This window comes from Lutra lutra, chromosome 2, assembly GCF_902655055.1.
Source record: "Lutra lutra chromosome 2, mLutLut1.2, whole genome shotgun sequence".
Taxonomy (NCBI): domain Eukaryota; kingdom Metazoa; phylum Chordata; class Mammalia; order Carnivora; family Mustelidae; genus Lutra; species Lutra lutra.
This window is the reverse complement of record NC_062279.1, coordinates 185,960,365-186,537,080: the sequence shown is the minus strand read 5'-3', so window position 1 is coordinate 186,537,080 and position 576,716 is coordinate 185,960,365. Positions and strand designations below refer to the sequence as shown.

Here is a 576,716-nt window from a genome sequence, read left to right as displayed (position 1 = left end):
AAAGCGTTGCTCAGCCCGAGGGGCGGGGCCGAGGCAGGTCCTCTCGGCGCCCCGCCCCTTCCCTCCCGACGCCGGCGTCCCCGGGGAGGGCGAGCGCGGAGATTCCCGAGTGGCAACGGCCGGGTCCAGGTCCTGCGGGGTGGAGAGGGAAGCTCCGGCGGGCTGGGGGCCGGGACCCTGACACTCCTCTGCGGACTGACCCTGTAGACGAAAAGGTAACAGCCGCCCAGGCGCCCGCCCGCCCCGGCCAGGGCCGCCTCTGCCGTGGGGGCTCTCCTTGGCGTGCTGGTTCCGAAAGCCGGCCGGAGCGCGCGGCTCCTTCGCGGGGACCCGGGGGGAAGCGGCCGTCGCGGCGAAGCCCGCCCCCTCCTCGACTTGCTGGCTTTCCCTGACGGGAGAATCGCTGCCTTCCCTCTGCGGGGGAACGTGCCGACTCGCCACAGACCCTTCCCACCCTCTTGAGTCAGCTGTGACGAAGAGGTCAGTTTGGTTTCCAAAACTAGGAGGTGGAAGAGAAAGGAGAGTCCAGATTTTCTATATTTGCCTCTGGAGAGTGAGAGAATCAGAGATCTGGCCCCTGGGATTGATTGTAAGTGTCCCTCCAAGTATGGGGTGTAGCTTTGTGGAAACCCTTGAGGAAGACTCTGGTCTTGTGATTGCGGTCACACAGCATAGGTGAGAGAGGGGTTTCATTTTTGGTTTTGGTTTTTCCGTCAGGAGCTAGGCGAAGAAGACGTCTAGTGAGGGTCTGCGGCAGAAGCAGATCTCAGCCAATGTGGAGATAGTACCCGCTCTTTTATTCAGCTGCACTTCCCTTAAAACAAACAAAAAAAAAGAATGAAATATATTTAACATACAGTGTTATATTACTTTCAGGTGCACAGTCTACGAATTCACCTGTTCTGTACATTACTTAATGCTCATCAAGGTACGTGTACTCTTAATCCCTTTATCTATTTCACCCATACCTCCTACTTCCCCTCTGGCAGCCAGGAGTTTTTCCTCTGTATTTAAGAGTTATCCTCCTTTTTTTTTTTTTTTTTTTTTTTTTTTCCTTTTGGTCTTGGTTTGTTTTATTTCTTAAATTCCACAAACGAGTGAAATCATATGGTATTTGTCCTTTTCGGTCTCCCTTATTTCACTTAGCATTATACCCTCTAGGTACATCCATGTTGTTGCAAATGGCAACATCTCATTTTTTGTGGTTGAGTATTATTCCATTGTATAGATATACCACATCTTTCTCCATTCATCCAAGGATGAACACTTTGGTTGCTTCCATTATCTTAGCTTTGTAAATAATGCTGCAAAAACATAGGGATGCATATAACTTTTGGAGTTAGTGTTTCTGTTTTTTCCTTGGGTAAATACCCAGTAGTGGGATTGCTGGATCATATGGTAATTGTATTTTTAAGTTTTTGGTTTTTGAGGAACTTCCATACTGTTTTCTACAATGGCTGCAGCAGTTTGCATTCCCACCAACAGTACGCAAGGGTTGCTTTTCTTCCACATCTTTGCTGACACTTGTTTTTTCTTGTCTTTTTTTCTAGCCATTGTGACAGGTGTAAGGTGATAGCTCAGTGTGGTTTTGATTTTCATTTCCCTGATGATGTTGAGCATCTTTTCATGTGTCTTTTGACCATCTGTACATCTTCTTTGGAAAAAAGTCTATTCAGCTCCTCTGTCCATTTTAAAAATCAGATTTTTTTTTTTTTTTGGGTGTTGAGTTCTTTTTTCGTATATGAGTTCTTTATGTATTTTTTTGTATTGACCCTTTATCAGGTATATCATTTGCAAATATCTTCTCCCATTCAGTAGGTTGCCTTTTTGTTTTGTTGATGGTTTCCGTGTGAAAGCTTTTTATTTTGGTGTATTCCCAGTAGTTTGTGTTTGCTTTTGTTTCCCTTGCCGGAGAAGATACAACTAGAAAAATGTTTCTACAGCTGACAGCAAAGAAATGACTGCCTATGCCTTTTTCTAGGAGTTTTATGGATTCAGGTCTCATATTTATGTCTTTAATCCATTTTTACTTCATTTTTGTGTATAGTGTAAGAAAGTGGTCCAGTTTCATTCTTTTACACAGAGCTGTCCAGTTATCCCAACACCATTTGTTGAACAGACTGTCTTTTTCCTATTATATATTCTTGCCTCTTTTGTCATGGATTAATAGGCCATATAAGTGTGGATTTACTTCTGGGTTCTCTATTGTGTTCCATTGTTCTAGTGTTTATTTTTGTGCCAGTACCATACTGTTTTTATTACAGTAGCTTTGTCATTTATTTTGAAATCTGGGATTGTGATACCTCAGCTTTGTTCTTCCTCAGATTGCTTTGGTTATTCAGGCAGGGTCTTTTGTTGTTCCATACAAATTTTGGTATTGTTTTCTCTGGTTCTGTAAAAACTGCTATTGGTATTTTGATAGAGTTTCATTAAATTTGTAGGTTGCTTTGGGTACTGTGGGCATTTTAACAATATTTATTCTCCCAATCCATTCATTTGTGTCATCTTCAATTTCTTTCATCAATATTTTACAGTTTGGGGGGTATAAGTCTTTTACCTCATTGGTTGAGTTTATTCCTAGATATTTTGTTCTTTTTGGGGGAAACTATAAATGGGATTGTTTTCTTAATTTCTTTTGTGTTACTTTCTGCTGTATTAGTGTATAGAAATACAACAGATTTTTACATATTAGTTTCTGTCCTATAACTGAACTTAGCAGTTCTAGAAGTTTTTTGGTGGGGTTTTTAAGGTTTTCGATATATAACATCATGTCATCTGCAAATAGTGAGTTTTACTTATTTCTTACCAACTTAATACCATTTATTTCTTCTTCTTGTCTGATTGCTACAGCTAGGATGTTCAATATTATGTTGAATAAAAGTGGCGAGAGTTGACATCCTTGTCTTTTTCCTGATCTTAGAGGAAAAGCTCTCTCTTTTTCACACCAATCCCTATTCTTTAATAACAAACACAAAAAAGGTTACACTTACTTGATTTTGAACTTGGAGAAAATGTCAGATAAAAATGATGTGCACATTTATCTAGGCAGTCACCTCGATGTGGAATCTTTAGATTGCCCTTAACTAATGTTTGAAGAGAAATCTCACTGGTGGACCCCTGGATAGCACTTGGGCAATGAGACACCTGGTACAGGTATTTCTGAGGACATAGTAACAGCAACAACAGTAACGTAACATTTATTGAGCAATATTTACTATGTGCTATGTGTGATTCTAAGTGAATTACATACACTATGTAATATAAAATGGCATTCTGAATACTTTCATCCATTAGTACTTAGTTTTGACAAGCGTAGAAAGAGCTGCTGTCATTAGAGCTGCTCTCATTCAGTCCAGGAAAACTGAAATAGTTTTTCAGGTATGTAGGAGTCCCCATTCTCCAGGTGCTATGAATACGGGCTGCCAACAGCTCACAGCTGCACCATCTCTCTAGAATTCCCTGTTGATGGAAGCTGCCCTGCCAAGAAATGCCCAGGAGGTTACACCCCAAGAATCCCAGGTGTGGCCTGTGGCTAAAAGATGACAGATCCTGGGGTACCATCCCTTCTGCCTTAAAGAGGAGCCCTTTGGCCATGTCATTGGTGGCCCTTTTGCCATGTGCTAGACAGCTTCCTGTGGATCAGGCTGGGGTGGACTGCAGTTGGACCCACATCTTTGCCTTGCTTTTCCCTTTTCCTTATCCTGCTTACCCTACTTACAGTTTTTACCTGAGAACTGCAAATCATTTGCAAAAGAATCGTCATCTCAGGCTCTGTTTCTGAGAAACCCAGCCTAACACAACTACTCTGCTACCCTGGGTTGTGAAATTTTCAAAGTTTTATTCTTTATTCACTAGGGATGTATTTTTCTCTGGAAAGACAGACAATCCACTGGTTTCAAACCTGTATCAGATGACTTTCTCTTTTGATTAACATAACAAAATATATTATGGAAGCTTTACTGCTAAAATAGTGCTTTATTTGTGTAAAGGAAATGATAGAATGAATGACTTCCCTGAGTTGCTGTTTGGAAGAATACTTTATTCTTATCAGGGATCAGATAGCCAGAGTGGGTGATAGATAAATGTTTATTCATTGGTTTCTTGATTGAAGAAATGGATTATGAGAAGGAAACATGTTGATAGTATTTTTAACATCTTTGTAGAAGTATAGTTGACATAATGAAAGTGTACATTCGGTAAGTTGATCCATTATATACCCATAAGCCATCATCACAGTCAAAATAATGAAACTATCCATTAGTCCCCAAAGTTTCCTCAGCCCTTTTGTAATACCTCCTATCCTGCCCCCAGGCAATCACTGATTTGCTTTTGTTATAGTAATATAAGGTTGACAAAGACCTTAGAAATCTTGCAGTTTGGGTCACCGAGTTGTTGAGCATACCCAGGCGTGAGGCATATGAAGATTTCCATGAAACTCTATGAGGGAAGTTGAAATAACTGGGAGCAGGTGCCATCTGCTCAGGGGAAAGGAAATAGATACAAAAGTACAAAGCTGGACTCTGATGACAACTTTGGCATCCAAGACACATACTCCAAAGTGTGAGGCGAATGCAGATGATGTTCGGGCAAACTTTGGGATTGGGCCAGTCTGGGATTTTGTTACAGGTTAAAGGAGGCCTTGGGAGAGTGATCCTTGTAATGCACAACCCAAATAAAACATATAAATAAAACTCACCACCAAAGCCTGGAATTCCAAGGATAGCACTAGAAAGGGAAATTCCTGGTAGGTGGGGCAGGTGATTTTTGTCCTTCAAGTTATCATCCTCTTGGTTTTCTTCTTGGTCACTCCTGATTGTGAGAGACATGCTTTCCCATTGTAACCCTTCAGCCCAGTTTGCTACCTTGTGGTGTAGTTAAATGTGGTTAGAATATTTGGAGACTCTGGCAAAAGCAACACAGAGAGAACAAAATGAGAGCAATTGTTTTAGATGATCTGGCATCAAAACACAGTTTTGTCATCTTTGCTTTATACTCCTGCTCTGCTTCTATACCGTCTCCCATGCCTAGAAATCTCCATCGGTTCTTTGAGATCCAGGCCAGTCCTAGTTCTTTCTTTCTTTCTCCTCTCATTTTTTTGCTACTTTGTGGAGGATTCTTAGGGCACAACAACTGATGCTTAACTTCATCTGGCCCTTGACCTCATGGTCTAGATCCTTTCTGCCCAATAGAAATATAACACAATCCACAAATGGGAGCCACTTAAATAATTTTAAATTTTCTAGTAGACACACTTAAAATGGGAGAAAAGAAGTAGGTGAATTATTTTTAATAATATATTTTCAGACCCGTATCTCCAAAATGTGATCCTTTCAACAGGTAATCTATATACAAATTATTGATGATATATTTTACATTCTGTTATACTAAGTCTTTGGAATCCAATGGGTGTTTTACATTTATAGCACACCTCAATTTGGACCAGCCTGAATTACATTCTGGACTGTGCCAGTCTAGATATAGCATCATGGCCTGCATCCAAAATTAATTAGATGTTCTGGGGAATAGAGGAGGAAGATGAGTTTTATTTTGGACACACTGAGTTTGGGGTAAGCATTCCTGTGGACCTTAACAGTAGGCTTTTGGAAATGCAGTTCTAGAGCAGGAAGACAGAGAGCATTTTCCAACTTCATTTTTCAGAGCAACATGTAACGCCTTCACAGTAGGTTACCCAATTCACCTTGTTTTTTGAATCCATACCTTAGAATTCTTTCCCAGATCCTAACTTGCGCATGAACCTGTATATCTTCTATTCCAGTCAATTGATCTCCATAGTAGATTGTTTTCTTACATGTTTACTCTAACTTATATATTTTTTCCTACATATTTTTATTATCTCCCCTTTGGGTACATTGAAGAGAGCTGAGCAGAAGAGTGGGCAGTTTTACTTGAACATAAAGAATCATTCCACTAATGAACTACTGTTCAGCATGAGCAATCATTCTAAATATAATTTGCTTAGTATTTTTTATCTGCATTTTAATAACTAGTTTTAAGAGTAGCCAAAATCTGCAATATCTTAATTTTTTTCTAATGTAAAAGTGATGGAGAGTAATGATATCTCCTTCAGAAAAGTGTGTTGTTTTTGTTTATAATTTTGTTTTTACAGTGGCAATATTCAGTGTTTCAAGGATATGGGGAAATGGACACTTTCATCCATTGTTGGTGGGAATGTAAATTTCTCCAGGGATTATGGAAGGCAATTTGACAATGTGTATTCAGATTTGAAATGTGCATACCTTTGTATCTGAAACTCTAGTTTTAGAAATTTACTCCAGAGAGTAATTGGATAAGTGCACAACTTTGTATGTGCAGGAATATTGATCCTATTATAGTTAATAATTTTTAAAGGAAACAACATATTTCAACAACTATTGGGTGCCTGCCTATGCTAGGCGTTGTAGTAGGTATGGGGCTATAAGAATTAATCAGATATAGTTGGTCCCTGTCTTCATGTAGTTTATGGTATAGGAAAGAAGACAGCCAATTAAACATTAATTAGCATTAGAATTGCAGAGCTAATGGTATAGAAACTGTGGTTAAAGTGCATGCAAAGGGAGCTGAACGCAGACTTGATGAGGCGGTGAATAATGGTAAGTAGAATTTTGCTGGATTTTCACTTTAAATGTAAATATATTACTTATACAATCAGAAGTGTAGCTTTTTAAAAATTTGAAATAAAATGAAATAATACAAGCCGGGTGTAGGAAATTTGGCAGTTACAGTAAGATTATAAAGAAGAAAAAAAAATGACTAAAAGTTCTATCTTCAAGATGACAGATGGTCAGCTGTAACAATTTGGTATATTTTCCGCCATTCTTTATATGCATATTAATGTACTGGCTCTTTTCACAATGATATGTGTTTCATAGCTCTGTTTGAAATTTTAATATATTTAATATTAAAAAATAATTTGAGCTTACTACTTATATATCACAGAGTGATATCACAGAGTGAAATTTATTTCTGAAAATTACAGTTTATTATGCTTTCAGTGCTAAATTCCTATGTGTATTTGGGGCAATATATTGACATCAAATAAAACAATTCACTTTTCTCTGTTTTTTAAAAAAATTTGGTGCAATTAAATTATTACATGTTAATCATATCAGTAATTTTTTTCTGGTTTCTGGTATTCATTTGAGATTACAGGGTTAAACTGGTTAAAAGTTCATTTTTCATGGGCTCATGTGAATGATATTATGAGATCTCATTAGAACAGTGCTAGCCAAGGTGGGAGTGTTAACTTGCTTTACATTGTACAGTGTAGTTCCTAATGTCGGCAGGAGGCATAGTGGAGCAAAGTTCCTTGACTTTGGTAGACTATGGTGCTACTGTCACAGATTCCTTTTTTTAAAATAGCTGCTAAAAACCAGGAGAATTAAGTCAGCAAATTCTGTATGTCATTCATAGTATGTTAAATAACCAGGAGAGTTTCCTTCTTATATAGGGAGCCTAAAAATGTAAACTGCTTTTCTGAGTTAAAACATGCAAAATGCTTGGAATAAATCTTGAAACATACTAAGTGCTTAATAAATTACTATTATAATTACTACTACTGTTAATAAGAGCAAACAAGCTATCAGAATAAGTCTAGGAGTATTTTAGATCTGTATTCAGATTCTCATCATTGGGTATGGGACGTGAAGAGTAAATTGATATCAAGATGTTGCAAGGCAGTCATACTGTTTCATGTTAATGCCTCAGACCTGGAATAAAATGTTAAAGAAACATATTCTGTTGGGATAAATGAACTCAACTGAACTGAGTTGCATTTCACCTTATAGCATTATCCTTAGTTTGTAACACTATTTTGAAATTGAATTCCCTAGGCCAAAAGGACTGTTGATGCTCTTGAATAGGTTCATGGAGTCTTTTTGGTGACTGTGATCCTTATTTAACTGAGTTGACATGAGATTCACTATATTCAGAGGGTGACTCATATCCATAATTCAAGTAGCTTTTCATCATCCAAGCAATTCTCAATTTGCTATAATGGTTTTATTGTCTTTGTTATAATCAAACGTGTCTATCTATAATATCAGTGAATTCCACCCTTGGTACTTCAACTCTTTTAAGTAAATCTGCCTTTATTTATTTATTTATTTATTTACTTACTTACTTACTTATTTATTTATTAAAGATTCCATTCATCTATCTGACAGACAGAGACCACAAGCAGGCAGAGAGGAAGGCAGAGAGAGGAGGAAACAGGCTCCCCGCCGAGCAGAGAGCCTGATTCGGGGCTCGATCCCAGAACCCCGGGACCATGACCCGGGCCAAAGGCAGAGGCCCTAACCCACTGAGTCACCCAGGTGCCCCAGTAAATCTGCTTTTAAAGGTTATTTCAACAAAGTTTATGTGTAAAGTTAAAATTACATAAACATAACATGTTCCCTAGACTATAGATCCTGCCCAAATTTTTGGAAGAAATTGTGTCTATGGGGCCAAGTAGAATGCATTCAATGTAAATATACTTTGTTTTACTGAGAAAAGATTTTTAAAAAGCTGAAAACACTGTTGTTCGTTCAACTTAAAGAAATGAAGGAAAATCTCAGAGAGGTGAAGAAATAGATTTTTTCCCCGATATATGATTATTCCAGTGTATGAATAGATTATTCTAATGTTATCCATTATGCTTTTCTATCATTTTAAGCAAATGCAGGTTAACACTATAAAAGCATAATGCCAAATTATTTTTCTTATATTTTTACTCTTCTAATCCTTGTCTTAGTTTTAGGGTTGTGCAAAACAAAATGGGATTAAATAAAGAGGATTGGAATATTTATATTTTGTTTTGGTTTGATGAAGTTGTTCTTTTTCATTTATTTTATCCCTTGATTAAAGAAATATTTATCATTAGGGTGCTACTGTGTATTACATTTGAGGCCTATATTTGAAATAATTGATTTTGAGTATAAATAAATTTATTTAAGCCTATTAAAATGTTTTCTGTAATTTTAATTTACTAATCTTTGAACAAACTTTAATGATCTGTTACATATATATGGATTTCTGCTTCTAAGATTAGGTGGACCTTCTCTATTTCTATTAACATTTTAATATACTTAGGTAAATTGGATTTACATTTGTCATTTTTTAGCCTTTAGAGGATGTTTTGTAAACCAGCTATAAAGTAAAAAGAGGTATTGATTTTTAGACATTTTAAGATATGAAGCATTTCAGAGTATCCTAAAAAATAAAGTGCTGTATTATAAGTATTCATCATCTTTGGCATCAGACGGTTCTAAAAGTCAATATTTTCTGTGCTTGTCAAATTAGCTTGAATCCACCTATGCCATTTTAGCCTGGGAAGATCTAACCCTAGTAAATATCATAGCCATGGAAGCTCTTGTTACTAAGAGCTGAAATTCTCGTGTGCGTACAGATCGTCCTCAACAGTGAATTTATAACTTGGAAAAAGTAGTATAAATAAACATGATGGAAGTTAAATATATCTTTCTCATGGAACGTATTTTAAGTGGAGAAATATGTTCCTGTAGGTATAAAAATAGGCTCTATATTTACTCCACTCTTTATGAATCATAGACATACTATGAAGTATATAGTTTCTTGAATATGCATAAGGCAGTCAGGATGGCATTAAATTACCGAGCACTTGTACTGGCAGACATCACCAGAAAAGGTTTTTCAGGGTAGGAAAAAGTGCTGGGGGGATGAGAATTCTGATGGTAGGTGGCTTGTAGGGTCAGGAGCTAAGGGGAGTGTATCTTATGAACTAAGTAGCACACTAGCTCCTCATCATTGCCGCCCATAAACCCCCTGTGGGTTTTGTTTTTTTTTTTTTTTTTTGCCTACTAACCCATTTATTTATTAATACTTAATTTAGCTCTCTGCTTTTCCAAATCAAAAATGTATCTCGCTGTCAATCAGCACTTTGGTTCATGCCGAGTTGCCATGATTCCAGCCAAAGCAAATAAGAGTAATAATCTTCTGGGCAGCTTTATTACAGGGCATTTGTGATCTCATTAGGTTGTTGGAAATATTCAAAGTTAAAAAATCCCTACTCACCCCTAGACCCCTTTTAATTCTTTAACTAACTCTAGAAGTGACACATTGGAAATCCCTGTTCTGGCTGTTGTCAGCAAGACACTGGTAGGGATGAGTAGTTTGTACAGAATCAGATAGGATTAATTCAGGGAATAAAAGGATTGTAAACCAGAGAATAGCCTCTCTACATTGTCCTAAAGGTAGATGTGTACCTGAATGCCAAGTGCATTTTAGGTAAGGAGAAAGCCCTGAGGTGAACATAACTACATTCCTTGTGCTTTAACCACCTTTCTACGAAGTGCCAGCTATCAGCTTCCGTTTGCTTTATCCCACCTCAGTGGGATGCACCACCCATCCAGCCGCCAGTGCTGATCTACATCCGTGTTGCAGCGGCTGGGAGGAGAAATGGGTTGATTTTCCATAGTGTCCTCTGGGGTCTGCAGCTGGGTGCATTGCGATAGGGCCAGCTCGCAGAGCAACCTTCAGATAGCTACCCCACCCGGCGCCAGCAAGAGTTCAGTTTGGGCAACCTACACATGCAAACTGCACAGGTAGATAGTAATAATGGGTTACTGGTGGTATGTTTTTATTTTTGGTTTGAGTCACCTGGAAGTGAGACCCACTAATTCCGAGTTACTGAGTGTAAGCCCTGAGTTTACCTGAAATTAAAAAAAAAATTAAACTTTTTATTTTGATAGTTTTAGATTTACAGAAGAGTTTTAAAGATAGTACTGACAGTTCCTATATACTCTGTACCCAGCTTCTTCTATGTAGTCATGCTACAGTGATCGAAATGAAGAGGGGCGCCTGGGTGGCTCAGTCATTAAGCGTCTGCCTTTGGCTCAGGTCATGAACCCAGAGTCCTGGGATTGAGCCCCGCATCAGGCTCCATCCCAGGGTCCTGGTGTTGAGCCCTGTCCCATCCCAGGGTCTTGGGATCAAGCCCCGCATCCGTCTCCCTGCTCCGCGGGAAGCCTGCTTCTCCCTCTCCCACTCCTCCTGCTTATGTTCCCTCTCTCGCTGTCTCTGTCTCTGTCAAATAAATAAATAAAAGCTTAAAAAAAAAAACCTAAGAAATTGAGATTAGTTCAACAAATGCAATTAACTGCAGACTATTTAGGTTTCCCTGGTATTTCCACTAAATAACTTTTTTTCTCCCCTGTTCCACAGTTCAGGTAAGGATACCACACTGCCTTTAGTTGTCGTGTCTCCTTAGTCTCCTTTAATCTGTGACAGCTCCTCAGATTTTTTATCTTTAATTACTTTTGAAGAGTATTGGTTAGATGTTTTGTAGTATGTTCATCAGGTTGGGTTTGCCTTTTTTTCCACATGATAAGACTGAGGTTGTAGATTTGGGGTACAATGAGATCAATAGATCTTATTAATGGTGATCTTAACCTTGATCACTTGGCTTAGGTTGTGTGCTAGGTCTCTCTGCTGTGAAGTTACAAGTTTCCTCTTCCTATACTCTGTTCTTTTGAAGTAAGTTACTAAGTCTGGACCATTAGAGTTATTAAGTCCAGTCTAGGGGATCTGAGATCCATCTCCTGGAAGGAGTATTTAAGAAATTGAAGACATATATTGAAAACACCACAGTTATTAATAAATATTAGATGAGAGATATTATGAGTCAATGTGGATACCCTGTTCCTCTTTAAAGTTTCACTCACAAATTTTAGCATTCATCAGTGGATGTTGCCTGCAGCAATTATTACTTTGGTATTGTGAAAACAAATAATGGAAACCTTATTAAAGATGGAGTCCAGGGGCGCCTGGGTGGCTCAGTGGGTTAAGCCGCTGCCTTCGGTTCAGGTCATGATCTCAGAGTCCTGGGATCGAGCCCCGCATTGGGCTCTCTGCTCAGCGGGGAGCCTGCTTCCTCCTCTCTCTCTGCCTGCTTGTGATCTCTCTGTCAAATAAATAAATAAAATCTTTAAAAAAAAAAAAAAAAGATGGAGTCCAGAAATCCTGAAGGGGAAGTTCTCAACAACCCTAAACAGGAGGAAACTTACTTTACATACCTCAGTATGAAGAAGGAAGAATTTCACCTCATTCAGCAACGGGCCAGCCATTGGGAAACTGCCACACTCCTCCAATGAGAAGCTGTTACCACCCTGAATTCTTTGAAACAGCCCCTCTCAACGTCTTCCTTTCCTCCTTAAAAGCAAACCCCTCTCTTCTGTTCTCTGGTCTTGCCTTTGGTTCTCCATAATTTGTTTGTCCTGCATGGTAATTCTCTGTTACTTTTGATTAAGCTTAATTTTGCTGATAAAACGGCTCATTTTTTGCTTGTTTGAAGGCCAGTAGTACTCTAATGATGATGTTCTATTTTCCTCTTTGTTCTTGTAATTATAGTTCTTCTGTAGGAAGAATTGCCTCTTTTCATTTGTTCATTCATTTGTCTATTTATATCAGTATGGTCTCATGGATATTTATTGACTTAGGGGTGTTTATTTTCTTTTTGGGGGTATAGTTACTATCATTGTTTATTGTATTGCTTAAATGATCCCAGCTCTGGCCAGCAGAAGCTCTTAAGAGTTGGTTCCTGTGTCAATTCGAGGAACCCGTATCTTCTTTCTTCTCTCATTTTCTTTTTATGCACTTACTTTCTGGAGCTATAAGATACTCTTCCTGGCTCTTATCTTGTATTTTTTGTGTCCTAGCCCAAGAATCAGTATTTTTTGAAGAATTGTGGATCCTCTGATTGGAGAATGGTATTTAGAGACCTAAATCTGGCCTCTTGGTGTTCTTGTTGCCACTAGAGAGTCATTGTTTCTAGACCCCTTCAGTGCGTAGAGCTAGCAAATGTTTGTATGTGTACATGTATCTATCTCTTTATATCTCCATCTGTGTATATATATTAAAATAAACATTTGTTCACACTGGTATCTTTAACTTCAGCCTGTTACTACAGGGTTTATTCTGGCATTCTCCTTTGCTTGTTTGTAATTTCTTTGTTTCACAGATTCTTTGTTTCACAAACCTGGCATCATTATCTACAATATATTTACTTAGTTATTCAACTCTAGTATGTGTGGAAAATAGTTTCATAATTGCTGAACTGGACCTATGTGACATACATACTTACCAACTAGAGTCCAATATTTTGTCTTTAGACTTCTGTCTTTAGCCTGATAGTATCAAAACTCTATTTTTTTTTTTAAAGATTTTATTTATTTATTTGACAGAGAGAAATCACAAGTAGGCAGAGAGGCAGGCAGAGAGAGAGGAGGAAGCAGGCTCCCTGCCGAGCAGAAAGCCCGATGCGGTTCTTGAACCCAGGACCTGGGATCATGACCTGAGCCGAAGGCAGTGGCTTAACCCACTGAGCCACCCAGGCGCCCCTCAAAACTCTATTATACAAAGTTATTTATCCATGAAATCATGGATCAGCTGGTGAGTGGATAAACTGATACCTCTATACAACTAGGCAATAAAAATAAATATACTGTTGATTCACACGAGACAAGCAGATCTTAAATGCATTTTGCTAAGTCAGACAGAAAAAGCAACGTATTTTGTGATTCTATTTACATGATATTGTGGAAGGCAAAACCATAGGGAAAGAAAACAAATCAGCAGTTGACAGAATTCGGAGTTGGAGAATGGGTTAGCCAAGGAGTGGAATTGCTGGGTCATATGATAATTCTATCGCTTTTTGATAGAATTGCCAAACTGTTTTCCACAGCAGCTGCACCTTTTTACATTCCTACCAGCATGCCCAGGGTTCCAGTTTTTCACTTTCTTCACATCCTTACCAACACTTGTTGTTTTACTTTCTTTTCTTGTTTAAATTATAGCCATCCTAGTAAGTATGATATACTAACTCATTGTGATTTTGATTTGCATTTCCCAAGTGACTAAAAATGTTAAGCATCTTTTTGTATACTTATTGGCCATTTGCATATCTTCTTTGGAGAAATATCCATTCAAATCATTTACTCATTTTTGAACTAGCTTGTTTGTCTTTTTGTTACTGAGTTATAGGAATTCTTTATGTATTCTGGATATTAAACCCTGTCAGATATATGATTTGCAAACATTTTTTCCCATTCTATGTGTTGTCTTTTCATTTTCTTGATAATGTCCTTTGATACAAAAAAAATTTTAATTTTGATGAAGCCCAATTTATTTATTTTTTTGCTGCTTGCGCTTTTGGTGTTCTATCTAATAATCCATTACCACACCCAAGGTATACCCCTATGTTTTCTGGTTTAATAGTGTTTAGGTCTTATATTTAGGTCATTGACCCATTTTGAGCTAATCTTTGTATATGGTATGAGGTGGTATGAGCATATCTTTCTTTTTTAGACCTTTTGAAAATGCAAACATTTTAAAGATTTAGTAGTCACATTATAGTTTTTTCTTAAAGATAGAAGACAGATGCAATATTTTAAAAAAGATTTTTATTTATTTATTTGACAGAGCAAGAGGGGACAAGCAGGCAGATCAGCAAAGGGAGAGGGAGAAGAAGGCTCCCCACTGAACAGGGAGCCTGATATGGGGCTCAATCCCAAGACCCTGGGATCATGACCTGAGCTGAAGGCAGTTGCTTAACCAACTGAGCCACCCAGGCGCCCCAGACAGATGCAATATTAATGCATATTTTATTTTTATTTTTTAAAGATTTTATTTATTTATTTGACAGATTACAAGTAGGCAGAGAGGCAGGCAGAGAGAGAGGGGGGGAAGCAGGCTCCCCACTGAGCAGAAAGCCCAATGCGGGGCTCAATCCCAGGACCCTGAGACCATGACTTGAGCTGAAGGCAGAGGCTCTAATCCACTGAGCCACCCAGGTGCCCCATTAATGCATATTTTAAAACTAATATTTTAGAAAAGGGGGAAAAAGGCAGGTTTGAATTTCTCACTGTTAATAACTTCCAATGAAAAACTCCCAGGCACCATTAGATTTAATTTTTTCTGGCTTATGATTTATCTTGATTACTTTGGTGAGCAAATTAGGTTCTGATGTGTTCCTTACCAGTTTCATCAAAGAGGTAGGGGCCTAATACCATGGAATTTCATGAATGTTTGTGAAGACCATTTCCTCACCATGAATGTCTCCTTCTCCTTCCCTTCTATAAGAGAGGTTTTGCTCTATGAAAAGCATACCAATTTCTCATGAACCCAGATAAGGAAGATTCTTTTTTAAAGATTTATGTATTTATTATTTTAGAGAAGGGAGCGGGGTAGAGAGAGAGAGAGAGAGAATCCCAGACTCCACATTGAACTTGAGGCCCAATATGGGGCTCAATCCCACAGCCCTGAGATTATGACCGAAGCCAAAATCAAGAGTCAGAATGAGTCACAGATACCCCCCAAATAAGGGAGATTATAATTGCCAACATCTACCAAATAAAAAATGGCTAGACTTTGGAGAACATGTAAAAAACTACTCTGGTTTTGGTTATCAGAAACTTTGATGGGATCTGAGCTAATATAAAGCTTCATAATAATTTTCTTTTAGCCCTTCTCTAAGCTATTATTTATCTATTTTCTTTCTTTTTTTTAAAGATTCAACCATATCTAAAGAAGAATAGGTCATTTCATAGTTTGCAAAATGAAGTACAGCTCCAACTTTGGCAGACAAACGGTCTATCAAGAGTAAGCGACACAAAAATGTTCTACCTAGGTCTTAGCAATCCCTTAATGGGGTTGCTGCCCTTATGCTCTTACTTATACCCTTAATGGTATGTAGAGGTTAACAAAACTTCAGATACAAAAGGCATGTTACAAATTCAATATTGACCAAAAGAAATATGTAGTGGTTTGGGGTTTGTGCTTGGAACTCTGTAATGTAATGATGAATTTTCAAGCTAATCTAAAGGAGACTGAAACTGAAAATAGGATAAAGAACAAAGTTTATTATAAGCAAAATAACAAAACAATAAAAAATGACTGGACCACTAGAACAATCTATTTATCTAGAATAAGAAAAACATTATGAAATACCTTAAATTTTGTCATAAAAATCTGAAGTTGACATTTACAATTTGAGGTGGTGTACAATCTTTTGAATATGACTACATTTTAAAATGGTTACATTTTTATAGTCCCCAATAATGTAAATTCCATCATCTCAATGAGAAATATAAAACCAAAACAAAAGGGGGCACCTGAGTGGCTCAGTCGGTTAAGCAGCTGCCTTCCTCTCAGATCATGATTCCTGGGTCCTGGGATCGAGCCCCACATTGGGCTCCCGGCTCAGACGAGAGTCTGCTTCTCTCTCTCCCTCTGCCTGCTGTTCTGCTTACTTGTGTTCTCTCTCTCTCTGTTAAATAAATAAATAAAACCTTTAAAACAAAACAAAGCAAAAACCTACCTTTTGCAGCCCCTTCCCTGACCTTTCTTTTAGAGTAAAGATACATGATACAGATTCTAACAGATAAATTTTCATGAAATTAATATATGTAGGGGAAAAGGTAGGACATGGGGCATCCATTTTGGTGCTGTAGGAATTGGCAAAAACCACATGATTCTTTGTTCAGATGTGGTGGCTCCAATTTCCTGACTGGTGGGAACAGTATGGATCTGGGATCTGTTCAGCATCTTGACCAAGTTGTTCCTAGATGTTTGGCTTAGAAACTATTTCACTAAACTTTCCAAAGATTCTGTAAATCTATCTAACATCTGTAGTAAATCCTTTCTCTCTTGAACCAATCAGAGTGGATTCTGTTGTCTGCAACCCAGAACTCTGTTTAGTCTAAGAGTGTGTATGTGAGTCTTTCTTGGAAAAAGTTAAATGATGTCGCATTAACAGAACGTCTCATTTTATAAATCATGAATATTTAGAAAATTTTTTTTAAAGATTTTATTTATTTATCTGACAGACAGAGATCACAAGCAGACAGAGAGGCAGGCAGAGAGAGAGAGGGAAGCAGGCTCCCTGCTGAGCAGAGAGCCCAATGTGGGACTCGATCCCAGGACCCTGAGATCATGACCTGAGCCGAAGGCAGCGGCTTAACCCACTGAGCCACCCAGGCGCCCTATTTAGAAATTTTTATGGAAAGTTACTTTCATTAAGCACCAGTTGATTCAATGAAGATTGATATTAATATTTATTCAAATTTACCCTTTTAAATGGAGGATAAAACAAAATTAATGTATCTATAACTAGTTTGTGATATTCATAGATTCTTCTTAGAGTACGATATACAATATACATATATGGCCATATGCATACATTTATAAACATTTTGAATTTTTTTTAAGATTATTTATTTATTTATTTGATAGAGATCACAAGTAGGCAGAGAGAGAGGAAGGGAAGCAGGCTCTCGGCTGAGCAGAAAACCCAATGCAGGACTCGATCCCAGGACCCTGGGATCATGACCGAGCCGAAGGCAGAGGCTTTAACCCACTGAGCCACCCAGGTGCCCCAACATTTTGATTTCTGATTGTGAAGGTATTACATCTTTCTTTTTGTATTCCTAACAAAAATACTCTAATTTTTGTATTTGTTGACTTAGAACAATCGTATGAATAGGCTTAACAAGACAGAAATTCTTAAGAAAGATGATGATTTCAATAAAACTGTAGATATTTACAAATGCTTTAAGTATTTAAAGTTTTTTTTTAAGTATTTATACAGAAGTATAAAATTAAATGTTTTAGCATGAGAAATCCTGTTTAGTATTGGCATTCCTTTACATCACTCAAGCAGGCTACTGAGGAATCATTCTGGAGTTACTTTATAATACAAAGGTAGAGTACAGACCCATGTGAATATTTTATAGTTTATTGTATGGGTGGGTATTCTTAAATTTTAATGCTGCAAAAGAAATGGGTGCCCCGGAATCCTTGTGTCAATGAGATAGAGGGGAGGCTGGTGATCCAATTAGTATAATGGGCATCTGGCAGCCAAATGATGCATTTCAAAACCTGGCTGAGAATGATTGGCCCTCATCCACCCTTTCACAATGTAAAGGGGAGAAGACAGGATGTGGATCCTCCTGCTCTTTCTGTGCTGCTTTAAATGCAACTGAGTCTTGGAAACCAGATTTTTTCTATTATACCACTTGTAATCCATAGATTGCTTCTCCATTCCACAGGACTTCTCTTTCCTTTTCCATCCCATACTTCTTCTTGGCTTCACTTTCATGATTCCATGGTGGTCCTGTCGACTGTTCTCCTATTTTTAGTTCGTAGAAACCAGCCATTCTCTTGAGGATATTTCTGTGATGTGGTAGTTACTTCAGCAAGTTTTAATCATTTTTCCAGTCTTCAGATTCAAGTAGTGGTTTTTCAGGTTGTTACCTGTTAACATAAACAATAGGAAGAAACACTAGAATAAACAATAGAATAGAAAGGAGTCTTCACATTTTAAGCTTGTGATTTTCTTTCCAAAGACAGTGAAAAATGTAGCATGGTAAAATTTCCTCCTTGCATATTCTTCCTTTGGAACTAGGATCATAATTCTTTAAATAAACTTTGAACCTTATTTTAAAATTTTGCCCTGTATGTTGGATACAGTCAAATATGTGCCTCTTGTGCTCCTGTGTGTCTTGCTGTTTGTGCCAAAATCCCAAGGCTTTGGCTGTTCTGACATCTGGCCACGTCTCTGGATTGATTGTACATTGCAATTCTTGTATTATATCTGATCTTCTCCCAGACCTATAGGCTTGCTTACTGTTTGTTATACAAGCAGCAGATTCCTTAAGCTTAAGTTCTCTCCTGGAACCCACTGCTCTGCATATACAGGCTCCATTGGGCCCTTCATGTTGCCCTGTGGGACTTGGGCACTGGTACAACCATACTGCTACTCCCATGATTCCCTTTGCTGCAACTAATAATGTCCTTTGTCTCTGACTCAAGAGTCACATATCTTCTGTCAGCATCCAAGAAACTATGGCAGGCTTACTTAGTTTGAAGAGTTATTCTGATGGGAGCTTTCCTGCTTTTAACTCTGCTTCTCAGCATCAGGTTTATTGAAGTAGGGCAAAATCCCAATACTTTATTTATAAAATATCTTCCTCGTGAGCAATTAAAATCACTGTTATATATTATATTTTCCCCTAAAACATTTTATGAAGTATGTAGGTATAAGTTAATCCTGTTTTATAAATGAGGAACTGGAGGTAGAGATTAAGTGATTTTCTAAGATCACTTAATTAATTCATAACACAACAAATGCTAGGCCTTCTCACTGTTCACTCAGGGATGGGGGTGTTTGCTATATATAATACTGCCATCTTCCTTTTCACTAACATCCTTTGTAATGATACCTATCTAATTTAGAGCATAGAATTTATAACTGGTATTCTTTAAGGAAGGAAGAAATCTTGGTAGTATAAAATTACTAACTGAAAATTGGAAATTATTTAGACTTCCTAATATTTCATAAAACATATTCTGTTCCATCATTCACAGACATTACTCATATAAAAAAACTAAATAAATAATGTTTGCTCTTAGCCTCAAATACAGTGTTTCTTGCAGTGTAGTCCTCATCAAAATAATCTGGAGAGCCTTTTAAGAACATAGGTTGTACTCCAGACCTACCACATTAGAATTTCTAGACTATATGGGAATCTTGAGTATCTTTTTTTTTTAAGATTTTTGTTTTTGTTTATTTATTTATTGGTCAGAGAGAGAGAGAGAGAGAGGGAGAACACAAGCAGGCAGAGCAGCAGGCAGAAGCAGAGAGAGAAGCAGGCTCCCTGCTGAGCAAGGAGCCTGATGCAGGGCTCAATCCCAGGACCCTGGGATCATGACCTGAGCCGAAGGCAGAGGCTTTAACCCACTGAGCCACCCAGGCGCCCCGAGTATCTTTTTTTAAAATCAGATCTCCCAGGTGATTTCTTATGGTCATTAAAGTTTACCATCCATTACTACCAAGTAGAGATTGTTTCTGTAAACTTCAGGTGGGCACACCACCATCAATTGGCTAAATACCTACAAACAGGGGAAAGTAGCAGATTTACAAAACTGTTTATGAATATAGTACTTATGAAAAACCCTGATAAAAGGAAATGCAAATCAACACCAAATTTATGTCTATCGGAAAGCCAAAAATCTTCCCTTACATCCTGAAGTTAGCAGTAGTGGCTTAAAAAATGTTTATATTTTGTGAAATAGTAGGGTTTATCTAAGGAATTCGTTTGTATGGAGATCTTCTGTTCTGTGGTTGTGCAACACCTCCTTTTGCCTATTCATAAAGCCATTCGATATATATTCATTGAGTGCCTACTTTCTGAGCCAAGCGCCATTCTAGGCACTGATGCTACACCGTAGTGGACAAGTTGGCTAGGATCCCTGCCTTCAAGGTCTGTACTAGAAGAGGATGATAATTGCTTCCTAACAAAAAGTAAAATTCTTTGCGGAGGAAGATAAAAAGATTTTGTTTGCCATTAGTGACTCCAAACTTGCCATTTTGTAGAAGAAATTAAAAAAAATTTTTTTTTCAATATTTGAAGCTGAAAGTATGGTTCTAAGATTAAAGATAAGTACAAAATATTTCAGTAATTGAAATGCTTAGACAAATCTTATTTTTCCTTAGGGGAGAGCCAACAGGTAGCCTAATATATATTCTGTCAAATATGGGACACACAAGATTCATAAGTGATTGTTGTATGAATAATTGACCAGCTAAATGAGAGAGTTACAAACCGTGTTGCTTTGGAGGCTGAGTAGTATGAAAAAATAAAGCATGCCCAAATAGTTACTGATTAAAGGAGCTCCTTTTGAATCTTTAAAGAAATCCTATGCTTGCAAAAAATTTTACGCAAAAGGGATGGGATATAGGGCAAGAGAGCAGTTGGTTCTTTTTTCTTTTTCTTTTTTTTTTTTAAGCTGAGGGCAGATTGGATTTGAGGGTTCTTAAATCCCAAAATCCCTAAGTGTAAAGGTCTAGGGAGGTAAGAACAGTTGCTGGGATTGATTTTGGAAATGTCATTTGAGGTCACATATGATACTGGAAACAACACTAAAGAATCTGGACTTAGTTCTACAGGCAGTAGAGCTCATTGATGGTCTTTAAGTAGGAGGGAGATGGATCAGATTAACATTTAGATAGGTGACTGATGTGATGATATGCAGGCTGTATTAGTGGGGAAAAGGACACAATTTGGAGGACAGCTGGGAGATCAAAGAGCAGATCTTGGAGCAAAGCGCTGGCCATGGGCATACCAATTAGGAGATGGATTCAAGGTATTTTACTGGCAATAAAGTCAATGAGAAGGGCAAAGGAGAAAGAAAAGATGTAGTTCTAACAATTTTCAATAAAAATTAAAGTGTATTTTTGCATGGCATCCCCACTGTTAAATTTATGAATCATCATTGGTGGGTCAAAAATTTCCTGGTAGACTAAACCTTGGTCAAGGAGTTAGCCAACCTGTAACTGGCAGAACGTTCTAGTGCTAGAGGTGCTTTAGAGGCACTCTTCCAAACTATGACCCTCTGTGGACTCTGAGATCTTCCCCAGGATCAGTGTCTGTTAGTGATAGATGGAGCCTCAGAGGTCAGCTAACAGATTGCTCATGTTTACAAAGCTAGTTAGTGGCAGAAGTGGGAGCAGAATCCTGATTTTAGTATCCTGTTCATTTCACTCTGCTGCCTCAACTGTGTATGGATCAAATAGAGCCACTGGTTTTCAAACTAAAGGGAAGAAAATTAGATCATCTGTACTGGTGTTTCTCATAATATCCGTTTCATCAGTGTTTTCCAGAGAAACAGGACTAATGGGATATATGTAGATGTTTAAGAGATTTATTGTAGGAATTGGCTCATGCTCTTGTGGAAGCCAGGAAATCCCACAATCTGCTGCTCTCAAGCTGGAGAACCAGGAAAGCCAGTGGTGTAACTCAGTCCAAGTGCAAAGGCCTGAGAACCAAGGGAGCCAATAGTGTAAGTGTCATTTGGAATCCAAAGGCCCAAGAATTGAGGGACTGATGGCATTAGGCCCTGTCCAAGTCCCAGGGCCTGAGAACCAAGAGTGCCAATGTCCAAGGGAAGGAGAAGATAGATGTCCCAGCTCAAGCAAAGAGAGATTTTAATTTTAATTTTAAAGTCACTCTTCCTTCTCTAAGATATTTCTACCTTGACTCTATCACTATATCTTTTCCAGTGTTTTCCAGTGTTGAAATATTACTATATCTTTTCCAATAATCATAAGATAGAGTTATAGTTTTGTATACAGTTACGCTAACACCATCCTCCCTCACTGAGCATCATGGATCTAGGTTAGCATCTCCGTTCCAAGTCTGCTGTCCTCAGAATGAAGCACCCACCCCTTTTTTTAAAGAATTGTTTTTTCTTAGTAGTAAGTTGTTGGATGTGGCTAGGGCACAGCATTATTATGTTTATGGATTATGCTGCTATTTTAGCACATGAAATTTTCTAGACTAAAGACTCATTCGATCTGGGGTTCTGTTTTGAGACTATAGTTGGTACAAATTAATCCTGCTGGAGCTGATAGATTATCCAAAAGAAAGTCCAGGCCAATCCTTATTTATTAATTCTGTAAGTTTAAGATTTATTTTTTTAATCATTTGCTTAAAATGGTACATACTTATAATTCCACAGGTTCCTAGAATTCATTGTAAGAATAATGTCAGAGCTAAAATAATTCTAAAATTTTTTTAATTTTTATTTTATTTATTTTTATTTTTCAGCAAATCTGCCTTTTAAGTAATGTCAGTCAGTCCACTTCAATTTTATGTAAAACAGATGTAAAATTTCTGGCAGTGAGTAAAGAAGTATTTGATGATATTCATAAGAATGATTAATATTTTAAGAAAATCCTTTTGGGAAGACTAAATTTCAAAGCCCCAAATATCGACATTGAGAATGAATACTAAGAAAAATCAAGTCTCTATATTTAAATGTTAGATCTGAACACTTTGTGCTGATGGATCAGTAGCCTTAATTAGATAACAAATCATCACTGATGTAGGGGAGGCAAAATTTTCTATCTTCTTAGAATTTTTTTATTTTGGGGGCAGAAAATTAAACTGACATACAACAGGTTACCTGGAGAAAAGCATACAGATTTATGTAAGGTTTATGTGATGTACGATCCCTCACCATGACGTGAAGACCCAAAGAAGTAGCAAACTTCTATAAAGTACTTTTCTGTAAGGTTGGGCAGAGATACACGATGGTGGAAAAGTCACTAAAATACAGAGAGAGACTAAGGGAAGATAAGAATTATTTTAACCAGTTCTGTTTGTACAGAATTTCTTGGCTTTGCATCCCTGTTGAAGATTATTTCTTCATTCCTGGTACAGGGAGGGTGTTGTTCACATAGGAGTTCTCATCTCCCATTTTCAGGAAGAAAAAAGGGATGTTAGAATGTTCTTCTTGCATTCTAAGGGTCTGCTGTTTTTTTTTTTTTTTTTTAAGTGTCCCTAGCTCCAAATAATCCTTATGCCAAAGTGGTATATTTTGGTATATTTAGTGGGATACATACTGTCACCCATCACAGATTAGAGGGATTTTCAGGGATTAAATGAGAATATCCTCATGAAACTATCAGATCCATGCCTGGCAGACCAACACTCACTACACAGCAGTCTAGACTTTTATTGTTGTTAATTATAATCCAAAATAATTATGTGCTGGAGACAGATACATACCCTTCAAATGAACATTTTAAAAAATTGTGACTCTAAGGGCTGTGTTGCTTAGGAAAACAGTTGGCTGGTTCAGTGCTAGGTTTATCATTAGAAGTTAATGTGCCTGTTCACAGGGCTGTTCGATGCTGCTGAAATTCTTGCTGAGATGGGAGCTGTGTGTAATTCTACCGGTTGACAGTTGAAGGGCATTTTGTCGCACAAGCCTGTGTCAAGTGGAAAGCAGTTTTTCACTTTCATTATTTTGGGGGAATGTGATTTACAAGTGTTTAACAGTCCTTATAGCAGGTTCAGGTGTGTATTATAATTTCTTTTTTATTCAAAACGCATTTCTTAGATAAATCTCATGAGTCACATAGCCTTAGTTTCAGGGTGATAGTGATCTAACATTAGTGGCCTTAAGTTTTTTGGTTTTTTTAAAATTTATTATTACTCAAAACAAATGGCTTTCAAAGCTATTGAGGCCATGTGTTCCTACTCTGCCTTATAAATCTTGATGTGCCAGGTACTGGAGCGGTTGCTTAGTTGATCCCTTGGGAAGCCTGAAGTGAAAGCATTGATTAGGCTCTTTTGGGCTGAGAGCCCTATTCAGCTATTTAGCTGGCAGAAAGTCTTCGTTTTTTCATTAGGGAAACTGGTGACAGCAGAATCTTGCCTGGAGATATTTATTATTATTAGTGTGGTCATAAGCACTGTCTACTGTCTCCTCACAGGTCCTGTTGGTAAGCCATTCTGGGAGCAAAGAGATGTGCTTCAATCTGTATTTGTTTAGAATATTTTAAATGGATACCTTTGTCAATGCTTATCAGATAAAGCTCATGAGATTTTCTTTGTATTTGCTAAGATAAATCATTCTGTGATACGCTTCTCGAATTCAGAGTGGAATGTGCTCTAATCTGATTTGAAAGCATCATGGGAAATTTCAACATCTTAGTATTGATGAATATCAATTTAATAGATGCATGCTGTGTACTTCTTTACTGAACGAGTACTGTGGGAACTTGATGGACAGCCACAATTATGGCCCTAGTAAGTGCCATGTACTCAAATGTCCTATGGAAAAAAAAGCATCACAAATACAGTGGTATGCAGGATGTGGTTTTCTTTTTAATATTATATTTGATTTATTATTTATGGACTAAAAAAGAGAGGTGAGTTCCATTAACCCAGTGACCTTTATTTTTTCCCAAGAAGGATAATTGCATTCTAATGGAAATATAGGAACAGTAGGTATTATAAACACAATTCTCTCAAAGAGTTGGGGCTGTTTGCTTCAGCCTCTGAAAGCATCCAACAAAGGGCTCAGCAAAAATTTATAAGCAACTCAAATTCTTTACCAAAGTAGAAAAATACTGCCAAATGTGTTAGCATTGGGAAAATCTGATACCGCCAAATGTGTTAGCTTGGTGTTAATCTTTTATTTTCTTCAAGCATATTATTTTCTTTTTGAAGTAATAGTTATCGGTTTCATTCAAGACTGAAATTAGAGCCTTACAGTGTCACTTGGCGTATCTCAAAGATAGCAGTGATGCATTCAGATGTGCAAGCGCTGTGTGAATCTTGTGTGAAAATCATAAATTAAGGGCTCCCACTCTGGTCGCTTTCCACCTTCTGTGTTTTCTGATTTGATCACATCTTGTCCTCATTCATGTTCCACTGGTTTTCTGTACTGTTCTTCAGCTGTTAGCAGCAAAAGAGAAAGATACAGTTGGTGTACGTTTTTCTCACAAAGCTGAATTTCTTCAAATTTTTATAACAAGGTCCTCTGTTTTAGATGGTGCTTTCTCCCCACCCCAACCTCCTCCTCCTTTTTTCTTTCTTTTTTTTTTTTTTTTTTTTTTTTTTTTGGTGTTGAAGTGTCATTTCATGAAATGATGTTCACTATCCTCGGTACTTGTTTTAATGATCTTACTCAGCACACACAAACAAAAAAGTGTCAGCTCTACTTCATATTTCTCCACTCTTAAAGTTAAAAAAAAAATTTAACTGATCTGAACATCCCCAAACCTGGAAATGAATTCCTTTGTCAAACTGTTTTGTCATTTTGAAGGCTCCAGTTTCAGAGTTGGGAAATGCTTCCTCTGAACTGTTGGTTTGCTATTATTTGTTATGTTGTCTCTCCAAACAACATTGCTTAGTCCTTAAGAACCTGGGTGATGAACCCAAGCAAACAGCCTTCCAGTTTCAGTACTGCCCTTTATTTGATCTTCAGAGCCTCAGTTTCCCATCTGTTTAAATGGCAACAACAAAGCACCAATTTATGGAGGTGCTAGGACCATTAAGTAAGTTAATATTTATCGAATGCTTAACACAGTGGTTGGCATAGAAGGCATGTATTGGCATATATGAATTTTGCAATTGATCATGTTTTTCTTCTGTGTTTTGATAACAGGATATTTATAAGATTTGCCCATGTCTGGCTCAGGATTGTCTGGGACATGATCGGGTGAAATCATATAGCCGGCCAGCTATTTCCCTATCTGTAGTCTCTCTTCCCTTTGACTTCCTTAGCTGTTTCTTTTTCTCCATTGATTATATGCACTTAAAAAAATCCCACCAAATAATCACACAGCCTACCTCGGAGTATAGATGTGAGGATATACAAACTCAGAATTTCTGAGGGTGGGGCTCAAAACTCTACTTTCCAATAAGCACCCCAGGCAATACTGAAGCACACTCAAACTTGAAAATTACTGGCTAAATAGAATGTGTACTATTTTATATTGTGAGACATTTTTGTATAAAGTATAAATCAATAATGCCAAAGTACAAATAAGTGAATAAATATCTCACTAGCATTTGGGATTGAGGTAAGGTATAAATTAATTGATTTAAATCAATTAATTTGATTGGCCACTTGGCCGCTTGGCCACTCATAGAATTCTAGAATATTATAGCTGGAAATCTAGAGGAGGTGGCTGTGGCCATGAGGCACTAGGACACTCCAGGGAGCCGGCTGCCAAAGAGGTCATCAATAGAGCCAAGACCAAGCAGGAGAAGATTAGAGGAACCAACACTGTTGTCATTCACAATATCAAACTCTGCTGTTTACTAAACACCTTTCAAAAAATAGACCAGATTTGTACTAAGTATTTTCCGTACAGTATCTCATTTAATTTTCATAATAACTCCATTAGCTACTATTTTATCCCCCCTTCATAGATTGAATTAAGAAAGCTAAAAGATGTTAAACCAGATGTTCTCGAGACCAAGACTAATAACAGTAGAACTGGCTCTCACACCCAGAGTACCTGATCCCAACAATTCTACTCCTAACAGCCATGGTTTCCGGTCTGCTGTTAATCCCAGGGAGACATGCGAGGAAAGGCAAAGGCCTCCCATCAAGTTCCCAAACATTGTACGGACAAGCTTGGAGAGGTAGTTGTGAAACTTCCTGACTTCCAAGATCATAAAAAAGGGCTCTTTATTCATTTGTGGCAAAATTGACTGAGGAGTGGCCCATCCTATAATATGGCACAGAAACGTGTACAAACCCAGCCTTGTGGCCTGACTCACCGTCTTAATCACAGATTTGTACACTTGCTGCTTACCTCCTGGTTGACTTCTACCATGGGTAGACTTGCTATCGTATATACCTCAAATTTGCCATACTAAAAAGTGGTGTCGGGTATGGAGAAGTCAGCAGTTGGCACTCCTACGCCACCTAGCACTTGGCAGCCAAGTTCTTCTGAGCGGTAAGGGAACCCGAGCAGTGGAAGTTCATCTCAGGACAGAAGCCAGCCTCAGAAGCCAACAGCTGCTGCGTATGATTCCCTGCTGGTGCATCTGGTACCATGATGGATGCTTTGGTCTAGCCAGGCAATGCAGGGGTCCCAGCGGTGCTCGCCATTGGGAGAAAACAAATATTGTGACAGAGACTGAGTAGCCACTGGAAGTTTGAAGTCCTCGTTTTGCATTTTGAGCCCACGCGTGGTAGGTTGGACCTCAAATTGAGCGGTACTACCTGGGTGGTTGCCTAAGAAAGTTTCAGTGGGCATTAAAATTTCACAGTTTTCTTTCACTGGTTTGGTTTCGTTTGTTGTTTATGCAGGAACTTGGAACATCAAAACCATTTCAGGTTTTGTTGGATGGGAGTCCTAGAAAAAAGAGTTCTAATCACCGAGAAATAGATGTTCCTTTGAGAACAGTGATTAAGCAGCATCTGATTGTTCATCCAAGGGCCAGATTTTGCAAAATCTTGTCCCCAACAAATTTAGCAAATTGAGTGATTTTTTTTTGGCTGTATTTTACAGTTACTCACAGCACACTTAACAATTTCCAGTTTTGCCTTTATTTCTAATTTGCTCAGCAGGAACGACTCATTGGATAGGAACAACTTATTCAAGAAGTGTGAGGGCACTGTGGTGTGTAGTAAATACAGATTCACCATCAGAGAGAGTGAAGTTCTAATCCTGGCACTGCCACTCACTTCCTGTGGACTTGAGATAGGTGCCTTAGCCTCTCGAAACCTCTGTGGGCTAATTTTTAAGTTGAGGATAATAATGCTTGTCATACAGAGTGGATGCAAAATTAATTCAAGAAAGCAATCACGGTGCTTATTGAGCCCTTACCATGTTCCAGGCACTAGTCTAGGTTTTATGATACAGTGGTGAACTTGAGCTTGCCCTCAAGGAGCTTGTGTTCAAAAGGGAGAGAACCAGGCCAACCACTGATTACAACAGAAGGAGATGCTGGTTGAGGCATCAGATGCATAAGGGGGAAAATAAGTAAATTGGTTTAGGTCAGTTGTTCCTGGCATTGACTATTCATTAGGAACCCCTGGAGTTAAAAACAAACAAAAAAACCCCAAAAAAACAACTACCCATACCCTGGTCACACCATAGACTAGTTAAATCAGACTAGGGGTGTATCTTGGGGGACCAGTAATTTCTCAGTCCCCCAGGTGATTCTAATGTGAGCCAGGTTTGAGAAACACTGGGTCAGGCTGTGATCAGGGGGGTTCTTAGCCAAGGTCTTGAGGCTGAAGCATGCAGCATGATCCAGAATTGGCCATGTGTAAAGAGAAGGGAACTGCATGGAGAACAAGAAGAAGGGGAATGCGTGTGTGTGTGTGTGTGTGTATGTATAAAGCTTCAGGGGTAAAAGAATGTGATACATTCTGGGGAAATGCAAATAATTCTGTGTACAAGAATTATATAAGAGGAGTAGAGCAGGAGATGCCAGCTGGGGCCAGAACACAAAGGTCTTTGAATTAACTTCTTAAGAAATGGCTCGTGTAAAGGGATCAGTGCTGGCACATAACAGGCCTTCAGTAAATTATAATGATGACTATTATTAGTAGAGGCTTGCATACTTAGAATCATTTACTTCTGGTGTGGCAAGGGTCAGTCTAAGTATGTTCGCTCAAGGGTCTTTTTTTTTTTTTTTAAGATTTTATTTATTTGACAGAGAGAGATCACAAGTAGGCAGAGAGGCAGGTAGAGAGAGAGGAAGGGAAGCAGGCTGCCTGCTGAGCAGAGAGCCCGATGCGGGGCTCGATCCCAGGACCCCAGGATCATGACCTGAGCCGAAGGCAGAGGCTTAACCCGCTGAACCACCCAGGCGCCCCCGCTCAAGGGTCTTAATGGAAGATTAATTCTCAGAACATTTCAATATACTGGCCATGCGAGTGGGAAGGAGAGGTTGCTGTCTGGATTGCTGGTTTTGCTTCATTCAAATTGTGCCTTCAGAGTCTAGTGAGTAATTTCTCCCTGAATGTGTGTGTGTGTGTGTGTGTGTGTGTGTGTGTGTAGTGAAATATACATAGCATAAAATTTATCATTTTAACCATGTTTAAGTGTACAGTTGAGTGGCATTAAGTACATGCGTGCTGTTGTGCAACCATCACCACTATCCTCCAGAACTTTTTCATCATCCCCAGATGAAACTCTGTACCATTAAACACTAACTCCCCATTCCCACCCCTCCTACCCGCAGCCCTGACCCCCTCTATTTTATTTTCCGTCTCTATGGATTTGATTCTTCCAGGTACCTCCTCTAAGTGGAATCATACAGTATTTGTCTTTTTGTGTCTGGCTTATTATACTCACATAATGTCCTCACTAGGTTTTAAAAGTCTTAGTCTCCTTTTCCTAAGGCCTTAGGTCTTTGGCTTGGACCTTTAACTCTGACATTTTAAAAGCACAGAAACAGCTTTGATGTTAGGGAATTCATAACATTTCAATACGGCATAAGAGAAAATGACAAAGCTGCATCCAGCGTGTGCAGAAGGCCTGCCCAGCATCCCTGACAAAGACGTGAACGTCCTGGGTTATCTGCTGTGGTTTATCATGCTCTGTTCCCTCAGGTAACAAGCCCAACAAAAAGGTAGTAATTTACCCACCTTTTCATGGGTTGTTTTTCTCTCTTTCTATTCATTCAGGGGCAGTCAGATGTTTCTTTTCTTCAGGCTAGAGAGTAAATATAAATAGGAAATGATTTTTAAATCTCAATTTATCTTTATATTAAACCATGTTAGTTTGCAGAATTCTTGGGAGCTTCTCATGTGTAATCCGAAACTAGCCCCCATATACACAGAGCGCAGGAAGACTGAAGAAAGAGGCAGGTCCCACCAGATTGGCAGGTGGCTGGTTTAATGAGCAAGAGAACTTACATACGAGGCCTGTCTTGTGTGGTCTCAAGATGAGTAGATCTCCATACCTGTCTGCCAGTTCTTAAAAGTTTACATAAAGGCCTTAAATGGGTGCAGTCACAAATATTCAACACCACGTCACTGTCTCAGGGCTATATGCCCTTGCAGGCAGCTTCTGGAAGCAGGAAAGGCAAGCAGGATGCACATTCCGAGCACAGGGGACTGGTGAGGAGTCTGATTGCTGTGGTCCAGCTCATAGGTCACATCCTCTCAATGACCTCTCCCAGCAAAGCGTTAACAACTTGAATCTTCACAGCCTTGTATTATAATGAGCAGACCAATCATATGACCACATACATTCATAGTTCTCTCTACATCCAGAAATTTTTATGAATAGCTGTTCCAAAGGATGGAAACCACTTGGCATAACAGTCCTATGAGAAGTCATCACATCTCACTCAGCAGCTTAATCTGGAAAGAACCTAAATTCTTCTCCCTACTCCCTTATCTCTCTTCTTTTCTTAAAATTTTATTTATTCAAAAAAATATCTCTTGAGTTCCTAATACATGTCAGGAAGTGCATTCGGGCCCACAACAGACAAAACAGATATGGTGTCTACTGTTACACAATCTAATGTGTTTAATTGGATATTGATTTATATAGTTGATTTCTGGTTCAGATAGTCACTAGTTTTAAATTCACAGGATATGAAGTGGATCATATATTCTTACATTTTTCTTTTTACATGTGGTTGTGGAGCCACTTAAGTGGGGGCTAACCAACTGGCTGCCAAGCTGCCCCACAAGGTTGTAAAATTTCTGTTGTCCACGTCTGATGTTTGATTTGCAGTTCTAGAAGTTTCTATGCCAGTACCTCATGATGCACCTCCTAAGACAAGAGAAGAGGATAGACTGATGTTAACCAAGAGAATGGTATATATCTGAATGTTGATTTATCAATTTAATGGGGGAATATCCCTTTTCAGTCACCAAAATATTCATTTTTATCATTTAATGAATCCTTCCCGTATTGGGGTGACTGAAAGCCTGAATGTATAGTCAGAGGGATGCTAAGTGAAGACAAAATTGAAGTAATGTTATGTAAATAGTCTTGAGGGATCTTTTATCCAGGGGACACCTGGTATAAATCCAAGTCCTGTGGCTGAGAGCACCTCGAGAGCTAACGAGTCGTATTGCACAGATGCTGGGTTCTGAGTGACACATTCTTTCATCATGTATGCCAGTATTACCAACACTGACTTACAGTCAGATCATACTCTTAAAAAAAAAAAAGATTTTATTTTTATTTTTTTATTTGACAGAGAGAGTGAGAAAGTACAAGTAGGGGGAGGATGGGGGTGGTGAGCAGCATACCCCCAGCTGAACAGAGAGCCCAATGCAGGACTCAATCCCAGGACCCTGGGATCATGACCTGAACCAAAGGCAGATACTTAACCATCTGAGCCACTCAGGCACCCAGATCATACTCCTAACTTAGCCATTCTGACTCTTTAAAGTGATTTTGCTTATTTCTGATCTCATCCATAATGAATCATGATGACTGGCCAAACTCTTAGGATTCTCGAACTTTTATTGTACCCCCTCTAATCAAATTGTTCTCTTTGCCTCCATCTATCACTGCATTCCAAAAGGTGCTCTATTTAAAAAAGAAAAAAAAAGAAACATTATCTTTAAATAATCCGTGGGTTTTTCTTCAGTTAGGCCCTTCTAGTTTTTCATCTGTTTAATCCATGTCTATCTACTGTGTTTGCTTACTGACTAAATTTTAGGGAAGTGCTTTGAACGGAATGCAGACCCAAGCTTTCAGAGAAAGAAAATCTGGTTATTAATCATGACCTAGTCTCCAATGGCTTAGTTTGGAATAATATCCATAACGCCATTTTCCACTCTTTCCTCACTTCCTCAGGGATCTCCTGTGCTCTGTGACTGGGTCTGTTTGCCTGGTTCTGGATTCTAGTCTCTTGTCTTTCCCCATGGGTCCATTCTAGAAACATCTTGACTTGGCCTTTTTGAGTTGTAATCATCTTGGATTTATGTGCTCTTCTTATGAAAGTCTTTGAAATGTGAGAAGGTAGGCAGCTATCTGCTTTACCTGTACTAAGTCTTGGCCTTTGTTCAGATGTCTACTCTTCATATTTTTAAAATAATCCCTACTTAAACTTCCTACCTTTACATTATATCCCTGATAATTTTATACTATTTTTCATAGCTGCATAGAATGGAACTTCTTTTTTTCACGGACTCCTGACAGTGACGCCATGCCCCTGGACCTCATCATCCATCTGCTACCATCTGTTGGTATGTGCAAGCTACAGAGATGACCTGTTCACACTTCCCTGCCGGGAACCTCATGTGTTGGTATCACCTTTGTCATCACTTTTGTTATTGCTTACTTCAGGGAAATTAATGTGCTGGCTAGTGACATTTTCACTTCCCATTTTAGGACTTTTGGGTGTGATGTGTTTTTAAAAAGCCTATCCAGTATATTAATAATGGACAAGGGATGGCGTCATGCAAGCACACAGGGCCTTGAAGACCAAGGTCTCAGGGGATTCAGAAGAGCAAATTATAGAGTACATTTTATGTCTTGGAAAGGGAACAGATACTATAATGAATTTTTAAGTTAGCAATTTGTTTAGTCTCCTGAGGCCCTGGCAGCTTGCTGAGGTTATGGGGGTAAAAGCACCTGCAGAGAGGAATTTCTCAGTCAGAACCAACATTTAAAGTAGTGGTGTGTTAATGCTTAAAAAGAAGTCCTGCATACATTTTTTATAACTTCTAGCGTTTGCAGCTGGATCTAACGAAGGATGCTCTGAGAAGTTGGGCCAGCTTGCCATTGTCCAGGCTCCACTTTACATTATTTATGTTCTTCCCAATACAGCCTACGGCACATTCTTAAATTAAAGACAGCTTTGCTAAAAGTCCTAGGGCCTGAATGAAGGCATGTGGCAAATGCCATGTAGTCTCTACCTTTTTTTTTTTTTTTAACACTGCTATTCTTATTTAGGAATACTCAGTGATTTAACTTAAAAATAGGCACATTTTTCAAGGATTCTGATTTCATGGGGCTGCTCTTCAAGTGAGGAACTATTATGTGATTAGTGTTTGATTGAATGAGGAAAGGGGAAAGTTTCCATTGCAGTGTCAAGTGGAGATGTGTCACAAAGAATTGGATCAGAGCTAAAAGGTAAATTGAAGATTCCATGAATTTTTACGATCTAGGCACAGAGTAATTTAAGTTTAAAAAGAGAAATCAAGTATTTTGGCACTCTTCAGCAATAGGCTAAATAGGTTATGACCTAAATTCAAATGTGGTCCTGTAGACCATTGTTTTCTATGGCACCAGAAATATGGAAATAAGAAATTTATATCCTGGAGCTCCCAGCAGGCTTGCGTTGCAAATGCAGACCTATTAACATTGTTGCCCAAATCATGGGAAACCTTGGCCTCCATTTTATCCCCTCCTGAAACATTTCTCCTTATTTCAGGCATCCCCAAGGTGGTGTCTGCTTGTGTTCAGAAATTTATGCACTCACATTTTTCTCTTGCTTCTTCACTGAGCTCCTTCTGCTGCCCCGGGAACATTGCTGGGCATAGGGCTGGCTCTACAGGGTGGTCTCTCAGTCTGTTGTGGGATGTGAAGGGCTTCCTCTCCATGCCCTTTGGGTTCATAGTTAGACCCCCTCTTCATCACAGTTTGAAATCAGAGCCGTGTGCTATGAAGGGGGCAGTCTCTACCCCATTGCATTCCTCTCCTTGTCTTCCTCTTCTGGGTACCCTCCTAACCTGGAAAAGAATAGCTTTGTCTTCCATCATAGAATGATCTTTTTGATGACTAACTTGGTGCAGATTGCTTTTCACAAAGATCTCTAGGTCACCAGTTCTGCAAACTAGATTGCAGACAATTAGTTTGGATACGGGACACCCTGCTGCAAATGCAGTTTTACTTGAAAAACAGGAAATGTAAGGAGCTGTGGAAGAACACTCGTCAGTGCAATAGTGAATGTTCAGACAAGCTTAAGTGACAAACAGGAACATGTTCTGAGGAACATGAGTACCTTTTGATTGACCTTTGAGATTTTCTGCTGGCCATGATAGATCCTTATTTGTTTATTCTCCATTCCTTTGTGTTACAACTGAACATGTAGAAAAGATAAAAGATGGAAGAAACTCAAAAATGGAACATTCAGTATTTCTGCTCTAAAGAAATAACCCCTAAAGAATTATCTATCATAAGTAACTCCTTTTCCTGTGTGTATTCTTTCTCTCTCTCTGTACATACACATAGAGTCATTCTGTATGTTGTGTAATAGATCTTGCTTTTTCTCACTTTATTGGCATACATAGGTATACATCATTTTTTACAGGTATATTGTATGATATATAGTTATATTTTAATCTCATCAACTAGCCACTCATTTGTGGACATTTGAATTATGAAATATTATATTTACAAATAAAACAATGTCACAAAATTATCTATTATAAATAACAATTGAATGCCCACCAATGTCACCGTGCATTTTTTAGCAGACTCAAGTCTGAATACTTTCTGTTCTGATGATACTCATCAATGTTCACATCAGGAAAGAACCCTGAAGAAGGATCTTGTTTATACTTATTCCATCTAAGTAAATCATTTCTGTGTTTTAAGTCTAGATTCACTAAGTCATTAGAGTTCAAGTGTAGTCAAGACCATAAGTTCACTTCAAAACTTGCTTGGGATTTTGCAGTTTTACAGTTCATAGCAAGAAAGAGACCAATTCAATACTTTCTAATAACGAATATTTTAAATCATTGTCCTATTTAAGGAGGGAAATGATTATTCTTTATTATACAATAGAAGCAGAACTATGGTGAATTAATTTTCTAATTCTTTTTTTCTACTCTGTTGTGCCTGTACTGCTAGCCCCTCCCTAACTCTGGACACATGAAAAATGCCTCACACTCGCTTCCAACATAGGCCACCACCACCACGGTCAGCAGGAGAGGAATGTGGTTCTGTAACCCCATATTATTCAACCTAATGTGGTCACCAGACCTCCCTGTGGGCTCATCAGGACTAATCCTCTTGTGCCTCACATACCCCCAGAAGGCAATACCCTCAGGCTTCCATATTTCCTATAGTCTCTGCTACTGTTCTCTACCTCCACTCATCTGACCCAATTTCTTCCTCTTCCCCAACCTCTCACACTCTTCCTCAGGCCATTTGGAATTTATGGGCTGTCACAGCAAACCCTCCAGATCCCCAGTTGCTGCTCAGAATGTCCTCATCACTTGCTTGACCTAACTGAGACCTGGGTGCTTGCTACGGACATTACCTCCCTGCAGTCATCTCCAGTGGGGAAGCAGCTTATTATCGATATTCTCTTATCATTGTCATTATTACTATTCATAGTGCAAGCTCTAGAGGCCCTGGAGATTAGGGTGAGTGTCTGTCTCACACCCTGTTCATCTCTCTTCCTTCTTCCTTCAAACACCCAGCTCCTTTGGACTTTATGCCTTCAGACTTTACCACCCCTCTGTGTTGCTGTATCTGCAGCCCGTAGACTCTCCTCATTTACAGCTGACCAGCCTGCCTCACTGTCCTCCTGTCACAAGTCCCTGGCATCTTTTCTGGAGGTTTTGCCTCCAGCATTTTGGCTTCTTTGATCCTGGATTGTTCTTTCTGCCTCAGCTACCACTCCTGCTGTCTACACTTTGGCATTCCTGGTATCCATAACTGGACTAGGTCCACATCTTGACTTCGAGTTTCCGCCTCTTGACCAGCATCTCCCATGCTTCCAGCCTGCCTGTTCTCGTCCTCGCGACCTAGCAGTCCCTCAGATGCATCTGGCCCTTTAATTCATTTACCTTTCTCTCATTTTTTTTAACTATTATTGTTCCTGCTTTTATTGTTGGTTCCCTTCATATTCAGCTTAAGACCCCCGTTCTCACTATAATCACACCCCTTTAAATACCCTCTCGCTCTTCTATCTCCCTCCCTCTCTCAAGCCTGAGCCTGAACAGCTAAATTATGTGGAGAAAAAGCACTCAAGCGTGTTAGCCAGCCTCTCTTTAAATTCTTGGCTACTGCACCATAATGTATTTTATTCCCTCAGTATATTAGCTTACTCCCTCCCTAATGTGACCATTTCAATTCCTTTCCTCTCTCCTATATTCTTCTCCTCACTCAGCTTCATTTGATAATCTTGCCCTGTGTACTGCTTCATAAAGACACGAGATAAAGCAGGAACCCCCTCTTCGTCATCGCCTGTCCAATAGAGAGCTTCCCTCTCCGTGTAACTGGAGTTTCCCTTTCACTCCATCTCTGTGGATGAAGCATCCCCGAGAGTACTGAAAACACCAGACTCTCCTCTGGTACCGGGCTCCTGTCCCCTTGCACTTCTTGGCGACAGGGCTCCCACAGTAGTTTGTCTTTGCGGCTAAGTACAGGGGCCATGAGACAAACTGCCTGAGCGTGAGTCTTGGCTCTGCCGCCTGCCAGGTGTATGATGGGACATCCGTCTTCTTCAGCGGACCCTTCCGAAACATGCAGTGTTAAGGTTATGGACTTCCCAGAGTCATGCAGATTAAAAGGGAGGATTTAGTGAACTGCTTAGGACAGGGCGAGGCTCGCAGCGAAGGCTGTGTCTGCCTGAGCTGTCCCTGGCACAGTCAGCCCCTTCCTCTCCTGGATCCTTCCCTGCAGCATGCAGATGTGCTCCGTTTCCGGTCTTCAACAGACAGATAAATAGGATCTTCCCTTCTCCTCACATTTCCCCAGCCCCCCCACCACCTGGTCATTTCTCTGCTCCTCCAAACAACGAAGTTTCTCAATTCCATCCGCTTCTCTTTTCCTTCAACTCTCTTGTTTTAGTCCAAGCCTCTCTAACCTGGATGGCTGCAACGGATTTAGGATGCCTTCATTGTAAGTCAGATAATGCCACTGCACTCCTTAAGCACCTCTCCCAGGAGTAACACAGACACTTTGTCTGGCAAACAAAGCCCTTCACCATCAGTATTGGTTAGATACTGCCAGGGTGATACTGAAGAACAAACCACCCTAAAAAAATCTAGCTTAAAACGACTCTTTTCTAATGGATCTGCTGGTCAGCCAGGGCCGCTCTGTTGATCCGGCCAGTTGGCTCATGCGTGTTCACATTGGCTGGCGGCTGGCAGACCCAGGCCGCATGGATGGGCCATCTCTGCTTCGTGCTGCAGCCTTGCTTCGAGCCGTTCTGCTCCATGGGCTTCTCTTCCTCTTCCTGGCACAGTCACCAATAGGCAATGGTGGCACAAGAGGACAGACCTAAGCACTTAGCACAACTGACATCCCACCAACCAAAGACAACTGTGGGGCAGATTCCAAAGGTAGGGAGATCTACTTCCGAGAGGAATTGCAGTGATATGTCAAAGGAAAGGACATGAATGTGTGTGTGTGTGTGTGTGTGTGTGTGAGAGAGAGAGAGAGAGAGAGAGAGACACACACACACACACACACACATTAGGGCTAATAACTCATTTTCTGACATCTCACCAGTGACCTCACCCAGTGACCTATGGGTTACTTTTCTTTTCCTCGAACACAACAAATTCCTTCCCATTCTAGAGCTGTTTGCACTATGTTACCCTGTGCTATAAATTTGCTGGTTGCTTTAGCATTAAAGTTTGCTTTCCAGAGGATTCCAGCGACATGACAGCTATTCCTTTTCTTCATTTTTTTAAGCCATTAATTTCATTTTGGATGATCTATACCCTTAGAGCATTCACCGACTTGAGGATAGATCTGAAAGCCTTTCAGATTCACTATCAAGTCAATAAAACACTTTTATTTTCCTCTAAGACCATGAAACCTGCCAAAAGATGAAAAACAAATTAAATTGCTCTCCATTTGCTCAACAGGAGTAACGGGCCATAGGTGGAGCTCTAAGGAAAAAGCAAATTCACTGGAACTTTAGAATTCGGGACTTGAGAGGACTTGGATTTTGTGAGCCCCTGAATTTCACAGATACGATTGTCTCAGCATTCGTAAGATAATTTTGTTTTTCTTTATTCACATGACCACATATTTAGCAGTCATTTAGATGCTAGTGTGCCTGCCAGGCAGCTTGTGGGGTGTCCTGTGACCCTGAGGAGCAAAGTGGGCAAGGATAGAGGGGGTGGGGCAGAGTTGCTTCCGTGCAGTTTCACAGATGGAAAGGCCTCATGGAGGTGGAGTTCAAGGTGTTGTACTCTGTGCTTCTGAGGGAAGAAGGAAAGGAGAGGGGTTTGGGGCCTGGGGAACAAGGCATGGTGCTTCCTTACTCTCCTGGCTTAGGGAAGGCAGCCACCTTCCTGGTGAAGGAAAGGGGAGTGTTTACAGCAGCACTTGGTGGATCCAGGCCAGATAGCAGGGGTGTGTGTGTGGTTCCCCCCCCTGCTCCTGCACAGCTGGGTGCCAGGTCATCATCACAATCATGATTAACATAACAGTAGCTAGCCTAATTGAGGGCTTTCGGCAGGTCAGATAATATGAGAAATGCTTTACCCCTGAACCCATTTGACCCTTACGCTAATAACTCTTGGCAGTAAGTACTACTATCATTTCTATTTTAAAAGATGAAGTAATGGAGGAGTAGAGTTTTCAAAGGACTGACAAGTGATACAGTCAGATTTATGCTCGGGTCTGTCTGGTGGTGCCACCCATGGGCTTCACCGCCGTACCACATTGCCCAGAGCAGAGGGTGAAGAGTACAGCTAAGAAGCGCCAGGGCCGCCCCAGCACTGTGGGCAAGGAAGGCAGCGTTGCACCTGTGAAACCAGCGTGGGGAAGGTCCCCAAGGAACCAAGAGATGCCCTCTAGGAGCTGCTACTGTCTGCATTTCACCCACGGTGGGAGGGAAAGGTGTCATGACTGCGGTAACCAGATGCGAAGATCTACATATGATTGTGGCAGAAGCAGGGAGCGTGTTGACGTCTGGGTCAGGAAAAATCTAAGGGTCATCCAGGGCCCCTGTTGGAGACCAAAGAATTTCACATCCTTGAAAGCCCTTTGAGTTTCATCAGCTAGGAAGCTCGCATATGCATGTTATTTATTAGCATTATTCGGAAGGGTTCTTTGGAGCAGGCACCCTGCCTTCTCGCTGTGTAACACTTCGGTCACTCTCCAGAGACATAGCTGCACTCTGGTGGAGGCTCAGATGACCAGGCTTCACTCTCCTGGCGGGCCTCCTCACGTCCCATGGCAGCTCTGTCTTGTGGGTCATCGCCACTCTGGCCTCACCCACCCACTCCATCCCAGGCAACAGCAGAGAACGTGATGAACTAGGAGGCTCCAAGGCAGGAAGTAGGATGCATGAAGATGGTGGGCAGCAGAGCCATTTAGAAGGGGCTTTGATCTAGGCCTTGCACCAGTCTGATTGGCCGGTGGGAAAGACCAGAAATAGCAGAAGCCGTGAACACTGATGAGCTAGTTCTGCCGAAAGGTTTTGCAGCACAAGACCCCTACCTTTCCTGCATCGCACGTGGTTGTCATCAGCATCAAATGCAATAATGCAGAGAGCTTGTTTAATAAACTGTGGTCCTAGGCATAGGGTACTTTTACAGCTCTGTGGCAAACTGTATTATTTATAAACATTTGGTCTATCTCTCGGTGGAAGAATTGTTCATCCCACCCTGTTGACACAGGCTTGGTCCTGTGTTTTGCTTTGGCCAATTGCCTGTTAGCAGAAGTGGTGTATGTCATTTCTGGGCAGAAGTTTTAAGAACCAGCACGTGGTTCTAGAACCACATTCGCTTTCCCTCCTCTGGCTTCGTCGGGACGCAGCCTCTGCCAGCTTAGCAGTGATTCCAAGAGCAGCCAAAGCCCACTGCTAACCCAGGATGGGCACATAAGTGAGGAATAAACGTTTTAAGCTCTGAGAGTTCTCAGGTTGTTTGATGTTGCAGAATAGCCTTGTCTTGCCCAAATGATACAGAGCTAAACCCTGAAGTCTTGGAGTATTTCTGGAAATTAGCTACCAGAATGGTAAAAGCTACTATTTATAACCAAGATTGAAACAATTAGGAAAAAGCTGAGGAAAAAGCCTTGGTTTCAGTTTGAACAGAAGAGACTCTTTTTTACTCATTGTTACATTTTAAAAATTTTCTTCATATCTTATGCTTTAGTCTTTAGCTGGCATATACATATATATCCCAGTGTGCAGAAAATATCACGTGTACATTATATTTCTTTACCTTCAGTGCACAAATTTAGATTTATACAAGTGTTAGGAGATATGATAAAACTCATTATTGACTTAAAAATCATTTTATACATTTGAACTTCACTATCTTTTTATAAAAAGTAGCATTGTGCAGCTTGTTGGAAAATATCATCTATGAAATAGAACGGCCTGTTTGAGGGGTACTTAGTAATGTCACCACTGATAAAAATTATGTAATTAAAAAATTAAGAAATGGTCTATTTTTTTAAAATGAAGGCTACATGAAACTATCAGGCATTTATTTTTAAGTGGAAAGAGAAATACTTTAAAAATATTACTGCCATTAAAAATTATTTCATGAAATAAATAATGAACTATTTTTTAATAAATTTTGCTCCAGGAGAAGTATATGATATTAAAAGAAAATTACACTCATGTGACTTGACCAGAGAGAAACAGAGCAAATGACTTTACAAGGTACTTCGAAAGTGTGTATGTGGGATGCCTGGTGACTTAGTCGGTTAGGTGTCTACCTTCAGCTCAGGTCAAGATCCAAGGGTCCTGGTTCTCCCTCTGCCTGCTCTGCCTGCTGCTCCCCCTGTCTGTGCTCTCTCTCTGACAAATAAAGTCTTAAAAAAGAACCGCAAAAAACAAAAGTGTGTATGTGTATGTATTGTATATACATATGTGTGTGTGAATGGCAAGAAAGATTTATTCTTTTTAATTTTGTTTTTAAGCTTTTTGCTGTATTCTTGCGCAGAGTACAAGAACAATGTCAAGAAACATGTAGTTTTCTAAGGTACACGTTTTCTGTAGACAATTCCTACAGTTTAAAAGAAGGTCATTAATTTGTTTGATATTTTTTATTTGAAATTTAGGAGATCTCCTATAAATTTGACTGGGGTTGAAGTTAATAAGTGGGTAGAAAAGTACATGGACCTGAAGACATGTAGACCTGGATCTGATTCCTAATGTTATCACTACTTATATATATTTGGGCAAGTACATATATCCCTTTTACCCTCAGTTTTTTACGTATATAAATGGACATATTAGTACAGTCCTCTATGCTATTGATTAAAAAGATAAGAGAGGATTGTCTTATCTTTTCTTTGCATCTGTTTGTTTTCATCTGGATACCTAGAACAGTGCCCAATACCACATATTCAATAAATACTTGTTGAATGAATGAATGATTGAATGAATGCACAACATGGGTCAAAATACTAAAACAGGTATATAAACTTTATGAGTTAGTATCAATTTCTGGATCTCTTATTCTCTCTATTGCACCTTTTTCTAGAACACCATCAAATCAGGCAGTACAATCATCTATCAGAAACCGGTAGCATATTTTTGTGTATGTGCACATGTGCATTCTTTTTTTAAATTAACATACAATGTATTATTAGCCCCAGGGGTACAGGTCTGTGAGTTGTCAGGCTTATACACTTCACAGCACTCACCATAGCACATACCCTCCCCAGTGTCCATAACCCAACCACCCTCTTCCTACCCCCCTCTCCCTGGCCACCCTCAGTTTGTTTTGTGACATTAAGAGTCTCTTAAGGTTTTGTCTCCTTCCTGATCCCGTCTTGTTTCACTTTTTCCTTCCCTAACCCCAAACCCCCCATTTTGCCTCTCAAATTCCTCATATCAGGGAGATTATATGATAATTGTCTTTCTCAGATTGACTTATTTTGCTCTGCATAATACCCTCTAGTTCCATCCACATCATTGTAAAAGGCAAGATTTCATTTCTTTTGATGGCTGCAAAGTATTCCATTGTGTGTGTGTGTGTGTGTGTGTGTGTGTGTGTGTGTGTATACCACATCTTCTTTATCCATTCATCTGTTGATGGACATCTAGGTTCTTTCCTAGTTTTGGCTATTGTGGACATTGCTGCTATAAACCTTCAGGTGCATGTGCCCCTTCGGATCACTACATTTGTCTCTTTAGGGTAAATACCCAGCAGTGTGATTGCTGGGTCATAGGATAGCTCTATTTTCAACTTTTTTGAGGAACCTCCATGCTGTTTTCCAGAGTAGCTACACCAGCTTGCGTTCCCACCAACAGTGTAGGAGGGTTCCCCTTTCTCCGCATCCTTGCCAGCATCTGTCATTTCCTGACTTGTTAATTTTAGCCATTCTGACTGGTATGAGAGACTGCTATCTCATTTTGGTTTTGATTTGTATTTCCCCAATGCCAAGTGATGTGGAGCACTTTTTCATGTGTCTGTTGGCCGTCTGAATGTCTTCTTTGCAGAAATGTCTGTTCATGTCCTCTGCCCATTTCTTGATTGGATTATTTGTTCTCTGGGTGTTGAGTTTGATAAGTTCTTTATAGATTTTGGACACTAGCCCTTTATCTGAAATGTCGTTTGCAAATATCTTCTCCCATTCTGTCAGTTGTCTTTTGGTTTTGTTGACTGTTTACTTTGCTGTGCAAAAGCTTTTGATCTTGATAAAGCCCCAATAGTTCATTTTTGCCCTTGCTTCCCTTGTCTTTGACAGTGTTTCTAGGAAGAAGTTGCTGCAGTTGAGGTCGAAGAGGTTGCTGCCTGTGTTCTCCTCAAGGATTTTGATGGATTCCTTTCTCACGTTGAGGTCTTTTACCCATTTTGAGTCTATTTTTGTGTGTGGTGTAAGGAAATGATCCAATTTCATTTTTCTGCATGTGGCTGTCCAATTTTCCCAACACCATTTATTGAAGAGGCTGTCTTTTTTCCATTGGACATTCTTTCCTGCTTTGTCAAAGATTAGTTGACCATAGAGTTGAGGGTCTATTTCTGGGCTCTCTATTCTGTTCCATTGACCTGTGTGTCTGTTTTTGTGCCAGTACCATGCTGTCTTGATGAGGACAGCTTTGTAATAGAGCTTGAAGTCCGGAATTGTGATGCCACCAACTTTGGCTTTCTTTTTCAATATTCCTTTGGCTATTCGAGGTCTTTTCTGGTTCCATATAAATTTTAGGATTATTTGTTCCATTTCTTTGAAAAAAAATGGATGGGATTTTGATAGGAATTGCATTAAATGTGTAGATTGCTTTAGGTAGTATAGAGATTTTCACAATATTTATTCTTCCAATCCAGGAGCATGAAACATTTTTCCATTTCTTCATGTCTTCCTCAATTTCTTTCATGAGTACTTTATAGTTTTCTGAGTACAGATTCTTTGCCTCGTTGGTTAGGTGTATTCCCAGGTATCTTACGGTTTTGGGTGCAATTGTAAATGGGATTGACTCCTTAATTTCTCTTTCTTCTGTCTTGTTGTTGATGTATAGAAATGCAACTGATTTCTGTGCATTGATTTTATATCCTGACACTTTACTGAATTCCTGTATGAATTCTAGCAGATTTGGAGTGGAGTGTTTTGGGTTTTCCACATAAAGTATCATATCATCTGCAAAGAGTGATAGTTTAACTTCTTCTTTGCTGATTTGGATGCCTTTAATTTCTTTTTGTTGTCTGATTGCTGAGGCTAGGACTTCTAGTACTATGTTGAATAGCAGTGGTGATAATGGACATCCCTGCTGTGTTCCTAACCTTAGCAGAAAAGCTCTCAGTATTTCTCGATTGAGAATGATATTCGCTGTGGATTTTTCACAGATGGCTTTGATGATATTGAGGTATGTACCCTCTATCCCTACACTTTGAAGAGTTTTGATCAAGAAAGGATGCTGTACTTTGCAAATACTTTTTTAGCATCTATTGAGAGTATCATATGGTTCTTGTCCTTTCTTTTATAAATGTATTCCATCACATTGCTTGATTTGTGGATGTTGAACCAACCTAGCAGCCCTGGAATAAATCCCACTTGGTCGTGGTGGATAATCCTTTTAATGTACTGTTGGATCCTATTGGCTAGTATTTTGGTGAGAATTTCCACATGTGTTCATCAAGGATATTGGTCTTTTTTTTTTTTTTAAAGATTTTATTTATGTATTTGACAGAGAGATCACAAGTAGGCAGAGAGGCAGGCAGAGAGAGAGGAGGAAGCAGGCTCCCTGCCGAGCAGAGAGCCCCATGTGGGGGCTCGATCCCAGGACTCTGAGATCAAGACCTGAGCTGAAGGCAGTGGCCCAACCCACTGAGCCACCCAGGCTCCCCAGGATATTGGTCTTTAATTCTTCTTTTTGATGGTGTCTTTGTCTGGTTTTGGGATCAAGGTAATGCTGGCCTCATAAAATGAGTTTGGAAGTTTTCTTTCCATTTCTATTTTTTGGAACAGTTTCAGGAGAATAGTTATTCTTCTTTAAGTGTTTGGTTGAATTTCCCTGGGAAGCCATCTGGCCCTGGGTTCTTGTTTGTTGGGAGATTTTTGATGACTGCTTCAATCTCCTTACTGGTTATGGGTCTGTTCAGATTTTCTATTTCTTCCTGGTTCAGTTTAAGTAGTTTATATGTCTCTAGGAATGCATCCATTTCTTCCAGATTATCAAATTTGCTGGCATATAGTTGCTCATAATATGTTCTTGTAATTCTTTGTATTTCTTTGGTGTTGGTTGTGATCTCTCCTCTTTCGTTCATGATTTTATTAATTTGGGTCCTTTCTGTCTTCTTTTTGATAAGTCTGGCCAGGGGTTTATCAATCTTATTAATTCTTTCAAAGAACCAGCTCCTAGTTTTGTTGATCTGTTCTACTGTTTTTTTGGTTTCTATTTCATTGATTTCTGCTCTGATCTTTATTATTTCGCTTCCACTGGGTTTAGGATTTCTTTGCTGTTCTTTCTCCAGCTCCTTTAGATGTAGGGTTAGACTGTGTATTTGAGACCTTTCTTGTTTCTTGAGAAAGGGTTGTATCGCTATATATTTTTCCTCTCAAGACTGCCTTTCCTGTGTCCCATAGATTTTGAACAGTTGTGTTTTCATTATCATTTGTTTCCATGAACTTTTAAAATTTTTGTTTAATTTCCTGGTTGACCCATTCATTCTTTAGTAGGATGATCTTTAGCCACCATGTATTTGGGTTTTTTCCAACTTTCCTCTTGTGATTGAGTTCTAGCTTCAGAGCATTGTGGTCTGACAGTATGCAGGGAATGATCCCAATCTTTTGGTACCAGTTGAGACCTGATTTGTGACCCAGGATGTGATCTATTCTGGAGAATGTTCCATGTGCACTAGAGAAGAATGTGTATTCTGTTGCTTTGGTATGGAATGTTCTGAGTATATCTAGAATATCCATCTAGTCCAGTGTGTCATTTAAGCCTTTATTTCCTTGTGGCTCTTTTGCTTGGATGATCTGTTCATTTTAGTGAGGGTGGTGTTAAAGTCCCCTACTATTATTGTATTACTGTCTATGTGTTTCTTTGATTTTGTTATTAATTGGTTTATATAGTTGGCTGCTCCCATGTTAGGGGCGTAGATATTTAAAATTGTTAGATCTTCTTGTTGGACAGACCCTTTGAGTATGATATAGTGTCCTTCCTCATCTCTTATTATAGTCTTTGGCTTGAAATCTAATTTATCTGATATAAGGATTGCCACCCCAGCTTTCTTTTGGTGTCCATTAGCATGGTAAATTGTTTTCCACTCCCTCACTTTCAATCTGGAGGTGTCTGTGGGTCTAACATGAGTTTCTTGTAGGCAGCATATTGATGGGTCTTGTTTTTTTTTCCATTCTGATACCCTGTGTCTTTTGATTGGGGCATTTAGCCCATTTACATTCAGGGTAACTATTGAGAGATATGAATATAGTGCCATTGTATTGCCTGTAAGGTGACTGTTACTGTATATTGTCTCTGTTCCTTTCTGATCTACTACTTTTAGGCTCTCTCTCTGCTTAGAGGACCCCTTTCAATATTTCCTGTAGAGCTGGTTTGGTGTTTACAAGTTCTTTTAGTTTTTGTTTGTCCTGGAAGCTTTTAATCTCTCTTTCTATTTTCAATGATAGCCTAGCTAGGTATAGTATTCTTGGCTGCATGTTTTTCTCATTTATGGCTCTGACTGTATCATGCTAGTTCTTTCTGGCCTGCCAGGTCTCTGTTGATAAGTCTGCTGCTAATCTAATGTTTTTGCCATTGTATGTTACAGACTTCTTGTCCCAGTCTGCTTTCAGGATTTTCTCTTTGTCACTAAGACTTGTAAGTTTTACTATTAGATGATGGGGTGTGGACCTATTCTTACTGATTTTGAGGGGGTCTCTGTGCTTCCTGGATTTTGATGCTTGTTCCCTTCACCATATTAGGGAAATTCTCTACAGTAATTCTCTCCAATATATCTTCTGCCCCCCTCTCTCTTTCTTCTTCTTCTGGAATCCCAATTATTCTAATATTGTTTTGTCTTATGGTATCAGTTATCTCTCAAATTCTCCCCTCATGGTCCAGTAGTTGTTTATCTCTCTTTTGCTTAGCTTCTTTATTCTCTGTCATTTGGTCTTCTATGTCACTAATTCTCTCTTCCTCATTTATCCTAGCAGTAATAGTCTTCATTTTCAATTGCATCTCATTAATAACTTTTTATTTCAGCTTAGTTAGATTTTTGTTCTTTTATTTCTCCAGAAAAGGCTTTTACTTCTCCAGACAGGGTTTCTCTAATATCTTCCATGCCTTTTTTGAGCCCAGCTAGTACCTTGAGAATCGTCATTCTGGGGAAAAAAAAAAGAAGTCGTTATTCTGAACTTTAGATCTGAGATATTACCAAGGTCCCTATTGATTAGGTCTCTAGCCTTCGGTACTGCCTCTTGTTCTTTTTTGTGTGGTGAGTTTTTCTGCCTTGTCATATTATCCAGATAAGAATATATGAACGAGGGATGTCTGGGTGGCTTAGTCAGTTAAGCCACTGCCTTTGGCTCAGGTCATGATCCCAGGGTCCTGGGATCGAGTCCCACATTGGGCTCCTTGCTTGACAGGGAGCCTGCTTCTCTCTCTGCCTCTGCCTACCACTCTGCCTGCTTGTGTGGTCTCTCTCTCTCTCTCTGACAAATAAATAAGATCTTTAAAAAAAAAAAAAAAGGAATATATGAACGAGAGAATAAAATACTAAGAGGGTGGTAAAGACCCCAGAAAAATGTACATTAACCAAATCAGGAGAGACCCCAAACTGGGGGCAGAAGAAAGGGGGTAAAAAGTTATTAAAATTTTTTTAAAAATTAAAAAAAAATATATATACATGTATGTATATGTATGTGTATGTGTGTGTTTGTGTGTATGACTGGTGAATAGAACAGAGCCACCCACTTGATTTTGGGTGTATTTTGGTCTCTTAGAGGAAACTACCTCCCAAAATTTTAAAGAAAGAAAAACTTATATATAAGGGTAAAAATAAGGGTAAACATGATGAAGGGATGGAATATGACTGTAAAGATGAAAATTTAAAAAATTTCTAAGAACAGAACTGATAAGTTGGTTGTTTGGAAAAAGAAAGAAAAAGAAAGTGGAGAGAATTTTCTCAGGCTGGAGACTAGAACAAAGCCCTGTGCTAGATTTAGGGTACATTTTGATCTATTAGAAGAAATTGTATCCCAAAGTTTTTAAGAAGAAAAAAACCTATATGTATACAAAAAATAAAGTTAAATACAATGAAGGATAAAATATGACTATAATAATGAAGGTTTTAAAAGATTTTTTTAAGGAAAAGTATTATTAAGATAAACTAGTTAAAAATGTTACAAGAGGAAAGAGGGAAAGTTGAAAAAAATAGAATTAAAAAAATTTAACTTTGCAAGACTAAAGAATCATGGGGAGAAAACCATGAATTCCATGCTTTGCTTTTCCTTCCTCTGGAATTCTGCTTTTCTCCTTGATCAGTGAGCTTGGTCTTGGCTGGATGCTCTTGCTGATCTTCTGGGGGAAGGGCCTGTTGTAGTGATTCTCAGTTGTCTTTGCCCGAGGTGGAATTGCACCACCCTTTGCAGGGGCCAGGCTAAGTAATCAGCTCGGGTTTGCTCCCGGCATCTTTCGTTCCCTGAACGCTTTCCCATAGAGTTCCGGAGGATGGGAATGAAAATGGCAGCCTCCCAATTTCCGGCCTGGAGGAGCCCAGAAGCTCAGGGCTGCACTCCTCAGTGCACCCTCAGAGAAATGCCCTCAATCACTCCCGTCTCCCTGGTCTCAGGCTGCGCTCCAAGCTCACCCGGCCCGTGACTGAGCGTTTCTGTCTCTGGCATACAGCCCCATTTGGAGTCTTCAAACCCAGCCGATCTTGCCACTCTGCTCTTCCAGCTGATGGAGGTGGGTCTCCCTAGATCTGCCTCTTGTGGGGTCCCTGCTCAAAGAGCAGCGGTCTGACTGTGCCATGGATCACAGTTTAAGGTAACCCCAAGCTGAGACTCACTCTTCGGCTCTGTCTCTGTAGTCGGCTTACCCGCTCTGATACCTGCGAACTCTGCTACATTCAGATACCCCTGATCCTTCTGTGACCCCGCGGGACCTGATACCACACTGTCCCTGTGAGGGCTCCACTCCCGCATAGCCTCTGGAGCGATGCCCTTCAGTGGAACAGACTTTTAAAAGTTCGAATTTTGTGCTCTGTTGCTCTGCTGCTTGCCAGGAGCTGGCCCCTCCCCCCGCGGTCTATTTTCCTGTGGCTTCGATTCACTTCTCAGCACGTCCTACCTTTCAGAAAGTGGTTGATTTTCTGTTTCTAGAATTGCTGCTCTTCTTCTCTTCCATCTCCTGTTGGGTTTGTAGGTCTTCGGAATGGTTTGATAACTATCTAGCTGAATTCCTAAGACCCGATGTCATCTCAGTCTGCTACTCCTCAGCCATCTTGACTCCTCCCCTTGCACATGTGCATTCTGTAGAGTACTGTTCATTTTAAGATTTCATGACACAAACACACCCAACAAGGTAAATACATCACCGTGCTTTTAATTTACATATGATTCATATATTCACCACAACTGATACAAGACCAGCTATACGTTACATTACCTACGATCAAATGCATTAATTAAACTAAATTGTAGGACAAAAGGTAGTAACATGTTTAAGATCAAGGATAGTAATCACCAACCAGCAGAAAGCCATATAGCTTAAAAGCAGATCAATTGATTTTTAAGTTTCATTAATTTTTGGTTTTGTTACAGTAATATTCTGATAGCTCATTCATGCTCATGCCCTCCCTGCACCCTGCAGCCCAGACATTTATATGGGGGATAAAGGCCCAGAGAAAGAGAAGAAGAGGACATTTGTCATACTCTTGCCAATAAGAAGTTTGTAATCTGAAAGGAGAGACCAGACACAAAAAATGTATTGTCTAATCAGTGCTCTGATAAGGTCTGTAAAGTCCCAAAATGTGTAGCACAGACAATGGGAATGTGAGGGTAGATAACAAAGCACATAATGTGTCTAAGTGCACCATATTCGGAAGTCAGCATGGGGAGGACCACGGTGAAAAGGCATTTTCAGCAGTGGCTTCACCTATCAATCTTGAGGTAAGGGCTATTGATCCTGCAGTGGTATACATAGATCACAGTCTTAATAGCATCTTAGAAACAGGAAAACCACTATGTATCTTCGCAAAGTCTAACCATACCATGATATGTCATATCAATTCCAAATAACAGGAGTGTGAAAAATGAGCCATTGATGTTCTGGATAGATGTGAATTCTGTTAGTGTTTAAAGGGAACAGTGCTATTTTAGCTTGAGGGTTTGCTCCCCAAAGTGATAGTTTCCCTTCCACGTAAGATTAAAAGAGTTCTTTGTGTGGGGTTTTGCTTTTGCTACTGTGGAGCTGGGGTCCCACACCCCATATTATCCTGCCAAGAGACCAGAGGCCCCAGGCCAGCCCCAGATTTAGTCAAAGCACAATAGAGGCAGTGTGGCAAGGAACTTGGCTTATTTTCTCCTGGGGTTGCCTCTGATTAGCCCTGCAATTTTGGACCGGTTTCTGAACCTATTTTAGAGCATGTTTGGATATAAGTGTATTAACTGTGTTCCTAGTTTCTATAAATTTAATGCTTTAACAGCTGCCCTCCATGTATATGCTGGACATGCCTTGTTCTGGATAACCCAATACTATGCCTTGGTCACCTTGCCTGGGCCTCTGGCCTCCCTCATTCCCGCCCCAGCTTCCTCAGGAGTCTTTCTGGGGGCATGTTTTTCCAGTACAAACCAACTGATGCAAAGTCCACGCTCCAGCCATCTCCCTTATCAGACTCTTACACTCTGGGCCATTCGCACTGGCGTTAATGAGCCCAGGGCCTTAATGAGCTAGGGCCAACTAGGGACAGATCCCTAACTAGCGAGCCCCATAGTCCACTGAAATTATTCCGATAATCCTAAACCTATTTACCTGCTTCACCCATTCCTTCCCATGGAAGCCACATTAGAAGCTTTGCCCACAGCTTCCCCTTCTTTCTTCTTCACAACCAAGTCCAGTCTTTCCTCATGTGGCCCCCTCCTCTTGGGAACTGTGAGTAACAAACCAGCTTTGCCATGGCAGTTGTCTCTTAATCCGTTGGACTCAGATTTTCTATTAACGTACTATATTTTATTTTATTTTAAAGACTTTATTTATTTGAGAGAGAGAGTGTGTGTGTGTGTGTGTGTGAGTAGGAGTTGGAGCAGAGGGTTAGTGACTAACAGACTCCTCACTGAGCACAGACCCTGACATGGAGTTCGATCTTATGACCCTGAGATCATGACCTGAGCTGAAACCAAGAGTCCAACACTTAACCGACTGAGCCACCCAGGTGCCCGAAAGCACTATATTTTAAAACAGTAAAGAGCTGATTCTGCTACAAGTCTGCCAAACTACAGCAGAGGCTCATAAGAATGAGAACTGGGGGGGTGCCTGGGTGGCTCAGTGGGTTAAGCCGCTGCCTTCGGCTCAGGTCATGATCTCAGGGTCCTGGGATCAAGCCCCGCCTCGGGCTCTCTGCTCGGCAGGGAGCCTGCTTCATCCTCTCTCTCTGCCTGCCTCTCTGCCTGCTTGTGATCTCTCTCTGTCAAATAAATAAATAAAATCTTTAAAAAAAAAAAAAAAGAATGAGAACTGGGAACCCTGGAGCAAGTCTTTGTAGGTTGTAGGGGCCTCTTGTGTTTGCCTGGTCCATTCTGCTTGCTTTCTGAGAGCTGGCTTCCTTCGTTGTTGGTGATGACTCATCTGAGTCATACTCCGTGGTGTCCTTGGGTGACAAGTCTGTTCAAATCCAGCATCCGTATCTTAAGTGTCTGAGGCTTTCTGTGTCTCTCTTCTGAATTCTTACAAGAAAAAAAAAATCTGGTCAGGCCAGTACAGCCTTAAATAAGCTGCCCATAAGCCAGCTGCAGCCAGAGGGAAAGACAGACATGGCTGTGAGGCTTTCAGGGGGTAAATGGGAGGAAGAAGGTCATTGACTGACGCCTAGTACCAGAGGGCATGTCTCAGTATTATTTCAAAAAAGTAAAGAAAGGGATTCTATTTTTAAAAATTATAAATAACTGAAAATCCTACGAGTTATTCTTTTTTTTTTTTTTTTTTCGAGTTATTCTTTAAAACCAGATTTAGTCAGTCAGGTAGCTCATTTCCCAAAGCACAAAGGTGAAATCGAGAATTGCAATGTGACCAAGGCCCGTCTCCTAGCAGAAATGATCCACTGATGACTCCTCAGGGTTCTGAAGGAAATGCGGATAAAAACTGTACCTGTTGTTCACACTGTAAGTGATCCCTTGGAGTTCTGTGGAAAGCTTAAGCTTGGAAATCATTCAACAATAAATGAATAATTGTTTCAGTGACTAAGGTGAGACATTACGAAAGGCTAGTAAATGTAAAAATTAAACACTGAGTGTGCTTATTAGAGTTTAAAAGAATTATAGGTCAGGGTAAGGGGTTTAAAGTAATTTGGTTAAAATAAATCTAACATTAAGACTTAAAATTTTTAAAAAAGGAGATGCTTTAATTATTTTAGTTTCAAGAGATACTGTGCAAATGGTAAAGAAGTAGAGTGCAGCTTCTTTGTTATGGACTGAAGCCTTGTGTCCCCCCTCCCCCAAGTTTCTGTGTTGGTCCTAACCCCCAGCATGCCTGTATTTGAAGACAGGGATTCATAGAAGGAAAGTTAAACCGGATCATAAGGGTGGGGCCCTGATCCAACAGGAATAGCGTCCTACAAGAAATGACAGCAGAAAGCTTGCTTACGCTCCCTCTCTCTCCACATGCATGCAGTGAGGAAAAGTCACGGGAGGCAGGTGAGGTGGTGGCTGTCGACAAGTCAGGACGAACAGTCCTCACCAGCACCTGAGTCAGCCGGCACCTTGGTCTTGGACTTCTAACCTCTGACACTGTGAAGAAATAAATTTTTTTTGTTTAAGCCACCCAATCTATGGTCGTCTGTCATGAAAGCCTGAGCAGACAGACATTCTTCAAGTCTTTTGGCCATTAAATTTCTTATTAAATTTATTTCATTAATAAATTTATTTATTATTAAAATATCACTGCTACATCCTTTGAGTTTTTTCCATGCTGAAACAAAACCCAAAAACCCTGCACTGTTTCCCAGAGAATCTGAGGAAGGAAGCTAATATTCTCTCTTTAAAATAGGAAAATGGTGTCGGCATCTTTCCTAAATCCATTAGCAATAAAGTGCCCCTGGTTGCCCCAGTAGGGCGTGTCGAGATGAAGATGGCCAAAATGTGAGTTAAGGTATTTTTAACTTAAGTATATTTTAGAACTTACATATGAATTTGTTTGGAAATGAAAATTTCAAGCCCCTGAGTCCCATAGCTGTTTCTCCTAGCTCTGCTAAATGGTTTCTAGTTGGAACCAAAGTCTGAACCTAGGTTATTTCAAGATGGGGACAGTCACAGGGACGAAAGGCTACTTCCAGGCCATCTTAATTCTCCATGACCCTGTAATTTGACTATATGAAGTAACGGGGTAATGACATAGACTTGCTGATTGAGAGGTGGTTAGAAGTCCTGAGGCATGGCAGAAGTGATTCGTAGGGGACCTGGGGTGGATTTTAGCTGCAGACTACTTACTTATTCATATTCTATAATCCAGTGAATGACGTCCAAATTCCCATACCTTTGTTAACATTTATTTTTAAAATTCAGGCAGAGTTAATAGACAGTGTTATATTAGTTTCAGGTGTACAATATAATTCAGCAATTCTATACGTTACTCAGTGCTCATCGCAGTAAGTGTACTCTCAATCCCCTTCACCTGTTTCACCCATCCCTCCCTTCCACCTTGTCCACTTCCTTTCTGGAAACCATCAGTTTGTGCTCTGTATTTAAGAGTCTGTTTTTTTGTCTTTTTCCGGTGTTTGTTTTATTCCTTGAATTCCATATATGAGTGAAATCATATGGTATTTGTCTTCTCTGACTGACTTATTTCACTTAGCATTGTGCTCTCTAGACCCATCCATGTTGTTGCAAATGGTAAGGTTTCATTCTTTTTTATGACCAAGTAATATTCCTCTGTGTGTGTGTGTGTGTGTGTGTGTGTGTGTGTGTGTACCACATCAGAGAAAATGAAAACACTAATTTGAAAAGATATATGCACCCCATGTTTGTTGCAGCATTATTTTACAAATTCCCATGATGACTTTTTTTTTTTTTTTTTAAATGTAGGCTCCATGCCCAGGGCAGAGCCCAGTATGGGGCTTGAACTCATGGCCATGAGATCAAGACCTGAGCTGAAATTAAGGGTCAGACTCTTAACTGACTGAGCCACCTAGGCACCCCATTCTACAACTTTTAATCAGAGGTTGGCCTGTGGGCCACTCCAGGTTGACCTACAGGCATTTTTGTGAAAATTTGCTAATATTTAAACACATGAAGAACTCTCATAAAAATCAAGCTTTTTGGCTTATTTTTTAAAACTAGAAGAACTGGCTGGATCTGAATAATGTATGTTATTATAAATTTTTTAATATATCACTGTAGCCAAGTCATGAGGTCCCCAGTTTTTGTGACTTCTTGATGTCTTTGACCTGTCTTTTCTACTTATTCATATTATGGGTCATTTGAGATTCGAGACCTTTAAGAAGGTTGCTCTACACCCACCTCTTTCTCAGAAGCCATTGGCTGCTGCATCAGAGCAATAGGCTAAAACACTGTAAATGTGTCATTACTCATTATGTGCACATAAATTATGAAAGAGGGGTTTCATTAGAAGATTGTTTCTGCCTAAATCAATCAACACAAAACCCCTCCTTGGGGAAACACAAACCATCCCTGGGCAGAAAGAGTCAGTGTCTGGAAGAAAATCCAGTTTTGCAACTTCAAATAAACTTGGCTTTCTACTTAAATTTTAGAAATGTCTTAGATATTACTAAATCAGGTGTAAGTAAGCAAGCTTCTTAGCCACTCTGAAGACTCAGCAAGTACAGCTAGGTGCCATGGACAAACTGAAGGTAAACAGAAGCAGGAAAGATTGGATGGGAAATGAAAAGAGAGCAAGGAAAAGAAGGAATGAGAGCCAAAATAGAAAAAAAAAGATGAGCATCGTTATGTTCCATTACCTGTTGTTTCAGAGACGTTTTGATTCGCTTTTGTTTTGGGTTGTGATTGTTAGTTAATCCACCAGGTGGTGCTCTGAAGTACCAAATAAACTTCTGTCCTTAAATTAAAAATTGTTGCCCGGACCTTCTAGTGTTGACATTTATCAAAACTGAAAATGCCACATGTCTGATTACTCTTTATTTGAAAATATTTCTATTATATAAATACATAAAATATTCTTTTTTTTTTCTTTATTTGACAGAGAGAGAGATCACAAGTAGGCAGAGAGACAGGCAGAGAGAGGGGGGGAAGCAGGCTCCCCATTGAGCCGAGAGCCCTATGCTCTGAGATCATGACCTGAGCCAAAGACAGAGCCACCCAGGCGCCCACTACATAAATTTTTTTTTTAAAGATTTTATTTATTTATTAGAGAGAGAGAGAGAGAGAGGGCATGAGAGGGGAGAAGGTCAGAGGGAGAAGCAGACTCCCCGTGGAACCGGGAGCCTGATGTGGGTCTTGATCCCCGAACTCCAGGATCATGACTTGAGCCAAAGACAGAGGCTTAACCCACTGAGCCACCCAGGCAGCCACTACATAAAATATTTTTATTAGACAAAATTTAGGGGAAGGGGACGCCTGGGTGGCTCAGTTGGTTAAGCGGCTGCCTTCGGCTCAGGTCATGATCCTGGGGTCCTGGGATCGAGTCCCACATCGGGCTCCTTGCTCGGTGGGGAGCCTGCTTCTCCCTCTGCCTCTGCCTGCCACTCTATCTGCCTGTGCTCACTCTCGCTCTCTCTCTCTGACAAATAAATAAATAAAATCTTAAAAAAAAATGTAGGGGAAAAATTAGAGATTCATTTAAATTGTTATTTTCATTTTTCTTAAAAATGTCTTTATACTTTATAAGGTATACATTTAAGAAAATCAAGAGAATTGCAATGGATATTTGTACCCCCCAAAATCTATATGTTTACATATTCTCCTCCCAGTTTCTTAGGGCTGAAGTTGGCCCCATATTAGAGCATTCAGTCCCTGTTGTGTCTATAGATGCTATGGGACGCTGAGAAATGTACATTAGAGGAGTTTAATTTTCTGTATTCCATCTGGAATCACCAAACACCCTGACTCCATACTCCAAGTTTTGGTGTCTTCTTTTGGACCTCTGTCCCCTGGGGACCTGCAGAAGCAGAGGTCTGGCTTGTTCATCCAGTACCCTGGTTTCCTCTTGGCTGCCTCCAAACACCAATTCCCAGATAGGTCTGACTCTCCTCCCCCCTCCCATAGCCGCTGGAGGTGAATTTAGACTATTTTTTTTTCAAAGTTTCTATGGCACCATATAATGTAAAGAGGAAAAAATAAATGACAAGAGGAGATATGTACTTGGGGCTATGTTCTCAAAGATTTGGCATTAAATAATAACAATTAGGACACATGATTTGTGAATATAGCAACAATTTTTGGAGTCAGACTGTCCTGAGTTCAAATCCTGACTACTACACATGTCACCTGTGTGATTATACAAAACACTGAACCTCATTTTTATCTTCTGTATAATGGGGATAGTGTTTCCTACTTTGGTTGTTGTGGGGATTAAATGAAATCTCAAACTTAAGGCACTTAGTGTAGTAGGCTATCAATGTCAATGCCCTTTCCTTTCCCTTTCTTACCTTTTTCCTGTATTCAGTTCAAAATTTGTTCAGTGCCAGTAAATGGGCACTTCTACACTCTTCAAAGCCTTGCTCTTGCCTTGGTAACTGGTTTCCAAATTTTCCTCATGTGACTACTGCCCCGATTTCTACCATCTTGCCCCTTCCAGTTCCTTATGGCCTTGATCTCTCTACTGCTGGAACAACCATCCAATGTGGTTTGCTCTACCTCTCCGTGGCCTGCCTGCCTTCTAGAATGGCTGTTATCCTTAACAGCCTGCCCTCTGGATACATCCTCGACTCCTGTAGCCCCAGTGAGATGCCCATTCCTACTGCAGGGTTAACCTCCTAAATAATGGCCCTATCGTGAAGGCCTCCTTATAATCCCTGCGCTTGATGATTTAGGAAAAGTGTTGCCCAGCAGCATCGTGCACAGCATCCTTGCTACCTGGGCATGTACAGCAGGGTGGTGAAGTTTAAATTGGACATGGAAGTTGGTCTGTCAGTCCTGACAGAGAGGGCTGGCCTCTACTAGGACAGCTTGAAGATCTGCAAAAGTTTCACCTGAGGTTGTATCATCAAGTGTCGTACCATCATAAAGCCTGGGTTCTTTTGACACAGGAATCCACTTCGGGGCGCTGCAGGCAGCAACACCATGGTTGTAGTAGGAAGTCTGAAAGACAAAGTGAGGTCATCAACAGAAGACCATAGAAAGACCTCAGAAGCTGTATGTCCTCAGAGCAGATGGTTCAGGCCCAAGGCCGAATGCACTGACAGGATGAGTTACTGGAGCCTGTGGAATGCAAAGCTGCCAGCTGGGAAAACCCATCAGGACACATGTTATCTTACTATAGCAGCTTAGCAGGGCACTATTTACATACATTTAAACACCAACCCAGTAATTCCTGGATATAACTTCCTATCATACTTCTGAAACTGTTTTTATGTTTAAAAGTGCCCTTTAGAAAGTCCATTTATCTGAATTATTTTTTATTCCCCAAACTGGTATAATAAGCACAAATGCTTTTTCTGCTATGAGGAATTGACTCAGCTTAAATAAAATTTAGCCTCATGCGGATTTTTACATTCATGCTTAAAATCCAAGCATTTAAAACTCTGAGAAAAGTGATAAACGTATTTTAATAGAAACTCTGTGAACGTGCCACTTTATTAATGGTGGAAAGGGTTGTGAGAATCTGTTAGTTTTCATAGTGTTCCTAAATACAGACCCAGAAATATTCTAGTAATTGGCATTTGGTCAAGGTCAGGATTCTTTGAAATTGGTTCTCAATGCAAATTTTATCTCCAAAACCTCAGTCTGCTCTCCACAAAAAATAACACTGAGCATTAATCCAAAAGGCCTATGGTCCCAGTGAACCTAATGTCATACTTTAAAGGAGGCCAAAATAAGATGCTTCACATTTCCAAAGCCATTTGTTCTTTATCTCCTCTGAAGAGTAACACCATTGGCAACTCTGCAGGTTATCCAGATCGTACATGCAACCATTTTCTCTCTAAAACAAAACAAAGCAAAACAAAAAACCCAAAACATTGATTATTCTGAATGCCTTTTTCTCCCTGATCCTGTTTGATCATAAGGTGGTGTTGGGTTACTTTAAATTTTGCTTCACGGGAACTTAAAAAATCAGTGTAAAGGATGGACCTTAAGGGCATGCTCAAAAAGCCAATCTCATAGGGTTATGTATTGTGTGACCGTGTAACAGCCTTCAAATGACAAAGTTATATTACTGGAGGGACAGACCAGCGGTTGCTGAGGCCAGCGCTGGGGGAAGGGTGTGATAATTAAGGATTCACACTGGGAAGTTTCTCCATAGTGATGGAACCATTCTAAGTCCTTTTTTTTCCCCAATATTTTTTTTTAAGATTTTATTTATTTATTTGACAGACAGATCACAAGTAGGCAGAGAGGCAGGCAGAGAGAGGGGAAAGGAAGCAGGCTCCCTGTGGAGCAGAGAGCCCGACTCGGGGGCTTGATCCCAGGACCCTGGGATCATGACCTGAGCTGAAGGCAGTGGCTTTAACCCACTGAGCCACCCAGGTGCCCCCCCCCAAGATTTTTATTGATTTATTTGACAGAGAGAGAGAGAGCGCGCGCACAAGCAGGGTGAGTAGCAGAGGGAGAGGGAGAAGCAGGCTCCACACTGAGCAAGGAGCGCAATGTGGGACTCTATCCCAGGACCCTGAGATCATGACCTGAGCCAAAGGCAGATGCTTAATCAACTGAGCCACCCAGGTGCCGCTGAACCATTCTAAATTTTGATCGAAATATTGGTTACTCAAATCTACATATACGATAAAACTTCATAGACCAGAAAAAGAAAAGGAAAAAAAAAGAAAGAAAGAAAAAAGTGTATAAAAAATCTGTGAAATCTGAATAAGGTCTATAGCTGAGTTAATAACATTGAACATCAATGTCCTATTTTTGACAATGTGCCAAGGCCATATAACATGTTATTGGGGGAAGTTGGGTGAAGGGTACATGGGAGTTCTACTACTTTGACAGTTTCTTTTTTTTTTTTTAAAGATTTTATTTATTTATTTGACAGAGAGAGATCACAAGTATACAGAGAGGCAGGCAGAGAGAGAGAGGGAAGCAGGCTTCTTGCTGAGCAGAGAGCCCGATGCGGGACTCGATCCCAGGACCTGAGATCATGACCTGAGCTGAAGGCAGCGGCTTAACCCACTGAGCCACCCAGGCGCCCCTACTTTGACAGTTTCTTATGACCCTTAAACTGTTTGAGATAAAGATTATTTTTAAAAAATTAGTGGAAGTAATTAGATAGGTGAAGGGTTCCTTCCTTCTTTTCCTTTCCTTTTCCTTTTCTTTTTCTTTTCTTTCTTAGAATAATCATATAGGGTAGTGACACTAAATGCTTTATGGAAAAAGGAACGTTTGCAATAATTCATAGCAACTTCCCAATAATGATTTCCTAAATAATGTTTCCTTCTGGTGATAGTTTCTTCTCTTCCTCCTGTTCGTCCACTTTTTGTCGATCTCCTATGTTCCTTTGTAACACATGAAAACCCTGTGCTTCCCTTTCTGCCACTGTCTTCTATTTCTCATGCAAAATGTTATCTCCTTATCTTACAAAACCCAAATCCAGGTCAATAACTTCCATTTATAGTTATGAATTTGGTCCCTAGTCTTTGTACACTTCTGGATGTTTCTAGGGAGGATGGGGTGTTGGCAGAATCTTGACTAGCTGGTATAGTGGGGCAGAGAAGAAAATTTCTCTTTATTGAAATTTTATTAAGGTAAGATCCTCAACATTCAAACCTCTGAATTTTTTTTTTTTTTTTGCATGGCAAGAACGTGTCTATATTTAAAAAAATTAAAACTATAAGTGAATAAAGGTACTTCCAGCTGCCCCTGAATCCATGTTTGGCTCACTTTTAGCAATGTTTTTAGGAGGCATCTGGGAAGGGACTGGAATAAACAAGAAATAAGATGGTAATATATTCTGTAACACTGGCCTTATAAGTTGGCTATATAAGGTCACACTCAAAATTGCTAATTTTCAGGGCGCCTGGGTGGCTTAGTGGGTTAAAGCCTCTGCCTTCGGCTTGGGTCATGATCCCAGGGTCCTGGGATCGAGCCCCGCATCGGGCTCTCTGCTCAACAGGGAGCCTGCTTTCTCCTCTCTCTGTCTGCCTGCCTCTCTGCCTACTTGTGATCTCTGTCAAATAAATAAATAAAATCTTTAAAAAAAATGTTTTTAAAAATTGCTAATTTTCTCATTCCAATGCAAATATTTTTGGTATGGCTAAAGTCAAAGTTGATTTTCCAGAATTGTTTTAAGGTTCGTGTTTACCTGAATCTTTAGGTCAATATGATACCAAATCTCAAGACAATAATCTGTAGTAGTTTTTTATTCTATCTTTAAAGGGGAAAAATTGTGGGTGCAGACATTTTCTGTTTGATATTCAAGAATGATTCTGCATTCCTCAATTATATAAACAAACTTTAGAGATTCTTGGAAATGACTTGCTAAATTCAATTTTCTTTTTAGTTTTGGCCAATCTAAACTCTTCTCCAAAGTCTTTGGAAATTTGGGGGTCAAAGGAAGGCCAGAATAAGAATTGTAATTGCAGCTATATGGAATGTCTGTGTGGGATGGAGAAGATGACTTCTTTTATTAAATATGCCACAAGAAATAATTACCAAAGTGGACCCTGGTCTCTACTGGTATATAATACAGTTTGGTGTTGTGGATTAATAGTAGTAGCAGATGAATCATGAAATTAACGTTTATGAGTATCAGTCAGATCCTTTCAGATATCATCAGTGTCTGCATATCTTCTCTGCCCTTCATTGATTTTGAAATGAAAAAAAAAAATTACCCTAGTTCTAGAGGGCCTTATGAAAACGAATACAAAAAACTTCTGCTGGAGTTCTTGTTGACTTAGAATTTGGCTACTATTGTCATTCCTTTCTCAGTGTCTCTCTAGACATTCTAGAGATATCTTAAATGATCTTAAATATCCTGAGTGATGATGACTTTCCAAAGGCAGTGACTTTGTGTTCTCTACCACGTCTCCCATGCTGGAACAGTGCCTGACATAAGTGCTCACTAGACTTCTGTTGAGTTGGATTGGTAACTAGATATTTGGAAAATAACTTTGTCTCTCCACTCAGACCACGCTTGGTTAGGAGCCTGACTCTGCTACGGGGTGACCTGGAGCAAGTTGCCTCACTTCCCAAAGCTTCAGTGTTCTAGTGTGTAAGGTGTTGTCCAGACAAAATCAAGATAGCATGCACAAAGAACTGAGCACAGAGCTTGGGAACTACTAGGTGCTTAGTGGATGACTGTTTCCTCATTAACTCACATTCATCCCTTCCTTTTTCTGATAGAGCTTTGTATTTTTCAAAATGCACTTGATTCAAAAGGAAGTACATCAGAGAAGACCGTCATGATTTCTTTTTTTTTTTTAAAGATTTTATTTATTTATTTGACAGACAGAGATCACAAGTAGACAGAGAGGCAGGCAGAGAGAGAGGAAGGGAAGCAGGCTCCCTGCTGAGCAGAGAGCCCGATGTGGGGCTCGATCCCAGGACCCTGAGATCATGACCTGAGCCAAAGGCAGCGGCTTAACCAGGCGCCCGACCGTCATGATTTCTAAAAGGAGTCCTCAGAAGCCGAATTCTGGGCAGAGGAACTTACTCCTTCCTATTTCCTTTGCTTTACTAACCCTAAATCAAGTAGCCACTTCCACATTGGATCTGTGCCAATGTAAACATGGAAGACATCACATCACATTCTAGATTTTCATCAGCCTCTACATCTCTACATCTACCTCATTTTCAGGCAGGAGGAGAAATTTTGTTGTTGTTGTTGTTGTTATTCTATTTTTTTTTCCCCCACTTGTCAAGTAGGTTGATAAATGGACCTCTTGGATGTCTAGGATGACCCAAGGAGCTAGGAATGCAAATCTTTCTTCTCCTTTGACATATCATGGTTGACATGTTAAATTCCTCAAACAGATGATTTCTAAGCATTCTTGTTTTTTAGGTTGATCACAAGTTCTTACTATTATTCAGTTGTGATATACCTTAAATCCCTCATTTACTTTATTAACCAATATTGTAATGAATTATTGATTGCTCACTGTGTATCTGTGCATTCTAGTACTGTGAGGAATAACTAAAAATAAGAAACAAATTGAGGATATGGAATCTATTCTCAGGGAGAAAATAATTATATAGAAAAGTTTAAATATATTTAATATATGTGTTTATAAAATGGATTGCATAAATACAGGTAAGTGATTATTATTATAATTACTAGATATAGTTAAACTAAAAAGACCAATCTTGTATACATTAGACAACTAGGAAAAAATTATTTGGGAATATAGGCAAATGCTTGACAGTGTGGTAGAGCATATATTCATATACTGATGGGTTTTTTAAAGATTTATTTTTTCGTTTGAGAGAGACAGAGAGAGCATGAGTGGGAGGGGCAGAGGGAGAAGGAGAAAGAATCTCAAGCCAACTCCAGGCTGAACTTGGAGCCAAGGTGGGACCTGATCTCATGACCCCAACTGAAACCAAGAGTTGGTCACTCACTCATTGACTGTGCCACCCGTGTCTCCCTTATATATTATTTTTAAGAAGTTTTAATTATTGAAGTATAGTTGACACAAATATATCATACATATGTAGTTTCAAGTGTACAACATAGTGATTTGATAATTCTATATGTTATATAATGCTTATCACAATAAATGTAGTTACCATCCATCACCATACACCATCACTGCAATACTATTGACTGTATTCCCTGTGCTGTACTTTTCATCTCTATGACTTATTTATAACTGAAGGTTTATACTTCTTCCCCTGTATTTTTTTTTAAAGATTTTATTTATTTATTTGAGAGAGAGAGTGAGAGAGAGAGAGAGCACAAGCAGGGGGAGGGGCAGAAGGAGAGAGAGAAGCAGACTCCCCACTGAACAAGGAGCACAACACAGGACACCATCCCAGAACCCTGGGATCATGACCTGAGCTGAAGGCAGACACTTAACTGAGTGAGCCACCCAGGTGCCCACTTCTTCCCCTTTATCTACTCAGTCCACCCCCCAACCATGTCCCCTCTGACAATACCAGGTTCCTCTCTGTATTTATGAACCTCTTTCTGTTTGTTTGTTAATTTGTTCTATTTTTGAGATTCCACATATAAGTGAAATCATATGTCATTTGTCTTTCTCTTGACTTATTTCACCTAACATAATACTCTCTCTTTTTAATTAGATTTTGTTGTTGTTGAGTTGTATCAGCTTTTTATATATTTTGGATGCTAACCTCTTATCAGATATGTCATTTGTAAATATCTTCTCCTATTCAGTAGGCTTTTAGTTTTTTGGGGTTGTTTCCTTTGCTGTGAAGAAGCTTTTTATTTTGATGTAGTCCCATTATTTTGTTTGCTTTTGTTTCCCTTGTCGGCAGAGATATATCCAGAAAAATGTTTCTATGGCTGATGTCAGAGAAATTACTGTCTGTGCTCTCTTCTAGGCTTTTTGTGCTCTCATATTTAGGTCCTTAATCCATTTTGAGTTTATTTTTGTCTATGGCATAAGAAAAGAGTCCAGTTTCATTCTTTTGCATATAACTATTCTATTTTCTCAACACCATTTGTAAGAGACTTTTTCCCATTGCATATTCTTGCCTCCTTTGTTGAAAATGACCATATGATTATGAGTTTATTTCTGGGCTCTCTCTTCTGTTCTATTGATCTATATGTCTGTTTTTGTGCCAGGACTCTATAGTTTTCATTACTACAGCTTTGTGGTATATCTTGCAATCTGGGATTGTAATACCTCCAGTTTTGTTTTTTTTTTTCCCTCAAGTTTGCTTTGGCTATTCGGTTTTATGGTTCCACACAAAATTTAGGATTATTTGTTGTAGTTCTGCAAAAAATGCTATTGGTATTTTGATAGGGTTTCATTAAATCTATAGATTGCTTTGAGCACTATGGACATTTTAACAATATTCTCCCAACCTATAAGTATGGAGTATCTCTATTTGTTTGTGTCATCTTCAATTTGTTTTGTTAATGTTTTATGGCTTCTAGATTACAGGGATTTCACCTCCTTGGTAAATCTATTTCTAGGTTATTTTATTATTTTTTGGTGCGATTACAAATGGGATGTCTTCTTAATTTCTCTTTCTGCTACTTCATTATTAGTGTATAGAAATGCAATGGATTTCTGCATATTGAGTTTTTATCCTGAAACCTTACTGAATTCATGTATCAGTTCTAGTAGTTTTTGTTCGGTCTTTAAGGCTTTATATACATAGTATCATGTCATCCACAAATGGTGAAAATTTTGCTTCTTTCTTACCAAATTGGATGTTTTTTACTTCTTTTTCTTGGCTAATTGCTGTGGCTAAACTTCTGTTGAATAAACGTGGCGAGAGTAGACATCTTGTCTTGTTCCTGACCTTGGAGGAAAAACTCTCAGTTTTTCACCATTGAGTATGACGTTAGCTGTGTGTTTTTAATATAAAGCCTTTATTATGTTGAGGAATGTTCCCTCTAAACCCACTTTATTGAGAGTTTTTATCATGAGTTTCACTTTATCAGATGCTTTTCCTGCATCTATTGAGATAATCATATGGATTGTATCTATTCTCTTATTGACTTGATGTATCACATTGATCGATTGCGAATCTTGAACCAGAGTTGCATCCCAGAAATAAATCCCACTTGATTGTGATGAATGCCTTTTAAAATGTATAGTTGAATTTGGATTGCTAATGTCTTGATGGGGATTTTTCATCTATGTTTATCAGGGATATTGTTCTATAGTTCTCTTTTTTGGTTGGTTTTGGTATCAGGGTAAATGCTGGCCTCAAAGAATGAATTTGGAAGGTCTCCTTCCTCTTCTATTTTTTGGAATAGTTTGAGAAAAAAGGCATTAACTTTTCTTTTTTTTTCTTTTTTAAAGATTTTATTTATTTATTTGACAGAGATCCCAAGTAGGCAGAGAGGCAGGCAGAGAGAGGAGGAAGCAGGCTCCCCACTGAGCAGAGAGCCCGATGTGGGGCTCGATCCCAGGACCCTGGGATCATGACCTGAGCCGAAGGCAGAGGCTTTAACCCACTGAGCCACCCAGGTGCCCCAAAGGCATTAAGTTTTCTTTAAATGTTCGGTAGAATTTGCCTGTGAAGCCATCTGGCCCTGGACTTTTGTTTGTTGAGAGATTTTTAATTATTGCCTTAGTTTCTTTCCTGGTTAGTTTCTTTGCTAGTCGAGTTTTCCATTTCTTCTTATTTCAGTTTTGATAGTTTATAAGTTTCTAAGAATTTATCCAGTTCTTCTAAATTGTCCAATTTGTTGTCATATAGTTTTTCATAATAATCTCTCATAAATTGTTTGTATTTCTGTGGTGTTGGCTGTTATTTTTCCTCTCTCATTTGTGATTTTATTTATTTGGGTCCTTTCTTTTTTCTTTTTGATAAGTCTTACTAGAGTTTTATCAATTTTGTTAATTTTTTAAAACAAGCAGCTCCTGGTTTCATTGATCTGTCCTGTTGGGGTTTCTTGTTTTTGTTTTTATTTTTGTTTTTTAGTTTATATTTCATTTATTTGTACTCTAATCTTTATTATTTAATTCCTCCTACTGGTTTGAGATTTTGTTTGTTTCTTTTCTTGTATCTCTAACTTAGATGTTAAGGTTAGGTAGTTTATTTGAGATTTTTCTTGCTTCTTGAGGTAGGCCTGTATTGTGATACACTTCCCTCTTAGAACAGCTTTTGCTGCATCCCAAAGATTTGGGACCATTGTGTTTTCATTTTCATTTTCATTCTCCATGTAATTTTTGATATCTTCTTTGATTTATTAGTTGACCCATTTATTGTGTAGTAGCATGTTATTTAACTTCCCTGTATTTGTGGTCTTTCCAGATTTTTTCTTGTGGTTGATTTCTCATTCCATAGCATTGTGGTTAGAAAAGATGCATGGTTTGACTTTGATCTTTTTGACTTTGTTAAGACATGTTTTTTGGCCTAACATGTGATATATTCTAGAGAATGTTCCATGTGCACTTGAAAAATGTATATTCTGCTGTTTTAGGATAGAATATTGTAAATATATCCTTTAAATCCATTTGGTCCAATGTATCATTCAAAGCCACTGTTCCTTGTTGATTTTCTGTTTGTATAATCTATCCATTAATGTAATGTTATTTTTCCTCTCTCATTTGTGATTTTATTTATTTGGGTCTAAATAGATAGGTCTTGCTTTTTTATCCATTCCATCACCCTGTGTCTTTTGATTGGAGCACTTAGTCCATTTACATTCAGAGTAATTACTGATAGGGTATGTATTTTTTTTGCCATGTTAGTTGTTTTATAGTTATCGTTGTAGTTCTTTGTTCCTTTCTTTTGTTCTCGTCTCAAAAGGTTTGTGGTTACCATTAGGTTTATTTACAACATCTGATGCATAATAGCAGTCTGTATTAAGTTGATGGCCACTTAGTTTGAAATTCTAAAAACAGTAAATTTTTATTCCTCTCTCTGCCACATTATTTTGGGTATACAGTATCATATTTATATCCTTTTATTTTGTGAATCCCTTGACACATACATACATACATACATACATACATACATACATATTTTTAATTTTACTGCTTTTGTGCTTCCTACTTTCTTTACTCCTGTTTATGTCTTTCCTTCCCACTCAGAGAGTCCTCTTTAACATTTCTTGTAGGGCTGGTTTAATGCTTATGAATTCATTTAACTTTTATTTGTTACACTCTCTCTCCTTTTATTCTGACCTATAGCCTTGCTGGATAGAGCATTCTTGGTTGTAGGTTTTTTTCTTTCAGCACTTCGAATATATCATGCCACTATCTTCCAGCCTGCAAAATTCCTACTGAAAAATCAACCGATAGCCTTATTGTATTTCTCTTATATGTAACTGTTTTATTTTCTCTTGCTACCTTTAAAATTCTCTCTTTATCACTGCCATTTGCCATTTAGTTACTATGGACCACCTTGGGTTGATTCTTTGAGGAATCTCTGTGCTTCCTAGATCTGGATTTCTGTTTCTTTTTCCAGATTCAGTAAGTTCAGGTATTATTTCTTCAGATACATTTTCTGCCCCCTTTTCTCTCTCCTTCTGGGATCCCTGTAATGCATATGTTATTACAGTTGCTGGTTTTATTGATTTCCCTTAATCTATTTCCATTTTTTATTATTCTTTACTTTCTCCTGTTCAGTTTGGTTGCTTTCCATTACTCTGTCCTCAGGTTGCTGATCTGTTCTACTTCCCCTAGTCCACTGTTCATACCCTCCAGTGTATTTTTAATTTCAGTTATTGAATTCTTCATATCTGGTTCTTTTTAACATTTTCTTTGTTGAGGGTCTCAAAATAGGTCCTCCACTCTTTTCTCAAGTCCAACAAGTATCTTTATGACCGTTAGTTTAATTTCTCTATCAAGCGTATTATTTATCTCCATTTCATTTAGCTCTCTGGTTGTGATTTTGTTCTGGTCTTTTATTTGGGATGTATTCCTTTGTCTTCTCTTTTTGTCTAACTCTCTGTGTGTCTGTTTCTGTGTTTAGAAACATCAGCTGTGTCTCCTGTTCTTTACTGGCCTTGGGAACTCCTTCAGTGCCCTGCAATGTAATATCCACTGTTCACCAGAACCTGGTGCTTCAAAGGTGTCTCCTATACGTTCTGTGCACCCTACTATTGTGGCTGAGCCATGTTTGCCTCAGGCATCTGCAGTTGCTGTCTTTGCCTGATGTGGTTAGGGTTTTGTCCTTGTGTTGTTAGTGGGCCAGTGTAGGGCCATGCTGGACTTGAGCTGGGTCAGACCAGGCATTTGTCAGAGCTGTGGTAGAACTGAATCACTCTCCCTGTGTTATCCCCTGAGATGTTTTCATTGGTGGGTGGGGCCTGCAGTCAGACCAGATGTCTGCCTCATCCCACTGCTGGGGCGGCAGTCAGACTGGTATGGTAGTTATCTTCACTCTCCCCAAGGTAGAAATAATTTTGTAATGGTGCTGGTCCTTGTTAGGGCTCTTGCATACTGCCAGACCTGATGCATTACTTTGGAGGGACTCTTGCCAAGGGTATATTGGAGGCGATGGGAATGTAAGAGAAGGATAGGTCAGGGTATGCTGTTAGTAAGCTAGGTGGAGAGTATTTGGGCTGTTGTGGTTCCCACAAACATCTGTGTGTCTAGGCTGTGGACAGGGGAGGGAAATGGTGCCCAACAACTCCTTTGTTTCTGGAGAAGTCTCCCAAAGATCCCTGCCCCTCCAGCATATGCTCTGATATAGTAAACAAATCTCCCTCCCATATACTGAGGTGATTTTCAATTTGCTGCTTCTGAGCTGTATCTCTGCAGGGCTGCTTGTTTTGCTATCTGTTTAAGAGTGGGGACTCACTTCCTGTTGCCCTCTGGTTGTCCCAGAGCCAAGCCCACTGATTTTTAAAGTTCCAGGTGTTAAGCCACATAGATTGTAAGAACTCATGAAGTTAGGTCATTCTGGTTTTCAAAGCCAAATATTATCGGAATTCATCTTCTCAGTGTGGATCCCCTGCCTGTGGTTCCCAGTATGATTTCTGCTCCTCTCCCCTGCCAAGGGTATCCTTGGCATCCCTCCTACAGACAGTTTGGTTCCCAGCCATGTCTCTGCCTTTCTTAGCCTCTTCAGAGTTCCCTCTTTTCTACATTTAGCTGTGCAAAGTCTGTTCTGCCAGTCTTTGGGCCATTTTCTGCCTTATTTACACTAATGTGGGTGTTGTCTCATTGTGCCTGTGGGATGAGGTGAGCTCAGGAGCCTCCTGTTCCATCATATCTGCATATATCTTTTTGAGTTAGCATTTTTGTTCTTTGTTGAAGTCTAAGAATTATAAAGAGGCTGCTTACATCATAGGCTGTCCAGAAAAGAAGTTGCCAAAAAGGGGCATAAATGGGTAATGGGTATGAAGAGCTGGTGCCCTCTGAGGAAGGTGAAGAGATTAAAGTCACCATGTCCATTAAGTGTGGAAAATTCCTTTGGGCTTTTGGCCTGTAACACTGTTCAAGGGAACTGATCCAAGGGGGTTGGGAGGTGTGAGTAGGAGCTCTCTGGTAGGGATGGTTCTTAGGCAAGTAACAGAATCATAGGCCAAGGAAGTCATTCTGGGTAAAAGAAGTGTCATGGTCAGGATGACCCTGGCTGTGAGACATGCTGAGAGTATGTAAGAAAGAAGGGTGTGGCTGAGGCTTGCTGAGGCTGGAACCAGAGAAATTAATTGGGACAAATATGTTGATAAGCCCTCTAAAAAGAGACTAGAAATTATCAGGTCTACAAAGGCACAGAAAACTCTAATTTAGTATTTACTTAAATGCCAAAAATTCCTAGGGATCATCTAGGGTACTTGTTAAAAATACCTTGTCAGGGCCTACCCCAGATGTCCTGAACCAGAACTTCTAGGAGACAGCTTGGAATTCTGTATTTTTAATGAGTGCACCTGATGACTCTTTATGACTAAGTAATTTTGGAAAGGACTGCATTAGTCCAACCCAGTCTGGAATCAAAATTAAAATTTTCTTACTCAAGAGGCAGGACAAGGCTGGGAAGCAGGGCTTTTGGGATTTAGAAGGGGTGTATAAAAAGTGTATCAGGTAGAAGTCCAGGAAGCAAGATGCTGCCTTAAGAAATAAGACTGCCATGTTCTAGGTGTGGAAATTAGGGCTCCAGTGAACTGCACATTAAAAGCAAGGCTCTAGTGCTTGTGGGATCTTGAGAGGAGGTGGTGAGATCTTGAGAGACAAGGTATCAGTCAAGCACCCTGGCCACAGATGAGTGTGGTGATAAAACTCCCATCCTCTCTGTGCAAATGAAAGATTTAGCCTTATGTGGTATACCTGTCTGACGGTCTGTGGAACTTTGAGGTATGGCCATACTGTCATGGGTAAGCAGCACATGATGTCTCTCTTGAGAAGGATCTTGTATGGTATGGCAGCCAGTAGGGCAAATGAATTGTCCTCAGGAAACCAAAATTCACCAAGAAGGCTAGACCGGCAGTGAAGGGACTCCAGTGTTTCCTCAAGGCCTTATTCTTTGGGTCTACATGTAAGAGTATCTGGTGAAGCTCCTGGTGAAGGTTCTTAAAGTTTTACCCTCTGGAGTTCATCAGGGTCGTGGTGGGTATAATCCTGTGCCTGGTCTCCATAAGGTGAAGGCAAATCTCAGAAGACTTGAATAGTGCTGTGAAGCCTAGAAAATCCTTCTCACAAGACAGCCTGGTTTTCTGAAACCTCAGAGGATGTCTTGGAAGTGGACTTTACTTTCAGGTGAGTTCAGGCAGTTAGGTGGAGGTGAGCATGAGATGTAAGGAGATGATTAGTGGGTTCTGTTGGACCAAGAGTAATAAGTGTTAGACTGGGAAGTAATACAATTTGACCTTGACCCTTTTTATAGACTGAATGTTTGTGTCTCTCCCCTCCTTCCAAATTCATACGTTGAAACCTAATCCCTAATGATGGTGTGTAGAGGCCTTTGGGAGGTATCAGGTCATGAGTGTAGAGTCTCATGGATAGAATTGGTATGCTTATAAGGTGCTCAAGAGATCAGAGTTCCCCCGTTCCACACAGCAAAAAACATGGCCTATGTGAACAAGGTAGTGCGTCCTTACCACACACCCAATCTACTGGCATCTTGATCTTGGACTTAGCAGAGTCCAGAACTGTGAGAAATAATGTGTGTTGTTTATAAGCCACCCAGTCTATGATACTGTGTCATAGCAGCCTGAGTAGACTAAGACAACCGTAAGATGAATAATAGTAATTACAGCTGCTTAAAAATTCCAATAATAGCCTGGAGTAGCTTTCTAAATTCTGATACATTTGTTTTCTTCTCTCAACAGGAGTCTTTCAGTATTCTCTCCATGGCCAAAAGAAAAAATAGACTTTCTGGTACCCTGTTGTTTATGCTGATACTACAGGTTATATCATCATATTCTACATCCTAAGCTTCTCTTTTAGAATCAGTAAATAATTGAGTAAAATTAATTGAATGAACTAGAAGATTTGGCTCTCTTCATCTTTCAGAATATACTCTGCCAGGTACACTCTTTTATATTGCTTATAACCATGTCAAAATCACTGCTTCCATGAAACCTTACCTAGCTGCTCTGTGTGCGACTTCTGCATCCTTTGAGACCCCATAGCACATTGGTTAAGAAGTCCTCTATGGCACTCACTATTTACATTCTTCCTTCCAGCATTTAACTTCTCTTTATGTAGTATTTATTTGTAACCCTTCCTGTCCTGGGTGGCTCAGTGTGTTAAGCCTCTGCCTTTGGCTCAGGTCATGATCTCAGGGTCCTGGGATTGAGCCCTGCATCCAGCTCTCTGCACAGCAGGGAGCCTGCTTCCTCTTCTCTCTCTCTCTGCCTGCCTCTCTGCCTACTTGTGATCTCTGTCTGTCAAATAAATAGATAAAATCCTTTAAAAAAAGACATGAGAAAATGGTAATAAAAGGAAAACAAAGATAAGAGTATAAGATGAAGTCAGCTGTTACATTTAGTTGGATACTTGCCATGTGCCACATGCTGGTATCTGCTCTCCTGGAATGCAGAACTGAATCAGGGCAGGGCTGTGACTTATGGACCAGTTCAACCCTCAGAAGCACCCAGGGATCAGCTTCGGACCATCACTAGAGGTTTCGTATTAGTCATTGAGTTCCCTACCTACCTATCTTCTTCCTGATTTACCACTCTTACTAGTGTTGATGCTAGAAAATGAGCAACAGTGTATTCTCAATTGTGCTAGTGTTTTTTTTTTTTTATTCAAGGACTTCCTTTCTGACTTCATAGATACCTTGGTGGCTCTTCACCAAGCTTTCTTTAAGGTTCAGTGGTTTCCATGTCAAGGCAGTAAGACCGTTTAGGTAGTTATGCTGGGGAGACAGGGTATCCCTCAGTTTTTCCATGGAACCTCCATTCCAGCTTGTGTGTACTTAATACACATTTTCTAGGAAAAGGAATCCTTGGCAGTTTTTCATCAAGTTACAGATGCCTCTAGCAAAAGAAATAACATTTATAAGTTGTTTTCTCTGTATTGGCTAAATGGCAGCAAATAAGATAATGATCATTTTCCAAATGTCATAAGAGCAACTGATGGCACCAACATAGTCATTTATGGCTCCAGGGCAAACTATGGGTGGAATATTATGACCGTACAAATATATGAAAATGTAGATTATTACCATAGCAATGTGAAAAGCTACAGATTTCCCCCCAATCAGTACCTAGTTTCTGTATTTTGACCAAAATAACTATAGAGGAAAGTCCCTTCTAGGCTATTTTGAAAGCAAAGCATTCGCATTAGGGATTTTTTTAAAAATGTAAGAATACTTAATTTAATTTTCAATTTAAATCTTTATGTATGAAGCAAGAATAAGAAAAAGTATAGTCGCAGTATAATTTTGATTCTAATTGGCCTTTTAAAATAGTATTTTTATTATAATAACTATAACTTCAGATAATAACTAGTAATTAGAATTTTTCTCTCACAAGACTTATTTCCTCAAAAATGCTGATTTTTTGCTGCTCTATTTTCAAAATTTGACCAAGTTGCTAATTGAAGGTTATAAGTTTAAGTTCTCCTCCATGAATTAGAGTTTTACTCCTAGGCAGTTCTAAAAACTGTTAATTTCCTGAGTCTTTTCCCCTGTATATAGTAAAGTCAGTTACTTTAACACAGAAAGAAGATATTAGACCCTGCCCCCCAAAAGAGTCAAGTGTGTGCATTTATGTATACCAGGAGCTTTGCCAGCATCATTTTTGGGCTTTTTCTTGGGGCAAGGTTGCATCTGGTATAGTGCAGGGGAAAGGGCGTCAAGAGACATCCAGGTGTGCTCGGTTGATGTGGATGAGAGTGCAGGTGTCCACCTATGATCTAAAGAGCAGGCAGAGTCAAAACTGGGAGGCCATCAGGTGATACTTAGAACCAATAAGGGAAACCACCAGAAAAGCCAAAGGGTAATAAGCCAGGAACCTGGGAGCAACTGCTAGGGGTATCCAAATATATTTCTTTTTTTTTTTTTTTAAAGATTTTATTTATTTATTTGATAGAGAGAGATCACAAGCAGGCAGAGAGGCAGTCAGAGAGAGAGGAGGGAGCAGGCTCCCTGCTGAGCAGAGAGCCCGATGCGGGGCTCGATCCCAGGACCCTGAGATCATGACCTGAGCCGAAGGCAGCGGCTTAACCCACTGAGCCACCCAGGCGCCCCCCCCAAATATATTTCTAAAAGACTTCAGGCAAATATTTGTTTAATATCTGACCGTGTTTCCCAAGTGTTCTGAACACACTTTAGTAAGAACTACATGTTATAACTTAGCCTATAGACACACTGACACACAGCCCTCCCTGGGTCAGAGTTCTACAAAGATCCTTACCTTCACCTTGGGTGAGGCACTCTGAAATTTTCAGCTCTCTTAGGTTCTATTCTATTTCATTTAAAGATGTTGATAGGACGGGTGCCTGGCTGGCTTGGTCAGTGGAGCAAACAGTTCTTGATCTTGGGGTTATGAGTTCAAGCCCCATGTTGGGTATAGAGATTACTTAAAAGTAAAAAATCTTTAAAAAAAATTAAAGATGTTGATAGGAGACTTATAAATTGCTTTCGTGATCTGTTAATAGAAAGCTGTAGCTTAAAACGTACTGTCTTGGGGATGGGAGAGATGCAATAAAGAGAGTTTTTAAAAGGACTGAAAGACTGGAAGACATGGTTTCTGATTTTAAGGAGATGGAAAGCTCCTTGGGAAGTTGGACCGTAATAGGTGAAATGAGCAAATACAACACATTTAGAGTAGAATAAATAGAAGCAAGCAAATTACCAGGGAAATTAATATTAATACAAGTTAGTTATAGAAGTGTTGGCTTGAGATGTGAATAGCTAAGGTTAGCAATGAGGCCCCTCAAAGATGGTGTTAACATCTTACTCATCTTCATAGCCCCTTACTGCCTGACACACTACTTTGCACTGATGTTTGAATAATAGCACAATGAGAATGCAAGGCATCATTGTTATTCTGTGTCTCTACAGGGCTGAAGTTAAAATTCTTATTTTATTTTTTTTAGGAGAATATCCTAAATGATTTCCCATGACACTTTAGTAGAAATTAGTTTATCAAATTACTGTATTTATTTGGCCTTGGGTTGACTCTGAGGCTGTGGGTGGTGAATGTCAGAGGGAGAATTTAGGAAGGTGCCAGGGAGCCTCACGGACACTCACAGAAAGGAAGTATGTATCAGAACACTGAAGTCAAACTTCATTTACTTCAATAATCTTTTAATTAGGCAGAGAGGCAGGCAGAGATAGAAGGAAGCAGGCTCCCTGCTGAGCAGAGAGCCTGATGTGGGGCTCAATCCCAGAACCCTGGGATCATGACCTGAGCTGAAGGCAGAGGCTTTAACCCACTGAGCCACCCAGGCACCCAACTTAAATAATCTTACTTCAAGTTATTCTGCCTATGCCACTGCAGCATTTACTTAAATAATATCCTGTAGCTGTCTCCTCTCATGTTTTAAATGATATGTTTCCTCAATATCTCTCCCACAAATAGATTTTATTGTTGCTTTTTGAGACTAGGCACTATGGGTTCCCCCCACTTTCCCACCACCGCCAAATCTACAATGTTGATATACAGAAGATGCTCAAAAATTAACTCGTGGGTAGAAAATAGACAAAACTCCGTATATTTATCTCTCTCTTGGTCATTTTATCTCTATCCTAGCACACCATAGTCATAATTTTTATATGAATACATAAATTTTCTTAGTGGTCTCTGAATTCCACCACCTCTTTTCTTTCAGGGATGGGAAACCATCATCTCTGACAACTTAAATTCTCATTTCCTTGTACTCATCACGTGTGTAAATACACAACAGGAGCATGAATTTTTTCAGTTAAAACTCTGGCAGGGGGCTACTATCAATGATTAAATCCTCTAACTTTCGAATTTGTCTTGGGAATAGGGGAGATGCAATAAAGAGTTTAAAAAAAAAAGACTAAAAGACTGGAGGACATGGTTTCTGATTTTAAGGAGACGGAAAACTCCTTGGGAAGTTGGACTGTAACAGGTGAAGCTAGCAAATATAACACATATAGAGTAGAATAAATGGAAACAAGCAAATTACCAGGGAAATTAACATTAATACAGGTTAGTTATAGAAGTGTTGGCTTGAGATGTGAATGGCTAAGGTCAGCAATGAGGCCCCTCAAAGATGGGGTTAGCATCCCCCTTTAGGGGACTAGTTGAACCTGACCACAGATTACCCAGTGACCTTAAGTGATTCAGTAGTATCAACTCCTTTTTCAAGTTGTAAGTTAAATAATCTTTATATGTCATTATAGAAGATGATGCATTTAAGAACTTCAGGTTTCTTTCATACTCAACTATCCATATTCTTTTTCTTAGGTTTGTTGTTGTTGGCAATTGCTTGGATTAACTATGAGGAAATATCCATATGTTCCTGTGATCATTAAGACAGGTTCTTCCACCCTGAAAAATGTCCATACTGTTCTTCCACCAAGAGCAACTCTTGGTGTAGCTGGAAGAGGTTTGAAAGGTAAGAATATTTCTGCGTGATAATGTTGCACAAATACTGGAATGTGCTTCTGAATTGCAGTCCACCAATTCTGCAATTTACATCGCCCACATTATATTTGTTTTTATTAATTACACAAAATATTTTACAATATCCCATAAAAAAGAAAAAAATTAAAATGGACATTTCCCTTTTTATTAAATATCCTTCTACAACATCATTTCAAGAAGTGCCTCGTCTCTCACCTAAGGAACGGATCATAATGTGAGTAAGTTTAAAATAGAATTTGCAACAACAAAATAACTTATTGGAGCATTCACAGTTTCTGCCAAGACTTCATTCTCAGCTGCTAGGAAAATAACACCCAACACAAAGAAATGTCAGCTTCAGATAATATAAATGGTTTAAATCTGATGTCTCACTGAAAGTCTAATTCTTTTTTCTCTAAATATCAAGAATCTTTGTACCAGTGGGTATGAAGACAGGAAGATCTTTGTTGTCTTGGCACTCACCAAGGGAGTACCTAGAATTCCTGTGTTAATTTCTTTAATTTTTTAGATGGTGCCTAGAAGTTAAAATGATAATTTACTCTTTCAGGAGGTTTTTAAGATGAGAAATCCACTCCTTGTCTATAGGGTAGTCTAGCAAACTCTATAAAATAAACAGCAAAACTTTGTAGGATCTTTCTTGATTATATTTAATAACACTCTTTATTAAATAGGTGTATTTAATAAAGTGTAAATAAATATATTTAATAAAGAGTAAAGTATGTAATAAATAAAAATAAATTTATAAGTATAAATCCAGTCATTTCTTTTTTTATGATTTAATTTCTTTTCAGTGTAACAGATTTCATTGTTTTTGCACCACACCCAGTGCTCCATGCAATCCATGCCCTCCATAATACCCACCACCAGGCTCCCCCAACCTCCCACCCCACTCCCTTTCAAAAGCCTCAGATTGTTTTTCAGAGTCCACAGTCTCTCATGGTTCATCTCCCCCTCCAATTTCCCTCAACTCCCTTCTCCTCTCCATCTCCCCGTGTCCTCCGTGTTATCCCTTATGCTCCACAAATAAGTGAAACCATATGATAATTGGTTCTCTCTGCTTGAAATCCAGTCATTTCTTAAGTAGCTACTCCTTGTTGGAATTGGGAAAGAAGCATGAGTAGGACCTAATTTTGTAAAGAAGAGAGAGCTTTTAATCTTCATCGACAAAGTGAATCATCACTTGTAAATGCTTCTGAAAAGTATAAATTATTGCAAATAACATTTGTAGGTTTTTAAGAAAAATGTAATTCCTTATCATACACATCGGTGGTACAAACAGCCTGGCCTGCCTCTTGCAGAGTGTTATACTTCTTTTGTCTTGAGGCCCCATTCCTAGAAGCTTGGGGTTGCTTCCATATGTACAAGTTCTGAGTAATAAAGTACCAAAAAGAAATGTTTAGTAACTATATACAGAGAGTTGTATTTGATGTCCACATTGATCATCATTAACTTGGTGCCATTTGTTAATGTCCCATGAAACCCGATACTTTTTCTGATAGAGATTCAACAGTTACATCACCCTCCATCAGCCACTGATGGATGTCCTATCACCTGTTCAGGAGGGTCTTCTGTCTTCCTGGCAGCATTAGCTACTTCTTCTTTCTTTGATTTATTTGTCAAATATTTACTGAGCACCTAATCTATGGTGCTGGTACTCTCTGCTTGTAATACCACATGTCTTGTGCCTAAGGCTTTACCCTGCCTTTTTCAGAGTCCTGTTTTGATCGTTGTTCCAGCACATGTCCTGAATACACTGGGGATTTTCTATGGTGTTTGGACTAATGGCAAAGTAAGGTAACTCAGATTTAATTGAATGCAGTATGTCTTCCTTGATGGAACCAATGAAAATTACAGGCATTTAAAAATTTGACTTATTTAAATAAGAACAAAGTAATTTCCTAAATTAATTAATGTATCATTCATTAACTGCCATTAAACCCTTGTTAATTAAATAGAATGGTGAAATTAAATAAAAAGATGGATAATTTCCTAAAGGAGATGAAATTGTGATTTAAGTATCTTTCTTAATTGGTTTAGTAGACAAGCGCATATTGCAAAATTCATCTAGGACTGGGAACTGCAGGGTGATGAAAGACAGGTAGAGCATTATGAGAACAGGAGACCGCGAGGATCATTTCCAGAGAATGATTGTATTCTGTTTATTCTATTTCAGTGGTTATTAATTTTCCTTGGTTAAGAATTCAATATACATAAGTCAACTAATGTTTACCAAGTGTCTCTTACATGCCAGGCATTGAAGGCATAGGAGCTAAGGATTTATTTGAACAAAATAGATCCTTTTGAGAATTTGGTGAAGGCTAAGGACTCCTTCCAACAGAAAAAAAAAAATAAAGAAAAAAACAAACATGCATATTCATACCAATTTTTGCACACAAACTCTCAAGAGGTATATAGACCTTTGAAGTTCATCCATGGGGACCCCTGGGTCTGTGGATTCAATTTAAGAATCGCTGCCCCTTTGAAGGTATTCAAGCTAAGAATGATGGATATGTGTCATGGGACTAGTCACTTAACCTCCCGAGGCTTCCATTTCCTTGTCTGTTAAATGAGGGCAATAGGTGAAAGTCTTCCACTTCTAAAAATCCGTCTGTGAGCGGATGCTGCAAATATGCTTGTCTATTTATGTCATTACCTCTCTGTTGCTCATTTTGGTGTGTGGGGATAAGAAAGAATGATACAAATAGAATAAGAATCAGAGAATGTTCTGGAGTTTAGAGACCAGATAAACTTCATGAGAGAGGCAGTGGCAGTCTCTATGGTAAATTGTCCCTTGGTGAGTGACTGTCAGAGTTAGGACCTGGCTCTTATTTCCTGACTTCCAGCCCACAGCTCTTTCAACAATGCTACAGGATGTATGAGGATTTATCCCCACTAGTGCCCATAAAGTAATTATACTAGATTAATAACTATCACCTTGAATTGATATGCTAAATCTCACTTGTTTACTTACTGAATTAAGATACTTATCTTTAATTAGAGGTATTACTAATGAAAATATTTTATAGACTTGGCATGAAGGATACTTGGTGTGAAAGACATTTATGAAATTCAAGGGTATTTGGGAAATCCAGAAAGCTTTTCTAATGGCAATAATCTTAGTGTTGTTGGTTGAATTGTGGTCCCCTCAAATTTATACATTGAAGCCCTAGTCCCCAGTATCTCAGAATATGACCCTTTTGGATATAGTCTTTATAGTGGTAATCGAGTTAAAGTTAAAATGAGATTATTAGGGTGGCCCCTAATTCAGTATGACTGGTATCCTTATAAAAAGGAGAAATTTGGAGATGCACTCACACAGGGAGAACACCACGTGAACATAAAGGCAGAGATCCAGATGACAGGTAGATGCATGACTCAATATTTAAAATATATGATATTTGAGCATGTTACAAAAGACTAACATATAAGTAACTTATCCCCATCATTCATTAAATCTTACCATGGGAAATGTTGACAGTCATGCAGTAATGTGACTTAAAAAAAAAGTTTCTGGGGGCACCTGGGGGGTTTAGTGGGTTAAGCCTCTGCCTTCGGCTCAGATCGTGATCTCAGGGTCCTGGGATCGAGCCCTGCATCGGGCTCTCTGCTCAGTGGGGAACCTGCTTCCTCCTCTCTCTCTGCCTGCCTCTTTTCCTACCTATGATCTCTCTCTCTCTGTCAAAAAAAAAAAAAAAAAAAGTTTCTGGGGTGCCTGGTGGCTCAGTCTGTCTTTCAGCTCAGGGCCTGATGTCAGGGTCCTGGGTTCCAGGCCCACATGAAGCTCCCTGCTCAGCAGGAAGCCTGCTTCTCCCTCTCCCACCCTCCCTGCTTGTGTTCCCTCTCTTGTTGTATCTCTCTCTGTCAAATGAATAAATGAAATCTAAAAAAAAAAAATAGAATAGATACTTCCTGCCATCAAGAAATGATATTCATGAATTACTGAATCTTTTTTTAAAAAAAAAAGTTTCCGCTTATTGTTACAATGTGCCAAATATTATGAGGCATACAAATATACTCTAAGCTACTTTGTTTAAATTTGTATCTTCCTAAAATCTTAATAATTCAGTAATAATAAGTGCTATACCTTTTTTATTCCACTTAGTGACTCAGGTACTTACTGAAGCCAACAGTATTTGAGTTAAAGCTGTGGTTCCAACATTAAATCATTCTACCACATTTCACAATGAATATTTTTAGCAAATATTTTCCAGTAACTATTTTTTTAGAAAAATAGTAAAAAAAAATTCCACTAACTATTTGCCCTGATCTGAAAAATATTTCTGGCATTCACAGTTAAATATTTTGACAGTCAGGGGTGCCTGGGTGGCTCAGTGGGTTAAAGCCTCTGCCTTTGGCTTAGGTCATGATCCCAGGGTCCTGGGATCAAGTCCCGCATCGGGCTCTCTGCTCAGCAGGGAGCCTACTTCCCTTCCTCTCCCTCTGTCTGTCTCTCTGCTTACTTGTGATCTCTGTCTTTCAAATAAATAAATAAAATCTTAAAAAAAAAATTTTGAGGGCGCCTGGGTAGCTCAGTGGGTTAAGCCGCTGCCTCCAGCTCAGGTCATGATCTCAGGGTCCTGGGATCGGAGTCCCGCGTCGGCTCTCTGCTCAGCAGGGAGCCTGCTTCCCTCTCTCTCTCTCTCTCTGCCTGCCTCTCTGTCTACTTGTGATCTCTCTCTGTCAAATAAATAAATAAAATCTTAAAAAAAAAAAAATTTGACAGTCATGTGAATTTAATATGAGTAAAACAAACTCTCAGATACAAGGAAAGACACCACAGAAAGAGATAAAATAATTGTTTTGGAGTAAATTATTATTTATTCCATGGCATAATTTAAATGCATAAAATGAAAGCATTTTAGATGCTTATAATAATTTTTATAAGCATTTTAAAAAAATATTATCACTATAATTATTGGAGAATATTCTTAGCAATATTATAAAATGTATTGAATATTTTAAGTTTGAGATTTTTATGGTGATGGGGTTGAGTCAAGACAGCAATTTTGGACTCTGAGGAATGGACTCTTACGTAAAATTAGTTTAACCAACGTTATAAGCTGATGAAAATAATATATTTATTTCACATCCAAAATACATAATAATGTTCACATGTGGTTTACATTTTATTACATTAATTACATAAAATTATTCATGCACAGCACCAAGGTCATTTGCCTGGCACAAGGAAAGATGTTCAGGATATTAGTTGCAACCCCTCACCTGCTAATTAAATTTAACAAAGATGTCAGTTTCATACTCTTATGCCCAACATAATGCTAGACTAATTAAGAAAATATATTTTTTGTTTAATTTATTTAAGGTATAAATGTATCTCATGGTTTGAGAAAAACTTTAAAGAGTAGTATTCAATCCAATAAATGTAGACTGAAGTTTCAAATTAAAGCCGGTAAGAATTTAAAAAAAAAGATTAATGACATTGTCTCTACCCTTGAGGAGTTTGTTGCCACAATTTGAGAATAAACCACACGTAAATAAGTACTCTGTTGCTTTTATATAATGGTAGCTAAGTAGCTGTTTAGGGAAGGGCAGTAATATGACCTGGAGTGATCAGAATAGAATGTGAACTGAATCTTATGAATGGAAAAGGCTTGGGACAGGAAGTGAAGAGAGAGACAGCTTCCTGGGAAAGTGTTTCTCATTCATAAGCAGAGCAGTAGGTTTTATTTATTTATTTATTTGAGAGAGAGAGCAAGTAAGAGCATGAGAGGGGAGAAGGTCAGAGGGAGAAGCAGACCCCCCACGGAGCTGGGAGCCTGATGCGGGACTCAGTCCCAGGACCCCGGGACCACGACCCAAGCCGAAGGTGGCCGCTCAACCAACTGAGCCACCCAGGCACCACAGCGCAAGTAGTTTTTAAAACTATCTTTTAAAGTTTACTGTGCGAACTGTGGTGTTTGCTGATGTCCTGTTAGGTTTGAGGTTATAAGATCATCCCTCTAATATAGGTGCTTTGCTTAGGGTCATTTTCAAAATCTCCTTGAGAGATTCCAAGGACTCACAACAGCCAAAACAATCTTGAAAAAGAACAAAGTTCGTCAAAGTTTGTGCTTAAGCCTTCTTAGCCACTTAGAGGTTAACTTCTACCATTGGGGTGGTGTGTGGCTTCGAGTTCAGGGAGTTTAATTTTGTTGTTGTACCTTTTCAGTCAGGAGCTAGTAGCTTGAGCTTCCTCCCTCATGGCTCCTGAGAGGCGCTGGGGAATATAATTAAAAGCAAAATCTTCTCCCAACCAGAAAACCTCCCAGAGAAGCCTCACCATAGATGTGGTAGAGAGAGAGAAAACCATTTTGTTATTGAATAAGCATTAAACCAGAAAGTCACGTGGATCACAAGCAATCCACTAAGACATGACAAAGACTGAAAGAAATATCAGCTTGACATATAACCAAGCAGATACAACAAATTACGAGCGTGTTTTCCAGATAAGCAGTGTCTTGTCAAGTAAGAGCACCTAGCAGCCTCTTTGCCACATGTAGTACATATTCGTTGTACCTGGTAATTGGAGTGGCCACCTGTATTGACTTTATCCAGGGAAAACAAACTTCTCTTAATGACAGGACGTAGTTTTGCAACCTGGAAAAGGCCCCCCTGAATTTAGACTCCTGCCTTCCCGCAGAAGCTAGGAGACAGGAGTGTTCTCTCCCTTGAGGACTCCCAGGTCTTTCTAGACATTACTGGGTCGTGGAGCACAAAAAGGCTGATTTTGTCTTCAAAGGGATTTATATACATTTTGAAGAGAGGAGAAAGTATGTACAAGTTTTCTTAAGTAAATGACCTGAGAAAAAAGAAGCAAGGGAAATCTCTCCCCTCGTTTTCAACTGGGAGAATTAAGTCTCTTATTTCTAATTGCATTTGCTGTTACAGGGGATGCACAGGCTGCCAGGGATGACTGTGATGTTATTTTTTAAGCCTGTTTTCCTAAGAGTTGCCCCTTAGAGCAGCTTATCATTCATTCTGTTTGGTCGGAGGTTGGATTTAAGCCCCTTGTGCCGGTGTGTCTTCTCTCCTGTGTTGATGAATCTGTGTCCAGCTTGGGGAGTGCTTTCAGTGTTTCCCATGTCCTGATGGCTCTGAGTGGGGGCAGCCGAGTGTATTTGCACAGCCTTCCCGACTCCCAGAGTTGATTCTGACCCAGGACACCTCTTGAACTGCCCCTTCCCTTGATCCTCTCCATTAAACTTCTGGCTGCTCTGCTGTTTTGCTCTAGAAAGGAGCATCCAGCCACTTCTTAATTGCCCTCCACTAAGATCTGTGTTGTTTTTCAACAATGCCCTTAGGCATGGAGTTCTTAGCTCTCAGTTCCAATTAAGTCCATTTTCTCAGAGCTGCAAAGCTCCTTGTCATTATGGCTTGCCTTTCCTCCAGGGCAGAACCCCTGTACCACTCTACCAAATTTGGATGTGAGGACACCCCTGCTCTAGGAGTATGCAGTGAGGTAGGAGGGGGAAAAGGTTGGCAGCCCCTGGTCTTCTCAACTTGCCCCTCCAGGCAATGAGCATTCACCCTTTGAGTGAGCTGGAGGGGTGGCGATTGGGGTCCCAGGAGCAACTGGCCTTCTGTGTCTGGGGTAGAGCTTCTGCCTTTTGAATAGAGAGGGCTGGGTGGAGGGGGAGAGACCTGATCCTCTTAGCAGGACTTGCCTAGAATAGAGCTTCCTAGAATAGATGAGAAACATCTGCACCCTGCCCATCTTGGACTGAAACGGTAATCCCGGATGGGGAGCTGGCAGGGAGATGGAACTCCCATTTTCTTGGCTGCACATGAATAAAGCTTCTGTAATAAAGAGCTGGGGGAATAGTAAAGGAGGTTATGGTTCAAATACTCCTATTTTTACTGATATTTAGTAGATTTTCTTGAATGAGTATTTCTCCATTTGCTTTTTTTTGTCCTTAGGACAATTTCTAAAGACTTTAAATAAATAAAAATTATTTTTCAGTAGTTGAATGCTTTGCTAGAGAGTCCGTTGAGCTCCTTGATCGAACATTCCAGAAGTCCCAATTCTCACATTCATTTTGGAATATATTTCACTGGATATAAAATTCTGGAATTATGGGTTGGCTTGTTATTGTTACTTGTTTCTTTAAGTAGTTTAAAGACATTTCTGTATTTTGGCTTACATAGTTTCTGACAGTTTGCTGTCATTTTATATCTTTGTTCTCTGTATGTAATGCTTTTTTTCCCTTCCTCTGTTCAAGATTTTTTTTTCCTTTGGTTTTCAGCAGTTTGACTATAATATGTAACATGTAATATGTAATATGATCAGATATATTTTTTCCCCAATTTTCCTCACTTGGAATTTCTCTGAACTTTTTGGATTTGTGCTTCTTGTTATTAATTTCAGAAAAATTCTCAACCATTATCTCTTCAGATATTTCTGTTGAACTGTTACCTCTTTCTTGTCCTTCTGGTGCTCCAATTACATCTATATTAAACCATTTGATATTGTCCCCCAAATTCTTAGATGTTCTGGGTTTTTACTGTTTTTTTTTTTTTTTTAAGATTTTATTTATTTATTTGACAGACAGAGATCACAAGTAGGCAGAGAGGCAGACAGATAGAGAGAGAGGAGGAAGCAGGCTCCCTGCAGAGCACAGAGCCCGATGTGGGGCTCGATCCCAGGACACCGGGACCATGACCTGAGCCGAAGGCAGAGGCTTTAACCCACTGAGCCACCCAGGTGCCCCTTTTACTGTTTTTATTATTGTTTTTTTCCCACTTTGTTTCACTTTGTGTTTTTTTTTTTTTTATTAACATATAATGTATTATTTGTTTCAGGGGTACAGGTCTGTAAATCGTCAGTCTTAGAAAATTCATAGCACTCCCAATAGCACATACCCTCCCCAGTGTCCATCACCCAGCTATCCTATCCCTCCCACCGCCCTCCCCTCCAGCAACCCTCAGTTTGTTTCCTGAGATTAAGAGTCTCTTAGGGTTTGTCTCCCTCTCTGGTTTCATCTTACTCATTTATCCCTCCCTTCCCCTATATAGGATCCTCTGTCTTGTTTCTCAATTTCCTCATATCAATGTGATCATACAGTTGTCTTTCTCTGATTGACTTATTTTGCTTAATATGATATCATCTAGTTCCATACACATCATTGCAAATGACAAGATTGTTGGTTTTTTTGATGGCTGCATAGTATTCCATGGTATATATCTACCACATCTTCTTTATCCCTTCATCTGTTGATGAACATCTAGACTCTTTCCATAGTTTGGCCATTGTGGTGGGACATTGATGCTATAAACATTGGGGTGCATGTGCCCATTTGGATCACTACATTTGTATCTTTAGCGTAAATACCCAATAGTGCAATTGCTGGGTCGTAGAGTAGCTCTATTTTCAACTTTTTGAGGAATCTCCATACTGTTTTCCAGAGTGGCTGGACCAGCTTGCATTCCCACCAACAGTGTAGGAGGATTCCCCTTTCTCCACATCCTCGCCAACACCTGTTGTTTCCTGACTGGTTAACTTCAGCCATCCTGATTGGTGTAAGGTGGTATCTCACTGAGTTTTGATTTGTATTTCCCTGATGCCGAGTGATATGGAGCACTTTTTCATGTGTCTGTTGGCCATTTGGATGTCTTCTTTACAGAAATGTCTATTCATGTCTTCTGCCCATTTCTTGATTGGATTTTCTGTTCTTTGGGTATTGAGTTTGATAAGTTCTTTACAGATTTTAGATACTAGCCCTTTATCTGATATGGCATTTGCAACTATCTTCTCTCAGTTGGAATAATTTCTGTTGATTTGTTTTCAAGTTCATTGAACCCTTTCTCTGTTACATCCAGTTGCCTATAAGTCTATTGAGAGAATTCTTCAACTCTGATGCTGTGCTTTTCTTTATTTACAAAATTCCCTTCCCTTCCCTTCCCTTCCTTCCCCTCCTCTTCCTTACATTCCTTCCCCTTCCCTTCCTTTCCCTTCCCTTCCCTCCCTTCCTCTCCCCTACTCTCTTCTTCACTTTTCTCTTTAGAGAGACAGCATGCGTGTGCACAATTAAGGAGAAGAGTAGAGGAAGAAAGAGAGAGAGCATCTTAAGCAAGGTCCATGCTCAGGAAGGAGCTGGACACAGGGCTCAATATCACAACTCTGAGATCATGACCTGAGCTGAAACAAGAGTTGGATGTTTAACCAACTGAGCCACCCAGGTACCCCATGTTTCTAGAATTTCTATTTGATTGTCTTTTATATATATATATATATTCCATTTCTTTTCTAAAATTCTCCATCTATCATTCAAGCTGTCTGTTTCTACTAGAGGATTTTATATATTAATCATAATTATTTAAATCTCTATTGTTAGTTTTAACATCTGTTTCTACCTCTGTTGGCTGCTTTACTTCTTGACAATGACTTGGTTTTAGTTGCTTTCTGTATCTCTTACTTTTTAAATTGAATGTCAGAAATGCATAAAACAACATCAGAGACTAAGGTAAAAGGTAGTTACATCTGGAAATGGACATGTTTTCTCTTCTCTCAGGTTAGTCAGTAGTTTTGCTGGGTTTATTATTGCTCTGCTTACCTTAAGTAGAACCTAGACTTCAAATTCCTCCATCAGAGGATGACTGATACTTGTACTTGGTGTATAGCCTGACATGAAAAAAGGATTTTTTCTTGATTTTCCTGCTCCAACCTCAGCCTTCAGTGGGCTCTTCACCCTCGTGCCAGAAAGTTTTCTCTTCACGCTCTTATCTCCCTGCTCCCCACGAAGCGGCATACTGCTATTGCTTGTCACTTAGTGCAACAATTTTGATGGGGATATGGGCTTTCTCAATTCTCCTGCTCTGTTTTCAGTGCTGGATACAAGCTGTGAGCCTGGGCCTCCAGGCTAAGGCTTTCTCAGTCTTTCTGCCCTTTCATGGCAAGGCACTCTGTTCTGTATTTGTGGGAAACTCTGGTAGGAGCAAGTTTCTCACTTAACCTCCAACAGTAGAAGACCTTTGCTTTATATCAGTGCAGGATGCTGGGCCTGAGTAAGTTTTCTTCCCTTCTTTCAGCAGCTGGATAAGATATCTGAGGATCTGTGCCAGTCCATTGAGGCCAGGTAAGTGAGCATAGATGGGTCTTGTGTTCAGAAACCTATACTTAGAAACCTGTTTTCCCCTTCACATTTAATAAATTTTTCCTTTAAAAATGGTTGCTCATCTCATATAAGGACAGAAGTATTTGCTAAAGAGAAACAAGGGGAGGAATACTTCTTTGTCCATGAATGGACCCACCATACTTTAAGGACTTGCACAAGATGGGAATGATAGAAATCAGAGCAAGAGAACCACTGGGAGTAGCCACATCCAGGAAGGCAGAGTGAGAGCTGGGGCGTGGTCATCTCTTCCATGCCTTCCAGAGCTTGGTCAACCTGTGTTTTATGTGGGTTAGTGGCTTTTCCCTCCCATGCTCCCCACTGAAGCAGAGTGCTAAGGGGGAGAACAAAGAGACCTTGAACTTTAAGATCCAAGTTCTGACCCTTACTGTTTATGTAACATCAGAATAATCCCTAGAGCTCAGCCCAACTTGGCAGCTGCCTCTCTTGCCAACCTTGCTTGGCCCACTGCCTGTGCTCACTGGCCTGTTGATTCTTGTTTCTGGCTGACCACTGTACTCGCTGTTTGCTCTGCCTGGAAGTTCCTCCCACACACTTTATGCTGGCAGGCCCTTTTTCTTTCTTCCCATCTCAGGCTCACATACCGCCTCTTCAGGGAGGCCCTCCCATCAAAATGACCTCTTCCCACCCAGTCCCTCACATGATTTTTTTCAAACCTTTCAGAGAGCTTATTATTTCTGATACTATCTTGTGTATCTGTTTGCTTTCTTGCCGTTGTCTGTCTTGCTCCCTCTGGGTTATCAGCTTTGCAGGCCAACAACCTAGTATGTCTTGCTGGATCCTGTGTTTCTCACACTAGGACCTGGCACTTGGTAGACATGCAGTAAATGTTTATTGAATTAATTGAATGAATGATTGTGAATGAAAGAGATAAATAGTTATATACATGTGTGCTGTGTCAGTGCATTTATTTATGTTTTGACTTGTTCCATGAAAGGAACAATCCTACTAGAAGATTACACGTGGCTTACAAGAAGCACCAGCTTTGAATCTGGGAACCAACTAATTTTTCATTTTGCTGATGCCTATGCCATTTTCATTGTGATCTGCTTATTTAGTTGCAATAAAGGGCATAGATTTCATTTTCTGGTCCTCGCTGGCTATGTAAAATGGCTGCTTCTTTTTTCCTGTACGTCGTACTGTTATTAACCTATTGCTACAATGGAGTTATTTATCGAATCAGCCACTGATAGATACAGTATAAAAATCTAGGAGCAACTAGGTGTGCCTTGGTGGCTCAGTCAGTTTGTGTCTCCCTTCAGCTCAGGTCATGATTCCAGGGTCTTAGGATTGAGCTCCATGTGGGGCTCCCTGCTTAGCGGGGAGCCTGCTTCCCCCTCTCTTGTTCCCTCTGCCACTCCCCCTGCTTGTGCTTTCTTGCTCTCTCTCAAATAAATAAATAAAATCTTTAAAAAAAATAAAAATCTAAGAGCAACTAAAAACAAATGATAGGCTTTATCAACAAAGAGAGGGTAGTCCAAGACGGCAGAAGAGTAGGAGACCTCAGTATTGTCTGGTCCCAGGATTTCAGCTAGATAGGTATCAAACCATTCTGAACACCTCTGAACTCAGAGATCTAAGAAAAGAATAGCTACAGCTCTACAGATAGAAAAGCAACCACTTTTTGCAAGGTAGTAGATGCAGAGAAGTGAACACCAGGCGATATATAGGAAGACAAATGGGGTGGGGGTAGAGAAAGTCTCTGTAACCTGGCTACTGGAAAGTGATAGAGCAATGGAGCACAAAATCAGAACTTCTAAAGTCTGCTCCACGGAGGGACATCCCTGCCTGAAAGCTGCCCAGATGGCAAGCAGGGTGGAATCCTAGGTGGGACAAGGTATCTCAGGATCTTTGGGTTCATGGGAGACTGGGGGTGCCTGAGTGCATCAGAGTTCCCAGGCATCGGAGTGGAAAACCAGCTGCAGTCAGCAAGCCCAGGAGTGGGCTCAGCTCAGGATTGCCATACACTGCAAAGTGTGGGGCAGTTGGGTGACTGCTCTCTGAGTAGCAGTCCAGCAAGCAGCAGAAATGGTGAAATCCCCCTTCCTTCCCCAGGAGGAGTGACGCAGGTGTGTGCCACAGGAGTCTGCAGGATTTGGACATCGCAAATGGGATCATCGTGTCCCTGAAACAGAAACACTCAGTCAGAGGCTAGGTGAGCATGGAGTGTGGCCAGAGACTAGGGACACAGGAATGATTGACTGCTTTTTTCGAAGGGCTCACGGAGGAGTGGGGCTCCCGAGCATTCAGCTCCAGGGCCAGAAATTGGGAGGCCCTGTTTCATTCTCATCCTCTAAAGCAGAACAGAAAGCCTTCAGGGAACAAAAGCTACATAGAGAGATCCAGAACAGCTTTCTTAACCCGGCCCCCTGGCAAGGGCAGTGCAGTTCTGCCCAGGGCAAAGACACTTGAGAATCAGAGCAACAGGCCCCTCCCCCAGAAGATCAGCAAGAACATCCAGCCAAGACCAAGTTTACGATCACAGATAACTGCAAAACTCCAGCTCTAGGGGAAAATAGTATATAGAATTCATGGTTCCCCCACCATGATTCTTTAGCCTTTCAATTTAAATTTTTTCCTCTTTCCTTTTCAACGCAATTTCTTATTTTAGCAACTCCTTTTTAAAAAAATCTTTTTAAATTTTCATTTTTACGGTTACATTCTATCCTTTCATTTTATTTGATGTTATTTTTGTGTATATATATAACTTTTCTTTCTTTATAATTTTGGGATGCTGTTTCTTTTAACAGATCAAAATACACTCAGAATCTAGTGTATGGCTCTGTTTTCTTCACTTGTCTGATCATATCCTTTTTGTTTTGTTTAAGTCATTTTAATTTTCATCTTTACAGTTATATTCTATCCTTTCATTACATTTAATTTTATTTTTAAACATATAAGTTTTTCTTTCTTTACAAATTTGCAATCTAGTTTAATAACAAACAGGCCAAAATACACAGGATCTAGGGTATTGCTGTATTCTGTTCACCTTTCTGATTATATTCTCTCTTTCTCTTTTTTTTTTTTTTTTTTGGTTTCAGGTCTCTAATGATTTGTTTGGTGTATATTTCTCTGGGGTCATTGTTGCCATTTTAGTGTTCTCTAATTCATCTATTCTTCTCTGGACAGAATGACGATGGAAAAACTCATCTCAAAAAAGAGAACAAGAGGAAGTACTGACTAACAGGGACCTAATCACTATGGATATAAGTAAGATGCTGAAACTAGAATTTAGAATAATAATTATAAAGATACTAGCTGGGCTTGGAAAAAGTATAGAAGACACTAAAGAATCCCTTTCTGGAGAAATAAAAGAACTAAAATCTAATCAAGTTGAAAGAAAAAGGCTGTTAATGAGATGTAATAAAAAATGGAGGCTCAGAAAAATAAAAAGAGAAAGGGGCTCCTGGGTGGCTCAGTGGGTTAAAGCATCTGCCTTCGGCTCAGATCATGAATCTCAGGGTCCTGGGATCAAGTCCCACATTGGGCTCTCTGCTCAGCTGGGAGCCTTCTTCCTCTTCTCTCTCTGCCTGCCTCTCTGCTTACTTGTGGTCTCTGTCTGTCAAATATATAAATAAATAAAATCTTTTTTTAAAAAAATGGAGGCGTGGGACACCTGGGAGGCTCATTTGGTTAAACCTGTCTTCAGCTCAAGTCATGATTCCAGGGTCCTTTGATTGAGTCCCACATCAGGCTCCCTGCTCTGCCGGGAGTCTGCTTCTGAAACAGGAAGAAAAGGGAAACCTGAACAGACCCATAACCAGCACGAAAATTGAAGCAGTGATCAAAAATCTCCTAACAAACAACAGTCCAAGGCCCAATGGCATCCCAGAGGAATTCTACCAAACATTTAAAGAAGAATTAATACTGAATTTTTTGAAGCTCTTTCAAATAGTAGAAATAGAAGGAAAGTCTTTCCAAAGTCTTTCTAGGAGTCCAGCATTACTTTGATCCCCAAACTAGACGAAGACCTGCACCAAAAAAGAGAATTATAGAACAATATCCCTGATGAACATGAATGCCAAAATTCTCACCAAAATACTAGCCAGTAGGATCCAACAGTACATTAAAAGGATTATTCACCATGACCAAGTGGGATTTATTTTTTGGCTGCAAGTGTGGTTCAACATCCACAAATCAATCAGTATCATACACTACATTAATAAAAGAAAAGACAAGAACCATATGATCCTCTCAACAGATGCAGAAAAAACATTTTACAAAGTACAGCATCCTATAAAAAAAAAAAAAAAGTACAGCATCCTTTCTAGATTAAAACTCTTCACAGTGTAGGGATAGAGGGAACAAACTTCAATATCGTAAAAGCCATATGCAAAAAGCCTACAGTGAATATCATTCTCAATGGAGAAAAACTGAGAGCTTTTCCCATAGGTCAGGAACACGGCAGGGATGTCCACTCTCACCACTGTTGTTCGGCATAGTACTAGAAATCCTAGCCTTAGGAATCAGACAACAAAAAGAAATAAAAGGGACCTGAATCAGCAGAGAAGTCAAACTCTCACTCTTCATAGATGACATGATGCTCTGAAAAACCCAAAAGACTCCACCCCAGAATTTCTAGAACTCATACAGGAATTCAGCAACATGGCAGGATATAAAAATCAATGCACAGAAATCAGTTGCATTCTATATGCCAACAATGAAATAGAAGAGAATTTAAGAAGTCAATTCTATTTACAATTGCACCCTAAACCATAAGATACCTAGGAATAAACCTAACCAAAGAGGCAAAGAATCTGTACTCAGAAAACTATAAAGTACTCATGAAAGAAATTGAGGAAGACACAAAGAAATGGAAAAACATTCCATGCTCCTGGATTGGAAGAACAAATATTGTTAAAATGTCTATGCTACCTAGAGCAATCTGCACATTCAATGCAATCCTTATCAAAATGCCACCAACTTTTTCACAGAGCTGGAACAAATAATCCTAAAATTTGTATGGAGCAAGAAAAGACCCTGAATAGCCAAGGGAACATTGAAAAAGAAAACCAAAGCTGGTGGCTTCACAATCCCAGACTTTGAGCTCTGCTGAAAAGCTGTAATCATTAAGACAGTAGGGCATTGGCACAAAAAAAGACACATAGATCAATGGAACAGAATAAAGAACCCAGAAGTGGACCCTCAACTCTATGGTCAACTAATCTTCGGCAAAGCAGGAAAAAATATCCAATGGAAAAAAGACAATCTCTTCAACAAATGGTGTTAGTAAAATTGGCCAGCCACATGCAGAAGAATGCAACTGGACCATTTCCTTACACCATACACAAAAATAGATTCAAAATAGATAAAAGACCTAAATGTGAGACAGGAATCCATCAAAATCCTTGAGGAGGACACAGGCAACAACCTCTGTGACCTGGGCCATAGCAACTTCTTGTTAGACATGTCTCCAAAGGCAAGGCAAAATGAACTATTGAGACTTTACCAAGATAAAAAGCTTTTGCACAGCAAAGGAAATAGTCAACAAAACCAAAAGACAACCAATAGAATAGGAGAAGGTATTTGCAAATGACATATCAGATAAAGGGCGAGTATCCAAAATCTATAAAGAACTTATCAAACTCAACACCTGGAGAACAAATAATCCAATCAAGAAATGGGCAAAGGACATGAACAGATATTTATGCAAAGAAGACATCCAAATGGCCAACAGACATGTGGAAAGGTGCTCAACATCGCTAGGCATAGGGAAATACAAATCAAAACCATAGTGAGATACCACCTCACACCAGTCAGAATGGCTAAACTTAACAAGTCAGGAAATGACAGATATTGGCGAGGATGTAAAGGAAGGAGAACCCTCTTACACTATTGGTGGGCATGCAAGCTGGTGCAGCCACTCTGGAAAACAGTATGGAGGTTCCTCAAAAAGTTGAAAGTAGAGTTACCCTATGACCCAGCAATTGCACTACTGGGTATTTACCCCAAAGATACAAATGTAGTGGTCTAAAAGGGCACCTGCTTCCCAATGTTTATAGCAGCAATGTCCACAATAGCCAAACTATGGAAAGAACCTAGCTGTCCATCGACAGATGAATGGATAAAGAAGATGTGGTATACACACACACACACACACACACACACACACACACACACACAATGGAATACTACTCAGCCATCAAAAAATGAAATCTTGCTATTTGCAACAATGTAGATGGAACTAGAGGGTATTATGCTAAAGCAAAATAAGTCAATCAGAGTGAGACAGTTATCATGATCTCACCCATATGTGGAATTTAAGAAACAAAACAGAGTATCATAGAAGAAGAGAGGAAAAAATAAAACAAGATGAAATCAGGGAGACAAACCTTAAGAGACTCTTAATCATAGAAAACAAACTGAGGGTTGCTGGAGGGGAGGGTGAGTGGGAAGATGGGGTAACCGGGTGATGGACGTTAAGGAAGACATGTGATGTAATGAGCACTGGGTATTGTATAAGACTGATGAATCACTGACTTCTACCTCTGAAACTAATAATATATTATATGTTAATAATTGAATTTAAATAAAGAAAGATCAGTGAATTTCCTTCAAATGTGAGTGTATTTGTCAATCATTTTGTTGTTGTTCACCCACCAGACTTATTGCCATAATATATGGTATTTTAGTTAAAAAATTTACATCTCTTTGGGTGCCTGGGTGGCTTAGTTGGTTACGCATCTCCCTTCGGCTCAGGTCAGGTTCCCAGGGTCCTGGATCCAGTCCCATGCTGGGCTCCCTGCTCAGTGGGAGGTCTGCTTCTCCCTCTCCTTCTGCCCCTCCTCTAGCTTATACTCTCTCTCGCTTGCTTACTCTCTGTCTCTCAAATAAATAAAAATCTTAGTTTAGATTATAGAAGGAATTAAAAGGTGTGAGACTATTATTTGATGTAGGGTCCAGGGAAATCCGCTAATGTCATTTTGGGTAAGTTGCTTATATTTTTGTTTACTTTTGCCACTTGTTTTCTCATCTGTAAATTTAGAGGTTAGACCCTCTAAGCATCGACTTCTAGCTCTGAAATTCATTGACAGTTCTCCTTTCTTTCATCTCCTTTGGTCATTTCAGAGGACACAAGTAGACATCCCCAAACTAATTTAAATTTCTTAAAATGATCTGCTATGGGTTTGGGGAGAGTAAAGAAATTTCCAGAAGAAGAGCTGATCAGCAACAACACTGCTGCCTGCTAGGAATCCATTTAAGTTCGTGTCGCAGTCATAGTCTTCTTAGACCTCAAGTGTGACTTGCTGCTTATGGTCAATTTGTTGGAGACCTTGCTTAGAGGATAAACATTGCAAGATATGGATTTTCCTTTTGACATTAAAAAGAATCTTCCTATTAAAATTGACCTATTATCAGCTGTGTCTGGACATTCAAGCTACATGTGGAATAGGTTGTTTTTACTAATCATTTGGGATGTAGTTTATCTCAGATTATGGTTTGTGAATTCCAAGCATCAGAATTTCCCCCTGCCATCTATAGTATGGCTAAGATGCAAATTCCTTTGCCTCACCTCAGACCTGCTGAATCAGAATCTGGTAGAAGGAGATGGTGCCCAGGGACCTGCAAGTTTCACAGTTCTCCAGTATATATAGTGTGTGTGTGTATACATATATATATATATATATATACACACATATATAGTATATAGTTGTAAATATATTCACATTGTTATATAACAAATCTCCAGAATTTTTTCATCTTGTAAAACTAAAACTCTATGCCCATTAAACAACTCTGTATTTCTCCCTCCCCATAGCACCTGGTAACGCCATTCTACTTTCTGTTTTGATGAATTTGACTTCTCTATATACCTCGTATAAGTGTATTCATATACAATTTGTCTTTTGGTGACTGCCTTATTTCATTTAACATAATGTCCTCAAGGTTTATCCATATGCTAGCATGTGTCAAAATTTCCATTTTTTTTTAAAGGAAATGAATAATAGTTCATTTTACAGATATACCACACTTTATTTATGTATTCATCCACTGATGGACACTTTGGTTCTACTTTTTGGCTATTACCAGTAATGCTTCTATGAATGTGGGTGTACAACTGTCTCTATAAGACCCTGCTTTCAAATTTTTTGGATATATATACCCAGAGGTAGAATTGCTAGATCATATATTTTTAATTTTCTGAGGAACTGCCATAATGTTTCCCATAATGGTTGCACCATTTTACATTTGTACCAGCATTGCTCAAGGGTTCCAATTTCTTTTCTTTTCTTTTTTTTAGATTTATTCATTAATTTTGGAGAGAGAAAGAGAGAGCACAACGAGCAAGGGGAAGGTAGAATGAGAGGGAGAGAGAGAATCCCAAGCAAACTCCTTGCTGAGTGCAGAACCTGATGTGGAACTCCATCCTAGGACCCTGATATCATGACCTGAGCTGAAATCAAGAGTCGGACGCTCAACTGACTGAGCCACCGAATCACCCCAAGGGTTCCAATTTCTCCATATCCTCACCAACATTAGTTATTTTCAAAGATCATCAATATTTTGATTTAGTCTTTTTAGGGACCTTCACCAGTAACATGTTTTGTTGAGATAAGTGTTCTAGAACAAGGAAGAATTTTTGGAAGTTTCCTTAGTTATTTATTATGAATTCACTTCTGATTAAATAAAAATACTTTGTTTCATAGGTTTATCTATTTAAATAAACACATAGTTACATAGAATTCATGTTTCATCAATCACACATGGCGTATAATATAGCAAATTATGACTTTTATTGAACTAAGAATAAAGTCAAATATTTATATAGTGATTTATATAGTGACCTGCAGTTTACGATGGGTCTTCATATGTTTTCTTACAATATGTTCATACTAATTCTTTTTTTTTTTTTTTAAGATTTTATTTATTTATTTGACAGACAGAGATTACAGGTAGGCAGAGAGGCAGTCAGAGAGAGGAGGAAGCAGGCTCCCCGCTGAGCAGAGAGCCCGATGTGGGGCTCGATCCCAGGACCCTGGGATCATGACCTGAGCCGAAGGCAGAGGCTTTAACCCACTGAGCCACCCAGGCGCCCCTGTTCATACTAATTCTTTATTGCTATAGTCTTTCTCAAATGCAAATCTAATCATTTCACTCTCATTTGTAGATTTCTAAGGATTTCCTAATACCCACAGAATAAAAATAAACATTCTCAGGATGGCAAATTATCCTCTCTAGTCCCATCTCTAGTTGTATCATCCTCCCACCCCACATTTCAGCTAAATCAAACTTCATGTAGTTTGCTGCCTACCACACTATATCATATCTTTGAGTATTTCTTTATGTGGTTCCCTGTGGCTGGAACACGCTTCTCCACATTACACCCTAGTTCACTGGGAAAAATCACTTGAACTTTATCAAGACTTAGCTCAAGTGTCACCTCTTTCCTGATACCTGTCCTACCGCAGGGTGCCAGTAAGATGTCCATCCAGTCCATCTCTTACCAAGTAGAAGTGACCTCTCTTTTCTGCCCAAATGTGGCCAGATAGGTTTTCTTTACAGGACCTACCACATTTAACTACATTCCTTTATACTCCCATCAGTCTCTCTTTCAAGACTGTGGGTTTCTTGAAGGAAGAGGCTGAGTCTTGTTTAACTCTGAATTGTCTCCAGTGACTTAGTAAATGTTCAATAAATATATATTGAATAATTGAATTAATGGATGGATGGGTGGGTAAATATCTGGGTCTATGAAGTAGATAGGTAATAATACTCATATAAGATTAAAAATTATTAGTGAGCTTCCCAAGATCATACCACAAAAATTTGGGAACTACAAATCAAATCCATGTCTTCTAGCATAATGCTTCCCCCCCCACCACGTGGACTTCAAAATATAAAATGCCAACATTAAAAACATTGTGTAAAAGAAGAGTAAAACATTTATTCCAATTATTGAGTCTTTTTAAATAGGTGCATAAACTAATCTGATTCTTCCACCACATTTAACCAGATCTCTGTTTTCTGATGCTCCTACTTTGTCTCATTTACAGAAGATCTCATTAAAATTCAGTAAAGGCACTATATGGTTTTGTTAATAAAGTCTTGACACTAGTATCATTCATATCCAAGCAACTATAAACATTTGCAAATTACTTTTTCTTTCAAAGTGATCTCACAAATTCTTTTTTCCCATTTTCCATCCCAGTGGTAGTGAAAATAGCATAGACATTGGACACAGTCATTGACCTGTATTGGCTTCTTGAGACACTTCCTGGTATATGACCTTACCCAAGTCATCTTGTTTGTATGCTTTAGTTTCCTTACTTACAAAATGAGAAGAATGATATCTGCTTCATAGCACTGATGTGAAGATTAATGAGATAGTATATGCCCAGTGCCTTGCACATATTACGCATGCAAAACATGTCAAACCCTCCTTACACGAATTTAATTTATTTAAAAAAAAATAGATCAGGGTATCTGGGTGGCTCAGTCATTAAGTGTCTGCCTTCAACTCAGGTCATGAGCCCAGATTCCTAGGATCAAGCCCCGCATTGGGCTCCCTGCTCAGCAGGAAACCCACTTCTCCCTCTCCTACCTCCTCTGCTTGTATTCCCTCTCTTGCTGTCTCTTTCTCTGTGTCAAATAAATAAATACATAAGTAAATAAAATCTTTTCTTTAATTATTTTTTATTTATTTGACAGAGAGAGAGAGAGAGATCACAAGTAGGCAGAGAGGCAGGCAGAGAGAGAGGTGGGAGCAGCCTCCCCACCAAGCAGAGATCCCCATGCGGGGCTCGATCCCAGGACCCTGAGATCATGACCTGAGCCGAAGGCAGAGGCTCAACCCACTGAGCCACCCAGGCGCCCCAATAAATAAAATCTTTAAAAAAAAAAATAGATCTTTGTACTTTTCAGAATGCAGTGAGATCAATATGAAGAGCAAGTCTCGTCTTCCAAATCAGACGGAAGTTTCCTCAAAGTAAAGATCACATTCATCTTTCCTACAGTCTCTCACACATGCTAAATAAATATTTCCCAATTGCTGGTCATTTTCATCAGGCATATATATTTATAAAATACTTTTCAGTAACTTTTATGAATTATCATTCACTATATGCTTCAAAAGAAGAAATGTCTTTTTGTAGAACGTCGGGTGGTGACCAGTGAAGGAAGATTACAAATTATGGCCTTTGTATGTTGTCGCCATGCTCTGTCTTTCTGGACGGGGCTCCGGCAGAGAATCAGAAACAAAACTTACTTGGCCTCACATTCCAACTTTTGTACTAACTCCATTTTCGATAAGCCCTGGAGGAATGAGGCTTCAAATTAAATTACAGTCTTCTCAGACCCTGTCATTAGAAGTCTAATATATGCTGTATTTAATTTTTAGTTTGCATATATGTAATTAAAACAGTAATTTTCAAATGAATATTTACATGTTCCCTCATTATTTAGACAACTGTTAATTTTTAGATCGAGGTTGTCTGTGTTACCACATACAAATGGAAAATCTCCCGTTTGTTGAATAACTAAGACATGAGGACATTTGAAGCCATTAAAGGTTTCATGTATGTTTTCTCATTTGATCCTTACTATGACCCTGTAAGTTAATTATTATCCCCATTTTACAAATTAAAAAAAAAACTGGGCTCCATGAAGTTAAAGATTTGGCTCAGGGTTCCTTAGGTAAGTTGCAGGACTCAAAGTGAGATCTGTCTATCTGATTCTAAAACTCTAACTCTTGTAATGATACCAGTATTTTCCAATGAAGAGACAAAAACTAAGAATACAGAAACAAGCTGGGATGATGTGTTTAAACTTTAAAAAGAACAAGGTCCATCCATCACAGACACTGGGAGTGTAAAACATCACTGAACAAATTCAGATATAGTTTCAGAAAAATGCAGTGTTTCTTGTAGAAGAGAATTATTATAAAATTTTCTTTTTGGCCAAACCTATATTTTATCAGAAAATTTTTAATAATTTGAAATTATGGAAGAAGGCCAGGATGTTTTAATTAATAATAGCTACATTAGACTAACCAAACTGTTTGTTGTATAGTGACATATACTCGCACTTCAAAAGTTTGTATTTTTTCCTCCACAAACATTTCCTTCAGAGACATTAGGGACACTTACCTTCTGGGGGCTGGCTCCTCAAATTGATTTTCAGGTTCCTACTTATTTCAGATGTTTACTTTCCTGTGTGGAAGTGGAAGTTCAGTGTTGATCAGATGTTCACCAATAAATGGTCTTATTCTGGGTTCCTTAACTTAAGAGGAATGTGTAAAAATGTGTCTCCTATGTTAAGGAATGAGAATCATGTGTAGGTGCGAGACTCAGGTTTATTGGTTACTAAGTACATGGGAATTAATTCAGATCATCTGCTCTCCTGAGCAAAAACTGTTCAGACCTACCAGTTCTAGTTCAAGTGCCACTGTCCCTCAAAGTAATAACCATTCGTTTTTGCCATTATTCAATTGCCATTGAAGGATTTTTTAAAGTTAACAAAGATAGATTATCTGCTTTGGATATATTAGGTTTTAATCGGTGGTTAGCTCATTTCTTGTGAACATAGGATTCTCAGCTTTATGTGGATTTTAGAGTACTGTAAACATAGATTTCCATTTTATTTGACTCCTGGAGAACCATTTGCAATTCTGTTGCTTCAGTAGAATTAATCAAAAAATCCATGTTTCTGATTCAACTTTCCCTGTCTCTTGCTTTTTTAATTGATAAAGAGATACCTTTAATTTTACTGACTTGGGTGTTCTTACAATTTGGGGGCTTGGCAGAAACAGTGGACAATTCATGTCATCTTCATTTGTGCTTGGTGGGAGCATGTCTTTTTCCAAAGGAGCCTCTGAATCATTCTTAGAAAAATCATACGCTTAGTCCCTGTGGTCAGCTCATAGGAGCTCACAGACATGATGGAATTTTTAGCAGCATTTTGCAATGTAGAAATCCAAAGGGGATGACCTCATGAAAATCAAACGTTTAGTTTCAGAATTATTGAAGCAATTGAAATAGAATTAAAAATTTTTAATTTGCCTTGGAATTTTATTTGGTCTTACTGTCTTTTTTTTTTTTTTTGGTTCAAGAGTAAATACCTTTTTATCGTCTGTCATTTTCTATGCTATATACATATTCAGGATTTATCCTGTGTTAAATGAAATCATAAAAAGTCTTGGGCTTTTTTCTTACTTTCTGAGATCCACAAAAGTTTTCCTTTCTTTTTTCTTTTTTTGTTTATAATTCACAGCATTCACCATAGCAATACCTTTCCCAATTTCCATCACCCAGCCATCCTATCCCTTCCTGCCCCCCAGCAGCCCTCAGTTTGTTTCCTGAAATTAAGAGTCTCTTATGGTTTGTCTTCCTCCCTGGTCCCATCTTGTTTCATTTTCCCCTCCTTTCTCCCCATGAACCCTGTCCTGCCTCTCAAATTCCTCCTATCAGAGAGACAATATGATTATTGTCTTTCTCTGATTGACTTATTTCACTTGGCATAATACCCTCTAGTTCCATCCATGTCATTGCAAATGGCAAGATTTTGGGTTTTTGATGACTGCATAGTATTCCATTGTGTGTGTGTGTGTGTGTGTGTGTGTGTGTGTGTGTACTTCTTTATCCATTCATCTGTTGATGGATATCTAGGTTCTTTCCATAATTTGGCTATTATGGACATTGCTGCTATAAACAATATAGTCACATGACTTACCTATTTTGACCCTCTGAGAATGATAAATTATATTAACAAATTTTCCTATTAAGCTGTTTTTGCATTGTATAATAAAACCTACTTGGTCTTTTTTTTATTATTTTAATTTTTTAAAAATTTCTTTTCAGTGTTCCAGAATTCATTGTTTATGCACCACACCCAGTGCTCTGCTCCATGCAATACATGCCCTCCATAATACTCACCACCAGGCTTACCCAACCTCCCACCCACCCTCTCCTCCAAAACCCTCAGTTTGTTTCTCAGAGTCCACAGTCTCTCATGGTTCGTCTCCCCCTCCAATTTCCCCCAACTCACTTCTCCTCTCCATCTCCCCATGTCCTCTGTGTTATTCCTTATGCTCCACACTAAGTGAAACCATATGATAATTGACTCTCTTCTTGGTCTTATTATATTACACATGTAATAATGTTTATGGATTCAGTTTACTAAGACTCTTCCTGTGTTTTTAGATAATAATTGGCCTAAATTTAAATTCTCTTTATGTCATCTTACATTTTGCTGTCAAGATTATGCTGGTATTTACCCTAAAGATACAAATGTAGTGATACAAATGTAGTGAAGGGGCATGTGCACCTGAATGTTTATAGCAGCAATGTCCACAATAGCTGAACTATGGTAAAGTTTTCAAACTGTGTAAAGTAAAAGCATTCAAGGAAGTTTTGAAACTCACATAACCAGACCCTTGCCTGTAGAATCCATACAGAGTTAGCCTGCAGAATTTTTCTCTATGAGGCTGACCTCTGTCCTCTCAAGCAGTTGCAGTGGAAGAATTTATATTGGAACAAAGGGAAAACTCTAGAAGAAAAGCCACTTAAATAATAAGAGACTGCATTGCAAGGATATCCAACCTAGAATATTTTCTTTACTCCTTTTAAAATCTTAGAAGATTCTAATTCATTCCTGCCATGCTACAGAAACTATTTAAGAGGCTCTTAAGTCTGATACATTGGTATTGGGCAATAGTATTTTGAAAGACAAAAATTGCAAAACCAAACCAAATAACCCTGATGAACCTTGAGGGAGACAGAAATTCTGAATAATTGAAGTGAGAATGAAGTCTACTATGAGAAAGTTTCTTATTCACGGTTCTGTCCCTGGTATATATGGACCCATCTAGAATATAGAAGGGTACAACAGAAGTCAGGGGCATAGAAACTGACCCAGTAGGGCGCCTGGGTGGCTCAGTGGGTTAAAGCCTCAGCCTTATGATCTTAGAGTCCTTGGATCGAGTCCCGCATTGGGCTCTCTGCTCGGGGGGGGGGGGGGGGCTGCTTCCCCCACCCCCACCCCCGCGCCTGCCTCTCTGCTTACTTCTGATCTCTCTCTGTCAAATAAATAAAATCTTAAAAAAAAAAAAAAAGAAAAAAAGAAACTGACCCAGTAGAAAAAGAGGAAGATTTGGACTTGGAGCAGAACAGAAGCGCAGAGCAGTATGTCCTCTGTTAACAGGACAGTTAACATCAGTCACATTCTATGCTTCTTGAAAATTGTCATTTAACTACCTATCATATATATGAATTGTGTATGGTTTGTCCCATTTAGAGTTCATATTTTCTTAACTAATCCTTTTATCGAGAGTCCTTATGCAGATTCCCTTAAGATATTAGTAAGGAGGGATGTCAGGACTGGATGGACCCAAATGACTTTTACACTTGCCATCCTAGTTCCCAGATTGGGTAGACCAGTCATAAACCCCCCACATCCATGTCAATTGATTAGACCGTTGGATTGAGGGGCACATGAACCCTTTAAAATCATGTTTGATCCTCAAATACATTTCCTTTGTGAATTAAACAACTAAACAACCCTGTGTTTTTTCCTCTCTTCTAGATTAATGGAGTATAATGCATTTTTATTCCCCCAAATTTGTTTCTAGTGAAAGCCAGCGCTGAATTCGGGAGAACTGCTTTAGAGTTGGTATGTGGCTACCCCATAGAGGTGGCCATTAGGGAGCACCTGGTCAAGAAACAAGTATGGAATGAGTATAAGGCCAGGCTCTTGGCTCTTCCAGATAGGAAGCTGACCTACTGGCTCGGGTCATTTTTATTTTTAATGAAAAATCCTAAAAGAGACTGAAAAACACAATTAGAAAGTATTTTGGTATGCACTTAGGAGTACCTCAGTAGGGATCAAGGCATGGGGTGGGTTTATTTAATGTTTGCTTAAATAAATGATGCCACACCCTAACTTGCTCAAAGCTCCAACTGGTAACTTCCTCAAACTGGAAAACATAATTGAAACTTGGTAAGATATATTGTTGTTTTTCCACTGAATTGTGTATTTAAGATTTCATTAGTAAAGCAGTATCACTTCACATTGGAAATTGTTCTCAATATGTTTGTTAATGATAAAAGCAGTCTATAAAACTATGACAAATATGTTTTCAATAAAGATGTATATGCATTTTTACAGCAGAGGAAGTGGCACATTTTAATAATAATGAATCATCTATTTTTTTGGTGTTTGTAAGTTTTATTCTTTGAGTATTCTTATATTTTCAAAATATTTTAATAACAGATAACTTTTTTAATCAGAAAAAAATCTTTAAAAATTCTAGTTTTGCCTACATTAATGTTTCTATAAGGTGAACTTTGCAAAATTTGGAAGACTAACATAGTAAGTAAAGAGGAAAGTTTCCTAAGGAGAGCTTCCTGTTATATGAGACCCGCACCTTGTTCTGGCAAAGTGAAAAATGTTGCCATCATAAGACACTTCAGTAGATGCTTATTGGTGCCACACCCCACATACTGTAGCCTACTTCTGATTTCAGCTCTTAGCTCTGGCATGTTGACAGCATCCCACCTCCAATGCCCACTCTGGGATTGGGATTTTGTTTACAAATGCCCTAGCCTCCCAATCGTTGGTGGAAGATTTTTGAGGCATTCCTCAAAGAGTCCTGTATTAGTTTCCCGTTGCTGTGTGACACACTACCTTAAACTTGGTTTAAAATAACAAACATTTCTTGTTTCATAGTTTCTGTAGATCAGGAATCAGGGAGCAGCTTAGCTGGCTCAGTCTTTCACAAGGCTGCAATCAAGTGTCAGTCAAGGCTGCAGTCATCTGAGGCGTGGATCTGAAGGATTCACTTCCAACACACTCATGTGGCTTTGCCAGGAGGCTTCACCTGGTCATATGGACCTATTCCTGGGACTCCTCACCACGTGGCTTCCCCCAGAGCAAGTGGTCTGAAAGAAGGAGGGCCAGTCTTTTTTATGACCTAATCACAGAAGTGACACGCCATCACTTCCAATGTTTGCTATTGGTTACTCAGACCAACCCTGGTAGAGTCTGGGAAGACACACGCAGGGGTGACTACAAAGAGGTAGGTATCATTGGGGGCCACCTTGGAGACTGGCTACCACAGGTTCCAGCAGGACTGAGAGATCAATAGGTAATGCATTGCTGGGTTATCTTTGTCTTTTCCCATGTCACCCTCCTCATTCCTTCCCTTCTGCTTCCTGAGATCACTCTGCCCAACCAAACAAGACCCCCCTGAAAACTGACATGAACCTAAGTCTGACTTAAGTTCTCATTTCAGAGGGACCCCATATAAGAAAAGTCTTGGCCCATTATGCAAAATGTCAGTTGAGTTCTTCCTTGAATTTGGTAGTTAAGAAAAAAAAATGGCCTCACTTCAAATTTTTAACTTTTTATTTGGAAATAATTTAAAATACTAAGTTTCAATAATAGTATAATGAGTCCCCATATATCTTCACCCAGATTTACCAATTTTTATATTTTGCCACGTTTACTTTTATTCTCAAAGGCCTACATTTTAAAGCCAAGTAAAATATCAAGTGTCCTTCATGCTTTGCTTTTATTCATTATTCAAAATATTATTTAATTTTATTTCATTTTCATTTAATTTGTATCTTTCTCAGGGGAAGTCCCTTCACCTCCTTATGTTTGTTTTTCTCATCTGAAATGTGAAGATACTAACATTTATGGGTTAGGGTTATTATAAGGGTAAAGTGAGCTGGTGCGCACAAGGCACTCAGCCCAGGGCATGGCACACAGTAAGCACCCAACAAATATTAGCCTTTCATTCATTCCTTTTTATTAACAAATTATTTACTGAGAAAGTTGTTGCTATTGTTCTTATTGCATATCTTTGATGACTGATAAATAATTCAATCCCAGGAGGTAAGCACTGGTAATAGGAGTTAAAATTATAGTACCTTGACACAGATATAATAAATTGCTACTGGAATTTTTCTTCACAATAATTTGCAGGAGGAATGGGTAGGGATGTAGGTGAAACAAGATTTCAGAGCTGGATGATGGGTATATAAGATTTTATTATATTATCTACTTTTTTGTGTATGTTTGAAATTCTCCATAATACAAAGTTAGGGAAAAAAGTACAAAGACATAAAAATCAAATTAACCACTCTCAAATGCCTAATAAATGCCACATTTTCTCAGAGTTGGGTCATTTAATTGGTTTGAAAGTAGTAAAATGAGACAATGAATCTTGGGTTTCTGACGGCCACAGAAGTTGGCTTCATGTACCTGCACCATTAATTTGACAGCCACTTTTCCACATGATTTTAGTATTGAGCTTTGGCACAAATTATGTCCAGGCATTTTACCCATAGGCTATGCCTGAATAATAAATTATGTACTATATCAGGTTTATTTCATTACATAGGCATTTATAAGATTATAAATGTGATTCTTACATCTACTAATCGATTTAGGACCTAATCAGTGGGAACTCAAACATTGTCCATGCAATGAAGCTGGTATGGTTTAAATTTGTGTTATGGTGGCTGTATTCTGAGAATCAAACAGCAAAATTTTCTTGAATATTATTTTACTTTACTTCATAAGAAGAAACAAACACAAACAAGAGAGAAGTTATAAACTTGAATAGTTTCCAAGTTAGAGATCCCTCAGTATTTTTAGTGAACCTCTTAAATTTGGTCTGGAAATGACTGTTCAATGAACACACACGAGTTCCACTCTTCCCTCCCTTCTCCAAAATCTTGCTCCATTAATTATCTCCTCCCCAAACAGACTCTTCAGTCTCTCTCAATGTACTTACTTACTGTGGTTATGAAGACTAGTCTGGTCTGGTATTCCTTCTCTTAAACTACAAGACGTTTCCCAGGCACCAAACTCTTGCTGATGCACAAGAAGAGGACAAGAGTATATGCTGTAGGTGTTAAGACATTGTGGACAGAGAAAGCACTGGCTGCTCATTGTCTGTCCCAAGAGCAGAAGACATGAACTGTGGCACTGGTTTCCTTCAAGCTACTTCTCACAAGGCCATCTCTGGGTAGCTTGTTCCAGGGTAAATAAGAGCAGGTATGTGTTTCATAAAATTCCACAAGGATCCCGAGCAATTGAATAGTCCAGCAAGTGAAGGATAAAATAAAAAATTGCACGAAAAAATATCATCAAAGGGTTCAATTTTTCCTTTCTAAGCCCAGAACTAGCTCTACCCTCGACATTCCTGATCTACTCTGCCTACCCCTGCTCACAGAAGGAGCTCAAAGTCTGACTTCATTCTTTTATCAGAAGAACATGAAAGTGACCTTATAAAAAGCAATAGGTTCTGAATAAAAACTTTCACTGCTGGCAACATCCTGGAAAGGGGAAATTTAAATTTTTCTTATCTCTGTCCTTACATATTTGAACTCTTTCGAAGGACTCCATGGAAACAAACTCAGTTGGGTTTGATGTGTGTACTCAGTGGTTACTAAGAAAGATTAGTTTTTAATCCCTGGGACAGTTCTTTATTTTCGTTCTCACAGTTGTTTTCCACAAGATATTAACTCAATTATCTCTCTCTGTTCTCTGTTAATTATAGCTATAGCTTCCTGGGAATAAGTAATTCCAATATTCAAAGTCAATCATATGTATTTAATGAAATTAGATATGACTGTAATTTAGGATGGAATCCTGGTGCAGAATGCCATACATTTTCATTTTTTCTTGGCTTTTTTCCATCTTACTGTACTAAATGGATTTGCTTCATTTAATCACCAGCTCTTAGAATCTAAAGTTTCCTTTACATCAGAGTCAGGATTGATTCAGTACTGTATAATCTGCATGTAGCATCTGGAACACCGTGTGTGCCTAGTAAATATTTGCTGAATAGCTTTATCTGGGTCCATCTTCTCTCTCAGTGTAGGAATATCTTCAACTATTTCCCTCTGCTTGAACCTTTCATTTCCGGGGAGTCTCTTCCTTTCTCCTTCCTTCCCACCTCTTCTCCCTCCTCTCTCAATAGACTACGTTAAGTAAATATGTGCTGGACACTGCGTTGGGCTCTGGAATATTGATGGTGAAAATATGCTTCTTGCCCTCATGGAATTCACAGATGAGTAGGGAAGACAAACATTTTTTTAAAGGTTTTATTTATTTATTTGAGGGAGAAAGAGCCCAAGCAGTGGGGAGTGACAGAGGAAGGAGAACCAGATTCCCTGCTGAGCCCCATGTCGGACTTGATCCCGGGACCCTGGGATCATGACCTGAGCCAAAGGCAGGCACTTAACTGATTGAACCACCCAGGCACAGAAGACAAACATTTATTTAAAAATCAAGCAAGAGGGCACCTGGGGGGCTCAGTGGGTTAAGCCGCTGCCTTCGGCTCAGGTCATGATCTCAGGGTCCTGGGATCGAGCCCCGCATCGGGCTCTCTGCTCAGCAGGGAGCCTGCTCCCTCCTCTCTCTCTGCCTGCCTCTCTGCCTGCTTGTGATCTCTCTATGTCAAATAAATAAATAAAATCTTTAAAAATAAATAAATAAATAAATAAATAAATAAATAAAAATAAAAATCAAGCAAGAAAAGTAAAGATAAATGCTAAGATGGAGAGCACAGAGGGCAAAATGGCCTCCTCCAGGAGATCAGGAAGGATTCCATGAAGATGGGAGAACTGAGCTCTGAAGGATGAATGGCGGTCAGTTTGGTATAGAAAAGAAGGAAGACCACCCAGGCAGAAGAACCAGAATGTTCAAGGCTGGGACATGGGGAGGACCTTATTGTGCAGCAGGACTGAAAGAAGGTCAGTGGGACTCCAGCCAGCTGAGTAAGGGGGGAAGAGGGACAAGCTGGGGCTGGGCACCAACAGGAGGGCCTGCCACAAAGGGCCTTGTAAACTCTCCTAAGGAACTTGGACTTCATCCTAAGAGCACTGGGAAGCCATCCAGTAGTTTTTACAATGGGGGTGACATGATCAAGTTGGCATCCCACTCATTGCTAAGAGAGTGTGTGTGTGTGTGTGTGTGTGTGTGTGTGTGTGTGTGTGATAAAGTTCTTCCCTCCACTGACTTAAAACTGCCTCCATATGACCTTGCCTCACTGGTCTTTCTTTTGTCTCTCTTCTGGAGCCCCAAAGAAACAAATCCACTCCCTTTTCTCAGTGATGCCTTCTTTTTTCTTAACTTTTTATTAATTTCAGTTAGCCAACATATAGTACATCATTAGTTTTTTGTTTGTTTGTTTAGGATTTTATTTGAGGGAGAGAGAATGGGAGAGAGAGCGAGCATGAGAGCGGGAGATTCAGAGGGAGAAGCAGACTCCCTGCTGAGCTGGGAGCCTGATGAGGGACTTGAGTCACTTAACCAACTGAACCACCCAAGCGCCCTCATTAGTTTTTGGTGCAGTGTTCAATGATTCATTAGTTGCATATAACACCCAGTGCTCATCACAACCCGTACTCTCCTTAATACCCATCACCCAGTTAGCCCATCCATCCCACCTCCTCTGTTCTGAAACCCTCAGTTTGGTTCCCGAGGTCTCTTATAATTTGTCTCCCTCTCTGAGTTCTTCCCATTCAGTTTTCCCTCCCTTCCCCTATGGTCCTCTGTGCTATTCCTTATGTTTCACATATGAGTGAAACCATATGATAATTGTCTTTCTCTGCTTGACTTATTTCACTTAGCATAATCCCCTCCAGTTCCATCCATGTTGATGCAAATGGTTGGTATTCATCCTTTCTGAAGGCTGAATAATATTCCGTTGTATATATGAATGGCATCTTCTTCATCCATTCATCTGTTGAAGGACATCTCAGCTCCTTGGCTATTGTGGACATTGCCACTATGAACATTTGGGTATGTGTGCCCCTTATTTTCACTACATCTATATCTTGGGGTAAATATCTAGTAATGCACTTGTTGGGTCATAAGATAACTTTATTTTCAACTTTTTGAGGAAAATCCACACTGTTTTCCAAAGTAGCCACTTTGTACCAGCTTGTATTCCCAACAGTATAAAAGGTTTCCCCTTTCTCCACATCCTTGCCAATATTTGTTGTTTCCTGCCTTGTTAATTTTGCCAGTCTAACTGGTATAAGGTGGTATCTCATTGTGGTTTTGATTTGAATTTCCCTGGTGGCTAATAATGTTGAACTTTTTTTTCATGTGTTTGTTAGCTATTTGTATGTCTTCTTTGGACATGTGTCTGTTCATCTTCTGCCCATTTTTTGACTGGATTATTTGTTTTTTGGGTGTTGAGTTTGAGAAGTTCTTTATAGATCTTGGATACCAGCCCTTTGTCTGTAGTATCATTTGCAAATATCTTTTCTGTGGGTTGCCTCTTAGTTTTGTTGAATGTTTCTTTCACTGTGCAGAAGCTTTTTATCTTGATGAAGTCCCAAACGTTCATTTTTACTCTTGTTTCCCATGTCTTTGGAGACATGTCTTGAAAGAAGTTGCTGTGGCTGATGTCAAAAAGTTTACTGCCAGGAAGAGTCAAGATGGTGGAGAAGTAGCAGGCTGAGACTACTTCAGGGAGGAGGAAATCAGCTAGATAGCTTATCTAAAGATTGCAAACATCGTTTTCTTTTTTTAATTGTTTCTTTTTTTTTTTTTTTCTTTCTGAACCTCTTTTTATCCCCTTTCTCCCCCTCATGATTTGGGATCTCTTCTGATTTGGTTAAAGCATATTTTCCTGGGGTTGTTGCAACCCTTTTAGTATTTTACTTGCTCCTTCATATACTCTTATCTGGACAAAATGACAAGGAGGAAAAATTCATGACAAAAAAAAAAGAACAAGAGGCAGTACCAAAGGCTAGGGACCTAATCAATACAGACATTGGTAATATGTCAAATCTAGAGTTCAGAATGATGATTCTCAAGGTTCTAGCCGGGCTTGAAAAAGGCATGGAAGATATTAGAGAAACCCTCTCGGGAGATATAAAAGCCCTTTCTGGAGAAATAAAAGAACTAAAATCTAACCAAGTTAAAATCAAAAAAGCTATTAATGAGGTGCAATCAAAAATGGAGGCTCTCACTGCTAGGATAAATGAGGCAGAAGAAAGAATTAGCGATATAGAAGACCAAATGACAGAGAATAAAGAAGCTGAGCAAAAGAGGGACAAACAGCTACTGGACCACAAGGGGAGAATTCGAGAGATAAGTGACACCATAAGACGAAACAACATTAGAATAATTGGGATTCCAGAAGGAGAAGAAAGAGAGAGGGGAGCAGAAGGTATATTGGAGAGAATTATTGGAGAGAATTTCCCCAATATGGCAAAGGGAACAAGCATCAAAATCCAGGAGGTTCAGAGAACCCCCCCTCAAAATCAATAAGAATAGGTCCACACCCCATCAACTAATAGTAAAATTTACAAGTCTTAGTGACAAAGAGAAAATCCTGAAAGCAGCCCGGGAAAAGAAGTCTGTAACATACAATGGTAGAAATATTAGACTGGCAGCAGACTTATCCACAGAGACCTGGCAGGCCAGAAAGAGCTGGCATGATATATTCAGAGCACTAAACGAGAAAAACATGCAGCCAAGAATACTATATCCAGCTAGGCTATCATTGAAAATAGAAGGAGAGATTAAAAGCTTCCAGGACAAACAAAAACTGAAAGAATTTGCAAACACCCAAACCAGCTTTACAGGAAATATTGAAAGGGGTCCTCTAAGCAAAGAGAGACCCTAAAAGTAGTAGATCAGAAAGGAACAGAGACAATATACAATAACAGTCACCTTACAGGCAATACAATACAGGCACAATTCATATCTCTCAGTAGTTACCCTGAATGTTAATGGGCTAAATGCCCCAATCAAAAGACACAGGGTATCAGAATGGATAAAAAAACAAAACCCATCTATATGTTGCCTACAAGAAACTCATCTTAAACCCGAAGACACCTCCAGATTTAAAGTGAGGGGGTGGAAAAGAATTTACCATGCTAATGGACATCAGAAGAAAGCAGGTGTGGCAATCCTTATATCAGATCAATTAGACTTTAAGCCGAAGACTATAATAAGAGATGAGGAAGGACACTATATCATACTCAAAGGATCTGTCTAACAAGAAGATCTAACAATTTTAAATATCTATGCCCCTAACGTGGGAGCAGCCAACTATATAAACCAATTAATAACAAAATCGAAGAAACACATCAACAATAATACAATAATAGTAGGGGACTTTAACACTCCCCTCACTGAAATGGACAGATCATCCAAGCAAAAGATCAACAAGGAAATCAAGGCCTTAAATGACACACTGGACCAGATGGACATCACAGATATATTCAGAACATTTCATCCCAAAGCAACAGAATACACATTCTTCTCTAGTGCACATGGAACATTCTCCAGAATAGATCACATCCTCGGTCCTAAATCAGGTCTCAACTGGTATCAAAAGATTGGGATCATTCCCTGCATATTTTCAGACCACAATGCTCTGAAGCTAGAACTCAATCACAAGAGGAAATTTGGAAAGAACCCAAACACATGGAGACTAAACAGCATCCTTCTAAAGAATGAATGGGTTAACCAGGAAATTAAAGAAGAATTGAAAAAATTCATGGACACAAATGATAATGAAAACACAACAGTTCAAAATCTGTGGGATACAACAAAGGAAGTCCTGAGAGGAAAATATATAGCGGTACAAGCCTTTCTCAAGAAACAAGAGAGGTCTCAGGTACACAACCTAACCCTACACCTAAAGGAGCTGGAGAAAGAACAAGAAAGAAACCCTAAACCCAGCAGGAGAAGAGAAATCATAAAGATCAGAGCAGAAATCAATGAAATAGAAACCAAAAAACCAATAGAACAAATCAACGAAACTAGGAGCTGGTTCTTTGAAAGAATTAATAAGATTGATAAACCCCTGGCCAGACTTATCAAAAAGAAAAGAGAAAGGACCCAAATAAATAAAATCATGAATGAAAGAGGAGAGATCACAACGAACACCAAAGAAACACAGACAATTATAAGAACATACTATGAGCAACTCTATGCCAACAAATTTGACAATCTGGAAGAAATGGATGCATTCCTAGAGACATATAAACTACCACAACTGAACCAGGAAGAAATAGAAAGCCTGAACAGACCCATAACCAGTAAGGAGATTGAAACAGTCATCAAAAATCTCCAAACAAACAAAAGCCCATGGCCAGATGGCTTCCCGGGGGAATTCTACCAAACATTTAAAGAAGAACTAATTCCTGTTCTCCAGAAACTGTTCCAAAAAATAGAAATGGAAGGAAAACTTCCAAACGCATTTTATGAGGCCAGCATCACCTTGATAATTTTTTGTTAAAGATTTTTTACTTATTTATTTGACAGAGAGAGATCACAAGCAGGCAGAGAGGGAGGAGGAAGCAGGCTCTCCGCTGAGCAGAGAGCCCGATGCGGGGCTCGATCCCAGGACCCTGAGATCATGACCTGAGCCAAAGGCAGCGGCTTAACCCGCTGAGCCACCCAGGCGCCCCATCACCTTGATCCCAAAACCAGACAAGGATCCCATCAAAAAAGAGAACTACAGACCAATATCCTTGATAAACACAGATGCAAAAATTCTCACCAAAATACTAGCCAATAAGATTCAACAGTACATTAAAAGGATTATTCACCACGACCAAGTGGGATTTATTCCAGGGCTGCAAGGTTGGTTCAACATCCGCAAATCAATCAATGTGATACAACACATTAATAAAAGAAAGAACAAGAACCATATGATACTCTCCATAGATGCTGAAAAGCATTTGACAAAGTACAGCATCCATTCCTGATCAAAACTCTTTAAAGTGTAGGGATAGACGGCACATACCTCAATATCATCAAAGCCATCTATGAAAAACCCACCACAAATATCATTCTCAATGGAGAAAAACTGAAAGCTTTTCCGCTAAGGTCAGGAACACGGCAGGGATGTCCATTATCACCACTGCTATTCAACATAGTACTAGAAGTCCTAGCCTCAGAATCAGACAACAAAAGGAAATTAAAGGCAACCAAATCAGCAAAGAAGAAGTCAAACTATCACTCTTCGCTGATGACATGATACTACATGTGGAAAACCCAAAAGACTCCACTCCAAAACTGCTAGAACTTGTACGGGAATTCAGTAAAGTGTCAGGATATAAAATCAATGCACAGAAATCAGTGGCATTTCTCTACACCAACAACAAGACAGAAGAAAGAGAAATTAAGGAGTCAATCCCATTTACAATTGCACCCAAAACTATAAGATACCTAGGAATAAACCTAACCAAAGAGGCTAAGAATCTATACACAGAAAACTATAAAGTACTCATGAAAGAAATTGAGGAAGACACAAAGAAATGGAAAAATGTTCCATGCTCCTGGATTGGAAGAATAAATATTGTGAAAATCTCTATGCTACCTAAAGCAATCTATACATTTAATGCAATTCCTATCAAAGTACCATCCATTTTTTTCAAAGAAATGGAACAAATAATCCTAAAATTTATATGGAACCAGAAAAGACCTCGAATAGCCAAAGGAATATTGAAAAAGAAAGCCAAAGTTGGTGGCATCACAATCCCGGACTTCAAGCTCTATTACAAAGCTGTCATTATCAAGACAGCATGGTACTGGCACAAAAACAGACACACAGGTCAATGGAACAGAATAGAGAGCCCAGAAATAGACCCTCAACTCTATGGTCCACTAATCTTCGACAAAGCAGGAAAGAATGTCCAATGGAAAAAAGACAGCCTCTTCAATAAATGGTGTTGGGAAAATTGGACAGCCACATGCAGAAACATGAAATTGGACCATCTCCTTACACCACACACGAAAATAGACTCAAAATGGATGAAGGACCTCAATGTGAGAAAGGAATCCATCAAAATCCTTGAGGAGAACACAGGCAGCAACCTCTTCGACCTCAGCCACAGCAACATCTTCCTAGGAACATTGCCAAAGGCAAGGGAAGCAAAGGCAAAAATGAACTATTGGGATTTTATCAAGATCAAAAGCTTTTGCACAGCAAAGGAAACAGTCAACAAAACCAAAAGACAACTGACAGAATGGGAGAAGATATTTGCAAACGACATATCAGATAAAAGGCTATCTGATCCAAAGGTCCAAAATCTATAAAGAACTTTGCAAACTCAACACCCAGAGAACAAATAATCCAATCAAGAAATGGGCAGAGGACATGAACAGACATTTCTGCAAAGAAGACATCCAGATGGCCAACAGACACATGAAAAAGTGCTCCACATCACTCGGCATCAGGGAAATACAAATCAAAACCACAATGAGATATCACCTCACACCAGTCAGAATGGCTAAAATTAACAAGTCAGGAAATGACAGATACTGGCGAGGATGTGGAGAAAGGGGAACCCTCCTACACTGTTGGTGGGAATGCAAGCTGGTGCAACCACTCTGGAAAACAGCATGGAGGTTCCTCAAAATGTTGAAAATAGAACTACCCTATGACCCAGCAATTGCACTACTGGGTATTTACCCTAAAGATACAAATGTAGTGATCCGAAGGGGTATGTGCACCCGAATGTTTATAGCAGCAATGTCTACAATAGCCAAACTATGGAAAAAACTTAGATGTCCATCAACAGATGAATGGATAAAGAAGATGTGGTATATATACACAATGGAATACTATGCAGCCATCAAAAGAAATGAAATCTTGCCATTTGCGACGATGTGGATGGAACTAGAGGGTATCATGCTTAGCGAAATAAGTCAATCGGAGAAAGACAACTATCATATGATCTCCCTGATATGAGGGAGAGGAGATGCAACATGGGGGGGTTAAGGGGGTAGGAGAAGAGTAAATGAAACAAGATGGGATTGGGAGGGAGACAAACCATAAGGTACTCTTAATCTCACAAAACAAACTGAGGGTTGATGGGGGGAGGGGGGTTCGGAGGGGGGGGTGCGGTTATGGACACTGGGGAGGGTATGTGCTATGGTGAGTGCTGTGAAGTGTGTAAACCTGGCGATTCACAGACCTGTACCCCTGGGGATAAAAATATATGTTTATAAAAAATAAAATTAAAAAAAAAAAGTTTACCGCCTATGTTCTCCTCTAGGATTTTGATGGATTCTTTTCTCACATTGAGGTCTTTCATCCATTTTGAGTTCAGTGATGCATTTTCAAACTGAAGTTCTGTTTCAGTGTCTTACTATCCTGATCACCTTCTTCTGTCTTTTCTGTATTACCAATATTCCTAATGAAATGTAGCTCATGGAATTGAGTACAATCTTCTAGAAAGTTTTGGAGAGTAACAGATATGTTAGTTTCTGTGATCAGGACATTATTCCAGAGACACACGTGCCACCAACCATTTCATACAAGTTTGTAGTTTACCAAGCAACTCCAACCCCCAGCCTTTCAAGGTGCAAAACTAATAAATTAGAGGGTCTCTCTCATTCTGTTTTTGCTCCATTTTCTTTTTTGTACAGATAAATACAATAATTCTGAGGTTCAGCCTTGACACTGCCATCAACTTGTTGTATAATACTGCAAGGGTCATATATTCTCTCCAGGCCTCTGTGCTTTACACAGATGAGAATTTCTTTCCCCAATCCTGATATATTGTTCTCTGGTACATACCCCATTCCTGAACAAGTCTTGGACTGTCTCCATCCTTCTCACTCAGTCTCTCCAGATGAGTGACTTAATCTGATAGGTGATTTTGGAAGGAGAACATGCACATCCATAGCTCATGCCTTTCTCTGTCCTCTTTCTTTGGGAGCAAGCCAGCCCACAGAAAGGATATGCCCTGGCCTGCTCCCCTGTGCTAAAAGTTTTATGAGGAGTCTAAGTCCCCAGTGAGGCCTCAGCAGTCCAGTGGGGTTCTGTACTGAGAGGCCTACTTGCCTGAAGATTTAAGCCAGTTAGTTCATTATCAACTTCAACAGTAATGTAATAATAGTTCTATCCCCAACTGCCTTATGTCATTGTCCTATTTCTCAGTTGGTTCAGATATAGTGCTATTTATTGGGCTCTCCCAAACAATGAGAGGATAAGCAATGTTCATTTTCTAAAATTCCCTCTCTCTAAAAACAGGACATGACATTTATCCCATTAAATGTCTTTAGGTTGGTTCCAGCCCATTCCTCACTACAGCCAAAATTAGCACTAATTGGTACCCAGTGGTCTGGAGGAGTTAACTCCTGTCTTTAACCAATTAGCTAACTCTGACTAAGTGATGTTGACCCTGGAATACATTCAAGAAAAAGAATGCAGTATGCTGAAACGTTGCCATAGCATTATTCTCAATGCCATATTACACTAATATGGAAGCTTCTGTTAGTGAAATGTCATTTCTTTGGGAGGCTCAAAATCAGATATGCTCTGCATTTGGTTCCACTCTATTGTAACTAATGTCATAGAAGGTCTTATGTTGCACCTATGACACATCCTCTGAAAAGTTTGTCCATGGTGCTTGTCATGCAACAAATGCAGAACTAAGCATACACATTGGTGATGGTGGTGTGTCAAATTGTTAGTAATAGTAGTTTATATTTGCCAGCTGCTTTATGTGATTCAAAGAAGTCTCAGGAACAGTATCTCACTTGGCTTGCCAGCAGCCCTGTTCAATAGACAGGGTAAGAATTACTGTTATCATTTAACAAATGAGGAAACCAGGTCAGAAGGGTTCAATAATGTGTCCCAAACCACACAGTATATTTAGTAATGGAGTCAGAACCAGAACACAGGCTTGGAAATATTGTCTAAAATTTGCCTCTAATCCTTTGGCCACTCCAATTATATATTATCTTCCAGTCTGCATGTGTTCTTATTTATGACCCTGATATAGATGTAAATATCACACTTTTATCACTAGACTCAGTGCTCCTAGTAAATTGCCTCTTCATGTTGCTCACTGGTGTCTGTAACACAGGGCTTGTGGGCATTAGATCCCAGCTTCCCCAGGTCAGGGCCAGGTACACACTATGCTGTTCTTTCAGAGGATGTTTAATGTGGAATGGCAAAACCATATTTGATTTTTTTTTAAGAGAATGGAGAATGTGTTTGATATCCACCTTCCCTTTTTTCTCTCTTTACTTGGTTTTAAAGACATAATATTTTTTTAAGATTTTATTTATTTATTTGAGAAAGAGAGAGTGAGAGAGAGCATGAGAGGGGAGAAAGTCAGAAGGAGAAGCAGACTCCCCACAGAACTGGGAGCCCGATGCAGGACTCGATCCCAGGACTCTGGGATCATGATCTGAGCCAAAGGCAGTGGCTCAACCAACTGAGCCACCCAGGTGCCTGTTATAGACATGATATTAAAGCATAGTGGGAATGGCTCTAAGACCATAGGTATCAGAAACAGACTATGTAGCTTCCATTCCTGGACCTACAAATTGCTATTTGTTTTAGGGCAAATTACTTAATCCTCTTGCCTTATTTTGGGTTCTCCTGAGAGCAGAGCCTGAAACAAGCACTCAGGTGAACATAATTTACTTCAGAAGTGATCCCAGGAAGCAAAGGTAGGAAAATTGAGATTTGGAAGGAAGAAAACTCAATGAAAGGTGTATTAATGGCTTGGTTGCTGTTGTGGACAAAGGAGACTCACTTTTGCTAGAGACTTTCTGAAGACCTGTGTGAGAACTGTCTCATCACAGCATGGGGATACTGGTGCATTTACCTACTGATTCTTGACCCCACTGGTTGAGAGTAGACCCCAAGTTCCTTGTCTCAACCCCTTCCCACTTCTAGATTGCTGTGTGGCTGAGCAGTTTCCCAAAGCTTCAAAAGAAACTCCCAAAACAGCAAAGCAGAAAGTTACTGAGGTCCAGAATTGATATGGGACCTTGCCACATGCATGTAACTATGCATCCAAGATGCTCTGAAATCAAGCATACTAGAACATGGAGCATGGTCCTTCACAAGCATCTGTTACAATCCTTAAGTCTTGCTAATTGCATCTGTGATAACGGGTTGCAAGAAAACTTCTTCACAGAGTGATAATGATGTTTAAAGGAGACAGCGAACAGTTCCTGACAAACTTGATATACTTGTTAAATGTTAGTGATAATGATGATGGGGACAAGTGATTTATCTTATACCAAATCCATAGTACTTCCACCTGAAATTAAGGTCAATAGGCAGTTCATATATTTGCCATTTCTATGTGATTATTTTTTTGGTTAGACTAAACTAATCTGCAACTGTTTAGAACTAGATATATGCCACATTGTATATTAACTCTTCTTTAAATATTTGGTAGAATTCATCTCTGAATCCATCGGATCCTAGACTTTTGTTTTAAGGAGTTTTTGACTACCCATTCAACTTTATTAGTAGTAGTCAGTCTGTTCAGATTTGTTATTTCTTCTTGATTCAGTTTTGAAAGATTGTATGTTTCTAGAAGTTTATTCATTTCTTCTAGGTTTTCAACAGTTTTCTAGCATGTAATTTTTTGGAGTACTCTTACAACCCTTTGCATTTCTGTGGTATCACATTTTACTTTTCTTTCATTTCTGATATTATTTATATGAGTCTTCTCATTTTTTCTTGATGATTCTTGTTAAAGGTTTATCAACTTTGTTTTTCTTTTCAAAGAAGCAGCTCTTGGTTTCATTGATTTTTTTTTCTTTTCTATTTTTAGTCTCTATTTCATTTATTTCAGCTCTTATTTTTCTTATTTCCTTCATTCTGTTGGTTTTGGATTTTGTTTGTTCTTCTTTTTCTAGCTTCTTTAAATATAGGGTTTGATTGTTTGTGATTTTTCTTGCTTCTTGATGTAGGCCTATATTGCTAAAAACTTCCAGTATAGAACAGCTTTTGCTGTATCTAGAACTTTTAGAGTGTTGTGTTTTCATTTTCATTAGCTTCCATGTATTCTCTGATTTCTTTTGACCCAGTGTGTAGTAGCATGTTGTTTAGCCTCTACGTGTTTGTGTTTTTTCCCATTTCTTTTCTTTTTTGTAGTTAATTTCTACTTTCATACTGTCATGGTCAGAAAAGATGCTTGATATGATTTTAGTCTTCTCAAATTTACCAAGATTTATTTTGTGGCCTAACATATGAACTATCCTGGGAAAATGTACCATATGCATTGAAATGAATGTGTATGCTGTTGATTTGGGGTGAAATGTTCTTTATATACCTGTTAAGTCCATCTGTCCAATGTGTCATTTAAAACCACTGTTCCCTTATTCATTATCTCTCTAGGGGATCAGTCCATTGATGTAAGTGGAGTGTTAAATTCCCCTACTATTACTGTATTACTGTCAGTTTCTCTCTTTATGTCTTTTAATATTTGGTTTCTATATTTACATGCTCCTATGTTGTGTGCATGGATATTTATAACTGTTTTATCTTCCTGTTGGATTGATCCCTTTATCATGTGAGGCCCTCTTTGTCTCCTGTTATAGTCTTTGTTTTAAAGTTTATTTGGTCTGATGTAAGTATTGCTACTCCAGCCTTTTTTTCACTTCCATTTACATGGTAAATGTTTTTCTGTCCCTTTACTTTTAGTCTGTATATGCCTTTAGGTCTAAAATGAGTTGTTGTAGACAGCATATAGATGGGTCTTGTTCTTTTTAACCATTCCATCACCCTATAGCTTTTGATTGGAGTATTGGAGACCATTTACATTTAAAGTAATTATTGATAGGTATATATTTATTGCCATTTTGTTAATCGTTTTCTGGTTATTTTGTACTTCTCTGTTCCTTTCTTTTTCTCTTGCTTTCTGTCCTAGTGACTGATGATTTTGGTTAGTTTTATGCTTGGATTCCTTTCTCTCTCTCTCTGTCCCCCCCCACTTCTTTTTTTTTTTTTTTTTTTTTTTGGTCCATCTAATATTTGATTTGTGGTTAATAATATTCTTTTTTTTTTTTAAGATTTTATTCATTTATTTAACAGAGAGAGAGAGAAAGAGCGAGCACAAGCAGGGGGAGGGGCAGAGGAAGAAGCAGGCTCCTCGCTGAGCAAGGAGCCTGGTGTGGGACATGATCCCACTGTGGTTAATAATATTCTAAGCATTTAGCAGCCTATATTAAGTTGGTGGTCACTTAAGTTTCAACACTTTCTAAATGAACTTCCTTTTTTACTGCCTCCATGTTTTATATGTATGTTGTCATATTTTGCGTTTTTTTATTCTGTGAGTCTTCTCAACTAATTTTCTGAGGTCTGATTGATTTTACCACTTTTGTCTTTTAACCTTCACACTAGCATTATAAGTGATCTACTACCTTTACTGCATATGCACACTTTTACTTATGACATTTTTTTCCTTTCATAGTTTTCTTCTAATTATAACCTTGTCTTTTCTGCTTGAAAATGTCCCTTTAATATCATAAGGCTAGTTTAGTGGTGATGTGTTCCTTTAACTTTTATTTTTCTGGGAAACTTTATCTCTCCTTCAATTCTGAATGATAACGTTGTTGGGTAGGGTCTTCCTGGTTGTAGACTTTTTCCTTTCAGCACTTTGAATATATTATGCCCCTTTCTTCTAGCTTGCAAAGTTTCTGCTGAAAAATCAGCTGATAGCCTTATGGATTTTCCCTGTACATAAGTAGTTGTTTCTCTTGTACTGCTTTTAAGAGTCTCTCCTTACCTTTAATTTTCAACATCTAATTTTTTTACTTTTTTTAAAATTTTATTTATTTGAGAGAGAGCACATATGCATGTACATGAGGGGAGGAGTAGAGGGGAAAAAACCTTCAGACTCCCCACTGAGTGTAGAACCTGTTGTAGGGCTCGATCCCACAACCATGAGCTCATGACCTGAGCCAAAACCAAGAGTCAGTTGCTTACCCAGCTGAGCCACCCAGGCACCCCTTATCTTCAGCATTTTAATTATTATGTGTTTTGATGGACCTCTTTGGGTTCATTATTTCAGTGCTTTCTGAACCTAGATGTCTGTTTTCTTTCCCAGGTTAGGAAAGTTTTCAGCTATTATTTCTCCAAATATGTTTTCTACACCTTTCTCTCATTCTTCTCCTTCTGAGACCCCAAATAAAGGGTCTAAGAAGTGACACTTAATTAGTGTATGTGCTTGGCTGAGGAGCCAATGGGGCGAAGCTACCATCTGTGGGATTATGACTGAACCCCTCTAAGTCAGAATCCCGCCCAGGCGGAATGACACGGAAGTACCGTGGGGCCTCGGTTGGCCTCAGATAGCTGGTCTCCCGCTGTCCCCGCCGGCAGGCCGCTGCATGCGCCCCGCATGGCATGGTGTGCCTGTGCGTCCAGACTGGGTCCGGTGCGGAGAGCCCCTAGTCCGGGGAAACAGGGCATGGCTGGAAAGGGGGCCGCCCCCTCGCCCGTCAGGCAATGCATGTTGGTGGGGAACCTGGTGCTAAACCATTCGTAGACGACCTGCTTCTGGGTGGGGGTTTCGTACATAGCAGAGCAGCTCCCTTGCTGCTATTGAAAGTCTGCTATCTATTGAAAGTCAGCCCTCGACACAAGGGTTTGTAAAAGAAACAAGAAAAAATAAAAATAAATAAATAAAAGGGAGTAAAAAACAAACAAACAAAAAAAGAAGTGACATTTAAGACGAAATCCATAATTCTTGATTATGGCAGCATACTTGAGTTATAATGTGCCCAAATTTATACTAAGAGGCCTCATCCTAATTTTGGTTCTAGGAACAATAATGAGATGCAGAAGTGAAGAAAGAAGAAAGGATGTTTCTTTCTCTTATCTGAGCAATAAAGTACAAAGTTCCAACCTTTTTTGCTTTTACTCCTTTTTCTAATGCATCTCCTCACCAGTCTTACTATGTTCTACTTCTGCCCTGTTAAAGGGTCGAAGCCAAATGCCCACCCTTCACAGTAATCCAAGGATGACTAACCTGACTTTAATAATCCCTGTAGTATTTGGATTTTTTAACAAATGTTTGTGAGCCCAAAGGAACTGCTAATTGATAGAATTTCTGGATGGACAACACGGCAAATTTTAAAGATCCAGATAGTGAGGGAGAAAGAGCTTAAGGTTTTGCAGACTGCAGTGAGGAGTTGGCAGCTCCTCACTCTGTCACTGTTTATTGCTGCTCCTTCTTTTTCTTTCCCTCCAGCCCCATAGTTTTTTTTTTAATAACTCTAAGATTATTCCCAGTTGCTCTTTGACAATCAGAGAAGAGATATTTGGGTGAGGAACGCAGGGTGGAACATAGCAATGTGGCTCCTTGTGTGGACTGGAAGTGAACGGTGTCATATTTGCATATACGTGGGTTTTTAAAGGCTCAAAACTGCTGTTTTCAGAAGAAATTTTTCTTACAGTCTGATTTATAAAACTATTCTATTTAGCATATTCTATTTCCTTCCTTCCTTTCTTTTCTAAGATGGGGCCAAGTTAAATTTAACCCACCAATTACCATCATTACAAATTCTGAACTAGTCTAAAATAATGAGTAATCGCAAAACATGAGCAATTGAGGTAAAATTCATAACCTGCAGTTTCTCAAGGTGCTATTCCTAAAGAGTAAGTAACAAACCGAGTACATGGATGGGTCAATATGCATGCACTCCTGCATGCTATTCCTTTTCTCTTGCATTTGTCACCATAATCTCTGCAGTTAATAAGGCAGAATTTTAGGTTCTGTTAGACTGTCTCTCACATCCATCTCTTCACACCCACTGCCTGAATCATCATAGCGGTTCCTATCTCCTGGCTCATTCTTCTCCCATTCAACCTCCCACACTACATTAGAGTAATCTTTCTAAAATGCAGATCTTACCATGACATCTATCGACTTGAAACTCTTGATGGCTTCTCATTGCCCTCTGAATGAAGTCTGTACATCTTAACACAGCTTTAAAAAAAAAAAAGAAAGAAAAGCGCTTTAAAATTTTCCTGAACTCATTTCTCCAGACTTGCCTACATCAACCCTTCCCCGTATTTCTCACTGTCATTTACCTGGACATCCTGTGCACATTCCCACTATTCTACTGTCTCTCCTGCTTCTTCCTCTGCTGAAATTTGTTTTATTTTGCTCTCCTGAAGCTATCCCACTAAAGCAAAAATAATCATTCCCTTTATTCCCTTGTACTTTATATAATATAAAACATTATAATTTATCAAAACATCTAACTTACGTATTTATTTTTATTTGCTTCTATGAAATGGTCACAACATCTGAATGATCCAATGGAGAGGGTATTGAGCCTTTCCACAGAATTATCAGATCCAGATCTCAGCTCTGGTGCCAAGTATTGCTGTTCTCTAGTTTCTGATAGTAAAAGTCCAAGAAAAAAAAATATATGTATATATATATATATATACATATATATATATATATATATATATATATATATATATATATATATTTCAGTTGATTTGCAAAAAAATTTTTCCTATTTAGAGGCATGTATATAATACTCTTTAACCTAACAACTTCCACTGAGCACCTGCTTTGCACAAGGCAGAGTGTTAGCATTGGGGGATGAATGAAGTCTTCATAGTAGAGGTGAGGCTTATTATGGTCTTGAAAAGCCATAAAAATAGGATAATAGTTTTTTGGGAAGAGGTATAAGGATGAACAAAATCAAAGGGCATTAAGTTGAATATCTGAGGAATAGGAAAAAGTCAAGCATGACCAGATTGTAAGGTAAAGAGATTTTAAAAAGCTAAGGTGAATGACTAGGCTGGGAGAGGAAAGACCAACATAAAAAAATGTTAATGAAAGGAATATGGATCTAGAGGAGAGTTTTCAAAAGATTTTTTTTTTTAATTTTTAAGTAATCTCTACACCCAGTGTGGGGTTTGAACTCACAAATCAGAGACCAAGAATCTCACATTCCAACAAATGAGTTAGGCAGGTGCCCCAAGAAATTACATATTTGGAATTGGGGGGGCCAGTATAGGTGCTAAGATTTTATGCCCTGAAGTTAGATTTTCTTTTCTTTTCTTTTTAAATATTTTATTTATTTCTTTGACAGAGAGAGATCACAAGTAGACAAGAGAGGCAGGCAGAGAGAGTGAGAGGTAAGCAGGCTCCCTGCCAAGCAGAGAGCCCAATGCGGGACTCGATCCCAGGACCCTGAGATCATGACCTGAACGGAAGGCAGCAGCTTAAACCACTGAGCCACCCAGGCACCCCTGAAGTTAGATTTTCTGATACCAACCCTAGTTCCTCATGATTAAGGTGTAGACTCCTTTAGGCAAGTTATTTTAACTTTCAAGGTCTTATTTTCCTTATTTGTGGAATGAAGTAATGATAAGGCCTAGCTTTTAGCATTGCTCTAAAATTTATATGAGTTAATGCTTATATGGGGTTGAACATAGTGTCTGGTATTCAGTAAGTATTCAATAAAAGCTATAATTATGATGATGATTTAATTTTAGGAAGAACTTTGGGTTGAGAATGTTAAGAAGGGTGGCTTAGAAATGAAAAAGCAAAAGCATATAGAACAATATCCAGATGAGAGATGAAGATGGCCTGAGCCACACAAATGTATTTTATGTGAGTAACTCCTCAAAACCCTGCCAAGTAAATATCTTTGAGAGCTATATAGCACTATAGGGGAGAAGAAAGGTAATATGGCAAATTGCATTTTTTGAAATGGCTGTGACAAGATCGCTCATACCCAGTGCTCTTCTTAGAATGTGATGGTAAAGTTTCTCCCATCCATAGGTAGGCCCTGTGTTCCCTTCCCTTAGAAATTGGGTGGGCCTGTGAATACCAGAGGTGACACTATCTGACTTTTTTTTTTAAAGATTTTATTTATTTATTTGACAGAGAGATCACAAGTAGGCAGAGAGGCAGGCAGAGAGAGAGGAGGAAGCAGGCTTCCCGCTGAGCAGAGAGCCCCATGCGGGGCTCGATCTTCATGACCTGAGCCGAAGGCAGAGGCTTTAACCCACTGAGCCACCCAGGCGCCCCTGACACTATCTGACTTTTGAACCTAGGTCATAAAAGGCATACAGCTTCCACCAGGTCCTCTTTGGACATTCCCTCTTGGAACCAAGTCACCAAGCTGTGAAGAAGTCATCACATCGAGAGGCCACATGTAGATGTTCTAGCCAATAATCCTGGCCAAAGTCTGGGTAGAGAGATGAGACAATAGGTTTAGGTTTTGACACATGGCATTTGAAATATCTAAGGACAGCTACATTTAGATGCCCTGCAAGCTGTAGACTCTCAAACCCAGAGGAATTAGGGCTACAGAGATTGATTCAAGAGGCAACTATGTTAAGCCATGGAATGACTGAATATTCCCAGGAAAAGAGTACAGAGTGAGAAGAGACCCTAAAACAACTCTGAGAAAGCATGCATTCAGGGAAAAGGAATCAGAACAAATTAAGGTGTAATCAGAGAAACAGGAGGAGAATCAGAGGAAATGATAGACAGAGAAACCAAGAAAGGTGGGGCTGGTCATTGGATCAAATGCTCTAGAGATGCAAAATGAAGTATGAGAAGCAGCTGTTGGGTTTAGTTCTTAGAAGGCCATTGGTGAACTTTGACAGAGAATCTAGTAGAGGAATTGGAAGTTAGATTGCAGATAGTAGTTAAGGAGGAATAAAGAAGCAGAAATGCAAACTAGTCTTTCTAGGGTTGTTGCAGTGTAGAAATAATAGAGCTAGAGATAGGTGCAATGAAGTTCAGAGAATCTAGTCATGTTCATGGGCCGTGGAAAAGGAGCAATGAGTTGGGGAGATTCATTTTGCAGTTATAAACTGTACAGAGTTGTCATTTACAGCATAGTATAATGGCCAAAGTGTGTGACTAGACAGGGAAAGGTTACTTCTTGCTGCAATCTGAGGCAGAATCCTGGAAAGTGAGACAGATTTTGTTTTGTGGCCTGAAAAATGATTCTGAGGGAAATTTCCAAAGAAAAGTTCCAAAAATTTTTTTTGTTTTTGTTTTTTGTTTTTGTTTTTGTTTTTAAGTAGTCTCCATGCCTAATGTGAAGCCTATTGTGGGGCTTGAACTCAAAACCCTGAGATCAAGACTTGACTTGAAATCAAAAGTCAGATTTTTAACCAACTGAACCACCCAGGTGCTCCCCCACCAAAAAATATTTTGAATAGTAACTTTTTTGTGTGGAAAGAATATATAGATTCTTAGGATGACCTTGAAAAACAATGTTTATTTGTCTGTATAAATTCTGGTGCTCTGGCAGGAGCAGATACTGTAACTATTATCATTCTACAGTGAAGGTAGAGGTACAGAGTATCCTGGTATCCTCTCTCCAAAGTGTGGGCTCTTCATACTATACTGGCCCTCTTTGCCTCTGTCTTTTCAGAAAGTTTTCTTTTGTATATGCTATTCCACATTTACTGCTAATGTGGGTAATATTGTCCAGTATGAAGGTACAGAGGTCATCTGGGGTAGGAGTTGATCGGCCGGTTTTCCAATTTGTGAGGCAAGATCTCCTAAGATCAGCCCTACCTTGGTGAAATCACCAGCCTTCCAAGTCTGGTTCTTAGCTTTGTGACCCAGGAATTTCACTTTCCCAGCCTACCAAAAAAACTAACTGACTCAAGTGATCTTAGACTAACCACAATGTTTACCAAATTATCATTTTGTGCTGAGGGTTGTTCTTTACAACAAAACGTTCACATCTGTCCTCCAGGAAGCTCTTGCTGGTTTCAAGATATCTTCAAGCCTGTGTGGATACAAATCCGTTGGTTGCTTTGTGAGCACAAAGTCAGAACAAAGGGAGGTTGATAGTATGGCCAGATATATCAGAAAGCTAAATGAGTCATTTCTGACTCAGAGTAGGGTACTGCCTTTAGTAAGCATATTTGCTTTCCTCGGGGTCACTGTTTGTTCCCCTGGACAAAGTTAGATAGAAGGATACTGCCAACCCTAGTTGTTCTGGTCCCCATTTTCATATTTTCATGGAGACTACTCTCTCTTGCTGCAACATTCTTTATTATGAGATATTTATTTCACACATTTTCTGTGTGGGGGCTAGAATCCTTTTTGTTTTTTAATTTGGCTGCCTTTTACATACTGAGTTTTTCAGTCAACTCAGTTCTTTACCCTCTCTACCTGCCTACACTGTATGGCCTGCACAGACCTGGTATGCTCTGAATGGAGTAAATCAGACAGCTCCATGCAAGAAGTTGTTATTAAAACTTTCATTTTGCTTAGTAAAATACCTGTAAGAATACTGCTGGGGAACATGAAAGAAATAGAATAGCACTACTATTCTCCCTAAGCTCTATTGCAGATTCCAGCCATTTATATTTTGCTCCTATATTAGTTTGTTCTCCATAAAACTCCCTTATCAAAACCCAGAAGAGATATTTAAGCCACAAGCACAGTTGTGTCAGATGGCTATTCAAGTTCTTAATATTTTTTTTCTTTGGAGTGAACTCTCCCAGATCCTATCTGCTAACTCCTTTACTAACTTGATCTTTAAATGTCTTTATATTTATTTGACTTATATCTATGAGTAAAGGCTGTGCTCTCCATTGCAATTTGTGTTCTTTAACTAAAACCTTTTAAAAAGATTTCTTGATTTATATTGGATATTCACATATTCCTTGAAGCTATAACCTCATCTATAATGCATACATATTACCAGTACCAATTTATATTAGAATCTATCCACTGGTTCAGTCTCATATGACTTTCAGACTTCCAAACACCTATGTTCTCTAGCTTCATAGACAGGGAATTTGTGTTCTGTTCTAGGAGTTAAGAAACTTTACTATCAAGTGAGAATGACTTAAAACCTTCTAAAATTCTATCTCATGCTCCCCCTGCACAACCCTGGGGAATTTCAGAGTGGCATTGTTGCACATGCTGTCAGTCTGCCAGTGTCTTGCCCAAATTCCTCCTTCTGCCACTTCAGCATGCCCTAACCTAATTCGAGCTGCTGGTATCTCTACCTCTTTGAGGGCTCTGCCCAGGTACAAAGAGGCAGGTTAAAAGGAAAGAATGGAGAATTAAAATAGCTGAGCTCCCTCAAACGAGGACTGATAGGACATGATGTACAAATACTCAACATAACCCTTCCTCTAAAGTGGACAACTTTGAGGTGTATATTACACTGTTTCCCCACGTTCCTAGCAGCACTAAGCTCCAGTTGCCCACAATGATAGGTAGCTTGATAACATACCCTTTATTGCTTCCTTCCTTTCCCTTTCTCACTTCCTGATCCTTTACCAGTGCTTCCTGCACTTTACATATAAATACTTTCACTTGTATCATTGTCTCAGTGTTTGCTTCTGAGCCCAAACTGAGGCATGATATCATGGAGAAAAAGAAACTCCATAGCTATAGGACCAATCAAATTAATATTTGCAAGTCACAGCTGATGAACTATAAAGGACATAGTGTCTAGTATATAGTAATAACTGTTTTATGCATACTCTTCAAACATTTATTGCTTGTGGTCCTCCCTCAAGGAGCACCCAACCCACTGGGTAAGGTTGACATATAAACTATGAGACTTTAACACAGTGTAGCTAGTGCTATAAGGGAGGTGTGAGAAACCTCCTGTGGGAGAATAGAAAGGAGTCAACAGTTCAGCAGGATAGGATTGTGACTGGAGGAGGGGTTTCAGAGAAAGTTTTATTGATGGGGTGACATTGGGTAGGAAAATTGGAAAAGAGCATTTCAAAAGGAATAGCATGAACAGAAAGGGAGAGGGAGAGATTTGAACAAGCTGGGAGAACTGCCATGGTGAAGGGAACAGTGGGCTCAAGCACGGGGTATTTGGGGAGCAGCTGAGTGAGGTGAGATGGTGAGAGGCCTCAAATGTCATGCTGAGGGAGTCAGCCTCTTTCTGAAAGTGATAGACATCGAAGGTTATGAAACAAAGGAACACTATGATCAGATCTTTGGATTATAAAATCTACTTCCAGATATCTATGAAGTAACTATGGGGCTTAAGACTATTCTTGGTACTCTGTTTACATAGATAGGACAGTAGAAGGTAAGTAGTTAAACATGTGGGGTGCTTTTGTTTGAATCTCAGCCCTGCCACTTGTTAATTGTGTGATAAAAATAACTAACCTTGTTGATCCTACTGTGTGCTTGGCATAGTTCTAGGTACTTTACATATACAATTATTAAGTTATTTTTCCTTCAGATTCCTCTTCTATACAATGGCGATATTATTTCAATGACAGTATTGTATGTGGCTCTCTGAAAGAGTAGTTACATAAATGAGTTTACTTGTGTAAAACTCTTAGGACAGTGCCTGGTACATAGCAGGTAGCAGGTGATTAATAAATGCTACTGTTATTATTATGTGCCCCTCTGCTCTCAGAAAAGCTCATATTAAGTGGAATCTATAGCTTTGCTAAGTTCCCCTACATGTGAGTACAGACATTACTGAACAGTGTCCCTGGTAGGCACATGCCCCACTTGAAGAACGGGTGGGAGAAAGATACAGTGCAATGCTACATAGCCTTACTTCTCTTACACAGTTCTAAGAACTTTTGTCCACTGGAAAATTGTCATACCTCCCAGAACAGTCTTTAGAGAGCTGTCCATTAGTGGAGGTGCTGAAGGAATTAGAATAACTTTTTCAACAGTCAAGGCGCCTGAGCAGTGTTCTACGTCTTGGAATCCAGGAGATAAAAGAAGCATGAAATTGGAAGTCAGTTCCAGGATCAGGACCGGGAGAAGTCTGTATGTGTTTGATTTCAAGAAGCTTCTGCTCTTTTGTCTATGGAGATGTCTGTAGAATCTCTGGTGAGCAACTACTAAGTGGCCCAGCCCACAGAGAAGATTCATATGGCTTTGATTGTGAAGAGAGCTGCAGAGAGTTTCCTTCTGGAAGAACCTTACTCCTGAAGCTTCAGTTATAGTTCTAAATGTCCCAGATGAATCAGGCATGACATCATGAGAGACCATGGAGACTATGGAGTGACAAAATATTAAGCTTCTTACCCAAACATTTATGAAATTTGAGAGTTATGAATGTGGGCTCTAGGTACCCATGATAATTTTGGACTAGAACTTGACTTTCAAATTTCTAGAAACAAATGAAGTTTTCAAAAAGAGAGGTGCACTGTATTGTGATTTAGTTTTTATATATTTACAAGTTGAACTAATTTTAACTTTCTTGGAAAAGCATTGCATGACCATGTTGCTTGCTTGTATGTATCCCTTATAATTTTGTCCTTTTCACTAAATTCTTCCACCTTGAGGCAGGTAAAAGAGGGGGAACTCAACTTTCTCAATTAACATGATGAACTTTAATCTTAAGAAGTTTCAGGTTCATGGGGTACCTGGGTGGCTCAGTAGATTAAGTAACTTATTTTTGATTTGGGGTCAGCTCATGATCTCCAGATCATGAGACTGAGCCCCACAATGAGCCCTACATTGGGCTCTGCTTCAGTGTGGAGCCTGCTTAAGGTTCTCTCCCTTTTCCTTTGCCCCTCTCCCACAACTCTTTCTCTCTCTTAAAAAAACAAAAAGAAATTTCATGTTCACAAGGAACTAATGGGCCATTTTCTGGTTTCTTTCAAACAATGGGAGAAAACGATTTACCATCAGTTGGGTCATTTATCTATTTTGTTGGACGTGTTTATACCAATGGTTCCTTAATTTAGATCAAGGAAAACTTTTATTATGTATATTCCTTCCTCCACATAGATTCCATGTTTTGAAAGATTTTGCCTATCAAACAAACTGCTTCGACTGAGAAATAATAATTGTTGGTTCATGAGAATTATAATAAAGGATCCCCAAGAATTTAGAAATAAAGAAAATGAAGTTGAAATGAATGCCTAATGGATCAGAGGAAAGAAATCTAAAACGAAGGAGACAGAAATGATGCAATTATAGCCAAAAGCAAGTACTCTTGATGTCTCATTACTACATATAACCCAATCGTAGGTGACTGTATGAATTCTGTAATGGAACCCAGTTGGCTAACTCACCATCCATTCTGACATTTTTTTAGTACATCTTCCTGCCCTGAAGAGGCTCAGAGTTATGAACTACATTTCTAAGAGTTCCTTGCATCTGAGGATTTGGATGTGAGTTGGAGTCTGCCACGCAGATGCACTCTCAAGGAGACTTGAATTGGAATGGAGATAAGTAGGGAGTGAGGCAAGGTGCTCTGGTACCCACTGGATGGTGTCTACTGTACTACAGAAGCATGGATCAGGCTGCCCAATTCAACAGGCAGGTCTCTGATTGTGTCAGGGGCAGCAGCTGCCTTGACAACCCGATTCTTGTGATGTACCTTAGGAGATGACCCAGGATGATACTGAAGTCTATTATTTCAGCTCTCCCAACAATTTCATGAACCATTAAGTACCCTGTAATATGTCTTGTTCCACTTAATCTAGCTAGAGTGAATTCTGTCTCTACAAATGGACTTTGACCTAAGCAGTTTTTACTAGGAATATTCAATTATTGAAAAGAGATCAAGAACCCATGACCACCTTCTCAAATCAATGTAGGCTCTTCCCAGTTCTCAAAAAAAAAAAAAAAAAAAGTTGGAACAAAGTGGAATCTTCATTTAATCAATTTTAAATGTTTAGTACCCGTATGGATATTATGGAGGGCACTTGTTATGACAAACATTGTTAAGAACAATTTAAAAATCTTTAGTTTGATGACCAATGAGTTATTGTTGGGGAAAAAAAGTCTAGTACTGATTTGTTATGTTAACTAAGTCGGTCTTATTGGCCAGAATATACATATTTTTCTTCGCTTACTAAAATCAAAAAGATTTTAGATCACATTATTTTCTTTAAAATTAAATGTGATATTTTTCCTTGATTATATGTTCCTTGTAGAAAAAAGTAGAAAAAAGAAAAAAGTTTCTACAAATTACATTATAGAAATCCATAATCCATAAACTTTCTGTCCATATATAACTATTGATAATCCTTGTCTCTTTCTTGTATGTGTATTATTGACATCATATTATATATGCTGGTGTGAAACCTGTTCACTTTTTTTTTCTTTTTTAGAGAGAGAGAGCGCACAAGCCGGGGTAGGGGTCGGAAGGGTGGTGGGGAAGAGAGAATCTTAAGCAGGCTCCACATCCAGCACAGAGCCCAGCTAGGGGCTCAGTCACATGACCCTGAGATCATGACCTGAGTGGAAATCAAGAGTCAGATGCTTAACCAACCTAGCCACCAGGCACCCCTCTTTTTTTTTTTTTTTAATAAAACATCAGATTACAAAAATACCTTTGATGTTCACTAACTTTTAAATTTAAAAAGGATATTACTTTGCAATGTGAGCTTTCTAGTGCTGGGTAGGCAATAAATGGTATTTAGTCTACATGCTGTAGTCCTACTTTTTAAATCCAAACTTCAGTGTTTTTTCAAAATAATGTTATAAAATATTGTTATTGTTATCATTTATTTTCCTTATAACAGGGAAAATAAAATTTACTTGTGTCTACAGTGAAATTAAATTAAATCACTGTTCTTTACTACCCATTTGGTTAATATGTTTATATTATTTTACATAAAATCTGAAACATTAAGTAGGCTAGGTACCAACTAAGGAAATAATATTAGCAACTATTAACATCAGTGAGGTAAGAAACATACTTTGGAATACCTCCATCCTAAACATATCAGTGATACTAAATTACAAACATAAAAAAGATTCCAATTGTCAACACACAGCATCAGGAACCATCTGACTCCTTCTGCCCATCTGGAGAGCATTTCTAAATCCTATGAACAATTAGATAGGGGCAGCCTCACAGGCCTCTGGAGTGAAATGCTTCTTACAAAATCTATTTAACAAGAGGTGAGCCTGAGTTTACGCATTAAAAAAATATTTATGCACCCTATGGCCTTGCTACTCAAAGTGTGTATTCTGGACTAGTAGCATCGGTATTACCTGGGAGCTTGTTAGAAATTCAGAGTCTTGGACTCTACTCTAGATCTCAAGGCCAAATCAGCCTTTTAACAAGATCTTTGACTCTTTTGTATTTGCATGAAAGTTTTAAAGGCATTGCATTGGGAGGTAAAATATATTCTAAAGAGTATTTTTTTTCTCCCATCTAATTGTAGAACTTATGAATACTCCCCAGATGGACAAGAGAGTCAGATGGTCTCTTTTCCTTTCCCATATTGATTCTCTATGTAGTGAGGTCTACTCTTTCATGTAGAAGATATCAGACCACCTTGGGTTGAATCCTGCCTTTACCATTCATATAACCTCTCTGTACCTCACTTTTCCCACCTGTAATAATAAATAATAAAATATAATATTATAATATAATATAATATAATATAATATAATATAATATAATAATAAAAGGAATAATAACAGTATCTCAAACAGTTGTGAGGATTAAATAAGTTAATTCTTTAAAAACTCTTATGGGGCACCTGGGTGGCTCAATTGGTTTAGTGTCTGATTCTTGATCTTGACTTAGGGCTTGATCTCAGGGTGGGTAGTTCAAGCCCTACATTGGGTTATGCTGGGCATGGGGCCCATTAAAACAAAACAAAACACCTCTTAGAACAGTGCTTAGCAGGGCGCCTGGGTGGCTTTGTGGGTTGAGCCTCTGCTTTCGGCTCAGGTCATGATCTCAGGGTCCTGGGATCGAGTCCCACATCGGACTCTCTGCTCGGCAGGAAGCCTGCTTCCTCTTCTCTCTCTGCCTGCCTTTCTGCCTACTTGTGATCTCTGTCTGTCAAATAAATAAATAAAATCTTAAAAAAAAAAAAGAACAGTGCTTAGCACATAGTGTTTAAAAAAGATTCATTATCATCATTATCGAGGTCTGAGTTTTGTGAGCCATTATCTTAAAACCTCATGTCCCACTTTAAGGCTGCCAGATGAATGGTCCAGAGACAAGAATGGTCAGCTGGAAGAACCTGAGATAAGCAGATTTGTCTGAAACTCCTTTAGGATGGGTCTAGGTCTGGCATGAGACTACCATTTAATAGCTTGGTGCCCAAGTGTAATGACCATAGGATATTGATTACTGACCTCTCTTTTCCTAAATTCCATTCATTAAAAGTCACAGAAGATTTTTCAGCAAATTCCCTGAAACCTTATTATCTCTACTTTGTAAGAAAACAAACTTCTTGAGTATAGTAAAAGGCCATTTTTAATATATCTTCTTATTATATAAATTGATGTTGTTGATGGAATCAATTCTGGCACCTTTCCATTCCTCTCTTTACCCATTGCAAATAACTTAAGTAAAGATGATAGACTGAGTGAAATGGAAATAATAAGAACCTGATTTCATCCCTCACCAATCATCTATAAGAAAGAAATGTGCCATGCCAAGGAACAATTAACAGCCAAATATTTGGGCTCTAACCCTAACATGGAGCCCTAGAGTACAAGGAGAAATCCTATTGCCTAGGTCACTGCTTATGAAAATATACAAATAAGTCACCCAAATGTCTTGTTAAAATGTAGATTCTGTCCAATTTTCCCAGCACCATTTATTGAAGAGACTGTCTTTTTTCCACTGTATATTTTTTCCTGCTTTGTCAAAGATTATTTGACCATAGAGTTGCAGGTCCATATCTGGGCTCTCTACTCTGTTCCACTGGTCTATGTGGCTGTTTTTGTGCCAGTACCATGCTGTCTTGGTGATCACAGCTTTGTAGTAAAGCTTGAAATCAGGCAACATGATACCCCCAGTTTTGTTTTTCTTTTTCAACATTTCCTTAGCAATTTGGGGTCTCTTCTGATTCCATACAAATTTTAGGATTGTTTGCTCCAGCTCTTTGAAAAATGCCAGTGGACCCTGCAATTGCACTACTGGGTATTTACTCCAAGGATACAGATGTAGTGAAAAGAAGGGCCATCTGTACCCCAATGTTCATAGCAGCAATGGCCACAGTCGCCAAACTGTGGAAAGAACCAAGATGCCCTTCAGTGGATGAATGGATAAGGAAGATGTGGTCCATATACAGTATGGAGTTTTATGCCTCCATCAGAAAGGATGAATACGAATACCTAACTTTTGTATCAACATGGACAGGACTGGAAGAGATTATGCTGAATGAAATAAGTCAAGCAGAGAGAGTAAATTATCATTTGGTTTTACTTATTTGTGGAGCATAAGAAATAACATGGAGGACATGAGAGATGGAGAGGAGAAGTTGGGGGAAATTGGAGTGGGAGACAAACCATGAGAGACTATGGACTCTGAAAAACAATCTGAGGGTTCTGGAGGGGAGGGTGGGCGGGAGGTTGGGTAAGCCTGGTGGTGGGTATTATGGAGGGCACGTATTGCGTGAAACACTGGGTGTGGTGCATACACAATGAATTCTGGAACACTGAAAACAAATTAAAAAAATAATTTTTTTAAAAATGTAGATTCTGAGTAGGGCCTGAGATAGATGTTTGGGCCTGAGAGTCTGCATTTCTAACAAACACCCAGGTGAAGCCTATACTGCTGACCCAACTTTGAGTGAGAATCAGGCTGTAACTGCTTACATCTAAGTAAGTCAAAAGGATTCTTCTTCACCTGACTGCCTGAGCCCCCACCCAAATCTGGACTCTCTACATTAGTAGTTCTCAGTCCCAACTGCACATTACAGTCATAAGATCCTTGTCCCCACCTCCAGATGTTCTAATTTAACTGGATTGTGGTTCATGGGTAGAAGAGAGCCAAAAAGAAAGAGTCAAAAAGATATGATTCTGGGAAAGGTTTGACTTTTCATCCCTCTACATTAACAATGAAATTCTCCCTTGGCATTGTGAGCTAATAAAATAAACTTGCCCTTGACCTTGATTCAGACTTGGGAGTAGGGGATCAACAAGAGTGGGAACCCTTGAGCTTTTGGTGGAGGTGAATAATACTGCATGTAGTCAACATGGAGGTCAAACAATTTTAATACAGCAGTCCCAGAATGGTTTTTAAAATCTAAGACTAAAACATGTTCTTGGGAGAAAACTAGATCCAGGAATTCAGGAATGCTAATTTGCTCTGATCAAAGGGACCACAAAGTTTGTACTCACTTGGGGGAACAGTATATACATATGCATATATATCAATATCTATCTACATAAATAGATGTATGATTTTTTTCTTTGAGGACCTTATGCTCTAGTGCTCTAGTGAGGGAAATAAAATGTGTGCAGTAAAGGGTTAACTCAGCAGGTCCGGCTTGCTCACACTCTGTACATTTCAAAGAAAGCCTGTTTTTATAGGACTGGCCCTGGGTTAACTCCTGGGTGATAATCTCTGAGCCTTTAGAATATCCTGGCCTCTTAAGCATGTTTTTGTATGCTTGAGGCCCTGGACGATGTTGTATCAGTTTGATCTCTGGGGAACTGCAGTCTGAGTAGTTACGGTTTGTCATGTGGGCACTGCATGCCTACATGTTGGATTTCCAGTAATAAATCTGGATGCTAAGGCTTGAGTGAGTTTCTCTGGCTGGCAACCCTTCACATGTGTTGTCCTGTATCATTGCATAGAGAATGAAGTTCATCCCCACGTAACCCCATTAGGAGGAAACACCTGAAAACTTGTGTCTGGTTTCTCCTGGACTTTGTGCCATGCACCTTTCTCATTTGCTGATTTTAATCTCTATCCTCTCACTGTAATAACTGTAACCATGGGATAACAGTTCTTCTGAGTTCCGTTGAGTCTTTTTTGCAAATCACCAAGCCTGAGTGTGGTCTTAGGAACCATTGATAGAACACGGAATAGGCGAGACTAATCCTGGATCTCCCCATGAGGAAGTTTATTTGGGAGGTGATCCAGAAAACAGAATAGAAAGAAGGAAATAAAGTACATATTATTGTGTTGATCATCACTGTAATTGTCTATGGCTTGTTCCTGGGACATTCCGAGGAGCTATGAGATACCTCCCAGAACTGTCTTCCTGAAACATGGTGGGAATATTTATTCACCCTGCGCCGCATCAGTGATTTTCTTTTCAGAAGGATATTGGCTCCTTTAAATTTTGATCACTTAGATTGTAAACTCCTGAGTACATGTCACCCTGAGGCATCAAAAAGTCTCCAGAACAGAAACCAGGAGGTAGTTAGCAAAGCCTAGGCAGGGTGTTGTCAGAGCTGTGCTAAGCTGGTTTCCATAGCAGTGGCTGGAGTAAACGATGGCAGAAAGCACGGGAAGCATAAGAACTATTTATTTCAGTCCACCCCTTGTGCCACAAGATCCAGTTGTTTCCCTGTATTAAGTCCAGTCCAGAAGCCTCAGATAGTGGTTGGCCACAATCTTTATAAAAGATTCAATTAGGGGGCGCCTGGGTGGCTCAGTGGGTTAAGCCTCTGCCTTTGGCTTGGCTCAGGGTCCTGGGATCAAGGCCCACACCAGGCTCTCTGCTCAGCAGGGAGCCTGCTTCCTCCTCTCTCTCTCTGCCTGCCTCTCTGCCTACTTGTGATCTCTGTCTGTCAAATGAATAAATAAAATATTTTGAAAAAAAAAAAAAAAGATTCAGTTAGGAAGGTTAATGGAACAAATTACAGTGACTACTGCTGCAAATGGTCTCAAGGCTACAGCTGATATTTATGCCCTACCTCTTCCATTGTCCATTCTAAATTCCCTTCCCTCTGGGCCTGCAACCTCGGCCAGCAAATTGCAAGCGGTAGGAAGTAAGCATCTGGACCATTGAAAAGGAAATATACGAAATGTGTTGGATGATTGTTAAAACTTAAAGTGATACACTGTCTGGTTCTGCTGGACCCCATGCATGGGAATGGTGGCTGGTTATATAAATAATAATTTATTTTATGAGTTGCTGTTACTGAAAGGAATATGCTGTATCCTCAATGTGTTCTGAGGTGGAAAAAGGAGATCGAAAAACTACTGATCTAGAAAATAGCTAATATTTGAAAACTTGATTTAAATTTAAAATTTTCTAGAGAGTAAAGAAATACCTTGATTAAATATGTACAACTGATCGTGCATAATCTATGAGACAAACACTTTTTATACTTATATGAGAATTATGACCTGTCATTTTCTTAGTATCTGCTGGAATCATAATACTGGTCACTAAGGCCCTTAATTTATTACAGTAGTCTGATTGTATTAAGACAACAAAATAAAAATTTAATGCCATCCCTATTTAAATCAAATCACCAGAGAGGCCTAGATTTAAGAAAAGCTCAGAAAGAAGAAACACAGACACAGGCACTCATATATACAAAATAGTGTTCTCTGTTTCTGTTTGAACTAATATCCTATTCAAGAAGTTAAAACTCAGTTTGATGTCAGATATACATTTATCCAAAAGACATCATGAAGTCAAGAGTTTAGTCATGCTTTCCTTCTTTCTGAATAGGTAAACAGGGCAAACCTATTTAAAGAAGTTAGGAAGGGGACACCTGGGTGGCTCTGTCGGGTAAGTGTCTCCAGTCATGATACCTGAGTCCTGGGATCCAGCCCCACATCAGCGGCGAGCCTGCTTCTCCCTTTGCCTGCTCTGCCTGCCACTCCCTCTGCTTGTGCCTCTCTCTCTCTCTGACAAATAAATAAATGAAATCTTAAAAAATTTAAAAAAAAAGAAAATAGAAAATATTCACATTATGACGACAAATGCTATGTGTAATTGTATATATGTAATCTGATATATATAACAATTATATATAATATGTATGTATATATAATCATACATATACATGTACATATAATCATTTTGTAAAAAACATAAGGTGAGGGATACCTGGCTGGCTCAGTCAGTAGAGCAAGAGACTTTTGATCTCAGAATTGTAAGTTTGAGTCCCATGATGGATGTAGAGATTCCTTAAAAAATAAATAAAATCTTAAAAAAAACAAACCCATAAGGTTAGATAAAACTATAGAAATTTACTATCATTGTTGTTGTTGTTGTTGTTATTATTATTTATTGTTAAGGTCTATAATTCCTGTCTAAAACCCATGGAGCTAGATGTGTGTCAGTTCAAAATTTTTTAGACTTTTGAAAAGTAACACCATATATTTACAGTATATTACAAAACAACTGCCATTTGGTCTTGGAAAGAATCCTGTAATGAACAAATAAATATTTATGCTACAAAATGTTGAAAATTCACACAAAATGATATAAATGATATAAATAAATGGTTATGAGTAGTCTTTATATTTCAGGCCAAGTTTTGCTACCAAATTAATTTAGCTTATGTTAGGTTTCACTGCCAAATGAGTTATGAAACCTAGCTTGGGGCTTTTTGGATTTTAAAATTGCAGTTATGAGTTTGTGGACTCTTCCATTATTTTCACTGTAGAGCTCAAACTTGAATTAAAAAGGGCCAATATCACCTACGCCCAGAATGTTTGCTCAGTGTCAGTGCTTAAAGCCCCACATACGGCGGAAAGGAAACAGGTTTTTTTTTTGTTAGACCTGGTTTGAATCAGACTTGAGAAAATCACTTAATTTCCCTGAACTTCATTGTTCTCAGCTATAAAATGTTCATAGTAACTCTGTGGACCCTCAACATTCCACAGGATGTATCTTGAGATCTTATAAAATTACAAACTTGTGAATCTCACTAAATAATTCCCTAACAAAATTCAGTCTATTTTTTAGTGAACCCGTTACTTATCCACTAGCTAATCTTTTGTCACTTGCAAGTAGTGAGACAGTCTAAATAGAGCTTATAAAAAATGAATATTCAAAAAAGCAGTTGGAACAAAAATTACTGTTGTTGGTTTATTTCTCAATTTCACATACAACATCTCTTAATCATTTATGTGGAGACATGCTTTATTCTTCATATATAGCTGAATCTTGCCTTGGGCATGACACACCCATGAGAAACATCCAAATATGAAAATAAAATGTGAGGCTTAACTAGGACTTTTTAAAAATGTTTTATTTTATTTTGAGAGAAAGTACATGTGAATGGAGGGATAGGGAGAGAGAATCTTAAGCAGGCTCCACACACAGAGCCCAACGTGGAGCTCGATTTCATGACCCTGAGATCATGACCCGAGCTGAAACCAAGAGTCACAAGTTTAGCCAACTGAGCCACCGAGATGCCCCAGCTGGAACTTTTGGTACCATGAAAAGAAAGTGCTTTTGAGGGTCTTTACTTAAAAAAAAAAAAAAAAATGTATGGAAAGTTTTGAAAAGAACAGTCATTTACATGTAGTAATTCAATACTATGAACTTAAAAGATCCCCTAAGAGATTGAGGGAAAAATAGTAAATAATTTTTAGATAATGGTTACCAAATCAAGGGAAATTTAGATACTTAAATCTGCAGGAAGCTTATTCATAAACAAAAAAGGCTTCTGGAAATAGACATTTCGCAGATGTTGTTTTTAATATAACGCATGACCGGTATATAATTTCAGGGCCTTTTGTGATGTTTAAGAATCCTTCATTTAAGGAGATACAGGATTTGGGGACTGTCTAGAGCCATTTACATTTACCATAATCACTTACAATTCATTGAGCTTCAGTACAAATCATAAATCTACAGTTGTACAGGATAAAATTAAATAATCCAGGATGCCTGGAGTGTGTCATTTTTTGTAGATAAGATTAAAAAAAATGAGTCAAATGAATTTCAAGATTTTGAGATTAATAATGAAAAAGGCAACACTTCAATTCTATCTCAGACTTAGGGAATTAAAATTACTCTCCCGAAATCCTATCTTCACAAAGTAGAAAGTCACAGAATTAAATAATCAATCAAGCCTTGGGAAGAAAAGAGACATTATCCACTTGATATCTTTATAAGTTTTAAATGAGTACTATGTGTGCCTGGAAATGAAAGTCTCCTATTAAAGCTCCAGACAGGCAAGGGGACCCTTCTCTGTTCCCAAGAGAATGTTAATAACGGGGAGAGATGATACTTAGAATGAACTATTTTCTTTGGACTGTCCTCTGACCTAATAAAAATGATCAGTTATCTTGTGTGACTGGATCTAGATGATGTCCTTTCTGGAGGGTCTTACTGTGGTTTTTAAAAATGGCAACCATTATAGATGAGAATGCTGATAGTTGGCAGTTGTGGTATCACTAATAAATATAAAAACTAGATTCTAATAAATGAGAACAAAAATAATACATTAGAAGTCTATATCCAAAGATAATGTTTCTTTCTTATTTATTCATCTATTATCTGGGCAAGTTATTTATTCTCTTGAAGAGATTGAAAATAATGCTAATGATTTAATACAATTTGGTTACAATGTCTTTAAGTAGTTTTCCATGCTTCTGGGATAATCAAAGTGCCCACTAGAATGGCTGTAATCAAAAAGACAATAGCAAATGTTGGCAAGGATATGAAGGAACTAAAACACTCATACGTTGCTGGTGGGAATGTAAAATTATGTAACTACTTTGGAAAACAGTTTGACTGTTTCTTAAAAAATTAAACATAATTGTGCCATATGAGCCAATAATTCATCTTCTACTTGTCTACCCAAGATAAATGAAAACATATGTGAAAACAAAGACTTACCAATGAGTACTCATAGCAGCATTTTTCATGCTAGTCAAAAAACAGAAACAACCCAAAATGCTCATCAACAAATGAATGGATTGAAAAAAATGAATGGGTAAATAAAATAAAGTATATCCACACAATGGAATATTATTTAGTCAATAAAAGGCAATGTGGCACACATCTATACTATAATATTAATGAGACTCAAAGATAGTGTGCTAAGTGAAGGTAGCCATATATAAAGGGCTGCATATTATAGGAGACAATTTATACGGATTTTCCTGAAAGGGCAAATGTGTGAAGAGAGAAAATAAATTAGGAGTTGCCTGGCCTGGGTGTGGGTTTGGGCATTACTCGAAAATGAACATGAAGGATCTTACTGAGATGATGAAAATATTCTAAAACTAGGTTATATAATTGCTCATCTGGGTAAATTTACTAGAAGTTATTCAACTGTACACTCAGAATGGGTGAATCTAATGTTTTGTAAAAAAATAAAATAAAAAGCCAGATGGAGAAGAGTATATTCATGTATGATTCCTTTTATATGAAGTTTAATAGGCAAAATTAGTCAGTGGTGTTAGGAGCCAGAAATTGGTTGCCCTGAGGTAAGAGTGGGTGACTATTAACTGGAAAGGAACAGAAGAGAACTTTCTGGGGTCATGAGAATGTTCTACATCTACATCTTATTTTGGGTGGTAGATACCAAATTATTAAAGGGGATACAACTGTTAAAGCTTGACATACTGAGCACTTAAGATCTGTATGTTCTGTTGCATGTAAATTATATATGCATTAGAAGTATAACAACAATTCCTTAATACTACCAAATATCTAGTTTCAAATCCCCTAATTATTTATATATATGTGATTTGTTTAAATTAGTATTAAACAAATTTCACACATTGCCTTTAATTGGTGTGTCTCTCAAATCTTTTTTTTTTTTTTTTTCCCTCAAGAAAAATAACAAGGAGTGCCTGGCAGGAGTATGAGACTCTTGATCTCAGGGTTGTAAGTTCAAGCCCCACATTGGGTATAGAAATTACTTCAAGATATATCTTAAAAAGAAAAAGAAATACAACAAAGTTGATTTATTGGTAGTGTGTTTTGCACATACATTTCATTTACTCTATTTTTAGTACCTTTTTGGGAAATTATATATAAGAAAATTCAAAGTGTTCAGTGCAAGGGTGTCTGGGTGGCTCAGTTGGCTAAGTGTCTGCCTTCCCCTTGGGTCATGATCCCAGGATCCTGAGATGGAACCCTACAGGTTGGGCTTTCTGCTCAGTGGGGAGCCTACTTCTCCTTCTCCCTCTGCCTGCCACTCCTTCTGCGTGCGTGCTCTCTTTCTCTGTCAAATAAATAAAATCTTTAAAAAACCCCAAAACCAAAAAAACAAAGTGCTCAGGGTATGTAGCTTGATGATCTTATAATATGTACATGTATTTCTAATTAGAAAAAGTAATTTAACCACATTGTACAATATATGAAAATGAGAGAAAATAAAAACAACCATAATTACCTTTTTGTTTTATTTCTTTTTATCTTTTTATACAACTACTTCTTCTTCTGTGAAATTATATATATAATATACAGTATCTATAATAATATATATATATAAATTATATTTATATATATTAATAATAATTATTATTATTCCTTCCACAGGCATATGTTCCTGAAGAAATGGTCAGATTTGTAGCCATAAATCATAGGAATGCAACCATATTGAATTTCAAAGCCCCAAGCATACTATCTGATACTACTCTATCACGGTCATATCGAAGAGGTAATTAGCAAAAGGATATGCATGTGTGCAGCAGCATTATGTACAGTCACCTGTCTTTGGATGGATTGATTTCTTTCTCTAGGGTAATGCAAACCTGCTGAAATTTTCCCGAGGACTGCAGAGGTCTTTGTGATGTTTTCAGGGGAAAAGATACTGAAATTTTCCATACGCAGGCCCATATTCACTTTCCAGTAGTTTTCCAGTTAGCAGAAGGAATGAATGTACAGGTCTTTCTTTTGACATTTTCAGGTTCTCAACTGAGTATGTTTTCTTGTAAATGAAGTCATGTCCCAGCATATGTTTTGATCTCCTATTATCAGCTGACTTGCTGCATACATGGGTTTTTTGAAAATAATTTCCATGTAGCACTTGAAGCATTGATGTTTCTGAAATCTCATTAACTTCCATGTAAATGCCAGGTTTTGCGAGGAAGAAGAAACAATGTTAAATGATGGGAACCTTGAGGTTCGGGTATTACTTTTACAAGCAACAATTTTTCTCAGTTTGGAAAAGGTCATACCTTTTTTAAGTATGCTCTTGTGGGGCAGGAGGAGAGAGGATGAGGGGGGAGGGTGCTGCTGTTCCTTTTCCTGAAATGTAATGAGATGCAATTGATCTGTCAACAAAAACGACTTTCAAAAACTACAGTAAAATCAAATCAACACAAACAAGATTATCCAGAAGTGACTTTTGAATAAAAGTGGCTATCCTACTTTCTAAATAGCTTTGAAAATACCAAAAGGATGAAAACACATTAGAAAGTAACCTAACGTTTTCAAGAGTTTACAAGAGCCGGGTGCGTGGGTGGCTCAGTTAAGCATCTACTTTTGGCTCAGGGCATAATCCCAGAATCCTGGGATTGAGCCCGGGGTTGGGTTCTCTTGGGCTCTCTCTCAGTCTGCTTCTCCCTTTCCCTCTGCCTACTCCCAAGCGCATGTGCTCTCTCACTCTCTCTATCTCAAACAGATAAATAAAATCTATTAAAAAATAAAAGGTTATGAAAGCCTTTTCATAAAATGGTGGAGGAGCAATTGGACATCTATCCGTCCATCTAATTGGACAAAACCTTGACTTAAACCTTATACCTTATGTAAACTTTAATTTAAAATTAATCACAGACTTAAATATAAAATATAACACTATAAAACTTTTAGGAAAAAACATAGTGAAAACATTCAGAACCTAGAGTGGGTGAAAAACTTCCTTTCAGATGTGACACCAAAAGCATGATCCATAAAAGGAAAAATGGGATAAACTGGACCTCATCAAAATTAAAACCTTTGTGGGACAGCTGGCTGGCATAGTCAGTAGAACATGCAACTCTTGATCTAAGGGTTGTGAGTTTGAGCCCCGTACATGGCATGGAGTTTACTTAAAATAAATTTTAAAAAAAATTGTAACTTTTGCTCTGTGAAAGATCTTGTGAAGACGATGAAAAGCCAAGCTACAGACTGAAAGAAAATATTTGTGAATCATGTATTCCACATAATACCCTGTATCTAGAATGTATAAAGAACACTTAAAACCCAATAACAAAACAAAACAAAAAAGGAGCAAGAAACATGAACATACATTTCATTGACGAGAACATACAGATGGCAAATAGGAAATGAAAAAATGCCCAACATCAATATCTCTTAGGGAAGTGCACATTTAAACCACAAGAAGATATCATTATACAGCATCAGCATAGCTAAAATAAAACATAATGACAACAAGAAATGCTAGAAAGGATACAGAGAAATTGTATCACCCACTGCTGATGGGAAAGTAATATGATACAGCCATTCTAGAAAATAGTTTGTCAATCTCTTACAAAAATTAAATAAGCTCTTACCATATGACCCAGCAACTGCATTCTTGGGCATTTATCCCAGATAAGTGAAAAGTTATGTCAACACAAATACTTGTACATAAATGTTCAGAGCAGCTTTGTTTATAACCAAAACCTGGCTGCCCTTCAACAGTTGAATGGCTAAACAGAATATAATACAAGGAACATACTAAGGATACAACTTGGAAGGATCCGAAGGGAATTATTGAGTTTTTAAAAAGCCATTCTCCAAAGGTAACATACTATATGATTCCACTTATATAACATGTTTAAAATAATAATATAAAGGAAGAACAGATGGTTGCTAGGATTTAGAATGAGGATGTGGGGGCTGGGTATGACTATACAGGGGTAGCATAGGGAGCTTTGTGGTGATGGAATTGTTATGTCTTGATCCTGGTGGTGGATATAAGAATTTATGCATCTGGGGGCCCCTGGGTGGCTCAGTCATTATGCATCTGCCTTCGGCTCAGGTTCATGATCCCAGGGTCTTGGGATTGAGCCCTGCATCAGGCTCCCTACTCCTCAGGAAGCCTGCTTCTCCCTCTCCCACTCCCCCTGCTTGTGTTCCCTCTCTCACTGTCTCTCTCTCTGTCAAATAAATAAATAAAATCTTAAAAAGAAAAAAGAATTAATGCATTTGATAAAATTGTGTAGAACTACACACACACACACACACACACACACACACACAAAACAGAATATCTGAATAAGTCCTAAGGACTGTATTAATGTCACTTTCCTGATTTTATTTTATTTTTAGAAATATTTATTTATTTGACAGAGAGAGAGATCACAAGTAGGCAGAAAGGCAGGCAGAGAGAGAGGGGGAAGCAGGCTCCCTGTAGAGCAGAAAGCCCAATGCGGGGCTCAATTCCAGGACCCTGAGATCTTGACCTGAGCCAAAGACAGAGGCTTAACCCACTGAGCCACCCAGGTGCCCCTCCTGATTTTCTTTTATTATTTATTTATTTAGGGTGGTTTTTTTTCTTAAACTGATTTATTTGACAGAGAGAGAGAAAACGAGAGTGGGAAAGGAAGAAGGAGGCTTCCCGCTGGGCGGGGAGCCCAACACCGGGCTTGATCCCAGGAACCTGGGATCATGACTTGAACTAAAGGCAGACACTTAAGGACTCAGCCACCCAGGCGCCCCACTTTCCTGATTTTAATATTGTCCTATAGTTATGCAAGATGTTGCCTTTGGGGAAAACTAAATAAAGAACACATAGGACCTGTCCGTATACTTTTTTGTAAAAAGAACTTCTTTGAATCTATAATTATTTCAAAATAGAAAGTTTAAAAACATTATGGGGGCTTGAGTCCTGTGCTTATTGAGAGAAGTCTGGATGGTATGTACATACCATTGTAGTTGTTTGTTCCATCTCCTTCTTCTGCCTTTCCAAAGAACTGGTGGGTCTAGGTCTTGAGAATTTCATGCAAGAAAACGGATTCTCCTTTTTTTACGTCTGTTCCTCCTATTCTCGACATTGCCACCCTTCATGGTGAGATTTTTTTTTAAATGGAGAAAAACCGGGGCGCCTGGGTGGCTCAGTGGGTTAAATCCTCTGCCTTCGGCTTAGGTCATGATCCCAGGGTCCTAGGATCGAGTCCCGCATCGGGCTCTCTGCTCAGCAGGGAGCCTGCTTCCTCCTCTCTCTCTGCCTGCTTCTCTGCCTACTTGTGATCTCTGTCTGTCAAATAAATAAATAAAATCTTTAAAAATAAATAAATAAAATTAAAAAATAAATAAAATGGAGAAAAACCTCAGAAGTTTTCAAAACCCTCTCTTCTATTTGAAGGCATCTCTTCCTCCTCCACTTGCTTACCATCACCAACACAGTAAAACTTACGGTGCACTTATTTTGTGCCAGTTACTACTGAAATTTTTAGACACCCAACTTAAAAGGAAGATGGAAAATTCTGACTTGCCTCATTCTGCAGGCCAAAGGATGAACCTTTCTTCAGGCATGACTGAATGTCAGCACATAAAACAATTTTGATCTCTTCTCTCTTGTTTTCTTTCTTCATTTCTCATCACAACTTGGTATCGTTCTAAGACAGCCCCTCTCCATGTAGCTCCCATGATCTATGTCAGACTCCCAGAGAAAAAGAAAGCCTTTGCCATAGCCCCTGTGCCAGTCCAGGGATTGTCCCTTGAATTGTATGAGTCTTACAAAAGAGGGAAGTGCCGGTCTTCCAAAGGAAGGTATGTCATGCAGGCAAAAAATTATACACTCTTATGAATCATAAAAGCTGGACCTTTCAAAGGTCAGTTATCATCTCAGATCTTCCAGCTGGTGGTGGTGTGACCATGACACAAAGCCAGTTAAGTTAGTCCAGCTGTACTGCTCTGGTTCTCAATCCCGAGGTCTTACTGCCTCCAAGGATTCCTGCTCTTCTGGAGAGATCGTCCCAGTGCCAAACAAGATTTCTACATTTATTTTTATTTTCTACCATATGTTTATTGACTTAAAAAAAATTCTGGGTTCTGAAGTCTCCCAAACTGAGTAGAAGAAAATAGGAAACAGAACCCAGGAAGATTCTAAGCAATGCTCTACACAGTGAAGGATCTCTTCATTATTCCCCTATGATTTAAGGGTGTATCATCATTTACAGAGTGAGATATATGCTTAAAGATTATACAATATTATAAATAAAAATTTTACAAATTATATTATTCCCTTATTCATATATATATATATATGTTGTATATATATATATGTGTGTGTGTGTGTGTGTGTATAAAATTTTAGTGCCCACTATGTGCCAGGAACTCTCAACAACACCAAGAACAAGAGACAATAGAATAATATGGAAGTGAATATAAAATAAGTCTGCCTTTTTTTTTTTTTTTTTCCAAATAGGCTCCACACCCCACTTGGAGCTTAAAGTCATGACCCTGAGATCAAGACCTGAACTGAAATCAAAAGTTGGATGCTTAACCAACTGAGCCACCCAGATGCCCCAAAATATGTGTCTTTAAACTGATAAAGATTAAAGTCCCGACTTGGAGTTGTCTTTTCCATAAAGGGAGACAGATCATAAACAAAACAGCAACTATATTGACAGAGTTATCTAGTAAGGTTTACCAGGTGGTCATGTGGTAGTAAGTGCTAAGGAGGAAAAGTCAAGCTGTGTAAAGGAGGTAGGAAGGGCTGAGAAGTAGAAGAGTGCTATTTATTATCAAGTGATCAGAGGAGGAATATCTGTCTCCAGATATATCTGTCTCCAATGCTTTGTCCAGTATAGAATTATGATGTGGTAGATAGGACAGGAGTTGGAGGCAATTCCTTGATATATTTTTAAGAGAATGAAAGTACAAGGAGATAGAAGGGTGAGAAAAGGAAGTTCAGGTTGATTTTGATTGACCAATGACAATTGCTACAGATCAACTGTTGGCAATTGAACCAATAGACATTAAACATATAGATGACAGAGAATAACAGGGTGACCTGCTTGGAAACCTACTCCGTTAAGGCAGTCATTGTCTTCACTTTATTTTTCAATTTTCTCTAAGAAGTAAATCTATTATCTTGTCTATTTCTGCTTTTTTCCCCTAAGCTGTTTAAAAACTCTTCAAATTAGGGTTGAAACTCTGTAAGATTGAAAGGAGCTTATATCTGAAAATATACTAATGGGTGAAAACATAGGAAAAGAACCTGTGGTTCATTTTTGAAAGAAAGGGATTTGATTACAAATGAACAAAGACGTGGCATTGGCTAATTTTATTCTTTTCAGAAATTTCTTAAAATAATATCAACTAGTATTTAACTTAGAGCAGTATGACATACATATATATACAACTTGCAGCATTTTGTGTCTGCATAATCCACTTAAAAAATCAGAGCTAAAAGTATTTGAGACACTAGAGATAAAATGAGTAGTGATTGCTCCTTTTATGAGACTAACTGAAATGTCACTAATTTTTATATTCAGAAACTTACTCCAGGTCTCTTTTGATTATTTTAACATTTTTTAGAACGATCAAATTATACCATTTTCTTCTCTTTCTTTCAATTACCTTTGACCAAATGCAATAAGATTTTTTATTTGAACATGTCTATGTAAGGAAATTATGTATTTTTTCATAAGTACCAGATATCTTTAGAAAATACAATAATGTTTTAATTCATTTTTAAAAAGATTGAAAACCATCTGGTGATTAAAAACTGGTTTTACCAAGATGGAATTGGGAGGGAGACAAACCATAAGTGACTCTTAATCTCACAGAACAACTGAGGGTTGATGGGGGGAGGGGGGTTGAGGGGGGGGTGGGATTATGGACATTGGGGAGGGTATGTGCTATGGTGAGTGCTGTGAAGTGTGTAAACCTGGCGATTCACAGACCTGTACCCCTGGGGATAAAAATATATTATATGTTTATAAAAAATAAAATTAAAAAACAAACAAACAAAAAACTGGTTTTACAGTTTACTATATAGAAATAATAAAATTTACTTTATCTGCCCTTTTATTTTTATAGCTATCATTTAATTGTAGGTTCTGTTTTTATAAAACCTCATATGTCTTGAAGTGTCTGTTTTTCTGCCAGCTTTGCCCTGATGTGATTCATAAATATGTCAAGAAAATCTAATAAATCTTTCATTAGTATGTATTAATATTTTAATTGCAATTTAAGGAACAAAGAAGAGATTCTGCCATCAACTGATTGAATTTTTTTTTTATCAGCATGTTTCAAATTAGCAGTAACAGTTCTGCTTTTCTGCAATGGTTTTGCCCTCAGAACATCTATCATGTGAAGAATCTAGCCCTGTGGGCATTGATGTGATCACAAAAAGTTATTGACTTTTGCCTTAAAAAAAATTCTCTTATTACTTTTCTTGAAAGGAATTTATCTCTAAAGACTTGGAGATAAACCTGTGCTGCTTTCAGTCTGCATGTCAACCTTCCCTAGACTGTGCTGGGAAAATTCATAGACAAAGGTTCATCCTACATGAGTACAGGCAGCAAGTAACCGGAAGTAAAGAAGATGGATGACAGGTGGTCTTAGATAAGTGGTCTTAGAGAAGACAAAACAAGACACAGACTTTTCAGCATTTTGTGAGTCTATAACTCTTATAGCTGACACTGATTTAATAAATGCTCACTGAATGAATGAACAAATGAGTGAACGAACGAACGTCCTATAAAATATTCAAGTTGTCATTATTTCACAAATAGAATCTACTTTCCATGTTTTAGATAATGACAATATTCATAGTTAACAGTTATATCAAAGTGACCATAAAGACAAAGGTTCTCCATCTGGGTGTAAATGAAGTATTTCCTGACCTGAAAAGAAAAAAAAAAAAAATCAAAGCTAGTGACTATAGCATAGCCATTGATGCAAACATGGCTTAAGTGAATGTCTTCAAAAAGTGGGAGAGGAGGATCTCATGGTTGCCAAGAACATCCAGGAATTAGGGGTGCCTGGGTGGCTCAGTCGGTTAAGCGTCTGCCTTTGGCTCAGGTCATGAGTCTAGGGTCCTGGGACCAAGCCCTGCATCAGGCTCCCTGCTCAGCGAGGAGCATGCTTCTCCTTCTCCCTCTACCTGCTCCTCTGTCTGCTTGTGCTCTCTCTGCATCTCTCTATCAAATAAATAAATAAAAATCTTTTTTAAAAAGAACACCCAGGAATTAAATAACAAATTTCAGATATTTCATGCCAAAAACAGATAAAATTTTCCTGTGCTAAATTTTTAGCGAAGACTGCCACCATCTAGTCCAAGAGGTCACCATCATCGTATCTGATCTGGATTTCTTTCTTCTTTGAAAATTGAGGTATAATTCACATACCATAAAATTTATCCTCTTCATGTGTGGAATTCAATGGTTTTTAGTATTTACAACACTGTGCGGCCATCACCATTGTCTAATTCCAGAACATTTTCATCACCCTAAAAGGAAACCCCCTTACTTATTAGCCACCATTTCTGTCTCTCCCCAGGCCCTGGAAACCAGTCATTTGTTTTCTGCTTCTGTGGAGCTGCCTCATACAACACGTGGCCTTTTGTGACTGGCTTCTTTGACTTAGCAAAACATTTTCAAGGTTCATCCAGGTTGTAGCAAGTATTAGACCTTTATCCCTTTTTATGGCTCTCGTATGGACTTCGGCAATGTCCTCCCACCTGATCACTCTGCCTGCATCTACTTGGGTCCTTGAGAACCTGCTCACCTTTGAAGCCAGAGTAATCTTTTTCAAATATAAATCTTATCACCTCCATTATTCAAAATCTTCCAAAAGCTCTTTTACTTAGAGAAAAATTCAAACTCCTTGCCATGTCCTCCAAGAGACTTCAATGATCAGGATCTGACCCTGTCTACTTCTCTGACCTCAGCTACCGACACCCCACCCGCTCTGTGCCAGTGACCTCTGCTTCTTTAACCTTTCTGGCTTATTTCTGCCTCAGGGCCTTTGTACCTGATGATACCTTCACCTGGGCTCTTCTTTGACAATTCTTCCCATGACTGGTTTCTTCTTATCTTTAAAGCATCACATAGCATCTCCTCAGAGAGGCAAGGTGAGATAAACCTGTTTCAAGTATCTTTTCCTTAACTCCCAGTCACCTTCTATTAATGTATTATCTTGTTTTAATTTCTTTATTGTATTTACTACTATCTGAAATTGTTTTGTTTTATCATATTATTATCTTTATCTCCTTGAAAATCTGTCAACTCCACAAAGGCAGAGACTTTAAATGGCTTGGTCACTGCTATATCCCAAGCTGCTACAAGGGAGCCTAGAAGGTGCTTAATTAATATTTAAAGGATTGCATGACTGACTTGCCTAGAGCTTCTAAATCTTCTAGATCTTGCCCCAATTCTCAATTCCTAAAGCTGGGTCTCTTTACCTATGACTGGACTTTCTAATGCCAACTACTTCTTGACTGGATTTGTCTCTATTGCTGACTCTTTCATTGTCTGACATTCAGCCCTTCTCTAACGCCCTCCGTGACAACTTTTCTGGACATCCCTATCACAGGCCAGCAGGTCCTGTTAACCTATAGGTCCGTGATCAAAGTGAGCCTTCATTCTTATAGGTTTAGGGCAGAAAGCAAATTTCAGTTGCCCATTTGCAATCAAGAATGCAAGAGATAATGGGTGAGAGGAATCAGCATGGTACCCAGAATCAAACTTTCTGACTTGAACAGAGTAAGTGGGAGTACTTTAGATGCCATTCTACCCTTGATGGTACAAACTGATGTATAAGCTCAGTTTAACTAATGTGAACTTCTAGGTAGAGATTGGAACGTTTGCAACTGAATTGTTAAGTGTCCCATGCAGAGATTCTGGGATCTAACTTCTTTGGACAGAGGGGTCCTGTGGCACCAGCTTCATTTCATTGAGTCAATTGTGGAATCCCCAATCTTTGCTCCTGGGTAAATAAAGTGTCTATCTTCATTCTCTCATCTGTCTTCTCTTATCATTCAAGTCACGTAACGGCATGACCACTAGTCTGCACATCTTGTCTTAAGCATTTTTTCAAAAATAACTCATATAGAGAGAGGTAGGGGATAAGCCATAAATACGGAGAAAATATTTGCCAAACATTTAACCAACAAAATGTCCAGGGGCGCCTGGGTGGCTCAGTGGGTTAAAGCCTCCGCCTTCGGCTCAGGTCATGGTCTCAGGGTTCTGGAATGGAGCCCCGTATTGAGGTCTCTGCTCAGCAGGGAGCCTGCTTCCCCCTTTCTCTCTGCCTGCCTCTCTGCCTACTTGTGATCTCTCTCTCTGTCAAATGAATAAATAAAATCTTTATAAAAAATTCCAGAAAGCATTCCTATAATGAGTAATTTTTTTTAAAAGGCAAAACAAAACAAAACAAAAACCCAAAAAATGCTAACAACCCAATGGGGACAAGAAACAAATGGGTATTTCACTGAAGAGAAAGCAATGATGGCCAATACATGTGTGGAAAGACACTCACCCTCATTAATGCTGGAAACTGTAAATTAAATCCATAATGAGATGCCACACTCACCAGACTGGTAAAGATTTTTGCAAGGAAATTTCATGCAGTGCTGGTGGAGTGCAAATTGGTATAACACACTGGAAAACAATTTCAAGCAGAGTTTAACCAGATTTTCTCCCATGATACCTCTACTTCTAAGTATATACCTGTGAAAACTCTTGCACATGTGCACCGAGGGACATGTACAAGGACATTCAGAGCCGCCAGGTTCACTCAGAAAACACTTGTAATACCTAAGTTGTTTCTTTTGCTGTCCTGCCAGGGGGTATAAAAAGCATTGAGGCCAGTATTTTCAGGCTTCTCTGTTCTCACTGACATCTCACTCCCCACAGGCTGCTGAGGCTAGCTATCCTCTAGTGCCCCTCCGAAACCCAAGGAAGACTGGGGAATCAGAGCCATCTCCATCCGCTGACAGCCTTTGCACTACCTTTTTACTACTTTGGGAATAAATCAAAGCATAAGCAATCTTGACTCGAATCTGCTCTCATCCATCCTTGATTCTGAACCATGACTCTAATCCAGCCTTGTTCATGTGCTAACATGAACTGTATCATGAACTTTATCAGATACATGAACATGTATCTGAATACAGATAACTTAAAAAAAGGTAGTGAATATTTTTTTTTTTCACATTACCTGTCAGGATTATATACCTGCCTCCATTACTGACTATCCCAACCTGCCTTGTAAGACAGCTCTTTGAGTATGGATTTGGGGTCCTTCACCAAGTTCTAATTTCTTTTAGGGAAGTTCCTCCTGTTACTTAATGTTCTAGTCCTTAAGGGCATGCTTTGCCTATAGTGGGTGGTATAGTGCACATCTAATTCATTAAAATCTCCAACTTAGAGAAGGAACGTCTTCACAGAGGGGCCTGCCTCACAGGCTGATATCCTCGGGCAGTTTAACATCTCCAAGCATCATCAGATGAAAATCATAATACTTTTATATCCCAGAGATGCCATGAGTGTTATATTAAATAGCATGGGAAGATGTCTCTTAAGAAACGTTAATTATGGGACGCCTGGGTGGCTCAGTTGGTTGGACGACTGCCTTCCGCTCAGGTCATGATCCCGGGGTCCCGGGATCGAGTCCCACATCGGTCTCCCAGCTCCATGGGGAGTCTGCTTCTCCCTCTGACCTTCTCGCTCATGCTCTCTCTCACTGTCTCTCTCTCAAATAAATAAATAATAAAATCTTTAAAAAAAAACGTTAATTATGTCCTTTCTATCTTTTCCTAGGTTCCTTTCGAAAGGAGGTCAAATGAGATCAGTCTTCCCTCCTTCTGTAGAAGGAAATTAAAACAGTGTCAGCCCAGTATTCCTGGGAGAAGCTGCTTCCTGGACATTTCTACCTAGGAAGTAAAGGAAAGCATGGAGGGGGATAGCCAAGCTGCCATCGCCCTAGAAATCAGAAGGCAATGGGTAGGGAGTGACGGAAACGCATAGAAAAAGGAGTAATCTTGGGCTTGGAAATCCACAGGACAGTCTTCCAGACCTATTGGAAATGTATGTGTGGTCAAATCTCAGCAATCCTTTCTTCTAGACCTGCTTCACCAAGTAAGTGCATTTCCCTAAATGATCTCAGACCTTGCAGGAATTTGGGGCACACCAACATCACTACGGCTCTGATAGGCACCTCGCTGGTGCTGGGGGCTGGGGATGAACGAGTGAGCAGGACAGAAGTGCTTCTACAGAGGCGGAGGCACGCACAGTCGGTGGGGGGCACAGAAGTCTTTCCTAGGGGCTGAATAAGGGGCGTCCCAGCCAGACGTGAGAACTGAGAGAGCGTCGCCACCACCAACCTTAAAAACCCCGATCCCAGCCTGTTCGGGCCTCCTGGTTTGCCATCCTCCTTGGCTCCCAGTCAAACCCTTGCCAAGAAGCTAACAGACGTGCACTGTTTTATTTCCACGCTCACCCCAGAGCCCAGAGGGCACGCAGAGAGAGAATGCGCGGTGCCCTGAGTCAGAACTATGACCGGGGGCGGATCCCGCTGCGGGTGGGGAGTCGGGGGCGGGCAGCGGGTCGCTAGTGACGCGACGGAGGCCGGGGGCGGTGGGCCCCGAGGTGACGCGCGTGGGGCCCGCGCCGTCTCAGCCCACGTGTCCGGGAGATTTAAAAGTTGGCGGCGCGCGGGGAGGTCCGCTTGGCCGCGGAGCCCCGGGAGCTGCGTGCAGAAGACACAGAGGCACTGCCAGGCTCCCGCGTGGAGTGCTGGCCCGGGCAGCGCAGAGTCCGAGCCCCGAGCCTCCCTCCAGAGCCGAGATGCCGCAAGCAGCCAGCCGTCTTCGCCCCGCGGCCGCCCCGGGACAGGTGGCCGCCGCGTCCCGGACCCTGCTGCTGCTGCTGCTGCCGCTGCTCGCCTGCTACGTGGGCACCTGCCTAGGTAAGCGGGCCCCGCGCGCCTCCCGGGCTCCCTCCACCCTCCCGCCCCGCGCCTGCCGCTTCTCGAGCCTTTCCCCCAGCCACCTGCCGCGCCCTCTTCCCTCCCTTTCTCACCTCTTCCGTTGGTTTCTGGTTCTCTCCTTCCCCTCCTGCTGTGGGGCTCCCCAGCTTCTCGCCTTTGATGACCCGCGCGCGTCGCTGTCCGCGGGCGGCGAGCGGAGCAGGTGCGAGTGGCCCGGCCAGAGCGCAGTCCCTGCAGGGCCGAAATCCCCAGGCCCCCGGTGGCCTATGGTTGGAGGAAACTTGCAGGGCTCCCTCGCACTCGGGTCATCCCTGGCCCGGGGCCGGTGAAAACTGACATAAATTAACAGTGAAAATTAAAATGCATTCCCTTTCACTGCAATTACTGGAGGAATGATGGCTAAAGTAAAACGAGAGTTTGATACTTCACCTGCTGGTGCCAGGTCAACTTGGATAGGGCCCATCTTTAGTGAATGAACTCCATCCACATAACCCGTGCGGGCCCCCTTCTAGGTGGGCTCTGTGCCGTTTGGGTTTTGACGCACCAGATCAGGAAAAAAAGAATGGAGACTTTTTTTTTTTTTTTTTTTTTTTTAAGATTTTATTTATTTGACAGAGAGAGAGAGAGAGAGAGAACAAGCAGGAAGAGGGGTAGGAGGAGGGAGAAACAGACTCTCCCTGAAGCAGGGAGCCCAAGACCCTGAGATCATGATCTGAGCCAAAGGCAACAGCTTAAGGGACTGAGCAACCCAGGTGCCCTGGAGACTTTTTTTTTTTTTTTTTTTTTTAAACATAGAATTGGAGAGGCAAGTGGGCAAGCCTGGCTTTCAGTCCGTGTTTACAGCTAAAGCCAGTGAAGGCAAATGTGACTTGATAAAACAGGGACTTCCTGTTCTTGACCTAGAGAAGAGGAGTGGGAAAAGCAAAGGCGAGGTCAGGGAGGGGTGTCTGAAGCTTGCAGACAAGGTAGAGCTGAGCCCAGCACCTGCCAATGGGAAGATCACTTCCCTATTTCCTAAATGTTACTTTTCCAGGTACCTTGAGGGATCCATCCTTTACCTCCCACCTTTGACCCAGAGTCCCCCCCCAGGGCCAGCCACTGTCTCGCTAAGATCACGAATTTTCTAACTGCACAGCAGTGTCTCTGAGTTTCCCTCTGCTCTCCTGTCAGTGAGGCAAAGGTAGGCAGACCATCTCATCATTGTCCAGAGCACTGGGGACTTGAAACCATAACTCCCGGGACCTTTCAGAGTCTGCAGGCTGGCCCTCAATTAGAGGTAGAAAGACTGAAGCAAGTCTTTTCCAGTGGGTTTATTTTTATCGCTGTCGTTTCATTGTTTGGGGTTTTTTCCCCCTTTCCTGGGGGCATTGGAGAAGGGGGCAAGGAAAATGGGACCATTTGGCTGTGGGATCTAAGCAGTCAGAAACTAGTCTTAACTTTCTCCATCACAGAGCCAGCAATAATACAGCATAACTTATGCAAAGTAATATTAATATTTTTCTGTTTTAAATTTGTTATTAGTAGAATTAGGATGGCAACCTTTATCTACCTTATTAAGGAAACAGATAATTACAGTTTTTTTGATAATTATAGTTTTAAAAGTGTCTTTTTTTTCTGTAAAGCAAATGTACTTGCCATGCACATTACATGTTGTATGTTTACAGTGATATTTTCATCAGCTGGGGATACTTGCTTTTTGGGAAGAGGGGGAATTTTCAGGCCACTGGTGATCAAGCAGAAACTGTGGAAAGCTGCTTTCTAAAAAGGACAAGTCTTGGGTTTTATTTCAGAAAAGAGTGTTTCTGCTGGCTGGCCAATCATCTCATCAATATCCCTCATATTTCTCAAGCAAAGGGATAAGATGCCTTTCTCACTGCACAGAGACCCCCTAGACTACCATTTCGTATCTTTTCCCCCTTTAGACCTGCTCTTGATATTTTAAAAAACCTAATCTTATCTCTCTAAAGATGTGAGGGAAAGGAGAGAGGGGAGACATAAAGTGTGATCTTCCCTAGTCCCGAGTCCCTAAAAATGGCCCTGGAGGGGAAGCACGCCATGTATAACCGAACTTGGGAGATAATCCACCAAGATTAATCACCATGCAGGATGCAAGTGGATGTACCTAAAAAAAACAGTGAAACAAACATCACAAAGCCAGAGGGAAGTAAGACAGTGTCAGTCAGTGGAGCAGCCTTGGCAAGACGGGTCAGAAGAGCCCACAACAGCAATGCGAGACGAAGAACTGGCCACAGGTTTAGTGGATGGAAACGGTTTATGCTTCAGAGAACATTATTAAAATAAAGAAGGAAATTTCCTAAAAGAGGGTACATTTTGGATAACTGCAACAGACCTTGATTTGGTTTGTGACAGCAAGTGATCAAAATACTCGAGACTAAATTAAGAAGTGCTTTTTTTTTTTTTTTCTGGACACCTGGGTGACTCCGTCAGTTACGTGTCTGCCTTCAGCTCAGTCATGATCTCAGGGTCGTGGGATCGAGTCTTGCATCAAGCTCTTTGCTCAGCGGGGATCCTGCTTCTTCCTCTGCCCCTGCCTCTGCTCGTGCTCCCTCCTTCTCTCTCTCTGACAAATAAATAAAATCTTAAAAAAAAAAAAAACCAAAACTGCCCTTTCCTACTCAGACCCCTACTTATTGAGTAATTCTTAAAATTCAGTCAACAAGAAGTTTCTCCCTTTCAAACCCTATACTCATTAAGTTCAAGCGATGAGAAAAGAAAATTAGCACCACTTTTAGAATAATCAAATCTGTTTTTCGGAGAAAGACAAATACTAAAAGATCTGACTTATATGTGGAATCTACAAAAACCCCAACAAAACAAAATCAAGCAAGGGGCACTTGGGTGGCTCAGTGGGTTAAAGCCTCTGCCTTTGGCTCAGGTCATGATCTCAGGATCCTGGGATGGAGCCCTGCATTGGGCTCTCTGCTCAGCAGGGAGCCTACTCCCCCTGCCTCCCTGCCTCTGCTTCTCTCTGCCTGCTTGTGATCTCTGTCAAATGAATAAATAAAATATTTTTTAAAAATCAAGCAAAATATGTGAATACAGAGAATAGATGGGTGGTTCATAGAGGTGGGGAGGTGCATGTGTGAAATGGGTAAACGGAGTCAAAAGGTACAAACTTCCAGCTATAAAATAGATCGGCCACAGGCATGTAACGTACAGCATGGGCACTATATGGTCTATTTGAAAGCTGCTAAGAGTAAATCTTAGGAGTTCTCATCACAAGAAAAAATCTGTAAGTATGTATGTGATGGATGTTAACTAGACTTATTGTGGTGATCATCTCACAATATATACAAATAGAATCATTATGTTGTGAACTAATATAATGTTGTATGTAAGTTATACCCCAATAAAAAGGTCAATGTTTCTTTCTCTTACAGAGGTGTATTGACAGATACAAAAGTTGTCTATCCATATTAATTGCATTAGTTAGACCGTGCAACATAAGCCTAAAGGTTTCACTTTACTAGATAGTACGTAAGTATAAATATCTCAAAACTCATCAAAAATAGTGCAGTTTTCAGGATCTCAAAGATAAGGGCAATGTCTCTGACTATATTGGAGGAAGTGTCTAGTACTCTTATTTGACAATATAAAGCCCATATCTAGGGTATCTTGGGGGAGAACATCACACCAACTTTGGTTGACAGATACACAAAGGAGAGAAAAATAATTTCCCCTAAGGTTTGGGTTTGGTACTAGGATATTAGTGGGTTTCTAAAGTTGAAAGCATTTTAAAATGTTGGCTCCTTTAACTTTTTAACCCTGAGACTGTATTTACATGTGTTGTGTAAGAGCCACAAAGTACCCCTTTTTGATTACATAAGAGCTTGGGACTAAGTTAGATATAATGGCGATTTCTGTGTGGCCCGGAGCAGGCTTGGGGGCATGGAAGGAGGCAAGCTCACGGTTTTTGGTGAGGTAGTGTGGAGGAAGGAGGGTGGGAGACAGGCAGGCATAGGAAGAACATAAAATTGTATCCTTTGCATAGGAACACCTGTGAAACAAACAGCAGTAGAGTGAGTGGAGAAATCAGAAGTAAATGCCGGTAAAGACTGAATCCAAAGAATGGAAATCTTTGCGTTTTCCCTTTGCATCAGTACTTGGTTCTGGTTTGGTTCTTTAAAGTCGACTCCTGCTCTCACCCTCCATCCTCTTCCTCTCACCTCCTTATTACTCAAGTCTTAGTAACTGTAGACAAGCTGCGTGTCCAAGTTGTGAGGAAAGGGCCAATGGCCTTTTAGACCGTTTTCCTGAGAACGTTCATATCCTCCTTTAGGAAAGATTTAGACTCGTTAAAGAGAAGCTTAGACCCAAAATGTTTCTTGGAGCTGCTTAGTTCTGTTGAATAAAGAGGCATCCTCCATTTCTTTCTTTTTTTTAAACTTTTTAAATTTTTTTTTTTTTAGAGATTTTATTTATTTGATAGAACACAGCAAGAGAGGGAACGCAAGCAGGAGAGTGGGAGAGGGAGAAGCAGTCTTCCTGCTGATCAGGGAGCAGGGAGCCTGATGTGGGGCTCAATCCCAGCAATCTCCACACTGAGTGCAGAACCCAACATGGGGCTTGATCCCAGGACCCCTTGATCATGACCTGAGCAGAAACCAAGAGTCAGACACCTAACCGACCGAGCCACTCAGGTGCCCCAGCTCAGTGAGTTTTAAGTAGACTTCTAGAACTGTCCAGTTATGACAATAATACAATTTTCCATGACACTCCCCCAAAATCTGTTATGTCCATGTGCAGTCAGTCTTTATTCTTACCCCCAGCTCCAGGAAACTACCAGTCCTTCTGTTAATACAGATGTGCCTTTTCTGGACATTCCATGTAATAGAATCATACAATATTTGTTTTTTTTTTTTTTTTTATTTGCATCTGGCTTATTTGATTTAGCATAATATGTCTGTGATTCCTCTTTGATGCAGCATATATTAATACTTCATTCTTTTTTATTGCGCAAGTAGTCTTCCATATGTGCACTCACCACGTTTTGTTTATCTCTTTTCAGATAACAGACATTTGGATTGTTTCCACTCTGGGGCTCTTAGGATAATGCAGCTATGCACGTTCATAGATGTGTAGAAAAAAGAAATCCACTCTTTATGTCTTTGAGATGCTATTAAGGTTTATTTAATAATTATGTATCCTTATACTAAGTCAAATGCTGAAATATCTAGTTGAAATAGGAGGGTAATGATGTACAGTGAAAATGAAAAATGGCATCCAAAACTGAATTATATATAAATGTTTAACTTTAGAATAAATACCATAAAAATAACATGTAAGTATAACTTTATTTTTAGGTGCCCCAGTATTATCTCAAGGATTACAGCCTGAACAAGAACGACAGCTGTGGAATGAGGTAAAGCATTGTCCCTATACATTAGTGGAAACTTTATCTTCTTTGAAATTATCAAATGAAATAAGATAATTGAATTTGGGAACAACTATAATTTTACTAATATTCTGATATCATAACATTCAGAATTATTATTCTTTTGAAATGAAAGAAGGAAAGATGAATAGAAACAAAACAATTATAGTAAATGGTAAAGTGAGATGGCAGAAATAAGCCCTAATAATAATTACAATAATGTGAATGTACCAAAAATACCACCTAAGGACAGAAATTCGCAGATTGGAATTTTTTTTAGAGATCCAACAATATGTTGTCTATGAAAGTCACACTTAAAGGCACCTGGGCGGCTCGGTGGGTTAAAGCCCCTACCTTCGGCTCAGGTTATGATGTCAGGGTCCTGGGATCGAGCCCCACATCGGGCTCTCTGCTCAGCGGGGAACCTGGCTTCCCCTCTCTCTGCCGACTTGTGACCTCTCTCTCTGTCAAATAAATAAATAAAATCTTAAAAAAAAAAAAAGTCACACTTAAAAAAGAAAAAAAGGCCAAGCAAAAAGTATGGAAAAGGACATACCAAGCAAATATGAATTGGAAGAAAATTGGAGTATCAGTCTTAACATCTGATAAAATAAAATCCAGATAAACAAACCATCTTAGCAAAGAGGGACCTTATTTTATGATTTTAGTAAATTATGCTCAGTATCTCAGTATGCGCAGATCTTAAATTATATTCAGTGTCTTATGCTGATAAAAGAACAACAAGGTAAAAGATACAGCCATTATTAATATGTATTTTTAAAAACTCAAAATTTACTTAATATCTAATAGAACTTCAGGGGAGAATAGATCAGTGAACATTTGTAGTTAGAGATTTTAATACACCTGCTCAAAACTGATGTTAAAACAAATGACATCGATAGATATAACAAAGATATAACCATACAATTAATAAGTTTAATCTATTTGAAATATTTTTTAAAACCTACACTAAATAGTATATACATTCTTTTTGGGCATAATTGGAACATTAAACAAAAAGATGCCATGTGTTAGGGCACAAAGAAAAGTTCCGCAAGTTAAAAAGGAACCATTTTAAATGTTTTCCAGTCATAATGCAATAAAATTAGAAATTAACAACACAAATATAACTTCAGTATCCCATCTGTTTGGAAAATAAGTAACGTTTTGGTAAATAATCCCAGGCTAAAGAGGAAATTACAAAATAGTTAGAATTAAATGACATAAAAAATTCTAAGTCAAAATTTGGGGGTGCCTGGCTGGCTCGGTCAGTAGAGCACGCGACTCTTAATCTCAGGGTTATGAGTTCAAGCCCCATGTGGGGTGTAGTTGGACTAGAAATGCCTGAGAGTAAATGCTCCCACCCCTGAGAATACCCCTCAATTGCTAACCCAAGGGAGTTGGTAGATAAATACCTCAGCTGCCTCTTCCCTCGGTTGGGATAACAGATGTGCTCTGCATTGGCTCCTAGAGTTCCCCAGACAGACTGATCCCAGTTAGGCATGGTGGTAATCCACTCGATAACATATACTTTATGGAATTCCTTCTCTTCCCTGTTTATCCTCTTCGATATTCCACTAGTGCTTCTGGGATCATCTCCCTAATAACCTACTCATATCCACATCACTATCTCAAGGTCTGTTTCTGGGAAAACCCTAACTAAGGCGAAATGCACAACTTACAATAAAAGTACCATTAAAAATCAGAGGGAAAACCACAGATTGCTTGGCAAGTGAAGGTGAAAAACTGGCTCGCTGTATGGAGAGAAATAAAACTAACACCCCACGACCATTTTGTAATGTATAAAATAACAAATCACTATGTTGCGCCCCTGAAATTAATACATTGTATGCCAATTATTCTTCAATTAAAAAAACTAAGGGGAGTCCAAGTGGATTAAAGATCTAAATATAAAGGGTAAATTACAAGAATTAATAGAATCTATCTTTTTTATTAGGACAGTATCTTCGTGAGCTAGGAGCAGGGAATGACTTCTAAAACAAAATTGCAAATATAAATCATGAGGCCAAAAAGATGATGGATTGAATTACATTAAAAGTAAATATTTCTTTCAAAAGGACTACATTTAGAAAGTAAGAGCTTTTGAAAGATGTTGGCTGTGTCTCCACACTGAGTGCAGAGCCTGACATGGGGCTTGATCTCAGGACCTCTTGATCATGACCATAAAATACATAAAATGGGTAGTAAGTGCCAACTGCTACACAATCTCTAATAGCAAAAAAGCTCATAAAGTCTGTTATAAGGTTCTCTGCCTTGATATATCAAAATACATGCCAGAGGTATATAAACAAGAAGAATAATTTAGATTACAGAGATTAATGTATAATTCAGAAACATTTATTTTAGCTGGAAACCATATTTCTGTGGAAAATTTTTGAAATTAAATTTTAGATGATAAAGCTGGGAAAAAACTAGAATTGTAAAACACTAGAAATTCTTTTACAGGAAGAGATATTTAAAGAAATTAAGACACTAAAAGATGTGCTTTTCCGCTGGAGGTTTTAAAAACGACTGAGCTCTCCAGACACTAGAAACACGTCCTTTTCCAACCTTGTATGGAGACCTAACCATTTTCAAACAAATTCATCAACAGACTCTACAGAGTTCTCAAAAGCAATTAGTGGCTCTTAAACCCATTAGGGCCACAAGCCCAGTAAAATGAATGAATGCTTATCCAAACGGAAAGTGGGTGAGCAGTGTTGCTGTGCCTTTCAAAGAAAAAAGAACAAAGACTGAAGAGCTTTGCAATTATCTCCTATTTTGATTAATTGGTGTTTTTTCTTATTCTGATATTTTTCTCCAAACAATACTGATGCACTGATTAGTTAGCCCTTAGGTTCAAGGGTCCGCTGTTCTTGGACAGGGCCACCTTACCTCGGCACGCAGCCTGGTCTGCAGGTGGACAACTTTGCCTTTGAGTGTGTGGTATCTTCAGATACCTAAGTACCACAAAAACCTTGCAGGAGGGATCGGTTCCTCCGACCCTGCTGATGCAAACTAAGTAACATTTAAGGGTGATATATTAAAGCACTGGTCATAATTCAAGGCTTTAGAAAGGTATCTTTTTGCCTTTCCCCTCTCAATTGACTTTATTTTCTTTCTACAAGTTCAATGCTACTTAAAGAATATTTATTGAGCACTTATTCCGGACACGTTGGATATGCCATATCCTGTGTGCGTATGTGTGTGTGTGTCTTTATAGTTGTGACTCTGGATTTGCATGGCATGGAAGAGGGGCAGGTGGGTGGGCACAAGGGATGAGAGGAATTAAAAAAAATTTCCCTGGGACTACTGGGTGGCTCAGGTGTTAAGTGTCTGCCTTAGGCTCGGGTCATGATCGCAGGGTCCTGGGATAGAGCCCCACGTGCAGGTCAGGCTCTCTGCTCGGCAGAAAGCCTGCCCCTCTCCCACTCCCCCTGCTTGTGTTCCCTCTCACTGTGTCTCTCTCTGTCAAATAAATAAATAAATAAATAAAATCTTTTTAAAAATTCCCTAAATATTTGTGATATATGGAGAACATGACAGGCTCTGTGAGGATAAAAAGGAAAGAGACATTAAGACTTTGGTCTTCTATAATATTGTATACCTTCCTTATTCTCTAGATTAGAGAATCAGATGTTAGAGTACATGTTCATCTTGGAAGCAATAGGAGCATGAGGAATTATGGCCAAAGAGTATGATTATCCCCTCTTCTGTATAGTATAAGAATGGAAATGAAATTAACCTGATCAACAAAGAATTCCAAGATGTTATGCCATAAACAGTACTCCAGTTACATTATCCAAGACAGACAAGAAATCAGTACCATTTTTTCCAGTCCCATTTTAAAAGGCCACCGAAGAAATAAATGCCATAAACTACTCCAGACATCCAGCTTTAGTGCTAAACTTCGCAGCACAGTTCTTTAATGATTAATATAAATCTCTTATACTACAGTTTAAAGTCTTTCAATTTTTCTCTTTAGGACAAAGACTGAAAACAGCTGTCAACTGTAGTTCACTAAACCTTATTTTTTTAATCTGTAAAGATTTCTTTATTTCAACCACAGCAGCTAATATTCCCTAATTCTAACTACAGCCATGACAAAAATACAATAGTATTTTGTTGTATTGCCACCTCCTTTTTCATAAAGATGATTTGATATCACGTTTTATTTATAGAATTCAAAATGTTCCTTAGTACTACAAAACACAGGTGATTCCCCAAACATCTATTTCATGGTAACATACATCAGTGTTAATCAGTCAGCCACAAACAGTATCTCCATTTAGATTTTCATCATATGGTGTGTATTATATTGTTGTTAATCTTCAAAGGAAAATTAGATATGCACAAATCCCACTGAATGAAGAAGGCTGTCATGTTATCTTTGCTTCAGCCACAATCGTCCACATGACTTCATACACCCACGAGAAGTACAGGTATTTCATAAAGTGATTGGACAGTAGAAATACATTAAAATTTGCTAGTTACAAATGCCAAATAGGGTCAGTATGAAAAAACATGTTGTCATTAATTATGCTTTTCCAAAAATCCATCCCCTTTACCTTTTAAAGCAGACTAGCAAATATGTTATCTACACATTTAACTCATATTCCCTATAGTAAATATTCTGACTTAAACTAATGTCTGAAGAGTGATTGACTGACTTCTACTGTTAACTGTGACATTTATTGACATTTGATGTTCCATGAAATACTTCTCTAAATTTTTTCTATCTGTAAAGTTATTGTCCTTTAGGCACTCCCTCGTGTTTTCTTTTCTTTTTTTTTTTTTTTTAAGATTTTATTTATTTATTTGACAGAGAGAGATCACAAGTAGAGAGGCAGGCAGAGAGAGAGGGGGAAGCAGGCTCCCTGCTGAGCAGAGAGAGCCCAATGTGGGCTGGATCCCAGGACCCTGAGATCATCACTTGAGCCCAAGGCAGAGGCTTTAACCCACTGAGCCACCCGGGTGCCCCTCCCTCGTGTTTTCTAAGGTGTATTTTTTTAAAAACAAAGGTCTTTCCTCTTTCATTACATTTCTAGAGTTTGAATTTAGTGTGACTTTGGGGATACTGAGTAATGACTGAATTTCAGTTAAAGGCTTTGCCACTTTCTTTACATGTTATGGTTTCTCTCCTCTGTGAGATCTATGATGGTGAGTAAGTCGTGAGTTCCAGCAAGAGGCTTGCCACAAATCTTTGTGTTTGCAAGGTTCCTCCTCAGTTTGAACTCCGTGTTGTGATTAAGGGTTGAGAAGTCCTTAAAGATTTTACCACGTCCTTTACACTAATAAGGCTTCTCTCTAATTCCATGATACTGAATGAGGTTTCACCACTGATCAAAGGGCTTCCAGATTCTTTATAGTTGTAAAATTTCACTCTAGTATAAATTCTCTGGTAATGACTCAGGGATTAGCATTGTTTAAAGGCTTGCCACATTCTTTAACTGACACTCAAGACTTAACAGCAAAGAATTCAGAAATCTATAAACTTGATAAATGTGGGATGATGCTTAACCATCCGTCAGTGCTCAACAACTATCAGAGTATCAATCACGAGGAAGAACTTCACCTGTGTAGCAAACTGAGACAGGCTTTACAGAGTCGTCAAACATAAAAAACTACCACAGTCCATAGGGGAAGGGAAGGAAAAATAAAATAAGGTGAATCAGAGAGGGAGATGAACCATAAGAGACTCTTAACCCTAGGAAACAAACTGAGGGTTGCTGGGGGATGGGACAGCTGGATGATGGACGTTAAGGAACATTAAGGAGGGCACTTGAATAATGAGCACTGGGCGTTGTATGCAACTGATGGGTCATTGAGTTCTACCTCTGAAAGAATACAGTATATATTAATTAATTGAATTTAAATAAAAAATTTTTAAAAACTACCAGAGGCTTTATAACGCAGAGAGAATAGATCAATACAGTGGGTCTGAGGAAAAGTTTAAGCAAGGCTCAAATGCTGATATACGTCTGAGGACTCACTTTCCAGAGAACCATTATAAATGTAGTAAACGTGCGAAAGTCTTTCCTGAAAGCTCAGAACTTATAATACATGAGAGTATCCGTTTTGGAGAGAAACCTTATAAATGTAATGAATGTAGGGAAAACTTTCAGCCAGTCCTCCAAACTTGCTGAACATCAGAGAATTCAGGTTGGAAAAGCCCATATACATGTAATAAATCTGGGAAAGTCTTTGGTCAGTGGTTACGTCTAAGTAGATGGAAGACACAGCCCGAACTGGAGGAAAACTTAGAAGAGTGAAGAGTGTGGCAAAATCTTTACTGATTCCGTAGTAAACCACTGAACTCCAACCCTTTCCTAATGCTGGCTCCTTGCTAGAGAACTGGTAGCTGTCGTGTAGAGTTTTTTCTGTGTATTATTTATCAATTAGCACTTATGCTATTATCATGTTAATTAATTTGTTTTTTTAAAGATTTTTATTTATTTGACACAGAGAGAGAGATCACAAGTAGGCAGAGAGGCAGGCAGAGGGAGAGTAGGAAGCAGGCTCCCTGCTGAGCAGAGAGCCAGGACCCTGGGACCACAACCCAAGCAAGTTAAGGCAGAGGCTTTAACCCACTGAGCCACCCAGGCGCCCCTTATCATGTTAATTTAGATAATGTGATCGGATTTACATAATAAAGAACCACAGGATCACAGGGTGCTTCTTAATTTTGAGGTCATTCTTTCTATTTCCAAGCTGTAACTGGCATTTTTCTTTTCCACAGATAGATGACGCTTGTTCGGCCTGGCTGTCCCTTGATTCTCAGCCTCAGGTAATTCCCATTGGAGGTGTTTTTGTAGCGACATAAGTAGATGTCACTCCATTTCTCCCTCTGGACCTGTCATTACTTTATGGACTCATTAAAACATGTCAACACTTTAGAAATCCTTACATCATCGCCAGGTAATAATCAGTTCTGTGACTTTATGTTGTGAGGTCATCCCGGGGACTTTCTCTCTAAGGGAAATAGATTTACAGATAATATGCACATATTTTGGAAATGAAAATGCTAATTTCAAAAATTCTGCGTTAGGTTAAAAATAACATATCTGTTGTTGCATTTGGAGGCTAATATCCTCTCCCTCAACTGAGTGTGAAACCCACAGAGAGAGAAACATGGAGTCAGACTTACGGAGGTCGAAGTGTCACTGTAACAGTGAAGTCACTTTACGAAGGTGGCCTTAGATCTGATACCAAGTGTGTTTGCTAAAACTACTCCCAGAATTGAAACTGGGCTTGGAGGGTGATTCGAGGCCTCCGGGCCAGTCAGGTTTCCAGGCACAGGGCAGAGACCCAACAAGAACACCAGCCAGAGAGCGGCTCCCAAGGAGGAAAGGGCTGAAGGGAGCATGCCCACTTTCCTCCTCCCAGTCAACGATCAGTGCTCCCGCCTCTTCCACAGGCAAGAGTTCAGACATGGTGGGGAAGTGAGGAGTGTTTGTATAGCTTGTGTACGTGGAAGCATGAGGCGTTGACAGTAAGCATGCCCTCTCCACACCATCTCGATGGGGTGCGCTGCTTTCTGTCTGCTGCACTACTCCCTAGTGTGGGTGCAGCAGAGTTAGCCTCAGTGTGCTGCCTTTGTTCATCAGGATCACTAGTTCCCTGGCCAGAGAGGAGGGCTCAGCCTCTTTCAGACCAATCAGTGGCGTGCTTGCGGCCTAACTACTAACTGCGAAGCCCCCATGTAAACCCTCTGTGGTCTGGCTAAGGTGCCATGCTATGCCAAGGTCATGTCGTCCTTCCAGAGTGTCATCATGGCCGAGGTGGAGAAGCAGCCTCGTGCAGTGCTATATTCCTCCTGACTTGACTCATCCCCCGGTCTGCAGGCGAGCTCACGGCATTAGATGGAAAAAGCAAGACCAGGATCACAATAGATGACATTTATGAATAATATTTCAAGGTGCTGGAGGAGCACTAACAGCTTATAACATAGATGGATGTTAATCAGCGTATAATGCAGAAGCATGCATTTAAAAGTCAGGAACACCCTTGGAGTCATCTTAATTCTTCAGTACTAAAAGCATGAATTTAAAAAACATTCATTTAGACCCCATGAAGCCAGACGAAGCTTTTGCTGGATTTGGAGACTGCACCTTTTGAGGAGAGCTTTGGTAAATTTACTATGGAATCATTTACGTTTACTGATACGACTTATATTTTTTATTTATTTATTTTTTTAACTTTTTTTTCTTTTAAAGATTTTACTTGTTTATTTGACAGAGAGAGATCACAAGTAGGCAGAGAGGCAGACAGAGAGACAGAGGAGGAAGCAGGCTCCCTGTGGAGCAGAGAGCCCAATGTGGGACTCAATCCCAGGACCCTGAGATCATGACCTGAGCGGAAGGCAGAGGCTTAACCCATTGAGCCACCCAGGCGCCCTACTGATACAACTTTTAAAGAAATCATTACTTTTCACATTAATTATAATTTTATTGTTTGTGTGATTATCTCAACATTCACATACAAAGCATTCACATACAAAGCATTCACATTCAAAACATTTTTACCAAAGAGGAAAGAAAGGATCTTTAAAGTCCACAAATAAAAAATAAAATATTAAAAACAGTATGAGAAAAATCCTTAAAGAATAGTTGTAGCTCAGAAAATCATGGCTTCATGAGAAGAGTGGGTGGAGAAAATGCAACATGTTTTGAAACCTTTTCTGTCAAACTTCGGTCCTGTCACCAAGCCTTGTCCTTGTCCTTGGCTTCTAAGCTGTTCTTAGGAGACACTGAATTTATTCTTCTCTGTGTTAAGAGACACATGACATCACTAGATATTTTCTTTTTATTGTTTTGTGTTTTACAGCATTTCTACATGGGCCATAAAAGGAGGTTTCAGGAATTTGTTTCCAGATTTTTATGGGGTGACTTATGTATCCAACCCGGAGAGGAAAAAGTGGGAAGGAGTGTATCAGTGTTACTCTCTCTCATCCGACCCCCCACCCCCACCCCAGCTATAGGCTTAATGGCCAATGCCAAGGCCACACTGCAAGGTCTGCAGGCCAGACGGCCAAGGCCCCAGGCCACCCAGGACTAACTGCGGGTCATGTGTGGTTCTGAGCACGTGACAGTCTCCTAGAACCTCCCTGTCCTCCTCAAGCCCGCGTTTTAAGGACGGAATGCGAATTAGGTATATGAAAGTGTTTTGCAATTTGCTGAAGCACTACGAAAATAGGATCCGTTTCATATTATTCCTAAATATCCCCACAACGTGCCCGGCAGGCAAACAAATGGAAGAGAGCAAAGCAGACCTCCGAAGCGCTAGGGAGGATGCCGTTGGGGCTCCGCCCGGATCCCTCGCTATAAGCCACGCGGTCACCGTGCGCTGTTGTTGCAAGGGCGAGACCGTTGCTGGCCCCGAACAATCCTTTATGGCGTGTCTTCCCAACAAAGAGTAACTGTTGTTGTAAATCCAGCTTTACAGGCCACAAATTCTTTACTGCTCTTACTGCTAGCTAATTGCCACGTACCTGGCACCGTGCTGAGAGCTCCGCCTCCACCTAATCCTTCCAAGAACTCTCCGCAGGGATGTTGTCATCCCGGACTGGTGGCTGAAGACCGTGAAGTTTAGAAAGCTTAGATAACCAGCCCAGGGGGCCACAGCTGAGGAACAGAGCTGGGATTGCACGGCTTTAGAATTTGAGGCAGCTCAGCTCCGCAGCCCACATTTTCAACTACTAATTCTACGGCTCCCCGCGCTCCCCGCCCCCAGCACGGTTCCAGCTCCTCCGTACTTCTGCTATGCGTTTATTAAGTAATCAATTGTTCGTGGTGCTAGTGTGCTGAATCCTGTGCAAAGCAGGTTTCGCCCCTGCTTGTCCATTTGTGTTACTCCTCACCACACCCAGCCGGCGCCCAACCGCAGGGAGCCCTGCCCTACTTCTGTGCTCAGATGCTTTGACAAACCTGATCCCGGGGTGTGCAGTCAGCAGCCTGGAAAGGTGGTAACTCAGATTAGGGGCACCGTGTGCGGCTCCCTCCCCTCCCATTGTTCGGGAGCCATTGCAAGATTTTTAAATGAGCCAATAATGAGTAATATTCGGCGAGGCTCACAGATTTGGCATGTACATTCAGATTCTGCTACAAGCGGGGAAGAATAATCCCTCTTTTGGCCCTGTTCTCGTTTCTCTCGGTCATAGAATTTCATGGGGTCTTAGCAAGTGCTGAGAACTATGTATCTGGACCACAGCGGAAGCCCCCATCCACGCCTATGCCCAGCACACAACATTCTCCCCTTCTGGTTGCAAGGAAGGTTTTACTTTTAGGAGTCAAGTGTTTGTCATGAGAGAAACCAAGGGATTCCTACAGAGTTTTAATGGGACACGAGGAGGATTCTCTTCTGGGTATTTGCAATATCCTTGTGCTCCTAACATTCCATAGTTCTCTCTTCTAAGTAAATGATGCGAAAGCAAAAGCCTGGTCTGTCTATCTTCTTGTTTTCTTTAGGCATCCAATGCATTGGAGGAGCTTTGCATCACAATTATGGGAACTCTACCAAAGCCCCAGGTAAGGTTGAAATAGTGTTTTATTTATAGGAAAAATATTGTTCAGTGATACCTTGGAATTCCTTCTGGAAGAAAGTATGCCTAATTTCGGGAGCAGTTCGTGAAGAGCTAGAAGAGCTTAAGTTGGTTTTGGATAAGATACAAATAGTTCGGGGCACCTGGGTGGCTCAGTGGGTTAAGCTCAGGTCATGATCTCAGGGTCCTGGGATCCAGCCCCGAATCCGAATTGGGCTCTCTGCTCAGTGGGGAGCCTGCTTCCCCCCCTCTCTCTGCCTACATCTGCCTACTGTGATCTCTGTCAAATAAATAAATAAAATCTTAAAAAAAAAAGAAATAAATAGTTCAGCTTCTCAGATATGGGAGAATTTAGCGACAATAATAAGGGAGTTTACAGTCATCTATTATAAACAATATTTAATTAATTTCCCATTTATTTTTAAAGATTTCATTTATTTATTTGACAGACAGAGATCACAAGTAGGCAGAGAGGCAGGCAGAGAGAGAGAGGAAGGGAAGCAAGCTCCATGCTGAGCAGAGAGCCCAATGCGGGGCTCGATCCCAGGACCCTGAGATCATGACCTGAGCGGAAGGCAGAGGCTTTTACCCACTGAGCACCAGGTGCCCTTTCCCATTTATTTAAGAGCAATATATGCTTAACCAGTTTCAGGCTTGTATTTTATATCACATATTTTTAAAGATTAAAAATAATTTTATGTTATAAACTTTATACTACATATATTATAGTATATGATTATAATATACTACATAATATAATATAGTATTTTATATATTATAATTTTATAATACGTTATATATAAGATGATATTTATTGCTCTCTTTTTTCAATAGGAAACAGATGAAAAAGATAATACCAAAAGGGTAAGGTGATTTCTGTAAACACATACACTAAAAAATAATAAAAGAAGTCGGTAACCATTTATAGTAAATCTCACTTTTTTTTCCAACAGTTCTTATTTCATTATTCAAAGACACGGAAGCTGGGCAATTCAAATGTTGTGGTAGGTTGTAGAATTACTTCGTATTAGTAATTGCTAGTATTTTTTTAAATCTGTTTTTGCACTTTATCTAATAGAGCTAAATCAAAATTCATGTTTTTCCCTTTAAGAGTTTATATGTGAATAAACAAATGTAATTCAATCTTTATTATACATTTCATTTATTTTATATCTTACTAACTACATGTACATTAAGTTTATTCATTCACTCAACAGTTATTTACTGAGTATCTATTCTGTGCCAAGCACAAGTCTAGGTACTAGAAATGTAGCAATAAAATTAGAAAATTAAAAAAGAAATCCCTCCTGTTATGAAATTCACATTCTAGATGCAAAAAAAGGGCACAAATGATTAAGTAAAACATATTGTTTTAGAACTCAATTAGTACAAGGAAAAACAAGATTTAACCAAAATCATTTTAAGAATGACTTTAAAGGATGATTGCCAAAAATGTCATTAAATATAACTAGAAATATCCAGTACTATTCCTCAGCTCTCCTTATTTTGTAATTAGGCTTTTAATGTGAGAATTTACTAAGATTAGCCAGATACCAGTAACGTGAATTCAGTTCACTCCCAAATTGTGTGGTTTTAGTGGTAGTTTTTCTTTTGATACAGATGAATTTTTAAAAAGCTATTCTGGTGTTTCAATCTGAAATGCTTAGTAATTATTCAACCATAATATTCCTTCTATGCTTGTGATTCACTGCCATGGACCAATTTAGGGAATGAGGAGCACAGTGAATTTTAAACATAGGTGTACCTCTGAAAAGGTAACTGTAATATAAACTCAGTTTCAAATGTTTGTCATATTGAATATTCTTATGTATGAGGAGTTGAATGGTAGGTTGAACTGGTTAACAAATCACCGCTAGATAGGGCTTAAAGTAATCCATTTGACAAATAAATTTAATATTTGTGAGAAGGTTCAATCCAAGCCATGCCTTTAAAATGAAACTGTATCGGGTAATCCCATGTCTCAAATAATACTTTCATTTCCTTCTGCTTGACATCTTCACATTTTGAGAAAATGTATCTTAGTCCCATTTTTCACGATCAATGACACCTTTGTCACTTTTTGTGTCCCCTGTTGTCTTGTTCCATATGTTCAGTTTTAAATACAAAATAACCTTTGTGAAGGAGGTTCCCAGATGCGCGTACACGATAATCTTCCAGACAAAACATTTTCATAGCGGAAAACTGATTCTCAGAGTTGGTTCCATCGGTCCAAACCATTTTGCATAAGTCTGGAAGCATCTCAGAGATACTGGCGGGTGATTTACTTGCCGGAAGCTGATGACGGAGCTGAGGCCCTAAGGAAAGCATTTCTCCAGCCTGATGACAAGGATCCTAGCATAGACCCTACCACATTTCATTCAATCTCTTGGCTTATTCTCCACATTCTTTGAAGCGTTCTCAAAGAGCTACATCACATAACATCTTTCTTGTTCTTTTTTGTCTGGAGCAAGTAGAGTGGGGTAAAAGCAAAACCAAAACCAAACAAATAGGAAACCATATTTATGCCCAATGCTGAGAAGCTTTCGTGCTCATCACGTGTGTGTGTTCGTGTCTCTCAGTCATCTGTCGTCCATCCGCTACTGCAGCTTGTTCCTCAACTGCATGAGAGAAGAATGAAGAGGTTCAGACTGGACGTACGTAACACAAACTGCATGCTTGCTTCGTCACTCTCTGTGGGGCCCTGAATTCCCAGTTGTGGTGATGTAGAAGACACTCTCTCAGGACAAGCCTACTATAAGTGTTTTCACTTATATTGGAGGATATAAGTGAGGAAGTGTTTTCACTCAGGAGGAAGAGAATCGCTCCTGCCCCCCTTAGTATTTCCCCTTGGATTCAAGCTGAGGGAAATGAGGGAAGCTGGAGTTACACGCTCTTCCAAGGGCCATGACCCTCCCGGTGAGGAAACTTTTCTTGGTTCAAGGAAAGGACACAACAGCGTGCCTAGTACTTAGGTTGGAACAGGAGAAAAGGTGAAGGACCATTTGCCGCTCCTCAGTGTACAGGTTGGCTGTTGGCTAGAATGGGAAGCTTTCTACCCAAATACTAAAATGTTGGGAAGAGTAAGGCTTGTGAAGGAAATAGACCAGAAACTAAATGCAGGCATCTTTAATTTTCACAATTAAACAGAAATATGGCCTCAATCCAGTATCTGTGTTTAAGAGGAATACAACTGAGTTTTAACATGTTTTAACTAGAGATTGTGGAGTTTTTATTGTCATTTTAAAAGAATTTTTAACTCTTTCATTGATGAAAGTTTCTAGGTATTACTTTTAAGTAATGCCTCACATTGTTGTAATGCGTTTTAGTTTTAAGTCTTACGTTATCTCAGTTTATTCTTTTGGCAATTCTGTTAGTACTTATGCAAGTATTGTTATCCCCAGTTTACTAAAAGGGAAACAACTCAGAATAAAGGTGTTTCCCAAGATCATGCTAGTAAGTGAGATTAGAGATTACAGCAGAGTTTTCTGACTTCTTGTCTAGGCAAATATTTTTTTCACTATGCTCTCTTTGTTGTCTAATCTTGGATTCTTCTATTATTTCTTTAAATGATTTTAAGTGATCTCTACAACCAACATGGGGCTTGAACTTACAACCCCGAAATCAATAGTTGCACTTTCCACTGATTTAGCCAGCCAGGCGCCCCCACATACTTCTATTACTTTATTGTTAGATTTTCCCTTAATTTAAGTACCATGTTAATTTTATTCTTACAATACTACCAACAAACGGTCTTCAAATACCTTTAAAAATGCATCCAGTCTAGGCAAATAAATTCATCAAAATTTATTTTTATGGTCACTATTTTCTTCCTAAATTCTTCACATTCTTAAACTAAGCTTCCGTCAGGGAAGACAATATCTACTGCCAACTTGAATAAGAAATGTAAGAGGAACTGTAATAGCCTCTTTAAAAAAAAAATCAAATTCGTAGTCAACAAACTTTCTAGAAGTAATATATGCTTTTTTGAATTAACTTTTACTTTCTGTACACTTTGCTTGACTGATGAATAGTGTAAGATTTCAATTTAAAGATGCAGTTTCTTAAAACACACCAACAAATGACTTGTTTATTATACCACTTCGCTGTCATTATTTACCAGATCTAAACACTCAGTATTGTGGCCACTTGATACTTTGTCTAAATGTTCCACCTTGAGCAAGATTGTATTTCCAGAAAACTAGCTGAGTATGTAACCTCTGACTTAGCAGTATGACCTGATGGACAAATAACTCCTAAAAGTATTTTGCAACAAGCCAAGTTTCATAGGAACCGATGAAAGAAAAGAATGTAAGACATGAATTAAAAAATTACAGTAGAGTGTAAGCTTTGTTGGGCCTAAGTCTCCTAATTTTAAAACAGATTTTTGATAGTGAAATGTTTTGTGTTCTTAAGGAAAATGAGTTTTCAGATTTTGGGCATCCAAACGCTTTTCTTAAACGTTCTTTGCTAGATGTCCTCACTTCCGTCCCGACAACTTTTTTATCTCTACTTCCTAAATTCTTTCTCCAATAAGACTATACAGACCTGTATGTTTGGGCTTGAAAGTTTTAAAATTTGGCACTCTTTAAGTTACATTTTCCTTGTCTTTTTTTTCCTGTTTAATGTAACATACGTAACTTTTCTTATACAAGCATATAAATATATAGTTTCTATGTGTGCATTTTAAAATATTAAGTAATTTGGGGGAGTTTGTAGTCAGGATGAGAATTAGGTACAAAATATTGAGAATTTAAAATACATTTCCTGTAAAACAAGGATTTCAAAGGTTTTTTTTTCAAGCTTTTAATTTATTTACATAATCTCTACACCCAATGTGGGCCTCGAACTCATAACCCTGAGATCAAGTCACATGCTCTTCCGACTGAACCAACCAGGCACCCCAAATTAATATGGGATTTCAGAATTTTAATAGATGTCAGAGCCATTTCTTAGAATTTAAAATTTGATTATACTTACAGAATAATTTCAAAAGGACTTGATAACATATTTCATAGTGATTGCCATCCTTCCTGATACTGCTATAAGAAGAAGTTGTTGAAATAGGAAGCTATGAGAACCCATTTTATGGAAACCATAAAACGTTAAATCTTTTCCATTGTTTAAAATGAAATGCTTTAAGAAAAGAAGCAACTTCAAAATAACACCCATTATGAAAAACTGGTGTGTTCTTACTTGTTTTTTTTTTCCTTATCATTTCTGTGAATATGATTATACTGGGAAAATCTACTAATCTACTAAAATCTACTAATAAATAAATAATCTACTAATAAATAAATAAATCTAATTTATTCAAGTCTCCTTGAATAAATATCGTTTACCAAAGTTGTCCTTCAATTTCAATTTCAATTCCTATGGAAACATAGTGTATTTTAGGTCTGACACAATTCTATTTTACATTTTTCCCTGATCATGTGTTACACATACAATATGTATTTTAAGGAAACTATTTCGTTTTAACAAAATGCTGAGAGGAGGTTTTAAAATAATTGTCTATGAACTTTCATCTCTCATTCTACTAACTGATGAATACACATGCAACTGACAAACTTCCTAGAAGCTGTTATGTTGATAAGGAAATTATTTTATTATTTTATTTAAAAAAAATTTTAAGTGAACTCTACACCCAACATGGGGCTCGAACTCGTGACCCTGAGATCAAGAGTTGCATGCTCTACCAACTGAGTCAGCCAGCTGCCCCTAGGAAATTATTTTAAAATACAACATTCTGGTGATATTGCTAAGTGAAAGTTCCTCGGGTATACATTTAAAGATTACTTATTGATAGGAATTTTATACTCAAGTCCTTGATTCCGTCCTCGTTTAATTATGGTAGTTGAAAATAACTTGGAGCTTCACTAAGAATTCACTAAGAATTTGCACTTATTTTTACTGTTAGTTTTGATTTGTAATGCCCTCCTTTTCTCTTCCAGGAAGAATTCCAAGGTCCTATTGCAAGCCAAGTTCGAAGACAGTTTTTGTTCAGGGTATACAAATACCACATTTTTAAAAAAAAAATCACGCAACATTTAAATTGAAAAAAATACCCTGACTATGCACTTATTTACATTAAGTTTTTAAGTTTGTTTATAGATATTTGATATCAGGTGCTCTAGTCTTGAGATTCCCTTCTTCCCCCACCATATTGTTTTAATTTTATGGTAGCTCTGATCTTTTCTCTAATCCACTCATGTTTGTAAACACCCCAAGTGACATTCAGATATTAAATAGTTTATTTCTATCAAATTTCATGTGCAGTAAGTGAGTGTCTTAAAGATGCATTACTCCTTAAGTTCCAAGGAATCATTTACCGAATATTTGATTCAAGAGACTAGAACAGTTATGACTATTTTCATAAGTTTTTTTTTTTAAAGATTTTATTTATTTATTTGACAGAGAGAGATCACAAGTAGACAGAGAGGCAGGCAGAGAGAGAGAGAGAGGGAAGCAGGCTCAGAGAGAGAGGGAAGCAGGCTCCCCGCTGAGCAGAGAGCCCGATGCGGGACTCGATCCCAGGACCCTGAGATCATGACCTGAGCCGAAGGCAGCAGCTTAACCCACTGAGCCACCCAGGCGCCCTATTTTCATAAGTTTTTAAAAGTGAAAGAATCAACTATACCAGAGGCTATAAGTCAACAAAACTTTGTAATTGCATTTAATATTTTGCTTGTCCAAATTGTGTAAGAAATGTGAGTTTTTTTCTAAGCAGCTTTACTTTCTAAAATGTTTGTATCCTTACTACATTATCAGAGATTTTTTTATTCATTCACTTAGCAATTTTTTTTTTAATTTCTACTGGGTGCTGGGCAATGTTGCAAAGATTAGAAGCATACAGATAGGATTCCATTCTTATGCTTTAAGAGTTTACAGCCTAATATAGGAAACTGATAAACAAATACAAAATACTATGTTAAATGCACCTTCAATCCAGGCAGTTGGTTTCTGGAAGAAAGGTGTTTAACCCAGGCCAGAATGTGGAGGAGGTACAGAGAGGGCTTTAAGAGCTGAATTTGAAGAATCAACAGGAATTAGCCAGTGAAATAGTTAACTAAGGAATTTCAACTTTAGTGTTGGGCTAGGAAGAGCTATGCAGTAAGATTGGCATTTTGGAAACTAATTTTAACAACAATTTGGAGAATGGATGGAAGGGAGAGCAAAACTAGATAAAAGAAGATATAATAATTCCCATAGAAATCATTAGGTTGATTTGTATGAAAGTTAACTTCACTCTTTAGTTACACTGATTTATTTTTTATTTATTATTTTCTAGCCACGCAATGGAAGAAGATCAGAAGGTTACATTTAAAATGGTATGTACTTCCCAATTCAACCCAGTTTGAAAATTTTTGTCATTTTCAGATATTCACAAATTAAACCATGCTCAGTATATTTCTATTACTTGACTGCATGGGTGCATTAATATTCTATATACATACTATTGTTATAGGGGCAGTGGGGGCTTTATATGATGGAAAATGTCAGTATTTTAGGACCAGATTTGCTTTGCCCATGTTGTGTGTTCCTTGGACTATGTCGCAGTAGTCCTGTTGGGTTTTGTAGACATTGACCTAATCATCATTTATTGCACAGGTAATATGTCAAGGATTGTGTTATTATTGTAGTAATCAGTGTCCACAATAATGGGCCAGAACTTACAGGCTGAATGCATTTCTGTCTTCCAAGTGACCTGTATTCAAAGATTCTTTAGAAAAGTTGCGATTTACCACTTCTAGAGAACTAAGAAAATGTGGAAAGACATGAGAACATGACTTCTACCTCGGAACTCACAGAATTTCCACATCAGAGCTGGAGATAGAGTAGATATATGGGTGGTCCTACATATTTAATAAACATGTTAATCCTAATATCTTACTAGGTTGTGAATTTTGAAATTAGACCCAAATTCAGATTGATAAATTTATACCACACAACTAAAAGTATATTCTGTTAACCTTATGTAGTCTTAATGTAGATTCTGTACTTAACATACTTTTGCATATATTTTTTCATATCACTATCTCAACCCTTAAATACATAGTTAGCTTAAGAATGTTAAAATTCTTAGTATTTTCTCATAGAAACAAATATCAAAATGAACTATTTCTAACTAATGAAGATAATACCAAAATTATACAATATCCAGAAAACAAAGAGATAATAAAAACACTGCATGTTAAAACTTACGGGATTCTGCCAAAGGCATATTCAGTGAAAAATTCAATGCTTTAAATGCTATCAAGCAAGAAAGAATGAGTGAATTAAGGTTTTAGTTCAAAAAAAAAAGGGTGAACCTCAAGACAGCAAAAGGAAGAAAATTATAAAATGAAAAATGAAATTTAAAAATTACAAAATAGTTAAAAAGAAAAATTGGTAAAGCAAAATCTAATTATTTGCAAAAAATAAAATAAAATAAAATAACCTAATTAGCCTAATAACCTAATAACCTAATCAAGAAAAAAAGAGAAACCATAAATGTACAAATATACAAATGAAAGTAAGGAAATTGAAACATATAGAATAAATGGAAATCACAAAACAGTACTTTACAAATCTCTATGACTATGAGTTTGAACACCTGAATAAAATGGAGGATTGTCTAATAAAGTAAGTACTACCAAAACTGATGACAGAAGAAAGAAAAAAAGAATACCTCTGAACAGACTAATGGGCATGGAAAAAAAGTTGAACACATTATCTAAAAACTTCCCCCTCCAAAGTACTAGACCAATAGATTTTGAATTTTTACAGCTCAGAGATGGAAGAAAATATCAAAATATTTTTACGAAGCCAGAAAATACTAATATCAAAACCTTATAAAAATAATATCAAAAAAAAAGAAAACTGGAAGTCAATCCTATTTATAAATATCAACATAAAAATGTTAAAGAAATATTAGTAAGTTGTATTCGGCCGTATTTTAAAAAATTTTTAAATTATGTAACTCCATAAAAGTGAAGTTTGTTCCAACAACTCAGGATGGTTCAACATTAGGATTAAAATATTTTCTATTTCTATTAAAATATTTTCACCATTAGAAGAAAAATTATTTAATCATTTCAAAATTCCACATCAATATCTGATGTTTTAAGAGAATATCTTTTTTTTTTTTTAAGATTTTATTTATTTATTTGACAGAGATCACAAGTAGGCGGAAAGGTAGGCAGGGAGGGGGAGAGCAGGCTCCCTGCTAAGCAGAGAGCCGGATTTGGGGCTCGATCCCAGGACCCTGAGATCATGACCTGAGCTGAAGGTAGAGGCTTTAACCCACTGAGCCACCCAGGTGCCCCAAGAGACTATCTTATAGAAAAAGATGAATCTTTATTAACATTATTTATGTAATGGTCTCAAAGTAAGTAACAGGTTTTTTGTTTGTTTGTTTTTAAAGATTTTATTTATTTATATGCCAGACAGAGATCACAAGTAGGTAGAGAGGCAGGCAGAGACAGGGGGAAGCAGGCTCCCTGCTGAGCAGAGAGCCCTATGCGGGGCTGGATCCCAGGACCCTAGGTTCATGACTAGAGCTGAAGGCAGAGGCTTTAACCTGCTGAGCCACCCAGGCACCCATCAGTAACAGTTTTGATAGTAAAACACTTTGGAGAATTTCTGTTAATGTCAGGAGCAAAGCAAGAGTACTCCATCACCTTTTTTTAAATGTGGTTCTTATACATTGGCCAATTCAGTTAGATAAGAAATGAAAGAGCCAAATATACTGAAAATGTGAAGAAAAAATTTAGTGTGCTCTAGAACCTAATTAGGAACTTAAATTTTCAGACTATATTTGGCATTAATTTCTGTTTCAGCAACGAGCTGTTCACATCAGAAACATGAGCAAATATATCCTTAATTCTTTTCTTTTTTTTAAGGAACTAAGAACAAAAGGATAATGGAAAAGAGGCTATCTTTTATAATATTACAAATGTAGAGACATTTACAAAGTACACACAAAAACGTTTAATATTAAATGGAAAAAATGTCTGTGCTTGTAACACCAAACCAAGTGGTAGAGTGCTCACAAATATGAAATAGAATTTAATCCGTGATTTGGTTAGTTTAGGAAAACTTCTTTCTGAGGAAAATAGCTTGATTTGGACTGTTTTCAAGATTAGGGCTTACACGGACTAACTCACTTAAGATTTCATTTTATTTTGTTAATAGCAAAATAGTTCGATAATCATTTTTTCTTTGTTTTTCTCATCTGATTGTCTGAGGTTTTACTCTGTCCTAGGGACTTATGTTTACTTAGAAAATGGTTAGACGTAAAATAGAGTGATTTAATTGCAAAACCAAAGGAAATAAATACATGAGGAATAACTGCACCTTTTGAAATATTTTATTCATAAATCTTATTGGCATCAATGAACTTTAGAAAACCACTTTTATATAGTAATATATATGTATATATATAAATACTGTAAAATTTTGGAAAATACAGACATATAGAATAAGTGGTCTATCAAAGATTGATAGCTAAAAATATACTAACTGAAGAATAGCTGAGATATCTCTCTTATGTCGATTTTATCAGACCTGAAGAAGTATTTATAGAAATGTCTATATGCTAACATTATATACACACACCTTCACATACTTATACTTGACTTTAAATTTAATTTTTCTTTTTATACAGGATACCAACTATTTTTCGCAGAAGCAGTACCAGGGAATGCAAAATGTTGACATTTTGTTTTCTTCTCAGAAAAACTGCTTGCTAAACTTACCATGTGTGAGAATCCCTGTGTTGTAAACATTCTCAATAAAAGTTGGTTGAGAGTATAAATGTTTAACTTGTCAACAATTTTAAAAGCATCCTAAAATAGTTTTTCGTCTAAATCTGTTTTTTTTTTTTTTTAGATTTTATTTATTTATTTGACAGAGAGTAAGTGAGAGATCACAAGCAGGCAGACAGAGAGAGGGGGAAGCAGGCTCCCTGCTGAGCAGAGAGCCCGAAGCGGGGCTGGATCCCAGGACCCTGAGATCACGACCTGAGCTGAAGGCAGAGGCTTAACCCACTGAGCCACCCAGGTGCCCTCAAATAGTTTTTCTTATGTAATAAAGCTCTAAATAATGATGTTCCTTAGATCCTTGCAGTTTTTGACAACACAGTAGACCCTTGAACAACATGGGTTTGAACTGCAAGATCCAATTATACATGGACTTAAAAAAAAAAACACAACATTTTAAAAAAGATTTTATTTTGGATTAGAGAGAGTGTGCATGCACAAGCAGGGGGAGGACTTGGGGGAGGGAGAGATAGTATCCCAAGCAGACTCCCTACTTAGCTGGGAGCATAACTTGGGGCTTGATCCCACGACCCTGAGATCATAACCTGAGCCAGAACCAACAGTTGAAGGAACCCTCAACTGACTGAGCCACCCAGTTACCCCTATTTCCTATTACTATTTTGTTGGTAACATTTTCTTCTCTCTAGCTTACTTTATTGTAAAAATACAGCATGCAGTACATATAACATAAAAAATTTGTGCTCATCGACTATGTTATTAGTAAGGGTTCTGGTCAACAGTAGGCTATTAGCAGTTAAGTTTGGGGGATTTTCTCCAGGGGGTCCTCCCAACTCCTGCGTGGTTCAGGGTCAACTGCACCGACATACGTGTTCTTTTGTTATTTTTGTTAAAGACACTCAGAAGAGAGTTGAGTTTTAATGAGCTATTTTAGTTCATCCTGTTTGGATTTCATCAGTGACAAAATCACCAGCTCTTATAAATACCTTAGTGTCCAGTAGCTAACTATCTTAGAATGTGACTAGCAACTGAACCTACACTAGTTGGAGAATTTGGCCATGATCCATCCAAATAGTCCAATAAGCAAGTTCTGATTTATCTATTATAAAAGAGATGTCTGAGTGCTACAAACGTATCAAGAGAGTTAGCTTTTTCTACCAACTGGTAGTGTTCAATTTATTTTAAAATTAGTCATTTCACCCTGCAACATCTGAAAGACAACCAGTCTTGTCCATTACCAGAAAGAAAATCTCACTAGCAGAGGATCATGAACACACCTGGAAAACTTTTTACATCAAATCAGTGTTTATTGGACACAGAACTAACTTCAGATGGATGCTGAGATTACCTGCCTTCAGGTTCCCCTGGATTTTTCCCTTCTGACCCCGCTCTTGGATAACCTCCCTCTACCACCAAGCAGGCTGCCTGATTAGAGGAGGTTGGCTCTAGAGTGGATAGGATTGTCTTAAATTCTTCAGGGTAGAGGACCTCACAAAGCTTTATCTTACTAATGCTGACCAATAACTACAGCTTAAATTATGCCTTTTACTAACAAAGTCCCTGAATTTCACTTCTTGTCAGCCTGTGCGAAGAATGTAAGGAAAGAAGGAAGAAGAATACAAAAAATTTAAAAAACGAATTGCTTTGAAAGATGGGGACTTGAGAGGATCGAGGTCTCCTGCTCTAAAGCCACAAATATATAGAGCAACATTAGCTGGTGCTACACACAGTAGTAATTCAACTAGCTTGGATTTTGGATTGTCAAAATAAAAAGGAGTCAAATATTAATTTAAGCAGTAGTTCCCAGAGCCTCTTAAAAATACAGAGAGACTTAGGTCATTTACATTTCTCAGGGATCCCAGGATATTAAAAAAAAAAAAGAAAAAAGAAAAAAAAAAAGGAAGCAAAAAAATACCAAAACATGGTTTACAAAAATTGTGGGTTGTTTTAAAATATTTTATATTTAACAAATTAATATTTAATATACAAACACAACAAAATATATAGGCTACCAGGAGTACAGGATTTGTATTACATATTAAATGGGCACTACACATGAAGAGGTCTAATACTGAACCCAAGTTTAAAAAAACATTTTTTGATTCTTTGCTAAATCCTATCAGTATCCCCTGTGACCATGTATATAACCTTATTTGGTGATAATATCAAATGTTTTCCTCACATTCCTGGCAGCTCCCAGTAAACATCCTTTCCTTAACCCAACCACCAAGGAACCCGACTGTCTAGGTTTCCTACCTAAAGCCAGAGCTCCTGTCTTCGAAGGCAGTGGGTTTTTAAGATGGCGGAGGCAAACCATTTGAGAATCTGATGAAATCTCTGGTCCTAAACCCCCAATCCCTCCCTCCTTCCCCAACCAACAAATGTACATATAAAACAAAATTATGTACAATTGGGGCTGTAGGCTATGGGCTCCAGGTTAAGAAGCCTTCCTCTGGAAGGTTCTCTCCCCAGGATTTTGTTATTTCTCTGTGAAGACGGTGCTCAGGGGTTGAAGGGTGCCAGAGGCTCAGAAACAACTTGGTGATTTGGTGGTGGCGGAAGGAAAGGTGGGAAGAGTACAAGCACCAGCCGAAGACTGCGAACAGGTGAGATACCACTTAGGAGAGATGCCCCCTAACTGGCGCTTCGGTACGCACAGCTAAACCCCAGCTCCCGCCTCCACGTTGACTGGCAACAGAGCTGCGCAAGCGCACGTGCGTGCGTAGGAGGTCCTTGTTCTCCCCTCCCCCTCCCCTTGGGCGGTGGAAACCACTAGGCTTGCGGCCCCGCTCGCCTCCACCTAGAAGGAGATTTCGATGTGAGTCAGGAGTTCGTCGCCAGGGGCAGGACGACGCCGGCACGCAAGGGGCAAAGGGGAACACCATGCAGGTGGGCACCCAGGGGAGTCACCCGCTGGGCCTCCAGGGCGGGGCGGGGGGCGGTTCACAACGGGTGGGTTCTAACATTTGTTCTAACATTTGTTCTGGTACGAGCTAAAGTTTGCGTGCGTCTCAGTCGAGGTTTCAGGTCAGTTCAGTCAGTTCAGTCAAGTCCGAACTGACTCCAGGAGAACGCCATTTTTCAGCGCTCAAGACAGGTTTGTCTGTGGGGCGAAGCATTCGGAGTTGTTGCGGGAGTTGTTGTGTTTCACACCCGAGTCCTTGGAGCTCAACTGCTGGACTGTTTCTGACTTGAGAACTAGACCAGCAACTTCAGCCTCCGTGTGACGCAGTGTAAGTCCTCTGCTCTCGTGCCTTATAACAAGATCCTAACGGAAACCCAGCAGCCGCATTGTCTTGAGAGAGACCAACTGTCCGTGGAGTTTCTCAGTTTCTCCTACCTGATTGCGAAAGCTCTGTTAGGCTTCCCTGTGTTCCTCAGAAGGAGGCTCCTCTGTGTAAAGCTTCCTTATTAATCGGAAGCCTGTGTCTTCGTTTCTTCTTTTACCAGGGTAAAAGTTCCCTTGGTGACTTTCGGAAACAGCTCTTCCCACCTGCTCCCCAGATGAAAACCACTGTGATTTTTCTTGTTTTACATATTTATTTTTTACTTGCATATACTGCATAATTCAATAAGATATTTTGAATATGTTACATATAATTTTTTTTTAAGATTTTATTTATTTGACAGAGAGAGAGATCACAAGTAGGCAGAGAGGCAGGCAGAGAGGGGGGGGAAGCAGGCTCCCTGCTGAGCAGAGAGCCTGATGTGGGGCTCCATCCCAGGACCCTGAAACCATGACCTGAGCCATCCAAGAGCCCCAGTTAATATAATTTTTAATGGATTGTCCTTTGGTGTTAATAATAGATTCCTAGCAAGTACATTTTGTCCAGTCTGTAAAAAGTTGCAAATTTGTCTGTATTTATACCTCTCTTCAAGAAATAGGCCACATATGATTGAGAGTGAAGTTAATAGCCCATTAGCTTTTGTTCATTTATTCATTGATTTATTCAGCAGTCAGTAATTCAGTGTTTATGTTTAGTTTTGGACTTATTCTGAAAGAGTTTACTGTGAGGGAATAAGAGGGAAACAGATGTAACTATTTGCCATAATAGTTTTAACAAATAGATTGTGGTACCTATTTCTATTGGATAAAATTTCATAGATAATTTCTAAAAGTGAAGGAAAGAATAGATTCGGGAGCCTTTACTGTTAAATTCCATTGCACTGAACTCCTAGATCAGTTAAAGAAGAGCAGAGAAGGTATAAATAAAACCATAAGAAAGTGGTATCATGAGTATCAAGAAAGGTCATTTTAACAAGAAAGGAATGACAGTGTCTCTCCAGTTCTGCTTCAGAGATCAAATACAGTGAATATCCATTGAAATGAACAACATGAAGCTTGAGGTGATTAGGCAGAGCACTTTTGAAAGAATTGGAAGCAAACTTGGGAGTGGATTGAAGAGTTAATGGGATATGGGAGTGATTACAGCTTATGTAGACAATTGTTTCAAGAAGTTTAACTGCGAAGGATGAAGGAGAAGGTGGTAGGGGATGTCAGGTGCAGAAGGAGTTTTTTTAAAAAGGTAGTGCTGGGAATTTCTGATGATAATGAGCTGCTCTTCTGTGCATACAAGTCAAAATGGGGGCTAGCATGTAAAACATATTTCCTTTAAAGCGTCAAAGAGATGATATGATAGTAAGAAACTAGGAGACAGAAACTGAAGGGAAATTGGAAAACCAGGTAAATGGATTTCCACAGTTCCAAAGCCACTTTTACCACGAAGGCATTAGCAGTCTGTGTGTTGATCGTGGGTGTAATCACAGGGTGAGAAGGAGGCAAAGGAGTATGGACCACCAAAGAGTGGAAGACTAACTAATAGGAATAGGAACAAGAGATAAACTCATGTATAGGAGAACTCAGAGAAGGTTGTCTTGATGCTTAGTGGAAGGGGGAGAAAAAGAAAAGGAATAATACCTGTCCCCAAGAAGTTGTGGCCCATGGCAGCTCTCACATAGATTACAACCTAAGGCATATTGTCTAGGTGGTCTAGTGAGACTCATATTATGAATTGGTATATATTAGTTATATACTTACTGCCCATAATGCCTGAAAGAAATAAAAAATCCTCTGTGTAGGAGATATCTTTATCTTAGGCCTCAGAGAATTCCCTCAGGTAAGTTCTCAAGGACTTCAAACAGAAATCAGTCAAAAGTAAGCACATAAAGGAAACAGAGCACCATGAACATGAACAAACAGAAGACTTTTGCTAGAATGATCAGAAGCAGGTTATAAAACAATTATGTTTCTTAGTTTAAAAAGTAAAAGCCTAGACTGAAATTATCTGCAGGGAGTAGTGAGTTTAAAAATTTGATTAAAATACACCTATACACTACAATGAATAATCCAAAAGAAAATTAAGAAAGCAATCCCCTATATATTTACATCAGAAAGAACAAGATATTTAGGAATAGGGACATCTGGTTGGCTCGGTTAAGTGTCTGTCTTTGGCTCAGGTTATGATCCTGGGGTTTCAGGATTGAGCCCTGCATCAGGCTCCCCCGCCACCCCACCCCAGTGAGGAGCCTGTGTCTCCCTCTCGCTCTGCCTACTGCTCCCTCCACTTGTGCTCTATTTCTCTATTTATTTATTTGGCAGACAGAGATCACAAGTAGGCAGAGGGAGAGGAGGAAGCAGGCTCTCCATGGAGCAGAGAGCCCAATGCGGGGCTCGGCCCGATCCCAGGACCCTGGGATCATGATCTGAGCTGAAGGCAGAGGCTTTAACCCACTGAGCCACCCAGGTGCCCCAATAAATAAAATCTTTAAAAAAAATAAAAATTAAAACAGTAAGAAACCACTGCATGCCTTTTAGAATGGCCAAAATCTGGAGCACTGACAGCATCAAATGCTGGCCAAGGTGTGGAGGAATGAGGACTCTCATTTATGGCTGGTGGGAATGCATTCAGTTATCATTCAATGCATTCAATTCAGTGCATTCATTCAGTGCATTCAATTATCATTCAATCCAGCAATCACATTCCTTGGTATTTACCCAAAAGAGTTGAAAAGTTAACATCCACACAAAAACCTGCCCTTGGGTGTTAATAGCAGCTTTATTCATATTGTCAAAACTTGGAAGCAACCAAGATGTCCTTTAGTAGGTGAATGGATAAATTAAACAAATGTGGTATATTCAGAAATAGAACATTATTTAGTGCTTAAAAGAAATGAGTTATCAAACCATGAAAAGACATAGAGGAACCTTAAATGCATATTACTAAGTGAAAGAAATCTATCTGAGAAGACCATAAACTGTCTGATTCCAACTATATACCACTTTGGAAAACTATGGAGACATTCAAAAGATAACTGGTTGAAAGGGGGGGGAAGGACAATAGCCAAACTATGGAAAGAACCTAGATGTCCATCAACAGATAAAGAAGATGTGGTATATATATACAATGGAATACTATGCAGTCATCAAAAAACAAAATCCTGGCATTTGCAACAATGTGGATGGAACTAGAGGGTATTATGCTAAGCGAAAGAAGTCAATCAGAGAAAGACAATTGTTGGATCTCTCTGATATGAGGAATCTGAGAAGGAGGGCAGGGGGGTGTGGGGGGTAGGGAGGGAAAAAATGAAACAGATGGGACCAGGGAGGGAGACAAACCATAAGAGACTCTAAATCTCAGGAATAAACTGAGGGTTTGCTGGAGGTGGTGTGGAGGGGCAGGGATAGGGTGGCTTGGTATGGATATTGGGGAGGATATGTGCTATGGTGAAGGCTGTGAATTGTGTAAGACTGATGATTCACAGACCTGTATCCCTGAAGCAAATAATACATTATATGTTAATTTAAAAAATTCCAACAATAAAAAGACAACCCAATTTAAAAATGGGGGAAAAAAAAGAAGGGGGGAAGGATGAATAGGCAGAGCACAGAGGATTTTTAGTGTAGGGAAAATACACTGTATGGTACCATAACAATGAATACATGTCATCATGCATTTTCCCAAGCTCATAGAATATACACCCAGAGAGAAACCACAATGTACACTGTAGACTTTGGGTGAGTATGATGTGCCGATGTAGGTTCACCACTTGTGAAAAATGTGTTATTCTGGTGGAGGATGTTGGTAGTGGTAGCAGCTGTGCATATGTGGGGCAGAGGTATATGGGAAATCACTGTATCTTCCATTGAGTTTTGCTGTGAACCTAAAACTGTTTAAAAAATAAAGTCTTAATAAAATAAAAAAAAATTGTTGCTGTTTATTTTGGCTTCTTAAAAAATGTTGAATCAACATCTTATTTATTAAAGATTTTATTTATTTGCTAGAGAGAGAGCACAAGCAGGGGGAGCAACAGACAGAGAGAGAGGCAAGCAGACTTCCTGCGGAGCAGGTACCCTGACTTGGGGCTTGATCTCAGGACCCTGGGATCACAGCCCTAGCCAAAGGCAGATGCCTAACTGACTGAACCAGCCAGGTGCCCCTTATTGTGACACCTGTGAAGAATTTGCTTTAAACAAAGTTACCACTCTGGTGAAGGATATTGTTAATGGGCAAGGCTATGCATATGTGGGTACAAGGGTATATGGGAAATCCCTGTACCTTCCTCTCAATTTTGTTGTAAACCTAAAACTGCTCTTAAACAATTGTCTTTATTCAAAAACAAAAACCAAAGATTTTTTAAAATGGGCAAAGCGTCTGCACAGCAAAGGAAACAGTCAACAAAACAAAGGGGCAATCCACGGAATGGGAGAAGATATTCGCAAATGACAATACAGTCAAAGCGCTGTTATCCAGGATCTATAAAGAACTCCTCAAACTCAACACACACAAAACAGATAATCATGTCAAAAATGGGCAGAAGACATGAACAGACACTTCTCCAATGAAGACATACAAATAGCTAACAGACATATAAAAAATGTTCATCACCATCATGGAGATTCAATCAAAACCACATTGAGATACCACCTTACACCAGTTAGACTGGTCAAAATTAACAAGACAGTAAATGTTGTGTTGGAGAAGATGTGGAGAAAGGGGAACCCTCTTCCACTGTTGGTGGGAATGCAAGTTGGTGCAGCCACTTTGGAAAACAGTGTGGAGATTCCTTAAGAAATTAAAAATAGAGCTTCCCTATGACCCTGCAATTGCACTACTGGGTATTTACTCCAAAGATACAGATGTAGTGAAAAGAAGGGCCATCTGTACCCCAATGTTTATAGCAGCAATGGCCACGGTCGCCAAACTGTGGAAGGAACCAAGATGCCCTTCAACGGATGAATGGATAAGGAAGATGTGGTCCATATACACTATGGAGTATTATGCCTCCATCAGAAAGGATGAATACCCAACTTTTGTAGCAACATGGACGGGACTGGAAGAGATTATGCTGAGTGAAATAAGTCAAGCAGAGAGAGTCAATTTCATATGGTTTCGCTTATTTGTGGAGCATAAGGAGTAACACGGAGGACATGGGGAGCTGGAGAGGAGAAGGGAGTTGGGGGAAATTAGAGGGGGAGATGAACCATGAGAGACTGTGTACTCTGAAAAACAATCTGAGGGTTTTGGAGGGGTGGGGGGGTGGGAAGTTGGGTGAGCCTGGTGGTGGGTATTATGGTGGGCATGTATTGCATGGAGCACTGGGTGTGGTGCATAAACAATGAATTCTGGAACACTGAAAAGAAATTTTAAAAATAAATAAAAATTAAAAATTGGCAAAGAATTTGAATATATATCTCTTCAAAGAAGATATACAAACGGCCGATAAGCACATAAAAAGCTGCTCAATATCATTAATTGTTAGAGAACTCTTAAGTCAGAATCACAGGGGTACCTAACTAGCTTAGTCAGTAGAACCTGTGACTTGATCTTGGGGTTGTGACTTCAAGCCCACATTGGGTGTAGAGTATGGTAAAAAAAAAAAAAAAAAAAGTTTAAAAATAAAAATAAATAGGGGCACCTGGTGGCATAATAAGTTAAGCATCTGACTGAATCTTCGTTTTGGTTAAGTCATGATCTCAGAGTCATGAGATTAAGCCCCATATCAAGCTCCATGCTCAGTGCAGAGTCTGCCTGGGTTTCTCTCTCTTTCTGCCTCCTGCTTGTGACATGTTCTATCCAAAATAAATAAATCTTTTAAAACATAAAAATAAAATTCCCAATCAGAGGCCACACTTATAACATTATCAAAACAGAAAACGCAAGTGTTGATGAGGATGTGGAGAAATTTAAATCTTGTGGGTTTGCTGGAGGGAATGTAAAATAGTGCAACTGCTGTGGAAAACATTAGGGTAGTTCCCCAAAAAGTTACATGTAGAATTATCATTTGATCCAGCAATTCCACTCCTAGGTATATAGTCAATAGATTTGAAAAGGACTCAAACATACTTGTACATCGATATTGGAAACAACCCAAATGTCCATCAGTGAATGAATGGATAAACTGTGGGGTGTATTTAAAATAGAATATTATTCAGACTTACAAGGGAAGGAGATTCTGATACATGTTTCCACATGGGTGATCTTTGAAAACATGCCAAAGGAAATACACCAGTCACAAGAGGACAAATACTGTATGATTCCACTCATCTGAGGTAAACTAGGAGAGTCAAATTCTTAGAGACAGAAAGTAAAATAGTGGTTACCAAGGCTAGGGTACAGCTCAGGAATGGGGAGCTATTGTTTAATAGGTACAGAATTTCATTTTGGGATGATGAAACATTCTGGAGATGAATAATGGTGATCATTGTATCACAGGGTGAAGGTACTTAATGCCACTAAAGTGTATCTTTCAAAAATGGTTAAGGTAGTAAATTCATATTATTTACATTTGACATAGTAAAAATTTGTGGTAAAGAGCTAAATGAAAAGTCTTGAAATGAAAATGTACAATAAAAGGAATAAAAACTATCGGTGGATAGGTTTATCAGGTCAGTATGGAAATATGGAAAGATACAAAAATTAATAAATAAGAAAAAATCTGGCATTTCAAGTTGGATTTCAGTTGTAGAGTTGAATTTTCCAGCACTTTTAAAAGATACCATTCTACAATTTCTAAAAGCCCAGTGAATCCACACAGGATAAATGAAAGAAGTACATGAAGGGAAGGAAAAATTCTTTTCTATCTTCAAAATCTTCCAGCTGGACTAAATTAAATTTATGTAAGATAGAGTAACAAGAGAAAAAACCAAAGTTTTATTATGTGCACATGGAGACCCAATGATGATACTGAGATTTTTTTTTTTTAAGATTTTATTTATTTGACAGAGAGAAGGAGATCACAAGTAGACAGGCAGGCAGAGAGAGGGGGAAGCAGGCTCCCTGCTGAGCAGAGAACCCGATGTGGGGCTCGATCACATGACCCGAGCTGAAGGCCCACTGAGCCACCCCGATGCCCCGATGATACTGAGATTTAAAGAAATGATGGAGGCAGATAGTTTTTATACTTTCTAGATAGAGACAGTAAATCTGTGAGGAACTGACAAATCAAAGAAAACTTTGGGAACTTCAGTTAGTAAGGAATTCTAAACAGAATTTGGGCTATGGTAGTAAATTAGTAAAAAAGAACAAGGGTTATTAATACAGGCTTCTGGGCTCTAAATTTCCCATCTTTGGTGATAAGGATGTCTCTTTACCTCCTGTTGCAGGGAGGGTACTTTTCACATGGAAGATTTATTTCCTGATTTCAGGGGGACAGAAGAGTCTTGAGTGTCCTTGCATAAGTCTGTTTCTTAACTAACTTTAATTTAAAATAACCAGGGTGCCAAAGTGGCCCATCTTGAGGCAGCCTGCCCTTGGGACTTACATATACAACTAAATACATCATGAACCCTGCATAGAACTACAAAGAAAATGTCAAATGCAGGCAAACAAAGAAAAGACAGATTATCTTCAAAAGTATAAGAGATCAACAACTGATTTTTCAACAGTGGATCTAAAAAGTAGTGAACAATGTGTAGGAAGAAAAAAAGCTATACTCAGAAATATTATTTTTAGGCTTCCAGATTTGTTGGACTCTATTTTATTGTTTTTTATTGAAGTATAATAAATCTACAGTGATATATTAGCTTCTGGTGTGCAGTATGATTCAACAGTTCTGTACATTTTTTCAGTGTTCATCAAGATAAGTGTACTCCAGGGCGCCTGGGTGGCTCAGTGGGTTAAAGCCGCTGCCTTCGGCTCAGGTCATGATCCCAGGGTCCTGGGATCGAGTCCCGCATCGGGCTCTCTGCTCAGCAGGGAGCCTGCTTCCCTTCCTCTCTCTCTGCCTGCCTCTCTGCCTACTTGTGATCTCTGTCTGTCAAATAAATAAATAAAATCTTAAAAAAAAAAAAAAGATAAGTGTACTCTTAATCCCCTTTTACTAGTTCACCCATCCCCTCACCTCCCACCCCTCTGGCAACTACCAGTTTGTTCTCTGTATTTAAGAATCTGGGTTGTTTTTTGTTTGTTTTTGTTTTTGTCTCTTTTTTCTTTGTTCATTTGTTTTGTTTCTTAAATTCCACATATAAATGAAATAATACGGTATTTGTCCCTCTGATTGACTTATTTCACTTAGCAGTATAGCCTCTAGGTCTATCCATGTTGTTGCAAATGGCAAGATCTCATTATATTTTATGGCTGAGCAAAGAAAAATTATTTTTATAAAGAGAGCAAGATAAAAACATGCTGAAGGTATTTGAGAGAATAATGCCCTAGCAAGTCTTGACTAAGGGGAATTCTCAAGGTTGAGAGTGAGTGTGTTTCCACATGGATGGTCTGAAATTCAACAAGGATTGGAAGAAAAAGATAGTAAGTAATGTGAGTAAATCTATACTGTTCTACTATAACAGCAATATTAATGATGATAATGTATTATTAAGAAAAAAAATATGGAAATAGAATGAGTTACATAAGGGTAACTTATGGCCCCTCTCCCAAAATTCATGTTGAAATATCCCCAGTGTGATGGCATTTGGAGGTGGAATCTTTGGAAGGTAATCAGGTCATGAGGGTGGGAATTACTCATGAATGGGATTACTGTCCACAAGAAGAAGAGGCCAGAGAGCTAGCTTGCTGTCTTTCAGCCATGAAATGCTGCAAGGAGAAGGCAGCCATCTGCAACTCAGAAGAGGGCTTTCACCAGGACCCAACCGTGCTAGCATCCTGATCTCCGATTTACAGCCTTTAGAACTGTGAAAAATAAATTTCTGTTGTTTATCAGCCACAGTCAACAGTAAATTTTTACAGCAGCTTGAACTAAGACAGTAACATGTAAGTTGGAAAAGGGGTATGTGGAGTTGATGTATTATAAATATAAAACAGGACCAACAGAGAAGCACAAAATAAAGTGGTAGCTCTAAACCTAATATATCTGTTATTTACCTAGAATGTAAATGGATCTACACTCTAGTTAGAGACTTTTAGATTGGATTAAAAACAAAACCCCCTAAGTATATGCTATTTATACGTCTAAAACATGTAGATACAGTTGAACATAAATGGATGGATAAGCCACAAAAGGGGAAAGGAAGTTCTGTTTTGAGTTATAAGTAACTGTGAGATTTGAGGAACTCTCACTATCCACAAAAAAAAATCCACAACAAATACAATCTGCAAAAAAACTTGTATGTAAACGAAGGGTTGTTGGAGGAGAGGTGGGTAAGGAGATGGGATAACTGGGTGATGGGCATTAAGGGCACGTGATGTGAAGAGCACTGGGTGTTATATGCAGCTGATGATTAACTGAACTCTACATCTGAAATTAATGATGTACAGTATATTGGCTAATTGAATTAAAAAAAAAAAAAACCCACAAAACTTGTGTGTAGTCTTGCTGCTCTCATAGAGGTCTCTCAGAGCTGCTCCACTCCAAACAGACAAATGAGGGTTGAGCCCTGAGTGGGAGGTAAGACTATGTTGTGGGTGGGAATATCCAGGATCCAGGGTAAGGGGTCACCAGGGTCAGATCAACAGATGCAGGATTCAGGACTGGAACAGCAAAGAGCTGAGAGGTGGAGAGAAACTAAAGATGTATAGGCAGCAAGGAAGGGTTTCCTGAGGCCTGAAGACCAAAGCAACACATTCACCTTTGGAACAATCGAAGTTACAGGAGAAACTTTCTTCATTATCAAAAGTCCTCTAGGGAGGTATCAGAGGTTTAGTGAGTGAGAAACAGTACTCCTGGTTAACAATGAAGCAAACCCTTTTTGAAGAAAATTTGCAGTATAGCCAGAAAACACCCACATTTTAAAAGAAATATGATCTCACATTTTAGAAGAAATTGATCTCAAAATAATCACACAAGACTACTACAAATGCTGAACAAAGGCAAGAAATAACAGATATAGATTCCTAAGGATTGTAATTGCCCAATACAAAATCCCTGTCATTAACTGTTCAAAGAAATAGAAAGTGAGATTACAAAGATGAGTTTATAGGGAAACTATTAAGAATGAACAAACAGCCCAAGTATCCCTCAAAGGATGAATGGATAAAGAAGATGTGATACATGTACACGAGTGCACGCGTGCGCGCGCGCGCACACACACACACACACACACACACACACACATATACACACACGGGAATATTACTCAGCCATAAAAAAGAATGAAATCTTGCCATTTGCAACAACACGGATGGCTCTAAAGAGTATAATACTAAGTGAACTAAGTCCAAGAAAGACAAATACATTATTTCACTCATATGTGGAAGAAAGAAACAAAAAAGACAAATCAAAAACCAGACTTTAACTATAGAGAACAAACTGGTAGTTACTGACGGGAAGGTGAATGAGGAGATCGATGAAATCGGTGATGGAAAAAAGAGTATACTTATCATGGGGCACCTGGGTGGCTCCGTAAGTTAAGCGTCTGCCTTTGTCTCAAGTCATGGGATTTAGCCCCATGTCTGACTTTGCTCAGTGGGGAGCCTGCTTTTCCCTCTGCCTCTCCCCCTGCTTTTGCTCTCTCTGTCAAATAAATAAAATCTTTTTAAAAAAAAAGTATACTTATCATGATGAGCAGTGTGAGTAATATATAGAATTGCTGAATCACTGTATTGTATGCCTGAAATTAATTTAGCACTGTATAGTAACTATAATGGAATTAAAATCTTTAATGAATGAATGAACAGAAAAATGAAATACTTTGATTAAAATACAAAAAAAAAGAATGAATGGATAAAGGAATGGAAAGGAGCTTGTAGAAATAGAAACTATACTTGTATTAAAAAGCTGAATGGACCTCTAATTTCTTTGCTGAATACTAAAGTTTCTAAGTTTTGCTATTATGAATACTGCTGTGGTAAATGGGGGAACAGGAATTTTTTTTTTTTACATCTCTGATTATTTTTTAATAAAGATTTCTAGAAGTTTAAAAAAAAGAAACTAAGACAAAAGCCCCTGCATGAATAAGCATATTAGTTATCTATTATGGTGTGATGAAATAGCCCCAAATCTAGCAGCTTAATACAACAAATATTTATTATCTGAAAGTTTCTGCGGGTCAGAAGTTTGTGAGTGGCTTAGCCAGGTGGCTGTGGCTCAAAATACCTAATAAGCATTTATCATTAGCACATCAGCTGGGGCTGCAGAATCTGCTTCCAACATGGCTCACTCACATGACTGCTGGAAGGAGGCCTCAGTTTCCCACCATTTGAACTTTTCAATAGGGCTGTTTTATGGAATGAACTGTGTCTCCCCAAAATTCATATGTTGAAACCCTAACCCCAAATGTGACTATATTTAGAAATAGCATGTTTAAGAAGGTAGTTAAGGTTAAATGGAGTCATAAAGGTAGGTTTCTAATCCAAAAGGACTGGTGTCCTTCTAAAATGAGTAAGGGACACGAGAGCGTTCTCTCCTTGCCAACTCCCCAGTCTTTCTCTGTGCACAGAGGAAAGTTCATGTGTTAATACAGCAAGAAGGTGGCCACCTGCAAGCCAGGTGTCTCACTAGAAACTAACCCTGCCTGGTACCTTGATCTGGGACCTGCAGTCTCCAGAACTATGAGAAAATAAAATTCTATTTAAGCCACCCAGTCTTATATTCTGCTGAGGCAGCACAAGCCCACAGACTAACACGGGATGCTTGAGCATCTTTACAGCATGGCAGCTGGTTTTCCCCAGAGCAAGAGATGAAAGAGATTGAGAGAAAAAAGTGGCAGCAATGCCTTTTCTGACTTAGTCTCAGAAATCGCGAGGTATCACTTCCATCATGTTTTCAGTTTATTAGAATTGAGACACTGAGTCCAGCCTACTCAATGGGAGTGGGATGAAACTTCACTTCTCCAAAAAGGAGTGTGAATTTGTGGATTTTTAAAAAAATTTGACAGAGATCACCGGTAGGCAAAGAAGCAGGCAGAGAGAGAGAGGAGGAAGTAGGCTCCCCGCTGTGCGGAGAGCCCAATTCGGGGCTCAATCCCAGGATCCTGGGATCATGACCTGAGCCGAAGGCAGAGTCTTCAACCCACTGAGCCACTCAGGCACCCCAAATTTGTGGATTACTTTAAAACCTTCATAATAGGTTAAAAAAGATTAGATATTGTTGAGTACCTGAGGCCATTCTACAATCAATGTCACAGGGAGATAGAAAATGATTGAGTTGTTGGAGGGTAAAGTACTGGGCTACTAGAGTGGTGGAGAATTGTGGGGAAGTCTCAGAAAGGAAAGTAATGTAGAAAGGAACCTTAAATTCTATATGTAAAATCCATCCAACTCTTGGTCAGCTAAACTCCATATGTACATAGGATACTCTGAGGAGCCTGTAAAAAGTCACCACTGGAAGGTGAAAGAACGGAACAGATCTGAGGTTCCAGCTGCTGACCATTTCAGTTGAGCCCAGCCAAGTTAATTTCCCGAAAGTATAAAAATTGGCACATTTATGAGGAACAACACAACAGAATCATGAATCTCTGTCATCCTCAATGTCTAGTGTACAAAATCATTAGATAAGCAAAAAGAGAAGATGAAAATATGATCTATATTAAAAAGTGGAGCAATCAATAGAAACATCCTAAGATTATCCAGATATTGAGGTTAACAAAGAATTTAAAACAGCTATTGTAAATATCTTTAAGGAATAAAGGAAAATTAACAGATGAAGAAGCTTAGCAGAGAAATAGAGTAATAAAATACTCAAGTGGAAGCTTTAGAACTGAGAATATTAACAAGTGAAATAAAGAATTCATTAAACAGGCTTCACAGCAAACCAGAGTCAGCAGAAGAGTAGGTGACCTTGAAGATGCATCAGTAGAAAGTGTCCATTTGAAGAATAGAGAAAAAATATTCAAGAAAAGTGGATAGAGATTTAATGAACAGAGGAGACATTATTAAATGGGTTAACATACATGTACCTTGAATCCTACAAGTGAAGAAAGACAGCTAAAAAAATTGAAAGAAATGATGCAAAAAATTATTTAAATTTTAAGAGAATACAAACTTAAAGAGGATTATTATTAGAAATAAAGAGGAAGATTTCATAATGATAGGAGAAATTAATCTAGAAGATATTACAAATATAGCTGTGTGTATTTGCCTAATAATTAGGCTTCTAAAATATAAAGCAAATCCACAGTCATAATTTGAGATTTTAATACCTCTCCTCTTAGTAATTGATAGAACAACTAAGTATAAAAATTGCTAACAAAATAGAAAATTTGAACAAATCTGTCAACCATCTCTTGATTTTTAGAGAAATATACCCATCGGCAGCAGAATACACACTTTTTTTAAGCATTCACAAAAATACATCATATACTGGGTTATAAAACAAGTCAATACATTTCAAAAAAACCAAAATCTTAACAAAGTATGTTCTCTAACCTAAGAGAATTAAATTATAGATTATTAATAAGATATCTAGGAAAGTTCAAATCATTTGAAAATTAAGCTATATATATATATATATATATATATATATATATATATATAAATTAAGTTATAATGTTCTGGAGTATAAGCACATAAATAACATTTCTTCATCTTTGCCATGTTCCTTTGGTGAGAGGTATGTCACAGTTCCCACCCATAATCAAGGAGAGGGGGCTGTGGAAGGATTTGAATACCAGAATGTGGAGATCATTCAAGGCCATCAAATACTTTGCCACAGTATTCCCTCATGTATAAAAAGTTCTCTCTTCTTCTGGAAATACCAGAGAAAATTTTCAGCAGACCAGAAAGAAAACAGTTAATATATTACAACTTCTGGAAAAGAAGCAAATAAAATATCAAAGTCTAATTTACAAGGAAAACAAGGTTAACTTTTAGAAAGAAACTATAATTAGAACTTAAAATATGGAAAAGTTCCTATCTTCTAATAACATTTAGCCTGGGAGTAAGAACCCCTTGCAGCTATACAGTTGAAAAGAGAAGCATGTTCACCTGGAGGTCTTAAAGGCCTATATAGAAAAACAAAACAGTATTTGTGCATGATGTGAATTGGTTTGCCTTCTGTAGTCATCAGAGAATTTTCCACGATTTATGAGTTTACTTCATTAATATTTGATATATGTGTTCCAAATTGATTTTTTATTAAGCATCTCAGGATAATTTTGAGGGTAGAGGATGTATCCTATTTATTGAAGTATGTAGTACTGCTAGTGCTGGGAAGTGAGGATAAAGTAGGCCACTTTGTTCTAGTCTTTGAAACTAATTGTCTAATATAGAGCTCCTGAATAATTGCATCGTTGAAAATGCTATATATCAATTTCACATACACATATTTAAATGTACAATTATGTTAATAGATTTTCTATTTTTTTAATAGGATCCAAATGAAGATACAGAATGGAATGAAATTTTAAGAGATTTTGGCATTCTTCCTCCAAAAGAAGAGCCAAAAGATGAAATTGAAGAAATGGTTTTACGTTTACAGAAAGAAGCAATGGGTACAGTTATGCATTTAGTGGGCTGGATAGAGATAATGATAGTGAAAGTGTATTTCATAAACTTAGAGGGAGAAAGAACACTAGAAATCCCACCCATTCTTTAAAATTAGGGTGCTGACACATAAAATTTTTAATTGATCTGTCAAATGTCATAAGCTAGTTAGTAACAGAGCTATAATGTCCTGGTATCTAACCTAATGAGACTTTTCTCTGCCATATTCCTTCACCTTGTGATTATCTTCAATTTTGATCAAGATTTTCATTTGTCAAGATTTTCAAGTACTTGGGAAATCTAAATTTATGGGGTCTAATTGATGTTCACATCTACTTTAAATGTAGTTTGGTAGTTCTGTGAATTTGGAGGGAAATTCACACTTTAAACAAAGCTGAAGCAGTCAGCTGGAAAATAGATTTATATATTGGAGAACCTGCGACTTTAAAGATATTCTTTATCTCCATTTATCTATACATTGTATTTTCTAGCCATGTGGCTATAAAGTAAAAAATGGTTTTTATATAATTCAGTTATCTATAATTTATTTTGTTTTAGTTAAACCATATGAAAAGATGACTCTTGCACAGTTAAAGGAAGCTGAAGATGAATTTGATGAAGAAGATATGAGAGCTATTGAAATATATAGGTACAGTGATTTATTTGGGCAACATAGTAGTTTTTGAATGGAAAAGTATAAGAATAAAACAAAAAAAATCTGATTTTTCCTACGGAATAGATTTTTTAAAAGAACAAAATGAGTTTTTAAGAACATTTTAGTTTTTTTTTAAGATTTTATTCATTTATTTGAGAGAAAGAGAGAGCACGAGCAGGAAGGTCAGAGAAAGAGGGAGAAGCAGACTCTTCACTGATGAAGGGAGCCTGATTTGTGGGGGAAGGCTTGATCCAAAGACCCCAGGATCATGACCCGAGCTGAAGGCAGATGCTTAACTGACTGAGCCATGCAGCTGCCCCATGAGCATTATAGTTTTTTGTCGCTTTTTTTTTTTTTTTTTTAAAGTAAGCCTTACACCCAACATGAGGCTTGAACTCACAACCCCAAGATCAAAAGTCACATGTTCTACCAACTGAACTGGTCAGGTGTCCTTTTAAGAACATTTAAAAATCAACTCACTATATATAAGATGGAAATTTTTTTCTTGCATATTTTTGCCTTTGCTTAAGTAAAAAAAACTATCCAGTGATATACAGTGGAACTTCATCAAGTTACATTTAAGTAAAGTGGAAAATATAAGTGGAAAATAAGTAAAGTGAAAAATAAAAGACCAATAGGAGCCACAGTTTTCCATCTAAGATAATGTCTATCATAAAATAAATAATGAAATGCCAGTCATAAATAAATTCTTTCAGAAATTAGAACAGATATATATATTTTTCAACTTATTCTGAATGTCACAGAAAAATACCTCTTATGAATATAGGCACAAAATTTTTAAACAAAATATTAGCAAATTAGATCCAGCAATTAAAAAAGAACAATGCATCCTTATCAAGTGCGATTAGCCCCAAGAATGCTTTGTTTTAGGGGTGCCTGGGTGCCTCAGTTGTTAAGTGTCTGCCTTTGGCACAGGTCATGATCCCAGGATCCTGGGATCAAGCACGGCATTGAGATCCCTGCTCAGCAGGGAGTCTGCTTTTCCCTCTCCCAATCCCCCTGCTTGTGTTCTCTTTCTCACTCTTTCTGTCAAATAAATAAATTAAACTAAAAAAAAAAAAAAAAGAATGGTTTGTTTTAACATGAAAATGAAAACAAACAAAAAACAACCCCAACAACAGTGAATTGGATTAGAAGCAGGAATAGTCTGGTAGCAATGAGTGTACCTAGCTCTTTGCTCTTGTTTTATAAATGCTATTCTTTAATAACAGGAATCTTTGTCCCTTGGAGAACACTGTGTGAGTTGAGTAATTAAAATATGAGTCTGGAGCATCTTGTGGTACCAGAAAGTAAAGAAATGCTAAAGAAAACAAGCGTTTTAAAGGTATAGGAGCCAAACTAAAGATCAGAAAATGGCCATAGTTGGAACAACTTGAACAATAAAATAAATACTTACAATACTGAATGACAAAATAAATATCCAGAATTCCCTAGTGACATAAATGACTTGATATGTGAAAAAATTCAGAGAAAGTAACACCTCTTTCTCAATGAAAATTCCAGTATGTAAGTGTTAGATGGAATGAGGAAAATAGAAAAATCATCGTCAAGGGCACCTGGGTGGCTTAGTTGGTTGAGTGTCTGCCTTTGGCTCAGGTCATGATCTCAGGATCTGGGATTGAGTCCCACATCAGGCTCCCTGCTCAGTGGGGAGTCTGTTTCTCACTCTCTCTCTCTCTTTCTGCTCCTTCCCTCCTCTGCTCGTGTTCTCGCTCTCGCTCCCACTCTCAAAATGTTAAAAAAAAAAAAAATCACCATCAGAATACCAGAGTAATAATTCCCCATGGGCCAGGCCTGCTGACAGATGCTGAAATAAGTGGGGAAGTTTAAATAGAAGGATACTTTCATAATCTCAGAGTTTCTCCCCTAAAATATTTAGTAATTATAAGGGAGGAAGTAGTAAGTCTACAGTGTAGAGTGTTGGCAGACCTCATTTTCTGGAAGTGACCAAGGTTAACATCACCAATAATATATATTGACATCAGGTAACTTCTGATATGACACACTGAGGAGGACACATTACCTATGTAGTGTCCTTGTCAATAATTCATAATCTCTGTCAAATTATAAAAATACATGAGAGAAACCCAAATTTGAGAGACTTTCAAAAAACAACTGACTAAGCTGACATCAGGAAAGAAGGCAGAGTAGAAAGCTCCAGAAAGACATATGTCCACCTAGTTAACTATTGTACTGCAGAAACGATCTCAAGCTACAGCTTTGGAACTCTGGAGTCTGTTCGAATACTTGCAGCTTCCAAGATAAAGTTTAGCTGGTAAGTTGTAGTTAGTATTGGTTGATTTCAGTCCTCAGTGTGGTATTAGCTACCCATCCCTCATCCCCACCCCCACGGTAGGCAACCCTGTTTGGACAGCAACCTGTGTTTCTGGCACAGCTTGGTGGAGCCAGAGTGGACAATAAAGACTCTGCCCTCAATATCATTTGATGTTCTGATTATGAATTGTTGCTTTGGAATGTGGAGGTATAGGCACAAAGAGTGGTTGCCATGGTATCAAGTTTTACTGGCTCAGGTAGCTTCCAGAGGATTTAAAGGAGCCATATCTGTTCACTTGTTTGTTTGTTTTTTGGGCATTCAAGAACTACTCTATAAATGAGGGAATTTAGAAAGGCTTGGGGAAGATGAAAGCTCAGAAAAGACCAGAGATGACCTTAGTGCTTTTTCATCAGGCTGATCCCTGGCACAGAGACACCATACGATAAGAAATCATAGGGCAGGGGTCTGATTTCTAGAGTTACATTATAAGAATCCAGTGTTCTTTTCAACAACAACAACAATAACAAAATCACAAGACATACAATGAAACAGAAAATTATGGCCCATTCAAGGAAGAAAATAAATTGATACATTGTATACCCGAGGAAGCCCAGATGTCAGACTTATTAGACAAAGACGTTAAACCAACTAAGTTAAAGTTACTTAAAGAGCTAAAGGAAGACATGGACAAAGATAGGAAAGGATCATATGAATAAAGTGAGAATAGCAATAAAGAGACAGAAATTATAAAACAGAATGAAAAAATATATTCTGAAAATAAAAAGTACAATAAAAATTGAAGTGAGATATATATAAGGACTTCAAAAGCAGATTTCAACAAGCTGAAGAAAAAATCAGCAAATTTGAAGATAAGACAATTGAAATTATTGAGTCTGAGGAAGAGAAGGTAAAAGAATGAAGAAAAGTGAACAGAGCCTACTGTTCACTAATTGGCCTTATGATACACTGAGTGAGCCAATTTATAAGTGTGAGAATCTCAGCAGAAGAGAAAGGACTAGAGAGCATATTTGAAGAAATAATGTCTGAAAGCTTCCCAAATTTGAGAAGAGACATAAGTCTGTAAAACCGAGATGCTCAATGAATTTCAGGTAGGATAAACTCAAAGAGACCTACAAACAGATACTTCGTAATCAGCTATGAAAAAATAAAAACAGAAACTTGAAATCAGTGAGAGAGAAGCGACTTGTCACATATGAGAAACTGTTAATAAAACTGTCAGTATCACTGGGGCTAATAATACATTATATGTTTATAAAAAAAATTTAAAAATTATAAAAATAAAACCAAAAACTGTCAGTGTCTCACCAGAAATCTTGGAGGCCAGAAGTCAGCCAGTTGATATATTGTAAGTGCTGCAAAACAACACCACACACAACTGTCAACCGAGAATTCTTCATTTGGCAAAACTATGCTATAAGAATGAAAGAGAAATGAAGAGATTCCTAGATAAAAGCTAAGTGAGTTTGTTACTCTTAGAATTGCCCTAAAAAATTAGCTAAAGGAGTCCTGCAGGCTGAAATTAAAGGGCACTAGACAGTAACTCAAAGACTTCTGAAGAAGTAAGTAGCATAGGTAAAGGTAACTACACAAGTAAATATAAAAGAATTACTCAACTTTGGTTCTTAACTCTATTTTTACCTGTATGATTTAAAAGGTAAATATGTAAAACAACAGCTATAAGTTGATGTTAATGGACAGACAGTATATAACAATGTAGGTTGTAACAATAATAGTATAAAAGGGGAAGGATGAAGTGTATACCAGCAGAGTGTTTGTGTGATACTGAAATTAAGTTGGTATTATTCACAGTAGGTTGTTATATTAATTTTAATCTCTAAGATTTCTCACAAAAAACTAAAAGAATAAAGAACAGAAAAGAAGCAAATTAAAATGGCACATTATAAAAATCAACTAAATACAAAAAGAAACAGTGAAGGGAGAATTAAGGGGGAAAGTCACATAAAGAAACACAAAAAAGAGTTAAATGGCAGAAGTTAGTCTGAAAGAGGGATCTTCATGGGTGGGGGCAGCCTAATTCCTTATCTGGTTGTTCTGCTTGTAGCTGTGTCATACAGCTGGCAGTATGTTTTTCAAGATGTATATCTTTTGACATGGGTGCCTCAGCAATCAAGAGCTTAATGTCAGGCACTTATACGAAAATTAAAAAGTGTCACGTCAGGCACTTAACATTGCATAGTTTAAGTGTATTTTAAATTAGTCCGGCTGATCTCCAATTAAGAGCAGAAGTTGGCAAAATGAATACAAAGAAACATAATCCATATTCTGAAAACCAAAGATATCTTGAGAAAGAACAAAGTTGGAGGACTCAAACTTCCTGATTTTAAAACTTACTACAAAGTGACAGTAATCTAAATAACATAGCAATGACCTAAGGCTAGACATACGGACCAACAGAATAGAATAGGAAACCTAGAAAGAAACCTCCCTATATACGGTCAAATGATTTTCAACAAGGTGCCAGGATCATTTGATATTTTCAACAAATGGTGCTGAGAAAACTGGATTTCCACATGTAGAAGAACAAAATTAGACTCCTACCACATATCATAAATGAAAAATAAAGTGGATCAAAGACCTAAAAGACCTAAATATAAGAATTACATTTAAAAGATTCTAAATGTAAGAGTTAAAACTATAAAATTCTTTGAAGAAAACATGGAAGGGGAGTAGTGTCCATGACAGTGGATTTGGCAATGATTTCTTGGAAATGACACCAAAAGCACAGGCAACAAAAGAAAAAATAGATAAACTGGACTTTATCAAAGTTTAAAACTTCTGTGCAAAGGACACTGTCAAGAGAGTGAAAAGATAATCCACAGAATGGGAGAAAATATTTGCAAATTATATATATGATATGGGATTACTAACCAGAATACATAAAGAATTCCTAGACCTCAACGACAAAAGAAAATAACCCAATTTAAAAACATGCAAAGGACTCAAATAGATATTTCTCCAAAGCAGAAATACAAATGGAAAATAAGTACTTGAAAAGATGATCAACTTAATTAGTCCTTAGGGAAATGCATATCAAAACCATGAGATTCCACTTCATTCTCACTAGGGTGCTTATGATAAAGAATACAATAAGAGTTGGTGAGCATGTGGAGAAACTGGAACCCTCAGAAATTGCTGGTGGGAATATAAAATGGTGCACTGCTTTGAAAAACAGTCTGGAATTTCTTCAAAACGTAGAATTATCATATGATCCAGAAATTACTCTGAGGTAGATATATATACAAAACATGTACATGTACATGAATGTTCACAGCAGCATTATTTGTAATAGTCAAAAAAAATACAAAGAATGTGAATGTCCATCAACTAACTGGGTAGTAGATAAAGTGTGGTATACCTGTACAATGGAACTTTATTTAGCCGGGCAAAGGATTGTGATACTGACACATGTTACAGGATTGAACCTTGAGAATACTATGCTAAGTGAAAGTAACCAGTGACAGAAGGCCACATTTTTATATGATTCCATTTATGCAAAATGTCCCAGGATTGGAAAATCTATAGAGACAGAAAGTAGATTATCAATTACTAAGGCCTATGATGGGGGAATAGGGAAGAAATACAGATTAGATTTTGGGGGGTTAGTAAAAATATTCTAGAATCAGACAATGGTGATAGATGCACAACTTTCTGAATATTTTAAAAATCACTGAATTGGGGGCGCCTGGGTGGCGCAGTCCATTGGGTGTCTGACTCTTGACTTCGGCTCAGATCATAGTCTTAGGGTCGTGAGTTGGAGCCCCACCTCGGGGTCTGCTCTGTGTTCAGCAGGGAATCTGCTTCTCCATCACCCTCTCCCTCTGCCCCTTCCTCTGCTCCCATTTTCTCTCTCTCTTTCTCTCTTTAAAATCAATCAATCAAAAATTTTTAAAAAGTCACTGACCTAAACTCTAAATAGTTGTATTTTATTGCTAGGAAAAAAGATGGATGGAAAGGAATCTGTAGATTAAATGAGACTTAAGAGATATAACAACCATTTTTATAAATCTAATTTGGATCCACATTTGAATAAATGAACTTTCAAAAAATGGATACAGTACTCAGTACCACTGAACACTTGAAAATGGTTAAATGGTAAATTTTATGGCTATTTTATGTATTTTAGAATAGGATTATTTGAATAATATCTGAATATATTAAGGAATTATTGTTTAGGTGTGATTGTGCCATGTGAATTAGATTTTTTAAAGTATCCTCATCTTTTGGAGATATGTAATGAAATATTTTCAGATGAAATTACATGATGTCTTACATTTTTCTTAGAATGTTCTTGAGATGGGAAGTTAATGGGGGTGGAGACATAAGAAGATACATACATCTGGGGTCTCTTTACCTTTGGTATGTTAGTAGTGTCCATATTATAAAGTTTAAAAGTGCTCATTCCTGAGACCAGTATCAAGAGGTAATATTCAGTAAATTTGGGTTGGATCTCAGGAATATGCCCATCTGTGGAAACTGCTGTGCCTAAGTGATTATCATATAGGATGTCCACATGTCTTAACTTGAAAAGCATTGCTTTAGACCAGTCTCACTTGTAAAACATAGGTGCTAAAACCTTAAATACCATATTGGCAAATAAATCAGTATATTAAAATAATCACCAAGAGTGAATAATTAGTTTGTTCAAGGAATGCAAAGATTGTTCAAGGATGGCAATTGTACTGATGTAATCATTTGTGTCAGCAGAATTTATTGAGATGATTAATGCTGTTGTAACAGACAACTACAGGATCTCAATGGTTTTAGGCAGGACAGTTCCTCACCCACAGGTGGTGCGTGTCCTGCAGTTCTCCTGAGCAGCTCTCCTTTGGGTGATGACTAGGGATCTGGGCTGTTTTCATTAGGTTCTCTTCATCATGTCAGAATCCTTTCCCTCCAGGCTTGGGGACTAGGGAGATAATGTGAGTGACAGCATAGGACATTTCAGGGGTGAGTCACAGAAATGCACATATCACTTTCACTCCTGTTGGCCATAATCCAAGCTCCTAGGCCTAATCTAATTGCAAGGGAAGCTGGCCAATGTAGTCTTCCCATCCGCGCTGGAAGAAGAAGCTATACCAGTGACCACCCAGCCAATCTCTGCCCTAGAGATTAAAGAGAAATACTCTGTGTGGAAGTTCTCCCACTGCCATATTCCATATCAAAAGTCCAACTCTAATTGCCACCAACTTATGGTATTACTTTCATATCTCTGATGTCACTTCAAAGGAAAAAGGAACATGTAAACTTTCAAAAGTTATTAACAAGGGAAAATTCTGTAGTCATCCTGATAGTGGTGATTTAAAGTAAATTCCTTATTATAGCCAAAACAACAGAAAAATTTTAGGTCTTTTATTTTTTTTAAGATTTTATTATTTATTTATTTATTTATTTATTTATTTATTTATTTATTTGACAGAGAGAGAGAACAAGCAAGTGAGCAAGCAGGGGAGGAGGAGGAGAAGCAGGCTCCTTGCTGAGCAGGGAGCCTGATGTGGGGCTTTATCTCAGGTCCCTGAGATCATGACCTGAGCCAAAAGCAAACGTTTAACCAACTGAGCCACTCAGGTGCCCCTTAAGAATTTTTTTAAAGCAGTTTTATATGCACAGCAAAACTGAGTGGAAGATACAGAGATTTCCAATATACCTCCTGCCCCAATACATGCATAGTCTCCCCCATTATCAACATCTCCCACGAGAGAGATAGATGTACTATGACTGATGATCCCACACTGATACATCATAATCACCCAAAGTCCAAAGTGTACATTACAGTTCATCCTTAGTGTAGTGTTTTCTATGAGCTTGGACAAATGCAGGACATGTACCCATCATTATGGTATCATACAAAGTATTTTCACTGCCTGAAAAATTTTTATGTCTGCCCATTTGCCAGCCTCCCCACCTCCTGCCAATCCCTGGCAACCACTGATCTCTTTACTGTCTCTGTAGTCTTGCCTTTTCCAGATTGTCCTATAGCTGGGGTCATACAACATGTAGCCTTCTCAGATTGGCTTCTTTCACTTAGTAATATGCATTTAAGGTTCTTCTGTGTCTTTTCATGGCTTGATAGCGCATTTCTTTTTAGTACTGACTAATACTACATTATCTGGGTGTACCACAGTGTATCCATTCACTTGCTGAAGGACATCTTGATTGCTTCCAAATTTTGGCAATGATAAACGTTAGAGCTACTATAAACACCTGCGTGCATATTTTTGTGTAGACATAGTTTTCACTCCTTTGCGTAAATACCAAGGAGCGTGATAGCTGGATGATATGGTATGAGTATGTTTAATTATATAAGAAACCTCCAACTGTCTTCCAAAAGGTATACATTTTATATTCCCACTGCAATGAATGAGAGTTCCTATTATCCCACATCCTCTCAATTTTTCGGTGTCAGTGTTCTGGATTTTGGCCCTTTTAATAGATACATAGCTGTCTCTAACTATTTCAGTTTACGTTTCCCTGATGACACAGATGTAGAGCATCTTTTCATACCATTATTTATCATCAACATATTCTTTGGTGAGTTCTCTCTTAAGGTCTTTGGCCCATTTTCAAAGCACATTGTTTGCTTTCTTAGTGTTGAGGTTTTAGAGTTCTTTGTATATTTTGGATAATAGTTCTTCATCAAATGTGTCTTCTGCAAATATTTTCTTCCAGTCTTTGCGAAGGAGCTAGGTCCCTATAGACAACGGTTGCTGCCATGGCTTTCTGATCCCCAGTGTAGGCTGACAGTAGGACACATTGAAACAGTAGTTCCAGATTCCCCAGTTTCTGGATTGCAAGCAGAGCAAGCTATTCCCCTGGCAGACCAGTTTTTAGTGTTGTTTTGGGAGTCATTCCTGGTAGCTCAGCCTAGAATCTTCATTTTTACACCTAGTGGGTAAAGCGCTTAACCCCCCAGATTAAGCCTGTTTAAAATGGCTGGAGGGCTTTCTGGTTTTGTGACTGAATCCTAACTGATAATGATTGCTAGGTGAAAAATGCTGGCCATTGAACACTACGCCCCTTTCTGATGACAAAAACAACCTGGGTGTTTGTGAATATCCCTGCCCAATCCACTGAAATAACAGAGAAAAATGAGGAGAAGGTGCGGGAGTAGAGGAGGAAGAGAAGTAGTTGACAGTCACACTATTAAGTAGGGTGTGGTCCCATCACTGGAAAGAAAGCTTTTTGAAATTTTTGGTAGATCTAGCCAGTGAGATCAAATTGGAGGAATTAATGGTAGTGATGCTAAATACTCATAGTGAACAAAATAGGGCTCCCAAGAGATTTTTGGAGTAACCGTAAATTCTGAATATCTGGGTCAATAGAGAGAAAACTGAAGGACCTCAGTTTGAAAGTTGTGAAAAGGCCCTAGGTTTGTATTCCTATTCTTGGCATTCTCCTCTAGGCTTCATTTTGCTTGGCTTACTCATTATGTAAAGTGAGTGGTTTTACCTGACCTGTTTCTAATACGTGAAATAAGGACAGAGTGTTCTAAAATATACCCGGGATTTTGTATTTATTCAGGTATGGTCATGCCAACGGAACAGGAGATAATTGCCATTGCAAGGATAGGTTATTACTCAGTTCTCAAGAGCAGCGGGCATGCCCTGCAACTCAGGGCCATAGAAGGAAGCACCAGAGTTGGCTAAGAGGCAGGAGTGAGGTGATAGTATGAACACAGCACTTCACTGTGATTTCCATGGAAAAGGCAAGCCACACAGGCTGAGCAGATTTAGGATTGGCTAGTCTGTATAATTTTGTCAGGCTCTGGGCTGTAGGAGCTGTCCCCAGTTGTCTGACTCTTGGCGCAGGCATGCTTAGGGAATAGGAATAGTGACTCAGGCCAATAAAGGAGGTGGTTGAGGGATTGAGCTCTGGATTGGTTGGTTTGCTTTTGAGCAATGTGTTCTGCAGTGGTTACTTGCTATCTTTAGAAATTACCTAGTCCTGGGAGAGGCAGTCCCTCCAGGATCAGCAAGGTCCCAGATGCCAGAGCATCAGTACAGAAAATAAGAAAACGGGGGGCCTGGCTGGCTCAGTCAGTAGAGCACATGATTCTTGATCCTGGGGTTGTGAGTTTGAGCTCCATAGAGGCATAGAGGTTACTTAAAATTTTTTTTAATTATGCAGAAAATAAGAAAATATAGTTAATACACAGAAAGAATGGAGCATGTACTCCCAGATAACTTAGAGATATAGAATCAGTAACTTTTCAGAAACTTGCGGATGTGTCAGAAACCATTTGAATGTGCTTCATAAATCCAAGCATTCAACAACTAAATCAAAACATGCAAATTTTAAAAAAGATTTTATTTATTTATTTGACAGAGAAAGAGAGCACAAGTAGGCGAAGCGGCAGGCAGAGGGAGAGGGAGAAGCAGGCTCACCACCGAGCAGGGAGACCCGTGTGGGGCTCGATCCCAGGACTCTGGGATCATGACCTGAGCGGAAGGCAGATGCTTAACCCACTGAGCCAACCAGGTGCCCAAAACATGCAAATATTGACAGTTGTTTAGCAACGTTTCCAAGTTCTCTATGGATGACAAATTTCTCTAGGTAACACGTACTGAATGCTCTCTGTGTGCTCGGCACCATTGTAAGACATCTACATGGAATATCTCATTTAATCCCCAACAATCTTATGCAAGTACGTATTAATATTATTACCATTCGCAGTTGGGGAACTGAAGTTTAGAGAGATTAAATAACTTGAGTTCATGCTACTCCCAAGTGGGAGCTGGTATTTAAACTCAGTTTAGTCTCACCTTAGAGTAATCACTCTTCTCTGTTATTTCTCTTCCTGCAATAAAAATATAACAAGTAATTATACATATTTGCAAAGCTTTTGGACTGAAGGTCAGTTTAGCATGATAGTTAAGAGCATGTAAACAGGGTAATAATAGTACTAACTTGATAAATTAGTTAATGTAATGCGCTTAAAACAGTGCTTGGCAACATAGTAAGCACTCAATAAATGTCAGCTATTATTAATGTATATTCCTTACTAAGTGTTTAACCTGTGTATGAGAATTTGTTGGCTCAATGTTTAAATAAACTCTCTATAGCTATGATTAAGACCTAGTCTTAAATAAAAATAAATTTAAAAGTCAATAGCTAACTCTTTATTCTTTGCAATACCTGTAACACAAATGCCCATATGAAAAGAGAAATTGGGGGGGTGCCTGGGTGGCTGTCGGTTAAGTGTCTGCCTTCAGCTCATGTCATGATCCCGGGGTTCTGGGATGAGCCCTTGTCTGGCTCCCTGCTCAGCGGGGAGCCTGCTTCTCCATCTCCTTCTGCCTCTCCCTGCAGCTTGTGCGCTCTCTCTCTCAAATAAATAAATATCTTAAAAAAGGGAAAAAAAAAGAAAAGAAAAATTGGTATTATAATACCATTAATAGTTATTCTACCATTCTTTTTTTTTTTTAAAGATTTTTATTTATTTATTTACTTATATGACAGGGATCACAAGTAGACAGAGAGGCAGGCAGAGAGAGAGAAGGAGGAGGAAGCAGGCTCCCTGCTTGAGCAGAGAGCCCAATGCGGGGCTCGATCCCAGGACCCTGAGATCAGGACCTGAGCTAAAGGCAGAGGCTTTAACCCACTGAGCCACCCAGGCGCCCTATTCTACCATTCTTTAAAAGGGTTTGATAGGTACTAGCATCACATTCATTGCCCTAAATTGTTACTATATCTAGGGATGGCCTGAAGACTATAATAATTTTCTTTTTCCATTTCATTTTTTTAATCAGAGAAAAGCGGTTACAGGAATGGAAAGCTCTTAGGAAAAAACAAAAATTTGGGGAATTAAGAGAAATTTCTGGAAATCAGTACGTGAATGAAGTCACAAATGCAGAAAAAGATGTATCAGTTATAATTCATTTATACAGATCAAGGTAATTACCATAACATTTTTGCAAAATATTAATATACTAGTAATATTTTAAGATATTTATGTCTGGTTTTGAGATTTTATAAAGCATATAACAAAGCCTATTCAAGAAAAGAAAGCATATATAATATTAAAAAACAGAATCTAACCAAGTAAATTTGAAGATCTAATTGGTTTTCTTAAGTGATTAATGAATCAGGCAGCATCCTATCCAGCAGGTGGAGGGGAATTGCAAGGAGTTGTGCAAAATGGGAGGTTTTTATAGCAAGGAGGGTGGGACAGGAAGTTATTAGTAAAAGAAAAGAAAGGATTATTTCAGGCAAAGTGACTTTCTCTTAGGGGGAACAGGAGGGGTTTTTAATTAGATGGATCACCTCATCTTCCTTTGGGGAATGGAGAGCTCTGTAACAGATTACCTCATTTGGTACTAACCAGAAAATTCCAGATACCACTCCTGGAGAGGTTGAAACTGTAATTAAGTCTTTGCTGTCCTGGGGGCAAGTGATTCCACCTTGGGCCTGTGGCTTTCTTTTTAACATAAACATACATGTATGTAGAGAGTAATGGGCTTCAGGGATTTAGGTATTTTATTATGTTTTCATGTCTAATTTAAAGAATTTGTCACACTTTTTAGGAGAATAGCATTCTTTCAGGGCACCTGACTGGCTCAGTCAGAAGAGCATTCAGCGCTTGATCTCAGGGTTGTGAGTTTGAGCCTCATGTTGGGTGTAGAGATTACTTAAATAAATCCACTTAAAAAAAAAGAAGAAGAAAAATAACACTTTTAGGCAGTTATTTTTTTTAATTTATTATGGAAAATTTCAAACATACAGAAAAGTAGAAAGAATGATAAAATGAACACTCTAAAGGCCAGCTGGGTAGATTAAAAAATGAACATTTTCCCACTTTTGTATGTTTTTATTTATATGTAGGTGTGTGCATGTGTATTTTTTGCAGAATCAGTTCAAAGTAAATTATATACAGCATAAACCTTTCTTCCTGAGTACTTCAGCATGCATCTTCAAAATATAAGGACATTTTTCTATATAACCATAATGCTGTTTTCTCACCTAACAAAATTACTAATAATTCCAAAATTAATAATAATTGACGAAGGATCCAGTCAAGGGTCATGCAGTGCATTTGGATATATCATGTCTTTTAAGTCTCTTTTAACGGAACAATTCCTTTGTACTCCCCTATGTTTCTAAATCAATTAATTTATAGTGCCTACTTGTACTAAGTGTAACCCAAATGTCCCCTGACCTACCAGCCTAGTATACAGTAACTGGGTAGAGTGGACTTTCTCCAACTCTGTGCCACAGAGACACTGCTAGCTCCTAGAGTTTCACAGATCTCTCCAGCATTAGGTCCCTGCTACTCTGCCTGGGCTCCAAGCCAGTCCAGGAACAGAGGCCACACGAGTTTCCCCCATTGTCTTCATCTCATTCTTTGAATAAAAAAAATTTCTTCTCTTTTCAGGTCCTCACAGAAACTCTGCACAGAGCAATTTGTGCAAATTAGAGCCCCGTTGTTTACCAGCTTACCAGTTTCTCGCACAAATTTTGAGAGGAGGCCATGTCCCATTAAAGAAGACATTACTGTCATTGTAACTAAAATGCTTAGTAATTAATTTTTGAGTAGCTGAAAGCCTTAAAAAGAATCATTTCCCACTTTTCCCATACCACTTAGCTGATTAAACCAATTCGTAAATGATGCTGATTTTGGTTCCTCACCAGGAAGTATGAGGCACACTGACATTTACAATAGTGGGATCTCTGTGTGAGAAATGTTACATACTGAAGTGGTTCACTGAGTATCTTTTCTGGGACCCAGTATGATTAGCAGAATGGATGCTGGTTCTGAATGCCCATACCACAGCATAAAATTACTTACTTTGATGGTTATTTCTAGATAAATGATTAGATTGGACAAATAATTTTCAAAAATTCATGAAAGAGATCAAATGTGTTACAGTTTCAGCTAGGCTGTTTCAAACTCTCATTTCCTCTGATGGACTCAAAGAATAAGCATCTTTTAAATAATTTAAGTATTTGTGACTCTGGAAGATTTTTTGAGGTTCAGTCAGTCTAAGATAGTTACATAAAATATTCATTTCTCTTGACATTAAGATAATGCATTAATACGTTGGTATAAAACACACATTTTAAGAAAATTAATCTATAATCAAATTAATAAAATAATTACTTGTGTGACAAATAGTCCTTAGAAAACTCCAGTTGTTTTTTTTTTTTTTTTTTTAAGATTTATTTATTTATCTGACAGAGACACAGGGAGAGAGGAACACAAATGGGGGAGTGGGAGAGGGAGAAGCAGGTCTCCCACTGAGCAGGCAGCCCGATGTGGGGCTCCATCCCAGGACCCTGGGTTCATGATCTGAGCCAAAGGCAGATGCCCAATGACTGAGCCACCCAGGCGCCCCAAATGTCTAGTTTTTAATAATGGATTGACTCGTAACTTTCTATATTGTAGAGTATAACTGCTAAATATATTTGCATTTCTAGCTGCCTTCTTTTTTTTTTTTTTTTTTTAGGATTTTATTTATTTATTTGACAGATAGAGATCACAAGTGGCAGAGAGGCAGGCAGAGAGAGGAGGAAACAGGCTCCCCGCCAAGCAGAGAGCCCCAGCGGGGCTCCATCCCAGGACCCCGGGATTACAACCCCAGCCGAAGGCAGAGGCTTTAACCCACTGAGCCACCCAGGTGCCCCTTCTAGCTGCCTTCTATAAATTTTACAGGAACAGAGTTGTTTTTTGTTTTTTGTTTTTTTTAAGATTTTATTTATCTGAAAGAGAGAGTGTTTGAGAGAGCACAAGCAGGGGAGCTGCAGAGGGAGAGGGAGAAGCAGGGAGCCTGAGGCAGGGTTCCAACGCAGGACGCAGGATCATGACCTGAGCCCAATGCAGAGGCTTAATGGACTGAGCCACTCAGGTACCCCAAGAGTTTGTTTTTTTTTAAGTAGTTTCCTATGTTCTGTAATTTTAATGTCTTTTTGCCATTAAATTTGCCATTAAAATTATAGAACTGGACCTACTGTTCATCGAAATGAAGGCTCAGCTTGCCTGGTGTCCCCTAGGGGGATCTAATCTCCCTGGGTCAGCGAGCTTAGTGGCTGAGCTTCAGGTCAGCCTTGACTGTTATTTTATTCAGTCTTACACCTGTGTCCAAATTCCAGTTTTGGGTTTCTACATCATTCCTATGCCAAATGCATATTTTAAGCCTTGAATACCATAACTAGGCCCTAAACTCATGTTCTCATGCAGAAGTCTCCCTTATATTTTACAGTTCTTCTGGGGTTAAATTCTGGCCCCTGAATTCTGGAGAGACCACAGAGAACCATGAAAGCTACACTGAGGAACCCAGACTTTATACTGAAGGCAGTGAGGAGCCATTGAGGGATTTTAATCTTGAGAGCAGAGCAGTTGTTGCATGGTGAGAATTTCATGCTGAGCTCCCTTCGTCAGCAGGGTCAAGGATGAATTTGGGATACCAAGACTGGAAACAGACCACTTAGGACAATCTAATGAAGCTCAGATAAGAAAGGAAAGGAGGGGGCATCTGGGTGGCTCAGTGGGTTAAAGCCTCTGCCTTCAGCTCAGGTCATGATCCCAGGGTCCTGGGATGGAGCCCTGCATCGGGCTCTCTGCTCATCGGGGAGCCTGCTTCCTCCTCCTCTTTCTGCCGGCCTCTCTGCCTACTTGTGATCTCTGTCTGTCAAATAAATAAAATCTTAAAAAAAAAAAAAAGGAAAGGAGAAAGGTAATGGTGAAAAAGAGGAGAGGTTAGGTATGAGATTAGGAAGTAGAAGCAACATGATTTGATTACCGATTAGATATTGTAGAGAATAGAGATTTTTGGCCTTAGTGACAACCTAAGAAAATACAGGAGAAATGTATAATATATACGGATATATTTTTTTTTCTTTGAGGGAGGAGGGGAGATGATGTTCATCAATGTTGATATCAGAGTGGTAAGATTGCACAGTGAATGTGTCTAGTGTGAGAAGAGGATCCAGGACACAATCACAAAGAACATCTACATTTGAGTCATAGAAGGAGGAAGTCAAAGAAATAAAAAGAAAATTAATAGAAAGTGTTATCACAGTAGCTCTTCCTGCCCACAGGTCCTGTCCCTGTGCTTTAATAAAACCGCCTTTTTTTGCACTGGGGAAAAAAAAAAGGTGTTATCACAAAAGCCAAAAAAAGGGAAAACCTTTCAAGAAAGGAAGGGAATGGAGCATCGAGATTATTATTTTCCTTTTTCTTTGGGCTATGAACAGGAGAGTAGTTATTTGAAGGAGACAGAGTTGTAAGAACTTTAAAAAAATTTAGTAACTTATATTTATAGAAAGTGGAGAAGATTGAAAGAAGCAGTTAAAGAGAAAGCAAAATAACAGAGAACGTTCCCATGCGAAATGAGTATGAGATAAATAATTGGCTCCGAAACCGTTTGATGAGGCTGTGAGTGAGTAAGAGAGAAAAGAAATTAATTGAAGAATGGGCATTTTTGGAGTCTCGTGATAGCAGAAAGAATTGCAGGTTCTGGTCACACTTCCAATCAAGTTTTTTAAGTTTAGTTGTTGTTAGTAATCTCTATACCCAACATGGGGCTCATACTTTTGACTCCAAGATCAAGGGTCATATGCTCTTCCAACTGAGCCAGTCAGGTGCCCCTTAAATAGCTGATGGGGAATAGTTCTGGATAATGGGGAACAGGGTGCTGCATAGAGTGGGATGTCAAATGAAGTATGTTAGAGTCAAGAAATTCAAGGAAGTTTGAGATGAGACACTTTGGATGCCATAATCTCATGTGGGAATAAGCCCAAGGTGGGGGAAAGTGTTGGAATCCCTTGTTTCATCTCAGAACTGCCCAAGATTCCCTAGAAGTGCCCTGCCCTTGTCCTATAAACTGGGAACTAACTTCATGAAACTGATGCTAGGTCAGATGTAGTTAGCCTTAGTTAGGCATCAAATTCCTATGGTAGCAAGCTTCACTCCCAGGCTATAATTGTGTTTACAATAAATATGGGAGGACTCTGTAGTTTATCATTACTAAAGGTAACAATGGAGGATGAGAGTTGATATGCTGTTATATTAAAAGAATATCCAAAGAGGTATACCTGAGTGGCTCAAGATGGTTAAGCTTCCGACTCTTGGTTTCCACCCAGGTCTTGATCTTATGGGTCAAGGGATGGGGCTCTGCACTCAGCAGGGAGTCTGCTTGAAGATTCTCTCCCTCTGCCCCTCCCCCGACCCGCACACACTCTATCTTTGTCAAACAAATAAATTAAAAAAAAAAAAAAAGAATATCCAAAGGTACATTTTTTTTTAAGATTTTTTTTTTTTAATTTATTTGACACAAAGGTACATTTTTGTCATGGAGATGTTTCACTTACTCTGTTAGACTGAGATAAGTAGTCTGTTTTTAAAGATATTGTGTACTATTTCTCTTTTTAGCATCCCAATGTGTTTGTTGGTTAACCAGCATCTTAGTCTCCTGGCAAGAAAGTTTCCAGAAACTAAATTTGTTAAAGCCATCGTGAATAGCTGTATTCAACACTACCATGACAATTGTTTACCAACAATTTTTGTTTATAAAAACGGTCAGATAGAAGGCAAATTCATTGGAATTATAGAATGTGGAGGGATAAATCTCAAGCTAGAAGGTAATGATATTATTTTTAAAATGTTTATTTAAAAAAATAAGTGAAAACTTCCATAAATTAACAAGTACCATAAAAGTTTATTTCCATAAAATATAAGGTGTTTTTCCTTCCCTTCTAGTCTCTTCTTGTATGCCTCCTGATTAATTTTCCTATAATAATACTCTTACTACAACAACTACTTGCTTAAATCCTTAATAGTTCTTTCTGTGAAATAAGTTAAAAATACAGAATCTTTGCTTGAAAATTTTAGCCTACCTACCCAACTATATTACTCAATGTTTTCTAATTTCTGCTCCAGCCAAGCTGTTCTTCAACCACTACTGGAGAAACTCCTTATTCATTTGTGCCTTTATTCCTTGTCTCATATGTTCCCTATACCCCAAACACCCTACCATTCTTTGTTCTCTCTCCCATACCCTATTCCTTTGTGGTTCTCTTGGTTTCCATTTCTCTCATTATGTGATTTTGGATGGACTCAATCTTGTCTTCTTCTTCTCTACTAAATATCTATAGCATATTTTCTCTGTACAATTTATCTTTCACTTATCCACATACTATCTGATTTTGTCAGTTAATCAAGTCCCTTTCTTTTCATAGCACAGGTACTTTATACCTTTAATGTCTTTAATAATTTTTACATGCTAAGCTACTTCTAAGGCCATATCCTTGATCTAGTCATTTCTTGGAATTGCTTTAATCTATATTATTAAAATCTTTTTCTCATACCATCATGTGAAAGCCATTTAACTTCACCCCTTTTAATTAAAAAAATTAATGCATGAGTACAAACAATAATATAGCAAACATTCATGTAATTGATTACTGCCCCAAAATAACAAATGTGAACATTTATTCGTTTGCTTGAGCTATTTGTTTGTTGTTCAAATAAACACTACAGATATAGTTGAAGTTACTTATATTGTCATTCCTAGTCCCATTCCCTTTCCTGTTTCCCTACAGGTAATCACTAAGATGAATAGTATATTATTGGTCCATGTTTTGGGGTTTGTGTGTGTGTTTATATATTTAAACAATTTTTTAAATTGTTGTAAAATACACATAACATGAAATTTATCATCTTAACCATTTTTATAAAAATGTTTAATATAGAATTATTAACTATAGTTACCATGCTGTGCTGTGCATTACATACCCAGGACTTATTTAACCATTTTTAAGGATATAGTTCAGTGTTATTAAGTACATTCACACTGTTGTGCAAGTATCACCACTATTCATCTCTAGAACTCTTTTCATTTTACATAACTGCAACTCTATACCCATGGAACAATAGCTCCCCATTCCCTTCTCCTCCAGTCTTGCAACCACCACTCTACCTACTGACTCCATGAATTTGACTACACTCAATACCTCATATAAGTGAATCATACAGTATTTGTCTTTTTGTAACGGCCTATTTCACTTAGCATAATGTCCTTAAGGTTCATTCATTTTATAGCATCTGTCAGAGTTTCCTTCCTTTTTAAGGCTGAATAATATTCCAGTTTATGTTTAGACCATATTTTGTTTATCCATTCATCTGTCCATGGACACTTGGGTTATTTCTACCTTTTGGCTTTTGTCAATCATGCTGCTATAAACGGAGACGTGTAACTACTCTGTTCTAGTCCACGTCTTTTGGGTATATATTCAGAAGTAGAATTGTTGGGATCATACAGTAATTCTATTTTAAGGTTTTGAAAAACAGCATACAGTTTTGTATAATGGCTTCCCCGTTTTACACTCCCACCTACCATGCACAGGAGTGCCAATTTCTCTACATCCTCACCAACACTTGTTTTCTCTGTGTGTATGTGTTATGTATAGTAACAGTCCTAATGTATGTGAGGTGTTTTCCCCCTGATTTTTAATGTTTGCTAATGTCACTTTTCCTGGTTCCAAAAATGCTTCAATTTATTTCTGAAGTCTATACTATTTGTCTATCTTCAAATCAATCAACAGCACTGTGTTTAGTACTACAGCTTTATAACAATCTAGTTATCTCTAGTAGCACAAGTCTTTCTCAAAATTTCATATAAATGTTGGAATTAGTCAACTTACATGAAAAATCTATATGTTGGAATTAGTCAACTTACATGAAAAATCCTGTTATTAGAATCATATTTATAGATGATTTGTTGAAGATTTGATATCCAATAACAATGGATGTTCCAATCCATGAATGAGATATATCTCATCATTTATTTTTTATGTCTTTTGTAATTTTCCTCATAGATGTATATATTACATTTTGTAACATATTTTGTAATTTTCCTCAGAAGTGTGTTTGTAATTTCCTCATAAATGTTCTGTTCATCCATATAGTACTTAAGAAAAAATTTGACATAATGATGAATTTATAGGGATTGGGGTTTTTGGTTATCAGCTCAATTCTTTCGGTTTCTCTCTCAGATATATTTTGGTAATTTATATTTTTGTTAAAATTTTCCCATTGAAGTTTTCACATGTCTTGGCATAAATTTCTCATAGTCTTATAGCCATATTAGAATCTTTACTTTGGTTATGTCCCATGTAAATTCCTTATATGAACTGGTTTCTTTCCTTTTGTGATAATTTTTGTTGAGGTATATCTGTTAGTTTTTTCAGCGAATGAGCTTTTGATTTTGTTGGTCATCTATACTGATTGAGTTTTTCTACTTTTGCTAGGCCTTTTCTTCATTATATTTCTCTTTCAGCTTTTCTTATTTTATTTTATTTTTCTTATTTTCTTTATTTTTTTCTAGTTTCTTGATTTGAACTTTTAAGCCACTTATTTTCAGTCAATTTACAATAAACATTTTAGCTACAATTTCTCCCTTTAACTTTGCTGTATCCAACATGTGTTTTGATATTGTAGTACTTTCATTGTCAGTCAGTTCTAAAGATATCCTCATTTACACATTGATTTTATTAGTATCAGTTACTTTGTCGCATAAATGAGTTATTTTCATTTTCCAAGATTTTTACTGGATTTATTGATGGGTTATTTATTGCAGAACTTGAATGGAAACTAGCAGAAGTTGGAGCAATACAGACCGATTTAGAAGAAAACCCCAAAAAAGACATTGTAGATGTGATGGTATCTTCAATTAGAAACACTTCTATTTATGATGACACTAATAGTTCAAACAGTGATAATGATGATACCAAATAGAAATATTTAATAAATAGCTTCAAAGTATTTATATACTGTTTTGTCACTGCCTTTACAATCAGAGATCAGAACATTTATGGATTTATTTTCATTTTTATATTAGAATTATAGCTTATATATCATTTCAAAAACTTTCAGGTATTTCAGAATATTTATTGCCTCCAACAAAACCAGAATTTGTACTAAACCCTTAATATTTTTCTGTGGTTTATCATCTTTTGGACCCATTTTGGATAAAGGCACAGATATTATAGGTCCTCCGTGTCGCTTACTCCCAAAGAGGCCTATGAATGAATATAATGAAAGATGACCATGAAATTTCATTTCATTTCATTTCCATCAATAGATTTTATTTTTATTTTCTTATTTTTATTATTATTTTTTAAGTAAGCTCCATACCCCATGTGGGGTTTGAACCCATGACCCTGAGATTGTAACATGCTCCAGTGACTGAGCAAGCTAGGTGCCACTATATCAACAGATTTTAAACTCTATTATTTAGGGGACTTGACTGAAAATACTTAAATTTATGACCATTTTTTACCTCGAAATCTCTTACCTGTTAAAAAAAATTAATCACTCAATAGAAAAACACAATTTAAGGATTCTGAAAAGTACATAAGAAACACCTGGACACATTATTATTGTTTTTGATAATTCTGTTATGAAGTTAGAAAATTACTAAGTACTCTCACTGATAGATTATAGAATCACAAGTATATGACATGTAAAGTTTCTAAATCAGGAGAAGTGAGAAAAATATATTGTGAGGCTTTCCTATGTTTTAATAGTAATCACAGAGGAATTCATCATGAAAAAGTATACAAAATTAGGACACCGCGAAAGACCTGGAGGATGTTTTATCTTGGCTTAGTAATGAACACCACTTTTAGAGAAAAGGCTGGTAAATCCAGCATGTAATAGTTCAATAACATTTTATTCTACTTTGTTTGTATTGATGACCCATTTCTGATTGTGGATGTTCACTGATGTTTGTGAGAGAATCTAGACTAAGTTACAAAAATAAATTGGCTGAATTGAGACAGTTCAACATGGAGTCAAGAAAAGACTGCTGCTCTTGGGGGTGGGAGGAAGTAGGAATCACAGAGGCGCCAGACCATGAGGAAGTGGGAGGAAAGTTAAATACAGATTTGAATACAGTAACCAGGTAAGGTAAAACCAAATGATCTAACTTTGCAAAGGATTAGGAAGATCGCTTTCTTCTGAGACAGCTAAGAAGGGCTTTTGAAACCGTACACATTGGGATGAAGGGAGGGAAATTGAGGGTTGCACAAGATGGTCTTTTTTTTTTTTTTAGATTTTTTTTTTTCTTTACTTATTTGACACAGAGAGAGACAGTGAAAGAGGGAACACAAGCAGGGGGAGTGGAAGAGGGAGAAGCAGGCTCCCTACCGAGCAGGGAGCCCGATGTGGGACTTGATCCCAGGACGCTGGAACCACGACCTGAGCCAAAGGCAGACGCCCAGCGACTGAGCCACCCAGGTGCCCCAAGATGGTCTTTTTTTTTATAGTATTATGCACACATGTAAGAGAAATAATAACCTACACAGGTCCAACTCCTAAAATTCTCTAACAAATGGGTGGATATCTTTCTAAATAGGATAAAAGTTGTGGAAATGAAAAGCCACATTATAAGGTTAAAATGTAACTTTAATACCATGTAATGCATATAAATACATTGTCCTATCTCCAGTTAAAACCAAATGAAAAAAGTCCCACTAAATGAAATTTTTTTAAGTAAATACATATTTGTTTTCTTAAGCTAAAATTAACAGAGGGAGTACAGTATTTAAGATACCTGAATGAAACGATACAGATTTCCATTCCAACTGTTAAATCCACCAGGTGGCAGTAAGTTTTTATTCATAAGAACAGTTCATGAAGACTTAAACATTTGTAAAAATCATAAAATTCTAGCATGTTTTAAGTGGCTGTGAGTCCAGTCAGTCTTTTTCAAATGAATCATGTGTGTGCACATGCCTAAACAAACACATTGCTCCAGCAAGTCCTCACACAGGCTGCTGCGGGTCATTGTTACTTCCATATGCTCTTTCATTGACACATCCTCATTTCAGTAGGGTATAAATGTCAGAATGCGGAAAAATTATTTAGTATTTGTTTTCCATTTTATTGAATGATTTTTATTTAATGGGATACAAACTGAAAAGTTTTTTTTTTTTTTTAATTGTCAGTATTCAACAAGTTTGGGACCTATAAAAAAATGGATATTTCATATACCCTAACCTAGGATTTTTCTCTATTTCTTGCTGCCAACCATGCGATTCCCTTCCCTACTTTACAGTGTTCATTTGTCCAAGTATAGTCCTGGAATTTGCAGCATTCCCAGATGCTGCTTAGAAACGCAGAATCTCACGCCCCATCCAGACTAACTGAATTGCAATTTTTGTTTTAATGAGATCCTTAAGTGACTGGGGAGCACTCAGTATCAAACCCTTTAAAGACATCTTGTATGCTTTTTTTTTTTTTTTTTTTTAAGATTTTACTTATTTGACAGAAAGAGACACAGGGAGAGAGGGGAACACAAGCAGGGGAAGAGGGAGAAGCAGGCTTCCTGCCCAGCAAGGAGCCCGATGCTATGCAGGCCTTGATCCCGGACTCTGAGATCATGACCCGAGCAGAAAGCAGATGCTTAAAGCTTAATGACTGAGCCACCCAGGTGCTCCTTGTATGCCTTCTTTAACTGTTCCTCTGCACTCCTGGTTATTAAGAGTTATCATATTTTGCTATTTGATTTCAGTTTATCTCCCTTTTGTACTTCAAAACACATTATTAAGGCTAATGTTTCATAGGATTATAATCTGCCTGCATTCATAATCTAAGATTCAAAGATAATCCTAAAAATCTTCTTTCTAGCATGTTTTACCTTTCATGTATTCATTCATCCATTCATTCATTCACCTCAGGTACTGAAACAGATGCTGCAAATTCAGTGGTGGACAAAACACATAGTCCTTGCTTCTTGGAGTTTACTTTTATTTATTAACTAACATCCCCTGTGATGGCGGGGATGTTAGTTAATAAATGAGAAAACAAATGTCAAATATACATGGAACTTAAACTTAGTATTATGGAAGAAACAGTGGGCAAAACAACAGTAACTGGGGGTACTCTGTGGGGGAGGGCAGGGCAGCTGAGAGGTAGGAGAGACCCCTACTTAAAAATAGGGTAGTTAGAACTTTGAGACATGAAGACTGAGGAACCAGCCATGAGAATAGGTAGGAAGGTGGTTCAGGCAAGGGCACAGCATGTACTAATGCCAGAGAACAGGGCGATTAGCAAGGAACTGAAGGAAATTTCTAGGTGGGAGTGTTATGGGAAAAGGAGAAAATGGGAGAAATGAGATTGGAGAGATAGCAAGGGCTAGATTAAACAGGGTATCCTGACCAGGATTAGGAATTTGAAATATTTCAATTTGAAATATTGTCAAATAAATACAAATCTTAAAAAAAGACCACAAGATTTCTGTATATTACCAATTATACATATCTTGAATTTCCTATGTTCCAATTTAAACTATAGTGGTGAAACTAGTAATGCCAACAAAAGGATGGATAAGAGAAATACTATGAAAGGGCAAACAGGATTTGGTAACTGACCTGACCCAGGAACTAGGGGAAGAATTTGAGCAAGAGACTTAAGAATTACACAAAAGTGGATTATCATTAGTAACAGCCAACACTAAAGAGCACCTGACTTGCTGAGTTGGTTGAGGGTGTGACTCTTCAGGGTCATGAGTTTGAGCCCCATATTGGGTGTGGAGCCTACTTAAAAAAATTACTAGCCAACACTTATACGAAATCTCTTATGTTCCAGGTACTATTACACACACACACACGTACACAACTACATCTATTTTTTATATCTCAATTATCCCATGAGATAGGTTTGCTATTCCTCATTTTACAGATGAGAAAAATGAAGAACGGAGAAATAACTTGCTCAAAGTCATGCAAATATTAAGAGGTGGGATTTCAATCCAGGCACTTTAGTTTCCAATTTTGCACTCTTTAACAACTAAGCTATACTGTCTCTATCAAGACATCAACTAGGAGAATCAGTTGGAAAGTGTTGGATATTCTCAGTGTAAGTAACAGCAATGTATATCAGAAGGAATTAACAGAATATTTAAATTATATATATATGTATCTGTGTATATATATATGTATATATATATATATATAAATTGTGTTTAGGGTGGGGACATAATTTTAGGATCTGTGCAACTATGAGGCAGAATGATGGTTTTAGGGAAAAGTAGAATCTGGAAGTTGGAAAAGTTTTTAAAAACATAGTTTTCTTCTTGGAGAGAATATGGGAGAAACAGATAAAGTGAATCAAACTGTGGGAAATGTTCATGCAGTGGCAGAGGAGCAGAAAAACAGGATTATCAACAGGTCTTGGTAAATGATTAAACACAAAGTGAGAGGAAGGAAGGAGTCAAAGATGAATGAGTTGACAGTAGTGACTAAGAGGACAATGGAACCATTAAAAGGGGCAAAGGTATTTTTGAAGATATGAAGTCTAGAGATGATGTAGAACTGAGGAGGGATCACTTTAGAACAGAATAGAATGTAAACATCCATGCCGCAGGGGAAGCATTCAAACCCTCTGGTCTGGCTACAACCTACTTTATCTGTATTATTAACCTTGCCTCCTCTGGTGCTACCAGCATCCCTTGGAATTTTTAGTAGTAAGTGACTGGTTTAAGCAATAAAACAAACGCATGAAAGAACTAATTTAACTGAAATTTCAGTTATTTAGTCCACATTGGATTCAGGGCATCAAACACATTTCCAGGCCAAATCTCCATCTTTTAATCTTTTTTCCAAGTTACCTTCCTCCTTAGAATAACCCATGAGTGAAAAGATGGCTTCAGGCCCCCCTTTTGCTACATTTAAATCCATTGTCAAAGATAGAGCACCCTTCTTGGTAAAACCAGCCTAAAGCAGAGCATTAACTCAAATATGCTTTCACCCTGGAGTCCTGCCGGAGCCATATGGGCTGAGTGAATAGTTTCCCAAAGGAAATGATCAGAATAGGGAATGAAGAACAAAAACGTCTACTAAAATCCCTTCTGCTATATAATGGAGTAGCTTCATAAATCCTCTTTCCCCACACTTGACAGAAAAATCCTCGGGTGAAGGATGAGGGGTAAGTTCCTCAGTTTTGATGTTCTTTTTCCTCTGAGCATACAGCAAGAATTTTGTTTGATTAAAAGATTTTGTCAAGAGTGCACACAAGCTGGGGGAACACACGGCAGGAGAAGCAGGCTCCCTACTGAGCAAGGAGCCCCACGTGGGATTCGATCCTAGGACGCTGGGATCATGACCTGAGCCATCCAGGAGTCCCCAGCAAGAATTTTAAATGCTTACTGAGGTGCATGTTACCTCCAAGGGAGTAATTTATAGCCCAAATGGTTATTTTTTTGAAACAAGATGGCTTCTATTTTAAATCCAAAGGACATTCATTAAAACATAAAAGCGACTAGGAATTGGGACTGTATAAGCTTCTTTTCCAATCATTTACAACTACTGAAAAGTGCTTTCCCATGTGGACTAAGTGTGTTTTCTGCATCAAGGGAAGTAATTTCCCCTAACGTAAGTAGGAAGTCACACATTTTTCTAACAAGGGAAGCCGTGCATATCAGATCCTGGTGTATCCCACTGCTTCATTCCCCATCTTCCACTAAGCTGTCTCCAGGCCTTTAAAGCCAGGTGAAAAACTCCAAACGAACACCTCCTGACCTCCTTTTACCTCCCGCTGCAGCCCCGGGCGCATATCCGGCCTCCGCAGGCCCACCCACCAATAAGAAGCGACCCGAGCCGCACTCCTTTCAGGGAGAAGGAAAAGACGTCTTTGGAGGTCTCTCCACCTTCGCAAACAACCTCTCCCAGTCCCAAGAGAGGAAACGCGAGTGATACCGCTGGAGAATGAAAAAAGCCTTCCGTCTGCCAACACCCAGAAAATCTTCCCCGGCATGCTGGCCAAGTGATTTGCTTTACAAAAGAGAGAGGGTCCCCTTTCGGGCCTCCGGGTGCCTCATCGGGCAAGAAGCTCTCCCTCCTCCTCCTCGCTCCCTGCAACGGGTGAAAACCAAAGCCGCCCGGACCTAACGCCAACGCTCCCCGGACCGACCGTACCCTCCACCCGAGCAGGCCCCGCCTCCCCAGCTTTCCAGTAATGAGAGCGGGGAAGGGGGCGCCGGGGAGATCCCGATTTCCCTCCGCAGACGGCGCAGACGCACGGCCCGAGGGAGCCGGAGTCTCCTCGGCGCCCGGGATCCCCTCCGCGGCTCGGCGCTGCCTAACGGGGCAAGTCGCATGCGCACCGGGTTGCGGCCGGGAAAGGGAGAGTGAGGGGAGGGGCAAATACTGAGCGCCTGCCGTCGGAGCCCGCGGGGGTCACTGACGACGCATGCGCCAGCAGGGAGCGCAATCACGGACTGGGCTTGCGGCTGCCGGCTTAAAAAGGAAACCCCCGAGAGCGAGAGCGCGAAGGAAATCTGGCAGCCAACGCGTGCGCGCTCCCGGTGAGTAGTGCCCCACCGGGTGGGCCCGGGGCCTGAAGTCCGCCCGTAGGCTTGCCTCGGCGGCGCATGCGTGCTCCCGGTGCCGGTGGAGGAGGGGACGGGAAGGGAGGGGGAGGAGCGGGCGGCAGTAGCGGTGAATTTTTTGGTGGGGGGGGGGCACTCACAGCCCCAGGTGCTGCTTGTGCTGGAAGCCGCTGTGTCTCCTGGACGCTCCGGGTTAGTGGTTCCGAGTCACCGCAGCCAGACTCCAGGGTGGGGGAGGGAAGAAGCCGGAGCTGCCGCAAGCCACAAGGTAGGGGCGCGGAGAAGGGGAGGGAGCGGGGGGCGGTGTGTGTGTGTGTGTGTGTGTGTGTGTGTGTGGCCGGGGGGGGGGCGGCGGCCGAGGGAGGGGAAGGCGGGAGCTGAAGCCCAAGTTTTGCTTGTCGCCCTAGTGTGCCTTGGGGTGGAGTCGCGCCCTGGTTGAGGGGCCCTCCGGGGCTGCTGGGGTTACCTGCGGGGCAAGGGTGGGATTGGGGTGCCCGGTGGGGCCAGTGGCCGGAGCGCGCCTCCGGGCTGGGGCCGGTTCCAGAGGCCGGGAAAGCCGGAGACGCGGTGCCGAGAGGGCTTTCGCTGGGGACCCGCTAGGCCTTGTGACCCACTTTATTCCTGTCACAACTCGGGCACGTTTGGAGCGGCGCCCAATGGGGCGCCGGGGCGGCCAGCTCCTCCGGGGAACCCCCGCCCTCCCGGCTGCCGGCCCGCGCGCCGCGGTCCGCTGTCCGAGCGGCGGCCTCCGCCCGTGGGCTGGTTCCGTTAGTGGTCGTGGTTCCGGGGCTCGGTTCCCTGGGAACGCGCGACTGCGCGCGTCCAGCTCGGGAGACTGCATGGGTTCGAGGGCTTGCGGCGCGGCGCCGGGTCTTCCTTCTGGTGACCCGCGCCTCCCCGCGCCCTGTCTCCACCGCAGCTGGCTGTTCTAGATCCCTTTCCGCCCGCGAAGCTGGAGTCTGTGGATCTGGTCCTGGCGCTCTGGCTCCTGGTGTGTAATTTCCAACACGTAGCGCCGCAGAGCTTGTATTCTTCAGAGTGTTTCGTTGGTGTAGAAGTCGTCCTGTTGATAAGTCAGCAGGATCCTGAAAGATAAATGTCTTGGCCTCTGACCTGGGGATTGAAGATCGAGTCAGGTGGTCGTTCTCTTGCTCTTAGGATGCCACGCTCTTAGGACTTAAAGGCTTACTAGCCTTAAAAAAAATTTTTTTTTTCCTTTACAGTGAAAGAAAAGCACAAGAATAAAGTTTTACAGTCATTATTGATATGACTATTATGCTGATCCCCCAAATCAAAAAAAAAGGTAATTTCACGTGAAGATTGCATTCTAATTTGTCGCTTTATTTTTAGTGATTTGAGAGTTGTGGTATGTTTGTGCCTTCACCTGCTTGAAAAACAAACGTTCTGAAACGGACATAATTTAGCTAATGAGTTGCTTTCTTGAAAGTTATCTCCTGGGACACCTCAAATCTGGTTTGTTTTAAAATCTTGTTGGGGGAAGGAATCTAACTCAGGTATTAGGTACTTGAATGAACAGAATGTCATTAGAGGTTAGCCAGAAGACGACAAATGAAAGTTATGGTGGAACTAGTCATGATCAGCTATGAGAAAAAGAATGAGGAAGCTTTTTGTGCACTGGCATGGAAAGATCTGCAAAATATGTTATAAAGAGGGGGGAAAAAACCCCAAGGTGTAGGACAGTGTGAATAATGTGCTACTTTATGTGTTAAGATGTGGGGGAGGAATAAGAATATGAACTTGAGTTTGCTCTTCAATTATAAAGATACTCTGGGAGGATACTGGGGAAGTAACAGTGGGAGAGAGGGAGAAGTAGTAGCCTGAGGAAGGGAGGTGGGAAATGAGATTTACACTGTATATGTCTTTGTATTCACAATTTTTTTGTGACTATGTTACAGACTCATAAACTAGATTAAACAAAAATCCTCCTCTCCCAAATAATTTGCTGTGTGGGTTTTGTCTGCCTGCCTGTCTCTGTTCCATTACTTGTGATTTTGGACATTTTCAGTGTGATTTCTCTTAATGTTTTTTAGAAAAATGAACTAACATTGAAAGAAAGGTTATGATAAGCTGGGCTCTTTCTTTTTTTTTTTTTTTTTTAGCTGGGCTCTTTCAACTTTGATTTTTAAGATGCTGACATCACGGACTAACTCATAAAGATGCTTAGTTGTATTTTGCTTTGCTAAAGCACAATGGCATTATTTACTTTGGGCATTATGGCTGGAGTATGCTGTTTTCAGAGGGTAGTTTTGTGTCCCTCTTCCTCTTTTTTTTTTAGGAGTCATAGTTGTATAAAATTTTACTTTTTCTAACCACAGAGTTGTGATAAGTGGAGAATATGGACCCTATTACAATGATAATAGACTTGATTGTCCAGGTGGCTTGCTTTTCAGACTGGGAAACTTTTTTCTCTTAAGGAAATCAGACCCGCACCTCAATGAAATGTCAATTTGTGAATATAGTTCTAATGAAAAATTAAAATAAAATGGAGAAGCACTGTTCTCTTGGTGCAATAAAGTAAAAACTTCTTATGATTTATGGATTGTTATAAAAATTGTATTAAGATATTTTTTTTTCTGCTAGTGTAACCTTTTTAATTAGGTTAAAATTGAAAAAGGGCTTTGTTAGAGTGGATATAGTTTTGAGGGGAGGGTACTGAAACTCCCTCTGGTGGCTAATATTGTATAATCAAAGTAGTGAACGTTGAGTAGTGGGTGACAGTTGCTATGGGCATTTTTGTTATGTTACCAGTATTCCTTTTTATTTTGTAGGATAGGAAAATTGTATTGTTTCTGTTTGAACTGTAGGTCTGTAGTAGCCAAGCTTCTGCAAAATGGCATTTATTTTTCATTTGAATTCCATGTGGGTCTATTAATCCTTTTTGAAAAAAACAGAATCACATTTCAGCATTTTACTTAATATTTTTTAAAAATTACCAAAGTAAATTGATGCTCATGAAAGATGAAAACAATACAATATGCATATAAGTGAAAACCTCCTTTGAAAATTAAACTTTTATTTCATATCCCTCTCCAGAGAGAACTGCTGTTAACACTGTTTAATCTTGTAGATCTTTTTCTGTGTGTTTACAAACATAGACTTTTTAATATTGGAAAATGAATTGTCTTTTCTGTCAGTTTGCCTCAACTGTGGGCTCTGTTACTAGTCACGGGACAGGAAAACAACCTGGAGTATGTCAGAAAGTTTAACATATGGTGTACTCCTTAGAACATACTCATCTTTTCACTTGTGAGGGTCCAGTCAGCTTGGGGGGCATTTACAGTTTGCAGTTAGGTCATACCGGTGTGAGTTTTATCTGGTTGTAGATTGTATTCAGCTGAAAGAGTTGGATTCCTTGGGTTTTGTAGGACTCTTTAGAGTCCACATTTGAGGGTTTTCTTTGGATTTTGACCCGGTCTTGCAGATCAACCTCTCCAGGTCCTCTGAAGGCCCACTCTGTCCTTAGCTAGGGGATGCTGATTGACTTAGATGGAGTCTAGCCTTGGAAGGGAAAAGGAATAGAAAGGCCTTTTGGTCTGGTTTGTGCTTACCTGACAGCAGACAAAGGAGTATGCACACCTTCACTCACCTCCTATTTCCTCCTGCAAGAGAACACTACCTTTCTAATAATTCTTTTCAGGTGATGGAGTGTGCAGAAAGTTCAGGGGATTAATCAAGACTAAATCATTACTATTTAGTCTTTACTACAATATGTGATATACATAGAAAGATGCAGTATCACTGACGGTGCTCTCTGTGGGTTTGAAATCTAGTGTAGTTAAAAGAGCACGTGTGTGGGGCGCCTGGGTGGCTCAGTGGGTTAAAGCCTCTGCCTTCCGCTCAGGTCATGAATCTCAGGGTTCTGGGATTGAGCCCCGCATCGGGCTCTCTGCTCAGCAGGGAGCCTGCTTCCCTCTCTCTCTCTCTCTGCCTGCCTCTCTGCCTACTTGTGATCTCTCTCTCTCTGTCAAATAAATAAAATATAAAAAAAAAAAGCACGTGTGTAATGATTTTAACACAAGGTAGGAAATGATTGATTCCAGAAGAAAAATATACATAAGGTTTATAAGGGTGAGAATGTTTCCAGCTTTTTATTTTTACAGGCATGGGGATTGGAGGAGGAGTTTATATCTCAACCTTTTAAATTGTTAAGAAAGGATAGAACAAATTTAGAAAGCTCAAATCGTAGCTTTTAATGAGCAAGGAAGTAAGGAATTAAATTGCCTTGTTATAGCATTTATAACTAATTGATAGTTGCTTTTTTTTGTTTTTACAATAGTCCAGTGGAAAGAGCCATCTGATGTTTAGTTTGATAATTATAATACAGCCTCTGTTTGATTTCAGGATTGTTAGGAGTATTAGGAAATTTAATTCTGTCTGCTAACTGTTACCTACCATCTAATATATCAGAGAGTATTAGTGTTAAAAGTAAATTGCTTCTTATTAACTTTTCTCAAAGGACATATTTAATATACCCTCTCCCCACCCGTTATTACTAATAGTGTTATGTCAATTAAAATGTTTGCTGCAAATATTTTAAACTATGAAAGCAAACAACAACATTGTAAAAAATTGAAGTTCCATTTTACAGCAAATCACTTTGTTTTGTGTCTATTTCCTTCCAGTTCTTTGCAGATGCATACTTTTTCTAATGTGTAGTTTCTTACAGACATTGTACTAGTCAAGACTGCATTTTCCCTTTCACCAAGTCTAAAATTCTAGATGGAGTTGTATGAATTACTTAAAGAATAAAGTGTCAGAGCAATTTATTGTTTACTGATTAACTCTAATTATTATGGCATTTTTATTTATAGGTTGCTTTACAACCATTTGTTAGTCATTTATATAGCTCTGTTAGTGTAACTTCTGGGAATTAGGTAGATAGGAGATTACTGTTTTTCTCCATGTTTTTGGTTATGCAGGTTTTAAATTATCTAAACCCATCCTCTTTAGTGTCGACTGGACTATTTTCGCTACCTGCTTTAGGTGTATTTCACAGATGTAATTCTGCTTATTGTTTTAAGTCTTAGAAGTCAACAGAAAGAAATCACTTATAAAAATTTTTTTTTATGAATTCCTTTTGACTTATGCTGCTAAGGATGTGACTTACATTTATTTTTCAGGAATATTTTAATTTCTACAATTATGAGGTCAAATAGTAAGACAGAAATTCCCATCTTTTTTCAGAGTTCACATTTAATCAGGTACTTTAATTTTTAATTCTTACCCAGAATAGTGGAAGACAAGAATACAGGTTGGTTCATGTAAAGAGGTTTTGTATTTAAAAACAAAATTAAAAAGTGGGGGCTTTACTAGTAACGGTTAAGCCATATCTCTAGTTAAGAAATTGTGATTTGTATTAAAATACAGCTTTAATGTAAATAATTCCTTTGTCTCTTTCTTAATCTCTTCCCCCTAGTTATAAAAATAGCACATCCCTAACATAGAAAATTTGGGAGACACAAAAAAAGCATTAATTAAATTTTTATCATTGGAAATCCCACTACAAAGAGGTGCCATTGTTAACCTTCTGGAATATCTTCTTTCTGCATTTTGTTTAGCCATTTTATAAATATATGTGTACTTAAAGACATATGATATTTACAAAATGGGCTAATAATGCATCTACTGTAGTGCAAATTATTCTATTCACTTAACAATGAATCCTGAACATTTTTATGTCCGTGTTTTTCCACAACATGATTATTCTTAATGGCTATGGAGTACTCTCATCTATGTTTGTGTAATAATTTACTAATTCATCTTTTTCAGTTGGATATTTAAGTTATCAATTTTAAGTGGTGTCACTTTTGAATTAGAATTTAAGTAGATACTGAATTTGTATTAATCTCCAGATTAAACTGAACTTTTATGCTTTTTGTTGAAAAAAATAAGTATATAATAAATTAATAATGATCCATAATAGTGAATCCAAGGCTTTTATAATGTTTATTTCTTTTTTTTTTTTTTAAGATTTTATTTATTTATTTGTCAGAGAGAGAGAGGGAGAGAGAGCAGCACAGGCAGACAGAATGGCAGGCAGAGGCAGCTCCCTAAGCAGGCTCCCTGATGAGCAAGGAGCCCGATGTGGGACTTGATCCCAGGACGCTGGGATCATGACCTGAGCCGAAGGCATCGGCTTAACCAACTGAGCCACCCAGGCGTCCCTATAATGTTTATTTCTAACTATGTTTTACTTTGAATTAAACTAACTTTGCATTTCATGAGCATAAATCATTTGGATAACAGTTATCTAGATGAGCCTTCTAAGTAGGGTGGGGATTTATGAATCAGTCCATACATGATTAAAATGAAGTTCAACAGAGAGATTTCTTTGCTTGCTCCAAAACACTTCCTTAAAAGGAAAATGTAAATACTGAGAAAGAATCCTTCATCACCCAAAAAATTGACATTAGCTTTATTTAGGATTTCTGTGACATTTTATTCTACTCCTAGGTGTCTGGATCTTCCAGTTTAAGTTGGGGAGAAAAACTAAGTTAAATTACTTTCAAGAGAAAATAGATAAGATTTTATAGACAGTTTAATGTGGTAGTTTTTAATGTGCCTTCTATTGTCTATTTTTGGAAGTTCTCAGGTTTAATGAATATACTTTTAATAGTGACTGCTTTTTTGCTTTTTTCTCTGTCATGAAAGTACGAAGTTTTTAGATATTATTGTCTCAGCAACAGGACCACATAGTTAAAATGTTTGGTTTTATTCTAAATAAAGCTTATTTGTGGCCTGAAACTTAATAACAAAGACAGCATACTACTTTAACAAGATCTGAATTACTTTCATTGATAGCATAGTGTAGTGATTAAGAGTGCAAGGTTCTAGAGCTAGCCTGCTTGGCATTCAAATCCTGGCTTTACTGCAGGGTGGTTGTATGACCTTGGGCAAATGTTACCTCAATTTCTCATCTGTAAAAGGAAGATAATACTAGTTTATAATATGATGTGAGGATTAAGTGAGACAAAAATGCAGATTACTTGAGCAAAGAGTATCCCATAGTGAAGTGGTCAATAAATGTTAGCAGTGATTCTGGTTTTGTTATTTTCATAGTGTATACCAGACAGGGTTCTTACCTTTTTTTTTTTTCCCTCCCAGTGTAAATATATTTAAATAAGTTGCTTAGAGTTTTGTTTTTATATAGAGAGTTTGGGAGTACTTGATCTTTTTATGTGACTTAGAATAATAAAGTTACTAGAATATGGTTCCAAGATGCATGGTATTGTGTATTTTTCTTTGATGCCCTTTAACAAGTTTTGATTCATGAAACTGGTAACTGGTTTTCTTCTGTGTTGAAACTTAAATTTTAGTTGAGGTAGTATTAAAAATCTTATTTAGGAAACAACCCACAAATTAAAATGAAAAATGTTAGGACTTAAATTTTATTTTACAAGTTTAACATATATTACAATGGAAATATCAGAGATTTTTATTAGAAGTAAGAAGAGAAGTGAGGGAACCATTTGTTAATCGGAAAACCTGTTTCCAACTCTTACCTGATAAATTTAGTCTCCATCAGAAATAGTGATGATATGATGTATTTATAATTACAAAACTTTCTTAATTTCCAGATTAAAGTTTATTGTATGAAATAAGTTTATATTTTTTAACTTCTTTTTAGGCCTGATCATGTTCTTTTTCTGTAAGTCTGTTACTTTGTTGGAGCTGATCATTAAAATTTGTAAACTCATTTTTTTTTTGAAAAGTGTTGTGGTTTTTGTGAAAATGGGTCTTGCTCCTTAGAAAAGAATTAAAGTGCCAAAAACTACAAAGAAAATCTATGATAAAGAAAATCACCTAAAATCTCAGGGATGAGCCCTGAGATTAAAATTTTTTTTCAGTATTTTCTGAGGCATTTGTGTGTATATGTGTTACCTGTTGCAGTTTTAAAGTGGAATATGTGCAGTTTTGTAAACTTTCATGTTTTCTGGATGTCTGTGAATAAATCCAGATTATCATTATTGAACTGTTAGTCTTTTACTTTGAGTATTTAATTCATTTACTTTCTTACTGCTCACTTTGCCACTACCATCAACTTTGACTTCTTTGAATTATCTGCTTTGCATTCCTTTTTATCCCTTCTGTTTTGCTTTCTTTTGAGTTATTTTGATTGTTTTTCCTCTGTTTGCTTGTGAGTTATATATTTTTTCATTATATCTTTAGTGGTTATTCTAGAGATTATAACAAGTATACTTGACTTATTATTATAGTACAAATGACTACTATCATTCCCCAATAAGTTCTCCCACCTTTTTGCATCATTATTGTTCTGTATTTTATTTGTATGTATTTTAAACTGCAGAAAGCATTATTAGGCTGCTAATTTTTGTTAATATTTACCCTTTCTAGGTTTTTTCCTTCCTGTCTTTGTGTGTTTCTTTCTAGGATCATTTTCCTTCTGTTTGAATAGCTTCCTTTAGTATATATTTTAATATTGGCAACATTACCAACAGTGATTTTTTTTTTTTTTTTTTTTTTGAGACCATCTTAATTTCACATTTTTTTTTTTGGAAGAATATTATTTACTGAGTATGGAATTCTAAGTTGGTAGTTTTCTTTTTTCTTTATTAAAAAAATGTTTTGTTGTCTTCTGGCTTTTTGTTGAAATCAGCTGTCAGTCTTATTGAAGGTAATTATCACCGTATAGTCTGGCTGAGAATAATGTGTCTTTTATTTTTCTTTGACTACTCTTAAGACTTTCTCTTTTGTCTTAGTGTTTTAGCTGTTTGACTATAATGTGTTGAGGTGTGCTTTGTAAGTATTTTGCTTTATGTTCATACAGCTTTTGGAATTAATAGCTTGATGCCTTTTAGTTTGAGGATGTTCTGTTACTCCTCTTCAAATATTGCTTCTGTTTGCCTCTTTTCAGATTCTAATTTAGATGTTACAGGTCAATGATCATGTTCCACACATCTCTTAAATAGTTTTTTCTCAGTATATCACTCAGGTATCTTCTATTGACCCCTCTTCCATTAGTAAAACTATTTTCTCTTTTGTTGAAACTGATCTCTTGTATTCTTTTTTTTTTTTTTTTTTTAGATTTTATTTATTTATTTGACACAGAGAGAGATCACAAGTAGGCAGGGAGGCAGGCAGAGAGAGGGGGAAAGTAGGCTCCTTGCTGAGTGGAGAGCCAGATGCAGAACTCGATCCTGGGACCCTGAGATCATGACCTGAGCTGAAGGCAGAGGCTTAACCCATTGAGCCACCTAGGTGCCCCTGATCTCTTGTATTCTTAATTTTATGTTGTGATTTCGAGTGCTAGAGCATTAATCCTATTTTATAGATTTTTAATACTCCCAATTCTCTTGAATATATTGGTTAGTTACTTAAATGCTTGTCTATTTGTTCCAGTATCTGCATCATCTATTGGTCTGCTTATATGGTTTGTTGTTCTGTTGATTATTGGTCCTGTTTGTTTCCAGCTCTTCATGTGTATGCTGAGTTTCTGAAGGAGCTTGTCCATTTCATCTATGTTGTAGAATTTATTGGTAAAGTTGTTTATAATCTTAATATCTTTAAATAACTATAAAACCTGTAGTGAATTTTATATATAATCCATAGAGATTCAGTTGGACTTTAAATCTGTGTCTTTTTTTTTTTTTTTTTTTTTTCACTTGATCAGTCTGGCTAGAGATTTATTAATTTTTTAAGGTTCCCCAAAAATCTGCTTTTGGTTTAGCTAATTTTCTCTATCTTTGTTGTTGTTGTTGTTTATTTCCTACTTCTGCTCTGAACTTCATTATTTTCTTCCTTTAACTTTGGTTTTAGTTTTTCTTTTTCTAGTTTCTTAGGGTACAAGCTGAGGTCATTGATTCCCTCTTTGCCTCCCTGCTTCCCTGTGTGCTATAAACTTCCAAGTACTGCTTACATATTTTTATATGTATATATTTTTTCCATTTTCATTCAGCTCAAAATAGTCTCTAATTTACTTGGATCTTATTGTTTACCAATACATTATTTAGAAGTGTGTTAATTTCTAGATATATGAGGATTTTCCAGAGGTCTTTCTATTATATTCTAGTATCATTGTGATGAGAAAACATACTTTACATGACTTGGATCCTTTTAATTACATTGAGATTTGTTTTGTGGCCCAGAATATGGTCTGTCTTGGTAAATGTTCTTTGTGCATTTGGAAAAGAATATATATTCTGTTGTTATTAGCTGATGTTACATAAATGTGAATTAGGTCAAGTTGGTTGATTGTTTTATAATTTTTTATTGGATACCAGACATTGTGATTAAAAACAAAATAAAGGAAGCATTACTGAGTATGTTTTGCCAGACAGGGTCCCCTTTTTCTCCTAGACAGGTAGAAGGGAGAACCAATCATCTTAATTTATATGGAGGTTAGATTACTGTTTTAGTAGTTTGATGATATACTCTTCCTCTTATTTGCATTATTTGTATAGTGTGGGTTTCCACAGCTTTCACTTCAAAGCCTGATGGTCTTTATCCTCTTAGCAGTGCCAGAGGTGGGAATTTTCACTTTGCTTTTCAAAGCTTTTCAGTTAACTATTTAGCCTTCTTACCCTACATGGTTTTAAAATTAATCAGCTGTTCTTGTGGAGATAGTAGCTTCTTGAAGTCCCTTGAAGTCCTTGTAGTTGTCCAGTTTTGTTCATCTAGCCCTGTGTGAACACAAAAAGCTCTTTTGAGCTCTTGATTCTTTAGCATCAATGTTCTGCACAGGACAAGTATGTTTTTAGCCTCCAGCCCATGCTCATAATCAGGAAATACCTGATTATATCAAGTGACAACTACAGCTCATCTAAACATTTTTTTTTTTTAAGATTTTATTTATTTGACAGAGGCACAGCAAGAGAGGGGAACACAGCAGGGAGTGTGGGAGCGGTAGAACCAGGCTTCCTGCTGAGCAGGGAGCCTGATATGGGGCTCGATCCCAGGACCCTGGGATCATGACCTGAGCTAAAGGCAGAAGCTTACAGACTGAGCCACCCAGGCGCCCCCATCTAAACATTTTTAAAAGGTTCTCTCTTCTCTGTAATTTTAGACTGACTTGTTCTCCATCTTTCTGTGGGCTTTAAGAATAGGATTTTTGTAACTTACTTAGCTTTTCTAGTTGTTCTCAGCAAGAATATTGGGCTACTGTAAGCTGTTCTATTTTACCCTAATATGGACTTCTTATTTTTAAAGCTACACAGAATACTTAATTTCCATGAGCTATTTTTTCTTAAGTATTCTATTGTATATTAGGTAGTTGGATTTTAGTTTTTGACCTAGCTTAAAAGGTGTAGCTTTTTGACTTCTTAAAACTTGGGTTTATTTATATATATTAAAGTTTACTCAGTGTAAGTATACGTATGATTGAGTTTTGACAGATGCATTCTTGTACCCACCACCACAATCAAGATATAGAAAATTCCTTTTACCCTGAAAAATTCTCTCTGCCCTGGCAACCACTAATCTGTTTTCTATTAACACAATTTTGTCTTTTCTACAAATGTAATATAAAAGAAATCATACTTTATGTTGTCTTCTGGATCTGGCTTGCATTTATCTTAATGCTTTTGATACTTCTATCAATAGTTTGTTTCTTTTTATGGCTGTGGACTATTTTATTGTGTGGGATATGACATAATTTGTTTATAATTGTCAGTTGGTGGACATTTGGATTGCTTCCAACTTTTGGCCTTAAACAAAACTGCTAAACCTTTTTTGGACATGGGTTTTCACCTCGGCAGACATCTAGGAATGGAATTGCTGGGTTGTATGTTTAATTTTATAAGATACCATCAAACTATTTTCTCAAGTGGTTGTACTACTTTATATCCTCCTCAGAAATGTGTGAGTTCCTGTTGCTTTACATTTTTGTCAACACTTGGTATTGTCGCTTTTGAATTTCAGTCATTCTAGTGGTTGTGTAATCGTATATCTCATTGTGGTTTCAGTTTGCATTTTTCTAATGACTAATGATACTGAGCATGTTTTCATGTGCTTATTGGTCATTCTTGTATTTTGTGAAGTGTCTGCTAAAATCTTTTGTCCATTTAGAAAAAAATGGGTTGCTTATTGTAAGCAACGTAAGACATAAAATGTTCTTTTTCTTTAATATATTTTGATATGTTCTATTTCTTTAATATATTTTGATATGAAGTTCTGAACAGATGTTAGAATTGTGAAAGTTACCTCCCAACCTGTTCCTTCCTTTATTTTCTTGATGGTGTCTTGAAAAGTTTTAAATTTTGATGAAATACAATTTATGAGTTCTTTTATGCTTCAGATTTTGGGTTCAAAGAAATATTTATCTACCTCAAAGATTTTTCATATGTTTTCTTGCAGAAGTTTTATAGTTTTAGCTTCTGTGTTTAAGTCTGATTCAAGTTTTTTTTTTTAAATATATAGTGTGAAGAAAGGGTTGAGATTCTTTAAAAAAATTTCCACCCCCTCACATAGATACACAGTTGTTCTAGCACCATTTGTTGAGAAAAGATCATCTTTTCTCCACTGAATTATCTGTTTTTGTCAAAAATCAACCAAGCACGTATGTGTGGGTCTTTATGAAATCTGCTTTAGGTAGGGATCTGTATGTCTGTTCTTACATCAGTATTTTAATGTCTTGATGATTATAGCTTTAAGTCTAGTAATGGAAGTTCTCTAGCACTGTGTTTCTTTTTCAAAATTGTTTTGTTCAGGTTCCTTTCATTTCGTATGAATTTTAAGATTAACTTGGCCACTCATATAAAAATGGCTCCTGGGATTGTGATTGATTATATTGAATCTATGGATCGTTTTAGAAAGGATATCTTAATACCAAGTCTTTTGATCCACAAACACAGTAGAACTCAATTCATTTAGGCCTGTAATTTCTCTCAGGATTGCTTTTATAGTTTTTTAATATACTTTTAGTGGTGGACTTTATCTTGCTCGTTCAGCAAGCAGTGAGTATCTACTCTGTGCCCCAGGTACTGTTTTAGTTGCTGGTGTTGTAGCAGTGAATAAAGTAGGCAAAAAACCCCTGCTTTGGGGAGCTTATATTCCAACTGGAGGAAGCTAGATGAGAAACCAGTAAGCATGTTAGATGGTCATTAGTACCGTTGGAGAAAAACCCATCAGGCTCTAGGGGATTGTAATATATGAATGTGAGGGCGTAGGCAGGGTTTACAATTTTAAATTGGGTGAACAGAGAAGTCTTCATTTAGAAGTCAGTATTTGAGCAGACCTTATTAGTCTTTTATATACATGAATAATGAAACAACTATCAATTTCAGAAGGAGACGGGGAAAGAATGTGGGAGCTTGAGTAAGTGTGCCAAGTATGCTAATTACCTCCTATGAAATAACTAGGAATCAGTAGCATTTAAAATCAGTAAGTATAGTAATAGAAGTATACCTAACAGTAGAAAGGTAAACAGTTAACAAAGATAATGTGTTTGATAGAACTCTAGTGATGAGAAAGGGAGGAGGAAGAAAAAACCACATTGAATCATAGCTTGTAGTAGAGAACTGAAAGGTAAAATATAAAGAAATAGAGGGCTAAGTTCATTATATATGGAGATAATTATAAAGATGTCCATTAGTACAATAATAAAAACCTTATTAAAAGTAACAGAAAAGTATTCTGTAAAATATAAAGAGGATGGGATTAAGCAATATAAGGATGAGTACTCTAATTGTAATATTTCATAATGAAGTACCAAATATCTGTACAAAAATAATAATTAAAAATTTAATATTTTAAAGGCAAAAAACATTCTAGAGATTTATTCACAAAGACCATAACTGGTAGAAGACCAGAGTATCAAATGAACAAAACCTTAAGGCAGTAGAACACCTAAGTACCCCAAGTAATAAGCAAAATTTGATGGATAAACTGAATTCTGTCTTCAAAATAGATACCATACCTTCTCAAGCACGTGTGGAACATATATAAAAATTGATTCTATTCTAGATTGTAAAGGAAACTTTATGCCAAAAGACAGGAGTAATATAGAGCTACCCACCTAATATGGTAGCTGGTAGCTATACCTAGCAATTTAATTAACATGAAATAAAAGTTAAATTCAGCTTTTAGTGTCACATGCCTCAGTAGGATTGATTGACTTCGGAATGAGGAGAAAAGAATGCAGATTGAAGATAATATAAGTGAACTAAATCATTCTTTTGCATAACAGGGAGTCAGTAGACGTAATCTGATAATAAAGACAAGGATACGTGACCTATAATTTTGGAGATAAGTATAAAAACAAGTGAAATGCAAAAAGGAGCTGAAAGTGATTGTTTCTAGGCAGCAGGACTGCAGATAGGGACAGGCTGGCTGCCTTTCCATTATAAGCCTTTTTTATTATTTTCTTTTTAAGCCATGTGTATGTATTACATCAATCATATGTAAGTTTTAAGAAACTGGTAAGATAAGTAAAATAAAAATACTCTAGAAACTGTCTTGTATAATAGTTTCTTATCCATTAAACAATAAATATGATTTCATTCCTTTGTATAAAGTGAAAAATACTCTAGTTCTCTTAAGATTTGATTACAGCTAATTTATACTGAAAATACAAGTTTTTTTTCAGGCACCAGTAGCCTAGTCTTCTCTTCTACTTACGAGGATGGCAAGTAGTTCTCTGTGATGGGCATATGCAGCTTCTCTTTACTTGACAAGAATACTTAATTTTGATTTTGGTAGTCAGTAAAAGATTGGGAGCACCTTAAGATTTTAATTTAAATAAATACCTTTCAAACAACAAAACCATACGTAAATGGGTCAGTACTCATAGCCTCTAAAGATTTATGATCTATTTCAAAGGCATTTACTCCTTTGGAATTTCTAGGGAATATTTTAAATATAAGGAGTGACATCTTTAATTATGACCCAGGGCAAATTTGAAATTTTTAGTATTTGTAGAATGAAGGTACTCAATATTTAAGGTACCACTTTGTATTAGATAATTTATACACAACTGCGGTAGTTACTATATTTTTTCAAAATATATTACATCTTATTATGAAGTCATTATGAGAGAGGAAACATAAGTAAGGGTTAGGGTGAAAAAAGTTTTGTTCTGTGATCTGAGAATATTACTTGAAAGCATATAGTCAGACTATATCAGGACAGTGTCACTTGTTGAATGGGTACAGTATTTGTTTCCCAATTTCCTAGAGAGACTGGCTAAGCCAGTTTTTACAGCTTGACAGTCTGAAATTTGTAGTTTGATAATTCAAGTAAGCTTTACAAGTAGATAAGAAAATTAAACATAGAGGGATTAAATATAAACACTAAGCTTAGAGGAACAGTATCACCCAACAAATTCTCAAAAAGAAAATTAAAAAAAAAAAATAGAAATCATTAAAATAAACAGAAATCCTAGAGTTGAAGAATACAGTGATTGAACTGAAGATTTCAGTAGGTTTAGCAGTAGATTCAACCAAGCAGAAGAAGATGACAGGTCATTCTATGTAATCAGAGCAAAATTAAAGGGGAATGAAAATGAGTAAAGAAAGCCTTTGCAATGATGAGATACTATTAAACTATGCATTATTGAAATCATGGAGGAAGATAGGAGGAAAGGAGCAGAATGCTTTTTTTTTTTTTTTTTTTTTAAGATTTTGTTTATTTGAGGGAGAGAGAACATGAGAAGGGAGAAGCAGACTATCTGTGGAGCAGAGAGCCTGATGTGGGACTTGATCCCAGGACTCCAGGATCATGACCTGAGCCAAAGGCAGTTGCTCAACCAACTGAGCCACCTAGGTGCCCCTAAAATGCTAATTTTTAAAGAAATAATGGCTAAGAACTTAACAAATCTAAGGAGAGATTTGGCTATCCAAGTTCATGAAGCTAATAGGTCCCCCAAAATTTCAAACCCAAGAATTGTCTTCTCCAAGACATTATAAAAAGATTATCTAAAGTCAAACATAAAAGTTTAGATGCATCAAGGGGGAAAAAAAATTGCTTCCATGTAAGTCTGTCAACAGATTTCTCAGCAAAACTTTGCAGGTGAGGAGAAAGTGGGATGGATGATCTATTCAACGTGCCAAAAGGGAAAACCTGCCAACCAAGAAAACTATCCACCAAAATTGTTTAAGACTGAAGGAGAGTTAAAGACTTTCCCAAACAGACAAAAGTTGAGGGTGTCACCACTAGATCTGACCTGCAAGAAATGCTGAGAGGTGTTCTTGAAGCTGAAATGAAAGGATGCTACTTAGTCACGTAAAAACTTACAGAATTACAGAACATGTTGGTAAAGGTAAGTATATAATCAAATTCAGAGTATTCTTACAATATAATGTGGTATGTTAATCACTTAACTAGTATAAAGGTTTAGAGGGTAAAATTATTAAAAATTATAGCTGCAGCAGTTTATATGGACCATAAAAAGTAAATTCAACATCAAAAATAAAATATTGGGGGCGCCTGGGTGGCTCAGTGGGTTAATGCCTCTGCCTTCGGCTCAGGTCATGATCTCAGGGTCCTGAGATCGAGCCCCGCATCGGGCTCTCTGCTCAGCAGGGAGCCTGCTTCCCGCCCCCACTCTCTCTCTGCCTGCCTCTCTGCCTCCTTGTGATTTGTCTGTCAAATAAATAAATAAAATATTTTAAAAAATAAAATAAAATATTGGAGGGGGCATGAAAGAATGGAATTTTTGTATGTTTAAGTTGTTAGCTTAAAATAGACTGTTATGCCTGTAAGATGTTTTATGTAAGCCTCGTGCCAACCACAAAGCAGAACCTGCAGTACATTCACAGAAGACAGAGAAGGGATTCAAAACATACCACCACAGAAAGTCAGTTCACAAAGACAGCAAGAGGAAGAAAGGAATGAGGGGACTACATGAAACGGCCAGGAAACAATAAAATGGCATCAGTAAGTTCTTACCTATCAATAATTTGATGCAAATGGATTAAATTTTCTAATCAAAAGGCACAGAGTGGCTGACTGGATTTAAAAACAAGACCCAAGTATAGGCTGCCTACAAGAGACTCATTTTGGCTTTAAGGACACATGTAGGCTCAAATTGAAGGGATGGAAAAAGATAATCTATGCAAATGGAAACCAAAGAGAGCAGGGGTAGCTATACTTATATCAGGCAAAATAGATTTTAAGTCAAAAAACTGTATCAAGAGATAAAGTCATTATAAAATGAAAAAGGGGTCGATTCATTAAGATATCTCAATTATATATATACCCCACATTGGAGCATCTAAACACATTAAGAAAATAACAGATAATCATGGGAGAAATAACAATACAATAATAGTAGGGGACTTCGATACCCTACTTTCAACAATGGACAGATGATCTAAGGAAACAATGGACATGAAGTACACTTTACACATAGAACAGAACGTTCCATCTAGCAGCAGCAGGATACACATTTTTCTCAAGTGTGCATGGACCACTTTTTAGGATAGAGCACATCTTAAGTCACAAAATAAGCCTTAGCAAATGTAGGAAGAATAACTTCATATCCAGTATTTTTTCCAACCACGGTGGAATAAAATTAGAAACAACAAGAGGAAAACTGGAAAATTCATAGTTGTATGGAAATAACACCCACCTGAACAATCAACAGGTTAAAGGAAGTAAAAGAAATAAAAATATAGTTGCTCCTTGAACAACATGGGGTCAAAAATCCTGCATAGTCAAAAATCCACGTATAACTTCTGGCTTCCTTTAAACATTACTAATAGCCTACTGTTGACCAGAAGGAAGCCTTCTGGTCAACATAAGCAGTTGATTAAAATATATTTTGTATGTTTTGTGTGTTATATACTGTATTCTTAACAATAAAGCTATAGAAAAGTGTTATTAAAATTATATGAAAAATTTATAGTATGTATATAAAAAAAACCCATATATAAATGGACCTGTGCAGGGACGCCTGGGTGGCTCAGTTGGTTAAGCAGCTGCCTTCGGCTCAGGTCATGATTCCAGCGTCCTGGGATCGAGTCCCACATTGGGCTCCTTGCTCATCAGGGAGCCTGCTTCTCCCTCTGCCTCTGTCTGCCATTCTGTCTGCCTGTGCTTGCTCTCTCTCCCTCTCTCTCTCTGACAAATAAATAAATAAAATCTTAAAAATAAATAAATAAATAAATAAATGGACCTGTGCAGTTCAAATCTGTGGTGTTCAAGAGTAAACTGTATCCCTTAAAAATGGAAACACACCAAAACACATGGGATATAGCAAAGACAGTTTTAATAGGGAAGTTCATAGTGATAAATACCTTAGATTAAGAAAAAAGGAAGACAGAAATAAACAATATAACTACACTTCAAGGAACTAGAAAAAAAAAAATAACACTCTAGGCCCAAAGTTTGCAGAAGGAAGAAAACAGTTGAAAGAAGAAATAAATGAACTAGAGGCTGGGACAACAATATAAAAGATGAAGGAAACTTATAGCTAGTTCTTTGGAAAGAGACTTGACAGATCTTTATCTAGACTAAGAAAAAAAGAAGACTCAAATTCAGAAATGAATGAGGAAACATTACAACTGATACAACAGAAACGGAAAGGGTCGTGAGTCTACTATGAACAATTATATGCCAACAAATTAGTTAGCCTAAAAGAAAGGGTAAGTTCCTAGAAACATAACCTACCAAGATTGAATTATGAAGTAGAAAATAAGGAGACTGAAATAGTAATCAAAAACCTGCCGATAAAGAAAAGCCCAGGATCAGGTTTCGCTGGTGAGTTCTACCAAACATTTGAAGAGTAATTAACACTAGTCTTATGCTCTTCCAAATAATAGAAGAGGAAGGAGTACTCCCAAACTTATTTAATAAGACAAGCATTATCCTGATACCAAAGCTGGGTTAGGATACTACAAGAATACTAGAGGCCAATGTTCCTGAGGAATATAGATGCAAAAATTCTCAACAGAATCCTAGCAAACTAAATTCTGTGGCACATTAAGAGGTTCATACACCATGATCAAGTGGGGTATATCCTTGGAGTACAAGGATGACTCAACATATAAGAGTCCTTGAATGTGATAAACAGCATTAATAGAATGAAAGATAATCACAATTTATTATTATTGAATAGATACAGGAAAAGCATTAATAAAGTTAAACGTTCTTTGAAGATAAAAACTTTCAACAGACTGGGTAGAGAAGGCACATACCTCATCTGTGAGAGAGTAAATATTTGTTGTTTTAAGCCACCCAGTTTGTAGTCCTTTGTTTTGGAAGCCCTAGGAAACTAATGCAAGTCCTATTAAAAAAAAAGTGATGTGAAATTAAAACTTAAAAAAAAAATTGGCACAGGCCTTAAGTAAAACTGCCAAAAATATGAACAAACAAGTAACATGGAAAAGGCAGATGAGTCAGAATAAAACTCATTTTAGTAAATGGAAAGAAACTTTATAGACAAAATATACTTTGCACTCAATAAACACAAACAGTATAGCAACAAAAAATAGCAAGGAATATAAAAAATAGAAAACATGTAAAAACAGACACATTAATTATAGGGTGGAGAGCCTTTTAAAAATTTTTATTGTTAATTTTCTAGTTTTGTTACATTATAATTTCTACCAGGATTGTTTTATAGCACTTTCTCTGGTGATGGAAGTATTCCACAACTGTGCTGAACAGTAGTGGCCACTAGTCATAGGAAGCGATTCATAAATACAGAGTATCTTTCCATTTATTTGTATCTTTGATCTCTTTTAGTTATATTTTGTATTTTTCAGTATACACGTTTTTCACGAAGTTGGGGCATTTTATTTGTTTTAATGATATTGTAAATGCAGTTGCTTTCTTAATTTCCTTTTCAAATTGCTCATTGTTAGTGTGTAGAAACATAACTGGTTTTTATTTGTCGATTTTATATTACGCAGCTTTGCTGAAATCATTTACTGGTTTTAAAAGATTTTTGCTGGGTGTAGGATCATTAGGGTTTTGTACATACATGTCATCAGTGAAAAGAGTAAACTTTTATTTCTTCCTTCCCTATTTAGATGCCTTTTATTTCTTTTTCTTGCCTAATAATTGCTCTAGGTAGGATTGTCAGCACTATGTTGAAGTGATGCCTTGTTTCTAATCTTAGAGGAAAAACTTTCATTTTTTCATTTTTGAGTATGATGTTAGCTGTAGACATTTCATATTAGGACTTTATTATGTTGAAGTAGTTCTGTTCCTGGCTTACTGAGTGTTTTTGTCAGGAAACGGCATTTAATTTTGTTGCATGCTTTTTCTGTATCAATTGAAATGTTCATGTGTTTTTTTTCCCCTTCATTTTCTTAATGTGGTGTATTATAGTGGTGTATTTTCATATGTTGAAACATCCTTGCATTCTTGGTATACATACCACTTGATCATAGTACGTAATCCTTTTAATGGGCTGTTGAATTTGGTTTCTTAGTATTTTGTTGAGGATTTTTACATTGGTATTCATCAGGGATATTACTCTGATTTTCTTATTGTGTCTTTTTCTGGTGTTGGTATCAGGGTAATGGTGGCCTTGTAGAATGAATTTGGAAATGTTCCCTCCTCTTTAATTCTTTGGGAGAGTTTGAGTTTTTTTTTTTTTTTTTTTTAAAGATTTTTATTTATTTATTTATTTGACAGAGATTACAAGTAGGCAGAGAGGCAGGCGGAGAGAGAGAGGAGGAAGCAGGCTCCTTGCTGAGCAGAGAGCCCCATGTGGGGCTCGATCCCAGGACCCTGGGATCATGACCTGAGCCGAAGGCAGAGTCTTTAACCCACTGAGCCACCCAGGCACCCCTGAGGAGGATCTTTAAATGTTTTAGAGAATTTTCCTGTGAAGCCATGTGGTCCTGGGCTTTTTTCCTCTGTGATCTGCTTTTATTTCTTGATTAATTAACTTCAATTATGTCTCTTTACTTCCTGCTAAAAAAGATGAGGATTTAGCTTATTTATCCTTAGACTTCTTTTTTTGTCTCTATATTCCAGTTTAATACTTACTATATTTAGTTCTTTCATTAATGTTTTCAACTGTAAATAAAATATTTGAATTCCTCAGATATTGTATTTTAAATCCCCACTATGCAAGTTAAGAACACTAGGCCTTTTGGGGTACCTGGCTGGCTCAGTTCGTAGAGCATGTGACTCTTGCAGGTTGTAATTTTGAGCCCCCATATGCGGTGTAGAGATGACTTAAAAATAAAATCTTTTAATAATAATAAAAAAGAAATCAAGACTTTATCCTTTTCTTTATCTTGTGTCTTCTACTCCTTCATTTCCATGTCTGTCTTTCGTTTTGTATTTGAGTAGGTTTATAATGTAACATTTATGTTTTGTTCTGTAATGACAAGAATCCAGGCTTGTCAGATTGATTTTAAACACAATAAATTGCAGTTATTGAGCTAAGGTTAATTTTTGTTCTTGGTGGGTTCGAGGTCATGATGCTAATCGAACTCAAAAAATAAAATATTTGCTATCTATGTTAGATTATCTTTACTTACAAATAGGAAGTTTTTCAAAATCTTACTACTAGTTTGCTTTATAATCTGACTTGATTTTCTTACTAGTTTGCTTTATATTGTTTATCTTCTGCCATTATCATCCTTAATTGCCTTTTTCCTTGAAAAAGATACATTTACCATATCCTCACATGTTTCCTGCTTGAATCATAACATCTATTATTTGTTGATGGAATCTCTTTTAGAGCCCTCTTCCTGCCTGCTTTAGTCATGATAGGTTTGGAAGTCTGTATAGCTTCCATTCAAAGGTATTCCTGCATTTCTGGGTTAGATTTACTGATTTTTAGATTCCCACATATGTCTCTTTCATGGCATTCTCCCTCTTTCTGGAATGTGTCCTAAATTAATGTCAGTATCCAAAGTACTTAGAATTAACTTCAGTGTACAAGGTTCTAAATTTTTGCTGTCTTCGGATGGCTTTGGCCTGGCTCATAATTGCTTGATAGTTTGGCTGGGTGTAGAAATTTAGGTTTAGGTTAATTTTTCCTCAGAACTTGAGAGTTTTGCTCTTTTTCTCTGGGTCAAGATGGTGAGAAGTCTGATGTTATTCTGAGACTTGTTACTTATAAAGGACTCCTTTCCTCTCTTTTTGGAAGCTTCAGGATCTTTGTAGTTCTGGAATCTTAAAGTTTTTTGTCTAGGTATGAATTATTTTTGTCCTCACTGGACCCTTTGGAGTTGATGGGCCCTTTGTGGTTGAAATGCCTGTGTCTTCCTGCAGGTGGGAAATGTTCTTTTATTATTTCTTTGGTAATAGTTCTTGGTTTTCTTTGTTCTCCCATTTTGAAATGCTTACCAATAGAATGTTGGCCTTCTGGAGTGCTTTTACATCTTTTATCTCTTCTCATGTTTTCTACCTCTTCTTTTTTATTAAGTATTCTGACAGATTCCTTCAACTATATCTTTCTGCCTTTCTGTGAATGTCTGTAAACGCATTGTTAATATTCCTTGTATCATTTCAAAAGGCAACATGGTATAGTAGTTACAAGCTTGTGCAGTAGAACCAGACTACCAGACTGTGTGGGTTTAGATCTCAACTCCACCACTTAGTATATTATCTTAGGTCACTTACTGTAACCAAAATGAAGATAATAACTAGTTTGTGGCCAAAGGAGTTTATATTTGTAAAGCATTTTCAACAGTTATTGGTGTAGCAAAATCTGTATTACTGTTAGTTAAATATATAGCATCCTGGTTTTGTTTCATGCAGTGCAGTTTATTCAGGAGTGTCTTGAGGATATTTTGTTTTGTTTTGAGTTTTCTTCTGTACCCTAAGTAATCTGATTCTTCCAGAGTTAATTGATATACTTACTTATTTTGTTCTTTTTCTTAGCTGCTGTATTTTATTGTGTGTATATAGTTCTCTAATTTCTTAAGAAAGAAGACTCTTCCTCAAATAACTCATGATTTTGTTTTAATGGAATATTTTAAACTATACAACAGTATACAGAATAGAATAATGAAATGACAGAATTCTGTCACCCAGCTTTAATAATGGGGTCTTTTATCATCTAAACCCTCACTCCTTTCCTAATATTGTTTTGAAGCAAATTCCACATGTAATTGTTCTGTATTTCTAAGTATATTTTTAAAACTGAAGACTTTGAGTCTTTTTAAATTTCAGAACAATTGATGGGCCTTCTCCTCCATTTGCCTTTACCTTTTTTCCCTCCATGTTGAAGGAACTGTTCTGTGGAATATTTCACATTCTGGGTTTTTCTGATTGCTTTTTCCTGATGTCATTTTATTTGTTTTCTTCCAGTATTAATGTAAACTGGAAATTTGATCCAAAGTAGTGTTTATTAACTTACTGTTTTCTTTTTTCATTATTGTCCTGTTAAAGGGCCTTTTTAGAATTTTTTGTTGTCTACCTTCTGAGACCCAGGGGACAGATCATAGTGTTGTGCTTTGAAGGTTAAGAAACTTTTAATTTATTATTTTAAGATCTTTTTACCTTTTGGGTGTGATATTAACTCCAGTTAAGAATGTATGATCTAGGGGCACCTGGGTGGCTCAATCATTGGGTATCTGCCTTCGGCTCTGGTTGTGATCCCAGGATTCTGGGATTGAGCATTGGGCTTCCTGCTTGGCGGGAAACCTGTTTCTCCCTCTCCCACTCCCCCTGCTTCTTTTTCTTCTTCTTCTTTTTTTTTAAGATTTTATTTATTTGACAGACAGAGATCACAAGGAGGCAAAGGTGGCAGAGAGAGAGAGAGGGGGAAGGAGGCTCCCCACTGAGCAGAGAGCCCGATGTGGGGCTCGATCCCAGGGCCCGGAGATCATGACCTGAGCCGAAGGCAGAGGCTTTAACCCACTGAGCCACCCAGGCACCCCTCACTCCCCCTACTTCTGTTCCCTCTCTTGCTGTGTCTGTCTCTGTCAAATAAATAGAATCTTTAAAAAAGGAATATATGATCTAAAGGTTTGATCCTATTTTGACTCTTTTCAACAAGAATATTTTATAAGTAGTACTATGTATTACATATTACCTCAAGGGTACTTAATATTTGGTTGTCTCACTTTTGGAGGTGCTAAGATTGATTAGTGCTAAGAACTCAGAAGTAACCCTATGATCCATTGTGAAATTTACGAATCCTTTTTTCCCTAATTGTTTCAAATCTATTAATGATTATTGCCCATTTGTGTCATTTCTTTTGTTCTTATTAGCTGAAATTCTTTGAAGGACTAGCCCTCTCACTATTAGGTCTTTTTGGCTACCTTGAGATATGGTATCTCTTTGAATAGCTTTTTTGTCATTGCTCTAGGTACTGTTTTATGTATACATAATTTATCATAGCCTGCTGGTTCTTAAGTCTCTTTATCCCCCCTCCATTTCTAATATATTGCCTTTTTTTTCCTGCATTTTGAGAACCATACCACACAGTGTCATCATTTTTGCTTAAGCCATTAAAAATAATAGAAGAAGAATATAAGAGAAGGAAAGTCTGTTGTATTTATCCATGTTCTATTCTTACCATACTTCCTGATTTTCCAATATTTCTTTTAGATTTTTTTTCTTTTAAGATTTAAAAAAAAATTAACTGAATTAATGTTGTAGTCTTTTATTTTTGTTAATTGATATTTAAAATGGTACTTTTCTGATAGAAAGTAATGAAAATGCTTTTAATATTGTGGTGAGAAATGTTAATGTTTCTAATCATTTTAACTTTAATTGTTAATAAGAATTACTGGCCATGATTGGATAGTTTTATAAAATCACACTGGAAATAGAGGGTAATAAAAGTACCTACATCATAGGGCTATTATGAGGATTGAGTTAGTTAATACATATGTAAATATATTTTCTGTCTGAAGGACCTCCTTTAGCTATTATGCTAGGGTAGTTTTACTGGTAACAGATTTTCTTTGTTTGACTTCATTTGTGGATGTTTTAATTTCCCTCTCTTTCCTGAAGAATATTTTGTCTGGATACAGGATTCTGGATTGGTAGTTCTTTTTTTTTTTCAGCACTTGAAAAGTGTTTCTGGGCATCAAAAATATGAATGTAAATTGAAATTTTTAATGTTTACTAACTGTGACCATAGTGGTCTAAGTGTTAAAGAATTTTCTTTTAAATTATAATTACTATGAGTATAACATAAATATATTCTTGGTTTTGTTTATTAAGTTGTTCTTAAACATAATGCATCTCTTTAGGGCAGACTGCTCTTTTCATGGAATTTATGTATCCATGAATGAATATTACTTATGTTAGCATAAGACTGGTTTTTGTGGAAATTAATAATAAAAAAAAATTAGGCCATTAGTATGAGGTTTACAAAAGATTATTGGTAACTTTTTGTTAAGTATATCATTTATAGTAGAATATATAGCATATTCCTGATAAATTAATCTGTATCTCATAAGTTCACATAGGGATGAAAAACTGGGTAAAGAATTGGTTGATATGTGACAGCATGATGGCTTATCCAGGTTAGAAAAAAATACGGATTCACTGTGTCTAGTATTCTTTTAACAAAAGTTAATAAAAATGTTTTTCAATAAAAAAATGTAAAACACTAACTTTAGTGTTTGCTACTTTCACTTGGAAAGATGGTATTGATTTGACAGTAAGAGCTCTTTCTTTTTTTTTTTTTTTTTTTTTTTTTTTGTAAGTGCTCTTTTCAACTGATTAAAACCATGCACAGTATCTTCAATTCACAGACATAAGACACAGGTGACTGTTGTTTTTTCTGAGAATGGTTGAAAATACAGATGTTGAATTCTAATTCAAGATGCTTTCCAGATCTTAGATTCTAAATAATTCTAGATAAAGGTATGTAAAGACTCTAGTCATACCGTTTTTACCTGGATGAACTAAATTATAGCACTTTTCAATATTTATCATCACTGTTTTCATTGGATTCTCTCTCATGTGAGCTTTCTTAATCAAAAGTTTTTCTTATTCTCACCTCCCAAAGTTGTAGCAGCCCATTTGGGCCAAAATATCTCCTTTTTAATATCAGGTATTATTGTTAACAGAAGTGTAAGGAATAGGGAAAAACAAAACCACCTTAGATATATGGTGCTTCCATTAAGTGTTCCCCTGATACCAATATTTCAAATTACTCTGGTGTTTTGGATGTTTTTTTAGCAATTTGAGGAGATGCATTGTAGTGAGATGTTAGATGTGTAAGAGATATATCTTTTGTGAACTGCAAGAAGGATTATTAAATGTAGAGTGTAGGGGATGTAGAGTGTAGGAAAGGAGAAAGGATTATAATGCTCTGACCTTGGTATTAATTCTAGTAATTGGTTGGTAACTCTGGAAATTAAGGATATGAAAGTTGATTCTTCTAAAACCATCTGGTCCCCAGTGTGAAGTCTGCTGGATTAAGGTTTAATCTTTCGTCACTAGATTATAGTCTTGAATCTGATGCTGCAAAATATTCATATACTTTTTATTTTCATTACTGTTAATTTCCTTAAGGACCTTCATCACTGTGCACTAATTACTACTATTTCTCTCTGCTCTCTTTGAGTGAGGATTCTTTTTCATTCTTCCTGAGTATACTGCTCAGTGGAACAGTTTCTTATTCTCTCTCTTCCTCTTTTAACATTTGTATATTTTTGCTCACAATCTGCTCCCTCAAGTTTTGATTCTCTTCTGTTGCATCAGATTTTGTCTATGTGATTGTTGGTTCTTCATTCAAAAAAACTTAGGACCCCCCTCCCCAAAAAACCAAAAAACTTAGTATATGTTGCAAAAATGTGATTGCCCAGGAGTATCAAACATCATTGTATTTCAGTGCCTAAAACTCCATGAGGCCAGGAATGTGGTGTGTTTTTCTTATCAGAACAGACCATAGTGAGCGAATGAATAAGGAGAACAGGATTTTCCAGATTCTTTCCTTAATAGAACTGCTAGTTTTTAAAAAAAATTAACCGAATTAATGTTGTAGTCTTTTTTTTTTTTTTAAGATTTTATTTATTTATTTGACAGAGAGAGATCACAAGTAGACGGAGAGGCAGACAGAGAGAGAGAGAGAGAGGGAAGCAGGCTCCCTGCTGAGCAGAGAGCCCAATGCGGGCCTCGATCCCAGGACCCTGAGATCATGACCTGAGCCGAAGGCAGCTGCTTAACCCACTGAGCCACCCAGGCGCCCAATGTTGTAGTCTTTTATTTTTGTTAATTGATATTTAAAATGGTACTTTTCTGGTAGAAGGGTAATGAAAATGCTTTTAATATTGTGGTGAGAAATATTAATGTTTCTAATCATTTTAATTTTAATTGTTAATAAGAATTACTGGCCATGATTGGATGGTTTTATAAAATCACACTGGAAATAGAGGGTAATAAAAGTACCTACCTCATAGGGCTATTATGAGGATTGAGTTAGTTAATACATAGGTAAAGCACTTATAGCAGGGCTTCACACATAGTAAAGTGCTTGGTAATTGTTAGTAACTGAGAACAATGTTGGAGACTGACTTCTTTGCCATCATTCTGCAGGAGGTTTTTTGTTTTTTGTTTTTAAGATTTTTTTAATTTATTTATTTGATAGACAGATATTACAAGTAGTCACAGAGGCAGGCAGGCAGGCAGGGAGAGAGGAGGAAGCAGGCTCCCCCCCCTCGGAGTGGAGAGCCCCATGTGGGGCTTGATCCCAGGACCCTGAGACCATGACCTGAGCCGAAGGTAGAGGCTTTAACCCACTGAGCCACCCAGACGCCCCATGCAGGAGGATTTCTTGATGGTTAGTTGTCCATTTCATTCATAGGGAGGCAGGCTATTGGCCCAAGGCAGTCTTCCCTCAGGCCCTTTCAAAAGCCCCCTAAAAGGATCATTCTTCACAAGCATTTTTTCCTCAGCTTCCTTCCAAGGGCCCCCTCTGAACCCTTGAGGCTAGTGGGTTGAAAAGAACTTAAGAATGGGCAGTATATCCCAGTCAGGTGATGAAGGTTTGAAATGGGCTCTGCCTTTTACCCCTTTGTGACTCTGTGACTGGGGCAAATTTCTTTGCCTATTTCCTATCTTATCTGTCTCACCTCCAAGAATGTTATTTTTATCTCCTTTCTTACTCTGAGCAGCCACATTGCACTTATTTTACTTCTACACAAATGCTGACTTCTCTCTTATATCTGGCCCTTTGAACCTGCTGTTCACTTTGGATGAAACACTTTCTCTTCCCTCCTGCCTTTCTTTATCTGGCCAGATCCTGTTTATGCTTCCATTAAATGCTTCTCCTTTAGGAGGCCGTTCCTAACCAATTCTCACCAGACTGGTTTGTTTTTCTGCCATACCTTCCCCTCACAACATCATGATTCTTAAAGTCTTTCATCCCATTTGGAGTTGCCCTTTATAGTGAGCTCCCACAGGGGTTGATGGGATCTGACATGTTCATTGCTGCATCCCCAGTTCCTGGCACATAGGAGGCCCCAGTTAATGCTGTATACATGCATGGGAAAGAAAAATACTAGAGATATTTTTGCTTAGGCTTTGGCTAACATTATCTCCACAGCTGCCCTTGTTTTACAGTATTTTTATTTTATTTTTTCCTAAAGCTGCTGAAACTTAGAAGCTGATTCTGTCACAGTGTAAGATGTGTTTGGAACATTCTGCATTCTTCTTAGATGAATTTTTAGAACCTGGTGAGTTTCACTAGATACCTTCAGTTTTCGTTTTGAGCTCTGAGGTATGCTGTATTTTTTCTTTTTTTCTTTTTTCTGTGTAATTCATAATTGTTGGTTATAGTAAAGTATATGATCACCTGGCAAGAAGCATAGGACAAAGTATTATAAGAATATTTAGAGCATGATCTCCTACTTGTTTTGATAGCCTTAATTTATCTTTAGAATTTTGGAAAAGAAAATCTCAAAAGAATACTATTTTGTGAAGTGAAAATGATATGAAATTCAAATTTCAGCATCTGTGAATAAAGCTGTATTGGAACACAGCCCCTCTTTTTTTTTTTTTTTTTTAACATAATGTGTATGGCTGTTTTCATGCTCTATGGCAGAGTTAATTTAAGTACAGTGGTTGCATTAGAGACCCTAGGGACCAGAAAGGCAAGAGTATTTACTATGTAGCCCTTTTCAGAATAAGTTAACTGACCTATGCTCTTCATGGTTGGAGAAGTATTTATTTATAGGTTGAGTGCTAGTAGGTTTATTTTCAAAATAGGGAAAAATAATATCTTTTCTATCTGAAACCACGGGTGTTGGGTTTACTAAATTGTAAGTTTCCTAAGGGTAAATACTGTGCCTGTTTTTTAAACAATGGATGCCACCATGGCTATTGTAGGCCTGACACATGGGTTGGCACAAAGTCAGTGTTGAGTAAAAGAATAAGATCTGTTGTAGCTCTAGTACCTATTTTATGTATGTACGATCACAATAATTCTAGTTTCTTTTTCTTTTTTTTTTTTTTAAAGATTTTATTTATTTATTTGACAGAGAGATCACAAGTAGATGGAGAGGCAGAGAGAGAGAGAGAGAGAGAGAGAGAGAGAGAAGCAGGCTCCCTGCTGAGCAGAGAGCCCGATATGGGACTCGATCCCAGGACCCTGAGATCATGACCTGAGCCGAAGGCAGCGGCTTAACCCACTGAGCCACCCAGGCGCCCCTAATTCTAGTTTCTTTAAAGCCTTGCTTATTGGGAGTGGGTGTTTTTTGTTGACTGTAGGAGAGAATTAAAAAAAAAAACTATAGGAGAGAATTTTGATGAAAACAGTAATTTTCTCTGGATCTGTTTTTTACAGATAGCCATGAAATCATTGGCCAGATTTATTTGTCTAAGTTGTTTATAAATTGTTACTTTTTAAAATAAACTACTAAACCAGAAATTACCAATCTCAAAGAAACTTAGAAGCCTTCTTCTTATAAAGCTTTAAAATGTATGTGTGTAAATAAATAAATAAATAATATATATATATTATATATATCCAAGAGCAGCTTTTAATATATATTATATATATATTATATATCCTATCCAAGAGCAGCTTTTAATATATATATTAAAAGCTGCTCTTGGATAGGAAGATTCATATATTCTCATCTTAAGTCATCTGAAACTTCCCCAACTTAACCATTGAATCTCTTTTTTAATGAACCTTCCCTGTATAGTTTGCTCAAGAACCCAGCTTTTTAAAGTATTATCCTACCCAATACCTTGTTAATGATGAGATAGTTTAAGTGGCATTTAGTGGAGGAAAACTGTTCCATATTAAAGGATTCTAGGGAGATCGGACAGCTAAGTGCAGTCATTACATGACTCTGGACTGGATCCTGTGTTGGAGGAGGAAGAAAGCCTTAGAGAACTTCATTTGGTCAGTTAAAAAAAAAAGGAAAGGAAAATAGACATTAAATTAAAATTTTGTGTAATTGTTAAATTTCCTGAAGTTAGTAACTATATTATGACTATTTAAGGGAATGTCTTTGTTCTTAAGAGGCATATGTTCACATATTTAGGGGTAAAAAGGTATGATAGATACAACCTATTTTCAAATGGTTCAGCAAATGTTTATCTATATACGTTGAGAAAAATGATGCAAATGTTAATTGATCAGTCTGGATAAAATATACATAGAAGTTCTTTGAACTATTTGTGCACTTTTCTGAAAGTTTGAAGGTATTTCCAAGTAAAAAGTTTAAAGAAATGACATTAGCATTTACCAAAAACCTAGAGATTATGTCCAAATACTGTTGCTTTTAAATTATTTACTTTGATTAAAAATACACTTTACAGTGTTTGTGCTTTTTTCAAAATGCTTTCCACACATACGCTGTGTACATGGTGGTACTATTCTGAACAATATTTTTTATTGGGTGTTTTATGCTTAATTTGTGGTTGTAAGTGCAGATACTCTGTTCTGTGATTCTTTATTAGATTTAATAAGTTTGATTTATAAATAGTCTATAAAATTTAGTTATTTTATAGTATTGTGGAGATAAAATGAAATAGAACTTAGCAAATGTAAAACTGCTATGCAAAGATGAAGTCTTTATATTAGCAGTATTCTTGCTGATTATCTCATCAGTTTTTTTAATCATAAAGTCATGGTTAAATACCAATTAGTAGAATTTAGAACTTGAATAATTTTAGGTATAATGTGTTAAATTTTCTTCTATCTGCTACTTTGCTTTAATATAATGTCCACTGTAGCTTGTTTTATTAAAAGTCTATTGTGTTCCCTTAACTCCATACAGCAGCTTTGTTTTTAAAAGTAGATCTGGTTTTACTGTCTTATATTTATTATATTTGACCTTAAATTTATTATATTTTGAAGGAAATTCAAGAGTAAGGATCTACTATAGTGGTTCTTAAACTGCTACTAATAATTGATGACCTTTTTGAGCTTTTTTAGTGCCAGACATTATATTCTAAGCATGCTACATTTAGTATTTATTTCATTTTCACAACAGCCTTATGCTAACACCTTGCCTTGATTTGCTATGCAATTCTAGTTAAAACTGCTGCTAAGCCTCAGAAGCCTTAAATTTCTTACTTTTTTTTCCCCCCCGCCAAATACAAATTATGGGAAATAGGGTTCTGGAATTAATATAGAAAAATTGATCCATAGGGGCACCTGGGTGGTTCCGTCAGTTGGGCGTCCATGTCTTGGTTTCTGCTTGGATCACAGCCTCAGGGTTCTGGGATTGAGCCCAGCATTGGGCCCCGTGCTGCATAAGGAGTCTGCTTGAGGATTCTTTCCCCATCTCCCTCTGCCCCTCCCTCTACTTGCGCACACACACATTGTCTTTGAAGAGAAAAAAAAGTCGTTTTACAATTTTTAGGTTGTAAATAATGGGATGGGTCTAACTTCAACCTAGACCTTCTGTTGCCTTCATAATTTGGGAAAGATCAGTATATCAAGATCATTCTTCAGTAACCGTACTGATAAAGGAAGTAAATACATCTTTTAATAGCCAATTAAGAAGCAAACTGATGTAGAGATCTTGTTTTCCGAGACTTGAATTTTACCAAGTAAAGCAACCAAAAAGTTAAAAATTTAAAAATTAAGGGACTGATACAGTATTGCTAACCTTTAAAACTTTTTGCATTGAATTAAACCATGCTTTTTCTAAAGTGGATAAATCTTGAGTATCCTTCTAATTAAATTTTATGAAGTCAACACTCATTTAACCAAGATCAAGATATAGAATATTTTCATCAACCTAGGAGCCTCCTTCATGCCCCCTGACAGTCAACACACATTTCCAAAGGTAACTATTATTCTGACTTCATTTACTATTCATTAGTATTGTCTGTTGTTAAACATCTTTTGACTATCTTTTTTGATCAACATCTTGTTTATGAGTCACCTATGTTGATTCACACAACATTAACTTATTCTTTTGCATTGCTTTGTAATACTTCATTGTATATTGCCTCAGTTTATCCATTCTACTATTGATGAACATTTGGATCATTATCAGTTTTTAGCTATTATAAACAATGTTGCTGTGGATATTCTTGAGCATGTCTTTTGGTGCACATATGCATGCATTTTTTTTTTTTTTTTTTGAGTAAATATCTAAGAGTGAAATTGTTGATCACGGTATTTCACTGTTGCACTTTAATAGGTGCCCCTAGTTTTTGAAAATGGTTGGAATTTTTATACCTACCAACAGTGTACAAGGGTTCTCATTGCTCTACATCCTCACCAGCACTTAAAATTATTAGTGTTTTTTAATATTAGCTTCTTTGCCATATATGTGGTGAAAAAATTATTGGAGTTTTAATTTGAAATTCCCTGCTGTCTTTAAGGATTTAGCACATGTTTGTATGCTGTTGACCATTTGGATATCCTCTTTTGAGAAATGCCTTTTCATGTCATTTGACCATTTTTCTGTTGAGTTGTTTATCTTATGGATTGGTAGGAGTTCTTTATTTCTAGGGTAAGTTTTTTGTTGGATTAAGTATTGAAGATATGCATCCTACTTCTTTACTCTTTTAACAGTGTATCTTTATTTTTAAAAGATTTTTTTTTTTTTTTTGATAGAGCACAAGTAGGCAGAGTGGCAGACAGGAGGGCAGGCAGAGGGAGGGGAGAAGCAGGCTCCCTGCTGAGCAGAGAGCCTGATGCAGGACTTGATCTCAGCGCTCTGGGATCATGACCTGAGCCAAAGGCAGACACTTAACCGACTGAGCCACCCAGGTGCCCCAGTAGTGTGTCTTTATTAAGAAAATTTCTTAAATTTAATAAAATTCATTTTACTAAATAGTTCTTTTATGGTTGTGCTTTTTGTGTTTTAAGAAATCTTTGTCTGCCCGAAAGCCAAGAAGGTATTCTTGTATGTTTTCTCTTACAAACTTGATTGTTTTAACTTTTACACTTAGGTTTAGGCATGGCATATGGTAAGGTTCCTGGTTCATTTTATTTTCCATATGGAAACCCATTTTGTCAAACATTATTTGTTGAAGAAAAGATTATCCTTTCCCTATGGTAAGGCCCTAGTGCCTTTGTTGCAGTTCAGATGGGTATTTATTCGTGGGTCTGTTTTTGGGTTCTTCTGTCCCATTGGGCTGCTGTTGTGCCAGTGCCGTACTCTTCTAATTACTGTAGCTTTAAATCCTCCAGTTAGGTTCTTCACAATTGCTTGGTTTTTATTGGTCTTTTGAATCTCAATAAAAATTTTATAGTCAACCTGTCAATTTCCTAAATAGATAACCTTCTTTATAGCAAGCAAGTTTTTAAAAAAGGCAAGTTTAATATTATTTATTTAATATTTATATTGGCCAGCTTAATATCAGATCTATAGATCAAATTAGGTATATTGGACATCTTTCAGTATTGAGAGTTTCAGAATCTCAGAATTTTATTTTGTGTATGGAGGTCTTACACATCTCTGTTAACTTTTTAAGCTAGGGTAATGATATTGTGGTTATGTTTTTTATTGGTCCTTATAATTTATAGATTCACACTGGGGTATTTACAGATGCAGTGATACAGTTTTGGGGTTTCCTTTTAATAATACAAAGGAAGGTGGGGAGGAATAGAGAAGGGGCAGTATAGACGTAACCAGATTGACCATGATTTGATTATTGTTGAAAATAGGTGATTTGTAGGTTAATAATTATATTATTCTTCTTACTTTTGTGTGTGTTTGCAAATTTTCATAAAAATAGGTATAAGAAATGTAATGACTGTAGTAGGTTGATACACATATAAGATTCCAGAAGTTCATCATAATATTTAAAAATTCCCCCGGGTATCAGGTCATTACTCTGAAAATCATTTATAAATGAAAGAACCAACCATTTAATGTTTTTCTGCACAGATTATATTCCAGGATAACCAAATAGTTAAGAGGGGAAGTTTACCTATGTAGAAGAATCACAGCTGATAAGAAATGTTGAGAAAATAATAGGATTAGAAACTCACCACAGTGCAACTTCTAATGAAATAATGGATCAAGATAATGATCAGTAAGTGACTACTGAAGCCACTAGGTGAAAAGTCTTTTGGGACATGGTTATAATACAGTGGGTAGACCAAGATATGGAATAAGCCTAATTCTCCGACTGATTAGAAATAGAAACTCCTAATGAAATACAAAAACAACTATTTTAGACTGAAAATTAAAGCAAATTGAGAAGGGAAGTTGTAGTTTGAAGGGTAACTTGTATAATTGTGAGTTTATCATTTTTTTCTTTCTTTGACCCAGTTTTGGCCACATGGTGGGCTGAATTGTAGAAATACACAGCAGGTGTAGCAGTTAGCAAAAAGTTCAAGAGAAACCTCCATTTCTAGCCGAAGAATAAGGAAGAGGGGTCCACTTATTTTCCTTTTTCTCTCTCAAACCTGCAATAAGACTCTCTCCATTTCTAAAATTGCACTGTCATGGCGGCACTAGCACTTAAAACTCTGAGAGAAGTTGATTTCTCTGGGCAGAGGAATTGGGAAAGGGGCTGCTGGAAACTGGAGCATGTGAGGAAAATCTCAGGGAGAAGAGAACTGAGAGGAGATTCCCTAATTATGAGTACGACCCACAAAGGTCCTACATTACTCATGAGCTATACATGCACAGAACAGATCCAAAGAAACAAAGCAAAGACCCAGAGAACTGAACTATGATATAAACCAATATTCAGATCCAGGCTTGCCTCTGAGTGTTGCATGCAAAGGATAAACCCAAATAATATAGTTAAAGGCTTTAAAAACTGAACGGACGTTTGAACTACTACCCATGGAAGGCAATACGGAAGTTACAATAAACTTCAGTAAAAAAATCAAATTATCCAGAAGGGGTTAATACAATCTGGAGTTTTACAACCTGATACTCAGGTTATATATGTCTAGGATATAATCCAAAATTACTTGACATACCAAGAAACAGGAAAAACTGACCACTTTTTAAGTGAAAAGATGATGAATAGATGCCAAACCTCAGATGATCCAATGATGGAGTTTTTAGAAAAAGGCTTTATTTTTTAATTTTTAAAAAAGATTTTATTTATTTATTTGACAGAGACACAGAGAGAGAGAGAGAGAGAGAACACAAGCAGGCTGGCTTCCTGCTGAGCAAGGAGCCCAACTTGGGGCTTGATCCCAGGACCCTGGGATCATGACCCTGAGCCAAAGGCAGATGCTTAACAACTGAACCACCTAGGTGCCCCTAGAAAAAGGCTTTAAAACACCTGTTATATCTGTGCTCCTTGAGGTAAAAGAACACTTGAAATGAATCGAACATAGTTCTCCTCTGAAAAATAGAAATCATGTAAAAGAATGAAATGGGGGGCGCCTGGGTGGCTCAGTGGGTTAAAGCCTCTGCCTTCAGCTCAGGTCATGGTCTCAGGGTCCTGGGATCGAGCCCCACATCGGGCTCTCTGCGCAGCAGGGAGCCTGCTTCCTCCTCTCTCTCTGCCTGACTCTCTGCCGACCTGTGATCTCTGTCTGTCAAATGGATAAATAAAATCTTTGAAAAAAAAAAGAATGAAATGGAAATTTCAGAACCAAAAAACAAATAATATACGAAATACGAATTTGCTGTCTGGGCTCAGTAGCAGACATAAAGATAAATCAGTCGAAATCTCAAATCCTGCGTCTTCTGTATCATGAATGTCTCTGTTCTGTAATACTTGTCAAGTCTAGGTTGCACCTTGTGAAACCTGGTCATAGGCCTTCTGGCTGTGAATTAGTCTGCCACTCACACATTCTCTTTTGTCCTTAATGATTCCTACTTGCATGCTACTGAGATGATTTGTCTGTACAATGTGAGCCCCCATCTCCCTTCCTATTCCACAGATCCACATAGTGTCTTGAACTGCCATTTTCTAAGACCTTAACATTTCAGGTGAGGATTTGGCAGTCAGTTTAAATCTGTTTAATCAGGTTTAAAAAATAGTTAATAGTCAACTAAGAGACCCACATATATTTATTTCAGAGTTTTGAAGGTAAATAAGGATAAGACAGAAAAGTGGATATGGGTAGCATGTGAGTCATACTGCAAAATCTTAAAATGTAAAGGGATTAAATTTTATCTTAAAGTGTAGATATAATAATTATTTCAGTAAAGAAATGTTATATGGTAGTTTTCTGAATAATCTGTGGTTCAGGATCCATCTAAACATATTTGAACTAGTTTTCAGATAGTTGTGAACTTGTTTGGCCTACTTGGTTACACAAAAGCAACCTGGCACTTTACCCAAGTTTTAATAGGACAGAACAACTGCCTATTTTATAAAGGGATTATACTGCAAAAAGAGGAATACTTGTGGCCTTAAAAATTGATATATGTTTAGTGGCATTTTACATGGGTCTGGTGGCATTGTCATATTTGTACATAATAGTTTTAAGTTATTAAATATCTCATGAGCTAGCCCCTAAGCCTACTATTTCATACTACTACTTAATAACAGGTCCCTGGAAATTTTTATCACTAATAAAATTCTGTACTTCTAGGTTGATACGTTTTATTCATTCATTCTCGCCCTCCCTTTCCTTTCCATTTCTCTCCTTCCCTCTCTTCTCCCCCTCTTCAGATCCAGCTCAGAAATTTAAATACACGCAGGGGCACCTGGGTGATTCAGTTGGTTAAGTGACCGACTTTTGGTTTTGGCTCAGGTCCTGATCTCATGGGTTGCAGGATGGAGCCCTGCATCAGGCTCCATGTGCCTAGTGAGAGTCTGCTTAGGTATTTTCTTGTTCTGTTCCATCCCTCACTTGCTCGCTCCCTGTCTCAAATAAATAAGTAAAATCTTGGGGAGAAAAGAGAAATTTACATACACTTGTCTTTTTAAAACGGGCCAGTCCACAAAGGATCAAATTTAATTTATCTTCTTTGGACAAATGTTTGACACTTAGAAATTATGCCTTTTTTTAAACTGAGTATAGCACATGAAATAGTTGTCCAAAAGGGAAAGAATGCTTTCATATTTTTTTGGACATTAAACTAACTTTTGCCATCCAGAAAAAGCAGACATAGAGCCTCTTGGGGCCATACAGCAATAATGTTAGGCTTGAAAGTTGCAGTTGAATTCCTAGAACATGAATTATCATCCACATTATTCTTCAGTTTCCTTGAAGAAACATAAAACGAAAAGATAGCTCAGAAGTTACAATACTTCAGTAATAAATTACCAAAAAACAAAAAAGGTTACAAACTACCTGTTGTGGTGGTGTGGTCCTTTATCTATTGATGGATCAAATTGTTCTTTGATGTCTTATCTTCCCCAAAGATACTTAATTTTGTCCTCACCAAAGAGAGACTTCTTTGGTCAAGGAATGTGGTAGGCAGAATAATGGTCCTTCAAGATGTCCATTCCCTAACTCCCAGAACCGGTGATTATGTTAGGTTGACTGGCAAAGAGGAATTATAGTTGGGAAGGTTCTCTTGGATTATCGGGGTGGGCCCAGTGTGATCAATTACTAGGGTCTTTGTAAGGGAAAAGGGAGGCAGAAGAGATGGCAGCTTGAGAAGCATATGGCCTGCTGCTGGTTTTGAAGATTGAGGAGGGGAGCCATAAGCCAAGGAAGGTGAGAAGCCTTGAGAAGGTTGTAAAGGCAAGAAAACAGTTTCTGCTAAAGTTTCCAGAGAGGAACGTAGCCCTGCTGACACCTTGAGTTTAGCCCAGTGGGGTTGGAACTGGGAGAGAATAAATTTGTGTTTTTTTCATTCCATTAAGTTTGTGGTAATGTGTTTTAGAAGCCATAGGAAACTAATACATGGTACATCCGTTTAGTTTTTCACTAACAACATGAATTTTATATACTGATTAATTGAATCCTGATGTGAATGACAATGTGATTTCCTGTGAATATTAATTCTAGTTTATTCAGAAGTTTTTTGTGTTGATAATATGTTGGGCAGTGATGTGTGGACCTTGGCTTACCCAGGGGTCTTTTTGTTTGCTACCTCCTGGGACTGGTGAGAAGTTCACTGTGGTTCAAGAATAGGGAGTATGTCTACAGTGAGGATGAAATGGGGGATGAGGTTAGAGAAATATGAAGTTAGAAAGGAAAATTGGTACTGTGCAATGTGGCAAGAGATGTGACCTTCAGAAGCCTGGTTTCCCCTCCACATGTTTTTTTCAGTATTTGTGTGATTTGTGCCTGTATTAATAAATGCTGTAAGTTGGAATTATAAGAAGTTTTTATCATCAGTATGACTTGCGCTGTATAGAGATGTAAGCAGTCATTGCATTTTGCTACAGAACGTCTCATGGAGCGGCTTATCCATGATAAATGTACAAAGGATTCATGGCAAAAAGGAAGACATTTAGACAAACACGGAAAAGAAGTAAGCATTTCTCTCTGATATTCCCTGACCATCTCAGATAAACTTGCCTTGTTCCTTTGTGCCTTTTCTGGGATGAGAAATTGTGGAGGCCCAGCAAAGATTAGGAGGCTAGGACAGGTTGGGGGAAAAAAAAGTCAGAGGCATAAATAAATAAGTTAGAGCTGTACTGCCAATTTTTAAAAAATCTGTTTTTTGTGATTTTGAATCAAGCAGATCACATGCTAGCTGTCTCAGCTTGTGTGAGCTATGGAGGGATCAGTGTTTGAAACAGAGAATATGGAGAGGCATGTGATTATTTCTGATGGTGAGTTCTAGAATAACTCAGGGGAATGAGCTGGAAGGATTTTGGAGGAGAGAAAATGTGGAGAGAGTAACAGCCCTGAAGGAACAAGAGGGTTTATTCTGGGAGTTTTTTGAGTAGTTCTAACACAGAGAGGGTTGCAGCTGACATCATCTGGAGACATGAGAAGGGAATAATTCAGCAGTGACAGTGAGGAAAAGGAGGTCCACCTCACCACCAGGACTCGGTCATCTGTGACATGGGAGAGGAAAACAGCTGTCATTTGAAAGGACTGGAGTTAGAGCAGAACTTCTAGAGGAGAGTGGGGTTTCATTGGGTGCAAGGAAGGTGAAGAGAGTGTGCAAGAATATATTGAGGAAGTAGGAGATTTTGTTAATGATACCACTATGAGTTCCAGAGAACACAGTTAAAGGAGTTTGGGAATTGGGAAAGGAAGGGAAAAGGGATCAATGTAGGGCTATAAAGAGTGTGTAAGGACAAGAATCCAGGTAATTGTGTGTTGGAGGGGGGAGGAGGGTCTTGGGCCTCTTTTAGTAACTGATATAAAAGGAAAGTAGGGCATAATGGGATTAGTCTTGATGGTTTCCAAGACAGGTTATTGTAAATATTGAGGGAGAGAGATTTGCGAAAGGCAAATTTATCAAGGGCAGCCAGAGATATTTGGATTTGCATTGTTTCTGTTGCTGTCCTACAAATTACCACTTAATGACATAAAACAGTAAAAATGTATTATCTTACAGTCAGTGCTGAAGCTCAGAAGTGCCACATGGGTCTCACTGGGCTAAATTCAAGGTGTCAGCAGGGGTGCATTCCTTTCTGGAAAATTCCTTCCTCTTTTTCCAAGAAGAATCTGTTTCTTGTGTTTTTAAGCTTCTTGAAGCCTCATATTCCTTGTTTTATGGCCCCTTTCTTCCACCTTCAAACCCAACAACATTGTATCTTTCTGACCTTTCTTCTCGGTTTCATAAATTCTCTGACCACAACCAGGAAAGGTCTCTGGTGTTTTTGTATTTGTTTTTTTTTTTTTTTTTTTAATTTTTTCAATTTTATTTCCAGTTCAGTTAACATGCAGTGTTATATTAGTTTCGGGTGTACAGTAGAGTGATTAAAGACTTCCACACAACACCCTGTGCTCAACATCACAAGTGCACTCCTTAATCCCCTTTGCCTATTTCACCCATCCCACCCCATCTCCCCTCTGTGAACCATCAGTTTGTTCTCTAGAGTTAAGGGTCTGTTTCTTGTTTGTCTGTCTCTTTTCCCTCCCTCCCTCTCCCCCTCTCTCCTTCTCTTTTTCCCTTTGCTCATTTGTTTTGTTTCCACATATGAGTGAAGTCATATGGCATTATGGTATATGAAGTCATACGGCATTTGTCTTTCTCTGATTTAGCATTATACTCTATAGCTTTTTCCATGTTGTTGTAAATGGTAAGGTTTCATCCTTTTTTATGGCTGAATGATATTCCAGTGTGTGTGTGTACACCTATACATAGATACATACACACACACACACACACACACACACACACTACATTTTCTTTATCGCTTCATCTATGAATAGACACTTGGGCTGCTTCCATAATTTGGCTATTGTAAATAATGCTGCTGTAAACATAAGGGTGCATGTATCTGAAAGATCCTCTGCTTTTAAAGACTCACATGATCGCACTACACCCACAGATAATTCAGAATAATCTCCCCATCTCAAGATCTTTAACTTTAATCACATCTGCGAAGTCCTTTTTTGCCCTGTAAAGTGACATTTTACAGACTCTAGAGATTAGGGCATGAATGATCCTTTTAGTGGCGCCATATTTTGTCTACCACAGGGTCCCCTCTATCTTCCTGCTGAGCCTAGTAAAGAGTCCTGGTGTGGGGGCAGGAGGGCTGTGGAGTGTAGCTTCAGGGTTGTGGTACCTGGTTCCTGTGTAATTCACTGAGTCAGGCTTCAGTTCTGTACCTTCAGATCTTCTGTGGGACTCAGTGGAGGCTGGGGACAGGCTCAGCCCTCAGTCTCATCTCTGAAAAAGGAATAAGGTGCTCCTAATACTCTGTGGACCAGAATAGTCTACTACATGAGTAGGGATCTCAGGCATTATTTGAAGAAATACATTAATTGAATCATTGGAATACTCTTGTGTGTCCTACTAAGAACGTTGTACTAGTTTTTGAATATTTCTTTATTTAATGAAGCTTCAAAAATACTTCACATTTAGACCTTTGAAAGACAATAGTTCTGGCTGTTTGTTTTTTGTCTGGAGCCAGAATTTTGTCTGGTTCATAGTTCAAGTTTGCTTTGGGGTGTGTTTCTTGTTCTTACTGTCAGTTCTCAGTTTCAGTTAGTTTCAGAAACTCCTATATAGAGAGGTAAGAATGTTTTTCATCTTGCTAATATTTTACATCCATTGTACATAGGGGTAGGCTAATGTTCCCATTTAGTATTGAGTAAGTTAAGAACTATTTAATTTCATCTTTACTCATATGTTAAACAATTAATTTAAAAAGTATTTGAATCTTCACAAGTTAAAATTGTTCTCTTAGGAATAATTATCTTTTCAGTTATAATACAAACATTGATGATCTGCAGAAGCAAGTTAGAGTTTTTCATAAATCATGATAAACGTAGTGAGGATTACTGCTTGGATTTTGTATTATACCAGTCAGTTAAGTTTCAGCACTACTTTTAATTAATGTTAGTAGATCCATCAGCTCCAGAAATAATCTATGATATCAGGTTTAACTGACCTCAGTTCCAAAGTAGGTCAGTGGGTCAGTAGGTTATTAGGTTAGAAAAAGATCTATTGTAGTTTCCATTTCTTAAACCCAAGTTCCTGAGTTAATCATTTTAAATTAATAATTTAAAGATTATTGATAATTAGGTAAAATTAAAAGTTTTTTCTTTAAACTATGGGAACAGTACATAGGAAAATAGCCCCTGTTGCTCTTATTTTTTTAACAATAACATGTTATTTTGTTACTCATACTTTGTTTTCTGGAATGGATAAACATGTAATTTATGTTCCTGAAGTATCAGGGCTCTAATATTGGACAGTTAAAAAGGAAAAGGCAGCACTTGAGTTTTTCTGATTATAATAATCGTGCATGCTCATGCAACAAATTTTAGAATGTACTAAAGAAGAAAATTAAAAATTCATAAGCTACTTAACTACAGTTTTACTTTTGGCTTATTTCGATTTATATTTGATATATCTTGGTGCCACTGTTATTGCTATTAGATGCTTAAATTCTTTCTAACTTTACACAGTTAGATTTTGCACAGTAGTGCAATGAATACAGAATTTGGCTACACCTCTGACTGTTCCCTTTTTTCTCAAAGTAAAATTACTGGGTCAAAGGGTATAAATATTTTCAAGCTATTGATACATCTCTCTAAACTTTTTCGCACCAAACTTTAAGGAAGGGGTTTCCAGTTTACTCTCTTAAAGCAGTGCTCAGTGTCTGTTTCATATCTCCTTCACCAAAGGTATCAAATTATTTTGTTATTAAATACAATGGACATTTTAGAGTGATTGTCTTGTCTGCACTGCAATATTTACATTGTCAACTTCTAAAAACACTCTTTTCCTTTAATTTTAGGGACAGCTAATCCTTCTTGGCTTTCTTCTGTCTCTTTGATCCTTTGCCATCTCATCTCATTGATAATATTAGCACTAATCATATTTAAAATTCATTTGCCCAGAGTCCACAGTCTGTCATGGTTCGTCTCCCCATCCAATTTCCCCCAACTCTGAGAAACAAACTGAGGGTTTTGGAGGGGAGTGGGGTGGGATGTTCGGTGAGTCTGGTGGTGGGTATTATGGAGGGCATGTATTGCATGGTGTACTGGGTGTGGTGCATAAACAATGAATTCTGGAACGCTGAAAAGAAATTTAAAAAAAAAATTTAAAAAAATAAAATTCATTTGCTGTTTTCTGTGTGCTGTCCCAAACATGGAACATATTTAATCCTCAGAACAATGGCATGTACCTACTGTCATATCTCCATTTAAAAAAAAAAAATGATGCGTAGAGATGAACTGACTAGTCTGAGACCCCCAGCTAATAAAGGGACTCAGCTATAATACATACCCAAGAAATCTGTTTTCAGAGCCCATTTCTTTTTTTATTTGTTTGATTCTTATTTAAATTAAAGATTATTTATTTATTTATTTGACAGAGATCACAAGTAGGCAGAGAGGCAGGCAGAGAGAGACAGGGGGGAAACAGGCTCCTCGCTGAGCAGAGAGCCTAATTCGGGGTTCGATCCCAGGACCCTGGGATCATGACCTGAGCCAAAGGCAGAGGCTTAACCCACTGAGCCACCCAGGCGCCTCTGATTCTTATTTAAATTACTTAAAAATTTTGTTTTATTGAACTATAGTTTACACACTGGGTTACATGAATTTCAGGTGTACAGCATCGTGATGGACAGTTCTATACATTATGCTGTGCTCACCAAAAGAGTAACTACGATTTGTCACCATATAGCACTGTAACAACACCATTGACTATATTCTCTGTGCTGTGCCTTTTATACCCATGACTTAAATTCATTTTGTAACTGGAAGCCTGTATCTCCTACTCCCCTTTCCCTATTTTGCCCATCCTTTGATGGGCACCTCTACCTCTGGCAACTACCAGTTTGTTCTTTGTTTTTATCGGTCTGTTTCTGGTTTTTTTTATTTGTTCATTTGTTTTTTAAGCTTCCGTATATGTAAGTGAAATCATATGGTGTTTGCTTATTTCACTTAGGTTAATGCTCTCTTGGTCCATCCATATTGTCAAAGACAGCAACATCTTTCTTATGGCTGAGTAATACTCCATTTCCCAGTACCATCTGTTGAAGACACTGTCTATATTCTCTCCTCCTTTGTTGTAGATTAATTAACCATATATGCATGGGTTTTTTGGTTTTTTTTTCTGTGTTCTCCATTCTTAGTCCATCTTTGTGCTGGTATCATATTGTTTGGATAACTATAGCTTTATTGTATATCTTGAAATCTCTGATCATGATATCTCCAGCTTTGTTCTTTTCTCAAGATTGCTCTGGCTATTTGGAGTCTTTTGTGGTTCCATACAAATGTTGGTATCATTTGTTCTAATTCTGTGAAAAATACCACTGATATTTTGATGGGTATTAAACTGAATCTGTGGATTCAATTTAGGGGTAGTATGGATATTTTTAACAATGTTAATTCTTCCAATCCATGATCATGGAATATCATGCTGTTTGTGTCATCTTCAGTTTTTTTCATTAATGTTTTATAGTTTTCAAAGTATAGGCAGAGCTCATTTCTTTAAGTTCCTTGCTCCGCCTCCTTCCCATTTTATTAATCTTCTGGTTTCTGAAATATGAATTTTTTATCAAGTGTCAGCCTTAGCCTTTCTTATATGTTTTTCTTAGAATATCCCATCAATGTCTTTAATTTACATATTTATTTTGATGGTTCCCGATTTACATCTTCATCCAGTTCTATCTTGAATGCCAAGCTCACTTCTGACCGTCCACTGGATGTTTTTCCTCTTGCATATCCCTTAGATATCTCAAACACAACATGTATAAAACTGAATCCATCCATCTGAAATATATGTGAGGTATCTGTAACATAGTGATTAAGAGCATAGTTCAAGCTGAACTATCTACGTTCATACCTTAGCTTTATTGTTTAGTTTACCTATAGTCTTTGATTTTTAGCTTCCTCATCAGTATAATGGAGCTAATAATAGAGTTTACCTCATATGATTATTGAGAGTATTAAATGAGAGAAGACTGAGGAATGCTGGGCACACAGTAAGTGTTCAATAAATAGTAGCCACTGCTTTCAGTGTCATTAGTTCTCGTTTTCCTCCAGCTTATTCTTCCTATGTTTCCTATCCAACCCATAGATATGTCCAAGCCAAAATTTGGATGATTTTCTCAGCTGCTTCCTGAACTGCACTTCTGATTATTAATCACCAGGTTCTGTGTAGTCATCTTAGTAAATTTATTAAAATTCTTTGTTTTGTTTTAAAGATTTAACTATTTATTTGAGACAGCGAGAGTGAGTGTGTGCAAGTGGGGGCTGGGGCAGAGGGAGAGAGACAAGTAGACTCCCCAATGAGTGAGGAGCCTGATGAAGGGCTCAGTCTTAGGACACTGAAATCATGACCCAAGTTGAAGTCAGACGCTAACCGACTGAGCCATTCAGGTGCCCCATTTATTGAAATTCTTTTCGGGGCGCCTGGGTGGCTCAGTGGGTTAAAGCCTCTGCCTTCAGCTCAGGTCATGATCCCAGGGTCCTGGGATCGAGCCTCGCATCGGGCTCTCTGCTCAGTGCAGAGCCTGCTTCTCTCTCTCTCTCTCTCTGCCTGCCTCTCTGCCTACTTGTGTTCTCTGTCAAATAAATAAATAAAATCTTAAAAAAAAAAAAAAGAAATTCTTTTATTTATATGACCCCTGCCTCATTATTTTGCCTAAACTATTATAATAACCTACTTCTCTTAGTCTCCCTAACTCTAGTCTTGCCTTTTTCATTTCATTCTCTATAGTGTAGCCAGAATGATACTTTAAAAGAACAAATCTATTAATTTCACTTCCCTGCTTAAAGTTACTTCAGTGTTTTCATGTTGCCATTGAGGGGCAGGTGATTTTTTTTTTTAACTTCATGTGACCTTTCATTACATACATACCTCATCATTCTTATCTCTTACCCCTGTTTTTACCCCACCCTGTCCCTAAGTTTTTGCTCTAATCATACTGAACTACTTAGAGTACCCTAAAATTATAATTATTACTTATGTCTCCAGACCCTTGCATTTACTGTTCTTTTGGCATCACAGTTCTCTGTCTCTGGGCCTGGTGAATTTTATTCATCCTTCAGATCCCAACTTAGGGATTACTTCTTCCAGCAGGCTTCCTCAGCCTTTGTGTCCCTCGTATGTATTCACAGAGCATTTTGTGCATGCCTCTGGGAAGTGCCTCAAATGCAGTTACTATGTCTCTCTTGCCATTTTAAAACTACCATAACATAGTGTTGGACACTTGTATTGGTGCTCAGTAAATATTTGCTGAATGATAAATATGTGAAGTATAATTTTTAAGGAGTCACTGATATATTTTTTTTTAAGATTTTATTTATTTATTTGACAGAGAGAAATCACAAGTAAGCAGAGAGGCAGGCAGAGAGAGAGGAGGAAGCAGGCTCCCTGCTGAGCAGAAAGCCCGATGCGGGGCTCGAACCCAGGACCTGGGATCATGACCTGAGCCGAAGGCAGTGGCCCAACCCACTGAGCCACCCAGGCGCCCCGAGTCACTGATATTTATAACAAGTTTTTATTTTAAGTTTCTTTGATTTCTAGCCAGGAATAATTTTACATTTATTAGCCATGTATTTTCTTTGTGCCTCATTTAGTTACACTTTTTTGCTTATTTTGGAGAGTTGGATTTTATTTTATTTTGTTTTACTTTTTAAATTAGCAATAATCGTGCCTCAGATAAACCTCATTGGCTACGATACTGCCACTGTGCAAAACTTGTTTTACTTTTTTCAAATAAGTCTCAGTTTTAATAATAACCTCTACACAGTTGCTACTGAAAATTGAATTAGCACACCAAAAAATTTATTACAGTTCAGTTTTTGAAAACCAGAAAATTTGGCCTATGCACCCTGCCAATTACGCTCTAACCAAACCACCCAAAGTTTTCTGTGTATTTCTTTTGCACAGGTTACTTAGCTTCCAATTTTTTTTTTTTTTCTTAGCTTCCAATTTTTGATGTTAGGTTTTATCTTAATAACTTCAGGCTTCTCAAACACAGTGGCCACATTTGAAACCTATTAGTGCTTCCTTAGGTCAAATCAAAATGTGCAAGTATATTGAGGTCATTCAAATGTAAACTATAGGATTCCTCACAAATTACTGGTATTAAGGTAGAAAAGATTAAAAAAAAAGACAGTTTATACCATAGATTATCAAAATATTATACAGTTTGCCATAACGTAGAGCAGCTTTCCCAAGTTGCTACATAATGATTCTAAAATTGCTAGCAAGAAGGAACAGTACAAGAATAAAGTTTATGTTTACATTGGCTCTGTGTCATCATTATTTTCCATGCTGGTATCCTCAGGAAGATCTTTATGATACAGGCAATAATGACGGCTATATCTAAATCTTTCCACTCTTCTGATTCAGCCTCAGTTTCCTTCTGCTTAGATCTTTTTGAAGTGTGCACTGCTGGTATTTGATCGGTCACATCATCCTTCCATCCTTTCTTTCTGAGCTATTAACAGGGTCCTTCTCTACCCCTCCTCCTGCTGCTGCGGATACGGTCAGTGAGCCCCTGTGGTTTCTTATTTCTGTCCTCCCATTGGGGTGGATATTCTCAGAGGGGAAAGGAGTTGGATCCTAGGGTTGAGTCAATTTACTACGGTTCTTTGTTAATACTTTGGAGATAGTTTGAGAGGCAGCTGAGCCTTCCTGGGGATTCTCTTCACTGGGCTTCTGAGATGATTCTGGGGCCCAGATTGGGTAAAGCTGCTTTGGTGAATCCACTGAAAGCCTAGGGCCAGGGGTGTGGGGGATGGATTTTAACATTTTTCTGAGTAACTTCTAAATATCCTTATGTGGTAAAGATATTAACCCTTTGTCATGCTGCAAATGTTTAAGCCTTCTGTTTTGTTTTGTTTTTTTTTTTTTCCCAAGGGGGAGTTACCATTTGTGTTTATTTTGTTAACAAAAATAGGTATCCCTGAGCATTATATCTTCTATTTTTCACAAGAACCCTTTTAGCTAAGAGTTTAGAAGCTTAGTTTGGTTCAGTTATTTTCCAGAGATTTCCATCATGCCTTTCTAAATTCCGAAGGTCTTAAGTTTTATACTGACTCCTCCAGCATGCTCTTTTTTTTTTTTTTAAAGATTTTATTTATTTATTTGACAGACAGAGATCACAAGCAGGCAGAGAGGCAGGCAGAGAGAGAGGGGAAAGCAGGCGCTCTGCCAAGCAAAGAGCCCGATGCAGGACTCGATCCCAGGACCCTGAGATCATGACCTGAGCCGAAGGCAGAGGCTTTAACCCACTGAACTACCCAGGCGTCCCCAGCATGCTCTTTATTAGCTACTTTAATTCTGACTGGGGAGCACTATCCCAGAGTACTTAAAACCAACTAGGACATAGGGATCTGGCTTCTGAATTTTGTTGCATGCACATTTTAGGAACTCAGTCCTTTTGCTTTGGTGCTTTTGAGTCAGACCATTTAGTTTTAATTCCTTCAGTTTTCCTGGGTAATGTTTCATTATAAAAAAAATCCTCTTTTCTCAAAAATATATCAGTCTTTTCCTATAAAAAATATCCTTTTGTTGCTGTTATATTTCATATACTATTCTTTATCTTAAAAAATTTAGAATGGGGTACCTGGGTGGCTCAGTTGGTTGGGCCACTGCCTTTGGTTCAGGTCATAATCCTGCAGTCGTGGGATCCACTCTTGGCATCGGGCTCCCTGCTCAGTGGGGAGTCTGCTTCTCCCGCTGACTCTCCCTTCTCTCATGCTCTCTCTCTCTCATTCTCTGTCAAATAAATAAAATATTAAAAAATTTAGAATGGGCATTGAGTGGGTCAGAAGCAAACTTGAGTGTAAAGTTTTGTACTAATTTTGTGGGAAGGTTGAATTGGTCTCAGTTAATTGAGTTACTCACCAGTGCCAGTTGAGTATTAGTATTTGTCAAATACTCCAACAGGTTCCTCGTAATAGATGAATAAATTATTACTCCTATTTTGAAGGAACTCATGATTTAGAAGACTATTGTCAATGAGAATGTTACAGTGATACTCCACTTTTACAATGAAAAATAGTGAGAACACAGTAATTCCTAATTTTCCTTGTCCATGAAAGAACATTGATAACTGAAATTGACAGGTTCCTGAAGTTTTCAGCACCAAAAGATTTGAGTAAAATTCACCCTAATTTTTCTTCTTGAAAGCGAAAATGAAAACTAAAGTATGCACGCACACACACACACAAAGTAGGGAGACAGTGGGAGAAACCAAATATGAACCAGCCATGTGAATAGTTGACTCTTTAATAAATATTATGTAAAGATGATTATCAGTCACTATTGGATCATGACCTTTTTTATATTAGCTGATGCAGAGATTTCAGTGAAAATAATTCCTGTATGTTCATCAGTGTTTTTAAAGCAAGCATTTGAACTATTGAGAACTAATTCACAGAAAAATTATTAAATAGTAAATACTGTGGCAGCCTCTGTACAGTTGGTGTTATAAAGCATTAGATCATGTCATTAATTTGTACCATGGTCTATTACAGGAAAAGGCCCAAGAAGTTCCTTGTTGTTAATTAGTTACTTCAACTTATAAAGTACCTATAATCTCTAACATAGAGTTTGAACTTCTGTTGATCCTTAAATACTTACTGACTTAAAATGAGTAATTGACAGCCTTAATCTAATCTTGGATACCATTATTTTTCTGTAATTCTTTACGTAATAAAAATTCTAATTGAAAAAAATTGAGTCTCTCATAAATTTTTTTTTATTTTAAAGTTCCTAGGTAAAAATACATTTGTGATATAAACATTAAAATTATATTATTAAAGTGACACTAACTTTCAGGGTTTAAGAAAATTATTATAATGGAAAAAAGAAAACAAATAGAAAGTCATCACTTTGTCCCAAAAAGCTGAATGGTCTAAAAAAACAATTGGATGCATAAAGAAGGGGGGGGGCACACGGAAAACTTGATTACAGGGCAATCTCCCCAAGATTAGAGTCAGACAGGCAAATATAGGAGGTCATAACTTCCTAGAACAGAGACTCAGGAGCTGAAACCATCTCAGAAACCAGTACAGAACTGGAACTGTAATTCTGGTAATTGTAATTGACAATTTGCTGGAGGCTTACTATGGATAACTTTGACAATTAAAAACTCCAAAGGGACCTAGTCACAGGGGGGCCTTAGCAGTATCGTGAGATTTACCTCTTAAGAGCTCAAACAGGTTCCCATAGTGAATATCAGAAAAATCTCCTCTTGCTTCCAGCAGGAGTGGGGAAAAAAAACATTTTGAAATACACCAGCTCCCTCTTTTCTTAACAAGACCCACTCTCAGGGGAAACTAGTTAATGGAAGTCTAACTGTTGGAGGATGGAAAATATCAAATGCCTGCCTACTCTAACCATGTTAATTTAAGGAGGGAGAAAAAAACCTGACAAACATGGATGAAGTTCACAGTCCAGACTTACTAAAAGACTGAGACCTAATCAGGGACTATCGAATGCTTCCCTCCCCAACGCCCCCCCACCACATTACTGATGGCCTGTTTATAGCAGTTCCTTTCACCTAGTGCATCATAGCCAGCAATTAAGAAAACATTATAAGGCATACCAAAAGACAAAAAACGCAATTTGAAGGGACAGAGTGAATATCAGAACCAGATATGGCACAAGGGTGTTGGAGTTACCAGATCAGGAATTTAAAGCAACTATGATTAATGTGCTCGGGGATCTAATAGATAAAATAGTCAGTGTGCAAGAACAGGTGGGCAGTGTAAGTGGAGAGATGGAAATCCTAAGAAAAAAGGTAGATAAGGAGTTAAACACTGTACCAGAAATGAAGAATACCTTTGGAGGGCTTATTAGACTGGAGACATGAGTAAAGAACTTCTTTTTTTTTTTTTTTTTTTTTTTTTAAAGATTTTATTTATTTATTTGAGAGAGAGACAGTGAGAGAGAGCATGAGTGAGGAGAAGGTCAGAGGGAGAAGCAGACTCCCCATGGAGCTGGGAGCCCGATTCGGGACTCGATCCCGGGACTCCGGGATCATGACCTGAGCCGAAGGCAGTCGTCCAACCAACTGAGCCACCCAGGCGTCCCGAGTAAAGAACTTCTGAGCTGGAGGATATCTTAGTAGAATCTTCAAAAATGAAAAGTGGGTACTGGGTGGCTCCGTCAGTTAAGTGGCTGCCTTTGGCTCAGGTTTTGATCCCTGGGTCCTAAGATCGAGTCCAACATCGGGCTCCCTACTCAGTGGGAAGCCTGCTTCTCCCTCTGCCCCTGCTGCTCCCCCTGCTTGTACTCTCTCTCTCTGTGTTAAATAAATAAATAAAATCTTAGAAAAGAAAAGAGGACAAGACTGAAAAGAACAGAATATCCAGGGACCGTGGGACAACTATAAAAGTAACGTGTAGTGGGAATAGCAGGAGAAAGAAGGAAGTTTTGAAATTGTAATGACTGAGAATTTCCCCAAGTTAATGTTAGACCTCAAATCACAGATCCAGGAAGTTTGGAGACCACCAAGAAGGATAAGTACCCCCCAAAACAACGCCTAGGTGTATCATTTTCAAACTATAGAAAATCATATTGGAAGAAAAAAAATCCTGAAAGATGCCAGAGAAAAAAACAGCTTACCTGCAGAAGAACAAAGAATTACATTTGACTTCGCCTCAGAAAAACTGTGCAAGTAAGAAGGAAATAGAGCGAAATATTTAAAGTATCGAGAGAAAAACTCACTAACCTAGAATTGTTTTTTCTGTGAAATTATCATTTTTAAAAAAAGATTTTATTTATTTATTCGGCGGATAGAGATCACAAGTAGAGAGGAGGAAGCAGGCTCCCTGCCAAGCAGAGAGCCCGATGTGGGGCTCGATCATGACCCAAGCCGAAGGCAGAGGCTTTAACCCATTGAGCCACCCAGGCACCCCTCCTGTGAAATTATTTTTGAAAAATGAAGAAGAAGTAAAGACTTTCTCAAACAAATTGAGGGAATTTGTTGGTAGTAGACCTCACTTGCAGGAATTACTAAGTTTTTTGACTTGAATGAGTCTCACTTGTCAGTTTTTGCTTTTGTTTCCTTTGTTTTGGGTGTCATATCCAAGATAGCATTCCAAATCCAGTGTCCTAAAACTTTCTCTTTTGTTTTCCTCTAGGAGTTTTATAGTTTCAAGTCACATTTAAGTCTTTCATCCATATTGATTTGGCTTTTGTGTATGGCGTTAGGTAGGGTCCACCCAGTTTCAGTCTTTTGCATGTGGATATACTGTTTTCCCAGTGTCGTTTGTTGAAGACACTGTGCTTTCTGATTATGTAGTCTTGGCATACTTGTTGAAGATCATTTGACCATATATACCAAGGTTTATTTCTAGGCTCTCTGGTTTTTACCACTGGTCTATGTGTTTGTCTTTATGCCATTTCCATACCATTTGATTACTGTAGCTTTGTAATACCTTTACAGGTTAGGAAGTGTGGGGCCTTCAGCTTTGTTCTTTTCCTCAGGATTGTTTTTGACTAGTTGAGGTCTTTGTTGTTCCATATGAATTTTAGGATTTTTTTTTTCCAGTTTCTACAAAGAATGCCTTTGGGATTTTGATAGAGATTACATTGAATCTGTAGATGACATTGGGTGATATGGACAATTTTGATGATACTAAATCTTCCATAAACGTCCTCTGTATGTCCACTGTAAATGTCCCTCCATTTATTTGTGTCTTATTTCTTTCAGCGTTTTTTTGTAGTTTTCAGTGTACAAGTCTTTTGCCTTTTGGGTTAGGTTTGTTACTAATTATTTTATTCTTTTTGATGCTATTGTAAATGACATTTTTAAAAAATTTCCCATTAAGATTGTTTGTTCGTGTATAAAAAGTGCATTTGATTTTGATGTGTTGATTTTGTGTCTACAACTTTGGCATTTGTTAGTTCTAATGGTTTTTTGTTTTGTTTTGGAATCTTTGGGGTCTTCCTCATATAAGGTCATGTAATTTGTGAACAGGGATAATTTTACTTCATACTTTCTGATTCGTGTAAGCCTTTTTTTTCTTACCTGGTTACTCTAGCTAGAATTTCCAGTACAATGTTGAATACAAGTGGTAAGAGTAAGCATCCTTGCCTTGTTCCTCATCTTAGAGGGAAAGCTTTTAGTTTTTCACTGTTGATCTGATGTAAGCTGTGGATTTTTCATTTATGACCTTTGTTATTTTGAGAAAATTTATATTCCTAGTTTATTGTGTGTTTTTATCATGAGTGTTGAATTATGTCAAATGCTTCTTCTGCATTGACATAATCATGTCATTTTTATGCTTTGTTTTGTTGATTTGCTGTATCATATTGATTTTGATTGGTATTGATATTGATTTGTGCTGATATTGATTGAAACATGCTTGCATTCCAGGGATAAATCCCAGTTGGTTGTGGATGTTACCCTTTTAATATGCTCTTGGATTTGGTTTGTTAGTATTCGTTGAGGATTTTTGCACCTATTAAGGATATTGACCTGTACTTTTCTTTACTTGTAGAGTCTGACTGACTGGCTTTGGTGTCAAGGTGATGTTGGCTTCATACAATCAGTTTGGATGTGTTCCCTCTTTAATATTTTGGAAGAGTTTGGGAAAGATTGATGTTAATTAATTCTTCTTGAGGTGTTTGGTAGAATTCTCCATTGAATTTTTTGGTCCTGGGCTTTTCTTTGTTGAGAGGTTTTTGATTACTGATTAGGTATCCTTAGTAGTTACATAGTTGTGTTCAGATTTTCTCCTTCTTCATGACTCAGTCTTGGTAGGTTGTGCATTCCTAGGAATTTATCTCTTTCTTCTGGTTTATCTAATTGGTATCTAATTATTCATAGTAAGTAGTCTTTTATGAATCTTTGTATTTCATACAAAGTCAGCTTTAGCACTGCATCTTTCACTTCTGATTTGAATTTTCTCCTCTTTTTCTTAGTCTGCTTAAAGGTTTCTCAATTTTGTTGATCTTTCTAAAAACTTTTTTTTTTTTTTTTCATTTTCTTTCCTATTGTTTATCCTGTTTTGTTTAGTCTTCTTTAGTCTTTATTATTTCCTTCCTTCTGCTAACTTTGGGCTTGTTTGTTCTTTTTCTGGTTCCTTGAGGTATAAAGTTAGGGTTCATTTTTGAGATTTCTCTCCTTCCTTCTTTCCTTCCTTCCTTCCTTACTGGATTCTGTTTTATTTATTTATGAGATTTACTTATTTATTTTTGAGAGAGAGCAGGGCTGGGGGAAGGGGCAGAGGGGTTAGAGAGAATTTCAACCAGACTTTGTGCTGAGCATGGGCCCTGATGCAGGGCTTGATTTCATGACCCTGAGATCATGACCTGAACTGAAACCAAGAGTTGGACACTTAACTGACAGTGCCACCCAGGTAGCACTTTTTTTTTTTTTTTTTTACACTTTTTTAAATGTAGTATTTACCACTATAAACTTCCCTGTTAGTACTGCTTTTGCTGCATCCCAAAATTTTGATGTGTTATGTTTTTGTTTCCCAAGTATTTTTTAACTTTCATTCCGATTTCTTCTTTTATCCACTGCTTAAGGATGTGTATTGTTTAGTTTTCATACATTTGTGAATTTTCCAGTTCTCCTTTTGTTATCAATTGCTAGTTTCATTCCATTGTTGGTGGAAAAGACACTTGGTTCATACCAAATCTTCTTAAATTTGTTAAAACTTATTTTGTGACCCAATATGTGACATGTCCTGGAGAATGTTCCATGTGCAGTGAAGAAGAATGTGTATTCTGCTACTGTTGGGTGGAATGTTCTGTATACATCTGTCAAGTTTATTTGGTCTATAATGTTATTCAGGTTGCCCGTTTCCCTGTTGAAATTCTGTCTAGATATTTGTTTTCTTTTTTTCCTTTTATTTTTTTCAGTGTTCCAAAATTCATTGTTTATGCACCACACCCAGTGCTCCATGCAATACATGCCCTCCTTAATACCTACCACCAGGTTCACCCAACCCCACTCCCCTCCCCTCCAAAACCCTCAGTTTGTTTCTCAGAGTCCACAGTCTCTCATGGTTTGTCTCCCTCTCTGATTTCCCCCAACTCACTTCTCTCCATCTCCCAGTGTCCTCCATGTTATTCCTTAGGTTCCACATGTAAGTGAAACCATATGATAATTGACTCTCTCTGCTTGACTTATTTCACTCAACATAGTCTCGTCCAGTCCCATCCATGTTGATACAGAAGTTGAGTATTCATCCTTTCTGATGGAGGCATAATATTCGATTGTATATATGGACCACATCATCTTTATCCATTTGTCTGTTGAAGGACATCTTGGTTCTTTCCACAGTTTGGTGACTGTGGCCATGGCTGCTATGAACATTGGGTCTGTCTAGATATTTTATCCTTTTGATACTGGGGTATGTTCTGATGTTGGGTGTATATACCATTCTTACATCTTTCTAATGAATTGACCCTTTTATCATTATATATTGTCCTGTTTTTTGCCTCTTATCAGTTTTTTACTTTTTTGGATATAAGTATGGCCACTTCTACTCTCTTTCAGTTATATTTGCATAGAATATCTTTTCACTTTTACTTTCATCCTCTGTATGTCTTTTTAAATCTAGAGTGAGTCTGTTGTAGACAGCAAGTGGTTGGATCTTACTTTTTCTGATCCATTTAGCTACTCTGTCTTTTGATTGCTGACTTTAGTCTTTTATATTTAAAATAATTACTGATAGGGAAGACTTACTGTGTCCATTTTGTTACTTGTTTTTGACTGTTTTATAGTTTTTTGTCTCTTTGTTCCTCCTGTTTTCTTGGTGGTGGTGGTGATTTTTTGTTGTTGTTGTTGTTGTTGTTTTGTGACATGCTTTGATTCCTTCCTCATTTCCCTTTCTGTATCTTCTACAGGTGTTTTCTTTGTGCTTAACCATAGGTTTTACATAAAGCATCTCATAGTTTTGACAATCTGTAATAAACTGATGGTGCTTCAGAACTCTCTTTTACAAGTCTCTCCTTCTACATTTTATTATCAGTATCACGAATTACATCTTTTTATTGTGTAGCTTATTAATGTATTTTGTAGTTATATTTATATTTGTGTTTTAACTTCTATACTAGAATTAAGTTAATGTTTTCATTTATTCTCTAAGTTATTTTCTCTTAGAAACAATTTGTAGAGTTTAACATTTGTTATGCACACTTTTGTGACTAAGTTCTAAACTTAAGTTTAAAAATTACTTTAAAACTTTTCATGATAAACTTCTATATAAGTTCAGTACATCTAATAAATTTTTTTGTTGTTTAAACAGAATTTTGAGAGTGATGCTCAGCCATATAGAAGAATATATTGAACCTATAGTTTTCTGAAGAATCAGTTCAAAGATCCAAAACATACAAAAGGTAATGAAAAGGTTGTATCTTAGAGTTTATTTTTGGCAAAATATATAAATGAATCCATAAATGTATTTTGAAATACTAATTTGAGGAATGTTTTATTTTAAAATTTTTCCTGTTGTATTAATTTATTCCAAATGCTTATTGTATCAGCTATACTTAGATGCTACTTTAGATACTGAGAATCCATTGATGGACAAGACAGAAGCTGTCCCTGCTCTCATTAGGATTGCATTCTAAAGGGAGGGAGGACAAATAATAGACAAACCAATGAAACATTTGTAGTTGAGTGCAGAGAGTAAAATGGATAATGTGATAGAGACTGGTGACTGCTTTCATAATTGATAGAAATATGAAATATTTGAAAGCTCTCATTGAAGAGGAATATTTCAGTTAAGATCTGAATGGCAAGAATGTGCCAGCCCTGTGAAGATCTGAGAGAGGAGATTTACAGGCAGTAAACAAAAATGACCATGGAATACTTGAGGAACAGAAAGGAAAAATGTGACTAGAGTATAATGAGGGGATGAGCATATGGAATTTAGGTTGGAGAAGAAAAGTGGGAGAGGAACAGATTTATAAATTTGCAGAAAAAGTGCTTCATAAGAAAGTGCTTTGTAAGAAGTGCTTTCTTTGTAAGAAAGTCAAGTGTTCTGTTTGCTGTATAATATTTTAGGTACCTGTAAAATTTGTAGAAATATCAAAGGTAGTTGGATATAAGACTCTGAAGTTGAGAATCTGGTCTAGGGGTATGGATTTGGGATTTATTGGCATAGAGAGATACTTAGAGGAGTATGTCTGGATGAAATTATCTAGGAAGTGTACATAGATTGGGAAGGATGTAGCCTTAGGACATGCCAGTATTAATCAGAGGAGAAGGAACAGCCAATGAGATGGGTGAAAAATTAGGAACGTGTTCTGTCACAGAAGGCAAAAAAAGAAAAGTAATAAATGCAGAAGTGATCAGTTACATCATATGCTACTAAGAAGTAAAATAGAGAGTAGAGTAAAGCAGCCATTAGATTTGGCAGCCTGAATGTCTTTCATAACTCTAATAAGAGTGAGCAATCTCAGTGGGATTGTGTGAAGGTGAAAGCCTGATTAAAATTGATGAAGAGAAAATGGGGTATTTCCATTGAAGATGGCAAAAAATGCAATTAAGTTCTATTTCTTCTTGAAACTCCATTAAAGCTAAAGAATTTTTTTTTTTAACAAAAGACATAACTTCATAAGAACAAAGAGAAGGGGAGAAAAAAAAATTACAACAAAATTTTGGAAGCTGAAAAGCAAAAGGAAGTATGATATCTATCTTATGGATCTTAGAATCCTGAGCCACCTGTGAGAATGATGAGAAACTTTATGGCACTGTAGAACCTCTAAAATGTCAGGAATTGAGAGCATGCTTTACTTCTGCAAAGGAGTAAAAATGGGACTAAACACAGTCTGATTTGTTGCCAGTCTAAGAGGTGATTATATTTTATAGATCCTTTTCTTGACCTTGTAATTCCAGGCAACTACCCCATCACTATCTTAGCAGGAGGCTAAACATTTATTCTCTAGGAAAGATAAAATAGCATGGTTGAGAATGGGAGTACCATATTGAAAGTAAAGAGATTAAAAAACTTAGGCTACCAGATTTTTATAATTTTCAGTCAGTAGTTTAGAAGATTCCCTTCTGGAAATTGTAACCAGCCTAAGAGAAAAGATCTGAAGATACAGACTCAAAGAATTTCCCCAAAGAAATATTCCAACCTGGTATCCCTGCAATAAAGTTGATAGTCAGCAAGCCCTATCATACAGAGCTTCAGGGATCCTTTTAGACCCCACCCTTAAATGAGCTGGTGGCCAGAGATCACTAAACATTTTAGGAAAACCTCTTATGTAAGAGCCAAATACCATGCCAAAAGAAAATACCAAGTTGGGGGCCGGCAGGCAGGTAAAAATTGAAACACAAAACTGTTGTTTAATAGTTTCAGAGAGGTAAGAGGAGATGCTAAATCCATGAAACATGAAAGAAAAACAATTACATTAGACATATTCTTTTTTTTTTTTTTTTTTAACAGAGAGAGAGAGAGAAAGATCACAAGTAGGCAGAGAGGCAGGCAGAGAGAGGAGGAAGCAGGATCACTGCTGAGCAGAGAGCCCGATGTGGGGCTCGATCCCAGAACCCTGAGATCATGAACTGAGCTGAAGGCAGAGGCTTAACCCACTGAGCCACCCAGGTGCCCCCAAAAAACAATTACATTAAAAATGAAAAATTCAGTGGAAGAGTGGAAAAGTAAAACTGAGATTTTGAGAGTAAAGCAAAGTTAAATGGGAGAGAAAAAAATAAGAAAATTGGAGCAACTGTCAGCATATCCAGTGTTGACATAATGGGAATTCCAAAAAAGGAGAAAAGAGTAAAATAAAGAATAGAGACTGATTCAGCAAATATCCAGAATTAGAGGACATAAGTTTCCAAGTAGAAAGAGCCTATAGTACGAAAATTATGGAAATAAGTCCAAAATAGGACATATCACTGTTAAATTTTAAAACATAAGGGAGCTTCCAGAATAAGAGAAATAGGTCACATGTAAAGATCAGTAATCAGAAAGGCTTTGGGCTTCTTGAGAATACTCTGGAAACTAGAAGGCATTGGAGCCTTCATAATGCTAAGGGAAAACTTACTTCCAATCCAGTATTCATTATGGAGCTAAACTGTTGATTAAGTACAGACGAATGACAGTTTCAGACTTGTGATATCTAAAAATACTTATCTGCCATGCCCCCTTTCTTGGGGAGTTATTGTAGGAGGTACTCAACACAAATAAAGAAGTAAACTGAAAGGGATGAAGCCATAAGATAGAAGAAACAGAAAATGCACCTTACATAGAAACCCAGGAAATCACCAGGAACATTGTGAATAATGATCCCAAGATGATCGCTGGTTGCTGTTTATGGAGAACGTCCAGTCCCAACAGGAGTAGGTCAGAAGGTATCAAGATAAATAGGTGTGAGATTACATTGGTTGAATGTGTAATATGTTTGAAGATATTAAGAGGATTTAGACAGGGAAGAGTTTGGGGCTAAATTGGTGATAAGTTTATAGAAAAGTAAGTCAATAATAAAACAATGATTAACTCTAGGGAAAATTATTTAGAAAGGGAAGGCAATTGTATTATGCTGTATGGCTCAGCTGTGAATTGCCTTTATAGAGTCATCATAATGTTAACTGAATATAACCACCTAGCCAAAGTTATGGTACTGGGAATTTGGGCAAATATGCACATATATGGAGTAAGGATGGGGAATCAAAGAAAACTAAATTCGTATTTTTCTTAGTGGAATTCAGTGGGTTATGCCTGAAAAATAAGACTCTTTTGAGAGCAAAAGGAGACATTTTAATAATTACATTGGGACAACTTGAATAATTAGGACTGTGTAGGTACCCTCCCTAAAACAGAAGGAATCAAGAAGTCACAAAATAAAGAATATTGGAGCGTTAACTGCCAGAAGAAATAGTTTAAGAGGCGAAAGTGGTGAAAAGTGGGAAATGGAGATCATAGGACAGAGGATTTCTGATTTTTTAATAATTCCTATAAAACTTTGTGGCCACTTTAGATCTGAACATGTATACAGTGGTGAAAATAAACACTACATTTTAAAGGAAGGGAGAGAATGGAATTAAAGATGTTGGAACAACAATTGTGCTCTGCCACGCAGTTTTCTTGCGAGAGGGAGCAAAAAAGGAAAGGTAGTACCTGAAGGGGGTTGGTGTGTCAAGGGTGGTTTTTTTTTTTTTTTAAGGTTAAATACTAAGTTGATAATCAGAAAAATCCAGTTACCAAGAGACAAGTTCATGATGTAGGAATGGAAAGCCTTGAGAGGTGACAGCAGAGGGGATTCAGAGGACTAGTATTATGTCATTAGATACTGCACAGTTTACTTGTAATATAGAATGTGTTATTTTATGCATAGGGATTCTTTTCCAAAGATGGATTTCCAGGCACTGAGATTTTCTGTTAATTATATTTAATGTTGCATGTTGAATTAAAAACATATCTGCTTCTGTATTTGGCAAAGTTTGAATGTTTTATAATCATGTTTTATGATCATGACCTGAACCACAATCAACTGACAGAGGCATCCAGATGCCCCAAGAAAAAGAAAAAGAAAAGAAAAAAAAGATTTTTAATAATAAAATTTGATCTGTATTAGATTATATAGTTGAAATTCCATGCTGTCTATAGGGACATTGCTTATTTTTAAAAGCTGAATCCTTAGAATCCATAGAATGGAAAGTATGACTCAGGATAGTTTTTTTTGTACTGAAAATGTGAGGCCTCGGATGGTTCTAAAAAAAGACCTTTTGGCTGTTCCACCATTATTACCCTTGTGTTTTGATAAAATTAATTTGGCACCATTTAAAGAAGTCATAGTCGGCCCTAGAGTACTTAGTTGGGCCTATTTCACTTTTCCCCTTACCTTTCCCTTAAATATATCCTGTCACTTGGCTAGAAAGGGAAAAAAAAAAGATCTTGGACTAGACTGGTAGAGAAACATAGTCTATGTCATTCAGTTAGCAGCACAATAGATGTTTGGAAAGCATATTGTTAATGACATTAGTAAAACAGCCTAATAAAGCATCAGCCTGTATCTTCTAAACCATTTTGGGTTCAGTTATGATGGCCCTTGATATAGTCTAGGCCCTAATTCTTGGGGTCTTTTTTTTCTCCTAGTTTGTCATATTTTCTACCTTTTGATAATTAAAGAAGCATATACTCGGTGCCACTTAACGCTCAGATCTGGCCTTTTAACTTGAAAGTGAAACCGTTCTTTTTTAATTCACCCAACTTGGCTGTTACCTTTGCACCGTTCTTTTTGTTCTAGTGATAGAACCAGCCTCCGTCATTACTGTGATGATAGGTTTGTCTCTTAGAGAGTTGTGCTTGGATCATCTTTAAAGTCTCCTCTAACTCCCAGATTGTGTAATTCCACGCTCTATCTGCTGATGTTGACCCAGACACTTAAAACCAATAATTTATCTAGTGTTAGTTCTTCTTATTTTTACCTCTGACTCCCCATTCATTTTCTTTTAAGAGCTCTTAGCCCTTTGCAGTCTCACTTATGTAGCCATTACCACATGGGCACTGCAGCGTCATTGAGCAAGGACCATTCCCTCGCTCCTTCGTGCCTGTACATTTGAACAGTGACAGAATAGTTCAAACTCCCATGTTGTAGGACAACTTTCATCTATTCTCACCTAGAGTTCCACCTTAATTTATAGTATTTTTTAAATTTTAAACAAAAGATATAATTGTTAAAGTAGAATTCTCATGCCTCAAAACTGTTAAGGTTTTTATTAGCATTGAGGTGGTTGTTCAATATTTAATTCGCAGCTATAGGATATGAGTATTTTGTTTGACTAAAACCTGCCTTACACTTTATAAAAACTGTAGAACATAGGATGACAAATTTTAGGCTTATGATTCTGTTTAAAGTAGTAAATCTTAATTCCTTCAATATAGGTATGAGACTCCTTATAATAAAACTCTTTCCTCCCTTTTCTTTTTTTCTCTTCTCTTCTCTTCCTTTTCTTCTTTTTTTTTTTCCTTTTCCTTTCATTTCTTTTCTCTTCATTCATTTTATTTTTCAGTAATCTTTATACCTAGTGTGGGGCTTGAACCTCTACCCTGAGACTGAGCTGCATGCTGTACTGACTGAGCCAGCCAGGCACATCCTAATAAGGCTCTTTTCTACTTGTCTTACCTTTGCCCTTCTATCCACTCTTATTCTCATTTTATGCTCTAGTAATTAAACTTTAAGTTGTAACATCTCTGGATTTTTCCCTGAAGAAAATGCTAAACCTCTTCAGTCTCTCAAATAGGGTGCTCCCTTGTCTCATAAAGGCCTGTGCCTTTGCAAATTGCCATTCCTGTGGCTTTCCAGCCTTTCACATATTACCTTCTCTTGTTCTCTGGTCTATTATTTCTCATACTCAAATGGTCATACAAATCACATGGGGACCATGTTCAAATGTAGATTCTGATTCAGTAGGACTGTCTTCTAACAGGGTCTCAGATGATGCCATTGCTGATGGTCTCTGCACCATATTTTTATTAACAATCTAGACTACCTGACAAATTCATTGTCATCAAGACTATTTCCTCTGACTCCTCTTTGTATACCTTCATTATCCTTTTTATTATTCTTTAGGTGTCTGTCTCCCTATTCAATTGCAGATTTTTGCCTATAGGGACTTTGTGTTTTCTTCTTGTATTCCTAAAGCTTAGCCTACTATTTAATAGGAAATAGGTTTTCAACAAATATTTGTTGTTGATTCGATTTTTAAATTAAAGAATAGTTGACATACAATGTTGTATTAGTTTCAGGTATAAACAGTGAGCAATTGTATACATTATACATGCTCACCATGGATAAGTGTAGTTACCATCTGTTACCATACAATGTTACTACAGTATTATTGACTGTATTGCCTATGCTGTACTTTTTATTCCCATGGCTTATTTATTTTGTAACTGGCAGTTTGTACACCTTACTTCCCTTCACTTAGCTCACTCATCCTCCCACTCCCCTCCCCTCTGGAACTATCAGGTTTATTCTTTGTATTATGACTCTGTTTCTGTTTTGTTCTGTGTTTTAGATTTCACATATAGGTGAAATCATATGGAATTTGTCTTTGACTTATTTGATCCAGCCTGATACCCTCTATGTTCATCCATGTTGTCAAGATTGGCAAGATTTCATTCTTTTTATGGCTGAGTAATATTCCACTGTACACATACACATACACACAGCATCTTCTTTATCCATTCATCTGTCTCAGTGGGCATCTAGGTTATTTACATATCTTGACTCTTGTAAATACTGATGCATGAACATAAGGGTGTATGTATCTTTTTTTGAATTATAGCCTATTCACAGTTACATACTCTAATTAATCTATATACTAAATATTAAAAGTGGCCTTTTTTACTGCTTTATAATAGAAAATGAATCCTCAATTTTCTTCCCCTGTGTTCCTTTTTTTAGAAGGGAGCCTCACATTTGCCCCAGTTCTAGGTATTTGCTTGAAAATAATGTTTCAGCCTTGGGTACAAACCAAAACATTTGAATTCTCTCTGATAACATACAGTGTTCCTCAATATTACTATGTTTGTAGAAATAAATTTTTTGAAAACTAATGACTGTTTATTTTTCCTTCCACCCAAGGAGAAGTACAAATGTCTACCACAAGACGAAAACGTAATATGTTATGTTGTTTACCGTAAGCTGTAGTAAAATGAGCTCAATTGTTGACAGGTATGTTTTTAGAGACTCTTTATTTTGAATCCTATAAAGCTATTTTAAAATTTATTATTAGAGTAATGGTCTGTATCATACTGATAAAAGGAGTTTCGTATTTAAACGTAATTCCTATTACGCTTAATTTCCATATTGAGCAAACAGCGTGTAATAATAGTAAGACATACTGATACTATCTGTAGCCAAAGTCAGCAGCATATGGTTTGTGTCCCAAACAGATCATGAACTGTAATTTTGAGTGTTTGGTCAGAGCTGCTCTGAAAGAAATTGTGACAGTGGCAGATGTTTCCTTGGCATCTTATGGAATCTTCTATCTCCTTATGTCTTATTTTTTTCTCCTTATTGCTGCTAACTCCACCCCTTTAAGTGTTTTAGCATTTGTGATTGATAAGTGGTAACTTTAATTAGGATTTTATTAGTTAAAATTACAGTCTTTAAATCATACTCTCACGTGTAGGATAAACCTTGTTTCTTTGATTTTAAGACTTTTGTTTGTTTGTTTTAACACCTCTGACACTAAGATTCATCTTACAATTGCCTTATCGTAGTTTAATTGGTAGCATTTTTTTTCCCAATGTGATGGCATATAAAATACTGATAAGTCTTTATAAAGATTAATGGTGTTTTTAATTTGATGAAATACAGTAACATATTTTAAGCTCTTATTCTTTGACAGCTCTTTGTTGTCGAGTACTTTTTATATGTTATTTCATTTTACTTCCCAGTAATGCCATGAGATTTTACAGCTGAGGAAACAATAGGTCAGGGAGGTTGAATAACTTGTTTAAGGTCACATAGTTACGTGCTGAGCTGGGATTAGGACCTGTGTTGGTCTGTCTGACACTCAAGTTCCTGTATTTTTATTATAGTGTACTGTGTGATTCTTCCATAGGGGATTCTTTAAGAGTTTTGTAGCTAGAGTTGTATACAGAAGTGACCTTTGACGTCTGGGGCCAGCCTGTCTCCCTTTCCTGTGAGATAAACAGTGAAGATACATACTCTACCAGAACTTAAGACCTAAGGGGCAAGGAGTTTCCTTAGAGAGGCCTGCCTGCAGCACTGCCATAGATTTGGGCTATGCCATATTTTCAGGTGGGCTCTATGTGTAGTTGTCTCCTCAGAAAGGATGTTCCTTCAGTGCTCCTAAGTGGTTAAATATGATTGTGGTATTATGCTTCTTGATGATTGCCAATTCTCATTCTAGACAATATGACATCTAGAGACAACATCATGTTCAGACAGAAGCAGTGATTTTTAATATGAGTTAGTTATCTCTGGGAATATCATGAAAGTTACGGACTTTCTCCTCAGTAATGTGCATATACATACAAAAGTTGTCATAAATTGCAGTGCACACATGGAACCCTGAAAGTCCAGACATGGAACTCTATAATATAAAATTTGTAGATATTCTCAACAGTGGGTCCAACAGACACCATATGTGCCTTTGTAGGCCTCAGAAAGTTGTGGTTAAAGTAGTGAATAGCGAATTCATATAAAGGTCATATGAAATTATTTAATATCACTACTTAGGTTAAGGAATTAGCCACCAGTGCTCTTGATTTTATTTGTTAGAATGCTGTTTCCCTAGATCTTCCCATAACCAACCCCTTCTTGTCACTTAGATCTCAGCTTAAATGTCTGCATCTCAGCAGGTCCTTTCCTAAACACTCAGATTAAAGTAACATCACAGTAACTAAAAAATCACCCCTTTTTAAAAAACATAAAGCTTGTCATCATATATTTCCTTCTTGATTTATTTTGTTCTACTAGAAAATAAGCTGTAGGAGAGGAGGGATTTCCATGTTTAACTGTTTTAATGTTCTGTAAGCATGTCCAGAGCAGAGCCTGGCACACGAGTATTAGTAAATATTTGTCGCATGAATCAGTAATGATTGAATTGTAGTAATATAAGTATATATAAAAGCTAGATACTGTGATGTTTATGAGTGATTTGTGGCTTTATAACATGAATGTCTCAAAAATTTTTAAGCCATGCTATTATAATTAAAAATAATTTCAAATGAATCCTTTTATATAATGGCAAATACACTGACTTTCTATAGTTCTCATTGATTACTACCAGTTTGAAACAAGGTATTAACCTCTGATTAAATTAAATTCTGGTTTAGCATGTTGTATATATAGTACATAAGTAGTTTTGAAATTCACATTTGTGATAAACTTTTAAAAAATGTAATTAAACATGCATTAACTTTAGTTTTCTAATACTTGTTAGAGAACAGGTGAGCAGTTAATTCAATTTGAATTTGTACAATCCTTTAACTCTACAAAAATCCTAGGATAGAACTGATTTGATTCACATGTCATTTTGAAATTGCTGTTGCTCAATGAGTTTGCTCTTATTTTCTCTATTCACTTTCTTTTTTCTTTTAGAGAAGATGGTAGTATTTTTGATGGGTTGGTGGAAGAAGATGACAAGGACAAAGCAAAAAGGTAGTTCAACTTAAGATGTAAAGTAGTAAATAAATAAGTAAATGTAAAAGTAAGTAAATAGTAAATCAGTGGTTTCCAAAAGCTGTCTGCGTTAAGAACTTAGGTATATTAGCAAGGTGCAAAAGCTGAGAATATCAATATGCATTTTATAATTTAAGTAAAATTATCCAGTAAAAGTGCTCATATCATCACATCATATTACGAGTATATAATATCTATAAGGCATCACTAAGGATGTTAACTTTCATCACTCGGCTAAGGTAGGGTTTGCCAGATTCACCATTATAGTTACTCATTTCCCCTTGACTTACTCTGTTCTTTGGTAGCAAGTTATGAAGTGTAGCGTACCTTCAGAGTAGGAATGGAGGGAATTAAGCTCCACCTCCCATAGGGAGGGATATCTATACACATTTGGAATATTTCTGTAAAAACATTTTCTCCCATCCCATTTTTTTATGTCTGTAGGGACTCATTGGTTTATTTTATGCTTTAGGTTATATACTCCATGCTTTTTTATTTTGTTGCTCAAATTGTTTCAGCTTTGGCGATTGAGAGTTCTTTCAGAGTAGGCCCCTGGGACCTCCACGTGCCTCCATTCTCCCAAGAGAGGGGAAAGTAGACAATGGGGAAAGGGAGAGGAGAATTGTTGGAGAGATATCCTCAAATAGGTGGGGGAATGGGATCTAGGGCCATGGTGGTATTGATAGGGGCTTCTACCTTAAATAGGAGAGTGGGCAGTTAGTTATAGTATCGGGAGGGGGAGAGTCCAGGTAGCATTATAGCAAAGTTTATAGTCCCTCAGAGTGAGCAGTAAACACTTTCTGGGTTTTTTCCCCCAGCTATGTTGAACTGTGTGGGTGCTTAGACAAGGGTAGATGTTGTTTTATACATATATATAAAAGATAAACATGTAATAAGTAATAGTTCTTACATGTCTGTATTTAGCCAAAAAAAGGGGAGTAGGAATACTGGGATATAAAAAAATACAAACTTTAATGAATGGTTAAAATACATCTAAGAAGAAGATTTTGAGGAAAACTATACAATGTTTCAAGGAAATAAAAAAAAGACCTGGATTTGAAACTAAAAATATATAGGACAACCCCTTATCCCTTAACCTCAGTCTGATGAAGGAAAGTTCTTCAGTCTTGCTTGAATGAAGAGGTAGAACTATAAGGAATTGACTTGGAAATTCTTAAAGGCCAAGCTTATTGATGGGTAAGGTAAGCTAAGGGTATTCTTTTCTTTTCTTTCTTTTTTTTTTTTTTTTAAAGATTTTATTTATTTATTTGACAGACAGAAATCACAGGCAGGCAGAGAGAAAGGAGGAAGCAGACTGCCCGCTGAGCAGAGAGCCCAATGTGGGGCTCGATCTCAGGACCCTGGGATCATGACCTGAGCCGAAGGCAGAGGCTTTAACCAGCTAAGCCACCCAGGCGCCCCGGGTATTCTATTTTTGAAGATTCTGAAAGTTTGATAGTGTTTTTAGGGAACCAGAAATACTGTGGCTCTGAAAGATAATCGGAAAAAGAAAAAGAATCTCACTCTACTATCACAATTAAGGAGTACCACACTGAACTCTGACTAAAACAGTGATGAGTTCAAGTACCTTAGTGTTGACGCAAGAACAAAGGGAGTTTTATAGCCACCCTCAAAATGAACCATCTGTGGCCTGTTCTCAGTGAAGTTATCGTAAAGGCTGAGAAATTCCATCCTCCATGTAGTATGAAGTAAAGTTTGCTTTAGTTGTTGTCATCCAGTGATAGAGTTGGCAGTATGTGATTTCTGTATGTTTTCTTCCCCTGGAATAAAAATGGCTGATTTGAATTACTACTTCATGGTAGCTGTGTGGTACTGGGCACGTTCTCCTTGTGCCTGAGTTGTCACCTGTAAAATGAAAAGTGGTAAGAAAGTCTACCTTATAGGAGTAAATGAGATTTCTTAAGTGCTTGTAGTAGTGCCTGGCACATCAGTGTGCAATGAATATTGGCTTTTATTTTTATTCCAATTCATGTGTTCAGATACTTCATACATGCTAATTCTCAAATGTTTATTTCTTACTGTTTTCTGAAGGGATATAACTGGATTTGTATATCTAAGCCTCTTGTGCATATCTTTTAAAATATGCAACAGGCAATTTCATCATATCTAAATTCTCTCCAAACCATCTGTCCACCAAAACCAGTATCACATGTTATTATTTCATATTAATAAACAGCGTTATCAGTAACTTGGGAGTCCTTGTAGGTTTCCCTTTTGCTTCCCACTGTAAACCAGGTTTGATTTACCTAGAATGGATAGTTCTGCCTCTTAACCCTCAAACCCATGCTGTTGTTAACACTGCCACTGCCATGGTTTATAGGCTAGCGTGTTGCACTTGCCTCCTACATGGTCATCTGGTGTCCAGGCTTGTTTGCCGTACAGTAAGTTTTCAAGAGTATTTGTTAAATGACTTTGTTTCACCAAGCTTTGATCCTTTCCTCACTCTGATGCCAGAATGATCTTATTAACGAGCTGTTCCGTTCCCATCATTTCTTTGCTTTAAAACCTTTCAGTGCCTTCCCATTACTTTCAGGATTAAATTAAAATCCCTTTATGTAACATAAAAACTTCATGATTTTTTCCAGCATTTATGTCTCCCACCCAGCCCCCAGCTCTAGCATACTGGGGCACAGAAAGCCTATTCATTAGCCGTGTTTAGCCATATCAGACTACTAGTGATAGGTTTTTGTTCCTGTACGAGCTTTCTGTACCTGCAGTGCCTTGTGTACACTCCAGTACCATCCTTTTCTCACTCAACCTTCATGATTCACTTCAGTAGATGAGGATGCCATCTCTGGATCCTCTGAATTTCCATTGGAATTTGATAAATTTCTTGAAAGAGCTTGTCTTTTCTCAGTATCCTTAGCCTTTATTAACATAGTCTCTGTTATTATAGCAAGCACTCACTGTTTGAAGGAGGAGTCATTTCCCAGTAATAATATAGAATATATACTTCTTTGTTACCGAGCAAAAAATAAATAAAATTGTCCTCTGACCTTTTGGGAAATGAGTATAAACAAGTTTTGCTTAAACAAAAACTGAATTAGAAAATCTAACTTCACGAAGTATACAATTAGAGGTTAGAGTAGAATGATTAGTTGCTATATAAATAATTGTATTTGCTTGTCTAAAGGTCTTGGTGCCACTTGATATGTTTACTGGTTAGCTACTTCACATACAATAGTACTAATAATTCATTTGGTGTGCATATTTTGAGTGCTTATATTTGTTAGATGTTACCCTTAAGTGCTTAGGTGAAAAAATTGGGCCTCTGTTATCAAGGTGTACACAGCCTAATGGAGAGAGAGAGATGCAGACAAATGGTTCTAGCTCGGTGCTGGAGTCTGGCCATACAAGAATAAAGAGGAAGACTGAATGGATAAGCTTGAGGGTAGATTTTCATTTTTAGATTTGTTTGTAATTTAAAACTTAGAGGAAATGGTTAACTTTCTCCTACCTAGTAATTTTGAATAATTTGTATTTACACATTATATGCACTTCCACAAATATATCTCAGTAATACTCATAATAGCCAAATAAGTAAAATACAAATTTTTGGTAAATATTAGATCAGATACAACCTGTGATTTGAATGAGGTTTGTCTTATTAGCCTTTTCCTAAGAACATGTTTGCAAGTGCTGAATATGTAAGTTCTTCAGTGATAAACTGATAAGAAAATTACTGCCCTAGTTAACTGTACATTGTTGGTAACCTGTGGATAAATATTTATTACACCTATATTGATGGAAGTGCATACGTGTGTAGTTGTGTCCAAAGTCAGCATTGTATTAAGCTATGTGTGTAATCAAATGGATTGTTTGAAGGCTGCTTAATTTTTTTTTCCATCAGAGTATCTAGAAACAAATCTGAAAAGAAACGTAGAGATCAATTTAATGTTCTCATTAAAGAACTGGGATCCATGCTTCCTGGTAATGCTAGGAAGATGGACAAATCTACTGTTCTGCAGAAGAGCATTGATTTTTTACGAAAACATAAAGGTAAAATTTTAACTTTATAAGACAGATGTTTTTAATAAGAGTCTTCTTTAAAGCATAATGTGATGGAATCTTGACAGTGATTCTTAAAATTGGATGCTTCCTCACCTTTTTTTTGAGAGAAAGTGATCAATTGCCTTTTTAAAGATTTCCTGGTATGTCCTTTATTTCATTCAACAAACATTTATTTAGTGCCTACTGTATCCTAGGTTCTTGGGGTACAGAATAGCAGTCCTGGCCCTCAGTTAACTCAAGCCAAGGAAGACAGATATGGAAACAGCTAATTTACTTTGCAGATACTTAAAACATGAGTAGTGTTTGCAAACAAAAACTTACCATGAGAACACAGAGGGGAAATGAATGTGTCAAGAAAACCTTAAAAATAGTTGATTTTGCAGCTAGTCTTCCTTTTAGATTAAGGAGAACAACATTTCACCTGGAGGAAACAGGAATAGTGTGTGCAAACGCAGAGAAGCAGGAAGAGTTCAGTGTAATTGGAGCATAGTTGAGTTGGAAGATCGTGGGTATATTTCAAAGAAAGGCAAGAACCACATCATGAGGGCCTTGTATGCTATTTAAAAGATGATTTCAGTGTATGTCTAGGAAATAAATACTGTTCATTAAATAAAGTGATTATTAATTGAAGAAAATAATTTTGACTGAGTTATGAAAAAGTTAAAGAATATTGAATGTTTTGATAACAGAGATAATAGATGAAAAACTTGTAGAAGGACATGTCCTTTTCCAGATGGCAAATGAAACCATAAAACTTTTCAGAAGGAGAATTTGTAACTAGTACTTTCAGTCACTCCTCTGGAGCTCACTCAGTCATGCATTTTCAGGCTGGTTTATGCTTCACCACTCTTCGAAATTATTTTTATTAATTTCACAATTGCAGCAGCCCCACCTGTTCTGCTGCCAGTCAGACAATAGCAATAGCTTTTTCTTATATTGAATACACTGGAAATTTTTCAAAAAATATTTATTTATTATTAGAGAGAGAGAGTGTGTGTGAGAGTATGAGTGAGGGGAGGCACAGAGGAAGGGAGAGAGAATCCCAAGCAGGCTCCATGCTTAGTGTGGGGCCAGATTCGGGGCTCTGTCCTAGGATCCTGAGATCATGGCCTGAGCCAAAATCAAGAGTCCAGTCTCAACCCACTGAGCCACCCAGGTGCCCCTGCACTGGAAATTTTAATCCATCCACCACTGACTTTTTCTCCCTTGGCCTGTGTTATACTGCACTTCTTCATTCACCTCTCCTCCCTAAGTGAAACTCTTTCTTTTTCCCCCCAGATGTCTTCTCTTTGGTGCTCTTGTTTTATACTCTTTCCCTTGGTTATCTCATTCCATAGCTTCTATTGCCTCTCTGTTAAACTACCATATCTGTATTTTTAGATGCAAACTTTTCAGTCTTTTGTTTCCATATAACTTCTAGATCTTTCTTTTGCATGTGCTCAAACTGTGCATCTGAAACTGAATTCATTTTCATTTTGTCAAGTCACCTCTTTCTCTCAACTTTCCTTTTTACATTTTTACAACACTACCCTTTCAAGCCCTAGGACTCAAGCCTGAAAAGACAGATTTTTTTCACCTTCCTTAGTACTGTATCATAGTTGCCAAATTCTGTGATTCTTCCGTAAATGTGTCAGAATTGCTTGTTTTCCTTTTTTTATTGTCACCATTATCATTACATTTTACCTCTGCAAATCGTATTCTCACTAACCGTAGTGTCCCTTGTTAGCACACCTAGTCCCCTCAGACACTGCAGTTCAATAAATGATTGCTGAATGAAATGAAATCATATGAATGCATTTGCCCCTGATAATAGAGGATTAATTCTGGCATTAAGTAGGTCAGGTTTTTTGTTTTTTTTTTTTTTTTCCAAAATTGGATATATAATTCTCACAAAAGCAAAGTTTACCTTAAATTGAAAGGGAGTTCTTAAATACTTTTATTAGTACTCTAAGCCTGTGTTTAACTAAACTTAATGGATTTGCTTGTGGATTTAAATTCTTTTTCTGGATGTATATAATTGGTGTGAATTTGAAAAGCATGACTATATTCTACAGAATTAGTAGCTAGAGTTCTTAGTTACTTATAATATTGTAATACAGGCATTTTCAATATGCCAAATGTTGGGTGATAATTTAATATCCTACGTTTATATATCTGCTAATAGAAAATCAAAACCGCTTGGTCCCTACTTTTCACTGCAAAGTAGAATATATTTTATAGAGTAAAATCTATGATACAGATTTTTATTTTGCCAAGTTGTTGAATATGTCTGCATTTAAAAATGGAAAAATATTTATTAACTAAATAGTTCAGGTTTCGTCATTTTTAGCTTTCTTGTAACTAAATCCATTAGAAAAATGTTGCAAAATAAACTAATAATTTTGTTAAAACGTGTGCCCCAAGCCAGGGATTTCCAGATTTCTGACCAGTTCCTTACCACTAAGAAAACATTCAAGAGGACACTAAGCAAAATCACTCTGGGATTATTACTTTAAAGTTTTTCTGCAAATTTTAGTCTCCTTGATTAGTTTGGAATACAGCACCTCAGGTTGGGAGGAATCTTTCTGCCTGGTAATAGGCAAAGCTAAAGTCATCTTAGTTAAAAGCAGACTGATTGACCTCCTTGGCTTCTTTCCTCCAGGTTCTTGTCCGATTGCTCTAACTAGGTTCCACTATTTGAATGTCAAGAGAAAAATGATTCTTCCCAGTGCTTATAACTAGTATGCCTATTTTGATTCTTATTTGGTCATTATGTCAAGCAGGAAGCATTCTCAGGTCTTCAGCAATATAGCAATACCAAAGCTCCCCAAAGAAAAACCAAAGACTAGTATTTCCAAAAGACCGAATCCAAGGAGATAACTTGCCACGTTAGTGCATGTATTTCATCATACCCAAACCTGGGCCTCCTGATACCTACCTAAAACCAATAAATGTTACTGCTTGTGGTTCTCATATTAAATAGAGAGGGAGGAGAGAACGCAACTTGTTGGACTTTTGTATCACCCCTTGCCCCTACCCTGTGTTTGGAGTATGCCACTAATGTGTCAAATAATCTTTACAGAAATCACTGCACAGTCAGATGCCAGTGAAATTCGACAGGACTGGAAACCTACATTCCTTAGTAATGAAGAATTTACACAATTAATGTTAGAGGTATGTCTAGATTTAATTTTTGAAAAGTTTGTTTTCCTCAAAAAAGTCATTGAGGTGATGAATATTAGTATGGTTTTAACAATATTAATTTAATATTGGAAAGTCTTAGTTCCCTGATATGTATAAGTAAATAGTACTATGTGGTAAGGTAGTGTTAAATTTTTATATTTTTTAATATTACATGATTTTTGAGAGGTTTAATAAAAGTCAGAAACCTATAGTTATCAAGTTCTCTACCTGAGGCCACTAACAACATTCAAGTAAAGAATAATGTATTTTATTCATTACATGTTAAATATTATTTATGCCCAGGTGCCCCTGGCTGGCTCGGTAAAATCTGAGACTCCTGATCTCTGGGTCATGAGTTTAAGCCCCATATTGGGTATAGAGATTACTTAAAAATAAAATCTTTAAATATTATTATGAAATGTATACTACTGGACCAAGGATCATTTTTAACAAATTGAAATTCACCTAAATACAATGTGGAATGATAATAAATGAAGTATTTTGGAAATATTAAAACATTGAATATACATCGAAAGACAACCTTTCTTAATTCAAGTAGAAACTTCTAAAAGGAAATAAGTGTTCTGTAACAAAATTATTTTTGAAAACAATTCAGAACATGCTTGCTTGTAATTGAAAAAACTCAATACCTCATACAATTATAAAATCCACAAACATTTTGAGTCACTCATATCTATCAATTTTACTTTTCTACTTTTTAATCATTTCCTGTGTAGAATAATATAGGTATCATCTCTGTATACAAAGTACACAGCTCATTATCAAATTTCCATGAAAACTTAGATAGGAAACAGAGGTGGTATACTTTGGCAGTAACAGTTAAGGACAAGAAAAATAAACTCTTAATAAAATAGACATAGAGCTGAAGAAAGCAGTCGAGATAGAGATGTTAGAGATATTCTAACAGAGATAATTTGCATCTCTTAAACCTTGTTTGTTTGGATATATTATTTTATTTTATTTTTTATTTTTATTTTTTTAAAGATTTTATTTATTTATTTGACAGACAGAGATCACAAGTAGGCAGAGAGGCAGGCAGAGAGAGAGGAAGGGAAGCAGGCTTCCTGCTGAGCAGAGAGCCCGATGCGGGACTCGACCCCAGGACCCTGGGATCATGACCTGAGCTGAAGGCAGCGGCTTAACCCACTGAGCCACCCAGGTGCCCCTGGATATATTATTTTAGACCATAAGCATTTATCTATGTCATGTATATGTGTGTAATGACCATATTGCAAGTGTCTTTGTATATCAACTAAAGTCTAAAGCAATGTAAGATACTTTGGAAATTGAGTTATTTTTCTGTTGATACTTTAGATAGAACAGTTAATTGCTGGATTGCTTAGGTACATACTCAGCAGAAATGTTCCCATATGAAAATTTGTTGGACTGTAAATATATATATATATATATATATTTATTACTGTGCTTTAAATCTGAACAGTAATAGAACATATTTCACATATTAACTCAATGAATGCTCACAGTAATCTTATGAAGTAGAGTCTGTTAGTATCCCTTTCTTTCTTGCCTCAGATGAGGAAATCAAGGAACAAAGGGATTATGTTACCCAAAACAGAGGAAGTAGCTCAGCTAGGATTCACTGTATCCTCTGAGCTCCGTGGCCTGAGCCTCTGTGCACACTGCCAGTGATGAAACTTCTTTTCAGTGAAAGCTAGCCAAAGAACAGATCTTGTAGCTCAAAAACCAGCAACTGGGTCTTTAAATTAGCAGACACTTTAGTTACAAACCAAATAATAGTCTGTAATTTTAAGGGTCTTTTTCCTCTAAAAGGTAAGTGTTCTTCTGTAACAAAATTGTTTTATTACTTCTAGAGTTTATAGGAGTGGTCTGTAATAGCCTTCTGATCATCTTCTCATCACTAAACTCATTGAAGTTGTCCAAAATTATCTTGTTAGATATAAGTAATGTGTTTATGAAAGTGTACACACATCCTAATGTCTCAACAGAGAAAGGAAATAACTCATTTAATCACTCCTTAATTTTTGTTTTATGATTATAACCTCAATGCAGTGGTTTAATAAGCTCTTCTATATTAATCATAAAGTACCCACTCTGCTTTATTGGTATGAAACATTTCTTACACAAATTTGTATAATATCTTCACTTGTTTCTTAATATCTTAATGAAGGTAAATTCCCTAATAGGCTATACAGAGAAGCATTGTCTCCAAATTTTCTTTACACTGGTCAGATTGTTTTATTATTATTTGTTAAGACACAGTAGTACATAACATAGGTAACTACAAAAAAATAAATAAATTTGGAAATTAGAACATTGTAACATGCAACAGAGAAAATTGGAACATATTAAAAAATTTTGAAAATATGAATTGCCTTATTATCCTTGCAACTTTTAAGATTACTAAAAAGTGTTACATTTATTTATTTATTAATAAGGACATTTTTGCTTTTTAACGAATATTAACAGGTACTATATATTAACTTTACATATACATATACAATATATCTACTACTATATATTAGCTACTATATATTATATATGTTCTAACATTAATATGCCAAGATATGTACAAGATACAAGGAGGACATGTATAAATGTGTATATATATTACAACCTTGGTCCACCTAACCTAGTTGTGTTACTGTTGGCCACTTGTGTTGATTATTACAGACAAGCAGTCCTGAAAGCATTTTCAGCAGAATTTTAAATATAGGCTCTATCTTAGAATATTAGAGCTGCTAGTAGAAGATATTAAATCATTCAGCTCATTTTATGGATGAGGTTCAGAAAAGTTGCAGCTTGTCCAAGGTCCGGTAGCTAATTAATTTAAGAACTGGGAAACTTACAACTTGTGTGTTGGCTGTTTCTCACCTTTCCTCCATTGCCACCCGTCTGTTTCCCTTTTATCTCTATTGCCTGAGGAATATTCCTTCTCATCCTTGGGAGGGAGGGGTGGTAGCTTGAGAATTGTCTAGGAAATCAGGAGGATTTAGGCTGATCAGCTCTTTCTACAAAGTCGTATCTATGTGAAATAATCTCCTAGTATGTACCTCATTCCCCTTGGTAGCTGGCTACTCTCTCCAGTAATTTATAAGGGAAGGGCTAGTGCCCTGTCAGCCTTATCTTAGATACAGATCCACAAGGAGGTACTGTCCCTTTCTCTAAACTTCCATTTTAAGTTTTTATTTTAATTCCAGTTAGTTAACATATAGTGTTATATTAGTTTCAAGTGTATAATGTAGTGATAAAGCAATTTTGTATATCACCCATTGCTTATCAGAAGTGTACTCCTTAGTCCCCATCACCTGTTTAACCCCTTTTCCTACCCACCTCCCCTCTGGTAACCATCAGTTTGTTCTCTAGAGATAAGAGTCTGTTTCTTGGTCTGTCTCTCTCTCTTTTTTCCTTTGCTCATTTGTTTTGTTTCTTAAGTTCCACATATCAGTGAAATCTTATGACTGACTTAGTTCACTTAGCATTATACTCTGTGGCTCCATCCATGTTGTTGCAAATGGCAGGATTTCATTCTTTTTTATGGCTGAATAATACTTCATTGTATATTTGTGTGTGGGGGGGTGTGTGTTTGTACATACATAAATACATACCACATCTTCCTTATCGGTTCATCTGTCAAGTGGAGACTTGGGCTGTTTCCATATCTTTGCTGTTATAAATAATGCCGCTATAAACATAAGGGTGCATGTATCCCTTTGAATTAGTGTTGTATTCTGTGGGTAGATACCTAGTAGTGTGATTGCTTGATCATGGGGTAGTTCTATTTTTAACTTTCTAAGGAGCTTCCATACTGTCTTCCACAGTGGCTACACCAGTTTGCATTCCCACCAACAATGCAAGAATGTTCCATTTTCTCCACATCCTTACCAACACCAGTTGTTTCTTGTGTTGTTGATTTAGCCATTCTAACCAGGTGTAAGGTGATATCCTATTGTAGTATTGATTTGCATTTCCCTGATGATAAGTGACGATGAGCATCTTTTCATGTGTCTTTTGGCCATCTGTATGTTTTTGGAGAAGTGTCTGTTCATGTCTTCTGCCCATTTTTTTAAATTGGTTATTTGGTTTTGGGGTCTTGGATTTTGTAAGTTCTTTATATATTTCAAATGCTAACCCTTTATCAGATAATGTCATTTGTAAATATCTTGTCCCCCTTCCATAGGTTGCCTTTTAGTTTTGTCGATTATTTCCTTTGAAAAAGCTTTTTATTTTGATGTAGTCACTATAGTTTATTTTTGCTTTTGTTTCTCTTGCCTCAGCAGACCTATCTACAAGAAGTTTGCAATGGCTCATATCAGAGAAGTTACTACCTATTCTCTCTCCTAGGATTTTCAAGTCTCATATTTAGGTCTTTAATCCATTTCAAATTTATTTTCGGGTATGGTGTAAGAAGGTGGTCTGGTTTCATTCTTTTGCATGTTGTCCAGTTTTTCCAGCAGTGTTTGCTGAAGAGACTGTTTCCCATTGGATATTCTTTCCTGCTTTGTTGAATATTGACCATATAATTGTGGGTTTATTTCAGGGTTTTCTATTCTGTTCCATTGATCTGTATGTCTGTTTTTGTGCCAGTACCCTACTGTTTTGATTCCTACAGGTTTATACTATAACTTTAAGTCCAGAATTGTGAGGCATCCAGCTTTGCTTTTCTTTTTCAAGATTGCTTTGGTTATTTGGGGTCTTTTGTGGTTCCATACAAATTTTAGGATCATTTCTTCTAGTTCCATAAAAGATGCTGTTGGTATTTTGATAGGGATTGCATTAAATGTGTAGATTGCTTTGGGTAGTGTAGACATTTTAACAATATTTGCTTTCCCAGTCCATGATCATGGAATGTCTTTCCATTTCTTTGTGTCACCTTCCATTTCTTTTGTAAGTGTTTTACAGTTTTCAGAGCATAAGTCTTTGATCTCTTTGGTTAGGTTTATTCCTAAGTATCTCATTAATTTGGTGCAATTGCAAATGGGATTGTTTTCTTAACTTCTCTTTGTGCTGTTTTATTATTGGTATCTAGAAGTGCAGCAGATTTCTGTAGATTGATTACTGAATTAGTGTATCAGTTCTAGTGATTTAGTGTATCAGTTTGTTGGTGGAATCTTTTGGGTTTTCTATATACAGGATCATGTCATCTGCAAATAGTGAAAGTTTTCCTTCTTTCTTACAGATTTGGATGCCTTATATTGCTTTCTGTTGTCTGACTGCTGTAGCTAGTAAGTCCAGTACTGTGTTGAATAAAAGTGGTAAGAGTGGATAGCATTGTGTGTCTCCTGACCATAGCGGAAAAGCTATTTTTCCCCATTAAGGTTGTTAGTCATTTGAGTTTTCTATATACAGTATCCTATCAACTGCAAATAGTGAAAGTTTTGCTTCTTCCTTACCAAATTGGATGCCTTTTATTTCTTTTCCTTGGTTGATTGTTGTGGCTAGGACTTCCAGTGCTGTGTTGAATAAAAGTGCGGAGATTGGACACGATTGTCTTGTTCTTGACTTAAGGGAAAAGCTCTCAGTATTTCACCACTGAGTATGATGTTAGCTGTGTGTTTTCATCTTTGGCTTTTATTATGTTAAGGTATGTTCCCTCTAAACCCACTTTATTGAAATCTTCAATCATGAATGGATGTTGCACTTTGTCAGATACTTTTTCTGCATCTGTTGAGATGCTCATATGGTTTGTATCCTTTCTCTTAATTGACTTGATGTATCGCATTAATTCATTTGTGAATATTGAACCACTGTATCCCAGAAATAAATCCCACTTGATTGTGATGAATGCTTTTTAAAATGTATTGTTGGATTTGGTTTGTTGATATTTTGTTAAGGATTTTGCACTTAAGTTCATCAGGGATGAACTACAGGGATTGCCCTGAAGTTCTCTCTTTCTCTCTCTCTCTTTTTTTTCTTGTAGTTTTTTAGTGGTTTTCATATCAGGGTAAATGGTGGCTTCACAAAGTGAATTTGGAAGCTTTTCTTCCCCTCGGTTTTTTGGAAGAGTTTGAGAAGCATAGGTATTACCTTTGAATATTTGGTAGAGTTCACCTGTGAAGCCATCTGGTCCTAGGATTTTGTTTGTTGGGAGTTTTTTGATTACTGATTCCATTTCTTTCTGGTAGTTGGTCTGTTCAAATTTTTATTTTCCTGTTCAGTTTTGGTAGGTTATTTGTTTCCAGGAATTTATCCATTTCTTCTGTGTTGTCCAATTTGTTGGCATGTAGTTTTTTATAATGTTTCAATTATATTTCCATACAAACTCACACCCCAAGATCAAGAGTCATATGTTTCACTGACTGAGCTAGTCAAGCATTCCAGTCTTTGTTTTTTAATTTTTTTAATTTAAATTCAGTTAATTAGCATATAATGTATTATTTATTTCAGGGGCACAGGTTTGTGATTCATTAGTCTTACACAACACACAGTGTTCACTACAACATATACCCTTTTCAGTGTCCATCCCCCCAGCCACCCCATCCACCACTGCCGTCCCCTCCTGCAAGCTCAGTTTGTTTCCTAATATTAAGAGTCTCTTATGGTTTGTCTCCCACCCTGGTTACATCTTGTTTCATGTTTTTCTCTCTTTCTTGTGATCCTGTGCCTTGTTTCTTAAATTCCACATTGAGATCATATGATAATTTTCTTTCTCTGGTTGACTTATTTCACTTAGCATAATACCCTCTAGTTCCATCCATGTTGTCACAAATTACAAGATTTCTTTTTTTGATGGCTACATAATATTCCATCAAATATATATATACCACATCTTCTTTATCCATTCAGTTGTCGATGAACATCTGGGCTCTTTCCATAGTTGGCTACTATAGACACTGATGCTATCAACATTGGGTGCAGTTGCCCCTTTGGGTCACTACCTTTGTATCTTTGGGGTAAATTCCCAGTAGTGCAATTGCTGGGTCATAGGGTAGCTCTATTTTCAACTTTCTGAGGAACCTATATCCTGTTTTCCAGAGTGGCTGCACCAGCTTGCACGGCCACCAACAGGTGTTCCCATTTCTCCACATCCTTGCCAGCACCTGTTATTTCCTGACCTGTTGATTTTAGCCATTCTGACTGGTGTGAAGTGGTATCTTAACTGTGTTTTTTTATTTGTATTTAGCCTGATGCCAAATGATGTTAAGCATTTTTTTCATGTGTCTGTTGGCCATTTTGATGTCTTCTTTGAGACATGTTTGTTCATGTCTTCTGCCCTTTTCTTGATTGGATTATTTATTCTTTGGGTGTTGGGTTTGATAAGTTCTTTATTGATTCTGGAGACTAACACTTTACCTCATAAGACATTTGGAAATCTCTTCTCCCATTCTGTTGGTTGTCTTTTCGTTTTGTCAACTGTTTCCTTTGTTGTGTGAAAGCTTTTGATCTTGATGATGTCCCAGTATTTCATTTTTGCCTTTGTTTTCCTTGCCTTTGGAGACGTGTCTAGCAAGAAATTGCTGTGGCTAAGGTCACGGAGGTTGCTGCCTGTGTTCTCGTCTAGGATTTAGATAGATTCCTGTGTCCCATTTAGGTCTTTCATCCATTTTGAGTCTATTTTTTGTGTGTGGAATAAGGAAAAGGTCCAGTTTCATCCTTTGCATGTGGCTGTCCAGTACCATGTGCTGAAGAGATTTTGTTCCATTGGACATTCTTTCTTGCCTTGCCAAAGATTAGTTGACCATAGAGTTGAGGGTCCATTTCTGGGTTCTCTGTTCTGTTCCATCGATCTATGTGTCTGTTTTTGTGCGAGTAACATGCTGTCTTGACGATTACAGCTTTGTAGTAGAGCTTGAAGTCTGGGAGTGTGATGCCACCAGCTTTGGTTTTCTTTTTCAACATCCCTTTGGCTATTTGGGGTCTTTTCTGGGTCTGTACAAATTTTAGGATTATTCATTCCAGTTCTGTGAAAAAAAGTTGATGGTATTTTGATATCGATTGGGTTGAATGTGTAGATTGCTCTAGGTAGCAGAGACATTTTAACAATATTTGTCCTTCCCATCCATGAGCATGGAAAGTTTTTCCAAGTCTTCCTCAATTTCTTTCATGAGTATTCTGTATTTTTCTGAGTACACATCCTTTGGCTCTTTGGTTAGGTTTATTCCGAGATATCTTAATGATTTTTGGTTTACTTGTAAATGGGATTGATTCCTTAAATTCTTTTTCCTGTCTCACTGTTAGTATATAAAATGCAGCTGATATCTGTGCATTGATTTTATATCCTAATGCTTTGCTGAAATCCTATATCAGTTATAGCAATTTTGGGGTGGAGTCTTTTGGATTTTCCACATAGAGTATCATGTCATCTGCAAAGAGTGAGAGTTTGAATTCTTTGCTGATTCGGATGCCTTTTATTTCTTTCTGTTGTCTGATTGCTGGGTCTAGGACTTCTAGTACTATGTCAAACAACATTGGTAAGAGTGGCCATCCTGCCATGTTCGCTGTGGGCTTTTCATGGATGATGGCTTTTATGATGTTGAGGTATGTACCCTCTCTCCCTACACTGTGAAGAGTTTTTATCTAGAAAGCATGTTACTTTGTCAAATGCTTTTTCTGCATCTATTGAGAGGATCGTATGGTTCTTAGTCTTTGTTTTATTAATGTAGTGTATCACATTGATTGATTTCTGGATGTTCAACCAACCTTGCAGCCCAGGAATACATCCCACTTGGTCATGCTGAATAATCCTTTTAATGTACTATTGGATGCTGTTGGCTAGTATCTTGGTGAGAATTTTGGTATCCATGTTCATCAGGGATTTTGGTCTGTATTTCTTCTTTTTGATGGGGTCTTTATATGGTTTTGGGATCAAGATGATGCTGGCCTCATAGAAAGAGTTTGGGAGTTTTCCTTCTGTTTTGAGTTTTTTGAAACCGTTTCAGAAGAAAAGGTATTAGTTCTTCTTTAAATGTTTGATAGAATTCCCCTGCAAAGCCATCTGATCCTAGGCTCTTGTTTGGAGATTTTTGATTACTGCTTCATCTCCTTGCTGGTTATGGGTCTGTTCAGGTTTTCTATTTCTTCCTGTTTCAGTTTTGATAGTTTGTATGTCTCTAGGAATACATCCATTTCTTCCAGATTGTCTAAGTTGTCAGCATGTAATTGCTCATGAGATGTTCTTAAAATTGTTTGTATTTCTTTGATGTTGGTTGTGATCTCTCCTCTTTCATGATTTTATTTATTTTGGTCTTTGCTCTTTTCTTTTGGATAAGTCTGGCTGGGGCTTTGTCAGTCTTACTCTTTGAGAGAACCAGCTCCTAGTTTTATTGATCTGTCCTACTGTTCTTTTGTTTCTGTTTCATTGATTTCTGCTCAGTCTTTAGTATTTCTTTTCTCCTGCTGGGTTTAGGCATTATTTGCTGTTCTTTTTCCAGCTCCTTTAAGTGTTAGATTAGGTTGTGTATTTGAGACCTTTCTTATTTCTTGAGAAAAGCTTGAAGTGCTATCCACTTCCCTTTTAGGACTGCCTTTGCCACTTCCCAGAGATTTTGAACAGTTGTATTTTCATTTGTTTCCATGAATTTTTAAAATTCTTCTTTAATTTCCTGGTTGACCCATTGATTCTTTAGTAGGATGCTCTTTTATCTCCGTGTACTTGAGTTCTCTTTCCAACTTTCCTCTTGTAGCTGAGTTCCAGATTCAAAGCATTATGTTCCGAAAACATTCAGGGAATGATCTCAGTTTTTTGGTACTGGTGGAGACCTGATTTGTGACCCAAGATGGGATCTATCCTGGAGAATGTTCCATGTGCACTCAAGAAGATTGTGTTTTTCTTTGCTTTGGTATGGAATGTTCTGAATGTATCTGTGAAGTCCATCTGGTCCAGCATGTCATTCTGTGCCCTTGTTTTCTTGTTGAGTTTGCTTAGATGATCTGTCCATTGCAGTGAGGGGCATGTTAAAATTCCCTACTATTATTGTATGAGTATCTATGTGTTTGATTTTATTATTAATTGGCTTATGTAATTGGTTGCTCCCATGTTAAGGGCATAAATATTTATAGTTGTTAGATCTTCTTGTTGGATAGACCGTTTAAGTATGATATAGTGTCCTTCCTCATCTCTTATTACAGTCTTTGGTTTAAAATCTAATTTGTCTGATGTGAGGATTGGCACCGCAGCTTGCTTTTGATGTCCATTAGCACGGTAAATGGTTTTCTGCCCTGCCCCCGCTTTTAATCTGGAGGTCTCTTTTGGTCTAAAATGAGTGTCTTGCAGACAGTGTATTGATGAGTCTTGCTTTTTAAAAAACCTATTCTTGTATGCTATGTCTTTTGATTAGGACATTTAGCCCATTGACATTCAGGGTAACCATTGAAAGATATGAACTTAGTGCCATTGTATTGCCTGTAAGGTGACTGTTACTGAATGTTGTCTCTGTTCCTTTCTGGTCTGTTACTTTTGGGCTCTCTCTTTGCTTAGAGGATCCCTTTCAATATCTCTTACAGGGATGGTTTAGGGATCACAAATTCTTTTAGTTTCTCTTTGTCCTGGAAGCTTTTTATATGTCCTATTTTGAATGACATCATAGCTGGATAAAGTATTATTGATTGCATATTCTTCTCATTTAGCACCTTCAATATATCATGCCTGTACTTTCTGACTTAGGAGGTCTCTGTGGATAGGTCTGTTGTCAGTGTCGTGTTTTTACCCTTGTAGGTTACAGATCTCTTCTCCCAAGCTACTTTCAGGATTTTCTGTCTCTGATATTTTACGTCTCACTCTTATATGTCAGGGTTTTGAACTGTTTTTGATTTTGAGGGGATTTTCTGTGCCTCCTGGATTTTGATACCTATTTTCTTCCCCAGATTAGGGACATTTTTCAGTATAATTTGCTCCAGTGTACTTTCTGCTCCTCTCTCTCTTTCCTGTTCTTATGAGATCCCAATTACTCTAATATTGTTTTGCTTTATGTTGTCACTTACTTCTCGAGTTCTCCTCTTGTGATCCAGTAGTTGTTCATCTCTCTTTTTCTCAGCTTCTTTATTCTCCATTGTTTGGGCTTCTCTATCACTAATTCTGTCTTCTGCCTCATTTATCCTAGCAGGTAGGGCCTCCATTTTTAATTGTATCTCATTAATTGCCTTTTTATTTCAACTTGGTTAGATTTGAGTTCTTTTATTTCTCTGGAAAGGGATTCTCTAGTGGCTCCTATGTTTTTTTCAAGCCCAGCTAGTTTATTTATAATCATTATTCTGAACTGTAGTTCCTGACATCTTAGGTCCATATTGATTAGGTCCCTGGCAGTCAGTATTACTTCTTATTCTCTTTGTTGAGGTGAGTTTTTCTGTTTTGTCATTCTGTCCAGAGAAGAATAGATGAAGAACAGAACAAAATACTAAAAGGGCAACAGCAGTCCCAGGGAAATATACACTAAACAAATCAGAAGATGGGCGCCTGGGTGGCTCAGTGGGTTGGGCCGCTGCCTTCGGCTCAGGTCATGATCCCGGAGTCAGGGTCCTGGGATCGAGCCCCGCGTCGGGCTCTCTGCTCAGCGGGGAGCCTGCTTCCTCCTCTCTCTCTGCCTGCCTCTCTGCCTGCTTGTGATCTCTCTGTCAAATAAATGAATAAAATCTTAAAACAAATCAGAAGAGACCCAATACGGGGGGTGGGGGGAACTGGTGAATATAATCAGGTAGGTGAGCCGAATAGAGCAATATGCTGGATTCTATGTGTATTTTTGGTTTGTGTTTATAGAAAACCAAATCCCAAAATTCCAACAAAGGAGAAACCTGTATATGTACAAAAATAAAGTTAAATACAATGAAAAGATAGAATGTAACTGTAAAAGTGAAATTAAAAAACAAGAAAAAACAAAAGAGAAAGAAAAGAACAACAACAAAAAGGGATACAAATAACAACAACAAAGGTGAACATAACAGAGCAATACACTGTCTCCTGAGAGTATTTTGGTCAGTTTGTTAGGAGAAACCACCTCTCAGAATTGTAAGGAAAGAGAAACTTATATATATAAAAATCATATTAAATGCATCGAGAGGATTGAATGTAAATGTAAAGGTGAAAATTAAAAAAAAAAAAACCATGTGGGATGCCTGGGTGGCTCAGTTGGTTAAGCTGCTGTCTTTGGCTCGGGTCATGATCCCAGGTTTCTGGGATCGAGTCCCACATCGGGCTCCTTGCTCGGCAGGGAGCCTGCTTCTCTCTCCGCCTTTGCCTGCTTCTTCGTGCTCTCTCTCTCTCTCTCTCTGACAAATGAATAAAATCTTAAAAAAAAAAAAAAAGGAATGTGTCAGGCAGGTGACTAGAACAGAGCTATATACTAGATATTGGGTATATTTTGGTGTGTTAGAAGAAACTGCCTCCCAAAATTTTAAAGAAAGAAAAACTTAGATATATATATAAAAATAAGGTTAAATACAATGAAGGGTTAGAACGTGACTGTAAGAATGAAAATTAAAAATATATTTAAAGAAAGGTTGATAAAATAGGAAGTTGATTTAAAAAGGAAAGAAGAAAAATTTTAAAGAAAAAAAAATTTAAAATTAAAGTCGAAAGACTAAAGAACCATGGGACAAAAGTCATGAGTTCTATGTGCTGTATTCCCCTAATACTGGAGTTTTGCAGTTCTCATTGATCGGTGAACTTGGTCTTAGCTGGATGTTCTTGCTGATCTTCTGGGGGAGGGGCCCGTTGCAGTGATTCTTGAGTGTCTTTGCCTGAGGTGGAATTGCACCGCCCTTGCCAGGGGCCAGACTAAGTAATCTGCTCTGGTTTGCTCTTACGTGGCTGTTGTTCCCTGAAGGTTTTCCCCGCAGCTTTAGACGAGGAGAAGGAAAATGGCAGTCTTCTCATCTCTGTTCCCAGAGCTGAGAGCTCCGGGCCCCACTCCTCAGTGAGCCCTTAGAGAAAAGAAGTCAGTCATTCCTGTCCCTAGTCTCTGGCCACACCATGTGCTCACCTAGCCTATGACTGAACATTTCTGTCTCTGGCACACAACCCCATGTGAAGTCTCCAAACCCAGCAGACTTCTGTGGCATGCCTCTGCACTCCTCCTCCTGGGGGAGGAACAGGGGTCTCTCCATGGTTCTCCGGCTTGTTGGGCTGCTGCTCAAAGAGCAGGGGCCCCACTGTGCCCTGGATCACAGTTTATGGCAACCCTGAGCTGAGAGCCCTGTCTTGGGCTGACCCTTTGTGGCTGGCTTCCCCGCTCCAATACGAACCCCTGGTCTTCCTGTAACCCTGAGGATCCTGAGACTGCACTGCCCTAGTGAAGCTTCCACCTCCTGCTTAGTTGCCTAAGCGACATCCTTTCACTGGAGCAGACTTCTTAAAGTTCTGATTTTTTTGTGCTCCTTGCTCTGTCACTTGCAGGTGGCTGGCTGATGGAGCTTCCCTCCCCCACTGTCTTCCCATATATCACTTTGGATTCACTTCTCTGTACCTCCTACCTTACAGAAAGTGGTTGCTTTTCTATTCCTGGACTTGTAGCTATTTTCTTAGATCTCCAGTTGAGTTTGCAGGTGTTCAGAATAGTTTGATAGCTATCTAGTTGAATTCCTGGGGCCAGACAAAATTAAGGTTTCCTACTCCTCTGCCATCTTGGAAGTCACCCCATCTTTGTTTTAAAGTTTAATTTGTCCTATGTAAGTATTACTATTCTGGCATTCTTTTTTTTTTTTTCTTCCAAGTTTTTATTTAAATTATTTAAATTTAAATTATTCAAATTCCAGCTAGTTAACGTGTAGTGCAATATTAGTTTCAAGTGTAGAATATGGTGACTCATCACTTACATACAACAGTCACTGGTCATCACAAGTACCCTCCTTAATGCCCATCATGTGTTTGGCACCCATCCTCCCCAAACCCCCCCCTCACCCCCCCACCTCTCTTCCAGTAACCATCAATTTGTTCTCTATAGTTGAGTCTGTTTCTTGGTTTGCCTCTTTTTTGACATCCACTTGCACGATAAATATTTCTCCATCCCCTCACTTTCAATCTGCAGGTATCTTTAGGTCTAAAATGAGTATCTTATAATCAGCATATAGATGGGTCTTGTTTTTTTATCCGTCCTGTCACTCTGTATCTTTTGATTGGCTCATTTAGTCCATTTGTATTCAAAGTAATTATCCAAAGGTATGTATTTATTGCCCTTTTAATACCTGTTTTGTGGTTGTTTCTGAAGATTTTCTCTGATCCTTTCTTGTCTTTTCTCTTTGATGGTTTGCTGGTTTTCTTTAGTGATATATTCAGATGTATTCCTGTTTATTCTTTGCATATTTATTAGTATCTTTGATCTGTTGTTATCATTAAGTTTGTATATAACATCTTCTGCATATAGCAGTCTATATTAAGTTGATGGTTGCTTAAGTTTGAGCCCATTCTTTACACCTCTCCTGTCCATATTTTAGGTAAATGGTGTCATATTTTACATCCTTTTATTTTTAAGTTGCTTGACTGATATTTTACAGAAATACTCATTTTTCCTGCTTTTGTGTTTTCTGTCTTCACACTTGTCACGTTTGGTCTCTCTTTTTGACTCATAGTCCCCTTCAATATTTCTTGCATGGCTCATTCAGTGGTTGTGAATTCATTTAGTTTCGTTTGCTTGGGAAAACCTTTTTTGTTGTTGTTGTTGTCTGGGAAATTCTTTATCTCTCCTTCTGTCTGAATGATAGCCTTTTTTTCTTTTTTTAAAGATTTTTTTTTATTTACTTATTTATTTGACAGAGAGAGACATAGCAAGAGAGGCAACACAAGCCGGGGAGCAGGAGAGGGAGAAGCAGGCTTCCTGCTGAACAGAGAGCCTGATGCGGGGCTCAATCCCAGGACCCTGGGATCATGACCTGAGCTGAAGGCAGACGCTTAATGACTGAGCCACCCAGGCACCCCTGCATGATAGCCTTGTTATGTAGAGTGTTCTTTGCTGCAGATTTTTTTTCCCATTAAGTACTTTGAATGTATCATGCCCACTCCCTTCTGGCTTGGAAAGTTTCTGTTGAAAAATCCCCCTCTAATCTTAGGGAGTTTCCCTTGTATGTAACTGTTGTCTTTTGTCTTGCTGCTTTTAGATTTTTTTCTTTACCACTGGATTTGCTTTTGTTGATTTTGTTGGGGGTTCTCTGTGCCTCTTGGGTCTGGATATCTGTTTTCTTCTCCAGATTGGGGAAGTTTTCAGCTTTTATCTCTTCAAATAAATTTTCTGCCCTCTTTACTCTTCTTCTGGGACTCCTATAATATGAATGATACTAAGTTTGATGGGAGTCACTGAGTTCCCTAAGTCTATTCTCATTTAGTGTTATTCTTTTTTCTCTCTTTTCTTCAGCTTGATTATTTTCCATGACTCTGTCTTGTAGGTCATTAATTCATTCCTCTGCTTCTTCCATTCTACTGTTCATTCCATCAGGTGTATTTCTCATTTTGTTCATTGAGCTCTTTATCTCTGCTATGTTATTCCTTATCTCTGTGTTGAGAGTCTTGCTGATATCTTCCACTCTTTTCTCAAGTCTGGTGAATATATTTAGGATCATTATTTGCAGTCAAATGCTCTACCACTGAGCTATACCCCCAATTTAGGATCATTATTTAAAAATTCTCTATCAGGCATGTAAGTTATATCTGTTTTACTTAGGTCTCTGCCTGTGGCCTTGCCCTTTTATTTTATTTAGGACAAATTCCTGTGCCTTCTCATTTTGTTTAAGTCTCTAGCTGCTTCTTTGTGCTAGGAAAGTCACCTTCATCTCCTGTTCTTGAGGGTAATGGCCTTATGAAGGAGAGGTTTTATAATGCCCTGCTAAGTAGTGTTACCTCTTCCCCAGAGCCTAGCACTTCAGGGAGTATCTGCAGCGTGTGCTGTGTATTTTCTGCTGTTGTGTCCTGGCCACTTTATTCTTCAGGCAAGTCGTCTGCAGAGGCTCTCTTCACCTGTTGTGAAATGAGACCTGTCACTACCACCAGTGGAACTGAGGCCCTGTAAGACTTCTGGGTGGGGAGAAGTGGTATGGCCAAGGGTTTGGGCTGGGTTTTTGGGGTGGTGGTGGGGGCAATCACACTGGGACTGACACAAATGTGACTGGAAAGGGTGGTTTTTCTGGAGCACAGAAGGGTGGCGTTCGGTGTAAAGGAATTAAGTAGTGAGTGCTGAGGTTGCCCTTGTTCCCACAGGTGGCTGTGTGCTTAGGCTGAGGGATGGGAGAGGGAAATGGTACCTGCCAGTTCCTTTGTTCCTGGTGGGGTCTTTCTATGAATGCTGTCTCTCTGGGATACACTCTGAGATGAGCAAATAACCTCCCCACTGTATATCCCACCTGCTCTTCAGATCACCATTTCCGCACTTTGTCCACAGGATGTTTGCCCTGCCTTCTCCCCAGTGACCCCAGATTCTCTGAGCCAAACCTGCAGATCTTTAGAATTCTAGCGTTAAGCCCTGCTGATTGCCAGAAGTCATGAAATTTGGCCCCTCTTACGTTCCAAGCCCAGGTGCTATGGGGATTTGTTTTTCTTTTGTACTCCCCTGTGTGCTAGTCTGTCTTTTGTCAGTCTCTGTTACTGGGGCTCCCTCCCCACTGTAGCAGCCCATCTTTTTCACTGCCTCTCTGCATTTTCCTACCTTCTTTAATGTGGTCTCTTCTCTACCTTTAGTTGTTTGCTCTGCCAGTCTTCAGATGGATTTCTGGGATATTTAGGGTGATTTGATAGTTATCGAGTTGTATTTGGGGATAAGGTATAGCTAGGATCCTGCTACTCTGCCACCATCATTGAAGACAAACAGTTTTAACTAATGAACTCTTCCCATTATATCAGACAGTATGGGGAAATGGATAAGCCTCACAGGCTTCAGTCTTGGGAGTAGGATGTCCTTCCCTGTCTTACTTTCTCATCCATATTTCTCCAGTCTTCCTCCTTAGGGCCCTCCTCAAGACCCCTTAAGTTTTTGGTGTATCCATCCACTGTGCTCGGAAATTATATCCCTCCTCTCAAAAGAAGTCCTGGGCCCTGGGTCCTTTCTTGTGTTAAGACTTTTGTGGTACGTTGGTGGAGGCTTTTCTCTGCTTAGTCTTTTCCTTTGTCGAAGATGAAAGGCTAGGCTCTGGTTCTGGCAATGGGCTTATGTTATTAAGAGTTCTGATTTCAGTTCATTCCCTTCACAGAAGAGAGCTCCACTCAGCTTCTAGCAAATATCCTAAGAGCAAATACAGATCATCATAATAAATATTATTTTACTTTCAGAGATAACAGGATCTAGCTTCGCATGAAGTATGTTCTTAACCCATTCATTATGAAGTGATAATACAAGCATTATTGTACTAAGGAGTTTTGGTAAAAATAATTTCATGAATTTTCTTTTCTTCTTTTTTAAAGATTTCTTTATTGACTTGCGAGAGAGAGCCAGCACACACACACACATATGTGTTTTGGCGGGGTGCGGTAAGAGGTAGGGAGGGAAAGAGAGAAGGAGAAGAGGGAGAGAGAGAGAAAGAGTGTGTGTACCTTAAGCAGACTCCCTGCTGAGTGCAGAGCCCAACACAGGGCTCCATCTCACGACCCTGAGATCATGACCTGAACTGAAATTTAGAGTCAGGCACTTAACAGACCGAGCTACCCAGGTACCCCTTGAATTTTCTTAAATTACAAGGTTCTCTTTCTGTCTCTCTCTCTCACACATGCTCAGCCAAGAATGGGTTTTTCTGAGCCATTCTAGAAGATAGGCGTCTACTCAAAGTAAGTTCTTTCTGACATCCAGAGCTGTCCCCCAGTAGAAGGTGAGGCGAGGTGGAGGGTGCCTTTTTCCATATATTCAGCAATTCTTCAACAGTTATTTCGAAGTGGGAGATGACTCTAATTCCCAGGTCCATACATTATATACTACAGATATTTTTTATCTAATACATGCCACATATCTGCGAGGTGCTGCAGACACAGTGTTCAAGAAGATATATATGGTTCTTACCAGCAATTGCTATCCTTTGAGAGAGCCCTATAATTAAAAAGAATTTTAAATTTAGCATGATAGCCATTCCGATAGGTAGAGAGGAACTCTTCTCATGGTGTATATCTTTTCTGCTGTGTATCTTCAGCATCTTTTTCACTGGATCTTCTTTTCCTTCAACCTGCGTATATAGTTCAGTTACTTCCCTTGATACTTGGTCCCCTTAGAACTTGTCCTTTTCCTTCCTTCCCTCTGAAGTTCATAAAGGAGTACTTTGTAATGGACAATATCCACTGTCTCTAAACTCAATATAGTCTGATGCACCTTGCTACTGACATAACTCTTAAAAGTCATCAAAATCTACTTGTCATTTTCTTAGTCCTTATCCTATTTGATCTCTTTTTATAGTGAACAATCCCTCTTCCTCCTCACTCACCTTGTCATTTGCTCTTCCACTGCCTTCCTTGACAATGTCTTTATTCTCTGTCATTTTCTCTGGCCCTTGTCCTCCTCCTCATCCCCATGTGTAGATAATTATTCCAAGGATTTGTCTTCGGCATGCTTCTGTCTTTTGCAGATCTCATTTCTTCAGCTGTCACTTCTGTGCCTAGGTTTCTCAAGTGAAAATACTTTATAAAATATGAAGTACAGGGTTGCTTTATTGTTAATTATCTTATCCCCTGTACTAGCTTCTCTCTGAACTCTTAACTTCCCATTTCTCAAAGTTTGCCTAATTCTCTGTTCTTACTGCTACTGATTTCATTCATATTTTCATTAACTTCCCTGACTTCCAGAAGCCACTGAAATTTTCCTAACTTAATTCTGTTTCTTCTAAATCCATGTAATACTGCTTCTAGACTACTTTTGAACGAAGTCCTTGTGTCTGGAGCTGGTATTCAAGGCCTTTCATGATCTGACCCAGCCTACTTTTTCAGCTTAATTTCTCTTTCACTTTAACCTCATGTATCTCCTTAAGTTTCAGTCGAACATCTTTTTATTAATATACCCAAAAGGTGGGAATGTGTTCTTTTGTGTCAGACATATCATTGATGTCATGTCAGATACCAGCATCTTCAAATAAGGCAGTTCTCTTAGAATGTACATATAATAATGATAGAACATTAGGTATCTGTTTTAGAAGACAACTCTCCCATGTATGACCATATTGTGATATTCCCCCCCCCCCCAGAAACATTTAAGAATGCACAAAGATATGTACTACGGTGTTGTAAAGGGAAAAGTTAGCATTTGGCAGCACTCTGGAAATTACACACTAAGTCCCTTTGTCATTTAATTAGATTTTTTTTTCTGTCCTATACTTTTTTTCTTTTTGCTTAACTGACCATTATGTTTAATTTCAGGCTCTTGATGGTTTTTTTTTAGCAATCATGACAGATGGAAGCATAATATATGTGTCTGAGAGTATAACTTCATTACTTGAACATTTACCAGTAAGTATCCTGTGATCTTTTTCTTATTTAAGACCTATTTTAAATGCTCTAAAGCATGAGGAAGAGGATCTCCAGAGCAATGTTGAACAGTTGTTAGAGTCAGGAGGAGAGCTCTAACCATGTCTCCCTATTTGGCAGTAACTAATACTTAACTGCCACTGTATCTAACCTCTGCCCTTCTTACTCTCATGCTTTTCTGTGTTTCCTTTTTAATCAGCCTGGTGACAGTGTTGCTAAGTCACTGGAAATACTTTAAGAATAAGTAAATTTGGGGGGAGTTATTTGTTCCTTTCAGAGGAACTCATGTAATTTTTTCAAAAGAATAACTTAGAATAACACACTAAAAATAAGAGGTACAGAGTTTTTGTGCTCTGCGCTAGAAATGAGAATTTTATAATGACCATATTCAATTTATTTTCAATATGACCCAACAGAATTAGAAAATTATATTGTATAATTTTGATCAGATGATGAATACCTGAATTATATCTTATTGCTTGCTGTTTTATTAAACGTGTATTTGCTGACTACTCTGTGTCACACTGTTATGCTAGGTGCTGTGCTGCAGTTGTCAGTTTTTATGAATTTAAAGTTTTTATTTAAAATGTAATTGTTTAAAAAATGTAATTGTTCTTATCTAAGATAGGACTTGTAGTATAAATATTCTGAAGTTATTTATAAATTACTCTTAAATTGCCCATCTTTTGAAGATCTATAAGAATACAGAGTAAACTCTTCTGTAAAGGTCTCTTTCAAGAGATAGCAAAAATCACTATCACCCTTCCTTTGATTATTCTGCTACTTTATATGTTACCAAAAGAATAGACTCCACACTTAAAGATCAGATTCTACAGCACGTCTAGTTAGGATTTAGGTGTTTGATCATTAATGTTTTTCTTCTCAATGCAAACCCTCTTTGCCCTCACATTCCCTCCTGGTTTTTTTTTTTTTTTGTTTTAACTTCTAATTTTAGAACTGGTTTTATATTTACAGAAAAATGAAGAAGATAGTACAGAGAGTTCCCATATGCCGCATGCCCAGTTTCCTCTCTTACTCACATCTTCTGGATCTTTTTAGTTGATTGTGTAAGCCAAAGCTTATAGACTGGCAGGTGTATTTTTTGGGCAGAGAAGATTGTTGCTGATCCAGTAGACCCATTTAATTTCATTCTGAGTAAAAAGTAACCTTTTTTAAAACAGTTTTTTGCTTTTCTCTGCTTACCATACTTTCCCTCACATCACTGACATTGCTGAATTATATGTCATTTAATGATTTGAAAACGTAAGCACAAGTGTCTTTTGAGAAAATGAAATAATACTTGTTTAGGATTATGCATAATAGGAGAAAACAATATGTGCTTTCCTATTTTGAGTTGTCATTAAAAATTAACTGTAACAGGGCACCTGGGTGGCTAGTGGGTTAAGCCTCTGCCTTCGGCACAGGTCATGATCTCAGGGTCCTGCGATCGAGGCCTGCATTGGGCTCTCTGCTCAGCAGGGAGCCTGCTTCCCCCGCTCTTTCTGCCTGCCTCTCTGTCTACTTGTGATCTCTCTGTGTCAAATAAATAAATAAAATCTTTCAAAAAATTGAGTGTAACAAATAGTTTAAAATAATTTTTTCATTTTAATATGCAAACCTTTTTTGTCTAAAATAGAATTTTGGCTGTTGCCTGAAAGGAAAGAAACATTAGTAAATCCCCAAATTAGGCTTTAGTGTTTATAATTCAGTTCTCTTGAGAAATTAGAATTCGCCATCTTAGTGTTCAGTGGGACTTAAAATTTTTAAATTCTAATTCTGACTATAAAATTATAAAACTGATACTTTAGGTCCTGCAAAAAGAATAGTTTTCTTTGTCACTTCATACTTAAGAAATTCACTTAGGTACATTTTAACTGTTTGTGGCTAACAATTAGGAGAAGGCATTTTGTTGATTTTTTTCCCCCTTCTTGGTTTGACATTCTGTGACAAAATCATAGGGTCATAGAACCTCAGCATCAGAAGGGATTTTAGACCTCCTCAGGCCAGCCTGCCTTTATGTTAGCAGCAGACATGGTCCCAGAGAAATTGGACTTAATTATGCAAACATTTAGTAAAAGGGGCAACACAAAAAGTCAGGCCTCTTGACTGGGAACTTAAAATTGGTTAACACTTGACAACTTTAGGACTTGATTTCCTCATACTTGCTTAAATGTGCTCCTGAGAGGGAGAGTATATTAAACTTGTAATCACCTGTAATGTGGGCCGGGAAGGGGGGTGGGGGTGGGAGAATGATTAACCGTGTTACAGTGTAACAGAGTCCAAGAGTGAAAGTGCTGCTCTGAAGATACTTTTCCTTTCCTTTTCTGTTCTTCTTAACTTGTTAGTTGGGAAGTATAAACATAAGTGTGTTTTAAGTCAGTACAGACTTTACTATAAATATAGTATGCCACAATATAATTTAGAATTTTTTGGAATAGTTATATAATGATTTTGAAAGCTTATTTGATAGGGCCAGAATTTTTGTTCCTGGTGCCTGTACAAAAGGAACATAGTTATTATATCCAACATATATTTGACATTTTTTTTAGAGGAGCTTTTAATCCTTTTTAAGCAACTTGTGTTTATATTTCCAAACTAAAAGCAGTTATCTGTTGGTTGTCTACCTGAAAGGAAAGGAAATTGGTGGGAGTGAATAGTTTCCACTTAATGGTCACATTGACCTACTGTAGAGAAGAACAGAAAGACCTGAATGATCCAGTAATTCCATTCCTGGGTATTGACCCAAAGAAAACAGGAATACTGATTCAGAAAGATACATGTACCCCTTTGTTTATTGCAGCATTATTTAGGATAGCTAAGGTGTGGAAGCAACCCAAGTGTTCATCCATAGATGAATGGATGAAGAAGGTGTGGTGTATATATATAATGGAATACTACTCGGCCATAAAAAAGAATGAAATCTTGCCATCTGCAACAGCATGGATGGACCTAGAGGGTATTATGTTAAGTTAAATAAGTCAGAGAAAGTCATATCCTAAATAGTTTCACTTATGTGTGGAGTCTGAAAAAGAAAAGAAATTAATAAAAAGATCCCAGTAGACTCTTAAACACAGAGAAGAAACTAGTGGTTACCAGAGGAGATGGGGGAGGATGGATGAAATAGGAGAAGGGGATTAAGAGGCACAAATTTCCAGTTTAAGAAAAGCAAAGAAAGAAAACAGAAAGGCTGTTGATTTAGGTCACATTATAAACAGCAGATTTTGTATTCCTTCATGAAAATGATTGAGAGGGATAGAAGGAGCCAGATAGCTACCATTTTATTTTCTTTCCTTTGAATTGTGTTTGGGAACTGAGTGGGTGGTTTGCCAACATCAAGTATGATTACCTTCATTTAGAGATTTTAAATGTAGTGGTTAAAGGAAAGTTTGACACATTAATTAATTCATTAGTTGCTTGCTAACTCTGACATTTCAGATTATCAAGTGTCAGGGGAAGCAGAATGGTGGGGAAGCATTACCTGTGACCATACCACTCTATACTAGTCATTCATATTTTCTCTATAAATATGAAACCTCCTATAAGTTTATGGGTGGAAAAGCATGGGTAACATGGCTCACATCATAATTTACTGAAATAGAAGAAATTGTAGATAAGAATAAATAATAGAAAACAATAATCATTTCCAAAATGAAAGCTTTAGTTTTTCAAATTGGTGTCTTATTTTTCTGTTAAGACAATTTTTATATGCATATAAAATTTTATATGCAATAATGCATAGATTATTGATACTTTATTTTGTCAATAAAAAGTAGTTTTCTAGCTTTTGTTCTTATTCGTGCTTCAATTTTTAGTTCATTACTTCTGGAGATTTTTCAGACTTCTAGAAAAATCTCATTAAAATACAGATATATTTTTGGTATGGTTATCCCTTAAGCTTAATCAAATAACTCCTTAGTCCAAAATATTTTACTGCACTGGTAACACTTATATGCAAAGCACTGTGCCAGTGTTGCCTTGATTTGAAGGACAGGAGATAAAGGTGTAAGAGATAGGGCCCTTTTGTTCACTCATGGGGTAGCAGGACATAGACATTAAAATAGAACCAATGTTTTTTTATGAAAAAGGAATGATATGAGTAATAAATACTAAAGGAATTTTATTATTTTTACTGTGGTTTATGGCGTTTAGAGAATGCTTTTTTAAAAAAATTCATTTCAGAGGTAAAATTTAATGATTCACAGTTGTGTATAACACCCAGTGCTCTCATTATATCAAGTACCCATTAAGGAGTACCCTCCTTAATGCCCATCACCCAATTATCCCCTCCCCTCCAGCAGCCCTCAGTTTGTTTCCTAGAGTTCAGCATCTCTTATGGTTTGCTTCCCTCTCAATTTTCATCTTATTTTATTTTTCCTTCCCTTCCCCTATGTTTATCTGTTTTTGTTTCTTAAATTCCACATGAGTGGAATCATATGTTACTTGTCTTTCTCTGACTGACTGATTTCACTTAGCATAATACCCTCTAGTTCCATCCACGTCGTTGCAAAGAGCAAGAAGAGAATGCTTTTTTGAAGGAAATAATTTGAATTAAACTTTGAAAGGTAGAGCGTACAAATCTGGAAAGAGGAGGGAAGGATACTCTACTTCATGGGTTGGACAATGAGGGCTAGAGAAAAGAAAATGTGTGGAAGTAGTAAAACATCCCTTTCTTACCTCTCACTAGCCCCCATGGTTGTTTTTCATTGTTCTTTGAGAGTTTTTTTCCTTTGTTTTGCCCTTTTTTTTTTTTTTTTTTAAAAAACAAAGTGTTTAGTGTTTAAAATAGAAACAGTGGAAGTGCTTTGGTTGAATGCAGGGGCATAGACCTTTAGCCCGGCCTCACAACACCTTCTCACTTTCCTTACCCTCCACCCCTTCCTCCACAGTTCTTGGCATACAGAATTCCATGGGGGCAGTTTGAAAATGTAGAGAAACCAAGTCAAATGGGCTAGATTTAATAGGAAATGTGAAGTCACTGAAGTTTTGTCAGTGATTCTTTTTAAATTATTATTATGTTATTATTTTTATTTATCTGAGAGAGAGAGTGCACATGTGCATGAGTACGGAAGAAGGCAGAGCGGGAGGGAGAAGCAGACTCCCTGCTGAACATGGAGTCTGAGGCAGGCTTGATCCCAGGACCCTGAGATCATGACCTGAGCCAAAGGTAGATACTTAACCAAGCGAGCCACCCAGGTGCCCCTCGTCAGTAGTCCTCAAGGGTAGGAACTATCTTAACCGTTTTTTATTCCACAGCCATGGCACATCATAGACAACCTGATGTTTGTCAAATTATTTTTGGTTACTAAACCATGGTTAAAGCCATATTTTTAGCAAGGATTGTAAAGCTTAACATACTACTTGCCTCTTTTGTTATCTAAAAGCAAGGCTTTTTGTCAGTGGGATACAGGATAGATGGCAGGAAAAAATGAAATAAAAAAGAAAGGACACACTAGACAATTGAAATAACACTGCAATCAAATCTTCTCTTCACTTAGCCAGTGGATAATGCTTTGGTCCTTTGTTATAGCGTACACCACCATAATTTACCAGAGGTTTGGATATGTGGTAAGGCTGTATCTCCTAGCCAAAGATATTTGTATTAAACCTTCTTAGTCCTGTTATATAGTAACTGTTCAAATTAGGTGAAACTCACCTTTGCAAATAATTTATCAGACTTTCACAGTCATATATTGATCATTGATCTGATGACACTCATAGCAGAGGCATGGAAGTCATGTTAACCTTCTTCCACCTTCTCTTGTTTTTTGAGCTGTGCTTTATAACTTGGAATTTGTCAGTTTTTATAGATGATTGAAAGTTAGCCATATGCTCATGTGATGTTTTAAGAATGATGATATACTTTTAAAATAAATGCATCTTGAATCACTAAAATTATTGTATTTTTAAAAAATTTCTTTTTTAGTCTGATCTTGTGGATCAAAGTATATTTAATTTTATCCCAGAGGGGGAACATTCAGAGGTTTATAAAATACTCTCTACTCATCTGCTGGAAAGTGATTCGTTAACCCCTGAATATTTAAAATGTAAGTAGTCACTATCAAGCAAAAAGTTAAATGTATTTGGTTGCACTTTCCTTTAGTTTTATAACAAACACAGTTTAGTTTTTGTAACAAACACAGACATGTCAAACCATATCAACACATAGCATCATGCCATATACCCTATTAGATCCTTTTTAAATATTAGTATATACATAATGGAATTATGACCATATTAAAAGTCTGCACTCTCTTTCAGGATATATTGAAACCCACTCTTTTTTGTTGTGATAGTTTTGCCATAAAAATATATTTCACACAGAAGTGGAACCTGGCAATAAATTAAGAAAAAATATTTTTGTATGTAATGAGAGAAAATAGTCTCATTTTCACCGTCACTGACCAATTGAACGCTGGAACTGTAGAAAAAAGTAACTTCTGTATTTCAGAATATTATTATGTAAAGGAAGTTGCTTTATTAATTAAACTAAATTAAGTTATCATTTATTGTATATATTTAATATGCCTGAACTTGGGCTATCTCGTAAGAGTGCCAAGAATAGTGAAAAATAGTCCTTGCCTTCCAGAAGTACAAAATACTATGGTATAATTAGACATTTCTCTTAGATTCATTTGACAAATTAATTTGACCAGAATGTTTCATTTTCTTCACTAAATTACCCCTTGTTTAATCTGAAATTATTATAACACTGTTTAGTGTTTAATCACTTTTTTTTTCAAGATTTAAAATATTTGAGTTTTCTGGTAATACTGCTTAATCGTTTTAAAAGTTATTTTTATTTTGAACCCTGAAATTCTGTAGCATACTTACTGTCTAAGAATAGACACACACACACACACACACACACACACGTTAATGTGTAACTATGTGTGAATGTATATCTTTGTTAAGAACGGATTAGAAGGAGTCAAGAAGAACTAGGGATAAGGAAAATCCATTTGAAGCCTAGTTCTTATGACACTGACCAATAGACCATTCCAGGAAAGAGATCTGGACTGGACACAGAGGCAGTTATGTGTCTGTAAATAGGGCTTGACGTCATGGATTGACTGGCACTGCTTAAGGTAAACATATAGAGCAAAGAGAAGAAAGTTGGAACTCTGGGCCATAGCAGTAGGTGGACAGAGGAGAGATGGTCCACTTTAGCGACGTTCGTAAGGGCAGAGTTGATTGGAGAACTGAATGCAGGCAAGCTTCTGGCAGAAAAACAGCTCTTAGACTTCTGCTTCCAAGACCAGAGGTGAGGTTGGCAACAGTACTTTTTGATAGAGAAAAGCTGTAATTAAATGACTTCCTGACCCCCTAGTTAAACAATTAGTATACAAAACAAATTTATTTCTCCCTCAAAAGTGTTGATGCCAAGTGAATAATATGATATATAACAGAGGAAATTGCTTAGAAAATTCAGGATCCTGCAAGCTGGTCGTTTGGGCCATAGTGAAGGTGGGGTGGTACAGGTGGTGTGATTTGTGTCCAGAGAAGGAAATCGGACTTACTAGTTCATCCTAAGGAGTTTGAATTTTATTTTTTACACAATGAGGAGCTAGTGAAAGGGATTTGGGGGAAAACAAAAAAAGTGGTCTGGAAAAAAGTATACCTCAGGTGGAAAATTTTGGAAGGACCAGACTGGAGGTAAGAATAGCAATAGAAGTAAGGGTGGAAAGAAAAACCTACATATGAGTGTTGAGTAGATGAACTCAGGAGGACTTGGCATTAGGCACAGGTGACCAAGTAGCCAGGGATCATCAGTGAGGAAGGTTTTAGGATGAAAGTAGATCTGTTGAGTTTGATAATAAAGCCTTTTATGGTAATGACAGAAGAGTATGAGTTTGATGCTGTGAGTGAAAAGAGGTGTTACTGGTCCTTGAGTGCTGAAATAATGATGAAGGTAATATTAGTCTAACAGTAGTAGGCAAGATTGAATTCTAGTGGCAGGAGTGTAGAAGCTTAAAGAATACATTTTGCTGCTACCTGAATGCAGGGTAATTTCTCTACTAAATTGGCGGTACTGGATGCTAAGTTGGAAAAAATGACTAGTGGAGTTTGGTGAAATAAACAGCAGGTCCTGGTGACAGATTAGTTTTGGGGCATACGATAGAGAAGAGACCAAATTGGTAGGATTTCTAACTGGGGAGATAAGACACATAAGACAAAGGAGAACAGCTGGCTTAGAAGAAGGAGGGATAAATTCACTTCCAGATATTTTGAGTTTAAGTTGCTTGGTGGGACAATCAAGTAGAAATGTCCTAAAGCAAATAATGATATGAGATTTGGTCTTAAACATAAAATGTTAGAATTAGAGAGAGGTTTAGGAGTAAATAAATTTACCAATGCCAATAAATTTATAAGGGGATAGTAAAAGATGAAAAAGAACTCTTGTGAATGCTCATAGTTTAAAAATTGATTGATGGAGAGTTTATGGAAATAGTAAGGTAGGAAGGTTAAGTTTCATGTTATGGAGATGAAAATGTAATGAGTCTTAAAGAGGTAGAAACAACGAGGAAAGATCACTGATTGTATTGTTAACTCAATACAAATGTTGGTGATCTTAAAAAGAAATTTCTTCAGAGGTGTAAGGACTAACACCACATTTCATGGAAGTTCAGAGAGATGAATCTATGGAAATAGAGCACATAATAAAAAGGAAGATCTATGATACTAAAAAGAGTAGCATGAAAAACCCTTTGTTTAAGGTGGAAAGACCTGAACAAATTTAAAATTGGAAAGTAAGGATCCAAAGAGAATGTATGGATGCTAAAGGAATGAATGACAGTGGAGTAGCCCTAGTCCTAGAAAAGGTAGGAAAGACTGTTCGAGGTGGAGAAAAGCATTAGCTTTGTAGTGGGAAGCGAAACCTTTCTTTCACATGAGAGCGAAGAATGAGAAAGACAAACAGATAAAAGTGGGAAAATATACAGTTGCTTATAACAGAAGATATGTCTCCTCTATTGGAATAAGATGAGATCATCTCCTAAAGATATTTTACTTTTATGAACTCAACAAAATGTCATTGAGAACTTCTGTTGGAGAAAATAATGATTATAAACTTACACAACTTTTATCATCTTATAGGTCATTCATTATGACAAATCACAAATATATCACATTTTTTCTCATTTCAGCAAAAAATCAGTTAGAATTCTGTTGCCATATGCTTCGAGGAACAATAGACCCAAAGGAGCCGTCTACCTATGAATATGTGAAATTTATAGGAAATTTCAAATCTTTAAATAGTGGTGAGTTAAAAATATAGTGAATTTTAAGTTGGTTCTTTAAACTCTTAAAGACACAGATGTTTGAACATCAGTAATAACTAGATTTTACTGGAGTAACTGATAAGTGTTTGCTTATTTTTTTAGTATCCACTTCAGCACACAATGGTTTTGAAGGGACTATACAACGCACACACAGGCCTTCTTATGATGATAGAGTTTGTTTTGTAGCTACTGTGAGATTAGCTACACCTCAGTTCATCAAGGTATGTTTCTATTTTCCAAAGAGGATTTCACTTCATATTATGAGAACTAGCTTTATGTAATTTTTTTGTTGTTTCCAGAATAACTGATATTTCTTACAAACATTAAAGCAGTAATGATCATGAGCCATTAAATATACGTGGTTGTGATAATTTTTTAAATTTAAAATCAGTTAATTAACATATACTGTTTTATAAGTTTCAGAAGTAGAATTTAGTGATTCATTAGTTGCATACAACACCCAGTGCTCATTACTTCCAAGTGCCCTCCTTAATGCCTATCGCCCATTTACACCATCCCCAGCCCCCGTCCCCTCTAGCAACCCTCAGTTTGTTTTCCAGAGTCGAAAGTCTCATATGGTTTCTCTCCCTCTCTGATTTCATCTTAATTTATTTTGAAGCAAATGAGTTATCAAGGCACTCATTAAATTATAACTAATTTTAAAATACATATCCTTTGCAGTTAACCAGTGGTTCTATATCACCACTGTCCTGCTTTTGTGCAAAGTGTTAGGTTATTTTTTTATATAGTTCACAATCTGTACTCAAGGGGAAAGACCAAAAATCTAGGTGATTTTTAAAGATTGCTTTTGAAATTTTCTTTTGAAATATGCAAGTGACCTTTTACTGCATATAATTTTACCTTTTTAATTTTAAAATTCAGTTAAATAATTTATTCCCTGGGGCTCAAGAAGTAGATGATTAGTAGTAGACAAGTGGGAAAATAGTTCAGCCACTAGAAAGTGGCATGAAATAAGCCAGGCTAAGATTTTAAATTTAGAGGGAGACCGTATTCTAGAAGTAGCAGTTTGAGAACCTTAGTCAAGGCTTGTTCTGCTTGTTCTGTTCTTAGGAAGTGATAGCAGCGGCTAACATTTGTTGATAGCTGCATACTTCACACGTACGGTCTCATTTAATTATTGTGATAACTTTATAGGATAGATACTAGTGTGAACCTCATTTTATATGTAAGGAAACTGAGCCTTTGGGAAGTTACGTTACTCGCTCAAAGTTGCAGCTGTTAAGTGGTAGATGAATTACAGTTCCCATTTTCTCAAAGCCCAAACTCTTAATTCACTTCATTGTGCTATAGGAGGTCATTCAAGGACACAGAGGAGGTTGGACTACATTGCTGAGTATGACTAGGGTCTAGGATTATTGCGAGTGGAGGGCGTAGGGATGGTGGGAGATGAGGTTAGAACAGCAAGCAGAGTCCAGAAATAAAATTTGTTTCTTTGTTGTTTCTCCATGCTAAAGAGTTTAAACTTTATCCTAACCGAATGAGAAATCATCAGGGTTTTTAAGCAGGGAAGTAATAATCTTACTTGAGTATCAGAAGGTAACTGTGACCAGAGTAAAAAAAAGATGAGTTAAAGAACAGGGAGACTTGTCTGGGGAGAAGCTATGGCAATAACATGAGCCAGAGATGGCAAGTCTAGAGTCTAATAAGACCCTGCAGACGGATGGGATTACATAGTTGTTTTTGTTTTGTTTTTGTTTTGTTTTTAAATTTAGAAGGTGAAATTGAAAGGATTTGGTAACAGCCATTTAGGTGGTTTTTAAAAGGGGAAAATGAGAGTGTCTTGTGACTATCAGATTTCTAGACTGATGGCACAACACGGGTATGCCTCCAGTAACGAGATACAAAACTATGTGGATATAAGGAGTAAGGCAGTTAGTTCATTTTAGGACATACGGAGTTTGTGATGCGTGGGGACATCCAGACAGAAATATAGAACTGTAATTCAGGAGAGCGATCTGAATTTAGAATTAGGGTTTACAGGCATGTGAGTGAATAGAGAAATATGTTGAGTGAAAAATACTTCCCCAGAATTCTGCATGTTTATTGTCACATTCTTTAATACTAGAAAATTAAAATGTGATTAAAAAATAATTTAGGGAAAAATGATCTAATAATGAGTTTCATGGCTGACAATGTTTAGGATTCTCCTAAGGGCACAGAACAGTATTTCTAAATTTTAATTAATTTGCTTTTAGGAAATGTGCACTGTTGAGGAACCTAATGAAGAGTTTACATCCAGGCATAGTTTAGAATGGAAGTTCCTATTTCTAGATCACAGGTAACTTCATTTTAAATTCCATTAAAAGTTAAAAGTCATGTAAGTCTTGAAATTAATGGGTTTCAGGGACAAAATTTTTCTAATGAGATGTTCAATCCATTATCCATTTTTCAAAACTTCACAGATTTCCCCCAAAGCTGATTTCTTTTTTTAAGATTTATTTTATTTTTTATTTTTTAAAGATTTTTAAAATTTATTCATCTGAGAGAGAGAGAGATCAAGCAAGAATGCAAGCAGTGGGAGAGGGTCAGAGGGAGAAGGAAAAGCAGGCTCCCCACTAAGGAGCCCAACACAGGCTTGGTCCCCAGACCCCAGGATCATGACCTGAGCCAAAGGCAGATGCTTAACCGACTGAGTCACGTGCCCCCCAAAAACTGATTTCTAGTTGAAGTATTTCTTATTATGGAAAAGTTATAATATTGATTGTTTTATAATTTAGGGCACCACCTATAATAGGATATTTGCCATTTGAAGTTCTGGGAACATCAGGCTATGATTACTATCATGTGGATGACCTAGAAAATTTGGCAAAGTGTCATGAGCATTGTAAGTAGATTTTAATATTTCTGCTGATAATAACTGCTTCCGGTCAACTAAATAGTGTATTAATAGAGGGTGGTAAAATGCAGACTTGTAACCATTTTTGTATTTTTTTTTTTTTTAAATACTGGAAGATTTCCTTTTTGGGAAGATTTTACTTTATAGCCAATCCAGTAGGAATTGTAGATCAAACTTGAACTTGTTTCTGTTTTACATATTTTAATCTATAATAGTAAGTACAGGTTTATAATATGGCATCTAATGAACCTTGTTTTTGAAGTGTTTAAGTTCTACATCCGGAGTAAGAGAAATAGATTCCTTTGAAAATTGTATATGTCAAAATATTGTAACCTTACTTCATTAGTTTTAATACCCAGGCATGTAAGTCTGCCCAGGAGGCGAGTACACATTTAAAGAAACTCTTAGAGAGCCACAATGAATGCTTAATGTTACCTGCTGTATTGTGATTATTAGCAGCAGGAACAGTAGCATTTCGTTGTGCCTGGCTCATACCATTCTAAATGATTTATGTATGTTATCTCTGTTATTCATTACCAGAGTTATAGAAAGTAGATATTCTTGTTATCTCCATGAGTAAACGGAGGTACAGCAAGGCCAAGTAATTTACTGACAATCCCACAACTCATTAGTGGCAGAGACAGGATTAGAAACCTAGACCCTTTACCACATGCTGTTCTTTTTTTGTTTCAGAAGTGTGTTTTATTTGCTTCTCTGATTCTCCTCCCCAAATCCTACCCTCTTGAAGTGTCCTCTAAATCTTAATTAGATATTTTAGATATTTTCATGATGTCTTAGGCTGCTCTAGTAAGCCTCTATATGAAAAATAAACCATGTTACATAACAGCATCAACTAAATGGAAGATTTCAGAGTGAAGTTATTTCAGCACAAAAAGAACATTATTCACTCCCAGTGATAGGGTCTCTAAGCTCTATAATGTATTGACAAGATCGGACACTTCTCTTGACTAGCTGGGTAGTTTTGGACAAGCAGTTGAGTTTGTGGACCTCAGTTTCCTCATGGAGAGAGGGAGAGAGAGATTGATTCCTGACCAGCATTTCCTAAGGTTTGTTTCACAGAATGCTAGTACATTAAAAACAGATTTTATGGTCAAGGAAAACTGGGAAACACTTCATAATCAATCCCTACCACCACCTCCTCACCCCCAGAATCATGACATAAATTAGCATACTCAAAGTTTTAAAAAGAAAAACTAAATAAAACTATTTAACAATGCTTCCCAAATTAATTTAACTATAGAACTCTTTTTTTTTTTGCTTAATATGTTACAAGACTTCAGAATTTATAATCTACAGAGAATGTTTTGAGTAATACTATACTTACCAGTTACTTTAAACAATTAACTTATTCGGATTTTCATTAAAGTTTTGAATTAAATGCTCCAAAGATGCTGTCCCTGCCAGGGTACCTGTGGGGGTAAAAACCTCAAATGGGATTATTTATTGCTGTTATCCTTAATCCATGTTAGTAGGAGGAAGCCAATATGTGACTGCTTCATTCTTTAGTATTTGGAAATGTATCGTGTGTGACAAGTTTCTGAGATCAGCACTGACTCTAAGTTGGGCACCATGGAAGATCCAATAATTCCTTGGGACCTTAAGCTTAAGGCCTGTAGAATAATCTCTGTAGAATAACATTTTCTTACAACTGATATATATGTTATTGAAAAGCCAGAAGAATTGTGTATATAGATTTAAATATAAATATAGCTTTGACTAAAAACCAGATTCATAGCTAATGATATGAATCAATAAATTTTTTCTCTTTTCTTCTTAGTAATGCAATATGGGAAAGGCAAATCATGTTATTATAGGTTCCTCACCAAGGGACAACAGTGGATTTGGCTTCAGACTCATTATTACATCACTTATCATCAGTGGAATTCAAGGCCAGAGTTTATTGTTTGTACTCACACCGTAGTAAGGTAATAATCCTTTTATAGCATTTCTGAATTACAGAAACACTGATAGTTTGGCAATGTAATTTTTAGGCATAACTTGTTAAGAACTACAGTGGTCTTTCTCTTAATTTTTGATACATGTTTTCAGTGCATTATTAAAGGCATTATATGGCGATAGAATGGAGGTGATATACATATATAATTCTTGACATGAATGTCATAGTTTAGAGCAGAAGCTGTAACTGTCTTTTATGTACCAAAGTCCATCGTGTAAAAGGAGCACTGGAATAGATAAGCATACTTTTCCTTTATTTAATTCCTCTTAAGTACTGTGTAGTCACAGATCATTTACAGAAGCATATAAAACTTCTGAGATACCTAGGTTAAGATAGAACACTATAGATGGGTTCTAGGTTTGGGTAGTGCATAGCAAATACTGTGGAATCTGATGAACAAGTAAGACACATAACAAACACGGAACACATCTCTACAGTATTTTAGATGAATGGTTAAGCACGAAAATTCTATTTTTTTTTTTTTTCCATTTGTAGTTATGCAGAAGTTAGGGCTGAAAGACGACGAGAACTTGGCATTGAAGAGTCTCTACCTGAGACAGCTGCTGACAAAGTATGTATTTTAGAGTTTTAAAAAAAATTATTTCTTTCCAATGAAAGGCAAGACTCAATGTAAGAAAAGTATTTTTCAAATATTTCATTGCCTCACTTGTGACAGGGTTATAAATTATATTTTACTATTTATTTTTATTTTAAATTTAATATTTTAAAATCTTTTCTGCTTCTAAAAAAGATTTGAAGGGCCTCCTATTTAGTGAGAGACATATTATCTCGGATTTAAACTACCATTTACTAATCTCCTGCAATGTGCAAGGCTCTGGCTAGTTCTTCATATGAAGCATGAAGAGTCATTTATTCCTCAGACATCTTTATCTCATAGGTAATATCCCCATTTTGAAAATGTTGAAACTGAGGCTTTAAGTGGGGGGAGTCTCCCCTAAAGACACATGGCTTGGAGTTGTAGTCGGAATTTAAACTGTGGTTTCTCTTTTCATTAATACCAGGTGGAAGTTTCGTATATTAGTTACTTATTGTTGTGTAACAAAACTTAATGATATAAAATAATACACATTTATTATCTCATAGTTTCTCTGAGTCAGAGATCTAGGCAGTTTAGATGGGCCCTCTGCTTCGAGGGCCAGGGTCTCTCACAAGGCTGTAATCAAGGTGTCAGTGGGGGCCACAGTCAACTCAAGGTTCCCCTGGAGCAGAATCTGTTTCTAAGCTTCCTCGGTGCTTGTTGGAAGGATGGGGTTCCTTAGCAGCAGTTGGACTGAGGGCCTTGATTTATTGCTGGCTAATGGCCAGAGACAGCCTTCAGTTCCTTTCCAGGTAGCTGTTTCCATCTGAGTAAGTAGGTAAGAAGATCCAGGGAGAGACACCAGCAGCAAGATGGAAGTCAGAGTCTTTTGTAACCTATTCACAGAAATAATAGCCCATCACTTCTATCTGTTCTGTTCATTAGAAGCAAATCACTAGGTTCAGTCTCTAGGGGAGGGATTATACAGGGTGGTGACTACCAGGAAGTGGGGAATCATTGCGAGCTGGTCAGAAGCTGCCCACAACAGTTACTTTCGATGTGCAGAAAATAAGTGGAATGAAAAGAATCAAGCATCTGTACAAAAAGTGAGTTCAATAGGCAGCATTGCCAGGGTCAGTGTGGGAGATTGTCAGTTTTTCAACAACCCTTATTAAGAACTCTTCCCATGCGCCAGGAAGTACTGGACATGGCTCCAAGATGCTCAGAATACATCAGTGAATAACCCAGAGAAGTGCTCGGTGGTCACAGATCCCACGTGAAAGAATTTTTTCAAAGAGGCTTTGTATGCTTAGTGGAAGAAGATCCAGTATATTTTAGCGAAATACATTTTCCGAGAAAAGCGTTTAAATCTAGGGTTCCTTGAAATGAGGGAGAACAGTTATAGAAATTAAAGTAATATAGAGGTCATCCCTCCTTGCTTTGTTTTCTCTTATGCCAGTGTCCAGTCCTTAGTAGATTCAACTAGCCCTACTTCCAGAATATACTCTGCCTATGTCACTTCAGCTCTGTTTACTCTTACCTCCACAGTCCTCTTGGAGATGAGGGAAGAGGTCCATTTGACACATGTTTTTGAGAAACTTTACGTGTGGATGGATTTGAAGGTCATGAATCTAAATGTGGTCACCAGGGAATGAGTGGAGAGAGAGAGAGGATGATGAAGGGCTAAGTACTAGGCCACTCCATCATTAAGATGTGAAGGAGACTCAAGGGAAATACTCAGTGAAGTGTGAATAAAACCAGGAAACTGAGTTGTCCTGGAAGCCAGAAAAAGTGTGTCCATGAGGAGTGAACAGTTAGCTTTGTCAGAGTCACCAACAGTAGATTAAATTAGATGAGCACTGAGTTTAACAACATGTATTCGTTGATCAATAAGAGCAGATTGGGTGGAATAATAATAGGAATGAGAGCCTAATTAGGGTGGGCTTAAGAGAGAGTTTTCTGGGACAAGGGGATTTAGCGAGGAGGGAAGGTTTTCCTACAAAGGGGAGGAGTCGTGCAGTAGTAGGAAGAAGAAGTAGGCTTAAAAGAAGTTTTTGCTTTTTAAGGTGGGAGAAATAATAGCATGTTTGTATACTGATGAGAATGCTCTTTTGGAGAGAGAAGAATTACTGATAGAGACAGAGGTAGAAATGCTAGAGCAATATTCTTGAACAGATGAGAGAGGAGGGGGTCCAGTCCATAGTGGACACACAGGGCTTAGCTAGTGGAAAAATTATTCAGTGAGAGAAGCAAACTATGACCTTTAGGCCAAATCTGGTCCTCTGCCTGGTTTTGTAACACCCACAAGCTAAAAATATGTTTTCCACATGTTCTTAAGTGATTGAAACAAAAAAGCAGTAGTATTTGTGACACATGAAAATTACAGCCTCTGATTTCACAGCCACACTCAGTTATTCGTATATGGCCCATGGTTGCAGCAGAGACTGTATGGCCCTCAAAGTCTATGATACTGACTCTCTGACCCTCACAGAGAGTGTCTGCTGATCCCTGATCTGTGGTGACATGAAGAAAGGCAGAATATATATTCTGCTAGGTAGATTGATAGAATGATAGGAGTATAAAGCTGTACTCTTCGGTCAAACAGGAAGCAGAGGAACTGGCTAAGAGTGAGGTTAGGACAGGACTTGTTGGAGGTTTGAGAAGAGGGGAACAAGGATTAAATTGTTTTCTAGGAGAGTAGGAAAGTGAACAAACGAGGTAATTTTAGTCTGGCAGGCGGGATTAAGGGCCCGCTTAATTTAAAGAGAGAACAGTCACCATGTTGAATTTCTTCAGCTGTGTTTAGAATAGATTAAGAATTTGGCTTAACCAGCAGTCCCCTGGGATTTTTTCAGGGGAGTGTGGTGAAGGGAGATAGGAGCACGAGAGTTGATGATACCCCTAAGGGTGTGGTTATGATGGCTAACCATGAAGTTAAGCTGGGTAAAGAGGAGAGAAGACAGAGTGAGAGAGTGATTGTGAAAATGTGGTAGAATCCATGTATTTTTTGTTCTGCTAAAGGGTTATTGGAGTTGAGATACTAAAGAGAAAGGAGTAGGAAATATGGAAGATGCTGCTCAGAGAGGAAGGTGTTTGAAATTGAGATTATGGAAGGTTTATTCTTAGTGGTAATGACAACAGAATGAGTGACTGAGGACAGGTAGAAATCAAGATCAAGGCATCAAGGAAGAGAGAACTCATGATGTTGAACATGTGAATTAATACTGATATTGGTAACTGTGGAAGTAGGAATTAGTGAGGGTAAGACAGAGCCAGGAGCAGAAATTTGAATTCAGGTGCTTAGTGAGGAGTGGCCACAAGGTCAGTAGATGACTGACCATAGCAATGAGAGTTAGTCATATAGTGATAACGTGAAATTCTGGCTGTGAGTTTTGGGAAGAAGGAAAGGGAAGCGTTCTGGAAAGAGCAGTAGAAGGACTTTTGTTCCTCTCCAGAGCAGGCTCTGACAGTTACAAGATAGAAAAGAGCCACCACTTAAAAGACCACGTTATGTTTATCCATCATCTAGTGATGGACACTTGGGTAGCGTACATCTTTTGGCTATTGTGAATCATTCCACTATGAACATAGGTGTACAAAGACTTGTTTGAGTCTCTGTTTTCAATTCTTTTGAGTGTATACCTAGAAATGGAATTACTGAATCATGTAGTAATTTTATACTTAATTTTTTGAGGAGCTGTCATACTGTTTTCTATAGTAGGTTCACTATTTTATATTCCGACCAGCGGTGTACAAAGGTTCCAATTTATCCTTGTCAGCACTGGGGTTTTTTTGGTTTTAAGTAATATTCATCCTGATGGGTTTGAAGTGGTATATATCTCATGGCTTTGATATGCATTACCTTAATGATTACTGACATTGAGATCTTTTCAGTGTGTTTTATTGGCCATTAATATATCTTCTTGGGAGAAATGTCTTTGTAACTTTGTTTTAAAATTTGGATTTTTGGGGGGCCTGGGTGGCTCAGTGGGTTAAAGCCTCTGCCTTCGGCTCAGGTCATGATCTCAGGGTCCTGGGATCGAGCCCCACATCGGACTCCCTGCTCAGCAGGGAGCCTGCTTCCTCCTCTCTCTCTACCTGCTTCTACTTGTGATCTCTGTCAAATAAATAAATAAATAAATAATCTTAAAAAAATAATAATAAGTTTGGATTTTTTTTAAGATTTTATTTATTTATTTGACACAGAGAGAGAGAGATCCCAAGTAGGCAGAGAGGCAGGCAGAGAGAGAGGAAAAGCAGGCTCCCTGCTGAGCAGAGAGCCCAATGCGGGGCTCTATCCCAGGACTCTGAGATCATGACCTGAGCTGAAGGCAGAGGCTTAACCAACTGAGCCACCCAGGCACCCCCAGATCTAATTTTCTAGATCTGTTGAACTGTAGGGTTCAGCTGTAGGGTTCTGGGTGTTAATCCCTTATAGTGGGATTTGCAAATGTTATCTCCCATCCCATGGGCAGGCTGTCTTTCTATTCTTTTTATAGTGTTTGATGCACTTTTGCTGCCTATGCTTTCAGTGTCACATCCAAGAAGTCATTGCCCGGTCCAGTGTCATAAAGCTTTTCCCCTTTTCTTTTTTTTTTTTTTTTTTTTTTTTAGATTTTTTATTTATTTGTCAGAGAGAGGGAGAGAGAGCGAGCACAGGCGGACAGAATGGCAGGCAGAGGCAGAGGGAGAAGCAGGCTCCCCGCCAAGCAAGGAGCCCGATGTGGGACTCGATCCCAGGACGCTGGGATCATGACCCGAGCCGAAGGCAGCTGCTTAACCAACTGAGCCACCCAGGCGTCCCTCCCCTTTTCTTCTAAAAGTTTTATAGTTTTAGTTCTTACGCTTAGATTTTTGGTCCATTTAACTTAATTTTTGTATGTGGTATGAGTTAAGAGTCCAGCTTCTTTGTTCTGCATCTGTTTCAGTAGAGAATGAAGCCAAAATTTTCTGGCAATAGAAAAATTTTTATTTCTTTACCTAATATTACACAGGTAAATATTATATAGGTACCTTTGCCTTGTTGTGGGTAAAAACTGATTTTGGGGAGGAAGGGGGTTAGCAGGCTGGATTGCTAATTAGGGATCTCTGAACTGAACTACAAGAAAACATATTTTACTATGTCTCCTTAGAGCCAAGATTCTGGGTCTGATAATCGTATAAACACAGTCAGTCTCAAGGAAGCTCTGGAAAGGTTTGATCACAGCCCAACCCCTTCTGCTTCCTCCCGGAGTTCAAGAAAATCATCTCACACAGCCGTCTCAGACCCTTCCTGTGAGTACCCTAACTTGAAAGCACTCTCTCTCAAGAGAGTGCTTCTTCTTCTTTTTTTTTTTTTTAAGATTTTATTTATTTATTTGTCACAGAGAGAAATCACATGTAGGCAGAGAGGCAGGCAGGGCGGTGGGGGGGGAAGCAGGCTCCCTGCTGAGCAGACAGCCCGATGCGGGGCTCGATCCTAGGACCCTGAGATCATGACCTGAGCTGAGGCTTAACCTTAAGCAGAGGCTTAACCCACTGAGCCACCCAGGTGCCCCTCAAGAGAGTGCTTCTAAATTGTGTTACTGGTGTCAGCATTTTTCATCAAATGCTACTTTATTTTTTTACATGAAAAGGTTTACTGTAGCACTGCTTACATTAAAAAGTAAGAAACACTCTTTTTAAATTTATTTTTTTTTTAGTTGAAGTATAACGTTCAGTGTTATATTAGCTTCAGGTGTACAATATAATGACTTAATTCTGTACATACTGCTCATTACGATGATAAATGCACTCTTAATCTCCCTTCACCAATTTAAGAACCAAACAAGTTAACAAAGAAAAGACAAAAAGCCAGACTCTTAAATATAGAAAAGAGCATGGTTTGTTGTCAGAAGGGAGGTGGGTGGGAAGATGGGTAAAATGCTACTTCAAAATGATAAATTTATACTTTTCTGAAATATACTAACCTTTCCAATGAGCAAAAGCCATGTTGCTCACGTTGAACAAAGAATTAAGTTTATAAAATAGTGTATAAAATATTTAGGTAGTAGTATTGGTATTGTTAAGTTGCCTTTAATCGTCCCTCAAAAAAACAAAACTGTTTATTCATTTTTTACTGGTAGAACCAGTCAGTGTTCTTTAAGTTGGCTTTTTTGTTTGTTTTGTTTTTTAAGATTTTATTTATTTAGAGAGAGCGAGAAAGGGAGTGAGCCAGTGCACGACTTGGGGGGAGGGGCAGAGGGAGATGGAGAAGCAGATTCCCCACTGAGCAGGAAACCTGATGAGAGGCTTGATCCCAGGATCCTGCGATCATGACCTGAGCAGAAGGTAGATGCTTAACCAATTAAGTCACCCAGGTACCTGTTTTAAGGTTGCTTTCTGAAAGTTTTGCTTTTTTAAAAAATTTATTCTCGTACCCTATGTCTTTTGATTAGGACATTTAGCCCATTTACCTTCAGAGTAACTATTGACAGATGTGGATTTAGTGCCATTGTATTGCCTGTAAAGTTACTGTTATTGTATATTGTCTCTGTTCTTTTCTGGTCCGTGTTTCTTTTGGGCTCTGTATTCGCTTAAAGGATCCTTTTAAACTTTTTTTGCAAAGCTTGTTTAGTGATCACAAATTCTTTTAGTTTCTCTTTGTTCAGGAAGCTTTTTATGTCTCCTTCTATTTTGAATGACATCCTAGCTGGATAATGTATTCTTGGCTGCATATTTTTTTCATTTAGCACCCCAAATGTATTATGCCAGTCCTTTCTGGTCTGTCAGGTCTCTGGCTAGGTCTCCTGCCAGTCTGTTGTTTCTGCCTTTGTAGGTTACGGACCTGTTCTCCACTATAATATGCTCCATTATACTTTCTGCACCCTCCCCTGGCCATCCTCCTCTTTTGGGATCCCAATTATTCTAATACTGTTTTGTTTTATGGTATCACTTATCTCTTAAATTCTCCCCTTATAATCCAGTAGTTGTTTATCTCTTAGCTTCTTTATACTCCATTATTTTGTCTTCTGTATCACTATTTCTCTTCTGCCTCATTTATCCTAGCAGTTAGGGCCTCCATTTTTTATTGCATCTCATTAGTAGACTTTTTAATATATCGTTATGTATTGTATCTTTATAGTTGTTATTCTGAACTCTAGTTCTGAGCCTTACTTTTCATATTGATTAGGTCACTGGTAGTCAGTACCACCTGTTACGCTCTTTTTTGAGGTGAATGTTTCCATCTTGTCATTCTATCCAAAGAATAGATGAATGAGAGAATAAAATACTAAAATGGCAACAATGACCCCAGAGAAATACGCACAAATCAGAAAAGACCCAAGACTGAATTAAAAAAAAAAAAAAAATAGTACAATCAGACAGTGAACAGAAAAGAGCAATACACTGGATGCTGTGTGTATTTTGGTCTGTTTATTGGAAAACTAGATCTAGGGGTGCCTGGGCATCTCAGTGGGTTAAGCCTCTGCCTTCGGCTCAGGTCATGATCTCAGAGTCCTGGGATCGAGCCCTACATCAGACTCTCTGCTCAGCAGGGAGCCTGCTTTTCCTCTCTGCCTGTCTCTCTGCCTACTTGTGATCTCTCTCTTTCTGTCAAATAAATAAAATCTTAAAAAAAAAAAAAACTAGATCTTGAAATTGTAAAGAAAAAAATATGTACACAAATAAAATTAAGTACAATGAAAGGATAGAATGTAACTGTAAAAATGATAGTTAAAATACTACAAAAAAAAAAAGGAAAAGAAGGAATGTAAACAGACATGTAAACAGAACAGAACAATACACTATATCCTGAGTGTATTTTGGTTTGTTAGAAGAAACTACCTGTCAATATTATAAAGAAAAAAAAGGATACATGTACAAAAATAAAGTTTTAAATACATTGAAAGGATAGAATGTAACTGTAAAGATGAAAATTAAAGACTTTTACCAAAAAAAAAGAAAGGAGAAAAAAGAATATGATCAAATAGCTGAAGAGAATAGAGCCATACACTAGATTCTGGGTGTGTTTTGGTCTGTTTGTTAAAGGAAACTGCATCCCAAAATTGTAAAGAAAGAAAAACTTATATACAAAAATAAAATACAATGAGAGGATTGAATGTAAATGTAAAAATGAAAGTTAAAAAGATTTCTAAGAAGTTCATAAAGTAAAAATTGGTTGAAAGAGGAATTGATTTTCTTGAGTCAAAACCATCAAGTTAATTAAAGGTTTAATGATGCAATCTAAAAAAAAAAAAAAGGAAAGAGGAAAAAGAATTCATTTTGAAAAATTAAAAGTCGTGGGAAGAAGACCATTTATTATATAAACTGTCTTCCCCAGCGCTTGAGTTTTGAAGTTCTCTGTGATCAATAAACTTGGTCTTGCCTATCTTTTGGGGGAGGGGCCTCTTGCATTGATTCTTAAGTGTCTGCCCCAGGTGGAATGGTAACCACCCTTGCCAGGGGCCAGGCTAAGTAATCTGTGCCTGATTGCTCCTTGTGGCTTTTGTTCCTTGAAGGTTTTCCATGCTGCTTTAGAGGATGAGTATGAGGTTGGTTCAGTGCCACACTGCTAAGTGCACCCTCGGGGAAGAGCAGTCAATCACTACAGTCTCCCTTGTTTCTGCTCACCTGGCCTATGACCCAGCATTTCTGTTTCAGTCACATGACCCCATTTTGAGGCTCCAAACCCTGAAGACTTCTGTGGCGCATCCTCATGCCACTTCTGGAGGGGGTGGTCTCATTGTGGTTCTGCTGTGTCCCGGTTTGCAGTATATGGCAAACCCGAGGTGGGAGCGGACTCCTGGTCTCACTGATGATAGCCAGCTTCCCTGCTCTGATGCCTGGAAACTCGTCCACACTCAGGCAGTTCCAGTCTTCCTGTGACCCTGGGGATCCTGAGACCACACCATCCCACTTAGTATTCCGTCCTGCTTCTGCCACCTGAGCACCTTTCACTCGGGGACGTCTCTCACCTGAGCAGGCTTCTAAAATTCTGATTTTGCACTCCCCTGCTGTATCACTTTCCAGTAGCCGGCTTTTGGAGGCTTCCTCCCCCGCAGTTAGTTCATCTTCAGATATATGGCCTCAGCTTCACTTCTCTGCACCTCCTGTCTCACAGAGAGTGGTCGCTTTGCTCTTGGTAGGGTTGCAGCTGTTCTTTTCTTAGATCTGCAGCTGAGTCCATAGGTGTTCAGGATGAGCTGATAGCTGGCTAGCTGAATTCCTGGGGCCAGACACAACTAAGGTTTCCTACTCCTCTGCCATCTTGGACTAACTCCTGAATGTTATTTTTAATTCTTAATTTTTAATGAAGACTTGCATAATTATCATTGGATTAGTAACCTTCTTTTGTTTAAAGAGTTTAGCAGTTTAATTTCCCAGGGTATTACAACCACGTAAGGAAAAGGAGGTTGTTGGAACCACTGAACACCATAGGTAGAACATTAAAGAGGTGTTAAACATAGAATTTCTTAAATCTTAGGGGAAAAAGTTTTTCCTTTGTAGCTATGTTTCTCTTTTTATACATTTTATTTTACTGTGGTATGAATACTTCAAGTGAGATCTATCCTGTTAAGTTTTCAAGCTTACAGTACATTATTGTTGGCTATAGATACAGTGTTGTAGTGCAGATCTCTAGAGCTTATTCGTTGTACTTAATGGCAACATTACGCCCATTGATTATTAACTCTTTATTTTCCTTATCCCTCCAGTCCTTGTCAGTCACCATTCTACTCCTATTCAGTGAATTTCTCTATTTTAAATACCTCATAGAAGGGAGTCATGCAGTACTTGTCTTTCATTCACTGGCTTTTTCCACATAGCATGATGTCCTCAGGATTGATCCATTTTGTCTTATCTTGCAAAATTTCATTCTTTTTAAAGGTTGAGTAGTATTTCATTGTATATATATTACCGTATATTTGTTTTTCCATTCATCTCTCAGTACACATTTTGATTGTTTCCACATCTTGGCTATTAAGAATAGTACGAGATCACTCTGCAGCCATAATGGAGAATAGTGCTGCCCTGAACATAGGAGTGCTAATATCTCTCTGAGATCCTGATTTCAGTTCTTTTGGGTAAATACCCAGAAGTGGAATTGCTGGATCACATGTGGTAGTTCTATTTTTAATTTTTTTTAGAAACTTCCATTACGGTTTCCCACAGTGGCTCCACCATTTCATAACCCCACCAATTTTAAGTGTGGAAGGGTTCCAGTTTCTTTACATTCTAGGCAACACTTCTTGTTTTTTTATAATAGCCATCTTGTCATGGGTGAAGTTGTGTCTCATTGTGGTTTTGATTTGCATTTCCCTGATGGTGAGTGACCTTGAACATTTCATATTCTAGCTGGCCATTTGTGTATCTTCTTGAAGAAATGTCTTTTTGTCTGTAGGCCATTTTTAAATGGAATTATTATTATTATTATTATTTTTTACTATTGAGCTCTAGGAGTAGTAACCATTTTTAAATATAAAGTTTTCCTATTTCAGATATATTCTTTGTCCTTAAGAAAGAAGTAATTAAAGTGAATCCTCTTATTGTCATAGACTTCACTTCTATGAAATAATTTAGAAAAATAATTGAAAGTTTATTTTTAATTTATTGAATCCATCTTGAGATTTATCTTCACAAATTATATTTGTAAAGTACTAACACTGTTTCATTTTGTTGACTAACCTCAGCAACACCAACAAAGATCCCAACGGACACAAGCACTCCTCCCAGACCACATTTACCAGCTCATGAAAAGATGGCATCAAGGAGGGCATCATTCAGTAGTCAGGTAAACTTTATCTAGGTAGTACTCGTCTGAATAAAGATTTATTATAAGGGGGGGAAATCATGTAAATTTTTAGAAATTCATTAATTCATTACCCCTTTTTATAAAGATCAGAATTGCTGTTGATAAATAATACTTGAGATCTTTCCCTTTTTGTGAAATCATTCTCAGACATATTCCTTTTGATTATTTTCCAGGTAAAATGTTAGATATTTCTTTTACTTAAGGAAAGTTAATAATTTAGAGCCATTTCATATCTAATTTCGAATTCTAATCACCTTCAGTTATGTCCATTTAATTTTTATTAAGAGCCCATGCAAGGTAATGTGGCAGATGACTTAGAAGATGAAAGGATAAATAGGGAATGGGCACATCCAGTGTAGAGGGGGCGATATGCATGCCTATACTCCGCTAAAAATGTTATGAGGCAAATTGTAGTTCAGTTATAAAGATACCATGGTGCTATTTCTGGTGGAAGTACTTATGGATGGGAATAGTTGTCACTCCAGTGTTATTTTTTGTTTTGCTTCCTAGTCCATAAATTCCCAATCTGTTGGTCAGTCGTTAACACAGCCAGCGATGTCTCAAGCTGCAAATTTACCAATTCCACAAGGCATGTCCCAGGTATTTTTTGTTTGTTTGTTTCAGTTAAGTATTTTAAAATGATAAGTTGTTTTTAAGCTAATAGAGATTTTAAAAAATATATACTTTTTAATGCAGTGACTCTCACCTGTTGGCATTTATAATGTCTGGGGGATATTTCTGATTGTCGATGATCTGATCAGTGATCTAATTGTGGAGTATCACTGGCCCTTAATAGACAAGGGCCAGGGATGCTAGTTGTCTTTCAGGATGCAGGACAGTTTTGTGCAACAAGGAATTATCCCGGTTTATGTGCTATAACACCCCCACTGGGAGACACGATAGATAGATCTCATATTTCATTGAGCGATAAAGCCAAATACTTTGTCTCTTAGTTCTGTGATGTTATTTCCTGTTACTCTGCCTTCTGGGTTTCTATTATTTGCATTTAATAGAAATCCTTTCAGTGTTGACAATGTAATGTTTACCCAAAAGTATAAATAACTTTTGTTAGGATAAAATACAGTATTTTAAATATTTCTTAAAGGCATGAGGGAGCTAAGGCACAAAACTCGTAAAGTTTTCTCCTACTTATTGTGATCTAATATAAGATAGGGTCTGATGATTGTCAATTCAAAAGACAGAGTTCTGTACTTGTTGAAAGGTAATATTCAGTATCCTCAACACAAACTTTTGAAGATAGAGAAAAAGGCTTTTTGGAGGGCTTTGCTCACTTTTAGATGCAGTTCACTGTAGGAGACTTTTTTTTTTTTTAGATTTTATTTATTTGAGAGAGCGCACAAGTTGCAGGGAGGAGCAGACTCCCTGCTGAGCAGGGAGCCCAGTGTGTGCTCTATCCCAGGACTGCGGGATCTTGACCTGAGCCATAGGCAGATGCTTAATTGACTGAGCCACCCAGGTGCCCCTGTAGGAGACTATTTTAAGATTAAGACACATTCCCAATAAATTGGAATTCTTTCTGCCATATCCTGTGCTAAATATTCATGGAAATAATTAAATGAGCAGGATAGACTTACGTGATGAATCACTAAATTTCAATTTAGTGTGACTAAATTTCAAGCAGTAGTAAATAGAAGCTGTTTATGACTCAAGTAGAACCATGAAATAAGATTGAAAATCCTGGAAGTAGGATAACTGTTTGCATTCATGTATGCATTTATTCATTCATAATTGCTTAGTCTATAAAAGTCTACATTTCATACTTGTGAACATACAACTGTGAATAGTTTCAGCTGAAAATATGAATAAAAATATGGTTAGTTATCTGTTAGATTTTTATAACCTTCTAATGATGTATACCAAGAGGCCATTCTAGGGATGACAGAATTTGATATGAATAACTCTAGGAGCAGGCTACTTTTTCATTTGTTAAATGATAGAAATTAAGTAACTTGTTCTAGGAAATGATAGAGCCACAGTATGAGCTCTGGTCTTTTTGTTTTTTGTTGTTATTTATCTTAGAAGAGAGCAAGCACGCATGTTCACAGGCAAGGGAGACGCATAGGGAGAAAGAGGAAAAGTCTTCGGGTCCTGAAAGAGGAGAGGGAGAAAGAGAAAGTCTCCTGCAGACTTTGTGTTGAGTGTGAGCCTGACACAGGGCTCAATCTCAGGACCTGGAGACCATGACCTGAACCAAAATCAGGAATTGCAGGCTTGACCAACTGAGCGCTGGTCTTCCAATGCCAGTGTGTACTTGTAATCAGGCAAGATCTGGTCAGAAGTCAGAAGCCATACCAGAAATTTGAAATAGGGATAATAATAAAATTATTAACAGGGTAACAGGGAATCCTAAGTAATACAGGGATAATGGATGTAGAGAATAGCCACTAACTGTGAGAGGGGGAGTATAGTAAGCAAAGAAGGAACAACTTGAAAACTCCCCCAGGCCTCCTCAACTTTTCTTCCTCTAGGCCAAGTTGGAACTCCGTTCCCAATGGGGCTGGTGTGGCTGTAGCCACTGGATGAGAGAGAGGTTCACTGAGGTACCACAGACCAGGGCTGGAGTGCAGGAAGCCACCTGCTGGGTTACCAGCAGAAATTGCAGTGGAGCTTCCCATAAGGATGCCAGTAAGACTTGCTGGAAAGTCAAGGGATACTCCTTTTGCAGTATCCCTCCAGCACCATCTACGGACATGACTAAGGTTGTGTCTGCTGACAAAGGAGAAATGTTTATAGGGTCCAGCTCCAGTAGCAGAAAACCAAGCAAAGGTGGGTGAATTAGGAGCTGAGAGATAATACATTGAAAACTAGTGTAACATTGTTAGCTTAGGGTATATACTATTTATTTTTCACGTCACACAATTATGAAGAGTAAGTGATTCTAAAATATGTTACGCTTTTCCCAAACTGGTACTTCAGTTTCAGTTTTCAGCTCAATTAGGAGCCATGCAGCATCTAAAAGACCAATTAGAGCAACGGACACGGATGATAGAGGCAAATATTCATCGACAACAAGAAGAACTAAGAAAAATTCAAGAACAACTTCAAATGGTCCATGGTCAAGGGCTGCAGGTAAAGTTATTATATTTGAATACAAATAAAACACATGCCATTCACATTTTGGTTTCTTAGGAAAATTGACTTTTCTTAATTAAAAATGAGAAGCAAGAGATAACATTTCATCAGTTTAGTTCAATAAATACTCATTGGTTACCTACTCAGTATGATGGCATTTACACTCTGATTCATTCCTGAGAGTATTTCCATCAACATCGTTGTTTCTCCAGATTAAAGTCCTCTTTTTAGCAATCTAATTTTTAGTAAATTTAAACCCATAATATTGTATTTTGTGTAGATTTCTAGGTACATGTAGGTAGAGTTTATAAATCAATCATCAATCATTATTTTAGTAAACTTCTGGTAGATATAATTCTGGTTAGTCTTATTTGATCAGTAGACAGGGCCACTAAAGTTGTATCTTTCAGAAGAAACTAGGATTTTGGAGAAGGGAAACTAAGTGAAAAAAAGCTACTTCTGTCTGATGCCAGACATTACAAACAATGATTGATGAAAAACTGCCTGTCCACAGATCTCTGAGTAGCACTGAATTGGGGTAATGCTAGCTAGCTGGTAGAACAAACAGTGACCAACATGTAAAATATTCAAACAAGTAGAGGTTTTGAAATTTATCACCTTTTTTCTGACAGTTGGAAACATGATAAGGTTATGGGATGACTGGAAGAATGGATAAGAATTGGTTTTTTTCCAGTAATTGTTTATTGCTAATTGGTCACTGAAAAAGACTTAACCATCCTGTTATTTGCTTTTTAAACTTAATTTGTAGCTTGTTTTTGCTTTCTCTTTTTAAAATTGCTCTCATTCTTCTTTGTTTTTAATCTACAAAGCTCATTTTAATGTAATCTTTATTTTTAAAGATGTTTTTACAACAGTCAACCCCTGGTTTGAGTTTTGGTTCTGTTCAACTTTCTTCTGGAAATTCATCTAACATCCAGCAACTCACACCTATAAATATGCAGGGCCAGGTCGTTCAAACTAACCAGATTCAAGGTGGAATGAATACTGGACACATTGGCACAACTCAGCATATGATACCGCAGCAGACTTTACAGAGTACATCAAGTCAGGTAATGGATCAAGTGCAATGAGCTCTGGAGTGTTGAGTGATTGAAATGTACACTATTGCAGAAATGAAAATGAAGGTCTATCTGAAATAATTCCATATTTTAGCTTTTAATAGTAATAATTAGAAGTTTAGTTTTGAGGGTGGTCATTAAAATATTTTGTGCAAAATTGTTAAAATGTCAATGTTATAGATGCTTTCAGTATTTTGACATTTAAAAATTTTGCAATTTGTTGAAAATGAATATACAGGCTACTTCTGTATGTTATAAAGGTTTGACTTACAAAAGAGGGTGACCAGGAAACACATTACTATGAAGAATAAGCTGTTACAGTAGTGATAGTTTAATCAGTAATCTAGAAAATTTGATGCAGGTAATTGGTGTACATTAGTGACTGTAAATCCCAAGACTTCAGGTGAAATCTGTCAAGATGTCTAACGTCCGTCACTCACTCTGGGCATTTAACAGAAGTTCTAAAGTTCATAGTTTATATTCCAACAAGATACTGAAACTAATTCATTCTCAATTACTATAGGTTTTTTTCCTTTGTAGTTAGATTTCTCCCAGAGTAATATGTCCTGCTTCTCCTTTTTTGGTCATGTCAACTATTGTTAGAGTAATGAATAGTAGATGCATATTTCCTAAAAAATTTTTTCATTTAATTCATCTGTAATATCTTCTATTTTCTAGCAGAGTCAACAGAATGTGTTGAGTGGGCACAGTCAACAAACATCTCTTCCCAGTCAGACACAGAGCACTCTTACAGCCCCACTGTACAACACTATGGTGATCTCACAGCCGGCAGCCGGAAGCATGGTCCAGATCCCATCTAGCATGCCACAGAGCAGTACCCCGAGTGCTGCAGTAACTACATTCACTCAGGACAGACAGATCAGGTAGTTGTCAAAATTCAGTCATTCCAAAGTTGTAAAAATTGATGAATTAAAAAACTGATTTGATTTTTAAAAGTTTGATTTTAGTTTGTAGCCAACTCCCACCAGCGTTCTTGAATTCGAACTAAAAATGCAGAGGGGTTCTGGATGGCTCAGTTGTTTAAGTGTCTGCCTTCGGTTCGGGTCATGGGCCATCTCAGTGTCCCGGGATCAAGTCCCGCGTAGTGCTCCCTGCCCATTGGGGAGTCTGATTCTTCCTCTCCTCCCTTCTTGTGCTCTGTCTCTCTCTTGCAATCCCTCTCTCCTCTCTCTCAAACAAAAAACAAAACAAAACAAAAAAAAATGCAGAATATGTCCATAGTTTAAGGATTTATAATAAAACAGTAACAATAAATTTTGTTTCCTATCCAAAAATGTTCTACTGAATATTACAGAGTCCAGTATCCATAGCACACTGTTACAGGAGTTTTATGACAGGCTTTGTACGACTCTGAAACTTTCAACATTTTAATACAAATGTTGATGAGTTTTCATGCAGTAACAATGGCTAAGGTTTATACTCCCATGGTTTGTATGGGTTATGGAATAAAAGTAGCTTACCTTTCTTGAGTTTGTTGAGTACTGTGCTAGGTGCTCAAAATACACTATGTCATTGAATTTTTTTTTTTTTTTTTTTTTTTAAGATGTGGTTAGGTCTTTAATTTCCCAGATAAGAAAAGAGTTTATAGTAATTTGGTTAGGGGCTTGTAGGTAGTTAAAGGGGTGATGAGTAGTTTCTAAATTTAAGCCTGGGTATCTGATTTCAAAACTCAAGTACTTAAGTTAATAGTACACTAAACTTTTGTAGGCTATTCTAGAAAAACAGCCATTTATGACTTATTTTAGTGGGCAGTCCAAGTAGTTGACATAGAAACAAATATTTTGAAGAAATGCCATTATTTCATATTATTGGGAAGCTTTCTCTTAACTACTGTGGGATCTCTATGGTCTTAAAACTCCTATTTTAAATACTTTTTAGTTTTTATTCTATTGCAATACAAAGTAGGCTCCTGCTTTTATAATACAATTTTGTTGTATCAAACTACGTAATAGATTTGATTAAAATCCTATTGATTTCCAAAGAGTAAAGAAGCTGTAGGATCATAGAGGCAGTGGGAGCACAGAGAGCTTATTGCTTCTCTTTGGAACTCAGTTCCTCAAGTGAAGTCCAACTTCTCGCTCCGACATTCTAAAAGGAGGTATTATGAATGTGCTCCATAGAAATGTAGAGGATTGGGGCGCCTGGGTGGCTCAGTGGGTTAAGCCGCTGCCTTCGGCTCAGGTCATGATCTCAGAGTCCTGGGATCGAGCCCCGCATCGGGCTCTCTGCTCAGCAGGGAGCCTGCTTCCTCCTCTCTCTCTGCCTGCCTCTCTGCCTGCTTGTGATCTCTCTGTCAAATAAATAAATAAAATCTTTAAAAAAAAAAAAAAAAAAAGAAAGAAATATAGAGGATTACTTTTAAAGCCTGAGGAAGACATCATTAATCTAGAATGCCGATGTACATTTTGGATGATACAATTTAGCAACTATTTGTGGACTTTTTTTTTTTGAGGTGAAAATACATATTTCAGCAACTGTTGGCATTCTACTTAAGTGAATGTGGCACATTCCTTGTCCCAAGAGAATGATCAGACTTACAAGCCGTAGAGGGTTAAACAAATCAGTATTATTTGTCATGATAAATACTTCTTCCTAGGTCTTTAGAAAAAGGAAGTTAGCAGTTTTATGGGTTGAGGCAAACAGGTGAAGAGAGGAGTGTGGTAGAGGAGTGTGGTCAAGGCCAAGCTTCACAGAGGAGGTACTTGGCCTGAGTCTTAAAGAGCTAGACTTTTTCATGTGGCAGGGACTCTCACAAGGGTATTCTAAACAAAGGGAATAGTGTATATGAAATCACAGAAGTGGGAGTTAAGCACTAAGTAGACTGAAGAATGTGTCTTGGTGCCAGAGATGGATGAAGTATTCTCATCACATTCTATCAGTGACCAGTTAGGGCAATTTCTTTTAAGATTAGAGATAAATGAGCATTTAGTACTTCTATGCCCAGGCCACTTTGAAAATGTTACTTTCTCTTTGGGCATCATTCTCCATATGTCAGTTTTTAAATTATTTTCTACATATTTTTTGCATTAATACATTCAGCCCTGAAGTATGTAAAATAAGAGTATTTTATTTTCAGGATTTGGTATGGATTCAAAAATGGATTTACTTTGTCTTACAGACCACATAAATAATAAAGTTAATTTCTACTAACTTTAATACTATTATGTATTTGACACGGTGTATAACTGCAGTGATGTCGTGCTCCAGTCACAGTGGAGTCATAGCTCTGTAATGGCCAATGTTAGAAACTAACTTCATCTCACAGAAAAGGCAAATAGAAATACTATTGTTCCCTGAACAGGTATCATTTTTTGTTGTTGTCTTATTAAAATAGAAGAAGGAAGGTGGGGAGGGAGCAAATATTAGTGAATTCTAACACAGTGGGTGTATGCTACATCGATGAATTTACAAATTGAGGATATTTTTATTCAGTATTAGAAGGTCGTTTAATTTTGAATTATGTTCATAAGGTACAACTTACAGTATAAGTATCTTCTGTAAACCTAATAGAAAGGTCTTTAAAAATCCCTTATGATAGCTTTAAGTTTATTCATGATTAGCAAAGTGAACACATGCCACATATAGCTGATTCCCCAGGTACCTAGAATTTTATAAAAGGAAGATATTTTTTAACAGGTTTAAAACTTTTTCTCATTGTGGTAAAATATACGTGAAATTTACCACATCGGCTATTTGAACATGTACATTTCTTTGGCGTTGAGTACATTTATACTATTGGGACCATCACTACCATCAATCTCCATAACTTTTTCCTTACTTTTTTTTTTTCCCCTCCAGAACTTTTTTCTTAGTCCCAAACTGAAACTCTGCCCCATTGAACAATAATTCCCCATTCCCCATTCCAGGACCCTCTAGGTCCTGGAAGCCACCATCCTGCTTTCTGAGCACATAAATCTATGCTCTTGACTACTCTAGACACTCTAGATTACAGATGGAATAATACAATATGTGTGTCTTTTGTGACTGGTTTATTTCACTTGGCACAGTGTTCTCAAGGTTTGTCCATGTTGTAGCATGTGTCCAAATGTTATTCCTTTTATTTTTAGATATTTATTTATTCATTCATTTGTTCATTCATTCATTTAGAGAGTGCAAATGGGGAGGGACAGATAAGAGAGGATCTTAAGCAGGCTGCACATTCAGAGCCCAGTGTGGGTCTTGATCTCAGGACGCTGAGATCATGACCTGAGCCGAAATCAAAGAGTCGAATGCTTAACCTCCTGAGCCACCCAGGTGCCCCGATTTTATTCCTTTTTAAGGCTAAATAATATTTCATTGTGTGAATACACTGTGTTTTGTTTACTCATTGATGGACACTTGGGTTGCATCCATCTTTTGGCCATTGTGAATCATGCTGCTGTGAACATGAGTGCACAAGTATCTGAGATCCTGCTTTCAGTTCTTTTTAGGTATATACCCAGAATTGGGATTGCTGGATCGTGGTAATTTTGTATTTAATTTTTTGAGAACAGTCCTACTGTTTGCCTTAGTAGCTGCACTATTTTATTATTCCTACCAGCAGTGTATGTTGTAATTTCTCCATATCTTCACCAGCACTAATTTGTTTGTTTTATAATAGGCCATCCTGATGGGTTGTGATTCACATTTCTCTGTGCATCTTTTCATTTGCTTATTGACCATTTGTAGATCTTCTTTAGAAAACCATCTATTCCAGACCTTTGCCCATTTTTTTTTTAAAGATTTTATTTATTTGACAGAGAGAGATCACAAGCAGGCAGAGAGGCAAGCAATCGGGAAAGCCCGATGCGGGACTCGATCCCAGGACCCCGAGATTATGACCAGAGCCGAAGGCAGAGGCTCAACCACTGAGCCACCAAGGTGCCCCCTTTTGCCCATTTTTTAATCAGATTGGTTATTGTTGAGTTACAGGATTGTTTTATATAATCTATATCAGATATCGGATTTGCGGATAATTTCCTCCCACAGAGTAGGAGAAAGAGAAATTGTCTTTCCCTGTACTGATAGTGTCCTTTGATATACAAAAGTTTTTCATTTTGATGTCTAGTTTATCTTTCGTTGCCTGTGTTTTTTAGAATCATATCCAGAGTAACAATCCTTGCCCAATCCAGTGTCATGAAACTTAGCCCTGTTTTTTTCTAAGAGTTTCGTAGTTGTAGCTCTTATGTTTAGTGCTTTAATCAGTCCTGACTTAAATTTTGTATGTGGTGAATGGTAAAGATCAAACTTCATTCTTTCGCATATAGTTGTCCAAAAAATTTATATTTTTGTTTGTGATCATTTCATTTTGCTACATACATTTTTGTTTTACTGGTATTCCCAAAGGCATCTTTAAAAACGTGAAACAGGAAACGAAATTGGAACGTACAGCTTTTAAAAACTAAACTGGCAGTATCATTGGGTATTATCTTAGAGGAGTATTCAGCCCACCACCTTTTATAATATATACCTTACACTTCTGACTCCCCTTCTTCTCTTTCTTTCCTCTTCACAGATTTTCTCAAGGTCAGCAACTTGTGACCAAATTAGTAACTGCTCCCGTAGCTTGTGGGGCGGTCATGGTACCTAGCACAATGCTCATGGGTCAGGTGGTGACCGCCTACCCTACCTTTGCTCCACAACAGCAGCCCCCGCAGACACTGTCAGTCACGCAGCCGCAGCCGAGCTCCCAGGAGCAGCAGCTCGCTTCGGTTCAGCAACCGCCTCAGGCTCAGCCGGCGCGGCCCCCACAGCCGTTCTTACAGGTAATTCCCCCAGGGGGCGCTCCCATTTCCTTCTACAGAGTGAAATTAGGCATTAAAAGAACAGTTTTTTTTTTTAACTTCTTTCCAGCATGACAGTATTCCTTGTTTTTGCACCACAGCCAGTGCTCCATGCAGTCCGTGCCCTCTCTGATACCCACCACCTGGTGCCCCCAACCTCCCACCCCCCGCCCCTTCAAAACAATGAATACTGTTACTCTGAAAAGAAATTTTAAAAAAATAAAATACATTTTCATTAAAAAGTACAAGTTTGCAATGATGTGGGTGACATATAGTGTTGCTGTTGGAGTTATGTAATAGATGGTTTTTCCTTAGTCCTCTTTATGTAGAATCGTGAAAATATACCTTTGGGCAGGATGTACATCACTGAGTAATTCCTCAATAAAAATAACACTTGATTAAAAAAAAACAATTTTGTAAATCATCTGAAAAATCCATAAAAGTTTATTGTATAAGTTAAATTTCTGGAAGGGCGGAAAGCTTGTCCTCGTTAGCTGTTCTTTCTTCCCTTGTTTGGTCTTTGGAAGACATTTAGCTCTGCCATGGGCATACCCCGTTATCTGAACTACTGGATAGAATGAGTAGCTACTTGCTGTCCACATCAAGGTACTATTATATAGAGCTCTGTCTGGCTGGAGTTTCTGGAAATCAAACCCTGTCTTCCTTTTAGTGGCCCACCAAACATGCACTCCTACAGGCCAGGGGCATCAGAAGGGATTTTTGGAAAAATTAGAGGCATTACCTTAAATTATTATGTTGGATTAAATAGAAATGATGTTTTGGTTGTAAGTTAATGTCAGAGGAGAAATACTGTGGCGGTATACACACACACATGCTCTGAAGTCAGGCTGCCCGGAGACTGAGTCCCTGCTCTTCCACATGCTGTGTGCCCTTTGGCAGGTTACTTACTAAAATTCAGTGTCTGCATCTATAATATGGAGGTGCTCACAGTTCACACCTTGTGGGTAAACAATGCGCATAAGTCACTGAACTTAGAGGCACAGAACTAGCTGTCATTTATGAGCACTGTCTTGGTCAATGGAGTAAACACTCAGATTAGCCAAAAATGCAGACGCATATTTCATCACATATCTCCCATTATCTCAGTAGACTGGAACTGTCTATCTAAAGGGTAGAGAAGAAAGTTAACCTAGGTTGGGATCCTTAGCTGGGAATTCAGCAGGATATGTTTCTGGACCTCAGCACCCTCCTTGGAGCACACAGTAGCAGGTTTTGACTTCTGGAAATCCACCTTCTTCGTTCTGGCCTATGGGGAGCAGTTTTGAATACAGGCTAGCCTAGATTCGTCTGGAGACCAGTCCATGGAGGCCAGCCACATACCCTATCATCAGTTTTAGAGTCATGCAGATGTATGATTATGTATGTATGATGGTGTGATTAGAAAATTCAGTATTAGACTGTATACTCGGGCATAAATACATCCTTACTCTACCACCCTTGGTGTTAACGGTGCAAATAGAGTTCTTGAAGAGAACAGAAAACTAAAACAGGTTAGTTGCCTAAATACCTCTGAGAGTCCTACTGACAGCCCCTTAGACCTGAAACCTGTACTGTAGCTATTAGTGACTAGGTTAGCTGTTGTTATAAATGAATTAATAACTAGAGTTTACAATAAGTTATAAACTGTTTTCTATAGAAAGTCATACTCAATGACAATTGAGCAAAACCTTAAAAAAGGAGAGAACCTGCCTTAAGATCTCAGTCTCTTAAATCAGGGAACAAGGGCCCTTGAGCAAGCACAAGAACAAGCGCTCTCTTCTCCCCGCTTCTGAAAGAAGAATTCCAGAGACATGAGACCCCTAAAGAAGTAAGATCAACAGTATCATTTAGAAATACACTTCTGTGTAGAGAGTTAATATAAATTGGGCTTCTCTGATTATATAACATCTCGTTCCAAAATATGCCTCTGTTGTAATCCTGTAAAGCTCACAAATATCCTGAGTTTTTTGTTACAAAAGCTTTTCCTAAATAACAGAGAAAGAAGTTTGTCCAGGTCTTTGGCAAAGCTTAAGGTTCCAAGATCTGCCCGTGTGTGTGTGTGTGTGTGTGTGTGTGTGTGTGTGTACGCACACGCGCTTGTGCCCTTTATATGCATTTGCGAAGGTCTCCCATCACAGTCCCGTGTTTGGATTAGGAGCCCTGCATCAGTCTGTGTTGCCAGTAGTGAGGAAGAAGATTCATTGTAAAAATTCACTTTCTTTGGGCTAATTTTCTTTGTATCACCAGAAATCGGAATCAGGTGAAAGAAACTGGCTCATGGAGTTGAGACTTGCCCAAAGTTACACAGCTGATAAATGGCAGAGCACAGCTCAGATCCAGGGTTTCTGGCGTCACATCCTGTGCCCTTGGTTTTTTCTTTGGTTGTTTTGTTTTCTAAACCACACTGCTACATATATAGGACTTAAGTCTCTCACTTTGCCCTCATTTTTGTGGTACTTCTAAATAATAATAATGTTAATATTTAATCTTCATAAAAACCCAGTATGGAGGCACTGTATTTTGTAAATGAAGAAACCGAGGCCCAGAGAAGTAAGTAGTTTGAACAAGTCTCACAGTCTCGGGAATGGCTTTGCCAGCTTGAGCCCGGCGGCCCACGCTCTCAGCTCTGGAAGGGCTGCTCTAACCAACTGAAGGAGCCTGCGTGGAAGGCCCTGTCTGACTGTGGAGTATCAGTGTTTCGTGCATTCTCAGCTGTGCTTGCATTTTACTCATTTTACTGTCTGCTTAAAATTGCAGTCTTTAAGGTGTACCGAGGGAAAAAGTACGTGTGGTTGGTCTCAAGACATAGAATGCTTTTTTTTTTTTTTTTAAAGATTTTATTTATTTATTTGACAGAGAGAGAGAGAGATCACAAGTAGGCAGAGAGGCAGACAGAGAGAGGGGGAAGCAGGCTCCCTGCTGAGCAGAGAGCCCGATGCGGGGCTCGATCCCAGGACCCTGGGATCATGACCTGAGCTGAAAGCAGAGGCTTTAACCCACTGAACCACCCAGGCGCCCCTAGAATGCTTTCTATACCAAAAAATATCTAGCTCAGTTCCCTTAAAAAATAAATAAAAATTCTTTATTGTCAAAAAGAAAGAAATCTCATAAGCATTTCCAAAATATTATTTTTAAATGAAGATTAAAAATGATGTAGATTATGTGGAATTTAAGAATTCTGTCCCTGTCCAGAGTAGAAAACTTGAGTAAATCTTGATGTGGACAGATTAACCGGATAAAGCAATGCTGCATAATGCACTTGTCTTTTAGACTTCAAGGTTGCTCCACGGGAGTCCTTCCGCTCAGCTCATCCTCTCTGCCGCGTTTCCACTACAGCAGAGCGGTTTCCCTCCGTCGCATCACCAGCAGCACCAGTCTCCGCAGCAGCAGCAACTGCACCGGCACAGGACTGGGCACAGGACTGACGGGCTGAGTGACCCTTCCAAGGTTCAGCCGCAATAGCACACACACCTCCTCTCTGACCTCGGGGGAGGAAGGGGTTGTCCAGAGCAGTTGCTCAGATGATCTGAGGCTACAAGGAAAAGTTCCAGCAGTTTCACAAGATGCAGTGTTGAGTGTTGTAGTTTCTGGGATTGGTTAGCAGGGAAAACGCTGCCTGGAGCTCCAGATGTCCATGCAACCAGCCAGCAGGGGAGGATCACAGGGCCATAGCCAGTTCTGACAGTGTTTTCCTCGCCCAGCTATTTTCTCGATGGAAAGAGTGTATTGCCAAATGTTAAGAAGCTCAGCTATGAAACATGACCTCCAGTCAGAAAGGCGCTAACAATGTTAGTAACTTTTAGTGGTTCTGTGCCTGTTTCTGTGTTACAGAGGACACACCACTGTCACGTCAGGGGTTGCTTACAATGATGCCATGAAGACAGTCCCAGTAGATGCAGTAGGCCCCCTTCCCCATTCCCTCCTCCCTTTTTCAGATAATTGATTGGGATAGTCATTAATTTCAGAATGTGTGTGGTTCAAATTCTCTTGTATAGATGCTGTAAAAAATTATGTATATGTCTGGATAAAAGGAGAAGAAAGCAAAACATTTTGTAAGCTGCATGAAAGCATTATCTCCTCGTAGGTCTATTTCCTTAGATTGACACCATGTACAAACCAGTACTTTCTCTGTTTCCCCTTTTGTTTACAACACAGTAGTGTTCTACTCACTTTCCGGGGCACAAGGATTTTTGTTCATACTTTGGCTGTGATGTCACAGTTTGTTCCGTGAGGTATGATGTGCTGCTGGGAATGGATATTTTTTTCCAGGTTAAATTATTGAAGCAACAGGATTTCCAGAAATATCCCTCATTTCATTATTTTTCATGTAGGTTTGAAAATAGGATTTGCACTGCTTTATTTTAGATGGTTGGAAGTTTTGGTCACATATTTTGATACAGTTCATAGTTGGAAATAGTTGTGTAAACGGCTTTCAATAAGCCTGAAAGTCATTTCAAGAATGTTCCAGTTATAGGAGTAAAATTTGCACACAAAAGATTTTAGGCACTTTTTAACATTCTCACTGGTGGGAATTTTAACTTTTAGGATTTGTTGGAATCTTTTTATTATATCCTTCACAATTTCAATGCTTCTTTTAGTCAGAAATGATTCAGGGTTATTTGAGAGAAAAAACCCATAGTGCCTTGATTTTGATTCAGGTGATAACTCACCATCTTGAACTCATTGTCTAGTTTCAGTAGCAGTTTCGAAACCTTAGTACATTTTTAACAGCATGTGGGTGTCAGTACCATTAAGATTCTCCTCAGTTCCCAGGAAGACTGCTTTGAGTCTCTTGGACTGGAGGTACAAGTAACTTGGTGGGAGGGGTGACATCCTAACACTACCAGAGTCATTGATGTGATCACACAATTATTTCCCTAAATCAACATCTTCCTTTCAAGCTAAACAGTTAAGAATTACCTGTAAGTATCTTCTCCATATGATGTTGATATTCCTACAAAGAAAAAAGAAGGGGTAGGAATTGGCTTTGCCTTCACTGTAACAATAGAATATTGTAAACTCACATGCTTTCTAAACATGAACTAAGATTTCATTTGGCAATATTAGATTCTAAAGGTAATAAATTCCAACAGAAATTACATAAAGCATTTTATAGATTCTTATGGTACTAATAATTAAACTTACAACTATTGAGCAAAGGATAATTAATGGAAATATCTTATTAGAGTATCAAAAATTATTACTGAGGAAAGGGAGGATGGCAAGCTGGTAATATATCAAAATTGACCTTAAAAGAAAATGTATAACAGAACTGAGGCTGTTAAGCAGAAGGTTTTGAGCAATGAAAACAACCTACTACAGAATTGCTCTTAAGCTCAGTTCTTAGGACTTTTCTGTCCTACACTTTGCTCTCATCCCGAAGGGATATACTTTGTCTTTCTGTAGACAACTGTACTTGGGCACACTTAGACTAAAAAGTTATATTGAAAAAGAAAATAACCAAGAAAGTGGTACCTACCCTTCTACAAAAGAAGTGTCACTGGATACCAATCAATAATTAACATATCAAGAAGCTCCTCTTCTAGCTAAATGATCTGGATGAAGAGATTTCTGACTTTCTCATGAATGTCATGAACAGTTGGCAGAGTGTGTAACTTGAGCACAGGTACACATAGACGAAACTGATGTACAATACGGCAACAGTATTAATTTTCTCCCCTTTCAAATTGCCTTTCTCAACCTTACGCCATTCCATATATATCTGAGTTGTGCCTCATTTGTTCATTGGCAGTATCTAGCGGTATCGGTGACAGAAGAAACGAAGAACTGTTCTGTTCAGATTTATCCTCTAAACACCATACTTAGAAGGAACGCGGGCCAGCTGTGAGTACTGTGTACTTAGGTTAACAAAGGCAAATCGTAAGACAAGCCACAAGGTAAAGCTGTAGACTGTTCACATTCTCCTCTACCAGTTCCTTCAAGTATTTTCCATATTTGGGAAGGAGAATTAGATAAGACGTCATTTTATAATTCCTGTTGTTCTTCACAGCTCATTTTTGCCCGTGGAATGGATTGCCGAATTTAAAGGAGCGGCTAGCTGCCGTCCCTTTTCTGGCAGTACGAACCGTTGTTCTGTGTTTTCCTCCTGCTTTCCTTGAACTTGGGTTGCAGAGCTGTCCCTCCCCCCACCTCCCAGTCACTGAGACTTGACGTTCTGATGAAGATTCCACAGTTGCCTCTTGTTCATTTCTGGAGCCAAAGTTGTTCCTTAAAATCCCAAATCTGCGTAATGAAAAAATACCACCTAGAGACACCTTTCAGCTACTTCAAGGTCATTACCTTCCCTCTGCTTTACTCTCACAGAGATTTGATTTTTCTTAAAAAACATCTTGTTCTGGGTGGCACTTTTAGGTCCAAAACTGTTGAAGCCATGGGGAAATGTTAGCTGCTCTGCGGCCACCCTGCTTGGGACACCTCGAGGGAGGACCCCAAGGATCAGTCAGGCCGCTGCAGAGAGTGGTGTCAGACCAGAACCCGGACACTCAAAAGTTACTCGGATTTTTGGTAGAATATATCAGAGAACACGCTAACAGGAGGGATGGGGAATGCACGTGAGCAAATACGACCCTTCCGCCTCCAAAGTCTGTCCTAAGCTGAGGGGGTCATTTGCGTCCCATGCTCTGTCACTTAAATTTAGGAATGTACTAGAAATCAGAGGATGCCAGGGACTTTGAGAAGTTGGTTATAGAATACTCCGTGCAGAACAGTGAAAATGTGATTTGGATTCTGCCGAAGCACTAGTTTGTGGTCATTGCCTGAAAGCGGTCTGCTTGCAGTTCGCTCTGGCGGAGGCGCCGTGCAGGGCAGGTGCTCGGGGGAGGGGAGCCTTTGTGCGAGAAGCCTTGGAAAGGGTCCCCTTCAAGTAGTACTTTCTCTGGCTCCACACAATCCTTTAAAATGATTTTAAACTGGATATTACTCAACTTGTTTTCTGATGTTTCCACTAGTGAGGTGAACCTTTTCGTTTTTGTAAGGTGGAAGGCAAATAGCATTTTACTCTAGGATTGACCATTTCTCCCTTTTTCTTTTGCTCTAGTTCTTTCTTTGATGATTGAAAGTTTGTCAGTGAACATTTGTGTAAAACTCATTCGAGTCTGTGACCTTTCCAATATCTGTGACCCTGCTCTTCAGCCCCTGGGAGTCGATGTTGGGAGGTGTAAACACTGGAAACTACTATTGCCGAGTGAGTCTAGCCAGGAGTAGGCGGACTGGGATTTTCAAATGGTGGAAAAGAAACAGCACAAAGGCACTTGCCATTTTACTAGTGATTGAAGAGCGAGACCCTCTGAAGTTTGTTTGGGTTGGGTGAGTATTCCTCTGAAAGGAGCTTCTGAAATAAATGCAAAGGAAAAGAGTCGACTATTTTTATAGCATATTTAATATATTTGTATATAACTATGAGTATAGTAGGAACCCTCCACATGCCTCCCCCTTTTCTAAGTTTCTCCCCCTTTTGCCATAGCACTAGTAGAGCCTCATCTGCATGAGTAACGTGCCTGCTGTCAGCCTACGAAAAGATAGTGCTGCTGCTTTCTGAGACAGGTGAGAGGACCCACCTCTCATGCCCGGGGATCCTTTCTGTAGGACTAGCACACACTCTTCAAACCACATACCGCAGTCTGAAAGCATCATTTTGAAATGTAACAAGCACTTTATTGCAACTATTCATTTTGATAAAGTTTATTACCTTAGGCATTACCATTTCTAAAGGATCCCCAAATCATCACTTAGGTGAAATTTAAAAATAACACATTTCTGAGAAATGTTTAGATCCAGTGAACCGTAGCAGGTTTATGGGAGTAGATTTCAAGTAGCCAAATGAATTTTGACTTTGGTTGTGAATGTGGTGGAGTCAGGAGATTGTAAAATGCCTAGTTCCATTTCGACACTATTGTAAACCTATCTTGCCTATCGTGTGGACACCAAAAGAGACCAATGAGCCTGTTTATTTTCAGAGGTCTAGGAAAATTGCATCAGTGTGAATAGATGTATAGAACTAACCTAAAAGTGACTGGTAATAATATTTTAGAATACAATAATTTCAAGAATTATTCTGGGTGTTTTAAATGTGCTCTGAAATGTTGGCATGTCATTTCAGTGTTTCCATTTGAATTGCTCTTGTAATATTTTTGCACAAAAAGGACTGAGAAAAAGACTACTTTGGTTGAAGAAAAGTATAACTTGGTCTTCTTTTAAATATCTCCTGTGGAAACACTGGGGATGCATTTTGTTGGCATAGTTATTAATTCAGGATATTCAAAACAGTATCGAACAGCTCACAAGAAATTAAGCAAACGTGGACGTTTAAAAATTAAAACTTTCTTTCCATGTGACTGTTTTTGCATATTTTCCCCCTTGTCGTAATTTAACACTACATTCCTTGTTTTTCGTCAATAAAATAATACTCTGCGGGTTCTGCTTTGAGTATTTAACAGTATTTTGTAAGCTGCCTGTTCCTAGGGAAACGGTCTTTAGTGGAATGGGATAGTCTGTGAAGAGACTGTTGAAGTGGAATCCTTCACCACCAGCAAACACTGAGGTGCTGTATTAAGTGACAATCAAAATAGCATTTATGGAAGAATTTAGAAAGTGATTTTAAAGACGCGGTTGCTTTGAAAGCAGTTCTCTGGGTTTCTTGAATGAAAATGGCTAAATGTATTTATTTATATTTTAAAATATCTTTCGTGTTGTTCTCTCATCAAAGTGACTTCACAGTGTCATGTATTTAATTTGTGGTTTATTTTGTTTTGCTTCGTGATCCTTTATGTAAAGAACTGACTTCTTACCTGGGGCGCAGTCTCTGGCCCTCACGAGGACTGTCCCGGGCCAATCCCGATCTGTGTCACTTCAGGACGGCAGTGCGGGGCCCAAAGCCAGATGCCCTTGCACTTCCTCCTGTTCTCAACTCAATTAAGAAAAAATAAAGGTAACTCCTTCCGAATCTGCTCTGTATAGCTCCAGCCCTTTTCTAGTTTCACTTGCTGCCTTTTCTGTTTTATGGGTACTTTTTATAGGATTACTTCCCCAACGCAGCCAAAGGCCAGTATGACAGAACCGATGGCACACGCCGCCTGTGTTTTGCCCATTTGGGGAAATGTTAGTAAGACGACCAGCACCTTCTAATGGCCGTCACTATCCTATCCATATTAAAATCCATTTAAAGTTCTTAAATATAGGTGGAACAATGTATGTGCACTGTACTCTTCTACAAAAAAATGTTTGCTGTTTTTATATAGTGACTGTTGCTTGGACCTTTAAAAACAAAACAAATCCTTCATATACAGCACTATCCAGTGAAAGTAGCGTTTGAGCCTTTGAAGCCTAGAAACTCTGAGGATGCTTCCCACCTAGTACACGCTGGAACAGGATTTTCCACGTTGGGGCTCCCCGAGTGAGTCCCACAGGCCAGGGACAGGGCATACTGTCTAGTTCCCGGGACCCCTTCAAGAAGGGTAATGAAAGCATGTCAACCACAAGTTGGATTTCATCATGTAAAAAATGCTTAACTCCGAGGGCTACATTGAAAATGTAATGTTTTCAAATGTATGCTTTTAAATTTCTGAGGAAACAAACTGTGACATCGCTTTAAAAATGACATTCAGATGTTGTATGTGTGTGTTGAGTTGGTCTGTGCTGGTGCGACTCGCTGCGGGCAGTGGTGCCGCCAGTGTCGGAGAGTCAGTTGGAGGGAAGGCTGGACCGCCCTGTGACTGATGCTCTGTGAACGAGACAATCAAGCAAAAACAGTTGGCCAGGGCATGTCCTTTTTTTAAAAAATTCATGTCAGCCAGAACAGCTGTAATTCTTAGACCATTCTAGAAAAATTTTGAAATCTTATTTTACTATGGCTTAAGCTAGGGAAGGGCCTCATGTGGCACTTGCACATTCACTCTATGTAGAGATTGAAGCCCAAAGATGAGTCACATTCAGTGCTGTACTGAAACCAGTTAGTGCAAAAAAGTTTTATCTTTGTAAATTTTTAATTGTTAACATCAGTTAGTAGCTGTAAAAACATACACCAAATTCTTTCTCATGTTCTGTGTGGTTTCTCGGTGTGCTACTATTGACATTGCTGTCCTTACTGCTTGGTTCTTGGTTTTAAATAAAAATTAGATGTAGCCCATTTTTCTTAAACTCCCAAAAGGGTAGAGCTACAAATGGCTAATTGACTTTAAGAACACCTACTTTCCTAAAGCAAACATTTAACTGAAATCCAAACTGATTAAAAAAAAAACGAGACTGACATTTTCTAGGTACTGTCTTCTGCCTAAATCCTACATTGCGCAGAAGCAGGAAGGGATAATGAATGGTTTCCATGGTGCTACATTAGGTTCTCTGATGATGTGCATGAGCTGAGTTTGGAAGTACAACATTATATAAAATGTGGATCATTCTGTTACCAACTTACTGTTGACTGCCATTTCAATTTGGTGTTACAGTTGCTTACCCTTGTTTTTCAGAGCTGTCCTTTGAGAAGAGGTAAAGTGTCTTATTAGCCTACCTCCACTCAGGCCTCTTGGTATCTGATCATTTCTCCAGGTTATGATGTGCATAGTTTTTTAAAACTACATGTCCTATTATAATGCTCTTTCCCACAGACTTTTGTAATGTTTTCAGAACCGAAAATCATAGCAAAAGAGCCAAGCAGTAGCATTGGTTGTTTTTTTTTTTTTTTTGTAAATGTAAAAATAATTAGATTCAGACTTTGTTTCCTTATTCAATTTTAAAAATAAAAAATACCTCAGTGCTATGTTTTTCAGTATCACCTGCATTTCTCAAAAAATAACACTTGCTCTTTATGTGGCACATAACTTACGCGAATCACATTATTTTGAATTTTAAAGGACAACTATTAAATATTTTTTTTATTTTTTTTAAAGGATTTTTTTTTTAAAGATTTTATTTATTTATTTGACAGAGAGAGATCACAAGCAGGCAGAGAGGCAGGCAGAGAGAGAGGAGGAAGCAGGCTCCCCGCTGAGCAGAGAGCCCGATGCGGGGCTCGATCCCAGGACCCTGAGATCATGACCTGAGCCAAAGGCAGCGGCTTAACCCACTGAGCCACCCAGGCGCCCCGAACTATTAAATATTTTAAATCAGTGACATTTTCTTATATTCAGCAATGGAGTCTTAACGGTATTCGCGATTTTTACCTTGTACCTTCAAGACTGAGCTACCAAATTCTGTGAGTAGTCATGTCCTGTTAGAAGGTTGTGGTGCCTCAGAGAGCTGCGCTGTTATTCAAGGACCGTTCCCGGCTCGTTCTCGGGCCAGGCTGTCTGCCCTGCCGGGCCGCGCTGTCTCTGCCTCTGTCTCTGCCGGGATCATCCAGTCTCTTCTTGCAGAAGACAAAATGTAATTACTCATCGGCCCTGTTTCTAATCAGCTAAGGCCGTCCTAGGGGAGTTAATGGTGTATTCTGGGGTCTTGCCTGAAATTTCTCTGAAGTATTTTTACACATGGGCCTTGTGTTTATGACCCTATAATGGCCCTTGTTATGGTGGCTAGAGAACTCCTTAAAAGAGTTTCCAAAAATGACTTTTTCATCAATATGTGCTGTTGCTACTTTTAAGAGGCTAGTAAATAGCAGGGCTACTGCGCATGGGATAGAACCGAGGCGGCCGGGAGAAGTGGTGATGCTGTTTGGATAGAATCATTCATAGACTGACTTGACTGTGATTACTGAAGTTAGTGTGATAAAAAGACTGGTGGTTATGGGCTCTAGAATGAAACTGGTCTGACGCACTGCCCTACCACACAACTTTTTTTTTTTTAACCTTGTTAGTAGCTACTATGTCCCAGAGCGATCTGAGGTAGTTAAACACAGGCTTAGAAGATGCCTGGCTCCTGTTTTTTAACATCAACTTTAGAAACTGGTCTATAAATATTACTACTACTTTGATAAATTACTGTTACAAACTCATAAAATGCACAAGGGAAAACAAGCTCTGGTCATACCACTTTTATTTACACTGTATCTATGTTACATTGTTTATTCAATATAGAAAAAATATGAATACACATAGTATTCTCTTTTAATTTAGTAATTCCACATTGTCAAATATTGACTGTTTTTATATTGGGTGTCCTACCCAATTAAAAAAAAAAAGAGGGAGAATGGACCTGGCAAACAATTCTCATCATAACAGTAATACATTATTCATTCTTTTTTTTTTTTTTTTTTTTTTTTTTAAGTTTTAAAAGACTTTGTGATTACACTGCTTTCTGGCTTAAGGAACTACTTTAAAGCTAAAAATTCATTCCTCCCAAGAAAACTTTTAAGGCAAATCACTCAGTGATCCAGGAAAAAACAGATCTTCGTCATTAAAGGGGTCGGTGCTAAAAGAAAATAAAGGATAGACCCCACTGTACAGTGGTTCTATGTATCGTCGTATCGTTGTCCTACCAGAAAACCCAAAAATATGAAAAAAAACAAAAACAACAAAAAAAACAGTGACCATATGAACATAATTGTGCTGGAGAAAAGAAAAACCCACACTTAGATATCAGGTTTCTTAAAAATCCATGTTGCAAATAGAATCAATGATTACTTCTTTTGGACATAATACTTTCATTAAATGGGACAAACTCGCAAATCAATGCTACAAAATACAGTCTTTTCCGTCACTTTTAGTTATAATGTACACTATGTACATAAACAGTTACCTATCTTAAAAGAAATACAAACGAGCAAACGGCTTGTTAAAAACCAGAATCGGGACTTATAAACAGTGCAGAAAATGCAAAGGCCAAAAATACGATGCCTCCTATGATTGTCACTGCAAGAGAAGAGAAAAAAAGTGAAATAAGGCAAAATTCCTCTATGAGGGAGCTCAGATGTTGCCCATTATTCTTACAATCTCTTGAACTAACCTTGAAAATAAACTAGAAACACTCAAACCACACTTCCACAACAGAGAATACTACATACGCCTGACTGGGCAGTCATCATCCATTGATTCTCCAGCACTGTTTCCAGAAACGACAATTCTATTAAAATTGAGATAGTGCTGAGAAGCAGCAATAGAACTCTAACTCCTCTCAAAACCCAGTTATGAAAGAAAATGTTCAACAGCCTCTGACAAGCAAGAAGACTTTTTCTATTCCATTTTTAGGCCCTTTCAGCTACACAGGAACTCCAGTGGAATCCATAAACCGTCTCCACCTATGAACCCCAATCTTACAAAACACACTTGGAAGGCCTGGAAGTTTTATTTCCCACGTGACGATTTTTTTTTCTTTACTTAAATACATTGATAAAAAGTGACTATAAATGCGATAAGGCTTTTAGATGAATTTGTATTTTACTAAATCTATGCATGTAAAAAACAGCCCATGTGTCCCAATAGAAGCGGCAATGAACTAGACCTCTAAGAGATCATCACTGCAGAGACCAAGGGTACTCCAGAAGTAAAAACTTAAACTCCCCTTTCTCTCTCAGTAATTCTGGAAGTTAAAACAAATGGTATTGTCTTTGTAATTTAATAAATAAAAAGGGGTGCCTGGATGGCTCCCAATTAAGCATCTGATTCTTGATCTCTGGGTGAGTTCAAGCCCCGAGTTGAGAGCTCCATGCTGGGTGTGGAGCCTACTTAAAAAAGAATAAAAAACCAAAGACTCACCAGTTCTGACAGAGATTTTCTGTGCGATCATTCTTCCTCCAATCACTGCCAATCCGGTGCATAAGCAGTGGCCCACTGTCCCGCCCACTGCTACACCGTACGGGTCCTGGAAGCAAGTATAAGTAATGCTCATTTGAAAGCAGCTGAAATGGTTACCTGAGAACGGGTTGTCACTGAAAATGGAGAACACCACCACAGCCTAAAAATAGCTCCACGAGTTCAAGTGTATCATTTATGAGAAGTGTAATAGCTGCTCAAAGGGATATGTTCCAGCTACATCTAGGAATAGAGCTACAAGCGGCAGAAATGTTTCTGAGATCGAAATAGCGCTAATACAGCCTTTCGGCCACTGCCGCACCTCATTCATGGTGCTACAGTGACCAGTGTCACGGCGCTACAGCTCTTCAGTGACCAGTGCTGATGGGACTCCACCCAGACCTCTCTCCCCTTGGGTGCTGTCTGCTATTCTGAGGAGGCGAGGAGAGCCCTTACAGCACAGAGCCTGCCTGCCTTCCCTACTGTGTCCTCGGTGCTTTAACTCAGCGCCAGGAACATCGTATTCATTCAGTCAATGCTTGCTTCCAGCACAACGTGGAGGTGCTCAGACTGGGAAGACCAGCCAGACCTTTCCAGAAACGCCAGCCCTGAAGAACGAGCAGGAAGATTTGACTTGGTTTTGTGGAGGAGAGAACATACTAGAAGGCAACAGGCCACTGAAAAGAGACAACTGCAGACCACGTTAACATAGAACATAACATGGTAGAGGTCAGCTCGTGAAGGGCCCTATCTAAAAGCTTAGAATTTGGACTTTTTAAAAAGATTTTATTTATTTGACAGAGATCACAAGTAGACAGAGAGGCAGGCTGGCGGTCGGGGAGCAGGCTCCCCGCCGAGCAGAGAGCCCGATGCGGGGCTCGATCCCAGGACCCCAGGATCATGACCTGGGCCAAAGGGAGAGGCTTTATCCCACTGAGCCACCCAGGCGTCCCAGAATTTGGACTTTTTAAGACACTGGTTGTTTTTTAGCCAGAGAGTCACAGAACAGGTTTATGCTTTAGAAGTGACCTGGAAGGGAAGAGAGTGCAGAGAGTGACCTGGAAGGGAACTAGAAGGGAACAAAATTTAAGGTGGTCAAGGGAGATGCTATTGCTTGGACTGGGAAGAGAGACTGTAGGCAGAGAAAACCAGGTAGATCTGGGAATTTTAGGAGGCATAAGGGATCTACCTTTGTGATAAGGGAGTGTTAGGTGTTACGGATGTCAGGCCTGATTTTTCTCTTCCTAATTTCTCACCCACGATTCTCTGGATGAATCACAATACTACCAGCAGGACTTAAAAAGTTAGTGGAAGGAATGAAGAAGGGGTTTACGGGTGCTGACAGGAGTTAGAGTGGAGAGGAGAGGTTCAGGAGTCAGTTGAGTTCAATGGTGAGTAAACTAAGAGAATGACCCTGAGAGCGAATACAGCCAAAGGAAAGCAGCCGTGAGGGGAGGACAGTGGCAGAGCGGCCCCAAGAAGCCAGCGGGAAGCAGCCAGGCACTGAGCCTCCCGAGATGAGCCCCCACCGTGGGGCCGCCCCGTCGCTGCAGGGAACACTCAGCCCCACGTCCACAGACCAGTGGGGTCAGACGCTGGGGGCCAGTGGGTTTAGAGGGCAAGAAAATGGACCAACACCTGTTTCCCCTCAGAGCCAAGCCCATGAGACTGGGGGGAGAGGAGAGAGAGGGAGGCATCTGGAAGAGAAGTGGAATTGAGGGAAGAGGCAAAACTCTTACATGAGAAAAACTCACGCATGCCAAAATGCTCACAAAATTGGGCTGGGAGAAAGGCAAAGATTTCAGTAACCCAGTGGGGACATGGAGTGGGGCGGGGATGTAGAATGCAGCAGGGACAGCACTGCCACTGAGGGGGCGGGGGGGGGGGTTAGCCAAGCTCCCCCATGAAGTGGGGGGCAGCGGGGCGGGACTGCGGCGCTCAGATTCTGCACATTTGCACTTCTCAGCTCGCATCCTAAGATGGGGCCATTCTATTGGAAAGTGATGCTTGAAAAATCGACAGATTAAGTACAATTAAACAGTTTCTTTGATACAGAAGTTTTCAGACTTTGTCATTTGCAAAATTTATTTGACCCAGGAACCTCAGAACCTTATCCCCCTTTTTTTTTCAAGCTTAGTACCTAATTAACATCTCAAAGGATGCAGTGTTGGAAGCAGAAATAAAGTTCAGATTAAAATGAACTGAACTGCATTTTGGCATGGTTTATATAAAAAATTACCAAAAAAAGTTAGGAATGTTAAGGGAACAAAGAACACCCGTATGTCTGCTCCTGAAGAGCTCACTACGTGTCCCCTCGGTGCTGGTGGCGGGGCAGGTGGCTGACGGCGCTGTGGCAGGGCCCCTGCGTGCCTTCTCTGCTTCATCCACACAACCACCCCACGAAGTGGAGAAATGCCCCACCTTCACACAAAACGGCGCAGTAACCTGGTCACACAGCGGAAGACGCAAGCCTGCTCAGCACGCGCCAGGCTGCCAGATACGGAGGGACCGAGGGAACACAAGGCACAGCGGACCCGGACCTTCCATAAGGCCCTCTGTGCCACACAGACGACACTGTTAAGAAAAATGCAGTGATTTCTTCCATCATGACAGCCCACCACCACCATCGCCACCACCACCACCACCAAAAGCTCACTTACTCTCACGACCCAATCCTGGCCATCTGAAAGCCAATAAAAAAGGCTAGAGATCAAAAAAATATAGGGCACGGCCATTATGGGGACATTTTCCTGTATTTAAAATACAGGACTCGAGTGAAAAACTGAGTTTTTGTTTTTTTTTTTAATACATCATTTTTTTGCTTCTGGCCCAGCCTGACTTCAGCCCCGTCCTGGCCTTTAGTTCTTGTCTGAAACTGGGGCCGATGTTACAGAACTTATTCTTTTACGGCAGGTGTTCCCTAGGAGCTAAGGACACCTTCAAATCAAGCTTGTTATCTAAATCCTACCATTGGGTAAAAAGTGTAATTTAACAGATTAAAAAAAAGACCCTGTACCCACTAAGACCAAGAAGAGACAGAGAAGGAGCAGCAGCGCCACTTTCCGCCACCACCTCCCAGGACATCTTAATAAACCAGTATGAACAGTAAGACGCCTCATGCGAAACGAATTCCTCCCAGAAGAAAGATTAAAATTTTAAAAACAACCCCCCCCCAAAGCTATCTTTTAAATAAGTGGCATCTGACAACTACAAGCAAGATCTAGAAGGAAACGCGAGAAGGCAGAGAGCCTCAGCTTCCAGTCCTTGCCCCTGCTACCAACTGGCTTATCTTCGGACAAGTCGCCCAGTGTCTGCCTCAGCTTCTGCATCTTTAGAGCAAAGGAGAGGACAGAGTGATCAGAAATCTCTTCTAGTTGAGCACTCAGGCCTTAGTATTCGGGGACTAAGATCTGCCAAGCTCTACATCCAGAAGCAAGTCAAGTGTAACCGTACTCGCCAGAGACAAGCACTGGGAACGTCTCAAGCTCCCGTCTTCTGCTCACCGAGGAGTGGATATTCCCAGAACTTCGTAAATAAACGAACTAACTTCCCCACGCTGGACAGTTCGGCTGTTGTTAATGTTCTACTGAGTGGTATCTTGTAGAGCGACCCCCGCAACATTACAGGTCTAAGGAGAGACAAAACCAAGTCAAGGCAACTGCCCCAGTATCATTCCGGCAAAACCGAAGGGAAGAGGATCCACAAGAGAAATGTAAAGACGCCAGTTCTGCCGGGACACAGAATGCCATCTGATGCAGAAATGGGACACCGACATTTTAAAGAGAATCAGGATGATAGGTCTGAAGCAGTCCCTCGGCCCTGACTGACCGTCCAGGGTCCTCTGGAGCAAAGTAACAGCGTTACGCTTAGTCTCACCATTAATCCAGAAGTGGCCGTTTCTCAAGGATCACTCACCTCTCTGGCTGCCAGAACAATTGTTGTTAGTTGCGAGCGATCACCCCACTCTGCTAAGAACGTTAACGTCAGAGCCTGAACAAAGATGGGTGAGATAAAATGCAGCCATCTTTTCTGAGGTATCGTCGTGCTGGCTCCCGTTTCAACATCTCCTGGTCCGTTTAAGAGCTTGGTTCGCTGAAACTAAATTTTTAAAAGGAGAGAGAGAGAGAGGTAGATTAATCCCAGGAAGCAAATCAAAATAGTACAAAATTACTTAATCCTTCTTTTAAAAAGTGTTTAAGTTTTATGGACTCTGCTCCCAGAAACTAAAATTATGTGACCCCAGACTTTTCCTCTGAACCTCTCACACACGACGACAAACACTATACTCTCAATTCTCCCATTCCTCTGCCACAAAATCAGGATTGACTGCTCACTCACCCTCCTCAACGCTGTGGGAAGACACGTAACATAGAAAGCATAGTTCCTGCTTCGCGGGAGCTTATCATCGCCAAGGGAGGAGCCTGCCCACACGAGGTCGGCACTCTGCCCAGCGTCCCTGCCCACCACAGCCCCACTCGCCCCGAGTCCCATCACGGACAGCTCTGAGATCGCAAACCGGGCGCGACAAGCCATTTCTGGGTGGCCCGCACACATCACACGGGGAGGGACAGCCACTGACGAACCTCAGGACAGTGAGGGTGCTTAGCTGAGTGCTTTTTTGGTCCAGATACTTTATACTGCCGTCACTTACTTCCTCGTCTTTTTTCTTTAATTCCGCTTGAACTTCTTCCAGCTCCTCTTGACCTTCATCTGGACTCATCTTCAAGCCTTCTCGAAGCATTCTAATGCCAAAAATGGCAAATAACGCCGTGGAAACATAGTACGTATACACCCTGGGGATGACGGTGGTGGCGTAGCCGAACAGAACTAGAAGAAAACGCAGCAGTGTGTCCAGTGAACGAGCATGTGGCACAACCAACCCACGCAGTCGTGCACTTCAGGAATCCTAACTCAGCCCTGGTCTCGGGGCACCTGGGTGGCTCAGGTCATGACCGCAGGGTCCGGGGACCAAGCCCTGTGTCTGCTCCTGCTCAGCGGCAGAGCTGGCTTGAGATTCTCTCTCCCTCTCCTCCTCCCCCACTCACACACACACTCTCTTTCAAATAAATAAGTCTTAACAAACCCGAACTTTGTTCTAAAAGAAAATGGTTCAAATGAGAAGCTAATCTAATACGTATTAAACCTTAAATAATTCCACTTCTTTCCCTCCACCAATTCTGGATGCTTCGATCAAGCCAGTAGTCTAATACAATGAAATCAGCGGTCCGGTCCGGCTGAAGATGGCACGTCTTCCACGGGGAGGTGACGAGCTCCTCTCCAGGCACACTCAGCCAGGTACTGGCTTGCCACGCGTCATGCAGGGCACAGTACTTCAGGGAGAAAGTTAACGCTGATGCCCTCTAAGGATCCTGGGATCCTATAACCTGGAAGCTGGATACCACCTTCATATGTAAGTGGTATTTCTTCACCACAGTTCTTTAAATTATAAACTTCTATAGTGAAACAGCACGACAAGATTCTCATGGTAGGTATGATTCCAACTCTGCTCCTTTTGAACTACTTAATTAGATCTTATAAAAGAAAATTCCTATACATATACTGAAATAACATTTACAGCAGACTCAAATTTATTCAGTACCACTCTTTCCTATCGTTAAAAAGAGGACAACTGTAGAAGTTATACAAAAAACTATACTTGGGACCATATCAAGAGCCCAGATCCCAATTATGAAACACAATTATACCAGTATTATCAGTTCAGTATTTAAAACTTAAAAACTATGGAAAGGCCAGAGGATGTTTCCATACACATAATTAATGCAATTACTTTTTTTTAAGATTTTATTTATTTGACAGAGACACAGCAAGAGAGGGAGCACAAGCAGGGGGAGTGGGAGAGGGAGAAGCAGGCTCTCCGCTAAGCATGGAGCCCAAGGCAGGGCTCGATCCCAGGACCCTGGGATCATGATGACCTGAGCCGAAGGCAGAGGCTTTAACCCACTGAGCCACCCAGGTGCCCTAAATGCAATTACTCTCTACTTCACACTCTCTTTTTATAAAATGAGGACATTTAAAATCTGCCTGAACACTAAATGTATAACCACATCAAATGTATTCCCAGTGCACTACATGACAAAATTGAAAATTTTTAAATCCTGTTTAGAAAGACATCAAATCTATGCTTACATGTTTTAATTTTATGTATGAACATGTATATCTGCATAGATGTGTGTGCACATACAGGATACATCAATTTTCTAGCTCCGTCCACTGAAACAAGGCCACAAAGCAAAGACACCTCAGGAACGAGGCCACTTCACAGGCAGACCCTGGTTTCTCATGGTATTCCTCTGGAAAAGGCCCCTCAGGCAAACAGCTAACTTCAGGGCTGGGCAGACGGGCACAAGCTGCACCTGCACTACCTCGTTAGATGGGAAAACAAGTGTAAGCAAAACCAACATAAGGGAGCACGACACGAGGACCAGGAGCCGGCCTGCAGGGGTTCCCAGCAGTCAGATCTGGGACAATTTAAGCATATAGTTAAGTCATTAAAACCCACTGAAAATGTGAATTCCCCAGTTTATTACTAACAACACACAGACAAGCCCATGGGATAGGAAGGAGCTCTTAGCGCGGTGTGCTGGGGCCCGTGGGAAACGGTGACGGGGCCCCAGCACGAGAAAGCCACCATTCTGCAGTCATCAAGGGAACACTGACATCATGTGAGAATGAGCCAAACAGCGGGGAAAGAGTATCCGTATTGTCTTACAGTGTCCCCTTAAAGACTGCATATTATTTGCAGGGAAGAAGATACAAGCAAGAGAAATCCTGACATCAGTGAGGGACAGAGGGACATCATGTTCTCCCAGACGTGACACTCTGAAGGGACAAACATCTCCTACGCCGTCTTCTGGGCAAGAATACACAATCTTAAAGCAATCCGAGAAAACAGACACAAGAGGAGAAATCCATGAGAAGGGGAGGGGTGTATTCTTTAAAAAATATATTAATATTGTAAAACATGAGAAAAGGCTATGGAAGTATTTCAGATTAAAAGACTAAAAGAAGCAAATGTAGTACCTTCCCTAGACTCGCTCCTCTACAGGAGGGGAAAAACTGCTATAGTTTTAGGCCGCTGACTAACACACGGCTGGTAAAACACGCGCCACTCTAGCCATGTATATAAATCTATATATAAATTAAGTGTATATGTACATTCTTACCTACAAAGCATGTATAGGTCACGTATATTTACAAATATATAAAGCATGTACGTACATACACATGCATAATTTTATTTAGATATGGACAGGTCACAAACACTAAAGCAAATGAGGTAAAATGTTAACAGTGAATCTGGATAAAAGGTACATAGGTGTTTGTACTGTTTTATTTATGCAACTCTCTAAGTTTAAAATAGTTTCCATAAAAGTTTTAAATTTAAAAATAGAATGAGCAAGCCTCTTTAAGTCTCTTAAACTCAGTTTTCCTTCTATCTTCAGATAATCTAAAAAACAAAACAAAACAAAACCTTGATACTTACAGACACTTCCAACGCCATCTTTTCTGCCTCACATCTCCAGAGAAAGCAGAAAACTACCTGGCGTTCTAACTTTTTCTTCTTCTGGTTACTGTCCCTGTATTTCCTCCTGCTTTGGAAACTTGCCTTCAGACACTCAAGCACTTTTGCTCTGGGAACAGGGAGACGTTACTTGTCTTTAAGCAAGGACTTTGCAACAAGTCAGAACAGAGCTGCACGTCCTGGTCCTTCTACACCTTGGCGATGTGGAAGTTCCCAGAAAAATCCCCTGGAGCAGAGACAAGAAATCTGGGACTCGCCAACTTTCTGGTAATTAAGCTGGGAACACGCCGCATAAGGACACTGTGTGAAGGGGGGGAAGATAGGCCAGGAATAAAACTGGGGGGAATAGGAATATTCAATGTCACAAAATTTTCCCCCAGAGAGACAGAAACAATAATTATCCTGTAAACACAGGGCGACACACGAGCCAAGAGAATAAAAAGGTGGGAGCGGCCAGGAATGTGGCGTGAGGGGCTCACGGAAATGCAAACTGGACTCAAACGAGGAAAGCGGATCACTGAAGCCTTTCCGAGGGTGTCAGAAGCAGAAATCGGATGACGCGTGAAGGAATGAGATGGGCGAAAGGCGAGGAGGGAGCAGCAATGAAACCCCGAAGCACACAGGACTATACTGCATCATGGAAGGGCCAAGATCGGCCGGGTGAACCCCGCCGCGAAGTGAGGGGCCTGCCTAGCACTGAGCCCTCCAGCAGCGTCTGAGAGAGACAAGACCTACAAGTGCAAGCTCCAAACCGGGACCGACCCAGGGACAGACAAAGAATTCCCAAGGGGCCGCGATGACTACTTTCTCAAGGACTTCCCCGAAGTCTGACTTCTCTTTCCTAAAACTCATCTGCCTGAAATGTGCTTCTGGTTAAGGAGTCAGTCAGGCTCCCCTTTCTCTCATCCCTTCTTCGCTTCCCTTCTGTCCCCTTTGTGCCCAGCTTTCTATGGTGCATTTCCCCACAGTATGGAAAAATATAGCCCCTCGGACAGCAAAGAGGGGGGCCTAAAACCACTGGGGTCCTCAATCAAGGCATCATAAACCAGACACAAGGCTTTGGGGCTTCCCTCTCTTATGCAAGTTTCTGGTAAGGTCATGACATCAGAAATAATGGCATTACGTTGACTGGAACTAACGCTCATGGCATTGGAAATAGGGCGTTTCGGCCTTGGCAGGAATGACAGTTTTCACTGCGAAATCCTGCCTCTTTCATTCCCCAGCCACTGCAAATGGATGCCTTTTCCCTAGGGCAGAGTCTTGTTACCCCAAAGCAAAGAGAGCAGCAGAAGGCAACACCAAAGACTGTGCGGTGTTCTCTCGCCCCAGTGGCACTCTCCAAGCAGGCTGCCGTGCCTAATCCCACCCCCACTATCCGTTTTAGAAGAATTCTAAAGCAGATGGTTGTCATGAGATGTGTATCACATTCATTTCACTTCAGAAACCAACTCAAATGGGGCGCCTGGGTGGCTCAGTGGATTAAGCCGCTGCCTTCGGCTCAGGTCATGATCTCAGGGTCCTGGGATCGAGTCCCGCATCGGGCTCTCTGCTCAGCGAGGAGCCTGCTTCCCTCTCTCTCTCTGCCTGCCTCTCTGTCTACTTGTGATCTCTCTCTGTCAAATAAATAAATAAAATCTTAAAAAAAAAAAAAAAAAAAAAACCAACTCAAATGACTTCAGACCAAAAGCAAGCTCAGCCTGGATGATTTACTGTTCACCTATTAGAGCCACCACGGCAGGTCAGGTGGTGGACGGTTTCCGCAAACTGAACGACCTAACTCTGCAGCTCCAAGGCCTGGCAAAATGTATTCAAAATATATGATGTGATACAGTTTTTAAACAAAACCCCTTATTGGCAGAAGTACATTGAAATGAACAATATTTCCATTTTCTCGATCATTTCTAAATACAGCCAGTTAAACAAGGTACTTCTAAGGAAAAGACTAACGTGTATAAGAAGAGTCATTTGATAAATTTCAGAGAAACTCTTTTTGGTATACTTGATGGTTTCCAATTCTTTGCTTTCAACAAAATCAAGAGCAGTATTTAAAATCTTATTTAGTGTTATTGCCAGCTGGTAAACCATTAAAAATTATTGTGATGACAGATTAGTACATAATTTTTAGCCTAAAATTCAGGAGCAGTCCAATGAACTGAGTACAGTTATAACAAAATTTCTTACTATCTACTTATTTATGTCAATAAAATTTCCCCGCCTTACCTCTCTATTAAAAAAACATAAAAGATTAGAGTTGAGGCTAAACCTTACTTCATTTAGTCAATAAAATATTCATCCACAGACATATAAACTAATTTAAAAAGAACAGTTCTGGGGCGCCTGGGTGGCTCAGTTGGTTAAGCATCTGACTTTTGATCCCAGCTCAGTTCTCAATCTCAGGCTGAAGTCAAGCCCCACACTGGCCTCCACACTGGGCACAGAGCCTACTTAAAAACAAACAGTTCAATCATTTCATTAAGAGATGCATGTCCAAATTTGAAAAAATGTTTTAGGTAGTGTGATATACTAGCTAAATATATGTAATATAAATGTATTTAGTTTGTGATATATTTTGCATTTAATCAACTGTGTACTATTAATAACTGTAACTTCATCTATAAAAAATATTAACATTTGGAGACTTAAAGAAAACTGTCAGTCTCGGGTACCTGGGTGGCTCAGTGGGGTAAGGCTCTGCCTTCGGCTCAGGTCATGGTCTCAGGGTCCTGGGATCAAGCCAGGACCATCATCGGGCTCTCTGCTCAGCGGGGAGCCTGCTTCTCCCTAACCCTGCCTCCCTCTCTGCCTACCTGTGATCTCTCCCTCTGTCAAATAAATCAATCTTAAAAAAAAGAAGAAGAAGAAAACTGTTAGTCTCTTTTAAAATTCAATTTATGGGGGCATCTGGGTGGCTCAGTTGGTTAAGCCTCCAACTCTTGACTTCTGATCAGGTTGTGATCTCAAGGTCGTGAGATCAAATCCGACATCAGTCTCCGCACTCAGCGAGGAATCTGCTTGAGAATCTCTCTCCCTCTGTCCCACCCCTCCCCCTGCATGTGCACACTAAAATAATTAAATCAATCTTTAAAAAAAAATTTCCATTTGTATGCATATTTGTGCAGCAGATGACAGTGTTGACTGAGCTAGATCTGAACAAGCAAAATCCGTAAAAGATTTTGAGGCACAAAGTTATAATCATTTCAACAATAAAATTCTCTGGTATTATTCAAACTCATGCCCAACACATGACTTCACCAACAACTCGCTCCACTTTTCCTATTTTCTATATCAAAACTTGCTTTTGAAAAAAAAATTGTTTTTATTATGAATTATGAATAACAATAAAGCAAACTTCTAAAATGTGAGAAGTAGTCACATTATTTTAATCTGTAAAATATTCACGTGTAATAGGTTTAACAGGACATAAACCTTAATAGGCGTCCAAGCAGCCAAAAACAGAACTTGCTCTGTACTTGAAGAACTAGCTTCCCTGCGAGGTCGGAGAGGTGCGGAGGGGTGAAGGACCCAGAGTCTGCAACACTACACAAGACCGCAGCCCTCCGAGGGAACTGGGAACTCGGCGTGATCATCTGCACTCCACAGAGGGGGTGCTGAGGCTCGCTGGTTAAGGACCTCATCAGCAGGCCACTACCAGCAGTGAGGTTCCCACCCAGGCCTCTCAGGGGAAAGCTGTTTTCCGCCCAGCTGGGTCACTTGGGGCGGCTTCTGAAACAGAGACTCAACTATGCTTCATGATTTTGTGTTAAGTTTACTTTCTCACGGTCTAATTTGAAAAACCGAAGCCGATACAATAGTAACACAAACTGGGAATCTGAGAACATTTCATCCCTGTATTATAATGGGTAAGAAGAGCTTAATCAAACACAACAAACTGAAAGTGACTCTTGTTACTGATTACCGCATGTCCTTCAACGGTTACTGCTTTCCAACAGGCCCTTGAAATGTCCTGCAATCTATAATCCTCTGTTATGACTTGAGTCCTATTTCTAAGAAATCAGACAGAAGCTTATCTGGACTGAAAAACAAACAAAGAAACAAAACAAAAAACCCCACAAGGGTATACACAGGCAAACCAAGGATAAAAAACTAGCGAATAAATGAGGAGTATGGATCTTGGCTGTGACGAGCTGAAATTTTTTTAAATTACTGTTATGTTAGTCACCATACAGCACATCATTAGTTTTTGATGTAGTGTTCCATGATTCACTGTTTGCGTATAACATCAGGGCTCCATGCAATCCGTGCCCTCCTTAATACCCACCACCAGGCTCACCCATACCTCCTCCCCTCTAAAGCCCTCAGTTTGTTTCCCCAAGTCCATAGACTCTCATGGTTCGTTTCCCCCTTCATTTTTCCCTTCCTTCTCTTAATGTCCTCCATGCTACTCCTTACGTTCCACAAGTAAGTGAAACCATATAATAGACTTTGACTTTTAGCATAATCTCCTCCAGTCCCATCCATGTTGATGCAAAAGTTGGGTATTCATCCTTTCTGATGGCTAATATTCCATTGTGTATATGGACCACATCTTCTTTATCCATTTGTCTATTTTTTTTTTTTTAGGAATTTATTTATTTGACAGAGAGAGATCACAAGTAGGCAGAGAGGCAGGCAGAGAGAGAGAGAGAGAGGAGAAAGCAGGCTCCCTGCTGAGCAGAGAGCCCGATGCGGGCCTCGATCCCAGGACCCTGAGATCATGACCTGAGCCGAAGGCAGCGGCTTAACCCACTGAGCCACCCAGGTGCCCTATCCATTTGTCTATTAAAGGGCATCTTGGCTCTTTCCACAGTTCGGCTATTGTGGACACTGCCGCTATGAACACTGGGGTGCATATGGCCCTTCTTTTCACTACATCTGTATCTTTGTGGTAAATACCCAGTGGTGCAATTGCTGGGTCACAGGGTAGCTCTATTTTTAATTTTTTGAGGAACTTCCATATGGTTTTCCAAAGTGGCTGCACCAATTTTCCTTCTCACCCACAAGTTGAAGAGGGTTGTCCTTTCTCCACACCTTCAAGAACACCTGCCATTTCTTGCCGTGTCGATTTTTGTCATTCTAACTGGTGTAAGGTGGTATGTCATTGTGATTTTGATTTCAATTTCCCTGATGGCTAATGATGATGAACATTTTTTCATGTGTCTGTTGGCCATTTGTATGTCTTCTTTGGAGAAGTGCCTATTCATGTCTTCTACCGATTTTTTTTTTTTTTAAGATTTTATTTATTTGACAGAGAGAGATCACAAGTAGGCAGAGAGGCAGGCAGAGAGAGAGAGAGGAGGAAGCAGGCTCCCATCTAAGCAGAGAGCCCGATGCGGGGATCATGACCTGAGCCAAAGGCAGAGGATTTAACCCACAGAGCCACCCAGGCGCCCCCTTCTACCGATTTTTTGACGTGATTATCTGTTTTGTGTGTGCTGAGTTTGAGAAGTTCTTTATAGATCTTGGATATCAGCCCTCTGTCTATAGTGTCATTTGCATATCTTCTCCCATTCTGTGGGTTGCCTCTTTGTTTTGTTGACTGTTTCCTTTGCTGTGCAGAAGCTTTTGATCTTGATGAAGTCCCAAAAGTTCATTTTCCCTTTTGTTTCCCTTGCCTTTGGAGACAAGTCTTGAAAGAAGTTGCTGTGGCCAAAGAGGTCACTGCCTATGTTCTCCTCTAGGATTTTGATGGATTCCTGTCTCACACTGAGGTCTTTCATCCACTTAGAGATTATCTTTGTGTCTGGTATAAGAGTATGGTCCAGTTCCATTCTTCTGTATATGGCTGTCCAATTTTCTCAGTACCATTTACTGAAGACACCTTATTCCACTGGATATTTTTTCCTGCTCTGTCGAAGATTAGTTGACCATAGGGTTGAGGGTCCATATCTGAGCTCTCTACTCTGTTCCACTGGTCTGTGTGTCTGTTTTTGTGCCAGTACCATGCTGTCCTGGTGATCACAGCTTTGTAATTTAGCTTGAAACCAGGCAACGTGATGCCCTCAGCTTTTTCTTTTTCAACATTTCCTTAGCGATTCGAGGTCTTTTCTTGTTCCATACTAATTTTAGGATTGTTTGTTCCAGCACTTTGAAAAATGCCATTGGCATTTTGATTGGGATGGCACTGAAAGTATAGATTGCTCTGGGTAGCATAGACATTGTCCAAAGTTTATTCTTCCAATCCATGAGCATGGACTGTTCTTCTATCTTTCTGTGTCTTCTTCAATTTCTTTCATGAGTGTTTTGTACTTCCTAGAGCATATATTCTTTACTTGGGTTAGGTTTATTCCAAGTATCTTGTGGTTTTGGTGCAATTGTAAATGGAATCCATTCTCTAATTTCTCTTTCTACAGTTGCACTGTTAGTGTATCAGAAAGCAACTGATTTCTGGACGCTGATTTTGTATCCTGCCACATTACTAAATTACTGTATGAGTTCTAGTAATTTGTGGATGGAGACTTTCAGGTTTTCCACATAGAGGATCATGTCATCTGTGAAGAGAAAGTTTGACTTCTTTGCCAATTTGAATACCTTTCATTTCTTTTTGTTGTCTGATTGCTGTTGCTAGGACTTCTAGTACTGTGTTGAACAATAGTGGTGATAGTGGGCATCCTTGTCATGTTCCTGATCTCAATGGGAAGGCTCTTAGCTTTCCCCCATTGAGAATGAACTCGCTGTAGGGTTTTTCATAGATGGATTTTATGAAGTTGAGGAATGTTCTCTCTATCCCTATACTCTGGAGAGTTTTAATCAGGAAAGGATGCTGTATTTTGTCAAATGCTTTTTCTGCATCAATTGAGAGGACCATATGGTTCTTGTCTCTTCTCTATGTCTTCTGTCACACTGATTGATTTGTGAACATTGAACGACCCTTGCATCCCAGAGATGAATCCCACCTGGTCATGATGGATAATCCTTTTAATGTACTGTTGGATCCTATTAGCTAGGATCTTGTTGAGAATTTTGGCATCCACATTCATCAGGGATACGGGTCTCAAATTCACTGGTTTTGGGATCAAGGTAATGCTGGCCTTATAGAAAGAGACTGGAAGTTTTCCTTCTGTTTCTATTTTTTGAAACAGCTTCAGGAGAACAGGTATTATTCCTTCTTTGAATGTTTGGTAGAATTCCCCCAGGGAATCCAACAGGCCCTGGACGCTTGTTTCTTGGGAGGTTTTTGATCACTGCTTTGATCTCGTAACTGGTTATTGGTCTATTCAGGTTGTCAATTTCTTCCTGTTTCAGTCTTGACAGTTTCCAGGTTTCCAGGAATGCATCACCTTCTTCCAGGTTGCTTAATTTATTGTGATATAGCTGTGATAATAATTTCTGATAACTGTATTTATTTCCTTTGTGTTAGTTGTGATCTTCCCCTTTCGTTCATAATTTTATTAATTTGGGTCCTTTCTCTTTTCTTTTGGATAAGTCTGGCCAGTGGTTTGCCAATCTTATTAATTCTTTCAAAGAACCAGCTTCTAGTTTCATTAACGTGTTCTACTGTATTTCTGATTTCTAATTCATTGATCTCTCCTCTAATCTTAATAATTTCCCTTCTCATGTGTGGGTTAGGTTTAATTTGTTGTTGATTCTCCAGATCTTTAAGGTGTAAAGACAGTGTGTGTATTCAGGACCTTCCTATTGTTTTGAGTGAGGCTTGGATGGCTATGTATTTCTTCCTTAGGACCACCTTTGCCGTACACAGTAGGTTTTGGATCTATGTATCTTTGTTCTCATTGGTTTCCATAAATTGATTAAGTTCTTCTTTGATTTCCTGATGGGCCCAAATATTCTTGAGCAGGATGGTCTTTAGCTTCCAAGTGTCTGAATTTCTTCCAAACTTTGAAATTTTAATTTTAAAAGTACAACATGGTTTTTAGTATGTCTGAATTTCTTCCAAACTTTGAAATTTTAATTTTAAAAGTACAACATGGTTTTTAGTAATGTACATAACTGACACTATTTTCTGTTTACTTAATTCTGGAACTGTGTCAACCCAAGTGCACCTGACTAGCTAGTCAATGACTCAATGCCCCACACCACGCTTTCTCCTTAATTCAATAAAGTCATGAGGAGGAAAAAAGCACACTTACCTGATAAGCACGTCATTAGGCCCAAGGCCAGCATAGCCCCAGCCAACACCGTCAGCCGATTATAGCGCATTGCCATGATGGCTGCTATAAAAAATGTCTTATCACCCAGTTCAGATACAATGATAACTGATATGGCAGCAACAAATGCATGGATAAATCCCAAATTCGTCTGGGTAGCTGGATCTTCTTTATTGCCATGAACCGGGGCAGCTGGTGTAAATCCTTTCTGAAATAAAAAAGATACATACAGCTGTATCAGCTATTTTTTTTGAAAAAATAGTTACTTAAAATTCTTTTATTTTTGGATGTGAATTGAAGTTTTTCTGTCACTGTCATTAACTAAGGACTCTGAAAGCCATTTGTAATGACCAAAACTTCTGATAGATGCTACAATGCAGATCCAAGTATAATTCTGCAAAATAATTTTGTTAAGGAGACCAGCTATAGCCAACTGTTAAAATTACTCTATTTCCCAAACATTTGAGATTAGTTCTTAGCTATATCTCATTCAGATTTTTATTTGTAACTTGAATGGAAGAGTCAGATATGTTTACCAAACATTCAAGTAAAAGAAAGCAGAGAGAAGTTGCTTTAACATTTTACAGGATAAAAAAGGATCTAGAAAGTTCTCAACAGGCTGGAGCAAGAAATGGCTCTAGCTGTGATTTAATATAGCTGAACATAAAAATACATAAAGAACTTATAAAATACCAAAAAAACCCCAATAATCTGATTAAAACGGGCAGAGATCCCGAACAGATATTTTTCCAAAGACATCCAGATGGCCAACATCCACATGGAATGACGCCCCACATTCCTCATCATCAGGGAAATGCAAATCACAACCACAATGAGGTTCCACCTCACAACTGTCAGAATGGCTAGAATCAAAAAGATAAGATACACATGTTGGTGAGGATGTGGAGAAAAGGAACCCTCGTGCACCTGGTGGGAATGTAAACTGATGCAGCCACTGTGGAAAACAGTGCGGGGGCTCTTCAAAAACTTAAAAATAGAACGACTCTACGATCCGGTACAGGGTATTTACCCAAAGCAAACAAAAACGCTAAATTGAAAAGATCTATGCACTTCTATGTTTACTGCAGCATTATTTAAAATAGCCGGACAGGGAAAGAACCTAAGTGTTCACCAACAGAAGAAGATACGGTATATTCTCTCTCTCTCTCTCTCTCTCTCTCTCACACTCTCACACACACACACACGCACGCACACAATGAATATTACTCAGCCATTAAAAAAATGAGTCTTGGGGCGCCTGCATGGCTCAATCCGTTAAGCATTTGCCTTGGCCTCCTCACGCCATGATCCTGGGGTCCTGGGATCGGGGCCCTGAGTCGGGCTCCCTGCTCAGTGGAAGTCTGCTTCTCCCTCTCCCATTCTCCCTGCTTGTGTGCTCTCTCTCTAATAAATACATAAAGTCTTTCAAAAAAAAAAAATGAGATCTTGCCATTGCAACAACATGGATGGACCTAGAGGGTATTATGCTAAGTGAAATCAGAGAAAGACAATAACATCTGGTTTCACTTACACATAGAATCTAAAAAACAAAACAAAAAAGCAAGCAAAACACAGGAACAGACTCATAATTACAGAGAACTGATGGCTGCCAGAGGGGTGGGGGTGGGAGGACGGGCAAAACGGGGGAAGGGGAGTGGGGATACAGGCCTGCAGCTATGAGTGAGTGCATCATGGGAAAGAAGGGGACAGCCCAGGGAATACGGTCAATGGTGCCATGGTTTCCTTGTCTGGTGACAGACAGTAGGCACACCTGTGAGGTAGCAAACATACAGAGCTGTCACATCACCATGCTGTGCACCTGAAACTCACGTAATGCTGCGTGTCAACTACACTTCAATAAAAAAAATTAAAACTGTTAAAAAGATGTACACATATAGAGCTGGATATATGATAGTGCTATGCCAGTGTCTAAACAATCCTAGGAGGTGTCCTGTGGTCTAATAAAAATGACAAACCTGGGGCGCCTGGGTGGCTCAGTGGGTTAAGCCTCTGCCTTAGGCTCAGGTCATGACCTCAGGGTCCTGGGATCGAGCCCCGCATCGGGCTCTCTGCTCAGCAAGGAGCCTGCTTCCCCCTCTCTTTCTGCCTTTCTCTCTGCCTGCTTGTGATCTCTCTCTCTCTCTCTCTGTTAAATGAATAAATAAAATACTAAAAACAACAACAACAAAACGACAAACCTAAATCTTGGTTGGCATTAAGGTCATTTTAAGCTGAAATGTGACCATGCTCCAAGAAGCAAGAAGTACCTGACATACTTTTTAACAGCTAGTGACAAGTCCATTATTCTGTGCTGCCCAGCTCTCACCCAAAGTCCTGCACAGTTCTGGGGCGCCACCGTGGAGAAGGCCCCGCCCCCTGAAGATCATCCCAGAAAGCAGAGGCTCTCAAGCTACAGGGTGGCAGGCTGTTGCGAGGCCACGACCAGCCTGTGTCAGCTAAGAATGTTTTTCATAGGGGCGCCTGGGTGGCTCAGTCATTAAGCATCTGCCTTCAGCTCAGGTCATGATCCCGGGATCAAGTCCCGCATTGGGCTCCCTGGTCCTCAGGAAGCCTGTTCTTCCCCTCCCTCTCCCCCTGCTCGTGTTCCCTCTCTCGCTATGTCTCTCTCTCTCTGTGTCCAAAAAATAAAATCCTTAAAAGAAACAATTTTTTTTTACATTTTTAAGGGGTTGCAAAAAATAAAAAGAGGGACAGAAGGGAGAGGGATGGAAGAAGGAAGGGAAAATTATGCAACAGAGACCTTAAAAACCTAAAATATTACCTGGCCCATCAAAAAAAAGTTTCCAACTTAGGCTCTAAAACAATCAAAGAAGGGACAAGGAGAAACCAGGTGCCTATGTTCCCACGGCCGCAAAAAGTCTGCAGGTCTGTACCTACACTGCGGGGTCCCACGAGGTAGAACTAGAAAGTCACAGGTGCTAGCTTTAGGGGGCAGATTTTAGCTTACCCCAGAGAAAAGAGTTCTCCCCCAAGACAGCCAGGTGAAGCCATACTGGATGGCGAGAGAAGGCAGCCAGTCTCCTCCTCTGTGTCAGAGTTCCAGTCTCCTCCTCTGTGTCAGAGTTTCAGAGAAGAAGACGTCCCCTCACGGGACATGCACTGTGTCGGAGGTCTGCCACCGGGACCATTTTGTCTCTCAGGGGTCTTAATGCAATGTCCAGAGATGCTGTCACAACTGAGGGTGAACTCCTGGCATCTGGCAGGCAAAAGCCACAGGTGCTGCCATGCACAGGACGGCCCCAACCTCCACTGTGAAGAATTACCAAACCCAGCACATCTCTAGTTCCAAGGCTAGGAAACTGTGGACTGGACAAATCGCTTCTGCATGTCTCCTCCAAGCCTAACAGCCAACCTTTAATTAACTTTTAAAGCTCATGAATCTCTAGAAACCTAAGAGATGAAAAAGAGAAAGAAACTCCAGAAACACATATGATATTTGACAGGGTAAAAAACAAGTATTTTGATTTACACAGGTTCTAGTCAGAGATGTCAGAGGTTAAGAATAAAATTCTAAATTCTTAGTGCGCACAGCTTTCCTCAACTCACGACAGGAACGTGAGTCCCAATTCCACAGTAAAAATCAGCAAAATTTCAGCATTTATCAGACGAGACCTCTGAGCTAAAAACTGGGGCAATTTAATGTTTTCGAAAATATCTGATGTTAGGACTAAATCAAAAGGACAGCCTTGGAAGCCAGCTCTTTATTAAGCAAGTACCATTTTAAGAAATTCTTCTTTCTTGGGCACCTGGGTGGCTCAGTTGGTTGAGTGACTGCCTTCAGCTTGGGTCATGATCCCTGAATCCAGGGATGGAGCCCCACATCAGGCTCTTCTCAGCAGGGAGTCTCCTTCTCCCTCTGACCTTCCCTCCCCTCCTGCTCTCTCTCAAATAAACAAAATCTTTAAAAAAAGAATAGGAAAGAAAAGAAATTCTTGCTTTCTCTCCATGACCATTTTAGTTCCATCTATGCTGATGGTCCTTTAAAGATGAGCTTCCTTTCTCTTCAAATACCCTCGATCATTAAGCATCATTAAAAAAAAAGAAGCATTTCAACTCGGCTCTCATTAATGCAACCATTTTCCTCCTGTATGAAGGAATTTCACTGTAAAGTATTTAGGATCTGAAATCCAAGAAAACGTTTAGGAATAAATATACACCATTTATGATCAATTAGCTCTAAGCTCAAAACCAGAAAATGTTTACTTTTAAAAACACAGGGATCAAAACTGCATATTATATTCTCCTGACCTTATAATTCCCAACCATAAAGCCCTGGCTTTATTACTCAGCCTGTTTCTCTGTGAAATGACGACAAAATAAAACTTGCCTTGCAAGGACAACAAAACAAAAAAACCACATATTCTTAAAAACTTGCTATATACACAACACAAGAAAATCAACCTGCAGCTTTTATCATATATTAGGCTAGTCTTGGATATCCAAAAAGATAGTGTTAAACCACCAACCACTGTGATAAGAATTGAAAACCGAAGCATCAGGGTATTACGGAGGTCGATTTTTTAAAACTTAAAGTGCTAATAACAGGGTCAGAAAATGATCACTGGTTGTCAAAGGTCTAACTGCTTACAGTGTGCAGGGAGCGTCTCCTTTTTCTAATCCACCTTCAGGATAACTTGCAGCGGTTTAATGCGTGGCTCTGGTATCAGACTGCCCGGGTCCACAGCCAAGGCCTTACCACTTACTGTAGGACCTTGGGCCCGGAAGCTTACCTCCCCATGACTCAAGCTCTAGGGCTGCTGTGAAAATTAAATGAGCTCCCACACAGAAAGCTTTAGGATGACGCCTAGCCACACAGCAAGCACTCAGGGACACACAACAACCACAACGTACCACAATGACCAGTTTCATCCCTGTAAAACGAAGTTGGTTCGTTAAGTTGGTCACTAACGACGAGCCTCATGCTCCCTATGGAAGGATGGGCCAGAGCAGCAGCGTCCAGCAGAAAATAATGTAAGCCACAGAATTTACATTTTCTGGTAGCCACGTTTTAAAAATGTAAAAACAGATAAAGTTATTTTTAATAATATTTTACTTAACCCGACATAGCCAAAACACTACTCTGGGAACACGGCATTCCTTTATTTCCACACGGGCGTCTACCTACTCAGCACGCCCAGCTCACGCACGCCCCCATTTAGCCAAGCCACAGTTTTCCAGTGCGGAAGGATGGCCACATGGCTCGGGCTACCGTTCTGGGCAGCACAACACAAGAATCTGTTAAGCTTCTCATAACCACCAGCCTTCAGTCACACAGTCCTACCGCCCTTCCTACCTCCTTTTTCTGATTCGCCTTGGTTCCTCAAGATCCAACTTACAGAGAAGCTGTAAGCAAGGCCTAGCCCGACGCCTCCCACCCCTAACCACCTGCGATCCTCAAGAGAAAGTGAATGCATTCCGTAGGCACAGCAGGTACACTTCTGAAGTGAAGTTTATGACAGGAGCCCTAGGGGAGTTCATCTCTCTGTACTAGAAGCATGTGCAAATGTAATGTCATCTGTAGTAACAGAAGACAAAGTAACTAAATGGCCATCAACAGGGAACTGGTTAAACAAATGGTCGCTCTGTGTATCAGAATGTTTTCTAAAATAGAAGAAAAGTAAAAATTAGAATGTTTTATTTATACCAATAAAGAAAAATCAGGAAGATATTTTTAAATTGGAAAAAAGCAGCTATTATGCGTATAGTCATTGTATGTGTGTGTGTGGAGGGGTGCGGAGGGAGGGCGGTATACAGTTTGGTTTCGCTGTTAATGCATGCCAGGTCTCAGTGATCAGTTAACAGTGGGTGTTTACAGGAAAGAAACCAGGATGACCACAACAGGAGTCCGCAAACTTTTTCTTAAAGGGCCAAATGTTTAATCTCACAGGCCACAAAGTTTGTGGTAACTATGCAACCCCAGATGTTGGAGCTGGAGAACAGCCAAAGAGAAGACTTTAATGAACGGGCATGGCTCTGCTCCAGTAAAAAACTTTCTTTACAGGGCACCTGGGTGGCTCAGTGGGTTAAGCCTCTGCCCTTGGCTCAGGTCATGATCTCAGGGTCCTGGGATCGAGCCCCAAATCGGGCTCTCTCCTCAGTGGGGAGCCTGCTTCCCTCTCTCTCTCTGCCTGCCTCTCTGCCTACTTGTGATCTCTCTGTCAAATAAATAAAAAAAATAAAATCTTAAAAAAAAAAACAAACCTAGGAGCCAGTGGTAAAATGCAGTCTGCTGACTCCTCAAACTAGAATACAAGAGGAGGAGGGAGACACATACTGTTTCACTCTATGTTCTTTGTACTTGCGGGGTTTTTTGGGTTTTTTGGTGTTTTCCATACACATGACTGCAGACACCTGTTGTGTACCACTTCAAAAATCTCTCGACCCAATCTCTCGCTCTGCTTATGGAGAACCAATTCTTCAAAGGCTATTCATGGGTTTCAGGCAGGTTCAACCAGAAATTAGGGGCTCTGCACTCCTTCACTGCCCGGCAGTCTGGAGGAGCTACACCTGTGGGGCAACCACTGACCCACGTGGGAAGTGGGCTCTCATTTTGTCAGCCTCCCTGAAGCCTCAGCAGGATTCGGGACCAGCCACTCCAACTTCAAAATGCACCGGGGCACATGCCCTTACCTCACTGCCAGGAATGACAACTGGAAAGATTACAGGCATGTTCTGAGAACAGGGAGTAAACCCATCAGATGCATGGCTGGGGTAAGACGAGAAAGATAATAAACTGAGCCCAGACTGAAACTCCTGTTTGTTCTGACCAGCAAGAAGCCCTTAAAAGTCTGAGTAGAGGGGCGCCTGGGTGGCTCAGTGGGTTAAGCCGCTGCCTTCGGCTCAGGTCATGATCTCAGGGTCCTGGGATCGAGCCCCGCATCGGGCTCTCTGCTCAGCAGGGAGCCTGCTTCCTCCTCTCTCTCTGCCTGCCTCTCTGCCTACTTGTGATCTCTCTCTGTCAAAAAAAAAAAAAAAAAAAAAAAAAGTCTGAGTAGAAGCCACAAATGCGATCAAGGCACTGTGGCTAATAGATCAGGGCAGAAAGCAGAGAAGGCTGGCAGCCACTGGACCAGTGAATGAGGAGATCAGCCGCGTAAGACCAATGTTGAAGACACTTCAGAGAAAGGACAATTCTGTACATGATGGAAAGGGAAAACATCAAAAGAACTTTAAAAAGTGGTGGCGGTGTGGTCGGAAGTGGGGAATGGATCAAAGATGATGGTAAGGTTTTCTGCTGGGTGTACTGGGAGGAATATTTATATTCCTACAAAGTGTGTGGGCAAGTGGGAAAAAAAATAAGGTTTAGTTTCAGATACGTTCACTGGGAGGCAGTAAAACACATTTCAAATGAAGGCTTCCAAGAGGCCACCAGAACTGGGACACCTGAGCTGAGTCCAGCCCAGTCTCGAGGTGTGCGTCTGCTTGCTGGCAGCCTACGCTGATTACCTAGAGCTCTGCGAGTAGATGGGATTTCCAAGGGAAAGGGAGATAGATTAAGTTGAAAAAATGAGCCTTAGAGAAAGTCTTTACCTGGGGGAGGGGGCAGAGGGGGGGGGGAAACAGCAACAACAGTACAACTGTCATAAACAATCAGAGGGCCAGGCAGGAGAGCACCACAGATGGTCAAGTTAGGGGCAGGCACCATTCGCTCAGCTACTAACTAGATGCAGTATTTTAATATATGCCGTTTAACCAGCTTCTCAAAAAAAAAACCTGAGCACTGTTATCTCAACATAACGTAAGAGGAGAGACTGAAACTTACTAAAACTCAAGGACATCCGGCCAAGATGGGGTAAAGGCTCTTAAAGAGGAGGGTGAACAGTGTGAAATGAGAGCTGAAAAGGACCCCAGGATGTAGAAAGGAGGTAGGTTTAGGTACACTTCAAAACCGAATTTCAATGAAAAGACAAGGACTGAAGCCAAATAAGGAAGACTAGAGTGAGGCAAAAGAGCAGTTAATTCCCTAATCCCCAGTGAGAAATATGGTCGAGGGGCGCCTGGGTGGCTCAGTGGGTTAAGCATGTGCCTTTGGTTCAGGTCATGATCCCACCTGAGCCGCCTCAGGCTCCCTGCTCAGTGGGGAGCCTGCTTCTCCCTCTGCCTGCCGCTCTCCCTCTCTCTCTGACAAATAATTAAATAAAACCTTTCCAAAAAATCTGATTTATAAAACTGAAGAATATAAACAAACACAGTCAAGTAGTTAAGTTATTGGTCTTTTTCTCCCCTTCTCCAAAAAGGAGAAGCCTGTGGGCTGGTGTCAGCGGACAGAAAGGAGCCAATGAAAGGGAAAGAATAAAGACTCTGAGGAGGGCAAGTAGCAGAGGTCAGAAGGGAACAGGCACAGGGACACGGAGAAGAGGCGCGGAAAGGATGGCAGTCTGGCCCCACACACGGAGAAAGGCAGGAAGTGGAGATGCTCCAGGCGGCTCACAGGCAGCGACTGTAACTCTGGGATCCCACTATCCAGTTACAGTGTTAGACGGGTCAGTGGTGAAACACCAGTGTCTGCCTTTGTTCAGATACCACCATTTCAGTATTTCAGTTTGGGGGTCAGATGCAAATGATTTACATCTTGAGATGTAGAAAAAAAAAAATTGCTGAATAAAACTCATACTCAATTAAAATTAATTCCAAACTGAAAAATGGAGCAGGGGTCGGGGGGGGGCTAAGTTCTCCCTTTAGAAAGTATTCCTTCTCTTGATCTTCAAGAGAAGAATGAAAATGCTGACAAGGCAAACAATAGCTCCTACTTGAGTCCTAGAGTTCAGATGTGCACACCGCGGCAGTGACTGAACGAAAGCGGCCTGGGAACCCCAGGGGCACCCCCACACGGCTGCCCATGCCTGTGAAACAAGGACCGGTCTCCCTGCAAGAAGACAGCAAGAAAGCCGATCGACAAAGGTCATCATATAAGAGGTGAAATCTGGAGATAAAGGGGTCTAGAGGAAAATGTTTAGAACTGGCTGAGAACGGTCTCCTCACTGTTACTTTACCATATCAAGTCAGAAATGCCTTTCCCACAAGATGGAAAATGTGCACAAAAATACATGTGCAACTTAAATAAGACACCATGGAAAAACCTGGTTTTAAAAGACCGTACGGGTGACTGGGTGGCGCAGTCAGTGAAGCATCAAGACTCTTGATTTCAGCTCAGGTGGTAACCGCAGGGTCCTGAGATGTAGCCCTGTATCCTGTGACCTGGGCTCCAGCTTCAGCAGGGAGTCGGCTTGAGATGCTCCCTCTCCCTCTGCCTCTTCCCCTGCTCGTATATGCTCTCTCCCTAAATAAAAAGTTTTCAATAAATAAGCAAATAAAAAATAAGAGATTGTATTTAAAGATAAAATTGTATTTTATTATAAATTTCACTAGAATGTCTTTTTATCTGTGAATGGTTAGGTCTGTTGTTTTTTATTTTTTTTGTTACTTGTTAATTCATATTAGAATACTATGTATTTAATAGATTTTTGTAAATGCATTTTAATGAGTTAAACTTTATTTTTGTTAGTTTTGTAATGTATTTATAAATTGAGATTTGAAATGTATTAAATGTATTTAGCTTCACTGATTTTTTTAAATTGCTTTGACAGTAGAATACCACCAAACAAATTCTGTAACATAATGATCACTTCATTCTGACAGAGCAATCATGAGTAAGACAAGAGTCACCTGACAGCCTCTATCTTTGCTATAAAGAGGCTAGAACTGAGCGGTTGGGGTTGGGCAGGATGGAGCATGAGTGCAATCGCATGAAAATGGAAAAATGTTTATAAAATTATCGCACAGGTAGTGATCCGAAAGGGCACGTGCGCCCGAATGTTTATAGCAGCAATGTCCACAATAGCCAAACTACGGAAAGAACCTAGATGTCCATCAACAGATGAATGGATAAGAAGATGTGGTATATATACACAGTGGAATACTATGCAGCCATCAAAAGAAATGAAATCTTGCCATTTGCAATGACATGGATGGAACTAGCGGGTATTATACTGAGCGAATTAAGTCAATCAGAGAAAGACAAACATCATATGATCTCTCTGATATGAGGAATTTGAGAGGCAACGTGGGGAGTTGTGGGGGGTAGGGAAGGAAATAATGAAACAAGATGGGATCGGGAGGGAGACAAACCATAAGATACTTTTAATCTCACAAAACAAACAGGGTTGCTGGGGGGTGGGGGGGTGGGGAGAGGGTGTCTGGGTTATGAACATTGGGAGGGTATGTGCTTTGAAGTGTGTAAGCCTGATGATTCACATACCTGTACCCCTGGGGCAAATAATACATTATATGTCAATACAAAAATTAAATAAATAAAACAATAAAATATTGCACAGAAGGCCTTCTCACCGTTCAAAGATAATAAATTTTAAAAATGCCAAGAAACAGTAAAGCAGAAATACAGTAACAAGAATTTGCACTGGGTGAGGTCATAGGCTTTTGTGGCTTTATCAACTGTGCTATGCAACCAGAGCGGTTCTGTGGACATCCAGAATACGCAGCTAATTGTAAACTGCTTTACAAAATCTGTCTGATCTCCCTCAACTAAATGGACCTAAGGCTTCTTGGATTACATGCTCTGCCCAGGGAAAGAAAAAGAAAAAAAACAAAACAAAACCAAAAAAAACTAAGTAAATCACTAGAAGCATAAACTGCATAAATGAAAGGATCCAAGTGACCAACAACTACTCTTCCCATGGGTTTGTAAACTGGGGTTTATTTGTAACTGTCAGTAGAGAGTGAAGCCCCAACTTTTTTAGCTGCTTATAGGGGGGGAAAAAAAAAACAATGTCGAAAGCCCTGTCAGTTCAGTTATCTTGCTTCAAAGTATCCTGAGGTATAACATTTTCATAATACATCCTACATGTGAATGTCTACCAGTGAAGGAGAGATTCTCCCCCCTCCATTTTCAGAAGTCCACTCTCACACAGCGGCATGAAAAAAAGTAAATTTAAATAACCTACCCTTTTAAAAGCTACTGGATGTAGCTGCAAAGCAAACTGGTTGAAACTTCCAGATACCCAGCAACAATCAGCCCTTGCTTATATACTTATTAAATTGAACTCTGACCATATCTTACTTATAACAGGACAAAAAAACCAAAGGATCCTTAAATTACATAGTTTAGAAAACATGTTTTAAAAACATGTTTAACTAAAACATGTTTTAGTTTAGAAAGAAAAATCTCTTCCAAAATGCTGTAGCACCCTAGAGAAAAAAAACCTGAGCCTTATCAAAACCTTAGATGAAAACATGACTAAAACAAGATAATCAGATTCTACCACAATATAGAACAATTTAGAATAAGTTCCTATCTTTGGGCACCTGGGTGGCTCAGCCGGTTAAGCATCTCCCTTCTGCTCAGGTCATGATCCCTGGCATGAGCCCAGAGTAGGGCTCCTTGCCCAGCGGGGAGCCTGCCACTCCCTCTGCTTGTGCTCTCTGACACATAAATAAATAAAATCTTAAAAAAAAAATAATAAATTCCTATCTTAAAAGAACCACCAAGAACACAGCTGGTCCTTGAACAATGCGGGATTAGAGGTGCTGAGCCACCCCCCAACACACAGTGGAAAATCTGCATATAACTTTGGGCCCCCCCAAAACTTAACTCCTAACAGCCTACTGCTGACAGAAAGGCTTATCGATAACGTACATTGATCTCAATTAGCATATATTTTGTATGTTACATGCATTTTACACTGTGTTCTTGTAATAAAGTAAGCTAGAGAAAAAAAAATGTTACAATCGTAAGGAAGAGAAAATACATTTACAATACTGTATTGAAAAAAAACCCACGTATTAGTGGACCCATACACTTCAAACCTATTGTTCAAGGGTCCACTGTGTGTCAAAATATTTAAGACAAAATCATATTATATTGTGCCTGTCCCTTTCCTTCCCATCTCCAGTTTTAAAGACAAGGATCCTTAAGTCCACGTAAATACAGTCATGGCACACTGCTGTCTTTATTTTACAAGGCTAGACTTCTCCTTGCTGCCTAAAAAGGTATTATTAATAGCCACACCTACCACTATTTATATCTCAAAAATCACTATGTGACTAAAACTATGATGAAAGGCCTGGAATGTTACATTCAAAATCTCTCTCACTCACAAAGTTACTTAACCAAAAGTAGTCTAGTTTGAAAATAATGAGTTAATGACAGATAATGAGCTTAAATGGCACAAACCTAAAGGATAAACACTAAGAATACATTTGATGAATCAGCATTTTAAGTTCCATTTCATAAGTGGAAATGGCTAGCCGGGTCAGCTGAGCCGAGGAGTGACAGGCAAGAGAGAAATCACTTTTTTTTTTTTTAAAGAATTTATTTATTTATTGGACAGACAAGTAGGCAGAGAGACAGGCAGAGAGAGAGGAGGAAGCAGGCTCCCCACCAAGGAAAGAGCCGGATGTGGGGCTCGATCCCAGGACCCTGGGATCAGGACCTGAGCCGAAGGCAGAGGCTTTAACCCTCTGAGCCACCCAGGCACCCCGAGAAATCACTTTTAACCAGAAGTTTTAGGGACGTCTTCAACGAGTAGGTATCTGCTGGTTCTGGAGAGGTGGGGACGGTTCTGACAGCCCACCCCAAGCTCAGGAGGCCTTTTTAGGGAGGCTCCCTGCTGGGAAGACGGGCCACAGAGAGTACATGGCACATGTCCAGGCTGAGTGGTTTGAGTACTGCCTATGAGCAAGGGAGTGGTGTCCAAAAAGCCTGGAGGCTGACTGGGGCCAAATCAGGAAGAAATCTCAACATCTGGCAGAAGAGGATGGACTGAAGTTAGTATGCGGGGGCAACTCACTGAGGGTTTCTGAGCAGTAGGAGAGAACTCCATTTCAGAAAGATGCGTTAGGCGGTGTCTGGCTAAATGCAGCCTGCCTGGGCGGAAGGGGAGAGGCGGAACTGCAAACCTCCCCCACGAGAAGAGATCCCAGAGGCCTCAATTCAGGAGTCCTAACTGGAAATGGGGAGAAAGCTTTCTGGCTACAGGGAAGGCATTTAAAAATGCCGCCGAGGGTCTGCTTACAAGCGACTCAGTGATTCTAGTAACGTAAATTAAGACGTTAATAAGACCAAAGGACCGGGTTCTGGTATGCTCAGAAATTTAGTTTTGCCATCCCACACCGCCGCAGGACTCTGACTGGTTATTCCTCTGCATTCCCGAGGGCTACTTGCTGCAAGCCAGAGCACGTTTTTTAAAAAGTGAGAGTCACGCTTCATAATCCACATACACTGGGCAAAACACACAGGTCGTGCAAAGCTGAATCCGGGGAAGCGGTCTGGGACGAGCGGTTTCAACACCGAAACGTCCGAGGCTGTCATCCTCAGGGAACACGAAAAGCTTCCCACCGTCCTCGGTTAAAAACTTCCTACCCGGGACGGGTATCTAACGCTCTTGAGGACACGGCGGGTCATCCAGAAGCCCATCCCTCGGCAGCAGCATCCCGGCGCCCCCGGGCGGGAAGCTTCCCGCGGACGCCGGGCTGGGCGCTCCCTTCCCCTCCCCCATAAAGAGCCGGGCAAGGCCCGGCCCGACCCGGGAACAAGCGCCCTCCACCGTCTCCACCCGCAAGGAGCGGCGGCGGGCTCCCCTCCCCCTCGCCGGCCGCCGGGGCCGAGCACGGCGCTGCCCGCGGCCGCGAGCCTGGTACCCAGCGCACCGGCTCCGCAGCCGGCCCGGCCCGTCCTGCTCACCTCGGCCCGGGCTGGCTCGGGGCCCTGCACGGCCGCGGACTGCGGCTTCAGCTGCTGGGCAGGCGCCGGCAGTTCCTTGTTCCGGTGGCTAAGGTCTTCGTCGGGGACGGAGCGGACGCCGGTCGGGGCCCACGGCAGCGCGAAGAGCAGGAGCAGAAGCAGCTGGGGCGCCGATGCGCGGCCACTCCCCCGGGCCGCCGCCGCCATCCCGCCGGCCCAGACGGCCACGCTCGGGCGCCGCAGGAGGAAGTGCCGGCGACGGGAAACGTCGACCCCAAGCCGCCCCCGCCGTGCGTCCCTCACGCCTCGCCGCCGCCGCCGCTCAGTGAGAAACCGACACCATGCGGGAAGTGGCCAGGACGCGCGAGAAGCTTAGAGCAGGCCGGCGTCCGCAGCGACCGCCTCGGTCCTCCCCCTCTCCCGCGGCGGCCACAGGACTCGGCCAACTGTCTCGCTGCGGCCCAGCCCAATTCCTCGGGGCCCCGCCCCTGCCCGTGACAGCCTCCCATTGGCCCGGCGTCCTCCTCGGCGTCGTGACGTAGGCGGGCAGGTTGAGGTGCGGCTCGCGCCCTCCTCCCATTGGACCCAGCGCTCCTGGGAGGTGCCGGGCCGCGTGACGTTCCTCTCCTCGCATCCCTCTCGCGCTCCACGCGTATCCTTCCTCCCAGGTGTCTGCCCGGCGACCCGGGACCGCCCGGCCGGTTGCTTCTGCTCCCGCCCGAGTTTTCTGCCCTAATATCCGGGCCGGCCCACGCTTCCCTTAGCCTGTCCTAGGTGTTGAATTAGTTGGAGCGCTGTGGTTACGTGGCGCTCGCTGTGGGGACCGCCACACCTAGCCCGGTGCCGCACTCTATTCTCGGTGCCGCCTTGAACGTGCGGCCATCTATTGAGGGCAGTGTTGGAGAGTCAAATGCGATTTAAGACAAATCTCTGAAATGGGACTTCGGAAATAAGAGGCGAAAATCCTCAAGACTTGTTTTAGATATTTGTTTGCCTGTAATTATCCCCAGACCAGAAACATTTAAAGCCTATTTTGGATTTTTTTTTTTTTTATTCCGCACCTATCTTAGACTGGTCTCCTAACATGTTTGGCTTTTGAAATTAGGTGTTTGGGTGGCTCAGTATCAGCAACCAACTCCTGATTGTGTCTCAGGTCATGATCTTGGGGGCCTGCGATCCCATCCCCAAGCTCGGTGGCGCTCCAAGCTGCTTAAGATTCTCTTCTTCTTTCTTTGCCCCTGTCCTACCCTCTCAACCTGCCCTCCCTCTCTATAAATAACAACAACAACAAAAAGATATTGAGTGTCTAGGATTTTTGGCAGACAAGAGTAGAAAACAGGAAAAGACAGTTGTTGGTTGGGCTTGAAAGTGTTTGTACATCTTATACAAAAAAAGTTGAGCTATTTAGTTATCAGAAATTTGACTAAGAGAGTGCTGTGCCAAGCAATAGTCTAAATACTTAACATAAATACACATACATTAAACCTGTACTTTGTAAAGAGCCATGGAAGTTACCTATTAAATACTAGAACAAGAAATGAATCCACAAAAACATGGCAAAGTGGGCAAACTTACTTTGAGTTCATACAAGATACCACCTTAGGTAGTCAGGCAGTAAAGCTTCTGTGCGTGCTGTTCTGGGATTAACTTCCTCTGCTCTACCACTGTAAACTCCTACTCATTCTTCAAAAACCTGTTCAGGCCCTACCTCTAAGAAGTCTTCCTCCAACACCCCCCCCTTACAGAATTCGTTACCCCTGGCATCATGCTGCTGTAGCTCATACACGCTTCTCTTGGTGTGTTAGTAACCAGGGTGCCTCCTACACAGTGTGGGGTACAGATGTTGTGCCTTTCAATTCATCCCTAAAGTGCAAATGCTCAAGCCCTCACAGACCAGTCATAGATATCCCAGAAGTCCAACTGTCCTACTCCCAATGCCCTCTCCTTTATGCATACAGGATTTTTTTTTCTTTTTTTTTTTAAGATTTTATTTATTTATTTGACAGAGATCCCAAGTAGGCAGAGAGGCAGGCAGAGAGGGAGAGAGGAGGAAGCAGGCTCCTTGCTGAGCAGAGAGCCTGATGCGGGGCTTGATCTCAGGACCCTGAGATCATGACCTGAGCTAAAGGCAGAGGCTTTAACCCACTGAGTCACCCAGGCACCCCGGTCTTTTTCCTTTTTTTAAAAGATTTTATTTATTTCTTTGTCAGAGGGAAAAAATACAAGCAGGCAGAGCAGTAGGCAGAGGGAGAGGGAGAAGCAGAAGCAGGCTTCCCACATAGCAGGGAGTCGGATGTGGGGCTCAATCCCACAACCCTGGGATCATGATCTGAGCAGAAGGCAGCTGCTTAACCAACTGAGCCACTCAGGAGCCCACATGCCTACAGCATTTTCTGTGCTTCAGAGGTACCTGAAAGTGAGTCTAAGACAAAAGGGTAAATGTGGCAAAACTGGCCATGTGTCCCTGATTCCTGGAAGGCACTTGGCTTATTTTCTGGGGTGGGCCACCCACACTCCAGAACTCTCTAACAGGAAGCGCGCCTGGCCCAATTCCCAGTGAGCTGAGGCAATGAGGATGAATGGATGACAGCTGCAAGGAGCCTAGGCATAGCGCTGCATGTGAGGTGGCTCAGGGGTGAGGCAGCAAAGCTGTTTACAGAAGTAAAGCAAAGTAAACAGGCAACGCCTTGTCACCAAGGGGAACCTTTCCAGTAGGGTCAGTGCTGTGTCAGAATCTGAGCCCGTGCAGCCTGTCCCAGTCTCACCTTGATCCCATGGACTTTAGGCTTTGCCAGCTTAGTCCCCAGGTGTCAGATTTCAAAGTAATGAATTCTTTGCCTGATCTGGGGGACTAATCAGAACCCTGGCTCCCCCACTCTGAGGATTTTCCTCATAGTTCTAATAACCTCACCACTGACTACCTCCCTTAAAAAAAAAAAAAGTCTAAAAACATAGATTTCCTGATACATTTCGTGGCAAACAAGCTACTTACTTGACCCCCTATCCGGGAAGGATGTGAGAGACATGACAATTTCACGATGGTTTTTTTGGTTTGGTTTGGTTTGGTTTTTGTCCAGCCTATATGGATGGAGTCTCATGACAGTCTCACTGACAGGCATCCTTCTGGTGAAAAAACCCTACCATATGCGTGTAACGCTGTCTTTTAATGCTTTTTGATTCCTACCTCCTTACTGAGTCTTGAGCTTTTAGATGGTAAGATCGTGTCTTCTATATTCCCTAGCACCTAGCAGATTTCCCAACATGGGAATACTGGTAGCCATCAGTACAGTAATAATAGTAGTAATAAGTCACTATTGAGTGCTTATTCTGACCCAGGCAGTGCACTGAATATGTCACATGAATGACCTTACAAGGTAGGTACCAGTATCCTCATTTTTACAAGTGAGAAATCTGAGACTTAGGTCAAGAAACTTTCCCCAAATTAACAGCTAATAAGTGGCAGAATTGTACTAGATGCCTCTTTGTTGAATTTAACTGTGCCCTACTTACTGATCGAAATATATAAAACCAGCCCAATTAATGGAGAACATTTCCATTATCCATTAGAGGAAAATGCCTCTCCCCACTCCAAGTTCCCATGGGGAGGACTGTTTCCTGGCTCTCTCAGAAATGTAACCATTTTACCACTGATGTTATAAAATAAATTTGTCCAGAGTAAGCTAGAATACTGGGCTTAGCTCTACCACTTTTTTTCCTCTCAGGAGGTACAGCCCACAGGGTGAATTAATCTCTCTGAGCCCAGTACTGCCGGAATTCTGGAATTCAGTATTAGCCCAGCACACCTGGCTACCAGACCTGAAGTCCCTCCTTCCAACCTAACCACCTATCTCACTCTTAGTTTCCCCTCCTCAACTTTTCAGAAGTAATGAAGAGGCAAGCTATTTCCTGGGCTCCCTTAGAGAGCTTTTCTGCACTCCCAAATCACCAAGGGGTGGATGAAAGCTTTTTACTTTAAACAGTCCAGAGAGTAAAGGCTGGTAAGAGAAGCCAGAATAGGGAGTAATGAGAAAGAAGCAGAAACCAGAAACTTCATGCTAAGAGTCAGCTGTGCAGATCACTCAAAATTAAAGAGAAGACGCTTGGCAAATTGATGTGTAGGTAAATGACAAATAGCAATTTACAACTTGCTTGACCTCCTTGACTCCTGACGCACTTCCAGTATGTGAAATGAAGCATAATGCTACCCACGGACACTCCAAACCCCTCCGATAACAGGGATCTGGGCCTTGTAGGGGACCTTTGCTGGCCCAGAGGAAAGAGGGATGCCCTTCTAGGCCCATTCTCAGACTTTTCAGAGATTTCTGCAAACAGGCTGACAATTCAGGAAGACTGCCGACGACCCACTTCACTTCCACTTCTCGAACCATCTGCTTGCACCTGGGTGTTTCATGGGCATTTCAAACAAAGTACGAGCGAAGCAGGTCTTTTGATTTCCCCCTAGAAACCTGTTCCTTTCCTAGTCTCCCCATCTCAGTAAACCAGCCCCCCCGTTAGAGTCCGCTAATTTCCTCCAGCCCACATCCGATCCATCAGCAAGTTCGCTTGTCTCTGGCTCTAAAGTAGATCCTGAGTCTGTTCACCTCCTTCTAGCTCCTAGTCTGACGTAACCACCTTGGCCAAAGCGGGTGTTATTTCTCACCCCGACTCTGAAAGAGACTTCTAAATTAACAGCCTCCCTGCTTCCACTCTTGCCAATCTGTAATCTAACCAGCAACCTGGTGTGCTTTCACAATGAAAATAAGTCATTTCATTTACCTGCTTTACATTATCTAATGGCTTCTATTATCTAATTATCTAATGCCCTTAGAATAAAGTCCAAAGTCCCTCTCTCTGAATTAAAGTTCTGTGTTCTAACCCCTGCCTTCTGTGTGACTTCATCCCTTGGCTTTCTCTACCTCATGTGCTGTGTCCAACCAAGCCTGTTTTCACCTCAAGACCTTTGTCCAGTACTTGTTGTTACTCTCCTTGGCTTACTCTTTCTACAGATCTTCTGATCATGTAGGGTAAATACCACTTCCTCAAGGGAGACCTTCCTGCCCATCCATCTGAAGTGGGTATACCCCTCCCTCCCCTCCCCCTACTCACTCTGTCTCTCCTCCTCCTCCTCCTCTTCCTCCTCCTCCTTCTTTTTAGCTTTTTCATAGTACTTATCACTATCTGGACTTGTCCTGATTTTCTGATCATTTACTCATTAGATTTATTATCTGTATTCCTCAACCGAAACATAAACTCCATCAGGACAGGATCCTACCTGTTTTGCTCACCGTATCCCCAAGGTCTAAAATAGTGCCAGGCCACAGAACACTCTCTGATACGAGTGAAACATTAATGTAATGAAATTGTGAGAGTGAAAAGACGAAGACAGATCTAGACATAGACACAGTCTGGCTCAGAAACACAGATTTCTGATCTTGTCATATGTTCATGTTTGAAGGTCAGTCTCATTCCGCACTCAGACATCCACCCAAATGACCTGAGCAGCTCTGAGGCCTCTTCTGTGCCTTCTTTGTCTTTGGCCTAGTTCTGAGCGACAGAGTTCATCTTACTTTCTGCTTGCATCCCGGTATCCTCAAGTTCATTCACAGCCGAAGGCAAGAAGGCAAGAATCAATCTCTAACTCACCAAGAACTCTTCAACCCACAACACTTCTCTTCCCAAATGATGGCCTCGTCCATTTAAGCTGACTGCCACTGAGACTCCAACTTCTATCCCCTCAGCACCTCCCCCCAGATTAGGGAACATCCTCTCAGGTCCAGATTCCTCCAGTGTCAAGTTAATGCAAGAAGTTTGGTGATGCTGTCCAGGGTGGAGAGCTGGTTGGAAATCGGGTGGGGGCAATGTTCTTTCACTAAAATAAGGACTGAGTATTAGTAAGGTATTAGGTCAAAATCATGTGGACTAGAGGAATACAAATTTATTTCACTAGATGAAGGTCTTTAAAATGAAAAATAGGTCAGAGCCATGGAATGGAAGCACCTGCTTCCCTGCTTCCCTGTTTCCCTCCTGCCTTGCCTTGACAGCAGAGCTTGAACCCCATGCCAATGTCTGTGGACACTGAGACCTGTCCCTCTGTCCACAGGGGGACCTGCGGAACTGCTACTAATGTGGCATCTCAAGGGTGGAGGAGTGCCTCAGTTCCGCCAGAAACATCTTCCTTTGTGGACTCCACCAATTCGAGAACGTTCCTGTGGAAAATGATGCAAAAATTTTATGCAAAATTTCCTGGCTTTTGAATTAGGATTCTACTCCACTAAATATAAGAGAAAATCCAAAACAGCATCTAGGGTAAATTAGATTGGAATGTTTTTCTCTTGCAAGAGGCAGTTGAGAACTAATTCAGGAGCTCCACAGTGATGAGGGATCTGGGCTCTTCCCAGCTTTCTGCTCTATCCTGCCTAGGCTGCGTCTTTACCTCCAGGCCCTAGCAGCCTGTTTCAGGAAGCAGGATGGAGGATTGGCTGGAGAAAGAAGAGGACACAAGTGTCTTTTAAGGAGCTGCCAGAAAGCACATCTGTTTATATCTGGGCAAGAACCTAGCTCCATGGCCACAGTTATTGCAATGGAAGTTGGGAAATAAAACAAATGTGTGTGTGTGTGTGTGTGTGTGTGTGTGTGTGTGTGTGTGTACATAGAGAAATAAATTAATTTTAAAACATTGGCTCAAGTGATTAGGGGCTAGTGAGGCTGAAATGCTTTGGTCAGGCCAGTAGGTGGAAACTTGGCAATATTTTTTTTATTATAGTTCTGGGGCAGAATTCCTTCTTCAGGAAACCTCATATTTTTCTCTCAAGGCCTCCAGTTTATTAGATGAAACCCACCTACATCATTGAGGGAAATCTCCTTCACTTAAAATGATCACAGATGTTGGGGTGCCTGGCTGGCTCAGTCGGTGGGGCACATGACCCCTGATCCTCAAGGTGTGAGTTCGAGCCCCATATTGGTATGGAGATTACTTAGAAGATATATTCTTAAAAAAATGACTGTAGGGGCGCCTGGGTGGCTCAGTTCGCTAAGCATCTGCCTTCAGCTCAAGTCATGATCCCAGGGTCCTGGGATTGAGTCCCACGTCGGGCTCCTTGCTCAGCAGGGAGTCTGCTTCTCCCTCTCCTCCTCGTGCTGTCTCTCAAACAAATAAATAAAATTTAAAAAATAAGAAATGATTGTAGATGTTAATCACATCTATAAAATATCTTCACAGACACATCTAGACTAGTGTTTGAACAAATAATTAAGCAACATAGCCTAGCCAAGCTGACACATAAAATTAACTATTACAGTCACTAATTAAAAAAAAAAAAAACCACCTATCTGTGCATTGGGTTTGGCTGGTAGCCTGCCAGTTTGTTATCCTTCCTCCACATGCTAGAGCAGGAAGCTTGGTCCTTTATAGACCTACAGTATGAAAGTACCCGAGCCAGACACCTTCTGTAGAACCGGAACCACACCCATGTGGTAACAAGAATCCTGCAGGGAACGTCCCAAAGCCCCACCCTTCCTGGGAGACTTTACCGAAACAGCTGGTCGTGTGTGTGTGTGTGTGTGTGTGTGTGTGTGTGTATACACACCACTGTGTTGATGAGATGTTGTATGGTAAACATGATTTCCTCTCTGACCCCTTTCTAACTCATTACATTATTTTTACTATAAAGTCCTGGTTTCTGGCACTCAGTAGTCCTTTAGAGGGGCCCAGGAGGGAGAGGTGGGTAGGAAGGTAGGGAGCCCGGGCTAACAAAAGTCCCATGGCTTTTCGGTCTATAATCGCCGCCACTCACCCAGGAAGGCCACTCTTGTCCACACACTCCTCAGACAGCTCTTCCTCACTTGTTTTTGTCTTTCAAAATTAACTTTGATAGAGTCTGCCTTGAAAACGGAGGCATGATGCAAAAAACTTGTAAGATACATATATGTATATAAAATGTATCTTATAAGATATATCTATATCTCATAAATCTGTTTGTATTACGCATGTTTACTTTCTGATTCTTGTATGTATTGCAATGTTCTTCCTGATTTTTAAACAGTGATGATACCTTTCACGGTGATTCTGTGCACACACGCTCCTTTTCTCAGTCTATTTTAAGAAGACAAGCATTAGAAATGGGGCTAAAATGGGCCCATTAAAAGCACTGACGTACAAATTATACCACTTAAGAATCCATTATGTTATTAAAAGGCAAGAAGAAAGAAGTAAAATTGTTTTGGGTAAATATGCATCTTTTCTATGTTTTGTAATTCTTGCAATAAATGAATTTTATACAACAATCGTACAGAAATTAAAACAATTATAATTATAATAAGTGGATCTTTTTTAGCTTTATGGGAAACAAATTTGATTTATCTGGTATAAGTTCTATTCCTTGTTGTTTCATCCTCAAATGTTAGTCATCTCTATTGTGATTTTGTTTCTCAGGCAGAGTTACTGGAAGGAGTCATTTCAGAAGAAACCAAGAATAGAAGGGGGACCCCTCTATGGTGACCATTTCTCAGATCTTTGGAAAAAGAGCTTTCTCTAGTTAGAAATCAGAGAATGCTGATAGAAGGGTAGTCAGACAGGCTTACTTTTAATAATGCACCTGAGTTTCACCCTCATTTGAAAGGAAGTTTATCCTTGATAAACTCATTCTTTTAGACGGCAGAAACTATAATTTTCACGAGTATGCCAACCCATTGGAGGAATTGTCCTAAATTGTTCTTTCATGACATCTGTTTTGGATCAAATAGAAACAGATTTTTCCTTATGCAAAACTCTGCACTCCAGCTCATACTGTTACATTGTTTTACTCTGAACATAGATTACATGTCTACTAGCGGCTAAGTTTTGTATGGAACACATTAAGAACACGCATTTTCTTGCATTTCGTGATCTTCTGTACACTTTTTAAGCACTTGTAGCTGTGAACTGTCTTTAGGGATGGCTTACGACAAACACCTGTCATGCAGTCACGGGTGGCCACATACTTTGTTGGGCCCAGTGCAAAATGAAAATGTGGGACCTCTTTAAAAAGCAGGGAAAGTGGCGGGTGCCTGGGTGGCTCAGTGGGTTAAAGCCTCCGCCTTCGGCTCAGGTCATGGTCCCAGCGTCCTGGGATCGAGGCCCGCATCGGGCTCTCTGCTCAGCGGGGAGCCTGCTTCCTCCTCTCTCTCTGCCTACTTGTGATCTATCTCTCTGTCAAATAAATAAATAAAATCTTAAAAAAAAAAAAAAAGCAGGGAAAGTGGAGCCTGGGTGGCTCAGTCAGTTAAGCGTCCCACTTTTGATTTTTGGCTCAGGTCATGATCTCAGGGTCATGCAATGAAGCCCTGGGTAGGGCTCTGCGCTGGGCGTGGAGCCTGCTTAAGGTTCTCTCCTCCCTCTGCCTCTCCCTTCCCACTCACTCTCTCTCTCTCTTTAAAAACAACAACAACAACCACAACAAAAGCATATACAGGGGGAAAAGTGCACTTAATTGAAGGTACTAATGTGACACATGAATAACTACATGAATTTAAGAATTGCAAAATAATATGTAATAATATGTCATAATTATAACACAATAAATAATAATAGTTCATTAATGTGATATCTTGATTGATTATGAAATTCTTCTGGCTTACTGGTCTGCAAATTTACCAAGATTTATCCTGTCATTTTATTTTTCATTTTCCATAGATAAGAAATTCATTGCCTGCAGCTTCTTTTTCAGTAGCTATGACTGAAAGCAACATCAGTCACTCTTGGCAAATGCAAGATCTCAAGTAGATCATTTTCATTTTGGAAAAGATCTTTCTGTTGATGCAACTGCTAAGAATGTTTTATAGGCTGTGACAACACTAAGATAATTTTCTTTTTTTTTTTTTAAAAGATTTTATTTATTTATTTATTTGAGAGAGAGACAGTGAGAGAGAGCATGAGCGAGGAGAAGGTCAGAGAGAGAAGCGGACTCCCCGTGGAGCCGGGAGCCCGATGCGGGACTCGATCCCGGGACTCCAGGATCATGACCTGAGCCGAAGGCAGTCGTCCAACCAACTGAGCCACCCAGGCGTCCCCTAAGATAATTTTCTAATAAATTATTTTGAAATATACATTTTGGTACTTCGGAAGTGTTGATTCTTGTGGAACCGTTTCTCCCAACAGATTTAATTTCTCAATTAGTTTTATGTAAATCTGAATTTTATTGTAAGTATAAATTTATACAATGGCATCTTAATGTTTCCTCACACACGAGCCAATGTTTCCTGAAACTTGTGGAAGTCATGCAAGTGACTAATGTGGCTTCATGATTTTTTTTTTAATAAAAAAAATTGTATTTACTTAGAAGCATTCAGAATGTCAACAAAACAGCTGCAACTTTTTTTTTTTTTTTGCAATTACAGAGTGGTATTCAGTTAACAGAACAACAATTATTTTGTAGAAGCTGCATCAGAGACAACTGAAGATGAAAAACTACCATCCCCATATATAACTAATTTGTGCTGTGCACCAACAAGAACCTGCTTTAAGTTTCCATGCTGATTTACAACCCCCACACTGTACCAGGCAAGGTTAGTGGCTATTGAAAATACCACCAGGACAGGGCTATCTAAAGACACATTCGGTAGTGTGTTAACTATACAGAAAAAGACACTGTACAGTTTAAAAACAAATCTTACACAGCCTTACATTTCAATTTTTTTCTTTAAAAGGAGTGAGTTGTGTACAAGGGGGTTAAATGCTTTATAGACAAGAAAAAAAAACTGCGCTAGAACCAACTTATTCATCATCATCTTCTTCTTCATCTTCATCTTCTTCATCTTCCTCCTCCTCCTCTTCATCTTCCTCATCCTCCTCCTCTTCCTTCTTTTTCTTGCTCTTTTCAGCCTTGACAACTCCCTTTTTTGTCACATCAGGCTTTCCTTTAGCTCGGTATGCAGCAATATCCTTTTCACATTTTTTCTTCAGCTTAGCAGCCTTCTTTTCATAAGGCTGCTTGTCATCTGCAGCAGTGTTATTCCACATTTCTCCCAGTTTCTTTGCAACATCACCAATGGATAGGCCTGGATGTTCTCCTTTGATTTTGGGGCGATACTCAGAACAAAACAAGAAAAAGGCCGAAGGAGACCTCTTGGGTGCATTGGGATCCTTGAACTTCTTTTTTGTTTCCCCTTTAGGGGGAATATAAGTTTTCATTTCTCTTTCATAACGGGCCTTGTCAGCCTTTGCCATGTCTTCAAATTTTCCTTTCTCTTTAGCAGACATGGTCTTCCACCTTTCTGAGCACTTCTTAGAAAACTCTGAGAAGTTGACTGAAGCATCTGGGTGCTTCTTCTTGTGCTCCTCTCGGCAAGTTGGCACAAAGAATGCATATGATGACATTTTGCCTCTCGGCTTCTTAGGATCTCCTTTGCCCATGTTTAATTATTTTCCTCAGCGAGGCACAGAGTCGCTCAGTGCCCGTCTGGCTCTCACTTGCCCTGGCGCTGTCTATATGGAGCTAAATGTACTGCAATGGCTCGTGGCTTCGCGATTTGATTATAATTCAGAGGGCCTGTTTATGCAAGTGCGACAGGAAGGAAGGAGCGAGCTTTCTAACTGGGCCCATAACTTTTAATTAAATACTCTCTCCTTCATTAGGCAAATCAGGGTGCTGTTGCTCCATCAAGGAGCAGAAGAACTTGCCTTGAGGTCTTTATTGTTTCACTCACTATAAAAGAGTTCGGATTTTATGGTCATGAAGACAGACCTTGTCAAGCCATGAAAATGACAGGTAGTCCTGAGTATTGTAAGGCAATACAATGCTCAAGGGTAACCATGCTCTTGTGAACCTCTACTAGCCAATTTTAAGGTCTATCCATATCCCCAAATGCCTTTTCATCTTGATAAGTCTATACCCTATTAATGAATAAAATTTATTAGCATCCATGCCCCAAATGGTATACTTAGGTGATTATTCATTTCTGACATATTCTCATGTTTTCAGGTGCTTCTGCACCTAAATCCCCACACCCCAATAAAGATGCAATCCAGTGGATGCAAGCAAAACTCATCTGAGTTAAAAGCTCATGTCCCTGACGTATAAATCAACAGTAAGAACAAGAACATTTAATAATGTGACAATCTGAAAAGTTGTCCTGAGAAGGGAAAAACATTAGAGCATATAATATCATGAGTGTGGGTAGGGTAAACTGATTTGCTCTACACGTTCTGGAATTCTAGACTGGAAAAATGAAACTTTTGAAGAATGAAAGAGAGAGTTTTATAAAAGACAAAAGTTGTATGATAAACTTAGAGGATACAAGATCACCAAAGATGTTACTGAGATTATGAACAAAATAGAATTAGGTCTATTTATAAAGGTTAATACATTATTTAGAAAAAAATCAGGAATTTTGAGGTCTCTTCCATCTCCAAGTTTCTGAGCTTGATTTCATAGAAGGCACTCATCCACTAACAAAGTTTACTCTCAGAATTTTAATCCCTGGAGTATGGAAGAGAAGAAAGGGAATCCATTATTTCATTGCCCCTCACCAACTGCTGTGGTCCTGAATTGCATGTTGACTCTGAAATCTAAATTTTTTTCCTGTGTCTTGAAAGCAAAATCATGGAAGGAGACGCCAATAAATAATTTTATTTTTTTAATTTTTAATTTTTTTGAGCTTTTTTTTCCATGGCAATGCAAATTTATTTTTTATTTATTTCCAAAATACTACCAAATATCCACCCTCACTTCCACAAGCAGTTTCCTTATTAGCTTTATTTTTTTTCCCCAACAGATAATTTTAGATGGGAAGGGAGAAAGATGAATTGGAAATGCGATTTGGCCACAATTAAGTGGGAATGAGAAGTGGAATGTTGAACTAACATCCACCCTTTTCAATCATTAGCATGGGTCATATTTTGCACTGAAAATGACTTAATCTCACCATTTCATAAGCATAGAATTGGGGGCACCTGGCGATTTAGTCAGTGGAGCATGTGACTCTTGATCTCAGAGTTGTAAGTTCAAGCCCCACGTTGGGTGCAGAGATTACTCAAAAATAAAATCTTGAAAGAAACAAGCTCAGGATTGAAGGAGTATTATGGAGGATCAGATTAAGTTCTTTCCAAGTTATTGAATTATACACTTCCCCTGGCGTGGGTTTTTGTTTTTTCCTTTAACCTCAAACATTTTATCTAAAACACTTGTCAAAAATTCTGGTCATAGTTACAGCAGGCCACAGAGGTCTAGAGGTCAAGGAGCAAAAAAAAATCTCAAAGTGCTGATTTTTTTTTTTTTTTTAAGTGTAGGAGAGGAACAAGAATGAAAGATACAGGCTTCATGTTGAAGAGTAAGCACTTTCCTCTTCACTAAACAGGCTTTAATCTTAATATTTTGAAGAACAAATGTATGTATTCCAATTTCCCATAAATGCTGCATTTCTTCTATAAATCCTGATAAATATATGAGGGTAGGAATGTAACAATTTATGGATTCCTAAGCATTTCTTTTGGCCAAACTTCATTGTATTTCCTTTTTACAATAATTGTTACTGGCTTCTGGGTGGTATAAATGCACAATTGATCATTGTTTTTCATACATGTGAATAGAAACGATGCTCAGTGTTCATCAGGCAGGTATTATTGTAATTCTGCAACAAAGTAAAGGCAGGAGATTAGTGATTATGCAGAAAACAGTGACAACAGAAGCATTCTCTAGATGAATATTTATTGAGTGTCTATTATGTACCAGACACTCTGCTGGGGCTGGGGATACATCTGCAAGCAAAACAAAACAAAACAGAAAACCCCCAAACAACATTTTAGATTCCAATGAAGAGAGACAGACAATAAGATAATAAACATAAGTGAAAAAGCACATTAGAGAGATTTTCTTTAGAAGAGAGAGCATCAGTTAGCTCTTTGCCATTGAACAAACCACCTCAAAATGAAGTGGCTCAAAACAGTGTTTGTTAATGCTCCTAAGAGCAAAGGGGGTTGGAAATGAGAGAGGGCTAGGCTGCAACTTTAAGTAAGAAGGTGACCTCATTGAGAAGGTGACTGTGGTAATTAGGCTCTTGGATGGCTCCCTTTATCCCCACCTCCTGGCTATGCTGCCTTTGTATAATCCCCTTCCTCTGGATGTGGACTGGAACTAGTGATTGCCTCCCAACAAACGGAATTTGGCAAGAGAACTGGGGTGTCACTTCCAAGATCAGGTTACAAAGAGATGGTGTCTCCTGTCTTGCACACCCTTGCTTGCTTGCTCTGATGGGACCTGGGTACTGTGCTGTGAGCTGCTCTGTGGTGAGACCTGCATGGCGGGGAGCTGAGGGAGGCTCCTGGCCCTTAGGTCAGCAGCTCGCAGGGAGATGAATCCTGCTGACAGCCAGGTGAGCAAGCTGGGAGCTGGGTCCTGCCCCAGGGGAGCTTATGGTTGAGATCTCAGCCCAGGTGCCACCTTGACTGAAGTAAATCCTTGGGGTGGAGGCACCCCGTTCAGTGGCTCCTGAAATCCTGAGGCCCAGAAACTGTCAGAGGTCTGCTGTTTGAAGCTGGAGTACTTTGTCACACAGCGATAGAAAACAAATACAGTGACTTGAAGGATGTGGCTGCTATCTAGGGGAAAACATTCCAGGCGGAGGGCACAGCCAGTGTGAAGGCCTACCAGAGGAGCAGGACTGACACATGTAAGGAAGGGCATGGAGGCCACTGTGTGGGAGGAGTGGATGAGGGCACAAGGAGGAGGTGAGCAAGAGAGGTGACTGGGGGCCAGATCATGTGGGGTTAGGAGGTTATCACAGGAACTTGGGCCTTTACCTGAAAGAAAGTGGGAGCTGTTGCAAGGTCTTGAGAGAGTATGACATGATCTGATACAGATTTTTGAAGGATCACTCTGGCTTGTGTTGAAAATCAGCTGGAAGGAATAAGGGAGAAAGCAGAGAGACCAATTAGGAGTCTGTTGTGGTAAATTAGGCAAGAAATGATGGCAGCTCAGATCAAGATGGTAGTCAGGAGAGTTATGATAACAGGGATGGATTCTGGATGTGTTCTGAGGGTAGAACCACAAATCGATTTGTGGAGTGTGAAAGGAGGAGAGTCAAGGAAGATGCCATCATATTGGTTTGAGAAAATAAAAAGTAGGTGGATCAGGGGATCCGGGGAGTTAGGACGAGAACCCAGGGGTGTTTTGTCTTGGAAACGATTAGAGCAAGTGACCAGCTGCTGCTACTGTGTCAGGACGGATCCCGAGAAGCAACCACCGGATTTAGTGGAGTCTCTGGAGATCTTTCCCGGAGATGCTTCACTGGAGTCATGTGGTCTACAGAAAGGTCTCCTTTGCTGGAGTCATGCGATCTACGAAAGGGATCTTAACAGTGGGAGGAGAACCAAAGCTGGTGAGAATATAACCAATCTTTCTAGTCTTGCTGCAAAAAAACTAAAAGCAAAACCAGCACACCAACCAACCAACCCAAACCCCAGGAATGGCTTTGTTATCTGGTGAGGGAAATGGAGTTAGAAGGTTTTAAAAAGGTATTTGTCTGCTTCTAGAAATGTTGAGGAAAGGGCAAACGTGATGATCTAGCGGGAGGAAGAATGGCCAAGTATCCTCCTTGGGTAGAATCTAGTGCCCAAGAAGGGGGACCTAGCTTTATGAAGAAATCCAGAGAGACTGTTTATAGTTTCAGGAGAAAATTGTGAGGACTTTGAAGTGAGCAAAAAATAGTACTGGTGTCCTTCCTAGCACACTCTTTGGGTTCTCTACCCCTTGTCTTTGAGCTATTTTACAACTCATAGAGAATGGATAGGAATGCAAATAGTTTCCACAGACATACAAATGAATTTTGTCCGATGGAGGCACAATTGCTTTCCCCGCCTCTGCTGAAGAGGCTAATTTTGAAACTATTGAGCAATTATTTTGCATCTATTACATTTACTTTGGCACGCCTTGGTACCCATATATGTGTCTTTTAGGAAGTCTTCTTTGAATTGTTTCTAACAGTTTGCTAGTTCCTTCCTTAATGAGTAAAGTAAAATTGTTGGCACATGTTTATCTTATATTTGCATGAGGATCAGGATTTTACGTTTCAAAAAAGTATCCTTCAATAATAGTAAGGAGGGAAAGTAGCATACGGAGGGACAGATGTCTTAGGTGGGTGGAGGAGGTGGTGGTAACATGTGGGGGGGGCGGTTCTCTTCCAGTAGCTTCATTTTCCTGGGGACAGAGATGTAACATAGTCAGCCGAGTGGGAGAGGGAATGGACTAGAGAATTTTAGTATGATTGCAGCATGGAAGACCAGTTGAGGTTAGTGGTCATGAATAGGAAGTGGGCTATCTGTGGACTGTATTTCTCTAGCCACTGCTCAATTGTGTGGGCACATATACCCAGCGGGAGTTGAAATCTAACCAGGGTTGTGGCTTCGCTAAATCAGTAAGAAGAGGCAATGCCAAGAGGCAAGAGTTGAAGATAAATGTGAAGGAAGAATGATGGTGACTTCCTGGAATTTAAGCAGGGTAAGGCTATTAGAGAAGACTTATGCGTGAAGGACTATAAAAATGCCATGAGATCAATAGATCAAAGGTCCCAGTAGGGTGGCAAGACTGTTGGAATTGCAGTCCTAGAACAAAGAGCTGCAAAGGTAGGAGTGGGTAGTGAGAAAGTAAGCAAAATATTTTCTCTGTTTGGGGCTGGAATTCTGGCATCCAAACTGACATTCTAATGTTTGAGGGTCACTCACCTGCTGTCCACCAGATTCCCCCTTTTGTAAGTGGAAGCACAGATGTTTTACATAGACTGCTTAATAGTACCTTCTCCTAGTTTTATTCTTCTTTCTCAATGAGATGATTCCATGAAATCAAGTCTTGTTTTTTTTTTCAAGTGAACAGAATCTGCAGATAGGCAGCACAATGAACCTGGTCTCTGCGCTATGGAAGGTTGTGCGGTTGGAATACTGCACAAAGGACACCAGACACAAAGATTGAGTGGGGCTGAGACCCAGCCTGAGCTCTGCTCACTGGGCAGCTGTCCCATCACCAGTGGCCTTTTATGCCCACAAAGGGTCATGCTCTGCCACTATGGGGATGTTCTGAGTGATATCTTTTCTAATTCCCATGAAGGTGTTGTATAGGCCAAGGAGTCCTGATAAAAACCACACACATCCTATGAAGTTTTACCAGAGGGCTAGACTCAGGAGGTAGGGTTGTCTTTCTGCTCAGAAATCCCTTGTGTTTTTTTTTTTAAAGGTTTTTTTTTTTTTTTTTTTTTTTTTTTTTTTGACAGAGAGAGAGATCACAAGTAGGCAGAGAGAGAGAGGAGGGGAAGCAGGCTCCCCGCCGAGCAGAGAGCCCGATGCGGGGCTCAATCCCAGGACCCCGGGATCATGACCTGAGCCGACGGCGGAGGCTTTAACCCACTGAGCCACCCAGGTGTCCCCCACCCCCATGTTCTTTTATCGTCTACAGGCTTCAAGAGGTGGCCCCCCACCCCCATGTTCTTTTATCGTCTACAGGCTTCAAGAGGTGGCCCCCCACCCCCATGTTCTTTTATCGTCTATAGGCTTCAAGAGTTCTATCGCCTGTAGACGATAAAAGAACATGGGGGTGGGGAGGCACCTGGATGGCTCAGTGGGTTAAAGCCTCCGCCGTCGGCTCAGGTCATGATCCCGGGGTCCTGGGATTGAGCCCCGCATCGGGCTCTCTGCTCGGCGGGGAGCCTGCTTCCCCTTCTCTCTCTCTCTGCCTGCCCCTCTACTTACTTGTGATCTGTCAAATAAATAAATAAAATAGTAAAAAAAACTGCTTTAGACAGGTGTAAAAAATTTCTACTTGCTCATTTACTATTTTAAGATCTTCTTTCAAATATTGGTTCACTTTGAGGTTCATTACTCATCAATGTCCTTGAATTCTCAGGTAGTTATACAAAAATTTATAGTCTCCTTAAATTATTGAGTATCCTATAATCTAGCAATTATTATTATCTAGCAATAATCACTCATTATATTAAAAATGTAATCACTCATTATATTAAAATGTAACATAGGACACGCCCCTGTGGAGAAAAAGTGATCCACTCACTGACGGCAAATGTTAGTATAGAGGATGAGCTACAGCTTGGAGACTTAAAAAAAGCAAAGGCTATTTTCAGCACACTTTTACAGTCGGTAGTTAGTCCAGGGAATGCTGTAGAGAGGTAGTCGGTCACTTCCCCTTAGGAGCAACAGAATGACAGGTTGAGGCTTGGCGACAAGGGTGGCAGGAAGCTCAAGGGCCTCCAGCCCCAACCTATTTCTGGCTTCTCCACGCATGAATTTGCCTACTCTCCCTGTTCGGGCGCATAGAGCATTTTCACTACCACCCAGAGCAATGTCGATTGTGATCTCCTAAGCACAGCACAATTCTCCTATGTTCTCCACAGTGAAGCTTTTGTCAAAGACCACGCTACTTTGTTCTGACCCCCTTTGAGGACATCACTACTTCCTCTTTAGCCTTCACCTGGAAATGGAGTGTTTGGGCAAGGAAGGGAGAGGGAAAGTAAAAGACATGGAAGTGAGTACGACAGAGAGGAGGGGACAACAGCAAGTGGTGAGCTTGCGACAAGGACACTGGGGACCGGGAATGCCTTCTAATAGCCCCTGATAGGGTTCTTCACAGGGGATATCATCATTTCACTTAAAAGGACAATGAAATTCCGGAACATCATTCAAATTCCTAAACTAACCTGAGTCTGAAATGACATGCTAAAGCAAAATACATTTTCCCCCCAAGTAGTTTGCTATTAAAAAGCGTTTGTGTCAGGGCGCCTGGGTGGCTCAGTGGGTTAAAGCCTCTGCCTTCAGCTCGGGTTATGATCCCAGGATCCTGGGATCAAGCCCCGCATTGGGCTCTCTGCTCAGCAAGGAGCCTGCTTCCCTTCCTCTCTCTCTCTCTGCTTGCCTCTCTGCCTACTTGTGATCTCTGCCTGTCAAATAAATAAATGAAATCTTAAAAAAAAAAAAAAAGCATTTGTGTCATTTGTGTGGAAATTAAGACCAAATTGCAATATGCTTTACATTTCCAGTGTGGAAAGTTTTGTTCTGAGTCCTGGTCCTGAGGATGGCGCACCCAAATGATAACTGAAACAAATAGGTCATTTGTCGGAACAGACTGAGCAACCGATTGAGGTGGTATTTGATGGATGGGAGAGAAAACGCTACAGCAGAATTATTTTTAGAACTTTAGAATGTGCTTTCATGTGCTTATACTGAAAGTTTAGATTAAGAAGAATCTCAGTCTAGCAGCTTCGTTTTTACTACTCCAAGGATGAGGGTGGGAGGATGTGCATTTGGTTATGCGTCTGAATAATAATGAGGTTCTTTCTCCCACAGCAAGGTACCTATTAGTGCAAAACTTCACTAGCTAGTAGACTGTAATATGACACCTGCACAAAAGCCATCAAGTTAATACCTTAGTCACTAAGCCAGGAAATCCTGTGCTGCACAAATGTGCGGTTTTTACAGAGTTGCTCAGGCTGTGGTGTTACTTTTCCAGTTCTTGTTTTTCTTTTAAACCATGCATTTATTGCCCTTTGATTTAATCATGGGTATTTTCTTGAACAGACTGTTTTAGTGTAAACTTTGTTCCTGAAAATCTTCAGATTCACTTTATTAAAACAGTTCAAACTCAGGCAAACCTTAATCCAGTGTGAGTAACTCCACACGAACGAGGCTACAGCACTGGCCCCCTCTGCAGCGAAGGTCAGTCCATTCATGAAGGAGCTCTACACATAAATATAAAAATATTTTATTTTCAGATGCTTTCACTTTTAAGGTACTTCCTTGAAAGGAATGTCAAAAGAAGAATTGAATAAAAGTGGTTTCCTATGATTTGAAGGGGAGATGAGTGGAAACCGCTGTTGCTGGTTACGTAACTGAAAATCTTCATGGCTGTATGTGAAGGTATACACTATCTCCAACAAACTCATTTTCCCCTAAATCTGTTGCTGTGAAATTATATATTGTGATTTCCAAAACCTCTTCTGCTTTTACTGAAATGCAACAGTTACTGCGCACTGCTATACTGCTGCTTATGTAGTCCAGCTCATCTGTCCCCAACAAAAAGCCACGGATGGTCTCATCTCTTCCTCTGGGGACGTAGGTGCATGTGTGAAGCTGTTGGCATATTCTTGGTTAGTTTGCTTGTGAGGCAGCTTAGAGAAGTCTCATCTACTTGTTAGCAGTTGGTTGGTTTTATAAAGCATCTCAGAAGGCAGACACAGCACTCCCAGGCCTGCCAGAAGGATTTCCTCTTTGAAGATTCATTTTCTTGCGGGGTCTTGCTTTGCTCATTTGGTGAAGACTTTTGGGTGTAAAAACGGAATGCGGAGTTACAAACGGTTCTGCAGAAACTGTGCTTTGGTCCCTAGACTTTGTTGTCCTGAGGAATCGCACCTGTCACCTGGTTTGCATGCTTCATGACTGACGTGACCTTAAAACAGGAATGGCAGGAAAGCTTTCCTATGCTTTGGATAGGAGACAAATTTGCTTTTGTAGAATTTGTGGCTGAGGAAAGCAGACAGCGCCTGGCTGAAGAAAACATATGTCACCACTAGCCACCAAGTTAAGTTGTGGAGCCCAAAGGTGACAGCCATGGAAATGTAGATCATCAGCTCTGCTAAGTAGTTCGGGGAAGAAACATATTCAAACCAGTCTCCAAAAGGAATTCGGTGGTTACAGTGAATGACCACCCCTGAAACAGAAACAGAAGGCCACGAGCAAATGAAGTTGTAGAAAGAGAATTTACCCCCTCAGGCCCCAAGTCATTTCCAAAAACTCAAGATTGCTGACCTGTGTGCAAACCCATTTCCCGTCACACTTCCATTGTCAGCCTACTATGTATTAGAAAGTTACATGCCTAGGTTACACTATCAACTGAAAATAAGCACAGAGGAAAGCCTGTTTCCCCACTAGGCCTCCAAGCTAGTCATTAAGAGCTCAGACGACATGAGCTCAAATCCTGACTCTACCATTCACATGCTGTGGAACTTTAGAAAAGCTGCTTAACAGCTCGGTGCCTCAGTTTCCCCATTTGTAAAGGGAGAATAAGACTGTCCCCAACTCAACTAAGCACTGTGAGACTCTATGTAAAGTTCCAGGAACCGGGCCTGGCACAGAATAAGCACTGGATAAATGCTGAATAGTATTATTCCACTGTTAGTATTTCAAAAAACCTAATGAAAACTGTACCTGTGGTAAGTCAATACAAGCTAACTAAAAAGTCAAGTGGTTTTATTTTATTTATTTATTTTTTTGCTGCGGTTGGAATGACCCTAACTCAGCAGGGAAACGGGAATGTTCATGTGCTGGTTAGGCACGTGTCTGCTGTGCAGGCCCCCAGATGTGGACACAGAATAGAATTACAGAGCGTGAGGGCTAGATGGAGCCGGGGAAGTCTTTCAGCAGAACGCTCTCATTTTATAAAGGGGAAGATCGAGACCCAGAGAGATGTCTTGTTGAAAAGGAGCATTTGGTAGATGAGTCTGTTAATTTAGGGCAGGAGGGGAAAAAATAAAGGAACAGGGATAACTAACTTCTGAGGGTTCAAATTTCCCATGCAATGGTTGCGAAAGGCCCCTCACCTGCTTTATTTTTCCTGAGATTGCCGAGAATGACATGGCACTTGTACTGATGGACAGACGACCAGATAAACATCAGCATTCCGAGGATATGGAACCACCGAGCTTGCATCAAGAGATTTCTCCCTATCACATAGACTACAGAAAAAAAGAATGAGCTTATCAGCCAGCCTGCAAAATTTCAGAGGCTTGGGGAATGATACAGCTAGTAGAACCATACAGTTAGTAGAACACAATTACCCACTATACTGTTCCTCGCAACTAGAAAATTATCCTGACCGAATGTACCAGGTCTGGGGGGGGAGAGCGCTGTCCTGTGGGTGAGGGGGTAGACTCCTCATCCAGGGGCAGCTTCGGTGGCCCCCGACAGAGAGTGCCACACGGACACGCTCTCCTGCTGCCTCTTCAAACGCTTCAAGCACGGGGGTCGGCTCTGTCTCCTACTCTGGTGATGCACTCTCGTGTGGTGACACTGCTTTGCATTTCTATTTCTAAGCCTGGTGTTATGTCTTCTTTCTTACGGTCTACTGTCAGTAAGACACTTTCTAAAGGAATCTCAACCTGAGCTGCCACCCTAAGCCATTCAGGGGAGACACTGAATGCAGAGCACGGACTTGACTGGCATCAGCCAATGAAGAAAATCACTAGAAGTCACAGCTCATGGTGGGGCTTCCCAAAAGAGAAGAAGTGTAAATTGCAAGACGAAGACACAAACTATCCTTTTCTTTTCTTTCTTTCTTTCTTTTTCTTTTTGTTAAGATTTTATTTATTTACTTGACAGACAGAGGTCACAAGTAGGGAGAGAGGCAGGCAGAGAGGCAGGCAGAGAGAGAGAGAGGGGAAGCAGGCTCCCCGCGGAGCAGAGAGCCCGATGTGGGGCTCGATCCCAGGACCCTGGGATTGTGACCTGAGCTGAAGGCAGAGGCTTTAACCCACTGAGCCACCCAGGAGCCCCAAACTATCCTTTTCTGATTAGAGAGAACCATGTTAGATTTAGCTCAGAAGTAGAAACACTCAAAGTATCATCTTCCTCTTTCTTCTCCAGCTACCAAGAAGACAGGAAGAATGCAGGTCTTTTGAGGACTGGCATCAGAAAAGCAAATTCAGGACTTTCTTATGATCAGCAGGAAGCAGTCAGGTTAGTCAGGAACTTGACTGAAGAAACAAAGCTGTCCATTGACTGCGGATTGGATTGACGGTGGGGAAGAGCCTGAGGGTCTGGAGCCAAGAGACAGCCCCTACAGAGTTGATTCAGGTAAGAGAACCGAGAATACGCGATTCCCTATGGGCACCCGGAGGGAGGACTAATGACAGATAAAGACTCATGAGAGTCCACCAATGTCTACCTGTGTTAATTTCTTTTAAAAACCTGCCCTATAGAAACAGTTTACTATAGACTCTTAATGTTTACTAGACTTAGCCATTTAATGAAAAGGTTATATTTTTACAGGTTAAAAATAAACAAAATATGAAAAATAGTTTTAAATTGGAGGGCTTTAAGAGCAAGTCATTTTAGGATTAAAAACCGAAGCAAGCGTTTGAGAGTTCTCATCGCTGCCAAGTTACCTACTCTGAATCAGAGAAAGTACCTATGAGCGAAAGATTCCTAAGAATAAGTTGGAATTATAATGCAGGAAAGGGGAGGCAAGTGGAAGGCTGAGAATCCAATCTGTGTAGTATTTAACTCTTTGCTTATTCATTATTTACTGACTGAGTGTCTACTGAGCCTGGCATCTCACACAGGGATAAAGCAGTGATTACATAAGGTACGATCTCAGTCCTCAGGAACCCACGTTCCAGTGGCAAGGCACAGACAGAAACTCGTAGGCAAACCGATGACCAAGACAAGTTCAGGTAGAGAGGGCACTCAGGAGAAAATACAACACAACAGTGTAATGGGAAGTGGCTGGAGGTAGACCCTCTAGACTTTGAAGACCAGGAGATGAGGGGGCAGCTTGTAGACATCCTTTCTCTTCCCTTTCACAAGAACCCTCTGAAATCAGGATGTGTCCCTGATTACAGATGAAGGTACTGAGGTTCAGGGTGGTTAAGTAAGCCAGAATTCAGACTCAGTCTATTCCTATCAGACCCCATGGCTGACACATGCCTGTGTGTTCTCTCAGTGAATTCCTGAAACCAGTTTTCCTCATATTGTCCCAAATGCCTGCATATGACTTCTTGAAAGACAAGTAGGTGAAACAGAGGACAGCTTCAGAAAGGAGTGTCTAGGAAGCGATTTCTGGGGGTGTCTCAGCTGCTTTTTCTTGACTGTTTATTTGGGGGGGAAGGCAGAAGCTGGGGTCAAGCTAGCAGACGAAGCTCTAGAAGAGATACGTAATGCCAACGGAGGCCAACAGACTGAAAGCTAGCGGGTTAGCCGCGTGCTTCAGAAAGCTACTCTGGGTGGAAATCCTAGCACTGTGCATCATGAATAATAGTTCAGACCTCGATGCGGGCTGCACGTGAGTACCACAGCAGAACGCTCAGGGAGGAAACACTGACTTGATTAAATTCAGGGGAATCAGATGGAGAGATGCTAGCTGAGTGGCTGAAGCCAATAAATAATTCATGAATTAAGAAAAATCATTACTAAATTGTACTCTAATGTCATTCCTTAAGCCGAAGAGACCTTGGGTTGTGCTACAGCGACAGAGAGAGGGTGCTCAAGGGGCTATTCTGATGCCGAAATCAAACCTGAGAAGAAAGTTCACTGAATACTGGAAACATCCAGACTTTGGTCTCTATTTACACGGACAGATAAGACACACGAAGACTTGAATTAAGAGAAAACAGTCATGAATGCTCTGCCCTACAGTGTGTGGGCAGAAGGACACCAAAGGCGAAGCAGGGTGAACTTCGCCTCAGCACTGAAAACTAACGTGAGTCACCCCGAATGACTCGAGTTCTGTGTAAAAAGCACGCATTGTTTTTACAAAAATGATAGTCCTATATGTTAGATCTCCAGCCTCCCTTCCCCCTGCAAAGCACACTTCATTTCCTTCTCATAGACAAAGGTCATGATTTTGCTTCCCTCTTCCCGGCCAGTGGGAGCTCAGCAATGTTAGATACAACTCAGACTGTCCACAGTACGCTTTTGTCCTCTCCGCTCAGGCTGCCTCCCTTGAAGAAAAGCTTTGTTATGATCAGAATCATCCTAAAAACGAAATGGCAACAAAATGGCTCTCTACTCCCTCTTCAAATCACAACTACTCAACCCGGCCCAGGCCACCCCTTCTCCTCTGGTTTTCTGAGATTTAATCCCGTACCACCCTTCCCCTTCCACACACACACCTGAGGGAGACTGAGCCTTTGGTGGAGCAACTTTGTGGACCCTTTCTCCTGCTCTTGGGTGTTCCCCTGCTTCCTATCCACCTCTTGCCCATACTCCCTCTTTCTCTCCAGAGTAACTCCGCCTGAGGTCACGGACTTCAGTCCCACCAAGGGAGACCCACATCCCAATTCTTTGTCCTTACACTAAGCCTCCTCAACACCTGGTACTTTACTATCTTTACCACAGGCATTAGTGCTTATGTTGGTGTCTCTCAGGTAGCAATTGTGTAATAGTTAATGTATATATCCTTGGGCATGTTGACTTTTGCCAAGGCTGGTAGAGTTCAAACTCTTAAATGCAAAGTGGGTTGGGCAGGTCTGTTTTCAAACTTTTGTCAGGCTTGATGGAGTGCTCTGCCTGAACAGCACTTCACACGCCCGGTGACTCGCTGACAGACCCCAGGGACCACTCACCATTCCTGCCGTCCATTGGCACTTGGCTGAGCACAGTCAGGCCGGTGAGGACATAGTAGACAAGTCCAAAACAGTACTGAACGACGTGAATTACGGCATTGGAGAAGACACTGACATAGAAGCATTCGAAGAGCCTTCGCAAGCTGTGTAGCCACAGAAATACTAACACTAAGAATGCGGACAGTGCCAGCTCACCCCCTATAATTCAGAATGCAACATGTTAGCATCTCTCTTTCTGGGATTAATGCCAAAGTCATTATTATTTTTCCTCCTTTTCCACGGAGTATTAAATAAGATTAGAGCTAGGAGAGGGCCCTAGAACCTCATCTAGCCTAACACTTTTTTTTTTTTTTTAAGTCATGAGGAAGTGGGCCAAGTGAAGTTAAGGAATTTGACTAGTGACAAGCTTGAAAAGCCTTCTGGTTACGCGCATGTCACTGCAAAGGAGTCTGTGCACGCAGAACCTGGTGTCTGTGGACCTCTGGTTCCTGGCGCTAACAGACAGATGAAGATGGTCGGGAAGAATGCCCGGATGACCTCTAATAACCCCACTCGGTGGGATCCCTGGGTCAGGGGAGATGAGACACAGGCACCCAGACAGGCAGAAAAGGGGACAGGAACAGAGACAGAGGGAAATATGCATTTCTTTCCATATTAAACAAACAAGAAACAAAATCATACTTTCAGGGGACAGTGAGCCTTGAGATCGATCTCCCTACCTGCTTCCCACCCCTCTGCCAAAAGAATTCAGAAGAAGTACTAGTTTTTAAAATGACCTAACACCTAGATGTTTTTGTTTTTAAATGAATGTCACACATACACACACACACAGACACATACACACACATCATTAGAATTAAGGATACAGTTTAACGAATTTTACAAACTAAACCAACTTATTCTGCCCATATATCCAGCATCCAGATCAAGAAACAGAACACAACCAGCACTCCCTTGTCTCCCCTCCCGGCACTGCCTACCCCCAACAAAGGTAAGCCCTATCTAGACTTCTATCAGTACAGAATAGCATTGGCTATTTTTCTATTTTAAATACAGCAAATCCTAGTTTTAACTCTTTAGGAATAGGTTAAAACAAATATACAAATAAAACTCCTCACAACCAACCTTCTAAATTCCAGAACCCCAGCTAGCCCCACAGTAAACAAAGGGAGAGATGACGCTTTAATGGGTGAAGTGGGATCTGCTGAGGTCTCTACATAGGTCTTCCCTCGGGCTGTCATCTTTTGCAACAAGTTCCCCTGGTTATGCAGAAAAGGACTGTTCCCATGGAGCCAGTGGTGGAACAAAGGACAGAGACAGCACCAGGACAATTTGTTTCTAATTCAGCCCCTCACCCTCTCCCTGACACTAATTGAGGCCGTCTTATGGTTTTCACCTTCAATTCCTGATTTCTAAAATTGTTCCATGCATCCTTTATTCGAGGTTGAGTGAGGTAAATTTAAAGGCTATTTTATAATCATCTGGTCAACAACTATTCAGAGCCAATTTTATTATATAACTATTGCTTGCAGTATAACCAATATTTTTAACTGGTGATCAAGAGTAATTTCTATTCTCTTTCTGGGGTTCTGAGACATGATTTTGGGTCAGCTAGAGAAATGACAAATGTTTCAAGGCAAACCTAATGGAGCCTAAGAGCTTTCGCACAGTGTAAAGACTTCTGCATAAATATATCGATAGCACTAAAAATATCAGAAGGAGCACAGCCAGTCTTGTACACAGCATAGCACTCACTACAAGGCAGGGACGAAGAGCAGACTCAGTGAAGGACATGGAGACATCCCCGTTTTAGGGGGACATCCCTGGGTTAGGAAGCACGCAGAACTCTTTTTTGGCCTCACCCTCCACTTCCGGGGCCCACACAGGAGGAGACTGGGCGTGACTGTGAAATACCAGGAACAGCTCCCTGCAGGCAGGAAAGGCAGGAACAGGACGAAACGGTTATAACTAGTCCATGGAGTTGTACCTTGGAACTGGGCAGCCCCGAGAATTCTGAGCAGACCGTGAAGCCAGTTTGGAAAAGGCACTCCCAGGAACAGAGACTGAGTAAGGTGCCAGAGCAGGAAGCCGTTCCACAGCACTGAGATGATGTAGAAGTGAGAAAAGTACCTGCAAGGTTAAACCAGTTAGGCAATCATCAGAGGAGGTCCTCTTTAAAGCATTAAGGAGGAAGACTATTTTTAGACTCTGGAGCCTCTTACCCCGTTTCCCAAAGTGTACTTTTGTTATTTTAATAGAACCTGAATCCTGCAGGCGTTCAGACTTTTAAAATCTGCTTTCAAAGGATGGGACCAGTTAACTCCGGAAAAAGAGGCCACCTGAGGTTAATGAGACTGTGATTGACCTTGTTAAACCTGGATAGAGGGTCAATTAGCAACCTTTCTTATCTCTGGGTGACAGGAGTGGCTCAAGTTCCAACAGAGGGGGCACCAGACCCTGGCATAGAGAACCTAGGTCCTGCCAATAGAAGCCAAATGTGTGAAAGATTTCTAAATCCTGGGCAATGTTGCTGCAACAGCCATAGAGCTGTTACACAAGATTTACAAAACCACAAGCTCTCGGGGCTGCCAGAAACCTTAAAGGTTTTCTGATTCAGTGTTTTCCGAAATTGTGTTGACCAAATTACTTTATAATAGCATGACTTTAACTCATAAAACGAGGAACCAAATCCTGATGGTTACACCTTTCATCAAGTACAGCGCCTATTTTGCAATCAACACAGTTATACATGAAATACAAGTAAAACCAGAGCCAATGGACACTGAAATTAGCAAGGTTACCTTAATGTGAAGGAGGATGCTGGTTTACCGAAAGGAGATCACCTACTATGGCACAAAGGCCTAACACAGGTTCTTCTGAGGTCCCTTTACCCATCCTTCTACTTTTCTTTATTTAAGTAAATTCAAAATCTTTCTGACTCTGCAGGTTGTCCTCCCTGGCCTTCAACACAACACTTTGTATCAAGCCTCTTCCTTGTCACAACAAAATAGACCGAGCTCAGGGATTCTTCTTCCAGAAGATCCAGATGATTGTATCAGACTTTACAGCAACCCCCGCCCCATCCACCCCAGACCCTGCCCACAACCAGGTCTGACAAATACTGATCTCATCTGATCATTCCAGAGCAACCCATTTAATTCTCCTGACTCCTGTTACAAATTCTATCACTAGATCTGCCCTTGCCGAGCTAGCCTGTTGTTCCTGATTCCGATCTTCTCCAGACTCAAGGGCTTAGTTTCCTCCAAAGTTCATCCTTGTATTTCCAATACTCCCTTCCCTATCTGGCCACTGGTTTTTGGTTGCCTTCTAGGGTCTTTCTTAAGACATGCTTCCTAGAACTGAGCCCAGGTATGGTCTGAGTTGCAGGAGCAGGGCAGAATGCCAGCAGCACCTTGCTCTGAAGGCTTCCATGCAAAGGAGAGGGGTTGACTTTTGAAAAGCATCTTCTGGGCCAGCCACTCTACCTACTTCATTTCTTCACAAATATTTATTGGGAACTTAGAACGTGCTGGGCAATGTTCTAGGATCTGGGAACTCAGAAGGGAGCAAATAGGCCAGGTCTCTGCCTTGATGTTTACCCTCAGTATATGGTCAACGAATCAACCTATAGACATGTAGCATAATACTGGTTTAGGGGGCAGAGAGGGTGCAGAGGGGAGGCCAAGGGTGGTCAAGGATGGCCTCTCTGGAAGTGATATTTGGCTAGAATGAATAACCTTAGTGAGCGTCTATGGGAAAGAATTTTCTAGGCAGAGGAAATGACAACCACATAGGCTCTGAGGAACAATAAAGGACACCTGTGTGCAGAAGCAGATGCTATAGGGTCTTACAAGGACACTGGCTTTTATTCAGTGTGACGGGGAGCCATTTGTGCAGAGTGACTTAAATAACTTAGGTTTTAAAATCCTTCTGGCTAATGGAAAAGTTCTGGAAATTGATAGTGGTGATGGCGGCACAGCAATGTGAATGTATACAACAATGAACTGTACACCTGAAAAGGGTTAAAATGTTAAGTGTTACATCATGTATATTTTACAAACACACACACACACACAGACACACACACACACACACAGCATTGCTTATTCATTTCACTCTTTTTAAAGTTAGAAAAAAAAAATCCCTCTGGTAAGTAGGCAGAAACAATTCTGTAAAGTTTACTTGGTTATCTCGTGGCAGGTGAGAAAACGAAGGCTCAGATGTTAAGGTCACACAGTAAGTGGCAGCATTTAGCTCCAAACTCAGCCCGATGACTCTGAAGTTAAAATCACCCGGTAGCACTACCTTTCTCTCTTTCTTTCTTTTTTTTCTAAAGTAGGTGCTATGGCCAGCATGGAGCCCAACATGGGGCTTGAACTCTTAATCCTGAGAGCAAGATCGGAGCTGAGAATAGTATTTGGACACTGAACCAGCTGAGCCACCCAGATGCCCCCACACCGCTAAACCTCTAATTCATGGAACCTAGACCCACCTGAACCTGAACTTTTCTGTCTCTGTATCACATATGCCAATTTATACCACGTTAAAAGGCCCCGTTAGCCTCCAACAATAGATCTAAGAACTCTACCCCTTTTATTTTAGACATTCTCCCTTTTTCCTCCCTTGGCACTTTACTTAATTGCAGCACTGTTTTCCAAGTCCGTGGGAAGAGGGATAAGGTGATCCTCATGGTAACACAGGACTTGGCACCAAGCAAGCACTACTTTAATAAATATTTCAGGGCTAATTAGATGCTAGGGACTGCCCTAGGGGTGCAACAACGAAAACAACAGATAATCCAGCCCTTATGGCACTTATACTCACACTCACACACAAAAGTAAAATTCATAGCATGCCAGCAGGCATTTACCATTACTGAGAAAATGAAAGCCAGGAAGAGAAGAAGGAATATGGGGGGGTGCGGTGGTCATGGTGGTGGTAGAATTATACTTTTAAATAGGGTGGATAGGCAATACCTCACTGAGAAGGTAATATTTGAGTAGAATTATAGGAAGTAAGGTCATAAACCAAGTATGCGGCTATATGGGGAAAGAGCTTTCTAGATAGAGGGAACAGGCAGTGCAAAGGCCCTGAGGTGAGAAAGAAGACTAGCAGAGAGGCCTACAGGGCTGGACTGGCACCACATGGGGGTTAACTATAGGTCACAAAGTCAGTGAGGTGGCGGGAACAAAACAGTATAAGGTCTTGGGCTCTTTCTGTGAGTAAGGTGGAAGCCACTGGATGACTTTGAGCCAGAGGCAGGATCTAATAATACAGGTTTGCAGATAGCTGAGACTGATCCAAGGCTCCATTATGGGAGTTATGGGGTTAACTAAGGAAGTGAACTAATGTTTACTGATTCTGACTAGGTGCCTGGCCTGTGCTAAGTACTTTAATGTCGTCACCACCTATATGGCAAAGAGGTGTTATTATACAAGCAAGCCTTTTGCCTGGACCATCATAACAGCCTCTTACTCAGTCTTCTTCACACAATGGCTAGTCACCCTTTCAAAAACAGGAATCATATCATGTCACGCCTCCTTCCCTGTCCTAAAGAGTTCAGTGGCTTTACATACACTCAGAATAAAATCTCATCTCCACCATGGCCCTGGTGAGCCAGCCTTGCCTCCCCCAGTGAGCTCATCTCCTGCCCCACCCCTCCCTTATCATCCTCTCCAGTGTTGTCACTGTCACTGTCACAGCCACCCTATTTTGCTCATGATCAAGTAATCCTGCTCGATTTCCTCTGAGGCACTTATTACCGTCCAAAATTACCTTGTTTTGTAAGATTTGTTTACATATTTACTGCCTGTTTTATAAGAACAAAAGCTCTTGGCACGTAAGTACTCTATAAACCCTTTGTTAATCAACAAACCAACTAAACCTAAACCCTGTTTTTCTTAAATTCATTCAAGACAGTGATCAAGGACCTTATTATTTGTCAGGCACTGAACCAGGGATATGGTAACAAACAAGACAATGTAAACTTATGGCCAGTTTATAGTCTAGAGCAAGGGTTCTTAATACTTTTCTTCCCTGGACTCCACTGGCAGTCTGGGGAAGGGAACTGGCCACTTTTCAAAATGTTACTTCGATCATAAAATACATAGGGATTACCAAGGAAATCAATTATATTGAAATATAGGTAACACAACTACTCGAAAAATAAATCTGTGATATAGTAATATATGTGCTTAATTACTGTATCAAATAACAAGATCTAGGGATTCATTCTTGTGATGAAAACGTTTTGATATCTCTTCAATATTTTTAATGTGATATAAAAAATCTTTCACCATATTCAAGTACTGCTAATTCTACCATGGTTCATTAAATACATTTATCATTAAGGAAATGCTGAATTTTGGCTAGAGATTAGTGAAATAAAGACGTAATTTTTTTTTCTAACCAGGTTTGCCCTGAATTCTGTGCACAGGTCCCCTGGTTATGACTGCTGTACCCCTGGAGAAAAGTCTGAATGGCTCTTTGCTTCCAGAGCTCAATTCAATTGCAAGGCTTTGATACCATTTTGAAACTTAGAAGCAGAAGTACTTCTATACACATTACACAAGTCAAGAGCATTGTGACTCATGTTGACATCACCTATTTATTCAGATTTTCTCGGAAATTAACAATCTATGAACCAAAAGGAAAACAAGAAAAGTAAAATCACCTTAATTTAGGGAAAAAAACCCTACCCAACAGTGGTAATGGAATTGAAATGCCATGAACTGATTTAAAGTTTTATTCTTGCCTCCTTAGGAAAAAATAACCCCAAACAAAATTACGTAAGCACCATTTTAGATGCAGAAATGTGAACGCAGAAATATGATTTACAGCTGCCTCTAAGTATAAAAATTACAGGTTCACTTTTAAGAGTACAACTAAATTTTGCACAAGGAAAAATATTTAAATATAGTATCTAGGCACATTTGTCTTTCTTTCTTGGCCTGGACTTGCTCTTTTTCCAATACTAAAAGAAATGGTTTAAATTAAAAAAACAAAAACAAAACATCATTTGGACATCATGGGAGGTTCTACTCTAGAATTCTAGAAGAAGAAAAAGGTGTAAATTATGGGAGAAATTACAACAAGCCCAAAGAGTGGTAATGAATAAAGGAAAGGTACCAGGTCTGTTTTCTTAGCTGTCATCTAATCAAGTGCTTGAGCACTAACAGCTGGGGAATGGGAGCAGAGAAACAGCAGAGTGCAGGGAATGACTTGAAATGTGTCCTTTAATTTAGGGACATCAATACCCTTTTCAAAATTCAGAAAACAGTTTGTTAGAATTCACACTAAGAAATATTTTTTCTTCACTTTATAACAGTAAAAAATGATAATCTGGGAATGCCATTACTATAAAGCACAAAAGGATGTATTGCAATCAAACTTGATTAAAAATAGGATGATGGATAATGTTTGCTTAAAAAGAGCCTCTACTAAACACAGGGTTTGACTAATTTGTCCTAAATACTTCTACCTCTTCCCAGGGCCTCATTCCCTTTCCTCTTCCTGTGAATGTCCTACATCTTCCTTCTCAGTGTCAACACCTTAGGAATCTCTCTCCCAACAGACCAGAGTGGGGGCGATTATCCACGTTTCAGAAGCCAAGTTACACTCAGCCGCATTCTCGTCTGTGGACCTGGGACACTGTCTCTGAGAGGTTCACGCGATAACCCTGGTGTTTTAATACATTTGAAACCTTATCACGTTCCTCCAGATTCCTTCCTAAATGTTCAACTTTCGATGCACCTTAAAGACAGAAGAGCCACTGCTATTCTCCTACCGTCTAGAAGTGCTTGGCTGACTCTTCTCAGCTATGTTCTGAATTCAAAGTAAAAAAAAAAAAAAAAAAAAAAAACCCAAACAAAAGCAAACTACAAGTCTTCACACTTCTGAAAGAACCCTACTTAAGCCCTAACGATTTAGATTTAATCTTTCATTGAACTTGGTTATGAAACCTGTTGAATGTCAAAGCTTCGGGGTCAGTCTTGACAGAAATGTGCACTCCTGGGCCAAGGTGCTAGTGAGGAGGGTTGGTGTGGCAGAAGGAGGGGTGCCGCCCTGTGACCAGCGGCTCGCCCCCTCCGTCCTGACTTCGAAGGTCGGAGACAAATGTGAGAAGCAAAGGCGAAGGGAGGGCCTGCCTTCATGTCTACAAGTGAGTGACCTCAAGTGAGATCGAGGAGGGCTAAAAGGAAAATTTGGGACCGAAAGGCTATAGACGCCGGGTGACCAGGCCTACATTCGGAAGCGCTACTTCCCCCGAGGGGAAGACTCGGTGCGGCCACACGTTCACGTTCACGAGCGGCTCAGCATCCTCGGTGTCCGCGGGCCCTTGGAGCATTTCGCCCCCCGGGCCACGACGCGGACGCGGCCGTGTCCCCAGAGACCAGCCGAGGCCCGCCGCGCCCGGAGACCTGTCAGGGCCTCCCCGGCCCGGGCTGTTCCGGCCCCGCGCCCGCCTCTGCTGCCCCCTGCCGGCTGCCCGAGCCGGGCGCCCCGGGCTCGAGCCGGGGCGCGGTTACCTCTTGGGCACATCAAAGACCCGGCAGGCGGCCGGGCGCGACGGCCCCTCACGCTTGGTTTTCCCATAGCGGATCAGGTCCTGGAAAAGCGCGCAGCCCGGGAGCAGGCCGGGCGGCACTAGCTGCAGCAGCAGGGTCAGCAGGAAGGCGGCGGTCAGAGTGAGCCACAGAGCGCGCAGCGGGTTCAGCGCCCATAGCTCGGCCACAGCCCAGGGAGCCATAGCCGACGCGCCAGGCTTCCGTGCTCCCAGGGCCCGAACCACCCGCTAGCGAGGCAGCGGCCGCTCGCGCGCCGCACACCAGGTGGGCGGGACGTCGGTGACGCAGCGCGGGACGCGGACGTGCGTGGCCCCGCCCACGACCCGCCCCGGGGGCGGGATCACGCTGGCGCTCGTTGGTTGTCCTCAGTTTCTAGTCTGACTCACGGACCTGTAGGCGAATCCTAAAAGATGATTCAAGAATAGGGTGCGAACAGCTGCAAGCCTGATTGCGGCGTTATTTTCAGTGGAAAAATGGAAACAATCCTGAATGGTTCACTTTATTTAGTTAAGTTGTTGCAATAACACGTTGTAATATCATGCAGACATTAACATGGTAATGATGAAGGCGGTAGAAACACGGAACGCAGTTTAGGATAGCAGGAACAGGAGGTTAAGTGAAAATAAGTTGACTATAAAATACATAGCTGTGATTGCAAACAACCATATGGTCAAATTGGCCTTCTGGCTGGGAAATGAGGGCTTTTTGTATGACTTAGGATCTCTTCGGCAGGAGTCACCCCTTCATTTTTCTTCATTGTTTTTAGGCTGACATTGCAGAAATGCAGCTGGTCTTTCTAGGACATCTTTCCAGACAAGCTACTTGCAGGGACCAAGTTTCCTGGGTGACAGAGATTCTCTTTTAATTGTTTGACTTGGGAAAGGTTGCAAAACAAGACAGGTTGTGTGTGTGTGTGTGTGTGTGTGTGTGTGTGTGTGTGTAAGAAAATAGGAAATATTGACGCTAGAGGGAAAAGTCATCTTTCTCTCTCTCTCACTGTTTCTCTCATCGTTCAGATTTTAGTCGAGTGTACAGCTCATATTCAGACAAACCCCCTGTGGAGGGCAGTGGCTGAACAGGAAGTTACAAGTCAAACCCTACTGAGAGCATTTGTATATGTTTAAATCCTTTCAGGAGTGAATTATTTCAGAAGTGGAAAACCAGGCTAAAGTCTGTTAGAGAGATCATTACCAATAAGCATAAGCCAGTTTTTATCTTTCTTCAGTTAATTACCCTCTATATGATAAACAAATCCCTGGCTTTGCCAGCAGTAAATGACAATGCAGTTCTATCAGCTGTTCAGGCCAAAAACCTTGCACTCAACCTTGATTCCTCTTTCTCTCACAGCCTAATTACAATTAGTGAGCAAATGCTGGTGGTTGAGCCTTCAAAATTTGAAACCCAAATTCAATCAATTCAGTGAAACCTTTGGAGTCAGTGCTTTACTACAGACCCTAGCCAGCTCAATAAGTAAGAAAAAGAAAGGAAAGTTCTAAGGACTGCAAAATAAGAAACAAGCTGTCATTATTTGGAGATAGTCAGAAACTCCAATAGAGTCTAAGATAAGATATTAGAACTCACTGGAGATTTTGGTAAGGTTACTGAATACCAAAATCAGTTTATAAATATTGATTATTTTATTTCCCAGCAAAACCAGAAGGTAAATGTTTTAAAGATACGATTTTAAATAAAATACTATATTTAGGACTAACTCTCATAAGAGATAGGTAAGTCTTTTTCAAAGAAAAGAAAATCATACTGGTATTAAAAAGGACATATCTAAAATGAGAGCTATGCTAAGCTCACAGACTGGTTAAGATGACAATTCTCCCCAAAGTGATTTACAGAATAGATATAATCCTGATTAAATCCTAACTTTTTGTGGAACTTAGCAAGTCGATTCTAAAATTTATATGGAAGGAGCACCTGAGTGGCTCTGTCAGTTGAGTGTCAGACTCTTGGTTTCAGCTCATGTTTTGATCTTGGGATCATGAGATTGAGCCCCACCTTGGGTTCTGTGGTCAGTGGAGTGTCTGCTTGAGATTTTCTCCCTCTATCTCTACCCCTCCCCCTGCTCTAACTCTCTCTATCTCTAAAGTAAATAAATAAATGTTTAAAAAATTTTATATGGAAGTCGGAAGGGCTAAAGATGGCCAAGGCACTGTTGAAGATGAAGGAGAAGGTTGGAGGGCTCATTCTATGAGACATCAAAGCTAAAGTAGTAATGATGTCCATGTGGTATGGAAGTAGGGATAGATAATAGACAATGGAGCACGGTGGAGAGCCCAGAAACAAATCCCCATTATACAAACACTTGATGTATGATTGAGGTTGTGTGATACATCAGTTGGGAAAGGATGTACTTTATAATAAATGAGGCTAGGACAAATGTGTAAACCTCAGGAGACAGATAAGAGTGGTGACAGATAAGGAAGTGAGAGAAAGAAATGGGACCCCTTCCTCACTCTATTAGTAAAAAATCAATTCCAGGTGGATTAAAGACCTATTGTGTAAGGCAAAAATAAATCTAGAAGGTAATATAGGGGACTACTTTCTCCTGCATCTTCCAGAAGGTTATATAAAAAACTGATCTCATGGTAGGAAGTTCCTTCCCCCCAAGATACAAAAAACAACTAGAAGTAGACATCAGTACATTCTACAACATTAAAATTAAAATCTTACTTTCATCAAAAGACACCATAGAGTGAATTACAAGGCACAGAATGGAGAAAGGTATTTGTTATACATATAATCAATATAGGATTAAATAAAAAAATTTTTTTTAATGCAAATAAGAAAAAAAAGACAGGCAACTTGATAGAAAAATGGGTAAAAGACTTGAGTGGACACTTCCCCAAAGATATTCAGATTACCAAGAACGTACAAAAATGTGCCCAATCACATAAATAATCAGGGAATTGAAAATTAAACTAAAATGAAATATAATATTACATCAGAATGGCTAAAATTAAAACAACTGAGATACTGAGTGTTAAAGTTCTAGAGCAGCTAGAATCATTGAACAGTGCTGAGTCAGGATAAATTGTTACAACCACTTTGGGAAACAGGTTGGCATTAGCTAGCAAAGTTGAAGATATCATATTTATGACTTAGTACTTCCACTCTTGGATGTATGTTAGAGCAAGACACATGTATGTGCTCCAGGAGATGTAGACAATAATATTCAAAGGACATTCATGGTAGTTCAAAACTGGAAACAACCCAAATGTCTATCAGTAATAGAATAGATAAATACAGCAAGCCATTTGCAGACAATCCAATATTCTAGCATGATTGCAAGGAACATAATATAGCTCCATGCGATATGGACAAATCTTACCAACAATGTTGGGTGAGAAAAGGCAAGACACAAATTACACACTGTATCTGTATAATCCTACTTACATAAAGTTTAAAAGTAGGAAAGAAAAGCAAAAACATGATTGTTATAAAAGCAGGTCACTTTAAAAAAATTAACATATAATGTATTATTTGTTTCAGGGATACAGGTCTGTGATTCATCAGTCTTACGTAATTCACAGCGCTCACCATAGCACATACCCTCCCCAATGTCCGTCACCCAACCACCCATCCCTACCACCCCCGCTCCCCTCCAGCAACCCTCCTGAGATTAAGAGTCTCTTATGGTTTGTCTCCCTCTGGTTTCATCTTGTTTCATTTTCCGTCCCTTCCCCTATGACCCTCAAGGCAGGTCACTTTCAAGGGAGAGAAGTTTGTGTTTGGTAAGGAATTTGTAGGAGAGACTTCTGGGGTGCTGGTGGTCTATTTATTGACCTGTGTGGTGTTTATTTAACATAGGTGTTTACTTTGTAATTACTGTTATGTCGTATACTTGTTTTTCATATACTTTTATGTATTTTTATTGCTCTTCACAATAAAAAGTATTAGAAAAGCATATTCATAATCTGATCATTTCTTATCAAGTCATTCCTACTACCCAGGTCCAAGCCACTTTCTTCTCTCCATTGTATTATTATAATAGCTTCCTAAGTAGTATCCTACTTCTACTCCTTGTCCCCCTTACAATCTATTCTCAGCACAGTAGCCAGAGTAATCTTGTCAGAAATGTTAGTAAATCATGTCACCCCTCTGCTCAAAACTCTCTACCTGTCTGCTTTCTATGTGTTTACCTTAGATCCAGTTTCCTGGGCAATGGTTCTATCTTTTCATTTAATTGTCTTTCTCAACTGAAAAAACAACATAAGTAATTGGTCCAAGCTTTTGATACTTCTGACTGGCACAACCAAATGCCAAACTACTTGGAAAAGATTGTCAGAGAAAAAGAACTCCTGCTAAAGATGGGTTCCTAAAAAGGTACTGAGTTCATATGGAATCAATCTACTAGGAGTGACAAAAATCAGGAATACAGAACTCTAAGAAATTGAAATAACTAAATCACAGTCTGAAAGGTATAAAATTAGTACATTCAAAATGATCAAAGACACAATAAAAAGAAAAGAAACAAAACCCTAGAAATAATGCACTATTGGAAAAGACCAGGCAAGTTTTATAGATGCAAATGTAAGTTCTAGAAAAGGCAAAAGTGGGGCATGGGGTGGGTTGGGGGGGTGCCTGGGTGGCACAGTTGGTTAAGCTTCTGACTCTTGGTTTTGGCTCAGGTCATGGTCTTGGGGTCATGGTCTTAGGGTCCTAGGATTGAGCCCTGAGTCAGGCTCTGCACTCAGCATGGAGTCTGCTTGGGAATCTTCCTCTCCTTCTACGGCCCCCAAAGAAATAAATAAACAGATCTTAAAAAAAAAAAAAAGTCAAAAAGTGATTGAATAGCCCATTAGAGAGTTGAAAAGAGACTGGGAAGCTAAATCTGTGTTAGATGCTCAGAAAGCAGTGAAAATTGATAGAAATGGAAAATGAAAGAAAGAAAGAAACAAGGAGGAGGAAGGAAGTGGGCCAACCTATAATAAATAGGAGGTCAGAAGGAAAGAAGAGACAAAATGCAGAACAGATAAAGTTTGAAAAGGTAGCAGTTGAGAATTTTTCCAATTTGACTAAAATTGTGACTTTTCACATGTAAGGAACATAATGAAACTTGAACAGAATAAATAAAAATAGCCATCTGGACCAGAAGTCAAAATGAGAAGTCAGACAACACACACACACACACACACACAAAATCTTAAAGGCAGCTAGAGAAAAAAGGCAAATTACCTAGAGGAGTAATAATTAGACCAACAACAGTAATAATATAATTCAGAAATCAGTGGAATCACATTTCAAAATATTAAAGCAAAGTAACTGTCAGAATTTACACATAAGAAACTACCACTCAAGAATAATAGAATCTTTGAAAATTAAAGAAATGTGATTTATCATTCATAAAGTCCCACTGAAAAAAGTACATGAGCATGTCCTCTAGAAAGAAGGAAATCAAACCCAGAGGGAAAGAGTGAGATGTAGTGAGCACTGGTAAGTAATGTAATTGACAAGTGTAAGTGTTACTCAGGTTACTAAATGAGCACTGATTTCACAAGATAATGTTATTGATAAACTTGTATAAAAATAAAATTGGAATAAAATACTAGATAACAATTAAGATGTGATAAAGTGGTACATTTCTTTTAAGGTCTTTGTGTTGGGGAAGATAAGAACTATCATGTTTGACTTAAAACCTCAAGTTAATGTTAAAAATATAAGGTCAACAAATATAATATAAGTGGGATTCAAACCAGTCTGTATGTGATGGGGAAAGGAATAAAGGAAAATATATAAATGGCCAATAAGCATGGCAAAAGTTCTTCAACATTGTTACCTATCAGCAAAATGCAAACCAAAACCTCGGTGAGATACCACTTCCCACCCAGGGGTACAACTATGATCAGACAATAACAAATGTGGAGAAATCAGAAGCCTCATACACTACTAGTGGGAAGGTAAATGGTGCACCTGCTTGAAAAACAGTCTGGGGGCAACTGGGTGGCTCAGTTGTTAAGCATCTGCCTTTGGCTCAAGTCATGATCCCAGGGTCCTGTGATCGAATCCTGCATCAGGCTCCCTGCTGAGCAGGAAGCCTGCTTCTCCCTCTCCCACTCTCCCTGGTTGTATTCCCTCTCTTGCTGTCTCTTTCTTTCTGTCAAATAAACACATAAAATCTTAAAAAAAAAAAAGGAAAAGAAAAATGCTCTGCAAGTTCCTCAGCAAGTTAAACATGGAGATACCATGTGGTCTAGCAATTATACTGCTAGCATATAACCACAAGAATTGAAAAACATATGCCCACACAGAAGCTTGTGCATGTCTGGTCGCAGCAGCATTCTTCCTATTAGGCAAAGGTGGAAAAAATCCAAATGTCTATCAACTGAGGAGTTGCAAACAGAAGGTGGTATGTCCATACAATGGAATAATATTTGGCCATAAGAACGAATGAAGGCCCAATACGTGCTATGACACAGATGAATCTTGAAAACAGTATGCTAAGAGAAAGAAACCTGTCACAAAAGCCCACAGAACAATGCACTGAGATTTGGAGGGTGGTATAATGTATCACTCCCCTTTCCCTCTTCTAGCTCCCAACGGGCAGTCTTGGCAAGACGTAAGAGCCCAGAGTCTGCTGAGCCTCTCAGTCTCAATTTCCTTTCCCAAGTTCATCAAGCGGGTAAGGCATTCTTTCTCCCATGGGGAGGAGTGAGTGGCAGGGACTGGAGAAGCATATCTGGTCTTGTCTTCCTGTACTTTTTCTTCCTTTATCTTGGTAACCCCACTAAACATTGCCTGGTACATTCATTTATTCACTCATACACCAACTGTTTATTAAGGCCTCACCTTGGGCACAGTGCATAGTGCGGAATAGAAAGACTGGGCTGTAGCCTCCGGGAGCTGGCATTTTGGTTGGGGGGATGACAACATGAAACATCTGAACAGCGGCAAAACAATCTGATCAGTCCCTTTCGGTGTCGGATATTGCAAGTCTTGGTCCTGAAATTCCTCTCAGCTCCGTTTCCACTCACTTCTTTGGGGATCTCATGTCTCAGGGATTGAAATAATGCCAAGGCCTCACCCTTTCCCTAGAATTATTCTAGACTGTCTCATTTTAAAAGTGAATATTTAAAAGTCATCTTAAATTCATCTCTAAAAGTGATTTCTGATCTTCCCTCCCTCCCTTCTTTTCCCCATGTATCCATCTTCCTAGGAGGTGGTTATCTCCCTTGCTCAAAAATCATGGTCTTACCTTGTCTTCTCATACACCACATCTAATTCACCTGATAATCTTGCTAGTTTTACCTTCAAAATACGTCTAGAATTTGATACCATTTCAGTATCTCTATGACTTCCACTCTCGTTCAAGTCCCTATCACTTCCTGCTTGCCTGCATTATGATAATAATCTTCTTCTTCTTTTTTAGATTTTATTTATTTATTTGACAGAGAGAGATCACAAGTAGGCAGTGAAGCAGGCAGAGAGAGAGAGAGAGAGGAGGAAGCAGGCTCCCTGCCTAGCAGAGAGCCTGATGCGGGACTTGATCCCAGGACCCTGAGATCATGACCTGAGCCAAAGGCAGAGGCTTAACCCACTGAGCCACCCAGGCGCCCGATAATAATCTTCTAACTCTCGCTTCTACTTTGGTCTCTAAGGTTCATTCCCCTCATAGCAGCTGGAGTGTTTCCTTCTAAAGGTGAAGTCAGATCATGCTACACCTCTGTTAAACCCTCTAGTGGCTTTCCTTGTACTTAGAGGAACATCCAAAATCCTTACAATGGCGTCCTTGGTCTTCCCTGATCTGGCCTCTGCTACGTCTTTGACTTCATCTCCTCCTTCTCTTGCCACGTCCCCCTGTTCCCTTCACACTGGTCTCTGTATTGCTCTCAAACCGCTAAGCTTGTTCTTGCCTTATGGCCTTTCTATTTTTGTTGCATTTGACCAGGCAGCTCTCCCCCAGTTCTCTGCATGAATGCTTCCCTCGATTCTACTGGGTTCCCACTCAAAATTAAGAGACATCCACCCTATATAAAATAGTACCTCCCTCCTTTGCACTCCCTCCCTCTAATATTCTCCACATCATTTATTGCAGTCTGACAATATCGTGCATTCCATCATTTATGTGTTTATTATCTGTCTTTTCTACAAAAATAAATGCACCAGGGGGATAGCAATTGTTTTATTCCCGGTTTTTCTAATTCCTGAGTCACTGCCTGCCATATAGGTACTCAATGTATAATGTTGAATGATTGAATAATGAATCGTTCTGTTTCTATTCAAGGCATCAATACAAGAAATGTAAGGCAGTGCATACTTCATTGCCAAATCAATGGTATAGAAATGCATATTTTTGCGTATCATTTTCATTGTTATTACAGTCCAATAATTATATGCAACAACCATCTGTTCATTATTACATAAAACAAGCAGGATTGATGTCCTATTATTTTATTTAGGTTAATAACAAAACCTGACATGAGTAATGGATAAAACATGAGGAAATGGGACAATTGAAAGGAAGAGAGTGGGAGTTAAACTTTCCTTCCTATATGACTTACATCATTAAAAAAAATACATTTCATTAATGTGCTTCCTATTCCATTTAGTATGTTCAATTCATATAACACAGAAGCTCATTTCCTAAGTTAAATCTACATTTTCTAATTGGCACAAAAAGGAATAATGTCTTACGAGAGAAAACATTTGGGTCATAGGCACAGGACACTGGAAATTGATTAAGCTTGATTCATCTGTCTTAGTAAAAATCTTTAGAAAGATGAGTGAAAATATTTTAACAACTTCTGCTCCTTGGAATTCCTTGCCAATATTATTTTACCTGGAACCCTCTCTTTCTATGCAATGGATTATATTCTCACCACCAAAGTTGGTATTATTTGTATTTTCTTTTAACAATGTGCTTCATTACAAAGGGATTCTGACCTAAAAGCACTACTAATTTTAGACATGGGTCCTACTTAAGTGTTTTCCTGAATTTCTTTACATTGTTACCCCACAATGTAAAGAAGAGAACATTTCCTGAGGTGTGGAACATGCTCAATAGAAACTAATCTGTTCATTCGACACATATTATTCAAAGTCCTTCTGTGTCCTGAACATACTGTGGAGAGCTGGACGCTCAAAGAATGAATAAGACCATCTTACAAGAAGCTGGGTTATAAACTGAAACTCCTTCTTCTACTTTCTTTCTTATCCTAAAAGAATCTGTCTCCTTTAAATTGTTCTTGCCCATTTGCAAGGACAGCCTTGAGAGAGCAATGGGCAGTGTATGCTACTGACCAAGTAAATGCTGGAAAAAAACCCCAGCCTGACTCCTAGCAAGATAAACATGAAACCTCACAACTAATGATCTTTCCTCAGTTTCTATTCCCTGAAACATCACATATGTCTTTCAACCAAAAATTACTAGGCAAGAAAAAACAGTGTGAAGAGACAAAGCAAACATTACAAGATTCAGATATGGAAGAGATTTGGAAATTACTATGTTTTATCATCTCTAAATGAAAAAAAGTGGACAATATGCAAGACCAGATGGGTAGCTGAAGCAGAGAGATTCAGACTCTAAGAATTTAAAAGAAATGCTGTAAGTCAAAAACAGTGTAACAGAAATGAAGAATATCTTGAAAGGATTGATCGCTAAACTGTACATGGCTTTGGTGAGAATCAATGAGTTTGAAGATACTTCAACAGAAATCCCCCAGACTGAAATGCAAACAAACAAACAAAAGAAAATGGAAAAATTGAACAGAATGTCAAAGAATTGTGGGGGGCAGTTACAAAGAAGGTGATCTCTGTATAATGGGACTATCAGAGGGAGCAGGAGGAGAAAGGAACAGCAAGATATCTAATAATAATGGCTGAGAATTTTCAAAATTAATGGCAGACCCCAAACCACAGACCCAGAAAGCTCAGAGAACATCAGTAGAATAAATACAAAAAAATCCACGCCTAGCCGTATTGTATTAATGTTGCAGAAAACCAAAGACAGAAAAAATCTTGAAAACCTATAGAGGAACAAGGATAGCAGTTAGACTGGATTTCTAAAAACCAGAGGCAACCAAGATGTCTCTCGATAGGTGAATGAATGAACAAACCATGATACATCCATATAGTTGCAGAGAGATCAGTAATAAAAAGAAATGAGCTATCAAGCCTCCCAAAGACATGCATGGATCAGATATGAATATTGCTAAGTGAAAGAAAACTATGTACCGAGAAGGCTGCATTCCATATGATTTTAACCACAGGACATCATTCTGGAAAAAGACAATTATAGAGTGTAAAAAAAAAAGAAAGCCATTGCCAGGGGCTTGGCAGGTGAGTAGGGAGGGATGAATATTTAGGGTGATGAAACCACTTGTATCATGTTGTAATAGTCGATACATGACACTCATTTGATACAATCCATGGAACTGTACAGTGCAAAGAGTGAATACTTTTGTAAACTTTAGATTTAGCTAATAAAAAATCTGAAAAGGAAAACACGTTAACTGTTCTTGGTGACTCAGTGATTGGAAGGTACTTTAAAAAAAAAAAAGATTTATTTATTTATTTATTTGACACATAGAGATCACAAGTAGGCAGAGAGGCAGGCAGAGAGAGAGGAGGAAGCAGGCTCCCTGCTGAGCAGAGAGCCCGATGCGGGGCTCTATCCCAGGACCCCAGGATCATGACCTGGGCCAAAAGCAGAGGCTTTAACCCACTGAGCCACCCAGACACCCCTGGAAGGTACATTTTTGATTTCAAACTCAGGCCTTTTTTCATGGTCAAAGGGTGTTATTTGTAGAAATGGTTTAGGTACAGGTTTTGTATGTTTTTATGTAGTGGCTTATAGTGACTTTCTTATTTATTTGACAGAGAAAGCTAGAGAGAGCGAGAGTGCATGTACAAGCAGGGAGGGGACAGAGGGAGAGGCAGACTCCCTGCTAAGCAAGGAGCCTAATGTGGGGCTCCAACCCAGGATCCTTAGATCATGACCCGAGTCAAAGGCAGATGCTTAATTGAGCCACTCAGGTGCCCCAATAGCGACTTTCTTGCACAAGTGCTAAAGAATACCTTAAAATTCTGTTATAAATATTCCTGAAGATGTCATATAGTCACATATTTACAATAACATTTTGTTTTTTGCTAATGAAGCAGCAATCTGTTTTATTTTTACTTTGAGAGGGAAACGTCTGCAGGAAGATACCTTGTTGGGTATGGTATTTGGCAGTTTCAAGACCATGGAATCAGGGTATAGGGCAGCCAACTATATAACCATGAACAAGCCACGTTACCATTCTGGGTCTCAGTTTGCTCATTTGTAGAACAAGGGGCTGGATTGTACAAAAAAGTCTCAAGCTTAATATACATAAGGGTCACCTGGGGATTTTGCTAAAATGTAGATTCCTATTCAGCAGATGGGGGATGGGGCCCGAGATTCTGCATTTCTTTTTTTTTTAAAGATTTTATTTAATTTTTTGACAGAGAGAGATCACAAGTAGGCAGAGGCAGTCAGAGAGAGAGAGAGGGAAGCAGGTTCTCCGCTGAGCAGAGAGCCCGATGCGGGATTCGATCACAGGACCCTGAGATCATGACCTGAGCCGAAGGCAGTGGCTTAACCCACTGAGCCACCCAGGCGCCCCAAGATTCTGCATTTCTAGCAAGCTCTCAGGTAATGAACACCTGCGCTGCTGATGCATGGCCCACATTCTGAGTGATGAAGGTGAGGTCAGCATTGTCCAATAGAAAGTAAGGTGAACTACATGTGTAATTTTAAATGTCTAGGAGACACATTAAAAAGGTAAAAATAAATAGGTAAAATTAATTGTGGTAACATGTGGTAACATGTTTTAACCTGACAGAATAAAAATTATTGCAATTTGTTGCAAAAATTATTGCAACATCATCAATATAAAATGATGAATGAGATATTTAATACTTGTTTCCATATTAAGTCTTTGAAGTCTGGTGTGTGCACATCTCAATTTGGACTACTCAATTTCAAGTGCTCAATTCAATGGTCAACACAGGGCTAGACCATCTCCGCTGCCCATTTCAACGCTGAGAGCATTTTCCCACAATTCAAGTTTACTTTCCAAGTCAAATAGGCTCCTGCCTCCAGGTGGCGCTAATGTTCTTTGTTTCGTCCTTGAAAACTTGTTTTCGCTTGCATGAGAGCACTACAAAGGCCACTGAACATTATTTATTTACCCATTTAGTTTCTTCCCTTCAATCATTCATTTCATAATTTATGTTTACAGCGCATATTAATGGTAAGCATATTATATTCTCTGTAACTTTGTGCAATAACTAAAGCCCAACAAAATTATTGGTAATTATGCCACAGTGAATTATGGAGGACATACATAAAATCACTGTTACCCATTCTTGGAATGATGAGCTATAGAAGATTGATGTCTGATTATATAATATTTGTAGGCATAGTATGGTGACCAGCTATTTAATAGAGCACAAGTGGAAATAGGAGAATTGTTGACTTTAAATAATTCCTGATTTAAATAGTAACTTTGTGACATGGTTGTTATATGAAGAGGAGGAAAATATTTCTCCTTCAGTTTTATATAATACAGGATGACTGGCACTTTGTATTGGTGGTTTACATGTTGAATTTTCTGAATGGGAAATGAATACAAAATTAATTTTTAATTTCAACTCCATAATTTTGTCTATATTTCAGGCATACTATTCCTGGAAGATTACATTTTCTGCAAGAATAATTTTAATACTTAGCCTTAGTTTTAAGAAGATTTGTCCAATCTCCAGTTTTTTGAAGGCTTAAATTATTTCTTTTGAGTGTGTCTCTAATGATAACAAAAATATGTCAGGTACGGTGAACAACAGGTTTAAATCTGTTAACTCAAAAAAAAAATGTGTAAACTAATCTTCATAGTAAACCGCTAAGATAGGTACTTTCATTATCCCCACATTTCAAGAGAGGAAATGGGTGCATTGGGGATTTAAGAACTTGCAGCTGGGCACATGACCATTAGGAGGCAGAGCATGGGGGCCCCCCTGAATGGCTCAATGGGTTAAAGTCCAACTCTTGGTTTTGGCTCAGGTATGATCTCATGGGTTGTGAGATGGAGCTGCGAATTGGGTTCCATGCTCAGCGGGGAGTTGGCTTGAGATTCTCTCTCTCTCTCTCTCTCTCTTTCTCAGAAATAAATAAATGTTAGAAGAATTTGAAGAAGTAGAGCATAAATTTAAATCTAGTCTGTTGGATCCTACTGTTTATTTCCATAATACTAAGCTACATTGAAGAAGCTCTTTTCCTCTGTCTTAAGCTGAAATTGCTGATCTGTTGACAAGATAGTCAACAAGAACTATAGTCCACAATATCCAAGTTGAGGAGGGGGTTGTCTTTTATAATAATAAAAGCTAACATATTTAAAATAAGGTCAGAGAACAAAAATTTCAGGTAACTTTAGGTTTTAGTTCTCGTGACTCTCTAATGACAACCTAAACCAAGTCATTGAAACTTTATTTCTACATCTATAAGATATGAACAGACATTACTTCAAAGAAGTCATACAAATGGCCAACAGTCACATGAAAACATGGTCCACATCACTCAGTATCAGGGAAATAAAATCAAAACCACAGTGAGATACCACCTCACACCAGTCAGATGGCTAAAATTAACAAGTCAGGAAACAACAGATGTGGTCAAGGATGCAGAGAAAGGGAACCCCCTTTACACTGTTGGTGAGAATGCAAATTGGTGCAGCTACTCTGGAAAACAGTATGGAGGTTCCTCAAAAAGTTGAAAATATACCTACCCTATGACTGAGCAATCACACTACTGGGAATTCATGCCAAAGATACAAATGTAGTGATTCAAAGGGGTACCTGCAGCCCAGTGTTTATAGCAGCAATGTCCACAATAACCAAAATATGGAAAGAGCCCAGATGTCCATCTGCAGCTGAATGGATAAAGAAGAGGTGGTATAGGAACACCATGAAATATTACTCAGCCATCAATAAGAATGAAATTTTGCCATTTGCCATGATGTGGATGGAACTAGAGGGTATCATGCTAAGTGAAATAAGTCAATCAGAGAAAGACAATTTCACGATTTCACTCATATGTAGAATTTAAGAGACAAAACAGATGAACATAGGGGAAGGGAAGGAAAAATAAGATGAAATCAGATGGAATCAGACAAACCATAAGAAACTCTCAACTATAGGAAACAAACTGAAGATTGCTGGAGAGGAGAGTGAGGGGTGGTGAGATAACTGGGGGATGGGCACTAAGGAGAGCACGTGATGTAATGAGCACTGGGTGTTATATGCAACTGATGAATCATTAAACTCTACCTCTGAAACTAATAATACACTATATGTTAACTGATTTTAAATTTAAAAAAAATGAATGAATAGGAAATCTCTTTCATGGTTGTATAGGTTGAATTCATGATATGATTTCTGGCAACTCTCATCATAATATAAATTCCTCCCACATAACCATTGTAAAAATATATGCATTATATTGTATCAGGCCTGGATTTCCCAGCAGTTTTTATGTCCTCTCTTTTTTTTTAAGATTTTATTTATTTATTTGTCAGAGAGAGAGAAGCGAGAGCTAGCATAGGCAGACAGAGTGGCAGGCAGAGGCAGAGGGAGAAGCAGGCTCCCTGCCAAGCAAGGAGCCTGATGTGAGACTCGATCCTAGGACGCTGGGATCATGACCTGAGCTGAAGGCAGCTGCTTAACCAACTGAGCCACCCAGGTGTCCCTATGTCCTCTCTTTTTGATGCATATAATACAAAATGGTGTGTGCGTGTGTATGTGATAGAATTCAGTTCAAATCCTTTCTTGCTGCCCCCGGCACGGTTACCTTGGGTAGCTTAGTGAAGCTCTCTTGGAACATCAATCAAGGTTGATATATCTCTCTATATATTTATATAGAATTTCATATATATATATATAGACATATATCTATATATATATAATTTCCTGAGGGTATGTCGTAAGAATTGAGATGATATATGCAAAGTCTCTAGCATAACTTAATACTCAATAATGTTAATTTTGTAGAATAAGAGAATTAACTATAAACTACATCCGTGCCTGCTGACTTTACTTTTTTAGGGGAACCTGATATCCATTGACAAATGGAGCATAAAAGTGAGGCTACTCCTCAGACAAAGAAAGTCTTCCCCCCCCCCAACTCCCCCAATTCTCCATTTTTTGATGGAATTGGGCCAAGTTCATCTAAAGTATGCAGCAAACTGCTTTAGTTCTTTACTTCGCTTTGGCAGTGAAAACCAGTCTGTTAAGTAATCTTGTTGAAGGGCTTATGAAGACATTATGGTACTTGGCTTCCTATCTTATCCTAGTCGCCTGGATGAAAAATCTGTCTTTCCTTCCTATCTTTCAGACAAAGGATTTATAACTACTTTAGCATATTACTGAAGCAAAGAGACACTATGGAATCGTGCCTCTGGGCTGACTTTTGTAGGTCCTGATTTAGATGACTTGCTTAAGGTTCACAGGAGGAAAAAATACATTGTTTTTTAAAATATCAACATTTCCTGATATAAAAAGGGACTCTTTTCTTTTTTATTTCTTTTTTCTTTTTTTTTCTTTCTTCTCTTTCTCCGTCTTCCACTTCTTCCTCCTCCCCCTCCTACTTCCACCTTTTTTCTTCTTCTCTGTGTGTGTGACTACATCTGAGAACAAATAAATCTTAAAACTTTTCACTAGGTTCTTGAAAACCAGCCCAAATGATTTTTCCTCACCAAATTCCCTCTTTTGTAGCTGGCCAGGAACAAAGTCACCTAAGCCAAGTGGTCATGGTTCACTACACACATACGGAGAAGGAAAATCTATTTTAATTCCCCAAAGATTAAGGGACAGTCTGCTTCTGACACTAGAAGGGGGTCCTGGAAACAATGATTCATGGACAGAACATGATCTCAGAATATCCTCCAAGGATTCAGAAGATGCCCAAACAAATATGAAGTCTGTGAATTTCCCCGTGTCCTGTGTTTGGAAAAGGAGCGGAGAGCTAGAGAAAGAAGGAAAACTTTATCAAGTAGAAAGACAGACAATGGCCCCGACATGAATATTATCTTAGAGTGGACAGGGAGATTCAAACTTGATGGTTTTGGATTATGTACAAGGTTGAATTAAGGGAGAATTTTCCTACAGAGGAAGCTGGTCCATTCTATGGAGTAGCTGCAAAGTGGATAGTGACATGGGGTAAACCGGGAGTGGGAGATAACCCAGAAGTGATAGTGCGTTAGCCTCTCCCACACCCTCACACTCCCCTCACCCACTCCACCTGCACTCAATGCCCCCGTTATTGAGGGATCAATGGTAAGGTACAGTGGGGTGTGGAAGTGGGAGAGGCTTCATGACCGCAGAGATCTGACTTGGAATGAATCTCTGCTCTCCTAAGTGACTCTGGCAAGTCACTTAGCTACCCCAGGCCTCAATTTCCTCCTCTGGAAATGCAAATATTATCTGCCTGATAACCTAACGAAGTTGTTGTGAGAATCACATTAGGTAATGGAAAGGAAAGCGCTTTGCAAATTATCAAGCGCTTTGCAAGTGTGGTCTAACAATAGCAATGACCTATGGAACCGATGAATCTTATGTCTGTGGATTTCTGCAGACTGAAGGTTCAGGTTCGCTGATGAAATCTTCTCTTTTTTTTTTGTCTAATAACAGATGGGAAGCTGGTCAGCTCCCATCAGATGGAATTAATCATATTGCAGAGTATTGTCCTCAGGCTCTCAGCTCCCTTTAGCCCTGCTCAAAGCATGTTGCCTTACTCCCTGCTCTGCACTGGATGTCAAACTAGACAACTTAGCCAGGCTTTCTTACGCTCTTGTCTGCTGAAAACACAGGATCCAGAAATGAAGCCACTTGCTCAAGTTCACACAGCCATGAAGTGGGAGGGCAGGATTCTAAGGCAGGAGCCTTTTTTTTTTTTCTCACAGGGTATGGAGGCGAGTGTAGTTCTCCCTAGTTTTCTCCACCTTACCTACCTCTCTCCCTCCTCTCCCCACTCCTCTCTCCCGCACCCCTCCCCCTCTTCCCACCTTTTCTTCCTTGAGGTATGAACCTCTCTTTACTACATAAGGGGAAATTTAAAAAGAATTAAAACACACATGAGCGGGGCGCCTGGGTGGCTCAGTGGGTTAAGCCGCTGCCTTCGGCTCAGGTCATGATCTCAGGGTCCTGGGATCGAGTCCCACATCGGGCTCTCTGCTCAGCAGGAAGCCTGCTTCCCTCTCTCTCTCTCTCTGCCTGCCTCTCTGTCTACTTGTGATCTCTCTCTGTCAAATAAATAAATAAAATCTTTAAAAAAAAAAAACAAAAAAACACACATGAGCAAGACTTGGAAGTCTTTTTTTGCTAAATGTGTTTTTTTTCCTGAATTTTCAGGGACAGCACCAAAGAAGTGAAACCACAAATACATGGAGTTTCCCTGGTGGTTACAGCCTACAGGACTTTGTGTCTGTCTTTCTAAGAGTTTTTTTTTTTTTTTTTTTTTTAATGTTTATGTTAACTGCACAGGAGATACATGAATGTATTTCCACTTTAAGTTCTTTTTTTTCTTTTGAACAAAATTTATTTACTTATTTTTTATTATGTTCAGTTAACCAGTATATAGTACATCATAAGTTTTTGTTCCACTGTGAATTCTAAATATTGAATATTACAGATCAAATTAAAGTCTCTTCTCATCTCCTTTATCCCTCTCATTCTCTCTCTCTCTCAAATAAATAAACAAAATCTTAAAAAAAAAAAAAGAAACTGGTTTAAAAAAAGTGGTATGAAGCCATGGTGATTTAAGTACTTCCTTACTGATGGGCTTGCAGGTGATTTCCGTTCCAACACAAACAATATTCCAATGAGTGATCTCGTACTCCTGTGATGTTTCTCTGGGGTAGATCTTATAATGTGAATCTGGATATGACAAAATTGGTTGATTGGTCTCCATCCCCCACCTAAATCTTGTTGTCGAAAGGCAGTTAATTAAAGAACTCTTACTATGAACTCTTGGGATTCTCTCATTTCAGTATAGCCAGTTTTTTTTTTTTTTAAAGAAGGAGGTTTTACAAGATTTTATTTATTTATTTGACAGAGGGAGAGAGATCACAAGTAGGGAGAGAGGCAGGCAGAGAGAGAGGAGGAAGCAAGCTCCCCGCTGAGCAGAGAGCCCGATGCGGGGCTCGATCCCAGGACCCTGAGATCGTGACCTGAGCTGAAGGCAGAGGCTTAACCCGCTGAGCCACCCAGGCACCCCCAGTATAGCCAGTTTTGTACAACACAATTTTTTTTGGTTTTTATTTTTGTGCTACAGACTGACTGAAAAGTATTGGCATTTTTTTGGGAAAAGTATTGTTTGTGTTACTCTTGCAATAATCAAGTATACACTTGACCCAGTTGTGTGTGTTTATGTATAGATAGTTAGTGAATTAATAGCCTAATCCAAACTGCCCTCCCAAATGCCTATACCAACTTATACTCCTGCCAGCACTGGGCGAGAAAACACATTTCCTCAAATCCTCACCAACACCTAATATTTTCAAACATTAAACACTATGCCATTCTGGTGGGATGGACGAAAAGGATAATTCATTCCTGTACTGATTTGAGTTTTTACCCTAAATTTCTTCTTATAGCAGAAATGTCCTCCTTAAGTTGTTATGTCCTCATTAAGCAGTGGAGAGTCCCTTTCCCAGATCTATTCCTTCTCAGCACCCCTAGGTAGGGGCTGGAGAAAATGCCTGGAATCGTGGTGAGGTTCAGAGTTCCATACACAACAGGGCTCTGGGTCCCAAACTGAAAATTCTCATAGTACCCCAATCCATGATCCAATTCTGGAATATGAAGCTATATTTAGAAATTCTTCAGAGATGCCATAAAATAATCACATGCTTACTTTCCCCTTGTTATGTTTCTATGGTGGGTGTATTCTATGCCTAGTCTGTTAAAATGGTTAGCTATCAGGACCCGCACTGCAGCATTTGAACAATACATATGTATTTTTTGATTATGAAAATACTATATGTGCATTATTCAATACCTGAAAAATTTAAAGGGAGTACAAAGTAGAAAATTATCTTCCACTCAAAGGCAACCATTGTTGCTGAGGTATCTTGAAGAAAATGTCAGATATAAGCATATCTGTCTTCTATCCAGATTTCATAAAGTCTGCTATAGTCTTTTTTTTTTATAACAGCCAAAGAGGTTATTTTCTCTTACTTCCTCTGTTCTTTTGTTTATGGGTATGTTCCTGCATTGCTCATTTGGAATACAATACAGTTGGCCCCTGAACAATGAGGAGGTTAGAGGAGGTTAGGTCAACCCCAAGCTATCGAAAATCTGTATATAACTTTTGACTGCCCCCAAACATAACCACTAATAGCTTACTGTTGACTGGAAACCTTCCCATTAACATAAACAGTTGATTAACACAGATTTTGTGTGTTAGATGTGTTATATTCTGTATTCTCACAATAAAGGAAGCTAAAGAAAATGTTAAGAAAATCATAAGGAAGAGAAAATACCTTTAGAGAAATGTACTGTATTTAATGAAAAAAATTCTGCATATAAGCAGACCTGCACAGTTCAAACCCATGTTATTCAAGGGTCAACTGTATATCTTTAAATTTATAGTTTAAACCTAGCACGAAATGGTCACTCCTCCCGCATGCCTACTTATAGCTCATCAATGTAGGGGGCTCTCTTGGCTCAGTGGGACTTCAGACTCTGAGGTGCTGTGGGTCCTCAGGGTAGACGGGCCTCTTACACTATTCTGGAGCAATAGGGCAATGCTATAATTGTCTTGCAGTCTGCTCAAGAACACCCCCAACTTTGCACAAGGATCAAGAACCCCAAATGGCAAAAAATACAAATCCTCTCTGCAACTGTTCTCAGAAAACATAGATCCAAGGAGGGCCTGAGGGCCCTGAGAAGAAGCCCAGCCACGTGGGCCAGACTGGTCGTCAGGGAGCAGTGACGTCAGGTTTCAGAGGAAACAGCACTTGCCCAGTGTCCTTGCTCTTTTACTGAGCTCCTTCATTGCTCCCCCTGCTGGGGTGAGGGGGGCAAAGAAACCTTATCGCCCCATTTCCCAGGGCAGCCAGAATCAACTGGCTGGCAATTTTGCCCCCCAAGTTCTTGGAGACCATTTTTCTTTCATAAGCACAAAAGAAGTACTCTTTATTATGGTTAAGATAAATGCTTTATAATTTTCCCAGACGGTTAAGAGGAATGTTGAATTAAACGCTCCGATGATTTCAGTTCTATTGTGAACATGATTTGTTGGCCGCCATTTGTTTCCTTTCTGGGTGCACAGTTTATTTGATTGACTCTGAAAATAAAGTGATGACTGAAATGGTTTGACTTAGAGTAAGAGGGTGTCACCCTATCATAGAGGAAGTGCTTTCTGAAATTTCCCACCTTATGAGATGGGCCTGTGGTTCCTGGCAACAATTTGTGAACAATAAAGACTTATTTCCCAATACTGGTCATTGTTTAAAAGTGCCATCAGATTTTTGGATTGATTGGCTGAAAGTAAGTGGTTCCCTGGCCCTGCAGGACCTCATTAGCACATCAGGAATGGAGATCAGTTAAACGGGCCAGTAGCTAGCTTTTGGAAGAGTTGGTTGAAGATTCTTATTTTGCTTGTACTTTTGGTGGCGTTCTCAAGGGAGGGCTCAATGTTCGAGCCAAAGATGCTTGTGTTGGGATTACAGAAGAAAGCTCTACTTTCTAGGGTGAGCATAGTAGGATATGGGCCAGCCAGCCAAGGGGTATCGCACTTAGCTGTGGCCTTGGAAGGGCCACCCTAAAGGAAATTGGGGTTTAGGGGGAGAAATAATGAGAGAGGATAAAGGGGAGAGAATCTGAAAGTGAGGAGGAAGAGAATGAATGGAGCTCAGGGTGGCGACGGGTGGTGTCAATGGTACCAGCAAAGGCCTTTGGCAAGTGGGTTCTGGGGTCACCCTGTTTTCACTCACCAACTCCCTAAGACACAAGGCACCTCAAAGTCCCTGGGAGCTTCCCCAATTCTCAGAAAAGTGCTATTTAGACTAGTGCAAGCCTGGAGGGATAAGCAATGAAGGCCCCTCAGCTTCATTGCCGAGTTTCTTTATGGGACCAGAGAGTGACTAGAACCATAAAGACTTTCCAATTTTTTCCTGTTATGCAAGTACATGTAACACTCAGATCAAGGGTTGTTATACTTGAGGTGATACCAAGGGAACCCCTTAAAAGGTAAGTATCACATTCTGTTCCCTCAGATCAACACTTCCCTTCAACTAGTCCAAGGATCTTCTGGCTCCAGGAGATTTTGGCTAAGACCCCAGAGCTGGTGTCTTTAATAGTGGGGGATGGGAAATTACAGAAATTACAATTTCTGAGCCTCATTTCCCTTGTCTGAAAATGGAAATGTGTGGATTAAAATAAAGGTTGAGGGTATGGGAGCTTTGTAAACTGTATGGTGCTATATAAATATTTTTATCCTTTGGAAGGAATCATGAATTTAAAAAGAGATGTTGCAAGCAGCAGATTGCCCTACACAGGGAGATACTCAAAACTATATTAGTACCATATATATGGTATATGGAAATGATGATGTACATACCTTATACATGCAGGTTTCCCCACTATCCAATGAGTAGAGTGTTCCTATGAAAACTTTTGCAAACCAAAATGGTGTAAGGCGAAGAAATACTTACCATTAATGTATATGGAAACACGTTTGAGCATCTCCAGACCCAAATAATAACCTCTCTTAGGCTTTTCTGATACTTTAGCACCCATCTTGCTAATGGATGCACAAAATAAATCCAGATAAAGCACAGATGCTCACAGACAAAGTTCAAAGCTATGGTGGCTTGGTTTGGTGCTATGATGCTGAATACAGTTCCTGGGGAAGGAGCTTGGCAGGGCCCCCCTTGCTCATTGCTCAGGGTGTATGTTTCCTCTATACCTCCTTGCTGCAACACAAATGCGGAATTCTATTTCCCCCTTTCACCTTTTTCTGTAAAATCAAAATCCTCTTCAAATTTCTTTTAGTTAGTGAGACCGGGTACCGATGTATGTCTTCTGTAAAAGGAAAGTGGCATAATGTGAACTTTTGGAAAAGTTGGGGATACCTGTATATAAATTGTGCCCAAACTTCTGAGGAACAATGTAGGATATATGCATGCTTATATAGAGAAACAGAGCCAGTAGGATCAACCGCTGTATGTATGTATGTATGTATGTATGTATGTATGTATGTATGTATGTATCTATCTATCTATCTATCTATCATCTATCTATCTATATCTACAGGTCAAGAGATTTGTTGTAAGAAATCAACTTACACAGTTGTGGAGGCAGAAATGTCTAGACCCAGGACAGCCAATGGGGTAGGTCCAGTCCAAGTCTGAAGGCCCCAGAAGCAGGAGAGCAGATGTGTGACAGCTGAATCCAAGTCTGTGGGGAAGAGAAAACTGATGTCCCAACTTAAGGACCTCAGCCAGAGGGAGAGAGAGAGAGAGATCAAGAGCATACGAATGCTCCCTTACTCTACCTTTTATTCTATCCAGGCCTTGAGTGGATTGGAGGAGGGCAGCCAGCACCCAGAAGGGCAAACTACTGAGTGTACTGATTCCAGTGTTAATCTCATCCAGAAACATTCTGCTAGACACACCTCAAAGTAATGTCTAACCAAATATCTGAGCACCCCGTGGACCAGCCAACTTGACATATAAAATTAACCGTCACAGGGCGCCTGGGTGGCCTAGTTGTTTGGATGGCCAACTCTTGATTTCACCTCAGGTCAGATCTCGGGGTTGTGAGATCGAGCCCTTACTGGGCTCCATGCTCAGTGGGAAGCTGGCTTGGGATTCTTTCCCTCTGTCCCCTTCCCACTACCTACTCGCTCTCTCTCTCAAATAAATAAATAAATCTTAAAAAAAAAATGAGTGAAATAAGTCAAGCAGAGAGAGTCAATTATCATATGGTTTCACTTATTTGTGGAGCATAAGGAATAACACGGAGGACATGGGGAGATGGAGAGGAGAAGGGAGTTGGGGGAAATTGGAGGGGGAGACGAACCATGAGAGACTGTGGACACTGAAAAACAATCTGAAGGTTTTGAAGGGGCGGGGGGGTGGGAGGTTGGGTGAGCCTGGTGGTGGGTATTAGGGAGGGCATGTATTGCATGGAGCACTGGGTGTGGTGCATAAACAATGAATTCTGGTACACTGAAAACAAATTAAATAAATAAAAAAAATTTAAAAAATTAAGCATCATATACTTCCTTTAGAGTGAAACTCTAAACAGAAGATGGAAATCATCTAGAGAACAGAATGTAAGTATGCACACCTATTGTAAGAGTTTGTATAGAAGCTCAAAACACAGTATAGGGCATGGAACTGTGAAAACACCTGAGGGGACATGGCCCAAGTGAGAAATGTTCAGTGGGTTTGGCTTTATTCCAGACTAGAATTTTAGCAGCGCTAACAAAATGGATGGACTAGAACTCTGCAAATGGTCCCCGGTACTTCACTTTTTGGGCTGGCAGTTTAATTTGATAATGCTGGTGTCTGCATCATTGTTTGTGGCTGGACCCGTATGTGTGGTCATGATGATGTGTTCACTAACTAGAACAAAACCCATTCTGCAGAACCTGACATGTAGAGCTGGAGAACTAGCTTGGAGTCACTTTACAATATCTTGGATTTTATACTTGTGATGTGTGTCTGTGATGTATTTGCAATATCACCTTGAGAAAACAATCTCATCTCTTTGAAAGGTTTCCTTATTTGTATATAATGAGATGTAGAAAAATTTTATTTTAATGGTTATTATGGGAATTCATTTTTAAGAATAGACCAGCTGTATCATTTAAAAGTCTGTTACAGGGGCACCTGGGTGGCTCAGTCAGTTAAGCGTCTGCCTTTGGCTCGGGTCATGATCTCAGGGTCCTGGGATCAAGTTCCCCATCAGGCTCCCTGCTCCATGGGGAGTCTGCTTCTCCATCAGCCCCACACCCCTGCTCAGGCTCTCTCTGTCTCTCAAATAAATAAATAAAATCTTTTTTTTTTTTTTTAAAGTCTGCTACAAGTGACAAAAAAGCTCAACTTAAGATGGCCTAAGGAAAAAGGGAAGTTACTGGCTTGGTAAATGAAAAGTTCAGGGTAGGGCTGGTGTGTTAGTTTCCAAATTGCTACAGCCTTGGTGGCTTAAAATGACAGAAATTCATTTCACAGTTCTGGAGGCCAGAAGTCTGAGATCAAGATGTTGGCAGGGCTGTATTGCCCCCAGATGCTCTGGGGGCCTTGTCTCTTCTAGCATCTCGTGGCTACCTGGCATCCTTGGTGTTCCTTAGGGTTGGAAACACAGCCAGAACTACAAGTGGAGTGATTACAGCCATGTCACTCCCCTCTCTGCCTTCATCTTCTTATCAACTTCTCCTTTGTGTGTCTGTGTTTTCTCTTCTTTGGTCTGCTTCGAATCTTCCTCTCTTTATAGGAATGTATGTGATTCCATTTAAGCCTGGATAATCCCGGGTATGTTCGTCCTCACATTTTTTTGCCATATAAGATAATAGTCACTTTTTGCCATATAAGGTAGCATTTACATGTGCCAGAGACTAGGAGGTAGATATATCTTTATGGCCACCAATCAACCCACGACAGACATTGGCTTCAGATATTTCTGGCATCGGGCCCGCATTATGCCATCAGGACTCGGTTTCATACCATCTTTCAGCTCTCCTTCATGTGTGGCTTTGGTCTCAGGCTTCATTTATAGAAGATGGTGGCAGGAGCCCTCAATTTTATATCCTCTCAGCTTTATGTGTGACTGAGTCAGATCCTCTCTCCTAGCCTTGGAGAAAGTCTCATCTCATGGGGCTTCCTTGCATCGGAAGAGTCACTTAATCTGTTCCCAGACCAGTCACTATGACCAGTGGGATGTGAGAGTCTGATTGGCTTGGCCAGGGTATCAGCTATTCTGGGACCAAATGGAATAAGAACTGGGAGAATGACTCCCTAAAGAAAAAATGAAGGCTATTACCACAAGAACAGGAGGTGGAGACTGGGTGGCAAGTTAAGAAACAAAACAATTCAAAGACCCCCCCCAACCCAGTTATCTAATGCATTAGCTTGATTGATAAGATGCTTCAATAAGCCCTTTACTGATGTAAAAGAAGAAAGCTACTTTGTGTAATATAGAAAAGAAAGGGGGGATTGTGGGAGCACGTGTGGGATCTGGGGAGTGGAGTGGGAGGAGGGATACCAGAAGGGTCTAACTCGGATTTTGTAGAGATGTGTACTATGTGAGATGAAACTTCCAGGGTCTCCATGAACCTTCAGTAATTCTAGAAAATTTATGATATACTTAATTAAATCAATGAGATTTCTTATTGGAATGGTGAAGGGGTTGAATTTGTATCAAGCTTGGGGTTTGGCCAAAATGTAGTTAGCTCTTGTAGATGAAGTTGAGAGCAAAGACTTGGGTTATATGTAAAATAGGGCTAATGACACTCTCTTCATAGGGCTGTGTACACGGGGTGGAGTGCCTGTGGGGTGTCAACTGAGATCAAGTGTTTGGAAATGTTTTTTAACTGTAAAGGGATACACTCCTGGGAGTTACCCTTGTATTGTTTTCATGACTTTCCTCATGAGTTCATACCATGTAGCCTGTTCGTTTCCTCAGAATCATCCCCAGATACTTAATCAGGGAATCAGTCCAGAATGTAGATAAATCTGCCGAAATCCACCTTCCCACCAACAAAGACCTTAGAGCACATCTCCACTGATGGTAGGGTGTCTTGGCAAACAAGGCTGCCATCTGTGGCTTCTTGTGTGGACGACAATGTCGGAGATGGAGCTGAGCTTCAAGAAGTCAAACAGAAGTTACCTGGGGCCCTGGACTTGGGGCACATCCGTAAGTGTGGTTGCATCTGTCAGTCTTCTGAAATCGTGTGCCAAATGTGTGTGGGGTGGGGGGCAGACGTATGTGCATGCTTCTCTCATTGTCCTGGGAAGAGGGTTCATGGCTTTCAACAGATCTTCAGAGGAGTCATGACCCCCCAGAGGTTAAATACTACTGACTTGTAACATTTCTGGTGATGAGACTTTGTTGAAAGGTGAATGAAGAAACCTGAGAATTATAAACCCGCTCAATTGTCAGCTCACTTAGGCTGGCTTTTCTTTGAGTCTCTGGTGTGCCACTCTGACATAAACATTTTAGGGAAAAGGCAAAACATTTTGTTTTGTATAGACATGCCTTCCTTCTTTAAAAACAGTTTACTTCGTGTCTTTTTAAATTGGAAAGATAATACTACTTTTAGAAAATTTAGGTACTAAAGAAAAGCAAAAAGATATTTTAAAAAATCATTCAAATACCTCATGGAAAAGTTTGCTGACAGCAGTCTAATGAGCATAAACTTTGGTGTCAGATACACCTGAGTTTGTATTCTGTGAAATTTTGGGAAAGTTGCTTAATCTCCTCCAGTCCATTTTCTCATTAATAAAATTGAAGTACTAATTGTACTTACATCATAGCGTTCTTGGAGATTAAATGAGAAAATGCTTATATAGTGCTTAGCACAGTGCCTGGCATGCAGTAAGTACTTAATATATGATAGAGTTTTGTCATGAGAATTGTTTTCTTTCCAATCTTTTCTACATAAGGAGATCATATTATTTTTTTGTAATGTTTCTTTTTTTGTAAAAGTTTCTTTCTTTTTTTTTTTTTAAAGATTTTATTTATTTATTCGACAGAGAGAAATCACAAGTAGGCAGAGAGGCAGGCAGAGAGAGAGAGGAGGAAGCAGGCTCCCCGCTGAGCAGAAAGCCCTATGCGGGGCTCGAACCCAGGACCTGGGATCATGACCTGAGCCGAAGGCAGCGGCTTAACCCACTGAGCCACCCAGGCGCCCCAAGTTTCTTTTTTTTAATTTATTTTTTATTTTTATTTTTTATAAACATATAATATATTTTTATCCCCAGGGGTACAGGTCTGTGAATCGCCAGGTTTACACACTTCACAGCACTCACACCAGCACATACAATTTTTTTGTATGATACAGTTTTATATCCTGCCTTTTTTCTCTTTTCATTATAGTCATCCCCCATATCATTATATACTCCTTATAAATGTTAGTTTTAATGGATAGTATGTTTTGTTAAACCCAGGGGATATATTCAAATTTACTTGACAATTCCTAAGTTGGGAATTGGGTATCTTTTCAATTTTTAACTACTCTAAATGTAGGTCGTCATGAACAACTTGGGATTTGCTGGTTTTCTAGTATCCAAATGAGATGGCACCCTCAATGTATTTTAGGCAAATATGCTTTTGAAACCAGTCTGTTTTGCAGAACAGTGGGGATTTTTGCAGTGGATATATATGACTGTTTGAAGACAGCTGAAAGGCTGCAAGATGGAGAAACATTATTGTGAATTTTATTTGTGTCTGCTGATTTGGCTTCTGGGAACACCCAATTCTATAGTTTCAATTCAGAGCAAAAGGAGGAGGGAAAACACAAGAGAGATAAAAAAAAAAAAGAGGGGTGCTGGAGTTACATAAGTGTATGAGTTTGTCAGCTGAGAGAATGACCCTCAAATCACAGTGGCTTAAATAAGTTAGAAGTTGGTCTTTTCTCTCATGTAACAGTTATAGTGTAATGGCCCAGGACTGGCATGGGGACTTCAGGGACCTGGCCTACTTCCATTTGTTTTTCTCATCCTTACAGTCCATAAGAGCTCACTTATCCAGCTTTTGTGGGAAGGAGAAAATGGGAAGAAGGCTAGCATCTGCTGTTTAGAAATTTGTGTGCACCACTTCAGCTCACATTCTGGTGGCTAGAATATGATCAATGTTGCAAGGGACACTGGGAAATGTAGTTTTAATTCTGGGCATCCTTGTATCCTGCAACATATCTGTGTTTCTATTTCTATAGGAGAAGAGGGGAACAGGTATTGAGGGACAACAGAGGAATTTTAAAACAGAAAGTAAAACAGAAAAGACCCAGGGTGTTGGATGATAGGGGAGTAAGAAGAGAATAAGGATTCCTTATCAGAGCAATGAATGTATCAGGAATGGAACTCACTTTTGTCCTGTACATTACCCCTCCTCCATCTCATTTAGATCTTATTTGGTCACAGTTTCTCCTGCTTTTTCCTTTCCTTTCCTTGGTATTACCCTTCTACCAGTGAAGTCCTATTTTGATAATGTCTTTTCCATTCAGCAAGTTTTCAGAAATTACGGGGATATCAAGCTAGGACACATTCCATTGAGGGACTGAGGAACTTACAGTCCAGTGGCTGGTGGAAACAAACACCCAATGAAGCCACCAGACAAACATCCAATGAAGCATGATTAGTATAAATAAGGATGGAATACTCTGTTGGAAGTCAGTAACGGTATTGTGGGGGCTCTAGGGAAAAAGGGACCTTTTCTAACTAGAGTGGAACTGGGAAGTGGTTTAGAAAGGTTCATAGAGGTGGACTTAGAACTGAATCTTGGGGCTCCTGGGTGGTTCAATTGGTTAGATGTTGGACTCTTGATTTTGGCTTAGATCATGATCTTGGGGTTGTGAAATTGAGCCTCATGTCGGGCTCTGTGCTGGGGGCAGTCTGCTTGAGATTCTCTCTCTCTCCCTCTGCCCCTCCCCCCTACTTGCACATGCATGCTCTCTCTCTCTCTAAATAAAATCTTTTAAAAAAGCGAACTGAGGGATTTTTAAGTGAGGAGTGAGAAGGTATTTGTTAGGCTCATAGGATGTGGTGAGGAGAAGGAGCTTATGAAGCAAAAGAAAACATCCTCCTTGTGTGAATCATAGTTGTAAGATGATAAAAGGCCAATTAAAATGGGTTTAAGCATAAAGGGAAAATTTGTTGGCTCACATAATTGAATATTCTAAGGGGATGGGAAATGCAGAGACAGTTTCAGAATCAGCTGGATCCAGGCATTTGATGGCTGGCATTAAGCCTGGGCTTCTTCCTTCTCCAGATGCTGTTTTCTCTCTGTTGACTTCTGTTAGGCAGGATCTTCCTATGAGATGGCAGAGATGGCCACAAACACTTAGGTTTCCATCTAGTCTCTGAGATGCCCCAGTGGAGAGAGAGTTTGCTTTTTCTAATGGTTTCAGCTGAAGCTTTTGGATGGTCTCTGATTGGACTGGCTTGTACCATCTTCCCAACCTGGAATATGAGTGTGGTAGGGCAGCCCCAGCCAAACCACCGGAGGGTGGTTTGGTGTTGGTTCCAAGGTGAGTTAGGTGTCGGTTCCTGAGGGAAAATGGATAATATTAGCAGAAGAAGGAAAAGTGGATGTTGGACAGAACAGCCCAACATGGGCTGTTGAACAGATCAACATGGAAGTTTATTGAGGGAACTCTTGTTATCCAGGATAGGTAGAGGACAAGATCATTGATGGAGGGCTTTGGATGCTGTTGTGCAGAGCGTGGGCTTTTGTTGTGTGCTATTGAAGGGTTTTAATCAGAAGTAACACGGTCCTTTCATATATTATTAGTAACCGAACTGTGTAGTTAAGTTTAATTCTTTGTGCTGTGCATTCTGTGGGTTTTGACAAATGTGTAATGACATGTATCCACTTTTACAGTATCATACAGTATAGTTTTACTGTCTTAAAAATCCCTCATACTTTACCTACTGATCCTCTGTCCTTCCAAACCTCTGGAAACCACTGTTTTTTTTTTTCACTGTCTCCATAGTTTTGCCTTTTCCAGAATGTCAGATAGTTGGAATCATAGAATATGTATCCTTTTTAGATTGAATTCTTGTGTTTAGCGATATGCATTTAAGGTTCCTGCAAGCCTTTATGGGACTTGATAGCTCATTCCTTTTTATTGCTGATATTCCACTGTATGGATGTACCACTTTGTTTATCCAATTACTTACTGAAGAACATCTTTGTTACTTCCCTATATTGACAATTTCATAATAGCCAATTTGCGTGCAGGTTTTTATGTGAACATAAGTCTTCAACTCACTCGGGTAAATAAACACTAAGGAGTGTGATTGCTAGATCAAACATGGTCTCTTTTATTTGCTCTCACATTTATTAATTTACTCGATTTTCAAAAGGGCTCTCTGGGCCGAGGCATACTTATTATTCCATTTTTTTTTTTTTTTAATGAGAAACCAAGGCTTTAAGATGTCAAGTAAAACATGTAAATTCACATCATTGGTGAATGTGTGACCCAGATTCTTTATCCATTCTCTTCGCACGGTCTGAAGTTTAAAATAAAACACCTAGTTGGAGCCAGAAAAATTCTCATGATCTCAGCCCAAATCACTCAAACAATGAGACCAGGTCAGTCCCGGCAAAGGGGTGGGGGAAGCAGTAAGGTTCTTTTTAGCGTCTTCCTGGGCCCACACCCAGGGTCCGTCTTTCAGACAGACGTTCTCTCCCCTCCTCCCCAGGATCAAAAGGCATCGCTACTATTACTTTGGAAACTGCCCAGTAACCAGCCGGATAACTAGATGAAGTCATCCAAATAATTGTTATTATTAATGACTCAGTGTGCTACCCCTCCCAGATAAAATGTGCATTTTCGTAGTGGCTTTTAAGGTCTTCACTCGAAAAAGTAAAAATGGTGGGGATTTTCAGCAACAGGCAGGAAGGGCTTAAGAAGAGTGGAAAGAGACGATGTGAGATCTCCCAGTGCTCCCCAAATATCCCCCACAGTTAGTTTGGAGTAAGGGTCATGACCACAGATAATGACATGTATTCTGTCATTTCATTCCTAGATGACAGAAATCACCCCACTGAATGGGAAGACATTATTCATGGACGAAACCACTCAGGTAGAGTCTCCTTTCCTTCCGGTAGCTTCACCTTAACATCCCGTGTTAATTACCAACTCGTAGTTAACTACCTTCCCTGAGATACACCACCTTTGTTGATGGACAGTGGTGGCATGACAAAGAGGGTGTTTGGAGTATTTTAGTCCTCTCTCTTTGCTCTTCCGGCCATGGCAAATAATTATACAATCTGAAAAAAATCAGTGTGCTGGTTACACAAATGTAGCTTCATGACAGATCTCTTCCAAGCAGGTGGGTTTGGCCCTACGTGCCTCCTTTGTGGAAACTGTGTTGCTGCCCCTGAGAAAGGCTTCTCCCAGGGTTTAGAAAATAAAATAAACATTGCTAGTGTGAATTCTGATCTTATCCCTCAAACATCGAAAGAGCAGTGTCTTGATTGTTACAATAGGTCGCTGGCCTCCATCCAGCATACTCTAGTTTTACAATGAAAGTGACTCAGATTCCTTCCTTTTGCCTTTAAAATTTTAGTAGCTAACTGGCAAAGCCCTGGCCTTGGGCATCTCTGATCTTATGAGAATCTTTGGATAATCTTGGAGTCTTACAGTAAATGAAAGCATTGCTTACCTGAATAGTGTTCCTATTTTAAAAAGAGAGGATTTCTGGGTTTTAGTCTGTCTGAATAAAGTTTTATCTCTTTCTGACACCTCAGGGGAGCTGTAGCCTAGGCATCTGCTGCTGCAGGGTGAGCACAATAAAACTTAAAGCCACTCCCAAAAAGAATAATCCATGGGTGGTAGTGATTTTGCAAGGGGAAGATTTTTTTTTTCTTTTAAGATTTTATTTACTTATGTATTTATTTATTTATTGGGCATGAGCGGGTAGGGGGTGGGATGGAGAGTAGAGCGGATTTGGGGGGAAGGTGCTGGGGGGAGAGGAGGAGGGAAAGGTAGAGAGGGAATCTTAAGCAGGCTCCACACCCAGATTGCTGTGGGACTCAATCTCAGGACCCTGAGATCATGACTCTGAGATCATGACCTGAGCCAAAATCAAGAGTTGAAAGCTTAACTAACTGAACGGCCCAGGTGCCCCTGCAAGGGGAGGTGTTAATCCGGTTCATTCTGCGTGCCAGAATCTAGATGAGCTATTTGGGGTTCACCTCACATGAGCATTTGGAACAACACTGGTAGAGTAGTTAACCTGATGTATCTTTTAATGCCCCTCATGGCGTCAGAATAAAGACCAAATCCCTAGCAAGGCTCCAGGGCCCTTGGAGATCTTCACTTCTAACCACCGCAGTGTTTCCCTGGCCCTGGGCGCTTTGTGCTGTTGCAGAACTCCAGCCTGCAGGGTTAAAGTTGTTTACCATTCTAACTCCCCTGCTAAGCTGTTGGCCCTGGACTTGCATTCCAAAGCACAGGGTGTGGAATTCTGTAGCAATCTGTAAATATCTGCTGAACCAACGAGTGAAAACAATTCCTTGATGTACCCCAACTACAGGATGAGCCACCAACACTTCACTGAAGAGTTCGCTTAAGCAAATGTCTTAAAAAGCACAGTATTAAGTATGTGACGAGAATGGATCTGGTATTAACGCGTCTCTCCTCACTGCGAACTCAGTAACCCCTGCAGTGGAGAGAGGCCAAGGGAATCATTCTGCCCTGGCTCCATGTGTCTTGGCTCACTTTCTTTCTTGGCCCTGGGTCTGCGTTGTCCCAGAGGCTCTTTTCTGCACCATATTCGTCTACACCTCACGTTCACATGCGCTGCAATGGGCTCTTTCCTTTATTGGGGTTTTGATAGAAATCACTAGGATTTCTCAGTCTATCTGAATGAAGTTGTACAAAAGTCACAGTCTCAGGAGACCCAATTTTACAGCTTTGGTGCGGGGGGGATCTTGTTTCTGATTTGCTATTGCCAGACCTCTACATGGCCTGACCTTGAAGAAGCCTTGTGCTATACTGAATGTTTATGTCCTTCCTACCCCAAATTCATATGTTGAAATCCCAGCCCCCAATGTGATGGCATTTTAGAGGTGAAACCTTTGGTAGGTGATTAGTAAGAGCTCTCTTGTCCCTTCCACCGTGTGAGGACACAGTGAGAAGATGCCCAGTAATGAACCAGGAAGCAGGTTCTCACCACGTATGGAAACTGCTCGCGCCTCAATCTTGGACTTTCGGGCTTCAGAATTGTGAGAAATAAAGATTTGTTGTTTGAGCCACCCACTTTATGGTGCTTTTTATCATAGTAGCCTAAATGGACTAAGACACCTGGTTTCCTTCAGTGTGCCCTCTGTAGAAAGCAGAGACTTTGTTGTCTCTTCCTGGGGCACTTCATTCTCTGTCCTGTCCTGCCTCATGGTTTTATGTGGGAGCAGTGGGAAGTGTAGTCAAAACCACCACCATTACCATTGTCGCCACTGCTGCCACCAGTATTACTAGCACCAGTGCCTTTTCATTACTATTACCATTTATCACCATCAGCACTCAACTGTCACTTCCTTGCTTCAGCCTGTTACAGGGCTGGGTACCTCACCCAGGTTCATCCATTGAGTCCTCGTGATAGCCTTATGGAGTTGGTGTCCTGAGAAGCTTGCTTTTGCGGAGGAGGAAATGGAGGCACAGGACTCTGACTTGCTCAAAGTCACATAGCTATCAAAGGACCCTTGTAGTCTGGTTCTTAGGCTTGTATATTGCAGCCACCTGGGTTTTTCTTGGAATAAGTTCCTCTCTGTATTCTGCATTACACTATGCTGCACCTTCCGTCACCCTAGCTCTAACAGCCAGAGGGTTTTTAAAAATTTATTATTATTATTTTTAACGGTATACTCACCTTCAAGTGGACCTTAGAGGCAGAGCCATGGAAACAAAATGTTTTCCTTTTATGTGGTCTTCATTTCTTTGGTCTGCCTTTCTTTCCACTGACAGTCATCTCTTGACCTTGTGCTGATGATGCGTGGTATTGGGTACTTTTCCAGTGATAAAGAGAATCCTGCCAGAAGGAGAATGATGTGATAGTAGGAAGTAGTAGGGGTTAAGTTTTTGGGTGAAGCATTTGGGAGGGAAATACAGGGCAAGAATACCTAAGACCCTTTGGTATAATATTGCAGAGTGACGTAGGCTTCGTACTGCCCCTTTCTAGCACTCTTTAGAATTTTCAAAAACGGAAACTCATCTATCTTTACCACAGCTTTGTGAACCAGGCCAGGTAGGAATTATTGTTCCTTTTTGCCAAAGAGAAAACAGTGGCTCAAAAAGTTAAATGATTTGCTGTAGGTCCTCCAACTACTAAGCAGCGAATCAGGGCAAGGGCTTCTGTTTCCTGGTTCTGCTTTCAGGAGAACACCCTTTTTCTCTATCATGGTGTGAGCAGATGAAGAGTAAAAATAGACACACTCAATCTTCATAATTTAAAATTTTCTTTTGTTGTTACCCCAGAAAACAATGAATGAAAAATGAACTCGGAGTCCCTGTTGAGTGGCTCAGCTATTGCAAATACCTTCTCTCTCACCAGTGAGCTATGGTTGGAATTTGAGATGAGTACGTTCAGAAGGGCCAAGACTTTGGTTGCTGGACCAATGATGTTCAATTTCTTTTGTTCAGAAATCAGTCTTATACTAGTCTGCATTTTTGAAGTCAACCATTTTGTGTGATTGTGAGAAAGTCACCCATTACTTTGTTCCTGTTTCCATCTCTGTTTTCCATCCTGTCCCAGGTGATGGGGGAATTATTATGCTTGAAGTGTACAGAAGTGGGAGAAAAAAGACAGTTCTGGAGTTTCCAAATGATATAATTCTATTCAGTTCTGTCATTGAACATTGTACCCTGTGTTTGCATGGTATCTACTTTTACTTTTACCTTTCCGCCTTTTACCATGCTGTTTATTTTTTCCTCATGAGAATGGATTATTCTTATAATAACAACAAAGAACTCATATAAAATGACCAGCAACCCACTAACTCTATTTATTTTAATTCTGCCTTAAGCCTCCAAAGCGGAATGAAGAATGAGTGCAAAATTTGGTTTGTAATATGATGGCGAAGCCCCCATCTAACTCTAAGAATTCTTTACATTTCTTACTCTATGCACCTGCATACTCTATTTACTTAAGTGAAAGTTCTTCATTTTCATTTTTAATTCAATGAAATTTTGTTCCATGCCTACTTTTGGCTAGTTACTGATTTGATTCCCTAAACAGTAAGACATAGTACCTGCCCTTCCAGATATGACAGCTTGGTGGATGAGACATGAAAAAATGTTGTTTCCCTAAGATGTTCTTTTGAGGCAGAAATAGGGTCCTAACACACATGGAATTGAAGGCTTCCAGGCACATCCCTTTCCAGTGCTGCCTTGCCAGCCTCCTTGGTGTCCATCTTTCATCTGCTCCTGCTGCAGAGGCAGGTTCTCAGTCATCCCAGGTGCTCAATCCTGCACGTGATGATGTCATCTCGTTTCTCCTCTGGCTGGTCCAGCTCCAGGCTCATACCATTGAGCCACTTCTCACCTCAGCTTTCCCCAACTTTCACATCACATGGGAAAAGCATCCTTTATCCCTAATCCTAATATATTCTCACACACAGACCACAAAGGAGAGTTGCCCTCTGTTATTCCAGTCACATAGGGACACAAATTATAAATGTAGAAATTAAAATTACAAAAAAAATTATAAAAAAATAAACAAGGAGTACACAGAAAAACCACCCACTTTTTGGTTGCAACTCCCCTGTCCTTTGAGCTCCCACGACGCTTCAAGTTAAGCTCCCTCAGGTCAGGGAATGGGTCTCTCTTGCTCACCTGTGTATCCCCAATGCCCAGTCTAGAGCCCGAACTAGGATAGGCACTCACCAAATGTTTGTTGAGTACAAATGGATGACTAAGTGACTCAGGCATGCATCCCTGTGAACTTGGCCAAGGACAAGCTGAGTGGCAGACACCACGCTGCACTCAAAATTATCCCTTCCTTGGACACTGGCTGACTGTCCTTGGAACATGTTTGTGTGACTTGGCCTTCTCTTCCCTCAGGATGAGTTCATTTCCCAGGAGGCTCCTCAGACCCTTATGCAAAAAAACCTTGGCAGACCCACCCTAAGGGCCCTCCAGATTTGCCCAGGCCCTGTCTGGATCCTGGCATGAAGATGGCCTGGGTTCAAGCCAGGGCTCAGCTACATAAACAATGACAGCTGGAATGTCAAGTGCAAGGACAAGAACCATGAGAGGGAAGAATGGTTACTTTTGACCAGGAAGGTAAAGGAAGGCTTGGGCAGGTGATCAGGGTGAGCACCAGCTGCAGACGCAGGGTCACAGAGCACCCAGGAGCACAAAGTTCTGTCAGAAAGCCCACTGTGGAGAATAATATTGGGAGAAGAAGAAATAATGATTGTTTAGGGACATTTGTGGATTTTATTCCCAAGGCCAAGAGAAACAAACTGACCTGAGTTTGGGAAGTGTCAGATGAAGGATGGGTTGCAGGGCGAGAGATTGGAAAGCTGCTTAGGAAGCTCCATCAGTCACCCAAGGAAGAGGCTGGAGACCGACCAAGGGTGGGGCAATGAGAATGAAAAGTCTCCTCCACCACATAGTAGTCCTTTGTCTACTTATTTGTGCATATTTGTGTATTCACAACACTTCCAAACCCAGTGTCAGGCCCAGAAATAGTGGTCAGTAGATGTCTGTAGAATGAATGAGTGAATAAAGCACAGATGGAGAAGACACTGAGGGTGAAGAATCCATAGGCTCTGGGCGTGGGGTGTGTGTGTGCGGGGAGTAAGTTGGTGAGAGAAATAGAGAAGATGAAGATTAGATGAGGTTTTTAGGTATTGCTGGAATGTTCCTCTCCAAGGTGGGAGTTCAATGGAAAGCAGAAGCAGGTAGAGGTTGAGAGAGGATTATGACAACTTAGAACGAGCCCACATTCTATGCCAGGCGTGCTTCTAAATGTTTCATGGGTAGTGACTTATTTTATCCTTATGATAACCTTATGTAGTAAGTACTAGTATTCTTTGATAGATGAGGACACCGAGGCTCAAGGAGGTTAGATAACATCCTGTAGTCACAGCTAACAAGAGGCACAGCCAGAATTTGAACCCTTGTCTGTTGGTTTGGGACCAGTGGCCTGTGGCATTTGAGAAAACTGACCAAATATGCAGTTGTTAGAATGTACCCCACATGCCATGTTGAAAATGTTTTTCATGCCCCTTTGGTATTATGGTCAATTCTGTGATATTAACTAGGTGTATTAGTTATGGTTCTTCAGAGAAACAATAGGATGTCTGTCTATCTATCTCTCTGTCTATCATCTATCTGTCTGTCTGTCTATCTATCTGTACACCCACCTACCTATCTATCTAGATTCATTTTAAGGAGCCAGCTCCCATCATTGTGGAGCCTTGGCAAGTCCAAAGTTTGCAGGGTAGGCCGGCAGACTGGAGAACCAGGGGAGGGCTGCAGTTTGAGTCTGGAGGTGGTCTGCTGGACTTCTTCTCCCTCGAGGTCAGTTTTTTCTACTAATGTTTTCCGTCTGAATGGATGAAGGCCGCCTCCCCCACCCACCCGCCTTAGAGGGTAATCTGCTTTACTCAAAGCCTGTTGGTTTAGATGATAATATCTCGAAGTGTCCTCACAGAAACATCTAGAATAATATTTGACAAAATATTGACTCCTAAAATTAACTCTCACACCAAGGCTCAGAAAATAGGGACAGTGGCAAGTACTTAGCATATACCACAGGCGGCCTTGCTGAAGCAGGATTGCTGAAGTTGGAAAGTCTGAAAACTTCACGAAAAGGTTTGAGATGTTTTAGGCTTGCATTATCCACATTTATGATCTTTCGAATAATACATCTGGTAACAGGTTGATGCTGCCAGGGAAGATATGGTTAACTATGGCTTCTAGATATATTTATTATTTCTAAGACTATAGCATGAAATGACTGTGGTCATATTAATGCAACCAATCTCCAGTTTATCAAATATCATGGTAGTAAAAGGAAGGCTGTTTCAGACATATGGAGGGTATTTCCATCCTATGGGGAGCATGTGAGTTTTGTGTCTGGCCCTGACTTCCCAGAAATGGTGAGCAGCGTGTCACAGGCAGCCAGGGAGCCCTGGGTTCAAGTACCACCACAGCCCAATCTGAATATCAACTTACTTTCCTCCTTTTGAATCAATACACTTAGATTCCCACATGTTTTCTGTGTGAGCATTTTTCTTGAATATTTATTGGCCTGGGTTATATTACCTCCCCCTCCAATATATATTTATTCTGGGACTAGCACTTTTAAATTCTCAGAAATTACCACAAGTATTGACATTTATTTTCTAGGCTCCAAAAAACATCTCTATGCTGTTGGAAAGATGTCATTTGGTGTCTGGCTATTTAAGAAATGGAGACATTGAAACCCAATCTTAGTTTGGGGTTCTAGAACTCCTTTTTGAGAGTATGGTTTTTTAACTGCATATGAGAATATGCTAAAGGTAAAAGTATATTTAGGCTTTATAGAGTACTTTACAAACATGAGTTCATTCTTTCTGTGCTCTTATGATGTTATGCAAAATATAGTTATATTTTCAGTGGAGTCAGTAAAACCTTTAAAGAGGTAAATTGGGGGCGCCTGGGTGGCTCAGTGGGTTAAGCCGCTGCCTTCGGCTCAGGTCATGATCTCAGGGTCCTGGGATCGAGCCCCGCATCGGGCTCTCTGCTCAGCGGGGAGCCTGCTTCCCTCTCTCTCTCTCTCTGCCTGCCTCTCTGTCTACTTGTGATCTCTCTCTGTCAAATAAATAAATAAAATCTTAAAAAAAAAAAAGAGGTAAATTGGCCTAAATTACTTGGTGGTCAAGCCAGGAATTAAACTCTTGTCTCCAGATTCCCTGACCAGGGAGCTCTGGGAAGAGGTGAAGATCTGGTTCACATCCTGGGAGGTCTGGTGGAAAGAGTATAAACTCTGAGGTCACAGGTTCAAATCTCAAATCCACTAAATGTATTTTATTGAGCTGGTTGCTACAGTGGGCACCTGGCTCTGAAGAACCTTATAGAAGGAACCTCAAAAATAATTCCTCCATTGGGCAGGAAGCTGGGGTTCATCTGGGAGTGTTAGTTCTTTTTCTCTTCTGGGCTATGTCTACAGGCAGTCTCAGTAGTCTTCCTTGCTTTTTGGGCAAAATCTCTGAGCAGAAAATCTGGAGATACATTGGTAGGACCTTGAGTTGGAATCTGGTGTTGTAAGCAAGGCTGTCCACCATAGCTATACTGAAATCAGGTGGGCCAAAGGGAATGTTTGCTGCAGACCTCCATCTTTCCCTCAGTGGTTTCTAATAATTGGGAACTTTCTGATAATGTGGGAACTGATAAAGGGGAACTTCATGTGGGATTGCACATAGGTGGCTGGAGCTCTGTGAAACAATGTCTGATGTGAATGCTATTGGTCTCCTGTGAGCTCTGCACAGCTCTCACCATGGTGGCAGCCCCTGGACTAGTATAGCTCCTCAGTTTGATGCCCCCATCTCTGCCGTCTCCCACTGAGGCATATCACAGCCACAGTGTGCCAACATCAAACCACTGAGGTGGGGAGAATCCTTTTTGCCTGACTTCATACCCTATATTCTGACTTTGATCCCTAAAGCATTAAGGCAAGGAGAATCTGGGAAACTTCTGTGAAGTTGCAGATATCATCTGGAAAAGGAACATCTCGATCCACTGCGACCTCTTCCTGCACTATCTTGGATCAGCTAATGTGTTTTGTACCAGAGAGCACAGAGTTGAGGAAATATGAAGACAGATAGATAGTTTTTGTTGTGGGAATCAGGAGTCTAGACAGAGCTGAGAAGAATTGGGTGCCTTCTTTTCCTTTTTGAAGTCCAGGCAGAAAAGGCAAAGAGTCAGGAGGAAGGAACTCACATCTCAGGGTCTTCTGTGTGTCAGTCATTTTATAATATTATATCTTATTTAATCTTCATAGCACTTCACATTTCTATAAAGGTTATTATTTCCAAGGAGATCAAAGCAGCACAAGTACAGAGAGAACAAATAACTTTCCCAAGGTCACTGAGTTAGGAAGACACACAGAGGAAGGTTTTGAACCCTGGTCTATCTAGTACTACAGTCTGAGCAATCATATAACAGCTGAATAGAGAAAAGAAAGGAGAAAAACCAGGAGTTAATGACATTGGAGGTGAGCACTTGAAGGGTGGGTTGAACCATAGATTTTGATTTCAGTTTGCACTCTCAACCATCCAAGCAGTTCTCAGAATGAATTCCAAAGGTAGAAACAAGCATTCATGTGAAAAAGGCCTTGGGGATTGACCTGGCTACAAGTTCAGTGAGCCATCAGGTGCTGCTACTGCTAAGACTGGGATGTGTCCTCACTTTACATAATAGACTCAACGGAAAGTGGACGAAGTCATTGGCTCAATGTGCTTTGTTCTGTTTAGAATCTACCTGGACGTCCATTTTCTAGTCACCACATTTTAAGGGACTCCAGGAGACTTCCAAACCAGATTGTTCACTGAAAGAACCAGCAGGAAATTGAGTGGTATAGAAAGTCTGATGTGGGAGGTGTATTGTGGGCAGGAGCTAGAAACTAGAGGAAGGAAACATGGAGGGAGACAAGGTGACTGTTTTCAGATACTTATAGGGCCTGTATGAGGATTTGCACTCAAGACATTGGAAGTAGGCAAATAGAAGGGAAGGAAGGAAGCCCTTATTTATTGAGATCTATGTGTATCAGTTGCGGCACCTGCTGCAAGTACTTGAATGTTAAGGAAGATGCAAACATTGAGCTGTAATGTCCATTGGTGTGAGAAGATTCCTCTTTGACATCTCTGTGGACAGAGATATTGCAGAAGGGGATTTCGGCATTACATGAGCAGTTTGAACAGAAGATGAATGACCTCTCAGATCTATTCACAATTACGACTGTGTGGATAATCTCTGCCACTTGCTCATCCTTCAAGATCATTGAGAATAGGACACTCATCAGTGAGATAGATTAAAGTGAAAATAAAGATCTTCAAAGACCAAGATAAAAAATTCTAAAATCTTCCTAAAGAAAAAGCAGACCATGTACAAAGGACATGAGTCTTTTTGAAATCAGAATCACAGATGAAGCATAAGATACCACTCTATGATGATAAATTACAAAAAATGTAAGGTTTGATCATTCTGATCACTGATCAGATAATTCCATTTGAGGAAAGAGAGACCCTCATGTGCTAGTGAATGTGAGTTGGTGTAGTCATTCTGGGAAACAATCTGGTGTTCCTTAGAGAAACTGAGAAGGATGCATATTCTCTGTCACCCACAATCCCTTTTCTAATCATATGCTCCAGAGGAACTCTTGCACAGGTATAAGGAATCACATTAGGAACATTTTAATATATTGTGGCAACATCGTTTGTGAGGATAGGGAGTTGGAAGGGACTTGTCCATCACAATGGGAATGGGTAAGTAAATCACAGTGACTATCTAGTACAGAATACTATGCAATAGTCACAGTTCAGCTAATTAGATGTATCTACAGTTTAAATGGATTGATCTTAAAAATACAGTGAAAAGAGCAAGAAGTTGAATAAGATTTATATGCAACATCGCTTACGGAAGATAAAAACACATGTGTAAAATTGTTATTTATCTTTTAGTACTACATCGAGAAGGAAGGACGTTTATCATAAACATGAATGTGGGGCAGGAAATGGAAGCAGAGCTGTGAAGGGTATGTAGGGGGAGATGGGGCACAATAGAATAAAAGAAAGTAACAGAAGGAGTGTGCACAGAGAGCATGTGACTTCTGTACCTCCGATAACGTGCTGTGCAACCTGAAAAGGTTTACAAAATTTTCTAAACAGCAGGAAAAATACAACTTATGCTTTTCATAAACGTAGGTGAAATGTTAACTTATGTGTCGGCCTGTTTGCCAATTCATCTTTTCAAATTACGTATTCATTCATTTCATCATTTAATACATTTTCATTGATTGCCCACTATCTACCTGGTAATGGTCATTCTAAGGCCCTAGGAATACAGCTGTGTATGACACACACACAGGAAAATACCCAGAAGAATTGCTGGGTCAGGGGGCAAGCACATTACAATTTTAATAGATATTGCTAAATTGTCCTCCAAAGTCTATACCAACTGGTATTTTTTATTAGGTGGTCTGTTTTCTGATATGGTTTTAGCAGGGACACTTTCCAATTATTTGCTTCTCTAAGGGCAGATGAAGGGATTGATAGGGAGGGAGCTGGAAAAAAGCCCAAGGGAACTTGGGATTTGTGTATTTGTGTATTGTGTGAGCGGAGACAACCTGGTCCTGGGTGGAAGAATGGAAGCTCAGGGAAAATTGTGACGTGTGTCAGACACATGCTCCCCAGGCTTGCCCTGCCCTGGGCATTTTCCCTCTTGGGTCATTTAACAGTGGCCTCTGATATCGAGCACCTGCCATGGCAAGGGGAGAGGAAAACGCACTTCATTAGCAATTGTCACACTTCAGCGGGAGTGCAGTGCTGTGCCCATGGCCAGCACCCCTCCTAGGCTTCCAGTGAGTTCCCATCCAACTGCCACAGCCCTAGATGGCGGCCTGTGGGCTCCACCCAGGGCCCTTGGTGGAAACAGGATGTAATGTTTCCAAGCAGGGTGAGCAGCAGCTGCTTATCTGCGGTGGTCAGTATGGCAGACAGAAACATTCTCTGTGACCTTCCTTCCTTGGAGTGTTTGAAAACCATGACCCCACTCCCCTTTATGGAGGAGGTAACTGAGGAGTTTTAACTAAGTGGAGCATAAACATGAAATGTTTGTGTTTTCCCCAATTATTGATTTCTTTTTTAAAAAGATTTGATTTATTTATTTCAGAGAGAGAGAGAGAGAGAGAGAGACTGAGCAGGGAGGCAGAGGGGGAGGGAGAAAGAATCTGAAGCAGACTCTGCACTGAGTGTGGAGCCCAATGTGGGACTCAATCCCATGACCACGAGATCATGACCTGTGTGGAAACCAAGAGTTGGATGCTTAACTGACTGAGCCACCCAGGTGCCCCTCCAATCATTGATTTCTATAGTGTTCAAGTGAATTTCCATTTTCCCACTCTTTAACATCTTTGGAAGGTTCCATAATGTTTTGCCCTCTTTAAGTTATAAAAATTTCAGTCCATTTTGGTTTAAAAAGTCAATCTCAGACTCAATTTAAATCTAATCTCCTACCTCATCTAAACCATGGGTTTAACCTGGAGCCTGGGGGATCTGGGGCAGGAGTTTATAAACTGCCTTTTCACTTTCCATCAGACCTAGCACTTTGGAATAGAGACGGAGGCGATAGGCAAGGGGGGTGGGGAATGGAGGAGAAAGTCTATCTTGAGATACAGACCTCGTTTCTCTCCTGGCTCTACTGGTACATTTCCCCATGGGTAGTGCTATTGTCCTTTCAGGTAGGATGATTCTGGGTGGAAACGTTCTGCAGTTTTCTGAATATTTAACATTTTTCCATCCCCAATAAAAATCCCCATAGCATGTTCATTTTATAACTTACTAGCTTATTGACTTTGTGCAAGTTTCTTCACTTCTGTGTATCCCAATGTGCTCATCTAGAAAATGGGGAGAACAAAAGTACGTCCTTCATAGGACTTTTGTGAGAATTAAATATGAACTTTGTAAAGGGCTTGATATAGTGCCTGGTATTTTCCAGCACTAAATGTTAGCTATGGTAATAATTACTGAAATGAGTGGTTTTATGAAATTGTACAAAGTTTCTCTTAAAACACAATCATTTATTAACATTTTTCTTTATTTTTGTTTTGGTCTCTTTTCTACTGGTTTAACCTACCAAATTGCCTATAAGCCAAGTCATGCAAACTTTGTGGCAAAACTGCCTTGTTCTATTCTGCCACAGATTTTAACTGAAGGGCAGATTTTCTGAGTTGACCTGATTGTTTCTTGGGTTGAGGGTACATGAGCCTTCAATTCACCCATTTTAACCTCTTTTCCCAAATACTCTATCAGTTTTGCTTTTCCTTCAGTCTCCTCCAGGGAACTGCTTTTCTTACTTGAAGGGCAGAGGAAACAGAGCAGGTAATTGATGTCTGAATGAAGATGATAGAAATGATGGTTGTTGAGATGAAAATGAAAATCAACACTTATGTTGTCCTCCATGGTCTTTTAATGACTTGTGGCCAAAAGCATTATGCTGTTTTTATAAAAGGGAACCAAATATATACTGGGTTTTGTTGAAATGCCAGGATGAATGAAGCTTTTGAGAATAGGAAGCATTTTTCTATGGCTTTACCACTCCTGTGATTATGTTAATGCTGGGGAGGGTGAGCAGGGACCTTGGTACAATATGAAGGCTATGAGTCCTATCTCCTCCCGTACTCGTATTTTAGATTCCAAGCTTTGATAACAAAATTGAATTAAAAGAGCTCCCTGAGCAGTGTGCTATACACCTAACCCCATCTCTCACTATTTTTGTACTCTCTCCTTTTATATCAAAGCATATTTTAGAAGATAGGGTCAAGTGACTTAGGTTGGGAATTGTATGCAAACTAAGAATCTGCACATAGAAGTGAGATAGATAGGGAGAAATATTGCTACATTTCATTCAGCTTTTTAAAAAACTTAATACAAAAATAACTGGTTTAGGTCTTTAATTTGTTCCTGAAAAAAAATCTAAGCCATAGAAGTTTTGAAGTAAATTTTATCACCTGAGGTATCGGGGAGGGGGAGGACCTATTTTCTGAGTCACTTGATAGCAGAAGGAATTCCTTTTTCATAGAGGGGGACCAGTTATTAGAAATCAGACTTGCAGGATGCTGGGTAGTTCAGTTGGCTAATCATCTGCCTTCAGCTCAGTTCATGACCCCAGGGTCCGGAATTGAGTCCTGCATCGGCCTCCTGGCTCAGCAAGGATCCTGCTTTTCCCTCCCTTTCCTTGTATGCTCTTTTTCTCTCTCGGACAAACAAATAAATAAAATCTTCTAAAAAAATAAAATAAATTTTAAAAAGTAAAAAAAGGAATCAGCCTTGCAACTGGTACTACATGGGTTGCTTGCATGATGGTTTCTTGGACGGCCTGAAATTACAGTATGGTTAATCCTATTTAGCTCCCAGTGAGCTTGGCATACAATAGGCACATAATAAATGTCTGATAATGGAATGAAGAAATGATACACATCTGTCCATTGCTCAAAGCATCTGTGGCTTCCTCTGTTCACCAAGTTGACTTCTATCGGGTATTTTGTTTGTTTGTGTTTTGTTTTTCTTTTGTTTTGTTTTGGCTTTCACTGACCTTTATTAAATGAAGGACTCTAGGGGCAAGCAGAAGGGATCAAGAGTAACAGCAGGAGCAAATATAAAAATATAAAATGTAAAGTGTACCATGCCCACAAAGACCTTGGGGCCACAAGGCTGAGAATTAGCCCTAGCCCATCCTCTAAGGGAATCTAAGCCTGAGGATCATGTGCAGGGCTCTTGACTGGGGGTGGAAGTGGCTTGAATGGGGCCCAACCTTGGGCCTTGAAGTAGGAGATGAGTTGTGTGGGTACTTCTGCAAGCACAGTCTGTGCCAGTGTCTCCCAAGGGGGCATTCTGGAAGTGGTGGTAGGACACAAACTGCACGATGTCACAGGCAGCTGCCACCCCAGAGCGTGCATGCAAGGGTCCACCATCAGCATCCAGCTGCTCCATGGCCTTGAAGTAAGCACCACCCCCACCCACGATGATCACTGACATGGGCAGGTGGGAGGCATGCGCCACAGCCTCACATGTGGCCTCCACATCTGTCACAGCACCATCAGTCAGCAGCAACAGCACGAAGTATTGCAAGGCAGTCCTCTGATATGCAGCCTGGGTTGCCAGCCTAGCCAATGGTTGATGATGGGTACAAAGTTGGTGGTGCTATAGAGGTGAACTTGGGGCAGGGCTTGGTGGTAAGCATCCACAATGCCCTGGATGCCTGTGCAGTAGGGGTAACTGCAGTCAAAGTTCAAGGCAAATTCATGGGAGACCTGCTAATCAGGGGGTACCTGGGCCCCAAATCCAAATGCTGGGATAGCTTGTCTGAATCATAGTCCTGAATCATGCTGCCCACACTCCATAGTGCTGTCAGGTACTCATTGACCCCTGCTGGGCTCAGATAGTACAGGGAGTTGGAGGAGGAAGGATCTCCTTTGGAGCCCATGAAGTCAATGTCTACAGTGAAGTTAATTTGACAGCCTCGCATCAAGTAGTCCAGGAATGAATACTGTGTTTCTACCTGGCAAATCTTGACACAAACTGTCACAGTGTTCTTGCAGATTTTCTTTTTCTGCTTTTTCTCAGGGTGGATCCATTCAAACTCAGCGGGGACTGCTTGCAGCTGGGTCAAGCTGGTGTAGAAGGTACCAATAAGATCATGTGAACCATCACTATCATAATCTGAGCATGGCACCTGGATGGGTGTGCTGGGATCTCCCCCACAGAAATGCTGAAGGGGAACAGAGAAGTGTTTCCATGTAGGATTCAAGTTGTTCTTGATTACCTCAGATCTGTATGCCAGGTGCTGTTTCCCATCACCCTGATGGAAGAACTCTAAGAATGGATCCAATTTCTCCAGGAAGTCCTTATCTAGGTTTCTGGCCTCCACCTCCATGGTCACTATACAACTATCCTTCATCTTCTGAGTGGATACCTCTTCTAGGGAACACTCAGCCCCTAGGAAGTCATTCCCCAGCTCATTATGTCTATGTCATAAATGCCAAATCAGAGCTTCTGGACTGTTTCAAAGTGGTACTCAAGCTGCAGTCTTGGAGAGCTTGGGGCTCGAACAGTTCCGTACTCGCTCAGTTCTCCAAGCTCAGTCCAGCTTCCCCTTCCCACATCCTGTAAAATGATGCAGAATGGGTCAGACTTGGAGCCGATGTCCTTATCAATGAGGTGGTCACAGGAAATGGAGAGCTCAACCAAGGTCACGCAGTGGGCCATCTCTTTCGCCACTTCACAAAACGGCCACCAGCCTTGTTTGTGTTTTTTTTAAAATTGCATCAACCTCTGCAGTTGTAGCTGCTTCTTTTTTTTTCCCTTATTCACTTTTGGGAGGCAAAACCTACTCTTTCTCACTAGTGAGTTGGCCTTCATATCTGCGAGAGAGGACCAGGTAAGCTGAAATTCATGGATTGTGGCCATGAAAAGTTAAGTTCTGACTCTTAGTTCATGAAAAATGTTCTATCTTTGGTAATAATATAGTTCTGTTGCACCTTTTTTTTTTTTTAAAGGTTTTATTTATTTATTTGACAGACAGAGATCACAAGTAGGCAGAGGCACGCGGTGGGGGCGGGGGGCGGGAAGCAGGCTCCCTGCCGAGCGGAGAGCCCAACTCGGGGCTCCATCCCAGGACCCTGGGATCATGACCTGAGCCGAAGGCAGATGCTTTAACCCACTGAGACACTCAGGTGCTCCCTGTCACACCTTTGTTAAAGGTCATCAATATTTTTGAATTCTTGGTGATTTGTGATGGTGGAAAATTACACATTTTGAGTAAATCTTGAAAATCTAGCTTTTGAGTCACAGATTTTTTAAAAAAGATTTTATTTATTCATTTGTCAGAGAGAAAGAAGGCACAAGCAGCGGGAGCAGCAGGTAGAGGGAGGAGCAGACACCCTGCTGAACAAGGAGCCTGATGTGGGACTGGATCCCAGGACCCCAGGATCATGACTTGAGCTGAAGGCAGATGCTTAACTGACTGAGCCACCTAGGTGTCCCAAGTCATAGGTTTTTGAATCAATAACTAATTTAATAAAAGCCTGAGTGTTTGAGTTAGTTGCTGTAATTAAACTCTGCTGATTAGAGGGAAAAATTATTACTCACTGAGGGGTGACTACTTTTTGGCTTTAGGATAAAAGAGCTTGTGGTCTTAATGCACTTTTGATCAAATTTGTCTCCTTTTTAGGAACAAGGATGTTTGACAATTTTACCCAAGAGCTTAGAGCCAACAAGGAGATTTCCTTTTATTTTTTATTTTTCCAAATTTGAAAGAAAAGCTTCCCACCCAGAGTCTAGAGACTAGCTTTGTCGGGTGTACTAGCCTTGTGAAATCTGGAATTGTCAATCTGTGAAAAAAATCTTGGCTTGGGAAATAATGAATACTGTTATGCTGAAAAAATAAAAAATTAATAAAAAAAAAATCTTGGCTTGGGGCGCCAGGGTGGATCAGTGGGTTAAAGCCTCTGCCTTCGGCTCAGGTCATGATCCCAGAGTCCTGGGATCGAGCCCCACATCCGGCTCTCTGCTCGGCGGGGAGCCTGCTTCCTCCTCCCTCTCTCCCTGCCTGCCTCTCTGCGTACTTGTGATCTTTGTCTGTCAAATAAATAAATAAAATCTTAAAAACAAACAAACAAACAAACAAAAATCTTGGCTTATCTATGACTGTCTTTCATTTTTCATTTTCCAGTACTCGGTGGTCAGGGTGAGAGTTTGTAGTTCTGCCTTTGGAAGTTTCCAGTGCCATTTCTTGTTTCATTCCCATCTTACTTTCAAGGGATTATAGAATATATATTTCTTTTTTAAAAATTTCAATTCAATTAATTAACATATAGTGTATTAGTTTCAGAGGTAGAGGTCAGTGATTCATCAGTTGCGTATAACACCCAGTGCTCATTACATCATGTGCCCTCCATAATGCCCATCACCTATTACTCCATCTGCCCACCCACCTCCCCTCCAGCCACCCTCAGGTGTTTCCTATGGTTAAGAGTATCTTATGTTTTGTCTCCCTCTCTGATTTCATCTTATTTTGTTTTTGTCTCCCTTCCCCTATGATCATCTGTTTTGTTTCTTAAATTCCACATGGAGCACTGGGTGTGGTGCATAAACAATGAATCTTGGAACACTGGAAATAAAATTAAATTAAAAAGAATTCCACATGAGTGAAATCACATGATAATTATCCTTCTCTGATTGACTTATTTCATTTAGCATAATACCCTCTAGTTCCATCCATGTCATGGCAGATGGTTAAGATTTCATTATTTTTCATGGCTGAGTAATATTCCATTGTAAAATATGGAAAGAGCCCAGATGTCCATTGACAGATGAATGGATATAGAATATATATTTCTATAGTCTTTCCTTGTTTTTAAACATCCCCCTGCCAGTATTTCCCTGTCCCTAACTCTATGAAGTTTCAAGCGATAAACTGTCCAGGGAAAAATTGGTGGATGAATAGAAGGAAAAATAAATCCAATTAACATTTAAAATGTCCAGTTGAAGCTTTGAAACTAAGAAAAAATACCTAAAATAAACTGAGGCTTTCAGGTAAAAATTATATCATTGTTATTATTTTTAATGGTGATAGCAATAATCAATGACTAACACGTGGAAAAATCTAAGTGTGTTTTTTATCAGAAGCAAATTTTAAAGTGGATGATCAATAAAGTAAAACTGCTTGCTATCTTAGTCTTGTTATTATTGTATAGTACTGGGTCATCTTCGTCAAGTAGTGGTGTTTGTGTATACTTACTTCAAAGGAGATGTCAATTTGAGAATAATAAAAATTGAGATGTTATTAGTTCTTATGATTGCCATAGAATAGGTAATAAATCAAATTTGTCTGAACTTCAAAATTAAAATGAATGAATGGGCTTATAGCAAATAATTCTAATCAAGAACATTTATTGAGGGGTTATGGCATGTCAGGTATGGAATAAATGCTCTCTTTCTATTATTTCATCTAATTATTTCAATAATCCAGTGCCACAGGGAGTTCTATTACTCTATGTTGTAGATGAGGAAATTGAGGTTTATGAATTACATAACTTGTCCAGGTAAAGTAAGGTAATGATGACAAGCTAGATGGAATAGTACCTGTTATCAAATGCTTTTTCTATGCCAGAGATTTTCACATACATTATTGAGTTTAATCTTTAAGATAATTCTGTGGGGTAAGGCATGGATATTCCCACTTTACAGATATGGAAATTGAGGTTCAGCAATGTCAGGTATCTTGCTCAAGGCAATGCAGGTAGAAAGTGATGAAGGTATCCAAATCTTCTGACTCCAAAGCAGAAATGGATCTCAAATTTTTAAAATGGGAACACCTGGAAATCATAGTCTTTGTAGATTGCAATTAGGAACACTATGCTCTTTTTGGGACATGGGAGAAAGAATGGTATATTTACTTCCATCATAGACTGAGAACAACTTTAGTAACAAAAAACAATCTACATGTAAGATATAAAAAAAGGAACTTGTGGCAATGATCCAAGTATGCTACCCAGCTCTCCCTTCAAGACAGAACCTACTATGAGGAAAGCAGTGAGCCATAAGCTATTGCACATTTGGGGTCAGCTCCAGCACTCACGCAAAAACCAAGTCCCAGCCAGTGACTGGGCATGACAGAGATACAAGAGCTGGGCTATTTCTGTTTCAACGTGGAAATTCTCAATGGACAATCATCACTCTGACCTTCTTATGAGGCTGGCTGGGATTTTCACAGAGGTCATTGTAGTCTGAGTCTCTTACTATAAAGTCCTTCTTCCCTCCCTCTCTCCAGTCATACGTGTCAGACGAGAAACATGATCTGGAGTTTGTTTTTTTTTGACCTGCTCCTGCTCCTTCTCCCCTTTGTCCTTCATAAGCATTTCCCCCAATACACCTATTTATTATATTTCTAATTCTGCTTTTTGGAGTTCCTATTTCCGGGAGTCCCCCAAATCATGCAAAATCTAAAACACTATTGTCTGTGAAAAAATAACAATGAGCCATTGAACTAATTGTTGTTTATTAATATTTGTTTGCTATTTTATTATTCATTTTGTCAGCTGCTAGTATTTTCCAGCAGTAGGTGATAATACCAACAACTTAAGAAAAAGTTATAAAAAGGCAAGCACTTTAAAAATGGAGATAATCTATCCATGAGTCTAGTTTTTTGGGGGAGGAGACTGCCATTATCTTATGTAGTTATCTCCTATCTTTGTTAAACTCGAAGGATCATAATAAGATAATCAAGATATAATCATATGGGGGTTTTTAATTTTGCAAACTCGGAAATTGATTTTCTTCCCAGTTATGGATGAACTGACCAAGGGAGATTGATTCGTGTCAACTAAATTCATACTAAACTAATTTCTAAACCCAAATTCCAGCTGATTTATAAGGAGACATATATGAGGCCCAATCAGTTAATAGAGGCACCATTTGCATAGTTTGTTATAAAGTACTTATTATTATCATACTTATAATTGCTATTGCAGATACCATTACTATCAAACAGAGATAGGTTGACTAGTATCAGAACTTAGGTAGTCTGAACTGTGTTGATGACATAAAGACAAATCTTTCTTTTACTTGACATTTTCAACTTAAATTTTTATTATTTTTTCTTCTTTGTAAAAGCAGTATATATCATTGTAGAAAACAGAAAGTACAGACAAGCCAACAGCAAAGCAAAATAAGACAAACAACAAAGAAACTATTTATAATCTCACTACTCAGAGGTTATTCCTATTAATATTTTGGTGTGTATTTTTTCCTTCATTACTTACTAGGCATACCTAAAAATATTTAAATATACCATACCATACGCATTCTTTTATATCTTGTCTTTTTACTCAGCAATATAACTTGAACATTTTTTCATTGTTTTAAATATTCCTCTGCTACGTGGTTTCCAACTACTTTTGGGTTATAACATGTACCAAAGTTATATGACCTTTTGCTTTAGAAAAGTGAACATGTACCTAAAATGTTACATACAAATTTTGGGAGTTTTATTGCCTAAAAACTGTTTGTATATTTCCTATCTCGGCCTTTAACACTGTAGACTGCTACACAGTATTCTAACCAGTTTAAGTTAATATTATAATTTATTTAATCAGATTCCTGTGGTTGTCTTTTCCCTATTATCAACAATGTGATTGAGATCTTTTATATTTGTCATTTTAATATTCCTTCACATTAAAATTCCTAATACTACAACTTCATAGTTACAACTTAGCTTAAAAATTTAATTATTAACGACCATCTTGTATTCATGAAGAAGAGAGAAGACAACTCCTGAAAATTTTTACCTTTGGGAGTGCTATGCCAAATCCAGTAATGTTGATATTTGAATCAGTTTTTGAAATACCTGTGCAATGGTTTTAGTGACACATGCTTTAAAGATTGTAAAGGGTAGTAAATATTTTGTTTTTAGTGTTTAATTTTTTGTGTATGTTTGTATGTATGCATGTATGTATTTCTTTCCAGTATAGTTAGCATACAGTGCCATATTAGTTTCAGGTGTACAATATAGTGATTCAATAACTCTATACATTACTCAGTGCTCATTATAATTGTACTCTTAATTCCTTCACTTATTTCACCCATCCTCATACCTACTTTCCCTCTCGTTCCCTGTATTTAAGAGCCTATTTTTTTGTCTCCTTTCTTCTTTGTTTTTTTCTTAAATTCCACATATGAGTGAAATTGTACGGTAATTATCTTTTTCTGACTGACTTATTTCACTTAGTAATAAACCCTTTAGATCCATCTGTGTTGTTGCAAATGGCAAGATATCATTCTTTTTTATGGTTGAGTAATATTCCATTGTGCATGTGTGTACGTATATGTTTATATATACACATACCATATCTTCTTTGTCCATTTATCTATTGATGGACAGTTGGGCTGTTTTAATGTTTTAGCTATTGTAAATATAGCATGGAGGACATTAGGAGAAGAAAGGGAAAAATGAGAGGGGCAGTAATTGGAGGGGGAGTTGAACCATGAGAGACTATGGACTCTGAGAAATAAACTGAGGGTTTTAGAGGGGAGGAGGGTGAGGGGATGGGTGAGCCTGGTGATGGGTATTAAGAAGGGCACATACTGCATGGAGCACTAGGTGTTATAGGCAAACAATGAATCTTGGAACACTACATCAATTGATGTGTTGTATGGTGACTAACATAACATAATAATAATTAAGAAAGTAAATAAAGCTACAATAAACATAGAGGTACATGCATCTTTTCTAATTAGTGCTTTGTGTTCTTTGAGTAAATACCCAGTAGTGGAATTACTGGGTCATAAGGTAGTTCTATTTTTAATTTTTTTGAAGAAACTCACAGTGTTTTCTGCAGTAGCTGTACCAGTTTGCATTCCTACCAACATTGCATGAGGGTTCCTTTTCCTACACATTCTTGCCAACACCTGTTGTTTCTTAAGCTTTTTATTTTAGCCATTCTGACGGGTGCGAGGTGATATCTCCTTGTGGTTTTGATTTGCATTTCCTTGCTGTTTAGTGATGGACATCTTTTCATGTGTCTGTTAGCCATCTGTATGTCTTCTGTGGAAAAAGGTCCATTCATGTCTTCTGCCCATTTTTAAATTGGATTATTTTTTGTGTGTGTGTTCAGTTTTATAAGTTCTTTATGCATTTACCCTTTTTTGGTACGTCTTTTGCAAATATCTTCTCCCATTGAATAGGTTGCCTTTTGTTTTGTTGCTTGTTTCCTTCGTTGTACAGAAGCCTTTTATTTTGACATAATCCCAATAGTTTATTTTTGCTTTTGTTTCCCTTGCCTTAGAAGCCATAACTAGTAAAATGTTTCTGTGGCTGATGTCAGAGAAATTACTGCTTGTGCTCTCTTGTAGGATTTTTATGGTTTCAGGTCTCACATTTAGGTCTTAATCCATTTTGAGTTCCTTTGTGTATGGAGTAAGGAAGTGGTCCAGTTTCATTCTTTTGCAGGCAATTGTCCAGTTTTCCCAACACCATTTGTTGAAGAGACTTTTTTCTGTTGTATATTCTTGACTTTTTTGTTGTAGATTAGTTGACCATATAATTGTGGGTTCATTTCTGGGCTTTCTATTCTAAGTGTCTATTTTTGTGCCAGTATCAAAGGTGGTAAATTTTTAACTTTGAAAGTGAATTTGATTTTTAAAAATAGTCCTAAAGTCTTTGGAACAAATTTATTTTAATGAATTGTCTAAATAAGCCAAATAGTAGCATTTTGGTTATAATCCAAGATATTCATTTTTTTGGCGGCGGGCGGGGGGGTGTTGACACTGGTTCTGTGACTGGTACAAAAGGAGACTTTCCAAAAGAGAACAAAGAAAACACCAGAAGAATAAATGTGTAACTTCCCAAAATGACTACTTGTATTAGAAATTCACTTACACAAATACGAATGATTAAAGAGAAAATCTATATCATTGATGTGATGGTTAATTTCAGATGTCAGTTTAGCTAGGCTATGGTACCAATTTTTTTGTCAAATACCAGTCTAGATGTTGCTTTGAAGGTATTTTTTTAAATGAGATTGACATATTATACCAGTAGACTTTGAATAAAGCAGATCAACCTCCATTAGGTAGGTAGGTCTCATCGAATTATTTGAAGGCTCAGGTCCCTGAACAGGAAAGAATTCTGCCTCTGGAATGCAATATAGAAATCCTGCCTGAGTTTGTAGTGTCTGGACTCAAGATTGCAACATCAACTCCTGCACAGATTTCTAGTCTTCAGTTTGCCCTATAGATTTTAGACATGTCAGCCCCTACACTCATTGGAGCCAATTCCTTAAAATAAATCTGTCTCTACGTATATCCTATTGGTTCTCTTTCACTGGTGAACTGTTCCCAGCTGTTCCCAGAATATTAAAGACATCTCTTCTCTTGTGTGCTATCCTTATTACTATCAGTTATGAGGAGAAAGACTTGTTGATTCTGTCTCAGATTTTGAAGTCTGTATTCCTTTGAGCTGATGGCCCTTGGTCTGACTCCAGGTGAAGTACTGTAGATTTTAAAATCCTTGAGAAAAGTGTTTGTTTAAAGAAATCAACTTTCTAAAATTGTATTGGGACCATTTACTTATCCTTATTATTTTTAATTGTGGTAAAATAAATGTAGTACAAAGCTTACAATCTTAGCCATTTTTTTAAAGATTTTATTTATTTATTTGACACAGAGAGAGAGATCACAAGTAGGCAGAGAGAGAAGGGAAAGCAGGCTCCCCGCTGAGCAGAGAGCCCGATATGGGGCTCGATCCCAGGACCCTGAGATCATGACCAGAGCCAAAGGCAGAGGCCCCAACCCACTGAGCCACCCAGGCACCCCAAATCTTAGCCATTTTTAAAAAAGATTTTTGTACCCCTGGGGCAATTTAAAATTATTTTAAAAATAATTTTAAAAATACCTCAAAGGGGAAAAAATTTATTTATTTATTTATTTGACAGAGAGGGAGAAAACCAGCAGGGGGAGCAGAAGAGGGAGAAGCAGGCTCCCCAGTGTGCACAAGTCCAATGTGGGGCTCAGATCCCAGGACCCCTGAGCTGAAGGCAGATGCTTAACTGACTGAGCCACCCAGGCACCCCCAATCTTAACCATTTTTAAGCGTACAGTTCAGTAGTGTTAAATATATTCATGTTGTTGTGAAACAAACTTCCAGAACTCTTCTTCTTTCAAAAAACAAGAGTTTATACCCATTAAACAACGACTCCCAATTTGCTTCTCCTAGAAACCACCATACTACTTTTTGTTTCTACAAGTTTGACTACTCTAGATACTTCATATAAGTGGAATCCTATACTATCTGTCTTTTTTGCCTGGTTTATTTCACTTGGTACAATGTCATCGAGGTTCATCCATGTTATAGCATATATCAGAATTTCCTTCCTTTTTAAGGCTAAATAATATTCCATTGTATGTATTACCACATTTTATTTATCTATTCATCTAGCAATGGACATTTGGGTTGCTTCCACCTTATGGCTATTGTGAATAATGCTGCTATAACCATAGATGTACAAATATCTCTGAGCCCTGCTCTTAATTCTTTTTGATATACATCCGGAAGTGGAATTGCTGGATCGCATGGTAGTTCTATGTTTAATTTTTTTTGAGAAACTACCATACTGTTTTCAGTAGTGGATATTCCACATTTTTGTGCCCAGCAACAGGGCAGAGAAGTTCCAATTTCTCCATATCCTTGCCAACATTTATTATTTTCTGTTTATTTGATAGTGGCCATCCTAATGGGTATAAAGTAGTAGTTCTTTGTGGTTTTGACTTCCATTACCTTAATGGCTAGTGATGTTGAGCATCTTTTCATGTACTTACTGGCCATTTGTATGTCTTCTTTGGAGAAATGTCTACTCAAGTCCTTTGCCCATTTTTAAATTGTTTTTGTTGTTGTTGTTAAGTTGTATGATTTCTTTATAAATATATATTCATATACATATTCTAAAGAAATATATATTTATATGTTCATATAAATATATATCTCTCCTGGATATTAATCTCTTATCAGATATATGATTTACAAATATTTCCTTCTATTCCACAACTTGCCTTTTCATTCTGTTGATTATTTCCTTTGGCACAGATGTTTTCAATTTTAATGCAGTCCAGTTTATCTATTTTTGTTGTTGTTGGCTATGCTTTTAGTGTCTTAGGGACCATTTATTTTTTATCTAAAATCACTCCATATTTATGTATATCACACCAGATGAGTAGTCCATATATCTTTCCAATAATACACATGTTTTTGCCTTCAGTAGCACTCAACTTTTTCCCCCGTCAACACATTCTCACAGGAATCTTAACAAAAATGTCTTAGGCAGGGGATTTGGGTTGTTTTTTTTTTATGACTATGGCCAAGACTTGGTCATCGTGATTCACTACGGCTCTAAAGTGAGTGAGAAGGACATTTGGAAGTAATTTTCTGTCACAACAGCTAGCACCAAGTAGATAACTAGGTCATATTTATTAAATGATTGAATGATTGTCTTGTTCCTTGGCATCTGAAAATATTTTCAGAATTATTTTCATGTTTCTTTTAGTCTTGCCACAGTCATTCCTTCAGCCTAAGTATATGCAATTTGCATGATTGGAAAATCAGCTTGATTTGCTGAACAGGTTGCTGTTGCAACAGAGTGCCTAGAGATTATTGTTTTGAATGAATGATGTCATCTCTCTAAGGCAAGTTGATGTGATAGTGAAAAGTGGAGGCTCCGAGGGCTTGAAGGCTAATTACAGGTTACATACTGAAGGGAAAACAAGAGAGCCACTTGTGAAAGCTGAAAATTCAAAATCTTATACTGTATCACTGCATCACTGCATGGTGAATAAATGGCCTTTTACTACATAAACAAAGATTGCCAGGGAAAATCTTGCCAAGCAATGGCTCTAAGTGCAACTACTAGATTAAGAGCTCTTTGAAGCCAAGGGCCACATCTGTCAATCCTTGTATTCCCAGCAAATACACATCTGCAAGTATGTATGCACAGTTTTGTGCACACACATGAATACACATGATGAGCACACATCTCAAAGAGAAATAAACTTTTGTGTCAGTTCTTTTACTTAGAGTTAGAATCCATGTGTGGTTATATAATTGAATTATAGACACATAGTGAAAGTGTCTAAATATAGCTGATTGTGAATGTCCAAGTTTACAAATATTTTATCAGGTTAGGAGAATTCTAATAAATTAATGAAAATGATTCAAAAGAGTGTGAGAATATGTTCTGATTTCAGTTGCGAGCTGAACTTGTGGAAAGAAATATAGTATTTTCTAATTTTTCTTAGACCAAAATGAGAAACTAACTGAGTGCCTTAAAAATACTTATTGTTTTGTGTCTTCTTTTTGGAGACCCTGACTTGTTTCTCTTTGTTTTTTGATATCACCACACTGGTTTCCCCAGAGGACATTGACGTTGACAGAGAAAAACCAAATGAACCTTTGCGACTTCATCCAAATGTCATAACAAAAGCCAGTCTTAGCATGTTTCTGAAGGATTGACTTTCAAGCAGGAACTGGGTTGTTTTGGAAACTTAGCTAATGACATTGTTATTATTTCTCATGAGTGATAATTTCTCATGAGGGATTGACAGATCAATCCCACTTGCATTTAGTGTAATCCCTATAGACCTGAGTGATGACCCATCAGCATAGAAGTTGTGTGGCCCCGAAGCTTGGTCAAAGCTCTCTTCTCGGCAAGAAGGATGTGAAATTTGCCTCTGGAATTTTTACATTTGTCTGTGAACTACCCTCTCCCCCTCCATAATATTTTTAAAATAAGTATGCCTAAAGACTTTGAACCATCTCTCATCTTCGGACTATTAATAGATTTTGAAAAATTTGAAGGGTAAATCTGCAAAGCACAACTAATATGAGTAAAAATTCAGACAAGACACACGTTACAGGTATTAGGATTCATCTGATTTTCGTTTTTTAATTGTGCCCTGCACACAGTAGGATTGCAATAAATATTTATTGAATGATGAATGGATGAAGTGATTTTGGAAATAAGGAGGGAACCCTGGTGGCATTGTAAGTAACCATAAAAAGTATGTTTTTAGAGATATCACTGGGACACAATCATATCTTCTTGACCTTCTTAGGTCTTTATTGATGTGTTTTGACTGATACTAAGAAGATGTTAGTTTGAAAGGAGATGCCTATAATTTAAAAACATGATTTTTACCATCTCCTAACACTTTACAAAGGTCAAGAGGTTAGATAAACAACTTCCTACAGCTGCTGCTACATCTGGCACACGCCTGCAGCAGAAAGTGTGTGCTGAAAAGATAAACACGTCAGGTTGTATCTACTTGACTGCCTATGCCTTTTTGCATCTGAACTTGACCCTTAACAATTAATATTAAAACCAGTCTTGACATTAGTGAATAAAAATTCAAAAGAAGTTATGCTGGATTGAAATTACCAGCGTCCCAAGGGAACACATTTCTCTGATGGTTTTGAGGTTAACTTTGATTTTATAATCCTGGCTCAACATCTTATCTTTGTTGTTTCCCTCTGGGAGCCATCTCATGTTGATTTCTGCACAGTCAGGTCCCTTATGGTCCTCTACTTGATTAACGCTGAACATGAATTGTTCTGTCTAGATTGATTTACTTATATATGGATCTTTGCCAAATTTTACTCCATTTTGTGACCTCTTGAGGATGCTTCCAGCTCTGAAATTCTGTGACACTGGATATATCTAAAATTAGCAGGTGATTCTTTAGAAGTTATCACCTGGAGTTCTGTACTAGCTTTCAAGTGAGGTAATCTGTTGACTGATTATCTTGTATATTTCTTATAAGTACTACCGATGACTGGAAGCCTTGAAAAACCCACTGGACTGGATCTTTTCACAGAAGACTTGACAAAATAAACTGTAGGGAGGAGGCATGACTTTATGACATTCACTCATTGTATTTGTGGTGAAGCTGGGAAGGCCCTCTGTAAACACTTATTGAATTAAACAAAGACCTCTCAATTCCAAGTTGGTTTTTCTATCCACGAAACCATGGCGACTTTCTAAAAAAGACTGGCAAACATAATATTGTTGATTCTTTTATTTGCTAACTAAGCACCCAAATGCCATTATTCACATTGTTTGGAACTGTTTATATATTCCTATCTCAAATATTTTTAATAGAGTCAGGTTATGTCTCTATATATTAGCCTTAGATCTGTGAGCTTTATAATTTCAATCTCCCCTCCATTTTTTTTTTTTTTTTTTTGCCATAGATAACCTTGATATAAGTGAACTGGCTTTATTATTATTTTAAGGACAGCTGAAATTTCTAGAAAAACATCTGAATATTCCATTTCCTTTTGTGGTGGCAGGCACAGACTCTGTGGTGGTCATTTCTGTATTGATCCTTAACCAACAAATGCAGGTATCCAGGCATTATGTTTACACTCTGTTTTTACCAAATTGCTGGGTGAGCACTTTACAAGATCACAGAGTGTTCTCTATCTCCTGATTAGCATTTAGAGAACTTTGGCAACTGGGATGGAGCCATAGGAGGGAAGCAGGCTGCTATTTAAATGGAGGAAAGTCACTCTGTGGCTGATAAGCTGGAGGAGTGATGAATTGCAAACGGCCTTTCAGCCTTAGGAATTCACAGTGCGGGTCTATCGCGAACCCCGCCAGCATCTGATGAACTTTTACTTTTCACAACATCATCTGAGGGCAGTGATAGGGGCAAAGAAACGTCTGCGCATGGTCTGCAGTGGATACTTGTCAGTCAGTTTACAGATAATCTACAGACCATGGAGTATTTTGCTGACATACTTAAGACCAGAAACACAGCAGCAGGAAATGTTAAGTTCAGAAGGCTTCTGGGAATAGGAGTCACCAGTTTACAGTATAGTAGTTCTGTTTTAAGAGAGGCCAAAATATTGTTGATAAATACTAGGTTTTGGACTGGGCCAAAGCTCTATAAATGCATTTAAAAAAGACTTAGTAATACCGCACCTGTTGACATGATAAAATAGTAATAAAACTCCAGGGGAGAACTGTGTGAAGCCCCTTCATCTACAAGGAGAATTATGGTTTGGGGGAAAAAAAAGGATGGTTGACACTGTTTGGTTTCTAGTTATGCTCCATGGTATACATTTGTAACTTACACATTACCTGTGTCAAGATGGGGATGGTGGAGGTAGAGCATCCCTACCATCTGGCCCCATGCCTGGCATATCACAGTTTTTAAGTAAACATTTGTGAATGAATAAAAGGATAGAAATATGCCTCATTGAGTCACATGCTTGGCTTTTCTCATTGATACCTGTTTTGAGTTGGGCTGCTGTGACTGGTCAGCAAGTGCCCAGCATGACTATAAAGTCATAATATGGATGGATGTGCATGGCTTATCGAGTTAGGCTTTATTTATGCACATTCTTGATGGCTATTAGGTGTTCAATGCTGGGGAGATGGACAAAGAGGAATGAGAACGATACATGATCTCTGTCTTCAAAGAGATTTTCATGTAGTTTGGGAGACAAGACTAAAAGACTTCCAACAATACCATATTCATGGGAGTCTACATGATCTAGTACTAAATTGTCTATCCTAGATTGTGTCATCTTGGGAGCTATTGCTCTCATTATCTGTTTTTTTTTTTTTTTTTTTTTTTTTTTTTTTTTTTTTCTACTTTAGACAGTTCTTGGCATTAAACAGAATCATAGAACGTTAGGGTGAATGGCAGTCAGATCACTTAGATATCTTTGATACCTTTTGCCCAAGTTCTTTTTTCTTTTAAATGAGAGCAATGAGAGGTTAAGGGCCTTGCCCAAGATCACATGGTTACACAGTTGGTGGCAATGTTCACTAATTTCCCTAGGATTTTGGTTCCAAAGTATGCTAGAGCCCCAGGCTCATGCGAGGAGTTGCTTTGTTTCTAAATGAGGTCTTTGTTTTGTCATAACACAATTGCTATCGCATGGGGTCTAAGACAGAGGCAACTTACACTGAAATCTCTTCGGCAAATATGGCCAAGTTAGTTCCCACTGTGTCTGTGCTTTCTTTCTTTCTTTCTTTCCTCATTTAAAAAAAAATTAAATTTAAATTTTATTTTTTCTTTATTAAATTAAAAAAACAGGCCCTTGGGATTATGCTCATAATCTGCACTGTGTAAGAAATGTTGGAATCTGCTAATGTCATCTGATATTTAACAGCTAACATTTCTTGAGCCCAAAGGCACAGGCCTCTGCTCACTCAATGCCCTTAACTGTCATAACCATTGTATGCAGCAGATATGGAGGCTTAGAGAGTTTAAGGAACTTGTTTAGTTTCTCTGATACACTGTGTGCTGGGGTTATGCTGTAAAAACCCAAGTTGGACTTCAGAGCCTGAGCTCTTAACTGCAATTCCATACTATTTGTGGATTTTTAAAAAAGATTTTATTTATTTATTTGAGAGAGTGAATGAGAGAAAGAGCATGAGTTGGGGGTGCAGGGGGCGGTGGGCAGAGAGAAGAGGAGAAGCAAACTCCCCGCTGAGCAGGGAGTCTGATGTGGGGCTTGATCCCAGGACCCCAGGATCATGACCCAAGCTGAAGGCAGACACTTAAAAAAATGAGCCACCCAGCAGCCCCATATTCATGTATTTTAAATATCGGATTCCTAGAAGTTGGCGTGGTGGGCACCCACTGTACTTCTGAGCTATTGAAACATTCCAACATCCATCCAAAGTCTTGGCTGTGCTCTTTAGCTAGGCTCTGTGTCCACCTGGTCCCTCTTCAATGTTTGCATCTTCTCAAGAAGGGTGATTGCGTGCCCAGCCTATCATGGGGGACTGGTGGGCCAGTTGGGAATTTAAACACAGGAGTCATAACCCACCAGCTCTTACGTTTGCCATGACTATTCCTCCTCCTCCTCCTTCTTCTCCTTCTTTTCCTCCTCCTTCTTTATTTTTTTCTTCTACTAGTCAGATTTAGTGAAAAATCTGGAAAGACTGAATTGATTTGAAAAGGTTGCAACAATGATAGAACTTGTGTTACCTTAGGGAACTGGCAATTTGGTGAAAAGCTAATTATTTTGGGGCGCCTGGGTGGCTCAGTGGGTTAAGCCGCTGTCTTCGGCTCAGGTCATGATCTCAGGGTCCTGGGATCGAGCCCCGCATTGGGCTCTCTGCTCAGCAGGGAGCCTGCTTCCCTTCCCCTCTCTCTGCCTGTCTTTCTGCCTACTTGTGATCTCTCTCTGTCAAATAAATAAATAAAATCTTTAAAAAAAAAAAGAAAGAAAAAAAAAGAAAAGCTAATTATTTTAAGTGTTTCTCCTTTTCCTCGGCCCATTTATTTATTTATTTATGTAAGTAATAGAGGAATGGAGAAAAAAGAAGTGACCTCCATGGCTTCAGTGTCGCTCACTCCCGGTCTCTCTAGTGGAATCTCCTGCTCTGCGGAGCATTGGAGTCTAGGACATCTAACCTGTTCAAAGATCGGATGGGCAGGTGGGCTTTCAGATTTGATTAGGGCCTTAGAATTCAGCTTAGCAAATGAGCTGTTAAAAAGTTGAGACAAAACTGAGAGAGGACCCCTGACTCTTAGGGTGGGATGGTGGCCTCTCGGAGCAGGAAGTGTTCTGATGTGCTGACAATGAGGAAACAGACCATGTTTTTGTTTATTTTCTCATAAAGTGCTGATGAACAAATGAGGGAGTTGCATTAAGGGGCTCTGAAGGCAAGCTGTGAAAAGAGATTGGGGTTTATCAGCCTTTTGGCCTGGTTTCCTCTGGAAAGAATGCTTATGACATGGCCCAGCTCTGTAAGTCTGTGTGTCCATCCGCCCCCACCTCCATGCCCCTCCTCCCCTCACACAACCTGATAATTTTGATTGCCTCAAACTGATGTCAGCCCTTTTTGGCAGATGGGGAGATGGTGGGCCTCAAGGATTCCTTAATAACAGAAATAAATGCATGAAAGATAAAGCCAATTTCCACACACTAAAAAACCCTATTTCTGCCTTGTGTGTGTGTGTGTGTGTGTGTGTGATGATGATGATCTACGATAGTTCTGAATTTAATTTCTAGACTTTTTAATGAGGTCCCTAGGAAATTGGTTAGGGGTGGGCAGTAGGAGAGGGGTTTTGTTGGGAGGAATATTTGTACTATTTTGGATCTAAGATCTTACCTGATACAACAAATAGAGGGCAGTCAGGAATATGAGGAAAGTGTTGCCTTTAGCTATGAATAAATCTGTCACTTTGGAAGATAAACATTCTTAAACAACATACCTTAAAAAAATACGAACTTTGAATCCTTGGTAGAGCAAGACATGGAATAAAGAAATAAATGATCAAATTTTATAAAATTAAATACAATCCAGAAGCTTGTTTTGCTGTTAGACTCTGTGTGTACAAGTTTTACGAAGAGTGATTCTAGAACAAGATAATCATTACTCCTTAGCGGCAGTTTCATCAGCTTCAAAGGTCATTCCACCTTCCTCTGGGAGAGAGATGAAGTCTGTTTCCCCTGAGTGAGAGTTGACATCGTAGGAGGAGGGTAATGTCTGGTGAAATAACTCACTAAAAATCAAGTTTGACCAGTGTACTTCTCAGCTTAGGGATTTAAAATGCTTCACAGATGATAGCAATTTTAACCACTGTGGCCTAGAGTAATTCCAAGGAATAAAAAACAGCAATAAGCGTTTCAGAGTGGATTTGGCCCGATACTGAAGGTTTTTTCAGGTGTTTTTTTTTTTTTTTTTTAAATTTCTTGCAATGCATGAATATACAAAGAAAATAATAATAGGGTTTTGGAAGTGATTGGATTATACATTGGAAGGAGATGAAATATTTGATGTGAAACTCAATCTGCTCAGAAATAAAGACCAGCATGAACTTTGCTCTTTTTTTTTTTTTTGGGCTGTATATTTTAATACACGTGAGGATCAAGTATCTGACAGCTGAAACATTTACTGCAGGATGCAAAAGGTTAACGTGGTCTAGCGAAGTCTTCAGCTTGGGACTCACCAACGATGAAGAACTGTGCAAGTTGGTGGAGCCAGGTAACGACATGGATAGAGCTATTTTATTCCTTTTGGAGTGACACGCTGATGGATTGTCACTGGGAGGTAGTGAGTGTATGAGAAACAGGGGCAGGTGTTCACGTTACTAAACTTCCATAATACTCAGTGTCCTCACAGGAGGGTGGAGGTGATGACTGTGGGCTCCTGAGGCAGATACTAGAGCTGAGTCCCAGTTGTGTGAGTGACCAGAAGTCAGATGTTGAGCCAGGCTTCTCCCGTCTCCATGCCTCATTTTCCTCATCTCTAGAAGGAGATATCACATGAACCTCCTAGGGTTGTGAGGCTTAAATGAATTAACACTTGTAAGGTGCTTAGAATGATGCCTGGGACAGACTAGATACCTAATAAATGTTTGCTACTATTATTGATAAATGTCACATGTGTCTGGATTCTTCTTAGAATCTGCCTTGATTCTGGTTTTCTACCTAGAAAGTGCAGGGGTGATAAAATGTCATTTAAAACTAAAAGGTGCAGCACTTCCTGGTTGTAAGTTACAACTGAAGCCAAAGGCTGAGTTTATTATTAAATGCCATTGTGTTGCTTTGAAGAGCTCTCGTAATACCAGGGGTCTAGACATCCTAGCACTTTAATGTGACCTACCGAAACAAAAATAATAACATGCATGTCTTATAAAAATACTATACAGGAAGACCTCAGATCAAAGATACCATTTAAATATAGAACATTAGTATTTTTATTTTGGTATTACTCAGACTTTCCTACATAAAAAGAAAAAAAAATATGATTTTGGTGAAAAATTCCCCTAGTTTTGTTTTGATATGAGGTAACTACAGAAATAAAGGAGTCAGATTAGTGTAATCAAAACCAAAATTACAATACCGTGTTGCAAATATTATGAATTTATTTGGAAAGTTTCAACCTCAGCATCTTTAGAGCTTTCTCCCCTCACATTGCTGCAAGGACTCATTAAAATTCATGATGTTGTGTATCATAACATTTTGACTTTACCAGTTTGAAATAAAATTTTTTAAAAATTTTGATTAATAGCTCAAAGCACTGTTAGAGATCACCAAGACCACATTCCTCACTTCACAAAAGGAAACTGAGGCCCAGAGAGAAACAATACTTCACTCAGCTGGGTGATGGTATAGCCCAGACTAGAACAAGGGCCTCCTGATGCCTGGTCCCAGCCCTCCAGTTACTTTTCTTCTGCCTTCTAGAAAGCCATAGCAAGGCTATACATAACATAGCAAGGCTGTTTCTCATTCAGAACTGGTTTCTCACAAAGAACTTGTGCTTTCAGTTTATAGACTGGTCCTGCTGAGAGGTAGGTGAACCTAGACTCTGAAAGCACACTTGAAGATAACCATGTTCCTTGACCACCTTGAATATAACTACCTTCCTTCATAGGTAGGGAGCTTTTCTGAAGGTGCAGGAGAGGTAAGGACAACCACCCTTCACTGGGAGCTTACTATGGGACAGGCACTTTCTAAGCTCTTCACAGAGGTTTTCCCTCTTGAATATCAAAGCCACTTTATGAGACAAGTCCCCATTCTATCTAGGAATGCTGAGGCTTAGAGTTTAGTAACCTACACAAGGTCAGTGGCAGAGTTAAGACCCAACAGAGACATTCTGATGGCAAAGCCCCAGCTTTTAACCCATACAGTTCAAGTCTCTGTCCCCAAGTTGTCATTGGTCAAATTCATCAAATAACTGCTCAAATAACGACTCAGTTTTCTACTTTGCTGGTGTAGGGAGTTGATTTCCATCACCCGGAAGTTTCTCACTCTCTTCTGGTGCCACCATGGTTGTTGATTCAGCTTCCCGGCAGTGCAGGAACACAGCACCCACAAACTGTATGGCTTAAAACCAAGAAATTTATTCACTTACAGTTCTGGAGGCTAGAACTCTGAAATCAAGGTGTTCGCAGGGATGCTCTTCCTCTGAAGGCTCTAGGGAAGAATCCTTCCTTGCCTCTCCTAACTTCTGGTGGTTCCCAGCAGTCCTTCCAGTTCCTTTGTAGCTACATTGTTTCAATCCCTTCCTCCATCCTCAGATGGCCTCCTTCCCTGTGTGTTTATGTCTGTGTCCCAATCTCTTCTTCTCTCTTATAAAGACACCAGTCATTGGATTTAGAACCCGCCCTCATCCAGCATGACCTCCTCTTAACTAATTATATCTGCAAAGACTCTATTTCCAAATAGGGTCACATTCTGAAGTTCTGGTGCACACAAATTTGTGGGGGCACTCTTCAACCCTCTATTGTTGTTTTCCCTGGGAAATATGACCTAGGTGAAAATCTACCCCCCGAGAAATGACATATTATTTTTCTCTAGGGCCCTGTGCTAGACACAGGCAAAAGACAAAGTATTTTTTCATTTTTAAATCCCTATTATTTCTACAAACAGGTATTTTCTGTTGCAAATTGCAACAGTACATAGTTAGTCTGGAATCCATTTCATAAGCCTTTTGAAATTTTAATGAGCTGCAAGCAAAATCTAATTTTTCAGAAGAAATAATGCAGTGGCTCCTGTTGGCGCAGACTCAGAGGGCTCGTGGCCATGAACCCTTCAAAGAGTCCACCCTGAGAAATGTTCCAAGGATCACGTCTCCTTCAAGTCTCCTTCCTTCAGAGCCATGGGCTCTGGAGAGTGGGGCCATTTGTCAGGAAGCCATTTATCTGTCTTCATTGCTGGTGGGAGTGAAAAGTGACAAAACAGTGTTATCAGAGGCTGTGTTCACAGTTGTGATAGGCATCAGGGAGACCCCAACTGGTCCTACATTTATTTACCAGAGCTGCCAATAAGATTTGTGCCCACACAAATATGGACAAGTATGTATCACATTTATGTTGTAATCCTGGTTGAAAGGGGAAGAAAAATCAGCACACTCTTAAGCTGATTTTTGAGCCCATCCTTTCAACCAGGATTGTTTAAAGCAAGTTATTTATTTGTTTATTATGACATTTTCTCTGGACTCCAGCCCACTGGTCTTTTTTCCATCCCTGGAAGACCCCAAGCTCATTCCTGCCCCAAGACCTTTATATTTGTTCCTTCCTCTCCTTCCAAACTCTTCTCCTCCAAATCTTCCTGAGGCCAGCTCCTTCTTATCATTCATATCTCTCCTCAAGAGGTCTTCCTTGACTACCCTAGAATCTGTCTATACCACCTTGTTTTATTTTTATTATAGCACAAATCTAATCTGACTTGTAATGATTATTATTTTGTCTACTTGTTTATATATCTGTCCTTTCCACCCTCTATTATAAACTCCATGAAATTAGAGACTTTGCTTTGTTCCCTGCTATATCCCCAGCATCTAGAGTAACACCCGGCACATAAGAGGTGCTCAGTTGGTATTTGTCACTGAATTCCTGACCCATCCTAGATTTAATCTTTATCTTAGACTAAATGGACTGCAGGAGCTCCATTCAAGAGAATTCAGTTTTCTGTCTCTCTTTTCAGACAAGTAAGGGGCCAGGCCACTGGACAAAGTCTACTCCTAGCCTAGCTGGAATCACTGTGGCTTGGTATGGGGAAGGGTAGGAAGGACTGGCCAGGGGCTGTAGAGCTTATTGTTAAAAGTCCAAAGTGGAGTGAAGCAAGCCAGGCAATCCAGTTATCAACCTGAAGGGAATAGGCAAGGAGGGAAAATCCAGATTCAAGGAAACCGGAAGGAACCAGGGAAACCAGACCAAAACAATAGGGTTCAAAGTAAAGAATGGGAGGTGGAACCTGGAGGAAGTCCCTGAGCCACGGCATCGTAGACACAGCTGCTTATGAGGTCTTTGACCAAGTGCACAGGTGGAAAGGAAGTTATTAAGGGCATCGAGTTATACTCGTTCACTCAACATCAAATCAGACTTACTATTGGACCAGTTCTGATCTTGTACCCTAATCCTAATTCTAGATCTTGATCTTTTCCCCCAAACCTAGAACCCTCCATATATACTCAAGTCCTAGAATTGAACATTAATCTCATTCCTAGTTATGGAAAGACAGGTGAGCAGAGGGTAGAACTACATATAGGATGACAGATATTCTACTCTGAATATATTTGGCAAGCCTGATTTCTTAGTATTGTGAGCTTTGAAATGTTAAAATACTTATGGAAAATAATAAAGGAAGCACTTACTTGAAGTGGTCCTTAGGGATAAATGGGGGATGTATGTTGCTAATTAGCTAGATATTCCTATGGATAAAGACTGTTTAATCATTAGCCAGAGCAAAAATGAGGTGTTTATGAGCCAATCTATTTAGGTTTCAAGGGTGCTTCATTCACAGTGTAATCTTAAAAGTCTGAAAAATTATTGTTCGCTGGAGTTATATGGGATAGAGAGCCCTCAAGGTGCAACAGAAATGCTGGTAGGAAAGAGGTAAGTCAGAGTTCCTGGGCTGGCCTTGCTGCTATGTAGTGGCAAGATGTTGGGTCTCCCTCTCCCATTGCCTGCCAAATGAGCCGATTTCTAATATAGCTGATTCTCTGTACACCCATAATATGTATGAGATCAGAAGTCACATGGCAAAATATGCAAATAAGTAAGTACGTTTTCTTTTTCTTTTTTTTTCTTTTAAGATTTTATTTATTTGACAGACAGAGATCACAAGTAGGCAGAGAGGCAGGCAGAGAGAGAGGAGGAAGCAGGCTCCCCGCGGAGCAGAGAGCCCGATGTAGGGCTTGATCCCAGGACTCTGGGATCATGACCCGGGGCGAAGGCAGAGGCTTTAACCCAATGAGCCACCCAGGTGCCCCAGTACGTTTTCAAAATATATCTATGATTAGATTGATGTGAGTCTAAAAGTAAATTTGCTTGGTGATGTTCACATTCTCTGTGTACTTTAAATGCAGTGTCCAATAATGCTCAGATTTTTGTTTTTGTTTTTGTTTTTGTTTTTGTTTTTTTTTAAATTAAGTTTCATGCTTTGAAGCTAGGACTCCAACTTGTCTATCAGGCTTCTGTGCTTCTGCCATAAGGCTATTGTTTTACCATCTCAGCATCCATTTCTTATTTCTTTGGTAGCAGCCTTATGATTTTGCTTGGGGGAAAATGTCTCCTCCATTCTCAGTCCCTGCTCAGCAGAGGCCCTGTGACCTAGGACTGGCCCCTCATACCATTACGTTCCTCAGGCTATGGTGAGTGGCCCTGTCAAGACTGGATCAACTGGACTTCCTTCTTTTTTGCCTTTTTAAAAAAAAACTATTGGAAAGGTAGTATCTATATTTCTGCTTTGTGTTGTTGAAGACATTGGCTATAAGTCTGGATTTGTTGACAGCCATCTTGACTCTATCAGGAAAGTCTGGCTGATAATGAGCAATCACAAAGAAAAGGAGGCTGCAATTTCATGAGACACCAAGTTCTGAAGATTCCAAATAATCTAGTCATACATGGGCTTCAGTTTTGTGAACTCCTCATTTTTTTTGCTTCCAAAATGTATTTGAACAGTATGTTATTATTTGCAACCAAAGGAGTCTTGTTAGAAAGGTACTTACCTTCCCTACTTTAAATGACCGAGAAATAAAATTGAAGTCTTCTAAATCGCAAGTCTCATGAGAACAGGGATATTGCCTGCTCTCCTATTACCTAGATAGATCTACTGGCCCACAGTAGGTGCTCAATAAATATTGTGACAATAATTAATGGTGCTGAGGCCCATTAACGAGTTCTGTTTTTAAAATACCCATTTTTCTTATCGTGTAGTAAATGTTTGTTATAGAAACTTTGCAAAAAAAGATAAAAAAGGAATAATATCTCTCATTACCTTACTCTTCAGGGTTAAGCATCATTAACTTTAGAATATGGTACAGTTTTTTAATCCTATATCATATATTTTTCAAGAATGGTGTTGTATTTTGGGGCCCCTGGGTGGTTTAGTTGGTTGAGTGTCAGACTCGATTTCAGCTCAGGTCATAATCTCAGAGTGGTGGGATAGAGACCCGTGTCCAGCTCTGTGCTTAGTAGGCAGTCTGCTTGTCCCTCTCCCTCTGGTCCTCCTTCTGCTCTCTCTGTCTCTCTCCCCTCCCCAAAATAAATAAATAAATAATTTTTTAAAAAAGGTATTTCATATACTGTTTTGCTCATATATGGTTTTTCCAATTAATATATAATGAATCCATTTCCAAGTCACTACATAATGTTTTGCGGTATAAACATTTAATGTTTTAAATGACTACACAGTATTTCATTGTATAGATGAAACAAAAATTACTTGAGAAATCCCTAATTATGGACTTTTGATTATTTCCAATTCTCAGTAATAGAAACAAACTCAATATCTGCAAGTATCAATGATGATTTTCTTAGCACCATTTCAGGAAATGGAATTATTGAGTCAAAGAGCATGAGCAAGCTTAAGACTTCTGTTACGTATTGCCAAATGGTTCTGCATTCCCCCAACCTGATTATTAAAAAGTTTTAAAAATCTTTTAAAAATTGATAGGTAAGAAATGTTATCTTTTAAAATTTATTTTTCTTTGTGGTTAGTGAGGTTTCAGGTTTTTTTTTTAAATTTAATTTATTTATTTGACAGGCAGAGATCACAAGTAGGCAGAAAGGCAGGGAGAGAGAGCGAGGGGGAAGCAGGCTCCCTGCTGAGCAGAGAGCCCGATGCGGGGCTCGATCCCAGGACCCTGGGATCATGACCCGAGCCGAAGGCAGAGGCTTTAACCCATTGAGCCACCCAGGTCCCCCGAGATTTCAGATTTTAAACAATATTATAGGCCTTTGATATTTCTTCTGTGAATTTTGGAATAGTTCTTTGTGTCATCATCTGTATCTTAATATATTTATCATATTTTATATTTGAAGCTGCTGTTATAGGCCTGTGGCTTTCAGAATGACTGTTTTCCTGGCAGCACTGGGTCCTTGGCCCTTGCTTTAATGATAGCCATGGCAAACTTTCAGGCAACCAGTCACTGTGGACTTGGCCTTTTGGTCCTATGAACTGCAAACACATTTTGAGTCCCACCGCCATATTTATTTCAGATGCTCATACTGACAGTTCTGCTTGATTTAATCACCATTAAAGCCTTCTTTGCTTATTCCAGATCATCCCTGTCTGTACTGGTATCATCAAAAGTTTCTGTTCCACTAGTTCCGGCCATCATTCCCTTTCACCAAATTATTACAACAGTCTCCAAAATGGCCTTTCCTTGTCACTGTCCTCTGTGGTCACATCTATTCCCTGCCTTCTCACCTGGGAAATAAACAACCAACCAATCCAAAAAATCAAAGCTTGAATCACATTACTGCCCACAAACCTTCAATGACCCCATATTGTTCACTGAGTACAGACTGAGCTTTGTGGTCAAGGCCTTCGCGAACTGGTCCCAGCTCATCCTTCCATTCCAATTTTGCCTTACTCTGATAATGCATGAATCTTACCCGCCAACCAAACTAAATAGCCTCTGTGTCTTTATTCACATTGTTATCTTCTCCTTGAATGCCCTTCACTCTCATCTCTGCTTGTCGATATCCTTGAGGATGCAGTCCTTTTGCACGACCATAACGTCATCTCCACTCCCCCAGCCAGGAAGTTCTCTCCCTCTTCTTGCATCAAACACATAGTACATATAAATCTTAGAGATCTTGTCTCCCCTTATTGCCTCCTATGGTTATTTTTATACATGACTTGTCTTCCTTAATTAGAGGGAGAACACTCATCTAAATATATAACTGTAGCTCTGAAAGATTCTGGGGGAAAATCAGCAAAATATTTAAGAGGCTTATGTTTTTTACCCCCTTACATTGTGGGTCTTGTTCCTGGCATTTCCTGCACATCTATGTCAGCATCCACGTTAACCTAGTAACTCAATTGTTTCTCTAGCTCTGATTGTCCCTGACTTTCATCCTGAATTTTGCATAGGGCTTTCTGAAATGCACCTCAGGATCCCACTTTGTTTTTCTTCTGTGTTTAGGAGGAAGAGAGGCAGGGAGTTGGTAAACACAACCTGGAGAGCTTCCCCAAACAGGCAGCCAGATACTTTGATCATTAGTTCTGTTAAGCGTCTTCCTTTCTGCTGCCACATGAGGATCTATTTTCCCGGCCTGTTTTGAGGAAGCAGAATTGGTCACAGCTTCATAATCAAGGAGCCATGAGGCTATTCAATAAGGTGTTCATTTCTTGCTAATTCAATTACTTATTGCCAAAATTCTACAGTCTGGAACAAAAATTACCCTTTCCCTTTTATAGTCAGATTAGGTTGACTGGACAGAGGGGCTAAACTTTTTATCCATGGTGCCATATGGATGAGAATCCCCTGCCTATCCACATCTTCATATGGTCATGATTTCTCTTGGCACTGTCCTGTTGGAAGTCCTCTCTTATGTCACACCAATTTTAAGATTGCGAAAATAACCATTTACAATATGCTTGGCTCTAGCTTTCCCTTCACCCTCTTTTTGCTCACCAATGCTCATACCACCAAGGTATGGTAGGTAGTTGAAAGCAAACTTAATTTCCCGATGAATTTGAATACGTTTGGTTCTAGCACCCAGATGACTTGGTTTAAGCTAGGATCCAAGTCCTTGGCTTGCCAGGAGTCACCTGGGATCACAGGGAGCATGCTTAGGAACCAGGTACAGGAGTCAAACTTTTGTGGAAGGCTTCCCAGCCCCTAAGCTACAGAAGAATCTCTGTTAACCTCTACCATCTGCTGTCTGTCCACCCTGGTCTCCCTCCATGCTTTCTACCACCTTCCTGATTTCTTCATTTTTGTCCAGTATTTCTTCTGGGTATGTTCCTGCTGCATTTGCACCTGGCACTGGGATCCTGGCCTATTGTGGAAAGCCCTGAACCCTACACACAGAAGCTCTTAGTCTGAGAAGCACTGCTGATTTGGCTTCAGGTCCAGGCAGGGGCTGGGGCACCTTACTTGCGCTGGGCACAGAGCAAATTGGGCCAAGGGCAACATAGTACAAGGCTGGAAGCAAAAAAGGGTGAAACAGCTTGCTTCCATTAAGTATTTAATGGGCCCAGCTGTCAGGTTGAGCCATCTTCTTCACCAGGAGATACCTTCCCCTTATTTTGAGCAAAATGTGTATTTTCAGTTACATGCATCTATTTGCTCTCTTGGTTCTGAGGGGCTGAGGCAAGTGTTCCAGTTCACAAACTTCAGCTGTCTCACTACATTGATTAAGAAACTGCTAATGGTTCATTGACTACATCATGTCACATACTCATTCATTCATTTTCTTTTTTTCATTCCTTCCTTCTTTATTTATCAGTCTCCTACTCTGTGCAAGACCCTAGGCTCACCACTGGGAAAGAAACACTTTTGAATAATAAATTTATAGGTCCTGCTTTTAGAGAACTTCTGGACTAGCCACTATGATACCATTATACAACCAACCATTACAGAAACACATAGAACGTAAGTATTTATTAGTAGTGTATGATACAATGGGAACACAGAGAAAAAAAATAAATAATTCCATTTGGGGATCCCTGAGGTGGTTTTATAGAAGGATGAAGCTTAATTTGCATCTTGGAGGATGAATTGGATTTTGATAGATGAAAAATGGAGAGAAGAACCAGCTAGGGTAAAGAAATAGGATGAACACAATAGCAAGGCCTGAAAATGCATGGCATATTCAGCTAATGGTCAGATGAGCTTGGAACATAGGTTATACGGATAGATTTAAAGGTAAGCTGGAATGTCCACAATAGCCAAACAATGGAAAGAACCTAGATGTCCATCAATAGTTGAATGGATAAAGAATATGTGGTGGTATGATGCTGAGCAAAATAAGTAATTCAGAGAAAGACAATTATCATATGATCTCTCTGATATGAGGAATTTGAGAGGCAGGGCAGGGGTTTGTGAAGGGTAGGGAAGGAAAGAATGAAACAACATGGGATCAGGAGGGAGACAAACCATAAGAGACTCTTAATCTCACAAAACAAACTGAGGGTTACTGGGGAGTGAGGGGAGGGTTAGGGTGGCTGGGTTATAGACATTGGGGATGGTATGTGCTATGGTGAGTGCTGTGAAATGTGTAAGCCTGATGATTCACAGACCTGTACCCCTGGGGCAAATAATACATTATATGTTAATAAAAATAATTTTTTTAAAAAGGTAAGTTGGTTTTGGACTTTGGAAGGGGCTGGATACTATACCAAGGATGTTGGAACTTCATTCTATAGGCAAGAGAGAGCCATTAAGATTTCTGAGGGGTAGGTAGGGAGTGACCCCAACAAACTTGTGTTTTGCAAATGTCATTCTGGCAGCAGTGGAAAAAATGAGTTGAAGGGGAGAAGTTGTGGATGGAGAAGCCAGGTAAGAAGCTTATCCAAACAAGAGATAAAGAGAGTCTAAACCAGAAGATAAAAGGAACTTAAGGCTATGTTATCAACCTAATCTACTGATTCTTTGCTTTGGTTTAAATAAGGTTGATTTCCAGAAACGCTTGAAGAATGAGTGTGATAATTTAATTTTTTTTCAAAAACAGACATTGAGAGAGCATTTCTAAATTCTATGTTAGATTGTTAGTATCAAAGAAACATTTATTGAACTTCTAGATTTGAAGGTCTGTGTAGGGGAGGGGAGGATACATGGAAGGAAAAAGACTTAACAAGACACAGTTCATTTTGAAGAATCAGAGACTTTAGGATCACTGGAAAATAGCCAAGGATACCAAGTACTACGTAAGATAAGGGGTTTATATAATTAAATGCTCTGGTAGGGTTGTTTTCCTGTTTCCATTTCTTGCAAGTAGAATTCTATTAGCTTTAATAATCCTGATGGTTTCAGCAACCTGTGGCAGAAAGCCAAAGGCAGGGGAGGAGGTTGAATATTTTCAGGGGTGGTCGATTGGAAGATGGACATTTGCCTTATCCAAGGCCTTAAGGCATTGTTAGTTGTTATAAAAAAAATTGGACATGAACATTCTTTAGTAATGTATCACCTCTTCAGGGAAATTCAGCTAGCATTTGTGACATATCTATTATGTATAAGCCACTTTTCTAGAGGACAACGATGAATAAGAAATGATCCTTGTCTTTACCTGTCAGTGGGAGAGCAGAGGTGTTGCTCCCACAACTGGACTTAATTAGAAACCTTCTCACTGACGTCCAACTGATGAGATAAAGACCAGGAATGAGGGTCATATGCAAGAATGGGAGCTAGTTAGTTCTCTGTCGTCTTTTTTCTTATGTTGTCAGAGACTTGGCTGAATTTTTGTTGTAATCACCCTGTAAAGTTTATTTAGTCACTATTGATGTTCCTCATCTGAAATACAGAAGTCATGATCACAGTGTGCCAGGACCCAGCTCAGGGCCCCTGGTACCCCATGCATTAATTTTCTTTCTCTTCATTTCCCTGTTGGATTTGATTCCCCAGCATCAGAACTTCACCTTGTTCTTTTATGAATTTATTGTTTCTTCTGAGACTCCATGGTGGTTTCTTATTCCCTTTTTCCTCCCTTGGCCTCCTTCTCCTAGCACCTTCCCCATCTCCCAACAATGGTTTCTCTTTTCCTTTCTTGCTTTCCTGTGGACTTACTGTTTGTCCTTTCCTCTGCTTCTTGATCCTAAATGTCTCTCTGGATTCTAGTAGGGATTGATGTTTCCATTTTGAGACTCTGTTGTTTTTATTACATAAACCCTCATGCTCTTGATTCTAAACTTAAAGACACACAAATGTCTCATAAACAAAGAGGTGCCTTTTACTTTATTGTCATCTCCCATTCTCCATGGGGAGGGGACCCAGAGCAGAAGGTCTGTGAGAGGTAAGAACTGCCCTAGCAAACTTTTAAAAGGATTAATCTGTGTCTGATTTTTGTTTCAGGTAATTGGCTAGGCCAGGTTTTGCCAAGGAAGCTCACTGTTCATTTTTTCACTGTGTCCAGAGCCTGCCCTCATAGGCAGTCAGATTTCAGATCAGCTCTTCTGAGCAAAGCTGAGTTCTGGAATACATTTTGGAAGGCAATTCCAGGGACGGTGCTTTGCCTCTGCCTTTTGAAAGCCTGTGTTCTCTGGTTTGGAGAAGTGATTTAAAGTGAATCTCTGGAAGTAGCACGTGCACCCGAATGTTTATAGCAGCAATGTCCACAATAGCCAAACTATGGAAAGAACCTAGATGTCCATCAACAGATGAATGGATAAAGAAGATGTGGTATATATATACAATGGAATACTATGCAGCCATCAAAAGAAATGAAATCTTGCCATTTGCGACGACATGGATGGAACTAAAGGGTATTATGCTTAGCGAAAAAAGTCAATCAGAGAAAGACAATTATCATATGATCTCCCTGATATGAGGAAGTTGAGAGGCAATGTGGGGGATTTGGAGGGTAGGAGAAGAATAAATGAAACAAGATGGGATCGGGAGGGAGACAAACCGTGAGACTCTTAATCTCACAAAACAAACTGAGGGTTGCGGGGGTGAGGGGGTAGGGAGAGGGTGGTTGGGTTATGGACATTGGGGAGGGTATGAGCTATGGTGAGTGCTGTGAAGTTGTGTAAGCCTGATGATTCACAGACCTGTACCCCTGGGGTTAATAATACATTATATGTTAATAAAAAAATTAAAAAATTAAAAAAAAGTGAATCTCTGGGGGCGTCTGGATATCTCAATTGGTTAAACGTCTGACTGTTGATTTTGGCTCAGGTGGTGAGATAGATGGAGCCTTGCATCCGGCTCCACCCTCAGCACTGAGTCTGCTTGAGATTCTCTCTGTCTCTCTCTCTCTCTCATTCCCTCTCTGAAATAAGTAAGTAAGTAAGTAAGTAAATAAATAAATAATAAAAAAATCTTTTAAAAAAGTGAATCTCTGGAAGTCTATGTCAATTTCCTTTGTTGTCCACAAAGGATATTAGCATTGATTTCGTCTCTCCACATGTCTGCCTATGTTGAGCCCGCTCTGTGCCAGATTCTGTGCCAGGTGCTTTGTGTCAAGCCCTACCTAATAGTATATCTCAGTTTTACAGTCGAGAAAACTGAGGCTCAGAGAGAGATATGATGTCATGAGCAGCAATTCTCTGAGATTTAGACCCAACTTTGTATGACTCCTTTTGTTCCTCCTATTTTTTCAACGTTTACTAGGGGCTAGCCTCAATGCCCAGTGTGTTCATGGTCAATTTATAGAAACAGTTAGAAATAAAGATTTTTAAAAATCTATTTATTTATTTATATATTTGACAGAGAGAAAGAGAGAGAGACACACACACAGAGAGGGTGTATAAGCAGGGGGAGCAGGAGAGGGAGAGGGAGAAGCAGGCTTCCTGCAGAGCAGAACACCTGATGCGGGGCTCAGTCCCAGGACTCTGGGATCATGACCCAAGCAGAAAGCAGATGCTTAACCAACTGAGCCACCCAGGCACCAGAAATAAAGATTATTGAAACATTTTACAGGTGAGGACCCTGGAATAATGGTTTGAACTTTTGAGCACTAAAGGAAGTAGTTTAAGGAGTGGAAGGTAAGATTACAAAGGCAGACCAGGGGTCAGATTATGGAAGGACTTGAATACTTAGTGAAAGAGCTGTAAACCTTGTAGTTTTTGTTTTTATTTTTCAGCTTTATCTCCATAAGAGAAAATATATCCTTCAAACTTTAAAGCTTAAGGGTTATAAAAATAATAATATAATATAATAAAAATATTCACATAAAAATAAGTATGTAAAAATGTTTTCAGTTTTTCACAGGAAAGAATGTCTTACCTTAAAAACATCACTATATTTTATTACTTATAAAACATAGGCGGTGCCTGGGTGGTTGAGCATCCAACTCTTGGTTTTGGCTCAGGTTGTGATCTCTGGGCTGTGAGATCAAACCCCATGTCAGGCTCTATGCTCAGCCCCACCCCTCTAAAATAAGTAAAATATATCTTTTAAAAAAACCCATGAAGGGGCACCTGGGTGGCTCAGTGGGTTAAAGCCTCTGTCTTCGGCTCAGGTCATGATCCCAGGGTCCTGGGATCGAGCCCCGAATTGGGCTCTCTGCTCAGCGGGGAGCCTGCTTCCTCCTCTCTCTCTGCCTGCTTCTCTGTGATCTCCATCTTTCAAATAAATAAATAAAATCTTTTAAAAAAACCCCATGAAATACATTTTTTTGTGGAATTTATACATGAGATAAATGAGAAGTTTGCTATGTGGATTGATGACAAAGTCACAGCAAAAAATAAAAAAATCAAAAAAGTATTAACCCCAAATGAAAGGAAAATAAATCTGCTCCAATGAAGGGCCTGACTTAGGAAGATTTCACTAGAACCAGGGTCAAAGACATCTACAAAGTCAGAATTGTGAAATGATGGGGAAACCTTGTGATCACTGGGAGTTTACTCCAATCCAAAGACATTTTCATTGATTGGATACCATGAGTTCCAGATTCATGGAAGTTTACTTTTGACTATCTATGAGAAGAATTGCCGAACAATGTAATAGTTTAAACAAGAGGGCGTAAAGGTATTTAACATGCTTGAGGGAACTAACCATAATTAAGCATATCCTAGTGTTTCAGGAAAACATTTTATATACAATTTATATACTACCTACAAATTATTTTTATTTTCAGTTCAAATAACTTCCTAAGGACATAAGCCTCATTTTATTAGTTTGGTCTTAGTATATATTTGAAAGGAAATACACATATGTAAAATTGAGAAAGTTCTTAATTAGTAAGAAGTAGGTTTTTCGTTCTTCAAAAATATATGTATCCTTTTAGCATATTACACCAAATAGAAAGGTTTCAAAAATGCATGATAGGCTATAGGAAGTAAGCACATTCATGTGAATAATTTGGCAGAGCCGTTACTTAATTTTAGACTTGAAACCTGCTTAATATATTTGTAATTAGTATCCACTGATGAGAATTAGAAACTTTCTTTCACTAATGGTATTCAAAATATTTTGGAAAACAAAGGGTCAGAATCTTATTTCATTAAATTCATTGCACACAGGGCGCCTGGGTGGCTCAATGGGTCAAAGCCTCTGCCTTCGGCTCAGGTCATGACCCCAGGGTCCTGGGATGGAGCCCTGCATCGGGCTCTCTGCTCAGTGGGGAGCCTGCTTCCTCCTCTCTCTCTGCCTGCCTCTCTGCCTACTTGTGATCTCTGTCTGTCAAATAAATAAATAAAATCTTAAAAAAAAATTCATTGCACACAATTACATATTACATATGCAAACAGTTATTTTTAATTTGACATAGAACTAGGAGATTATGTGATCCAGGCTGAAAATGTCATAAAGGAAGAGTGTAGTATACACAGCTGACTTTGATTTTCATTTTTTTCTCTATAAAACTTTATGTTTATATATGTAAGGTGGAAAAAGGATCTTGAGTCATTATCCTAAATAAAGAAAAGAGCTCCATTATGCATTATTTTCAATTATCTTTGTATTCCAGGTAGTAGTTTTTATATTTTGCCTATGACTTCCCAATAAAAGTGTGAGTTTTTGATTCCCATTTCATGGATACTTATTGCCTTTTCATTTTTTTTGTCTTTTATGCACAATGTTTTATTATACCATAGCTTGCATTTTTCACTCAACAGTTTGAGATCTGTCCATGTTGAAATACACAGAACTGATTTATTTTCATTTTGTGTCATGTTCCATTGTCTAAATATGTCACAATTTATTTTTATTTTTTATTAACATATAATTAACATTAACATTAACATATTTTTATTTTTTATTAACATTAACATATTTTTATTAACATAAAAATAACATATTTTTATTTTTATTAACATATAATTAACATATAACATTTTTAATTAACATATTAACATATTTATATTAACATATATTAACATATAATAATAACATGTGTATTATTTGTTTCAGGGGTACAGATCTGTGATTCATCAGTCTCACAATTCACAGCACTCACCATAGCACATACCTCCCCACAATGTCCATGGCCCAGCCATCCCGTCCCTCCCACTCCCCTCCCCTCCCCTCCAGCAGCCCTCAGTTTTGTTTTTGTTTGTTTGTTTGTTTTAAAGATTTTATTTACTTATTTGACAGACAGAGATCACAAGTAGGCAGAAAGGCAGGCAGTGAGAGAGGAGGAAGCAGGCTTCCTGCTGAGCAGAGAGTCCGATGCAGGGCTCCATCCCAGGACCCTGGGATCATGATCTGAGCCAAAGGCAGAGGCCTTAACCCAATGAGCCACCCAGGCACCCCCTCAGTTTTTTTTTCTGACATTTAGAGTCTCTTATGGTTTGTCTCCCTCTCTGGTTTCATCTTGTTTCATTTTTCCCCCTTCCCCTATGATCCTCTGTGTTGTTTCTCAAATTCCTCATACCAGTGAGATCATATGATATTTGTCTTTCTCCGATTGACTTATTTCGCTAAGCATAATACACTCTAGTTCTATCCACGTCATCGCGAATGGCAAGATTTCATTTATTTTGATGGCTGCATAGTATTCCATCGTATATATATACCACATCTTCTTTATCCATTCATCTGTTGATGGACATCTAGGGTAGAACCCATTTTTGAGGGTTGTAATAAGGAGTATTACATGAAGGACTTAGAAGAGTTCCTGCTACATAGTAAACCCTTGGTAAGTGGTAGCTTTTATTATTATTATTAAAGTTTTAAAATAAAAAGATACATGTTCATTATAGAAAATTTAGGAAGTACATAGAATAAAAATCACTCAGTATTTACTAGCACAAGTAGTTATTAATAATTAGATATATTTTGTTTTATTGTGTATATCAAGTTGTGCAACTTAGGAGTGTAGTCTTAGAATTGATAGGCTATGGGTGGCTCAATTGGTTAAGCATCTGTGTTTGGCTCAGGTCATGATCCCAGGGTCCTGGGATCCAGCCCCACCTAGGGCTCCCTGCTCAGCAGGGAGGCTGCTTTTCCCTCTGCCTCTGCCCCTTCCCCAGCTCTTGTGAGTGCACACACTCTCTCTCTCAAATTAATAAATAAAATCTTAAAAAAAAGAATTGCTGGGCTATCCAGTTGACATTAGTGATGACAAGATTAGATGAATTTTAGATAAAAACACTGGACAGTCATTATAAAATGAAATGTTAAGATTATGTGGAAACATGGGAAAATGTTTAGCATAATGATAAATAGAAAAAGCATAAAATTAACATGTGCATGCAATATATTTAATTATGTAAAAGTAAATATAAAAAGTGAAATTGATATTACTAGGGTAGGATTATGTGTAATTTATTGTAATTATCATTATTAGACTTATTATTAGTATTTTTATTGTTACTTTACTCTTTCTGTGTCAAATTTATTTTTAAAACTATGGTGTCTAGTCAAATTGTAATTATTCCATGGCTGAATCATGGGACAACAGCATGAAATCCGCTATCCCCTTGTACCATCGGCCTGAAAGGGACATGTAAAGAATAGTAAAGATGGTACTTGCTTGGCACTCCCAAAAGACCAATGTGTTGGGTTAGTTGGAGCAATTATATATCGTGAGGTTGTTCAGATCAACAACATTAGTTAGATGTGGTGTTATGGTGATGTGGGGACAAGCATGCCAAAGCAGGAAAGAGTGTGTGTGTGTGTGTGTGTGTGTGTGTGTAGGAAGGAGGGAGGTGAAAAGATAGAGGTAGGTACAAAAGAAAGAAGTGAGATGGAGTAAGATCTAAGACAAAAGAGATTAAAGAAGGGGGGATTCTTTGTGTCAAAAGTTGTGGGAAATACATCACTACAAAGTACATATTTTGTTTTAAATGATGATTAATGCATGCTGCAACCTACAAATATATATATATATATTTCCTCTGCTACCACTTTTTGATATTTAAATACAAGGATGTACTTGAGTTGGAGGTTACATACCATCTCTGTTGGGAATCCTGGGGAGTGAGTAGCATAATGACTTGGCAGGGGGAGATCAAGAGGGACATTTGTAAAGCCTATGAAAATGTCACAGGACAAATAACTTTATTTAAACTGCCTGAGGTTTTCCTAAAGCAGCAGCCAGATTATTACACTGTGCATCCCATCCTGCCAATGATAACTTGACCCCTGGATGAATGACAGTGTTTGCCAGGTTTCAGTGAATTCCAACAGCAGTCATTTTACTGTGATTATGAGAGTGGGAGGTGGGAGCTACAGGGTGGTAGCTCAGAGGGTGTTCAGAAATACTTATTTGTTGAACTTATTTCAGAAGCCTCTCTTAAGATGGAAAAATGAGGTGCCTCTATTTTACAGAATAGCTACCTACTACCAGATCAGAATATTCCCCATGAAACCTCTCCTTCTGAATAGGGTAGCAACAGCAAATAACTCAGACATGTAGGCTTCTCTCATCTGAAAGAAAAAAAAAATCCTTACTTAAAACCAAAAGGACATTTTAACTTTACTTCTTGGAATAAAAGGAAATAATAGCAATATGTATTTTCCATTTTGCATAGTTTTTATAAATCTTTATCTCTAGGAGTTTCCTTTTACTTCTGGTTCAGGGAGGGCTAAGATTTCAAGGTTGTGGAGAGGGCTACTTTTGGATGTGGTTGCAGAAACTGTCTAGAGCCAATGTTTTATTAAAAGCAACATCAAAAAGCAGAAAACATTCTCTGCAAGAAGGAGCAGAAAGTGGTTCGTGCCATGACACTCACCGAAATATAAGAGCGGTGAAAAATTTAAGACTCAGAAGCAAAAACAGGAAGAACAAGAAATTCACTTTCAGGGAGAGCTGGAGGACTTTGGAGGACTTCCTCCGTAATCCTATCTTCTCTCCATGTGTTTGTGTAACTAATACCCTCCATCTGCACAAACAGATCAAGGGACATGCATCTTTTCGGGTTTTTCTCTGGGAGGCATTTTCTATCTCCGGATTGAGATGGAGGGCTTCAACACTAATTGATTCCACGTTAGAAGGCAGGTTAGATAGTTAATGGACACACTTTCCTTAGCACATTTCATAATGAATGTGCACAAAGTTACAGGGAAAAAAAGAGTTGAACTTTGGAGGGTTTCTAGCCTATTAAAGTTTCCAGCAGCTTAATGAGGGACTGAATACGTACCAGTGAGCCCTCTCCACAACCCGGTAATATCAGGCAGATGGATGCAACTGAGATTTTGGGCACTCAGTGGGGGAACCAAGGAATGTTGGGAACTGATTTGAATATTCCACCTCTTTTTGGGTGACTGAGGTGTTGACAGGACAAGGATAGGCATGTGTCACCTCTGGGCTGGGTCCAGAGAGAGATAAATGTGAGATTCCTAAGCCCTTCTACCATGCCATGCTCTATGAATGAATTTTGTCTGTGACTTGTATGTAATATATTTAATTGTAACCATAATCTATATATTTGATATATGGGGTAAGCAACATAGGTGTCTGTGTTCAAAGAACTCAAATGTGGTCAGAGAATAAAAAACTAACATTATGATAGCATATAAACTATTGGAATAATTCAGAGATCTAGAAAGTGGTAAATTCAACTACTTTGGAAAACTGTCTAGCAGTACATGCTCAAGTAAAACACACACACACACACACACACACACACACACACACACACACACACTATATGACTTAGCAATTCCACATCTGGGTATATACCAAACAGAAATGAGTGCATATGTCCACTAAAGAAGGTAGGTACAAGAATGTTAATGGCAGCTTTATTCACAAGAGCTCCCAAATTGAAGCTGCCCAAATGTGTCCATTCATAGAGTAGATAAATAAGTTGTGGTATATTCAAAAAGTAGAACACACACAAAGAAGTACATATTGTACAATTGTATTTATACAAAGCTTAAAAACAGGTAAATTAACCTATTGCGGTAGAAATTTGAATGGTAGTGATGTTTAGGTGGCAAAGTATTGACTGGGAGGAGGTACGTGAAAGTTTGCCGAGCTGCAGGAGTATTTGATATGTTGATGTGGCGGTTACAGGTGTACATATATGTAAAAGCTAATCGACACTTGAAATGTCTGTCCTTAATTGTATATAAGTTATATCTCAAGAAAATAATTTTACACAATGATTACATTAAAAATAAAAGAGATGCGGTAACACTGATGAAGGAACCATGGAAATTTCCTGGGTGATTGAGATATGCCAAAGGACATTTGGCCAACTGTGTTGAAGGCATCTGGGCCATCTGGTCAATGCTTTAAGGATTTGGGCATGAGTCAAGGGGCAGTGTTAGTAGGAGAGAGAGAGAAAGATTGAGAAATTTGATGGGGGTCAAAAGTAGGGCCATGGGGATTGAGGGAGGCAGAAGTGAGGGCATTTCGGGGATAGAATGAGTAAGGGTCTCAAGTGACTGAAACCATGTGTATGGGGGAAGTGGGGAGGGAAAAGGAGAGGATCAAGACAAGAATGAGTCCAAGGTTTCTCCTCTGGGTGACTGGACTGCTGATGCCATTGCTAAAGGAGAAGTTTGAAGGAAGAACACATTTGGAACCATGTTAAGTCATACGATCAGTGGGATTGACCTGGCAGCAATCAGAACATGCATTTAAGTTAATTAACAGCATGTGAAACATGACCTGAATTCTTTTTGTTCTGCAAATAATGATCTCAAAGTGCAGATCCCTTATATTGTGTCTGTATAATGTAGGTCCTAGGTAGATCCTTTTTAGTGCCCTGAAAAGAAGTTTTAGAATATTTAATTGTGATGATATTTATATATTGATATATTTTGGTGCATTCAACACTTGACTCTTTTATTTCTAAACTCAGGGTCATTCCAGAGTATTGTTAAATCTTGTGAAGAAACATTAGCAAAAGAAATGTTCCAAGCTGTGGGTACACTCTTATACCAGATCCAGGAAGAAGCCAGGTACAGGAATAAACAGGGAAGCATCTTATTATTGTTATATTTGCTAGGGGGGCGCTGTACTTCATCTTACTGTTATTCTCATTTTGAGTTCTTATAGTTGAGTGCTAGGATGGTGTGGTTTAGGATGGGGTCCACCCAGAGGAGTTTTGGACACAACAAAAGACTTTCAGAGATGGAGGGTAGTTTGTCTTCTGCTTGTTTACTGCTTTTTGACAAAACTGTTATCTCCCCTTTAGTTTAAAGCCTAATTAATGTGTTTTGAGTATACATTCCTTTTCATTTCCTCAGTATTCACACTGAATGGATGTTATCTGGCTGTCAGGGAGAGTTACTGGGTTATAGCTGCTGTCTTCACTCTACCTACCCTCTCAGGTCTACACACTGAATAAGCCATCTTATTTCCTGGGCAGGGTCAAAGTAATGATATGGTTCCTCTTACTGCTCTTCCTGCTCTGGGGGCAGGGTAAGAATGGCTGACAGAGAGCTTCCTGTTTCCTGTTTGCCTCCAGGAGAGGACAATTCTAAATGGCCCCATTTCTCTGCCTTGGGAAAGACAATTGTCCTCTGCTCTTAATCAAGCCTCCTGGGAAGTCGCCTGCAATTCTTCAGAGGGCCTAGACTTCCAGAGATAACAACAGTGTTGTTAAAAATTCCTCGCTGTGCTGCTTGTTCAAGGAAAAAATGAAAATGATAAAATTGCTGATGAATTATAGCTATTGTTATAACTAATACGAGGAAGACTTTATGAAATTAAAATATTCAATAATCTTTTGAATATTTTCTTTATTTTGATAGGAAATTTTGTCTTTAATCTATATATCCTTATAATAAATTTTTGATTTGCATTTTTAAAATTTAATTTCTTTTCAGTGTAACAGATTTCATTGTTTATGCACCACACCCAGTGCTCCATGCAATATGTGCCCTCCATAACACCCACCACCAGGCTCTCCAAACCTCCCACCCCCCTCCCCTTCAAAACCCTCAGATTGCATTTTTTAAAGAAAGAGAAATTTTTTTCTAGATCAGTCTGTTAAATTTTTGAGCTTGAACAGATTAATTTTATGCCTTATGACATCAATGAGCCTTTTTCAGTTAAGTAATTTATTTTATGAAATGTGTAAGAAGGCCACTCAATTCAATTTAGAGCCAGAAATTTACTTATGCTGTGCCCCTTCCCTGGGGAGTCCAGGGTCTGGTTCCATCCATGTAATCTCAGTGTTTGTATGCTCTAGAAATCATCCACCCCTATGAAATTCAACTGCTCCTGGCCCTCTGAACCTGTTTTCTTTTTTTTTTTTTCCTCCTAACTCTAGGGCAGCATCTTTCTGAGTGGTAGTGTGTATCAGAATCACCTGGAGGGCTTGGGACCACACAAGGTTGCTGGAACTCACCAGAGTCTCTGATTCAGCAGGTCTGGAGTATGGCCTGAGAATGTGCATTTCTAAAAAATTAGCAGGTAATGCTACCGCTGTTGTTCAGGAATGAAACTTTGAGGACCACTACATTAGACCTTTGCTTAAAACATCTGTGGTAGCTGAAATAATGGCCCTCCAAATATGTCCGCATTCCAATCCCCAAATTCTATGACTATATTAATTTAAATGACAAAAGGGACTTTGCATATATAGTTGACTTAAGGATTTCTTTAAAAAAATATTTTTATTAATATATAATATATTATGCCCCAGGGGTACATACAGATCTGTTAATCATCAGGCTTACACATTTCACAGCACTCACCATAGCACCTAGCCTCCCCAATGTCCATAACCCAACCACCCTATCCTTACCATCCCACCCCCCAGCAACCCTCAGTTTGTTTTGTGAGATTAAGAGTCTCTTATGGGGGACGCCTGGTTGGCTCAGTTGGTTGGGCAGCTGCCTTCAGCTCAGGTCATGATCCCAGGGTCCTGGGATCGAGTCCCACATCAGGCTCCTTGCTCGGCGGGGAGCCTGCTTCTCCCTCTGCCTCTGCCTACCACTCTGTCTGCCTGTGCTCATGCTCTCTCTCTCTCTCTCGAACAAATAAATAAATAAAATCTTAAAAAAAAAAAAAAGAGTCTCTTATGGTTTGTCTCCCTCCCAATCCCATCTTGTTTCATTCTGTCCTTCCCTACACCCCACAACCCCTCACCCTGCTTCTCAAATTCCTCATATCAGAGAGATCATATGATAATTCTTTCTCTGACTGATTTATTTCACCCAGCATAATACCCTCTAGTTCCATCCACATCATTGCAAATGGCAAGATTTCATTTCTTTTGATGGCTGCATAGTATTCTATTGTATATACCACATCTTCTTTATCCATTCATCTGTTGGTAGACATCTAGGTTCTTTCCATAGTTTGGTTATTGTGGACATTGCTGCTATAAACATTTGGGTGCATGTGCCCCTTGAGATCACTGCATTTGTATCTTTGGGGTAAATACCCAGTAGTGAGGTTGCTGGGTTGTAGGGTAGCTCTATTTTCAACTTTTTTGAGGAACCTCCATGCTGTTTTCCAGAGTGGCTACACCAGCTTGCACCCCCACCAACAGTGTAGGAGGGTTCCCCTTTCTCCACATCCTTGCCAACAACTGTCGTTTCCTGGTTTGTTAATTTTAGCCATTCTCACTGGTGTGAGATGGTATCTCATTGTGGTTTTGATTTGTATTTCCCTGATGCCGAGTGATGTTAAGCACTTTTTCATGTGTCTGTTGGCCATCTGGATGTCTTCTTTGCAGAAATGTCTGTTCATGTCTTCTGCCCGTTTCTTGATTGGATTATTTGTTCTTTGGGTGTTGAGTTTGCTAAGTTCTTTATAGATTTTGGATACTAGCCCTTTATCTAACATGTCATTTGCAAGTATCTTCTCCCATTCTGTCAGTTGTCTTTTCATTTTGTTGACTGTTTCTTTTGCTGTGCAAAAGCTTTTGATTTTGATGAAGTCCCAATAGCTCATTTTTGCCCTTGTTTCCTTTGCCTTTGGTGATGTTTCTAGGAAGAAGTTGCTGCAGCTGAGGTCAAAGACGTTGCTGCTTGTGTTCTCCTCAAGGATTTTGATGGATTCCTTTATCACATTGAGGTCTTTCATCCATTTTGAGTCCCTTTTTGTGTGGTGTAAGGAAATGGTCCAGTTTCATTCTTCTGCATGTGGCTGTCCAATTTTCCCAACACCGTTTGTTGAAGAGACTGTCTTTTTTCCATTGGACATTCTTTCCTGCTTTGTTGAATTTGACCATAGAGTTGAGTGTCTATTTCTGGGTTCTCTATTCTGTTCCATTGATCTATGTGTCTGTTTTTGTGCCAGTACCATACTGTCGTGATGATGACAAGCTTTGTAATAGAGCTTGAAGTCTGGAATTGTAATGCCACCAACTTTGGCTTTCTTTTTCAACATTCCTCTGGCTATTTGGGGTCTTTTCTGGTTCCATATAAATTTTAGGATTATTTGTTCCATTTCTTTGAAAAAAATGGATGGTATTTTGATAGGGATTGCATTAAACGTGTAGATTGCTTTAGGTAGCATAGACATTTTCACAATATTTGTTCTTCCAATCCAGGAGCATGGAACATTTTTCCATTTCTTTGTGTCTTCCTAAATTTCTTTCACAAGTGCTTTATAGTTTTCTGAGTACAGATTCTTTGCCTTTTTGGTTAGGTTTATTCCTAGGTATCTTATGGTTTTGGGTGCAATTGTAAATGGGATTGACTCCTTAATTTCTCTTTCTTCTGTCTTGTTGTTGGTGTAGAGAAATGCAACTGATTTTTGTGCATTGATTTTATATCCTGACACTTCACTGAATTCCTGTATGAGTTCTAGCAGTTTTGGAGTGGAGTCTTTTGGGTTTTCCACATAAAGTATCCTATCATCTGCAAAGAGTGAGAGTTTGACTTCTTTGCTGATTCAGATGCCTTTTATTTTTCTTTGTTGTCTGATTGCCGAGGCTAGGACTTCTAGTACTATTTTGAATAGCAGTGGCGATAGTTGACATCATTGCCATGTTCCTGACCTTAGTGGAAAAGCTCTCAGTTTTTCTCCATTGAGAATGATATTCACTGTGGGTTTTTCATAGATGGCTCTGATGATATTGAGGTATGTACCCTCTATCCCTACACTTTGAAGAGTTTTGATCAAAAAAGTGTGCTGTACTTTGTCAAATGCTTTTTCAGCATCTATTGAGAGTATCATATGGTTCTTGTTCTTTCTTTTATTAATGTATTGTATTATACTGATGGATCTGTGGATGTAGAACCAACCTTACAGCCTAGTAATAAATCCCACTTGGTCGTGGTGAATAATCATTTTAATGTACTGTTGGATCCTATTCACTAGTATTTTGGTGAGAATTTTTGCATCTGTGTTCATCAAGGATATTGGTCTTTAATTCTCTTTTTTGATAGGGTCTTTGTCTGGTTTTGGGATCAAGGTAATGCTGGCCTCATGAAATGGTTTGGAAGTTTTCCTTCCATTGGAACAGTTTCAGGAGAATAGACATTAATTCTTCTTTAAGTGTTTGGTAGAATTCCCCTGGGAAGCCGTCTGGCTGTGGCTCTTGTTTTTTGGGAGATTTTTGATAACTGCTTCCATCTTCTTAGTGGTTATGGGTCTGTTCAGGTTTTCTATTTCTTCCTGGTTCAGTTTTGGTAGTTTATATGTCTCTAGGAATGCATCCATTTCTTCCAGATTATCAAATTTGCTGGCGTATAGTTGCTCATTTTATATATATATATATATATATATATATATATATATATATATATATAGAGAGAGAGAGAGAGAGAGAGAGAGAGAATAGTTGTTCTTATAATTGTTTGTATTTCTTTGGTGTTGGTTGTGATCTCTCCTCTTTCATTCAAGATTTTATTTATCTGGGTCCTTTCTCTTTTCTTTTCTTTTTGATAAGTCTTTTTCTTTTCTTTTTGATAAGTCTGGCCAGGGGTTTATCAATCTTATTAATTCTTTCAAAGAACCAACTCCTAGTTTTGTTGATCTGTCCTACTGTTCTTTTGGTTTCTATTTCATTGATTTCTGCTCTGATTTTTATTATTTCTCTTCTCCTGCTGGATTTAGGCTTTCTTTGGTGTTATTTTTCCAGCTCCTTTAGGTGTAGGATTAGGTTGTGTACTTGAGACCTTTCTTGTTTCTTGAGAAAGGCTTGTCTTGCTATATACTTTCCTCTCAGGACTGCCTTTGCTGTTTCCCAAAGATTTTGAACAGTTGTGTATTCATTTTCATTTGTTTCCATGAATTTTAAAAATTCTTCTTTAATTTCCTGGCTGACCCATTCATTCTTTAGTAGGATGCTCTTTAGCCACCTGTATTTGAGTTCTTTCCAACTTTCCTCTTGTGATTGAGTTCTAGCTTCAGAGTATTGTGGTCTGAAAATATGCAGGGAATGATCCCAATCTTTTGGTATCAGTTGAGACCTGATTTGTGACCCAGGATGTGATCTATTCTGGAGAATGTTCCATGTGCACTAGAGAAGAATATGTATTCTGTTGCTTTGGGATGGAATGTTCTGAATGTATCTGTGGTGTCCATCTGGTCCAGTGTGTCATTTAAAGACTTTATTTCCTTGTCGATCTTTTGCTTGGATGATCTGTCCATTTCAGTGAGGGGGGTGTTAAAGTCCCCTACTATTATTGTATTATCATTGATGTGTTTCTTTGATTTTATTATTAATTGGGTTATATAATTGGCTGCTCCCATGTTAGAGGCATAGATATTTAAAATTTTTAGATCTTCTTGTTGGACAGACCCTTTAATATGATATAGTGTCCTTCCTCATCTCTTATTATAGTCTTGGCTTAATATCTAATTTATCTGTTATAAGGATTGCCACCCCAGCTTTCTTGTGATATCCATTAGCATGGTAAACTGTTTTCCACCCCCTCACTTTAAATCTGGAGGTGTCTTTGGGTCTAAAATGAGTTTCTTGTAGACAGTATATCGATGGGTCTTGGGTTTTTTTTTTTTTTTTTAATCCATTCTGATACCCTGTGTCTTTTGATTGGGGGCATTTAGCCCATTTACATTCAGGGTAACTATTGAAAGATATGAATTTAGTGCCATTGTGTTTCCTGTAAGGTGACTGTTACTGTGTATTGTCTCTGTTCCTTTCTGATCTACTACTTTTAGGCTCTCTCTTTCCTAAGAGGACCCTTTCAATATTTCCTGTAGGGCTGGTTCGGTTTTTGCAAAATCTTTTAATTTTTGTTTGTCCTGGAAGCTTTTTATCTCTCCTTCTATTTTCAATGACAGCCGAGCTGGGTATAGTATTCTTGGCTGCATGTTTTTCTTGTTTAGTGCTCTGAATATATCATGCCAGTTCTTTCTGGCCTGCCAGGTCTCTGTGAATAAGTTTGCTGCCAATCTAATATGTCTACCATTGTATGTTACAGACTTCTTGTCCCAAGCTACTTTCAGTATTTTCTGTCACTAAGACTTGTAAGTTTTACTATTAAATGAGCCAGTGTGGACCTATTTTTATTGATTTTGACTAAAAAAGGAATTGATAAGATAAATTGGTTGGAAAAAGAGAGAAAAGAGGAGTAGATAATATGATTAGGCTGGCGACTTGAACAAAGCCATGCACTAGATTTCGGGTATATTTTGATCTATTAGAAGAAATTGTATCCCAAATTTTTAAAGAAAAAAAAAAAAACTATTTGTATACAAAAAATAAGGTTAAATATAATGAAGGGATAAAATAGGACTATAACAATGAAAATTTAAAAAGATTTAAGAGGGGCGCCTGGGTGGCTCAGTGGGTTAAAGCCTCTGCCCTCGGCTCAGGTCATGATCTCAGTGTTCTGGGATCGAGCCCTGCCTTGGGCTCTCTGCTCGGCAGGAAGCCTGCTTCCTCCTCTCTCTGCCTGCCTCTCTGCCTACTTGTGATCTCTCTCTGTCAAATAAATAAATAAAATCTTTTAAAAAAATTAAAAAAATAAAAAGATTTAAGAAAAAGGCATTTTTAAGATAAAATAGTTTAAAAAAGCTAAAAGAGGAAAGAGGAAAAGTAATAAAATTAAAAAATTTAACTTTGCAAGACTAAAAGATCATGGGAAAAAAGCTGTGAATTCTGTGTTGCTTTCCTCTAGCTCTGGAGTTCGACAGTTCTCAGTGAATTTGGTCTTGCCTGGATGTTCTTGCTGATCTTCTAGGGGGAGGTGCCTGTTGCAGTGATTCTCAAATGTCTTTGCCTGAGGTGGAATTGTACTACCCTTGTCAGGGACCAGGCTAAATAATCTGCTCATTTGCTCTTGGCAGCTTTTGTTCCCTGAATGCTTTCTGTAGAGTTTTGGAGGAAGGGAATGAGGATGGCAGCCTCCCAGTCTCCAGCCTGGAGGAGCCAAGAGCTCAGGGCCCCACTCCTCAGTGTGCCCTTAGAGAGAACCAGTCAATCCCTCCCATCTCCCTGGTCTCCAGACATGCTCTGTGCTCACCTGGCCTGTGACTGAGCATTTCTATCTCTGATGCACAGCCCTGTTTGGAGTCTCCAAACCCAGCAGATTCCTGCCTTGTGCTCCTATGCTGCTCCTCCTGGAGGAGGAAGGAGAGGTTCTCAGGATCTGCCACTTGTGGGATCCCTGCTGAAAGAGCAGTGGCCCAAATATGCCTTGGATCATGGTTTAAGGTACCCCCAATCTGAAAGCCCACTCCTTGGCTCTGTCTCTGTATTTGGCTTCCACGCTCTGACACCTGGCAGCTCTGCCACACTCAGATACCCCTGGTCTTTCTGTGACCCTGTAGGTCCTGAGAGCACACTATCCCAATGAGGGATCCATCCCCCCTTAGCCTCCAGAGCAATGTCCCTCAGTGGAGGGAACTTCTAAAATTTCTTGTGCACCACTTCTCTGCCACTTGCCAGGAGATGGCTCCTCTCCCTGTGGTCTATCTTCCTATCGCTTTGGATTCACTTCTCCACACGTCCTACCATCCAGAAAGTGGCCTATTTTCTGTTCCTAGAATTGCTGCTCTTCTTCTCCTCTACCTCCTATTGAGTTTGTAGGTGTTTGGAATGGTTTGATAACTATCTAGCTGAATTCCTGGGACCTAATGATATTTCAGTCTCCTATTTCTCTACCATCTTGCTTCAACTTAGGGTTTTGAGAGGAGAAGATTACCCTAGATTATTTGGGTGGGCCCATGGTAATTACAATGGCCCTTTAAGAGGGAAACAGAGGACCAGAGGCAGAAAAGGGAAATGTGATGACAGAAGCAAAGGTTCACTGATGCACCCCAAGTTGGAAGCAGTGGCCATAAACCAGAGAATTCAGGTGGTCTTAAGAAGACAGAGAGAGCAAGGATCCTGCAACCTCTAGAAAGGACAACATTCTATCAACACAATGATTTGATAAGACTCATTTCTGACCTCCAGAACTATAAGATAATAAATTAGTGCTGTTTTAAATCACTAGGTTTGTTACTTTGTTAGAGCAGCAATAGGAAACTGATACAACATCCCACCTCATACTGCAGTCTATGTAGTTCTATCCATGTTAGCCCAAATGTTAACAGATGTCTACCTCCCCCATCATCTTCATGATGTTTTTCCTCAATGATTTGAGTTCAGAATTTTCTGACCTCCTCTGAATTCCTAGAGTACTTATTGTCTTGACCAGTTACACAAATTTGAAGAATCTCACTTATTTAACAGTTTGCTATGTTGCAGACACCAAGCTGAAGCTGACAATGAAAAGCTAGAATTCTTGGTTTTGAGGAGCTCCTAATCTATCAGAGGAGGCAGACATAAGATGACCACCCCATTCATATATACCATATACATGAATATGTTACATAAATTCATGTGATTTGTGTGTGTATCATATATCATACATTGATACAACATATACTTCCTTAGATTATAATCATTCATTTGTATATCTTTCTAAATAGAGATTGTAAACTTCTGGCAGAAGGGGCAATTTTGTATCCCATTAATTTTTTGAAGGTGGTAATGGGTCTCCTTTTGAGTTATATTCATTATTTTTAAAAAATTTGGTAGGAAAATTATTCTTTATATAAGGATTACATGAATCATCATTTCAGAAATACATTTTATTTAGTAAAGTTTTTCAAAAGTTTAAGTCCATGGTGGAGGAAGAGAAACAGATAAATAGAAATCACTTTTTCAAACCAACAACTAACACTTCATCATGAAAAAAGTCTTGAGCAGGAGTTAAGAAGACAAAGTTTCTGCTTTGGAGCAAATAATTCTTCTTCTTCTTCTTCTTCTTTAGTTTAAAAATTTTTAAAAATTATTTTATTTTTTATTATTTTATTATGTTAAGTTAGCCATCATACAGTACATCATTAGTTTTTGATGTAGTGTTCAATGATTCATTAGTTGCTTATAACACCCAGTGCTCATCACAATATGTACCCTCCTTAATACCCATCACCTGGCTATCCCACTCCTCCACTCCCCTCCCCTCTGAAATTCTCAGTTTGTTCCCCAGAGTTCATAGTTTCTCATGGTTTGTCTCCCTCTCTGATTTCCCCCCACCTTCAGTTTTCCCTTCCTTCCCCTATTGTCCACTGTTCTATTCCTTATGTTCTGCAAGTGAGTGAAACCATACGATAATTGTCTTTCTCTGCTTGACTTATTTCACTTAACATAATCCCCTCCTGTTCCATCCATGTCGATGCAAATGGTGGTAGTAATCCTTTCTGATGGTTGGGTAACATTCCATTTTATATGTGAACCACATCTGCCTGAGATGCAAATAATTCTTCTATAAAATGAGTGAGTCTAATTAGATGATCTATAAGTTTCTTTCAGTTCTAAAGTTCTGTGGTTTGTAATCTTTTCTCACAACTCAAAGCACAATGCCTTGCATGTGAGAAGGACTGGGTAAATGAAGGAATTTGAGTACTATTTTGGAAGTATCAGACTATTTTGTTTTCCACACATTGCTAACATATAAGCATCTCTGTTTCTGGAACAAAATGGGGTTCTTAGACACAAGGTAAAAATGAAAGTGCAGACTCAGGAAAAAATTGCATTTATATGAAAATGAGTTACATAACACATTTTATTCCCTATTAACTTAAAAAAAATAAAGTCTCAATGTCCTGAACACCTTGAAGCTTGAGGAACAGACTGTTTAAAAAGCACAAAGTGAAGTGGAGATTTTGCAATTTAGTGGGTCAATTTGATAAATTCAGATTATGAGAGATGATGATTCATTCTAGTGCAGTTCTTAAAAAATCATCAATCAGAACACTTCTAGCAATGCTGATTTCAGATGAATTCTTCAACTGGCAATAATCAAAAGTGAATAAAATTTGTAAGTGTGTATCTTTGAAAGCATCTGAAAGTTACCAAGACAGAGAGAAGTGAAGAGGCCAAAATGTTAGAAAGAAGAGATACACAAAGGTAAACACAACTTTTGTTGCCATTTTCTCTTTCATGGCATTGGGTGATTCATAGGTGGTAGATTAAGAAGCTGAACAGAAAATGGTGGTGGAGAGGCTGAGTTTCTTTCAGTGTTATATAGGTGAAAGAACAATACTAGAATCAAGAGCCTATGAAGAAAGAAGAACTCTGAAATGACACTTCAGTCTGTCATTTGGGATCTCCAAAAGATTGCATCTTAGGAGTACGAAAGAAACAGAAATAGACAACAGTTACAAAAAATGAAATCCTTTTTCTTGCCAGCTAGCTCTTGATTGGGTTAAATCATCTGCTCTTACTCTGAATACTTGCCAGAAGTGAAAGTAAATAATCTCGGGGGGACTATAATATCACACAGAGCCTTGGATTACCAAATAGCTTTTTGTCTTCAATGTCTGGCATGCAATAAAACTTCACCAGGCATACTAGCAGACAAATCAAATGACCAAAAATCAAGCATAAAACCAGAGAATAGCTATAGACCAACAAAATATTCCAATATTTGGGGTGGCACACACAGGCTTTATTATTTTTTTTTAAATATTTATTTATTTGACAGAGAGACACAGCGAGAGAGGGAACACAAGCAGGGGGAGTGAGAGAGGGAGAAGCAGGCTTCCCACCAAGCTGGGAGCCCGATGCAGGGCTCGATCCCAGAACCCCGGGATCATGACATGAGCCGAAGGCAGACGCTTAACGACTGAGCCACCCAGGTGCCCCCACACACAGGCTTTAAAATAATATGTTTAAGAGGTTAGATGACAGTGGAAAATTTCAGCAGAGAACTAGAAACAATGAAAGCAGTAATTTTATAATTGAAAATTTAAATACTTGAAGTTGGGAATTCAACAGATGGGTTGAAGCACACATTAGACAGACCAAGGAAAATGTTAATAAACTGGAAGATAGATCAGAAAATAATATCATGACTGAAGAAGAATTGAGAGAATGAAGTATGGAAAATACAAAATAGAATATAAGAGACATAGGAACAAAATGAATGAAAAGATCTAAGATGTGTGTGATTGGAGAACCAGGAAAGGAAATAAAGAATAGAGCAGAAAAGCAGAAACAATACTTAAATAATGATAAGAATTTCTCAACGCTTGTAGAATGTATCAAGCCACAAATCCAAGAGTGATATGTTACCCAATCAGAATAAATACAAAGACTCACTCTAGGGTCTGGATTATCAGAATTAGTTATTTTGGTAGACTACTAGTTTTACCCAACTAAACTATTACAATTTCCAAACTATTTTGCAATGAAGATTAGTCACTGAGATGTAAGGGAAACTTGTTGGTTAAGATTTCCAGGAAAATCCCTTAAGAGAAATAGACACTCACACACCCTTTGCCCTTGCCCACTACCTCCTTCCTGCTTCTTGAAATGAGGCATGATAGCTAAACTAGATTGCTTTATTAGGCCATGATAATTGTTAATTTTATGTGTCAATCTAGCTAAGCCAGGGTTCCTAAATATGTGGTTAAACATTAATTTAGAATTTGTTGTGAAGGTATTTTTTTAAAGTTTAATATTGAAGTCAGAAGACTGAATAAGCAGTTTACCCTCTATCATGGGGATGGACCTCATAAAGTCAGTTGAGGGTCATAAGAGAAATAAAATATGTCCCTTGAAGAAAAGGAGATTCTGCCTATAGAGTCTGCCTTTGGACTTGAGCTGAAACATCAAACCTTTCCTGGGTCTGCAGCCCTATTGGCCTACTCTACAGATTTTGAACTTGCCAGCCTCCACAGTCGCATGAGCCAATTCCTTAAAATTATCTTCTGTGTGGATATAGACAGACGCATCCTATTGGTTCTGTTTTTGTGGGGAACCCTAACTAATATGTCTGTGAATGTCTTGTGCAAAGAACAGTGGAGCAGAAAGACAAAATGAATCTGGATGTCTGGTATCTGTGGAACTACCAGCTCTAAACTACTTACTTCTGGACTTCTTTTATGTCAGAGACAAATTAGCCTATACATGTTTGTGGGAGTTTCACTAGATTTTAAAAATAGATAGCCCAAAATAACACTATGAGAGAAAAGTGACGTCTCTTGCCTGAATCATGGTCAACTTTTCTTTTCAATCATACAATATTTGGGCAGGGCAAAAGTCTAAGTTGCTTCCATTTTCTTGGTTTGTTTAATAGTTTCTATTTATTTTAAAATTTGTGAAAGGAAAAGGAACATGGATTCTCTATTATGGCTTATTAGTAATAAATGGCCATGAGTCAGGTCACCTAAATCTTTCAGGCCACCTAAATCTTTATCTGATCTTGTCACATGAAGAAAAATTTCTTCTGATTGATATTAAACAAGAGAAGATTGACTAAAATTATTTGCTTCATTCAGAAGCCAAATCAAAGCCAGAAATTAAACTGTTGTACAATAGACTGTCTCATCTCTGTAGAATCAAAATAATGACTGAATATAAATTTTCATCTTTCATTTTCCTTGTTCTCCTACTGTGGCTAAAATGTCTTTTTTTTTTTTTTTAGATTTTTATTTATTTATTTGACAGACAGAGATCACAAGTAGGCAGAGAGGCAGGCAGAGAGAGAGGAAGGGAAGCAGGCTCCCTGCTGAGCAGAGAGCCCGATGTGGGACTCGATCCCAGGACCCCGAGATCATGACCTGAGCCGAAGGCAGCGGCTTAACCCACTGAGCCACCCAGGCGCCCCTGTGGCTAAAATTTCTTAATTGTACCATTTGTGACAATGATTTATTTTGCTTTTAAGGAAATATTTCCTTTTCTTTTAACTATAATTTTTCATGAAGTCTGTTGGAAGAAATTTACAGATGCTTTTGTGACAGTTTTTGTCTGGATTTTTTTTTTTAAGATTTTATTTATTTATTTGACAGACAGAGATCACAAGTAGACAGAGAGGCAGGCAGAGAGAGAGAGGGAAGCAGGCTCCCTGCTGAGCAGAGAGCCCGATGCGGGACTCGATCCCAGGACCCCGAGATCATGACCTGAGCCGAAGGCAGCGGCTTAACCCCCTTAGCCACCCAGCCTCCCTTGTCTGGATTCTGTAAGAAAATTCTACCGCATGAAGTGTGATGTATGAATGCTATACCACTGGCCTAAGAGAAATCATGTTAAACTTTAATAAGGGTCTCAAATAAAGGAGATGCTTTGTGACTAATGATTAATGCAGTTTTTAAGCTAAGATTTATCAGACACATATCTATAAATCGTATGGCTGGGGAAGAGTTGTTGATATTCTTTGTAGACCAGTAATAATAATTTTTTTCTTATGCTAACTATAAATTTTAAAAAACCTCTCTTTGATAGCAAAATCTTTTCTAAACCTGGGGACCTATTTTACTTTTGTCTGCCATAATCTTGAGAATTAACTGTAATGTTCAAATTGCAAAACTATAATGGTCAAAAAGTGTGAAGGCTAAGAATAGAAAAGACTTTGAAAATCAAATACTCAGGCCGTGTAGGCTAAGAGGTCATATGTAACAGGTGGAGTGAGATTTTTCCACTTCCTCTGGCTCCACGGTTTATTTTCTCATGTTTATGTGCACCCTATTTTACTATAAACTCTTTTCATGTTACCCTTCAAAAATTCCCCTCTTACTTTGTCTTCTTTTATCCTGAAGAAAAGGGGTTTCAATAGTTTGAAAATGAAACTGGAAGTAGAAACTATATATTACATTGGGGCGCCTGGGTGGCTCAGTGGGTTAAAACCTCTGCCTTCGGCTCAGGTCAGGATCTCAGGGTCCTTGGATGGAGCCCTGCATTGGGCTCTCTGCTCAGCAGGGAGCTTGCTTCCCCCCCACTGCCTGCGTCTCTGCCTACTTGTGATCTCTGTCTGTCAAACAAATAAATAAAGTCTTCAAAAAAAAAAAAGAAACTAACATTTAATCTATTATGTTAACCTCATTTGTGTTGCCCTTCAACATGGTACCTTTTATTATTTTATTAAAAAATTTTAACTAAACTTTTTAGTTTGAGATAACTATGGATTCACATACAGTTGTAAGAAAAAATAAAGAGCAATGCTGTATATATATATATTTTTAATGCTGTATATTTTTTATGCAGTTTTCCCCAATGGTAACATCTTGCAAAACTATAGTGCTATACCATAATCAAGATACTGACATTGATGGAGTCAAGACACAAGACACAGAAGATTCCTATCATGGTAAGAATCCCTCATGTTAGCCTTTTATAGCCACACTACTTCCCTCTTCCCGCCATTCCCTGTGTACCCCCTGGCAACTGCTAATCATTCTACATTTCTACATAATTTTGTAACTTCAAGGATGCTATGTAAATGGAAAAATATAGCAGTAATGCTTTGTGTTTGGTTTTTCCCACTCAGTGTAATTCTCTGGAGTTGAGTTTCATGTTCTTAATTTGCCATTTGTATATCTTCTTCAGTCAGTATCTCTCCAAGTGTTTTACCTATTTTCTAATTTCTAATTTACCCTTTTCTGGTTTTCTTTTTTTTACTCGTGAGTTTTGAGAGTTCTTTACATAATTAAGATACCAGACTTTTTTTTTTTTTTTAATTTGTGGTTTGCAAACAGTTCTTCTAGTCAGTAGCTTACCTTTTCACCCTTTTAACAGGGTCTTCCACAAAGCAAAAGTTTTAAATTTTAACTCTGATTTATCAGTTTTTCCTTTTATAGGTTGTGTTTTTGGCATTAAGTCTATAAACCTCCTGTAAACATAGATTCCACAGACTTCCCCATTTTTTCCCCAAAGTTTTATGTTTTACATTAAGTTTGTGATCCATTTTGAGTTAATTTTTATATAAGGTATGAGACTCACGTACTTAGGTCAAGTTTTTTTGTTTTGCTTTGTTTGTTTGTTTATGGTTGTTCAATTTCTTTTTTTTTAATTTTCTTTCTTTTTTTTTATTAATTTTATTTTTTATAAACATATAATATATTTTTATCCCCAGGGGTACAGGTCTGTGAATCGCCAGGTTTACACACTTCACAGCACTCACCATAGCACATACCCTCCCCAGTGTCCATAATCCCACCCCCCTCCCAACCCCCCTCCCCACATCAACCCTCAGTTTGTTTTGTGAGATTAAGAGTCACTTATGGTTTGTCTCCCTCCCAATTCCATCTTGTTTCATTTACTCTTCTCCTACCCCCTTAACCCCCCATGTTGCATCTCCTATCCCTCATATCAGGGAGATCATATGATAGTTGTCTTTCTCCGATTGACTTATTTCGCTAAGCATGATACCCTCTAGTTCCATCCACGTCGTCGCAAAAGGCAAGATTTCATTTCTTTTGATGGCTGCATAGTATTCCATTGTGTATATATACCACATCTTCTTTATCCATTCATCTGTTGATGGACATCTAGGTTCTTTCCATAGTTTGGCTATTGTAGACATTGCTGCTATAAACATTCGGGTGCACGTGCCCCTTCGGATCACTACGTTTGTATCTTTAGGGTAAATACCCAGCAGTGCAATTGCTGGGTCATAGGGTAGTTCTATTTTCAACATTTTGAGGAACCTCCATGCTGTTTTCCAGAGTGGTTGCACTAGCTTGCATTCCCACCAACAGTGTAGGAGGGTTCCCCTTTCTCCACATCCTCGCCAGCATCTGTCATTTCCTGACTTGTTCATTCTAGCCATTCTGACTGGTGTGAGGGGATATCTCATTGTGGTTTTGATTTATATTTCCCTGATGCCGAGTGATATGGAGCACTTTTTCATGTGTCTGTTGGCCATCTGGATGTCTTCTTTGCAGAAATGTCTGTTCATGTCTTCTGCCCATTTCTTGATTGGATTATTTGTTCTTTGGGTGTTGAGTTTGCTAAGTTCTTTATAGATTTTGGACACTAGCCCTTTATCTGATATGTCATTTGCAAATATCTTCTCCCATTCTGTCAGTTGTCTTTTGGTTTTGTTCACTGTTTCCTTTGCTGTGCAAAAGCTTTTGATCTTGATAAAATCCCAATAGTTCATTTTTGCCCTTGCTTCCCTTGCTTTTGGCGATGTTCCTAGGAAGATGTTGCTGCGGCTGAGGTCGAAGAGGTTGTTGCCTGTGTTCTCCTCAAAGATTTTGATGGATTCCTTTCTCACATTGAGATCCTTCATCCATTTTGAGTCTATTTTCGTGTGTGGTGTAAGGAAATGATCCAATTTCATTTTTCTGCATGTGGCTGTCCAATTTTCCCAACACCATTTATTGAAGAGGCTGTCTTTTTTCCATTGGACATTCTTTCCTGCTTTGTCGAAGATGAGTTGACCATAGAGTTGAGGGTCTATTTCTGGGCTCTCTATTCTGTTCCATTGATCTATGTTTCTGTTTTTGTGCCAGTACGATGCTGTCTTGATGATGACAGCTTTGTAATAGAGTTTGAAGTCCAGAATTGTGATGCCGCCAACTTTGGCTTTCTTTTTCAATATTCCTTTGGCTATTCGAGGTCTTTTCTGGTTCCATATAAATTTTAGGATTATTTGTTCCATTTCTTTGAAAAAAATGGATGGTACTTTGATAGGAATTGCATTAAATGTGTAGATTGCTTTAGGTAGCATAGACATTTTCACAATATTTATTCTTCCAATCCAGGAGCATGGAACATTTTTCCATTTCTTTGTGTCTTCCTCAATTTCTTTCATGAGTACTTTATAGTTTTCTGTGTATAGATTCTTAGTCTCTTTGGTTAGGTTTATTCCTAGGTATCTTATAGTTTTGGGTGCAATTGTAAATGGGATTGACTCCTTAATTTCTCTTTCTTCTGTCTTGTGGTTGGTGTAGAGAAATGCAACTGATTTCTGTGCATTGACTTTATATCCTGACACTTTACTGAATTCCTGGACAAGTTCTAGCAGTTTTGGAGTGGAGTCTTTTGGGTTTTCCACATATAGTATCATATTATCTGCGAAGAGTGATAGTTTGACTTCTTCTTTGCTGATTTGGATGCCTTTAATTTCCTTTTGTTGTCTGATTGCTGAGGCTAGGACTTCTAGTACTATGTTGAATAGCAGTGGTGATAACGGACATCCCTGCAGTGTTCCTGACCTTAGCGGAAAAGCTTTCAGTTTTTCTCCATTGAGAATGATATTTGCGGTGGGTTTTTCATAGATGGCTTTGATAATATTGAGGTATGTGCCCTCTATCCCTACACTTTGAAGAGTTTTGATCAGGAAGGGATGCTGTACTTTGTCAAATGCTTTTTCAGCATCTATGGAGAGTATCATATGGTTCTTGTTCTTTCTTTTATTAATGTGTTGCATCACAATGATTGATTTGCGGATGTTGAACCAACCTTGCAGCCCTGGAATAAATCCCACTTGGTTGTGGTGAATAATCCTTTTAATGTACTGTTGAATCCTATTGGCTAGTATTTTGGTGAGAATTTTTGCATCTGTGTTCATCAAGGATATTGGTCTGTAGTTCTCTTTTTTAATGGGATCCTTGTCTGGTTTTGGGATCAAGGTGATGCTGGCCTCATAAAATGAGTTTGGAAGTTTTCCTTCCATTTCTATTTTTTGGAACAGTTTCAGGAGAATAGGAATTAGTTCTTCTTTAAATGTTTGGTAGAATTCCCCCGGGAAGCCATCTGGCCCTGGGCTTTTGTTTGTTTGGAGATTTTTGATGACTGTTTCAATCTCCTTACTGCTTATGGGTCTGTTGAGGCTTTCTATTTCTTCCTGGTCCAGTTGTGGTAGTTTATATGTCTCTAGGAATGCATCCATTTCTTCCAGATTGTCAAATTTGTTGGCGTAGAGTTGCTCATAGTATGTTCTTATAATTGTCTGTATTTCTTTGGTGTTCGTTGTGATCTCTCCTCTTTCATTCATGATTTTATTTATTTGGGTCCTTTCTCTTTTCTTTTTGATAAGTCTGGCCAGGGGTTTATCAATCTTATTAATTCTTTCAAAGAACCAGCTCCTAGTTTCGTTGATTTGTTCTATTGTTTTTTTGGTTTCTATTTCATTGATTTCTGCTCTGATCTTTATGATTTCTCTTCTCCTGCTGGGTTTAGGGTTTCTTTCTTGTCCTTTCTCCAGCTCCTTTAGGTGTAGGGTTAGGTTGTGTACCTGAGACCTTTCTTGTTTCTTGAGAAAGGCTTGTACCGCTATATATTTTCCTCTCAGGACTGCCTTTGTTGTGTCCCACAGATTTTGAACCGTTGTGTTTTCATTATCATTTGTTTCCATGAATTTTTTCAATTTTTCAATTCTTCTTTAATTTCCTGGTTGACCCATTCATTCTTTAGAAGGATGCTGTTTAGTCTCCATGTATTTGGGTTCTTTCCAAATTTCCTCTTGTGATTGAGTTCTAGCTTCAGAGCATTGTGGTCTGAAAATATGCAGGGAATGATTCCAATCTTTTGATAACGGTTGAGACCTGATTTAGGACCAAGAATGTGATCTATTCTGGAGAATGTTCCATGTGCACTAGAGAAGAATGTGTATTCTGTGGCTTTGGGATGAAAAGTTCTGAATATATCTGTGATGTCCATCTGGTCCAGTGTGTCATTTAAGGCCTTTATTTCCTTGTTGATCTTTTGCTTGGATGATCTGTCCATTTCAGTGAGGGGAGTGTTAAAGTCCTCTACTATTATTGTATTATTGTCGATATGTTTCTTTGATTTTGTTATTAATTGGGTTATATAGTTGGCTGCTCCCACGTTAGGGGCATAGATATTTAAAATTGTTAGATCTTCTTGTTGGATAGTTCCTTTGAGTATGATATAGTGTCCTTCCTCATCTCTTATTATAGTCTTTGGCTTAAAATCTAATTGATCTGATATAAGGATTGCCACTCCTGCTTTCTTCTGATGTCCATTAGCATGGTAAATTCTTTTCCACCCCCTCACTTTAAATCTGGAGGTGTCTTCAGGTTTAAGATGAGTTTCTTGTAGGCAACGTATAGATGGGTTTTGTTTTTTTATCCATTCTGATACCCTGTGTCTTTTGATTGGGGCATTTAGCCCATTAACATTCAGGGTAACTATTGAGAGATATGAATTTAGTGCCATTGTGTTGCCTGTAAGGTGACTGTTATTGTATATTGTCTCTGTTTCTTTCTGATCTACTACTTTTAGGGTCTCTCTTTGCTTAGAGGACCCCTTTCAATATTTCCTGTAGCGCTGGTTTGGTGTTTGCAAATTCTTTCAGTTTTTGTTTGTCCTGGAAGCTTTTAATCTCTCCTTCTATTTTCAATGATAGCCTAGCTGGATATAGTATCCTTGGCTGCATGTTTTTCTCGTTTAGTGCTCTGAATATATCATGCCAGCTCCTTCTGGCCTGCCAGGTCTCTGTGGATAAGTCTGCTGCCAATCTAATATTTTTGCCATTGTACGTTACAGACTTCTTTTCCCTGGCTGCTTTCAGGATCTTCTCTTTGTCACTAAGACTTGTAAATTTTACTATTAGGTGACGGGGTGTGGACCTATTCTTATTGATCTTGAGGGGGGTTCTCTGAACCTCCTGGATTTTGATGCTTGTTCCCTTTGCCATATTGGGGAAATTCTCTCCAATAATTCTCTCCAATATACCTTCTGCTCCCCTCTCTGTTTCCTCCTCTTCTGGAATCCCAATTATTCTAATGTTGTTTCGTCTTATGGTGTCACTTATCTCTCGAATTCTCCCCTCGTGATCCAGTAGCTGTTTGTCCCTCTTTTGCTCAGCTTCTTTATTCTCTGTCATTTGGTCCTCTATATCACTAATTCTTTCTTCTGCCTCATTTATCCTAGCCGTCAGAGCCTCCATTTTTGTTTGCACCTCATTAATAGCTTTTTTGATTTCAACTTGGTTAGATTTTAGTTCTTTTATTTCTCCAGAAAGGGCTTTTATGTCTCCCAAGAGGGTTTCTCTAATATCTTCCATGCCTTTTTTGAGCCCGGCTAGAACCTTGAGAATCGTCATTCTGAACTCTGGATCTGACATATTACCAATGTCTGTATTGATTAGGTCCCTAGCCTTTGGTACTGCCTCTTGTTCTTTTTTTTTGTGGTGAATTTTTCCGCCTTGTCATTTTGTCCAGATAAGAGTATATGAAGGAGCAAGTAAAATACTAAAAGGGTGGCAACAACCCCAGGAAAATATGCTTTAGCCAAATCAGAAGAGATCCCAAATCGTGGGGGGGAGAAAGGGGATAAAAAGAGGTTCAGAAAGAAAGAAAAAAAATTAAAAAAAGAAAACCAATAAAGAAAAGGTATAAAAAGGAAAAAAATATATATATATATTAAACTAGTTAAAAATGTTAAAAAAGAAAAGGGTAAAAGTTAAAAAAATTTAGCAGAAGAAGAAAAAAAATTAATTTAACTGCAAGGCTAAAGAATCATGGGGAGAAAGCCATGAGTTCCGTGCTTTGCTTTCTCCTCCTCTGGAATTCCGCCGCTCTCCTTGGTATTGAAACTGCACTCCTTGGTAGGTGAACTTGGTCCTGGCTGGGTTTCTTGCTGATCTTCTGGGGGAGGGGCCTGTTGTAGTGATTCTCAAGTGTCTTTGCCCCAGGCAGAGTTGCACCGCCCTTACCCAGGGCCAGGCTGAGTAATCCGCTCGGGTTTGCTTTCGGGGCTTTTGTTCCCTGAGTGCTTTCTGTAGAGTTCCGGAGGGCGGGAATGAAGATGGCGGCCTCCCAGTCTCCGGCCCGGAGGAGCCGAGAGCCCGGGGCCCCACTCCTCAGTGCGCCCCCAGAGAACAGCGCCCAATGACTTCCGCCACCCTGGCCTCTGGCCGCGCTCCGAGCTCACCGAGCCTGCGACTGGTTCAAGGTAACCCCGAGCTGAGAGTCACTCCTCGGCTCTGTCTCTGTAGCCGGCTCTCCCGTTCTAATACCTGTGAGCTCTGCGACACTCGGACACCCCCGATCCTTCTGTGACCCTGCGGGACCTGAGGCCACGCTGACCCCGCGTGGGCTTCACCCCGGTTAAGCCTCTGGAGCGATGTCCCTCAGTGGAACAGACTTTTAAAAGTCCCGATTTTGTGCTCTGTTGCTCCGCCGCTCGCCGGGAGCCGGCCCCTCCCCCCGCGGTCTATCTTCCCGTCGCTTTGGATTCACTTCTCCGCCAGTCCTACCTTGCAGAAAGTGGTTGATTTTCTGTTTCTAGAGTTGCTGTTCTTCTTCTCTTCGATCTCCTGTTGAATTTGTAGGTGTTTGTAATCTTTAGATAAGCTATCTAGCTGATCTCCCACTACCTGAAGTAGTCTCAGCCTGCTACTTCTCTGCCATCTTGACTCCTCACATCGGTTGTTCAATTTCTGTAGCATCATTTCTTTTTTTTTTTTAAGATTTTTTATTTATTTATTTGACAGAGAGAGATCACAAGTAGGCAGAGAAGCAGGCTGAAGGAGAGGGAGAAGCAGGATCCCTGCTGAGCAGAGAACCTGATGTGGGGCTCGATCTCAGGACCCTGGGATCAAGTAGCATCGTTTCTTGAAGAGGCTTTCTTCCATTGAATTTTTTTTTTTTTGCATGTTTGTTAATCAATTGGGCATATTTGTTTGAATCTATTTGTGGGGATTTTGTTCTGTTTCATTGATCTGTATGTCTATCCCTCCACCAACACTTCACAGTCTTTATTAGTATAGCTATTTCACCTTCTGAAATTAAGGAAATTTAACCTTCCACTTTATTCTTCTTTCCCAAAATTATTTTAGCTATTCTAGTTCCTTTGCCTTTCCATATAAATTTAAAAATAATCTTGTACCTACAAAACAGTCTTTATGGAGGTTTGCTAGGAATTTTAGTAAGCCAGTAGATCAATTTGGGGACAACTGATTTCTTCACTATATTGGGTCTTCCAACCCATGGGCATGGTATCCCTTTCTATTCACTTAGATCTTCTTTGATCTCTTTCATCACTGTTCTGTGGTTTTCATCATATAAGTTCTGTACATGTTCTGTTAGATTTACACTTAAGCATTTCATTTTACTTGAGTGATTGTAAATGGAACTGTATTTTTAATTTAAATATTCGTGTGTTCCTTACTACTATATAGATATATGGTTAAATTTAGTTTGCTTAATTGTATTCTGTGACCTTGCCGAACTCAACTATGAGGTCTGAGGTCTGGAATTTTTTTTCTTTTTTTCTTTCTTTTTTTGTAGACTCCTTGGGACTTTTCTCTGTTGATAATTATGACACTTGAAAATGAGGAGTTTTATTTTCTCCTTTATGGTCTATATGCCTTCTATTTCCTTTTCTTGCTTTGTTGCACTGGCTAGAACTTCCAAACACTATGTTGAATAACAGTGGTAAGAGTAGCCATCCTGCTTTATTTCTGATCTTGGAGGGAAAACATTTTTTTTCACTGTTAAGTGTAATGTTAGTTGCAAGTTTTTGGTAAGCACTCTTTATTAAGCTGAGGAAGTTCCTTTCTGTTATTATTTTTTGAGAGTGGTTAACTTGCATGTATTGAATTTGTCATTGTCTTTTGTGCTTTGATTGATATATTATATGGTTATTCATTTTATCTCTTTCATATTGTATGAATTGTGGTAGTTTATGTTTTTTGAGGAGTTGGTCTATTTTGTCTCAGTCATTAAGCATGTGTGCAGTTCTCCCCTAGTCTCCTTTAGATGTCCACAGTGTCCATAGGGGTATCCCTTTATTTTTTTCTGATACTTAAATTGGCAATTGGTGTCTTCTCTCTTTTTTCTTTGTCAGTTTTGCTAGAGGTTTGTCAGTTTTATTGCTCTTTTCAAGGAACCAGCTCTTTGTTATGTTAATTTCTCTATTTTTACGATTTTCATTTTCATTGATTTCTACTCTTATTGTTATTATTCCTTCTTTCTTTTTGGTCTGCCTTCTTCTCTCCACCTTTTAGAGTCTTCTGTTCATTTTATTTATCATGGGTTTTTAGTTGTGGCTAATAGGAGGACAAAGTGCATCTACTCCATCCTCCCAGAGTGTACATTTTGTTTTTGTGCATGGACAATACCCTTGGATTTTGCTCTTAAGTGTAAGTCAAGATTAACCTTATCTTTTGCTGTGTTAAGGAAATATGGAAGTATAGGGTGTGCTGGGAAATAGCTTTTTGCGGTGGTTTTTTTGTTCTTGTCATGATGGATGTTCAGCAAATAATTATTGAAAGTGGACAAGCAACAATACTTAGGGTAGGGGTGCCTAATTTAGTGAATATTTACAGTAGATCTAGAACTCCCTTTGCAGCCTCTGTTAGATGTTGCTGTTACCACGACTGCCTCCGATTAGCTGACTTCTTGGTGGGGAGAGAAAAGATCAGTAGACTCAGAAAACTTGTCAATTTCCCTTCTCCCTCTTTAACTCTTCTCTCTTTCTTTGTTTCAAGATGATCTCAAATCTGGAAAGAGGAAATTAGCTCCCTTTCATCATAGAGATAACAAAAACCATGCTTTAACTTTATATCTATATCTCATATATGTGTATGCTTCAACAAACAGTTCAACTGTACTCATTTAAGGTTTTACACTAATGATGGGTCAGTTTGGTGTTGCAATGGTTCTTATTTTTCTGTTACCCTTTATCATTCTGATGTGAAAATCATGTTGAAGGGGAAACTGTTTGAGCATATAATGAGTATAACTTGCATCCTAGGGGCCTTGAAATGCAGTTTACTAAACCAAATACAAAAGACAACAGTCTAAACATAGATTTCTCCATAGTCAAGCTCTTCCTGTGAAGGCTTAAAAAAACGAAAATCTAGGGAATTGTCACACTTCCCATTGTTATTCACACGCTTGTTTGGGATCTGACTGTGGCAGCTGCCAGAGGCCTGACATTTTAGCAGGGCAGGAGTTGGAAGTCTCTGCATCTGAATAGTACCTTCAAATTCACTGTCCCCTTCGAGCTTTTTTGAAAATACAATGGTTGTAGAATTTGGAGAGATGATTCCTGTAGAAAAACAAATTCAATTAGCTAAGAAAATGTATGAACATTACAGAATACAGAATTAAAATACTACCAAACCCTAGAAGTTGCTTTAAACTGTGTTCTTAAATGGCTTGACATTCAAGGTAACAAGTGTTTACCAAGAAACAACCATGTGTAGTAGGCACTACACCAAGAGCTGTTGGGGATACAAAGATGAACAAGCCCCAGGCCCTGAGTTAAAAGAATAAACAATCTAGAGGCAAAATAAAAATGCATATAAAGAATTACTATACAATGTGCTTGAAGTTTGGCTTTATGAAGTAGTTGTCACTTGAACTCAATCTTGAAGGATGATTTAGTGGCTGCTTCCCCCTCTCTTTCTGAAGAGAGGCACTCTGGTTAAGTGAAGGCAGGAGAAAAAGAGGAAAAAGGGAGATTTATTGGGTATTGTGGGAATTGCTCTTGAATTGAAATAAAAGGGAATAGACATTGTGAATTGATGTGTCAGGATTGGTTTCAGATTTTTTTTTTTTTTTCAGAGGATGATCTATAAGGATGGGTCAACTCCAACACTATTGGGTCAGGTCCCCTCTCTCAAGATACAAATTTCAAGATGAGAAGTTCTGACTGGTACAGTTTGGATCACGTGCCCACATGATCATGTGCCCACATTGGCCAGTACAATGCTGGGGGAGTCATTCCTGAAAGGAATATCATGGGCTCCAATCAAAGACCAATGGCGCTGATGTTGGGCACCATGAACCACAGACATGTGGAGGGAATAACTGAATGGAGACACAGGTGGTGAAAGAAGGAGAATGAGCATAGCACATAATCTAGTCTAACTAGGGCATCAGGTGAAGGAGGGGACTGAGTTGGGAAAGATGAAGAAAAAGAGATAGATTGAGAGTGGGCAATGGAAGGCCTTCACCACCATGTTTGGAGTTGGTGATAGAGTCAGTGGCTGGGCTGGGAGTGAGAGCAGATCTGGTAAGATCTATGCTTTCTGGAAACAGACTTAGGTCGTAAAAAGGAAATGCTGGGGACAGGGAGGTCAAAGAATAGATTGCTTAGGTGAAAAGGGGAAAAGAAGGTTTATATGGTATTGTGCTTTATTTGTCACTAAACAATAACAGCGAACACTTGGACATGTTCTATTTTTACCCCATAAAGAGGACAGGGCACAGATTTTTTACCCCTTTAAACAGACACAATACCAGAAGCTCGAGAATTTAAGGACCTGCTCTAGAGCTCCTGATGGGTATGGAGGAGCCAGGACACCCCCTGCCCCCAGGTCATCTGCTGGGGGCTCTCTCTAGCATGCGAGACATGACAGCCAGAGTCAACCAACTTAGCTTCCCTGCACCACAGGCTGTGACCTGTTTTTTCACCACCGGGATGATGTTCTTTTGAGGTTGTGCCCTTGAGTAAATAGCTTCGGTAAGTCTAAATCTTGGCTTGTGCTGGACAGGCTTATGTGTCCCGAATGGGGTTTTTCCTTCTCCCCCTTGAGAGAAGATTTTGCAAAAGAGTTACTAAACCTGTGCTCAGCTAAGTGCAAGGATGAAGATAGTACCGGGGGAAACACAGCAGTGGAGTGGTGAAGAACTAGGTTGGGGAACGCCATCTCAGCTGGGTTAAAATCCTCGCTCTGCCTCTTCCCAAGTCTTGTTTCCTTGGCCATGATTCTCACCTCCCTCAGGCTCAGCTTATCGGTTAAAAAAAATAAATAAATAAATAAAATGGAAGTAGTAAAACCTCTGCTCTGTAGAATTGTTGTGAGGGTTAGATGAGATGATGCTTGCAGGGAGCCTGGGAGAGTACCCTGCACCCAGGAAGTGCTTAATAATGCTGCCACCAAGGTACTGGTGTTATGATCTAAATGAAAACATGGCGGGAGAAAGGGTCCTCAGACTTGTGACATTTGAGCTTCGGTGCCATCTAGTGGCCAGGACATTTCAGAATGTGCTGTCCGCCCAGGTGTTGCCCCAACAAGGTAATAATAAAAGGGCCTGTTATTCTGTAGCTGAATGAATTTCCACCAACTTCAACAATGAGTCTTCCATGCAGGTCAGGACCAGATGTACGACCTCATTCCTGGGCTGAGTTGCATGGAGAGGATAACTTTGTCTCTATAGACAGAAAGGGAAACAAGACTATGGAGTTTCTGGTACCTTCTCTCTCCTGAGCTGGCCACACAAGGGAACAAACTCCTTATGATTTCAATAGGTGTGGCAGCCTCCCAGAGCAATGCAGACTACAGACTGACTTGCTACTGCAGTGGGTAGGAACCTGATGGTGGTGGTCATGTGGTTTGTGACTCAACCATCAGAATAACTTTGGAAAGTTACTCAACCTCTTTGAGCCTCTGGTGCCACGGAGGGTCATAGTAACTATTCACAGGGTTCTCATGAGGATGCAGATGTGTGCCTAGCACAGAGCCTGATGCCCAGAAGGTGCTCGGTAAACATTAGCCATACTTTTCCCCCCGACTTTTGCAGGTGATGCTTGTATTAAAGGAGGGCTACTCACTCACTCATTCATTTAATCATTCAACCATTCAGCTGATATCTATTGAGAACATACTCTGTTCCAGGAACGGAGCTGAAGCCGGACATTAACGCAGACACAACTGCTCATGGTCAGTATGTTGGGCATGAAACAAGTGGTACCCAGGGGAGCTGTGCATCATTGAGCTCGAGTTGTAGACTGAACATAGAACCTTCTATGGAGCATCGTTCATATCCTAGACATCATGGCTTTGTACAAATTTACATGATACTATTAAAGCACATGGGAGTTAAGTTTCTTATTCTTAAAAAAAAAAAAGTCATTATATTACAGTGATTTTTAGAAGAGAAAGAAAAGTGCCTTGAAGGGGTGTCCTTTTCGAATTTGTCTAAGAACACCATGTGGACTGGCGGTGGAACTAGTGATTGTATTTGAGTGTGTGTATTTGGATTCCCCTGGTGTTACAGGTCTGGTGGTGCAAGGAACAGCTTGCACTCTGTGGAGGGCTAAAGAGACTCCTATTTACTTTTCACCAGTTTAATCAACCCATTCCTCTTCCTCTCTTAGCTTTTCTCCATAGTGACTCTAAGCTTCTGAATGCTTTCTTGCTCCCATTCATGGGAATTCAGAGAGCTCCCGATGTCCCACTTCTTTCGAAGACCACCCTTCAACCGGCTCTGGAGATGGAATAATTCCCCTAAATTAAGTCCTAAAACAGTGATTTTCATGAAAGGCTCGGTGAAGGGTGTTGGGGAGAGGAGAAAGTGGCTTATGTATGCTTGGGAAAACATAGTCAACCTGATACTATATTAAGTAATGTAATATAAGGCAATGTAATACTAGATATGTGAGACATTCTGTATATTATGCCGAACACAGAAAATATGGACTCCTTTCATAATATAATCAACAAAAGCGAAGCACAGCAAATTCTTCCTGACTGGTGAGCCTACATAAAAAGACAGATTCTTGGGGCGCCTGGGTGTCTCAGTGGGTTAAGCCTCTGCCTTTGGCTCAGGTCATGATCCCAGGGTCCTGGGATCAAGCCTCGCTTCAGGCTCTCTGCTCAGCGGGGAGCCTGCTTCCCCCTCTCTCTCTGCCTACCTCTCTGCCTGCTTGAGATCTCTCTCTGTCAAATTAATTAATTAATTAGTTAAAAAAAGAGACAGATTCTTTAGGGATTCCCAGGGACATTCCCACAGAGGGAACACATTGAGCTCGAGTGGAGACCGTGGAGTAAGACTTCCACTTAGCAAAATGGACATAGCCTAAAATAAAACTGACTGAGAAACCCAAAGTCTGAAAGATGTCTGTGTATCTGCGTTTCAAATACTCCTAAATGGACACTGTCTGGGAACTCCTGAATAGCAGCAAAAACAATGATTGCAGTGACATTGACTTTGTGCCAGGTTCTGTGCTGGAAGCATGTCACGTGGTGCCTCCTTGACTCTTCACTGTGTTAAGGACATGAGGAAGAGAAGTTTTGGTGGTATGGCTGCTGCGGTTGCCGCTTCAGCAAAGCTCGGTGACTTTCCTGGGGTCGGACAACTTTACTTTCTGGACCCTGCGTTCCTGTTTCTTCCTGAACGGCAGGCACCCTCCTTGATCCCACTTGGCAGCCTGATTCATAAGTTAGTTTCCTCTCATTTGGATGTGTTCTGCAGCTCCTGGAGGATAATTAAAAAGTTAATTTTATAATAGTTAATATTAGTGTAGGGCTTCAGGGTCAAGGTCTTTTACCAAAATCCTGTCTTTTATATTTCCTTTTCAGCCTCCATCGCGGAGAGGCTCTGCAAAAGAGATTTCTGTTTACACACCGCTGGCAAGGAGAGAACAGAATCTTTGCTACATTACTGTTTTTTGACTTAAAAAAAATCTGGCTTAAAGATGTGTTTTTGCCTTGTTTTGTTCTATAGGATTTGCTTATGGCTACTGAACAAGTTTTGCCTGAGAGTTACTACTCTTGAGTACATTTCCTGTAGAGCCCAGACTGAAATGGCATAAACTTAAAAAATATCTTTTCAGGCAGTTACATGGGGGAAGAAATATCTCTGTGATTAGAATAAAACTGTTTAAATCTGAGCCCTTAGTTCGTGTTCCTGGAAACATAGCAACTGTCTAAAATCTCACACCTTTTATGGTCTAAATGGGCACCTTTCCTATATCATACGCTAAGGTATATCTATCCCTCTCGAACTGTAACTCTGGTTTCTTGCTTCTGTGATATATCTTTATTCTGTGAAGCCTGGAGTTTTAAAGGATTGTATTTGAATCTATTTTCTGGTGTTGGTGTTGGTGATGGTGGCGGAGAGTTAATGTCCCCACTTCCCCTGATGGCCTCCACAGGAAGCTTAAGGCGTAATCAGACTATAAAATCCTGACCAGAGAGGTGATCGTAATTTCAGCTACAGACTAAGCAGATAAGAGACGACCGGTTATTCACTAGGCAGAAAGATAAGGGAATGAGTTTGATTCCTCATTAAAAGCTTCATGGTTTAAGTCTTAAAAAAAAAAAAGTGCTGGGTCTTTGCTTATTAAGTTACATAAACAGAGTGAAGTGCCATGGGGGAGAATGGAAACTCTTGGTGTGACCTATAATTAGAAAATTTCCACACAGAGAATAAAAACAGAGACTGTATGCCACTTCCTGACCCCACTCACCCACAGGGGCTAAGCCATTGGTGGGACACAGATAAGAAAACACCAAGGAAAGGAAACCCGAGCCAGGCGGCCTGTTTGCTCTGATGGGATCCAGCATGAGAGCGATGGATGGAAAATGCCCTTGCAGTTTAAATCACCTCCAAGGCACCGGTGAGAAGGAAAAGCATCACTTTGCGAACTGCAGTTAACCAAATAACAGGAGAGTGTTCCATATGCCTAATGAAATAGACAGAGATCAATGAAATAGACAGAGATCGTCTACTGATACGTGTAGAATGAAAGGTCCTGGCTGGTACACAGGCTCTTGCCCACCCCTTCTGGCATTTTCGGCAAGCTGCTCCCCACCCCCCACCTCCCCAGTCCTTCCATAGGAATAAGGTCATGAAGCCTGCCCTCCTCCCTCCTCATAAAATTGTTGTAAGGATTCGGTGTGAGAATGCACACCATAGCACTTAGAAAGCTGCAAAGACCCTCTCACATGCTGGTTGTTGTTGTCAAGTTCCGTATGTTAACTAGGCTTCTCTATGGCGTGTTATATCTGTTTTGTGTGTGTTGAGTTTGTTATAAAAAATGATATTTGGAATCTAAAGTAGACTTTAAAGAAATAAATTCTGATTTTTCTCACCATTAGACAAGCCCTGGGTAACAAGTGTTGTCAGTGGTATCGAGTCTGACGGAGGTTGCCTTCACCTCTGCAGGGGCTCACAGACACTGTGCACCGGTCAAGGTCAATCCTGAGACGTCCCTGTGCGCCAGGCTTCCCGATGCCAAACTCTATGCTAGGGTTCGAGCAGGCTGTGGTGTGAGTCCTGGATGGAAGGCGGGGAGTCAGAATCTTGCTCTCTCACTTATTCATTATGTGACTTTTGGAAAACATGTTCACTTTTCTGGGCCTCCATTCTTTCTACTTATGTATCACTCTCCTATGTACCTTCACATATCCTAAAATGGGATAAGAATACGGACTCTGGTGGTTTGTTGATAGGTTCCATGAGCCAATAAATTGGTAAATTGTTTGAGGACAGGGAAGGCAGCCCAGGCATATTAAACAGTGACTGGCATGTAGTAGATGTTCAATTAATATTAACTGAATAAAAATGTATTTTAAAAATCCTAGCATGGTGATGGATACATAGTAGGCACTGGTTAGAATTTTTATTCCACTTCCCCAATAAATTTTTTTCCCTAAAAAAGTTGTTACTAATTAACTGAGTAATAAACTTAATAAATCCCTTAGCTCCTCTGGGCTTCATTCTTCATTTATAAAAGAAATTAAAATAGTTTATTTCTCATGTCTGCTCTATCTGACAAATATTTGCTTTTTTTTTTTTTTTTTCAAAAATCAAACCCTCAGTGGAGACCGGTTTGTCTGCTATGTATGTCCTATAGCTTTGGCGCTTTGTTTAAAGTCAGTTGGGTTTAAAAAAAAAAAAAGGAAAGTCTTACTATTTTAATTGATTTTAACTTTTACACGAAAAGCTCTTGATTTTGCCCTAGATCTTTCTGTTGTTTTTTTTTTTCCCCCCATATCCCATCCAGTTAGTATAGTTTCCACTCTCAAAGTATTTGGGTTTAGAAGATCAATTGTGTTGTCATGAACTATGAATGATGAGGGAAACTGGTTACCTGACCAATGAGCGGCCTCCCAAGCTCTCCTGCAGGAAGGCAGGCCTGGCCTCCTGAGTTCGGGACCCATGGGAGCTGCTGTCCTGGCCATGCTGTTGAGTTCTCAGGATCCAGAGAAGCTCTAGCACATTTGGAGGAACCTAGAACCATGTCATATGAGGAATAACATTAGGAATGAGGGATGTTCAGCTTAGAGAAAGCTCTCACATGGTAGCTGGCTGACCGGAAATGTTCTAAAATCATCAAGACTCTTTCTTTCAAGTGGCAGCAGAAGGCCAAACAGAACGCCTGTGAGAGACGCGCCGAGGAGAAACATGTTAGATTTACTGTGGACCGGCCTAGCATGATATCAATTCTGGTGTCAGATTGTGGGACTGTGCTCATGGTCCACTATTCAATTCTTTAAAAACTGCAGGCAGAAGGGTATGTAGAATCTGGTCCCATTTATGTAAAAATGCACGCATCTATAACTTTGTGTATAAACAGAAAATGTCTGCATAAATAGGATGGAAACACTACTGCCAAGAGCAGTTTTCTCTGGAGAGCAGAATTTTGTTGAGTGCAGTAGGAGAACTTTAATACTTTACTTTGCAAAATTCTATAATATCTCACCTGTTATTTGAATTATTATGGATTTTTAAAGATGACAAAGGAGAAAAAATTGTAATGACAGAAAGTAATACATAAGGTGAAGAAGGAAATTAGAGCCATCAGAACTCAACAAAACAAAACAAAACAAAACAAAAAACTCAGTTGCCTTTAAAAGCAGAGTTCTCCTCCTCTGGAGGTATCCAAGGATGGGAACAAGTGTCTCACTGCTGTTAGAGATCCTAATGTATGATGGGGTGTTGAGTCCGTGATCTGTAAGGATCTGACATCCCTGGAATTCTACTATGCTTTGAGATTCTGTGAGATAAAACCCTTTAATGGTTATACTTGTAGCCATTTTTTTTAAAGATTTTATTTATTTATTTATTTGACAGAAATCACAAGCAGGCAGAGAGGCAGGCAGAGAGAGAGGAGGAAGCAGGTTCCCTGCTGAGCAGAAAGCCCGATGCGGGGCTCGAACCCAGGACTTGGGATCATGACCTGAGCCGAAGGCAGCAGCTTAACCCACTGAGCCACCCAGGCGCCCCTACTTGTAGCCATTTTATCCTGGGCTGAAAAAGCAAGAGTTTGGCTATTACTATTACTATTACTTTCTGCTCTAAGATATCTCTGTTTAATCTCAGATATCTCTGTTTGATATTGTTACTCTTTTTAGTCATTGTATTGTTATAGGATGTTTCCTGAGTGGCTACTATGTTGTAGACTTTGTGCTTCACATACTCAATTTCATTTAATTTTCTTGATAGTACATGATAGCATCATTATGATTTCCACTTTATAGATGAGTAAACAAAGAGTGGCAAAGACACTTGCTCACGGTTACAGAGCTAGTAGTGTGGTGACTTTGGATGTCAGTCTTTAACATCCATCGGATGCCTGCCCAATTACAGATAAAAAGGTGACCTTGGCAATCACCTCCGCTCTAAAGATGGTTTCTGATTAGCCTAACCCAGCAGTTATAATGAAAAAATTTTAAATTAATATTTGTCCTCTTTATTGTAACTGGTAGGATGATTTGGAACTCATTCATGTGCTTTTGGGGTTAATTTTCTGAGGAAATGACCTTGGCCCTGGTGGAACCAGGGCATCCATCTGCCTGAGTGGGTGGCGTGGGAAAACATAAGGAGCAGTTTGGACATTGGAAATATTGCATATAGAATGCAAAGACAAAGGTGCAAGTAATAATCCCTCCCTAATGTTGAAAATGCCATTGCATTCTGCCGGAAGACAGTTATTGTTTTGAGGGGGGATTTTCTGAATACCTTAATTTCCCCTTAAAACACACAGAGGAAAAGGCTTTGCTTTCTCAACTAGAGATGCGATAACTTGATTACTAGGCTTGTAACTGCCATAGAACACTGGGTAGTAGGCGAATATCCCACCCATTTCCAGCTCCAAGAGTTGATGGAAAGAAGAGAAGCTGGCAGGAGAGAGAGGGAGAGAAAGGAGAGGTGAGAAGCAGGCACCTGGGCCTGTCCCTCTCTGGGCTGGAACTTCTCAGGGAGGATTTGTGTTGAAAGCAGTCAGAGAAGTTTTGGGGAGTCTGAGGGCTGGAGCCTTGTCCCAACTCCTTGGGTACAGTCTGGGACAGTTGTAGTCTCTCTGGAGAGGTCCTCGATATATCAGACTCTGGAAAACTGGGTGACCTACAACTTAATCAGACATGGCTGAGGGAGGCTTCTGGTGCAAGAGTTTCCGGTTTCCTGAGGGCCTGAGGCCAGAGTGACAGGCAGCTCAGGGAATCCCCTGGGCACACAGAGTGGGTCATAGAAAGTGGTCCAGTGAGGAAGCTGGCTGGCTCCCTCTGGCCCCACACAGGCCTGCTTGCGGACTGGAGGACTATGTGAGTAGACAAACAGAGCCTGGGCCTTTGTAAAAACCCTGAAGTCAGGAAGTTGAATAAGGGATGTTTGTATGGGTACCTAAAAACTGCTCAAGGACCACCCAAAGTTGAGGCAGCCTGAGCTCACCAAGACCAGCACTAAGCCAAACGGCTCCTGTCCACCAAGACATACTCATTTCTTCATTTATCCAGACCCCTCCAGGCCTCACCAAGAACCCAGCAGCCAGGGAGGGGCCAGATGGCCCAGAAATCCAAGATGATGCTTTATTTGGAATTGTATTCTCTGATAGAACATTCTGCAATGGGGCAGACCTTCTAAATGCCCAGCAGGGTAGCCAGGAGCCTCGTGTGGCTGTTCAACACTTGCAATGAGGCTAGTCACCTTGAGGAATTGAATTTCTTCTCACTTTTAACTTTTTTTATTGTAAAAAAGAAGTCACAACATTGAGAGAGAATTTAAAATACAAAACAGTAGCCCTCATAATCTTTGCACTATAACATAAAGTTTTTTGTTTATTCTCTCTTTGTCTTTATTCTCTTGGATATCTGTTTTTCCATTCTGAAATCATAGAACACGTACAAGATAAAAATTAACTTTTAATTTCTTTACCTCTAAGGATAACTAGGAAGAGAACTAAAATATTTCCAAGTAAAGGGCAGAGAAAATAAAGATTTGTCTTGTATTTTTTTTTCTTGAAAGTTATTTGAAAGAATTGAAAGGAAAATGAAATAGATGTGTGTGGAATTGAAATTTAAATGTCAATTAATTAACATACTAGACAATGCATATTTAGAGGGACTGTTTAATGCACTAGATGAACCAGGTTAAGAAGATAGGATGAAAAGTTAAGGTTTCCCTTTTAACAAATATATATTGTAAAGAATAGGTTAGTTAAAGATCCAATAAGGATACTATCTCTTCTCTGTATATCTGAGATAAATTTGTGACCCCTACTCCCTATTATTGCTGATGGGTATGTGCTCACTGTCCAAAAAGTTGGAAAATACAAGTGAGCCAAAGGAAAGATTGACAAGCTATAGTCCCACCAATTCCCTTTTTATTTTAATAAATATCTGTCCAGTCATGTGTGTGGGTGTGTATGTGTATGCACGTGATTACTTTTAGGAGTGGAACGATTATGTCCTATTGTTTTATAATTTGCTCTTTCCTCTGAGTTATATCACAAAGAACCCCCTAATGAAGACACTGGGGCTGTCTTCAGTGTTTCCAGGTCATGAATGATGCTTTGCTCCATGTCCCGGTGGCTAAATCTTTGTACACAGTCACACCACTCTTCTTGGCTACTGCTCCTCTCCACCACATGTCTCCCTGACTTCTATGAAGTCTTCTCCCTGGAACATTCAGTGTCCTTGCCCTTCAAGCAGGCAGTCTACTCTGCCTTCTCTCTCCCCACAGAAGGCCACCTTGCCCCACAGTGAAGGAATTAGATGAAGATAAGTTGACCTCACCTGAGTTGACTATTTGCCAGGTGAAGCCGGATGGGAGAAGGTAGGTCCTCCCTCCTGGTGGGGAATGGGGTTCTCTGCTTGTCTCCACATAAGATTTAAGAGGTAAAGAGGCCATACGGTTGTTTCCTGTTTATGGAAATCTCATCTTTCCTCACCTGTCCTTCCTGTTCCCGTCTTCCTGTCCTTGCCTTCATGTGCCCCCCACAATTTCCTGCTCTGTTGCCTGCCATGAGTTTATGGTGGGAATGTTTGAGAAGATTCCCCTCCAGGTAGGACCAATGTATATTCTACTTCCTTGGTTATAAACTGGTTACAAAACCCCATTAAAACTTTTTTTTAAATTTTCTTATTAACATATAATGTATTATTAACCCCAGGGGTACAGGTCTGTGAATCGTCAGGCTTACACACTTCACAGCACTCACCATAGCACATACCCTCCCCAGTGTCCATAACCCAACCACCCTCTCCATACCCGCCTCTCCCCGGCAACCCTGTTTGTTTTGTGAGATTAAGAGTCTCTTATGCGAAACCCCATTTCTTTTTTTTTTTTTTTTAAGATTTTATTTATTTATTTGACAGATGGAGATCACAAGTAGGCAGAGAAGCAGGCAGAGAGAGAATGGGAAGCAGGCTCCCTGCTGAGCAGAGAGCCCAATGCGGGGCTCAATCCCAGGACCCTGAGATCATGACCTGAGCTGAAGGCAGAGGCTCAACCCACTGAGCCACCCAGGTGCCCCCAAAACCCCATTTCTAATTTGACTGATTTCCACAGTTTAAGAGTATTCCCCTTGCCTGACTATTCTCTCAGAGCAAATCATTGCTCTTCGGTCACTTCTGCGAGACAGATTCTTTAAATTACTAAACAATGACAAGAGTAAGAGGAATAGGAAAGAGTTACTCATTGCTGATAATTGTCTTCATGCTGCATGACTCATCAGTCCCTGCTTGTATTTAGAGTGAATAAAAAGTTACCGTAAAGAAGTAAATTATTCATTTAATTCTGAAACGGCAAGATACCCACAGGCATAAAATTAAGAAAGCACAAAAAGGTAGAGAGTAAAAGTAATTATCCCTTTTACCTCCATCCACATCGAGGTCCTTTACCAGGCAACTATTATGACCAGTTTCTTGTGGAGGTAACTATACCCACCATGTGTCCCTTAAGGTGACTGCCTCCCACAGGTGCCAGTGTGTGTCCAGCTGCACTGAGCACATGAAGAGTGGCGAGTCCAGACTGAGGTGTACTGTGTCAAGCACACACCGTATTTCAAAGACTTATGAGAGAAAGCATGTAAATAGCTCATAAATAATTTTTGTACTGATTGCATATTGAAGTGATCATATTTTGGTTATTCTTAAATGAATTTTACCTATATCTTTTCTTTTTAAGATTTTATTTATTTGTCAGAAAGAGAGAGAGAGAGAGAGAGTGCAAGCAGGGGCGCGGCAGGCAGAGAGAGAAGCAGGTGGCCCACTGAGCAAGGAGCCCGATGCAGGACTTGATCCCAGGACCCTGAGATCATGACCTGAGTCAAAGGCAGAGGTTAAACAGAAGGAGCCATCCAGGTGTCCCTACCTATTTCTTTCTACTTTCTTTGTAGCTACTAAAAAATTTAAAGTTACCTATGTGGATTACATCTGCAGCTTGCATTGTTATTTCCGTGGGATGGTGCTGGTCCATACAGAACTAAGTGTGTGTACATACATATTTGTATGTCATGATCATATAGCCTTATTTAAAGTGTATCAGATGGGTGCCTGGGTGGCTCAGTGGGTTAAAGTCTCTGCCTTCAGTTTAGGTCATGATCCCAGGGTCCTGGGATTGAGCCCCGCTTCAGGCTCTCTGCTCAGCAGGGAGCTTGCTTCCCTCTCTCTCTCTCTGCCTCTCTGCCTACTTGTGATCTCTGTCAAATAAATAAATAAAATCTTAAAAAAAAATAAAGTATATCAGAGAATAATAATAATTAATTTTATGTCGCAAACTATAGTTTCCAAAGCATGTTCATTGTTTTCTCATTAGGTTCTTATAATAACCCAGTGACATAAGCATTTTACCTAGAAGCAAACCAAAGCTGAGGAAAGGAGGAGAAAATGAACCTTTGTGTGGGATACTTTATATGCATAAATTCATTTAATTCTCAACACAATATGGAGGCAGGTTTTACAGTTATTTTTAATTTTTTTTTTTTTAAATTTTTTTTAGAGAGAGAGTATGTGCACAAGAGTGTGGGGGGGAGAGGGAGGGGCAGAATGTGAGGGAGAGGGAGAATCTAAGCAGGCTCCATGCTCAGTGTGGAGCCCAACTTGGGGCTCGATCTCACGACCCTGAGATCATGACCTGAGCCAATATCAAGAGTCACATGCGTAACCGACTAAGCCATCCAGGCGCCCTTTATAGGTTTTGTTATTCCCATTTTACAAATGAGGACAATGAGGTTCAGCGTGGTTAAGTGACTCACAGGAATCCCATGGTCCGCGGAGGGTTAAGTGTGAGTGAGCTGTGTCTCGGGCACTTTACTAGCTGTATGAACTTGGACAGGTTAATTAACATGTAAAATGGCAAGAATGAAAGAAACTACGTCATGGGGCTGTCGAAATTAATGGAGATAGCATATACGAGTGCTCAGTATGGAGCTGAGCACAAAGCCAGCCCTTAAAGTGCTCGTGCACGTGTGTGGGGGGGGTGCATGTGTGCATGTGTGTGCCAAGATTCAAACCCAGGTTCCTAGTTTCCTGAGTTCCAAGCTCTTCATTTTCTCCCTCCTGCTGACTCAGTCCCTTCTGGAGAGCAAGACTCAGTTTTCCTGGTCCAGTTACGATCATTCCACTTACTCAGCTGCAAACTGGGGGGAAAGGCAGGAACAGAGAGGAGGCATTTCCAGGTCTTCATGAGCCTGCCTCCTTCTCTCCAGCTAAGGAAGGTGTTGATCCTTACTGTATTCCAACATCTTCTTCATCAAATGTGTTGTGGGTAGGATGGATAAGGTGGGGACTTTTAGAGGCTTTCTTTGACATCTTGGAGCCAAATAAGTTGCAAGCCATGGGGACCTGTGAATGAAAACGAGGAGACCCTCATATTGGGGGTGGGTGTGGAATCTGTCCGTGGCTTTTGGGACAATGGTGATTAAGTTAGACAAGGGGTGGTGTTATTCAGATGGTCCCCAAATCAAACAAATAATTATAAAACAATAAACTACGGTTGTGAAATTGAGCAGAACCCTCTGTGATTTTCAAATGGTCTTATGAAAAAAAAATGACAGGAAGTAAGTGATCAGGAAATGCAGGAACAATGGACTTTTCCTGGAAGAGTGGCTCCGAAGGATGACTAAACGGTCAGCCATGCCTCGGGCTCTGCTGGGGAGGATGAGGCCAGGGGTCCGCACACGGAGGGAGAGGCCAGAGGTAACTCCAGAGGTGGGCAGAGCCGCCCCTGCAGCTGGTATGTTATTTATGACTCCCTATCTGGTGAAAATAACTGAGAGACTGTGGCAAGGTTAGGTCAGACCTGGAGCCCATCAAGTTGTTAATTGGCAAAAACTGCCACCTGACTTGAGGCCTTTAAAAAAAAGTTCTTCCTATTAGGCAGGAACCCCCGAGAGAGACTGCTTTCATTTATGAAGCCTGGTGTCGTTTTCTCTCTGTGGAAATAATCAATCATAATTTGTAAAAAAAAAAAAAATAATAATAATAATAAAACCACCCTTTGGAATGTCTCCCTGACCTGAGATAATCAGTGTTACACTGAATTAATTATATTATTAAATATATTATTATTAATTATGCTAATTAATTACTTAATGTAACTCCGGCATTGACACCGTCACGGTTGCTTCAGCTAGGCGAAGCTGCTGGATTACCAGTGAAAGCACTATTTCTCCTAGGCTTCCAGAGAAGTCCCTGTGTAATCTCCCTTTCTTTCTCAGATTCTTCAGAGGGCCAGGAGTTCTGTGTCTGTGTTGCAGGGGTTCCTAGGAAAGGAGGCGGTCCCTTTTCAGTGGTGCATTGGATGCAAGTAACATTAACGTTTTGATTTATTTGAAAAAAATTGAAAGTTGAGAAGGAAAAAATTATACATAATCCCATCACTTGGACTGATGATAGAAGTAGAGGGTCTTTAGTCTTCTCATTCCATGCCTCAGAGGTCACACTGTAAAAAAAGAAAGTTTCCTTCCATTTCTTTTCTTAACTGTGCAATGATATATATAAAATAGGCAATTTTAATACATATGCAAAGGCACACATTTGTAATATAAACATAAAATATTATACACATAAGTATATAATACATCATGGTATAATATAAATATAAATATATACTTTTATAAATATAATCTATATAAGTAAAATAGTTGTTCATTTAAAATGCATGTGTTTGTATAAATGTAATATAAAATTACATAACAATTATATATATATACCTACTTTTTAATAATGGGATGCAATTTGCTACTTTTTACTCAGATTTTCCACATCTACACCTAAAATACATCCTTTTTAAAAATGGTCACAAAATAGCTGACATTTAGCAAAGTTTATATGGTCTATGTATTCTTCTAAGCACTTTACCAGTATTAACTCACTCTAGGCCTCACAAGGACCTATGAGGCAACCACTTCAATTATAATTCCCATTTTCCAGAGGAAAGAGGGGAAGACCTTGAGAGGCTGAGTCATTTGTCCAGTATCATACGACATAATGCACCCAGGGTTCCAGCTCAGGCAGCTCCGCTCTAGACCCACATGCCTCTGCTCTGTCACTGGCATTCACAGCTGCTGTGCCATGGACGGACCAGTTTAGTCGGCCACCCTAATTTCTTTCTTCCTTGTTATTTATATGCTTAATGAACATCTTTGTACATATATCTTTGTGTCCTTTTGCTTTTCTTTCTCACATACAGTTATGTCCTAGAGGTGTTATGTCCCAATGGGGGTCACTGATTCAAAGAAGAAGTGTTATTTAAAATTTCAACTTCAATGGGTGATTTAAATTTCTTTCCTAAGCATGTGCTAGGTGCCAAACATATTTTCCCATTCATTATAATAGCAAACGTGTGCACCTGTATTGTGATCGTTCTTATAACCTGTAGAAGTTTAGAGATTTGTCCTGAATCCCATAGCTAATCCATACCTGAAATTCCAACCCCAGACTCCTAGTTCCACATTTTGTGTGAATTCCACTGTATGCTAACATTTAATGCTGTAATTGCAATGGGGAGGGGGCGTTTAGGATTTATTCTTGGGAACCAGAATGTAAGCCTAAACCACCAAGCCTGTAAATGCCATAGGGTCTCAGTTCTTTTCCCGTTAAGGGAAGAATTTAAGCTCCTAGGAAAAACCCCAAATATCTCTTTGGAGCTCAATGTTACTAGAATATGTTGATCCTGAAAAATGATTTCTATAGTTTTAATACTTCCTAATGTCTTAACATGATTTATATTAAAGAACAAGGTCTCTGTATTTATCAAGTGTTTGTTTACTGGAAATTAAAAAAAAATTGTAGCTTTACTTAAAAATATAAACTGAGTCTGTCATGGAATAGCAGATCATGCCCCGGGTGGATTTTATCCATTTCTTCTTTCTCCTCTCCAATTTTGTGTCATTTCACTGCTCTGCTATGTACTATGGGTTTACCTTGGGCAAGTTACTTCATCATTTTTAAGCCTAATTTCCTCATCTGGAAAATGGGGATAACAAAAGTATTCCATTCTGTGGAATTATTGTGAGGACAGAGCCAAATAATCCATGCCCAGTGGAGGCCAGAATGAATGTTAGCAGGTTGTCATGGCAGTGGCACAAACCACCGTCAAGAAAGAACAGTTAGGGGAGGGACATGGAGGGATGGGCAAAGTGGGTGAAGGGGAATGGGAGGTACAGGCTTCCAGTTATGGAATGAATAGTCATGGGAAAAACAGGCACAGCATCAGGAATATAGCTAATGCTATTGTAATAGCATTTTGTGGTAAGAGATGGTAGCTACATTTGTGGTGAGCATAGTGTAACTTACAGAGTTGTCACATCACTATGTTGTACACCTGAAGCTAATGTAACACTGTGTGTCAACTCCACTTCAACTAAAAAAGAAAATGACTGGACAGTTAGCCATCAGACTGGGCACAACAGGCAGTCCATATGACAGTTTCAAAAGGAGAGGATGGAGAAGGCTTCTAGTGACTAGGACAAGGTTACTTGGCAGTTGGAATAAATGAGTTGAGAGAGTTTACCATGAAATAGAACTGCCAGCTCCTAGAACTTCAACCTTTTCTGTTTTTCATCTACAGTCTCTCCCTGGTGATATGTTTATGCTTAGGTAATAATAATTAAGGGTAGATGAAAAAGAAGTCATTTTATGTGATGGGGATGGTAGGAAAGATGGTTGGGAGTATTGGCTAACCTGGAGATGGGGGGCAAGGCAGGAAGGAATTCAGTTTAAAACGTCAGGTTTTGTACTTGCTTTTCACTGTTGGCTTTTCGAGTTCTTGGTTAATTGAATCTTGTTGCCAAAATGATAAAATGTTCCCCTTTTGCATTTGGGGTAAGTTGATATGAATTAATCAGGCTCTGTGAAGTGTGTTGAGGAGTTATGATCTATCTAGGTATGTGTGGGAGCAGTTCCACCAGATGTGAAAGTCAAATTAGTGTAGCTGCTCCCTGCAGCTGGGGTGAAGGTTTATCTGGGAAAGAGGCTGAATCTGTTGACTAAAAACAAGACTTTGGGTTTTATCCATGGTTGTCCATATTCTATGTCCTTCGATAATTAAGAGTTGGCTCTATACCAATAATGTGGGAGCCTCAGAATTAATATGTAGGAGTTTGGGTGAATAACATTTTGATGCTTAATATTACCTGGAGGTAACTATTGGGTCTATAAGACTAGCCAGGAAATCTCATGAAAAGAGTTCCTTTGTTGATATACTGGCTCCTGTTTTATTGTATTTGGTACAGTGATACAATGAAAATAATAATTTTTATTTTTCTGGTTTATTTGTGGGTTAGACCGAGAAGCTAAGGAACTCAGTACTGAAAAGGGACCAGGAGAAAAATGAATTAATTGAAGCCTCCCAAACTCTGAGTGAAGAATGCCGTAGTGGCCATTTTGTGGTTGGCCTGCGCAGTACCCTTCTTCTGCACACAGAATCCCTTTCTTTTGAAAAATCACATTGCTCTGGTACTGATCTCAGGCTTTGGATAGAGATGGCCTACCTCTTAACTCTAGTGTGGATTCAACTCCAACCCATGAGATACTACATCCCTCTGGCTATGGTAACTAATTCTGGAGTGGGCCTTTGACCAACGCCAGATCAAACAGAAACAATCCTGATCCTCTTGCTCAAATTTTTGGGGGAGAGATAATTTCTTTCTTTTGGGATTGCTAAACTGGCAGAATGTACCCCTAGATCTGCTGGAGGCCATCTTGCCACCACAGAAGGGAAGTCTTCCAGAGAAGGAAGCCAACATAAAAGAGAGTGGAGCCAGGGTTGGATACCAGTTCCTGATGACGCCATATGAGTATCCGGATCCAGCCAACTTGAAGCCAGAACAGCTTGGATATTGGTTATATGAATAAATAAAATGAATTTTTTTTTTGTTCAAGTTGATTTGAGCCTTTTAAAAAAATCTGCATGGGACGCCTGGGTGGCTCAGTGGGTTAAAGCCTCTGCCTTCGGCTCAGGTCATGGTCCCAGTGTCCTGGGATCGAGCCCCACATCGGGCTCTCTGCTCAGCAGGGAACCTGCCTCCTCCTCTCTCTCTCTGCCTGCCTCTCTGCCTACTTGTGATCTCTATCTGTCAAATAAATAAATAAAATCTTTAAAAAAAATCTGTAATAGTTTGTAATCTAAGTATTCTATACTCGGCAAGGAAGAATCTATCAATATACAAATTTACAGCCTCAAGACATTAACTGTCAGAATATTGTTAATTTTCATGGTGTTAAAAAAAGAAAAATACCTCAGTGATGAAACTATATTTCTGTCGGCTGCTTTCTAAAATATATTAGGTTAAGCCGCCATATTATTCTTTGTCTTGCCCCAAATGTGTTTTTGACAACCACACAGTATTCAGATAGTCAGTGTGCTTTGCCAATCCCCTCCCTGTCCATCTAACCTTATTGTATTCATTTGTACCTGTTTTACAAAGACTAGGTGTCCCTTCTCCCTCTCTTGTCTTTATTCTTCTCATCCAGATTCTGATCTAGAGCTCTGCGGAAGCCAAATTTCTCTTTTCATTAAAGCATGAATCACACTGATATTACAGATTGTTGTTACCCTCCAGGTCCCGAGGAAAACAGGAGGCTAGGAAGGCTTAAGCAGATGTGTGGTGGCAATCTACGGAGAGTGAAATGAGACTGCTGACACCACAAATGGCAAACAGAGCTTGACGTTAGCCTGATGCCGGAGGGGTCGTGTTCCCCAGAGAGCAGAGTTAGCACCACCCGTCCATTACCAGCAGCCATATCTTAGACCCTTGATGTGGGATTGTAAAATTGAGTTCACCCAATACCAAGAGGGCATCGAGACTGGAACTTTCCAAAGCTAAATGTCTAGCTTTATGCTGTGGGGAGGAGGGAGATGTTGAGCACCTGCGTGATTAAGGGACGCTGTCACCATTCTATCCTATCCAAGGGGCATGCATATGTGCAGCGCGAGCCCCGAGCTGCCAGATCGTCAATGATTCACAGAGAGGCTGGAAACCCAGAAGTCATCAGTTTGTAATCTCTGACTTGATAATAACATCAGTGATTGTGCCTGGTGGCTGAATGTTGGGTCGGGTTTAAACCTCATTTAGTTCACTTTAAACAGAACCCAAAGTGTCATGTTTAGACCACAGACTCTGGTATCAAGCCGACCTGGTCTTATGACCTGGCTTTGACACTCGCTAATGTCATGACCTTGGCCAAGGAACTTGTCTTGGAGATGCTTTTGCATCTGCTTTGTGGGAGGGGCTCTGGGGGGTGGTGGCAGAAGTTGAGGTTAAATGACACGATGCTCCTAAAGCTCTTACAGAGTGGTCACGTGAAAGTGTAAATTTAATTAATTCTAGGCAATTCTAGAGCTGACAGAAATCCATGTAAGATATTGTTTTTGTAGCCTCCAGAAACACAAAATCCAAGAGGAAAATTTTTGAGGTGGTTAAAAGGAGTACAAACCCTGGAGTCAAATTCTGCTCCTTTTCTAGTTGGGAGCCTTTGGCCTCAGTTTTCTCTTCTGTGAAGTGGGGATCTCAGGTTGCCTATTCCAAAAGATTCTGAGGAGGATGAAATGAGTTAACACATATAACGTTCCTAAAAATTTAGAACAGAGCCTGACACACATTAAGAACTATGGGCATGAAAGGTTATAATTCTATTATGGAAATAAAGTTTTTTTTTTAAAAGATTTTATTTACTTTATTCGACAGAGATCACAAGTAGGCAGAGAGGCAGGCAGAGAGAGAGGGGGAAGCAGGCTCCTGCCGAGCAGAGAGCCAAGAGCCCGATGCATGCGGGTCTCCATCCCAGGACCCTGGGATCATGACCTGAGCTGAAGGCAGAGGCTTTAACCCACTGAGCCACCCAGGCACCCCTGAAAATAAAGTTTTAATAGCTCTCATAACTTTGTCATTTGAGTAAGGCTGTGTACACACCCTGGAACTCTTGGTTTACGTTTTCCTAACTTTAACTACACCTGCAGAAATTATTTTTTACCTTAAAAGCTGGAAAGGTTTACTTACTATTATAAGGGCCACTTCAAATCCACAGTGAGAAGTATAAAATGTAGAGTATAAAAGATAAATTCAATTATGTCAAGTTCTTTAAAAGCAGGCTTTACAAAACTGACCCAGAAGAGGGTCAGGTAGATTAGGAAACAAGTAAGAATTTTGCTGAGAACATGTTTTTTGCAACACATATTGCTAAAATAAATCAGGAAGGTGAGCACTGTTCCATCAAGGCGACGTTCAGCGTACAGACGCTGGCTTGCGGTTGGCATGCGGGTGTTCCCTGAGATTCTCCTGCTTTTCCCAGAGATTACCTGGTGGTGCTGGTGTACAGGGGTAAAGATAGGCATTGAATTTGGAAGTAATTCAGAAGCGAGTTGCCCCGAGGGCTGGCTGCCCGCACAGGGACCAGGGCCTGTGCGGGGAGCGCAGCCAGGACGGGTCCCGAGTCTGCGTCCCGCGCGCGGTGGCCAAGGGGCCCGGGCTAGGGAGCGGCGCGCTCGCTACTTCTTCCCAAAGCCTAGGGAGTCAGAGCGAGTCTCCGAAAGATTTCGATCTGAACTTCGTGGGTGTCTGAAAGAAGGCAAGAGTGACATCTTCTGCTCCGGCGGATAGCCCGCGTAGACGCGCAACTCCGGGAGCGCAGGCAAGAGCCCAGGCGTGAAGGGGCGAGCCGGGGGCGAGGGCTGGGCAGGAGGACCCATCCCGGGCCCGCGCCGCGGAGCCGGGCGCTGGGACCCGCCGGGGCTGGGACCCGCCAGGGCTGCAGCTTGCTGGGCATTACAGGAGCCGGGCGGAGAGGCGCGCTTCCCCGCTCGCCGTGGCATTCTCCCCCAGGCCAGGCGAGGCCGCGGGGACGCCCGCCCACGGCCGCTCGGGGGTGGCGTGTGGAGGCCTCCACAATCACAGCACCCCGCAGCCCCGGTGGTCCACGAGACGGGACCGCCTCCTCCCCTTGCGCAGCAGAGATGCCCACCTCGCCCCCACTCTGCGCCCCAGCTCTAAGCCCAGGGCCCCCCTTGACTGCCAGCTCCGGGAAGGGCGCTGCCTGAAATGAGTCTGCTTCATTAACCAAAAAGTGATGTGAAGTTATGAAATCAGGCTGAGAGGTCATTAAGGGAGGTGCTTTCCAGCTGGAAGATGGGAAGGAACGCTAGCCTCCGTGGGTAGCAGTTATCTGAAAAAGCAAAAACATTTTATGTATATGCACCTCCGATGAATTGAGGGTCTTCCCTCAACAATTACACACACGTACAGGTTGTGAAACTGGGGGCTGGTTTCACAACCTGGCTGGTAGTGTCAGAGAGCGGGGTTCCCTTGTAGGGTTGACCTCCGGGGAATATGGTCATTTAACCTCTCTGAGACTCCGTTCTCTAACGTGAGGATGACAGTAATCCCTTAGGGACCTCCCAGGATTCTGTTTAGGGGCAAAGGAGGCAGTTTCTGTGATTTGGAAGTTCTTTATGACAATCAAGTAGTATATAAACACTGGAGATAGATGAGTTTCATATTAATTCCTCCATCTGCTGTCTGATTCATCTAATCATTTGGGGCACAACGGCTCCAAGTGGAGAGTTGCATATTTAGCTCAATATGATAAGTATTTCTTGAGTGACTTTTGTTGTAAGTAGCTGTCTGTGTGATCTGATCAGTGTGGACAGCTGGTCTGAGGAACACGAGCCTCCTACATCATGTTGTCAGTGGCTTTGGGGAGTTTGGGGGCTAAGTTATTGGCACCATCATCCACAACTGTTCATTTTCTCTGTGATTTCTTGTTGAACTTCCATTTTTTATTAGGGAAAATGTCTATGTCATGAGTAATAATTAGCTTTGTTTCCTAGACCCAATTCATTCTTTTTTAAAAGAATTTCATTCATTCTTATTTAGAATTGTATTTAAATAATCTAAAGTGGTTCATGATGAGATTTCGTAGTTCAAGCTAAGACTCATTCTATTTAGGGAGGAAAATACAATGTTACTATATACTTTATTTCAGGTCAGATTCATTTTTAAATAGTTGCATAAGGCCAAATACATTAAATATGTATATAAACTTGAGAACTCTAATGAGAGAAAAGTCCTCTCCAAACAACTACGTACTAGAATTTAGAGGAGGAAAAAGCCCAGAATTGTCTTTCAAGAAAAGGAGGTATACTTAAACTAGAATAATTTGTATAGTTGAAGAACTGAGCCTGTAGCTTGAGTCCTACATTATCATCTCATTGTAATTAAATCCGAAGGACCTTTTCTCCCTTATTGGATGCATGTATGCATGTATAGTCTCTGCACAGATTAAAAAGTGTAGTCACATACTGCCCCGTATTACTGAAATTCATTGCCTTGGTATTATTCTAATAAGAAAGGTGGTCATTGGAGGGGTGAGGTTGTGTGGCTCATTCTTAGCCTCTCCAGTGAGCCTCTTTCACAGAACTGGGCTCACCGTCATTGCATAATATATATTTTTGACTTGATTAATTGTCCAGATGCTTTTGCTGTGCTGTAGTTTGTTCCTACTGAGCCAGATACTGTTATCCCTAATTTAACAAATATCTCATTGTCAACTTTAACTTTCTGTAAATTTAAGTCTCTTATAAATTACCTTGGGCTGTCAGGCTTCTGTAGCAATTTCCAGGGGGTTGTCTCTTCCCTTCTTTAATCTGTATAAGATTAAAAGAATACAGCCTCTTGGAGATAGTTCAGAATGACACTCAGTGTGAATGACTTTGAAGAAATAAAGCTGGAGAAATGGCTTGCAGATCTGCCCAGCCAACACACCCACTATTCTGTGCTTTGGGTTTTGGTTTGAGGCCCATACAAAGTCATCTCCTTAGACAGAGCCATCTTGGACAATATTTCGCCTCTAATTTCTACGGAAGGGGAGAGGGGAGGAAGAATTATGCTTCTTTCATCAATGATCACTTTGGTGACATCAAAGGATTAAGGGAAGTGGGGTGTGTGTGTGTGTGTGTGTGTGTCTTGTGGGCCTCTCACCTATGTCCCTTCCTCTTCACTCTCCATAAAGCTTATCTTGGAAGCCAGGCACCATTTGCCATGTGACAGTGAGGTGTGTGTAATGCACGCTCTGGTAGGTTCCTGTTTGTAACACGAATGCATAGAGTTGTCCCTGAGGCAGCAACTGCTTGCTATCAAGAGGCCCATCCTGCATGGGGATTACCGAGCCTGGCCTGGGGTCAGAATGTCTTCTTGACCGTCACTTTCTCTCCCGCTTAAAATCTGTATCTTCACTTGGGAGATTCTCACTTTGTTTGTTACTGTTGTTCATTTTCTTTTCCAATCTCAACCTATGGGTGCATGAATTTTGTTTCATCTCCCTCCCACGCCCCCCAGGACTCTTCCAGTTTCAAGGGTAGAGAGGTGAAAACAAAATACAACGGAAAGCTGTTCAGATAACCCAGGAGGATTTTGAGACCCCTTTGTTATAACAGTCCTTTTATGTTTGAAATATTTATTGGGCCTCTTCCTGGTCGTGATCAGAAGGGAAACTGAATTGGTACCCTCTGAGTGGCGTGGGCAGACAGAAGAGAACGTGTTTACAGTTGAGATGGTGCTTGATCTTAGGACGACAGGAAATGATTTTGCAAATCCTGATAAACTGTGTTATCCTAGAAAGCATACATGCAAACACAGTTTAAAGTAAACACACAAGAATCCTTACGTTGTGCCCCACGGGCAGAGTGTTGGGAGAAGCTAACTCTTCTCCAGATTAAGGACAATTTGGTCAAAGGGTTGCCTGTGAGTGACTTGTTCTGCCTGTGCGTCCTCTTGTCTTGCAGGTGTAAGCTTTTAGATTTCCATAAGGGAGCAATGCCTAGCCAAACAGTGGGATTTGAACCCACGAATGAGTGAATGAATGGGAGAGAATAAATACAGGATAAATATTCCCTCAGAAAAATACTATGGGAAATCATCAAGAAAGTATGAAAAGGAAGATTAGGGAGAAGAACTTGTCTCATCAGATGTTAAAATTTGCTCTAAAGCTAATAATAAACAATATATTATTCATACAGAGGTCAATGGAATGCAGGAGAGTTTGGAGCAGATTCAAATATACATATGCTATCTTTATATTGTTAAAAGGAGCATTTTTTTAAATTGAAAATTTTGTTTAATAGATGGTGGCAGGACTTTTTGGCGGGGTCAGTTAACAGTGGCATTTGGTGAGCATTTGCTACGTGCCAGATATTCTAAGAGCGTTTCATGTATTAACTTAATCCTCAGAACAACCTTTGAGATAGAAGCTCTTTTAAAAAAGTATTTTATTTATTTATTTTAGAGAGTGAGAGGAGGGAGAGAGCACCATCTGGGAGGTAAGGAGAGACGGAGAGAGGGAGTGGGAGAAGCAGGCTCCTTGCTGAGCGGGGAACCCGATGTGGGGCTTGATCCCAAAACCCCGAGATCATGACCAGAGCCAGAGGCAGATGCTTAACCCAGGAAGCCCAAGATAGAAACTCTTATTATCCCCATTTGAAGAAGAAAAAATGGAAACACAGGGAGGTTTAGGAACTGATTCAAAGTCACATAGCTAATAAGTTGGGGAGTCAGGATTTGAACCTGGGCAGTAAAATTAGATCAGTGTCTGGTTTATTCCATATAAAGACTCAATTTCAGGGGCTCCTGGGTAGTTTAGTTAGTTAAGTGTCTGACTCTTGATCTTAGCTCAGGTCTTGATCTCAGGGTCGTGAGTGAAAACCTCAAGTTTTAACTTGCAAACCACGCAAGGTGTGGAGCCAACTTAAAAAACCCAAAAACTAAAAACAACTCAATTTCAGACGGATGAAAAACCTAAAAGTATAAAATAACATCTTCATAACACTAATACACTGTGAAGTGATAATCCAAAGGAACAGTTACATAATCTTGAAATTAAACTTTCTTAAGCAAGACAGAAAATCCAGAAGAAATAAATAAAAAACATTAGTCTGACATTATACAAAAAACTCGCTGACAAGATACCATAAGCAAAATCAGCAAAGTCCAGTGATTAAGCAAGAGTAAATACATATGCAACCCGTTTAACAGAAGAAGAGTTTGTGTCTGTAATCTACAAAGAATATTTATAAAACTGACATTTAGAAAAAGTCCAATTAAAAAATGGGCAACAGATATGAACTGGCAATTCACAGGAGATAACGTGCAAATGGCTGATAAATATTTAGCAGCGGCAATGTGTGGGGTGCTAATAGGCTTTTAGGGAACCTCCCAGTTTTTCTGTTTGGTTTCACTTTGGTCAAAAGCTAGGTTTTTCTCCTCCCTCCCTCTTTCTGACAACACCCACTTTCCACCCCTATTATCTTTCAAGATGTATAATAAGTTCCTTTTCCTCTGTTTGGAGAGTCCAGGATGTTGGGGTGGAGGGTGGCTAGAGGTTGGGGAGTGAGCTGTTGAAAGTACCCTCTTGAGAACTACCTGGTAGTGATTTCTTGCTGCTGTGTTTCCTGGTTCTTTTGGTGGAAGATATTTCTCCTTTCCACTCTGTGATCTGGAATTCTAGTCTTTCCATCCCTTTCTCTGCTCTTCATAAGGATGGATTCTCTGTTCCTAATTTATGCTTCTTCCTTGTTCTAGCCACAGTCCTATCTAATCTTGGGGAGAGGAAAAGCAGGCATTAAAGCCTCCCTACTCTGCCTTTAGGCCTGAGGTTTCTTTGAGTCTTTGTTTCAGCGTAGAATGGGGTTAGGAGTGGGTGATAGAAAAATAGCCAACAGAGTCCAAAGGTATCAGTAAAAAAAACACAGAAAACATGTACATTAGTTAACGCTGAGATATTATCTGGCTGTAGGTCTGTGTTTTCAATTTCTCCAGTACTCAGGAAATGCAAATAGCAATGAAATGACTTACACCCCCGCTTTAGATTGTTCAAAGTTTAAAATATTGATAACATCCAACACAGGCCAGAGTTGGGGGCAAAGATGTTCTTTCTATATTGTTGGGAGATGAAGTGCTAAAACATTTTAGGAATTGCTAAAACATGTCTGTACCCATTAAAATTTAAACTGACCTAGATTTTGACCTAGAAGTACACATCTAAGGATTTAACTTGAAGAAACGAAAGCACCAGATACATGAACTAACTTATAAGATTTATTGTAGCATTATTTCCTGGGGGGGAGGGGTTGTGGACAACCCAAATACTTATCAAGGAATAATTGATAAATTACAATAGATTCGTTTAATAGAATATCATGCAGCTACTAAAAAGCACATTAACCATTACTCTACTTTCTGTCTCTATGGATTTGGCTATTCTGAACATTTCATTTAAATGGAAGCATACAACATGTGGTCTATTGTGCCTGGCTTTGCTTACTTAGCATACTGTTTGAAAGTTTTACTGTAGCACCTATCAGTTCTTCCTTCCCTCTTATCGTCTGATGATATTCCGTTGTAGGGATATCGCACTATTTGTGTATTCATCCGTTGATGGACATTTGGAGTGTTTCATTTTTTTGCTATTATGACTAATGCTACTATTAACATTCTTGTACAGGTTTTTGTGGGGACATGTTTTCATTTCTCTTGGGTAGATACTTGCAAGTGAAACTGCTGGGTCATATGCTTAGCCTTTTGAGATGCTGCCAGGCTGTTTGCCAAGCGACTGTGGTCATAGAATTTTAGGACTTCAATGGGATCACAGAAATTATTAGAGATATTTAAGACATCTCTACATGTTTCAAGGAAGTGACTTAACCAAAGTTAAAAAAACTAATTTCAAGAGGTAAGTACCTAGATTTCGATTTTTTGGTTTATTTTTATCGTGCTTGTGTCTTATTCCTTTAACTTTTTTTGAATCTGACACATTTAGAATAGAAAAATATTTATGCATGTATTCGTACCAATACATTAATTTCCATTAATGTGATTATAAACATGCTATTTTAGAATAAACTTTTGAATTCTTCCCCTTTTTAATGCTTATCTTCTACCCCCTTCCCACATTACCTTTGTCTCCTCCATAAGATAATTAATACTGAAACCCTAGAAAGGGGTGCCTGGGTGGCTCAGTCGGTTAAGCATCTGCCTTTGGCTCAGATCATGATCCAAGTCCTGCATTGGGTTCCTTGCTCATCAGGGAGTCTGCTTCTCTCTCTGCCCCACTCCCCACATGTGCATTCTTTCTCTCTCAAATAAATAAATGAAATCTTAAAAAAAACCCTAAAAATATTCTCTTGTATTTTACCTATGATAATAAAATCCTACACATACACACATACACAAATGGAATTTGTGTTGCTATTTTACAAGAATAGAATCATATTATACTATTTTCTGTATGTTCCCTGTGGAACTCCCTCTAAATCAACCTGTGTTCCTTTATTTCAATATTTTAAATGCCTGTATAATACTCAATGATGTGAATATTTTACAATATATTGAGCCTATTGACAAGTGTTCACTCATTATTTCTGGTTATTAATTTAATTTTATAATGGACAGTGCTATAATAACATCCTTGCTACTCAGGTGGGCCCAGCAACAATGGATTAGCAACATTGGCATCACCTGGGAGTTTTTAAACCTTCAGAATCTCAGGTTCCAGCAACAACCTATTGAATTTGCATCTGCATTTTAACCAGATCCCCAGAAGAGTCATATTCCATTGTAGACTGAGCACTGACCTAGTGTATATGACTTTTCATACCAGTGCTAGCATTCCTGTGATTAGATTCCAAGGAGTGAATTCTGGAGCAAAACGGTATTCATAGTTTGAATTATAATAATTTCCTGGAGGTTATGTTTACTATGTAAATTAGCTCATGAGTGTTTAGAGACTCCCTCCAATGTTCCCATTTCCAAGGTTGCTGTGGTTGTTAAACAAGAAAACCAGCTTGGCGGCATAGTTAGTCAATGGTGTGGTCGGACAATGGCTGGACATGTAGCGAGTCATCTGCAGAAGATGTGGGCAGACTGATGAAGTCCAATGATGGGTCCAGGACACAGCGATAGGCAGGATGTCATTGTCAGCTAAGCTCAGGTGACTGCCCTTGGACAGAAAAAAAAGGTCAAGGGTCAGGAAACATGTGGACCCCGAAGAGAGCAGAGAAAGTACTGAATCTAAACCACTTTTCCTGATCTGATTCAAGCCAAGAGGAAGGCAAAGGGCTGCGTCAACTAACTTTGCCTAAACTGGCGCATCAGCAGAATGGGCTGAGCCTCTCCCACTTGCTTTTAGGTCCCAAACACAGAGTTTGTACCCATCTTGCGGCCCTGCTCAGAGCTCCCAGCATGCAAAGGGGAAGAAAAACCACTTGGACATCTAGCACTCCTCAGTCTTGCTCGAGGCCAGCAACTGTCATAGAATGTCGTCAGGCAACGGAGCATCCTGTCAACATGTTTCCCACTTAAACCTGTAGCCTCTCAATTTGTGATCAGTTCCATGAGCCATGTGTTGTTCCAGCTTTGATATTCACGCTTTTGAGGTCTTGAATTATTTATTATCACCAAGAAGTCAAAATATTCCTTCATCTGTTGCTTGAGGAAAATTTGATCTTCTGTGGGTGAATGACCAATACTCGTAAACTAAAAAAAAAAAAAAAAATCTGTGTATAATGATGATTCCTCATGCATAATGGTTTATTTTATGGCCCTTTTGTTAGTATTCTGCCTCACTGTAAGTGGACGATTCTAGGTCATTTGTTGGTAAAGCAGAGTATCTGAAAAGAAAAAAGTGTAAATATTATGCAAATACATACATGTGAATTAATAACTTTTTAAAAAGTATAAATGTGATATAGATTTAAAAATCTCCTCTAGCACAGACAATAATAAAATAAAAAATAGAAGTCAGTTTCCAAACTCACAGATATCAACATTGTTAGCAATGTCTTATATTGCCTCCTGTGCATGAGGTGGCTTCATGAGGTACCAATGTCCTTTTTTGTTTTAACTAAATGGGATCATATGAGAACACACCTGCTTGGCAATTTGCTTTTTCCATCACCAATATATTTAACTCCTCCCTATTGATAAGTATTGAGGTTTTTTCCACTTTTTAAGCCTTCAATTCATCTAATGCTGTAATGTATATCCTTGTTGTGGGAACTTTGTAGATTGTACAAAAGATGTACAAAAGATGTAGCTGTACAAAAGATGCACATGTACATCTTTTTAATTAATTAATTAATTAATTTTTAAAGATTTTATTTATTTATTGGACAGACAGAGATCACAAGTAGGCAGAGAGGCAGGCAGAGAGAGAGGTGGAGGCAGGTTCCCTGCTGAGCAGAGAACCCAATGCGGGGCTCGATTCCAGGACCCTGGGATCACGACCCGAGCTGAAGGCAGAGGCTCAACCCGCTGAGCCACCCAGGCGCCCCTGTACATCTTTTTAATAAAAGATTTTATTTATTTATTTTTTGTATGTGTGTGAGAGAGAGGGAGAGCGTGCACCCAAGTGGGGGAAGGGAGCGACAGAGGAAGAAATGGACTCAAGGCCAAGGAGGGAGCCTGTTGCAGGGGTTGGATCCCAGGACCCTGGGATCTTGACCTGAGCCAAAGGCAGATGCCTAACCGACTGAGCCACCCAGGTGCCCCACATGTACATCTTTAAATAACTACATTCTGGTGTTTGTTAGGCAAACCTGATGAAGTTTTAAAAACTGGAAAACAGAGCCTGAAGGCAGAAATAAAGGGTATGACATACCTCTAGGGCTATCCTCTTTAGTCTTTCTCCTGAACTGCTACATGGTAATTGAAAGCTGACTATAGGAAAACAAGAGAAGCAGGAAAGAAACATATTTAGGGAATATGGACAAAAATTTTCTTGGATGCCATGAGGATCATTTCTTAGGAGATATGGGCTTGTAAGTTTCATTATGGTAAACTAGAGGAAGTGATTCCATTTGTCACAAATAAGTTTTTATTGTTTTTTCTCTTCAGGTATTGCCACTGGAGGTTTACTTGTCATTCCAGCCCTGAGTTTTGCTCCTAAGGAATGCAATGATACTTACTGCTTGTCTAGTAAATTTGACATGCTGTGTATTTAGCCTTATGTATTTACTTTTCTATGTTAGGTATTCTGCCTTGCTTATCTTAGAAACCTCTTCAGGACAAGCATTCTATCTCTCTAAATACTTTGTAGCACCTCTGCTGCAACATGCAATGCTTTGGAAAGGGTAGTGACTACTTAGTCACTTTACAAATTGATTTCTCTGGGCTCCAGATCTACTTTATTTTCTATTCAATATCAACAGATAAATAAGGAAGTATTTTTCCCCCCATAGTCCCTTCCTAAGTAAACCAATGCTGATATCTCATTTGAGTCTCCCTTTTTGTGTTTCCAGGGTCTGGGTGGACCAAAACTGACCATTTGGTAGACAATGACCACGGACCTTTGTTTTGTTTCCTTTTACAGGTCAGGTGGCCTTAGCTGGCACTAAGTAGAAAAGATGTTGCAAAGTGTAAGGAGGTATGTGGTGCCAATGTCTCAGTTCTGGGAAAAGGAAGCACTTCACAGAGAATAGGTGCCACCTGTAGGGGCTGTGGTCTGCCAAGTGAAACCAGTTTGGCTGAGATTGCTAAAAATACTTCCCAAGGGTCTAAGGTAATGTTTGTTATACATGAAATTGATATGAGGGTGTGGTGTGTGTGTGTACGTGTCTCTTTCTGTGTGTGTCCTGGTATAGGTTTCACTCCACTGAAGCCTATTGACCTATTTATGGAATCCCAAGTGCAGAAGAACTTTTAACCGTTTATATGTGATCTATTCAGAAGAATAGAGTTGTTAGATTTATTTAAACCTTTGGTTTTTCAACTATCTCACTGAGAGTCGTCAAGCTTTCCAAAAAGGACTTGGAGCTTTGAAGAACTAGGGCAAACTCTACAGAGCGATTATACTAAGTTCTTCTCTTAGCAGAATCAGGTACATTTGGGGGGATTTAATTAGACCCAAGTCCATTTAGATGAAATTTAGTGCAAAAGCCATGTCTCTTGGATAAGTTAGTAACACTTTTTGTGCCTCAATTTCTTCATTTGTAAAATGGGTATAATAATTGTATGTAACTCATACAGTTATTGAGAAGAGGGAATGTTCTAAGAAAGTCACAGCCTGCAGCATATAGGAAGTTATCTATTCCTACTACTATTTTGCTACTACTACTACCAGCACCAATTACTATGACCACCACCACCACTCCATCCCTTTTTCTTTTTCTCTCTACCTTTTCCTCCTTTGATTCACACAGATTTCATAATTTAATTAAATTGTGACGTTCCCTAAACTTTGTGAAAATTTAGCTTAGAATTGAACAAAACTTTTTTCTAAAATTAATAACAGGACTAAAAATAAGGAAATTGGACTATAAAATCTTCAGGGCATAGAAAATGCAATTAATATGTATTCTTATACCTCTAGAGGCTAACAGAGGGCTTGGTACATGTAGATGTCCAAAACAAAGTTTTGCCAAAATGAATCAAGCAGAATTTAGAGTCAATGTAGCTTGTGAACTAAATAATATTCTATTTGGGTGGAACCCAGGACTTAAACTGAAGAAATCTTGAAATTTCCAAAATCAGAGGCTTTACATTAAAGCAGTACTTCTCTTGTGGTTGCTGGGCCAACATCATCACGATCATCTAGGAGCTGGATGGAAATGCAGATTCTTGGGCTCTGTCTCAACCTTACTACATGAGAAACTCTAAATGGAGTTTAACAGCCTGTTTTTACATTGTCAGATTTTAAATAGATTTATTTTTTACAAATGAACAAGCAAAAAAAAAAGCAGAATCAGGGGTGCCTGAGTGGCCCAGTGGGTTAAAGCCTCTGCCTTCGGCTCAGGTCATGATTTCATGGTCCTGGGATCGGGCCCCACATCGGGTGTTCTGCTCAGCAGGAAGCCTGCTTCCATCTCTTCCTCTCTGCCTGCCTCTCTGCCTACTTGTAATCTCTGCCTGTCAAATAAATAAATAAAATCTCTTTAAAAAAAAAAAAAAGCAGAATCAGACCTATCAATACAGAGAACAAGTGATGGTTACCAGAGGGGAGGGGAGTGGTGGTATGAATAAAACAGGTGAAAGGGAGTGGGAGATACGGGCTTCCAGTTGTGGAATGAATAAGTCGTGTAGATGAAAGGTACAGCATAGCAGATGTAGTCAGTAATATTGTAATAGTGATGTACGGTGACAGATGGTAAGCTGCACTTGGGATGAGCAAAGCAAAAAGTATAGAGTTGTTGAGTTATTACGTTATTACAACTGAAACTAATGTAACATAATGGGTCAAAGAGACCAAAAAAAATAGATTTTTTAAAAAGATTTTATTTATTTATTTGACAGAGAGAGATCACAAGTAGACAGAGAGGCAGGCAGAGAGAGAGAGAGAGAGAGAGAAGGAAGCAGGCTCTCTGCTCAGCAGGGAGCCCGACGCGGGACTCGATCCCAGGACCCTGAGATCATGACCTGAGCCGAAAGCAGCGGCTTAACCCACTGAGCCACCCAGGCGCCCCAAAATAGATTTTTTTTTTAAAGAGCAGTTTTAGATTCACACAAAAGTAAACAGAAAGTAGAGATTTTCCACATAACTCCTGCCTCCATGTACAGCTTTCCCCACTATTAACATCCCACACAAGAGTGGTACATTTGTTACAACTGACAAAAGTGTATTGACACATCATTACTACCCAAACATTTGACAAATGTGTAACATATATCCAAGATTACAGTATCATACAGAATTGTTTCACTGTCCTAAACAATCTCTGTTTAAGAGGTCCTTTGAGTGGTTCTCCTACATGTTAGTATTTGACAACCGTTGCATTACAGGATAGAATTTGTTAAATCTAAGTTGAAGAAACAGCCAAAAAATTAAGACTGTCTTAAATTGCACATCTAAATTGAGGCTGTAATTGATTTATTATCTTACTGTTCTCCTAATACACATTTGGATACTCATGACTAGTCCGCTCTTTAAAAGGATTCAGGAATTCTCAGTGTCTAAACCTCTGCTTCCCTCTTTGCTGAAATTTTAGGACATACTCCTTTCTCAGCATATTAACTGGAAAGTAGGATAGAGCTGTGGGAAGGGCACTAATCTATTTTTAAGAGAAAATGTTGTTTTATTGAAAATTTCAAACATATACTGAAGAGCAGAGAAAAGTATAACAAATCTCCATATACTACTGCTAAACTTTAATAGTAACTCATGGCCTATCTTGTTTTACCTATATTCACATTTGTCCCTCTGCCATCCCAAATTATTCCTGAGAAAATCCAAGATAATATCATTTTTCTTATAAATATATATGTTCCAGAAAAATAGAAGAAAAGGGAACACTTCCCAACTAATTTTATGAGACTACCATTACCATGATAACTAAACTGGAGAAAGATATTACAATGAAAGTAAATTATAGACAAATGTTCCTCCTGAACATGGATTTAAAAATCTTTAACAAAATATTTTCAATCACAGCTAGCCAAATGTTAAAAAAAAGTACATCATGTCCAAGTGAAATGGAAGTTTGGTTCGACATTCAAAAATCAATCAATGCAATTTGCCAGTACAACCATATGATAATCTTAATAGATTCAGAAAAAGCATTTGGCAAAATTCAACATCCATTCATAGTAACTTTGAATAAATTAGGAATACAAGGGAACTTCCTCAGCTCAATAAAGGAATCTATGAAAAATTTATGAGGTACTAATGAGAGAAACTATAGTCAAGTCCGTGATGATCCCCAATGACCCTTATCTCCTGATATTTAAGCTCTGTATTACTGTCGTCCCACACTGAACGGGGCTAAGCTATATAGCCAACCCAACAGGATATTGTGCACATGACGGTGTATGACCTCTAGTTTCTAAGTAATAAAACACACTGTGATTTCCACCTTGCTATCTTGGATCCCTTGCTCTAGGGAAGTAGATTTCCATGTCATGAGAACACTTGAACAGCCCTATGGATATCCTCAATATTCAGTGGGGTATCTGAATCTTTCTTCAATAGTCATGTGAGTAAGTCACACTAGAAATGGATTCCTCAGCACCAGTCAAACCTTCCCGGGACTGCATCCATGGCTGACATCTTGACTGCAACCTCTTGAAAGACCCAGAACTAGAATCAGTCTAAATAACTCTCCAGCTATGGAACCACACTCACCAAACAACAGAAACTTTGTAATAATGAATGCTTACTGTTTGAAACCACTAGGTTTTGGAGTAATTTTTTTATGCAGTACTAGACACTAGCACAGGTTTTGTGCGTAGTACTGAGGTGGCTGCCCTTAATAAATATTTAAGGGGGGAAAATGAAATAAGATGAAACCAGAGAGGGAAACAAACCATAAGGAACTCTTTATCTCAGGAAACAAACTTAGGGTTGCTGGAGGGGAGGGGGGTGGAAGGGATGGGGTGGCTGGGTGATGGACATGGGGGTGTATGTGCTATGGAGAGTGCTGTGAATTGGTCTAAGACTATGAATCACAGAACTGTACCCCTGAAACAAATCATACAGTATATGTTAATAAAAAAAAAAAACAGAAAAAAGTTTAAAAAGGCAAAAAAATTTTAAAAATGTGAGAGTGGCTTTTGAATAGGACAGTTAGAAGAGGCTATCAGGACTTTGACAATCACGTTAGTGAAAGCCCAAAGAATATTGGAGAGATGATCATCTGATTTGTTTTTTAAAGATTTTATTTATTTGACAGACAGAGATCACAAGTAGGCAGAGAGATAGGCAGAGAGAGAGAGAGAGAGAGGGAAGCAGGCTCCCCACTGAGCAGAGAGCCGGATGCGGGGCTCGATCCCAGGACCCTGAGATCATGACCTGAGCCGAAGGCAGAGGCTTTAACCCACTAAGCCACCCAGGCGCCCCTGATCATCTGATTTTTATCCTTCTTTCTGTTAATGTGGTTTAATTGATTTTTTTGTTTAATTGATTTTTAATTAATTTATTTTTGTACATTGAACCATCCCTGTCTCCCAGGGATAAATCCTGCTTTGTCATGGGTGTATAATCCCTTTAATGTGCTGTTGAATTCAGTTTGTTAGTATTCTGTTGAGGATCTGTGCATCAGTGCTCATCAGTGCTCAACTACTGAACTGTAGTTGTCTTTTCTTATGGTATCTTTGTCTGGCTTTGAGAATCTAATCTTGGTTCATCTGGCACCAAAGCTCCCACCCCCTCCAAAGCTAC

At 39.2% G+C, this 576,716-nt stretch overlaps 6 protein-coding genes, 1 long non-coding RNA gene and 2 pseudogenes across 18 annotated transcripts; 4 read left to right on the top strand and 5 right to left on the bottom strand.

Moving 5' to 3' along the window:
* Window positions 1-150,914: 150,914 nt before the first annotated feature.
* Window positions 150,915-152,868, top strand: LOC125093740 (uncharacterized). The gene is made up of 2 exons (XR_007125328.1): window positions 150,915-150,948; window positions 152,732-152,868. It is a non-coding gene; the product is annotated as an uncharacterized LOC125093740 (long non-coding RNA).
* Window positions 152,869-154,399: 1,531 nt separating this feature from the next.
* Window positions 154,400-181,535, top strand: NMU (neuromedin U). Its single transcript, XM_047719347.1, has 10 exons — window positions 154,400-154,784; window positions 160,130-160,188; window positions 166,940-166,987; window positions 170,667-170,726; window positions 171,575-171,604; window positions 171,694-171,744; window positions 173,320-173,394; window positions 176,692-176,745; window positions 178,029-178,068; window positions 181,386-181,535. The coding sequence occupies exons 1-9, from the start codon at window positions 154,664-154,666 to the stop codon at window positions 178,062-178,064; spliced, it is 534 nt and encodes a 177-aa protein (XP_047575303.1). The 5' UTR covers window positions 154,400-154,663; the 3' UTR covers window positions 178,065-178,068; window positions 181,386-181,535.
* Window positions 181,536-184,205: 2,670 nt separating this feature from the next.
* Window positions 184,206-221,054, top strand: PDCL2 (phosducin like 2). Of its 3 annotated transcripts, none has more exons than XM_047719344.1 (6): window positions 184,206-184,386; window positions 199,201-199,321; window positions 199,872-199,962; window positions 212,053-212,196; window positions 217,671-217,879; window positions 220,876-221,054. In XM_047719344.1, exons 1-6 carry the CDS (start codon window positions 184,381-184,383, stop codon window positions 221,031-221,033), a joined length of 729 nt encoding a protein of 242 aa, XP_047575300.1. In that variant the 5' UTR covers window positions 184,206-184,380; the 3' UTR covers window positions 221,034-221,054. The 3 variants fall into 3 exon arrangements, with proteins under 3 accessions (XP_047575300.1, XP_047575301.1, XP_047575302.1); XM_047719345.1 differs by lacking the exon at window positions 184,206-184,386 and adding an exon at window positions 184,472-184,594; XM_047719346.1 differs by lacking the exon at window positions 184,206-184,386 and adding an exon at window positions 184,623-184,734.
* A 6,412-nt stretch (window positions 221,055-227,466) lies between these two features.
* On the top strand, window positions 227,467-365,159 carry CLOCK (clock circadian regulator). 10 transcript variants are annotated; one of them, XM_047719342.1, is made up of 25 exons: window positions 227,467-227,604; window positions 228,852-228,931; window positions 256,068-256,154; window positions 283,583-283,673; window positions 290,880-290,969; window positions 293,370-293,429; window positions 297,322-297,470; window positions 300,544-300,635; window positions 319,888-319,977; window positions 325,919-326,039; window positions 329,139-329,252; window positions 329,376-329,494; window positions 331,490-331,572; window positions 332,012-332,118; window positions 333,929-334,076; window positions 334,604-334,679; window positions 339,779-339,920; window positions 345,293-345,393; window positions 345,925-346,014; window positions 348,352-348,504; window positions 349,368-349,577; window positions 350,265-350,470; window positions 355,102-355,112; window positions 355,232-355,351; window positions 358,640-365,159. In XM_047719342.1, exons 5-25 carry the CDS (start codon window positions 290,923-290,925, stop codon window positions 358,792-358,794), a joined length of 2,394 nt encoding a protein of 797 aa, XP_047575298.1. In that variant the 5' UTR covers window positions 227,467-227,604; window positions 228,852-228,931; window positions 256,068-256,154; window positions 283,583-283,673; window positions 290,880-290,922; the 3' UTR covers window positions 358,795-365,159. The 10 variants fall into 10 exon arrangements, with proteins under 10 accessions (XP_047575298.1, XP_047575295.1, XP_047575296.1 ...); XM_047719339.1 differs by adding an exon at window positions 287,268-287,400 and having other exon boundaries at window positions 355,102-355,351; XM_047719340.1 differs by having other exon boundaries at window positions 350,268-350,470; window positions 355,102-355,351.
* Window positions 273,975-274,059, bottom strand: LOC125094474 (uncharacterized; annotated as a pseudogene).
* A 2,178-nt stretch (window positions 365,160-367,337) lies between the features above and the next one.
* TMEM165 (transmembrane protein 165) lies at window positions 367,338-398,837 on the bottom strand. Its single transcript, XM_047719332.1, has 6 exons — window positions 398,417-398,837; window positions 384,679-384,904; window positions 373,700-373,875; window positions 372,964-373,146; window positions 369,013-369,118; window positions 367,338-368,169 (listed from the first exon to the last, which is right to left on the bottom strand). The coding sequence occupies exons 1-6, from the start codon at window positions 398,621-398,623 to the stop codon at window positions 368,093-368,095; spliced, it is 975 nt and encodes a 324-aa protein (XP_047575288.1). The 5' UTR covers window positions 398,624-398,837; the 3' UTR covers window positions 367,338-368,092.
* A 9,860-nt stretch (window positions 398,838-408,697) lies between these two features.
* Window positions 408,698-409,900, bottom strand: LOC125093734 (high mobility group protein B1-like). Its single transcript, XM_047719331.1, has one exon. It carries the CDS (start codon window positions 409,803-409,805, stop codon window positions 409,167-409,169), a length of 639 nt encoding a protein of 212 aa, XP_047575287.1. The 5' UTR covers window positions 409,806-409,900; the 3' UTR covers window positions 408,698-409,166.
* A 7,738-nt stretch (window positions 409,901-417,638) lies between these two features.
* On the bottom strand, window positions 417,639-432,563 carry SRD5A3 (steroid 5 alpha-reductase 3). Its single transcript, XM_047719330.1, has 5 exons — window positions 432,253-432,563; window positions 425,712-425,854; window positions 423,725-423,922; window positions 419,984-420,118; window positions 417,639-419,094 (listed from the first exon to the last, which is right to left on the bottom strand). Exons 1-5 carry the CDS (start codon window positions 432,471-432,473, stop codon window positions 418,835-418,837), a joined length of 957 nt encoding a protein of 318 aa, XP_047575286.1. The 5' UTR covers window positions 432,474-432,563; the 3' UTR covers window positions 417,639-418,834.
* A 44,874-nt stretch (window positions 432,564-477,437) lies between these two features.
* LOC125094369 (copine-1-like) lies at window positions 477,438-478,976 on the bottom strand (annotated as a pseudogene).
* Between the last annotated feature and the right edge of the window lie 97,740 nt (window positions 478,977-576,716).

Bases quoted from the DNA above. Each gene is read 5' to 3' on its own strand.
- CLOCK (XM_047719335.1), top strand. From the start codon at position 290,923: ATGTTGTTTACCGTAAGCTGTAGTAAAATGAGCTCAATTGTTGACAG. The intron at 297,471-300,543 runs GTAAAATTTTAA...TAATCTTTACAG, and splicing joins TTTTTTACGAAAACATAAAG to AAATCACTGCACAGTCAGAT. The intron at 345,394-345,924 runs GTAAACTTTATC...TTTGCTTCCTAG, and splicing joins GGGCATCATTCAGTAGTCAG to TCCATAAATTCCCAATCTGT.
- LOC125093734 (XM_047719331.1), bottom strand. From the start codon at position 409,805: ATGGGCAAAGGAGATCCTAAGAAGCCGAGAGGCAAAATGTCATCATAT.
- NMU (XM_047719347.1), top strand. From the start codon at position 154,664: ATGCCGCAAGCAGCCAGCCGTCTTCGCCCCGCGGCCGCCCCGGGACAG. The intron at 160,189-166,939 runs GTAAAGCATTGT...TCTTTTCCACAG, and splicing joins AACGACAGCTGTGGAATGAG to ATAGATGACGCTTGTTCGGC. The intron at 166,988-170,666 runs GTAATTCCCATT...TGTTTTCTTTAG, and splicing joins CCCTTGATTCTCAGCCTCAG to GCATCCAATGCATTGGAGGA.
- SRD5A3 (XM_047719330.1), bottom strand. From the start codon at position 432,473: ATGGCTCCCTGGGCTGTGGCCGAGCTATGGGCGCTGAACCCGCTGCGC. The intron at 425,855-432,252 runs GTAACCGCGCCC...TTAACCTTGCAG, and splicing joins GTCTTTGATGTGCCCAAGAG to GTACTTTTCTCACTTCTACA. The intron at 420,119-423,724 runs GTGAGTGGTCCC...TTTTTTCTGTAG, and splicing joins GCCAATGGACGGCAGGAATG to TCTATGTGATAGGGAGAAAT.
- TMEM165 (XM_047719332.1), bottom strand. From the start codon at position 398,623: ATGGCGGCGGCGGCCCGGGGGAGTGGCCGCGCATCGGCGCCCCAGCTG. The intron at 384,905-398,416 runs GTGAGCAGGACG...TTTTTATTTCAG, and splicing joins CCGAGCCAGCCCGGGCCGAG to AAAGGATTTACACCAGCTGC. The intron at 368,170-369,012 runs GTGAGTCTTTGG...CTTCTCTTGCAG, and splicing joins GAAAATCTCTGTCAGAACTG to TGACAATCATAGGAGGCATC.
- PDCL2 (XM_047719344.1), top strand. The intron at 199,963-212,052 runs GTACAGTGATTT...TTTTTTAATCAG, and splicing joins AGAGCTATTGAAATATATAG to AGAAAAGCGGTTACAGGAAT. The intron at 217,880-220,875 runs GTAATGATATTA...TATTTATTGCAG, and splicing joins GATAAATCTCAAGCTAGAAG to AACTTGAATGGAAACTAGCA.